The sequence below is a fragment of the Tamandua tetradactyla genome, chromosome 8 (genome assembly GCF_023851605.1).
Source record: "Tamandua tetradactyla isolate mTamTet1 chromosome 8, mTamTet1.pri, whole genome shotgun sequence".
NCBI classification, from domain to species: domain Eukaryota; kingdom Metazoa; phylum Chordata; class Mammalia; order Pilosa; family Myrmecophagidae; genus Tamandua; species Tamandua tetradactyla.
Genome location: NC_135334.1, coordinates 12,060,759 through 12,550,765, shown reverse-complemented (window position 1 = coordinate 12,550,765; position 490,007 = coordinate 12,060,759). Strand labels below are relative to the sequence as shown.

At 45.2% G+C, this 490,007-nt stretch overlaps 4 protein-coding genes and 1 long non-coding RNA gene across 29 annotated transcripts; 2 read left to right on the top strand and 3 right to left on the bottom strand.

The window, feature by feature from the left end:
* The first annotated feature begins 5,353 nt into the window (after positions 1-5,353).
* Positions 5,354-28,124, top strand: SLC37A2 (solute carrier family 37 member 2). 3 transcript variants are annotated; one of them, XM_077112563.1, is made up of 19 exons: positions 5,361-5,516; positions 15,682-15,815; positions 16,509-16,590; positions 17,075-17,168; positions 17,299-17,377; positions 19,007-19,142; positions 19,593-19,669; positions 20,649-20,815; positions 21,421-21,458; positions 21,735-21,887; positions 22,225-22,315; positions 23,620-23,682; positions 24,017-24,102; positions 24,560-24,608; positions 24,801-24,874; positions 25,138-25,216; positions 25,331-25,428; positions 25,678-25,742; positions 27,702-28,124. In XM_077112563.1, the coding sequence occupies exons 3-19, from the start codon at positions 16,561-16,563 to the stop codon at positions 27,715-27,717; spliced, it is 1,395 nt and encodes a 464-aa protein (XP_076968678.1). In that variant the 5' UTR covers positions 5,361-5,516; positions 15,682-15,815; positions 16,509-16,560; the 3' UTR covers positions 27,718-28,124. The 3 variants fall into 3 exon arrangements, with proteins under 3 accessions (XP_076968676.1, XP_076968678.1, XP_076968677.1); XM_077112562.1 differs by lacking the exon at positions 15,682-15,815 and adding an exon at positions 6,002-6,086; XM_077112561.1 differs by lacking the exon at positions 15,682-15,815 and having other exon boundaries at positions 5,354-5,516.
* Positions 28,125-33,165: 5,041 nt separating this feature from the next.
* TMEM218 (transmembrane protein 218) lies at positions 33,166-63,276 on the bottom strand. Of its 10 annotated transcripts, none has more exons than XM_077112548.1 (6): positions 63,157-63,245; positions 43,534-43,644; positions 42,374-42,453; positions 41,892-42,005; positions 40,913-41,015; positions 33,166-36,755 (listed from the first exon to the last, which is right to left on the bottom strand). In XM_077112548.1, exons 4-6 carry the CDS (start codon positions 41,999-42,001, stop codon positions 36,621-36,623), a joined length of 348 nt encoding a protein of 115 aa, XP_076968663.1. In that variant the 5' UTR covers positions 42,002-42,005; positions 42,374-42,453; positions 43,534-43,644; positions 63,157-63,245; the 3' UTR covers positions 33,166-36,620. The 10 variants fall into 10 exon arrangements, with proteins under 10 accessions (XP_076968663.1, XP_076968664.1, XP_076968669.1 ...); XM_077112549.1 differs by having other exon boundaries at positions 41,892-42,002; XM_077112554.1 differs by having other exon boundaries at positions 63,167-63,245.
* Positions 63,277-120,309: 57,033 nt separating this feature from the next.
* On the top strand, positions 120,310-389,558 carry PKNOX2 (PBX/knotted 1 homeobox 2). Of its 14 annotated transcripts, none has more exons than XM_077112531.1 (14): positions 120,310-120,400; positions 194,629-194,701; positions 286,587-286,732; positions 289,841-289,946; positions 307,632-307,740; positions 323,481-323,620; positions 340,375-340,546; positions 354,287-354,475; positions 368,655-368,784; positions 369,327-369,424; positions 370,196-370,315; positions 385,121-385,197; positions 386,097-386,275; positions 387,328-389,558. In XM_077112531.1, the coding sequence occupies exons 5-14, from the start codon at positions 307,654-307,656 to the stop codon at positions 387,555-387,557; spliced, it is 1,422 nt and encodes a 473-aa protein (XP_076968646.1). In that variant the 5' UTR covers positions 120,310-120,400; positions 194,629-194,701; positions 286,587-286,732; positions 289,841-289,946; positions 307,632-307,653; the 3' UTR covers positions 387,558-389,558. The 14 variants fall into 14 exon arrangements, with proteins under 14 accessions (XP_076968646.1, XP_076968645.1, XP_076968652.1 ...); XM_077112538.1 differs by having other exon boundaries at positions 120,365-120,400; positions 194,632-194,701; XM_077112539.1 differs by lacking the exon at positions 120,310-120,400 and adding an exon at positions 121,510-121,774 and having other exon boundaries at positions 194,632-194,701.
* Positions 218,888-221,303, bottom strand: LOC143643171 (uncharacterized). The gene is made up of 3 exons (XR_013156168.1): positions 220,605-221,303; positions 220,254-220,329; positions 218,888-219,882 (listed from the first exon to the last, which is right to left on the bottom strand). It is a non-coding gene; the product is annotated as an uncharacterized LOC143643171 (long non-coding RNA).
* A 10,317-nt stretch (positions 389,559-399,875) lies between the features above and the next one.
* Positions 399,876-442,835, bottom strand: FEZ1 (fasciculation and elongation protein zeta 1). Its single transcript, XM_077111932.1, has 10 exons — positions 442,687-442,835; positions 436,030-436,385; positions 429,122-429,221; positions 415,765-415,851; positions 412,879-413,047; positions 409,728-409,999; positions 408,649-408,729; positions 407,000-407,075; positions 402,000-402,065; positions 399,876-400,226 (listed from the first exon to the last, which is right to left on the bottom strand). Exons 2-10 carry the CDS (start codon positions 436,338-436,340, stop codon positions 400,210-400,212), a joined length of 1,179 nt encoding a protein of 392 aa, XP_076968047.1. The 5' UTR covers positions 436,341-436,385; positions 442,687-442,835; the 3' UTR covers positions 399,876-400,209.
* Positions 442,836-490,007: the final 47,172 nt, after the last annotated feature.

Genomic DNA, 490,007 nt, shown 5'->3' with positions numbered 1-490,007 from the left:
ACAGGACGGTTAAATGTAGTTAAGATGTCAGTTGTACCTAAAATGATCTCTAGGTTCAATGCAGTACCAATCAAAATTCCAAAAACCTACTTTGAAGACTTGAAAAAGCGAAAAAGCTAGTTACCAAATTTATTTGGAAGGGAAAGAGACCTCAAATAGCTATAAATATCCTAAAAAAGAAGAATGAAGTGGGAGGATTAAAACTTTCTGATTTTAAAGCTTATTATAAAGCCACAGTGGTCAAAATAGCATGGTACTGGCACAGTGATAAAAGTGTTGCTCAATGGAATTGAATTGAGAGTGTGGAAATAGACCACCAAATCTATGGACAACTGATCTTCACCAAGGCCCCCAAAAACCACTGAACTGGGACAGAACAGTCTTTTCAGTAAATGGGCATGGGAGAGCTGGATATCAATAGCCAAAAGAATGAAAGCAGACCCTTACCTTGCAATCTATACAAAAATGAACTTAGTGGCCCAAAGACTTAATATAAGAGCCAGTGCCATAAAATTCCTTGAAGAAAATATAGGGAAACATTTTCAAGACCTAGTAATAGGAGGCATCTTTCTAAACTTCACACCCAAAGCAGAAGCAAGGAAAGAAAAAATATATAAATGGGAACTCCTCAAAATCAAATGTTTTTGTGCTCAAAAGACTTTGTCAAAAAGGTGAGGAGGCAGCCAATTCAATGGGAAAAAATATTTGGAAATCACATATCAGATAAAGTTTTGATATCCTGTATACCTAAAGAAATCATACAATTAAACAGCAAAAGAACAAATAACCCAGTTATAAAATGGGCTAAAGATATGAATAGACATTTATCTGAAGAGCAAATACAGATGGCTTAAAAACACATGAAGAGATGCTCATTTTCATTAGCTATAAGGGAAATACAGATCAAGATTACAGTGAGATAATATCTCACACCTATAAGAATGGCTGCTATTAAACAAACAGGAAACTACAAATGGAGAGGATGTGAAGAAATCAGGGCACTTACACACTACCCGGTGGGAATGTATAATGGAACAGTCACTATGGAAGATAGATTGCCAGTTCCTTAGAAAACTAAATATCTAGTTGCCTTTGACCTGGCAATACCACTACTTGGTATATAACCAGAAAAGCTAAAAGCATGATACAAACAGACATTTACACACTGATGTTCATAGCAGCATTATTCACAATTGCCGAAAGATGGAAACAAGTGCCCATCAACAGATGAGTGGATCAACAAAATGTGATATATACATGCAATGGAATATTGTGCAGCTGTAAGATGAAATGACATCCTGAACCATGTGACAACATGGATGAAACTTGAGGACATAATGCTGAGTGGAATAAGCCAGACACAAAAGGATAGCTACTGTATGATTTTGCTGTCATGACCTTGGTAATGGTAAACTCAGAGGCTTATAATACAGAATATGGGGAACCTAGAGATACACAGAAACTAGACAAGGGTGAACAGTTAGCTAATGAGGATGAAACTTAAATGTAAAGAATTGGATAGAAGTGGAGGCAGTTAAGTGTATAAGTAATATTGCCATATTCAAGGTGAACATGGTTGAAAGGATTGTCTAGAGCCACATATCCCACCTATTAACACTACAAACATAAATAAGTTCTTACATGAACTACTTCAAAGGTATGAATCTTGTACAAAGAGTAAATAATATCAGGGTATGGGGAAAATCACTGTTGCATGCTATGGACTATGCTTAACAGGAAGACAGCTGCAGCACCACAAACAACACCAATGGTAAATAATTCAGGGGGAAGGACAAGAGTTAAGTGGAAGTTTGGATTTTCTATGTGGTGAGACTGTATTTATCAGTTATTTTTCTCCTAGGAACAATGAAATTGTCTAAAATTGAGAGTGTTGATGGTCATACAACTGAGGACAATCTGAGACATGGACTGTTGACTTTGGACATTATACATGATGGAAATGGCCAAAGGATTCAGTTACTAAGAAGTAGAATGGCAAATGGTATATATATATATATATGATCAAATATTGTGCTGCTACAGATAGGAACAAAGTTATGAGGCATACAACAATGTGAATGAACCTGTGGGGCATTATGTGATGCAAAATAAGCCAGAATCAAAACAGCAAATATTGTATGGTCACCTTTAAAATATATACTTATAAGAAACTTGGGGCCCAGATTGTAAGCTCTTATAGCGGTCACATTTAGTCTGGAGCTGTTATTGTTATTTCTAGATTTTGAGAGGCTGTGCTACATATGTGTAACTTGGTTCCTGGAACTTTGGGTGCCTGTGTGATCCCTAAGACTCAGAGTAGGAGTTCTGCAGGTCTGAAAGGCAGCATTGCCACATAAAACAACTGTTAAAGAAACCGAAAAAGAGATCAGGCTTCAATTAAAAATAAGAATGAAGCCAGTCGAGTTGGGACTAAGGTAAATCAGAATACAGGGGTAATGAGGAAACTGTGTACAGTTTAGAAATTCATCACTCTATGAGACCAAAGAAAAGAGAAGTGTTTTTTTTCCAAAACCTAAATTTTCTGTAGCACATAATCTAACTCAATCTGTCTGGATAAGTCATTTAAACAACATAAATACATGGAGCCCAGAATGGAAATGAGGGCTTATAATTCTGTATAGCTTAATGTAATGTCTGGATACATCCCAGAGAATGTTGAGCAGAAAGTCGTAAAGGTATTGGCAAAGGATGGGCAACCGTGGCTCAGTGGCAGAGTTCTCGCCTGCCATGCTGGAGACCTGGGTTTGATTACCAGAACCTGCCCATGCAAAAAAAAGTATTGGCGAAGTCCCTTGAGGGACTACAGAAAAAATATGGAACTATTAAACTCTACCAGTCACGAAACCCCTGAGTCTCAAAAATTAGGGACTCACAATAGATCAAGCCCTTGATCTTGATGCTTGTTCTTATGAAGCTTATTTATGTAGTGGAGAAGCTAAGCCTACCTATAGTCATGCCTAAGAGTTACTTCCAGAAGACCTCCTTCATTGCTCAGATGTGGCCTCTTTCTAAGCCAAACTCTGCAAGGAAAATCGTCACCCTCCCCACTACATGAGACATGATATCCAGGGATGAAGGTCTCCCTGGCAACGTGGGATATAACTCCCAGGGATGAGCCTGGCCCTGGTACTTTGGGACCAACAATGCCATCCTGACCAAAAGAGAGGAAAGAAGTGTGACAAGTAAGGTATTAGTGGCTGAGAGAGTTCAAATAGAGTTGACAGGCTACTCAGGAGGCTACTCCTACACAAGCTTCAGCTAGATACTGCTATTTACTTTGGTTTACCAAACTCCAAACAAAACCATTCCTGCCAACCCTAAAGAACACCTAGGGCTCTATTTGAGATTCTACAAAGGTTCTGTGATTACTTTCCAGAAACCTAAAACCTGCAGATGGGTTCCTAGGCCAGGTAAGTCCTGAAAGGCAGAGGGGCCACCCTCTCCAGAACATCAACTAGTTCCATCCTCCTGTCTCATCTTATCAACAGCCTCTTCCAGCATGAAAAAGTTAGACTGGGCATAGCCCAAATAACGCTAACGATTGGGAGAAAGAGCAAAAGAGGAGGAGGAATTATAACAGAAGATACGATTTAACAAATGAGTATGAGTGCTGAATCATTATATTGATATTTCTTTTAGTCTCTCATTCTTTAGAGCTGCTAGAAATAAAAACCTAAAATTGTGGAATTGTAACACATACCAAACTCTGAAATAAGCTCTATAACTAATTGAAGCAGTATGCTTTGAAATTTATTGCTTTTTTGTACGTTATTTTTCACAAAAATAAAAGTAAAGGGGTTGACTTACTCTTGTGAAGCTTATGAAGGTAGCGGAGAAGCTTAGACTACCTAAAAGCATGCCTAAGAGTTACTTCTAGAGGACCTCTTTTATTGCTCAGATGCGACCTCAGTCTCTCTAAGCCCAACTCTGCAAGTGAAATCATTGCCCTCTCATCTATGTGGGACATGATATCCAGGGGTGAAAGTCTCTCTAGCGATGTGGGAGAGGACTCCCAGGGATGAATCCAGACCTGGCACCATGGGATCAACAATTCCATCCTGACCAAAAGGGGGAAGAGAAGTGTAATTAATAAAGCATCAGTGGCAGAGAGAGTTCAAATAGAGTCCAGAGGCTACTTTGCAGGTTGCTCTTACTCAAGCTTTAGGTAGACCTTGCTACCTATCATAACCTGCCAAACCCCACCCAGGACTATTCCAGCCAATCCTAAAGAGTACCTAGGGCAATATATAAGATTCCAAAAGGTTTCCATGCATTAAAGTAACTTTACAGAAACCTACAACCTCCAGATGGGTCCCTGGTCCAAATAAGTCCTGAAACTTTGCCCAGCCTCTCCAAAACATCAGATAGTTCCATCTCCCTACCCCATTTTAGTGATAGACCCTTCCAATATGAGAAATGTAGAATTGCCATAGGCCAAACACCCCTAAACAGAGGAACAGAAAGATCAAAGTTGATAGTGGAGTTGTACAGAGAAGATAGGATTTAACAAACGAATATGAAGGCTGAATTATTAAATTGATATCTCTTTTAGTCTCCAGTATTTTAGAGCAGCTAGAAGTAAAAACCTAAAATTGTGAAATTGTAACTCATGTCAAACTCAGAAATACGTTCTACAACTAATTGTGGTGCTGCACTCTAAAATTTATAGCTTTTTTGTATAAATGTTATTTTTCACAAAAAAAAGGGAAAAAAGTCTATTGTGATGATAAAAAAATATTTAAGCCCTCTAGCCTCCTATATTCTGGAGCAGCTAGAAGGAAAAATATGAGAGGATCGTATGGTAGCCCATGACAAACTCTAGGATCTGTACTGTAACTACTTGTTGAAGAGTGCTTTGAAAACTATTGCTTTTTTATTTCTTTTCTTTGTGTATATGTTATACTATACAATAAAACAAAGTAAAGGGGTGGAGCTATTCTAGAGCTAAGCTACCCATTACAAGAACAAGTCAAGGAACTAAGCAGACTCAAGTTCCTTCATCAGCATTAGGGGGTTGCCTTTGTGATTATAAAGACTCCAAAGGGTACATACAAGTCAGGGCCATTCCATTCAAAGGTTTTCATAATTTGCAATTCATCTAGTTTCAATACTTTCATGTATTTCCTTTTGGGTTTTCTACAATATACTAAAAAGTAAGAAAAAGTCTACATAATGATTCAGTAATCATAATCATTTGTCAATTCTTAACTTCTTAGTTACAAAAGTAAGAGCGAACTCAAGTTTTAGAGAACCGGCTAGGAGAATGGGCGGGAGAGGTCCGGTGTCACCGACTCCCAAGGGCGGGTCCGCGCGGGGGGCGGGGATTGCCGGCAGGGCAGGCCTGCCGGCTGGCCATTTAAACCGGCTGGCTGCAGTTAGGTGCCACCAGCCAGCTCTGCCACCTCCTACATCTGCTTCGGGTACCGGCTGGGCAAGATGCGCTCCTCTCTGGCTCCGGGTATCTGGTTGCTGCGTGCCTTCTCCAGGGACAGCTGGTGAGTGGGGCTCCAGGAGCTAAGCGCTCTCGCCCGCGGAGTTGCTCCGGTTGCAGTCACACCCCCCACCCCCACCCCCACCCCCACCCCCACCCCCGGCCTCTGACTGAGCAGGTCGGAGATGTAGCCTCGGGAGACTCCCGGCTCCCAGCCGTGGAGATTCCTGTAGGGCGGCGTGTGTCTTCTTCAATGGGTGATTATACAGCCTTCCTATCTCCACTTTACCCCAGATTGCTGTCTGCAAGGTGGGTGAGGAACAGGCTATGAGAATCTCCAGTTTCCTGTTTCCCCTCCTCACCTCCAAACACGCACAAACTGTAGGCGTTTCTTCACACCCTAGGGTAGACCTTCAGAGCACCTCATTTTGCTATGGAGTGCTTGGGGAAACTGGACTTGTAAAAGGCGAGTAAACAGGCCAGAAGGTGCTGGGGGTACTGGAAAAGTGGCCAAAGATGTTGCTGGGTGTCCCTTTCCCTCTCTTTTAGGCTTGGGTACTACAGAGGCCAGAGTTCAGTGGTCCTGAGAACTTGCCTTGAGAAGTTCCAGGTGCTGAGAGACCCCCCCTGTCAGGTGAGAGCTGCAGCTGCCCATCTGCTGGCTGTCATCTCACTGTGGGCCAGCTACGTCCACGGTGGCTTTCCTCCAGATCACAAAGCCTGAGGAGACCAGGGAGGCCAGGACTGTCATGGTGGGAGGTGCGTGGGGGACTCCACACCCTGTACGGTTTGCTTGGCTGGCCCAGAGTTTGTGAATATTGCATTAGCGGCTATCATTGACAAATCATAGAACTTAACATAAAAAATGGGGGGGGAACAAAACAAAACAAGAGAAGATGTGGCAATACCAGGCCTAAATTCCCAAATTAAATTGATAGAGTTGAGATGAGGCCTCTTTAGTTGGGGAAAGTGTTTTCATGAAAGTGACCCAACTTGTTCTGCATGCCCAACTCCCCAGGACAATTGGTCCCTCCAGCTGCTTTCCAGCTGGTGGCAGTCTTCATCACCTCCAGTCTTGGCCCTTTTGAGTTGGGGACTGCAGAGGTACTTTTCAGAGAAAGGTAAAGATAAATATATATAAACATGTATTAAAATTTTTGTTCTGCTCATAATGAAGGAACCAGATCTTATAACTTGTTCAAAAGAGAAACCACAGAACATACATTCCTCAGATCAGGAATATTGAGGGAAAACTGGTATTTCTACAGGTTAAATCTCTTATCGGTTCATACACATTTTGCATGACTTGTCAATTACCTACCACTTCATAAATTTGTAAAACAGCTCAAAGACAATGAAAGGCTGGACACTGAATATCAGGAGAGGTTTTCAGTAGCTCAAAGATGAGTCTAGAACCAGATAATTTTTTTCCCACAGCCTCCCCTCTTATACTCAAACATAATCTCAAAGAAAAACTGCTCTTGATCACAAAATAAGGTTGTTCTCCTTAGATTTAATCTGACTATTTACGAAGGTACAGCAAGAATGTTACCTTCTTAAGTTTGTTTTGCTGGAGGTTTTCATAAGGAATCTTACACTGAACGTTTCAAAGTCTTTTATGTTTACTGTCCTCAGACTAGGAAGCCAAGCCAAGACATCATCTCCTTGAGGTTTCACCTGAAGTTCCTATAAATTTTCCCATTGTATAGGTTCCTAAGCCTACCAGGGAATGAGCTTTCATACTCACCTGGAAGGCTGGGAACCCAGTAAGCCAGTGTTCTGGGAAAGCTTTATCAGTATAGGCTCCAAAAAGTCACGCTGAGTTCCTTAAAAGGTACTGGACTTATCCGATTAAATGAGCATCATTGTTAAATGTAATGTTCCAAACAAGATCTTGATGGCATAACCAATTTTTCTAATTATGTCCCGGTTAAAAAAAAAAAAAGAGGGCCAATTTTTATTGGACCCATGCATATAACCATATTGCCATGAAAAGTAAGAAACTCAATAAGAGTTTCTGAATTCTGGGGGTTCAGGCAAGGAGAAAAAGCAAACATTTACAGATGTTTCATTTCAGTTTACAAAAGTAGAGTCTACTAGATTGTTGTGGATTACAAATAGCATGAGGAGAAAGAGAAAGGGTTTCCTTATATATCCAAAAAGTGGAACATTATAACATCAGCAGTATTCCAAGCATAAATGATACCTCATCAGTTTGTTCAGTCCTATGAGATTAATGCTTTGGTTTTGTTTCTTATTGTGAAAAATAACATATACAAAAAAGCAATAAATTTCAAAGCACACTGCATCAATTAGTTGTAGAACAGATTTCAGAGTTTGGTATGGGTTACAATTCCACAATTTTAGGTTTTTATTTCTAGCTGCTCTAAGTTACAGGAAACTAAAAGAAATATCAATATACTGATTTAGCACTCATACTCATTTGTTAAACCATACCTTCTCTTTATAACTCCATCTCCTTTGATCTTTCTCCCAGTCTTTAGAGTTACTTGGGTCATGCCTAATCTAACTTTTTCACGTTGGAAGGGGCTGTTGATAATATGGGATAGGGGGTGGAACTAGTTGATGCTCTAGAGAGGCTAGGACCTCTGCAGTTCAGGATTTATCTGACCATCTGAAGATTATAAGTTTTTGGAAGTGATCAAAGTGCAAGGAACTTTTGTAGGATCTCAAATAGAGCCCTAGGTGTTCTTTAGGATTGGCAGGAATGGTTTTGGTTGGGGTTTGGCAAACTATGATAGGTAGCAATGTCTAGCTGAAGCTTGCATAAGAGTAGCCTCCAGAGTAGCCTCTCCAACTCTATTTGAACTGTCTCAGCCACTGATACCTTATTTGTTATACTTCTTCTCCCCCCTTTTGGTCAGGATGACATTGTCCATCCCATGGAACCAGGGCCAGGCATATCCCACGTCACCAGGGAGACTTTCAACCCCTGGATGTCATGTCCCATGTAGGAGGGAGGGTAATGATTTTCCTTAGAGAGAGAGAGGCCCCATATGTGATTAATTTTTGTTCCACAGAATCTTCACCTAGCAGTCTCAAAAAGCTGTTTGCTTCCTTACTAAAGAGTTCTGGAAATCCTGGCTCAGCCCAGTATTATGTTCTTCAAATTGTCTAAGCACTGCCTTCAGAAGCTTTACCTAAGAGAAGTGCCTGGTACAATGCTTAGTTGCTAAAGATGAGAACGATGGTCTATAGCTGATTGTACAGCTTTTAGGGAAGCATCAAAGTAAAACAAAAGCTATCTGTAGATGGCAGAGACTTAAAAAGGCACTGGTTAAATTATTGCTGATAAATTTCAAAAGTGGATGATTTCATGAGAAAGCCTCTCCAAAAAACGTTATAGATGAAATGTATAAAAACATAGTAAGACTATTTTCAAAAAGACAATGAACATTACATCTGATTTATAAAAAATGAACAAAATCTTTTATAGAGGGAAAAAATATTGACAGGGCATAAAATAAGACTGAGATGTAATTTATATAATATACCAAGAATATCAGGTAAAGAGATTTAGTAAGTCTGGAGTAGGTCCTAAACATGTCTTTTTTTAAAATGTAATTGTATTGATATATATTCACACAGCATAAAAACCATCTGAAATATCTGTCTTTTAATAAAACTCCATAGGAAAGTCTGATATCCCCAGTTGAAAACCTGTCCTAGAGATGCTAGGTTCAAATGAAAGAAGTAAGGTTGCAGCCAAAGTAACATTTTAAATCATAACTGAAATCATGACTGGTAATGCTATACTGTTGTCATCAGGCAAATCCTCCTTACCCACCACCCCTCCATGCAGATATAGAAATGTATTGTTTACAGAGAACATGTTGAGAAATTTGTAAGAGCTCCTCAAAGAGCATACTATTTCTGAAATATTTATATAGATATGAATATTTTACCTATATACATTTAAGCTAGAGAAGGCAGAGATCTTTTGGTTTGTCAGTGATTCCCAGGCAACATGTCCAACAAGTAGTACCATACCCAATAAGTCTTATTATTTCTAGCACTTTATTTATTTTTTGTAAGATGAGAGGACAAATCTTTGTGATTTTCTAGGTGCTCCCCGGGATACCTCAGAGATAGTTTTAGGTACAAGAAAGTTTAATTTTATTTTACATTGAGGATTTGATTTGGGGAAGGCAAAATTCCAAAGTTGCCAGATTTGAATAACCAATATTCCAAGAAAATTGTTTCGCTTTAACAGAGGGGAAAATAAAAATTCTAGTTTTGCATCAATATTATTCTCATTCTAAAAGAACCACAACTTCTTTTTGAAAATAAAATGAATAAACCCATCAAACCTGAGCCAGCTTTGGCAAAATGTTCACACAATTGCTTCTTTTCAGACCCATTATTTGTACATACTATCTAATCCAAGGCAAATCACATTCTCTTTCCACAAACCTTCTATAGATTTCTTCATTCATATTTTGCCCTTCAGGTTTGCTTTGCCATTCTAGAACAGTCAGTCACTTTATTTCAAGGATTAACTTTTCTCTTTTTTCCCCTTCATAAACAACTATTTCAAACTGAATTATGATGTCTTCTTTAGATGTCTATGTGTGCGTGTGTGTGGGGGGGGTGTTTCCAGGATTTGGCAGCATAAGCCCTCAGTAAAATCCAGAAGGCAGAGCCATCTATCCTAACTGCAGTCACCAGCCCAGCCTTGGCCTTTTCCAGCTCACATGGGAAGATTAGGGTGTGGGGAAAAACAACCACATAGAAGTTCCCGGCCTCTACTTCTCCTGCCTGCCCTGTCCTCCTGCCCCCACCCATTCCTGCTCGTCGAGCTGCCCTGTCACCCTGGCCTTTCCTTACACTGGCTTCTCTCTTCTGCATCCTGGGCTGGCCCCACTGAAGGGCCCCAGGAAATGGGCCCACACCCATCAGCACCGGGCACTCTCATCTCTCTGGCCGGGTGCCCATGCTCCCAGCTGTCCCCAGTCATGCCCAGGCAGACACTGCTGCCACAAAAGGCAGGAATTGGCCAGGCCCAGGGCAAGGCAGCCTCCATGAGCTCTGTGGCTCTGAAGCACCACGAATATGCTATCCACCACCACGCCCTTGACTTAGAGGATCTGACAGAACTGTCATGCTTCCAGAAGGGGGAAAGCAGTAAAATCCTCCGGGGCTTCCTCCTGAGAGCCTCTGACTTTTCCTTGGCTGTAGCTGCTTCTGTATCTCTGCAGCCACCTGTCTCCCAGCCTTGTCTCCAGAGACTGCTCTACCAGCACCCTAGGCTCCTGCTGACAGAGCTACAAGTAACCAGTCCGGAATAGACAGATCTTGTATCTTCCACTTCCATGCCTTTGCTGGCCCTGTGACCTCTGCTTAGAAAATGTCCAGGACCACAAAGTCAGAGGCCACCTTCTCCTAATGGGGCTTCCTCTCTCTTTTCACAGAAAGGCAGAAGCACTAGCAATTCCCGAGAACTAACTGAATGCTAGGCATGGGGCTAGTGCTTTAAATATTTTCTCATTTAATTTCACCCAAATTCTGTGCTTTAGGTATATGGTTATTCCCATTTTATAGATTCAAATTCTGGCTCACTCACTCATTTACTAGCTCTGAAACCCTAGATGAGTTACATAAGCTCTCTGCTTCCTTATATTCATACTTAAATTGAGAAACTAACATTCACCTTATACTTCTATAAGAATCACAAAGTAATAAGGAAAAGCAGACAGAATAATAAGTCAATAACTAATATCTACTTGGTGCATAATATGAGCCTGGCATTGTTCTAAGAACTTTACATGCAAAACCTCATTTAATCCTTCTAACAGACTTAGAACTGTTAGTAGTAGTATTATTATTTTTGTTTTACAGACAAGGAGAGGCCGAGGCCAGGGCCAACGCACACTTCAGTCTCTTCTTATAAGAAGGCCTACCTCATTCTGCTTTCTTCACTTCTGCTTAAATGCCCTGTCTGGGGACATATGAAAGCATGTTTGACAGAGAAGCCCTTTCTAATTTTATTTCAGACTGTACATCTTTTCCTGTTTCTTAACTCCAGCCGTCCAGCCCATACTTTGTTTAGCACAAAAGGAAAGGCGAATTGGGCTAACAGTTATCCTCAATAATAATAAACTCATCATTTATAATGTAATAATAGCTACCATTTGTAGCTTTTTCCTGTAAAAGAGTATCATCTTGATCACTAATTCCTTCTGGAAAGTCCTGGGTTTCTCGTGGCTATTAGCCAATGGGTCCTCTCTCTGGGAAAGATCTTGAGGTGAAGCCCTGGGTCACCCCGATCCCTCCAAGTGAGTTTGCCAGTCTCAGCTAGAGGGGGGAATACATGGAGAATTCCGTGGGCCGTTCCCCTACCCACAGACACTCTGTGCTTCTGGTCCTCCAAGCCCTCACCAGCCTGGCTTGCTCCTGTACCATCTGCTACCAAAAGCCTGTTCAGGAGTCTACCCTGTGATGTCTGTTCCAGGCTGGCCTCTCCCTACCAGGATATCTCCCAGTGGCAGCCAAGGATTTGGCAGGGGGTGGGATGGTGGCACTGCCATCATTGGCCCTGGCCCGGCTCTTCTTATGTGTACTCTCTATCCTTTTCAGATCTGATGAGCCCTAGAATGGACACATCCAAGGACAGGCCTCCAAGTCTATTTTCTCAGGGCAGGTGTCAGGGTCACCTGCAGCCACAGTCAGCCTAGCCTGTCACGTGGTGACCTGAGCAGCCTGAGATATCTAATTGTAGCCATGAGTTGCAGCAGGAAGTAACAGGGCTTAGTCAGGGAGGGAGTTCAAGTCTCCATTGGCCTCCTGTGCAGGTGGGGACTGTTGGCAATGTGGCTGTGGAGCAGGAAGGAGGAGGCAGCCAGGGTCCAGGGTCTATCTTGGTGCAGAGTGGATCGAGGTGCCACCAGGGAAATGGAACCCATTTGCACTCTCTCTTTGGGCCCATGCCCGAATACTGCGTACAACTTTGTCTTTCTATTGTTGCAGTGGTAGTAGTAGTGGATCCTTTGTGGTTTGTATTTGTTTATCTATTGCTGTTTCCGGACAGGCTGTTGTTTCTTCCTGCCCCAGAAACATTTCTAGTACAAAATCTTAAAGTCAGTAAAAGCTGTTATTGTGCTCCTTCAAAATAATAAATAGGACTATCAGCTAATGGTTTGGAGATAGCTAGTTCACCTCCCTGTCTCACTTGGTTACTCAGTAGCCAGCACGGAGTGAGAGCTGGTAGGTCTAAGAAGGACCATCTCTTGTTAACAAAGACCTAGAGGGCCATGGGGCAGCTAGTCCCATCTGGAACATTCTCAGGGCCTTGACTGGCTCGTCCGTTGGACCTTGGCCTGTTTGCTCAGTCCTGTCCAGGACCTGAACACCTGACCTGGACCTGAAGCAACTACAGAATAAGGAAAAAACAGAAGGGTTAGACCAAAAGGGGATGTTTTAATTTCCAGTTCGGCTACTTTCTATAACCTTGGGCAAGTTGATTAACCTCTCTAAGCCTCGGTTTAATCTTCTTTAAAATAAGGTTGTTGTAAAGATTAAATGAGATATGTGAAAGTATTTGGCACACAGCAGTTTCCGCTGCTAGCTGGGAACTCTAGTGCTTGCTCAGAGAAAAAGAGAGAATTGATTCAGAGCTTGGCCCCAAGATCCTTTGCAGAGAAGGCATGGCAGGGCATACTGTTTCCCTGCTCCCCTTCTGGGGCCTCTTGCTTCTAAGGTTCGGGAAGCTCTGTGAGAGGAGAAGTGAAACCTGCAGATTCCACAGACTGCTGGAGAGTCATGTGTCTTTCCTGTGAGTTCCTAGACGGGTCAACAGCCTCGGCCATAGCCGGGCCCAGCCCCTAACCTGACCAATGTCCCCAGTCCCCTTTGAATTGTAGCACCTCGGCCTTTTACTCAGAACAGGCCAGTGTCCAAGGTGGAGTGGAGAGAGCATCGGACTAGGTCAGGAGGCCTGGGTTCCAGTCCCAGCTATGCCAGACTACCTGCACCACTTAACACTCATTGCTCATCCTCCCTGAGCCTTGGCTTCCCTGGAGTTCAGGCAGGATGTCCCTGAGGTGGCCAGTGCCACCCAGCATCACCCAGCACAGCTCAGGGCCCCCTGCTCCCCAGGAATCATGACTCTCCTGCTGTCTGGGTGTCAAGCCTTCTAGGGTGGATGTGGGGAAGAAGGTCTAGCCAGGACCCTAGGGGAGGGCAGGGCTAGACTTTCACAGGCCAGGGTGCCTGGGAAGACCTCTGCCAATCCTCTCTCTCTCTCTGCTCCTGAGGGAACTCATGGGAGACCTGGGCAGGGAAGAACCTGCCCTGCACCCTGGCAGCCACCCCTTGAACAAGCAAATCCCCCAGCAGGCAAGGGGAGGGCATAAGATACCTCATCTCACCCAGATACATGGACTGGGGGAGGATTTGAGCCTGCTGGTCTACATCTCTACACCTGAGGAGGATGCAGGGCCTGACTCCCCTAATCCCTGGAGGTATTTGGTGCCAACCCCACCCGGGCCTCCCCCGCCACACTCACCCCCAGGAACAGAGCAGCTGCTCTGGCTGGCTGCCTCCAAGCCCCTCTAGCTCTTCGTCCAAATCTGAAAATCTGAAATAACACTAGCTATCATTCTTAGGTGCCTACTGGGTGTCAAGAGTTACACGAGACCTGTTAGAGATATTATCTCATTAACCTGTCATAACCTCATGAGAAAGGTGATAAATGTGTTTTTCAAATAAGCAAGCAGGCTTAAGGAATTAGACCTGGCTCTGCCTGATTCCTCAGTCCTTGCTCTTAACTCTTATAGACATCAACTCCCTGAAATAATCCCCCGATGACGCTGCCAATACATGACCAAGGAGTATTTGGCAGGATGAAAAAAGCGGAGGGAACTGGCCCTGCCTTTCAGGGAGGAAGTCTGTCTGGGGCTCCTTCCCAAAATCAACAGCACAGAGCTCTGAGTCTGCACCTGGCTTAGCCTGGAAGGTGTCCAGAGCTCACAGATCTAGAAAATCCCAGCTCCCTTCAGTGACTTCCCCCCACCCTCAGGAGACAGTCTAATTTCCACCACTTTGCACCCAAGACCTGCCTGACCTGGCCTTGCCTTTCCCTCAGCCGCCTCTACTGTGCTCACTTCAGCCCCATCTTCCTCCTTTCCTGAACTGCTCCTGGTTCCCCAAACAGGTAGTGTTATTTCACGCCTCTGCTTTCCCACACAATGTTCCCTCCCCCACAGCCAGCCTGGCTGCCTCCTGTTTGTTTGTGAAGACACCCACCTGCAGTTATCAGTTCCTGCTGTACCTGCCCGCCCGGCTCGGGTGGATATCCCTCCTTTGTGCTTCCTTGGAATCAGGGCTTCTCTCTTCTGCAGCAGTATTGCACCAATTCTGTCTCTCCACTGACCTGGGGGCTCTCAGGCAGCAGAGGCCCCTCAATGGATTTCTCTTGCTGCTGGATCCCAACAGGGTACCTGGCACATGGTGGGCACCCAGGAAATGAGTGCTGGGTGGATGGGAGGGAGAGCAGTCCTGTTTCTGCCAAAGAGGTTGGATGTCAGAAGTGGGCAGAGGTATGTCTGCTGTTCTGGAGCAGCTCCCTACTCAGGGGTGGGAGGGAGACTCCATAATAAAGGGACACAGCGCAGATAAAGAAAGGTACCTGGGACCACGGGAGGTTGGAGGTCTCTCCTGGGTGGGCGAGAGCCTGTTACTTGGGGTGGAAGCAGTGCATTGGTGGGCTGAAGTAAGGGTGGGAGGTGAAGGGTTTCGCCAGTCAGGCTGTGCCTTTGGGCTCTCATTGGCTTTGAGCAGCTCCTGAGAGGACTTGGTTTCTCTTTCCTGTCAATACCAGAGCTCCCTAGCTGACAGGGACTCACAGCCAGGCCTGGCACAGGAGAACCATGTTAGCTGAGGGCCTCAGTGGGGTCATGGGTCCCTGGGCATCTTTTGGACGCAGAGAGGATCTGATTTGTCACCATGGTCTATGCCACAAATCCTGGCAAGGACCCTGACATGTCCATGATGTAGGCCAAAGTGGGCTCCTAACATGGCTGGGGTCTATTGGGCGGTGAGGCTGAGTTTGGGGTTGGGAGGGAGATTCCTAGAGAGGGGAGAGTGAAAATCAATTGTCCTCCCTTGGGTTCAGGGAGCCTAGGAATGCAAAAGGCCTCAGGGCCTTGCCACTCCCACCCCCTCTTCTCCATGAGGTCTGGATATTTTCCAATGCTCAGCTCTTTCTCCAGAGCTGGGGATCCATTCTGAGGGACATTTTCCACATACCTCCTCACTCCTGACCCAGCTCAGCTGATGCCGGGCTGGAAGAGCAGACGATGACCCAGGAAGGAAGTGTGGGATGAGCTGGGGTGCAGTGGGAACTGTAAGTGGTCCTGGGTGGCCCACTTTTTCCATTCCAGACCTCTGCCTGGGGATGAGAAAGTTGGGGTGGGGATGGGAGAGGGCACATGTGATTTGCGAGTCACAGGGGGAAAGAATGACCTCGCTTCCCAGTGCAGGGGACTGGACTGAGAGGAGGAAGGAGACTCAGCTTCTTCCACCAGCTTCCCCACTGTTGACTCATTTCTGACTGTCTTCTGGACCCTGCTGTAAATTGTCTGCTGGAAGTGCTATTTCTGCTGCATTCTAAGCTTAAGGGGAGTATTGACTTCGCTTTAAAGGTCAATGCTTCTCCCACTGAAGCCTCCCATCCATCATCCAACTCCTTGCCCCATCTCTCTCATACACACACATATAGAGGTACCCTGTAATATGGGAGTGATGGTTGTTAGCAAGAGTATGTACAGGCAATGGGGGGCACTTTTGTGCAGGGTGCTGGTGCTGAGCCTCTGGAGTGAGAACCAGGAGGTAGACCCCCTTGAAACCCCTGGCCCCTGGGCATTTGACATCCCTTTGGCCTTTGCCCCAAGGAACCTGTGGGGAGGGGAGCCAGAGGTCCAGATTTGGTGGTGCTGAGGTCCTGGGCTGCTGGTGTGGGCACAGCAGGGACGCTGAGTCAGAGCTGCCAGCTGGGGTCTGACTTCCTGCTCATCCGGATGCCCACTTTCTCCCGCAGGTTCCGAGGCTTCATCCTCCTGCTCACGTTCCTCATTTATACCTGTTATCACATGTCCAGGAAGCCCATCAGCGTTGTTAAGGTGGGCTGGGCTGAAGGCCCAAGGGAGAATGCAAGGGATGCTAGGACCCCACAGAAAGACCCTTTAGTAGAATGGTCTGAAACACAGCCCATAAGCCTCCTTATTCCCTAACCAAGGTCTCTGCCTTCACCCTAGCAGACCCCACTTTTAGTAGCTTTTTTTTTCCAGGAAAACTCTCCTTTTCGTCTGTTTTCTAAGACAGGAGGGTTGGTGGGGGGTGGACAGAATAGGAGAGGAGGGGCCTTGGCTTTATATACCTCCTGCCCTTCACTCAGGTCTCTGGTGGGGCTCCCTTCCTGTGGCTAGTTCCTGTAGGAAGCATTTGCCAGCAGGAAGGAGCATGCAGTCCGGGGCGGGTAGGGGTGTGTGGCGGGCAGGGGTCCTGGTGTGGTTGGGGCAGGAGGTTGCTTGTCACTCTCTGGGCTGAGTGTGGGCTGTGGCATGACGAGGAGACCCCAACCTGTGCATCCCATTGCCTCTCTAGAGCCGTCTGCACCAGAACTGCTCGGAGCTGGTCAGACCCATCAACGACACCCACAGCGTCAATGACACCACCTGGTGCAATTGGGCTCCATTTGGTAAGACCGAGGCTAGTTGTTCTTCCCCATCTCTGCTCCCTGATCCCCAGGAGGGAATGTTCAGAGCCAGGATGGGCTTCCTACAGAGCAGCCAAGCAGCCAGCTTTCTGTCTTTTCCATCTTCTTTCAGACCAGGACAACTACAAGGAGCTGCTGGGGGCCGTGGACAATGCCTTTCTAGTGGCCTATGCCATTGGCATGTTCATCAGGTAATGTTGAGGCAAAGCCTATGACTGTCCCAGAATAGGATGGTTCAGAGCAACTGCTTCCCCTTGATTAACCTGGGGGCAGACAGGGGAGTGGAAAAGGTGATGGTTCTCACAGGTAGCAACGAGACCAACTTCTGCACATTCAGTCATCTTTATTTTCTCACCATGGTCTCCAAGCTGGCTTCCTCAGCCTTGCAGACCCCCTGTTCTTAGTAGCTTTTTCCTGCAAAGACTTTCCCGGTTGTTCCTGTTGAGTTTAATCACCCAGATAGCAGTGTTGGTGGGTGTGGATAGAATGTGGTTTGCTCTGGGCTGGGATCCCTTAAGGATGGTCCTGGTGCAGGGATAAGTAGGAAAATCCACATCCTGACTCTGTGTGTAGCAGGCACGGGCTTGACCTAGTAAGCATAGTGTTCATTGCAAGGGATCAAAGATGAGTAGAGCAGGGTACCTCCTTCAAGGGGCTCACAGACTGATGGGGGTGACCAATCTGGAATCAGCTAATTACAAACCATGTGGTGGCTCTAGCACAGAGGTAGCCATAGGGTGCTAAGATAGGGGGGAGAGGTTAGGGACAGCTTCCTGGAGGAGTTGGTGCTTCAGTTAAGTAAGAGGACTGGCAGGAGGAGAAGGGGATCCAGGCAAAAGGAATAGCATGAGGAAAGTTCTTCAAGTGTGAAACAGAACTATCTATGGGAAGAACCATCAACAGGTTTGTGAGAGTATAAACTTTGAGAGAGAGATAGTGTCAGGAGGTGGGACTGAAGTATGAGGTCATTTACAGAGGGTCTCCTGGGCTCTGCTGGGGGTCTAGCAGAGCCATAGAAGGGTTTTATGCAGGTGTCACCCTGAGGGGTCCAGGTAGGTCACCCTGAGGGGGATGCTGAAGATGATGCTGAAGACAATTAAGGGAGGAACAGCTTTGACAGTAACGCAGGTGAGTTTTGCAGAGAACTTGGGTTGGTGATAGACATGGAAGAGAATTGACTCACTGGAAAAATATGTGGGAGATAGAAAGGATGGGTCTTGGAGATTGCAAGTGAAGGGTAGGAAGGGGAGGGAGGGAGAACTGAGGTAACTTCCCGATTTCTGGCTTTAGTGGCCAGGTGGATGGTGTTGCCATTTGCTCGGGTAGGGAGCTTGGAAGGAGAGGAATAGCTCGGCTTTGGAGCGTTGAGTTGAAAAGCCTTGGGGGCATCTGAGTAAAGATGTCCAGAGGGCATATCCTTGGATATGATCCTGAAACTGGAGGTGAGATTAGGACTGAAACTATAAAGTTGGGAGTATTTAGTATACAGGTGGTAGTTTAGTACACATGGAAGCTATGGGAGAAACGGTGCAGGGAGACAACTAAATGAGAGGAGAAGGAAGATGGGCAGCCATGATACCAGGGAAGCCCACAGAGGGAGATCTTCAAGGGACATGGTCAGTAGCATCAAATAAAGCAGAGCAGTCTGGAAAGTGGAGGGCTGAAGTTGTCCATGGGACATGTCAACACAGTGGTCACCCACCTCCCCCGCTTGACCAGAGCAGCGTCAGCATCGTTGTGTGGGAATAGACAAGGTAGGGGATAGAGCTGAGGAGTGGCAAGAGCAGAGATTAACCACAAATCCACCCTCTCTTCTCCAGTGGGATTTTTGGGGAACGGCTCCCCCTCCGTTATTACCTGACAGCCGGAATGCTGCTCAGTGGCCTTTTCACCTCACTCTTTGGCCTGGGATATTTCTGGAACATCCACATGCTCTGGTACTTTGTGCTCATCCAGGTATGGGTCTCTGTTCGGCATTCTGGTCTTTGTCCTGGTCACAGGAGGGATCTACCCAGCCACATCGGGTCATAGCAAGTTGGGGACTTGAATTCTGTTCCCAGACTGGTGCCCCTTCTGTTGCAACACACAGCTTCCCACTTCCCAATTCCAACACTCAGGCGTTCATTCGCTCCACAAGTCTACACTGAAACTACCCTGACTGAGCTCATGCTACAGGCAGGAGGGGCTAGATCCCTGCTGTGGAGGACCTGGGGCCAGACGGAAAACCAAACTGTGACATTAGAGCGGGTGCTTGTACGTGTGCGTGAAGGCAGGGCACGGTGTGTTGTGTGGGGTGGGGGTGGGGCCCTCAACATGACGTTTAACCTCCTCAGGCCAGGAGGGGTCCGAGCAGGGAGCTGGCAGCCTGACCCGGGCCCGTTCCCACTCCACCCCTGTCCCCTGCAGATTTGTAATGGACTCGTCCAGACGACAGGCTGGCCGTCCGTGGTGACCTGTGTGGGCAACTGGTTCGGGAAGGGGAAGTGAGTGTGAAATGTGAAGAGGGCTGGGGGGGTGGGGACGTCACTGGCTCCTCCCCGATATAGTTTTTTTTTTTGTTTTGTTTTGTTTTTTTTTTTTTTTAAGGAAAGACAGAGAGAAGGAAGGAAGGATAGAAGGAAGGAAGGAAGGAAGAAAGGGAAACATTTTTAAACATTTTCTTGTTTTATTGTATTCTGTTTCTCCGTTTTTGTTACATGGGCTGGGGCCGGGAATCGAACCGAGGTCCTCCGGCATAGCAGGCAAGCACTTTGCCCGCTGAGCCACCGCGGCCCGCCCCCCGATATAGTTTTGAAGATAGAAAGTTCTCCGCATCTTACTGATTCTCAAAGGCCCAGATACAAACATTTTAGTGACTAAAAAGTGCTCATTTTCTCACTGATAAGGTTTAATCCATGGAACAGGTGATCTTAGTTCTACTGACAGATGACTTTCTTTTTTGAATGAAGACAAAAATGGAAACCATGGAATAGTGGTTTTTCTTTCCTTAAACTGACTTTAGTGCAAAAAAAAAAAGATAATAATTCTGGTTATGTACAGGGTTTCTCAGCCTCGGCACCATTGACATTTTCAGCTGGATAGTTCTTGGTTGCAGGAGCTGGTTCTGTGCCTCTCCGCCACGGGATGCCAGTACCCCCAGTGTGGCCAGAGTTCCCCCAGGGAGCAGTATCACCCTGGTTGAGCACCACTGCCTTACAGTGAAATGGGTGGATGAAAGAGAAGGGCAGAGTTGGGGTGTCCCGGGTCCTGTGGGCAGGTGGAGCACGATGGACAGGACGAGCAGAACGCAGGCCATGCCACTGCTGTTGGTACCCCCCAGGCCTGCTCCCTACACCCTGGCCAGGCTTTGGTCTTTGAGCATCTCGTCTTTGGAGCCCTGTGGAAGCTGGAGGCAGCCAGCCTTTGGAGCAATGAACTGTAGGCACTCATTTACTTTTTCCACTCTTGCCCTTCCCCCTCCAGGAGAGGGCTCATCATGGGTGTCTGGAATTCCCACACGTCCGTGGGCAACATCCTGGGCTCCCTGATTGCGGGCGTTTGGGTGAATGAGCAGTGGGGCCTGTCATTCGTTGTGCCTGGGGTCATCACCGCGGCCATGGGCATCTTCACTTTCCTCTTCCTCATCGAATGTGAGTGGGGACCTGGCTTCTGGGCGCCCCCTGCCCACCCACCCCTGAATCAGGCCTCTCAGCTCTCCTCTTGAGTAAGGCAGCTGCACAGAGTGGAAAGGTCCTGGAGTTGGAGGACTACTGTGTGACTTTGGGCAAACCAGTTACCTTTTTTCTTGAGCCTAGTTGCCTCAGGTGTAAAATAAGAATAATAATAATACCTACTTCATAGGATTTTTGAAGGTTTGAATGAGAGAATGTAGTTAAAACGCCTGGCCTTCAGCAGGTGCTCGCAAATGCTGGTTGAATCTGAGAGTAGGAGGAATGAAAGGGGGAGTCACATTTGACTTAAGACAGCTGTTCTCTTCCCTGTTCTGGGGCAGCCTTGTACGTCAGCAAGGCCAGGTACTATATCCGTTCTGTAGGTAAGAAAACTCAGGTCTGAGAGGCAGTAGTGACCCAGCTGGTTGTTAGGAGAGCCAAGCCTAGAAACCTAACCCCCTGACCCAGTCCCAGTCCTTGGTCTAATGGCTAACTGGGGAGGGGCTGCCCCTCTGGACAAGCTCAGGCCCAGCAGGGTGAGGGTCTGGACTGCTTGGGAAGCTTTTCAGAACATTTTCTTTCAGACCCAGAAGATGTAGACTGCACCCCGCCTCAGCATCATGTAAGTGTGAGCCTTCCCAGCCCTGCCCCGGCCTTCCTGCTCCAGGCACAGGTGACAGTCCCCAGATAGAGATGGGACCTGGAGGAGGAAGCTGTGGCCCCCAGTTACTCCACACACTCCCCTTTAGGCCCTTGTGTTGGCTCCCCACGACCTGGTGGGCCTGACAGGAGGTCAGCCCAGCTGGGAAAAGAGGCTGTACCTCTTCCAGTTTGGGGGACCCAGAGGGGAAGGGGCCATGAACTTGCCCCATAGCATGGGCTTGTTTCCTCTGCTCAGGGTGGGCCAGGCGAGGACCAGGACAACCCTGAAGACCCTGGGACTGATCCCTGCTCTGGCAGGGAGGGTGGCCTGGAGTCCACTGCCAAGTTCCCCAAGGAGCCAAGAGCTAAGCCTGTTGCCATCAACTTCCTTGGGGCGCTCCGGATCCCAGTGAGAAGCTTGTGGAATGGAGGGAAGTGGGAGGCTTCCAGATTCTTCTGTTGGACGTCAGGAGATGGGGCGGGGGTGGGGGCAGAATGAGCTCTGGTTCCCAGAATTTCGTCACAGGAGGTGCTTAGGATGAGTCCTCTGGTTGAAGAGGGCAGAGTGGGAGACTTGCCTTGAAGTGGAGACTTGCCTTGAATAGCAGGCAGTCTGCTTTTATTTGGAGAGGATGCGCATTTGTGGTTGTTTTGTGGGAGGTGGTGGACGGTACAGGGCCCTGGGGCTGCCACTGGGCCTGGAGCTCTCAGACCCCTTTCCACTGTGCCCTTGTTCTGCTCCACAGGGCGTGATCGAGTTCTCTTTGTGTCTGCTCTTTGCCAAGTTGGTCAGTTACACCTTCCTCTACTGGCTGCCCCTCTACATCTTCAATGTGGGTGAGGACTGAGGAGGATGTGGTGAGAGAGAGGGGCTCTGAGGAGGCCAAGGCCATCTCCGGGATGGGGGAAATTTGTGCTGATGCACAGGACTCCACAACAGTGCATAGACAGTATTTCTGCTCTCAGGAGCAAAGGAGAGATTTTTAAATGGGGCATTTAAACCCAGTAGGCTACTCTGATACGAGCCACCTTCTATCCCTTGGAGCTGAACTGGGATCAGACACTGGGGTTCTGTTTTGCATCCTCCCCTTCTTCCTCTCCAACCTTTAATCCTCTGGCTCTTAGGAGAAACCCTCTTCCAGGTTGCTTGGCTTAGAGATGGGGGAAACTGAGGCTGCTAGAAAAGGTTTCCCTGTTGAACACCTCCAGAAGTTTCAGGAGCTTCCCCCAGCCTGGTGGACCTACTCTTCCCTGCCACTGCCCCAGCCCCAGGATGTATGAAGATGAGATCACTTTTGTGGTTGAAAGGTTGTTTAATGTCCCCCTGGCCTGGGTCTCTGCTTTTCCATAGGTGGGGCACCTCCCTCCGGGAGCAGCCCTCTCCCCCTCTCCAGCTCCCAATATACTCAAGGCTCTGCCCGGGCTGCGGACCTCACCTCCAGGGCTGCCCCTGCCACCTCCAAGCTCCACGGGAGGGACAGAATGACCTTGCCATACATGCACTTGCTCCGAGCAGGATACTGTATCTGGGGGCCTCTCCCCAACATAGCGGTGGAGTGTAGGGAGGTTCCCTGGATGCCTGTGACTCTGTTTTGTGGCCTTGGTGCTGCCTTTAAGGTGTGAATCAGCCTTGGGGGCTGCATTCCAATTCAGGCTTCTGGAATGTTCCTTTTACTAACTCTGGCACCCAAGGCCTCCACTTTCCTGCAAGTCTCCTTCCTAGATCTATTAGCAGAGACTAAAGTGGGTGTGAAGAGTGCCCTTGGGGGCTGCTGCAAGGTCAGGAACCAGGTGGGAAAGGCAGCTGGCCTGGGGCAGGCCCGGGGCAAGGGCTGAGGTTCAGTGCTGGCTGTCCTGTTTCCAGGGGACAGGAGGGCCCAAGGGGCTGGGGTCGCGGGTTAGGAGGGGGTACTGCTCCCAGGGGTCATGGCCACCCTACGGGAACAAATCACTACAGAAAGGGCTTCTGTTTCTAAACCCGGGCCCACCCATTCCCCACTGGTCCTCCGCCCCTTCTGCTGTGGAAAGGGGGCTGGGACTGGACTAGAAGCTCTGCAGGATTCTCTGGGCTGTGGCTCTCCAGAGCTGTGGCCCTGCACCCCCACCCCCGGGGCTGACCACACCTTTTGTGTTTCCCGCAGCTCACTTCAGTGCCAAGGAAGCTGGGGACCTATCCACCCTCTTTGACGTTGGTGGCATCATAGGTGAGGCCCTGCCCTGTTCAGCCAGAGGGCTGCGTTCCCCTCTTTTCTCATGGGGGTGTAGAAAGAATGGACAGGTTCAATGACACTTGACCCAGGCAGTAGCTTTGGAGAAAAAAGGGGCTCCTGGGCTGATTATTGATTTCCCTCCTGCCCGGAGAAAGAAGGCCTTCAGGTTTGGTGTCTCCAAGAAGAGGGCAGAGGAGGGAGATGCCCCGCTGGTGCTTGATGCCTGGATCTGGGTTGGGGTGGACAGGATGCTGGGTGAGGTTTGGCCCCAGGGTGTGCGGTGGGGCCAGTACTGCCTGGGGCAGCGGGCTTGGGGTGTGTGTTGCAGGTGGCATCATGGCAGGGCTCATCTCGGACTACACCAATGGCAGGGCCACCACCTGCTGCGTCATGCTCACCTTGGCTGCTCCCATGGTGCGTATTCCCCAGGGGCGGAGCCTGCATGTACCTGCCAACCTGCTTCAGGGGCCTCTGCAACGAGGGCCTGTGCACATGGGGGAAGGAGAGGCCCAGGCGAGGAACACCCAACTGAGACTTGGGTAAAGGGATGAGTGACTAGTCAGCCTTAGTAGAGACGAGAATGACTGGCTACTAGACTTCTCAACCCAGGGAAGAATAAGAGACAGAGGTCAGTTGTGAGAGAAGGCTTTTTGAGGAAAAGAGAATAGCTTGCCACATCTTGGACCCTGCATCCTTGGGACACTTAGAGACCCAAGAATTCTGGTCTGGGTCTGAGATCGGGAAGGAACACGGTGAGCTCTGGGTGCCTGGGCAGAGAGGGTTCTTCTAGATTCTGGTGGACGGTCTGGTAAGGGCAGCCCCTGGGAAAGCCTGGGCCCGATTCTCCTGGCCTCCCTTCCTCCCCTCCCAGATGTTCCTGTACAACCACATTGGCCAGAAGGGGGTGACCAGCTCCATAGGTGAGGGCACGGCTTTGGCACTGCCAGGCGCCGGGAAAGGCACTGCCCTACCAGGCTGGGATGGAGGCGCGGGGGGTGCGGCTGGGGGCGGCAGGGTCTCCAGCCTAGTGCCTGGAGGAGTCTCTGCTCCGGGCTAGGGCTGGCAGTGGCTGGTGGTGGCTCCCCTCCTCTAACTGCCCGTCTCTGCCCCAGTCATGCTGATCGTCTGTGGGGCCCTGGTCAACGGCCCTTATGGGCTCATCACTACTGCCGTCTCCGCTGACCTGGTAAGCTGGGCCACTTCCAGGGGGCCAGGAATCCCTTTGGGGGCCTGGTCGGGCCCCACATCCCCTTTCCCTTCCCTCTCTTGCCCTCACTCTGCAGGCAGCCTGCAGAGACAAGATTTTCAAAGTCCTCAGAATCTACCACCTGCCCCCTCTTTCCTGGATCCCAAGCCCCGGTCACCACTTCCTCCAAATCAGCCCCATCCCCAAGCCTGCTCGGAGCTCGCACTCAGCCAGGGCCTCCTTTCTCTGCTCTCACTCCCTAGGGGACGCACAAGAGTCTGAAGGGCAACGCGAAGGCACTCTCCACTGTCACGGCCATCATCGATGGCACTGGCTCCTTAGGTCTGTGGCTCTTGCTTTGGACTCCTGGTGGCTGAGCCCTGAGCCCTGCCTTGGGCAGGCCTGTGGGTGTCTCTCATTGGGGCTGCCTTCCCTCATGAGGCCATGTCCATACAGGTGCGGCTGTGGGGCCTTTGCTGGCTGGCCTCATCTCCCCCACAGGATGGAACAACGTCTTCTACATGCTCATCGCAGCCGACATCCTGGCCTGCTTGGTAAGAGTTCTAGGGGAACCCAGAAAGATATCAGAGGGGATGCTCTGTACTGCCGAGCTGGTCAGCAGGTACTAAACATTGGTCACTGAGGGTTCTGGGACAATGGGACCATATGCCCTTTATTCAGAACCACTTTACCTCCCATGGGTGCCCCTCCCATTAGTCCACTGGTCACCTTGCTTTGGGAACTGACTGTACGCTGGGACTAGTGTTGCCTCTCCTTCTCTCTGTGCCCTGGACCCCCCACAGTTCCTCTGCCGGTTGGTGTACAAAGAGATCTTGGCCTGGAAAGTGTCACTGAGCAGCAGTCGAGGGTGAGTCCTGTGCAGGGCTGTCTCTCCCAACCTCGTTTCAGGTGGGGGTCACAGGAGCCTGGGGCTATTGGAAATGAAAATGCTCAGCTCCCGGAAACCCATTCTAAGGCGAGCTCCAGCCCAGGCTCCAGGAACGCTGAGCCGGGTCGGGCCCTGGGCCTGCCATCTGACCCCCTAGTGCCCCCCAGCCCGCTAACCTGTTCTCCATTGTCCTTCGTGTGTCTCCATAGCTCTAGTCTGGCTCTAACCCACCCGTGGTAGTATTTTCCTCGAATCCCGTGACTTTTGTGAGTATTTTCTAATGTGTCATTAGAATAGGAGCTGCATGCTGACTTTCTCTTCTCCAGGGTGATTTTCCAGCTTTTTCTTTTTCTCAGGGATCCAAGTCCTTGGGAGTCCTTGGGGAGTTCAAGGACTCTCAACCTTGGTGCTTGGGAATTGTTTCCTCAGGGGTGTGAGATGCCACAGACGTTGGCAGCCTCTCTCCTTTACCTCCCAAGACAGAAGAGGTAGAGTCTAAGGAAACAGTCATCTCTCTGAGAGGGGAGACTGAGTGGTCCAGTACCTCCTGACCTTCAGAAACAAGGGTCATCTGGCCCCTCTGTTTGGGATATGCAAAAAAACAAATACCAGTCAAAGCCTCTGAAAAAAATTCAAATCAAGTGTCGGTGGCTAGCCTGATGCGCTCTTTGCCTCTTGTCCCATGGTGGGAGGGTGTGGAGGTGGCATAAATAGGTTAGTGGCTGAGACAGTGGCTGGCTCCCCACTGGTGCAGGTGGTGGGGCAACCTCTCTGTGGCCTTCCTGTCTCTCCTTCTTGCTAATGAGGACTTGGCCAGAGCTGTGGATCTGGGCTGGATGGTAAATGTGAGGACAACCCTCTGGGACCAGCATGCCCCCTGGAGAAGCACTTCCCTTTAAGGAAGGCATCGTCCAGGCTCACCAGGAGGAAAAAGTCAGAGCAGGAGGCATGAACAGGGTAGCTGTCCTGCCCTGCCCTGGAGGAGGGGACAGGAGAGTGGAACAGCTTGAATTCATGCTCCTTCCACCTGTGTTCCTTTGTGGGCCGGGGCCAAGGCGAGATTGGGAAGGGAAGAAAAGAGGCAGAAAGGAAGAAAGAACTAATATTTGGTGAGCCACTGCTCTCTGTCTTGAACTGAGTCTGACTTTAGATCTATCACCTTATCTTTTGGCAACCTTAAAGGTAGATATTTTGTTCTCATTTAGAGGCGAGAACAGAGGCTCAGAAATCCCTGGCTATGCCCAAGGCCTTCTAGCTAGTCATGGCACTAAATTTGGACCTCAGTCTGTGAGCCTGTTTGCTTTTGTTTGTACTGCTCCATCCTCAGCTGGCTGTTCTCTGAGGAAGTTCTCTGGGTAAGGGATGGAGTCATTTGATAGAGCAGAGCGCTGGGGCTGGAGCCAGAACTCCCTGGACAGCCCTGCCCTCCCTGTTCACCATCCTCTGTAGGACTTGGGCATTTTATCCCACGGCTCTGAACCTCCACAAGAGCTGAAGTCTACAATGGAACATTTCTGAAAGCTGAGGCAAGATGGGCGGGGTAACACTGCCAGATGTGGTATAGACATAATAAGGTTTCTTTTTTTTTTTTTAACATTTTTTATTGTGAAATATAACATATAAACAAAACAGCAATACATGTTAAAGTACCTTTTAACATAATAGACTTTTTTTGTTTAACATGGGCAGGCACCGGGAATCGTACCCAGGTCTCTGGCATGGCAGGCGAGAACTCTGCCACTGAGTCACTGTTGCCCGCCCCATAATAGATTTTAATATTATCAAAGAGATGAAAGGGACCCCCAGTGATAGGGACTGGACATGAAAGGTAATCATTAGGAGACCCCAGAAGGCCATCTTCCCCATTCTGCCATGTGGGCAGGAGCTCTCCAACCTCAGCCTCTCACTTTCTCTTCCCTTGTCTCTCTCCTCATGCAGATATAAAGAGATATGAGACCTCTGTTGGAAGAGAGGCATGGAGGGCCCTAGTTGGATCCCCAAAGTGCTCCCCATGGGAGAGAAACTTCCCACAGATGGGTGAGGAAACTTCCACAGATGGGTGAGGTGAAGCCTTTTGACCTAACGCCAGCCCAGCCAACCCTGCCAGCCCAAAGTGTTTACAGTCTCCATGGGAAAGGGACTGCCAAACATGAGGAAATTGAAGATTAAAGGGCCTGATCTCTGGGAACTGCAAGCAAAAGAGATCAGAGCTGAGTGGTGTCCCCATCTTCATAAGGAAAGGGCATGATCTGGCTCTTTCTTGTTTGCTCAGATTCTGAGACTGGAAGCAGAGGCCCTAGGGAGCTAAGACCTGGAAAAAGTGCATTTTTCCTTCCCTTATTAAATTGTAATCTCTTGTAATAGCCTGTCCTGTGGCTATCCGTGGGTACTTTGCTCATTTCTAAGGAGCTTGTCCTCTATCCCTTTGTCCATGAACCACTTCTCTTTGTATTTCCCTAAGTTGGACCCTCTCCATCAACTGTCCCATCTGTTTGGGTTTAAGTATTATTGCTGTGTCCTCCAGGGTCAGGACTAGGGAGGATATGAGGGTGCAACATTTAAGAAGGCACTTGCTCTCAGTCTCATCCATGGGCCAACCCTGAGGTTGCCTTTTTGCCTCATACTAGTCCCAGCCCTTTGATGTCCTCAGTGGAAGATGACATTGGGGCCAGTACTGGGGGTGAAGGGAGGTCTGACTCAAAATACTGGAGTGTGCAGTAAGTATGCTGAATGAAAGGCCAGTGGTTACTGAGTGCTCAGTATGCCAGTCTGCTCTAGGATGGAAGGAAAAGGACCTGGGCCCTGAGCCAGGAGCTGGGGTGGCAGGACTTGAGAGCAATGAGAGGACTGCCTGGTTCTAGTAGCAGTCCCCTGGGCTACTCATTTTTCCTTATCTACTTTGAAAGTATTTCCCTTTTCACCCTGAACCTGGATTGCTACTTTCCAACCTGGCTCTTAGCATTTCCCTTTGACCCATAAGCCTGTCCATCAGCACCACAGATTTCCTTTTTGTCATCTGTGATTGTGCTTGTCTTTGGGAGGGCTTGGCATGACAGCCATGAGTGGGGCTCATGGGCTGCTGAGAGTGTTGTACCAGAACAACCCTGGGCTTGTTAACAATTGGCATTTCCAGAAAGGATGCTGATGACATTGATGGAAATCTAACCGGGAGCTTAGAGCCCCATACAGGCTACAGCCATTGCATTACCTGGGACACCTTGCGGGCCAGGGTATTAGCTGGAGACAAGTCCCTCAAGGTTGGACACACTCTGAGAGTAACAAATAGGCAAGTCACGTATTGCCTGGTCCTCACTTGGGCTCTGAAAGCAAGAGCCAACGAGGGACTTCTGGGGCCTCAGAGCCCATGGGGGTAGAAGCATTATGTTCAGCTCTCCTGAATGCTCTCAGGATCAGAAAGGTTTATCTGATGCCATCCAACTTGGATGGCGGGACCAACTTGGGAGAAGCTGTTACTCATTTGTACCACTAGATGGTGAGATAATCCCGTGGCAGAGCCCCGTGGGAGCCTGTGGTCCTACCTGCTTCCCAGAAGAGAGACGGGAGAGGCTTCTTTACTCACCTCCTTTCTGCTGCAGACAGAGGCCAGGGGAGGAGGAATGGACTCCCGTTTCTCCTTCACCTCGTTCAAGGTCTTCTCTTCCCCAGCTTCCCCACTAACTGGCTCTCAGCCTGTTTCCTCACCTGGAAAAGGGTAAGAACCTGACCTACCTCAGAGGATTGGTGTGAAAGGAGGCAACTAAGGATTAAAGCCATTCTCTGCTTTTGAGGAGCTTATTGAGTTAGGAGCATAAAACAGGAATATGAAAGTGTTTAAAAACAGTACGAGAAAAAAAAAATCCATAGAGAGAGGATTCCAGGAGCAAAGGGAGGAATAAACATGAAAGGCTTAAGAAGGGATAATCAGTAGGACTCAGTTGGTAGTTTGATAAGGCAGTGAGAAGGGGAAAAGGGAGGTTAAAATGAACATGACTCCGGCCCCTGCTATCAGGCATTAGTGTCTAGAAAGTAAACACGACACATCAGCTCATACCAGCAGAGAAGTGCGGCCCCTGAGATGGGAGAAGGCAGTGTGGGAGCTGAGCCTGACCTTAGAAATGAGGACTTGGACTGACTGGTGGTGGGACTTTGGGAGAGATACTAAAGGTTGAGGAACCCTAGGTCTGAGATCCACCCTTTTGCACTTATCTTCCAGGTTCTCTGCCCCACCTCAGCCGTGAGCACTGGCTGCTCACAAGGGGCCTGGCACCTGCTTTCTCTCTGGGCTTCAGCACTCACACGGGGCTAATGCAGGAACATTACGTTAATTAGTTATTCATTTAATTTAACTTCACATTTGGTCTCAATTAAGCCTAAAGTGTTCCTCCTTATAGATGCTACAATAGCACTTGTAATTAAAAAGCAATAACTCTGCATTTCCCCTTTAGAGACCCACTGGGAGTCTGGGCTAGTGGGAGGGGGGTAGAAAAGAAGCAATGAAAAGAAAGGGAAAGAAGCTTTTGATAGATCTCAGCACTACGAGGTTACCACTCAGACTGAAGTAGTGGGAAGGAAAACCTTAACATAACTTGGGTGGTGAGGTGAGGTGGGAAGAGTTGTTGCTGGGGCCCTGAGAATTGGAGAGTGGTGCTGGAGATGAAGGGCAGACCTTGTACAGAGCAGTGGGGCTAGGGAGAGGATGGAAGATGGGGGATGGAAGGAGGCCACTCTTAGAGATAGAAGAATGGAGTCATATATTCTGTGGTAGGCAGAATAATAACTGCCCAAAGATGTCCATGTCCATGTCCTTAATTCCCAGAACCTAGGAATATGTTACCTTCCCTGGCAAAAGGACCTTGCAGCTGTGATTAAGGAGTTTGAGATGAGGAGATTATCCTGCATTTTCAGGGTCGGCCCAATATCATTATAAACTTCCTTATAAAGGAGGAGTATCAGAGTCAGACAGAGATTTGAAGATTCTCCACTGTGGGCTTTGAAGATTCCATGAGCCAAGGAATGTGGGCAGCCTCTAGCTGGAAAAGGCAAGGAAATGAATACTCTTCTAAAGTCTCCTGTGCTAGTTTAAAACTATTATGTACCCTAGAGAAGCCATGTCCTTCAATCCTCATTCAATATTGCTGGGTGATTATTTCCATGGAGATGTGACCCACCCAATTATGGTGGTAACTTTTGATTAGATGGTTTCCATGGAGAGAAACCCCATTCAAGGTGGGGTTCTTACTGGAGCTCTTTAAGAGGGAACCATTTTGGAAAAAGCAAGAGAGCCACCAGAACTGAGAGAGCCAACACAATGGACAGAGCCCCGGGGAAAAACTGTTGAAGAAACCTTATGAAATGAGGAGAGAAAGCTAGCAGACGTCACTGTGTGCTCTCACAGCTGAGAGAGAAACCCTGAGCTTCATAGGCCCTTTCTTTGGAGTTAAGGTATCTTTCACTTAATGCCTTAATTTGGACATTTTCATGGCCTTACAACTATAAACTTGCAACTTAAAAAATTCCCCTTTTAAAAGCTGTTCCATTTCTGTTATATAGCATTCTGGCAGCTTTTGCAAACTAAAACACCTCCCAAATCTTACTTTTAGCCCCATGAAAACCATTTCAGATTTCTGATATCCAGAATTTTAAGAAAATAAATGTATGTTGTTCTAAGCCACTAAATTTGTGGTAATTTGTTATAGCAGTTATAGGAAATGTGTATTCCCATTGTTAAAATGGGGCATGGTCAATTTGAAGACAGGAAAATAATTTGGAAAAATGAACCCCGTCTTAGTTTCCCAGCTGTTGCAACAATACTGCACAACTACTGGCCTAAACAACAAGAATTTATTAGCTCACGGTTTTGAGGGCAGAAGGCTTGCTTCATCCCAGGTGGGCAGCCTCCTGATACAAGCTTGATGCAATCCTTGAGGTTCACTGGCTTGAATCCGTTTCACGTCACGTGGTGAAATCCTCTTTTCTCTTCTAGGTTCCTTCACTTCTGGCTTCTGGCTCCTCCTCCCCCTGGCCTTCTTTTTATAAGGCCTTCAGTGATCTGATTAGGACCCACCCTTATTTGTTTGAGCTACACCTTAATTAAAAATAACATCTTTTAGCGATCCTATTTCCAGTAGGTTCACACCCACAGCAATGCAGACCAAGAATTTATCTAAATTGGGGTACATGATTCAATTCACCACAACCCCCCAAAATTAAAGAAGTGGAGGGTATGGCCTCCTTCCATTTAAATATAGCATGAGTGCCATACCTGCCAGTGACCACTCCAGTGAACTCTGAGAGCAGGGCCTGGGCTAAATGCACATCCTTTACAATACCCAACATGGTATGATGAAAACCAAAAACAAGGAACTTTCTCATTCTGTCTGTGGTGTTAGGCCCTGATTTAGATCTCTCTTGTTATTTCTGACGTCCCAGGAAACTGAGACAAGAGGATGTGTGTTGGAGTGGAGATGACATGGAAATAATATTTTCCATGAGTAAACAGCATCCTACTCTCTTAATTCCAATGATCTGCTAAATACAGGAATGAAGGAAACAAAAAAACATTCTTTGCTTGTGGCTTTGATTCTTCTATTGCTACCTCTGAAAATCAACCCAAGTATTAAACATTCCAGGTGCTGTGTTTGTCTACCTTGGAAACATCACCTAGCTGCTCAGTTGTTTAGCATCTCTAAGCAAGGGTTGGGAAGCCAAAACCCATCAAAGCAGAGATCTGCCTAAGACACAGCGTTGATCACTGAAATTGTCTCTAAAAGGGCCTGAATGTTTTTTTAACTAGTTTGCCCCAGGCTCTCACCCAACCCTGCGAATCCTGGGTTTGCCATTAGACTCAGCTGTTTCTCCTGGTATTTCTATGAAGAGGATTTGCATTGCTTACCTTGTTCCTCCTTTGCCGTTGTTTTCATCTGATGGTGAGGCAGTGTCATACAATGAGCTTAGATTCTGGAGCCAAACTGCTTGACTCCAAATCCTGATGCTCTTTACCTTAGCTGAGTGACCTCAAGCAAGTTACCGCACTAGCCTATGTTGTGTTCCCCATCTGGGAAATGGGGATCCTAATAGTATTTCTTCATCGGGTTGCTCTGCAGGTTACATAAGTTAATACTTACGAAGCACTTATGTTTGATAAATACAATAAAAATTGTGACTTTAGCATGTGAAGAATATTTTCACATTCTGGAATGGAACTAGAGATTAAAGATCGAATTCTATAACTGTAAGATTCCTTCCAACCCTGAGTTTTTTATGCTCCTAAGAGGATAATGAATACTTCTCCAAATTTACTCCTATTTTCCATCTGGAAATTTGCTCCTAAGTAACAAAAGTCAAATACTTAAGAGGTTTAAGCTAAGAGGTTAGAATAAAATGTTTGTTATTTGTAAATAAATATTCTTTAGAATTATTTAATGAAAGTTTTACCTTTCTTGGAAATGGGTTAGGGAAATGGCAGTACAAATAGCTAAGACATAGTATTAACCAATGTAAAAATAAGGAATTGTTTAAAAGCCAAAATGCTTTTTAAACTAATGAGAAATGAGCTGTCAGGAATCCTGATGTCAAGTTTTGGCCCTACTACTAACTAGCTGTGAAACTTTTTAAGTCTCTTCACCTCTATGCTTTCTTTCTCATCTGTAAAATAATTGCAGCAAGTTTCTTCACACATTGAACACAGGAGAAAATAAAACAAAAATGCTTCAACTGCAACAGCAAGGAATTGTTCTTGCAGTTATTCTTATGTCTTAAAGAGCAGAACAAGAAACGGATTACTTTAAGGTAAAGATATCTAAGAGTAATTAAAGATGGACAGCCTGGACACCTAAGAGCCTAGTTCTCCAACTGGTTTACACCACCAAGAATAATTCTTTATACCCAAGAGGCAAACAGTAAATGCTGAAGGAATGGCAACATGTATTGCATGCATGAGCAAAGGGCTATGCCTTCCCTGGTCCAGAGCATGGCTATAATAATTCTGGTGCAGTTGTAGTCTAAATATCTGATAGCAGGCATCAATAAAGAATGCTAATTTTACTTCCATTTTTATAAATAAGAAACGTTTCTCAAGAAATTTCTCAAAAATCTCCTAGTGTGGGGCTGGTGTAGGTAAACAGGCTATATTTTGCTGACTTGAAAAAATTCTAGAACATAACCCTCAGTGCCAACTAACTTAACCCAACAGATCTCGCTGTTGCAGTGGCAGAGTGGTGTGCTGCTAATTTAGTTTTTATCAGATATGATTTTAAAAGGCAATGATATAATCTGGTTTCTTATAGAGAAGCCCAGACTCCCTCTCGCTCTCCACCTTATAAGCCACAGAGACCACCACCGTCTCATTTGCCACGAAGTCTGTTCTGAGTATGGAACAGTATAGCTCACCTTCTCCAATGCCACTGATGAAAGACTGGTTCGTGGGAGCCTGAGAAGACTTCTCTTTATATATTGCACGACTCCTGAATTCTACCTCAAGGAAGGTCCTTAGCATAAGAGGTGCCATATTATAGCCTGGTTAAAGGGATGCACCATGCAGAACTCTTGGCGAAATCCAATTTGTCTATTTTTTCTTTTTTTTGGCATGGGCAAGCTCCAGGAATTGAACCTGGGTCTCTGACATGGCAAGCGAGAATTCTGCCACTGTGCCACCATTGCACCGCCTAGTGAAATTCAATTTGTTCCCTCCTGACATTCCACTTCTTAGCTTAATCCTGTGTTGTTCTTTTCCCAGGACTGGATGTGACTGCTTTGAGGATGCAGGTAGAAAGTAATTTATCATTTGTTTCCCCACAGCTGGCATTAAAGACCCAGGATCTATAGGCAACAGGCTGAGCTGAAATATACTTTGCACAAAGTTGATTGTTTTTTGTTTATTTTTTTTTTTGTCTAAAGCCCAGCCCTTAACACGTAAGCCTGTCCTTTACATCTGTCTAAGAAACATTAATTAGCAGTGGCTTTTGGGAATTAATTTAAAGTTCTCAATTTTAATATACTTTTCTCCATGTATTTACCTAAAACCTCATAGCTGTTACTCATCAGTCTAACAGTAAGATACCTTTTGGGGGAGAATAAAAAAGATGGATTCATGATCAGCAATCTACAAGACTTTTCTTAGATTTGCTTTATCAGCCAGAAGTCTCCCAGGAGAAGATGAAAAATGGCAGCCTGTGCTTGTGGGGCATCTGTGTCCCACAGGGGCTGGCTCAGCATTTTGGCACAGAGACTCCTGAATACCTAAGAAGCCTCAGCACAAGAGTCCAAAGAGCAGCACAACAGCACATAGCGCCACCACCCCACCAACCCCCAGTTTGTTCCACTTCCCTCAATGTTTCAGTGTTCTCCTCTCTTTCCTTTAATCTGCTTGGAAGGCTATTTCTTTCTTTTCTTCCCTATGGGTCCTGGGCCAGATTAAGAAACTGTTTCCTTGGAAGCTCTCTTTGCTAAAGCCTTATATGCAAATTTTTTCCAAACTGAGTAAGATGCAGTTCAAGGGTAGGGATAGCTAGACTTGCCCTTACCAGCCAGCTCATGACTCAATTCTCTATTCTGGGGTGGAGGCTGGGTAACCTCTACACTGACAGTAGGAGCCAAACAGGAAGTTAAGGAGAAGTCACACTTAATCTTCCTCCAGGTCAAGGTTCTAAAATGCTTCTCGTTTCTTCTCAGCTCTGGGGGATGGGGCTTTGGAGTCTGCTAAGCCCGGGCTTGCACTCTGGCTATTATGTGAAATGTGGGCAAGTTAATTTTCCTCTTTCAGCCTCATTTTTTTCTACCTTAAAATGGGGATGATGACAAATAGATTGTGGGAAAAAATTAAACTTCAAAGTAACTAGTGTGCTATTGGGATATCTCATGCACTCAGTTGATATTCTCCTTCCCAATTTGTTTTCTGGTTCAATTTTAAGCCAGGAGACTCTTCTTCAAATAGCTCTAGGGAGTCAGGATGAGGCTTAGAAAACCCCTCCCTTTAATGACTTGGCTCACTTGGTCTGGGATCTCAAACAGGTATAAAGTTATATCTAATCCTTACACTCTACATTCCAAATCGGCTTTGGAGAAAGGGCTATAAAGATGAAAAGAAACAATAATAACCCCAAATAGTACTGTAAGAATTGATTACAGTAATGGGGTCAGAGGCTACCAAACCCCAGAAGAAAAAGAACTCAGCCAACTACATAGTAGCAAGACAACCAGCATTTCCATACCCTTTGTCTAATCCCCAAGCAAACTTAAAATATCGAAATACTGGATTCAGAAAGCTATGGCCAAGAGTTTGGAGTGAAAGTCAGCCCTTCGATGCCTTTGTCTCTGTCTTGTTTTGGATTGCTTTATTAGAGTAGAGGAAAGTGAACCCATTGCCTTTATAGAGTTATTGAGTGATCAATAACCAAGGTCTAGGTAAGTCTTCCACTAGAACTTTTGAATGCCTTTCCTTTCCAAATGATCCCCAATCTTGTAGCTAGGAATTTTACATATTCTCAAAAAGCATCACATTCTACTGCCTATTTGACATCAGAAGCCAAAGTGCAACTTTTCCCCAAAATCCTGGTACACCCTGATTAAAAATCTACTGTGAGCAGTTCCCTGATTCCTTTCAAAACAGATGGGAAATATGAGGTACAGAAACTAAGAAGATAGCAACATCCCTCTTAAGCTGGTAGAATCTATCCCTGTGGGGACAATTTTGCAACCCTGTTTTTGGAACTCATGACTCGAGGGACTTATCTTAGAGATGAATGGATATTCCTGATTGTAAGGCATGGAGAAACTGTTAAAATAAAGTTCTGAATAGTGCCCTGTTCTGCTCATCAAAATCAAGGAGGGGAGAACAGGGTCTTGGTTTTTTCAGAGTGATCAGTATGACCGCAGTGGTTTGGCATAGACTGGCTCCAGGATATGATGAATCAGAACCAAGAAGAGGCTTCCAATAAAGACAGCACTGAGGAAAGTCAGTAGGACATAGCGGCCAATGAAAAAGGCATCCACGATCTGGAGAAAGAAAACATAAAGAACAAAATTACTATTATTTCGGCACCCTGCTTGTGCTAATCTGAAATCTGTGATGAAGGAACCAAGTTTATTCATATTTGTAACTTCCAGTAACACCCTGCCTAGGGGATCCTCTGTAAATGGATTAGAAAGGACCTTTTTCTCAATTCTCTGAGCAGGAGGTACAAGGTAAAGGAAGGACCAATGAGGTACAATGAACACACGGCTCAATTTAGGAGGTTCATAAACACTTTGAAGTCTCCAGATAAGTTCTTTTATATTGTGAAATCAGTTGTCACAAAGAGTTCAGGAGAGACTTTCTTAGTCCTGGAAAGGCCCAGTTTTGTTCTTGTTGTTACTGTCGTTAACTTTTTATTATGGAGAATCTTGTATATATAAAAATACAGTAGTATAATTAAACCCCCACATATCTAAGACCAAGTCCTAACAATCATTGACCCATTGCTAATTAAGGAGAAATGTTTACAAAATTAAAAGGTGATTCTTTGAAGCTTTCCTCAGAAGAGTTCTGAACTCTAACATTCATTATCGAGCATTCCAAGGGTTCAGAGGAATGGCCATTTACCTGAAATACTAAAACACTGAGAGGGTGTGTGACTTGCCCCAAATCACAGTTGGCTCCCTGGCAACCAGTCAGACCTGAGGCCACAGTGCTGTTGGTTTTTGTTGACAAAAACTTATCACTGGTCTTGGTTCTACCTAACTTCTCTATTATACAGAGCTGGAGCTCCACTCTGACCAGATCTAAATGGTGGAGTTTAAATGTGGGCAGGAAAAAGCAATTTAATCTTCAGCCCTAATGAAGCAGCAAAATACAAGCCAAGTGACTGGTAACTTCACAGCTTCCAGAAGCTTTGAAAACCTCATACCTCTAAGTGAATCCAAAACACCAGAAAGGTGATTGTGGTAGACCGAATAATGCCCTCCCCTCCAAAACAAAGATGACCAGGTCCTAAACCCTATAGCGTGGGAACAGGTGAGATTACATGGCAAAGAGGAATTAAGATGCTATATTGTTGGCTTTGAAGATGGAGGAAGGAGGCCACAAGCCAAGGAATGTGGTGCCCTCTAGAAGCTGGAAAGGACAAGGAAACTGATTCCCCTTTTAGAGCCTCCAGGAAGGAACGCAGCCCTGCCAACCCTTTAATTTTAATCTAGTGAAGCTGCTCTTGGACTTCCAACCTCCAGAACTATAAGATAAAAACTTTATGTGACTTTAAACCACTATATGCATGGAATTTGTATTAATAGCAATAGAAAATGAAAACACTCAGTACCTGTCAAATCCCAGCCCTGGTATAATCACTGAGATCCAAAGACACCAAGCAGAAAGGGACTGAGATACCCCATCTGCTCCAGAGATTACCCCAGCATTCAATTTACAACATAGGTCAGCTTGATAAAACAGCTTTAACATAAGTTTAACCTTCACTCCAGTACTGGACAAGTCTCTAGTGGGCTACATGTTTGCTCACTGGACATGTTTCCCTTTTTAATTAGTCAATTAGCAGGCCTTGGTTGCAGAAGGTCCAGGTCATGTATTATTGATGTCTTGTTTAGCCTGGTTGCTGCAGGACCCAGTTCTCAAAATCTGAAAAGGAGAACTTCAATCCTGCCTGTCATGCTGACAAACATATTTTGTTCAAACCTCATTCTTCTCCCCTGGGTCTGAAACGACAGAGGAGAGAGGGACTGATTTCAAAATAGTTTGCTCTGTGCCCTCCTTCCAGTTCACATCTGCAGCAATACAGAAACAGGTCCCTACATCAGTCTCCCCATTTAAAAGACAGAGAAACTAGAGTGGAAATTTACTCCCTCGCTCACACAGATGGCACTTAAACTGTCAGAATAACAGCTGACAAAAAAAAAACTGGCATGTATAAAGATAATTCCTTAAATTTGTACATTACTTCCCTCGGCGTTTTCAAAACTAATTTCCTTCCTTTTGCCAGTCCTGGGTAGAGTTGTGTGTGTCAATTTTAGAACGTGCTACGATTTTGCATACTATTTTACAGTGTTGAAATGGCAACCCATGAGCTCTTTCAGGTCCCTGATATTCTATTGGATCCCCAAGAATGAAAGAAAATTCATAGTTTTGTAGGAATTTCTGCCTCCAAAGAGAAAAGACCCAAGTACTGACATCTCGTGAAAAATGCAGAAAGAAGACCAAGGTGAAAAATGCCATTTTACAAGGAAAGGAGACAAGAGGGGTTAAATGTCAGGTTGAGGTGTTTATGGAGACAAAGGACATTGCATTTTTTAACTTTAATTTGCATTTATTTTATGATGACTTTATTCTGGAGCCATAAGTTTTTGTTTCTTCTGGGATATCTTTTTCTTCTGTGCAACCTCCTCTTCTGGTTTAGGAACAATTTGTCATTTTTCAGTAAAGATCATCGCGATGTGGCAAGGCGAGCTCACGTATGGGTTGATCCCACCATGAGCTCTGTAAGTCCTGAGGCACATCTGGGGGGCTTTGTTCACCTGGATGTGCTTAATGACCAGAGAAGCTACATATAAACCTTTAAGCTCGGCATTGCTCTCTACATTTTTAATCACGTGCAACAAAAATTCAACTTTCTTTTTGGGCCACCGACCCTGCGTCCAGCCCCACCATTTGGCCTGGGCATGACTACCAACAACCCCACTGTAACAACGGAACGACACACATTGCTTCTGCAAAGTGACATCTTTCAGATACCTGGTGGCTTTTTTTTTTTTTTTTTTTTTTAAAGGGAAACATCCCCAAACATTATCTTGTTTTATTGTATTCTGTTTCTCCGTTTTTGTTACATGGGCTGGGGCCGGGAATCGAACCGAGGTCCTCCGGCATAGCAGGCAAGCACCCTGCCCGCTGAGCCACCGCGGCCCGCCCCCTGGTGGCTTTTTGAATATGCATCCCCTCGATGGTCTGAGCAGTTTCTCAGGTAATCTTAAAATGAACATGAAGATTTGAACCTCTTGATTTGCATGATTTTGTAGGTGAATAGCAAAGCATTATCAGAGATCACCTTGGGCTACTTACAGGAAGAGCAGACACTACATTTTAAGAAGTATACAGTAATTGTTATAAACTCAGGTTTTGAGGACCGACCTGGGTTTGAATATTTGTTGGCTCTTCCTATATATGTATGATCTGGGGCAAGTTACCTGTACCTCTTAAGCCTCAGTTTCCTCGCCTAGAAAAAATGAAGATAATAATTTGTACTTACTTCATACAACTTAAGGTTGCCCTGAGGTTTAAATGAGATTATGCAAACAACATGCATAGGACAGGACCGAGCATGTGGTTATCCCTGGAAAAATGTTAGCTATTATCATCATTACTATTTAAAAAATTAAAATGGGAAGTGAAGGAGAGAAGCTGCATGAAGGAAAAACAGGACACATGAAGTCAACAGCATTATCAGGGCCCTGGGGGTCTCAGATGAGCAGAGCATGGCAAGGACAGAACCTCAAATCAGGAATGACGTGTAAGGTCCCTGAGAACAACGATAAAAACCCGTTTAAAGAAGTAGGGCAGACGTGGGCCCAGGAATGGGAGCCAAGGGGACTCCTAGATGGCAGTTAGTATGAGTCCATCTATATTGACAACTTCTGCTTTCCACAGGAAATGTTCCTCTTGCTTCACTGCTCTTCTCTATGGAAATTGTTCTCTCTACATCAGGAGTAGAACGATTTAAACACAAGGAGATGGAAAAACATGTGGCCCACACCCTGAGCGCATGGCATCAGTTTCTGCATTATGTGTCTCTGAGACAAGGCTACCAGGAATGAGGGCACTTTCATTTCAGGGGCCAGGCCTCTTTCTGTTCCCAACTCACTTTCCCTTTCTCTCTCCCAAGCGAGTGAAATGCTCCTTCAACATGACGCAAGTTGGAGATGAGATCAGTTCAGGGAAATAACTGCCTGGTGTGTTATAGGGGAGACTCAGAATAAGATTCTTTTCTTAGACGAATGGGAAGAGGAATTTAAAACCCCCTCTGAGCTCTCCCCATTGCTGTTTTAATTTTACAATGCTTTTAAAGCATTTCAGCCAACTTGACATCAGGGAACACTGCAGAACAGGACAGAGGACTAGACCAAGAGAAAAGAGAGTTATAAATCAGGAGGCAAATCAAAACCAATAGTTTTACCTTAAATTCGACCTCTGGGGTTGGGGATTCACTGGCTCGGGGGAAAAGCAACAAAACTGATGTGATGATCAGAGCACCAAGGAATACAAAAATGACTGAGAACCTGGGGTCAAAAGACAAAAGGATTAATCACACTGTTTCCAGTTTCCAGTTGGTGAGCCCTGGAGGGCTCCTCCTTCAGGCCAGTATTCTCTGTTTTCGGCCTTTAACAATGCCCAGAGCTCTGCGGTCCACACTGCCCAGTGAACCGAGATGCCTCCCTTCATCCTCAAATCCCTTCTTCCTGGACAGGTACCAGCTGGATGAATTCCTGCTTAATACGGTAGCTTCAAATTTCTAAGAAAGGGCATTTTAATTTTTAATTTTTCCTTCTGCACAAAGTCACGAAAATGAAAAACCAAAGGGACCCTTCACCAACTCCACTTCTAGTTTGGTTTTTTTGAACCAGAATACTTTGGTAAATTATGTCGCTTTCTGCAATGTATTGACACTATCTGGCCAGAGTCCACCTCTATAGTCTTATTAAAGTCTGTTCATGGCCTAACGCTGCTCTGAAGTCAATGCCGCACAGACAGGGCGAGCCTGAGTTACTGGAAGTTTCTTTCATTTTCCCTGGACCAGGTCTACGGGCCTTAAAGATTGGGCCAAGCATCCACTCTGAATCTCAACAATTAAGAAACACACACAACCCTGAGAAATTCAAAAGGCAGCAAAAGCAGCTTCTTTCTTGTCCTCTCCTCTGTCCCTGCCATCTCCTCCACAGTGAGAAGTGAAAAATACCACTTTCCTTCCCCTCCTACCTCTGCTTCAGAGCATAAATAACACAGTTGGTGCTTACGATAAGAGGTTAAAATGCAACTCATTCAAACTGCCAGTAATTACACAAATGATCTTCTGAATTCTAAATGTTTAATGAGTGCCAGCGATTTCGAGTCTAATTGCCTTTACCCAGGCCCCCCGGCTGGAAAGACTGGCTTACCTCGCTACCCCAGGGGCTCTGGCCAATAGCACACACAGCAGCAGCACCGACACCCAGAGCAGGGCGAGGAGGAACACGCCGACTCCCACTCCCAGCACTGTGCCCTCCATCCTGCTGGGAAAGCAAGCATCAGCACTGCCGCCTGGGCTCCAGGGACTGCCTTCCTTCTGCTGTCCCCTGGTTTTACAAAGGTATTCCCCAAATACAGAAAGCCAGAACTCCTTCTGGGGACTTTTTGATGATTGGTGTTAGGAGGATTCAAGTCCCGGAGTCCCTTCATAGGAACGGGGAGCCTTTCTCTGGGGCTGGGTCCATGTGCATCATTTCACTTTTGGGATCTGAGTTCTAGTTTGCCTTCTTACCCCAACCCACAGGAGAAGGCTGGCCACTCCCTGCTAGAAGGCACGGGGACCTGGGATTTCTAGCACTCGAGTAGAAGATGACGCTCTCGGGTGAAGTCCATGGACTGGGCTTTGACTCACCAGGCAAGACACCAGTCACGAGAGAATTCCTACTGTGTTGTCGAGTTTTTATAAGCAAATGGAAGAAGATTCCTGCATCCCTGAAAAAGAATAGGAGTTAGCAGTCATCACTGTTTTTGAACATTTACTGTATGTTAAATACTTTACAAACCTAGCTCACTTGATCATGACTAAGATATTCCAGGGAAGATACTATCAGACCCATTTGTCAGAAGAGGTAAGGGAGGTTGGCTTGAGAAGGGGTAAGATCATCTGATGGCACCTCCCAGATTTTCCATTTCAGTCTCTGAGACAAGGCTTAAGCAAACAAATTCCTCCTGAGGTTGCTGGTTTTCTTTACCCTGATGGTTTAAATTAATAAAAATTAACAACTATGAAGACCCGGGTTTGATTCCCAGTACCTGCCTATCCCCCCCAAAAAAATTAAAAACTATGAGAAGTTCTGGTATAAAGATATTAGAAGTCCCCATCTATGAATTACTTTAAAAATACATTTATTCAACCAATGCTTATTGTAAAGCATTGTGCTACCAAGCTGGGGATCACAACAATAAATATGATTTCTCTTCTGACAGGAGCTTAAGGTCTATTAGGGAAAACTCTCATGCAAACAACTATCTCTTGTTACATTCTAAGTGGTTAAAAAGAAGAAAAACAAAATGCCGTGGGAATAGAGAGGCGTTGGTGGTACCTCTGGATGGGTATGTTGGGAAAGAATAAGTGTTAAGACGAGAGTAAAGGGAAGGGGTATGCAGAGACAGGAAGGGCAAGAGACAGGGCACGGCTGCCCCCAGCCTCTCCAAGCTACTGTGCCACATTCTCATCCCCCAGGTGTCATCTCAGTAAGGGTTATGCCATCTCTGGGCTTTTGTTCTTGCTGCTTCCACTGCCTGGAATTAACTCCCCTCCCCAAAATGGCCCCACGCTATGTGCATGGCGCCTCCCACTGTCCTTCCAATCTTGGCTTAAATGTCACCTCCTCAGGGATGTCTTCCCTGACTGTCCTATCTAAAGCAACCTCCTTGTTTCGGTTTGCTAAAGCTTCTGGAATGCAACATACTAGAAATGGATTGGCTTTTTCAAAGGAGATTTAATTACTTCACAAGTTTACAGTCCTAAGGCAATGAAAATGTCCGAATTAAGGCATCCAGAGAAGATACCTTGACTCTGAAGAAAGGCTGATTGTGTCTGGGGTTTTTCTGTCATATGGCGATTTCTGCTGTCCCACTCTCCTGGCTTCTAGTTCCAGCTTCTGATCCCAGTGGCTTTCTCTGTAAGTGGGCAGGTAGCAGAGAAGCTTAGCCTACCTATAGGTATGCCTAAGGGTCACCTCCAAAGGACCTGTTTTGTGGCTGAGATGTGCCCCCACCATCAAGCCCAACTCTGCATGTGAAACCATCACCCTTCCTCCTACATAGGACATGACATCCAGGGATGAAAGTCTCCCAAGCAGCATGGGAGATGACTCCCAGGGGTGAGCCTGACTCTGGCACCATGGGATCAACCATGCCATCCTGACCAAAAGGGGGGAAAGAAGTGTTTCGAGTGGCTGAGAAAGTTCAAATAGACTTGAGAGGCTACTCTGGAGGTCACTGTTACGCAAGCTTCAGTTAGACATTGCTACCTATCATAACTTGCCAAACCCCAACCAAAACCACCTCTGCTGATCCTAAAGAACACCAAGGGCATTATATAAGATTCTACAAAGTTTCCATGCACTAGGGTAACTTTCCAGAAACCTACAACCCACAAATGGGTCCTAAGATGCAGAGGAGCCAGCCTTTCCAGTACATCAACTAGTTCCATCCCTCTGTCCCATATTATTGACAGTCCTTTCTAACATGAAAATGTTAGAATGGGCAAATACCTCTAAAGAGTGGGAGAAAGATCAACGGTAATGGCAGAGTTATACAGAGAATGTAGGGTTTAACAACTGAGTATGAGTGCTGAATCATTATATTGGTATTTCTTTTAGGCTCTAGTACCTTAGAGCAGCTAGAAGTAAAAACCTAAAATTATGGAACTGTAACCCATACCAAACTCTGAAATCTGTTTTACAACTAATTGCTGCAATATAGTTTGAGAATTATTGCTTTTTTGTATATATGTTATTTTCTTCAAAAAAAGAAAAAAAAGAGGAGTGTAACACAGAAGACAGGATTTAATAAATGAGCATGACTGCTGAATCATTATATTGATATTTCTGTTGGTCTCCAGTGTCTTGGAGCAGAAGAAAAAAATGAAAAATTGTGGAACTGTAACGCACGCCAGACTTTAAAATCTGTTCTATAACTACTTGTTAAAATGTACTTGGACAGTTGCGGGAGCGGCGGAAGCTGGAAGCCCAGGAGTTGCAGGGGTCGCAGGGCAGGGGAAAACGCGGAGGTCTGCACCCACAGGAACGGATTAAAAGAACACGGCCTGACTTCCGGAGAAGATGGCGGCTTAGTAAGACGCGCGGGTCTTAGTTCCTCCTCCAGAACAGCTACTAGAGAAGTAGAAACGATACAGAACAGCTCCCAGAGCCACGACAGAGACCAAGAAGACAGCGTACCCCATTCTGGAACGGCTGACTGGCTGGGAGAACCCGCTCCGGTGAGATCGCCGAGGGGCGCGGGATTCCCCGGGCCGGGGTGGCAGGCGGCCAGAGTCCCTCCCTCCCTCCTTCCCAGGCCAGCTGGGAGAATTGGACAGGCGGTCCCCTCAAGCTGCGGCGGCTGGCACCCCCTCCACGCGCGGCCCCCCGGACCAGCTGGGAGAATTGGATTAGAGATCCCCAAGCCGCGGAGAACGGTGACCGGGGTTCCTTCCAAACACGTGGCTTCCCGGTCCGGTTGGGAACGGTGGATAGGCACTCCCCCAAGCTGCGGCGGCTGGCGCCCCGCGCCCCCCCGCCACACTTGGCGCCCTGGGCCGGCTGGGAAATTTGGACAGGCGCTCCCCCAACCACGGAGGCCGGCGACTCACCCCACGCGTGGATTCCCGGGCCGGCTGGGAGATTCAGATTGGCACGCCCCCAAGCCGCTTCGGCTGGCGACCCCTCCCTACAGCGAGAGTTTTCCAAAGTTAAAGGAGCCACAGCATCTTTTACTGGTGGGACCCGCAGACAGATGAGCGCCACGAGTGCCACCTACTGGGCAGGATAAGAAAAACAGAGCCCAGAGATTTCACAGAAAAATCTTTCAACCTGCGGGGTATTACACCCAGGGAAATCTGATTAAATGCCCAGATGCCAGCGGAAGATAATGAATCATGCTCAGAAAGTTGAAAATATGGCCCAGTCAAAGGAACAAACCAATAGTTCAAATGAGATACAGGAGCTGAGACAACTAATGCTGAATATACGAACAGAAATGGAAAAACTCTTCAAAAACCAAATCAATAAATTGAGGGAGGACATGAAGAAGACATAGGCTGAACAAAAAGAAGAAATAGAAAAACTGAAAAAACAAATCACAGAACTTATGGGAGTGAAGGACAAAGTAGAAAAGCTGGAAAAAACAATGGATACCTACAATGGTAGATTTAAAGAGACAGAAGCTAGAATTAGTGAATTGGAGGATGGAACATCTGAATTCCAAAAAGAAACTGAAACTATAGGGAAAAGAATGGAAAAATTTGAACAGGGGATCAGGGAACTGAATGACAATATGAAGCGCACAAATATACGTGTTGTGGGTGTCCCAGAAGGAGAAGAGAAGGGAAAAGGAGGAGAAAAACTAATGGAAGAAATTATCACTGAAAATTTCCCAACTCTTATGAAAGACCTAAAATTACAGATCCAAGAAGTGCAGCGCACCCCAAAGAGATTAGACACAAATAGGCGTTCTCCAAGACACTAGTTAGAATGTCAGAAGTCAAAGAGAAAGAGAGGATCTTGAAAGCAGCAAGAGAAAAACAATCCATCACATACAAGGGAAACCCAATAAGACTATGTGTAGATTTCTCAGCAGAAACCATGGAAGCCAGAAGACAGTGGGATGATATATTTAAATTACTAAAAGAGAAAAACTGCCAACCAAGACTCCTATATCCAGCAAAATTGTCCTTCAACAATGAGGGAGAAATTAAAACATTCTCAGACAAAAAGTCACTGAGAGAATTTGTGACCAAGAGACCAGCTCTGCAAGAAATACTAAAGGGAACACTAGAGTCAGATATGAAAAGACAGAAGACAGAGGTATGGAGAAGAGTGTAGAAAGAAGGAAAATCAGATATGATATATATAATACAAAAGGCAAAATGGTAGAGGAAAATATTATCCAAACAGTAATAACACTAAATGTTAATGGACTGAATTCCCCAATCAAAAGGCATAGACTGAGAGAATGGATTAAAAAACAGGATCCTTCTATATGCTGCCTACAGGAAACACAGCTTAGACCCAAAGATAAACATAGGTTGAAAGTGAAAGGTTGGGAAAAGATATTTCATGCAAATAACAACCAGAAAAGAGCAGGAGTAGCTATACTAATATCCAACAAATTAGACTTCAAATGTAAAACAGTTAAAAGAGACAAAGAAGGACACTATCTACTAATAAAAGGAACAATTAAACAAGAAGACATAACAACCATAAATATTTATGCACCGAACCAGAATGCCCCAAAATACGTGAGGAATACCCTGCAAACACTGAAAAGGGAAATAGACACATATACAATAATAGTTGGAGACTTCAATTCCCCACTCTCATCAATGGACAGAACATCTAGACAGAGGATCAATAAAGAAACAGAGAATCTGAATATTACTATAAATGAGCTAGACTTAACAGACATTTATAGGACATTACATCCCACAACAGCAGGATACACCTTTTTCTCAAGTGCTCATGGATCATTCTCAAAGATAGACCATATGCTGGGTCACAAAGCAAGTCTTAACAAATTTAAAAAGACTGAAATCATACACAACACTTTCTCGGATCATAAAGGAATGAAGTTGGAAATCAATAATAGACGGAGTGTCAGAAAATTCACAAACACGTGGAGGCTCAACAACACACTCTTAAACAACGAGTGGGTCAAAGAAGAAATTGCAAGAGAAATTAGTAAATACCTCAAGGCGAATGAAAACGAAAACACAACATATCAAAACCTATGGGACGCAGCAAAGACAGTGCTAAGAGGGAAATTTATTGCCCTAAATGCCTATATCAGAAAAGAAGAAAAGGCAAAAATGCAGGAATTAACTGTCCACTTGGAAGAACTGGAGAAAGAACAGCAAACTAACCCCAAAGCAAGCAAAAGGAAAGAAATAACAAAGATTAGAGCAGAAATAAATGAAATTGAAAGCATGAAAACAATAGAGAAAATCAATAAGACCAGAAGTTGGTTCTATGAGAAAATCAATAAGATTGATGGGCCCTTAGCAAGATTGACAAAAAGAAGAAGAGAGAGGATGCAAATAAATAAGATCAGAAATGGAAGAGGAGACATAACCACTGACCTCACAGAAATAAAGGAGGTAATAACAGGATACTATGAACAACTTTACGCTAATAAATATAACAATTTAGATGAAACGGACGGGTTCCTGGAAAGACATGAACAACCAACTTTGACTCAAGAAGAAATAGATGACCTCAACAAACCAATCACAAGTAAAGAAATTGAATCAGTCATTCAAAAGCTTCCCAAAAAGAAAAGTCCAGGACCAGATGGCTTCACATGTGAATTTTATCAAACATTCCAGAAAGAATTAGTACCAACTCTCCTCAAACGCTTCAAAAAAATCGAAGTGGAGGGAAAGCTACCTAATTCATTCTATGACGCCAACATCACCCTCATACCAAAACCAAGCAAAGATATTACAAAAAAAGAAAACTACAGACCAATCTCTCTAATGAATATAGATGCAAAAATCCTCAACAAAATTCTAGCAAATCGAATCCAGCAATACATTAAAAGAATTATACATCATGACCAAGTAGGATTCATCCCAGGTATGCAAGGATGGTTCAACATAAGAAAATCAATTAATGTAATACACCATATCAACAAATCAAAGCAGAAAAATCACATGATCATCTCAATTGATGCAGAGAAGGCATTTGACAAGATTCAACATCCTTTCCTGTTGAAAACACTTCAAAAGATAGGAATACAAGGGAACTTCCTTAAAATGATAGAGGGAATATATGAAAAACCCACAGCTAATATCATCCTCAATGGGGAAAAATTGAAAACTTTCCCCCTAAGATCAGGAACAAGACAAGGATGTCCATTATCACCACTATTATTCAACATCATGTTGGAGGTTCTAGCCAGAGCAATTAGACAAGAAAAAGAAATACAAGGCATCAAAATTGGAAAGGAAGAAGTAAAACTATCACTGTTTGCAGACGATATGATACTATACGTCGAAAACCCGGAAAAATCCACAACAAAACTACTAGAGCTAATAAATGAGTACAGCAAAGTAGCAGGTTATAAGATCAACACTCAAAAATCTGTAGCATTTCTATACACTAGTAAAGAACAAGCTGAGGGGGAAATCAAGAAACGAATCCCATTTACAATTGCAACTAAAAGAATAAAATACCTAGGAATAAATTTAACTAAAGAGACAAAAAACCTATATAAAGAAAACTACAAAAAACTGTTAAAAGAAATCACAGAAGACCTAAATAGATGGAAGGGCATACCGTGTTCATGGATTGGAAGACTAAATATAGTTAAGATGTCAATCCTACCTAAATTGATTTACAGATTCAATGCAATATCAATCAAAATCCCAACAACTTATTTTTCAGAAATAGAAAAACCAATAAGCAAATTTATCTGGAAGGGCAGGGTGCCCCAAATTGCTAAAAGTATCTTGAGGAAAATAAACGAAGCTGGAGGTCTCACGCTGCCAGACTTTAAGGCACATTATGAAGCCACAGTGGTCAAAACAGCATGTATTGGCATAAAGATAGATATATCGACCAATGGAATCGAATAGAGTGCTCAGATACAGACCATCTCATCTATGGACATTTGATCTTTGATAAGGCAGTCAAGCCAACTCACCTGGGACAGAACAGTCTCTTCAATAATTGGTGCCTAGAGAACTGGATATCCATATGCAAAAGAATGAAAGAAGACCCATATCTCACACCCTATACAAAAGTTAACTCAAAATGGATCAAAGATCTAAACATTAGGTCTAAGACCATAAAACAGTTAGAGGAAAATGTAGGGAGATATCTTATGAAACTTACAATTGGAGGCGGTTTTATGGACCTTAAACCTAAAGCAAGAACACTGAAGAAAGAAAGAAATAAATGGGAGCTTCTCAAAATTAAACACTTTTTTTTTTATTAATTAAAAAAAGAATTAACAAAACAATTAGAAATCATTCCAATCTACATGTACAATCAGTAATTCTTAATAACATCACATAGTTGCATATTCATCATTTCTTAGTACATTTGCATCGATTTAGAAAAAGAAATAAAAAGACAACAGAATAAGAATTAAAACAATAATAGAAAGAAAAAAAAACAAAAAAAACAAAAACAAAAAACCTATACCTCACATGCAGCTTCATTCAGTGTTTTAACATAATTGCATTACAATTGGGTAGTATTGTGCTGTCCATTTCTGAGTTTTTATATCCAGTCCCGTTGTACAGTCTGTATCCCTTCATCTCCAATTATCCCTTCTCTTTTTTTTTTTTTTTTCAATTAACGGAAAAAAAGAAATTAACCCAACATTTAGAGATCATACCATTCTACACATGCAATCATTAATTCTTAACATCATCACATAGATGCATGATCATCATTTCTTAGTACATTTGCATTGGTTTAGAAGAACTAGCAACATAACCGAAAAAGATATAGAATGTTAATATAGAGAAAAAAATAAAAGTAAGAATAGTAAAATCAAAACAAAACAAAACAAAACAAAACAAAAACCTATAGCTCAGATGCAGCTTCATTCAGTGTTTTAACATGATTACTTTACAATTAGGTATTATTGTGCTGTCCATTTTTGAGTTTTTGTATCTAGTCCTGTTGCACAGTCTGTATCCCTTCAGCTCCAATTACCCATTGTCTTACCCTGTTTCTAACTCCTGCTGAACTCTGTTACCAATGACATATTTCAAGTTTATTCTCAAATGTCCGTTCACATCAGTGGGACCATACAGTATTTGTCCTTTAGTTTTTGGCTGGATTCACTCAGCATAATATTCTCTAGGTCCATCCATGTTATTACATGGTTCATAAGTTTATCTTGTCTTAAAGCTGCATAATATTCCATCGTATGTATATACCACAGTTTGTTTAGCCACTCTTCTGTTGATGGAGATTTTGGCTGTTTCCATCTCTTTGCAATTGTAAATAATGCTGCTATAAACATTGGTGTGCAAATGTCCGTTTGTGTCTTTGCCCTTAAGTCCTCTGAGTAGATACCTAGCAATGGTATTGCTGGGTCGTATGGCAATTCTATATTCAGCTTTTTGAGGAACCGCCAAACTGCCTTCCACAGTGGTTGCACCCTTTGACATTCCCACCAACAGTGGATAAGTGTGCCTCTTTCTCCGCATCCTCTCCAGCACTTGTCATTTTCTGTTTTGTTGATAATGGCCATTCTGGTGGGTGTGAGATGATATCTCATTGTGGTTTTGATTTGCATTTCTCTAATGGCCAGGGACATTGAGCATCTCTTCATGTGCCTCTTGGCCATCCGTATTTCCTCTTCTGAGAGGTGTCTGTTCAAGTCTTTTTCCCATTTTGTAATTGGGTTGGCTGTCTTTTTGTTGTTGAGATGAACAATCTCTTTATAAATTCTGGATACTAGACCTTTATCTGATATATCATTTCCAAATATTGTCTCCCATTGTGAAGGCTGTCTTTCTACTTTCTTGATGAAGTTCTTTGATGCACAAAAGTGTTTAATTTTGAGGAGTTCCCATTTATTTATTTCCTTCTTCAGTGCTCTTGCTTTAGGTTTAAGGTCCATAAAACCGCCTCCAGTTGTAAGATCCATAAGATATCTCCCAACATTTTCCTCTAACTGTTTTATGGTCTTAGACCTAATGTTTAGATCTTTGATCCATTTTGAGTTAACTTTTGTATAGGGTGTGAGAGATGGGTCTTCTTTCATTCTTTTGCATATGGATATCCAGTTCTCTAGGCACCATTTATTGAAGAGACTGCTCTGTCCCAGGTGAGTTGGCTTGACTGCCTTATCAAAGATCAAATGTCCATAGATGAGAGGGTCTATATCTGAGCACTCTATTCGATTCCATTGGTCGATATATCTATCTTTATGCCAATACCATGCTGTTTTGACCACTGTGGCTTCATAATATGCCTTAAAGTCAGGCAGCGCGAGACCTCCAGCTTCGTTTTTTTTCCTCAAGATGTTTTTAGCAATTCGGGGCACCCTGCCCTTCCAGATAAATTTGCTTATTGGTTTTTCTATTTCTGAAAAATAAGTTGTTGGGATTTTGATTGGTATTGCATTGAATCTGTAAATCAATTTAGGTAGGATTGACATCTTAACTATATTTAGTCTTCCAATCCATGAACACGGTATGCCCTTCCATCTATTTAGGTCTTCTGTGATTTCTTTTAGCAGTTTTTTGTAGTTTTCTTTATATAGGTTTTTTGTCTCTTTAGTTAAATTTATTCCTAGGTATTTTATTCTTTTAGTTGCAATTGTAAATGGGATTCGTTTCTTGATTTCCCCCTCAGCTTGTTCATTACTAGTGTATAGAAATGCTACAGATTTTTGAATGTTGATCTTGTAACCTGCTACTTTGCTGTACTCATTTATTAGCTCTAGTAGTTTTGTTGTGGATTTTTCCGGGTTTTCGACGTATAGTATCATATCGTCTGCAAACAGTGATAGTTTTACTTCTTCCTTTCCAATTTTGATGCCTTGTATTTCTTTTTCTTGTCTAATTGCTCTGGCTAGAACCTCCAACACGATGTTGAATAATAGTGGTGATAGTGGACATCCTTGTCTTGTTCCTGATCTTAGGGGGAAAGTTTTCAATTTTTCCCCATTGAGGATGATATTAGCTGTGGGTTTTTCATATATTCCCTCTATCATTTTAAGGAAGTTCCCTTGTATTCCTATCTTTTGAAGTGTTTTCAACAGGAAAGGATGTTGAATCTTGTCGAATGCCTTCTCTGCATCAATTGAGATGATCATGTGATTTTTCTGCTTTGATTTGTTGATATGGTGTATTACATTAATTGATTTTCTTATGTTGAACCATCCTTGCATACCTGGGATGAATCCTACTTGGTCATGATGTATAATTCTTTTAATGTGTTGTTGGATACGATTTGCTAGAATTTTATTGAGGATTTTTGCATCTGTATTCATTAGAGAGATTGGTCTGTAGTTTTCTTTTTTTGTAATATCTTTGCCTGGTTTTGGTATGAGGGTGATGTTGGCTTCATAGAATGAATTAGGTAGCTTTCCCTCCACTTCGATTTTTTTGAAGAGTTTGAAGAGAATTGGTACTAATTCTTTCTGGAACATTTGGTAGAATTCACATGTGAAGCCATCTGGTCCTGGACTTTTCTTTTTAGGAAGCTTTTGAATGACTAATTCAATTTCTTTACTTGTGATTGGTTTGTTGAGGTCATCTATGTCTTCTTGAGTCAAAGTTGGTTGTTCATGTCTTTCCAGGAACCCGTCCATTTCCTCTAAATTGTTGTATTTATTAGCGTAAAGTTGTTCATAGTATCCTGTTATTACCTCCTTTATTTCTGTGAGGTCAGTAGTTATGTCTCCTCTTCCATTTCTGATCTTATTTATTTGCATCCTCTCTCTTCTTCTTTTTGTCAATCTTGCTAAGGGCCCATCAATCTTATTGATTTTCTCATAGAACCAACTTCTGGCCTTATTGATTTTCTCTATTGTTTTCATGTTTTCAATTTCATTTATTTGTGCTCTAATCTTTGTTATTTCTTTCCTTTTGCTTGCTTTGGGGTTAGCTTGCTGTTCTTTCTCCAGTTCTTCCAAATGGATAGTTAATTCCTGAATTTTTGCCTTTTCTTCTTTTCTGATATAGGCATTTAGAGCAATAAATTTCCCTCTTAGCACTGCCTTTGCTGCGTCCCATAAGTTTTGATATGTTGTGTTTTCGTTTTCATTCGCCTCGAGGTATTTGCTAATTTCTCTTGCAATTTCTTCTTTGACCCAGTCGTTGTTTAGGAGTGTGTTGTTGAGCCTCCACGTATTTGTGAATTTTCTGGCACTCTGCCTATTATTGATTTCCAACATCATTCCTTTATGGTCCGAGAAAGTGTTGTGTAAGATTTCAATCTTTTTAAATTTGTTGAGACTTGCTTTGTGACCCAGCATATGGTCTATCTTTGAGAATGATCCATGAGCACTTGAGAAAAAGGTGTATCCTGCTGTTGTGGGATGTAATGTCCTATAAATGTCTATTAAGTCTAGTTCATTTATAGTAATATTCAGATTCTCTATTTCTTTGTTGATCCTCTGTCTAGATGTTCTGTCCCTTGATGAGAGTGGTGAGTTGAAGACTCCAACTATTATGGTATATGAGTCTATTTCTCTTTTCAGTGTTTGCAGTATATTCCTCACGTATTTTGGGGCATTCTGATTCGGTGCGTAAATATTTATGATTGTTATGTCTTCTTGTTTAATTGTTCCTTTTATTAGTATATAGTGTCCTTCTTTGTCTCTTTTAACTGTTTTACATTTGAAGTCTAATTTGTTGGATATTAGTATAGCTACTCCTGCTCTTTTCTGGTTGTTATTTGCATGAAATATCTTTTCCCAACCTTTCACTTTCAACCTATGTTTATCTTTGGGTCTAAGATGTGTTTCCTGTAGACAGCATATCGAAGGATCCTGTTTTTTAATCCATTCTGCCAATCTATGTCTTTTGATTGGGGAATTCAGTCCATTGACATTTAGTGTTATTACTGTTTGGATAATATTTTCCTCTAACATTTTGCCTTTTATATTATATATATCATATCTGATTTTCCTTCTTTCTACACTCTTTTCCATATCTCTCTCTTCTGTCTTTTTGTATCTGACTCTAGTGCTCCCTTTAGTATTTCTTGCAGAGCTGGTCTCTTGGTCACAAATTCTTTCAGTGACTTTTTGTCTGAGAATGTTTTAATTTCTCCCTCATTTTTGAAGGATAATTTTGCTGGATATAGGAGTCTTGGTTGGCAGTTTTTCTCTTTTAGTATTTTAAATATATCATCCCCCTGTCTTCTAGCTTCCATGGTTTCTGCTGAGAAATCTACACATAGTCTTATTGGGTTTCCCTTGTATGTAATGGATTGTTTTTCTCTTGCTGCTTTTAAGATCTTCTCTTTCTCTTTGACCTCTGACATTCTAACTAGTAAGTGTCTTGGAGAACGCCTATTTGTGTCTAATCTCTTTGGGGTGCGCTGCACTTCTTGGATCTGTAATTTTAGGTCTTTCATAAGAGTTGGGAAATTTTCAGTGATAATTTCTTCCATTAGTTTTTCTCCTCCTTTTCCCTTCTCTTCTCCTTCTGGGACACCCACAACACGTATATTTGTGCGGTTCATATTGTCCTTGAGTTCCCTGATACCCTGTTCAAATTTTTCCATTCTTTTCCCTATAGTTTCTGTTTCTTTTTGGAATTCAGATGTTCCATCCTCCAAATCACTAATTCTATCTTCTGTCTCTTTAAATCTATCATTGTAGCTATCCATTATTTTTTCTATGTTTGCTACTTTATCCTTCACTTCCATAAGTTCTGCGATTTGTTTTTTCAGTTTTTCTATTTCTTCTTTATGTTCAGCCCATGTCCTCTTCATGTCCTCCCTCAATTTATCGATTTCATTTTTGAAGAGGTTTTCCATTTCTGTTCGTATATTCAGCATTAGTTGTCTCAGCTCTTGTGTCTCATTTGAGCTATTGGTTTGTTCCTTTGACTGAGCCATATTCTCAATCTTTTGAGCGTGGACAGTTATCTTCTGCTGCTGGTGTCTGGGCATTTATTCAGATTTCTCTTGGTGTTGGACCCAGCAAGGTTGTAATATTTTTCTGTGAAATCTCTGGGTTCTGTTTTTCTTATCCTGCCCAGTAGGTGGCGCTCGTGGCACACGTTTGTCTGCAGGTCCCACCAGTAAAAGGTGCTGTGGGACCTTAAACTTTGGAAAACTCTCGCCGTCCTGGGGGTTCGCTAGCCGAAGCGGCTTGAGCCGGCCCGGGGTCCGAACGCAGGGAGGGTGTCCAAACGCAGGGAGGGTTGCTGGTCGCCGCAGCCAGGGAAAGAGCCCGTCCGAATTTCCTAGTCGGCCCTGGGCAACAAGCGTGGCGGGAGGGCGCCAGCGGCAGCGGCCCGCCCGAGAGAGTGCACGTTCCCCGGGAGTCACGGGGTCACCGTTCTCCGCGGCCTGGGGGTTTCCGATCCAATTCTCTCAGTTGGTCCGGGGGCTGCGCGTGGTGTGGGCGCCAGTCGCCTTGGTTTCAGGGGACCACCTCTCCAATTCTCCCAGCCGGCCCGGGAAGGGGGAAGGGAGTAACTCCGGTCGCTTGCCACCCCGCCCGGTAAGGCCCGCGCGCCTCGGCGATCTCACCCGAGCTGCTTCTCTCAGCCAGCCAGCCGTTCCAGGATGGGGTATGCTGTCTTTTTTATCTCTGTTGTGGCTTTGGGCGCTTTCTGTATCGTTTCTACTCCCCTAGTAGGTGTCCTGGAGAAGAAACTAAGATCCGCGCGTCTTACTAAGCCGCCATCTTCCAGGAAGTCCCCTCAAAATTAAACACTTTTGTGCATCAAAGAACTTCATCAAAAAAGTAGAAAGACAGCCTACACAATGGGAGACAATATTTGGAAACGACATATCAGATAAAGGTCTAGTATCCAGAATTTATAAAGAGATTGTCCAACTCAACAACAAAAAGACAGCCAACCCAATTACAAAATGGGAAAAAGACTTGAACAGACACCTATCAGAAGAGGAAATACAAATGGCCAAAAGGCACATGAAGAGATGCTCAATGTCCCTGGCCATTAGAGAAATGCAAATCAAAACCACAATGAGATATCATCTCACACCCACCAGAATGGCCATTATCAACAAAACAGAAAATGACAAGTGCTGGAGAGGATGCGGAGAAAGAGGCACACGTATCCACTGTTGGTGGGAATGTCAAATGGTGCAACCACTGGGGAAGGCAGTTTGGCGGTTCCTCAAAAAGCTGAATATAGAATTGCCATACGACCCAGCAATACCATTGCTAGGTATCTACTCAGAGGACTTAAGGGCAAAGACACAAACGGACATTTGCACACCAATGTATATAGCAGCGTTATTTACAATTGCAAAGAGATGGAAACAGCCAAAATGTCCATCAACAGACGAGTGGCTAAACAAACTGTGGTATATACATACGATGGAATATTATGCAGCTTTAAGACAGAATAAACTTATGAAGCATGTAATAACATGGATGGACCTAGAGAACATTATGCTGAGTGAGTCTAGTCAAAAACTAAAGGAGAAATACTGTATGGTCCCACTGATGTGAACCAACATTCGAGAATAAACTTGGAATATGTCATTGGTAACAGAGACCAGCAGGAGTTAGAAACAGGGTAAGACAATGGGTAATTGGAGCTGAAGGGATACAGACTGTGCAACAGGACTAGATTCAAAAACTCAAAAATGGACAGCACAATAATACCTAATTGTAAAGTAATCATGTTAAAACACTGAATGAAGCTGCATCTGAGCTATAGGTTTTTTTGTTTGTTTGTCTGTTTGTTTGTTTGTGTCTTTTTTTTTACTATTATTATTATTTTTATTTTTTCTCTATATTAACATTCTATATCTTTTTCTGTTGTTTTGCTAGTTCTTTTCCTAAATCGATGCAAATGTACTAAGAAATGATGATCATGCATCTATGTGATGATGTTAAGAATTACTGATTGCATATGTAGAATGGAATGATTTCTAAATGTTGTGTTAATTTCTTTTTTTTCTTTAATTAATAAAAAAATGTACTTGGAAATTTATTGCTTTTTTTGTATATATGTTGTATTTCACAATTTAAAAAATGTTAAATTTCCATTCAGTCTTCTTATAGAGGACAGCAATAAAACAGCAGAGGCAAGAAGATACCTTCAAAGCTACTATATATAATAGATTTCCTATGAGCTAATAGGAAATGGCAAAATACAATGGAATATCTTCAAACCGCGGAGAAAAATAAACACCTAATCAGAGTTTTATACCCAGTAAACTGTCATTCAAAAGTGAATACAAAATAAAGACGTCTTCAGACATATGAAGACAAATGGAATTTGCCTCTCTTAGATCTTTAGTGAAAGAGCTCCTCACAGACATACTTCAGCAAGAAGGAAAATGAACCAAGAAAGAAGGCATGAAATTTAAGGAGGAAAGGTGTAAAAATCACTGAGAAATGCTGATAGTAAAATTTTCTATAACAATAATAATGACAATTTTTGAGGGGTTAAAACTAGGAAAACTAATAGTAGTCAACAGTTATATGGAAAACGGAAAAAGACAGTTCAGAGTTAGAGCATTCTATCGAGACTGTTTTGTTCTGGAGGAAGTAAAAGTTATTGAGAACTTGTAGACTCTGTGAAGTTAAATATACTTGTTTAAAAAACATATAGGTAAACACCAAATAAAAGAAATAGAAGGAATAACTTCCACCGTATAGTAGAGTGGGAAAAAAATGAGGAAAACAGAAGGCAGGAGGGAAAGGAAACAAAAAAAGGAAGGAAAACAGAAATTACAAAATAGGATTGTAAAAATAAACCCAAGTATGGTTGCATGACAACGTGAATGTAATGCCAATGAATTATACACTTTAAAATGGTAAGAATAGCAAATAGTATGTTATGTATGTTACTATAATAAAAATTGTTGTAAAGTAACAATTACCATAAATGCAAATACACTATACTAGACTATTAAAAGAGATACTCATATTGAATTTTTTTAAAAAAAAATGCTCTTTACAAAAGCTACACCAAACACACAATGAAAAAGGCTGAAAATACAGACTGAAAAAGGCATACAAAATAAAAACTAACAAAATTAAAAATTAGCCAAACAAAATAAAGCATAAACTGGTAAAGCAATATTAATATCAATCAAAATAGAATTTAATGCTTTGAAAATTACTAATAGGGATAAACATTCACAAAAAAGTAACAATGTGTCAAAAATATAGAACTTGAAACTAATATGAGCCCAACCACAGAGCTTCAAAATACATTAAGCCACAATTATTAACTCACTACTAGAAATGGACAAATCCACAATCTTAGCAGGTGATTTTAATACAGCTTCCAGAAGATTGTAGATAAAAATTAAGAATAGGCACATAAAAAAGAAGATATCCAAATGGCCAATAAATATGTGAAAAGCTACTCAATTAATCTTTGAAATCTGAATTATGGTCACCTTTGGGTGAAGCAGTGATTGGAGGGGGCATGGAGGTAAGTTTGAGAATATCATGTTTTTTGGTTTGGGTGTTATTACGTGAGTCTGTTCATTTTGCTAAACTGTATCTAGCTATACACTTACAACTTGTACAATTTTCTGCCTGCATGTTACACTTCACTAAAAGGATTACTTCTCTAAAAAAGTCTTGAGACACACCAGCAACTACAAATGTAAACCTCATTTGGGTTCTGATTCAAACCAACCAATTATAAAAACTAGGGAAAGGCAGGTCATGGTGGCTCAGCAAGCAGAGTTCTTCCCTACCATGCCAGAGACCCGAGTTTGAGTCCCAGTGCCTGCCCATGCAAAAAAAAAAATTAATTAATTAATTAATTAATAAAAAATAATAATAATAAATTGAAACTAGGGAAATTAGAATGCTATCTGCATATGTGGTATGAGGGAATTATTGTGGGCTTTTTTTTAGCGAAAAAATGTTTCTTTAAAAATGTGACAGTATTTTGGTTATATTTTGTAAATTATTATATATATATGCATACTCACAAAATACATACTGATGTATATAGATAAAAGAATGGTGTCTAGGAACTTCATTTATTGGGGGAGAGATGATGAAGGGAGCTAACATGAAACAAGAATCGCCCATGAGTTAACTGCTGAATCAGGGTGAGGGGTACATGGGTGTTTGTCATGCTGTTTCCTAAACTTTGAATAAATCAGAAACTTTCCATAATAAAGTGATGTGTGTTTGTGTCTAATAACTAGAATAAATACAATGAGCTGTATGCAATTTTTATAAAGAAAATGATAAACCTTTATTCAAAGATGTAAAAAAAAAAAGATTCGCATAGAGAAAAACCCCATATTCCTGGATAGGATGGCTCCATACTGAAAAATTTCCATCATTCTTAAATTAATCTATAAATTCAATGAGATCCGAACCAAAATCTCAAAATAATTTCTTACAGAACTTTAAAACAGATCCTAAATTCATATGGAAGAGCAAAACCACAAGAACAGCCAAAGCAATTTTGAGAACTAGGATGGAAACTTGCCTTTCTTGTTACAGAGCCACATCATAAAACCAAAGTAATTAAAACTGTGAAAAGGGCACAAAGACAAATAGACCAGAGGAGAATAGAGAACCCAGAAATAGATCCATGCGTGCATGAGACCCACATAAACGACACAGTGGTTTTATAATTCAGTGGATTAAGGAATTCGTAGATGGTATTGGGACAAGTGGTTAGCCAACTGGAAAATAATAAAACTAAACCTCTATGTTGTGCTGCAATTATGGATGGAAAGTAATTTATAATAAAATAACATATGTTTAATATACAAATGTTCAGGCTGACTAGTCCAGAATACATAATGAAGTACAGTAGTCAGATGCTCGCAGCTAAACTTAGAATCACCACGAACGAAGAAACTACAAATGCAGACTGAGGCAAGTGTGTCGTGCTGGCCAACCCAAATACCACGAGCTGTACTGCCTTCAGTTATGCGATTTTTCTGAGTGGTGAACAACTCTTTAACGTTAAAGTTCCAAACCACAAGTCAGTACAATTCTCCCTTGATTTACATTAGAGTTGCATTACTGGCAACTTTACCATACTAAATGGTGCCCCCAAGTACATTAGGTGTATATGAAAACTGAAGTTAGGTTCTAGCTCAGATCATTATAACCAGGTTTTTTCACCCAAATAAAGTATTCTGCAGGATATTCACAAGTGGTGAGGGACTGCCCCTGCACTGCAGAACATCCAGTATCCATAGGCCCTACTCTGTCAGCCCTACTGATGCCTTCCAATCACATTAACAGCCAAGTACCCCCTCTCAAATTCCAAAGTGCCTCCATGGCACAGCACCACCCCTTTGAGAAACAATGCTCTAGAAAAAGTCTTGCACAAAGAGACGTGTACATGAATGAACATTCAAGCTTTATTCATATTAGCAACATATCAGAAAAAAAACTAAATGGCCACGATAAGGGAATGGATACAATATTACATACTCATAATGGGCCCTTAAAATGAATGAATTTGATTTATGTATTGATATACATACATCTCAAAAACAATGTTGAGTGAAAAAAGTAAACTGCAAAATGAAACCCACTGTATACTACTTGTATTTTTAAAATAACAACAAAAAAACCCCATTCATTAATAATATATATTGCTTATAAGGCACACATATACAGTAAAATTATAAAAACATGGGCGTGAATGATGCTCAATTCTGGGTGAGTATTTCCTCTAGGGAGGAGAGGAAAGTGAGGGGACTGGAGCTGGAAAGGAGAACAAAAGGAACCTGAACTAACTCAGTGATGTTTTATTTCTTTAAAAAAATATTTTTAAACATATGGGCCAAAATATTAATATTTATTAGTCTAGTGGGACATTCTTAATGTTTAACAAGGTAACTGGTGACAGGGCACACAGGAATTGGAATCAGAGACCACAGATGGGTGATTCATTACGGAGACTATTGCACGGGTCTGAATTTAGCAGTGGAAATGGGGAGGAGTGAAGACTTTGAATAGTAGTTACATAGGCAAAATCAGTGGGATTTAGTGCCCTATTTGCCGAGAGGGATATCAAGGGAGAAGGCATCAGAGGTGACTCAGGTTTCTAGCTTGGTTCACTGAGCTGATGGTATTGTCCTTAACAAGAGAACCACTTAAGTTTAATTGCTGCTGTTCTGGAAATTGCACACATCACCAATAAGACAGAACAACTTAAGATCTAATACTAGCTGAAGCTGATGCCATCAGAAATATTGCCCTTCGTTACACCACATGAGCTTAAAAGTTGATGTGACATTGGGTTCCATATATGGTCTGCTTTAAAGTAATGAGATAAATATTCCCAAATTCTGATGAGAATGGACTTCATCATTTTATAACCAAACCATGCATGTTATTACTAAACATCAAAAGAAGGGGGTACATGTAGTATAGAGTGCTGATGCCAGGAAGGAATAAAGGGCTGGTTGTTCTGTCTTGTTAATATCCATACTGGAATAGCTAAATGATTATTACTAAATAAAGTCTAATAAAAAAATAAACACGGTTTTGATTTAATGTCTCAGGCTTTTAAGGACTGATGGTTTAGTCAATCAATGTCAAGAGTTAAGTCCATTTACTTACTGTCTGTGGCATTTAAATGAGGGACTCTGGAGTGGGAATAAAATAATCCACATCTGAACACCCTGTTCAGTAGCTGACAAGGGCAACCCAAGGGCCAATTTCTTTCTGCTGTGCTCATACTGTGAGATCTTTCTGAGGAAATGCAGTTTGTCAAAAACTTCTTGGATATATACACAGTGCATTCTTTCACGGTTGAATTTGCATACCCCTTCAGCTAGCTCAGAGAAAAATCGATGGTGAGGCAAGCATTAAGGTGACTGATCTCTGCACATAAAGAAGACTACTGGAATTAAAAATACACTGCTCACACCACACCGTCCCATGAAAGAGAATACCAGTGGCCTTTATAAGATGACAACCAACCGGCGTAAAGCTGATTCCGTGGAGAGTAACAGGTGGCCGAAGTGCTGCTGCTGGTGGGAGATAGTCACCCCTTTCTCTATTTTCACAAATGACTCCAACCCTTGAAAACAACAGAATCCAGTGCACTATAGGGGTGAATTGCCCTTCTGGAGGTTTTCTCTTCATTTAATTTTATATCTGTTGCAAACCTTTAAAAACAAGTGTGTGTGTGTGGGGGGGGGGACTTTCACACGTTCCCTTTTCTACGTTCAACACTTCAGCATCGATCAAGCTTTGCAATGTTAGGATAATGTCTTTACCTTTGTAATTAAGTAAAAATGCACGGCTGGAAGAGATCGATTGCAAAGCTACCTAAATACCGCGGGGGGTGGCATCATCTCTCAGCACCTGCATGGTCGAGGGTGGGACTCGGGGGGCTGTTCGATCGGAATTCCCATCGCATCCTCGCACCTCTGCCGGCGGCGTGGAGATGTGCAGGTGCCGCCACGACTCGGTCTCCCTGGGTCGGCGGCTCCCGCCCCGGCCCTGATGCTGACCCAGACCCAGGAAGGCATTTCCACCCCGCTCATCTTCATAATGCTCACCGGGTCTAGACAGAGATTAAGGTTTCTGCCACAGGGAATCTGAGTCAGGCACTGACATTTTATTTTTCTACGCGCATGAAAAAGAAAACAGTCCTTCATCCTCGGACTCCAGTTAGCGATATACTGGCGGCCGGGCCTGGAGTCCAGGTCGTCCAGAGGGCGGCCAATGAGGCCCGCGCACAGGCGTCCGCACCGCCACCTTCCGGCCTCCCCAGCCCGGCCTTAGCCCCTCGCCCCTCGCCCCTCCAACGATTCACCCCACTTTCCTCACCTCCGCCTACCTCACTTGGCATCCTTTTTCCCCCCGGCCCTTACTCACACCTCTCAGTCCGGCCAGTTTCAGCCCATGGGCGCATTAGTTTTATTAAGACGAATCACAAGTGGCCTTTCATCCAAGCCACTCAAATTCACTAATCAGCGCCGCTCTTTCAATGTTCAGCTTTTCTCTCATTGGCTTACACTCGCCGCGGCGCCGGGCAACCCTAGGCGTGATAGGCAGGCACGTCGCCCTCCGATTGGTCGGCGCCTTGGGCCCTGGGTATAGTCTCAAGTTCGATTGGGCCGCGGCGGTCCCGGCTCTTCTCCCAAGCCCCACCCAGATGTCAACCTCATCATCCCCTTCATCTGCGCTGGATCATTGGTCTGCGCGGCGCAGAGGGCGAAGCCTCGCGGGCTTACAGGCCGTCAGCCTGGAGATCGGCTTGCTTAGCAGCAAAGCTGAGCTGCTCTGCACCCGTGCCATCTCGAAGTCCTGAATTTTGCACAGCAGTTCAGACATTAGCATCTGTTCGGGAGTTTAATGAACTCCTTCGTTCCCGTCCCACCGGTTTAGGGTGGCCTACGGAATTTGGGGCGCAAGTCAGCTCAGGCCTCGGAGGGAACCGAGTCATAAACACCAGCTGTAAAGCATCGCATTGCGTTTATACTAAGCTCACTTTATTTTATTTACAGTTAGGTTATCCTTACGACGTAGACCGAGACAACGATTCTTTGAACAACCGGACAGTCGGGAAGAGAGGAAAATCTCTAGCCACCCCTACCCCGACCCCCAGCTGGTGGAACTGGACCTGGTCCATACATTTAACGGACTGCTCTTAACTGCAGACAAGCACTTGCCATGATTATGTTCAGAGGCTATAGCCTATAAGACCCAGCGATCCAAAAACATCAGGCCAACCAAAGGAAAACAGTGCTCAAATACTCATACATACACAAAACAATATCAAATTTGAGAACTGCAACGTTTGACCATTTGACCTTAGACAAAATTCTGAAACATGAAGCAAACTATTCCATACTGAAAAACTGAATCTCTGTTATAGGGAATCGGGCTCCCCTGCTGGATGGGGAAGCATTGGGATGAGTGAAATGGGTAAAGATGCTTGAATGCCATTGAATTTCTGTCTCAGATAGACTCTTATCTTCAAGGCCTTTATTGACAGTATGTAAACTAGATGATTTCTTACGTGTTTAACAACCTTACTTAGCCCGGGAGGAGTTCGGTGGTAAAGAAAGCCATTGCTTTAATTCATTTCATTGGAATTGAGTGTTAACTATACTTGAGCCTTGTTAGGAATTGTGAGGATGCAAAAGAAATACCGTGTGACTCATGCCTTAATAGCCTGTGGTTTTGTAATCTTAGCTGAACAACAGCAAAAACAAGAAACACTTTAAAGCAAGATATCACAATGTCCCAAACCTAATTTATAGTTATTATCCCAAAAGGTAATAACACTTCATACTTGCAGAGCATTTCTTCATTTTCAGAATACTCCTTCATTTGTGCTATTTGGGGGAAACTTTGTTTTGGCTGGAGTTAATGAAACCTACTTCTGCTCTAAAGTAGCCCCTCCCTTACTGGGTTGCAGAAGTTTCTATTTTCATCGTTTGAGTTCCCACCTCCTCATGTTTATTCAGATGTTTGCATCATTGCAAGAAAAGTTACTGTTTCCTCTCACTTCTCAGCACCTGCTAAAGCTGGTTCCAGCCAGCTCTAGCCAGTACAGTATGCGCAGTCAGGAGAAGCCCTGACCTAACGTTACCTTTGCCTGATTATACTAGTAAAAACCACACACCCCCTCATCACACTGAGCCACCATCTTTGAATATGGGATGCATGAAGTAACAGAATTTGGAACTGCTCATGCTCAACCCTAGCATGCCTTTCAACCTGGGTCATCTCACTATATTCTTAGCCACTCCCTTCCGTAAATGGAATAAAATCCCTTCACTCTGGGATACATATCTGGGGTATACCTTTTGCCTCCTTGTCAAGAGGAGACAATAAACTGTTTTCTAGAAATCTTGGCATCATGACTTCTGTGCGCATGAGGGCACTTCTGAGCTCGCTTTGGGCGCTAATATTAATGTGAATATCTTCATAGTATAGTTAGAACAAAAATGAGGGGTCCCGCTGATAAGCAGGAATTGGCGTGGTGGAACAGAGACGGAAGAGAAAATAGTTGGAGCAAAGGGCAGAGACAAGAACAAGTGCTCTCTGGGGTATAATGTGGAGACTGATCTAAGCCAGAACGGAAACAAGTCATGGGAAATAATGTGGAGACCAAGTGGTCATGACCAGTTTTGAGCCTGAAAGTCTCCTTAGCTTGGAGGAGACTGGGAAAAATTAAACTCCTTACACTTCTAACGATGGAGCTGGCTTTAGTTATTTAGAAATTAAGAATTGGGCATGAATCAGGAGGCGCTCAGTTTCTTGCCACGTCCTGAATGGATACGACATCTTAGGCATTCTCTCCCACAAGAAGGGATCCTCCGTCATAACCAACCCCTACCTCCACCTTGCCCCTTCACTGGGATAAGTATTAATATTTTGATTAGTGATATCACACCCTCTCAACGAAACTGAGAAGTGCTCTCACCAAAGAGCTCAATCGTTTGCCATCTCTGGATTGAAGTTTGTGACTCCCACTCAAGAGAAGACCAATAACTTGAACATCCAATCTTTCTTTTCTTAAAAGTTGTCCTCTGTTGGCCAAATATTATACAGCACCTCTCCGTACTGCTGCCCCTCTTTGTTGTATATGTTCTACTCATAGAGTACTTGAATGCACAAGGGTGCCACGTAGGTGTCATTTTCTTAAATTGTAATTTTCTTCTCTCCTAAACAAACAAACCAAAAGTCAAAGCAGCTGCAACAAAAACCAGTGTCTCCTTTCCTCCTTCTCAAGTGTGTAACATCACTAGTTATGCTGCCTGCAAATTAGTTGAATTATGGACCACAACAAACACATGTTCTGAATTGTAATCTGCATCTCTGCAGATAGGTTCCACTGTAAGTAGGACCTTTGGAAGATGTTAATTTAAATTGCATTGTGGCAAACTGAACTGGGCCAGGCCTTCATCCCTAATACTGAGGCCTTAAAAAGAGAACCCAGAAGCCACAGAAGCAGAAAAGGAGAGGATGTTGTTATGCGATGGGAGGTAGAAAAACAAGCCAACGAACCCCAAGGATTGCCAGCAACTGGCACCAGAATACTATACAGTCTTTGGCGGTACAAAGCAAGCCTTGTAGATGTCTTGATTTTGAACTTCTTTTAGGCTTGAAACCATGAGCCAATAAATTCCTGTTGCTAAACTACAACCAGTTTGTGGTCTTAGCGATAGCAGCTCAGATGAACTAAGACACTGCCTGAGAGTGGCAGGGGGGCAAAAAGAGGGCATTAGGGTTATGGAGTGCCAGGAATGATTTTAAGAGAAGACAAAATTTTCTTTGCTCATGTAATCATGACATTTTATAGTTATCAAAACTCTTTCTCCCCGAGAGTCATGATTTTTTTTTGCAGACATCTTCTCATGTCTAGCATAACTGAAAATGTACCAAAACCTTGGGCAACATGGCTGTTGGTTACTAGCTGAGGCTCAAAAGCTACCGCTGCTCTATTCTGCTAATTAGAAAACCAAGCAAACAAAAATTTCCCCCATTGCTACCGTAAGTTGTTGAAGCCAAGCAGTTAAATGCAGAATTGCCACTACAGTTCTCCAGATGAGCGGACGCTGTGGACTAGTATCAGCAAACTGTGGCCTGCGGTTCTAATCTGTCCTGCCCTCTATTTTTTGTTTGACCTTAAAGCCAAGAATGGTATTTACATTTTTAAATAGTCGGGGAAAAATAAAACCAAAGAAAATAACTTTGGGACATATGAAAATAATATAAAATTGAAATTTCAGTGTCCATAAGTAAAGGTTTATTGGAACACAGCCACGCTTATTTGCTTACATGTTACCAGTGGCTACTTTTGCTTTACAACAGTAGAGCTGAATGGTTGTGGCGGAGATGTATGACCCAGAAGGCTTAAATATTTACTGTCAGGCCCTATAAGAAATAGCTTTGATCTGTACTACCCGGGATGTTATGTAATGATCATATCCCATGTGTTTTAGTTTGCTAAAGCTCCAGAATGCAATATACCACAAACTGAATGACTTTTTAAAAGGGGAATTTATTAAATTGCAAGTTTACAGTTCTAAGGCCGTGAAAATGTCCAAACTAAGGCATCCAGGAAAAGATACCTTGATTTAAGAAAGGTCAATGGGTCCAGAACACCTTTGTTAGCTGGAAAGGCACATGGCAATGTCTGCTGCTGGCTTCTCTCCTGGCTGCTCATTTCATAAGGATTCCCCGGGGTGAACTTCTGCATCTTCAGAGGTTTCTGGCTGTGTGGGCTTTCCTGGCTCTGCTGGTTCTAAAGGTTTTTCCAAAATAGTCTCCTCATAAAGGGCTCCAGCAAGCAAAGCCAACTTGAAGGGTGGAGACACATCTCCATGGAAACCATCTAATCAGAAGTTACCTCCCACAATTGTGGCGGTCACAGCTCCATGGAAACAATCAAAAAGTTCCCACCCAAGGTTGAACTACAATGCAAAGGAATAGATAGGAGCGAAGGTGATTCTATAGTGGGTCTAGAAGTAATATTACCTATTGAAGATGAACAAGATGGAAAGGGGTTGTATAGACCTACGGGTCCCACTGATTCAAGCTAGAAATATGGATGAGTTCTTTTAAGAATTACTTCAGAGATATGATTTTTGTATAAAGAGTGTTTAAGTCTGGGGTACAGGGGAAAAACTGCTATTGCAAGCTATGAGCTATGTTCAAAAGGAAACCGTCAGCACTGCACAGCAACAGTAGAGGTAAATAATGGGGTGAGGGACAAGAGTTAAGAGGAGGTTTAGATCTCCTATTTAGTGAAGGTGTGTTTATTGGTTTTCTGTCTCTTGAGAACAATGAAATTATCTAAAATTGAGAATGCTGATGGACTGTGGACTTTGGGCCCTCTACATGATGTCTGATAAATGCAGGTGGCTGAAGGATGCACTAACAGAGAAGTAGATTGGTGAACAATGGTGTATACTTATGAACAAAGGCTGTGCTGCTACAAAGGAACATCGTCGTGAGGCATGCAACGATGGGAATGGACATGTGGGGCATTTGGTGAGACAAAATAAGCCAGAAACTAAAAAACAACAATGGTATGCTCACCTTTAGAAAATGCTTATAAGAAAACAGGGGCCTAGCTTAGGGCCTCTAAGCTTTTAGAGCAGACACATTAAGTCTGGAGTGGTGATTATTATTTCTGGGTTTTGAGAGGTTGTTTTATATTTATAATCTGATATTTAGAGATAAGAACTAAACCGAACAGGTTGGGGTTAAAGTAATTTAGAACATAGGGGTAAGGAAGACAGTGTTTATATTTTAGAACCACACATACTGTTTGAGACCAATGGAAGAAAGGTTTCTTTGATCTGGAACTGAAATTTCCTGTAGTGCATAATCTAATTCAAACTATCTGTATAGTTCATTTGAACAACTAAAACACAGAGAGCACAGAATGAGAAAGATGTCCTTTAATCCTGTATAGATTATTGTAATGCCTGGAAACATCCTAGAGTATGTTAACCAGATAATCAAAAAGTATTGGCAAAGTCCCCTGAGGGAAGGGAGAGAGACTATGGAACTTATTAAAACTTAACATCAGGTAGTCCCCTGATACTGTGCCAAACTTTAGGGACACCCAAATCAATAGGCCATGCCCTCGATCATGAGGTTTACTCTTGTGAAGCTTATGTAGGTAGTATAGAAGCTTAGATTACCTGTAGGCATGCCTAAGAGTTATTTCTGGAGGACCTCCGTTGTTGCTCATATGTGATCTCAGTCTCTGTAAGCGCAACTCTGCAAGTGAAATCATTGCCCTCCCTGCTACATGGGACAAGACATCCAGGGGTGAAAATCTCCCTGGCGACATGGGAAAGGACTCCCAGGGTTGAATCCAGACCTGGCACTGTGGGATCAGCAATTCCATCCTGACAAAATGGGGGAAAAGAAGTGTATTTAATAAAGTATCAGTGACAGAGAGAGTTTGAATAGAGTCGAGAGGCTACTCTGGAGATTGCTCTTACACAAGCTTCAGGTAGACCTTGCTACCTATCATAACATGCCAACCCCCAGCTAGGACCATTTCATCCAATCCTGAAGAACACCTAGAGCAATTTATAAGATTCCACATGGGTTCCAGGCACTAGAGTAACTTGCCAGAAACCTACAACCTCCAGATGGTTCCCTGGTCAAGATAAGTCCTATATAAGCCCAGCCTCTCCAGTACATCAGATAGTTCCATCTTCCTACCCCATATTAGAGACAGACCCTTCCAATATGAAAAATTTAGAAATGCCATAGCCCAAACAACTCCAATGAGAGGTATGGAAAGATCAAAGGTGATGGTGGAATTATATATGAAGATAGGACTTAACAAATGAATATGAATGCTGAATCATTTAATTGATATTCCTTTTAGTCTCCAGTATTTTAGAGCAGCTACAAGTAAAAACCTAAAATTGTGAAATTGTAACCCATGTCAAAGTCTAAAATATATTCTGCAACTAATTGTGGTTCTGTGCTTGGAAATTTATAGCTTTTTTGTATATGTGTTATTGTTCACAAAAAAAGAAGGAAAAAAAGTCGATTGTGATGCTAAAAAAGTATTTAAGCCTTCTAGCCTCCTATGTTCTGGAGCAGCTAGAAGGAAAAATAGGAGAGGAATGTATGGCAGCCCATGATAAACTCTGGGATCTATCCTGTAGCCACTTTTTGAAGAGTGCTTTGAAAACTATTGCTTTTTATATCTTTGCTTTGTATATATGCTATACTATACAATAAAAAAGTTAAAAAAAAAAAAAAAAGTACCCACGCAGCAATTGAATAAGGATTAAAAGACATGGCTTTTCTGGGGTACATAATTTCTTCAAACTGGCACAACATGGAATGCTGGAGCTAAACCAGAACTTAGAGATGAGGTAGTAGTAAGAAAAATATCTCACATTAATTTTTTTCTCACATTAATAGAGATATTTTTCCCTAAAATCATATAGCTGATCTGTGACCAGAGCTACTACTAGAATCCGGGTTCCAATGGCTCCAAGGTTCCTGTCATCAGGAACCTCTCTTTTCCTGTAGAGATTATTTTGCTTAGGATGGAATAGGTGTTATATAGTCTGGGAATTTATAAAGACTTTTCTTAATTTTAATCTCATATCACATCCACACAGATGTAGTTCTGTGCATAATAATTTATGGATACTTGGATTTTCATTATTTCAGCTGTGGAATTTGAGTTACCTTCTGTTTTCCATTTTCCTCACTTCTTTTTTTTTTTAATAGTCTTACTGAGAAAACTTCACACATGTGCAGTCCATCCAAAGTATACAATCAACGGCTCAGAATATTATCACATAGTTGTGTTTTCATCACCATGACGAATTTTAGAACATTTGCATCACTCCAGAAAAATAAATAAAAAGAGAAAACTCATACATCCCATACCCCTTACCCTTCCCTCCATTTTCCTCACTTCTTAAAAGGTATATGGCTTTCAGGAAAAACTTTTATGCTCTTTTCCTCTCTTTTTGAACATCTCTCCCTGCTCACTTCCTCCTTCCAAAAGGAATTTGGAAATGGCTGAGTTTCTAGTCCAGTCCAGAATCATTCATAGAGGAGGTGAGGATGGATTGACACCCATGGATGGGCTGTACATGTGTTTCAAGGGAGAGAGATGACCCACAAACTCATTGACTTGGTAAAGTTTATGCGCATGTACCTGTAAAGGCTTTTCTGGGGAGAGAATGCACAGTTTCATAAGGTTCTTAAAAGAGGCAATGACCTCAAGAAGGTTAGGAATTATGGGTCTAATAGATATGTTTTGGGAAGAAAGCAGTTCAGATGTACAGTGAATAAGATGGTCCAGGTTTCCAGGACTGTCAGACCACAGCTGATGTGTGGAGAGAGCTCTGCCCACTTCCTCCAGCCCACCCAAATTATACCCTCTCTGCCATTCTTAGAGGTGATAAAAAATTCATCAGATTCACAGAACAGTTGCACCGGGAAGGTGATAAAATCCCAAGATAATTATCTCCAAAAAAAAAAAAAATTCTGATTAATAGAAACTGCAGAGGAACTAATTTTATGAAAATAGCAAATGGGATTGTTTCCGCTGAAGCAAACCGGGAGAGCTGGTGCTGATGCCAAGCAGGAAGATGCACAGAATCCCATTGTGCGGAGCTGACAGCTCCAATCTTGCTGCTTATTTATTAAACGTCTTTCTGCTGTAAATTATTAAGCCTGGATTTGGGGAAATGCTGGAGCTGACAGAAGAAGACAATAGAGCGGAAAGCAAACCTGGACGGTTTCTTCAGCATTATGGCAGCATTGTGTTCTGTGAAAAGCCTCTGCCTCCTCTGTTGTTGGAGAAGGGGGAGAGTTCGCTCTTTCATGGGACTCTGAAATGGATGACACATGTAACATGCTTTTGATTTCTGAATTATTTGCTAGTTCTTATCACCAGAGTGCTTTGCACAGAAAATCCTGGGGGGCAGATATTTTGTCTATTCTCAGAAATGGCCATTTTGCCCAGACAAGGAAGTACTTGGTCTACCCTAACATGTGAAGTCCCAAATTAAATGTTCTGAGTACTCAACTGCCAGTAGATTGGGTTCCTTTTGGCTCACTTGGTAGCTAAGATGATCTTTCACAATGGAAGAGTTCTAGGTCTACTTCTTAGACTAAAGAATAAGAAAAGGCTGGTTGACTGTAGGGAGTCAAACTCCAGTTAGGCTCTTCGTCATTTGAAAAGCGGGAGTTCTGGCAAATAGAGGAGTAACTGGTTTATAGGAATTTTTGGGTTCAAGTTTTAGCCCTGTATTCCAGGGCAACATAATAAGGGGCACTGGGCTATACCAGGCACTACCTGGTTATTTGCTCCATGCAAGTAAATAATATGTGGATTGGCATGGATTTCAAGTGAGTAGGAACCTGTGAGTAGGGCCATTCATTCATTATTTGTGCCTTCATTCAACAAATACTTTTTGAGGGTTACTGTGTGTCTTGCACTGCTCTAGAAAGTGGAAATAAAGAGTGCACAAAACAGCTCCCTGCTCTCATGGAACTTACATTCTAGTTGTGGGAGCCAGACAATCAACAAGCAAATATATAATATGGCTGCTGATTCTAATGAAGAAAAAAAGTAGGGTAAAGGATAGAGACTACAGAACATGTAAGGTAGAATTCTGTTTTATAAAGAGGGGTCAAGGACGTTGTCTCTGACTTATTACCAGAACTCTGAAGGAACTGAATGAGCCTAGCAGATATCTGGGCAAGAGCCAATGGCCAAACAGTCATACAAGGTCATGACAAGGGAGCATGCTGGGAATATTCCAAAAACAGCAAAGGAAGCCAGTGTGTTTGGGGCGGTGGTGAGGGAGGGAGGAGATAAGGTCACACAGGTAGATTGGGGTGGGGGCCCCACCATATGGGACCTCGTAGGCCCCTGCGGGTGCTGAGCTTTCTTCTTAGTGATGGAAGCCATCGGAAGATTTTTTTTTAAATAAACACAATTTATTGAGATAGTAAATATTCACATACCACATAATCATCCAAATTGTACAGTCAGTGGTTCACAGTATCATCATATGGCTGTGCATTCATCATCACAATGGATTTTTGAACATTTTCATGACTCCAAAAAAAAAATAAAAAGAATAAAAGTAAAAATAAAAAAGAACACTCAAAACATCCCATACCCCCCCATTATTTATTTACTTTTTTGTCTTTTTTTTTCCTTACTCATCTATCCATACACTGGATAAAGGGAGTGTCAGTCACAAGGTTTCCATAATCACACGGTCACATCTTAAAAGCTCTATCGTTATTCAATCATCTTCAAGAACACTGGAGGATTTTTAGTGGCAGAGTGTCATATTGGACTTAACAAAGACAAAATCAGACAAAAAATTCAGGAATGAGTGTGCCACATAGTACAGTTAGTACAGTCTCGGGTCCGACTGGGGCCTAACCCCATAATACCATGCCACGCACTAGCTTTTGGAGATTTCTCCCCAGAATGTGGAGTGAGAGGCTTATTTGATTTCTCCTCATCTGTAGGGTGGGAGGAATTTCTTTGCTTGGGGAGAGTGCCAAGGGTGATGATAAACTGGGGCTTAATGTTCCTTTGTTCTCCTACAGATTAGGAGGAGGAGGCTATAAAGCCATCAAACAGCGAGAGAATCTGTCACAACCGGCCCTGCCCAGCCGCTGGGTTTCCAATTCAGGCAGCCTTTCTGGGGAGCTGATATCAACGGGCTGGCAAGAGAAGGATTCTGTGAGTTCTGATTTCCTCAGCTCTTGTGAAGGAGGACAAGACTGAAACCCAAGAGGCACAACACCAGGCAGCTGCTCGGAGGATATATATGGCAGTACTCAGCTGGAGCCCATACAGGAACATTTGGTGGGTGGGGGGAAGGAAACTCACGATGCTTTATGGGAAAGTGTGAAAGTATTAAAAGAACCATGGGGTTTCTGGATCAGCAGATGTCTTGAGGCATTGTTACAGCCCGTGACAGGGTTGAACCCCATGCTTCCTTACAAGATGCAAAGTTCATTGTGCCCGAGAAGCTGAAAAATGCTTCTGTTAAGTCACACCAGTGACCACTTTCTTTCCGCTCCATCAAGATATTTCAGAACAGGGTCGAGCAGAGCTGTAGGTAGTGCAGCCACAGTTCCTGGGCTCCGGGTGAGGGGAGATGGTCAGATCCAGATTTTAAAATATGGGAACAAAGCTTCTTTGAGCTCTCAGTGGCTGACATTGAAAGGTTTTTTTAATAGATGCTGCTGTGTTCTGGGATTGAAAGACAAAACATTTAGGATGGAGAGCTGTGAGCTAAATTGGGATTAGGAATATAATTCTCTCATAGCCTTGCAAATACCTAGGTATGGCCCAGCTGGAGAGTGCTGTCTCACAAGGAGTCTGCATTTTTTATTGGTGAGGGTCACTGTGGATGAGGAGAAGAAGCCTTGAGGACTTCAGTTATGGGACTTTCTGCCTCAGAGCCCGTTCTGCTAGCCCTTGGGGCACCATACCAAACTCTTCTCAGTAGGATACATTAACATGCGTTTACTACATGAGCTCCAAGGCCTTGAGGGCAGTAGATGTGATTTACATTAATCTAATAAATAAATGGCGGTAAATAAAATTGCTTCTTTGCTTTCCCAACACATTCCCCATTTTGAGAAAGTTGGAGATGGGCAGGGAGCCTATAAATGGGTACAAGGAAAAGAAAGGAGGGGAATGACAAAAGCCGGAGACTTGAGGAATGCACAGAAAGAGGCCAAATTCCTCAAAGCAAATCATCTATCTTAATTTCCCATCTGCTGAAACAAATACCATATAATGGGTTGGTTTAAACAATTGGAGTTTGTTGGCTTATGGTTTTGAGGCTAGAAGAATTCCAAAATCGAGGCATCAGAAAGGGGATGCCTTCTCCCCGGAGACTGGGCATACTTGGTCCTGGGCTTTTCTTCACATGGCAATGTACATGGGGGCATCTTCTCCTTTCTCCTCTGGGTTCCCTTGACTTCTGGCTTCTTCCCATGGCTTCTTCTCTCTCTGTGCGAATTTCATTCTGCTAGGACTCCAGTACTCTGGATTAAAGCCCAACCTGATTCAGTTGGCCACACCTTAACTAAAAATAACATCTTCAAAAGGTCCTATTTGCAATGCGTTCACACCCATAGGAATGGATTAAGAGGAAGAACATGTTGTTTCTGGGTGCATAATTTAACTTACCACAACTACCATTCCCTGTATTGGTCAAGATTCCTCAAACCCTGTTTCTGGAGATGATTGCTCACTTAATAAACTTCAGATTCTGCCTAACTCCTTGGTCATATTTTAACCTAAATAAAAAAAGGTGTTATGCAAATGCAAAGACTGAGCATCTACCATGCATTAGTGTCCTAGAAATGGTAGATAACAAGGGAAAGATAATGTCTGTTGCTTCAAATCGTTTACCTTCTACTGTGAGACAGTGTATCAGTCAGCATATATATATCAGCTGAAGATGCTGTAATCAGCAGTAGATGCAAGCAACCAGCTAATGATTAAATCCATCTATAAACTATCCCCACAGTAACAATCAGGCTAGTACTTGCTTGACCAAGCATCTGGATACCATAACCTAGACGAATTGACACATGAAATTAACCATCAGAACAGGCAAGAACAACCTGTGCAACAAAGACCTCAGCAGAGGCAAGTATAGGATGCTTCCCAAGTACAGAAGACAAGATAGAAGGGGTCAGGGAAGGCTTCCAAGGTGACACAGCCATTACCATTGATGGACAATTAGTCACAGATATTGGGAAGGAGGGATTCTAGGTACAAGGAAGAGCACCTACAGTTATCTAGCTGTGTGAAAGCATGGCAGAATTAGTGTTGCCAAGTATTTCAGCATGTCTGTGGTGTGGAGGGTGGGTGGGGGCTGAAGGTGTGGGAAAGGGTAAAGGCAGAGAGAAGGCAAATCCCAGGGATCTGGGTCAGAGGATGACACGATAAAGAATTTGGACATTATCTTGGAGATTCTGATAAGCCACTGAAAGTCTTTACAAGGGAAAGTGTTTATACTTTGTGTAAAAGTGTCTTTCATAAATCCCTCATATATATATATATTTAGTGATCCAGCCTGTGTTTAAATACCTTCAGGGCTGGAGAGTGCTCAGATTCCCAAAGATGCCCAGTTTGTGGTTGGATGGACTCTACACTTTAGAAAGTTCTTTCTTATGTCAAGCCATATGCCACCTCCTCATCCATGATTCCTGCTCATTGTGTTTAGTCTTTGCATTTGTAGCAGCACATATGAGGACATTTAAAAAGTATTTGGAGACACCTATCAAACCTACCCTTAGTTTTCAGTTTTCCAAGTTAAGCACACAAGGTTCTCGCGTTCTTTGTTTATTCCATTGCTTTCAGGTTCTATCACTATCCTGATCACAGCTATGTCTTGAGAGATTTTAGTTCATCAATGCATCTTTTAGGATCTGGTGCTAGAATTGCTCACAATACTTCAAATAAGGATGGGATACAGTGACACTCTTACTTCTTCTTCAGATCTGGAACTGAACAACCATCAGTGGTCCCAATATCTTTAGTTTGTTACTGGTCACATCTCACTGTTTGCTTTTTTAAATTTTATTGTGGTAAAATAGTTTTTTGTTTTGTTTTGTTTTACCATTTTCACCATTTTAAACAGTATAATTCTTTGGCATTTAGAACACTGACAATATTGTGCAACCATCGCCACTATCTAGTTCCAGAAAATTTTCATTACCCTAGAAAGAAACCCCATACCCACTAAATTGCCACTACCTTCTCCCTCAATCCCATCTCCTGTCTCTATGGATTTGCCCATTTTGGATATTTCATATAAATGGAATCATACATTATCCTTTTGTGTAGCTTCTTTCACTTAGCAAGTGTATTAGCTAGAGTTCTCTAGAGAAACAGAATCACAGGAGATATCCGTAAATATAACATTTATAAAGTTGTCTCATGTAACCGTGGGTATGTAGAGTCCAAGGTCTGAAGGGCAGGCTGCAAGCTGGCAGCTCTGATAAAGGTCCTCAGTGAAATCTCAGGAGAGGCTGGCTGGCTGAAGGAGGAAGAGTGACTGTCTCTTCTGAATCTTCTTTAAAAGCCTCCTGGTGATTAGATTAAGTGTCACTCATTGCAGAAGATGCTCTCTTTGCTGATTACAAAAGCAACCAGCTGTGGATGCAGCCAACATGATCATTATGTAAGTCCATGAAATGTCCTCATAGCAACAAACAGGACAACGCTTGCCCAACCAGAAACTGGGCACCACCACCTGGCCAAGTTGAACACATGAACCTGACCATGACAGCATGTTTTCAAGGTTTATCCACATTGTAGCAAGTTTTCATTTGAACATCTATTTTCAGTTCTTTGCCACATATTTGTAGGAGTAGAATTACAGGGTCTTATGGTAATTATATGTTTAACTTATTGAGAAACCATCAAATTGTTTTCTACAGCAACTGCACCATTTTACATTCCCACCAGCAATGTATGAGCATTCTAATTTTTCTGCATCCTCTCTGACACAATTGTTATTTTTCTTTTTTTAAAAAAAATGACAGCCATCCTAGTAGGTATGACGTGGTATCTCATTGCATTTTTGATTTGCCTTTCCCTCCTGACTAATGATGCTGAGCATCTTTTCATGTGTCACTGTTCGCTTTTAAAGCTCTTGATTAACAGAAGCTTCTAACTCTTCTGCACATTAATTGTGGCCAAGTCAAACCTCCACCAAACTTGACATGTACAGTTTATTTTTGATCTATAAATGTAGGCCTTTACATTTATTTAGATTTTACTTTGTTAGTTTGACACCAGCTTTCCAGCCTGCTGGGTTCATTTTTAAAGTCTTTTCTTATTCATAATATTAATGGGTCTCTTTGCATGTTAATAAACATTCTTTGTGTGTCTGAATCCAAATTACTAATAAAAAATGTTGACTGGGATAAACTTGGCAGCATTAAAGACTTACTTGCAGTCTTGGTATGTATTCAGAGATTTTCAATTTTGCCTAATAGCCCACATTTTACATTACAACATTATTCATTTTGATAACCTTGCAGATTTATTAAATATTCTGTTTAAACATACGTTATGCTTGGTATTTCCTCCCATTTAAATCAATAAATGTGTGTTGCCAACCTCCTATCTGCTATGCTTAGCATTAGGTGCTGAAGATACCAAAATGACAAGGTATTATTCTCGTATTAAAGAGCTCACAATCTAACAGGGATGGCAGACGTATACATACCAACTACAAATCAATGTATGTATAATTAACTGCATTACCTCTAATTTGTACTAGAGGCATATAAATATATTAGATACAATAGATAATCAATAATATATATATTATACCATACTATATATTAGCAGTGTAAACAAAGGATATTGAGAATCTAGGGGAAAGGGTGACTACTTCTTCATAAGGTAAAGAGAAACCTTAGATGGAATATTCCTTTCTAGGTAACTCCGTTTTAGGAAGGTTTGGATTTGTGGAACACAAACACATCTTAGAAAGAAAGGGAAGTGATGGGCAGAGCTTCCTCTGGACTTCCCTGTGATTGGCTCCAAAGCTGCCTATGGCTGTGCCTTGCCACCGGAAGGCTTACCCGCCTCAAGGAGAGAGCAATTTAACGCCATTTCCAACTTAAGCATCATATCTACAGGGCGTGAAATTAGTTCCAGCAAGCAGCAAATTTGCTGCTAATAAAAATATTTAGTGATTCACTTGTCATTAAATCAGCAGCAGAATATTCTTTTACTTGCATCAGTGCTTGTTTCTCCTAATTCTAATATTTGATAATCAAGCTAGAGTTATTTAGCTAGAGCTGTGAAACATCAAGTTCTTTAGCTCTGCAAAAATTTGGGTTTCGTGAACAGGAGTTTTTGTTTCCATCTTCTTTGCGTCAGAAACAGGTCTACGTATTCTTTAGTCTGCAGGCCTACGAAACAAGTTTTCATTCTCTTCTGTCTGCCGAAAAGATCTCTAGAGTAATTGTATGTGGAGAATCAGCACACTAAGAGATCATAATTTCCATCTCACATGTAGATGCATTTTTACTCGGCTTCAATGTCAAAGTCATTTAATATTTTTTTCTATTTCTTTTAGCCCCTATCTTCTCCAAAGTGAGGATTCTGTAAATATCACAGAGATATTTTGAGACCTAAAATTTCTTTTTCACTTATTCAACAGATACATATGGAGCATCTACTGTGTACAATCTTCTAGGGCCTTCTTTGGAACAAAAAAATGTCCCCAGAAGCCTGGGTGGGAAGCTGACCTAACAGATGGCACCTCCTCTCCAGGTCACTGGGACAATGGGTCACTTACAATCCTAGATACTCTTCTTTGTCCTTCTGGGACTCATAGAAGGAACAAAGGAAAGCATATATTCTACTCCACATTGCTTCACTGGACTAAGGGCTTCCTCTGGGGCAGATCACTTGTTTCAAAGCCCAATAACCTAAATGAAGGGTGTACTGGCCCATGGGGATCCCGATTTCCACCCGGGAATCATGTTTCTTCAGTCCCTGGTAGAAATAAATTTTGATCAACTTGACAGGAAATCAAGATGTAAGGCAGCTTCTCTACATTCCCCTTTGACTCCAATTTCCTTATCTGTCAGGACAGATGACATTTACTCCCTGTCTCTGATCCTCTTACAACAGCATGAGGAGGGTGAGAGAGTAATTTTAAAGGGCTATGAGAGGCTCACCAGGGGGGAATATTCCTCCTGGAGTGGAGATTGCAACAGCATGAGAAATTTAAGGAAGACAAACTAAGACTCTCCTGATGGTAAGTGAGATATGACCAGATTAAGTAGAACTACCTGTTCTCGGTCAGATATGTAACTTTCCCATTACATTCCAAACTCATACCCCCAAATATCTGTTACTCAAAAGAGGGTTCCTAGTGGTTGAAACCTGATGATTTTATCTTAGCTAGAGTGATGGGAATCACCAGGTGCAAACTGGTGGGGGTGGGGTGGGTGGAGTGGGGGCGAGGGGAGAGGGTAGGAGGAAATGAAAAGTCATTTGAAGAATAAAGTCCTAGCAATTAAGCCCTTGAACAACACCCAGAAATCATGGTCAGGAAAGAAATGAAACTAAATAATTTGATAACTAAAATTGAAATAAAAATGCTCTTCAATGCTGGTCCTGTCTTCCTCATATATCAATATGTAAATGAGAACCTGGGAGTGAGTTAGCATACAGGGGCTTGGAGGATGAAGATTGAATGCTGGTATGGGCCTCTGGGAGGGAGCATGGCATGAAGCCACCTGGGAGCAGAGATACAAGAGCCAGATAAAGGAGGGAGGAGAAGAATTGGAGAAGAAAGAGGGAGCTGGCAGATGGAAGCCCCGGGCTCCACCGTGAACCACTGACCCTAGAGGAAGAGCTGACAGAGGCTGGGGAGAGGAATGATGGGGTCAGAGCAAGGATGCAGGCTTTCTCTGCAGGGCACTATCCTGACCTTTTCTCATCTCTGTCCTTCAGGTAAGCTGTTTGCTTCTCCATTTCCCCTTCCAACAGCCCTGCCTCAGGCAGCGGCCACACAGGCAAACGGCCTCAAGCCTACAGCCCTCTTGTTGTCAGGTGCCAGAGCTGGGTCAGAAGTCAAGTAGCTTCCAAGGATGGATTAATGATGCTTTAAGGTGTCAAATCTCCACCTGCTTCTTCTGGCATTTCACCTAACATCATTATTCATAGGCCAGTTCAGTGAATGGCTTTGAACCAATCTGAATTTTCTCAAGCACAGTTTAATACTTTCGCAACTACGGGATGCTCTAATAACATAATGAAATATTTAACTGTAGGATACTATGAAAATGCATTCAGATGGTTAATTTTACAGATAAATGCGGTACGAATAAAAAATTTAAAAAAAGATTAGATCTCACATCTTAAGGGGTGGAGATATGTGTGATGCAAGGCTTGTCAAAAGAAGAGCCTGGGCTGAGACACCTTCATTCTAGACTGGGGAGGCCATTTGAATGGTATTGAAATGAGAAATGAAACAATACCTTTAGCAATCCATTTGTGACAAATGTTTGCAAAGCCCTTCAAAATGAGACATTCTCTCTATATGAGCTTTCTCTGCTTCATATATCTAAAAAAAAACTCAAAAAACATACTCATGGGGTTCACTAGAACTTGATGCTGTCTGAGCTCAGGTAACCCTGGGTAACTGCTGAGGAATGCTCCCACCCATTTTTTGTTGACTTCTCACCGAAGTTCTTTTAACAGTGGTTCAAATGCAGGTTTTCTCAATAGCAATAATTGACTTTTTCAGCTGGATCATTTTAGCAGTATCCCTACCTTTACCAATAGATGCTATTACTATCACCACCGTCCTGAAGTGAGAGCCAAAAAATGCCTCTAGACATTACCAAATGTCTCCTGGGGAGCAACATCATCCTACCGACAACCATTATTCCAAAGCTTTTCCGTCTTTCACAAGCTTCCACCTTCAGATGCCTACAGTCAGCTGATAACTATGTTTCCTGGGTTCCTGGGAAAGGAGGTCATTCTATCGAAGAATTAAAAAGTATCCCTTCTCAGCTGTTCAGACTTCACCTGGCTCTTCACCCATCCTCTCCTCTTTCCCGTCCATCTAAAAGTGGCCTCTATTTCAAGCCTAATTGCTGCAGGTAGGCTTTTCATTAAAGTCCACCACCAGTCTCCAAACCCCAAATGGTTTCTGCGACATCTCTCAAGTCATCTCCTCATTTTCATCCTCAGCCACTACCTCTAACGGAGACCTCATTAACTTAGTTTCAGTTAAATTTGTCTTAGAGCTTTTAGTCCCATATTTTCTAAACAACATTGTGCAAAATCAAGCAATGTCTGATTTCCCCCCCCCTACTTTGACGTTATCTTTTGACTTTTTCCCCTGGAAGATGATCCCCCTGCCCCAACATAAACATGCGTCCCCTCCCTAGAACCTACTAATATAGCTTTTTTTTTGTCATTTTTGGTTCAATTAGTATTCAGTATTCATGTTATTATGACTATGTAAGTATTTTGTAGCTAGACCATGAATTATATCATGACGACAATTCCTTTCCTCAAAATTTTGTGATTTTGGAGTGAACATGTGTTTTTTATTAGCTTAGTTCTATATGTAGGATTGCTAACTCAGCCCCTAACTTTCCAGGAAGACTGGAAAATATATAGTTGATTGATCATTTGTCAGGGTCTAGAAATATTATTTAAAAAGTCATTTTGCTTCAGAATTTTAAAGGCATTGCTCCACAATCTTTTTGTATGTGAGCTTCTTTTCAAGAAGTCCAAAATGCATTCTATTTCTAAATCCTTTGTATGTGAACTGTTTTCCTCTCGGAAACTTTTAAGATTTTCTCTTCCTCCTTTTCATTTTAATGTAACAGCTACACTGAGATATAACCAATACTGTACTATTCACCCATTAAAGTGTTTCAATGTTTTTTAGCACATTAACAGAATTGTTCAACCATCACCATAATCAATTTTAGAACTTTTTTTTTATCATCCTCCTTAAGAACCCCATACCCATTGGCAGTGGCTGTCTATTTCCCCCCAAAACCTCCCAACCCTACATAACCACTAATCTACTTTCTGTCACTATAAATTTGCTTGCCCTAGATATTTCACATGAATGAAATCATGCAATACATGGTCCTTTGTGACTGGTTTCTTTCACTTAGCAGAATGTTTTAAGGTCCATCCATGTTGTGGCATGTATTGCAACATCGTTACTTTTTATAAGTGGATTATATCCCTCTGTTTAGATAAAGCATGATTTATTTATCCACTCACCGATTGATGGACATGTGGGTTGCTTCCATTCTGTAGCTATTATGCATGATGCATCTATGCCAAGGATGCTTTTTATCCCTAATCTTCTGAAGTTTCACAGTGACATTTCTTGGTGTTGCTCATTTTCATTCACTGTGCTGGGCACCTGATAGACCCTTAGAGTATAGGGAATTGTGCCTTTTAGTTCTGGGAACTATTTTTGTATTATTTCTTTGATAATTTATTCCCATTAATTCTCTCTTTTCTCCTTTTCCTGGAATTCATATTAGTTGGAATTTGAACCTGCCAGATTGATCTTCAAATATTCTTAACCCTTTCTTCTTGTCCCATTACTTTTCTTTTTACTTCTTTGTTCTATTTTCTGGGAGAATTCCTCAACTCTTTACCAACTTTTCTATTTACTATTTTATTTTAATATTAAAAAACTTTTTTGTTCTCTGTTCTTTTTCATGGCATCCTGCCCATTTTTAATGAATTTAACTTCATCTGATCCTCTGAAGATTTTAGTTATTCTACTTCTGAAGTTTCTTTTTCTTTTTTCTTTGTCTGTTTCCTCAAATTTCCTTTATTTCATGTGAGAGATTTTGCTAAACGTTTTTGAGATCATTGTTGTCCATTAGTATTTAAGAAGGAAGTTCTATAGAGCAGACTCTGCATATGTGTTGAGTGGGGCTTTGTCTTGATGACAAGTGAGCCTTCCAGTAGACTGGGCAGGATTCTGGACATTTAGTTGGGGCCCCCCAAAATGTCAGTTTGAATTAGTCTCTTCTCTTAGCTGCTAAGTTTCCCAGGAAGGGAATTCCCCAGAATTCTGTCTGAGGTGGTGAGTACAAACCTGGCTGCTGGCATTTTGGGAGCTGAACCATGGAAGGAAACTAGGGAAACTCACCATTGACTATGGGATCTTTCTCTTAATCTGCCTGATCTTAAAACAGTGCCACACCTCTACCTTCAGCTAACTGATGTCTCTGCATCTCAATTCCCTCTAGTTCAGTCTCTCCCTTCTAGGTCAGTGTCTCCAGGACCTGTTCTCTGCTGGGTCCTGTTCTCTTCTGGGATGTTGGGCAGTTACCTGGCTGCCTGTTTTTATCCTCACCCAAGGCCTTGGCCTTCAGAGACACCTGGTGTTTCCATTTCCACATCAGATTTAAGTTGACATCTCCCACCTGCTATCTCCTCTCCCATATTCTTCCTTTTTGTGGGTTCATGGCCTTTGTATCCATTTACTGTCATTTAAGTTGGGTTTTATGAGGGAGCACAGATAGAAAAGTGTGTTCAGACCACCATGTTTAACCAGAAATCCTAATTACTTTTGACTAAGCTACTCCGTGAGCCTCGTGCCTGTCTCCTTTAAGGTTGGCCTATTTTGATCCATTTTATACATTTTTGCCAGACTGATCTTTCTAAAGCACAACTCTAATGATATAGCTCCTCACTTAAAAACCCTTCACTGTTTGCCCATCTTACTGTGGAATCTTAACAATCGAAGAGACTTTAGGGGTTCTTTGAACCAAAACTGTTAGATACATGAACACTTTGTCCCAGGGATTGGTCATCGGCCTCTGCCTGAGCATCTCTAGTGAAAACGAGCTCACTTTCTCACAAGGCAATCCATTCCATTTTGCACAGGTCTGTTTCTTAGAAAGTCCTTTCCTAAATAGGACTGAGATAGAGCTCCTGAAATTTCCATTTATTGATCAAAATTCTGAACTTTCTTCTACATAACACTTCATATAATTGAATTACTGCTACCATGTGCTCACTAGACCTTCTTTTTTCCTATTCTCAACCCCCCCCCCCCCCCCCCCCCCCCGGTTCCTCCAACCATTCCTTATCTGAAGTTGCCTCTTGAATGAAGTCCGAACCACCAAACTTCTGTTTAGGACCTTTTGTGAAATGAGTCCAGCCTCCTCGTACAATGTCTACTTTCATCATTTACTTTTGTTGTACACTCCAGACACACAACTTGCTTTTATTCTTCTCAAACTTTGCTTACATCCTATTTTCACCTGCAATGCCATTCACCTGTATCTTCCTTTCTGTTCAGATCATTTCCATCAAGAATTTAAGGTTAATTGTTGAAGCAGTTACTTTTGGGTGATTTAATAGGATGGGTGAAAGGGGGATATTTATTTCTTACTTTATGAATTTTTTTAAATGATAAGATAGTGAAGGATCTTTTATTTTTTGGTTTGCCCTGTAATTTTCAAATATATTAATGTTAATTTTAAAAAGGAAATTTAAAACAAATTCTACCGACAAACTGCAATCCATCTCAAAAGTTCCATAGCCCAGGAAATCTTTGATTTCTCCTTCCAAATGTGAGCTTCCCTGTCATGAACACCTGGGTCAATTTTGGATCACTTTCTTATTGTCTTTTTCACTGTGTACATTATGTTATAGATACTTGTGTCCAAAAGACTGTAGGTTCCTAGAGACCAGGGGTTGCATTTTACTCATTTTGGAAGCCCCTGCCTTATAAACTACATCACAAGAGTTCAATGTATTATTGTTAAAAGGGTGAGGAAATTCACCTTCTAATTTACTTATGCTGCTTCAAGCGTGGTTTTCTATTTTTTCTTTAAATAGGGAGAGAGAATTCTGGGTGCTCAATCTCTGGTCAGCCACAGAGTAGATTCCCAAAGCTCACAGCCTCTGTCTTTAACCTCATTTGCTTCAGTGTCTGGATAGGCAAATTTAACCCAGGGACCTGTGAAAATCCTGAAGAGGGCAAAGGACTCCAGAGAAGTGGGGCAGGGGATGAGCAGAGAGGAGACAGGCTGGTTCAGGGCCCAAGGTAGCGAACATGCTTCTCTTCAAAAAAAAAAAAAAAAAAAAAAAAAAATATATATATATATATATATATATATATATATATATCAAACAGGAGAATCAGACTTGGGGAGAGGGCGGGCAGTAGGGGAAGTAGAAGGTAGAGCACAGTGTCCAAGTCAGGATGGCATCTGGCTCAGAGGCAGGCAAAGCTGCTTCCACAGATGGAAGTAACCACCTGCCTTCCCAAGGCCATAAATATCTCCTGCTCCCTGAGGTGCTAGAGTGAATGCAAAGAGCCGGAACATTGTGTTCCCTGCCTGAGGTGGAAACACATTCATTCTCCCCGTGTCTCTCTCTCTCTTTCTCTCTCTCTCTCTCTCTCTCTCTCTCTTACTCACACACTACACACACTCCTCCACACACCACTCTCTTATTTCCACCTTCGCTTGTCGAGCAGGATGTCTCTCTCTGTCTCTCTCAGGAACTTGCAGCAAGATGGACTTGGCCCCAAGGAGTCCCTGGCCCCCTGATTTTTGAAGATGTCCTTCGTCCCAAGGGTCAGAAAACATACGCCCCTGCCCATTTATCCCCTTCACTTTTCCTGACTGCATTACTTGCTCATCACTGGCCTGCAGGCAGAAGGTTAACAGATGTTTAGTGACAGAGAAAAGAGAGCGGGGGAGAAGTCAGCTTGCCTACTGAGGTTTTCAGCTTTCTGGTTTTCTATTTTGGACTTTGGGTGCACCTAATAAAGTTGATCCTACTCCGAATTACATGACTTGTTATGATTATTGGTCCAGTGAGGCCTCATTTTCACTCATTGGATTCTTATTTTCTTGTTCTCTTTTATCCCCCAGCTATTTCCTTCCTTTTTTCCACTCCTCGATGTTTCATAATTTGTATTTACCCCAACCTACCTTTTCATTCCCTTGGTGATGAATACCCAGGTTGTCACCAATACTTTTGCTGGTGAAGTGATGGGTATCCTGCGCCTCCATGTGAGTGTTTTTCCAAGGCATACTTGTATATCCCTCTGAAGTGGCCATGTGGGGTCATAGGCTATTTGCATTTTTCATTCCACTAACTGCCAAATTTCTTTCCCAAATGGCCTACCTGTTTACACATTCATCAGTTATTCCTGCTTCTAAATATCTTTGTTCACACTTATTACTTCCAGGCTTTCTAATTTTTGCTAATTTTGTTTTCCTCTTCTATGAACCTCCCACTTATATATTTGGCCCATTTTTTCAGTCGCTTCCTGCCTTTTCCTCACTAATTGGTGGAGATTCTGTGAACATTTATTAGTTGGAAATGTCTTCTTCCAGGCATTACCCATCTGCTAAGTCTGTCTATGGTATAATTCATTGAACAGAAATCCTTCATTTTGCTGTAAAATCCGTATCCACTCATTTTTCACTGTATGGTTTTGTTTTGGGGATCTTACTTTTTTCTGTGTGTGGTATTTTTTTTTAATTGTGAAATATAATGTATATACAAAAAAAAAGAGCAATAAATTTCAAAGTACATTTTAACAAGTAGTTATAGAACAGATTTTAGAGTTTGGTATGGGTTACAGTTCCACAATTTCAGGTTTTTCTTTCTGGCTGCTCCAAGACACTAGAGACTAAAATGAAATATCAATATATTGATTCAAAGGAGTCATACACATTTGTTAAATCCTAAATTCTCTGTGATAACGCCTCCTTCTCCTTTGGTCCTTCTTGAGGATCTTACTTAAGAAAACTTTTTCCCACCTCAAGGACACAATATGTTATCACACATTTTCTCCTATTAATTTATAATTTTACCTTTTATTTTTAGATATTGAATCCATATAGAGTTTATTTTTTATTTAATAATAAAATAGAGATCCAAATTCATTTTGCCATTTACGAAGTAATTCATCTTTTTACCCTGTGATTTTTTATGCCAGATTTATCATAAGCCAAGTTTTCATGGCAGATATAAATCCTTCTGGACTCATGCTTCCATTCCACTGGTGTGTTTATTTGTTCCTGTGCCAACACCACACTGTTTTAATAACCGTTACTTTGTAATAGCATCTATCATTTGTGGTAGTGGATTCTTCCAGTTTGGTTTACTTTGCAAAAACCATCTCAGCATTAGTGGAATTTTAGCCTTCCTTATCAAGTTTGAAATGCTTGTCAGATGGCTTCCATCCCCCACCCTTAAACAAATCTACAAGAATTTGATTAGCATGAATTAAATTGACAGAAAAATTTAGGAGGGATTGGCATCTTTACAGGGTCAAGTCATGCCTTCTGTGACTATGATAAATTCCTCCATTTATTCGGGTCTTCTTTAAATGTCCTTTACAAAGGGCTTAAAAAATCTTTTTCCATTAAAAGTCTTTTATATTATTTGTTATGACCAATTCCAAGATACTTTACAATTTCTGTTGCTATTATAAAATGGTATCCTATTTTATATTGAATTTTTAATTTGTTTTTACTGATAGAAAGGAATTTGTGCTTTATTCTCTATTGGTCAGTGTGCCAGTTTGAAAGTATCATGTACTCCAGAAAGACCATGTTTTAATCCTGATCCAGTCTTGTGGGGGAAGCCATTTCTTTTAATCCTGATTCCATATTCTATGGTAGAAACTTTGGTTGGATTGTTTCCATGGAGATGTGACACATCCAGTTATAGGTGGGACCTTTTGATTGGGTGGAAATGTAACCCTGCCCATTCAAGGTGGGTCTTGATTAGTTTACTATAGACCTTTAAAGGAAGAAACATTTTGGAGAAAGCTCAGAGCCAACATGAGACCCAGACGTTTGGAGAGGCGGAAAGAAAATGCCCCCCAGGGAAGCTGTTTGAAACCAAAAGCCAAAGAACCAGCAGAGGCCTGCCATGTGCCTTCCCAGCTAACAGAGGTGTTCTGAACCCATCAGCCTTTCTTGAGCCAAGGGATTTTTTTCTGGATGCCTTAGTGTAGACATTTTTATGGCCTTAGAACTGTAAACCTGAAACTTAATAAAATCCCTTTTAAAAGCTATTTCATTTCTGGTATATTGCATTTTCAGCAACATTAGCAAGCCAAAGCAGTCAGATAGATGTTTCAGGCTCTGGGGGATAGATACCAAAAGAACACAATATTTGAGCAGTTTCTTACCTTTTGGTATCAGATAAACATTTTAAATCAATGCTACAGTTCTGGGAATAACTAGTGTCTAAATTCTCTGCTAAAACATGATTTGTGTTTGTGTGCTATTTTCCAAAAATGTGTAAATGTGCCCACATGCATCCCAACCTTCTTTGCTTCTTCTTCAGAGAACTCAGTCCCTGAAATGTCTGTCGAATTGGATCTGCCTAGGCTTTGCTGAGGTGGGTCTAGCCTCATGGCAATACTGCTGCCTGGAAAGTTGGGCCAAGGCCAGAGCTGGAAAAACTGACATCTGTCTTCCCTAGATGCCAGCAAGTAACACCATTTAGGTATTGTGATGGTTAAGTTCATGTGCCAACTTGGCTAGGGTATGTCAAGCAAGCATTGGCCTATTTGTTACTGTGAGGATATTTCATAGGTGCAAATCGTTGGCCCGATTGAATGCATCTACGGCTGATTACATCTACAATCAACAAAGGAGATTGCCTTCAGCAATATGAGAAGTCTCATCCAGTCAGTTGAAGACCTTAAAGGGAGAACTGATGATATCAGCAGTCAGAAGGAAAAATCTCCATCTCGGCTTCAGCCAGGCAGCTGATCCTGGGGAAATTCATTGAAAACCTTCATTGGAATTTCCACTTTGCTCCTGCCCTGTAGAATTCGGAATTGCCCATCCCCACAGTCACACGAGCCAATTTCTGTGATAAATCTCATGATATTTACATAATTTAAATATTTATATAGTCTTATATAGTCTTGTTTCCCTGGAGAACACTGACTAATACAGGTATCGCTTCCCAGACTAACCTAGAAAGGGCCCTAGGGGGCAAGGGAGTGAAGAAAGCAGAGCTAAGCGCGAGCAGAGCAGTAGGCTCCCTGTATCAAGAACATCAAGGAGACGGATGGGTAGACAGCCCGGTGCAACTCTGGGCTAAGCAAGTACCAAGAGGCTAAATGCAGACTTCTCCTGCATGAAGCCTTGTTAGGGAAAGCAGAGCGGAGGTGACAACTCTAATAATCCCATTGAGATCAAGCGTGCAGATCCAAGAACCAGCTGCCCCCAAAGAGACAGAGGAATTTACAGATCTACTTGCACCTTATTACAATGCTAAGCAAAAACACTTTCCTTAATGGTTTGAACAGCAATTTTTTTTCCAAAGTTATTCCCCATCCATTATCTCTTTTGATCCTCATGGCATCCCTGAGAAAGAGAAAAGGCAGATATTACAGTATTTTACAGTAGAAATGGAGCCACAGATTTGCCCAAGTTGCATAGTGAATTGTGCAAGGATTAAGCCCCCGAGCTCTCTCACTTTCTAGTACAAAGTGCTTCCATTCCATGTGCCATTGTTTCTCATACTGAGTAATGTTCAGACCTCTTTAAGAGAGGCAAACAAAACTCAGACATCTAGTATTGACTCAAATTATTTATATCATAACGCAACCTAAAATGCACAAACAAAAAATAAGTATAACTGTCTAATACAGCTCTTTCACAGCTGTGAATAAATTAAATGCCAACAAAATGCCAAAAAATCAGAAAAAAATTTAAAAGCGATACCAGTCAGACTTGCACCATGATGTTGGTTTTCCTGAAACAAAATCATTGCCCCGGATCCACGTATGACCCCCAACTGCGGGGCGGCAGGTTCTTTTGTACTTGGTCCGTCTCGCTTCTGTGGGTCTCGGTGCCTCTGTATTTGAACTCCTGCAAAACCTTTGTTTAAAGCACTGTGGCACCTTTTGGCCTTTGCTTGCCACAAATGCATCGTTTAAGTGTTGGGCCTGCCTCTGGTCCTTGCCCTTTCAAAGTTGATTCTTTCATAAAGAGCAGGCAATTAGTAATTCTTATTAAATAAGCTTTCCAGCTTGACTGCGGTAGGAGTCACCCTTTGCATGAGGCCACTGAGCCATCCTCATGGACAGAAGTAAGCGTTTCTAGGTTTTAGTTTGTCAAAAAATTTTATCAGATTTTTCTCTTTGAGGAGAGGATATAAAAAGGAAGATAAATACTGAAAAATTCAATTTTGCTCTGTGAAGCCCTCGTCTCTGACAAGTACTTAATCTATTTGTTGATACTGTGAGCGGAGAATATCCAGCAGAGAGAAAATTAAAAAACGCTCAGTGCCAGTTGGTACCCCGATGCATTTCATCCAATTATTTAACAGGACACTGCTGGGCATGCTTTTTTTCTTTTTCCAATTGTTTTAATTTTATTTTATTCTCTATTGTTTGTCATACCATTGTAAAACTTCTTTTTTTGGGGGGGGATAAAATCCCTCCTTTGAGCCTATTCTTTTTCATTTGGCAACCAGTAATTGTTCTCCTCTGTTTATAACTGAGTTCGAAATTAGTGCAGAATTTATTTATATTTAAATAAATAAATTTTATTTATTTATTTATTTATTATAAATATAAATATAAATATTTATTTAATAAACAGATTTTAAAATCTGTTTATTCGCCTCCTATAATGTAGCATTGGAGAGATTAGATTCTGAAAAGGATTTTTAGAAAGGTTTCATCAGCTGCAGTGGGGAGTTTTAGGTCAGAGAAGAATCATGTAAGCTGGGATGAACTGTAAAGTACTTTAGAAAAGTGCCAGAAAACTCTTCTTTTCTTCTCCCCCCCTCCTCCCCCCCTCCTCCCCCCCCTTCTTCTTTTTCATGAAAGATTGCAGCAAGACATTCCTCCAGGGTTGGAAACGCATATCGGTTTAGACCTCGTAAACCTCTCAGGCATGCCAGTGGGTGCGACAAGAGGTGTTCTTCACTGGAGTATCCTCTTGCTCATGCCCAGCTCCTGACTTGGATCCATCTTAAAGTCACTGTCAGAGATAAGAGGATGGGGCCACACTCCTCAATAGCCCCAGGCCTCAGAAGAGCACACCGCCTTGCATAATCTCACTCCATACCTGGGATATGCTGGTCGGATGCAGGTGTGGGTCAGGCTTTTTGGCATATTTTTGCTCTAGGAAGGCTTCTGATCACTTGATGTCTGCAGCTTCCTTGGCCTTGCCCAACTTGTGACACACTATTACCAACCCGACCTCTTGGGCCCCAGGATTGCCAGATAAAATACAGTAGAGCTAGTTACTTTTGATTTTCAGATAAACAATGAATACTATTTTTAACATGAGTATGCCCCAAAGATTGCATGAGATATACTTACAGCCCTCCCCTTCTCCTCTGCCACATATACCCAGTGTTTGATTGTGGCTTCTTTTGCTCCTTTGCCTTTAAAGCTTCCAACCTTCAGCAATTTTAGGTTCCTTACTTCTTTTAGCCTCCTCACCTCCAGCTGTGGTGCCAGGCTCTCTCCTGCTCTGGTCTGCGGCTGACATTTGCAGGCCAGGGCAAGGGTGCACATGGAAACCCTCCCCACCCTAGCACTGTCCTGCACCACAAGGAGCCCACCATCCGTCCACAGCCCTCTGTGCGCTGCTCCCTTCCTCAGTCAACACTCCTTTGTCTGGGCGTGGCCCCCTGGGTTACGCTGGCCCACTGACCCTAGGGAGGTCTACTAGGGACCTGATGGCAGATTGAAGGGTGGCACTGACCCTGCCACAATTCTGGCGAGATTGTGTGATCGTTCTTGTCCTAGTTTGCCGGCTGCCGGAATGCAATATACCAGAAATGGAATGGTTTTTAAAAAGGGGAATTTAATATATTGCTATTAATTAATTCATTATTAAATTAATTAATTTAATATATTGCCGAGAAAATGTCCCAATTAAACAAGTCTATAGAAATGTCCAATCAAAGGCATCCAGGGAAAGATACCTTGGTTCAAGGAGGCCGATGAAGTTCAGGGTCTCTCTCTCAAGTGGAAAGGCACATGGTGAACATGGTCAGAGCTTCTTTCTCATCTGGAAAGGCTTATGGCTGACATGATCAGGGTTTCTCTGTCAGCTGGAAGGGCACATGGTGAACACGGTGTCACCTGCTAGCTTTTCTGCTGCCTTTGCAAAATGGGATCAGGATTAAAACATGGCTTTTCTAGGGTACATACAACCTTTTAAACCAGCACAATTCTCTTGGTCAGTTGGTGGTCCCTAGAAAGATTCTGCTGTGGCCACCTATGAAGCCAAGGCCTCAGAGTAGTGTTATCCCCAGACTCAGCTACCATCTCCCATCCTCCACCACTGCGGCAGTCTTCAGGATTTCCTTTACTTCAGTCACAGATCTTTTGGAGTGGGGATGGAGAGGGTTGTCACAAAATTTAATCTTAAAACAATTATAAATTTAGCATGCTGTATTGGGGGCAGGAGGAATGGGTAGGATGGAGAAGTGAGTGTGGGGAGAGCTATTGTTTGGGAGATAATTCAACTAGTTCTTTTCCACTCCTTACCCACTTTAACCCTTGCTTTGGGCTAAATTCAGCCAGTTATTTTCCAGTCCTATTGCATGTATAGACACGCCCACAGCTTCTTTGATCCTTTCCACCTAATAGACAAACTGCTGCCACAGCTCCCAGCTTCCTTCTCCATGGTGACCAAGCCCCTCATTTCCATTTTATATCAGCCCACCTCCCCTCCACCCCACCTTTTTCTTCATGTCAGTGTGGGTTATTTCCTTTCTCTTGTTTCCTTTCCATCCTCTCTCACTTTTATACCCCTCTCTCCATGATTCTCCCCCATGATGTCAGCATGTCATCGCCTTGTTCTTTTCTCCTTTATCTGACCTCTTTCTTCTCTTCGCTTCTTTTCTCTGGTGACTGAATCTTTGCTTTCCTGGGCTCTTAACACATTCCTTTTATTAGCCCCTGGATCCTCTTTCCTGCTCCAGTGTCAGGCCTCAGGGGTATGGAGATGCCAAAGAAGGCAGGAGAAGCAAGGGACCCTCCTCCCTACGTGTGTGGCCAGTGTGATTTCCCTTGGGAAGGGGTGCCTGCAGCATCCCTGCCCTGCTCCTCTTTCACTGCCTGGGTGGCCCAACCCCCTGGAACTATCCTTCAAATCCCTGGAAGCTAGGAGCTTCTTAGGAGCAGCCACCAGTCATTCTCTGCTTTCAGGCAGGGTTTTGCAGACAAACAAGGGAGGCATCTGAGCACTCCCAGCAGTAACACCAGGTCAGAGGGCTGGCCCTCACAAAGTGCCTAGATTCTAAAACCCAAGTCATTCCATCCATTTAGGTCTCAGATTTTGGAAATACCATTCATAGCTCACCTCTGCCAGGAGTCTTCCTACTGGTGATCATTTCACAGCTGTAGAATAGCATCTGCCCCTGAGACACCCTATCGCCAGTTTTACAGCACCACAAAGCAGTCTTCCCCAAATTATCTTCACCATCATTCATGATAATAATTTGAGTAGGATTTTGCTAATAAGGAGGCTCAGAGAAGTTAAATACATTGCCCGAGGATTTGGACGAAGAAGCAAAGGGTGGGGCCGGGCCAGGGACCCGATTGTCCTATCCCTAGTTCCTGACCCCTCTCTTTTCTTAATGGGGTGAGAAAGGAAGCCGGGAAGGGGAGGTGGCTGAGAGCCGAGGTGCAGGGCGAGAGGAGGGGCTAGTTGCGGGTTGCCCCTCCTGCCACGTCCCCCCATGTCCAATTTTCATTGTTATACAATGCTAATTTGTCCCATTCCGTACAGATGTTTTAGTTACGCCTGCCCCATATGTGCGTCTGATCCCCACCCCCCACCCTACCCCCGACAGTGACCTCCTCGTGAGCACTTCGCACCGCTCGCTGCCTGCAGGGAGCCGATCCAGGCTGCGCCGCGCGGTCCCCGGGGTCCGTCTGACTTAGAGCCCCGAGAGGGGCGTGGGAAAGCAATAGGCACACGGCCCGCACTGGGGCAGGGAGTAGCCCAGCCACTACTCTCTTGAGTTTCCGTCTTCCTGTTATATCCCAGCCAGGCTTCCCAGCCTCCTTGTTAGCCTTCGATAAAAAATTAAAGTCTCCACAATCAAATCAACCCTTGTAAATAAATTCCCCTAGAAACAGCTCCAGAGCACCCAGGAGTCAGCAAACCCCAGACTCAAATCTATGTCAAATTTCATAGCTATAATTTCAGCAGGGATCAAAATACCCACACTAATCTAGTAACTAAGGCTACTCAAAATGCAGAGTTTATAGTCCATCTGCCTCTCTGCTTCAGGGAGTCTGTATTAAATTTATGGCAAAGTAAAACAAATAAACCCAGGCAAAGGCAGGATGGAAATCTGCATGCGCTTCAGAGAATTAGCAGTCCTCGCCGGTGAGGAAGGCTGCTTCTCAATTTGCATCTCTAAGGAGTTGTGACTGGGCTGGAGGCTGGGGGCTGCGGTTGCCGGGCAGGAAGGAGGCCCGCAGCAGGCCCGCCCCCTTGTGGCAGGATGTTGAACTGCTCGGCTTGAATGTTGATGGACAGCTGGGGACTGCCTAGGGGGCGAACCGAAAACAGAATCTTCAGCTGAAATAAACCCGAAAGGGGGGAAAATGTTGGAAAGACGTGGAATTGGAAGAACAGGTAGTAGAGGGAGGCGAGGGAAAGGCATTGTGGGAAAGTGATCCTGATTTCTAAAGGTAAGATTCTGGACTGAGAGGGCTTTAGGGAAGTGGTGATGGCGTTGCAATTACCTGTTCGAGTGTGCAAACCAGAAATCAGGGTACCGTTCTTGACTCTCTTCCTCACTTTCTCCCTCTCCCTCACTTTCCACACCCTGGAAATGCTCAGAAAACGGGAAGAGGCGGGATGGTTTCTTGCCTGGTACGTTTGCTGTTGGATATCTGCCACCAACTGGTGGTGTGAAGCTGTGCCACGTTTCAGGGCTGACAGGGGTGCCACGACTCTCCCAGCGCTGAGCTAGCAGGGTGGGTGCTTGCACAACCCTGAGGGCGAATGCTCCCTTAAAGTTTGTCTTACCCCTGTCCTGGCCCCGTTCAGTTTGCTCTTCTGTGCCTATAGGGCTGGATAAAGGAGTGGAAGGAGATGAGCTCTAAGGCTCCTTTCAGTGCTAGTGTTCTCCAATTCTTTGCCTCTGGGGTCTAAGAATTCATGGGTCTATTACATGAGATATACTCATGGACCCCCTCTCTGCCACAGATACCCAGTGTTTGTTCCTTCTCTTGCTCCCTTTGCATTTTTAAAAAAATTTTTTTTATTAATCAAAAAAAAAGAAAAGAAATTAACACAACATTTAGAAATCATTCCATTCTACACATGCACTCAGTAATTCTTAGTATCATCACATAGATGTATGATCATCATTTCTTAGTACATTTGCATCGATTTAGGAAAAGAACTAGCAAAACAGCAGAAAAAGATATAGAATGTTAATGTAGAGAAGAGAATTAAAATAATAATACTAATAAAAATATATATATATATAAAAAGGAAAAAGAAAAGAACAAAAACAAAAGATACAAACAAACAAACAAACAAAAAACCATTATTTCAGGTGCAGCTTCATTCAGTGTTCCAACATAGTTACATTACACTTAGGTATTATTGTGCTGTCCATTTTTGAGTTTTTGTATCTAGTCCTGTTGCACAGTCTGTATCCCTTCAGCTCCAATTACCCATTATCTTACCCTGTTTCTAACTCCTGCTGGTCTCTGTTACCAATGATATATTCCAAGCTGATTCTCGAATGTCGGTTCACATCAGTGGGACCATACAGTATTTGTCCTTTAGTTTTTGGCTGGACTCACTCAGCATAATGCTCTCTAGGTCCATCCATGTTATTACATGCTTCATAAGTTTAGTCTGTCTTAAAGCTGCATAATATTCCATCGTAGGTATACGCCACAGTTTGTTTAGCCACTCGTCTGTTGATGGACATTTTGGCTGTTTCCATCTCTTTGCAATTGTAGATAATGCTGCTATAAACACTGGTGTGCAAATGTCCGTCTGTGTCTTTGCCCTTAAGTCCTTTGAGTAGATACCTAGCAGTGGTATTGCTGGGTCGTAATCCATTCTGCCAGTCTATGTCTTTTGATTGGGAAATTCAGTCCATTAACTTTTAGTGTTATTACTGTTTGGATAATATTTTCCTCTAACATTTTGGCTTTTGTATTATATATATATCATATCTGATTTTCCTTCTTTCTACACTTTACTCCATACCTCTCTCTTCTGTCTTTTCGTATCTGACTCTAGTGCTCCCTTTAGTATTTCTTGCAGAGCTGGTCTCTTGGTCACAAATTCTCTCAGTGACTTTTTGTCTATAAATGTTTTAATTTCTCCTTCATTTTTGAAGGACAATTTTGCTGGATATAGAAGTCTTGGTTGGCAGTTTTTCTCTTTTAGTAATTTAAATGTATCATCCCACTGTCTTCTAGCTTCCATGGTTTCTGCTGAGAAATCTACACATAGTCTTATTGGGTTTCCCTTGTATGTGACAGATTGTTTTTCTCTTGCTGCTTTCAAGATCCTCTCTTTCTCTTTGACCTCTGACATTCTAACTAGTAAGTGTCTTGGAGAACACCTATTTGGGTCTATCCTCTTTGGGGTGCGCTGCACTTCTTGGATCTGTAAATTTAGGTCTTTCATAAGAGTTGGGAAATTTTCAGTGATAATTTCTTCCATTAGTTTTTCTCCTCCTTTTCCCTTCTCTTCTCCTTCTGGGACACCCACAACACGTATATTTGTGCGCTTCATATTGTCATTCAGTTCCCTGATCCCCTGCTCAAGTTTTTCCATTCTTTTCCCTATAGTTTCTGTTTCTTTTTGGAATTCAGATGTTCCATCCTCCAGTTCACTAATTGTAGCTTCTGTCTCTTTAGATCTACCATTGTAGGTATCCATTGTTTTTTCCATTTTTTCTTCTTTGTCCTTCGCTCCCATAAGTTCTGTGATTTGTTTTTTCAGATTTTCTATTTCTTCTTTTTGTTCAGCCCATGTCTTCTTCATGTCCTCCCTCAATTTATTGATTTGGTTTTTGAAGAGTTTTTCCATTTCTGTTCGTATATTCAGCATTAGTTGTCTCAGCTCCTGTATCTCATTTGAACTATTGGTTTGTTCCTTTGACTGGGCCATATCTTCAATTTTCTGAGCGTCATCCATTATTTTCTGCTGGTGTCTGGGCATTTGATCAGATTTCCCTGGGTGTGGGACCCGGCTGGTTGAAAGGTTTTTCTGTGAAATCTCTGGGCTCTGTTTTTCTTTTCCTGCCCAGTAGGTGGCGCTTGTGGTGCTCGTCTGTCTGCGGGGCCCACTAGTAAAAGATGCTGTGGCTCCTTTAACTTGCCAATCCGAATCTCGCAGTCGGCCCCGGAAACTGCGCGTGGAGGGGGGGTCGCCGGCGGCCGCGGCTTGGGGGAGTACTGGTCCAAATTCTCCAGCTGGCAGAGACGCCAAGCGTGGCGGGAGGGCCCCACTATCCAACATTCCCAGTCAGACCGGGGAGCCACGTGCGTGGAGGGGACCCCAGTCGCCAGCCGCCCCGGCCGGGAAAACGCGCGCCCCTCGGGTATCTCACCGCAGCGGATTCTCCCTGCCTGTTCAGCCGTTCCAGAATGGGGTGCGCTGTCTTTTTGGTCTCTGTCGTGGCTCCGGGAGCTGTTTCGTATTGTTTCTGTTTCTTTAGTTGCTTTTCTGGAGGAGGAACTAAGACCTGCACGTCTTACTAAGGGGCAATCTTCTCCGGAAGTTGCTCCCTTTGCATTTTGAGGGAACTGAGCTGCTCTTCTAGGATATTCCCATCATCCTTCATGACTGGCACTCTTTAGAAGGATGCTGCACCTCACTTCTTTAGGCAGAGACTGGTCATCCTCTTCTTAACACTTTATATCTTTGCTGTATTCATAGATAGCTATGCTTCTGATATATTTAACCTATACCTGTCTATCTGTCTATATCATCTCATTGTAATAGTTTGTATTTTGTTGATTTACATGTCAGACCAGTGCCCTAGGATGTAAAATCCTTGAGGCCCTTAGATGGGGGGGGGGACCCATCTAAGGGTCACAGTCACTCTCAGCATTTACCTGTTTCTCCCCTCCTGCTCTTCTCAGCACAGGGCCTGAAACATAGCCAATTCTGACTAAGCATTTGTTGAATGAATGAATGACTGAATAAATGAATGAAGTGGTACCAGATGATGAGGATTTGGCCTTACTGTTTACCCACTTGTGTAAGCGAGGAACCTGGGTGTTGTCCTTGACTTCCTGTTTCTCTCCATCTCCCTTCCTCTTATTCTCCAATTACCTCATGGTAGTTTCATCTGATCTGCTCCTAAATAGCTCTCAAATCCATCTGCCTCTTCTCTATTCCCTCAAGAGATATCACATCCAAGCGGTTATGATCATAGGCTCTGGAGTTAGAGAAACTGGAGTGCTAGTCCTGGGTCCCACACCTACACAAGCCAAGGGAGCCTAACGGAGCCCATCATTACAGAATAATGGTTAAGACCTTGGCCATTCAAGCCAGATTGCCCTGGTTTGCATCTTCTCATCTCCATTTATTAGCTAAGTGACCCTGGGCAAGTGACTCAGTCTCTGTGTGTTTTGGTTTTCTCATTCATAAACTGGAGTTAATAGAATCTACTTCATAAGTTTGTCATGAGGTTGAAAAAGTTAATACAAAGCTCTCAAAACAATGCCTGCTACAGGGTTGACACTAGCTAACTCAGTAAGTGATTATTAACTCGGTGGTGATTATTAACAAAAAAGCAAAGAAGTTTTGCAGAAGCGAAAGCAATGATTCAATGATGAGGCTGCCCCAGGAGATGATTTGGAAAGCAAAGAGGAAGCTTTTTCAAAGATGAAAATGTAAAGTGTTTCCACAAGGAGCCTATGCAGACATCCAGAAGAGAGATTTAACTCTTTAGGGTGGCAAGAGAAACTGGCTGCTTCTCTGCACTGCAGAACCCAATTTGGCATGTGGTCAGCAGAATCATAAGACAATCCGGTGAGTCCAAAGTTTCAAAAGATGTGGCAGCTTCTTTGCCTTTGAGAGCTTCAGGGACGTTGCCCCTAATTGGTGTTTTGCTAGCATATGCTGTTCCCCATTTTATCACCTATCACAGCATGATTGTCACTGTGTTTACAATTGCCCATCCCTCCCCAGTAGACTTGAAGCTCCTTGGGGCCAGGGTTTTGCCTGTGGGTTATTTATATGTTCCTCAGCTTGGAGCCCTCACCTCATCTCCTTGTGATCCTCTTTAATTTCTATAGTTCCTGTTTGTAGCAAAGGCTCAACAAATATTTGTTGAGTAAGAATGAATGAATAGATTCATCAATTACATGTGATAATTGTAGAGGTTTTAGAAGCACTTTCAGGTATGATGTAATTTAAGTTCCTCATTTTCCAGGAGAGGAAACTGAAGCGTAAGGACATGGGAGTTAGGGGCAAAATAAGGATTAAAGTCAGATTCTCCCCATACTCCCTCCATAACTGCCCCCTACTCTGAGTCCAGCACTCTTTCAACCTGGCAAAAAAAGTTGTCAGCTGTATAAACAGTTGACAGTTGTATAAATAGATAATTCTTTAAAAATCCTTGCCCAAAGTTTTCTTGCAAAAAGAAGATTATGGTATTTCATTGACAAGCAAAAATTCTCCCTCACCTTGACTCTTGTCTCACAGGAGTCCTCTCCTCCTAGTGATCTGTGCAAAGCACGTGAAATGCTTTTCCTCCGGCCTCTCTGTCTGGCTAGGGACACCAGATTGGGGCTGGAACTTCCTTTCTGCAGGCTCAATTCCAAGCTGACTCTCCAGGCATATAACTCTTTAGAGTCCTGCTTCTTGGCTACTGGGTTTTGTTAACAGTTTGTCATTTGATTATGCAATTCTACCTCTTTTGACATTAAAATGAAGCCAATTATAAAGTGAGATTTCACAATTAAACCACTTAGTGAAAGACCTTGAAGCGACCAGAAGAAATTGGTTTGTAAAAACGTCAGCAATCATTACAGAATGTCTCTGAAATGTGACTAAGTTCTAGGTTTTTCTTTAAACAAACACCCCCTATTTGCACGTTTTCATATACGTCCCTGCATAGACACATGTGCATATTTTCACACACCTGGTTTCCATCTTCTCACTGTGGGACTTGTTCTTGCTCCTTCTCTGGGTCTAAATTTTCCCCAAATAGAGGAAATTCCACCAGCCATCAGATCATGTCTGCAAAGTTCTTGGAAATCTTCCAAATGAAATGGTCACTGGGCTGAGGAAGCTGGGGCAGGCAGGAGAACAGAAGAGGGTGTGATGATTTTCCTGAAGTCTCTTTGCCACCTTGGTGATTGATTGATATATTTTGGCATTTGCTCCCGAGCTCTACTGTAATCAATAACAGTAATAGAGCGAGGAGCAGGAGAGAGTGGGGATGTGGCACGGGGTGGGGGTGGGGGCCGTATTGATTGGTCTTTACAGGAAAGAGCCACTGCAGAGCTATGGCTGCTAGAAATTGGATTTTGCTGTCCCAGGAAAAGGTTGTCTTTTCTTATCCCCTAAGCAAGAGGGCAGGGTGTTCAGAAAGCCAGAGGTGGATGAGGATACATGGGCATCCATCTTAAAAACAATCACCTTTTCTGGTATTTGAGGGAGTCAAGGTCACACTTGCCTACCTCAGGCACTCATAATTAAGTCTCCTGGGCTTGTGCAGGGACAGGGTGTGAATGGGCTTTGTGTCCTGTCTTAGTTTGCCAGGGCTGCTGTAGCAAAGTACCATATGCTAGCTGGCTTAAACAATGGAGATTTATTGTCACTTGGTTCTGGAGGCTAAAATCTGAAATCAGGGTGTTGGCAGGGGTATGTATCCTCTATTTTTTTTAAAAAATATTTTTGTTGCAAACAACAAACAAACACACAAATATTCCTGACATACAAACATTATATACATGGTGTACAATCAGTGGCTCACAATATCATCACATAGTTGTATATTCATCACCATGATTATTTTTTTGAGCATTTGCATCTCTCTAGCCAAAAAATAAAAAAGGAAGAAGAAAAAACTCATATATGCCATACCCCTTACCCCTTCCTTTCATTGACCACTAGTATTTCCATCTATTCAATTTATTTTAACCTTTGTTCCCCCCATTATTTATTTGTTTTTCATCCATACTTTTTACTCATCCGTCCATAACCTAGATAAAAGGGGTATCAGACACAAGGTTTTCACAATCACACAGTCACACTGTAAAAGCTGTATCATTATACAATCAACTTCAAGAAACAAGGCTACTGGAACACAGTGCTACAGTTTCAGGTACTTCCCTCTAGCCGTTCCAATACACCATAAACTAAAAAGGGATATCTATATAATGCATAAGAATAATCTCCAGGTTAACTTCTTGACTCTGTTTGAAATCTCTCAGCAACTGAAACTTTATTTTGTCTTATTTTTCTCTTCCCCCTTTTTGGTCAAGAAGGCTTTCTCAATCCCACAATGCTGGATCCAGGCTCATCCCTGGGAGTCATGTCCCACATAGTAGGGGGGAGGGCAGTGAATTCACCTGCCCAGTTGGCTTAGAGAGTAAGGCCACATCTGAGCAACCAAAGAGGTTCTGTGGGGGTGACTCTTAGGCATGATTATCAGTAGGCTTAGCTTCTCTTTTGCAGGAATAAACTTCATATGGGCGGGCCCCAAGATCAAGAGCAATAATTAAATAAAAATTAATTATCCCCACTGCTTGCAAGAATATCAAGAAGTCCTAGATGGGGAAGTTGAATATTTCCTCCTTTCTTCCCAGTCCCCCAAAGGGGCTCTCATGCTCCCTCTTAAAGGGGAAAATCTGTGTTCTGTGCCCCACTCCTGGCTTCTGGTAGGCAGCTGCAATCCAGGTGTTCCTTGGCTTGTGGTGGCATAGCTCATCTTCTGCTTGCCTCAGGTGGTTGTCATGCTCTTTTTCTGTCCCTCATACTGACTGTGTCCAAGTATCTTCTGATTAAAAGGACACCAGTCATATTGGATTTAGGGCCCATCTTAACCCAGTCTGGCTTCATCTTAACTAATAACATCTTCAAAGATCCTGTTTCCAAATGGAGCCATGTTCATGGAACTGGAGGTTAGGACCTGAATATATGTTTTGACACATTCAATCCATAACGTGTCCTAAAGCTGAATGTGTGAGGGAGTGGAGGTTAGAGTAAACTATGGGTGCCAGGCTACATGCATGCCCAGGAATGAATCCCACTCGTTTGACAGCATGCCCATGCTTGGGCAGTAACATGCAGAGGCAACATTAGCACAGGCTCTAGAGCCAAATTGCCTGTGTTCGGAGGTTGCCCCACCACCTTCTTGTGTGCCCTTGGATAGATTCATTAACCTTTCTGCTCCTTAGTTCCCCATCAGTAATATGTCCAGCACAGTAACATACTGTGCTGGTTTGAAAGGATGTATGTCCCCTAGAAAAACCATGTTTTAATCTAAATCCCATTTCATAAAGGTAGAATAATCCCTATTCAATACTGTATGTTTGAAACTGTAATCAGATCATCTCCCTGGAGATGTGATTTAATCAAGAGTGGTTGTTAAACTGGATTAGGTGACGATATGTCTCCATCCATTTGGGTGGATCTTGATAAGTTTCTGGAGTCCTATAAAAGAGGAAACATTTTGGAGAATGAAGGTGATTTGGAGAGCGCAGAGAATGCTGCAGCACCATGAAGCAAAGAGTCCATCAGCCAGTGCTTTGGAGATGAAGAAGGAAAATATCTCCCGGGGAGTTTCATAAAACAGGAAGCCAGGAGAGAAAGCTCGCAAATGATGCTGTGCTCACCATGTGCCCTTCCAGATGAGAGAGAAACCATGACTGTGTTTACCATGTACCTTCTAGGATGAGAGAGAAACCCTTCTTGAACCAAGGTATGCTTCCCTGGATGCCTTTGCTTGGACATTTCTATAGACTTGTTTTAACTGGGACATTTTCTCGGCCTTAGAACTGTAAACTAGCAACTCATTAAATTCCTATTTTTAAAAGTCATTCCATTTCTGATATATTGCATTCCGGCAGCTGGCAAATTAGAGCACATACCCATCTCTTAGTGTCACTATGATAAGAGAGTCAATAGATGTAGAGCACCTGGAACAGTTTTTACATATAGTAAGTGCTATGTACATGTTGCTGTTTTTTCTGTTGTTGGTGAACGCCTGCCTGCCTGGCATCCATGAGTTACGGGTGGAAACTTAGGGGAATGCATTGCTTTAAACAAACAGGGTCATCCCGGCATCAGCCTTCTGGAGATGAGATCACAGGGCTGAAGACGCAGAATCTGTTAAATAAATAATTCTCTTAGTATATTATCCCATCAGCCACAGAATTTTTCAGCCCTTTTTAGATGAGCAAGTTTTATGTTTTCCCTGAAAGATTTAAAAAGTATTCCCAGATACAAGGGAATAGAATACTTTTACTGGAATGATCGCTTCAGTACCCAAGAAGTGAGTGGGGGGACAAATAGCTTCAGTACCCAACAAGTCCAGCCAAGACAAGTATTTGTTCATTCAGCAAACATCAGGCTCCTACTATGTGTGAGACCATCTGTGGTAGTTAGATTCAGTTGTCAACTTCGCCAGGTGAGCATACCTAGTCTTGTTGCTGCAGACATGAGCCAATGGTATGTGAACCTCATCTGTTGCTAATTATATCTGCAGTTGGCTAGGAGGCATGTCTGCTTCAATGAGTGGCATTTGACTTAATTGGCTGGTGCTTAAATGAGAGAACGCAATGTAGCACAGCCTAAGCAGCTCGGCATTCCTCATCTCAGCACTAGCAGCTCAGCCCAGGCCTTTGGAGATACAGAAAGAAGTCACCCCGGGGAAAGTTGTTGGAACCCAGGGGCCTGGAGCGAAGACCAGCAGAGACCATCCTGTGCCTTCCCATGTAAGAAAGAACCTCAGTGGAAAGTTAGCTGCCTTTCCTCTGAAGAACCAACAAAATAAATCCCCTTTTATTAAAAGCCAATCCATCTCTGGTGTGTTGCATTCTGGCAGCTAGCAAACTAGAACACCATCCAACTGATGTGATGATTTCTATTTTGTGAACCTGAACTGAATATTGATACGTGCAGATGTGTAATCGCCCCTCTGCAATGTTATGGTAAGTAACTTTGGGGCAATAAGAAATCCCTCTGTGTAGAATACTTTGCTCAAAACAGACAATGATTCCAAAAGAACATTTACCACTTAATGTTTTTATTGAGACTTTCCTTTTTGAAGTATTTTTATTTTATTTTTCTTTTATCAACATGGGTGAATTTTAGTCTTTAGAAATTCATGTTAACCTGGAAGTGACTCTGGGGCTTATTTCTCTTCCAACGTTAGTGTGGAATGCTGTAACCAATAGAAGCTGGCAGGCTGGCAAGTAGGAACTAACCTAAGGCATCCACGTTGACGGTCACTCACTGTGCATCAGCACCAACGCACTGGGAGGGTAGGAGATCGCCAGGAGTCACTGGTGCAGCATTTGTTGAGTGAATGAGTGAACTATCTTTAGGTAATGAGATCTCTGGTGAAGTTACTGCTAAGATTTCTGAGAGTTCTTCTATTCAGGATATCTTGCTTTTACGCTCCCTTGACAGTGGGTCCTTGCCCCCTCCCTGGGGTTGCTTGACTTGATTTGCTTCAACCAAGAGTGTCTTGCAATGGTGTTAGAAATTTTTCATCCTCCATTATGACTTCATTAGCATAGGTCTGTTTGTTCTTGGCAATCATGTACTATAGACTCCTAAAGGTTAGAAATGTAAGAGGCTAAAGAGATCATCTAAATACTCATTGTATTACTGATGTGTTAGTTCACCCCCTTCATTTTAAAGATGAACTCAGAGAAAGGGAACGACTTCCAGAGCCTGAACTAAAACTCAGGCTCTTGAATACCCTAGTGCTGTTCTATATACTGTGCGCTTGTTGTGGATTCCCTCCCATCTGTACATGAAGCTCTTTTTTAATCTCCTTCTGTTCTCCAGTCTGTATAGTAGGCTAAGTTGTTATTTGACAACTCAGTTCAATTTGGTGACATGCGCTGGTACCCTGTGCCAAGTGTGTGAGGTCCAGGATACAAACATAAGACGTGGACCCTGCCACTAAGGAGACTATAGTAGGCTATATTATGGCACTCAATTATTTGCTACCTCTCTCTGTGAAAGGAACAGATTCACCTTTGACAGTGACATCAGATTTGGTCATGTGACTTGCTTTGGCCAATGATATTTGAGCAGAAGTGACATAGGTCATTTCTGAACCGAGGCTTTTAAGGTCATTTTGTGGTCCCACCCACATTTTCTCTTTTCTACCTGCCAGGAACGTGTCGTGTCCCAGAATAGGATGCCGTAGAGAAGGCATGGAGTGGAGTCAGAGTTACAGTCAATATGCAACATGATGAGAAACAAACATTTGTGTGGTGAGTCATAGAGATTGTGGTTGGCTATAACTCGCATGAGCTGATGACTATTGAAAGGACCACAGATTAGTTGAAGAGACAGTTTATTTACAACTGAATCACAGTGTGATGGATGCTTCGCTAAATGTATACATGGAAGATTCAGAAGTAGGCCAAAGGAGGGAATAATTAACTCTTTGAAGAGGACACATCAGGGAAGTATTTTCTAGAAGAGGTAATAACTTAGAGTTTTAAAGGTTGAAGCGAAGTTTATCAAATTTTCAGAGTTGGGTGATTCGTTTACTGAAGCATTCTAATCAGAGAGACCAGCATACACAGACAGCGAGACATGAAATATTGTGCAATGTTTAAAAATGGCCTGTGATGTCCATAACTGCGGGCCAGAATTATATTTCTTCATCTTTGAATACCGTTGGCCACCAGCCACTGTGTCAGGTCCCCAAGGGTGTATGTAAACACTCAAAGGTGCATCATTTATTTTGACCAGAATTTGGTCCCAAATATTTATCTGATCTGATACCCTGAAAAGCCAAACTGGACTTTCTGCAAGTCATAGGACTCTTTTTCAAAAGTTTGTTTTGATTTTAATGGAAGAATGAATATACATAGCATAGAAATCAACAGTTGCTTTGCTTCTCTCCTCCACATGCCCAAATCCTCTCAGAGGAAATCACCCTCAATTTTTATAGCTTATTTCTCTCTTGCATGTGTTGGTGTTTCTAAATGATATGCTTATAATGTTATTTCTTGACTTCCCAATTAAAAAAAAATTATATATTGATACCCTGTGAGGAATTAGTTCTCTCACACCTTTGTTCCACAACTATACCCCTACACTTTTTTACTTCCTCCTATCCCTCCAAAATAAACTTAATTTTTCATTAAGTTAATATTTAGTGTTTATAAAGTGATGACTATGCAAATACTATTTACTACTGAGCCAAGTGGTGCACAGTGACCATGTGCTCTTTTTTGTATAACCCTTTGTTTTTCCTGTAGTTAATAATTGCCTCCATTTTTAAATTGACTTGGTGTCAAAATATACTTATAATTATTTATTTTTCGAATGCTTCAACAGCTTTGTTTCCTACCTGTCAATACTATTTCCCACACATTCAAGCACATCTGTTTCTTTTTTTTTTTTGTATTTATCCCTCCAAAGGCATTCTGTTTTTCTGCTCTAATCTGGATTGGCTACTCTATAAGAACGCTGCATAGCTGTCATCCTCAGGCTTCTCCTTAGCGTCATTTAAAATATGTTCTTTACTATTTTCCTATGTTGGATCCCCTATTTATTGAATTCCATGTCTCCTTTCTCAGACTATTACCTAACTTTGGTAAACTCCACTTTCTAGTAACTTCTTAAGAAGTGCTTGAGAGATAAGTTCCTTGAGTCCTTGAAGACCTGAAAATATCACTATGGTACGCTGACAAGTAATTGATTACTCGTTTGGGTATAAAATTCTAGATTGGAAAATATTTTGCCTGAGAATGTAGAAGGCATTCTTCTGCTATCTTCTAACACCTGCTGTTACTTTGAAGAAGGTAGATGCTGTTCTTATGCTTGATTCCTTGGCCTGTTTTTCCCCTGCCTTTGGAAAGGTCTTTTTTCTATTTATTTATCCCTCATGTTCTAAAATGTCATGATGATGACGACGATGGGCCTTGGTTTTTTTTTTTCTTTTCGTTTTCATTCTTTGTACTGGGCTAATAGTGAGACTACTATCTTTCATTTCTCAAATATTTTCCATCTCTTTCTTTTTGCTTCACTCTTTTTTTTAAATACATGATCCTTGATTTATTTTATACATTTTCTCTTTGGATTCGCACATGTCTTTGTAGGTCCACTTTGCCCATTAAGGCAAAGAGCATTTTGTTTTTTATTTTTATTTTTTTGTTGTTTATTTGTTTTTTTATAGGGCAAATAGCATTTTGCTTCACTCTTTGGAAGATTTCCAAAGGTTTAGAACATTATCCTCTAAAGCTTATATTTACTTTTTGAAAAAAAATGTTATTATATTTTTAATTTCAAAGGACTTTTTAAATTTATTTTTTTCCTTTTATTGTAATCTCTTCTTGTTTCATTAACAAAATCCCTTTCCTTATTTTTTTGAAGTTTTATTGCTCTTTCTGAACTTCATTTTTGTTCCTTGCAAAATCTCTATTTCTTCAGAGCCCCTTTTTTCTTGTTTATTTCAGTCCCTTTTTTTCAAGTGTGAGGCTTTCTTTAAATATCTAGTGATTCTTGCCTGTTTCTCATGAGGCTCAGTATGCAAGTGTGCAGGGATTACTCTCTGGTGGGCTTCACATAGGATAATCAGGTGGCAAGCCAAGCTTTTTACTGAGGAACCCAAGGAGAGCAGTAACTGGAGTTCTCTCTGGGACTGCTCAGTTATTCAAAGAAGAATGCTCCAACTTATTGGTTAGGATTGGTGAAGTTGGGGTGTTGCTCACAAGGTCAGAGAAAAGGCTGCAGGTTTCACCGTTCAACACGTAGACCCTTTCTTAATCTTCTTTGCTCTCTACTATACTTGGTGCTCTGAAGTCCAATATTGTTGTTATTCAATTTATTCAAAGAAAAAAAATCCCTCATTTTCTGGGAGGTGGAGGGGAATGGTTGACTGGCTGAGTGGGGAGGGTGGGGACCTCTTCTATAAACAGACCTTCTACTGATGCCCCCTGACCAGCCAGGCACCTGACGTGACTCCATAGTGCTTCACAACTCTCAGGGCCGAACCTTTCAGGTTTCAACAGAGTGAACTGGACAGCTTGACCTACTCCCCACCACAGGCTCTTAACTTAGGACTCCCTCTCTCAGATGAGTCAGTTACTATTCTTCTGTCTGTATTCTGTGGAAAAAACAACTGTGGACCGCTCTTGTTCATTGCTCTTTCCTCTCCCATTGGTTAATATATTTATAGTTTCTGGAGGTCAGGCTGATGATTCAGAGGTGTCTCTGGAGTGATACCCACGAACATGGGCGAGAAGCTAGATGGGTGACTGGGCATCAGTCTAGGTCTCACAGTTCTCTTGGCAGTCCTCATTTTCCCTGGCAGACTCCTCTCCTTCAGGCTGTGTCATAAATGTTGGGTGTCTCCCCATAAGAACTCTTGTCTTTTTAGCATAAGGTGAAGATTAGGGACCAGCCCATGGTCTACTCTTTGTTCCCCTTTCCTTGTGCTTACATCTGGTTTGGGCTCCTCAACTGGAGAAGAGGAGGCAGAGAAGATGGAGAAGGCAGAGCTGGCCTATGCCAGCTACTCAAAGGCTCTGGGCCTCCTCTCCTCAGGCCCCACCTTGGTATCTCTCTGGCCTTCCAGAGACTTTTCCTGGGCCCTCATTCTGACCAAATTATACCGCATGAGATGGCAGAGATGCAGAGAATGCCCCACCACCCCTCTTTTTGGTTCAATTCATTTAATTATTTCAAATTAGTCAGGCAATGCTCTAGGTATTGGAATTATATTAAAGAGCAAAGCAGACTTATAGTCTAGTCCCAGGGGGAATAACATCAATAACAAGAAAGAAACAAAACATTCCACTCTGTCAAATGGAGGTCCCTTTGTGTCACTGCCATTCACTGGTTCTTAACCAATTACCAAGCTCCTGTCTTTTAGGACCGGAATGGATAGGGGTCTGGCTGGTCATGGGTGGAGCAAGGAGCTTTAAGGTGATCAGTGCACACAATGGTATTTCATGCTTCAACCTCTTTTTGGACATACCACTTCACTTGTTTGATTTTCCACCCCTTGACATTTTGGCAAATGCCATTCATTCTTTAAAGCTATCCAGTATGCAGAGTCTTTCCTGACCTGTTCATCAGAATTAATCACATCCTCCTCTCTCTTCCCTCCCAACTTTCTACAATCAGTGGCTTCCTGAGGTAGTTACTGCTTCAGGTGCTCACAACAGAACTATGAGTGAGCTTGAGTAGTTTGGCAATGTGGAGGGAATGAGCATGAGCTTTGGGGTCACACAGCTTTGGGTTGAGTCCTAGCTCTCCCATGTACTAGCTTTGGCCTTGGGCAAAGTGACTTAACCACTGAGCCTCAATTTTCTCATCTGTAAAATGAGGATAACAAAATCTGCCATGAAGCATTTATGGTAGAGATGAAATGCCTATACAGTAAGGTATCTAATGGATACATATAATGGGCACTCAATAGATATCGGTTCCCTTTCCTTTTTACCTTTAAGGAGTTTCCAGTCTAACGAGGGGAGAAAGACAAGCAAACCAATAAACTCAGCAATTTGTCACAGGCACTGTGATAAAGGAGTCTGAGATAAAGAATGTTGATTCACACAGTATTCGTTTTGAGTCGACCTCCCTGTCCTTCCCCACTAGATGGTCGGCTCCTTGAGAGAAGGACCAGATGGTCATATCCCTGGGCCAGATGATGCTCTAAAAGTGTATAAGTAAATAAAAGAGGAATAGTTCATCCCTTTACCTAATCACAGTATGATGGCCAGAACCATACTCAGCATTGCTTTCCCCCCCAGCTTTTTCCCACCTGAGAACAGTGAAAACTTTAGTTTATCAAACAACTGGGCTAAGAATCTTCTCTCCTGACTAAAAGACAATTTTTCCAAACAGTCTCAAGGTTTGGGGTGTGTGTATCCCCCCATTCTCTTGAATGGCTGGAATGAGTGCACACCCAGAGAGAAGGGTGACCCATCCACTGTCCTCCTGTGAGATCAGCCCCTCTCTGTCCCCCTCCCTGTCCCACCCTGGCTCTGAACATCCAAACGTTCAGACCTCCACAGCTTATCCATCGTATTCACACGAGTCTGTCTCCCAAGAACCAAACATTTTCTCTCCCTAGCTCTGACTCGAAATGTAACAACTTAGCCCATAGACAGTTTTATGGTCCCTCGCCTTCCATCCCTCTTGTAGAGTCAGCATGCTGCCGAGAGCCCAGCCCAGACTCTGATTTATACAGCTCTTCCAGGCCCCTGTTGGATTCTGAGTCTGGAACAATAAGACAGGCCTATCCATCACCCTTCTGCTCGGATCTCCCTGGACTCATTGGGAAGGAAGGAGGGGTGGGTGGCAGAGAAGAGAGCCTCAGGAGTCCTGCCCAGAGAGCATTTGTCACATTGATCGAACACGTAGGGGAGGGGGCAGTGGAGGCTTTTTATCTCACCCCAAGCCTACCCTGTGACAGCAGAAATAGAGCTTGGGACACGGGTGGGAGCACACATGGGATGGGGATGGAGGAACTGGAGGGAATGTAGAGCTCAGAAGGCTGGTTCCTACTGGGAATGCCACTCCCCCCAATTCCTGCCCCCGTTCCTGCTCCAAATCAGAATGCAGCAACCATGGTCCAACCACATCTGATCCCCGTCAGGTCACCTGTCCTATTTGAGCATCTCTGTGTCTCAGCATCTAGCACAGCATCTGGCATTTAGTGGGCTTGCAACAAAGGTGCATGTTTGTGGATTGACTAAACCTCCCTCAATTTCTCACTCACGTACCTGATCTCAGGGTCAAGGACCATTCAGAGAAGTCCTTATACATGTATGCCTCCTGCATCTGTGCTTGTGTGACTGTGTGGGTATGCCCTACATGCTGTCATGTGATAAGTGCATGTGTGTGCATGTACGCTGGGGCATACGTGCCAGTAGCAGTCCATGCAGTATGCAAGAACTTTCTGAGAGTCAGGGCTCTTCAATTCTAGAGGAGGTGACCCCAGGGAAACCATGACTTTGACCTGGGGCTGGAAGAGATGTCCCTCAGCCAAAAAGGAAGGGATTAGGTGGGGTGTTGACCTCTAAAGGGCCTCTGCCCTTTCTGACCTTTGTTCATCTAAAGCAGAAGGAGCCATTATGTGGGTGTCCTCTGTAAACAACTTGGCATAGTTGTTGCTCCTAAGAATTCCCACCCCTTTGGGCTTGGGGAGCACTCACTCTAACAATCAAATCATGGTGGCGATGGGACTGAGAGAATTGAGAACAGTGACTCCCACTATCCCTACCTCAGCAGAGGAAAAGCTACAACTTCTGGTGGGCCACTCCTGGTTGAGTGCAAAGACCCTGGTGGGAGCATTTGGATTGTCAGGAAATTAGAGGATTTGTTCAAAGCCAGGAAAAGAAAATCGACACCCAAATCTAGGAGCTGAAAAAAGGAGAAATCAAGGGCTGTGGCAGTGGTTGTGGCTTTGTTGGGTCTTTTTGTTCTAGTGCTGGCGAAGCAATCCTATCTAATGAACTGAGTGCCGCCGCCTCTCGGTTGCCAGCTGCCTCCCAGTGCTTGGGAAGTTGACTGACCTGAGGAGAAGCCAAGGGTGGCTAATGAGTCATTAAGAGTCTTTATCAAATTAGGGATTATACTCCATCTCAACATGCAGAGGAAAATGTTTCAAATTATCCACTTTCTTAATTGCAACTCAAAGATTTGGCAGGAAATTATTATGAGCGATAACATCTGAAAGTTGACGGATTGTTTTGGTGTGAGTCTAAGTTTCCGTAACCATAATAGCTGGAGAATTCACCCCCACAGACACGTGTGTATGCTTGCGCTGACATTTGCATGCACAAACACCTCTGCTATACGTACTGATTCACTATACACACAGAATCCCAGACCCACACAGGAATACACACACACACATACACACACATACACCATTGTTTGGGCATAGTAGGTGAAGCCATCTGCATTTATCAGGCAATTCAAGAAGGCTGAGATTGCTAGCAAATGATAAGGAGAAGACAAGAGAAGAAAACGCTTAGTCCTTGCCTTTAAAATTTCAAAATCTGGTTGGGGTGCTAACACACCTATATTTGAAATTTAAGGACATGTACAAAACCACATACTGGGTGCATGCTACTCTAATGGAAAGGTGAGCCCGTAAATTCAGAAAGAGACAGGTCATGGGTGTCCTGAATTAAGTCGAGTTTCTCGAGTACATGAATTTTGACTGAAGCGTGGACATTACTACTGTGTGTCGTGATGAAAGCCAATGAGGATGAAGGTAGAAAAAGGTGTACGGAGTGGCTTGGTTTTCTAAGACTGCCAAGTTCACAATCTGGGGGCGTAAAACAACAGAAATGTATTGTCTCACTGTTGTGGAGGCCGGAAGTCTGAAATCAAGGTGTCCACAGGGTCATATTCTCTCTGAAGTCTCTAGAGGAAGATCCTTCCTTGCCTATTCCAGCTTCTGATGGTTATGGGCAACCCTTGGGTTTCCTTGATTTGTAATGCATCACTCCAGTCTCTGTCTCTGTTCTCACGTGGCCTTGTCCCCATGTGTTTCTGTGTCTCTCTGTTTTCTCTTCTGAATAAAGACACCAGTCATTGGATTAGCACTCCCACTAAGCCACTATGACCTCATTTTAATTTAACTAATTATATTTGCAAAGGCCTTATTTCCAAATAAGGTCACATTCTGAGGTTCTGGGTGAACACAAAGTTCATCAAGAGGAACCATGCGGCCAAGTTTGTGAAATCTCCGGGTATGGGTGGGTCTGGAAGACAAACCTGGCTCTGGATTAGAAATAATGAAATAATTATTAATGAGATAGATGGCATTTCTTTTTTTTTTAAATACTAAGTATTCTAAATGTGTTATATATATATTATACCTACAGCACACCTCCATTTGTGCTTATTTTCCCCACTGAGGCAAAAGAGATTTGAAGCTCACCCCTTCCTTGCTCCTCCGATTGGGCCTCAGTTTCTCTGCCCATAGAATGGGAGTGGAATCTGAAGACAGAGACAGCTTTTCCATATCTCTCCTGGTTCTTGAAAACAAGCAAGTTCTCCCAGAGATCAGGGATCATTATTTATTCATCTTTGAAACCCAAGGGCCTGCCAGATACTGAATGGGAACCAGTAAGCTGGTGCGTTTCATAATCGATCAGTGTAAGCATGCTGAATGAGTGGGCCAGCGAATAAATCGGCATGAGGGGGTGAAGAGGTGAATGTTTGTTCTTTATTAAGAAGCAACACAGAACAGTGATTTGGAGTACAGGTTCTTGAAGCAACCTGCCTGAGTTCACACCTGTGGGCAAGTGACTCCACTTAGCTAAGCTTGCTCCCTAAAAATAGCACTCACTTCCCAGGGATGCTGTGAAGACTCGATGAAACAATGCTTGTTAAGCACTTAGCACAGTGTCTGGCACAGAGCAGATAATCAATGCATATTAGCTGGTATTAATTATTGCTGTTGTTTTGTTTTGCTTGCTAAGCAAACCATGCTCCCTATGCTGGGTGAGTTGGGGATATTTGGCTCTTCCTCTTCCTCTGCCCCCTAAAACAGACTGAGATGGGAGTAGCTGCTGGGGCAAATGTGGCCTTCATACCTTCCCGGAGGTGTTGCTTGAGTCCTGGACCCCGTGGTCCACATGCTGTGGCCCCAGTTGCGGGAATGAAGGTGGGAGCCCAGCTATGCAAAACCTACAGCACAGGAGGGCTCAGAAGTTAGATGCAGCATCTAAGGCAGTAAGTACTGATAGGGCTCATCCCTGGGAATCAGGGATGGTTCACCGATGAGCAGAAGGACACTGGGTGTTTGCAAGAGATGTGGCCATGGTGGATAGGGCCATGGCGGAGGAAGCTAACAGCAAAAATGACAACAGGGATGTTGAGGAGGATGCTGAAAAGAAGAATGAGGGTGAGGGTTCAAGGATGGGTCTTCTGGTACAGGCAGGAGAAGAGGCCTTTGCTTTGGGAAGGTAGACATTTCCAGACTCCCTATAAGTGGAGGAATTAACCAGAGGGTTCTTAGCCACCGCTGCAGTCTGAGGGAGGCACTGAATGTCCTAATGGACCTTTCCTCCCTCCTTGGCTGGTCCCGTGTGGTGCTGGTGAGGAGGGGAAGAGATGGAAGAGCTGGTGAGCCAGGGCGAAGCACAGGATACAGTTTTCAGCTGCCAAATGTAGTTCACACCAGGACAAAAATGAAGCCCAGAAGTAAGGTTTCAATAAAAACAAGATGCAAGTCACTTGGTCACTTTAAATTATCTACCAGCCCCATTAAAAAAAAAGTAGAAGAAACAGATAAAAATAATCTTTATAACATGTATTTATTTAATCCCATGTTCCCCAAATATTCTTACTTTGATATGTAATCCATATGAAATAATTATTGATGAAATAGACTGCATTTCTTTTTTTTAGTACTGTTTTTTTTTTTTTTTTTATGGGCAGGGAATCAAACCCAGGTCTCCTGCCTCTACCACTGAACTACCCATACACCCTAATACTGAATCTTCTAAATCTGTTGTATATATTGCACCTACAGCATCCCTCCATTTGAACGGGCCACATTTCTAGTGCTCAGAAGCTATGTCTGACTATTGGCTACTGTCCTGGACAGTACAGGTCCATGCCTGCCTTTCTCAAGTTGTGGCTGAACCTTTGGGATGCCAGTTCTTTTGGAAATCATCAGAGGCATTTTCTTTCCTCTTGCTAAACATCAACTGAGTATTGTCTCTCTCTCTCCCTCTCTTTCTCTGTCTCTCTCAGTTTCTTCCAAACCCCTTGATGGAACCTGGAATGAGCTGCAGAATCACTGAAAACTCTTCTCTTTCTTTTCCGGCCTCCTTCCAGGGAGGGCCCTGCCTCCAGCAGAGCTTCTTGTCTGGCCCTGAGCTGCAAGGGGGCAAGGGCTGCTCCCACCTGAGTGCCTGTGTATTTGCATGTGGAGGTGGGGAGGCGCATGGGGGAAATAAGGCCAGTGGAGGGGTGGTGGGGAAACAGTGCTTGCAGAAACTTCTCAGCTGTCCATCAGCACCATAAGAAAGGTGGGTATATTGAAAGGCTTTGGAGATTTTCATGATCCTATACTAGAGGAGTCATTAGAGACATGACCCAATTGATTGCTTACCATGTGCCCAGAGAACAGGCTTCATACCCTACATGTGGATGGGGAAGCAGAGAGGTTCTCTTGGGGTCATACATGCACAAAATGGGCAAAGGGCCTAGACATTCTAGCTTCTAGCTCGGAGGGTAACCATGGAACACCACCTTTCGAGGATTTATAGTGTCTGCGTTTTCATACTGCACAGGCGCCATCTCCTTGCCTCTTTCTCAAAGGGATGTGCCCTTATATATTTAATCAGGAACAGAATCCTCCTCACTGGCTTTGCCTCCCTTGTGCATCCCAGGCCCACTTGATCCCAGGGCCAGAAAGGAGGGGAAGGCTTCAGGTGGACAGCGTCTTCCTCTTTCCCCTTGTGCTCATTATCTGTGTTTACAGTTCTCAGGGCCCGTCACAGCAATATCAGTAAACAACAGCTCCCTTCTTCAGACCAATTAAAGAAGCATGATGGTAAAGGTGCAGGCAGCGCTGTGGAAGCCCCGGACATAGGCTATTAAATCTAAGGGTTACCATTTATTGGAGCACCTCCCCCGTGCCCGGGACTGTATTAAACTCTTTACATTCATTATATTATTTAATCCCCACAGTCCCACGCATTGGGTACTATTATCAATCTCCTTTCACAAACGCGGAAACTGAGAGTGCCAGTTACCTCCCAGAATTAAGGCTATTTTGTAACGGAGTGAAGATTTCAGCCACCTCCATGTGCCACCAAAGCTTGTGGAATCCAAGGAAGCTTTGAGAAGAGGCAATGTTTCAGTGAAGTCTTGAAAGCAGATAGAATTCTGGAAGGTCAGGAAAGGGGAAACAAAGCATCAAGGTCGAAAGAATGGGTACAGCAAATGCAGGATAGTTTAAGAGTGCCTGCGGGTTCTAAGTTTTGTGAATTTTTCTGGGGCTGCTGGAACGTGCGTTCCCAAACCTTTAATTTGCGGAGGCCTTTGTCCAGTCCTACTTTCCCCAGCGACAGCCCCGGGAAGCTGAATCTGAAAGAAGTTCCCCAGAGGATTCTAATGCAGGAAGTCATGGGACCAGCCCTTGGAACCACTGGATGGCTGGGTTGGAGGAGGAGGAGGTAGAGATACAGTTGATTAGCCTGAAAGGTGGTCCAGGACCAGGGAAGGGGTGAACTTGAGTGCCACACTAAGGAATGTGGCATTCAAAGTCCCCCTATTTATTATATGGCCCCAATTAACCTTTCAGGCTAAATCTTCTAGGCAAGGGAAGCCATTCAGGGTTTTTGAGAGAGATCCAAGATGTGATCCAACCTTTGTCTTTGGAAGAACTTTTTGGTGGTAGGCAGGATTAGAGAGATTGAAGACAGGGAGAAGAAATCATCAAAAATTCCAGGTGACTGGTGATAAAACCATGAGCCTGGGCAGAGGCTGGAGAAATAAGTCCCATTTAGCTCAGTCCAATGAGAATTTAGTTAATCTGTTTTCTGGACCAGGCACTGTATCCGGTTTTAGAGAGCCCAAGATGAAATAAGATATTGTCTCTATCCTCAAGGAGCTCACAATCTATCAAGTTTCATTAAAAGTAATTAAGTTGAGAGTAAAGGGAATTGGTACTTGGGCAAGTCTTAACTTTTTACTCTTAGGGTGACACAGGCAGGATTCATTTAGATTGTCGATTATACCTAAATAAATAAAAACTATAGGTGGAATGGATACAGAAGGTAATAGAGAGTTTAAAGAAATGGATTTTGTTTGTTATAGTGATTGTAGAGTATAAGCCCTGAATGGATAAAGAAAGGAATAGAGAGTTGGAGAAGATAAATTTTGTTTGCTATAGCCATTTTTGATTATAAGTTCTGAATTATTGTAGAGAGTTATAAAGAAGGAGTTTATGAAAGTAAATTCTGTCTGTCATAATCAATGATAACCAAAATTTCATTGGTCTGTTTATGATATATTTCAAATAAAGGAACGCTTTTGTGTCAAGCTGAGGGACCCCTGGTTCACGGAGTCCATTTTAAAAATTCTTTTTCTGAGACCTGACAAGTTGGTGTAGAGCTCAGAGCGGACAACTGGGCTGGTTTGAGACATTTCTACTAAAGACAGATAACATGCAGGTGATGTGAGAAAAGGGGACAGAATCAAATCTTAGGAGCTCCAAAATTTAAGAACAATGACTAGAGTGTGCCATTATAACCTGTTTGGTTACAATGTTGAAGTATTGATGACTTCTATGGCAAGTACATGCCTCTTTATCCTCTACTTCATCCTCAGAGGGGTGATGGGGAAGAGATTGAGGAAATTAGACTAATTTCTACTCGCTCCCTTCTCTATTTACTGACAGCCATTTATATATGGAATTTGACATACTAACTTATGTCATTTATTGGATTTCTTGTATGTCGTTATTTAAATGTTTTATATATTGGTGCTTTGTCTTCATCACTAGAATGAAAGCTCACTGAGGACAGGAGCTGTCACTTGAGCTTCTTTGCTTCTGCCCTTTATCCCTAGCACTAAAGCAAATAGCTGAGCTTCCAATGGGCTCTGAATAAGTATTTGCTTTGAATGATATATAGAAAGGATGGTGGCATTTTAGATAATCACTTTTCAAGTTTTGCAAATTACAAAAATTGCCATAGCAAGATGTATTATTTAAAAGTACAACGTACATTTTAGTGCACCAATAGGGTGCCTGTGGAAATCATAGTAGTTTAGAAGACTCCAGCAAAGGCTCATGGCAATGGGTTTCCCATAGGAAGAAAGAATTTGGCACTGCTCTGGATTTCAGAAAATGAGGGGTGTGACAAGTGTGAGCCAGTGATGCATGGCTCTTGCCTGCAGTACTATTTACAGCTCAGTGACACCTCTCTGATGGGGTTAAGTATTTACATTCAGCATGAATCTCCCCTCCGATTCTGCAGGCCATAGTAACTCACTAAAGCCTTGGAAAAGAGAGAAAGCCCTCCCCCCAGGGGTCCTGGGCAGGGGTAAATGAATCTCCCCTCCCCCCTCCTACATCTGAAGAGGGCTTCCCTCTGAGAGTTTGTTGCAGCCTGACCTCCAGCCTCTGGGTTGGAGAATCGGCCGGCTTCTGTACTACATAAAAAGGGCAAGTGCATTCATTATTATTATATTATTATACAATGTATAATATATAATAGCGATTACGCTGTCAGCAGACAGAGTCTCTGACCACAGATCAGAGGCTAGGGTGACATAAATCCACCTAGAGAAGTCTTTGGAGGTTCTACGTGAAGGTGAGAGGATTCAGCTGAAGATTTTCTTCCACAGGCATCTTTGGAGGGTGAGTTTGAGGTACGGGAAGAATTTGACCAAATAGTAGTTAGTGCATCTGGGGTGTGATACAAAGGAGATTTCGGTTGCCTCCTGGGAGCTCTGGAATGCTAATAGTTCCCATCCTTGCCCAGCAGGACTGAAACAGATGAGGAGTGACCTGGCGCCCCTAAGGGAGGCTTCAACTTCTTGGGTCAGATTCTTTACTGAAAACCTGGTCCGCCTGGGTTCCACATTCTTCTGCTTTCCTTGCTAAAATCAGTTTCTTTGTCTGGGTTTTATGCAGGCCCCCTGCCTGATCCGGGGTCAGGGGATCAATTGCTGTTGGACTGTGGCTGAAAGGGCTTCTCCACGGGGAGAGGGGAGCAGGCAGCAGACTTGTCCATCTACACCGAGGGGCATGTGCCAAGTTGTGGAAGCAAGTCAGCCTGCACCAGTAGGTGGCCGCATGCTGACACCTGGCACATGCTAGGACTGCAATCCTTGCTGTATGACTACTACGCGTGCTTACACTGGTCTGCAGAAGGCAATTAGGTAAGGAGCCAGGTTCCTCCCAGAAGTAGATGGAGCCTCCCCCACCCCCAGGCCCAGACTCAAGCCCAGGTTGAAGCATCCCAGCTGGTCACTCCTTTTATATATTACAGCATTCCCAATCTCCAGAACTCTGGAAACTCATCGAGTTTACCAAGGACTTTTTAGGAAGATAATAGCTCATAGCTTGGAACAGGCTTGCCTGCCATTTGCAAAAGAGGGGATTTACTGACAAAGTCTCTACCCCCTTTTATCTCTCCCTCTGCCCCAACCCCATTATGCTCTTTCCCCCACCCCACCCCCCTCTGTGAACTAATCGCCCTAGGAAGCCCACAGCAGAAAAAGCTCTCGAGGATAGGAATAACTAACCAGAGTGTCATCTGAGCACCTTTTCTGGGGCCAGGGTAATGAGAATTATTCAAATGCAATCATAAAAATGAGGCCAGCCAGGCAGGAATTGGGGGGAGGAGTGGTGGTGGGGGAAAGGATTCCTTGCCAGGTTTAAGTTCCATAATTTCTGGGGAGTTCTCTTGGGGTCCTCAGAAAATTTCACCTTGTCTCTGTCCCCTCAGCACAGGAATGTCTTGAAACTCTGCCTCAGCTGTTTGCTGAGAAGGGCTCGGCACCCGGGTGTGGGGCAATGCTCCAAGAGGTACTTGGGGGTCGGCTGCATTCCTGCACCCTCACTTTTGGAGCCTAGTCTCCAGCGCGATTCTGCCGCCCGGTCTGCAGGAGCAGGCCCGCGCCTGGAGTCTTAGAAAAGCCTCCAGTAGAGGGAGACACTCCAGCGGCTCCTCAGACTTGGAAGCGGCCAGGGCCGGGACTGGGTGGGGGTGGGGGTGGGTGGAGAGGAGAAGGGGAGTGGGGAGAGGGGAGGTGTGTGAGGGGGGGGGGTGCTCCGGGGGGCGGGTCCCTGTGCCGCTGACGTCCCGAGCAGTGCTGGGAAGTATAGGCTGTGTTGTCACGCCGGTGTCAGTCTGATGAAGATTGGCATCAGGTAAGCTGTCATTCATTTCCATGTCAGAGACGCTTTTGCAGGCGGCGCGGCGGCGGCGGCTGCTGCTGCGGGCGGCTGCCTCAGAGCGCGTGTGTTTTATTCCGGTCCCCAAGCCAGAGTATTATTCATTGCGACAGGGCAAGGAGGAGAGAGGCAGAGAGGGAGGCAGCAGGGAGGAGAGAGAGGGAGGCAGCAGGGAGGAGGGAGGCAGGGAGCAGAGAGAGACAGCGGGAGTGAGCAGAGAGGAGCAGGGTAAAGCGCCCGGAGAGCCGAGAAAGCAGCGGAGCCGCGGCGAGGCCGGGCAGGAGGCGGCGAGGGCCGTGCTGTCCCCGAGTCCCGGCCGGGTCTGGCTTACCTCGGCGCCGCCGCTGCCTAGCCCGTTCCGGCCCGGGCGGAGCGCGCTTTGTCCGCGGGGGCGAGGAGCCGGCTTGAGGACACGGACTGCCGCGGGCCCAGGAAGCAGTAGCCTGGCCGGCAGGGAGCCGAGAGTCGGGAGCGCCCGGGACCCCGAGAATAGGGACCAGCGTGGCTGGCAGAGCGCGCAGCTGGGTGCGGGCGACTCCCGGCTGGGCTCTCCGCGGGCCGGCTCTTAGGCTGGCTTTCTCCCGGCTTCGGGTTTACTTCGGGCGTGTGCCGGCTCCGCGCACCAGCCTGGAGCTGCCTTCGGGCGGCTGGAAACGCGAACAGCCCTAGGCTGGGGCCGGGTGATTGGAGGCAAGGAACCGCGGCCGTACTCTGCTGGGCCTGGGGAGCCGGGGCGAGGGAGGTTTTGCAGGCCGATCAGTGGGGGCCCCGGTCCACGGGCTGTGTGGGTCAGGGTAGCCGGGATCTGAGGGGTCATACTCAGGGTCTCTAGCCCCGGGAGGAGCGGGAATTTGTTCGAATCACCTACTTTCTGCGGTCCGTGGAGGGTTTTGGTGAGGTGGCGGGAGGCGTAGGGGCCTGGGGCCCAAGCTTGGGAGTCGGGAGCCCTCCTGGCTCGAGAACTAGGGGATGAGTTCGTAAAGAGAGGCGCATAAGGCGCCTCAAGAACAGCAAGTTGAGGAGGGGGTGGGTGGGATGGGGCAGAGTCCCGGAGCTGGCGCGCAAAGTTTGCGTTTCTCTCTGCTTTGGCTTGCGGAGCTCTCCCGGCTCCCCGCCCAGAGGACGAAATGAGCGAACCGGGCGGTCCTTTCCCCGGGATCTTAGCCGGAGAGCCCCGGGTTCCCGCGCGGCGAAGAGAGCCCGGCTAGGATTGGGGGTAGGGGGCGGGAGTTGTGGAGTAGCCCTGAATTAGGGCTGGGCTTTAGGGCCAGGCTAGAGTTTGGGTTACAGGAATGGAGGCTGTTTCAGAAGCAGGATCGAATCTAAGCCCCTCACAACACACAGCTGGAGGTAGGAGCTGGGTGCCCGGGGTTGGTTGGCGATTTTAGGATTCTGCCACGGATTACGGCTCTTCACGCGGGGTTGAGTCCGTCGATATTTGGGGAGGGTCGTGCGCGCGGGTCCGGACCGCGGGTGGAGATACGTTTAGGGAGGCGATGGAAGTAGTTGATCCCAGCCATGGCCGGTGAGCCCTGGATTTCTGCTGTTTCTCCCCAAACCTCCATCTGGAGGAGAGGACCTGGGGCACGCGCGACCCGGGTTCTAAGAGAGATCCCGGGAAGTGGGCAAATCGAAGGGACGTTGTTGACGAAGCGACTGAGCAGCCTCGAAGGGCTCGGAGTGGATCCGAGCATCCAACCTAGGCGGCTTCGCGACTCCGGAAGCCCCTTGGGGACTGTGGGCGCAGCGCAGGTGGCGCGTTTGCGGTTGGCCCGCAGGGGCCGTCGCCTGCGATCGGGTGGCGCTAGTCTCCGGGTGCCGTATCCGTACTGAGCCGTTGGGCTTTAGGAGTCGAGACCGCAGCTGAGGGCAGGGGCGATTTCAAACCCGGGAGCCCGGACCCGAGCCGCAGTTTGCATCCCTCCCGGGTCAGTCCCAGGAGCCACGGGCCAGGCCACTCGTGCTGTGTTCCATCGGGGAAGCTGGGCAGCCGAGGTCCCCGACACTCACTTCACTTGTCCTGGGACTCCTTCAGCTTATTGTTGACTTTTCGGATGTCAGATGTTCTCCAGCTGGGGCAAGTCAAAAGCCTCCTAATTGGGGCAGATTTAGGAGACTTCCTTTCCCCAAATCTGAGAAAATGATGGTGTTCAAACACACACGATATCTTACCCCAAGCCCCAGCCCCTTGCCCTCCTGCTTTTCCCTCCATTCTGGTTTTCCTGAGGCCCCAGGACCTTGAGAGAAGGGGGATCTCTCGTTTCTAGACTCCTGATGTCCCACTCGAGCTGAACCCCAAGCTAAGGCCTAACCCGGCAGTTCGAGAAAGGTCCCCACCGGGAAAGAGGTTATCCCCCAGGACGAGTAGGGAAACTGAGTGGGTAGTGTGTGTGTGGGGGGAGGTATGACATTTCTTCCTAGCAATCTTGAGCTCACCTCCGATCCCCTGCGTCCCTCGCCCGGTAGCCAGACGGCCCCTCCCGGACGCAGAAGACACAGGACCCACGAGTGGCTGCGGCCGCCCCTCACCCCTGCGCGGCGGTGGAGCTCGAAGGCCGCTGTTTCGCGGGGTTGGAATTCGTGCTCTCGCTCTCCCACCGAGAGTCTGAGGGAGGAGGGAGCCGTGACCCCACGGAGACACCCCGGTCACCGCCTCCCCTTTGTGAGCGGGAAAGGCATGAATACCAAGACACAGAGAAGCTGCTTAGAATAAGGGCAGGGGGTAACTGGAGGGAGATGGGCCCGGCCATCCATCGGACACAGTAAAATGCCTTGTGCAAATTGCACTGAAGTGTACCCAACTTGAGACTGGCTGTTTTATGATCTTTTCTGAGAGTTTACTACTCTCTGCTTTTAAGTCTATAGATTGCTTTAAGTTAATGAAAGTGCTACTTTCAAAGGGGGGCTTTTATTGCCAGGCGGTGGCAAATCCAGTACCTCCCCTTTACTCTCCCCAAATGGGCCTGTTAAAAAAGAGGGAGCTTTCTGGAACCCCCAGGTGGACAGAGCTTGTGGGAGGAGGCCGTAACAATGAAGATTAATAAAAGTTAATGTCCAAGTGTTTCAGAAAAATGAGTTTACTTCTTTTCCAGTTTGATTTCATCTGTACGCTCCTATATGTTCCTCTGGGCTTTTTCACAGATTCTGCTGCTTTTAATGTTGCTTGGTGCCTTTCCCCAGCCCCCTTCCTCCAACATTGTTATGTGGGCCTGACCCTGCTCAATTAAATCCAAACTGGATTTCAACCTCAGCTGGCAAGTCAAACGGCAACTAAAATATTTACTCCGAATTGGGGGAGGGGCTTTGTCTTGCATTTAGTGAGATAAATATGTTAAAATGGCTGGAAGAAGGGCTGGGAACCCTTGGGAACAGGGCAGACCATTTTTTAGTTCTTTTCCTCTTTTCAATCTATTTGGCACAAAAGGCGAGACGACAAGGTTTTTGACTAGGGCCTAACACAGAAACTGCAATGGGGCTGGGCTGTGGCTTTGACCACATGTCATAACCATTTAAACTGTGGTTACTTGTTCAAAGCTTAAAGCTTCTCCAAGCTGGGTTTCATTAACTCTACACCAGTTGCCTGGAAGTTCAGTAGCAATAAATTGTATAAACACATTTGAAGTAAGTTAGTGATGAAATAAGGAGAATTACTGTCTTGCGAGTGGAGAATCCTGAATTCATGGAGTTCTAGCTTAACTGGAAACATACCTCTTCTGTCTTACTCTTGATGTTTATGGGTGCATCAGAGTGTGTGTTAAATTTCTTTCTGCCATGGCCATCTTCAACCTACGGCTGTAACTCATTAGAGACCAAGGCACGCCTAGAAAGCAAAAAGGTTCTGTTTTAAAGGGGTCTCTATTAGCCTGGTTTAGGAATCAAATCAAACCAATCAACCTGACTTCCTTACCCTGCATGAATGCAATATGCAACATAAACAGCAGCAGAGTAGGGGCAAATTAGATTTTTAAATGTTAGAGGTTTTAATAAGACCGTGTTGTTAGCAATCGAATTTGTTTTTATTAAAGAAACAACCAATAAAATTTATAGGCTTACAACATGTTGGAAGATTTTCTTGCTATTTATTTAGCCTGCCCCTTCTGAAATTCTATCTCCAATTTCAGGCTCTTCATTCCTGATTTTTAAAAAATCTGGAGCACATTTTCTAAATTCGTTCGGGGAGAGTGAGAAATGCTGTTATAAGTTTCTTGTTTCCTATGCTGTGTGGCACAAGGACTGTGATGCACGAAGATATATATAAATGTGTGATGCAATTGCTAGAGGTGACGGCATGCGAAGCCAAGTGTCTAGATCAAACAAAATGCAGATTGGAGTATGGGGAGGGTGAAAATGATGCCACAGAGGAATGAATTCATCAGGCATCTCCATTAGTCTTGGTTTTAGCCACACATCCTTTCTATAAAACACTTTACATGAGATCCGTGACTTATTGAAGACAGAATTGTATTGAGAAGTGGAATTTAGAGGGAGGAGGAGCTGTATTCTCTGGGTTCTGTCTGGGCTGTATGGCTAGTTTGTGTTGTATTGGGGATCTGCTAATTTAATTAAATCTAGCAGCTTGTGGCAAAGGGAGGAAGGAGAAAGGGACGTGGTTGAGAGATGAGCTAAGGCTGACAGATCACACACTGAACTAGTGTTTAGACTGAAAATTGGGGAACTGACAGTTTTATACCCTGTTACTACTGGCCATATGATACCAGTGGATCATTTAGTTCTTGAACTGTGGTTTCTTCATCTGTAATGTGGAATGCATCACATTCATTCTTCATTAAGTTGTGAGGAAGGGGCAGAAATCCCACACAGGGCTCACCAATAAAGGAAATGGGAGCTGGAAGGCTTCCTGGCAGCCAGAAAAGTCAGAATCTTTGGTGTGTTTTCTTTGCCTGCCGGGGCCCCAGAACCTTTCTCCACAACTCTCAGGCCTTCTTAGAGTTTGGCGAAGGGGCTCAACTCCCACATTTCTTTGCCTCCTAGAATTTGAAAACTATGCTGTGATTCTAAAAACTACCTGCACTCTATCAGGAGGGGCAATTAAAAGGCTGAGCCGGGGAACCAATGTTTTCCCAGTGGTGCTACTTGGAATAGCTTTCATGCATCAGATGAATGTAGAATCTGACTTGATGGAAACTCAGCCCCTCCTCTTTATGTCCTTGGGAAGAAGAGACCTGAACCCTGACTGGTGTGTGACATCTGGTCTGCTTGGCGGATGGGTGCTGGTCCCGAGTTAGCTGCAGCCAGCACCTCACTTAGCTGTCCCGTACTGGCAGATCAAAGCAGATTCTAGGCCAGAAAGCCCAAGGTGTTTCACCCAGCACTCAGCCAGCATGTAGGGCTCTTCTACATAGATTCCCTCTGTTCTAGTCCCTTGTTTTTAGAGGCTATCCTGATACTGGAGACATGGCTCAAAACCTTTTTATTTTGCAAAAATAATATAAGCCCCATATAGAGAACAACATACACCCGTGGCTCAGATACACAGATCCATCAATTTTTCTTTTAACCCTTTTGGACGAAATGTGTCTGCCCTAGATCCATCAACTTTAACAATTTACCACCTTTGCTGTATTATTCTATCATCCATCTATCTGTATCTATCATGTATCTCAACTATTTTCTAAAGATTTGAGAGCAAGTTGCATATATCATACTCCTTGAAAACATAACACTTCTAGGTACATTTTCTATAACCAAGGTTATTCACTCATGTAACCACCTTAAGTACAGTTTTCAAGTTCAGGAAATTTAACATTGATGTAAAGCTTACAGTCTAAATTCCAATTTTTCTCATGTTCCAATAATGTCCTTTTGAGCCTTTTCTCCTCCACTCTTAGCAGCATGTATTGCATTTAATTGCCATTCTCTCTTTAGTTTCTCTTTCTTTTTTGATAGATTGTAGAAATGTATATTTAACATAAATCTTCCCATCCCAGCCCCTCCCAACCCACCGTTCAGTGGGTCTTGGGATAATTGCCAGCAGTTACAGGCACTATCATAATCTCCATTTCGGTTGGGGGTAGGAGTAAAGGGAAAGGGGGTAGTGGGGGAGGGGGAGGAGGAAGATATGAGATGTCAGTTTTGCTGAGAGAGTGCTTGACAGTTGGAGAGCACGGTCCTTCTAGAACCTCCAGGAGTGAAGGGATCTAAGCCCTCAGCTCATCTCATGCTAGAAAGTGGCTCTTGGGAAGAGCTTGCTGCAGCCGTGCCATCTTCAGGGGCATCTGCTATTTGACTTGGAGGCCTCAGCACAGGCTTGGACTGCCTGGGTTTCTAATTATAAGAAGGACGTTTCTACTAAGACCTATCTCACTAAAAACACATCTCTGTACGTAATAAGAAACCTGAAACCGGGCAGGATATTTTAAAACTGAAGCAATGAAGATTAGATTAAGTCTCCACCAAACAGCTCCGTTCTTGTATTATTTTTGGCTGGAATGTGGAGAAAAGCAGCTGGCCCTGGGGCCCCAGCAGACTCTTGAGGGTTCAGATGGGGCCGGAGTGGGTGGTGTAACTGTTGGTTTCTCTGCTTAATAGGAACATGGCCAATTTCAGGACAGCTCAGTCAAGGCAGTGGAGTGCCCAGTGGGGGAGGAGTGAGGGGGAGGGGTCAATTCCAGATGAGCCCAGAGAGGCCCAGATCAGCAGGCCACAGAGTGATGAGACAGCTTAAATCAGTCTTATGAGGACCTAGGCTTTTGTGTTCAGCTTACCCTTGCACTCCCACCCCCTTTCTACTCCCAGTGAACCCAGCCACTCTCCATGTAGCCTTTGGAGGAAACTTAATATATTGGGTGAAGAGAGGGAGCAAGTAGTTTTTCAAGATTCCTGGAAATAGAGCCCAGTAACCTGGCACCATGAGCCCTTATCCTGACTTGCTAGCGAGATGTACATTCGTTTCTCTTTTGCTTCACTAACAAATATCTGTAGTGGTTGGCACAGTCTTAGGCATTGGGAATACAGCAGCAAAAACATACATATGACCAAGAGGTTTTCTTGATATGGTCAAGTGGAAAGAGAATAGGCTTTAGCATCAGATACAACTTCATTTAGCTCTGCTATTTACTAATTGTATGGATTTGAACAAGATGCTTACCGTCTTTGATCCCAGTTTCCCCATCTTACACTTTACAAGTTGAGGGATAAAAGTACATGGCTCATAGGATTGTTGCAAAGATTCAGTGGAGAGAGGCATTTGTAAAGCACCTACCACAGGGTCTGGCACAGCCCTTCACATGTTACTCTGGAGCCAATGATCCGTTGGGTGGATTATATGACTCCCTCTTTCCCCTTCCTTCTTGTTTCCCCAACACACAGTTTGGGCCCTTTCACAGGTCACCAGCACCAGCAAACTATGAACAAATGGCCAGTCTGCATGGAGGCAAGGCCCCTGCCCTCGAGGAATGTACAGTTTTGAGTGTAGAGAGAGACCCAATGCATGGGAAATTACATAAAGACACAGTAGAGATGATGTGAAAAAAGACAGCCAATTGTTATACAGAGGAGGCAGAAGTGGGATGGGATAGTCATCAGGCCAGAGTGGGGTTGATCAAGGCAGACTTCTGAGAGGAGGTGAGCTCTCAGCTGAGAGTTAGGGGAGTGGACGGCTTTGCCAGTGGGGCTGGAGGGGACGGTGGAATGTGCCAGTCTGCAGGTCTTGATGCTCTGGTGTCATCAGGGATTGCTGGGGACCAGCCTGAACTTGAATGAGGGAGCCAGCCCCTCAGACCCTTCTAGCTGGCCAGAATGGGCCATTGTCATGTCAGAAGGACCACCTGTGGGGATTGACCTCTTTTTCACAGTGCGGGCTTTTCTGTGTTGCCTTCTCAATGGGTAGAAGGTAGGCGAATGACCTAATGCATGAAGCAAGCCGATTAATTTCATTCCTGGCTACCACACAACTGTCTTACCTAACATCCCTGCGTTTCCCAAGCCAAGAGAGCAGAGATGACAGGCACCACCTCTGGCCCTTTTCCCTTCAGGGGTCCTGAGGCTGACTGGATGTCAGTGAGGTCACGTGGGGTGGAAAGAGCCAGGGTATGGACCAGAGTTGAGGACCACCGATTCTTGTCTAGGCTCTGCCAACTGGGTGTGACCTTCAACAGGGGACACCTTCTCAATACCAGTTTTCTCACTTAGCCAACAAACAGCTCGAATTTGCTTTCCGAGGTCCCTTCTGCAAAAAGTTCCATGATTCTGTGTCTCCTACCAATTGGATGGCTTTAATCATTGCAACAAACACCACCATGACAAAACCAAGCACAGACTTGCAACAGCTCCCAGATGCAAAGGCAGAAGCTGCCGGGACTTGGTCCCTGGCCTGTCCTTCTGTTTTAGGGTCTCAAGAATGCCACAGAGGGCTTGGGCTTTGACTTCCCTGATGGCCTCCCTGAGGCAAGTGAATGGGTCCTAGTAATAGGGGTTTTTCTATGAGGGCACGGTTTTCAATTTGGAGAGTCACTGTCCTCTTTTGCTCTCCTTGTTGAGACAAGTGTGGTGTTGAGGGAAAGAGCATAGGCTTTCGAGTCAGTTTCTGGGTTCGGATGCCAGTTCTACTACTAGAGAGCTGTGTGTCCTCAAGCATATCACGTAACCTCTCTGAGGATCAGTTCTTTTCCAGCTAAAAATGAGAATAATAATAATAATACTGAGCACACAGGATTATTGTGAAAGTTCTAGAAGTAAACACCAGGGAAGCTAGTTTGAAGCTTATTATGAAAATTTAGTTTTCTTTCCTGATAAAGCATCTCCTCATAAACTCTCTCGTTAGAGTCTCACGACTTTGTGAAGCAGTTAAAATGAGTATTCTTATATTGTTTTACAAGTGAGGGGAACTGAGGCTCTGCTCATAAGTGGCAGATCCGGGAAGGGAAAACAGATGCATCTGCCAGTTCAGGGAGCACACTCACTGGGGTAGCCCAGGTCTACCTTTCACTCCGATGGTGCTTTCTTTTATCTTTTGGAGACAAACTGAGCACCTTGCTGAGTTCTGAGAGCTGCTTTGCCCTGAGCTCCACTGGGAATATCTTTAAAGAAACTAGCTGAGATCATTGTCCGCGGCACCCTTACTTTGTTTGGCAAATACTTGGGCAGAGCTACTGGCTGTTATGGAAACCGAAACCTAGAAAAGGATCCATATTTTACTCCCACAAAGCCTGCAGTCACAGGTGGGGGCTGGGCTGGACAGCATCAAGTGGTAGAGGTAGGATTAGGGGCGGGGGGGGGGGGGTGTCTAGGTGGGCTGGTGGAGAGCAGAGCTGAAAACAGCTATTTCCCCTTTCATCTGGGACCCATGCTGGTAGCTGGATGGGGAGCCCTGATGAGGGGACAGTTCTCAGAGCTCACACTCAGCCCAGAATCCTGACAGATGCCAAGGTACAGTCAGCTAATTACAGATGAGGCCTGGCTCTGATTAGTCAAAGGGTGGGGCTGAGTAACCCTTGCTTTCAGGGTAGCACGTGGGTTTGTGGCAGAGTAAGGGAGTGAGTCCCACTCTAGAGCTCCCTCTAAATGTTATCACTTCAGCAGTATGATTCTTTTGAGCACCTTCAAGTCCTGTTCTAGGCTTTGGGGTACAAGGGTGCACAGCGTTTGGTCCCTCCTCTCAGGGAGTTGTCCCTGCTATTTCTCAGGTGAACCTATCCTCTGTGTGGATTGTTAGTTCTGTACCAGGTCAGGGGCAGGGAGAAGAACCCCAGAGAGATCCCCACTGTGGGCCCAGAGGGCCCAGGGGACAAGTACTTTTTCTCACTCTTGAGTTCTCCTTGTTGAACCCTCCATTGGTCACCATGTGTGGTCTGAGCTCACTATTTAATTAATGCCCACTAATGTGTTGTGTGGGACTCAGAGGCCCTCTCCTTTAGGAGCTTCAAAACCCTGGTGGGGAGACAAGCAAATGCACACAGACTGAGAATAAGCGGCCTGACCTTTGGCAAGTCTCTTAAATTCTTTGGGTCTCAGCTTTCTCATTTTGTACAGCATGAAGATTAGATTATTTTATCTCCAAGGTCCCTTCCAGACCTATGACTCCGTGGGCTAGAAATGCTTAAGTGGGTGGCCCAGGCCATTGGGCACGATGTGTTTGGGGAATGTTTCCTGGAAGTGGTGGGACCTGGGGTGCGTCTTGAAGGATGAGAAGATGGAGATGTAGTGGCTGCAGGGCTTCAATTATTTGTATGCAGGTGGCCTGAGAGCGCACCTACAGAGTGGCCCTTCTGAGTCCTCCAGTCCCAAGGAGGATTATATTTGCCCCCAAGGTCACGGGAACAGAAGTTAGTCAGGAAAGTCCCAGAAGGGGCATGGCAAGGGGGCTCTGGAAGGTGGCTCCCCTGTGGCCCATGTGGCAGTGGGTGACCTTGCACTGCTGCCGTGTTGAGAGCCCCTTGCTGGACACTCCAGGGAGCCAGGCTCCCCCTTCCTCCTCTGCCTCTCTAGATAGCTAGAGTGTGGCTTCTGGTGGTCTCCTGGGGGCATGCCTTACTTGCTGAGAACCATTCCAGAGGAAAGCCAGAAAGCTCAGTGGGATTCCCCCAGCCTTCCCTGGGACTTGTCCCTGGGGAAAGTGACTTGTTTCTTGCATTGGCCAAGCTCTTCTTAGGCAGAACACGAGTCTGTGGCAGAGCCTCATTCATTGGAACCTCTTAGTGGCAGAAAGAGGGGCCTGCTAATTCCTGCTGACTTCCAGATTGTCAGGGAAGTCCCTTTCCAAGCTGGACATCTGGTCTCCTGGAATGCTTTACAGTCATTGCTATTGGATTTGGAAGGGAAGAATGGAGGAAGAACTTAGTTCCCAGAAAACACCTTGGCAAGAAAGAGGGGAACTTCCCCAGTGCTCCTTTTGCTCAGTGCCCTAACACTGGTGTCCCTGGCCTAACCATGGTAGAATGGGACTCTGGAGAGGGAATAGAATGGCTTCTGTAGCTAGCTCGAAGGTGAAAGCAGGAGAAGGTGTTTTCCTGAGCTCTGAAATTTCTGGAGACTTGCTCAGGCAAAAGTGCACAGAAGCCATAGAGGGACTTCTTCCTGTATGCCCACTCCATGCTGGGCCCTGAACGGAGAGCTTTCACCCTTTTGTCTTATTGTTTCATTCCCATGAACCCAAGAAGGATCACAAGGCTCAGAGAGGTTAAGAGAATTTTCCTGAGGTCACATAGCTGGGTTCTGGGTGATTTCTGCGTTCAGGGTTTTTTAGCATAGCTTACTGTCTGCTCTGGGGAGTTGTGTATTTTGGAGAAAGTGGCTGCATTTCTTGTTCCCTTCTTTTCCACCTCGCTCCCTTCCTCCCACCACTGGCCCCATGCTCTAGTTCCTTTTATGTAGCTTGGTATCAGATACAGGGCTAAGGTTTGGATAGCTCATCTTTGATGAGATTGTGTTGTGTCAAGAAGGATGCTTGAGGAAGGGCACTATAGAACAAAACTCTGAATTTGATGCCAAAATCTTGGACTTGAGCCTTGGCCCATCCAAATGCTCAGCTGTGTGACCTTAAAGTTTACCTTGAACAATGCCATGTGACACGAGGCAGGGATACAAGCCAAGGAACCCCAAGGATTGCCAGCAGCCATTGCCAGAAAGTTACAGACTTTGAGGTGAAAACACTGCCTTGCTGATACCTTGATTTTGGACTTCTCCTTGCCTCGAAACTGGACTGGCCATCATCCAGATCAGTTGTATGCACAAAGTTACTCTGGATCTGTCTCACTCAAAATAGAGCTACAGAAGCAAAATAGCATAGTTGAAACTTGATCCCACTTTGACAAGATCCCACTTTGACAAGGGAACCTCCGCAATCAAGAAGCCAGAGTGAGACATTTCAGGGCTTTATTCCCCCCACAGAAGCTTTGAACAACTACCAACAACTGGCAGAAATATCTTTCTCAAAGCTCCTGAAAAAAGTTAAAGGACTGCAGTGACAGGGTGAGCACTAAATCAAGAAAAAAGCTACCTAAAGGCTGTAGGAGGATCACCCTGGCTAGCTCCCTTCACTGGCTTGGTGCAGAGCCAGCCTGTGCTCCCAAGGTGAATTCCTGGTCCCAGTTCTGGAGGGAGTAGAGCAACCTTCATGCACATACTGAGATTGTGTATGTCTGGCCCAATCTGTCTGGTGGTGACCTGAGGGACTCACTATCCCAGAACATGCCTTGTATACAGAAGGTGCTTCACCAAACTCCCCTAGAGAACACTGAGGCAAGGGACTGCTAGCTGTGGGACATTCAGTGTGATGCCCTGGACCATGAGAAAACTGTTTTCTAGGGAAGAGGGGACATTGAGAGCAGTGTAAATGGAGAAATTCCTAGGGCCACGTGTGCATGCTCAAGACAAGATGTATGAGTAAAAAAATTATTTGGTCTCAAGCAATTCTCTAAACTCATTGTATGGATAAGTTCTGAAGGAGTACACTTGGACATGTTAGTCTGCAAAGACTGGTGAAGAGGTTTTCTCCCCCCCACCCCCGCCTTTTTTTTTGTTAGCTTCTGGCATTCAAAGAAAGCTCTGTTATAAAACTAGTTGGATACAGCTTAAGGAACAGATTCCTCAGAATCTAAATTCCAGTGATAACTCATTAAATATCAGAATGTCTGGGTTTCAAGAAAAGTTTACAAAACATACAAAGAAACAGGACGCAATGGCCTAGGCAAAGGAGAAAATTAGAGCATTAGAGACCATCAGTGAGGAAAATCAGACCTGGGAAATTCCAAACACTTTTTAAAAAATGGTCCTATATTTGCTCAAAGAGTTAAAGAAAAACATGGACAAAAAATAAAGGGAATCGGGAAAGTGATAAATGAACCCAAAGAGAATATCAATAGAGAGATGGAAATTATTAAAAGGAACCAAATGAGTTGAAGAACACAGGAACAGGTACTAAAAATTCCCCAGAGAGATTCAACAACAGATTGGAACTAGCAGAAGAAAGAATAAGAGAACTTGAAGGTAAGACAACTGAAATCATTAAGTTTGAGGAGCAGAATGGAGAAAGAATGAAGAAAAGTGAACAGAGCCTGATCAAGCTTACCAATATTTGCATTCTAAGAGCCCCAGAAGGAGAAGAAAGAGAGAAAGGGGGACAGAGAATATTCAAAGAAATAATGACCGAAAACATCCCAAATTTAAGAAAAGACATGAATATACATATCAAGACACTCTACAAACTTCAAAAAGCATACACCCAAACAGAACCATACCACAGCATATTATAATGAAACTGTTGAATGCCAAAGATAAAGAAAGAATTCTGAAATCCACAAGAGAGAAACAATGTGTCACAAATAAGAGAAGTTCAATAGCATTATATGCTGATTTCTCATTGGAAACCATGGAGACAAGAAGGAACTGGAAAGACATATAGTGCTGAAAGCAAAAAATTGCCACTCAAGAATTCTGTATCTTGCAACACTGTCTCTCAAACATGAAGGAGGAATTAAGACAGCTGAAGAAAAACTGAAGGAGTTCATCACCATTGACCAGCCCTACAAGAGATGCTAAAGAGAGCTCTACAGTTTGAAAGGAAAGGACAATAGACAATAGATCAAAGTTGCATGAAGAAATAAAGGTTACTAGCGAGGGTAACAACATGGGTAAATATAAATGCCAGTTATATTTTACTTTTGGTTTGTAACTCCACTTTTTATTTCCCACAGGATCTAAAAGGCATAAAATGTAATGATAAATCAGTGGTTTTGGCCTTATAATGCATAAATACGATTTGTGACAAGAACTACATAAAGGAGGGCAGGCAGAGGGCTATAGGTACATAGTTTGTGAATACTATTGAAGTTAAGTTGGTGTCAAAGTAAATGAGGTTGTTACAGATTTGAATGTTAAATTTAAGCCACATAGTAATTGCAAAGAAAATATTGGAGAATATACAAGCTCAGAGAGACAGAAGGTAGAGTATATGTTGCCAGGTGGGGCGTGGAGATGGGGAGTTAATTGCATAATGGTTGTAGTGTTTCTCTTTGGGGAAATGGGAAAGTTTTAGTAATGGAAGGTGGTGAAGGTACAGCAGTACTGTGAATGTGCATAATCCCACTGAATGGCATGCTTGGGAATGGTTGAGATGGGGAGGTTTATGTTGTATATATGTTCCCACGATTAAATACAAAAAGAAAGAGACGCTAAGGAGCCAATGACTGTTGAATGCAATACGTGATCCTGGATGGGATCTAGCAAAGAAGGGGAAAAGGCTCAAAGGGATATTATTGGGACATAGGAAAAAAAGTTGAAATATAGACTGTAAGCTTTATATTTCAGTCTCTAGAGGTGATTACATAAGTGAATATGCTTGTTCCTAGGAAATGTACATGAAATTATTAGTGTTCAAGAAGTGTGATGCATATAACCTACTCTCACATGTTCAGAAAAAGGGATTGATAAATAGACAAACAGATAAATGTATAGACAGATACAATGCTACGACAAAACGTGACATGTTAAATTTGGTGGATCTCGCTGCCTGGGTGGAGTAGGGGTGTGTAGGAGTTCTCGGTGTGGGGCTTGTATTATTTTTGCAACTGTCCTATAAGTTTGAAATTATTTCAAAATAAAAAGCTAAAAAAACAAAAAGTTAACTTCACTTTCCTCATCCAGAAAATGGGGGTAACGGTGCCAACTGCCAGGACCATGGAAACGACAAAATGAGTGAATGTATGAGGATGTGTTATGTACGTTATGTAAACATAAATGAAAGCGCCTACACAGCACCTTGCATATAATATGTGGGGGAGAAGATGGGTTGGCACAGACTATGTGTTTCTTATCAGTTCAAAATCGGAGTATACACACAAATACACACTCCCTCTCATCGTCACTCACAGAGTGATGACAACCGTGGTTAAGTGCTGAGAGGCTGCAGGACGGCTTTCTGTGGCTGTGCCCACAGCTGGGGCATGATGGATGGTTCCCTTTGGGATTCCTGAACACTTGATGGATTTTCTAATTCTGACTCAGAGCCAGTGGGGCAGAACTGCGTGCCTACCATGTGCCGTTGTCATTCCCACATGCGCTTTCCCACCTAATCCAGGATGGTTGCAGCCTGGGGCCTGGCATGTGATGGCCTGGCCTCTGCAATTGTCGATCAGGTCCCACTGGCCTCAGCCAGGCCTTGGGGTCCTCCCTGCTCGTAGCATTCATGCAACAGATTTTTACTGAGCCTTTTCCATGTTTCAGGGTCAAGTTTGACTCTGGACTTAGAGAGAGAAACAAATATCTCTGAGCCTTAGTTTTGCCATCTAAAAATGAAAGTAATAATAATAAAAATCATACATGAATTGCAGATCCCATGACGGGGGAGAAGATGGTGAGAATAAACAAATGCATAAGGTACCTCTTGTCATGTAAATGAACAGAGTCAAAGTCATTTATGTTAAAGCTTAGATGATTTGGGGTCATACATTTAATAAAAGCCGAAGTCCTGAGAATGACTTTGGCTGAATCTCCACCTCCTCAATTCACTCCTCAATCAGTCGAAGTAGCCACACTGTCCTTCCTGACCTCCCTGTTGTAAGTGAAAGAAGTCACACCTGTTCCCGCCTCAGGACCTTTGCACCTGCTACCCTCCCTACCCCTCCCACCCCCTCCCTGACTACCTAGAACATTCTTTCCCCAGATATCTGCGTGGTTTGCTCCCTTGCTTTTTTCAGGTTTTCACTCAAATGTCATCCTCTCCATGAGGCATTCCCTGAAGGCTCTATCTAAAATAGAATCCCTTTTCTCCCATCCCAAGCTCTGTCCACACACCACCCCCTTCCTTTTCTCCAGAGCTCTTATCAGATTTTGTCTCTTTTGTCCCTCTGTTATCATTCAGAATAGTGCTTGCATATAGTACTGGCCCAATGGATGTTGTGGAGTGAATGAATGAATGAGGAGAGCTGTTTGCTAGGTGAAATGACTAGTTAGGTTTACTCAGAGTTGCTCTTTTCCTTACTCTGAAATGGAATCATGATACCAAAATTGGAAGGGACCACATGACTAGATTTAAGCAACCCTCTCATTTATCAACTGAGTCAACAGAGACCCCGAGAGAGTCTGAGGGGCTTGTGGCAGATCACACGGTGCAGAGCCAGGCGAAGACTCCAGACTCCAGGTTTCATTCCGCGAGGCTCTGGCTTTTCTTCTGTGGCACCGCTCCTGGGGGAAGAAGGATTTGCTCTGTGGGTTCCTAACTTCAGGAGGGATGGCCAGAGGACTCGGGCTTCCTTGAATCTGGCTCCTGGGGCTATAATTTCATTCCAAGATCCCTGGTGCTGCTGCTCATCTCACCTGTGAGACATTTTGGGGCAGCGGTTGACCACTGCCAGCCAGCCAGGCACATTTCTCTCCCCACCGCTAAGGAGTAAAATGCATGAACTGCCAGGCTGCTGTAGAGGTCAATCCACGCGATGTGATTATTCAGCATTACCTGGTGAGAATCTGCCTAACATGGAGAATGCCGAGAAGAATCAGATTCTGGTCCTGCACTCTTAAGAACTAGGGAGACAATGATTTACTGACAACAATTTCACATTAAAATAATACCAACATGTATTGAGTTCTTGCTACATACCAGGCACTGTTCTAAACATTTCATGTGTATTAACTAATATCATTCTCATAACCAGTCTATGAGGCTGATACCCTACCTCCTGAGGCACAGGAGCTAATATATAGGGGGAGGGGGGGAAGATTGAACCCAGGTGATCTTCCCCCAGAGCCCACCCTCTTGTCCATTAAGTTAAATAATAGCACAAGACGGGAATGCATGAGATAAGCTGTGAAGAAGAGGAGGACGTTTCACTGCAGGCTGGAGTAGTCAGGTATGACTTCCTGGAAGAGGTGCTGTCTGAAAGAACAGGAGTATTTGGATAGCAGGAAAGAGGCTTGGTCCTCTTGGTTTTCCATCTTCATGTGGAAATGAGTAGTGGTTAGGAGTGCCTGGTTAGGGACTCGAGGTAGGATGCTCTCCTCCCGCGATGTGTGCATTTGGAGAGGACAGACTTGGGTAAGGTCCTCTGCCCGATGCCCAGTGAGGGCTGGGAGGGGGACCTGGCAAGGCCTGACCTTGGTCCCCCACAGAAACAGTCCCTGTGGGATTGCTTCATGGGATTGTGCCTAGCTTGGGCAAGGAGCCACCTGGACAAGACCCTCAGGATCCAGGCTACTTTAAGGTTTGGGGAACTTCTGAGAAGAGGCCCTAAGTGCTCTCCAAGATTGTCGATGTCCTGTCTGTAAAATAGGCTAGTGATCCCCCTTACATGGGGTTGTAGTGAGCATTTGCTAGGAGCACTACCTATTCAGAACCTGGTTCATTGGCTTCAGTTACTGAGCACCTACTCCTTTCTGTCACTACCGCAACCCCCGAATCTGAGATCACCCCAGCTTGGCCACTCTTGGTCTTAGTCTGAAGCTTGGATGCAGAAGAAGGTTCTAGGGGATTCTATGACCTGGCCCTTTGGGGCTGTGCTGGGGACGGGCCTAAAGCTGTTCTTCAACTCAGAGAAGGACTGGATAATGCCCCTTGATAATATCTGTATTCTGAAAATGCATTCACTTACTCAGCCTAGGCTGACCAACCATCTTGGTTTCACTGAGACTGTACTGGCTTTAGTGCTGAAGGTCCAGATCTGGGGAAGTGCTTCAGGCCAGGGCAAACTGGGCTGTTTTTTCACCCTATGAGTCCGACAAGAGGGAGAGGATGTGGTGGGCCTGGAGTGCTTCACCTGCAGAGCATGATTCCATTCTCCCTGCACCTGACTTCTGAGTCTTCCAGAGATGGAGGACAGGGGAGAAGCCTAGTAGAAAGGGTAAAGGCTTTGGCTTCACTGACCAGAGTTCAAACCTCACCTCTGCTGGGTACTATCAGCTTGACCTTGTTCAAATATCTTAACTGGAGTCTCAGTCTCCTTGTTTGTAAAAATAAATATTAGAATGACTATATTCTAATGTTGTTTTGGGACTCAAACGGTCCCATGCATAGAAAGTACCTGGCGCGTAGTAGGTGTTACAACATACTAAACTCTCGGAGCTATTGCTTTTATTCCAAGTATTGGGATGGGAAGAAGTGACCACTTGCTTTCCCTCAGAGAGTCTGGATTGGGGATAAGTTCTCCCCAGCTTCTCCATATCGGCTACCCCATCTGCTCTACAGCACTACCCTGACCCAGAGACCACTCCAGAGAGAGGGGCCTGTGAAGGACCCTCCATCCTTTAGATGGGGAGAGAAATGAAGACAGCTGACTTGAGCTGATGGCTAGACTGCTCCTCGGGCTTTAAATGTGTCTTCCCCCCTTCCCTGGTTCATTTGATTCTCTGGAGCATAGGAAGACTTGCTGCTGTTTAGAAGCAATGAAATCTACAAGAGGGGCCTTGGAGAGCCTCTGGACTAATCTGGCCTGCTCTCACATGAGGCCTTGAGGCCCAGGGAGGCCACAACTCTCTGAGATTTCATCAACCTCCAGGGGCCCAGATACTCCCAGACACTGGCCCAGGGCCCCTTCTGGCCCAATAGGCTGGGGGGCTGGGGGTGGGGGTCTCCTTTATATCCCCAAGGTCAGGGTCATGGTGCATGACAGCTGTGGCGTCCAACTAGGTTTCCTGACAGTGGACCGTCATCAGTTTTGTGGGTTGTTGGTGACACATCTTAAATTCCCACCCAGCTTCCTCTACCACCTCCCTAGTGGGAGCTGAGCTGTGCCCCTGGGACATGGATGCTCTTAAAATTTGCGGTGAACTTTTTATACATCAACTCTTTAATGTTCAACCAAAAGTGAGAAGATAAACACAATTTCCAAAGACATTCTAAAATTCACAAACAAAAAGAGTTGGGTTTTTTTTTTCAGATCTACTATTTTTCTGGCTCAGCCTCACTGCCATTGACCTCAATAAGCTGGGACAGCAGTGGATTTCATTCATTCGATGAAAGGAGAGTTCATTGAGTGCCAGGATGGGCAGAGTCCAGTTCCACCCAGTGCAGAGAACTTGAATGGACTATTCCTCAGAAAGCCGAATGGGTTCTGACTCCTGCAGGGGTTTCCTCTGCTGCCTGGGGACCCTCCATTTGCCTCAGATACAGTCTGTACTTGTTTAGCACCCACTGTGTGCTAGCCACCATGGAGGCCACAAAACATGACAAGATCTGGTCTTGATGTGAAGGAGCTTATAGTCTAAGTGGACAGTTTCATGTGGACACTTACAATATATTGGAGGGAAAAAATGTATGTGTATATATATATATTCTTAGAGGAGTTAGATAATAATACACAAAAACTGTCCATTGAAAGAGATGTTACAAGGCGGCTGGAAGTAGTTACCAAATGAGTGAAGCTAGACCGAGGAAGGAGAGCTTGAAGCTGCTACAGGGTCAGGGGAGACTTCATGGAAGAGGTGGCTGTGCCAAACCCTGGATCCACATTATCCTACAGAGGCTCATACAGTGAGTGTGGTTATCTGTCCACACAGGGCAGGACTCAGCTAGGATAAGTGACTTGCCCATGGCACATGGCTGATAGGTTTGGATCTGAACCCAGGTCCAGCTGCATCTCAGTGTTTTCACTGGAAGCCCTGACAGCCTTGGTGGTGGGGTAGGGGTGAGTGGATAGAGGGAGAGGAGCCATCCACAAGGGTGTGTGGGAAGGAAGAGAAGGAGCAGAGGCCTTACTGTGTGGGGGTGGGGTGGGGTGGAGGGAGAGGAGCCAGCCTGCTCCAGGGAAGTGGAGCCCCCCCCTTCTGGATTCCCTGGTGGGCAGAGACCTGAGCCTCTGGGAACTTTGTCCGAGCTGACTGCTGTTCCCTGCTCTCTCCTCAGAACCTCCTCTCCCCCGACGTGGGAACCTCCGATTGCTTTCCCTGGTTTTGAGTTGGAGGCCTGCTAGGCTTCCCAAGAAGACCTAGCAAATCCCTAGTGATGCTAGTAAACAGACCCCACTCTTCACACTTGTGTGATACATCACCACTGTCCTTTCATTTGCAACTTGAGACAAACCATGGAGCAAGATATCCGGAGGGTTGAGCAAGGCGCAGAGTACCAGGCCACTACCGCTTAGCCCTCTGAGGACAGGCCCAAAGCACAGGCTGCTCCCTGTTTACCACTGACTCCGAGAAGCCCAGCACATAGTAGGTGCTCCATAAACCTTCATTGGGTGGATGCATTTTGGGGGAGTCCCAGCCCAGCTATGGGCACCTGATCCCAGCACCTCTGCAGAGAGCGAGCAGCTTCTCTGAGCCTTCCCTCCTCGAATTTGTGAGGAGTCCTCAGGTCCTGGAGCTTTTGTGCCCAGTGGCCTCAGTCTCTGTTTGCATAGAGGCCTGCATGCATTTCCAGCCACTGAGCTCGGGGTCAAAAGAAATCTAGGTTCAGTGGTTTGGCTAGGCTTAATTTAAAAAAATATATATTAAGAAACTTCACACACATAAAGTCGATCCAAAGTATACAGTCAATGACTCACAATACCATCACATAGTTGTGTATTCATAACCATGATCATTTTTAGAACATTTGCATCACTCCAGAAAAAGAAATAAAAGAAAAAAGGAAAAAAACTCACATATCCCATACTCTTTACCCCTCCCTCATTGACTACTAGTATTTCAATCTACCCATTTTTTTTTACCCTTTATCCCTTCTATTATTTATTTATCTTTTATCCTTATTTTTTTACTCATCTGTCCATACCCAGGATAAAAGGAGCATAAGACACAATGTTTTCACAATCATACGATCACATTGTAAAAGCTGTATAGTTATAAGAATTGTCTTCAAGAATCAAGGCTACTGGATTCAACAATTTCAGATACTTCCCTCTAGCCATTCCAATACACTATAAACTAAAAAGGGATATCTATATAATGCATAAGAATAACCTCCAGGATAACCTCTTGATTCTGTTTGAAATCTCTTGGCCACTGAAACTTAATTTTGAGTCATTTCTCTCTTACCCCTTTTCATCAAGAAGACTTTCACCATCCCATGATGCTGGGTGTTGGCTCATCTCCAGAGTCCTGTCCCACATTGCTAGGGATATTTATACCCCTGGAAGGGCAAAGGAGGAGGGCAGCTAGTTCACCTGCTGAGTTGGTTTAGAGAGAGAGGCCACATTTGAGCAACAAAAGAGGTTATCTGGGGGGTGACTCCTAGGCATAATTATCCATAGGCTTAGCTTCTCCTTTGCAGGAATAAATTTCATAGGTGTGAGCCCCAAGATCAAGGGCTCAGTCTACTGAATTAGTTGTCTCCACTGCTTGTGAGAATATCAAGAATTCCCCAGATGGAGAAGTTGAATATTTCCTCCTTTCTCCTCAGTCCCCCAAGGGCACTTTGTAAATACTTTTTTATTCTCTGCCCAAATTACTCTGGGATATACCAGGCCATCACATTAACCTGAACAAACCAACAAGATCTCATGCCCTATTCAAGATTTCATGTACTTAGGGTGTTGAACTAAACTGAACGTACAAGTTTAAGGTAATGTGCTACCCAAAATACAAATTTTGAATCTCACACAGAAGTTGAAGTTTTAAAATACGAACCATATCATCCTTTACCCTGTATTCTGATTTACCTTAGTCCTATCCAGTTCAGCTTCATCCATGTGCCTAGTCAAAGTCTGATCACGTTTTCAACTGTTTTAACAGTTGCTGTATGGAGTAATGCTGACTTTCATAGCTTCAGTTCTCTAACTCTGAGTCTCAGATATTACATAAATACTCACAGTTTCAGGGAACGACCAGATTATACACAAATGGCTCAGTATCTCAGAATTTAGAAATAAGCTAAAACTCTTGAATATACATGACTGCCATCATAGCTTATAATCTAGGACCCTTTATAATAGGCCCCAACCTGATAACCCTGCTCCCAACTTCAATTCTCTCAGTTTATATATTATAGTTAGTCCACATGAGTGAGGCACGATAATACTTGTCTTTTTCTTTCTGACATTTCATTCAGCATACTGTCCTCAAGGTTCATTCACCTAGTTGCATGCCTCAAAACTCCATTCCTTCGTGTGGCCACTCGGTAGTCCATTGTACATACACACCACTGTTCCACCTTCCATTCCTCACTGATGTACCCTTAGGCCATCTCCAGCCATTGTGGTGAACATAATCACGAACACTGCCACCAGAAACACCAGTGGGCAAATGTCCATTCCTGTCTCCACACTCAGTTCCTCCAGGTATATACTGAGCAATGGGGTTGGAGGATCAGATGGCAACCCCACCCCCAGCCTCCTGTGGAACCACCGCACTGCCCTCCAAGGGGCTGCACCTCTCGGTTTCCCTGCTGACAATGAATAGGTACATCTCTTTCTCCGCATATTCTCTAGCACTTGTTTCTCTCTGTTCATTTTTAAACAGCTGTATTTGCACATCGTGCAATCCAACGTAAGTAAATTGGCTAGGCTCAATTTTACATGGGAAATTATACGTGTACCTTCTGTACCATCCTTTTCGTGTGTGTGTGTGTTGTATGTTAGGGGTCACATTTTATTCTTTTTCTGTATGTCTATCCTGTTATTGCAGCACCATTTGGAGACTGTTGTTTGTTTGTTTTGGAGGGAAGTTCACGGACTGGGAATCGAACTCGGGTCTTCCGCATGGCAGAAGAGCATTCTAACACTGAACTAGCCTTGCACCCCTGTACCGTCATTTAATGAAGGGCCCTGGGTGGGGGTGGAGTTGCCCATCTCCTTTATTTCTCAACAAGCAGATTTCTCCTTACAGAGAATGGATGTGGAGTCTTGTTCAGAGAAAATATCCACGAATTAGAAACTGTCTCTTTCGTGGCAGCACGAGTCATGCCGTTAAAATGTCAGTTGAACGAAATCCTACACATCTGTTAGCTCCTACTCCATTGCTGCCACTTCTGTGGCCTCATCTGAGCCCTTGGAGACAAGCTTTTATCATTACCTCCATTTTAGAGGTGAGGATAAGAAGGCTGATGGGTGAGGTGATTCGTACAACTGGTGTGTGTAGTAAGTTTGGCGTGTGAGAGTTTCCTGATTTGAATGTTGAGTTCTTGTTCTCTGTCCAGTAATCCTCCAGGGGAGAGAGCAAGGACTGCCTTTCTTGGTGGGGTGTGTCAGGACCTCCCTGGGGGTTGGAGAGGAGGGAAGTCTTTCTTGAGGATGCTGCCAGTCCCCAGCCCGTTCTGATAGATGCTTCTTTTGGAGGTGTTCTCCATGCTCCTACCTTTGGACCCTTGTGACTGCGGAGAGCTGGCTGCATCTTGCAGCGTGCGTGGTGGGAAAAAAGGTTGAGAGTCAGCATGTCTTCCTTTGTGACACTCGTGTGGCTGCATCAGCTGGAGAGATTTATGGAGCCGGTTCTATCAGAGGGTTCCGAGAGGGAATGCCTTGTGAAGATGGGGGTACTGCAAAAATTCTTTGCAGCTCAAGGAGAGGCTGCTGGGTCAGGTACCTCTGTCCTCCCCAAACCCCTGTGCTGTTAACTCAGCAGTAATCAACACTCCTTTGAGATTAGCTTTATCAAGTAACTGTAGCCACAGGTGCCTGGATAATTCATAGCCAATGTGTAGTTTCTGCTTCAAATTTCTGGGTCACTGGAGCTGTGGAAGAACCTGTCCTGTTCAGCATTATGATAATTGGTGAACGTACCTGTATGTCTCTCTGCTCCCCTTATTTTCTTTCGAATGTGCCTGTATGAGCCTTAATCCGATTCCCCTGATTGGAGGAGGTAGCAGCCTGCAGGAAAGTCCTCCAGTTTTCTGAGTCCTGATGCTGGGTGAGAATCCTTGGCACGGCTGAGGCAAAAGAAGATGCTGTTCTGACCCCTGCACACAAAGTCCAAATCAACTCAGGGCAGGGGAAGCCTGCATCTTTTGCTTTCTTGATTTTTTTTGTCATTAAAAAATGCATTTTTTACATATAAAAAATATATATAAAACATATATAACATAAATCTCCCACTTTCACCGCTTTGAAGTATATAATTCAGTGGCATCAATTATATTCACAATGATGTGCTGCTCTCTTGATTCCTAAGATTGACTTTCCTCTTTCTTTAGTGGAATTTTTTTGTACTGTAATCCAAAGAGGGAAATAGGTAAATTAAATTCCCTGTTCCTTCCCTCCTGCTTGGAGCAGGTTTGCTGAGCTTCTGCCAAACGCTGGCCATTTAGATGCTACTTTTATGTTTTTAGTGCACGCTGCAGTCATCAGTTCATGATGGGACTTCCCTGGGCTGCAGATGGCCACAGCAACAAGCCCACCGAGGGGTGCTTTTATTGACATTTTAAGAATAGACACATAAACAAACAAAACTAAAGGGACAGCCTAGTCGTCCCCCCGCCCCTGAGCTATCAGTTCTCTTTAGATAAAATTCAGCAGGAATTTCCAGTCTCAACTCAGTTTAACAGATATCTTTGTGATATTTCAGTTAAGTTGCAGCTCTTGTCTGCAAAGACTTCAAAATCTGCTTGGCCACTCCATTGCCAAAGATTCCTCAAAATCCTTTCACCTCAATTTCTCTCTTGCTCTATGCCACTTCCTTCCACTGACGTCCCACCTGTCCCCATCAACCCCCATGTTTTTTCTGTACTGCAAGCTTGAAACCTTGGAGTCTACCTCTCCCTCCCCCTCTCATTCATTCTTTGTTCTCCAGAATAATCATTCTTTCCAGCTTCTTGTCTCTTAAAAGTGTCCAAGTGTGGACCATAGATCAAATGGCCAGCCAGTCTACAACCTCTCGGGGGTCTCTGCTGTCCTTCCATCCTTCCCCAGTTACCCAGCTTTTCACTCACCACCTCCCTCACCCGGACACTGTCATCTCCTGCCCTGATTCCTGCAATGGCCTTCTCTCTTGTTTCCTCATCTTTTGTGTCTCTCACTTCCAATCCATTCTGCACATCAGGACCTGGTCAATTCTCTCAAAATACAGTTCTCCACTATTCACTTCATCGGCTCCTTGCTGCTTACAGGGATTCCGTGCAAACATCTGAGTCTGGCACTTAAGTACTTCCTAGCCTCTGCTTTATGTCTGTAGCCTTCTCTCTCTATGTTTCTCAGCATGAAATCTCATTTCCACTCTAACTGGTTTATGCATTGTCCCCTGATCTTGCCCTTTGATGACCACCTGTGAACACTGGCTCCCCAGCGTCCCCTGACCCAATCTCACACCCTCATTGTTCCTATAGCTGGAAATCCACGGCGTCCTTCAAGCCCAGCTCCTGTGGCCCCCCTCCCCACTCCACGTTCCTTCCCTATCCCCAGCACTCTCTCCTCCAAACCCCTCGGCCTAGAGCAATTATGGTCTGCACAACTCATTTGGCATCTAATCATGTACTGCCTCATGACTTTTTCTATATTGCTATCTTGAACCGGTACTGAAAGTATTTGCTGTAATTTCACTTTTTGCTTTCATATGTCTTTCTCCTCAATTAAATCACAACTTCCTTGAGGACAGGAACTGCGTCTTACTCATTTTTTTTTAATTCCATGTGCCATCACATCCTACCAGGTATAAAATAAATACTTTCCAGAAAAACAGTATAGATGCTCATTTAGGAACCCAGGTCTGAAAAGACCCTTACAATCATGGAGTTCAAAGTCTTATTTTGTAGATGAGCAACAACAAAAAAAAAAAAAGAAAAAGAAGAAGAAAAGAGAAGTTGAGACTCATGTGGCAGAGCCAGGATTCAAATGCATGTCTTCTCATTCTAAGTCCAGGGCACTTTCCATGTCACCAGTCCTGCGTATTGATTTCATTAATGTGAATGGATTGCATCTATTTTCCAGGAGGAGGAGGAATTTACAAAGCTTCCTGTGTGAGAGAGCTGTTGGGTTGGGATGGAGCAAGGATGCTCTCCAAGTCCCATGCTTTTGGGTTTGCGAAGTAAGATGTCTGTCAACTGCTCATTTCCTGAAGGCATGTCTCATCTCTTGGTTCCACCTTTCAGAAATCGTGGTGGGTGTGTGGGGTGGAGGTGGACAACTCAGGAAGGCAAGGAGAGGATGTGGGGAAAATGCCTGCTCACTGGTTCCAGACGGCTGGGTCAGTTGCTTTGGCTTGTAACGAAATCTGCCTTCAGTGGTATTGAAGAGTGCCACCGGTGATGCAGTTATATACAGCTTTCAACTTTAATAAGGTGTTGCGAAAACTATGAAAATACATGTAACTAAAAACACATTTCACTGGGAGCTTGATCTTGAATCCTTTCTACTGCTCCTGTGTGGCGCTTTGTGCTGTCAATAAAGCTGTTAAAGCACAATGGAAGTGGGTAATCGTGCGTTGTATAGCTTTTGTTTTCCATTATGAAATATTGACACCTGAAAAGAGAGTGGGCTAACTGCAGTGGAGGGCGCTGCGAAAGAGGCTTGAAGGGGAGGCTGGGGTGGGCGCTGCTGAAGTGGAGGAATCTGGCTTCTATTCTAGAGGGACTCTCTGAGTCTCGGCTTTTACAACCATAAACAGCTCCCCAACTGAAGAGTCACCAGAGTGCCCCTGGTAACTACCAGAGCTGGTCTTCGAGGTGGGTAGCGGACCCTGGGGTCCCAGCCAAGTGACGTGCAGTGCAGGCAGCCCTGGGCTCATTTGCAGGCACAGGCGGCTTAAGAATGTGCTCTATGGCAGCCTGGAAAGATAAGGACAAATGAAGTCAGGAAACAGGCTCTGGAATTGTTTCCTGGGGAAAGCTGGGCTGGTTTCCACACTGCAAAGCCACTGGCAGGGATCCACGAATGATGTCCTTTAACGTGGTGTTTGGGAGCCTGGCAGGAGCTGGGAATGGAGAGGGTACATCAGACTTGTAAACATGCCCTCTGCTTGGGGCATGCTTGCCCCTCCCACTGGTAGTGATGACAATGCAATCATCGCAGAGGCCATGTATTGAGTACCGTGTGGTAGGTGCTTCAGGTACATTTTTTTTTTACCTCATTCTTACAGCTACCTGGAAAGGGAGGTATTGGCCCCATTTTCTGCAGGGAAACTGAAGTCGACTTTAAAGACTCTGCTCTGCATTTCGAGCCTCTAGCCCTTCCCTGGTTCTGGGTACAACAAGGCAGCGGGGTATGGGGGGAGTAAACACATCAGCAGCACATAGGAAGCCCCCCTTCAGCCAGGTTGTGTGTGTGTGTCTTGGGGGTGGGGGGGTCTTGTTCATTTTGGGGAAAGGAATCCAGAGTAACTCACCGGGAAAGAGTCTTTGGCGGGAAGAGAGCCATGAAGTAATCCGAGGGCAGCTCTGCCCTAGAAGACCCTTAGAAACATGGGGTCATCTGGGACAGTCCCCTGCCTCCGCAAAGGTGCCACCCCTTGCTGGGGTGGGCACCTTGGGGTCATTTCTCTCAGCTGTTCAGCACTGCAGAGTCTACCGTTGGGTTTGAAGGATGGCCTGTCTATTTTCGATAGATTACATTTGGTTTGCTCAGAAGGCATTTATGACTTTATAAAGCTCTTAAATTGGCTTCTTTTCCCCCCTCAAAACATTTCTTCAAGCTTACAAGGCCAGTTTTAGAATAGCAATTACCAGCGCCAATATCCCCCAGCAACCTCATGCTGTGCTGTTGTGTATAAACTACTTGGGACATTTGTAATGCTGCCACACGGCATATCTGCATGGCTGAGAGCCCTCATCTGTAGGGGGGGAGGCAGCATAGACCCTTTCTCAGCTCTAATTTATGGGCCACATAAAACTCTGTGAAGTTGCCCTGCATCTTTCTGAGGTAAAGTTTTGGTTTTTTACTGTTTCAAGCTGCTAATTTTTTCCATTTAAACACAGCCTTCTATCCACGCCAGTGCACGTGTGTGTCTAAGCCAGCCTCTTTAATTTATGTGACTCTTTCTCTCTCTGTAATGCTAATAGCTGACAAATGTAGACACAACATATGGGGGTTCTTCCTCATTGCACAAGGCTTGTCTGCTTGGTGTGGGGTCTGTGATAACCCAGGCCCCTCTCCCAACCCTGTCCTCAAACCCAGGGAGGTAGCCCCAGGGTAGAGAGGGACATTGGCTTGGAGACAGGAGCTGGCAGGAGGTCACCATGTGAACCTGGGCCCAGTTCCTGCCTGTAAGACCCTGGCTTGACAAGAGGCAGTACTTTGGGGTGCAAAGAGTGGGAGCTTTGGAGCTGAGGGTTAGGATTTAAGGCCGAATTGTAGCCCTTTTCAGATGGGCTGCTGTGGGCAAGCCATGGAAGCTTTCTAAGCCTCAGTTTCCCCATGTGCAGGACGAGGGGAAAGATTATAAATTTCTCACCAGGGTGTTGCACTATCAAGCAGGTTAATAACTGTGAAGGCCCTTCATAAGCTCAGGCAATATGCAAGGGCTGGCTGGTAGCTATTCCAAGCTTGAAACTGCTGGCAAGGTCCCCTAGGAGGGGGGACGGCCAAGAGCAATGTGATGTCTCAGGGCTTTCCAAAGTCACATCTGAATGCCTTTGGATGAGCCCTGTCCTGCGGTCCCCACTGAGCCTTGAGTGGAGAGCTGTTGTGTAATTCAGGGCAGGAGACAGAAGCTCTTTCCCACCAGGGAAAAGGCTGGCACCCACTTCCCACCCCCAAACCAGCTCTCACCCCTGACCTTTCTCAGGAGTGAGAATCCTTTCCGGGTCTCCCTGGTGTTTTGCATAAGGAGATAACTGCAAACTTGAGTTTGCAGGCCCAGAAGGTTTCAGTAGGGGATTCACAGGCGGAAGTATGTAGCGCCCAATACCTGCTCTATCCCTGCAGGACACTCCTTACTGCACAGCAGGAAGCTGGGCCATCTTGTCCTCTGGGTTGGGATTATACTGGCTGACAGAAGGGAGAGTTCAGTCCCTCCTTGGGGTTTGATGAAGCCCTCAAGACAGAGGACCCCAAATCCTGCTCTTGTTTCCATATCCCCCAAGACCTCGTTCCTCCTCTATAGCTGTCTGCTGCTGGAAGGATCCCACTTGGATATTTTGCCACTGATGCAAATTCCACAAGTTAAACACAGACTAATTCAACACATTTTATTAAAGGAAAAGATGCTGTCATCTGTTTAGCATCTATTACGTGCCAGGCAGTGGGCAAGGTACTCTGCAGGCTCCACATATTCAACTATAATGACTGAAATGTATTCAGCACCTACTCTGTGCAAGGCACTGTTCTGAGTTCTTCATGTTAATTCAATCCTCAAGACGCTCTTATGACATAGGAAAACTGAGACACAGAGAGGTTAAGGCACTTGCCCACCTTCACACACTAGTAATCTGGGGAGATGTGATTAGCACCCAGGGACTCTGACTCTGAGTGTGAACTCTTAAGCAGCACACAAGAAGTGCTGCTTCTTCAAGGAGGTTGTTTATTATTACCAATTCAGAGGGGTTGAGTATCTTGCTTGATAACATGTAACTAGGAAGAGGCTGAGTCAGAATTCGCACCTGGATTGGTCTGGCTGCAGAGCCCAAGGTCTTTCCATGATGCCCTCTGTCCTCTCACTGGTTTCAAGGTCATGGGATTCTTACCCATTCCTACCAATTTGTAGTATTTAACAAGGTGAACGATATGATAAAACCAAAGTTTTTTTTTTTTTTTAAGATGAGGACGGGTTGGCACTGGAGGTGTGGAAGCAGGAGGAAAGGGCCTGACTCAGTAGGAGTTAGTCAATGAGAGGAGAAGGGGTGAGGTCCAGGTCGGGGTAGAGGGAACGGAAATGAGGATGGTATGGGAGTTGTTCTGAAGATCCAGGAGAACCTGGTGATTGACCAGGAAGGGAAAGTCTAGGGAAAGGTGAAATCTCCAGCCTGAAAGACTCAGTGGATTGACGTACCACTCATGAAAATTAGAACAAAGTTCTGTTGTGGGGAGAGTGTCTCGTTTTTAAAGTGCTGAGTTTGGTATGCTATGGAAGCATCCAGCAGAGAAGCCTTGTCAACAGATGGCAATGCCTGAAATGGTCTCCAACCTCCAAACTGATTTTGGGTGTGAGGGTTCTTAAAATGTTTGGGTCCTGGCTCTTTGAGAATCCCATGGAATGATAGCTTCTCTCCAAAAAAAGATGCATGCAATTTGTTGACAATTTCCCAGACCCTGGTCTCCCTAGGGCATGGGGATTCAAGATTAGGAAGTCTCACTTTAGAGTCTCTGTCCTGGCTGATGGTGGCCAGGCTCCACCACCACTTGAAGGGATCCTGGGTCTATTTGGAGAACTGGGAAGATGGGCACTCTGAGTGGTTTGGCTCTATCTCTGGGTACTGGGTGTGAGGATCTGTGTCAAAATCCTGGGTTGCAGCAGGGGGAGTTTGGGGGAACAGACTTTCTATATGAAAGCATGAGATCTCCTCTCTGACTCTGAGTGAAGGGGGTTGGCAGAGGTTCAGGGTGGTGGTGTGGGGGGTGAAGAGAAGGGGCGGTGAAGTTGGAAGGGTAGATCTCAGGACTGTACTGGTGTTTGGAGGCTAGGCAGGGAAGGAGGGAGGTATTAGAACCAGTAAAGTAAAACCTGGGTTCTGATGGCCATGCTACAATTCCTTCTGTAACTTGGGCCAGCTGCCTTGCCTCTCTGGGCTGGATTGCCTCATCAATAGAGCAAGGAAGTTGGAGCCCATCATGTCCAAGGTCCCATTCAGATTATAATTCCATGATTCCCAGTATCAAGAGAACTTCAACTTGCTTATGACAGTTATAGGAAATGAAGTGGCCCTGGTCACCAGCGAGGTTGAAAAGATGCCCACCCTTCCACCCCCACTTCCTGAGCAGGTGCAGGCCAGGTTCTAGACTCCACTTGTCACATTTGTGCTCCTCGACCTGTAGGTGATGTAGCCCTCTCTGCCTATCAGATACCAGCGAGGCAGAGGAGGGGCCCTAGGGTAAAGATCTGCGTACCAGTGCTGTGAAGCCATGAAGAAGGTACTTCCTTGAGATCCCTGGATTTTATCGTATTGGGTGAGAATACGATGGTCACTAACTACATGGCTATTTAAATGTCAATTTAAACACATTAAAATGAAATTGCATTAAAACTTTGATTCCTCAGTTGCACAAACCATATTTCCAATGTACAATAGTCCCATGCCCATCACTGCAGAAAGTTCTGTTGGGCAGGGCTCCCCTAGAAGTTAGCCATACCTCCTGTTTCTCAGAGGGTGATAGAGACCTAGATTGGTTTGGAAAGGCAGGAGATTGGAGTAGTTGCCTGGAGGCACTTGATCTTTTGTACTCGTTATGTCTCCGATGGGAGGGAGACATGACCAGGGAGCTGAAATTTCTCAACTAGTTATAGCCTCTGTGACCTTGAGATTCGTTTAATTAATGCCTGAGTTTTGGGTGGGGGTGGGGGTGGGTGGGCAGCAAGCCCTGGGATAGCTCCTGGTGCCCCAGTGAGATCTCACAATTTTCTCAGCCTCCCCAGGATGATTCAGGCCCCCCAGACCCTCAAGGGGGAGAGCCCTAGGAGAATCTATTTTTTGGCTCTACCGCTGCCTGAGAGAGACAGTCTGTCCAGGGCTTCCTTGGGAGTCCTCAGCTGAGGCCTGAGACTGGGAGAATTCTCCTACTGGGGACTTCAAAACAATAGTTAACTCTGTGTGAGCCCTGTCCCTGCCCCATAAGCAGGGGGGAGAAAAAGGCAAGGGTTAGGGCTCTGATGAAGCTGGTTCTGGAATAGCAGGAGGGGCTGGTTGGTGAGTCCTCAGGGTGGAGAGCCATCCCCAGGGGTCCTGGGTCCCTGGGCAAGCTGGGGTTGTTCAGCTCCTGTGCACAACGCTGGAGGGGGGTGGTCATTCCTGATCCTGCCCACAGACGCTCTGCAGCCATCTTTTTAGGCCACAACCACAGCAGGATTCTCAGGTTGGAGGCCACTGGGAGATCTGGCTGTTACCTCCCTATGCACCCCTTACCAGCAGAACCCTGAGCCTTACAAGATGCATGGGGTGTTCTCCAGAGAAGCAGCTGATTTTTCCTTTGGATCTCAAAGGCAGGCCCTTGGGAGGCCTTGTCTGTGTCTCCCAGCCCATAACGGGGGCTTAGACCCGCATGCCCGTCTTCTCGGGACTTGGTGGGGGCTCTCAAGTCTACTGACCAGGGTCCCAGCAGGAGGTCCTCCGGTGGTGAGAAAATGTTTCACATCATTTTCTAGAGCATTTTTCTCTCCAAAGAGGACAGAGAGTTCTGTGTCTGGAATCCTCTTTGCTCCAGCAGTTTTTTGTATAGGGAGGTCAGAAAGGCAAGGATGGAGATGGGGGGCATATTCGCCACACCCTGCCGGCGTGGCTGGTGTGGGGAGCTTTTCCACTATTTTCATTCCTCTCCTTGGGGTCTGGTAATCTGAGTGCCTGATTACATTGCCCCTCAGTACCAGTGAATTTGGGAGCGGGCTTTTCACTGTTGAACAAACTCATCGGTTCAAGTTCATTTTCGTCTCTACTTCCTTTGAGTTTCTACGGCTTCTGACAGGAACTTACTCCAAAGTGACCTCTCTACCTAATGGGGTAGACCAGACCTCGGGGCTTCTCAGATGTAGGCATCCTCCCCCACTCTCACCTGCTCTTCCCCTCCCCTTATCATGCTCCTTTTTTGTTTCTTTACAGGCCCTATTTCCTTGCTTTCTCCCTCCTTCCCTTTCCTTTCTTTCTCCTTCTCGTCTTACTAGTTATCTGAGTCCCCAACCCATGCCTTCAGCCTACACCCCCCTTCCCAAGTGACACTTGATTGCACTTCTGCTCAGCTGCCTAGCCCTGCCCTCCCCCTGCCCCCCTCAACACCCGCATTTCCCAGTCAGCTCTCCCAGGCTTCCAGGCAACTCGACAGAGGCGGTGGAGCTACAGTGGGAGAAGGACACCTTTGTTGGGTTCTTCCTTCTCCTCAGGTTTCTTGTGGAAGCAGAACATGCCTTTGTTCTCACCTTCACTCAAGCCTAGGTGTCCCTGTCACCCTCCCACACACACTCAGCACAAATTAAATCTATCAGCCACAGGAGAAAAGCCAAAACAAGAAGTTAAATTTGTTTTGGCAAAAGAAAACAATGTCACTGCCACAGATCAGTGATTATTTATTTGGGGATCCTCAGTGGTGTAGGATCTCCTGGGTCTTTCCTTCCAACTATTATGGATTGGATAAAAGAGAAGCAACATCCAAATCATAGAATGGGCTTGAATCCAGACCTCTTGAATTACTGTCCCAGTTCCAGCACCCATGGCTGTGAGTGTTTGGGCAGGTGATTCAACTTCCCTTGAGTCATCTCTAAAATGGTGACCACACTGACCTCTTAGGGTGTATGTGGTAAAAGCACTTGGACAACAGCAGATGCTGGCTTCTGGTTTCACTATCGCCCAGGTGATTTCTGAGGCAGAGGGCAGAGGGTTCAATCACCAATTAGTCTTATCTCTGATGTCACTGTTATTCATCACAGGAGGAAACAAGGCAAAGGGATGAGCAGAGATTTTCTTCCAAGGGCTGGAGGCAGGGGAGGGAGCAGAAAGGACAGGAGTCACTTGATAGCCTGTCCCTACCACCTAAGTCTGTGCACTCCCCCACGACCCTCATCCTCTCCCCATCTGTCTTAGTTTGCCAGGGCTGCTGTGACAACCACCACACACTCCTTGGCTTAAACAACAGGAATTTATTGGCTCACCATTTGGAGGTGAGAAGTCTAACATCAGGTTCTCAACAGGCCATGCTCTCTCCCAGAGCCTATGGAGTTCTGGTGTTGACTTGCTGCAATTATTGAAGTTCATTGGCTTACATCTCGATCTCCATCATATGGTGAGCTGCCTCTTGTTCTGGCTTCTACTTCTGTTCAGTCATCCATGTTTTTGTCTAGATTTCCTCTTCTTATAAGGATGCTAGTCATATGTGTTAAGGCCCACCCTGGTTCATTTTGGCCTCATCTAATAGACTTTCCAAAGATCCTATTTGTAAATGGCTTCACACCCACAGAACTGGGAGTTAGAACTTGAACATGTCTTTGTGGGGGGCATGATTCAACCCCCAATGCCAACTCGTCAAATAGCAGCAGCTTTCATCAAGTTGCTCAAGTTGGAAGTCTGGGCATCATCCTTGACTTTGACCTTTCTCTCATTTCCACTAGACCCATCTGTAGATCTTGTCTGTTCTATCGTATGAGGTAAACTTTGACTCTGACCACTTCTCTCCATTGGCTAGAGTGATACCTCCCATTGGCTTCCCTGCTTCCACTCTTGCTTTTGGTTCTGTTCTCTGCTCTGAAGCCAGGGTGGCCTTTCATACCCCATGTTTCTCCTTCATTGAGGCCATCACAGTTTGCAATCACATATTCATTTGTGTGATTTAGAGTTGCATATCTAATTTACCTATTAGACAGAGGCCAAGGGCAGTGTCTGGGTTGATCATTGCTGCATCCTCAGAGCCCTTGAGAAGTAATCATTGAGCCAATGAATGAATGACCAGGAAGCTGTTGTTTTCTTGCCTTTCTTCCAAAGGAATATCCCTCTAGAATGTGTGTGTCATGGGGCAGGGGGTGTTTCTTTTGCACACTGATGTACCCCCAGAACCTATGCCGGCACTCTGGGGGACTCAGCAAATGCATGTTGATTCAAATGAGAGTCTCTGAAATAATGGATTTGTCTGGGCTCACTTAATTCAGCCCATTGTCCTTAGATTCAGCCTGGGGGTCCCCTTCTCTGAGACATCATTCCTCATCCTATCTCCTTCTCACTGGTACCCCAGGACCTTGGTTTCCGTGAACACTTTCTGAGCAGAGAGTTTATTAGGTTAAGGCTGAACCCAGATTGTTTGATTATGTCCCAAAGAGGAAATGAATCTTCCCTGTCACTTCATATTTAGGTTTGGAAGATGGAGGAGACATGCTGGGAGCACTGGACTGAAGTGCCCCACCTCCTTCTATTGGCACCTGGGCCTTTGGCCTGATTTGTTTTTTGGAATGTCTGTGCCCCTCTGGAGCCCACACCCCATGCAGCTAAAATCCTTCCTACCTAGCTATTGCTTTTTTCTCCACCAGAAATCCTGGAGACCCCCAGAAGATACAGAGAATGTTGTAAGGCATGGCCACAAGAAGAGATGGGGGGAGCTTTGCAGAGAGGGCATGCAGCAATTCAGGTGAAGGCACCATCAGAGTACTGAGTCTGCTGTGCTGTGGTGCAATTTACCAGTCTCTGTCCCTCTCTGAGCTTTCCATTCTGTCTGGGAAAGGGTGACTCTGGCACCTATGTAGCTGACAAGCTAAAGGCTATCTGAGAGATTGGCTGGAAATAGGAAGCATGACAGCTGGAAAGCGGTTAATTTCCATCTCAAAGTATCAGGAAAGCCCCACACTTAGCCCTTCCTTCTAGCCTGTGGTTAATGGCTGCGTGGACCAAACTCCTCAGCTTCCCTCATGTCCTTAAAGGTTTTCTTCAAGAGCTTTATCTTGGGCACTCCTGCCTCTCTCTCTCTCTAATGTAAATGCTCTTCCATTTATTCAGGGTTGTAATCAAGACAAAGTCTCATAAAATAGTTTGAATTAAACAAACATACAAATAAATGCAAAACAAATGGAAACAATTCGTGAAATTGACATTGACCTTCCCTTCCACCCTGGCATTTGGATTTTGAGACCCAAAAGCCAGAGGCTGTCAGGAAAGGTGGCTATGCAGTTTAGGCTGGTGAAGTTAAAGCCAGTTAAAGCCAAAAGCTGCCAGTCCTTAGGAAGCAGGAAGGGAGCGGGAGCAGCCTGCTATGTTTGCAAAAACTCTCCCTAAGATCTCATTTTATTTTATTCACATACCATACAATCATCCAATCTTTACAATCATTGGTTCACAGTATCATCATATAGCTGTGCATTTGCCATCACAATAGATTTTTTAATGTTTTCATTAGTTGAAAAAAGAAAAAAAGTAAAGAAAGAACATCCAAAACATCGCATACCGCTTCCTTCTATTTATTTATTTATTTTTTGTCTTTTTTTTTCTTACTCATCTGTCCATACACTGGATAAAGGCAGTGTCAGTCACAAGGTTTTCACAATCACACGGTCACACCTTAAAAGCTCTATAGTTAGTCAATCATCTTCAAGAATCAAGGCTATAGGATTACAGTTCAACAGTTTCAGGTATTTCCCTCTAGCTACTCCAATACACCAAAACCTGAAAAGGGATGTCTATATACTGCATAAGAATAACCTCCAGAATAACCTCTCGACTCTATTTGAAATGTCTCAGCTACTGGAACTTTACTTTGTTTCATTTCTCTTCCCCTTTTTGGTCAAGAAGGCTTTCTCACTCCCATGATGCCAGGGCCAGGCTCATCCCAGGGAGTCCTGTCCCACATTGCCAGGGAGATTTACACCCCTGGGAGTCACGTCTCACGTAGAGGGGAGGTGGGGTGAGCTCAACTATGGAATTGGCTTAGAGAGAGGGATCCTGCCTCTCTTTCGGCTTTTTTCCTGCTGCGTAGGCATTTCCCCTAGAACTGGGCGAACGGAGTCTGAGCTGAGGGCTGGGGAAGAGAATGCGTGTCTGGGGTGGGGGGGCTGCGGGCTGTAGTCCCGGCTGGGAAGCTGGGGGGTCGCGAGCTGCCTTGTGGCTGTTCCGTGGGCTCTGCTGTGGCCCCCGCCTCTGGCTGTGACATACAGCCCCCTTCATGAAACCAGACAGAATTAAGCCTTTTGTTTCCTGTTTGCTAGGCAGGCTTAAAGAAAACACAGAGGGTCCAAGCGGCTCCGGCTTCCAACAAGACGGCCTTTGTATTCATTTAATTAATCAGTTAGCTGAGGGGAAGGAGAGGAGGGAAGTTCATGTTATAAATACATGTTTTTCTTTGGCTTTCCTCCCCCAAAAGACGGGACCTGAATGGCATCCCCGAGGGAGCCCCCCCCCAACACATCGCTACCAGGGGCCAAGGGTCTGCCAGGCTGCAGCTGGGAGCCTCCTTGCTGTTCGTTTACTCCCCCACCTCAAGGGGCTTTAGCCCTGATCTCTCTGGGCCCTGGGGAAATGTTAGACACTAATGGGGTGGAGGTACTGTCCACCAGCCTTTGGACCCCATTCCCCTGTCCTCACCTCCCCCCTGCACTGCCACTTGGGTGGGGTGGGGCCCAGATCCCTGGGCCGGCAGTCGGCTGGGGTATGTGCTTCAGCAGGAGTCATCTAGGGAGTCCTCCCTGGTTAGAACTCAGAATGCTGTCCTGGGCAGAGTGCGCCCCATCCCTCCCCTTTAGCCCAAGACTGCTGAAGGGCGTGGGGTGCTCTGGGGAGGGGTGTGGTTGGGTTGGGGGCAGTACCCTCACTGCTCCACCTTTATCTCCACAGAACAGGATTTTTTTTCTTTAACCTCCTTCGATGCTACTATTTAAATTTATTTTTTTCTTTTTAGAGATGGGTAAATTCACTCACTCCACCCCTACTCTCCCCTCTCCCCGTTCCCCAGCTGCCATGTTTTTAGAATTTAAAAAACCTTTCATTAGGAGGTAAAATATTTGTAATCCCTTAATATATGGCCCTCGTAATGGAATTTCACTGTGGTAAATTTTTCCGTATGTACCCTTCATTTCAAGTCTTTGCTGGAATGCTCTGGTATCTGGTAACGGTGACTCTAGGCCTTCTGGACACAGCTGCCCCCCCAAATCCCCAGACCTGGTCCAGGGCTGGGGTCGTCAAGCCAACATCCGGAGTTATGCTGTGGACGCTCCTGGGACCGGGCGCTGCCACACAAGGCAGTGTGAGGTCCTTGCTTTCCTCCCACACCGCTGCTTCTCGGGCTTTCCTGGCCCTTCAGTGAAACAGGAGAACAGCAGGGGAGGGCTGGGGCCTGTGTGAGGACCACAACGCCTGGTCTTCCCTCTCTCACACGTGGGTGACATTCTCCCCACCGAGAAGGGTCCACAGTTTCTAACCACAAACCCAAAGACCCTCCCTTTGTGTTCTGCTTTTTTAGCATAGTCGAGCTCAGCTGAGCCCTCTGGTTAAAGTCAAGCCCTTTGGCAAACCGATGACGTGCCTGGGGTCAAGTCAGTAAACGCCCATCGATTTAACTTATGGGTGGCTGACGGGGGTGCGTACCTGTGCACGCAGCTCACACCCTTGTCAGGTCAAGGAATGAGACCCAGGACTCCAGAAATCCGTGTCATTTCCTGGAGGATCTTCTTCTTCTTTAAAAAAAATTTTTTTCGTGTTTTTTTAAAAAAAAATCATTGTGAAAAATAATATATATACGAAAAAGAAATGCATTTCAAAGCACTCTGCAACAATTAGTTAGAGAATGGGTTTCAGCGTTTGGTGTGAGCTACAGTTCCACATTCCTGGAAGATCTCATGTCAGCCCTTTTTATTCACAAGCTCCATTTCCTCAAACCAGGGCTTTCTCTTTGTCATCTGAGTAGGGAAAAATACCATGGGTGTCCCTCGGCCTGGAGGATGGGTCATGCGTTCGAGGCAAACATCCAAGCTCGCCTTTGCTCGGGGCTTCCCGGGGTTGCTTTTTACCAGAGCTCCATAGGGATAAACAGGGAAAGAAAAGACCCTAGAGAATGAATGTTTCAGAATCGCTTGAACCATCAAAACACGGGTGTTGGAAAAAAAAATATTGCAGTGACCATGCAGCCCCGGCTCAAGGCCAGCCAGGGAAAGAGCAAAGACCTATACTTCTCAGTGGAAGAACTTCCGCTTAGATGCCTTTGCGGGCAGGACGGTGGTGGGTGGCGTGGTCCTGGTTTGGGTGTCCAGTGGCAGCCCGGGTGGATGGGAGGTGGGTTTCCAGAGAATGCATGACTACAGCTGTATTTCTCAAACTTCAGTGGACAAAGCTGTCACCTGCAGGTTCCAAATCAGTAGCTCTGAGTGGAGCTGAGAGTCTGCATCTTTCCCAAGTTCCCGGGTGAGTTGATGCTGCTGGTCATGACCACCTTGTGGGATGGAAGGGGCTAACGGGTCTGCCAGGGCTGTACTCACCAAGGAGAAGGAAGGTGGTCTGTGGCTTGGTGCTTCTGCTTTATTCCAGTCATAGAGTTCCTGACTCCTTCCAGCTGAGAATCTCCTGGTTTTCCTGGCATAGCTCATCACCCTCATTCCTGAACACTCTTCCAGGCATAGGTGCCTTCGAAAGCTGCTCTCACCTGTCTTCTCGGGCCCTTACCTGCTGGACCTCTTCCCTGTAGATCGTGAAGTGGCCCCGCTGTGGGCAGAGACACCCTCGGCCACATTGGGAGGTTTGCCTTCCCAGGAAAACTCCTTCTTGGGGTCTTCCATGGTCCTGCTCTCTCTTTCCCGCCCCACCATGTCCCTTTCTCCAGGTGAGAGTCACTTCCCACCCCCTCCGCCAGGCTTGGCTGGGTCTACATCTTCAGGCTTCTCTGAGCATGTGTGGTTTGCCTGCGCTTGCCACTTAGCCTCGGCCATCTGATGTGATCAGCTACCAGAGGTAAGGATGGCAGCAAGGAGAACGCTGTGTGCTTTTCAGATGAGGACTTGCCTCCAAGACCAAACTGTAAACTCCTGGAGGGCGGGTATGCTGTCTGACCTTCCCTTGTGCCCTCTGTGCTGACTTGCGCACAATGGGCTGTTAACCCTTGGAGGATAGGGCTGGCTCCGCATGCCACCAGATTCCCAGAATTTGGCCAAGAACTGGCTCAAAGTTGGTGTCCATCGTGTGCCTGACAACGTGTTTCCCATGGGCACATTATATGTTACTTCTAGAGGGAGGAGTGAATTGGAAGTTGCTCAACAACTTTCAATGAAGTCTTTTGATCACCTGCTGTCTCTGAAGACAGGGTTTCTTAGCATTTATTTTTCTGTCCATTCTGCCAACACAGAGTAGGGCTGGACACTCTTTATTTGTTGGGTATGGAATCCATTCTGGAGAGGAATGGGAACTGAGCTTTTGTGGGTGGTCCCCAGACTCTAGGTGAGCTTCTCCTCTTCCACAGGGCCCATATAAGCTCCCTGATGCTGTTTCAAACCTGGAGGGAGAATTGATGAAGCATGAACCCCAGCAGACAGGGAAGATTGTTAAGGGCAGAAAGCCACATATTTAGTGTTTCTGCATACTTTGTGAGCCCTATTTCTGAAACCAGAATTTTAATTCTATATGACGTCTAAATAAAAATTCATTTTTAAAGACTCCAGGGGAATCTCTTGCTGGGTGGAAGGTTGAGTAGAGACTGGGTTATATTCTTAGGAGCCCCCAAATTTTGCCCTCTAAACAGCTCCCATTTTAAAATCAATGTCTCTTTTTTACTCTTTCCTAGCTCTACCTGCCCCAAACATGTGTGCTACTAACCAACATCAGCTTCCCACCCTTGTATTAAGTTAAATCACCATACATTTATCTGGCACTTAGGAAGACAAAAATACAAGTGAAGCCTAGCTCACTTTCATCTTGAAGAAGTTTATCCTCTAACTGGTGAGGTGGTTCAAGAATTAAATAATAATGAACATTATAATGCAAGAGATGTCATGAGATGGAACAGGATTAATTAATTACTGAGCCAGTGGCACTGACTGTGCACATTAAAGGACTTTGGGGAGGAAGAGCTGGCTGTGCCCTGGGGGTGGTCGGGAAGGAATGAGACAGGCCTGGGCGGAGGTGAGGTGGCAGAAGATGAGGGAGGCGGAACACAGTTCAGTTGGGCAAATATTTATGGAGAGCACCTGCGGTGTTCCAGGTGTGGTGCTCAACTCTGCAGATTTAGAGACTATGAAGACAGTCCTTGCCCTCCAGGAGTCCACAATCTAGAGAGGGAACCAAGAGAGAAGTTTCAAGGCTGAGGGTCCTCTGGGTGCACCATGGAGAGACACTCAGTTCAGACTGATGTTGATGGGGGTATTGGATGGAACCAATCTCCTGTGCTATCTAAGTGTAATCTGAGTAATTGGGCAAAAATTGGGAGGAAGGGGTTTATCCTGCACAAAGGCAGGGTTGTGTGATACAGCATGACGTCCATGTGAAATGTAAACAGTTCAGGATTTCTGGAGCACCTGACATGATCCAGGGAGTAGCAGGAGATGTGGGAGCAGGTAGGGGCCACGTCATGAGAAAAGCCTTGAATTCCATGCTAAGGAGTTTTGATTTTTTTATATTGTCGGTGGGAAACCCTTGATGAAGCAGGCTCTGGAGCCAGATGGCCCACCCCGCTCTGCCACTTGCTGGCTGTGTGACCTTGTGCAAATTTCCTGAATTTCTCCCAGAGCCTCAATTTCCTAATCTATAAAAAGGGCATAACAACTCACTGAGCTGCTGTGAGGACTGAGTGAGCCAATCAGCATAAACTCTTAGAGCAGCCTTGGAGCAAAGAGAGTACTCAGTAAATTGTACCTACTGTTATTATTAAAGGATTTTAGTCTGGTGAGTGACTTGAGCAGATCTGTGTTTTAAATTTTTAGTGATTTTTTAAATTGTGTAACATATACAATAATGTAAAATTTGCCATTTTAGCTATTTTTAAGCATACAATTCAGTAGTATTAATTACTTTTACAGTGTTGTGCTACTTCCATTACTAAAACTTTTTCATCACCCCAAACAGAAATTCTCCACCCATTAAGCAATAGCTCCCTGTTTCCCTTCCCCAGCCTCTGATAACATCTCATCTACTTTCTGTCTCTATGAATTTGCTTATTGTAGAGATTTCATGTAAGTGAGAGCACACCATAGGTGACCTTTTGTGTCTGGCTTCTTAAACTTAGCATAATGTTTTTAAGGTTCATCTGTGTTATAGCATGTGTCAGAGGTTCATTCCTTTTTAATGGATGAATAATATTCCATTGCATGTATATGCCACATTTTGTTTATCCATTCATCTACTGATGGACACTAGGGTTGTTTCCACCTTTTGGCAATTGTGAATGATGCTGCTATGAAGATCAGTATCTGTTTGAGTCCCCACTTTCAGTTGTTTGAGGTAAAATCCTAAGAGTGGGATTGCTGGATTATGTGGTAGTTCTTTAACTTTTTGAGGAATTACCAAACTGTTTTCCACAGATCCTGTACCATTTTACATTCCCACCAACAAAGTATGACAGTTCCAGTTTCTCCACATACTCACCAATACTTACTTTCCATATGAAAAACAATAGCTATCCTAGTGGGTGGGAAGTGGTATCTCAATGTGGTTGTGAATTGCATTTCCCTAAAGGCTAATGATGTTGAACATTTTTTCATGTGCTTATTGGCCATTTATATATTTTCTTTGGAGAAGTGTCTATTCAAGTCCTTTGCCCATTTTTAAATCAGGTTGTTTGTCTTTTTGTTGTTGCGTTGTAGGAGTTCTTTATATATATTCTGGATATTAAACCCTTCTTGGATATATGGTTTCCAAATACTTTCTCCTATTCTGTAGCTTGTCTTTTCACTTGCTTGATATCCTTTGCAGCACTTAAGTTTTTAATTTTGATAAATTCCAGTTTATCTGTTTTTTCTTTTGTTGCTCATGATTTTGGTGTTCTAAGAATCCATTGTTAAATATAAAGTAAAAAAGATTTCCTCTTGTGCTTTCTTCTAAGAATTTTATAGTTTTAACTCTTATAGTTAGGTCATTGATGTACCTTGGATTAATTTTTGTGTATGGTGTGAAGTAGGGGTCTGCTTTAATTTGCATGAAGATATCCAATTTTCCCAACACTTTTTGCTGAGAATGGATCGATTTTTGTTTTAGAAATATCACTCTGGCAGTACTAAGAAGGTTGGATTAACGTGGGGTAAGACTAGCTGCAGGGAAATTATAATCCTATCACAGTGCTCCAGACAGGTAATGAAGTGACCCTGGGCAGGTAGTGGTGGCATGGAGAGAGGGAAGGGGCCAGATTTAAGAGCTGTTTAAAAGGAAACGTCTGTAGGTCTTGAGAATGAGCTAGATATGGGAGAGTAAAAGAGAGGAAAGAGTCTAAAGAGATGCCAGATTTTTACCTTATAGACTAGGTGAATGGTAATTCCAGCAACTGTGATAGAAAATACCAGAGGAGGGGGGGAATAGTCTTCTTGAGGGGTGGGGAGTTAGTTCTTTCTTTCTTTTCAATTTTTCATTTTTTAGAACATATTGAGTTCCAGTATCTGTGGGACATTTGGTTGGAGATGCCTATCAGGAAATTGTATAGACATGTTAGAGAAAATGTCAGGAGACAGAGACGTGGGGGCCATTAGCCCATGGACGGTGGTTGAAACCATGACAGTGAATGAGATCACCCAGGAAGGGTGTGCACAGGAGGAAGGGCAGAGGGCAAAGGCAGCATCTTAGGAGCACAATGTTTAAAGGATGGTGGTAGAAAAACCACAGGAAACATTGAGGGTAGAAAAATTAGGAGAAAAATCTGGAAAGGGTGGCATGACTACACCAAAGGAGCAGAAAGCTTTGCATGGAGAATAAAATCAGTGATTCAGATGCAACAAAAAAATTAAAAAAGAGAAGGACTAAAAAACATTCATTGAATTTGTCAGTATGAAAGCCTTGGGAACACTGGGGAGGGTGGTTTTAGTGGCAGGGTTGAAGACAGATCAGAGGATGAGTGGGAGGTGAGGAAGTGGTGGGAGCAAATGTGTATGGGAGGCATTGCTGACGGCCAATTGCCAATGTCATCTTGGCTTTGCCACATGACTCTTGGATGGGGGTGGGAGAGGAGATGAGCTGGCTGTCAACAATCAGTTTGCAAATCCTGTGAGTGGTACTTGCGTTGAAAGCCACCGGAAGGACCTACTAATTTAGTCATTCATTTTTTTATTCAACAAATACTTATTGCATAACCAATATGGACTAAAAAACATGCTAAATATAAATTCAGTAACTAACAAGTTCAAGCGAGGAGATAGGACAAGGATGTAAGTAGTTGTAATGCAAAGAAGATGATAAGAATTATAGGCAACAAGCTATGAGTTTGGAAAGAAAAGATTGCTTCTCCTCCCACCCAGAGTGAGCAAGGAATAAATAGTTCATGGATGAGATGGCTTTCAGTCATCTTTGAAGGGGGAGTAGGGTTCTATCTAACAGGCAGTAGTGGAAGACAGGCATTTAAACATATGGGTGTGATGTGCAAAGGCTCTGGGGCAGGCATGCATGGATATAGTCAGGGAACCAAAAATATTGTAATTTATTTAGAACAGGATTGGCACGGGGTAAATTGTAAGTTAAAGCCGGAAAGTTAAGTTGGGGCCATGTGGTGGGAAGCCTTCCATGCAGGGCTTAGGAATTTGCCCTTTATTCTTATAGGCCATGGAGACTTTGCATGTTTTTGACATAAAGAGTAATGAGAGCAGACTTGACCTTAGAAATAATTTGCTGATATGAATGTGTATGGTAGATCAGAGCAGAGAGGCATGAGTTAGGAGACTACTGTATTTGTCTAGGACTGAAAAGTAATGAAGGATTTAGCAAGCATGTTGGTTGTAGGAAAGGAGAAGTTGAATATAGGAGACATACGTGTAGGAATTGACCAGTCAGATCTTAAACTTAGCCTAAATGGGAATGTGTTGGGTCTGAGTTATTTGGGGAGAGGGGTTGGTGAGGTGGGAATTGGAGGAAGGGGGTTGGGAGGGTGATGAGAGAGAAATCAACAAGGATTCTAAGGTTTATTTGGTTCGGAAGTTTAGAAGAGAATTGGTACCATTAACCGAAAGAGTAAAGACAAGAAGATGAGTGGGAGAGGGAGAGGGGACAGGTATTGCATTCTCTGGATATGTTGAGCTAAGATGTGAAGCGTGCAAATGAAGCTGAGGCTGGGCATGTGAGCTGGAGGTGACTCATGAAGCCCAGGAGAGACCCGTGAGGGTGTGAGTCAGGAAGAGAATATTGGAGAAGCCAGTGTTGAGGGGCTAAGGGGAAAGAGGAGACAGTGATGAGTCTTCAAGTGAGTGGTGTCCCAAAGGTCAAGGGGGCAGAGTGTGGGGGAGGCTCTGGGTCTGAGGCCCTGGTGGGTTACGCAGGCTGTGACTGGGAAAATGGCTCGTCCATGGTGATCAGAAGCATTCAGCAACCTTGAGGGCAGTGTGCCTGGTGTTGTGGGGTCAGAAGTCACAGGGGATAAGAAGAGAATGAGAAAGGAGCAGGGACCCTGCTCTTCCAAAAGTTTGTGTGGTCAAAAGGAAGAGAGAGATGAGAAGGATAATATCAGAGGTTTAAGAAAATAATTTAAAACTTAATTCTTTGCTTTCACATTACAATTTATGAAATACTTTACGTCTATTTTCTTACCAGATCTTCACAATATTTAAGGGAGTCCTGGGGCAGTGCGATGGTGGCTCAGTGACAGAGTTCTTGCGTGCCATGCTGGAGACCTGAGTTCGATTCCTGGTGCCTGCCCATGCAAAAAAAAATTAAAAAATTAAAAAATAAAAGGAGTTCTGTGTATCAGGGGCAGGGTGGAAGGCAGCGACAACATCCATTTTCCAGATGAAGAAACTGACTCTCTGAGGACTCAGACCCAATGAGTGTCGCAGATGGAATTCTGCCTTCGAGGCCGGTGCTCTTTCCATTCCACTGGGCCTGGAGATACTTTGTGTGTTTTTTAGGACAAAGGGGCAGCTGGGAGTCGAGGGAGAGATGGGATGTATGGCAGAGGACACACACACAAAAACACATGCTCATGATTGATGGGGCGCCGTGAGACAGAAGGTCAAAGTCCAGATGGGAAGGTGAGGGTGGGAGGCTCTTCTTTTGAGATGGGAGGGAAGGAAAGGGAGAGATAACAGTTTTCTAGGGCTGCGTAGAACAGGGATTTATTCTGCTATGTCAGCAGCACTGGGCTCTCTAAAGGTTTTGAGGAAGAATCCTTCCTGCCATCTTCCAGCTTCTGGTAGCCCCAGGTATCCCTGGCCTCATGGCTGCATAATTCCAAGCTCTCCCTCTGTCCTCACATGGCCTCCTTCTCTCTGTGTGTCTCCAGGTATGTCCCTCTGTCTCTAAATTTTCTTCTTATAAGGGCACCAGTCATACTGGATTAAGGCCCATCCACTATGACCTCATCCTAACTAATTACATCTGCAAAGACCCTGCTTCCAAATAAGGCCACACTCACAGGTACCAGGGGTGAGGGCTCTCACATGTCTTTTTGAGGGACTCAATTCAATCCACAACAGGAGGTTAGAGGTACAGCATGTTGGGCAAGAGAAGGAAATGAGGAAAACTTAGAGGATGCAGAGCCAATGGACAGTGGAAACATCCAAGTGAAGTAAGTGAGGTGTGTTTATAAAGCCACATCCCAATGGGTGCAGTCATGAATGGGAGTGGGGATGGAGGTGGAGGAGTAATGGGCGAGTGTGGGTACCCGTAGCTCTGGGCTACCAGACCTAGGTCCAAGCCACCTTGATTGTGGATGAAGAGCCTCTCCTAAGCCCCTGAAAATAGAAATCTTGAAGGCAAAGGGAATTTTGCCTATGCAACCCCCACCCTCCTCCCAGTGTTTTTCTTCACCTCCATCCTCACCTCCACTTGATCCCTCTGGAGGGACTCTCTTATTCTGACCCAATCAGCACCTACCCTGGTCAGCAGTGATCCAGGATGCAGGTTGACCATCCCTGGAGGTGAAGCATGGTGGTGGTGGTGGCAGGTGGTAGTGGTGCAGGGGGCTGGAGAGGTCTTCCCTTTGGAGGCAGGAGAATGAAGATAAGCAGTGAAGGTTCTGCCAACCCCGGCTGTAGAAAAGACTGGAGGGGTGGTTTCTGGTACAGAAAGAGAATCCCACCGAAGTGACCTTTCCCTCCAAACCTGTGCCTCTAATCTGGGAATCTTAGAGGGTCCATCTCATGGGGAACTTCTTATTAACTTATTGGCAGTCCCTGAATTTTGCTCTTTGTGTCAGAGGGGGTCTGGCTCAGCTGACTGGAATTCCAGGAATCTGCTCTCTTTGCTTTGGGGAGGTCAGCCTGTCCTGGTGGTTACAAATCTTTAGGGAAGAAAAGCCCACACTGTTCTTGCTCTGTGGCCAACATCTGCATTCAGGGCAAAGGGGGATGATGAATAGGTTTCTGCTCTCCCGTGACTCCTGCGCCTGTGTGGTATTGAACCTGTGCGGTGCAAATGCAGATGCAGGTGGGTGCCACTGCCACATGGCCCTGTCCCAGCTAGACATGAGACAAAAGATGCAGAGGATGTGGATCTTCTGAGGAATTCAGACATCCCCCAGGTTCTTTAGCTCAGAGTTTCCAGAGTCTTTGGCTGTGACTGAATCCCACTGAGGGTAACAGACTGTTTTGATTTGCTCAGGACCGAAGGATTTCTTAAAACATGGGGCTTTCAGTGCTAAAACTTGAGAAGTCCCAGACACACTAACTGTTCCTATCCCCTACTTCTGAAGAAATTCAGAGAGTTTAGGGTCTCCAAATTCTACTGGGCACAGCCTGCGCTTCCCTCTGAGGTTATCCACTCTGCACACAGGTAAGCTGATAAACTCTGAAATGTAGAGTCATCACGTTATGTAGAAGTCATTTTGGAATCTGCATGCCTGGGTTGAAATCCTCTTTCTATCACTTCTTAGTTGTGCAGCTTTGGTGAGTCACTTTGTCTTTCTGAGGCTCCCTTCTCTTATCGGTAAAATGGGGAAAACAGTATCAATTTCAGGGGGATGTTGTGGGTTTGGAATAGACGGTGCATGTCAGGTGGTTAGCAAATGCTAGTTCTCTCTGGAAGACTCTGTCTTCTTCCTCCTCTTGGAGAAGCTAGTAGGGTCATACCCATTCTGCAAATCAAGAAGGTAAGGCAGGGAAGCATGCAAGAGCAGTTTATTCTGGGTCATAAAGGCAATTAGAAACCAGCAACAGATTTCTAGTTCTTGACTGCTCTCTTCCTACTTTGGAGTAGACAAAGTTTTCTCTCTCTGTTCTGTGGATGCAGGGGAAGGAGATATTGATTTTTTGATATCCTTATTGAGTATCTGCTGTGTGCCAGGTACTCTTCTAGGGGCTGGGGATATAAATTGACAAAACCCATGATGTTCTGCTCTCATGGGGGATACACATAATAAAGAGTTATATAATACAATGCAAGGTAGTAACAGTTGCTTTGAAGAGAACACAGCAGGTTAAAGATGGTAGAGGTTGGTCTCGGCTTGGGCAGACCTATATGGGGTGGTTGGAGAAGGCTTCTCCTTGAGAAGGTGACATTTGAGCTGAACCAGAAAGAATGTAGCCTGAATGTGCTTGGGCCTGCCTTCCCCTTGGTCTGGAGAAGCTCTTAGTTCAGGCCCAGCTGCTCTGGGTGGAGTCAGCTGCTGGGGACAGGCAGCCAGTCCCTGACTTGGGCTGAAGGGGTAGGTGGGGGTGGCAGTGCAGCTGTTTTTATCAGCTGTCCTTCCATGGTGCTGACCCCACTGGTGATCTGAACTTTGAGGGTGGGGAGGGAACCCAGGCTGGAGAATGTGTGTTGAGGGTCAGACTGCAGATGAACGGCCCTGTGTCACTTGGAGCCACACAACATTTGGGGACAAGTTACAGTGTCTTCAGTTTTCTACTTGTCTCTGTTTCTTTGGCATGACCTTTTCCTTTAAGAAAAAGAAAGTATGCTCTTGTTTGCATTGCATGCTAAATGATTTATGAACATTATCCTTCTCCATTAGTTCTACCTATAGGAGTTCCAGCCCTCACAATCCTTTCCATATTGTTAAGGACAGTTGAAAGCAAAAAGGGACTGTCTGGAATACCCTCACCATATAGACCAGTGGCTCCCCAGGATCCAGGTCCCTCATCTTCCCTTTGAAAGAGTTCCTTTGCAGCTGGTGAAGTGGGATACCAGTCCAAGAACGTGTAGTGGTCTTGTGTGTGAATGTGGCCAAAGGAGAGTGTTCTTTCTGGTGCTGATAACTATGGACTGTAGCTCCTAGAATCTCTGGGCAGTGGTATCCTGTGGGAGTTCTCCTCCTCCAGGGCTGACTTACCTGGCTTGGCTCTGGCAGGTCAACACTGGTCAGGACCATAAGAGGGTAGTCTTAAAGGGCCTGTCAGAGCTCAGGGTTGTCAGGGGACCCCACCGATTAGGGGAAGGAGCTTCACAGCCCCGTCTTCCTGTATCTCTAGGCTAATGGAAAGTGCAGGTGAGAGGAAATGTGATCTACAGAGTCAGCCCCCAGACTGAGGGCCCCTCGGCTGGTTCTATAGTTAGGACAGGACTGTGGCCTTTCCTAGCCCTTCCCTTGTTCCTTATTTCTGACCACGTGATGGAGATCTGTGAGTAGATGGATGGATAATTACAGGTCTAGGCTCAGAACACACTTTGATTTGGTGCAAGTTCAACTATAAAGTTGACTTTAATAGATTTTGTATCTCCTACTTATTTAATCCTAGCATCAGTGATCACAGCCTGGCCCAGTGTTCCTTTCCACAGCTTTTCAGGTCAAAGATGAAAATAGGGTGATTTTTCCCTGAATTCCTAGTCTACCTACAGAAATCATCTGAAATTATTCTCTCTCCTCTGTTTCAATGCCCCGTGGAACCCCCTCTTAGCTGCTGTCATCTTTCAGTCTTTCTTACAAAAATCATCTTCAAAATTTGCTTTTTTTTTTTGGCATCCCCTTGTTTAAAAGCCCCACGTCTCTTCACATCTCTCCCCGCTCCCTGCCCCTCTCAGGAAGGTGAGGAGTTCATGTCTGTTCATGTATTTGATAATGAAGAACCCAGAACCAGGAACCAGGCGGGAGTCTTGGTGCTAGTCTCACCAGTATCACTTACCAACCGGGTGACCTTGGAAAAGCCATACAATATTTCTGGCTTTCAATGCCTTATTTGTTAAGTGGGAGTAAGACCTTATAAAGAACAAATGAGACACTCATTTTGGAAAATGCTTCATAAATTGTGAATGTTATTGTCTCTCCAGAAAAAAAGTTACAATAGACATACATTTAAAGTTCCGTTTCCCATTATTGGGACATATGAAAAAATTAGAGTATAGACTGTGAAGCTTTGTACCCATGTTAAATTTCTTAAACTTAACAACTGCACTTAAGATGGTTACATAAGTGAATGTCCTTTTTCTTGGGAAATGCAGATGGAAGTGTTATGTGTTCAAGGAGCATGATGTCTGCAACCTACATGCGAGTGTTCAGACAATGGATTGATAAATAGACTGATGGATGGACAAACAGACAGGTAGATAGGTAGGTAGGTAGATAGAATGATATACCAAATATGACAAAATGTCAAAATTGGTGGATCTGGGTATGGGGGTGGGGGTATGTTGGAGTTCTCTGTATGAGTTTTGTCTTATTTTTGCAACTGTCTTGTACGTTCGAAGTTATTTCAAAATTAAAAGTTTAAGAAAAAAAATTCAGTGTTCTTTAGATATCAGCTCCCACCAGATCAGAACTACAGCCCAGCTTCACACAGTCAGGGAGGGAGGTGGCTCTATTTTCTTTTGTGAAGGTATCCACCCAGGGAAAAGGCCCAAACCATTATATGGAAACAAGAGTACCAGGACTGACATCCGAATCTGGATTCCACACTCCCCAGCAAGGGGCTGGCGGGATGGTTGAGGGAGGGGTGCGAGGTGTGTTCCTATATGTGGCAGATGCCCTCCGCTGTTTGCTTGGGTGTGCTGCCCTACTTCCTCACACCAGTGCCAGGTGGGTATTGTTCCCTCCTTTTGAGGTGATATTGGAAACGAGACCCAAAGAGGTTAACGAGACTCAAAGAGGCTAAGTCACACGGGCAGGTTAAAAAATTGTGGGGCCAAGACTCCATCCCAGCTCTGCCTGACCCTGGTGTCCTTGCCTGTGCTGTCCTGTGTCAGGACCCACATCCTGAAGGGAGGCTTTGGGAGACCCCGGTTTCTAACAGAGTGGCCTTGGGTCACCACCACCTCCCAATTCCACCCACTCCTTGAACCTGTAATTCCGCCATTAGCGAGTCCATTTGTCAGAGCTAAGCCTTTGCTCCTTTGATCTCTGGCTCTCTCTCCTGCTCTCTTTCTTAATGCCCACCGCCCTTCGGGAAGGGTTGCTTACAAAGTGTGGAGTGTTGTTAGCATGTTGTTGGTCCCCTTTCTTCCTGGCAAGAGAGACAGCCCATGGAAAATCTCTAAATTATGAACTAGGGAGGACAGCTGGACTGAATGGGGCAAAAAGGAAAGACTTCTCCACCTAAGATAAACGTTCTCCCCTTCTGGGCTGTTCCTGGGCTAGCCCTGCCTCTGTGCACGTGGGGCCAAGCTCTGGGGCCAGTCTTGAGGGTTTGTATCAGGCCCTGTGTTTCCTTGGGAGCATCCCACCACGGCGAGACGTGGCCTGAGGGATGGAGAGAAAGGTTAAGATACCCCATCCCATGGCCATGCTCAGAGACACACGCACACAGCCCCTCTCTCTCCTCTTTCTCCCCCGTGGTCTCTCTCTCTCACCCTCTCAATTTATCTCTGTCTTCCTCTCCATCTCTTTCTCCCACCCCCTCGTGCCCTTGACGTGGAGAACTCAGGCTCACCGAGGCTTCTGTCTACTCCGAGAGGCCCCTGTGCCTTTAGCAGGACAGCGAGCAGCCTGTGCGTCGGGGAGGAGGGATAAAGGCGAGAGATCCCTGGGCCCCAGGGTCAGGGAGCTGTGTGTCTGGTGTCTTCTGAATGCTAGCTTAGACAAAGAGAAATCTGTGGTGGGAGAGCCTCAGTGAAGGAAATAAAATCCCCATGAAAACAAACTTTTGTTGGAAGCTCCCTCCTCTTGTTCTGGCCACGTTGCTAGGCCCTGGAAGGGGAAGGTCGTGTCGTCTGGGGCACTTGGGTACGCGCTCAGATTGTCCAAATTTCAGCTTGCCAGGAGAGGGCTGCCTTTCTCCCACCAGGAAGACGGGGCTTTGGGAGTTGGTGTGGAAATGACTGGTTTTCTCATCAAGGCTGCAATGACTGAAAGGAGGCCTGGGGGCCTTGGAATGGGCTCTGTGCTGAATCAGGCGACTTGGCACGTGTGCAATTCTGTGCCGTGGGCAGACCACCCCTCAGTGCCTCACTCTTCTCATCTGTAAAATGGAAAAAAACTTGCCCAAGATCATTCCGCTGGAAAAGCAGGGTCTGAGCCAGGATAGAAACTGCTCCAAGTCTACTGCTATTTGCCATCACCCTGTAATTAGTGGAGCCCAGAGGAGGAGAGAGGTGAAAGGCTCTCCGAGGGCATCGTCAGAAACTTGAGAAAGTTTGGTGATTGTTATTCTTTCTTCCCAGGGCTGGGTGGTCTCAAACCATCCTCAGTTGTTTAGCGTCAGTGTCTTGTTGGGCCAACATCAAAGAAGCTAAGGAATGAATGCTTAAAGAGGGCCCCAGGTAAGGGCTTTTGGGGTGGTCTTTGGTACTAAACTGAGTTGGTCACTCTGTTGCTCTTTCTAAATTGATTTGGGGACATTGGGTCCTCCTGAGGTTTGGAGAATGCAAACAAAAAAATTAAGCTTTGCCCAGCTGCTGAGATGTTTTTGTGTTGGATAGTTTTTTCCCCTGGAGGTCAGGGAAGAGGGTAAGAATTTTCAGTGGGTCCAGGCCCCATAAGATTGTCTTCTTTCACCCTGCTCAGGAAGAAAACCTTTTATGGCGGCTGCCGTCCCACATGGCGGAGAGGGTTTTGGAGCAGCGGGCAGCCAGGGATCAGGAGGAGACTGGGCTCCACACCAGCATGTGACCTTGGTCTGTTGCTTATCTCTAACCCCCCTTTTCTATTACCTCTGGCCAGCAGCCTGTCCCTCCACATCAGAGAGGAGGAGAGAGGAGCTGGGGCCATTCTGGTGGACAGCACACTGAGGATGGTCTGAGAGAGCTGGCTGCGGAGGTTGGTGGTCGCTGGGAAGCAAGCCTGTCCTTCAGCTCCCCTCTCCCCCTACTTTCCTGGCCTGTCTCCCATCCCAGGGGTGTGGTACTCCTCTTCTTTTAAAGGATCACTGAGAAGAAGGCATGTGTGATTTCCCCTGTGTTCTGAATGTCTTTGAAAACTGAGAAACACGTGGGGTAGAAGTGCCTTCCAGAATTCTCTCTCCTGCCAGAGGGGTCCTGAGATGTCGAGTTCTGAGGAGGCCCATGCAGGAGAGTGTGAATTAGAACAGGCACCTCCTCTCTCTTGCCTCCGTCCTCTGTCCCTTTGGCGTGGCCCGTCACAGGTGGCATTGCTTCCACCGGCCGGTGTGAGCTGCCTACAACAGGGGGTCATCATTAATGGTGACATCTCCCACAGCGGACCACATGTGGATCTCACACACAGCCTGGCCGTGGTGGGAATGTACTGAGAAGGGGTGGGAGGCCAGTCAGGACAGGCATTCCTCCTCCTCTCCTGAACACGCACACAGTGGTGCCTGCACACACCCTCTCAAAACAACAACATTCTTGAGATACGGACACACCTTCTAAGAGCTTCTGCCTTCACTCTCCCATCTCTCCCCCTCCCTGATCACCTCCTCGAATCTTATCAACAGGGAACCAAAGTCCTGGATTTTTCAGGCCAGCCCAGCCCTTGTTTCATATAGCTTGGAGGCCGCAAGAGGCAGTAAAAAGAATTTATGTTTGAGAACCAGGGTAGACTTGGGTTCTGATCCCAAGTCTGGGTTATACAACCATGGCCAAAATAGGTGAGTTATTTAGCTTCCCTAAGCCTTAGTTTTCTCACCTGTAAAATCGGGCTGAAAGTATTACTTTGCAAGGCTCTTATATGGATGTGCATGGTCATGTGTTGGGATCTCTCAGTGCAGGTGGGTGCAGAGGAAGTGCCCAACAGATGCTGCTTCTCACACTTCCCCAGCCCCCTGTAACCCCATAAATATATTTCTGCTGTTTGAGCTACCAGAGACATCCATCCTAGTGAAGTTTCTGGAATACACTTTAAGTAGACCTGGCTTCGTTTTTCTGAGGAGTTGGCTTCTACTTTAGGCGAAAATAACCCAGGTGACATTTACTGAGCACTTTCTGTGGGCGCTGGTTACACTCATTTCCTTTTCACAATTTTCACAAAGAAGGAAGCTGAGGCACGGAGGGGTTAGATAATTTGTTCACACGGGTGGTAAGTGGTCAGGAAGCCAGTTCTGAACCCCTGCTTTCTGCTGCAGTGGCTTTTTTTTTTTTTTAAAGTATTAGTATTGCGAAATACTGTAGTATTGCGAAATACTGTAGTATTGCAAAATACTTGCCCTCCACTGGCCTGGAGCCGCTGTCCAGAGCAAGTGGCAGTCATTGTGTTATCTGGTGATGAGGCAGGCCCTCTGCTGCTCTGCCTAGAGCAGGCCCACTTGGGCGAGGCTTTTCTTCCAGCCTCTGTGTAAAGCGAAGTAGACCTGGTTGAGAAGCCTTGGTCCTCCGAGGGCCTGAGGAGGGGAGTTCTGAGACTCCAGCTGTGGAAACCATTGAGTTGAGGGTGGGGCAGCTCCGTTCAGGTTTGCAACACTGGTTGAACACATACCCCATGCTGGGCACTGAGCTGCAGAACTGTATCGGTTCTTGCCTTCAAGGAGCTCATGGGAAATGAGCAGAATGGGGCCCAGGCATGTGAAAAGATGCAGACACGGTGTGGTTGGTGCCACCAGAGAAAAGCCCGAGGGGCTGTGTGTGGGAATGGGGCAGGGACAGCGGCTTGGTCTGAACTTTGCTTCGAAGAGATGATGCCAGAACGACTGTTTTGGGCAATAGACAGGAGAGGCAGGAGGGAAAGGACTCTCCAGGGAGCAGGACAGAATGAGCAACAACCTGGAGTTGTAAAACAGCCCAGTGCATGAGGGAGAACAGGGCAAGTTGCTGTTGGTACTGTGTAAAAGTGGAGGTGTAGGGACAGTAAGAGTGGAAAAGAGAAAAAAAAAGAGTGGGAAGGGGGAATAGGCAGGAAACTGAGGGGTAAGCCACTTGGATTTTATTTTGCAGTTGATGGGAAGTAATGGAATATATTTAAATCAGGGCATGACATCATCAGGTAGATAATGAGAACACTGGCTTCGGCAGTCGTGTGGATAACCTAGAGAGGACCAGACTTTTGCAAGAAGAGTGTTCAACGTGGGTATCTGTTAGAATGCCTGTAGCTGCCAATAACTAAATCCAACCCAAAGGAGCTTAAACAGTAAATAATTTATTATTATTATTATGTAGTCTGATAACATACTATGATGTTCAGGACCTGGACTTCTCTAAGACTGGATAACTTCAGTGGCTCAGTGATGTCAGTAAGCACAAGATTCTTTTTCTGTCATTGTCTGAAGAATCAGCTGGTTTTCAGACCAACTTCCTTCTTGTTCACAGGATGGTAGCAGGGAGGTTCCAGGCATCACACCAGTGTCCAGGCTGCCAACTAAAAAGGGTAAAGCAAGTTAGTTGCAAAATTGTGAGGAGTAGTGAAAAATATGGTAAATAAGAGAGTGAATGATCCCTGTCTATTGGCATTCAAATTAAAAAAGATATTAAAGACCAGTAAAAAATTATAAACAAGGTCAAAAGACAAATGAAAAACTGGGAAAAAAGATCTTGCTATTTATATCACAGGGCTATTCTCCTTAATATATAAAGAGCTTCTAACAGTCAACAACAACAAAAATACAACCCAGTAGAAAAAAATAGGCAAAGATTTTGAACATGCTATCACAGAAAAGAAAATACAAATAGCTCTTAACATATGAAAGGATGTTCAACCTCATTCATAATAAGAGAAATGCAAATTAAAATCATTAAACTTTTACCTTTTAAATTGGCAAAAATCCAAAAAATCTGACATCATATCCTATTGGCAAAGCTCTGGGAAAACAGGCCGTCTTAAAGGGTAAATTGGTACAACCCCTGTGGAAGGTAATTTAGCATTATCTGTTAAAATGATAAATAATAGACTTTTTGACTCAGCAATTTCATATTGGGGAATTAATCCTAAAGATATTCTTGCACATATGTGAAATGACATGCATAAGTTTATCTTTGCAACATTATTTGTAATAGCAGATAACTGGATACAATCTAAGTGTTCATCCATTAGGGACCAATTAGTTAAATTATGAAATGTCTTGGATGCTCTTTGTACTGATATGGAAAGATCTCCAAAAATACATGAAGTGCTAAAAAAAACAAAACGACAGGTGCAGAAAAGTGTGTATAAAAAGGTGAAAACAAGAACTTGTGTTTGTGTTTGCTTGGACAAGTGGGAGACAGGAATAGGAAGGAGCCATTTCAGAGTATATCTTTTTATACTTTTCTTGAACCTTGTTATATGTTACTGTTTTACAAACCAAATCAAACCAAAAGCACGGTGCAAATCTCACAAAATGTATCTGGGACTGAATTCTGTCAAGAACTGCTGAGTTTCAGCCCGGGGCTCCAAACTACACAGTGGCAGTGGAGATGGAAAGGGATGGATTTGATAAATATTTTTCAGAGTATAATCGACTGGGGCTGGTTGTGTGCGAGAGGGCAGAAGTGGAATCCAAGCTGGTTCCCGGATATGGGTAACAGGGTGGCAGCAGGCACCATTCTGAGATGGGGAAACCATGAGGCAGCTTCAGGTTCCAGGGGCAGGCAGTCCTGGAGACATTTCACCTCTTGAACTCAGTGTTTTTAATCCTCCAGTCACCCCATTCCTGGGGCCTTCCCTTGTCCTACTTCTCCGTCCATCCATAGTGGCAGTTTTTCTGGCTCCGAAAGCAAGAGAGGATGTTCCCCCGCGATTTCCAGTTTTGCTGAACTGGACGCCTGTGGTGCCGCAGGAGCCACGTAAGGGTGCAGATTTCTGGTTTGCTACGGTGGTGTCCACTCCCACCAGCGCGCACAGCTGACCATCTCAAAATAGATGATGGGTCTGCGGGCAGCTCTGCGCAGCTGCTGAGTGAGCAGCCTCCGGGAAACTGAGACCCCTTAAAAGTGAACAAGACAGCAGTAATCGCCTCCCAGCCCCTTCCCACATTCTGCACTGGTCAGTGGGTCCTAGAATGAGAGCAGCCTCTGTGTTCTGCTTCCCATTTCTGTTCTAATTCTCTTTGGCTTACCGTCTGCTGCTGGAGGGGTCTTGGGGGGCTCTGAGCCTGGTACTGGGGCATCCCAGGGGACGGTGGTCTGTGTTTATCCAGATTAATGTTTACTCAGGTGCATTGTGCGCCTGCACCTGGGAACCAGTGGCTGGGGGCAGGTGGAAGGGAAGGGGGACCAGAGAAATTCTGGGCGAAATGAATATGCTTTGTGCAGCATTTACGTGAGTAGTGCAGGGGGATGAGATGAATTTTGTGGGGAAACATCTGTCCCCTTCGGTGAGAATAGCAATCCCCCCAGCTTCCCCCCTGCTCCAGCCCATCTGCAGAGTTGGGGGCCAAAGGAACTTGATAGCTGATGGCAGCCGCACTGCTTGGCATTGGAGGCGTCATGAGCCTGTATGTGAAATATGGCCACACGCTTGGTTTTAGTTGTAGCTGGAAATGATTAGAAGACAATTAATAAATCATTCAATGTCCTGAGATTAAGTAACTTATTATTATGGGTTGCATATATTTATTACACTTCACTGAGCAACACTGGCAAATTTCCTTCTAGTGTCACACAATTTGTATGCAACTTGTTTCGGGAGGCTTTTTTTTCTTTTAAACTCATATATAAATTATTAACCTGCATTTTTCAGGACAGATGGCCAGAATCCCAACCCCTCCTCCACCATCCCTTATAAGTCCCATAAAGAATTCCTGTTCCCCTGGGGCTGGGAAGAGAACGAAAAGTCTTTTCTAACATCTGAACACTCTGCATTTATTGAGCACCTAATGTATAACAGGTGTTCCTGGTGTGTGTGTGAGGGTGTGTGTAGAAGCACTCCCTGACTTCATGGCACTTCGTGCACCCTCAGCAGTCAACGCCTGCTGAGTGAATGAACCAGCCAACAAGGAGGGGGCTGCAAACAGTTTATAGGCAAGGACAGGCCAGCTGGAACCATCGAAGAGGAGACCCATTTGGAGTTTTTCAGATAGCTACAGGTTTAGCTCTCGAAGCACTCTAGGAATGATTTAAACCTTTCTGTCTTCTTAACTTCTTAACCAATGTGAATGTCCCTGATTGGATGACTCGCAGGTTTGTCCCTCAGTTCTCTCCTTGGTTAACCTCCCTGCCTGCAGTGTGCCTTCTGGGGACGTCCAAGCCTGCTCCTCTTTTGCTGCTTCTAATCAGCTGAGATAACTGAGCCTGTCAGAAATGTTTGCAAAGTCAGAAATCAGTGAGTTTTAAGTTAGGGCCCTAGATGTTCTCTTATGACTAAAGTTCATAAACTCCAGGATCTTGTGTTGTGTATTTTGACTTCTCAGGGATTTTTAAAAAGTGTTTTGTTTTTAGTATGCTTATATTATGTTGGATATTTGAGGTTGGGCTCATGCTGGCGAGGAAGGTATTTTTGTGATGGAACTGACAAATCTGCTGAGGCTTTGAGGAGAGAGGTTTGGAAGGTCTGGTAAAGGAAACTAGAAGGTGATTTTATCTACTAGTTTGCTCTCAGTAAAGTCACTCTAAAAATTCTCTGATTCAGTTATTTTAAGCCATAAGAAGGCAATTTAATGATGAGAAGAGCCACTTTTTTGTGGGTAATTTTGCATGTCAGTCTCGGGAAAACATCTGCGGCTGTGACCTTGCTTGCCAGCTCTTTCCCTTTGCCCCGGGAAGGTGCGAGTTTTCACGCTGACAGATTTTGTGTCTTCCCTCTGTGGGCATCCTAGGCTGGCCTTACTGCAGCCCAATAGAGGGTTCTCACCCAGAACAAGTACTGCCTCGAGATGACCTTCACATCCCCGTCTGGACAAGGGGAGAATTCGTCTGCATCAGCCAGTGGCACCAGCGAGTTGTTTAGCTGGCAGGTGCTAAGTGGAGATAGTTCCTTGGCAGAGGGATTTTTCTGGGTAGTTATAGCTAGCAAGGGATCTCCTTTTATCTATCTGCCATCAGACTAATGTGTCCTCTGCTGGAGGTCCCTTGGAGGAGGAGTGAGCAGGTGAGGTGTGGCAGATGATGTTGCAGCCCTGACCCGGGGCTGGATAGCCGGGTAGCCAGCCAGGCCAGGCACTGCTCTGGAGAAAGTCGGGGTTGCCGGTGAAGTGGGAGACCATCGGCACCCCTCCTCTTTTAATGGAGAAATTGGGCCTCCTTTAGGAAAGGCACAGTTTTCCTACTCCGTTTGTTCTCAGATTGGTGTTACACCCTGGAGCCATATTAGTGGCTAAGAACAATTGGAAACAAACGCTTTTTCAGCATCCCCCGGTGCTGCGGGTGGAGATCCAGGTGGGGTTGGCTTCTCCACAGAGTCACCCACCCCTTCCACAGAGAATCAGCATCCCCAGACCCAATCTGCACAGCAAATTCCCTTAACATCAGCCTGTGCTGTGCGTATCTGCCTAACTTAACAGGAGTTCTGTTAAGTTATTTATGAAACAATATTCAGGACCCGCCCTGAAAGGCGGGTTAGGACTTGAATGAATGAGAAACGCCTCTGTGCTCTTTGGAGAGGCTGGTGCTTGAGTGGCTGTGGCCTGCCCGCTGGAGGGAATGAGGGGTGGGGCAGCTCTCTCCCCAGGTGTATGGGGTGCCCCAAGTCTCCTTTGAGGCCAAGGCTGGCCCACTTCTCTGAGCTGCAGATGGGTGGCTCTTGGTTTGGCTTGGCTCAGATGGTGAAATTATTTTCCCTCGCTCCGGCATTGGTCTGGGGAAGTGGCTAGCCCCCACCTCCAACCTTATTTGGGTGTATCTGCCCTGAAGGGTAGTTATTAATAGAAAGCTCTTAGAGAGCCTAGGTTGGGAGCCCCTTCTCTATAGCCCCCACAGACCTGCTGGGTCATATTTACCACCCAGTCATCTGCTGTCTCCTTCCCGCTAAACCTTGGGCTGTTTGAAGGCAGAACCTTGAGTTCTAGTTTGCCAGTGCCCCCACCCCCCCGCCCAGCCTAGTAAAGAGCGTGGCACTCAATAAACATTTGGTAAACAAATGTTTTGGTTTACTAAATGCTGCCTGAATGCAATATACCAGAGATGGGTTGACTTTTATAAAGGGAATTTATTAAGGCACAAGTTTTTAAGGCTATTAAAAAAGTCCAAACTAAGGCATCCAGAGAATGATACCTTGACTCCGGAAAGGCTGATGGTATCTGGAACACCTTTGGCAGCTGGGAGGCACCTGGTTGATGTCTGCTGGTCCTTTGGCTTCTGGTTTCAAACAGCTTCCCTGGGGGCGTTTTCTTTCTGTATCTCCAAAGGTTTCTCTCTGAAGCTTTTTCCAAAATGATTCCCTCTTAAAAGACTCCAGTAAGTCACCCTCCTTGAATGGGTGGAGACACATCTACATGAATACCACGTAATCAAAAGTCATACCCTACAATATTAAACCAGGATTAAAGGACATGGCTTTTCTGGGGTATGCAGCAGTTTCAAATCGGCACAACGAATGAAGGGATTCCTGGCCCAGCTGCCCACCCTGGACTTGTCTGAATAGCTCCCCACTTCCCACTGAACCCCAATCTCCTCAGATGTGAAATGAAGAGGTTGGAATAGATGATCTCAAAGGTTTTGTCCTGGTCCCACAGTGCACCGAGCAGGCTCCAAAACTCCAGCTGCCCCTGCTCTGTGGCAGCATGCTGCTGCATCATGGGTGCAGTTTTCCCTTTTGCCTGGTGACCCTGGCATATGCATTACACAGGTCTTTAGGCTCTCTGGCATCGAATACTGTCCCTCCCCCCACCCCCACCCCGGGCTGCTCCGTCCCTGCCCCACCCCCCTGCCCCGACACATCCTCCTTCTGTCGCTTTTGTTAGGCACACAATTGAAAATTTCCTCCTGGGTTCAGCCAGATGCAAACTGAGGAGCCTTGGCTCAAAAGAGACTTATTTTTTCTGTACCCTGGGTAGGCTGTATTTACTTTTCTTTCTGGGCTAGCCTCCTCCATAAGGGGAATTAAGAACCTCTTCACTTCCAACCAAATGAAGAGAGCCAAAGGGTCAACGGGAGCACCGCTGCATGCCTTCATCGCGTAGCCTTCTCCCTTTGTTCAAGGAAAGCACTCTGAGACCCTCACCAAAGTAAATGGCATCCCTTTCCTTTCTGTAGGCCTAGCTCTGAATTTCTCTGGCTTTCGTGAAACAACAGCAATGATATTTGGTGGCATGAAAGGAATAATTGTAATTTTTCAAAGCATATCATTATTTCATCTGGTTTTAACATCTTTGTGTTAAGGGCAAAGGGAAAAGAAGCACTGTGATTTATTTGAGGTCCAAATAAATCCAGTCCCAGGTTTCTTGGACTCTTAGAACTTTCTAGCTGAAGGTGAGCCTAACGAGTATCTCTCCACTATTCTTAACCTCTCTGGGGACACAGACACCCTTGAAACCTTGGTAAAATTCGTCAGTCTTTCCCCAGAAAAGATGTACACACACAAATACCACCTTGGATAAAATTTCAACAGGATTGTGGACCCCTAAAATCTTTATGTTTCTCCTGCTCCAGTCCAACCACTTGGTTTAAGAGATGAAGACGTCTAGGCCAGAGTGTTAGGGTGACTTGTACTAAGTCATGGAGCTGTGAACATGGCACCTGTCCCCTAGGTCTGGCCCTTAAATGCCACGCTGCTCACGGCTGCATCCGGTAGCGTGCCCAATTCTCTCATCTCGCTGTTCAGATTTCCTGACGCTCTTTTCATGGTTGTGGATCCGTCCTCGACTGGCTTGCATTTGGACTAGATTTCCCCTTCCCCCTCCCCCACAAAGTTCCTTCCTATCTTTTTCCACCAAGATCCTCTCTGCTTTCTCATCAGCCCTCCGGAATCACCTTGGTTTTCATGCAGCTGTGGGAAAGTGGCTTTCCTTGTGGGCAGGCCGGCCTGGGTGACCTTCCTAGAGAAGGCTATGGCCCCTGAAGGACTTAGTCCCTTTCCTCCGTCTTCATTTCCACTTCCCGCTGGCTTTCCTTCTCCCACTTTCAATACTCCTTCCTCTGATTTTTGAGCTCCCAGCTTCTTTTCTTCTCTCTTTTTGGATAGAGATTGAGAGAAGTGAGCTGTGGCTTACTTTCAAGGTGTCTTAATTAATCTTGGCTCTCCCTGGAGTCTTTTTTATTTTATTCTTAAACTAACATCTTGGGTCTGTGGAGTGCATGCCTCAAGGGAACTTCCTGAGACCTGGAGGCCTCTCCTGACCCTCTCCCCAGAACGCCACCCCCATCCACTTCCCAGATCTCCTGTTCTCTTACTCTGTCTCACTTTTCTTCTTCGCGCTTACCACCAGCTGACATACTGCATTTTTATTTTTAATGATCTGTTCCCCCTTTAGATTGTAAACTCCTTGTAGATGGCTCCTCTTCGGTTTTGTTCATTGCTATAGCTCTGCAGTTGGCCCTGTGCCTGGTGAACATGTCGATGGTGTCATTATTGAGTGAATAAATGGGTAACTGGCTGAATGAATGAACAAACAAGGCACTGGCCCTGCTCGCAAGGAGTTTGAGGTCCAACAGAGAGATAGACACGTCAAAACTCTAATATAAAGCAAAATTTAGGAACCCTAAAATGAGAGGGTCCATGCAGGAAGTACCTCCATGTACCGGGCAAGGAATTCCCACAAATTCATGAAACATGCATGTCATTGAGTAGTTACCTTCTGTTGGTGTTTTAAATTCATTTTCCCATCAGCCTCCTCCATAAGGCTATCCTATGGATATTGTGATCACCAATTTTAGGTGAAGAAACCAGCCCCAAAAGAGCTTAAGGAACTTGCCCAGGGCATGCAACTGGAATGCACCAGAAGGCTGGTTAGAAATGAAACCTGGCTACCTCTGAAGTGTCCAACCTCTTTTATAAATGATCTTAATTTTCTTGATCAGATTTCTCTCCAAAATATTGCAATAGTGGCAGTCCTTGCTGTGAAACAAGGCAAAGATATATGAAAAGAAATAATGAGCATTCACCCCTTGTGCTAGTTTGAAACTGTTGTATCCTCCAGAAAAGGCACACCTTTTAATCCAATCCTGTAGGGACAGACCCCTTGCTGGGTGGGATGTTTTGATAAGATTATTTCCATGGAGATGTGCCCCTGCCCATTCAAGGTTTACCAGATTCCTTAAAAAAGCTCATGGATTGAGAGAGAGTTCAGACCCGGCACAGAGAGCAGACACCTAGACACAGACATTTGAAGACGCAGATGGAGGACACCCAGGGGACACCAGAAGGACCCACAGGAGCCATTTGAAACCAGAAGCCACAAGAGGAGGACAAGAGATGTCACCATGTACGTTACCATGTGACAAAGAAACCCCAGATGCAATTGGCCTTGTTTGAGTGAAGGTATCCTCATGTTGATGCCTTAATTCAGACATTCCCGTGGCATTAGAACTGTACATCTGGAACCTAATAAATCCCCTTTGTAAATCCAATCCATTTCTGGTATATTACATTCTGGCAGTGTTAGCAAACCCAACTACTCCTCTATCTCAGCACCAGTGTTAACCTTTGGTTTTTGTCTTTCCATGGTCTGTGTGCTTATGCAGATATGAACAAATGGTACCTCCTATTTAAAGCGTTCCTTACTTTTACAAAAATGGAATCATAGCACACATATTATTCTGCTGCTTCCTTTTTTTACTTCAAGCATTATGACCATGTTGCAGGCAAAAGATGCAGACCAAACTTGCTATTTTTAGTAATTGCTTTTATTTACAATAGAGTTGCACCACATGTTATCCAACCATCCCCCTGTGGTGGACATCTACGTTGCAGTTAGCTGGTTCCCAGTCTAGATGCTGCTGCATTATCCTTATGTACCAGGGCTTTTTCTTTTCCAATAGGATACAGTCTCAGGTTGGGGTTGCAGTAGATTTTGCAATACCATGCTTTTAAGCACTGCAGGGTTCCTAGACTTGATGCACTGCCCCTCACTTCCCACTTTTCCTCAGAGCTGAGTACCCTCCAGACTCATTCTGGCCTCTTCTGACTCCAGAAAGTCCTGAGAGGCTCAAAGGAAACACTTCCTTTTCCCATCCTGTGGCCACATGCTGACCCTGGGCATTGCTCTCCCTTGGCCAGCAAGGTCTAGTGGTCAGGAGAAATGGACTGTAATCCTAACTCTGTCTCTAAATAGCTGTTTGACCTCAGCAAGCCACTTAACTTTGCAGTACTTTGGCTTCATCATTCATAAATGGAAGGGGTTGTTCTGTAGTATCTATAAGGAAGGCCCTCCCTTCCAGCTCATCTTCTGGGAGCCCTGTAACTGAAATGGACCATTGGGGTCTGTCTGCACCATCAGAGAGGCTGCAGAGGACAGGAAAGTTTCTACCAAACCAGAAGGCTCAGAACTGCCTCCCTCCTGCCTCTACTGCTGGCTCTATCTGGAAGGAGGGTGAAGGGTGGGGATGCTGGGGGCAGACTGACCTGGGTTAGAACCCATTTCCCCCATGTATCAACTGTGTGATCTCGAGCAGGTTGCCTTACCTCTGTGACCCTTGGTTTCCAAATCTGTTATATGAGCAAGATACAATGACCTCAACATTTCAGAACAGCACTGTCCAATACAACTTTCTATGATGATGAAAATAGACTCTGTCTGAGCTGCCCTCCATGACAACTGCTGGCCTCACTGGAAACTTAAAATGTGGCCAATGAGACTTAAAGCTGAATTTTAAGTGCTATTTAATTTTGATTAATTAGAATTTGAATTTAAATAGCCCACACATGGGCTAGCGGCTACCTTATTGGACCAGAAAACTACAGATGCTGAAAATGTGATGCAGTTACACCATATATATAAAGTGCTTACTTGGCTCCATATCTGGCACATAGTAAGCGCTCAATAAATGTTTGCTATTATGAGGTCTTATGCATCTTGCTTCCCGGTCCACCATGCCTGATGGCTCTCAATGACACCCACACTGGCTGTCCCAGAGTCACCTGGGAGGTGGGGGTTTGCTGCGGTGTGCATGTCAGTAATGAGGCTTGCACTAAATGTTTCTGGTCTGCTACCTTCCCTGGAGGGTCATGTGAGCTGGAGTGGTATGTGGCCTGCTTTGCAAGTGATTAACATGGTGTAAGCAATCTGCATAGAGAGAAAAAACCCTCCGTTGGTATTCCATTATTCTATTAGAGTTTCAGAGCTGGGATTAAGTGGACATGATTTCTTCCTATGGACCATTAATTTTGTTTTATTGCCGGTCTGATGGCCATTACCCTTTTTTGCCAATGCATTCCCCCATTAGGTTTGTACAATTAACAAAATATGTGCTGTTAGGGCTTTGATAGGAACAGTGGGATGGAAATAAAGGGAGGGGGTGCTGCAGCCACAGCATTGGGGGTGGGGAGAGGCCAGACCAAGGAGCAGGGACCTTAGGAAGACAAGAGGGGGTGGGGTCCCTTCAACACCTGCCTGTGGTCATTGGCATTCCTGGAAAACTGCCAGAGACCCTTTCTAGGGTCTCTCCTTGCTAACCCCCATTTCAAGGGTTGCCCAGGTAAGAAGGAAGGACGTTTTGTGGGGGCCAGGGTGGAAGAAGTGCTGGTGTTTCCCTGGCTCTCTTTCAGTCCCCAGAGGGGGACAGCAGGGCTGAGAATATAAGGTAGTCACCTGACTCCATTGCTGTCACCTTGAACCAGGAACTCCTCAGTAGGCAGCGTGCATCAGCTCCTGGTCCCTGGACCTGGGATGGGAGAGGCTTCTGGGGTCACCTCTGCCCTCTTTCTATGAGGCCTGGTTAAAAGCGGATGGGGCAGGCCACAGTGGCTCAGCAGGCAGAGTTCTCGCCTGCCATGCCAGAGACCCAGGTCCTATTCCCAGGGCCTGCCCATGCAAAAAAAAAAAAGCGGATGACTGACAACTCAGCAGGTGAACTCACTGCCCTTTCTCCCACATGGGACATGATTTTCAGGGGGTGTAAATCTCCCTGGCAACGTGGGACAGAAATCCCAGGATGAGCCAGGGCCGGGCATCCAGAGATTGAGAAAACTTTGACCAAAAAGGGGGAGAGAGAAATGAGACAAAATAGTTTCAGTGACTAAGAAATTTCAAACAGAGTTTAGGGTTTATCCTGGAGGTTATTCTTACACGTAATGTAGACATCCCTTTTTTAGTTTATGATGTATTGGAGTGGCTGGAGGGAAGTACCTGAAACTGTTGAGCTGTGTTCCAGTAGCCTAGATTCTTGAAGATGATTGTATAAAGACATAAATTTACAATATGACTGTGTGAGTGTGAAAACCTTGTGTCTGATTCTCCTTATATCCAGGGCATGGACAGATGAGTAAAAAATATAGATAAAGAATAAGTAATGGGGGGGGGCAAAAGGTAAAACAAATTGGGTAGATGAAAATACTAGTGGCCAATGAGAGGGAGGGGTAAAGTGTAGGTATGTATGAATTTTTTCTTTTTATTTCTTTTTCTGGAGTGATGCAAATGTTTTAAAAGATGATCATGGTGATGAACACACAACTATGTGATGATACTGTAAGCCATTAATTGTACACCATGTATAGAAATGTATGTGTGTTCATACATTTCTCAATTTAAAAAGTGGAGGGGGGGGGGCGACTGAGACTCAGTGTCATCCTGTGATCACCGTGTGGCCGTCAGGATGGGTATTGTGAGATTGACTTTTTTTTTTGATAAAAGTTAGAAACCTGGATTTTTAAATCTGAAAATTCCCAATTTTTAGATGATGGAACTGATAAAAAAAACAACAGCAACAACATATGGGAGTTGACCTAAGGGCTGCCCATTTGCAACCTCTGATGGGCCATGAGGAGTCGTGGACGGGTTTTAGAAGGGGTGGACATGATCAAATTTGTGTTTCAGAAAGACTGTGGAGAGGAGGGGGACTGGATGGTCAAAATATGGATGAGGCTGGAGGCCAGGAGACCAGTCAGGGACCTTTGTAATGTGGGGAGAGAGAAAGAGAAAGCCTGAGCAAGATCAGTGATACTGGGGTTGGGCAGAGTGAATGCTAAACCTGACATGGAATTAAGAAGTTTTGGTTCTTGGTGCAATAACACCTCAGAGGTTGTGCCCAGGGCGGGGAGGTTGCACCTGGGAGCGGGTCCATCACCTACTGGCGGTTTGCACCACACCACCCAGAGAGTTCTCATCCAGTTCTCCTCCGGGGTGTTTAAGTCTCCTTCTCTGACTCAGAGGGGGAATTGCCATGCTCCCAGCTGGTGGAGGGAGGTTGTAAGCTTCTCCAATTCCTTCTCCCATGTTGGAAAATCATTAGGATTAGCCCACCAGTGCCAACATTCCTTCCCCTTACAGGGTTTCACATTCAATACAGGCCTGAGATTAGAGGCTTGGGTCTGGGCAGGGCCTGGGGAACGTGATGGAGGGACATTTCCCAGGTCCTGGGCAACTGAGCGCCCAGTGCAGCCAACGGCCTGGGAGACTGAGGATGGGTGTGGAATTAGCGCCCGTACTTACCCGGCTTAGAGAAAGGCTGTAGGGTAACCCTCAGTGCTGGGCGGGTAAGTAGCTCGGAGCCAAGTGTTTAATGCCAGGTAATTATATCTTTATTAAATTACCCAGTTATTGAGTAATTTAGAGCTTGTTGGTCAGGGCCTACCATGCTGTAACTGACAGCTCTGTTCAACCAACGGAAGCAACCAGAAGCTGTCGTCAGATGGAGCAGAGAGGGAGCCCAGGGAAGGAAGTGGAGAGACGCAGAGCTTACAGTCTGCCTCGGGTGCTTCTCCCTAGAATGATCTATTTCAGTGAGATTTTCCCCTTCAAGTTGTTTCCCCGCTGGAAGTTTTGCTCCTATGCCCAGGAGGCTTTTCAGAGAAGAAGAGTCATCAGTGAGACTGGTGGTGCTCAAGAGTGGGCTGTGAAGTTTGGTTCTCATCCCAAAGGTCTGCCTTGGGCTTGAGCAGGGAAGTGCATTATCATGGCTGTAGGATAGGCTTTTGGATGTCCTTCTTTTCCCCTTTTGGTTACTGGCAGCTCTTACCTCATAACACTGAATAATAACAACAGTAATTTATTAAGTTGTTTCTATGTTCAGACATTGTATAAAATGCAGTATCTGCATCATCTCTTTTTTTGTCTGTTTGTTTTTTGTTTTGCATGGGCAGGCACTGGGAATTGAACCCGGGTCTCCAGCATGGCAGGTGAGAACTCTGCCTGCTTGAACCACCGTAACCCACCCTATCATCTCTTTTAAAGACAGTTTTATTGTCCCCCTTTTAAAGATGAGAAAGTTGAGGGTCATGGAGGTTAAGGTTGGGCAAGTAATGCACCCAGGCTGAACTCAAAACTGTTAGAATCTAGCCTCTTTCCTCCTAACCACCATGATATTCAGAGCCACCCTAGGAAGAGACTCAGAGTCTTCCCTGAGTTAGTCTGGGAAACCTCATAGATGGAGTTTCGTTTTAAGGGTCATCTAATAATCCAATCCTATCATTTTATACATGGAGAAACTGAGGTATGGAGTGGTTAACATTTCTTGTCTAAGATCACATGATAGATTAATGATGAAGTCAGCATGTGAACGCATTGCCTTGTGACCCCCTGGTCCACTGCCCTCTGTTTTAGACACTGTGGCTTGGCTGAACTCCAAGCTCATCTCCATCCCGTCAGCTTACCTAGGTGTGCTTCAAGGATGCTTCATGGATGCTCGCCTGGCTATCCCTGAGGATGCAGGGTCAAGTTCTAGTTGTCTATCTCCTATAGGAATCTTTCTCTTATTCTCTTTCCATGTCTTTTCCAAACTCCCCCTCATTTACCATTTCATGAGTTTCTTCATATTTTTAAATGTGAATAGTCAATCTTATGCATATATGGTTCCCTTTAACTTTCATGGTGAATAAGACAGGCTGAGTTTAAATTCTGGTTGCATTATTGTGCGACTGCTTGTCTGAAGGCCTTTGACATGATCATTTGCCTTGCAGGGTCAGAATCCTGCCTTTGGAAGACCCCCAAATATTCACATGGCTGGTACCAGCACATGACCATGGTCCAGTGTGGTCTCGGAAGCCCTTTCCACTGGTACATGGTGATGAGTGGGAAAAAAGGCAGGTGTCTATGTGGAGAGGTATATTAATCAGGGTTCTTCAGAGGAACAGAACCAGCAGGAGAGATCTGTAAATATGAGATTTATAAAGGTGTCTCATGCAACCATGGGAATGGAAGAGTCCAAAATCTGTAGGGCAGGCTGTGAAGCTGACAACTCCAATGAAGGTTCTGGATGAACTCCATAGGAGAGGCTCGCTTGCTGAAGAAGCTGTGAAAAATTCTGTCTTCTTCCTTAAAAAAACCTTAAACTGATTGGATTATCTCAGTGGGAGGCAAGCCTTAGTAGATTGCAGAAGTGATGAGCCACAGATGCAATCAACTGACTGATGATTTAATATACCAGCCTTCTGGTCTGATGATTTAATATACCAGCCTTCCAATTTATCAACCAACCACAAAATATCCTTGCAGCAATGGTCAGGCCAGTACTTGCTTGACCAGACAGCATCATCGCTTGGCCAATTTGATACCAGAACCTAACCATTACAAGAGATTTTGTGTGTGAGAGAGAACGAGACAGAGAGAGAGAGACAAATAGAGGACAGAGAAAGAGATACAGAGAAATAGAAAAAGAGAAACAGAGAGAGTTATATACATGTAAAGAGAAAGAGTGAGACATACACAAAGAGAAGAGAGAGAGATAGAGAAGGAAACAGAGGGAGAGTCAGAGAGAGAGAGAAAGAGAAACCAAGAGATAGAAAAATGGAGTGATGGAGAGACTGAGAGTGAAACAGAAACAGAGAGAGAATGCTTTTCATGATGCCCTTTTGAGTTGACTCAAAGGATGGCCAGCCCTTTATTTTACAATTTTTGTTTTCCCAACTTTTCAGGGTTGAATTACTTTATGAAATGATGGTAAAAAACAAAATATAGTGTCAGCCTTGTCAGCATTATCAATATCTTCAACAATCTATTGATATATGAAACCCAAATTTGGGGAGCTACTGTCCTAGAGCAGCTCCTCACCCAGGGCAGAAATCTCCTTTCAGTGTTGGGGTATTTACTATGTCTAAGGAAGCCTAACTCATTCATTTTTGGATGGTCCTCATTGCTAGAAGATTTCTCCATATTTCAAACTGAAAATTGGCTTCCTGTAACACCTACCAACTAATCTTGATCCTACCCTCCAGAGCGACACAGTCTTTCTTTGACAGTTTCTTTACATATTTGGAGGACTGACAGGTGAAAAAGTTAAGGTGCTGCTTCAGTCAGAAGAGGACCAGTGGGACTCTCAGAAGGGCATAAATGAAGATGTACCCCTACTTTCTACCACCAAATCTTCCACCTCAGAGCCTTCTAATAATGATGGAAATAACAACCACCATAGCTAACATTCAGGGAGTGTTTATTTTGTGTGAGGCACTGTTCTGAGTCCTTTTAAAAATATTATTAATTCAGCCTTCATGGTAATCCTCAGAGGTAGGACTTTTATTACCCCCTCTTTTCAGGTGAGAAATGGAGGTATGTAACTTACCTGTAGTCATAAAGCTATCAGTAAGTGGAGCTGGGATTCAAACATGTACAGTCTGATTCCAGAGCCTACATTTTTGTACTTTTTTTTGGCATGGGCAGGCAGCAGGAATCAAACCTGCATCTCTGGCATGGCAGGTGAGAATTCTGCCACTGAGCCACCGCTGCACTGCCTCAGAGCCTAAATTTTTTTTTATTAAAAATTTTTTATCAGAGAAGTTGTGGATTTACAGAACAATTAAATACTGGATTTCCTTATTTATATTTGTATAACTAAATTTACATTTATATAAATTTATATTAATACTATCCTACCACCAATCCTTGCATTGGGGAGGAAAATTTCTTACAATTGATGATAACACTTTTTTGATAATTCTACTATTATTTTTAGCAACAGTCATATATGCTCAATTGATGAAAGTTCGTTAAAGTAGTATCATTAACTATTGTCCATAGTATACATAGGGGTATTTTTTCCCTATATTCTCTACCTAATATTATTATTATTTTTTTCATATATGTCTTTGTTTTATTACTCATCTACACATACACTAAGTAAAGGGACTGTCAGTCACAAGGTTTTACAATCGTACAGTCACAAGATAAAAACTATATAGTTATACAATCATTATCCAAGATCAAGCCTACTGGGTTACCCTTCAACAGTTTCAGGTATTTCCTTCAGATTGTTCTAATACACTAGAAACTAAAAGGAAATATCAATATAATGTTTCATAAATCACAATCATTTGTTAAATCCTAACTTCTCAGTTACAACTCCTTCCTCTCATTTGATCATTCTCTCAATCTTTAGGGGTTTCTGGGCAGTGACCATTCTAACTTCTTCATACTGATAAGGGGTATTAACACAGGCTAGAAGAATGAAACTGCTTGATGTTCTTGGACAGCCTGGTACCTCTGGATTTCAGAGCTTATCTGGCATAGGAGCCATCTGGAGGCTTTCAGTTTCTGAAAAAATCAACGTAATAGGTAAAACTTTTTTAGAGTCTTAGATAGAGCCCAGAGTATTCTTTAGGGTTTTCAGGAATACTGTTGGTTAGGACTCGGCATACTGTGGCAATTTGCAATATCTGGCTGAAGCTTACATAGGAGTAACCTCAAGAGTGACCTCTAAACGCCATTTGAAATCTCTTAGCCACTGAAACTTAATTTTGTTTCACTTCTCTTCCCCTTTGATCAAGAAGGCATTTGCAATCCTTGATCCCAGGGCCAGACTCATTCCTGGGAGTCATGTCCCACTTTGCCAGGGAGACTTACACCCCTGGGAGTCATGCCTTCATAGAGGGGATGGTAGTGAGTTTATTTGCAGAGTTTGGCTTAGAGAGAGAGAGCCACATCAGAACAAAAAGGTGGTTCTGCGGAGGTGACTCTTTGGCATACGTACAATTAGGCTTAGCTTTGCCATTACATGTATAAGTTTCATGAGGGCAAGCCTCAAGATCGAGGGCTTGGCTCATTAAATTGGGAGTCCTAATGCTTGAGAGAATATCAGGAATTCCCCAGGTGGGAAAGTTTAATAGTTCCACATTTTTCCTCCCTTCCCTCAAAGTACTTTCAGAGCCTACATTTTTCACCATTAGACTTTTAGCCTACACTTTAACCACTCCATATCTTCTCTCACCATTATCTTCTACTCATCACTGTCAAAGTTCTTAAAATATGAAGCCAGCACTGCATATAAAACTAATATGGACAGATAAGTCCAAAGGGGAAGGGCTCATTCATCCCTTAATCAGACACTGTATGGCTATTAATACAGCCTGAGATCACATTTAGTGGTTTTTGGCAGCAATATCATACCATGAAATCCTACTGAGCTTACATTTAACTCAAATAACCCAGGTTCTTTTTTTTCTTTCAATTTTTAATTAGCCACCATTAAACCAGATAACCTGATCACATGTTTTTACAATGGATTTTTGAAAGTAAGAGCAGGAATTGGCCAGTATCTTCTTGTCAAGTTTTTTCCTACAATTCTGTTAAAAAAATGGATTTGCATGTGGACATGGACTTTAATAATTAGATGGTATGAGGAGACTGTGGGCAATATTTCCCTATTTTCAAAATCATTTCAGTGATGGTTGTCATGATATTATTGTGCAGGAAATTAAAATGGATAGAGGGAAAAAAGTTGAATTTTTAGTTTTGGCCGATCCTCCCCAGTGGTTCAAAACTTGGCAACCATCTTGAATCAGCCTCTCTTGCATAGCATCCCTCCTTCCCAGCTTTGCATCATGTGCAAATAGGATGAGCAGGCTTGCCAAATCTTCTTCCAAGTTGCTGATATCTAGGTGGATGGCTCCCAGAGAGCTTAGATAGAGCAGCTTCAAGTAATCTAATCTAGGGACTTCTTGTATGAAGTTCATGTAGTGCTCAATGTCAATGTGTAAATAGTTTAAAAGAACACACATTGGAGCCCAGTGCCAGTCAGGTTCTGGATCTGAAGTTCTGGCTGTGGATTCTAGTTGTAACGAAGAGGCTCCACTGTTCAACTTTTCAGCAGACATTTCCTGAGATTCCACTATGCTCTGGGTACTACACTAGGTTCTAGGCATATAACACTCCATAAGATGCAGTCCTTGTCCTCAAGAACTTGCAGGTTCCCATGAGCTCCCAACCTTGGTCATACAGATGTTAGAAGACTGCCCCAGAGGAAAGCTTCAGCCAGGTGGACAGCTTCATGAACAGGAGGGAGATTTCTTTTTCAGAAGCATCTCATTATACCCCATGCCTGGTCTTCTAACTGCAATTCCACTTCTTCCAAGAAACCTCTCTGTCCTAAGGAGAGCTCTTCCATCATACCATTTCCTTGTTGAGGATCTTCTGATGGTCCTCTGAGCTCACAGCCCAAGTCTAACCTTTCTCGCCTGACTGTTAAAGACCAGAAGGCTCTGGCCCATTCAGCCAACTCAGCATTATCCCTGTTCTGAGCTCGTTCTCAGGCAGACCAATCTCTGCATTGTCCAAGGATATTCAATGCTGTTCTCTTCCTCACTCATGCTCTTGCTCCCCTTTCTTGGAATGCCCTCTTTCTTCCTTCCATCAGGCTAAGTCTTGCCTGTACAATATTCCAAGGTTCCATTCAAGTTCTACCTCCCCCTGGAAACTTCCTTGACCCCTTCAACTCTCGCTAACTCCATTTCTCTCTAGAGAAATTACAGTTTAGTATTATTTTATACATAGTCTTGTCCCATCTGATACTGTTTCATGTGGGTAATCTTATTTTCCCAATGACAGCACCTGTATAACAGGACCCAAGCATTTTATTCCCACTGCATCTAGCACAGTGTAGGCCACAGAATAGACATTTGATAAACATGTGCTGCCATTTTTTCCTTTTATTGCCTTTATCCCCGAAAGAGAATTAAAAGCAATCTGGTTTTAAATTTTTAAAAATCTTTCTACTTTTACCATCATCATTTTTCTCCCTGTGCATTTTCCTTTTAGCCTAACCAGACTCTTCCTTCAACTTTACTGGAAAGTTTTCTCTAGCATCAATACTTTCAACAACCCTGCCATAAGCAATAGAATCAGTTGTGTTTGTTCATTTGTTTGTTTCAGAATTTCTCATATAGTTGGGCAGCTTTCCCAGGGCTCCTCGGTTCTGTCCCTTTGCATGGTGTCTTCCACCGCATAGGAGACACCAGTAAGTAAATGGTTATTGCCTTAGTCGGCTCAGGACATTCAATAGCTATAAGCCTTTTTTTAAATCTTTAAGGTTCCTTTAGAGAAAGGGGTGAAATTCATAAGAAATAGAGGCATCAAGTGAGTAAAGAAGAGACAGATCCTTTTTCTCTGTCCTGCTTACTTGGGAAAACTTCCCACCCAGCACTGCAGGCCTGGGGCTGCCCCAGTCCTGGCTTTGATCCTGAGCTAGACCCGCCTCTGGGTTTGCCCCCATCCCCACCCCACTCTCACTCTCAGCAGAACCATGCACAGTCTATAAAGATGCTTTCTTTTATCAGCAGGTGAAGTCTGGAGCTGGACTCTAAGCCTTTCCGTCCTCCATGCCACTCACCAGAAAAGGGGCTGTGAACTGTAAGTAACTTTGATTGACATTTTCCACACCAACTCAATAAGGTTACAGGTTAAAGACCAGCCCTGAACCTGATCTTTAGCAGGCATGCACTGTGTGAGAGAAACACTCAACAATGAGCTAGACAGAACATAAAATACAGTGGAACTCTAATTAGATTATGTCTCAATGTGACAAAGAAGCCCCGTAAAATGACATCCTATTTAATTAGACTTTATTGATCAAGGTGGACTAGATGTGTTACATGTGTCCTGAGTGCTGGAGAGGGAAGCTCTGGAGTTTGCAAGGCCAATGCCAGCCCAGCCATTATCAACCATGAGGCTAAGCTGGAGAGGCAGTGAGAGGAGGGAGTGGCAACGCCAGTCCCCTAACCAGGCCAAGTTCATAGCTCATGCTCACTCTTACATTTGGTTATTTCTGGGTAGGTGGGAGGGAGGCAAAATGAAATTCCTCCCACCAGCACGGTAATTGCTCCATCTCACACCTGTGCTTATTTACTCGTAACAGTGCCTACACCTGGCAAAAATATGCCAATATATGGGACCCAGCTGCAGTCCAGGCTTCTTGGCGGTTTCTCTCACGAGCTGCCCCAGACCTGATTGACTATTCCCTCTCCAGCAAGGCTGTGGACTCCTGGAGGGTCAGGTCTGGGATTCCCACGGTAGCCTCAGCCTGGTCACTGCTTGGCAGACGTTAGTCCCGTGGCTGCCTTGGCCTGGCCCGGCGCGGCCTTCCCCCCCCCCCCCCCCCCGCTTCTGGGGGTCCTGGAGGCCGGGCGGCCGCTGCAGCTTTGATCGTACATTGGCTTCCAACCCGTCCGTGGAATTACAAATGATTAACCATTATCAGCACACATCTTCACCTCCGTGTAAAAATAGATTGACCGTAATGAGTATTTGAATAAATCATAAGAATGGCTGCCCCGTGCTCATCCAACATCCTGCCCGTGGCTGCCCCGTGAGTGAGCTGGGCGCCGGCCTCCTGCCTAATGGCCTGCCACTCCGCAGTGGCCGCCGCGAGGATGGACAGGCCTGGGCTCCCAGGGCGCCTCCTCTGCAGCCTGGGTTTGGAAGTGGTCGGATCTGACTGACGGGGAGGGGAAGGGTGCACTCTCCTGTTCCAGGAAAGCCTCCTGAGGAGGTGGGGGGTGGGCAGGGGAGAGGCGGAGTGGAAAGATAATGACCTTTGTAGGAATCGATGTCTCCTCGCACCGGAGGTTAGAGGGACCTCATAAGTCAGGTCAAGTAGTAAGGAGCAAGCCGAGCGTGAACCTGCCTGAGAGAGGAGAGGGCTGGGGAAGTAGGTCTGCAGACTCCCTGCCTGTCCTTGGAGGCGGCTGGGCACCTCATCTTGAGGACAACTTTCCCAGGGAAAGCGCCCTCATGGGACGCACTCTCAGACCTGCCGTGAGGACTCCTGAGAGCAGCTTCCTTCAGTTTCCCGGGCTCTGAAATGGGAAGGTTCGGGGAGTGGTTTGAGGATTCCACGTTTTGGGATGGAGGAAGAAGAGGTGGAGGAGGAGGAGCGGCAGGCTCAGAGGGTCTGGGACCAGTTGAGGAGGGAATAAGCTGAGAGCCTGAAGTCTGGGAGAGAAGACCAGTGAGGCCTGGATTTGAGAGGGAAACAGCGAACCTTCCAGTTTAATTCCAGCAGTCTTCCGGTTCCTGCGGCTGGACAGTGAACCACCCTAAAGCTCAGTGACGGGAAACAACAATCACATCTATTAGGTTCATTTATTCCGTGAGTCAGGAGTTCTGACAGGGCACGGTGGGGACAGCTCTTCTCTGCTCCATGATGTCTGAGAGCTCAGCTGGGGCAATTCAAAAGCTGGGTGCTGGAATCACCTAAAGATGTGTTTGTAAATCCACCAGCCAGGGCAGTCAGCTAGAAGGTCTGCATGTGGCCACAAACATGTAGCCCAGGTTTCTTCAAGATATGGCGGCTGGACTCCAAGGTTGAGCATCCCAAGAGAGAGTAAGAGCCAGGTGGAAGCTGTACGGCCCTCTAAGCTCTACCCTCAGAAGCCAAATGTTCTCTCTCTTTTTTTTTTTTTTTATTAATTAAAGAAAAAAAGAGATTAACACAACATTTAGAAATCATTCCATTCTACGTGTGCAATCAGTAATTCTTAACATCATCACATAGATGCATGATCATCATCCAAATGTTCTCTTGATTGAAGCAATGCAAAGGTCCACCTAGGATTAAGAGGGGTGAATGTAGAGCTGCCCGCTAATCCCAACATCTCCATGAAAAAGCATCAACATCACATAGAAAGAAGAGCATGGAAGGATAGGATATCCTTGCAAATATTGTTGCAACCATCATTGGAGTATACAATCTACCACAATCAGTGTTCGTCATTTATCTACTAGTGGCCAGGCATGTGCAGCCTGATCTATTTTCCAGAAAGGATGAAATGGACCCTCTTGGAAGGTGATCTGTTTCCCCCAGAAAGACAGACTAACGAAACACCCATCTTAGAAAAAGCAAATTGTCCATTCAACTCATGAAATGTCTGAGTTTAAAGCATCCCACAGAGGCCAAGCCAGTCTTCCTCTAGGACATTCCAGGGTTCTGGGCTGGTTCTAGAAGGTCCTGCAGTTGGTAGGTACCTCTACTTCATAGTCCAGCTCAGCAGGAGTAGGTCCTGACCACAGCAGGGGCCAGGTCTGGAGAGGGACTTGCACCTGTGACCAAGGACTCCACACACTCTGAGCCCTAAATTTGCATTCAGGGCTTCCTACAGCACCTCTCCATGGCCCCCTCTCCACAGCCTTCCAAGCTGCAGTAGGCTTCAGTCAAAGGTCGGGAATTAAGAGGCTAAAAAGGGTATGTGCTAGGGACTAGGAAAGTCTGGGCAACTCTTTCTCCTTTGCTTGTCTCTCTGCCCTTTCCTTCTTCCTTGTACTATAACCTGGGGGACCTTGTACCCTTAAAGAACCAGGCTCCCTTCCTTCCTCCATTTTCCAGACCCAGATGCAGCTAAATTTTGGAAGAGAATGTAGAGCCCTGGATGCCGTGTTGTGATTAAGGGGACAGAAACAAAACCCAAGCAACCAAAGAGTAGAAGCACAACCAGCTCTTTCCCCGAAAGGCTGAGATCTGAGGATAGCTAATGTTGAAAGGGAAGGGACAGAAAAGAGAGGCTTAAAGTAACTTCGTTTTGATGAAAAGGTGCTGGGGTTTAGAGGGAGTCTTGGGTTCTTCCACAAGTCAGCTTAATATCAATATTAATAATAACAGTAATCAGTTTTTCCTGAGCACTTACTATATGATGGACTCCTTGCTGAGCACTTGACATTTTCTCATTGAACCCTTACATTGATTACTAGACAGTGTTATTATCAATGTATTACAGAGAAGGAGAGGAGACTCAGAGAATAAGAGTAAGTAACAGAGTTTGAGTTCAAAATCAGGATTCCACGAACCTCAGTTGACTCTCTGGTAAGGTGGGAATATCTGATGAGATTGCAGCCAATGTCACTTTCAATTCTATGATTCTGAATATGCAGAAAGGATTCTGGGAGGCTTCTGGGCACCTGCTTCAATTGGTGGGTCTCTAGGAAAGTATGGGATGATTTCCTGCTCTCTACTTTTCCCTTATGTGAAACTTAGGTCAGGAAACTGTTACATTTGGGCAGGTGAAGGAAGCAGATAAAAACAGAAAAATCATTTGTATTCTCAAGGCTTGGACTTGGGGACTTGAATCCCAGCCCAGGAGACTTACCACCTTTGTGATCCTAGAGAAGTTATGTACCTCTTTGGTCTTCAGATTCCTTATCTCTAGAATGGAAATGGGATTGTATACACTTCTCCAATTGCTATAGGAACTAAATTAAATCCAGTAGATGAAGGCACATAATAGGTACTCAGTATTCTTCGGTCATTCATTCACCTAGCAAATAACTGAAAAATGGAGTTGTGAAGAAAGAAAGAGAGAAAGGGAAAAAGGAAGAGAGGAAGATAAGAAAGAGGGAAAGGAAGAAAGGAAGACAAAGAAGAAAGGAAGGCAAGAAAAAGAAAGACAGGAGAAAGGAGGGAGGGAGGGAAGGAAGGAAAGTAGGAAGAAGGAAGGAAGGAAGGACAGAAGAAAACAACTGTTCCTTTCTATTACTCCTTATAGAGATGATCAAGAATCGCTCCTTTAACTGTACCCTCCATAAAAATTCACTCATAAACTATTGACATTTCAATAATACACATTAGCATCTTGCCCTTTGACAAATGAATATTGAATGGGCAATAAAGAGGCAAAAGAGTAACCCAGTGTACTGCTGTGGAGAAAGTGATACGGGGGGGGGGGGGGGGGGGGGGGTGGCTGTCAGAGGGAAAATCCCTTTTCCGGAGCCTTATGACTCACCTCTCTCTGCAGTGAGTCCTAGAAAACAGCTCTTAGAGGGAGCTCAGATTCCAGTCCAGCCTAGCCCAGTCTGAACAGGATTTGTCCTAGTTTTTTCTTTCACTTAGCTGGAGGGGACTTGGGGGAAGAGAGAAAAGGTTACTGAAGAACTGCTAAAGGGATGGAATATTTCAACTCCACTCCCCCCACCCCTCTTGAAATACCTCAGCTCAAACACCTTGGCTCTCCCCACTAGCTTTGCAGGCTTCTCCCTCACATTCCCTACCACTCCACAAAGTAAAAGTCTATAAACAATCAGACCATGTGCCCCAAAGAAGTCAGGCCAGGAGCCTAGAGAAAACTCAGTCAAGTTCCTTGCGCTCTCAGATCTTGATGGGAGCCCGTGTTTGGGGTTTGTGTTCAAGACAGACTTTCCTGCCCCTTCTCCAGCTCCTGCTCCCACTCCCAGCCTCGCTGCCACAGCCTCCGTTTTTTTTTTGTGGCCTCCATCTGGGCTGGGACTCCTTGAGTGTGCAGAAAGCAGTGAGAGGGGCTCTTCGTTGGTCCGGCTTAATTGGGGTGATTTAATGGTGTTTCTGGCGGATTCAGATTTATACGGCTTTCTGAGCGGCAAATCTGCTCTCTAAATGTAGAATTTTTGTGGAGTGGTAAAAAATAATGGCTGTTCTGTGATTCCTGTCTCCTGAGCTAGGAGATTGCATTTACATTATGCAAATAGACATTATGCAATCAAGGCACTTTAGCTAGGATCTGGCGGCAGAGAGGCCGCTGATGAGATGCCAGGTCTGCGGCCCCAACTGGAGGGGCTGTGCTAAAGCGGATGTGAAGTACGGAGGGCTGGGGCCAGCAGGGGGCTGGGACTAGGGAAAGGCTCTGTTCAGCTGGCCCAAGGAGGCAAGTGGAGCCTGCCCAGAGATTCATGCATCCAGGGAGCTGCCAAAGCCACTCTCTCAATTAATGGCTTTGTTTAATTGTACCCCCTGTCCAGAGCAGTATTGTCTTACGGATAATTTCGTTTGCCTAACGAGATTTTGCTAATTAAATCTCCTTTCAGTTGGTGTGACTATGCCTGCAGGAGAGGGGGCTATTTGGAGTCTTCCCCATAAACCTTTCTGGAGAGGAGCTAGGAAGGAGGGAAGAGAGGGAGGGTGGAGAGAGGAGAAAGAAGGGGAGGGAGAAGCTTCCCTGCTGTGAGGAGGGCTGGAGAGGCTTTGAGCAGGATTTGGAAACTGCAAGGTAGCTGTCCCAATGCCCCCTGCCTCTCCCCTTGTTCGCTGGCCTCTGGAAATGCAGACAATCGTAAATCTTTGTCCAACCCAAAGGGAAATCCCTTTTTCCCTTTCCCGGTAGCTCCTGTTACTTTCACCCTTAGCCATTCTCAAGTTCTTCCCAGCTCTCCAGAGAGAGAATCATGAGGACCTCGAGGAGATAGAGGCATTGGAGGGTTCCCAGCCCTGCACTCAGCAGCTCTGGTTGGAAGGGTGGGCAAGGAGGGTGGGGGCTGGCCCCCTACCCTTTGCCTGGGAGTTAGTCCAGCAGAGAAGAAACATGACTCCAAAATTGGCTGTTTCTCCATGGACAACTGCATGAATTGGAGAATACTCAGTCAAATGCATTTATCATCAGTCATTCAAGGATGTCTCACATATGGAAGGACCTAGCACTGTGCCTGGCAATAGCTGGAAACTGCGGGAGGCCGTTGTTAGTATCAGTTCCAAGTCACTGCCCTGCTCAACCACCCACCATAGCTCCCTACTGTCTACAGGCTAAAGATCAGCTTCCCTGGCCTGGCTGACCATGGGCTTCGTGGTTCTACCCTGGCCTACTTTTCCTGTTTCATCTCCCACCATCCCTTGCGTCTCCCTCCTCCTGGTCACATACGGACATTCAGACACTCACCAGTACACCTGATACTCCAAAATATTGGATTGCTCTATTCCTTCCCTTCACCCAAATATACCTTTGTACCTCAGGGCCTTTGCTTGTTCTGTTCCCTCTGTCTGGGATATCCCCAGCATGTAGAATCCCTGGCTCACCTATCTCCTCTGTAGCTGCCTCCGTACAGTTCTTCCCTACCCATCTGCAACCCCCGACACTGCTGCACTCCTTCTCTGTCCTATCATCATAGAACCTCAAACTTGGTTATTTGTCCATCCATCCAAGTGCAGGACTGAATCTTAGTCTTCTTTTAATCCCAGCCCGTGGAATCATGCCTGGCCATAACAGGCACCCTACAAGGCTGGTTAAAGGAAAGGATGAATGAACCATAGGAAGAGGGGCAGTGATGGACAGACACTCTTCAGTGAGCCTCCAAACTCTGGGATTGATGATGGTGGTGGTGGGGAACCAGTGGAACGGATTCTGTTGAGCCTCTCCAGCATTCCCTGCTCATCCATTACCTTTGTTTCATGGGCCAAAAGGCTCTTAACATTTGTGGATCCCTTTTTGCATGTGAAGTCCTGCGCAAGGTTGGGTCCTAGTCCCATATCACACGTTCTCATATGAGGTGGGCAATATTTTTGCAGAGGGAACTGAGGCTCGTCTGTCCTCGTCAATGGACAAGACAATGTCTGCCTGTAACTGGGTCCTAGGAGAATGTTCTTTTTGCTTCCCAGTCCCCTTCCTCATCCCATCCACCATCAGTCTGTCCATCCCAACTAGAACCCAAGCTGCCCAGGTGGTACATCCCAGCCTCCCTTCCCACGACACCAGGCATCATGTGTGGGTTGGAATGCCTGTGTGCTTTGCACTCTTGTGTGTGTGCATCTGTCTATGGGTGCTGGGGCTGGGGTGAGCCCAAGCCCCCCGGGGTTGACCTCCAAGGTGACTAGCGGTTCAGGACTGCTGCTCAGCCAATGGTGGATGTCATGCTGGAGGAGTCTGCACTCTGCTGGGGAGGAGAGCAGCCAGGGAGGAATGGCTCAGATCTTCATGTGTGTGCATGTGTGCACATGTGTGTGTGTAAGCTGTGGTGTGTGTGTGTGCATGAGAGAATGAGGCAGTTCGTAGAGAGAGTGCTTTGTGTTTGTCTTAGTTTCTGAGGTTCAGGTGCTCTGCTTTCTGCCCTGGTGTTTTCCCTGTGGTCCAGGCACCTGCCAGGGTTTTGTTTCTTTAGCTCAGCTTTTAATCTCTCCCCACCATGCTCTGCTCTGAGCCTACGGTGTTTCCACGAGCATAGCAGGTGCTCAGCCAGAACTCTGAGAATGCACTAGTGAGCGATGGAATAAGCATGCACCTCCACATCAGGTAGACTTGGGTTTGAGCCCCAGTTCTGCTATTTATTTAGCTACGACCTTGAGATTTCATTTTCTCAACCAGACAGCAAGAATGATAATACTACCTCTTCTATCTTTCTCAAAGGGTTGTTGGTGGAGGATTAGTAGAGCTACGTGAAAGTGTTTTATAAACTATAAAGCACTGTACAAGTATAAGAGGTTATTATTATAATGGTTATTATACTTGAAATGATCATAGTGTTTGAAAATTAAGGATTTTTTTTTCAGGGATATAAAATCATCTAGGCTTGATTTGAACTCTGAGACTTACAGAACAATCATTACAGGAACTGACTCCAGATTTGCCCATGATGGAAACTTTCAGAGGCTAAAGCTTCAGCCCAGAAGCCTCTGCCCTCTCCCCTTCCCCTGGCACTGGGGACTGTTACTGGGGTGGCAGGAGGTGTGAAAGTGGTCCGCTTCACTTGCGCCACCTGTGCCCCATGTGGGCTCATGTAATAAATGGTCTCTCTTGCATTTCTGCAATTTCCTTAGACCTCCATGCCTCATTCTCTGTGCATATGTTGTTCCCTCTGCCACAAATACCTTTCCCTTTTTCTCTACTGGTCTTTTGACCCTGCTATGCCAAGTGTTGTGCTCTGTCCAGCTTCCAGGTTACCAAGTATCCCTCTACAAGGGCATTTCTCACATCATACCTGTGACAATTAATGTCTTCCTCCTTCACAGTGTACCTCTAGCACAGGTTCTGGACTTCACTCATCTCTGTAGTCCCAGAGCCTAGTGGAAGAATGGATGGATGAGAGATGAAGGGAAGAATTGGGGCATGGTAGATGCACAAGATTTGAGCTTCCAGAGGACCTCAAGCTGCAGAGGGGAGAATATGGGAAAGAAGCTTCAACAAAGTTAGTACTACCTTGCAAATGAACCTCAAATTTCTGAGATGTTTCCTACTCATTCCCATGCCAAAAGGTCAGATAGGTTGACCTTCCTTGGGATGTCTGTGCCCAAGGGCCCCAATCCCATCTACATGGGTGACTGGCCCTTAGCCAGGTGGGCAGTGAGGCCTCCAGATTGGAGTTATGGGGAGGCACCTGCCTTTTGCTGACTCCTACACCTGAGCAGGTACCCACCTGGGGAGGCAGCGCTGCCCGCCTGCTCCACTCCCCATCCAGATTCTATTGCTTGGCTGGGTGGGTCCCAGCTGGCAGAGAGTCTGCTGGAAATCCTCCCTGGGACATGGCTTACTCATTTGTCTGGATTCGGAGACACCTTGTCCCCTGCCTGCTCTGGGTCCTCTCCCCCATCCCCTCCCCACCTCCAGCAATTCTCCCAGAGCCACAGGCAGCTTCAGCAAAATGCCAGGGGGCTGGGAGGCTTTTCATTATCGAATGCACTGAACCTATTTGTGAGTGTTTTGCAAAGTGTTTAATCCAAGGTGTTCCCTCAATTAAATTAGTGCAAACATCTGTGTCCCACATCCACCTCCATTTGCATTCTGTGCCATTTATTACAGCGGGAAATTGGAAGGCGCCTTAGGAATACTTAGGACCAAATTAGGCTGGGTTGGAGTGGGTGTGTGTGGGAGGGAGGGGCGCCCAGGGGGCTGTCCACAGGCAGATCCATCTTGGGGTGGGACCATTGACTAGGGCAGGAGATCCAGCTGGGGGCAGTCAGGGCTCAGGACCACCCCATCCAAGGGGGAGGTGAGTTAATGAATGTCTCTGTTCCCCATCTGGGGCCAAGTACTGCAGAGGCAGGAGGAGTTCACTGCTGTTGTTTTATAACTTTTAACCCAATTAACAACAACAAAGAGTATCACATTCAAGTGACCCATCTGGGGTCTCTCCCTGGGGGAGCCCTTTCCTGCTGAAAGGTGGGATTCTTGTCATCTTGAAACTGTTCAGCCTTAGGGACTGGTTGAGCCTGGGTGATCCCCTCCACTGTCAAGTACCTTAGGAGTCCGACTAGTGCTAGTCCGGCATACTAATCTGCTCCCCCTTGTTCTCTAGTGTGCTAGTAGGAGGTTCTCTAACAATGCAATGAAGCAGAGGGAGCCAAGGTTCAGAAAGGTCCAGCACAGTGCTCATGCTGCCAGCTAGGAAGTGGAGCAGGAGGGATTTGAACTCGGGTCTGCAGGACTCCAAAGCCTGTGTGCTTTCCGCTGACCTTGGGCATCATCCAAAAGAAAGCAGCTGGGATTGGCTTTGAGTCAGGGACCTTGCCACCTCCCCAAGTGCTCTGCCCAGCACCCGCTGGCTGGCTGTTCAACGAAGCCCTCCTTCTAGCCTGTCTGTTGGAAGGGCTCAGCCTGGGATTCCTGGGGGGTCTGCAGGTACAACGCATAGCCTGCAGATGGCTCCCCAGAGGGAAGGGAACCCCGGCTTTTGTGGGATAAGTCAGGGAGAAAAAGGAAAAGGGGACATCTGGGAAGTGAGCAAGAGGCTCACGGGCTGCTGAAGGGAACTTAGAGGCCCCTGGATTCATTGTAGTACTGAGGGGGAAACTAAGGCTCAAGGGAGGCAAAGACTTGCCTAAGATCAGAAAGGATTTGGTGGCAGAGGCTGACTGGAACCCAGAGCTCCCAGATCCTGGGCAGGGAGTGTTATGAGGGCTTGGGAGGGCCCTAGTGGTTTTGTGGGGGTGATCACTGCCTTTCTGCGTGCCAAACGTAAAACAAGGGAGCGGGCACCCAGGGCGGGGAGGGGGTTGCCGCTGCTGTGGACCTCATCCACTCAGGATCCCTCTGAACTGCCCTTACCAGAGAACTTCTGGGTCCCTCTGGGGTCCCTCATCTCCAGCTTGGGCCCTGGGCCCCCAGATCCCAGGAGGAAGGTCCTCACTAAGCCCTGAGGCTTCACTTAGGGATATCCAAGGGCCAGCAGAGCCTGCGGAGCTGGAGGGCACTAGGACCTGGAAGGGTCCCACCATCTCCACCTCCCTCCGTGTCCTTGGCGTGCCCTGTGGTCCCCAAGCTGCTGCTGCATTGTTTGAAGGAGATGGAAGGAAGGCTCTGAGTTCAAAGCCTGCCCTCCCACCTCCTCCCTCTGATGACATGTTGCTATGCCTTCTTTAGTTTCCCCAGCTGTTAAAAAAGTCATAATAATCTCATCTCATGGGATTGCTAGGAAAATTAAAGGAAATGATAGGCATACTGGACCCCGTGAAGGCACTCAGTGCTTTGCTGTTCTGAGTTTTTTTCCTTTCTATTCCATGGTCCCTGCCCACCCCTTGCTTGGAGACCCCATGTACTTTGATCCGGGAGATAGAGGGTGGTGGTGGTGGGGGGCAGCTGAGGAGGTGAGGTGGGGCAGCCTCTGTTTCAGCCTTATCTCCTTTTCCTTCCCTCTTCCCTTCCTCCCTCATCAAAAGACTTTAATAAATGCACCTCAGCAGGTGGCGCCGCCTGGGGCTTTATAAGAATGAATTGCTTATCCCAGCCCTGACACCCTAGAAATGACCATCTACAATCAGCACACATTTATTAAGCACCTACTGTGTGTCATACCTGGCACTGGGCACATGGGGTCCTGGAGATGCCGCCAGCCTGAGAGCAGGACTTGTCCCCCCACCCCACCCAGGGCCTCTGTCTCCTCCCGGGGCTGCACAGTTCCCATTTTCTGTGGATTTGTGGGATCCCAAGACCTTCACCAGCTTCTTCACCAGTTTTGGGCTTCTGTGCTCTTTTGTGTGGCTCTGCTTCTATGCATGAGGCTCTCTGCCCAGAATGCCCTCCACTCCCTTGTTTACCTGCTGTGAACTCTGTTTCCCGGTGCTGAGTAATCTGTGCTCTTCCTTCAGTTGCCAGGGTACGTTGGGCACTCTTCTGTGACCGTTTATCACACTGTATTTCAATTAGGTATTTACTAGAGAGGCCTGAGCTCTCCAGCTCTCCAAGGGTATAAAAGAGCCCAAAAGTGCAGAATTCTAGAACTAGAATGGGCCCTCACTAGGCCAGATCATGGTCAGTTCAGTATTAGCAGAGAGAATGCCCGGTTATGAGAACGCCTTCCTCTCCCATTAGCCTTGGGCACTCAATCAATGCTTGTTTTGTTGGACAACTTCAGCAGCCTCCTTCACTCCTGGCGGGCTTGAAGGGAGGCTGTCAGAGCAGGCCTCGCTCTGGTTTCCAGGATGTTCAGCTTGAGAACCCTTCCCTGTCTCTTTTATTAGCAATTCTGGTGACCCCCAGGATGTGGGATCTCCAGATGGAGCTGAGGATAGACAGAGAAGAATGAACCCCTTAATTGGTGGCCCCTGTATCTTTGCCAAGGACATTTCCTCTTCCCAAAAAGTCTTTCTTCTCTCTCTCCATGGCCAAGCTCTACCCACCCTCACTTGCTCCCATGCCTCCTCTTCCACAAAGTCTTCTTACATCTATTGGTGGAAAGAAATTTCTCCCCTCTGAACCTCATGACACTGACCAGGTGTTCTGGGGTCACTTAGCTGTGTTGGCACAAGGGCCATGGATGATTTGCTTCTCCATCCCCTGCTCCCCCAGGCACAGGTACATTCTGGATGGCTGGTGTTAGCTGAATGACTGAATGAATGAATGAATGAACAGGACTACTCCCAGTTTGATTCAGAGGGAGGTGCCTGGGTTCTCCTTCCATTCTCCCCTTTGACTTTGTTCCAGGGCTCTACGGACCTGGAGGCACGCTTGTCACCAGTTACTGGAAACCAGATGCTAGGGCCAGCAAAAGAAAAACAAGTGTTAAATTCTGCTTGGTGTACTGAACGGACTGGAATTACCTCTGCATGGCAGGCCTGTCAGGTCCCAGGATACAGATACTCTACCCGTGTAGTCTCAAAAACAGAGTAAGCAAGATAATCCATTGAAAAAGAGATGAAAATATTCCAACTTTATTTGTATTTTTATCTCATCCTGCTTAGATTCCTACTTTTTGAATGTGTTCCATAGGACACACATGATATATTGATAGAGTAGTATGTTTAATATTTATGTACATATGCATGTATAGCTTGAGGTGTGTTAATTATTTTTTTACTGGTACTGACTTGTAAAAACGTCTGGGGATCGTGGACTTGGGGCATTTGTCCTCAGACGATGAGATGAGACTCCCACATATCTACACTAGTGCCTCTGGACACATGTCCTCCACGGCCCCACCCCCACCCCAGTTCTAAATTCTACCACCTGAATTTCACAAGATGGCAAATTCTTTAAGGAAAGGAACCTGGGGAACCGATTCCTCTGTGAATCTCTGCGCATAGCAGGCACTTAGTAAATAATAAGTGCCAATAAGTCTTGGATTATATTGAATTGACCTGGTTGAGACTATCCAAGCATGTTCTACGGTTTTAACATTCGACTTTGATTTACCCCCCACCGGCCTGCTCTCAGACATGCACTTGGTCTCCTGGCTCCGTCACATGTTCACTGTCCAGCACATTCGGAATCAGATCCTGGGTGACGAATCCTAGGTCCCAGACCTCAAGTTACTTACATCCCTTTTTCCAAAGACAGACAAATAAATAGAAGACAAACACAAATTTCTTGTAACGTAAATTTTCAAAACTATTTCACAAAGAGTAGAATGAATTCCACATGCCAGCTTCGACACCATCAGCAGTCCCCTCTCCACAGGGGTTGTTCTGAAGGAGATCCCAGGTTTCCTTTGCAAATACTCTGGTTCTCCAGGCCTTTCAGGAAGCCGTGGCCCTATTAATTAATGCAATCCTGTTCTGAAACTCTGCAAGACCCTGCTGGGTATGGCAGGGCCCAGAATGAGAGAGTCATCTGTACAGTCAGTGTGTTGGGGTCAGAGATTATTTTTATATAAATGATGCTTAAGCTGAGTAGGGACTAAGCCTAACTTCTCTGTTCCCACGGTGGGAATGTTGGAACCCCAGGGCCCCTATCCAATAAGGAGTGCTCATGAGAGGAGGGAGATGAGCAGGCCTTCACGAAAGACAAATGGAACATTGGAGTTGGACTTGACAGGTCTTGTAGTTCATGGCCCCCATTTCAAAATGAGTAAACTGAGGCCCTGAAAGCTGAAGCCTCTTGCTGCAGAGTCAAGACTTGGTCCCTGGGAAATGTGGCCGGGACACCCCCACCCTGCCCCACCTGCAGCCTCCCTCTGCCTACCTCTCAGCACGTGGAGGACCCCTCGCCCCACCCCAATACCCCCTGGCCCCCGCCGGCAGGTTTCCGGGACCATGAACAGCCCACACTATAGCCTCCGACAGGCTCTGGGCTGTGGGTACCCCTTCTGCCTTCCAGCAACTTCCGGAGGGGGCTGGCAGCCCCACATCATCACCGTCTCTGCGTTCCTTCTTCTTTCCTCCTGTACAAGTTGAGCACTTGCCACCCTGCTGTCTGTTTTTCCTTGCTAAGGTTCAGTTCTAATTATGTTGATTTTCTTCATCCCACCCCCTCCTGGAAGCTTATTAGGTTGAATATTTTTATTTATTATCATTTCGCCCAGCTCCTGCCAGCATTTCCAATTACTCTCCCCGCTTCCTTGTAATTGTCTTTCTGTAATGGCTCTGAAACAATTGCGCTAAATGAGGTGTCTCCTGGAAGATGAAAGTCTCACTTCATTAAAGGCTAATGTATTCTCAGCTCTAGCTCTGTGGGGCTAGCTTTGAAGGAAGACATTTAAACAGCTTCTTTTATTTTATAGGGAGCAACTTTTCGGCGACGAAGATGTCCGTGGGGTATATGTATATGTGTGTGTGTTGCCTGATTTTAATTTAAAGAAAGTTTATGAAATAGAGTGGAAGTCTCCTTCTCGATGAAACTGTTCTCAGGTAGCTGAGATGTACACAGATGGGGGGCCGGGCTCAGGAGCAGGATGGAAAGGGGCCACTGAGAAGGATATTCTCATGCTCTGCCCTGCCTTTCTGCCAGTCCCCAGGCCTCCTCCCCTGCTCCCCACCCCTGTCCGTGCCTGTCTGGAGCAGCCCCAGAGCTTCTTCACACCTTCGTCTGGCATCTCTGCTTCCCACCTTGGGCGCTCAGCTTCCGCTGTGCTGATGGTCTCCTGTTATTTTGCATGAAGCAAGCCCTTTTCGGTTCATCTAGGCTAATGCATTTATTTGTTCATTCACAGTTCTTTCATTCATTTGTGCAATCATTATTTGTCTAACGAAATGGAAATGACAAGTAGGCAGGTCCTTGGGGCAGGAGGTGATAAGTGCTGTAGTCAGAGCAAGGACTGGCCACTCTGGGCGCCCCCAGCAAGGTACCTCATCAAATCTCATGGGATCAGGGAAGACTCCTAAAGGATGCGGTCGAGGTTGAGGCTTGACGGCTGAGGAGTCAGCCAAGTGTCCAGGGAGTGGGTGGGAGTGTTCCTGGTAAGGGGGGCCTCGCGGATGAAGTCCCCGTAGCGAGAGGGAGATTGGCAGGTAAGGCCAACTGCAAAATTTCCCTCCTGACGGGAGCACTGCGTGGGACAGGGATTATCTTGAAGGAGCTCACAGAGGGCCTCGACTGCCAGGCTGCAAAGGACCTTGAGGGCTGAGGTGGGTTGTAGAGGAGTTTGAAGCAGGGGACTGATTGGGCCTGATTTTTATTTTCTTTAAACTTTTTGTTTTGCAATAATGTCAAACTTGACAGTTGCAAAAATAATACAAACCCTGTATAGAGAACGCCAATATACATCCCCTCCCAGATACCGAGATCCACCAATTTTAACATATTGCCATATTTGCCATTGTAAAGGGTTTTTCATTTCCTGGTCAAGAAAAAGTAGGAGAAGTCCTTTTCCTTCCTTCCTTCCTTCCTTCCTTCCTTCCTTCCTTCCTTCCTTCCTTCCTTCCTCCCTCCCTCCCTCCCTCCCTCCCTCCCTCCCTTCCTTCCCTCTTTCTCTCTTTCTCTCACTCTCTCTTCCTTCCTTTCTTTTTCTTTCTTTCTCTTTTTTCTATCTATCTATCTATCTATCTATCTATCTATCTATCTATCTATCTACCTATCTATCTATCTATCTATCTTTCTATCTATCTATCTTATTCTATTTATCTATGTGCCTATCTGCCTATTTATCTATCTACCTAGCTATCTTTCTTTCTGAACATTCTAGAGTAGGTTGTATACATCATGCTTCTTGAGCATTTAATAGTGCCATGCACATTTCCAAAGAGCAAGGATATTCACTTATGTAACCACCTTAAATGCAGCTATCAAGTTCAATAAACTTAGCATTATATGAAGCTTATAGTCCCTACTCCAATTGTTTCATATGTCCCAATAAGGTCCTTTTGAGCCTTTTCTCTTCAATGATTATATCCTGTCCAGGAACACATATTGTGTTCAATTGTCATTATCTCTTTTGTTGCTCTTTCTTGTTTTATCGTGAAATCAAATATACAACATAAACTTTCCCATCCCAACTACCCTCATGTGCACCTTTAGTGGGGTTGGTCACATTTTCTATGTGGTACGCTCACCCCCAACCCTTACTAGAGCTTTCCATCAATAAGTAGGTGAGATTTGTGTTTTGGAAAGATCATTCCTGCTTCAGTATGTAGAATGGATTGGAGAAAGGCAAAAGAAAAGGCAAGGAGATAATTTAGGCAGCTATTGCAAGAGATAATGGTGGTCCACCTGAAGGAAGTAGTCTCTGGAATGAGAGAACTGAATTAATTATGAGGTGTTAAGGATGGAGAAATGACAAGATTGGAAAGGGGGGCACTGGTGGGAGAGAGGGTGGTGTCAAGAGTGAGATGTCAATTTCTGGCTTAGGCAATTGGGCAAATGTGTGGGTGTGGATCCTGAAGACTAAGACGGGGCTCTCTACTCAGAGGAGCTGCATGTAGCTTCCCCAGGGTGTTGGGACCACCAGGCTCGGATCCCAGCCAGGGCTGGGCACTTTGGTTCCTGTCCCTAGTGAAAGTGAAGGACCCACCGTTCCTTCCCCAGCAGGACCTGTAAGTTGCCCATGAGCTTTGGCTTGCTCCTTCAAGGGGTCTTAGACGGTTGTAGAGTTCTTTAAAGCACCAGATGCTCTGTGCTCTGAGCTCAACGGGTTAGCTCTTGGCTCAGACTTCCATCCCAGGCCATACCACCTCTACCAAGGACTTCGAAGATTGCTCAAGAAACTCCCATGGCAAATGGCTTCATGGCCTTGTAAAGGGTTTTTCATTTCCTGGTCAAGAAAAAGTGGGAAAGTCCTCCCTAATCGCTTAGGCTTCAAGTAAAGAATTTAAATTTGTATCATACAGAGAATCGAGGACAATTGGGAGAGTCTTTGTGGCTTTGAGGCATTTTTGAAGGGTCCCTGGAATCTTCCTTGGGTTAGCAATAAAGGTTGTAATAGTGTTTTTTTTAAAAAAGTATTAATTTCTTACATTTAACAAGGGCTATTGTGCCCCAAGCCCTCCTTTAAGCACTTACATGTAGTTTCTCATTCAGTCCTCACCACAATGCCATCTTATAGGCATTATTATTGTCCCTATTACACAGAGGAGGAAACTGAGGCACAGGGAGGTAAAGTAAGCAAGTACCAGGACTTCCCAGCTTCCCCCTCAGAGTAAGGAAGGAGGGAGGCCAGCCAGACAGGATCCTTTTGAGAGTATCTCAGGACCAACAAAAGAAACCTGGTTCCGCCGTCCACTTCTGGTTCCCCGACCATTCTTCATGCCTATGTGTCCCTCAAGGGCCTGTGCAAATGCCACCAGCGTCCGCCAGGCAGAGCTGCTACCTCCTCCATGCTGGGTCCCCAGAATGCACACATGTCCCTGTAACATCCCTGCCAATTGGGAGTGCTTTTTTTGCATAAAACTCTCTTCAGCTCTTGCCTGGGGTTTTCCCGAGAAAGGGATCCTGGCTTACGCCTTGCTGGATCCTTGGCATCAAGCACAGAGCTTGGCACACAGTAGGTTTTCTATAAATACAGAAATGACATTCGGGATGCCAGGATGCTCAGGAGGAAGCCGGGAGGTCAGGATAGAAGAGGATCCCCTGTTGCCTTCTCCATTACAGGAGGAGCAAGCTGCCCAGAGATGCCCCAGATCGGACCAGGCTCCACAGGCCGCCCACCTGGTCATAAAGGGGCAGTCATCAGGAGAGAAAACCTGTCTTTGCATTCTGGGGCAGTGTGGGGGAGAGGTAAGTGCTCCTCCAGGGCTGGGGGCTGGGAGGAAGCAGCCTCTCGCTGGATGTTTATCTTGATGAGGTGCTTATGTAACACCAGGCTTCCTCGGGCTCCTGGGGACTGAAGAGCACACACATCAAGGAAACAAACTGAGCCGGCAAGTCAGTGTGCATTAGACAGCTGAAGTGAAGAGGTGCATGCATCTGATGTCTTCAGCAAAAATTCAGCACCCGGAATCTCCCTCTGGCCTCTGATCTTCCAAGGCCATGAGGTGGGGGTGCCTGGGAGCTGCTGCACCCTGGTGGGGTTGAAGTCACCCCTTCAGCAGCTTCTTCCTCAGCCAAGGGAATCAGGGCTCTGTTTTCAACCCCAGGGCAATTGGGGGAAGGAGCTCAAGAACCAGGAGTCCTGGTTTTGAGGCTGGGAGCAAGTGGCTAAACCATTCTGGGCCTCAGTTTCCACATCTGTAGAGTGAAGGGAATTGTCAGTGCCACCCTGCTAAGCTCACAGACTTGCTTTGACTACCTGTTCCCTGTAGCAGTATATGGGATCATGCAGGGATGCTGCATCCCACCCAGTTTGGCTAATGGGTGAAAGGAAGGGTCCTACATGTGGTTGGTAACCTCACGTAACTGCCTGCCTGCTCTGGCCAACTCTCTCTTCTTCCAGCTCCAGAGCTGAGCAGTGAGGACAGGGATTTGGGTGAATTCTAAGTCTGAGGTCCTGCTGGGCTCTTGGAGACAACATTAGAGACCTCCTGAGCTAACAGGAAATGGAAAACTGGCCCACATACTACAGACCAATGGGTAATTACGGCCAAGACATCTCAGGATCCTAGGACAGAGCTAGGCCAAACATTTCCTTTGTTCATTTAGTAAGTATTCATTGAGTGCCTGCCACATAGCAGGTATTATGCTGGATGCTGAGGGAGAAGCAGTGAACGATATGCAGTCCCTGTCCTTTCAGAGCTGATGAGCTAGCATACAAGGTCACACAGCTGGTTAGTGGACTGACCAGGATCAAACACCTGCAGTGGGAGGATGCAATGAGCTAAGACATGCAGAGTGCTCAGAGCATGCCTGGTCCCCAGTGGGTGCTTGATGCCTCTTTCTGTCCTATTCCAGATTCTAGGAGTGTTTCCTTTGTCCCGCATGGCCCCTCATTGGCTCCGAGATCCAGCCTTGCTCAGAACTCGAGGTCGTCACTTGAGAGGACTGGGTGGCCCCCAGGGTGAGGTTGAAAAAGGGAGGACAGGAATGGTGGTGTTCTGGGGCTTTGGGCCCTGTTCTCATGGGGGCAGCCAGGGCATTTGACTCCTTCATTCAACCAGCGCTTATGGAGTACTTGCCATGTGCCGGGCATGGGGCCCTATTGCTGATCAATTCCTGGAGGAATTTATATTTTAGTGGGGAAGAGGGATAGATGATCAGCATAAATAAGCAAATAAGCCAGATATTTTCAGAATGAGATAAAGGCTATGGGAGCCAAGCACAGGGCTGACATGCTGGGAGGTAAAACTAGTAGGTTAGAGGATGGTGAAGGCAGGGGTGGGGGATGGTTTGTTCACTTCTGGAAATTGTCCTGCTAAATGAGACAGGATATTCAGCTTCAGCTTAGCTCTAACACACTAGAATCTCTGAAGCTCAGCATCCCAAAGAAATGGTCTCAATACTGAGATTGTCCCATCCTTCCTCAACTCATGGCTAGAAGTAGCACAGACAGTATAGGCCATGTCTGCTTTTACTGATATCCCCTCAGAAGCCTCCATTAAAATTTGGGATCAAGATGCTCTTTGGGCCTGAGCTTTCCCTATCTGTGAAGTCGGAGAACTTAGCCTAGAAGGGAGACTGGAGGAGATGGTTCATGGAATGATGGGGGAGAAACCTACAATGCTGAAGAACCACAGAAATATTTCATCCAGGGGCAACGACAGCTGCAGCATCCCCACTTTCCGTGCAGGGAAAAGCCATCTCTTCCTTCCCTCCCCCAGCCCTCCTTCGGCAGCCTAGACACCTGTGTGTGTTGGCTGTTTCTTCTGGAAATCAGAAGACTTCTTTTGGACTCATGTGACTTGGCCCCTAGGCATCAGAGTGTGGGCCCAGGACTGGCACCCTGAGACCCCATCTCCAAGGGGCTGGGACCCCCCCCCCCCCCCCCAGATGATCTCATGAGCAGGGAGCCACAGGACGCAGTCTTGGTTGCACTTCAGGAGCCTTCCGAGGGGTTGGACAAGAGTAAAGGAAAAGGTGAAGCTCTGAGAGAACCTGGATATAGGGCCTTCCAGGTCCATAGTTCTGGTTTCTTGCATTCTTAGGTATGCCTGGGACCCAAAGAAGTTCAACTCATCCATCCCCGTCTCCAAGCATTTAACCAACCAGATGAAAATCCCTCCTGTTCCTAAAAATATCCATTTGTAAAGAGTAAAGGAGGCTCCAGAGAGGAAGAAAGTCAATTAGAGGCTGGGGTGTCATGACTGGGGCAGTTTCGAAGAGAGAGAGCCAGGCCCCGGATTCCTTGGGTGGGGGGAGCAGGCTAGGTGTCTGAATGCAGGAGCACATTGAATCTGTCTCAAGCACCTCTAAAAGAGCCATTTGACTCAGAATTGAATGTCCACCTTCCTCTGGGTCTCTTCCCTACTGATCCTGCCTGGCTGTAACCTCAGGTGCAAAACCAGGAACATCAGAAGCACCCCTAACTCTGTGTAACTCACAGTGTGTGTGTGTGTATTATGGAATGTGGGGGTGCAGCCCAGCCCAGATTGCACCTAGCAAGTAGCCAGGTGCTGGCAAAGCCAGTCCTGGGGTTGACAGACCCTGGGTTCCTCTCGGAGGCCCATACACTTAACTCCCAAGACAGGTGTCACTGAGCCCTGCCACCTAGGGCTCTAATCCCTGTGCCCCAGTCCTCCAAGCTCCCTTTCTGTCCACCAATCCAACAGCTTGGTTGCCCCCAGGAGACTCTTTCTTCCCAGATAGTTTGCGCCTTCCCTATTTCTCAGTATCCAAATCCAGAAGCTCTGCCCAGCTCAGCTGCTGGAGAGGTTGCAGATTTCTTAGTAAATGATCTTCCTCGATGAGCGTGGAGACAGAGGAGCCAACATCAAAGCCTTCCATGTAGCTTTGGTAGAATGTTAAGAATTGAGAGATAATTAAGTTGCATTTCTGTGCATTGTTTACTGTTTCTCTCAACCAATCCCTATTCCATAGGGGCTAATCTGTGAAGGCTTTTCTCCACCCACCCCCCTCCTTTGCCGTGCCTGCTTGTACCACATTCTTCATTATGCTTCCGTTACAATTTTAATTTTACTATTATTAAATCTTCCCCAAAGCTGTATTATTCTGCGCCTCTGAGCTGGAATTCCTGATTTGGGGACTGTTTGCATCTGGGCCTGTTCACAAATGATTGTTCTTGTTTACAAAAGAACATACATTAAAACTCAGCACGATAAAAAAAAATTTTTTTAATTAAAAAAAAAAAACAAAAACAGCCTCAGCATGAGAGAAATCCTGGCTCCCTTTTCTGCTCCCTGCCCCCGGCTCACCTGGTTGCAGGAGGTGGGGGAGACGGGACCTGGGGGACAGAAGGATCTGGAACTTCCTGAAATGTTGCTGTTGAAGGAGGGTCTCCAAGCTGCAATGGCCAGGAACCAACAGGAGGCTGAGCACAAGGGCAGGTGGTGGCTGGAGGCTTCGTTTTCATAGCCTGCAGGACATCAGTGGTGAAGGAAGTGCTTGTCGATTCCAGTAAGACAGTGTAGCTTCATGGTTAGGAGTGCAGGCTTGGGAATCAGGTGGCTCTGAGCTTGGAACCCAACTCCTTCACTTCCTAGACAGGTACGTCTCTCAGCCTCAGCTTCCTTGCTTTAAAAAGGAAGAAGAAGCTGAAGATACTTTTGCCCCGCAAATAAGGATACTAAAAGGAATGCCATTTTAGAACAGTGCTTGCCACACACGAAGGACTCAGTAAACGGGAGGCAAAGTTATGTCGCTTTTATTATCACAACGCCATTCTGTTTCCCCTCCTGTTTGCTTCTTCCACGGCCCACCTGAAGCTGGTTTGCTCCCTTGGCTTTATGTGCGAAGGCTGCGACCCAGTCCTGCCTCTGGCCCCTGGGTCATCCTAAACCAGCGGAGTGGAATAAGAAGCACTTTCCATATGCTCCCAAAGACTGGGTAAAGTGGGGAACTAGGGACCTGCCTTCCTGAGAAAGGAAGAGCAGCAGACTCCCTGGAGGCCTGAGCTTACAGAGAGAATGGGGCCCTGCCCCCACTGAAGGTGGCCAGTCCTGCGGTTTTGAGGGTCCAGAGCCAGCTGCCAGGTCCCCCACCCAGTGCCAAGCTCCACCCCCCACCCCCCAGAACCAATGGAGCCAGTCTCCCCAGCTTTTTCTCACTGCCCCTACCCCAGCATCCCTGCAACCTCAACTTCCTCCCAGAGTTTCCATAGCTTCTTTCTTTCTCTGTCACCCCGTCCCCCCATGCTGCCACGCACACACACCAAAAACCATAACTTTTTTTTCCCCTTTCCCATTATCTCTAACCCATATACTCCGGGAAGTTTAATTTGTTCTCGGTAGTAATCACCATTAACTAGAAATTGTCTTTCTCTGTGTAAACACGTCATTAGTGAAGCTGGTTTTCTGCAGGGTCCAGATTTCATTTTTATTAAAATGAAACACTTTCAGGCGCCTCACTGTGTCCAAGGAAGGAGAGTATAATTTTAACCCATTGGGTTGGCCACAGATAATTGGGCTGGCATTTGATTGGACGATTAGGGAAATATCTTCTTTGCATGCAGTATAATTTGCATTTTTTTCCCACTTATATGAAGCTAAGTCATGCTTTCGTACACAGGCAGTTTTAATGAGCATTATAAATCCTAATGAATATATTTTCATGTTCATTTTATTGGCTTGTTTTTATTACTAGAGGTCTGAAAAACAGGGCCAGTCAGGGAACTGCAGAGGAAATGGCAGGGGAGAGAAGCTGTGTGGCAGCCTCCCGCTCCCCTCCCGCTCCCCTCCCCTCCTGCCTCGCCACCCCCACCCCCTCCACCTGCCAGGGGTGGAGGGCTCTGACTGATGCAGGGAGGGATGGGCATGAGGGGGGCATCCAGGTCTCTCTAACCCAAATCGTGGGGTGCTCAGGACCCAGGAAATGCGGACAATCCGTCCCCGTCCTTGGTACCAGCACAGCCCCTGTCGGCAGCTTCCTCCCCAGCTGTAGCAGCAACATCTGCCGTAGAAGCCCTGACAGCAGAAAACGCTGATGTGTCGCGATCTGGGATATAAGGGGTGTAAGTTCTACATAGTGTCTGGCACATAGTAGGAACTGCATGCAGGTCGATTGAATGGAATCAGATTGAACTCTGATTCGTAAGGAGTTGCTGCATATGGGGCCACTGGTTTCCAAACACTGCACTAAAAGCCTTTAGCGAGATAACTGAAAAGAGCAAACACGACTTCCTCCTGGACGATTCCAAAGCTGCGCCAGGATCTTTGGGCCTCAGCACATCGTTATGACTATCAACTATAGGTTTCAGAGTTCGGCGTACTTTAGAAACGAGAGGACGTACTCATTCGTTCACTCGTTCATTCATCCAATGGACACGTTTTGAGCACCTGGTTCTGTTCTAGGACATGTAAGGTAGTCCCTAAAATCTCTGCCAGTTCCAACCTCTTTGAAAATTCTGCAATAAATGGTCAGTCAAGTAGCCTTTTTGTTCCAGCTTGTGACTGTGGTTGCAAAATCTCTCCATGTGCTGCAGTTTGGTCTCTTTTTATCATGCACCCTAACACCCTGTCCGTGGGGCAGAGTTCCCAGGCATCGGGGTGGAGAAGGCCTTCTGTCCCCACTCACACGCCCTGATGTGCAGGCTGAAGGGCATCCTTCCCGTCTCCTCCCAGTGCGCTGGGGAGAGCCCACCCTCGTCCCCTGGGAGACTGACCTCTTCTCTGCTGATTGTCCCAACCCATTCCCAATTCTCCCCACCCACCCGCCTCCTCCAAGTTTTGTCTTTTTAATCAGAAAGATGTTTGTCACTCACATGGGTTAAAAGTTTTGAGATGTTTTAGAAATTAACTAAAAGCTAGTTCCGTTTCCTTCAGTACCATCTCTTCAGATGGCGGCTCAGTACTCAGGGCTAAGTTTCCCACGTGGTAACTGAATCTTTATGCAGGATTTTGCCACATTCCTTCCCCCCCCCCCCCACCACACATTCACACTGCTGAACATGGCTTGCTGTGGCCACCAAGGCAACTTTATGTTTTTCTGTTCTACAAAAGATGTTTCCTGAACAACTGCTAAGCGCCAGACTCTTTGAATAGAAGACAAAACCTAACGGAGAGGCCTTGCGGTGAGTGGAGTGGGAAAGGCCCCATCTGCAGCCAAAGACCTCAGCTGAAGTTCAGCTTTGCTGCTCTCGCCAGCATGAGCTCAGGGGGGTACTTCGTGTCTCTGGATCTCTTTCTCCTCATCTAGGGCCTGGGGATAGAAAGCTCTGCCTACACCATACGGAAGTGGTGGAGATTTAAATGAGGTAGTGAATGTGGAAATGACTTAGAATGTAAACGCTGGTCTTTATTCAGGCTGCATGACCAAGCCCTAAAGTGATTCACACCCTGGAGTCCTCTGTCTTGCCCCGTTTCTCATCCTGGAAGGGCATTTGCAGGATGGAGAGATGCTTGCTCTCAGGATGGGATGTGCGGCTTCCTGGGGTTGGATATTGATGTGTCTGTCTTTTCCAAGAGGAGAAGTAGAGAGGCCTCCCTGGCTGGAGTGTCGCTGTTGGCATGGTTTCATTGATATGGTTTCCCTCTCACCAACCCCGTTTGCCCTAAGACCCCTAAGCACCCAGTAAGTGCCTGGGCTTTGTCTAAGGAAATGGGCAGGGGCTCTCTGTGGCACCTTTTCTTCAGGGCACCTCTTCCTCAGGAGAGCGCAGACGTCGGCCCCTACTGCCACTTCGTGCAGAGTACACTGCTGCCGTGCACACTTTGTTGTGTTTCACGGGCTGGGTGGGCCCATTTTCCTTGTTGCAGGCAGGCACGTGTGCCTGGGTGTCTTCCACACACCCCTCCTGGCTACCACACACTCAGTGCTAGGCACTGCAGAGTTGGCTCAATAAATGCCTCTCCATGACCCATTGTCCATGCATTTGACCTCCAAGGCAAGGCTCTGTGTCCATAACTGACCCGCTGGTCTTGCTCCGAGGGCAGAGCGGTGGGGCCAGAGGAGCAAGATGTCTGCTCCAATGCCTCAGGTCTGCAGACATGTAAATAACTTACCCGAGATAACCACTTTTTATCAAAAACATGGTACATACAGAAGCTGTCTGCCGGCCCAGCACCAAGCAGGCCAGGCCGTCAGTTCTGGAGTGTGAGGCTGGCACATCTCTGGCTGTTCCCTGAGTCCCTGTGTCTGTGTCTGCCCAGTGGGAGCCTTTATAAGACAACAGCTTCACAACAGCACCAAAAGGCGAGGAGGCAGAGCCATCTTCAGTCACCTGCAGCTCTTTTTGGGTGGCTGGAGAGGAAGAGTATTAATATTAAGAGGGGCGTTAAGTAATTATGAGCAGTGAAAGCGTGTTCTGGAGAAGGGTGGGGGGCGCCTCTTCGCAAGATGCTGTTTGATGTTAGATCCAGTTCTGAATGAGGATGGGTCAAGGGGCGGGGCCCAAAGGTGAGGAGGAGGAGGAGGAGGAGGAGGAGGGAGCCGGCTGCCTACGGGCTCCTTGCCCAGCAGCATGGCCACTTGGGCAAGCAAGAGTGATGTCCCTCGAGGAGTGGGGACAAGGGTCAGAAAAAACTGCGCGTGAGGCAGGCTGTACCGGGGCATGAAAGGAAGCCTGTGCTCTGGCTGCAGGAGGGGACCGCCCGGAGGGAACGCTGTCTCACCTCTCCCGGCGGGCAGAGGGGGTGTTTGTTCGGCTTCGGGTTCAGATGAGCCTGGCCTGAGTCTGGAAGCTTCACACTGCGGTGGGGAGGCCGGTTGGCATGTTTGCGTTAGGCCGCTTGGGGAGCTGAAGGCATTGAGGGATGGAAGGGGAGCCTCCCGGAAACCAGTGTTAATATCCCCTCCACCTTTGCCCCTTCTCCCCTCGTCTTCCCTCCCCTCGTCTTTCTGATGCAATTCTGATTATCCCACCAGGCTTTGTTTGGGGTTGAGGGTAGAGCCTCAGAACCCAGCCCTTGGGGGGAGGCGATCTTTTCCATTCCCTCTTCAACTCAGTCTGGGCAGCTCCTTACCTCTCTCCCTTTCTCCTTCTCTTTCTCTGCCTCTCAGTACTTCTGTCTCCCTTCCTCTCCCGCTCCCCAACTCGCAGGCTTCTTTGCCTGTCCTGTTTGCCTATCCCTCTTTCTGTTCTTATTGTTGATTTCCTGGGACTCCTTTTGTTGAGGCACCAATACCCCCTCCCTCCACTTGGTGGGATCCAGGAGTGAAGTTGGTTAAAGGGCCCCTGCCTGCACCGAGCAGGTTACTCTGGATTTCTGCTGGGAGGCAAAATGCCCACCTCTGCCAAGACCTGGAGGTGTGACTAGGGGCCAATCTCCATCCCCTCGGGCCTCAGTTTCCCCAGCTGTACAGTGGGGGTGATGCCACGCTACCATTCAAAGAGTGCCATGTGCCTCATAAAGGAGACCTCCTCTCAAGTGGCAAGCCGCACACCCTTACCACCCCCCGCTCCTGTCGGGGCCCACTCAGCTGCTCTCTTCCTGTTGCTGAAGTGGAGAGGGAGCTATAGGAGAATCGGGGGCGGGAGCAAATGGAGGGGATCTGCCGCCGGACCAGTTTAGGCAAACAGCAGGGATTGCTGGCTGCGGTTGCAGCCCCCACTTAGGCAGTAACAGCTGCAGTCCAGCTGCTGGCATCCCTGCTGGGGGAGCGTGCTAAACCTCTCCGGGGTCAGCACTGTGGTATGTCGGTTTCCATAGCAACCAGCCAACGGGCCACTTTCTCAGAACAATTCCCCTACTCAGCCGGGTTCTGGACTTAGCTCAGCCCAAGGGCGTGTGGCTGAGGAGCAAAGCGGGAAGGGGGTGGGGGGAGAGCCAGAACGGGCCCCCTGGAAGATGGCGTTCTCAGGTCTGGTCTTAGCGCAGGGTGGGGTGTGTGTGGGGGGTGGGGACACGGACCAGAGACGACACATTCGGACTCATCCCTGTAGTGCACCCCCCCCATCCCCCGCCCTCCACCCATCTTCAGACCGCCCAGTCTGGCCTGGCTGGAGGAAGTGCTGGGTCTTTGTCTGGACAACAGCTGCCTTGGCAGGGTTCAAAGCTGGGAGGTGAAAGTCCCAGGGTGGTGTATAAATGGGGACTGGTGCTGGCCCCCTTTTCTGCATCCTTTCATCCAGCTCTTCCAGGACCTTTTGAATTCCACTGTTCTCATCTCGTTGTCCCCTACCCCCACTCCCCCACCTCTCACCTCTGGGAAATTAGTCCTCTCCCTACTTTTTGAGGGTGGGAGGGGATCACCTTCCCCTTAGGAATAAACTCCCAGCCTCTGAGCAGGGTGAGGCCATCCCCGATGCCTGGGATCTAAGCTCTTTTCTCTAAACATTTTCAGAAAAAGAGTCTCTGGAAGTAAAGATAGAGATTAGGAGCTATGGGGTGTGGGGAGTGGGGGCCCTCGATCCGTTTTATGGGTAAGGACTAGGAGGCCCAGTGTGGGGGCTACCTGGGGAAGGGGGACTCATGCCTCCATTGCAGTCACTCCCAGCCCTGCCCCCTCCCTGGCTGAGCTGGCTGTCACTTCCAGGAAGCTGGGGGTTTCTGCCATGTCCCTTGGAATGCAGCCGCTACTGCTGTGGACGTGGGGGCACTGGGGCTTTCTCCCTGCATGTGAGCTCATTCCCAGAAAAGAGCCCTTAGCAGATGGGGAAACTGAGATGAGGGACAGGTGTCCGAGTGGGCCTAACGATGGCAGGATTGGACATAGGGGGCTGGGACGTGACCTGGGTGGTTCCTGCTCAAACTGTGGGGAGGATGGGGCGGTGGCTGAGTGCAGGTAAGGTGGCCTGTAGGCTGCCCAGCTCTCCTGTCACTGCCACACTCCCTCCTCTACTCTGTTCAGTGGCCTCTCACTTTCAAGGGGTCTAATTCTTCCTTCCCCACCCAAAAGGAGGAGACAGATGTCCTCTCTTCCATGAGCCACAGCAGCAGCCAGACACAGTTTCTTTAATCCCTGGAAACAGGTGTAGGATAATTGTCAGCCATATACACGGCAGGAGAGGGGTTTGGGGGGAGGTGAGGGGGTGGTGAGGACTTGGGAAAGGCCCAGTTTTAGAAACTGCATGGGCTCCCACCACCCTTGGCCCCATCTGTGAAATGGGAGCGTCGCCCTAGATCAGCATTTCCCAAAGTGGGCTTTGCAACAGAGGGCTCCATAGGGGATGAGGCTGGGAACAACTCTAAACCCAAGCAACTTTGGGAGAGGTTTCAGGCCATACCTTCTGTAAGGACCCTTGGGATACATTGCAAAGGATATTTCAATTTGAAAGGCTCTAAGAAATCCAGCACTAACGATAATCCAGTTTCACCTGGGGCTTCCCAAAGATACATGATTGTGACACCCTTATTTCAAATCCTATAAACAAACCCACCTTAGAAAAGTTCCAAGGCCTTTCTCTGTCCCATGCTGATCAACATCTGGGATGCTTACACCACCCCCAGCAACACATATGGCTCCGTGAAAAGCCTCTTTGGCTCCCTCTCTCTGGGGGGAGACACCCACAACCCTGCTCGCTCCACTCCTGTCCTCTTCCACCACCTCACCCTAGCTGGCTGCTTGACTTCACTGGGGCCGTCTCCACCCAGCGACAGATGGAGACGCTGGTGAGGTCTTGCCTCCACCTTCAGGCAGCCTAGTGGGGGGTGGGCAGTGCTCAGAGCCGACTGTGGCTGGGTTTCTCAGTGGAGTAAAGCCCTCATGGCTCCCCCACCCCACCCTTGTTCTCCAGAGTTTTGTAGGTCATCTGTGGTTTTTCTGTGACACTCTAGAGGAGCGGGGGAGTATCCCAGTGCCGAGTGTCTAGTCAGAGGATCCTGAATAGGAAAACTGAAAGAGTGAGCAGGAACTCAAATAGATCATATGCACCAGTGTTCATAGCAGCTTTGTTTATGACAGCCAGAAGGTGAAAACAACCCAAGTGTCCATCAACAGATGAACTATGGACAAAATGTGTTCTGTCCACACCCACAATGGAATATTAGTCAGCCACAAAAAAGAACAAAATTCTGATGCACATGACAACATGGATGAGCTTGAAGACATCAGGTTGAGTGAAAGAAGCCAGACACAATAAGACAAATATCGCATAATGCCACATATATGAAATATTAGAATAAGAAAATTATAGAGACAGAAAGGAGATTAGAGATTGCTAAGGGCCAAGAAGGACGGGCAATTATTGCTTAATGGGTACAGAGTTTGGGATGATGCAAGAGTTTTAGTAATGGAGGGTGGTGAGAGTAATATAATATCATAAATGAAATAAATGCCACTGAATTGAACACTTGAAAAGGGCAAATTTTATGTTCTATAGAGGTTACCACAATTAAAAAAAAAAGGGGGAAAGTGTCCCCTCCTCCCCACCAGTCCAAACTCTCAGAGAAGTAGCCCCTCCCCTTCTCCATTCCTTGACTTGCCAAAGGCCTTGCATGTGCAGATTGAGAGGGAGTGGAAAGAGGGTAGGTGGGCTGTGGAGTCAGGCGCCCTGACTGCTCTCCTCTATAGTTGACCTGTCCCTGCCCTGAGGCAAGTGGCTTCACCCTCTGCAGTTGTCCCAGCTGTGGGAGGGGTGATATGTGTGATAAAGGCCTGTGTCAAGAGGAGCTCAGTAAATTTTAGCGCTGAGATAGGTTTATGTTTCACTGGTTTTTGAGTGCATGCAACAATTGTGATTTCCTTTACTCTTGGATTGTTTACCTTCCCTGTGCAAGTGACATGGTTTGTCTGCAAGGTGGCCCTGATTCATGAAAGAGGTAGGGTGTGGGGAGTGTGGAGGTGGGAAGTGGGTAAACGCTTTTGAAAAATACTGGTAAGCAGAAACTGGAATACAGGTTACCTGGGGCTGGGTGGGAGTTAATGTTTAACTGGTGCAGAGTTTCTGTTTGGAGTGATGGAAAAGTATTGGCAATGGCTGGGAGTGATGGTGACAGAACTCTGTGAATGCCTTTAATATCTCTGAATTGTCTACTTGAAAGAGGGTAAAGTGGGAAAATTTCGATTGTATATACATTACCAGGAAAAAAAAAAAGCCCTCAAACTATACAACATAAAGAGTGAACCCAAATGTAAACTATGGGCTGTAGTTATAGTACAATTATAGTAACAGTGCTTCATCAATTCTAACAGATGTACCACACTAATGCAAAATGTTATTAGGGAAAACTGTGCATATTAGAGGGGAGTATATGGAAACTCTGACGCTCTGCCTGATTTTTCTGGAAACTTAATAACAACTCTTATTTTTTTTAAAAAGAAGGTGTATGAATTAAGATGACCCCATTTCAGTGGGCAAAGAACTCCTTCCCCTAAGAAGGGAGAACACTTTTCCTTACCTTCCTCTTTCTTATCCACTCAGACCCCGGATCCTGCTACCAGGTACCTTTCATTCAGTACCTGTAGCCAAAAAACTTCTTGATGAACTACCATCGTGAGCGCCTTATCAGTAGAGCAGCAGCACCAATCTACAGGCCAGAGCCGGGGGTCAGGACAGGCCTGTTTTCTTCCTACCTCAGGTCCCAGGTTTTAAAGTCATTTTATTTAACACAAGGAAATGAGGAAAGAACAGGAGGAAAGAAAGAGCAAAGCAAGAGTGTCTAAAATGTGCTCTGCACTGTACTAGGTCTTTAGAATACTGCCTTCCTCATACACCTTATCTCCCTTGTGATTTTGATGTAGGTGAACGAGAGGCTGTTTGTGGCCCTTGGGAGAAAGGAATTGACACTGAGATTGCTAGCACTGTTTGTTACGGTCATCAGCGCAGCATGAACCCCCAACAGCACCTTCGTTTGGCTGAATCACCTTCTCTTTTGCTACTCTTTTGTCCTTTAGCATCATCTGAAGATTTTATAACTGAGCGAGAGTGGGAGGGGTGGGTGGACTTGTTCAGTGAAGCTGAACAAGTGGTCTGCCAAACTCATCTCCATGAGCTTGTGTGTGTTCTCCTGTACCCATGTAGCTCTGGCTCCTGTCCCTGAATAGTGCTGTCATCTGAAATGAATGGAAAGATGGGCTGGAGTTGATGGTGTGTGTGTGTGTGTGTGTGTGTGTGTGTGTGTGTGTGTGTGCTTGTCCCTAGGTTTGGTGGGAGAGGGGGTATTTCTGAAGCTGTTCCTTTTGAGCTCTTCCAGTAGTGCTCTGTGTTTGGCTGGGGCCTCACTTTCCTTGCACTTTCAGGAGGAAGCTGCTTGAATTATGCTACTGAGAGGAAGAAGGTGCCTCTCAGAGGGATTCAGCTCTCCTGATATTAAGCTGGAATGATTTCTAGCCTGGCTCCTCTCATTTGAAGGGCTGGCCTGACTCTAGCAGGTATTCAGTATTAAAAAACAAACGAACAAACAAAAAAAACCCCAAAAACCCCAAATAGCTCTCAGCACCAGATCGATAGCTCAGATCCCTGCCATGGGTTCAGCCCTCTGATGGAGGGAGTGTGTGAGTGTGTGTGTGTGAGAGTGTGTGTGTGTGTGTGTGTGTTCCCTGCTGATTTATAGGCACTTTGTAGATCAGCAGAAGCATGAGGAGGAGTGGAAGTGGGGGGTGGAGGGAATTGTCTTTGGGCAGAGGCCTGATTAGAACAAGGAGCTAATCAGCACTATTTATGAAGGTGTTTGTACAAGCATTTGTGGTAAGTGATGGGGGGAGGGGTGCGTGAGAGGGAGAAGACACCATAGCAGTGTCTGACGATTTAAAGCCCAAAGAAAAGTTGGGACTTTGAGACAACTTTGCCAACAAACATCCTCTGAAGGTCTCGGGCCTAAGGCCACCTAGTCTCAGAGGGGAGACTGGAGCGAAGACACAGGGGACTGTGAGGTGAGCAGGGAGCATAGTTACCTCTGAGAAGTTACCGCCACACAGACTGGACACTCAGAAATCAGGCTGCGGGGTTGAAAGGCATCTCCTGGCCCAGTTTTCCCCTTCCCTTCCATGTCCGGTATTTTGGAAGCCACATGCTGGAGAAACTACATCGTAACAGTGATGAAAGGAATTTAGAATTTAGGGGGGAGAGAGAGAGACCTTGGACCTGTCCCGTGACATTTTGGAACCTGGGCTTTCACGTGTATAAAATGAAGGCTGATAACAGAATTGTGACCACATCGCTGGAATGATTGGATCAGATGGGGTGTAGGGAAGTGCTTCCTAAAGGACTATAGGTGTATGTTTTACTTTTATCAGGAGGGGAGGTTGGTCACCCAGTTTAATGCTGGGGTGGGGACAGGGCCTGCAGCTGGGAGCTGGTGTTGAAGCTGAAGTAATTCTTCTAAAGCTACTCTCCCAACGGTGACCTTCAGGAAGTTAGCTCTTCCTTACACCCACGTTAATTCTGACTTTCAGTAGCTTCATTTAAAGTGTATAAAGCTGATTTGGTGGGCTTCCGTATACAAGCTCCTGGAGGGCCAGGAGCGTCTGGGGCTGTATGTGAGAGGAAACCTCCTGCTTTAAGGAGAGATTGATTCAGTGGTGGTGCTTCTCCGTGACCTATACCCTAAGAGCTGGACTTGGACAAGCACTTTGAAACCACAACTTGGCTAAGCCATCTCTGAGCATCCCATGGCACTCTCTGGAGTGGGCTGAGGAGGCCAGGAAGTGGTTCTGGTCTCATCAGTCATTCTGGCGCCAGAATCCCAAGGACAGTGGCTTCCTGGAGGGGTAGTGAAGGGAGGTGCTTGGGGGGAGGGGAAGGAGCAGTGCCGCAGGGTGAAAGGGGGAGACGGGGAAGTTCCCAGGTGCTGCTAAGGGTAGTCCCTGGAACAGTGACCGCAAAATGCCCCCTGGAAGGAGAAGGATGAAAGAGATGGGAATTCTCGTAAATTTTTAATCTGAAAAATAAAGTGTGAATTAGAATTAATGCGGGTATTAAATATTTAAACTTTCTGTACTCACTTTCATTTTTAACATATTCCTCCCTCAAAAGCCTTGTCAGATTTGTTCTCGAGATGTCCCTCTCTCTCTCTGCCCCTCTCCCTCAGCCCCAGCCCCATACTTAGACCACAGGTATTTATTACCCTGATGGAAACGTTCATTTTATTTCTCCTACAGGAACCGTCTGATCTCTCTCTTTATATTTATGCTTTCTCTATATGGCAGTGTAAATAATTGATGCCATTATAAACACATCCTATGCAAAATATTTATTAGAAAAAATAACTCTTTAATTTGGCATGCCATTTAATTCCATTTTGTAATCATAGCACATGGGCTACAATTAATGCCAGGGCTGGGGAATCCAGCCTGACTGCTGACTGCTAACTGTTAACGGAGTCACAACAAAGTCTCCCAGGCCCAAGCACCCTTGGTCTCTTGGCAGTTGGTTAACTGTGTAATTGGGTTGATGGTGGCAGATGATGTCCTCTGTCCAGTATGGGACTGAGGATGAGTCTAGGCATGAGACTGGCAGGTTGCTTCTCTCTTCAGTAGACTAGGGGATGGTTTAGGTCCTTCAAATGCCTTTGGCAGGAGGCACCCAAAAGCATGCTGGGACGTTTAGATGTAGGCCATTTGTTGCATCTTCATTGGTGGGGTGGTTCTTGACATTTTGGTAAGTTCCTACAAAGACTTAGGGGATAATAGCAAATAGTGATCGTTTCCTAGAGATTTGGTTTCATGCATTTGTACATTTAACACATATTTATTGGTGGTTTCATATGTGTTGGGCCCTGATGTTGGCACTGGAGATACAATAGATGAGCAGTGGTGGATATGAGAATATTTACAGTTGCCGAATATTCTGCCATTGCTTCTGCTCGTTTCCTTTCCCCCTTAATCCCTCCAGCTATCTTAAGGAATCTGTCTACCAGAGCTGACTACACTTCAAGTTTTAAGGACTCATGGCTAGTTTTTTAATAACTCGTCTTCATGGATTTTTTGATTGCTATGGTTTTAACACAACCTTGCAACTAGCTCACTCTCCTCTAGGAGGAAGCCTGAAAATCAAATGAATAACATCAGCAGTCTCTTTTCCTGAATTCCAAGCGTGGTTCTCCTTTGCAGTTAGGTGAGTGTCTCTTTTTTGAGACTGCCATTACTACCATAATATACCTCTCCAGGTGCCATTGCAAGTGCCCAGACTTTGAGCTGAAACCTTCAGGGTTTTAATTCCAGCTCTAATGTGGCATTTATTAGTCATTTCCCCCTTTGATTATCTTCTCCAATTCTTCCCGTTACTGGCATCATTCAGTATGTGTTCCCAAGCTAAGAACCGCTCATTCACTTGTAGTCTGGATTCTCTTAAATTACCTCATAGGGTAGAGAATAATGAAGGGACAACTAATGCCCTGGAAAAAAATCTTTATTTTGCAGTTAGCCATTTGCCTCTCTTAGTTTGGAAAGTAAGCATGGCCTCCTCAGCCTAGAATTTGAACGAGGATAAAATGATACCAAGCTCACAGCCCACCCTTCCAAAGAGGCTCTGACATTTTCTGACTTCATTTCACATCTCCCAAAATGGGATGGTGGGAAGAAAGATAAACCATAACTAGTCACCCTGCTCTCCTCTCCCACCTGGGCCTCTGGATCCGGGTCTGTGACAGATGTGGGCTGTTTAAGGAAGGCTGACATTGGGCTTGACAGCCTCTATGGAGGGGTCTTCCAGGCACATCAGGATCAAAGAGGCTGAGCCTCAGCTGCCTTGGGGGTGAGCAGAATGTTCTACAAGGATGACCCCATCACAACTCCATCTCAGTGTCCTTCACAGGGGACAGATGATCCTCTCTAGGGATTTGGAGTTGGGAAGTTTGAATGTCCTTCTGATTGCCTGTACCATGGTCCTCTGTTCTCTGTAGCGGTGGCCACAGATCTACCCACAGACGGAATCCAGCTCAGACTGTAGTTTATCTTCTGCTGTCTTCCTCAGGAGGGATTTAGGGAGCTCTGGATTAATTCGCAAACTTTTGCTGCAAGCCCAACTTGCCCATTTTGCTCTACTTTTAGAAAACGGGCTTCTGCCTTATTTCTAAGACCAAGTTTCCGTATTCACTCTATGTTCAGCCTGTTAAGACAGTCAAAATATCTTGCTGAATTTGCCCAAAGTCAACTGTTGCTTGGATGCAGTGTTTCAAGCTCTTCTTTCTTGATGGGTCTTTCCCTCCACTTCCCAGTCCCCCACTGCACCCCATATCAGAGGAGTATATGGTTCAGCTCTCAGGTCTGTTTCTATCTTCATTCATTCATTTAATACTTACCATGCAGATACGACATCTTGGAGCCCTCTGCTAAGCATTTGGTTTTCAGAAGAGACTCAGTCCCTGCTCTCCACTGGCTCTGGTTTCAACTCTAATTAGTCATTCAATGCCTGGCCTGGCCTGAAAACATCAGAATGAAAGGAAGGATAGTAGCAACTTGATGAACTTTTTCAAGGAAAGCGTCCTGCAAGACCCATCAAGAAGCATCTCTTCTATGCACCCTGCTCTGGATCAGCTCACAGCCTGGAATCTTTTCCTATCTCCATTTGGAGCCCAGAAGTGACGGGCTTCTCGTAGAAACCATTGAGGGGGCCACCATGTGCTGAAGGTGCCTCCACCTGTGTCCCCTCAGCCATGTTCATAAAATCTGCTCTTGTTTTCTAATGTCCAGTGCCTGGGGGTGGATGGGGGTGGGGCTGGGCCCTGACAGGCACTGCAGTGATCCAGAGAACGTGACAGGTTCAGAGCCCCTGGGTGCCCCAAACCCAAGGACTACCCAACAGCCCTAGCCTCTTGCCTGCTTTCCTGGAGCATTTGGAACAAATTGCATGGAGGCTTGAAGAGAAGATTATTCCCAGTGGGGAGAAGGGCTGAGAGTGGTGGTGGGCATGGCCTCAGAGAACAGGGAGGGTGTGAGGAAAGCGTTCCTGTGACCTCCCTGTCTGCCTCAACTCTCTGATCCTGGGTTCTCCAGTGACCAAGCCACTGACCGACAGTCTGACTCTGGATGGGTGATGGTGACTGACACTTTCAAAGCCCCACACCACTTCCTAGACACTTGCACATGTGTTATCTCATTCAGTGTACAGGTCAGCCCCAAAATGGATTCTGGGGTCTCAATTTCCCAATTTTATAATTTAGATGACAGAAACACAGGAAATTGAGGCAACTTGCCAAGTTCCCATGACTAATGCAGGGGCAACAGAGACCAGAGGTCAGATCTGATTTTATAGGCCATGCTCTCTTTTTAATTTTATTTTATTGTATTAACAAATAGATATTTATATAACAAGAAAGTTACCATTTAAACCATTTTACAAGTACAATTCAATGACATTTAGTACGTTGGTAATGTTGTACAATCATTGCCACTACTTCCAGAACTTTTTCTTCACCCCAAATTGAAACTCTATACCCATTAACTTCCCATTCCCCACCCACTCCCTGGCTTCTGGCAACTCCTAATCTACTTTCTGTCAGAATGAATTTGCTTATTCTAGACATTTCATGCAAGTGCAGTTATATGATGTTTGTCCTGTGTGTCTTGCTTATTTCACTCAGGATAGTGTTTTCAAGGTTCATCCATGTTGTCACATGTATCAGCACTTCATTTGTTTTTATGGCTGAATGATATTCCATTTTATGTATTACCACATTTTGTTTATCCATTCATCTATGATCGACACTTGAGTTGTGTCCACCTATTGTCTATTATGAATAATGCTGCTATGAACACTGGTGTGCAGATATCTTTTTAGGGCCCTGCTTTCAGTTCTTTTGTATATATACCCAGAGATGGGCTTGCCAGTCATTTGGTAACTCTATATTTAACTTTTTGCAGACCTGCCAAATTCCTTTCCACAGTGGCTGCACCATTTTACATGCTCACCCACAATGCATGAAGGTTCCAATTTCTGCATATCCTCCTCAACACTTATTTTCCTTATTATTATTATTATAGCCACCCCAGTGGGTGTAAAGTATGATCTTGTTGTGGTTTTCATTTGCATTTTCCTGATGGCTCTTGAGGAGCATCTTCTTACATGTTCCTTTGACTGCCCGTGTCTTTCTGTGTCCTCCCTGGCTATCCCCCTCCATGAAGTGAAGGAGTCAGGTCTTGTTCCACCTTGGACCTGGAGTGGTGATTGACGATGCTCTTCAGGCTTTGAACTTACCAAGTAAATAGGGCCCAAAGACACTGCTACTTCTTCCAGGAAAAGCAACCTTCTTCTATATGATGTTCCTCTCTCTTTATTTTTCCCACTTATTCCCGATAACTTCAGCACTGGATTCTGGTGTTTATAGGAGAGGACAGCAGTGGGGAAATGCTTTCTGGAAGTTCTTTTCCAGTGGTGAAGGGACTGACTTCTCTGCTCAAGCCTGCTTTGTCACCTTAGTCCTTGCTTCTGGGAAGGATGGCAGCAGTTCTGAGATGTCTTCTGTCTCTGGTCTGGACACACTGCAGGGAGAAGTTCCTATGGGAGGAAGCAGGACCAATGGCCCTACATGCCATCATTCAAGAACCTAAGCAAGTCAGCCTGCTGCACCAGTTTTGCATTTGAGAAAACTTGTAGCCTGCTTGCCTAAAAGCCTGCCCAGTTTGCCAAAAGCCCAGGGTGAGGAGCCACTGTCAGGACAGGGGACAGTAGCTGTGCCAGTCAGGAAGACAACTGAGAAGAGGAAGCAATTTCCCAGAAGGGCTCAGAGGTCATGGGCACGTGTTTACCTTTGCAACCCACTTCACTTCTCACCACTTGAACTTCTAAAAACCCAGAGGAGCTGCTGAAAATATCCCAGGTAATATGAAAATGAATAAAGGCTCAGCAAACAGAGCCCAGTTTCTGAGCAAACAGCTGAAAAGACAGGCAGTCCAGGCAAAAAGAGGAAAGGAGAGAACGCAAAAAGAGAAAGGTAGGGAAGAGGGGATGTAGGAGTCAGGGGGTGGGCCAGTTTGGGGTCTCAGCCACCCACCAGTCTTCTGAGCCCTGAGATGACCTTTCTCTTGGAGACTCCCTCTCTACCAGGAAGAAAGGGTGTGGGAAATACTGTGAGGAAAAACATTTCTCAGCTCTGTGCTCAATGGAGAGACTTTGGTGGAAAATGCAGTAGGGTCTGGTATTTTTTCTACAGCAGGGAAGAATTTGAAAATGAGGATAGGTGTGGGCAGTGCAGCTTCCTATGGATTAGGAGACCTGAGATCCAGACCCAGTTGTCACTGTTTAACTTTGGGCAAGTCCCACTTTTGTGGACTACAGTTTCCTTGTTAAGAGAATGATAAGACCGGACTAGATGATCTCTGGGTCGGTGGTGGGGGATCCTTTCAGCTCTAACATTCTACAATTTTTTTTTTTCTTTTTACCATAATCAACAAAGACTTTGATAAGTGTTTAACTCCTGTTGAGCTGTGTGATTCAAGAGCGTGAGGGCATGCCTCATACCCCTAGGTTTTGTATCTTCTAAGATGTAGCAGCTGACATGGACAGCCACGGGAGCAGGAACAGCTTCGTATATATTCTGAGTTTATTTGGGATGGGGGCGGGGCAGACCAGCTGAGAGATTTCTTCCTTCTGATAATGGAGAAGGAAGCATTATGCTGGCTCTGGGCCAGAGGGTAGACTTGGCATAGCTAACATCCTTCACAGTTATCACTTATCGAGTGCCCACTCTGTGTCCAGAGCTGTGCTAGGCCTTTTGCATTTATTATATCACTTACTTCTATAAGAATCCTTTGAGGTAAATGTTAGGATTATCTCCCATTTAGAAATGCTCCTCAGAGAACTTGACTAACTTGTGCATGGTCACGGAACCCAGGTTGTACCCAAGTCTAAATGGTGCTGGGGTCTACACTCTCACCACCCTATCACATGGCTCCCCTTGACCTTCAGGTCCTGGGGAAGGGGAGCAATGGACCCCAGAGAGGTGAGGATTCTTAGGAGACTAGAACCAACCCTAGTACCCTAGCTCCCAGGGTGGAGCACAGAATGGACTCACTGTGTCTGAATGTGGTTGCATTTTCTGTACTGGCTCTATTCCCTGGAGCTCAGTCAGTTCCTGTAGGAGAACTACTCACGAAACTGTGGCCTTTGCACCAGTTGGGGTCCGGATTTTTTTATTTTTATTTTTTTTACATTTTAATAATATGGAGAACAAGCTGTGCAGCAACTGCAGCTCCAGAAATGTAGGCAAGGAAGCACAAACCACGAGTGCAGTGGAGTGAAAGGAGAGGGTCTGGAGCAAGGAGGATTTGGCTGAGGGCTGGGGGCTGGGAAGGGCCGCTGGCTCTGCTTTCAGTTGCCAGGCTCCCTCACCAAATATGCAGGGGTCTTGGAAGGCTGAATGGCCACCTGTCAGGGATTGTTTAATAATTGGAAAACCTTGCCTTAGGTGGAAGGTTAGATCAAGGGTGCTAAGAGAATGTCTGAATCCAAGATACTGCATGTTCACACATATTTATCATGCACTGATGATGAGCCAGCATGGCTGCAGGTCTGGTCCTGGGACAGAGAGATAAATAAGACAGTGGGGGCTTCCTCCAAGGAGCTCATAGCTTCATTCATGTCTCCTTACCACCTCTCTGGTGGTTCCAGAGTTCCCTCTGCCCCCATGTCTCGTCACAATCGGTATTTTCAAACAAGCACTCAGCAAATATTAATTGCCTGCTGTGTGCAAGACTTCGTTGTAGGTGCTGAGAATAGAACTGAACAAGACAGTGTCCCTGCCATCAGGGAGTTCATATTCTACATGGGGAGAGGGCCAATAAACAAGGAAGCAGCTATGCAAATAAGAAAATTGTAGGTCCTGATAAAGGCTGTGAAGAAGAGAAAGTATGATAATGTGGGAGAGTATCTGGGCTGGGTGGTGGGGGAGGTGCTCTGAGGAAGGAATGCTTGCACTGAAGCCTGATGGATGAGAAGGTGGCAGCTGTGTGTGAGCTGAGGGGAGGGCAAGAGCATCCCAACCAGAAGGAAGAGCAAGAGCAAAGTCCCCAAGGTGGGACTGAACTGGTTAGCCTGGGTATTAGTAAACAGGTTGGGAGAATGAGGAGAAAGAAGTCAGCGAGAAAGGTGGGGGCCATGCAGGGGATCTTAGGAGGACATGCAAAGACATTTGCATCTTTTTCTACTTGCAGTAGGAAGCCACTGGAGAGCTGTATGTGGGAGAAGGATGACAGCTCGCTGTGCTATAGAAAGACCACCCTGGCTGCAGTGTGGAGCCAAAGAGACCTGATTGGAGGCTCTGTTGACTTGGTCCAGGTTATGGCAGTGGAGACAGGACAGTGGCTGGATTCAGGAGGTTCTATTCCCATTCATTTTAGGAGTAGAACCAAACAGGCTTCCTATGAATTGGATGGGGTTGAGGGAAAAAGCAATCAAGGTTTGCTCAGAGGATTCTAGCAATTGCGTGGAGAATGTATTTTATGGTTATTACTATTATTATTACTATTCGTGAGTTTTATGTTTGCAGGAAAGTCGTGTAGAGAATCCAGAGTTCCCATAGCTCCCCATTACTAAAACCTTGCATTAGTGTGTACATTTCTTACAATTAATGAAAGAACATTATCATAATTATACTATTAACTATAGACCATGGTTTACATTAGGGTTCACTGTTTGTGTTATACAGGCCTATAGTTGTTTTTTTTAATTTTATTTCAATAACATATATACAACCTAGAATTTCCCCATTTTAACCACATTCAGAGATTGAATTCAATGCTGTTAGCTCTGTTCACAATGTTGTGCTGCCATCACCACCATCCACTACAAAACTTTTGCATCACCCCAAATAGAAACTCAAAAAATTAGGCATTAACTCCCTGTTCCATACTCCCTCCTTAGACTCTGATAACCTGTGTTCTGGTTTCTAATTCTGTGCATTTTCTTATTCTAATTAGTTCACATCAGTGAGATTATACAATATTTGTTTCTTTGTGTCTGGCTTATTTCACTCAACATGATGTCTTCAAATTTCATCCATGTCATAGTATGTATGAGAACTTCATTCCTTTTAACAGCTGAATGATATTCTACCATCTGTGTGGACCACATTTCATTATCTATTCATCTGCTGTTGGGCCCTTGGGCTGATTCCACCTTGTGACAATTATGTACAGTGCTGCGCTGAACATGGGTGTGCAAATATCTTGGATGGTATGTAGTCACCTAGGGCTACCATACAAACAACCATAAGCAATGGCTTAAAGCAACTGAAATTTATTCTTTCACAGTTCTGGAGACCAGAAGTCTGAATTCAAGGGGTCAATAGGGCCATGCTTCCTCTCAAGGCTCTAGGGAAGACTCCTTCCTTGCTTCTTCCTAACTTCTGGGGCTCCTGGAAATTCATGACATTTTTTGGCTTATACTTATGTCATTCTAGTGTCTGCCTCTGTCTTTACATGCCCTTTCCCCCTATATGTCTGTGTCACCGTATCTAAATGTCCCTCTGCTTTCTCTTATAAAGACAACAGTCATTGGATTTAGGGCTCATCTTACCTTGATTCCACCCTCAAAGCCTTATTTCCAAATAGTTACATTCAAAGGTTCAGGGAGTTAGGATTTGAGCATATCTTTTTGGAGAACACAGTTCAATTCACTACAGATGAAGAAGGCTTGGCAGGATGGGATGTGTGTATTTGAAGGGTGAAGATGAAAAGATCTGTTTTGTATATGCTAAATCTGGGCTGTCTTTTAGACACTGAAATAGAGATGTTGAGTAGACAGTTGAATATAGATGTCTGGGAATCTGGGAAGAAATACAGCTGGAAATGTAAAGCTCAGAGACCTGCATGTGTGAGAAGGTATTTAGAACTACAAGACTAAAGAAGATCCTGTAGGGAGAGAAGATACAGAAAGGAAAAGTACTGAAGACATGCCAGCATTTTTTAGGAAATGCCAGCAAAGATTGAGAAATAGTCCTAGTTAAATACCAAAAAAAAAAAAAAACAAAAAACAAAACAACCAGGTGAGTGAGGTATCATAGAACCTGAGAAGAACATTTTTTGAGAAGGAGCAATTGGCCAACTGTGTCCAGTGCTGCTGGGAGGTCAAGATGATGACAGAGAAATTACCATTTACTTTGGCAAGTTATAATCATTAGTAATATTGGTACTTGGTCATCAGTAGAGTAGTGGCTTTATTAACCTGATTGGAATGGGTCAAGAAGAGGATGGAAAGTGAGAAAGTGTAGACAGTGAGTATAGACAACTCCTTTAAATAGATTTGCTGTGAAAGGGAGCTTAGAAAAGAGATAGTAATTGGAGCAGGGTGTGGGGTCAAGGGAGAGTTCCTCTGAAGGTGAATGATATTGAAATGTGTTTGTATGCCAATGGAAATGACCCAGCAAAGAGGAGGAAAATGATAAAGCAAGAAAAATAGAAGAATTGCAAAAACAAAGTTATTGAAATGGCATAAGAGATGGGGTTCAGGGCCCAATGAAGCTGTTGGTCTTGGGTAGGAGCCAGCACTCTTCTTCTGTCAGAATGGGGGAAGGGGCAGCACAGTACTTTAGTTCTGACACAGATGCAATAGAGGACTTGTTGATAAGAAGAAGAGATAGTTTTTATCTTATAAAAATTTATTTTCCCTATGAGATATTATGCGAGGTCATCAGCTGAGAATGGGATGGGGGAAAGAAAGTTGGAGATGAGATAAGGAAGTATATAGTTTCCCCCAGAGACTAGGAAATTGGATTTTCTAGGGAAGTGTCATAGGTTTGTCTGGCAGGGTGAGTGAGATTTGTGGCCATGTTTGTAGTGAGTCTAGTCAGCAAATTTCTGTCATTTTTGTCTGGCAATGTTCAGTGATCTGGAATACTTAAGTGGGCAGGATGCCAGGGCCAGACTTCTACACGAGTACGATGGAGATACAAGAGGTTAGGGTTATTGGCGAGGGAGTAGGTCAAGTGTCAGATTGTAGAATCAGAGCTGTGTGAGGAAGGAAGTGGAAACAATTTAAAAGTGGATTTTTTGTTTGTTTTTTTCTGATGGAATGGAGGTCTGGATGAGACTGAAGAAAGACTGGGGCAAGGAGTGCCAGAATAAGTGAGCTCTAAGGAAAGTGATGATGGTCAGAAAGGGGGAGGTTGGAATACACATTTAATAGGTGATTCAGTTATTGGTGTGACAAAGTCTAGGAAATGACCATGTGGTTGGAGTAAGAGCTCATGGAGCTAGGATGGTCAAGAAAGTAAGAGGTTAGGGCACTGGATGGATCATCTTCATGGATGTTGATGTCTCTAACAATGGTGGCAGGAATAGTGGAGTCAGCAATCCAGGTGCTGAAGTCATCAGAGAATGAGAGGAAATGACTAAGAGGGTCATAGAATGACAGCATAGTATATGTAGGAAAGACATGGGTCTGATAATAAGCACGTCAAATGAGCTTGGGTTTTTGGAAGAAGGAGAAAAAGTTTAGAAGCTGAGGTGGGAAGCAAAGAAGATATGCAGTCATCTCTGAGTTCTGTAGTACATGTGGGAGATCAGACTGCCTCTACCAGAAAGGGCTTCTGAGAGAATACAACCTCAGGGGAAACTTGGGTTTCCATCTGAAGCAAAAAAAGCGGAGGAGACAGTCAGTGAATCAAGATTTCCAGAGGATTAAAAGTGAGAGAGGGAGGATAGAGGGTGGGATTAGGGGGATGTATGTATAGTGCAGTTTGGAGTTGAGTTTCTGTGCTCTGGCGCGTGATCTGGGAGGTGTGGATGTCACATGGCAGCTCAGATGAATAAGAACCTGAGATCTGATGGGATTAATCCTGAAAGCCGTAATAGTCTGTGACTGAGAACCTAAGGGCACACATGATGATCTGAGATGTGGGGAACTCTTCAGTTGGGGAAGAGGACTGAATCGCTGGGTAGTTAGTACAATGTGGTGATTGAAGATATGAGTGGCTAACCTGGCCCACTAGTAGAGATGTGTTAGCTGTTCGCATACGGTATGGGAGATTAAAATCACAGGCACAGAGAATAGCAAAGGAAGATAAGCATTTTAGATAGACCCAATCAACTCTGTCATTTTTCAGATGAGGAGACTGAGGCTCAGAACGGTTAAGCCATTTGTCCAAAGTCACCCAGATTAGAATTTATTCAAATCAAGGATGTGTGTATAATCAGTTCACATTGCTTGTCTAAGCTAGGGGTGGAAGGTGAAGGAGTCTTGGGGAATTTGGCTCTGTGGCTGGCTGTAGCTGGGGAACATTTTGTCTTGCTGTGTCTATTCTCTTCATGGGGGCACCAGTTTCATTCCAAACAGAGACATGGAGGGACCATTGGAAACCAGAGAGCTTGGACTGGGGCCACCATTCCTGCCAACCTAGAGGTACCTTCACCAAGTGCCCTAGCTTACTCTGCTTTAGGATCTCCTTCCGTGAATGTGGGCACACCTGTATGGCAGGAAGGAGGCATTGAGCCTCTCCATAGGCCTGTGAACCTCTCAGGACTGGGCCATGGTATCCCTGGAATGGGTTTCTGTCTGAACAAACAAGTGAATTCGATGCTGAGTACCCGCCCTGTGCTCAGCTTCCGTGAAGTTCAAAATCTAGTTGAGATAAGACTTGCACATAGGCTTAGACCTAAAAGATCCCTGCCAGGTCTTTGCATTCAGTTGCATGACATTTCAGACGAGGAAAGTGAGGCCAAGAGAGTAGGAGGAACTGAGCAAGACTCTCCTCAGACCTCTTAGCTCTTGCTCCAGCGCTGTATCACTGACATGTGCTACCTTTATATTCTACTGGTAACGACTACCCTGAGGCCCCAGCATCTGTGGGCTGCCTGGTAGACCTCATCTGTCTCTTTCCTACAGAATGCCTCTGAAGTGGAGCATGAGGGGCTTCTCTCCTTACCCCTAAGCTGGGACCAAGTGCCAATCAGGGGATCTGGGGGCCCCTTGTGCCACTCTGCCCTAGGGTATAGTAAGAGTGGCTCAGAAAAGCTGGCTCCTGCCTTTCAGTCCCTCTCTCCTTTCAGCCTGTGCAAGTGTTAAACACAGCATCAAATTAAGCAAAATTAAATACATTTCCATGCAGCATTTTTCTCTTGACTGAATCAAACAATGTGGTTGCCATAGGAACAGCCTCTTCTGAAAAGGTCACCTGTAAGAAACTGTGTTTTAGGTGCAACTCAAGGAGATTATGGGGGCTTAACTCATTTTATACATATATATTAAATATATATTTTTTTCTTTAAAAGGGGTTGTTATGAAGGAATAATATCCAACTGAGCTGGAAGATACCCGCAGAAAAAAATTTAAGTCTCTGATAAAGGATTTTTATTTTTTTAAATTTTTAACCAGCATGCAGTGGGGGTGATATCTGAAATGGCGACTCTGTGTTTTTACTTGGCTTTAATTAAACCTCAGTCGGGGCTGAGAAATGTGGTGAAGCGAGATAATTGCACTATTCCCAGTACAGTTTTTAAACTCCGGCTTTGATATGCACCTCGTGACGGCCCGAGCCTGCACCCAGACTCCTGGGGCTGCTTGAAGCTTGGCTCGTAGCGTCACTCTTGACCCGTGGGCAACCAGGGATTGGCATCCGGAATCTGGAATGGGCAATTAAGGCTGGGAGAGAGGGGAGCCCACGCCACCCACAGAGAGGCCAGGTCTCCCCTGGAAAGTTCATCCCTGGTACTTGGAAGTTCTCCATTGGCCCTCCCTCACTATGCAAAATGTCAGGGAAGAACACACACAAGGCAGTCGAACTCAGACTGAGAATGGGATGGGTCCTTTTAGTTCTTTAGTATAATTTAGAGCATAAATGAAACACTGTGGAGGAAATCCTTACTGGATTTGTATTAAAGTGGGTTGCCTGGCACAGACTCCGGTGTGAGCGTTCCAGTCAATACTGAGGGGAAATCCATGTTTCCGCGGCAGGACTCAGTGCTCCCTCTAAGCTCCAGAAATGGTTTTGGGTGGCTTGGGCTGAGGTCCTCCCAGAGAAGAGGCTCCAAGGCTCACACACTCACAGGGCCTCACCACAGCCCCATACAGTCCCACGCAGTCCCATACAGCTCATGCAGCCCCACACAACCCCCATGACCCCATATGGCTCACACAGCACTACTTGGTCCCACATGACTCTGACAATCTCACACGACCCTGCACAGCCTCACATGGGCCCACATGGCTCCTATGGATTCACATAGCCCCACATGGTCCCAAAGCCCCATGTGGCCCCACATGGTTCCCAAGGCCCCACATGGCCCCACACAGCTCACACAGCCCCATGTGGTCCCATATGGTTCCTACAGTCTCACACAGCCCCACACAGCCCCACGTGGCCCCACACGGCCTTTAGGGCCCGCACAGCTGAATTGTACAAGGAGTGCTCCTGGCTCCTCCCTCCTACACATGTAGTCCCGTTAGTCTTCCAGGAGGGCAGAGTTTGGGCCCTTGTCTTTGGCCAGGAGGCTTAGTGTCTCCAAGCAGAGGTTCAAGATAGGAGAGGAAACAGGGATCTGAGAATCCAGGTGCCTACATCATCTTCCTGGGCACTCGGTAGGCAGCTCCTATGGAACCAAGAGTTGATCAGCCTTTCAAGACAATTCAGAATTTGCTGATGGGGGCTGATAAGCCCAGCTCTTACATCAAGGTCATACCAAGATTTTTTTTCTTTTTTTCTGGAGCCCAGGCCACTTGCTGGGGTCTTATCTCCCCTCTGGGTCGGGAGAGTTGGTGGTCAGTTCAGCACCACCTCAGAAGGAAAGGGATGGAATCCTTGGAGTATATATTAAGTGATATGGTTAAATAAGATTCTAGGAGGGGGTAGAGCAGGTCCAATTTATACAAATATCCTCAGAAATATTCCTTTCCTTCCAGGGGTTGGTCTGTTATCACACAGAGCTTCTTTCCATCCATATTTATCAGGCTTCTATGGCTGAGATCTTCTGCTATTTGTCCTCAGATCTCCAGACTCTAGTGCTTTCTTTTAATTTACCCTAGAGCTAGACATATGAGGGTCAGGTGGTGTTGTAAAGTGTGAGAACCTGAGAGATAGGCAGAACTGGGTTTGAATTCTGGCTGGCCACTACCCTCTCTTTCCTTCTCTGTCAAGTGGGGATAATGATAGTTACTGTCTAAAGTAAGAGGTCCTTATAGGGTTGTTCTGAAGATTAAATGAGATAACTTGAGGGAAAGCAGCTGGGTAAAATAGGTGCTTAATGGGTGTTTGTTGGCTATTTCAGGTACATGCCTTTGGTACAAAGCAAACCATATGTTTCTCTTTCTGTGAAATCCAACTTGCCAGCCTGCGGACGACTGCTGAGATTTAAGAAGGAACAGCAATCTCTCACTCTAATCCCCTAATACAATCACTGGACATTTTCTTGAACTCTTAAGAAAAACAAATCTACAGTTATCCAGGGAAGAATTTTATTTTTAGAGCAGTTCGGCCCTCGGTAGTCACATGGACCCTTAAAACAAGATCCCTGAGGAACTGGCCAAACTAAAAAGACCTAGAAAAAGACCGCTGTCCAGAGTAGCCAGGGCATGGACTTTGAGTTACCCAAAGCTGACCTGTTTCCTCCTTTAGAACAAGGTGGGGTTGCCGTTGCCCTGACAATGCTGGGGTTGTAGTCACTTAGTGGGAGCTTCGGCCAAGCTCCTTTCTCAGTCCTGGGAACCTTGGCTCAGCTTGGCAAGTAAGGAGACTCCCCCACGTAGCTTCTGCAGACACGTGGCAAGGAGAAGCTCTCTGCCCGCTTCAAACCAGGGGTGTTTTGGAGTTAGACAAAACTGGGCTTGCCTCCTGCATCTGTTGATTTTGAGCTGGGTGACCTTGGACCAGTTCCCTCCTACTCAGAACCTCAGTTCCTTATCTGCAAAATGGGAATATAGTTTTTATCTCACAGTGTTGTTGCCAAGCTTCAATACAATAATATTCATACAGTGTTTGCCATTATGATGGGCACATAGCTGTTTCTCAACACACGGCATTATTATTATTTCTATTATTTTCATAGCTATACTGGTGTATAGCATGCATCAGAATCACCTGGAAGGCTTGTTAAAACCCAGATGTTTGATCCCCACCTCAGGAGGTTCTGACTTATTAGGTCTGAGATGGGGCCTAGGAACTGGCATTTCTAACAACCTCCCAGGTAAGGCTGCCAGACTAGGGAACACCATTGGGAAAGCACTGGTCTATAGGCTCCAAAGGGAATTATTTGACCCTGATCCATTAAATCTGAGCTTCCTAGGCATCCAACTTAGTGTGAGAAGCTTCCAAGAGGATTTAGAGGACTGAATTTAGAGGGCTCTAGATTAGTGCTGTCCGGGAGAACTTTCTGCAAGGTGGAAATGTTTGTATATGCTTTGTCTAATTTGGTAGCCACAGGGTGCTATTGAATGCTCAGAAAGTGGCTAGTGCAACTGAAGAACTGAATTTTAAAGTTAAATTTAAATCGCCACACGTAGCTAATGGCTATTATATTGGAGAGTTTAGATAAGATCCCATAGATGCAGCTTAGTGGAGGTATATCTGTTCACCAGGAAACTGAATGGATAAGCGGATGATGCCTCAAGGACACTGGGGTCAGGATATAACATTGCAGCCACTTTCTCCTTCCGTGAGTTCCCTTATCTAAGGATCCTCTCCGGAGACCTCAAGAGCCAAGTAATGAAACTTCCCCCTGTTGGATGAGGCAGGAGCAATTAAAATCTGTCAAGTGCAGGGTTTGAGCATCTGAGTAGAATTCAACAGTGAGGGTTATCTTAGAGACAAGGACAGAGAACCACAGGAGTGGAGGTGTGCCATGGTAGGACCTGCATGTTTCAGAAGCAGCATGAAGTCAAGACATTTTCTAGAAGGAAGTAGGCACCAGAAAGCAGTGCGATTTGGCCAGGGTTAGAAGTGGAAAGAGCAGAAGAGTCAGTTAAAAGGAAAATATTAAGTGACCCAAGGGAAGACTCCACTTGGAAGATGGGGACTAATTCTTCCGGTGGTGGAAAGTGGGAAGAAGATGATGTTTATGGCTGGGGTGGGGAGATGCTCGTCAGTGGGATACCAGTGAAGTGTTAGTATTTAAGAGTCACTCTGTCAATGTTTACCTTAAAATTTCTTATCTCAAGCTGGGTCTACTCTGCATGGGAAAATGATACAATGTGGCAATTAAGACCATTGGTCCTGAAAATCACAAAGGTCAGATGGAAAACAAGCACTGTATGACCTTAGGCACATGACTTAACCTCTCGAAGCCTTGTTCTCTGCCGCTGTCTGTGGAAGTAATAATGGCACACACCTATAGGGTTGTTTTTAGAATCAAATAAGATATTGGACCTCAAGTGTTTCCCACAACGCCCAGCCCATGGTAAGTGACCTTAGATAGTAGCTCTTATTGTGTTTGCACACACCGCTGACCTCACTCCTGGACTCGGTGGTGAGCTTCCCCGCAAAAAGGGTCTTCTCATAAAGGCAGTTGAAGGGCTCAGTCTCTGGGAGGTCTTCCTGTGTGAGTCAATAGAGAGGGGGTGTCCTTCCTGGGCCCCCTGCCTGGGCAGAGGTGACCTCTCAGCCCACTGCCCCCCAGGGACGTGCCTTTCCTCTACAACAACAACATGATGGATTGTGGTGTGCGTTCGAGCCAAGACTCAAGAAATAGCATCACCAGAGAGCCAACTTAAGCCTGGCCTGATTTAGTACAGAGAAAATGACAGCTGCTGTGCTCGGCTGGCTTCCGCCCAGCAGAAGGCTATTTTTTGCAAATAAAATGGTAAGTTGCTAATCAGAAAGATAAATTAAGAAGCATTAAGATAATGATGGTCTAATCACCGTCCACACAGAGAATTGCTAGAGTGAATATCAGGCTACCGAGTGCTTGAGCGCATTTGGTGATTATTTGTATTATGAAGGGAATGACGGATTCCAGGCCTGGAATCAATCTTGCTCAGGAAACCCACAAGACCAGCCTCCTTAGGGAGAGGACACCAGGGACTTCTAGAGGTCATCTGATCTCCTGCTTTCCCCCCCACTCCCAGCTCTGAGCAGCCTCCCCCAAACCATTCCTCATTTCTGGCTGTCTCACTGTTGAGGTTCCCCAGCTCTGTGAGCACTTCTTGGTCCAACTTTTTAGGCACCCAAGATGCTCCTGATTGAGGACTGGTGTGTGTGTGTGTGGGGGGGGGGATCAGAAGGCACCCCAGCTGGGAGTGGGTGGCCCACTCAGCAGAGAGTGGAATCTGGGGTTCCCCCTCCCCTTTCCATGGACTGTCAGGCAGAAATGCTGTCCCATGGCATCGTAGGGGCTGGAGCTATCAAACCACAGAGACAGTTTGCTCCCTTCATTCTTCAGATGAGGATCCCAAGGCCTGGGAACGATAATTTGTCTGATATCTCAGAGACAGGCCCAAACCTACAATGCAGGCTGGTGCTCCTATCCCTGTACAGGTCCTTGTGCCTTCAGAAGGAGCTTGGAGAAAACACACCCCAGGTTCCCAAGTCCATCCTGTGGCCTCCCCGGGGATAAGGACATCAGTCGGGGTTGAGAAATGAGATTGAATAAAGAAGTTCAGTTCCTAGAGAGCCTGGGCAGTTAGGCTGAATTTAGATTTGATCTAATATTGGGCTATAGATCATCTAACTTCTTTTAAGCCTCACTGTAGCCTCAGCTGTATTCTCGTCTAGAAAATGGGGATAGTAAATGACCTAACTTATAGATTTTCTGGGAGGCATAAATGAAAGTCTGCGTTTAAAATGCTAAGCTTGACCTCCTTTCTATAACTGTGCACAAATGTAACAACAGCCAAGCATGGCAGGGCTAGCAGCAGCAGGCAGGTTCCAGGCAAAAGTGTATTAGAGCCAGTTTTTGCCAGATCCCCAGAGCAGAGTGTCAAATTTTCAGGAATTTGGCCAGATAACTATTGAGCCTAGCCATTGTTACAATTAAATTCTATAAAATCACAATGCCATCCATTATGGTAAAAACAAAGTGGCAAATACTCAAAACTCATGGCTTTCTAAGCACTTTACTTCCTTTTGCTATTCTCTCTTCCCTTCAGGTGATTTACGTCCTTGAACTGTGTGGTCGCATGGTTGTGTATGTCTTCCCAACCCCACACTCAGTGGTGTGAGCTGGGGCAATCCTTCCAGGGAGCCGGTTGTTAACCATTTACCAGCACACTTCTGGCCCTAGGGTAGGCCAGGGGTGAAACCTTTTATGAAGTTTAAGGAGAAAACCCTCCTAGGGAGACCTGGGAGAGAGGAAGGAATTGGGGAGACCAAAACTGTGAACAAAGCACAGATGCTTATGGGTAAAACCAAAAAAACTGCAGAGTTGGTGGCTCCAAGGGAAGGCTAGAGGGTGATGGACCTGAGTTCCTGCAAACATGAGTTTCCTATAGCCCACTCATATTCTAAAGGTATGAGGGAGCTGCCAGTGCAAACATTTTGTAGAGGAAACACTCTCCTTTTCCCCCCAAAACTGAAATACTATGCAAAAATGGATTTTGACCTAGTTTCTTCAAAGTGCATTTCGCCTGGCTCTGTAAAAGTGTTGAGTGTGATGACTACCCCCAACCTGAGCCCACAGCCCTGGGAGAGGAAGTGAGCAGAGCCCCTTTCCCCATCACGGGACCCTGTTTGGCTGTCCTGGGGTCGAGTACTGTTGGCCTTCCCGTGCTTGCGGCTGGGCCAAGCAGCTGCTAGAGGCAGTGCTGTGCTGTATTCCCTCCCTCCCCTATTCCTTGCAATTTGGCTTGGGAGGGACGCCCTGAGGAGGTGGCCCTTGGCTCACTCCTGTTCTTAGGGCTAGCCTTGCTGTTCGGCAAAAGTCTCCCTGGGATGATTTGCTCAAAATGTACAGGGAAGGACAGCACGTGCTGTAAGTGTTCAGGAAGAGTATGGCCCTCAAGCTCTTCTTGTCCCTTCACAAGAGGCAGGGTATTTACTGATGCTTTCATCCTGGAAAAAATGCATTGTCCGTGGTGTGGATCCTCTCCCCCAACTCACTTGAGCAAGAATTTCTGAGTTCCCTCCTCCCAGGGAACTTACCAGCTGAGGATCCCTCTTGGCCCTCACCTTTCTTTCAGTAGTCACTTTTACCCATCAATCCTCCCTGTAACCCTATTTGTAGATATTTCATATCCCCATTTGGTAGATGAGAAAACTGAGGCACAAAGAGATTAGTAAACTCGACTGTGGTCACAGAGCTAGGAGTGGCTCAGCTCTAAGGGTGCCTGACCCCAGAGTCCATGCCTAAGCAGCATTTGGGGAAATCATGTGCCAACTAGGGAGCAGCCAGTGGATGTAGGAGGAGCCGTGTCCCTTTGTGGAAGGCATTCAAGGCGGGCACGCTTCATCCAGGCTACCTGACTCCCCAACCTGATGAAGCAATTCTCACACAGCAAAGCCCTATCCATGCCTGGAGTCCCATGGCTATAGCCACTTATCAGCCCAATGCTCTGGAGTACCTGTGGAAACAGCCTGACTCCCCCACCCTGGGTGTCAGGAAGGGAGATGTCCTCAGAGCCACACTGCCTCCTCTCCCCTCCTTACCCCCTCCAACCCCCTCCACCTCTTCCCAAACCCCTTCAAAGCCTGAGAGGGGTCTACAGACAAGGACAACATGTGTTTTGGGGCTCTTTCCCAGCTTGAATGGGTGGGGGATGTTGGGGGCTGGAAATTTCTGAAGACTGGACTTCTGGGGAAACAAATGAATCTTCTTCCTCCAGTAGGTGCTGAGCTGTAGAATTTATCAAAGCCCTGCACGCCTCGTGACAGACTGCTAATGAAAGGGAGGCCAGACCTTCTGCCCCTAACTTCTCTGGTTTCTAATTTGTCCAGGGATTCTACCCTCTAGCAGGGGCAAGAGACTTGGAAGCCAGGAGGGTCCCTCAGAGCCCGGCAGCCTGTCAGCAGGGCTTGACTTGAAAGGCCCCGGCTAAGGACCACCCAGGGGGTTGCTCCCAGCTCCAAGTACCTGCTGGGGATGTGAAACATGCCCTGGGATTAACGGAAACCAGATGTGGCAGGACGGCCCCTCCACCTGGCCTTCCCACCACAGTCAGTTCGGAGTCCCATGGCCACGATCGAATCAGGGTTTCTCGAACACTGCTTTTTGCTCTGAGCTGCTTGCCCAGGAAAAGTTAAGCAGAGCTAAGAATCCAGGAGTCCTTGGAGGGAACTTGGAAGTTGCCCAGGGCAAGGTTTCCCAACCCAGGCTGCATGTTAGAAACACCAGGGAGCTTTTAAAAAATAGCAGGGCTTGAATGTACCCCAGACCCCTATAGGAACATCTCTAGGGAAAGGATCCAGGAGTTGTTTTATTTTCAAAGCTCCCCAGACATCCTAATGTGCTGCCTGGGCTAAGAACCTCTCTACTACTCCAACCTTCTCGTTTCACATATGGTTTAAGTGTTCAGGCAGAATATGGCCAGGATTGAGGGAGTGACCGGCCCAAAGTCCCACGGTCAGTGCCAGTGCCCTGGGACCAGCATCTCTGTCTCCAACTCCAGCCTGGAGTTTGCTCTACCATGCTGTAGTGGCACCCATTCTGTGCCTCCATGCCCCGTCTGCCTGCAGAGTTCCTCTCCAAGATTGAAATCGCCTTTTCTTTTTCTTTCTGCTTTGCCTGTCTTGCTTGTCAGCTTGCATCCCTCCCTGTTCTGAGCATATAAATGCGTCTCTTCTAGGAAGCTCTGCTTGACCACCCAAGCTCCTCTGACTCGGTGTATTATGCACCCAACATGGCCTTGCTGCTCTGAGTGTGTTTGAAGGACTGTCAGCACCACCTGGGAGCTTGTTAGCCTTGCCTCAGCCCCCAGCCCAGGCCTTCTGAATCTGATGCTGCATTTTAGCAACATCCCCAGGAGATTCATAAGCATATTAAAGCCTGAGAAGCACTGGTGTTGGTGTTTAACATGAACTCTGTCAGATTCATTTGTGTAGCTTTTGTATCAACCATAAAACGGCCTTCTTCTTAAGAATGGGGACCGCATCGTATGTGTCTTGCACTTCACATGGCACAGCAATAGGCACATAGTAGGTGCTTTTTTAATCTCTTTATTGACCTGAATCAGTCTCTCCCAGATGTCCGGGGTGTAGAGACTTCCAGGATATGGACATAAAGTCAGGAAATCCTGAACTATTCAAACTGAATCCAGAGCAGACAGGGACCCTGCTGACCAAGGCAAATCATCTCAGTCTGATGGGAAGATTCCTCAGTGCACAGCACCCTGAGACAGGAGGAAGGAAAGGAGTGTCTACTGACCACCAACGGTTCTGTGCCCTGGGCTGGTCTCTGCTCCTTCCTGCCTCGGATGCTGACCCACTGTGTGATCTGGGTAGACTGATGCAACTTTGAGTTTCCTTTTCTCCTAAATGGAAATGATAGTGTCAGCGATGCGAACTTAAGGGGTTGCTGCAAATTAAGTCCCAAGAAGGCATCCAATAAATGCTTTGTAGAAGGAGCAAGTGAGATAAAAGATGTTTTTGCACTTTGGTACCTCTAGTCTTATTTCAATCTAAGATCACTTTCTTCGCCTTCCCTCTCCTGTTTTCTGGATGAGCAAACCGAGACCTCATTCTCAATTCTGAGTTTTTAGGTCTGGGGTCAGATGTGAGCAGAAGTGGTTGCCCCCAGTGCTACAGTCGACAGAAGGAGGTGCTTATAAAGGAACAGGACAAATGTCACCCAGGCGTGAGCATGGAGTTAGCTGACCAGCTCCCAAAAGGAGAGTTGTTGAAGGTGGGCCAGACAACCAGAACCTTAAATCACTTATATTTTAAATTGCTGCTCACAACTTACATGTCACCCAGTGCTCATTAAATGTGTAAGCACCTTCACCGGAGGCCTTGTGCCGTCTGGATGCTTTATCCTTTGCCCAATAGCTGTTAATCAGCCCGCAGCAGTGCACAAGCCCTGCAAGGGCTGGGTCATGCCTGGCAACCACAATCTGTTCCCATTTCATCGAAAGGAATAAAATGGGTAGGCTGTGGTGTTTCTCCTCCACCCCGGACTGAAACAGTGGAGGATCAGAGCTCTCTCCCAGCCCCCACCCCCACCCCTTGATGAAAAATTAACCAGCTGTGCAGAGCGAATGAATCCCTGAAGGGGAATGAGGCCTCTGCTGGAGCTGGGCTGGGTGCCGGGAGCGCCCCAAATCCTCCTGGTTGTTAATTCTCCAGCCCTGGGATCCCGCGAGCTGAGCTGCGGACAGGTGTGTGCAGCATGCTAATGGGCCACTCCTCTGGCAGCCAGATGTGCCCAGCAACTGGTGGAGCTGAAGAGGCCCTGGTCGTTTGTGTTTTTTTTTTGATGTGATGCAAGACTCACTGTGCTGTGGGGAAAACGGAGTAGCTTGGAGCATGCTTCTTGTTTACGTCTGTTTCCATCTACCTTTCTGTGGTCTTCCGGAACACAGAGGCTCACTCTTATTTGCGTCCAGACCCCAGTACTTCATAGTGTCTGGCAGATAGTAGTGACTGTAATAAATGAATGAGTGAGTGAGTGAATGAATGAATGAGGAGTGAGTATGAGCCAAGAGTCTGCACCACCCGCTCCCCTCAGTCCTTGGGATGCCACTCATCCATTCACCCATTTGGTGAATAAACATTTATTGAGCAATATGGCTGTAAGGAGCTTGCAGTTCATTCATTCATTTATTCTCACTCATACACTAAATCATTCATTCATTCAGCAGGCATCAGGTACTAGGCCTTGTCCTAGTATTAGAGTAACAAGGTAAAATGCCCATTCTCTGCCCTCAGGTGCTCACGCGGTGGTGGAGGCAGCAGGTCAGTAAACTGACAACAACCAGAGAGTGAGATGGCAGGTCCCTGAGGCGCCTCCACCGAGGGGCCAGTGGAGGGGTGTCCTCCGCGGAGGTAGACAGGATGACGCCCTAAGCTGAATCCAGAACAGCACATAGAAGTCAGTCAGGAGAAGCTGATAAGAGAAGAGACGGACAGAGGGAGACAGACAGACACAGGCCAAAGTATCATGACAGCAGCAATAGTAGGGTGTTGGGGGCATCTCTACCCACTTTCGACCCTGAGCCGCCCCCACTGTGCCCAGACCCAGCTCCGGCTAAATGACAGAGCAGAAAGAACAAGGGAAAGTGAACCTCACCTCAATTAAAACAAAACAAAAGAACAAGAACAAGGGACGGGTTGGGGAGCCGTGTCAAGTGTCATCAGCTCTCTGGGCCCCAGGATTCCCATATTGTGGGTTTACAGTGGGCTCTTTCGCAAGAGCAGCTTGCAGTGTTGGGCCCCCTGCACTCTAATCTGGTTCGGCTCTGGACTCTTTGTCCTTCTCCCTATTGGGGCCGGGCTGGCCGGTCTGAGCGCCCTTTGTGATCGTCCTAACGAAGGTGCCCGGAACCCTGTCTCCTAGGGCAGGGAGCAAGTTGCCCTCTTAAAGCTCAGGCTAGCTTTTGCGGAAGACCAGCTGATCAATATTTTATCTGATAGACCCTCTTCGGCCTGCTTCCCCTCCACGCTTCCCCCACTGCCCCCCTTAGGACTTCTTTCAGCGTTGAGTTCTGCCAAGCTGGCGTGTTTCATTTTTGTTTTTATTTCCTGCATCTGCATCTGCTACCACCAGAAGCTATTATTGCTCTCTGGGGCCCATGCCCCTGACAGCGATTATTTGTACATGTAAATCAGAGAGTCAGGGACAAAGCGTTAATGACAGTCTCTTTGGTAGGGGTGGTAGCAGCAGCATGAGATGAGCAAGTGCCAGTTCCACGGTTTCCCTCGGTGCAGCACTTGGGGGTGAGCGTGGGGGCGAGGGGCTGAGCCTGGCTGGTTCGGGTTCAACTCTTTCTGGTGCAGATATTGATTCCGGATTCAGGGGGGCATTGCCTCCATGTCCTTTAAAGGTGGGATTCATTTTTGAATCCCCAGTTCCTATTCTAAACCAGGCACAGAGTGGGAACTCAGTTGAGGACGGTTGCAATGTAGCAAGTCTAGCAGTGTGGGAGAAGGCCACTTCCAGCCAACCCTGCCTTTTGCTACCTGTCGGTCACTTCAGTCCTGGAGAACAGGTGTGTTTGTGTGTGTGTGGGGGTGTCCCTCGAACCTGACTCCATCTTTCCTCTACTTGAAAAAGAGGAAATACTTCGGTTCAACAGTGGTTCCATTTAACTCTTGACATCCGTGTGCAATTGGGAATTGAAGAGGAGGTCTGGGGGAATTAGGAACCATGAAGTGGGAAAGAATGGGGGAGTTATTGGGCTGGGTTTAGCTGAGTGGGAGGAGGTTAACATGGACCACCCCAAGCTTGTTTACAGTCTAACGCCAAAGGGAAAAATGTGAGAAGTGGAACCATGTCATGGAGCCTGCGGCCACTGGCGGTACAAAACACAGACCCGTCTGTGGTAGAAGGGCCTGGGGTACGGAAGTGATAACAGCAATTGTCCCTGGCGGTGGAGGAATAGGCTATTCAGGGTCACAGGTGGGAGGAATACTTAGCTTTTACTTTGTATCCTTTTGTATGTTTAAATTATTTATTGTGTGCTTTTAGTTGCTTAATCATAAAAATGGATTTTAAACTGTGTGTGTGTGTTTAAGGCCAACAACATGTATTGGGAGTGGGCTGGTGGGTGGCTGGCTGGGCAGGAGAATGAAATTTAGCTCCCTTTGATTTCTCTTGGTGGGTCTTTTTCAGAGAGACGGTGATAAACGGAGGCTCTTGTCCCCGGGCAGCTCATCCAAGCGTTGGGTGGTTCTTGAATTTCTTTCTTGGGACATTGAGAGAAAAGGATTTCCTTTTTTAACAGGCTGTTCCCTTCTTCTTTGTCCTCCCTGCTGGTCTTTCTTGTGGATTCTCCCTCTTGCCTTCTGAGTAGCTGTTACTAGGCTCAAACCTCTCAAGAAAACATCTCTGGTGGGCTTTTGTAAGTCTTTTCTCTTCCAACTTAGGGACTGATTCTTTCCCCATGCATCAATGACCAGCCTTATGTAAATTCCCAGTAGTTATAACACACACACACACATGCAGACACACCCTTATCCCCGAGGAAACACAACATCTTTTCTCATCTCCCTCCTACTCAAATGTCTTCAAAATGGGTAGTGCACCGGTGGCTCAGTGGCAGAGTTCTTACCTGCCATGCCCGAGACCCAGGTTTACTTCCTGGTGCCTGCCCATGCCAAAAAAATAAATAAATAAATGTCTTCAAAATGCCTGTGGATATTACTTTTAATCCTATTTTCCCCTACATTGATTGAAGGAGGGAAAATATTAGAATGTTTAAGAATATCACAAGCAATGGAAAACTGAGTGTCAGGAAGGAAGTTGTTTCCTAAACTGGACTCTGTAAACACACTTCCACTAATGTTATAATAATATTTGTCTTAAATAACAAAGTTTCCTAACATTACTATCTTACTTAGTTTGTAATCTTAGAAAATGATTTCCGTATTAAATAGAGGAAAGCAACGGATTAAACTGAAATACAAATGATCCTTGCTTGAAAATATTTGGGGTATTTCTAGTAAGGAACTAGTTACTGTCTTGTGTACAGTGCCGCAGGGATTTATGGACTCTCTACTTTGGACCTGAGACAAGTCCTTACTCTTAAGGAACTTACAATCTTAGTGAGCCAGCAAGACGAGAAGGCTTCAAACAAAGAACTGTGAAAGGCATTCTATAGCCAGGTGTCCAGAGGAGAGAACCAGAAAATGTATGAAATGAAAGAAGGAATCAGTGCTGACTGGTGAGGCATGGGGAAGCCCAGCTTCGTGGAGAAAAGAGAGCTCAGACCTGGGCCATAAAAGATGCAGAGAGATGGGGTCAGGGGAAAGGGTGTGGTGGAGAGGCAGCATGCAAGGAAAACATGAGCCAGGTCTCCACGGTGGAGAGAGTTGTGTGTGTGCAGGACATGGCGTGGTGTGATGGAAAGGGCGTGAGCTCAGAAGTGAAAAAACAAACAAACAAAAAAACCAACCCGGGTCTGCTATGAAAATTCTGAGATTTCCTCCCATAAGCCCTTTGTATTAAGTGTGTCATCTCATCTCCCAAATGAAAGGTGTTCTGGGCTACCTTGATAGGTGACTGTGAGAATTCAGTGAGATGCTGAATGGGATACACCAGCTGTTCATGGCTAACTCCCTCCTTCTCCACCTGCCTTGAGGGGAGTACTGGGCTCCTGCGAATTTGAAGAAGGAGACAAGGCTATGGGGGCAGTAAATACCAGGCTGGGAGATTTCAACTCTGTCATGTCAAGTGTGAGTACCCATTCACTGTGGTTGAAAGGGGAAGTGAGATCTTCAAGTTCATGCTTTAGGGAGGCTAACCTGGCCGTGGCCTTCGGGAAGATGGGCCAGACAGGGAAATTAGAGGTAGGGTTCCAGGGCTGTAGAAAACAGCCATGAGGTACCCAAGAATAAGTCTTAAAAAGCGGGGATGGGACTCGATGGCTGAATAAGGATGGAGCCAAAGACAAATCCAGGCCTTGGGGCCAGTGTGAAGGGACAACCATGAGCCACTGACCCAAGTAAGCAGGGCAGGAGGGAAAGCTGAGGGAGGGGAGAGACACACACATCCTAAACATGAGGTCACAACTGCACATTGAAAGGAAAGATCCCCTTGAGACAGAAGTCCTTGGGAGATCCGTCAGTTGCAGAGAGAAGTACTATTATGTAAGAAACCCCTGAGTGTGTGAGGGAGAGTGTGAGAGTGTGTGAGTGAGTATGCCTGAGTGTGGGCATATGTGAGTGAGCATGTGCATGTATGAACACGTGTGTGAGTGTGTGAGTGTGTATATGAGCATGTGTCCCCTTAGGAGTGGACTCGGCTGGAGAACCAGGAGATGGTGATCCCGGGGCAGTGAGAGAAGAGGGTGGAGATGTCCCGCGCAGCCCCACGGAAGCTTCAGGCGGGGATTCAGACAGGAGAGGGTCTGACCCAGTGCAGAATGTGATAATGAGTGAGAGGAAAAGGAGGTCTGAGGCAAGGCCACTGGATGTGGCTAGAAGTCGGCCTTCCACGGGGCGGTTTCAAAGCCTGGGCCATCGTACATTGTCCTCTTCCTGCCCGCCTGTAGCTCTTCTGGTCGGTAGCATTTTGGCATTGGGTTTCCATTCGTTTATTCTTTCATAGGTGGTCGCTTCTAGTCTTCCCTCATTGTGTTCCATGAGCTCCTTGACAATGTCCTTTTGTTCTCTCTGGCCTTCATCCACGCAGGCCACAGAAGGCAGCTTTCTCCACCCGCAGACACGTTCACCCTGCCTCCCTGTTTTCTCACGTTCCTTCATCCATGTCCTCAGGAGCATCTTCAGACCTAACTTCTTACCACCCTACCGACGCTCCATGGCCATGCCACCATCATCTCTTGCATGGACTATTGCAAAAGCCTCCTACAGCCTCCCTGTAGCCACCGTTTTCCTTTTGGTCTGTTCTCAAACCAGCAGCCGGTCTCCAAGGAGAGGGTTAAAGGAATCTCCTCTGCTCAAAACCCTCCAATGCCTTCCCATCTGGCTCAGACTGAAAATTCAAAGTTTTCACCAGAGCTAGAGAGACCTTGCATGGCCCAGATCCCAGCCAGGCCCGGATCCCAGCCAGCCTTGCCCAGCCCCCGGCTCCCTCTGCCCTGGCCATGCTGGCCTCCTCGCAGTTCTTCCAAGGCGCCTCCTCTACCATGGAGCCCTCTCCCCACCCATGCCCTCCTAGGGTGCTCCTCCTCCCTTCCAATCTCTGCTCCACTGTCTTCTGGTCAGTGGGGTTTCCTGACGACCGTGGGTAAAAGCACCTCCTACCCTGGTGCTCTAGCCCTGCCACTCCGGATTATTTTTCTCCACGACTCTTAACTCCACCTGGCATATTATTCATTTACTTGTTGAGTTATTATCTATCTCCCTCAATTCAGAGGATATCCTGTGAAGGCTGGGAGTTTGTTTTGTTTACTGCTTTGAACCCTGTGCCTAGAATTGTGCCTAGCATATGGCAGGGAATTAGTAAATATGAATTGAATGAAAAAGAAGGGAAGGTAACATTTACAGTGTGTTTTACTATGTATCGAATTGTATCTTAAGCACTTTCACTTACTTCAATCACTCAATTCTCACAATGGTACTTAGAGTATCATAGTTGCATTGTACAGACTAGCAAACCTAAAGATACAGATGTGGGTCAGTATTTATTTGGTCTAGTCAAGTATTCAGGGTAGAGGCAGATATCAGGGAGTGAGTAGATCACACAACTACATTTTGCTCTCATTCATTCATAGAATTTTTTTTTCAGCACTTGAGTCTGACAGGTCCCTGGGGATCTAAAACTGAATAGAAAACAATTCCTGATCTCTAGTCTAGTGGTGGAAATAGCCATTTAAACAAAATCTTAGAGCAATGGGGCGAGAGCTCTAATTGAATTAGGACCTAATCTTTCTGAAAGCATGGGTAGGAAAGTACTTAATTCTGGAGAAGTCAGAGAAGGCTCCCTGGAGGAGGTGACATTTGAGGTGCATCTTTTCGAGTGAGTGCTACACATTTGAGAACATCGGCTGTTAATGGAAGGAAGGGCATTTGGGGCCCTCCATAACCCACCTCCACCTGCACACCAGCCTCATCTCCTGCCACCCCCCCATAAAAAGCACTTCCCATTATTTCCTGTACACACTGCTATTTCCTGCCTTTGCACAGGAAAGAGCCTCCCTCCTCTGTGTGGGAGGCTCTCTCTCCTTCCCCCACCCCCTTTTTTATTCTTGGAGGCTCAGCTCAGTGTTATCTCCTTCCTAGGATGGACCCTGGGCCTTTCTTTGAGTAGCCAATATTACCCTCTCTCTAGACTAGCTTATTGTGAGGTTTCTGTAATTCCCCTTCAAAACTATAAGCTCTTTGAGAACCAACTGCCTTTATCACCTTTGTTCTTGCTGATGTGCCAAATAACAGAACCTGCTGCATAGGGTCGTTAGACTCAACTGCACCTACCTTAGAGGGGAGAAGAGGGTTCTCTGTGCATGGGGAGACCCGTGCCTGTTGGTGGGGACCAGGCAGTTAGGAAGGCATGCCCAGAGAGGTAAAAGACAGTGGAGACTCAGTGTCCTCTAGGAGGTGGCATGGAAGAAACAGGTGGAGGAACTCCTGGGGCTGGGGAGGCATAGTAAGGACAGACAAGCAGAATGCTCTTAGAGCTGGACACTGGGAGATCGGGAAAAGCAAAGTGTCCTGCTGAGTGAAACTGGCCTTAGAGGCCCATCTTGTGTACAAGGGTCTGCAGGGCTGGGGTCCCCCCAGGAGACCCCTGGGAGCTGGCGGCTGGTTACCCAAAATGTTCCTGAGAGCGTTCAGCCTTGGCTGTTGCAGGGAGGTCTCTAAGGTACTGAGCACCGAGCACCTGAAAGGGCAACCCTTAGCCCAGTGTCGGGGACCTGATAAATTCCTGGAGCGGGAGACCTGCATGCAGCCAGGCTGTGCAGCAGGGCTAAGTCAGAAGGGGCGAAACCTTGGCCTCAGGCTGTGGCTCCGCAGTTTCAATTTGATCACCTGGGTCTTTTCAACCATTTGACAGGTCTATGGCCAGGCCCTGTCCTTCTCTTTCTCAGTCCCCTCCTGACCTTTGAGTAGTATGCCAGAAAACACCTGTCAGATTCTCCAGGTCGAGTTCTAAACCCAGTGTGTGTTTCCCTCCCCTCCCTGGGCTCAGGATCAGGCCCCTCAGCTACCTCTCTGGGGAGACAGAGAACTGACCACTCAGCCAGAGCAAAGGGGCAGGGTGGCAGAAGGAAGAGACCCCAAACGGAAATCAGGATGAGTGGATCTGAATCCTGGCAGCACGCCTTACTTGGGACCTTGGGCAAACCATGTCATATCCCTGAGCCTTGACATATTCATCTATTAAATGGGATTAATTTTATCTGCCATATTTGTCTCCAAAGATTGTTGGGAGGCATTAATCAAAGGATGCATATGTGCTTCATGTATGGCAGTGGTCTAAGCCCACAGTTGTTGTCCTGAGGGCCTCCTTATCACCCCACCTGGAGAGGGATATCTGAGCCCCCTACTAAGGGTGACAGAGGGGCCTTGGAGTTGGTGCAGGGCTGGCACCCCTCACATTCTCCCGCCCAGGCTGCTCTGTAAGGTGTATTGCTCTACTTAGCACCTAGACTTCCTGGTTTGGCCCGGGGAGAAGAGACGCCTGTCTCTTCTCCATGAATAGCTGACTCTAAGTCGTCCCTAGGGCTGATGGAAGAGGGGCCCCAAAGGGGCTGGAATGAGTGGCTCACACCAATCATATCTTTGGAGAGGATGCTTTGGAACGAACAAAGCTGACCAGGACTTAGGCTGGAGATGTCTCTTTTTCCACTTCCCTTTATTCCCTCTTTTGCTCCCTCCCTGTCAGACCTAGAATAATTATAATAATAATCAATAATAAGGGTAGCAGCTAGCATTTCAGAGAGGTTAAACTACTTGCTACCGTCCCCCAGCTGGCAAGTGGTAGAACCAAGACTCAAACCCTGGCATTTAGACTCTAGACCAGCACTCTTAACTACACAGATATGACAAGGAGGGAATCACATGTTAACCTAACTGAGCCTCTGGTGACTCAGGGTGCTTCGGGTGGCTGGAGTGCAGGCGAGAGGGAGTGGGTGTGGGAGAGGGGGCTGGGGAGAGGGAGAGAGGGAGAGGGAGAGGTGGGGCTGAGGACAGGGTAGCAGGGAGGGGTGGTAAATGCCTGTTGAAGCCAGATATTTTTTGTCCTGATAGGACCTGCTCAGATCCAAATAATCAGAGCCCCGCCTTCTGCCTCTGTGGGGAGCCCGGCAGGCTCAGCGCCCTTGACCTGGGGAGGGCTTCCCGGGCCTGAGCTGAGGACCTGGCACGACTGCCGGCGTTTAGTCTTTGTTGAGATGACTCAAAGAACAGATGGACAAATAGTTACGTTTATAGCCTGGATGTCAGAGGAGGAGGTTTCCAGCTCTAGCAAGACAGTGGTGTGTGGCCCACAGACAGTTCTGCCCCCGCCCTGGTCCCCAGCCCCCTTCTCCGGGGAAATGAAGGTGCTGGTAATGGATGCCGGTTTCAACTCCAAGTTGTGACGTGCTGCACAGAGTTGGGAATCTGAGCTCCAAAGCGTCACCCGGCTCCACTCACTTCCAGGGCCCTCTGCTCAAGAAGCCTTTGTGTGAGCTTAATTTAGAGGCCACCAATCCGCTGCCCGGGGATGTCTGGGAGAGGACTGTGGGCAGTGGGGACAGACAGGCAGGGAGAAGTGTCTCGGTCCATCTTGGCCACCCCCAGGTGGGCAGGACCTTCCAGCCCACCTCCCCATGCACGGGTCAGACATGGGGTCCTAAACTCTCAACCCTTGAGAGCCCTGGGGAGAGGCAAGGCTTCCAAAGCAGGACCGACTTCTCCTGCTTGCAGAAGGAATGTAGCATCTGATTTCACTCCTCACGGCGGCAGCAGGAAGTCGATTTTTTTGTGTGATGCAGACCGCATAAAGAGAGAATAGAGTGTTGAATTGTTTGGCATTATCGAGGATTTTGGCTCCCCAGGACTCCTGCATAAAGAGATGGAAATTTTAGCTGCCAGAGCTATGAAGCACACAGAAGTATATGAATTTATTACATATGTTCTTTCCTTCTTCCAACCAGCTCTGGAAATGTCAAAAGATCATCTACTGTTTCATCATTGATTGAAAAAGAAAAAAAAAAAACAGTTTGGGTTTGGTAAGGTATGGGCTTGGGCATGTGAAAAGCAGATGGAAGCATTTGGGGAGGAAGAAACAGGGGTGTTTCCCCAGGGCCAGTGAGCAGGCCGGCCTCCTTTCTACTCTCCCTTTCTGAGAGCTAACATCACACATGTAATTTAGGCCAGGCCAGCAATGATGCATTCGCTTCAACTACATTATCTAGGCTGACATTTACTGTGCACCTACCGTATGCAAAGATCTGCTGGAGGCCGGAGTGCTTGGAGACAGCTTGGTGCCTGCTGGCTGATTGATCGTGTGCTACTGGCTGTCGTGGTAGCCCAGACACAGCCAACCCTGCCTGCCCAGGGAGCCCAGAGAAGGGGCTGGCCAGGCGGCCTGGGGGAGATCCATGAAGACCAGCCCTCCAGAGGGGGTGACCTCTGAGCTGGGCCTTGAAGGATGAATAGACTTTCTATGGACAGAGAGAAGGGGTGCAGAAGAGAAGAGCCTGCATATAAATTAAAAGGCCACAGTCAGCAATCAGACCTGGAAGTTGGGCCTGGAGAGGTAGAGAGAAACTATGCCAACTCCCCGCCCCTGAGCTGACCCAGACCTTGGTAATCCACCTCGGTAACTGAGGCCGTGTCCGATCAGGGATCTGATTCCTGGGCTCTGCTCTGATGCCGAGAGGTGTGTAATTCTCCACCTGAGTCTGGCACTGCCCGCTGCCACCGCCACTGCCTGCTGCAGGCTGGCCTGCTCCTACAGGTGATCTCACCTGCCTCCGGGAGCAGCTGGCCTTTGGCTCACCTCCCTGCTGCTCTTCTTTAGCAGGACAGAGCTTGGCTGTTGGGGAGCTCTTGGCCACCCCCATTTGCTGGTAGGGCCACAGGCCAGGAGTTGGAGCGGGCCCCCTTCCCCTTCCTGTCCGCCTCCAGGGCCTTGGGCCATGTTTAAAACAAGGCTGTGTCCAACTTCGCCCTGGCTCAGGAGTTGTCCACTTCACATCCACCCCAGTGCCTGAGGAGGAAGCAGAGGGGCAGGTCCTGCTCTCAGTCCCCAGCCCGGGTGAGCAAGTGGGGACCACCCACGACTTTTCCTCTTCTGGTTGGACCCTCCTCCAAAGGGGAGGCTGCACATCCCCTCCTGCATGCCTCTCTACCTCTCTACCCCAGGGGCCTCAGAAGGCAGAGGAAAATCAAGGGATGTCTTTGTTGTAAGAAACCTCGGAGCAGGTAGCAGAGTCCTCAACCGGAACCCCCACTCTACAAAGCTGCCCATTTCGTGGTTAGTCTGCTCTTCCTTTGGTTAAGCTGAAACCTTCCTCCCTGTAGCTTTCCCCCAAGGGGCTAGAATTGGGTGAAAGCCCACTCACTCAGCAGCCAGACCTCGGTCAGCAACAACCCTGTAGCAGGGAGACAAGCTGAGAGGACTGGAGCTTCTGTGCTTTGATTGCACCCGCAGTTCTCTTGCCGCTCCCTGCTGCGTGCTGAGAACGTGGTGAGAAGATTCTTTTTCCATAGACGGCTGCCTGGCATCTTCCCGAACCTTAACTACCAGGGGGTTAAGAGGGACCCTGAACCCTGGAAATAAGTATAACTTGAATCCCTTACGTGCGAATTCTGCTTTTCGGTTTTCATAGCTCTTTCACATTTATTTCTCATATGGCCCTCAAACCTTCCTGGGGGGTGAGCAGGGCAGGCATTATATCACTCTCACTTTTAGAGATGAGCAAACGGGGGTACAGATTGAGGGACGTGCCTGAGGGTCATACAGCTAATTTGCAATAGCGTTGGCACTGAGACACAGCTCCCCAAGTTTCTGGTTGCAGGTCCCAGCCTGCCCGGCCACATCCTCAGGCAGGCCACAAGCACGGGAATGGGTACAGGTGCTGGGCTCTCCTCCCCTGCCCTGATCCAGGGCTGGTCTGAATCCGTGCAGGAAGACACCCCAGGGCCCTGCCTCGACTTCCTCTTTTGTAAATCTGGGAGTCCAGTCTCACGGCCTCTAAGATCCCTTCCAAGCTCAGTGATACCTGATCCATGACTCCATCACCTGTGCCCTCCTCCTCCATCAGAAACCGCCACTGAAATGTCTGTCCCTGCTTTTGGGAAAGGTTGACGGACCCGGAGGACAAAGCTGAGTCAGCGTCACAGAATTGTGGAAGGAATTGGGATTATGTGGGACAAGCCTGAGGAAAAAGAGACCCCACACCATTGAAGGACATGAGGCCTAACGGAGAGCCGAACTGTCCAGACAATCCTCTACAGACAAAGCAAACAGATGGCGTCTTTGGGTTTGCACGACCATCCTAAAACCTTCTTCCCTGCTTCATCCTTATGCTACCCACCCTCACCCCACATCACCCAGGTATATGTCTGACATTCCTGGGCGAGGAGGCCATCTGTGCTGCTTAACCTAGGCCGATCCTGAAGGCTTCTTACAGGATGCTGGAGTGTTGCTAGGATCTGGGAGTGGCCAAAGGGTAAGGTTGGAGGGGTTCCTCAGACACGTGGGGATCTTGTGTCAGACCCCCAGCAGCCTGCTGCATCCAGGATACACCTGGGGGCCTCCACGGAGAAGCCTGCTTGAATGGGTCCACTTGGGCTGAGACCAAGAAGAGATGTTGCCCCCAGCTCCGGGGGGGGTGGGGTGGGGCGGGGCCTTATCGCACTCAGCTCTGGCCTGAAAAGAAGAATTTCCATTCCCTGTCCCTGGAAACCCCCTCAATTATGGCAAGCTGGGTGTTATCTTAAGGTCTGTAAACTGCCTGCCTGCTTTTCCAGCTGGAGCTGTTCATTCAGAACAATTAGCACGCAGTTTAGAGCGGGAATGGAACATATGGCAGGGGGTCCCCAGGAGTGAGCGTGTGGCAGCCTGAGAAGGAGGGGAGCAGCCTGGGGAGATTGGGGGTTTGTTTGGAAAGGCGAGCCTGCTGTTGGTCCAGGTACACCTGCTTGTAGAACTGGAGGAGCAGAAGTAAAGGCTGGTGCAAGTTCCTTTTGCATCTCAGGTGTCGAATGCATTAAACAGCCCTCTAAACTGGCATTTTATGTCAAGAGACTTGAAAAGTCCCACAAGGCTGGGGGTATGTCCACTGGAGAGCTGCAGAGCAAATATCCATGGGTCTGTGATGGGGCGAGGGTGGGGATGCTGAGGACCTAATGTTTATCTAGGCAGTCAAGCATTTATCCAATAAATATTGATTGAGTGGCTAAGTGCAAAGCACTGTCTACACGCTCAGGACATCTGTGAGCAAAACAAACTGATCCCTGCCCTTGTGGAGTTTACATTCTAGTGTGAAGCATCAGACAATAAACAAGATTCATAAGTAAACTGCTTAGTGTGCTAACCTGATTACATCAGGAAATCCACCTACCAGGTAAATATTATTATTTCCTTTCTATACTGGAAGAAACTGAAACTCAATGAGTTTATAAGTTTGCTCAATGCTATGGAAGACAGTTTGGCAATTCCACCAAAAGTTAAACATAGAATTACCATATGACCTAGCAATATCACTCCTAGGTATATATCCCCTAAAGAATTCAAAATGGGGACTCAAACAGATTGCACGCCAGTGTTCACAGCAGTAGTACTCACACAAGCCAAAAGGTGGAAACAACCCAAGTGTCCATCGGCAGATGAATGGATAAACAAGATGTGGTATATCCATACAAAGAAATATTTTTCCACTGTGAAAAGGAATGACATTCTGGTATAAGCGACAACGCGGATGAACCTTGAAAACATTTGGCTGAGTGAAATAAGTCAGATACAAAAAAACAAATATTTTAGGATTCCACTTACATAAGGTATCTAGGATAGGCAAATTCATAGTGACAGAAAGTAGATTTGAGGTTATCAGGGCCTAGGGGTGGGAGGGGGTGGGGCGTTATTGCTTAACAGATGCAGCTTTCTGTTTGGGGTGATGAAAATGTCTTGGAAATAGATAATGGTGATGGCTGCACAACAGTGTGAATGTAAACCTGAAATGCACACTTAAGAATGATTAAAATAGTGAATTATATATTATATATGTTATTTTTTTAAAAAGAAACCTGCTCAGGTTCTCTAAGCTACTAAGTGGCGAGTCAGAATTTAAACTCATATGACCCAATGCCTGGGGTCTTTGCCCGGCATCGGAGCGATGGATAAGATGTCCCCACTCAGCACCCTGTAGGGCGATAGGCTCAAGATTCCTTGAGCAGAAACCTCCCTTAGAAATTCCCCCACTGGTCTCAGCCTTTTACAGAGGAGCAGCGGCCTTGGGAGACTTCACGCCCCAAGGTCACACGGGCAGTCCAACTGTTCCTCGAAGGAGAGCCTGGAGGTCCTGCCCCGAAGGCGAGGCTTTCTCCTACTCACGCATGCAGACTTGCTCAAGACTTCCCAGCAAGCCCACGGCTGCGTCCTTGCCGCACAGTGGCTGCCTCCTGGCGTCTCCCCTGGGCAGCGATCTGGCACAGCTGGACAGAGGGACACTGTGCAGCTCTGCTACCCTGCCCAACCCCCCACCCCCCACCCCCTGCCCAAGTTTTAATGTGCCCAAAGGACGGGCCGTAAATAGGTGTCAGGTGTCTTGCAGGGTCAGTTGCTAAACAGCACTCTGTGTGGAAGAAAAACTGCTGTAACAGCACAGGGAGCGACTGCGAAGGTAGAGGGGAAGGAGAAGATGCAAACTGACCATAATACAGTGGTTATGAGACTTAAATTGGATCCTGGGGCAGGAAAAGAACTGAACTATAAATCCAGCCTCCTGAAAGAATATTCTGGAATATTCTTTCACTATGTCTGGGATGAGCACCAAAGATCGTTATTTTTGAGCAAGGATATAAAATGCTGCACACTGCCTTTATTAGTCCTTTTTAAAAGCCAGGTGTAAAATACTGCCATTCCCAAGATTGTGTTTCTCCTTTTTTTTTTTAATGGCAGAAATTAAAATCTCCTTAAGCTATTAGCCATTACTCCCCAAGACAACGTCCCCAAATGGCTCAGAGATGCCCACTGCACTCAAGAGTTGTGGTACCCACCCCATTAACTTCTCACGCCCTCGTCCCCCTCCCCATAGACCCACTGGCACTGAATCACCCCCTAGAGGCTGGTGACTGAAAAGTTTTATGAGTTTGCCCTGTTAGACCCCTTCTCCCACCAGTTGCCAACTTGGCCAGTGGCTCCCCACTCACAAATACCTAACGCTAAAGATATTCAATCCACTGGAGCATGGCCAGGGCAGGCCTACCCCCAGGGTGGACGGCGCTCAGCAAATCAGCCTTAGCTGCTATCAAATGACACGTCTGCTCCCTGGGCCACCTTTTCTTTTTCCCTTCCCACCCCGGCTTTCTTTCTTTCTTTTTTCGTTTCTTTCCATCAAAGGCTGGTGCTACCCGAGAAAAAGTTCATAAAAATGTTATGTCCACCATAAAACCCCTAATGTGGCATTCTGCATGATCCATGCATTAGCATTAACATTTCCCAGACAGTTATTGTGAGATAATGGTGCCAACTATAATTCAGCGGTAACGTTCCTTCGAGCAAATGTTATGGAGGAATAAATGACTCGCCGGGTGTGCTGCTGCAGTGGGGGTGGCGGAAGGCGGACAGCTTGAAAGTGCAGACTCTGGACCTGAGAGACCCTAGTGCGGCTGGGGAGGGGGTCTGGGGTTCCTTTAGGCCTGACAATTGACCCTCTGTGGACCGAGTCAGGCCTCTGTGCTCCACTGCTTCCATTTCATTTGAATCCCATCTTTCTTCTCAGCACTGTACGGAAAAAATTTGCTCAGAAAAAGGATTGGAGGCTTTGGGGTCATAGGTAGGGCTGAAAGGCTGATGAGTGCCTCCAGTGTTTTAATAAACCAGCATCCTTCTCCCCATCACTCCCAGCCTGTGGTCGCAGCACACTTTATACTCCCTCTGATAGAGCACTTACCAACTTTCATTTTTAATATTTGTTTATATGTCTGTGTCCCCTGCTGTAACTGTGTTCTCCTTAAGAACAGCACACACATCTCAGCTTTTTTATAACTTGGCACAAAGAAGACATTCAATAAATGTTGGTTGTAAGTGTAGGTGCATGGATGAAAGGATGGATGATAGACTGACGGATGGAAGAATGGATGGATGGAAGGATGATGGATGGATGGATGGATGGGTGACAGAAGTAAAAATGAAAGCAGACAATAAGATTAATAGGATTTGATACTGGTGGAAAAGGGGGAACTACCCTAAGGCAATACTTATTGAACAAAATCATAAGGATCTGAGCCTGAATGGACCTTGGAGATCTGCCATCATACTCGTTTTACTCTTCAGGAAAATGAGGCCAGAAGAGTTGGTGCCTGAGCCAGGACTAGAACTCTGGACCACTATTTCAATGCCCTACCAGCTGCCATCTTTCCTCTGATCGGCAAGAGAACTGTTTTCTAGTCTCAGGGAGCCTGCTTCTTAGTGGAAGGACACATCAGTTGCAAACACACTCACCGTAATTCAAGGCAGAAGAGGATGATTGTGACAGTGGGAATGGTCTTCATTTGGGAGATGAGAAAAGTACCACAAAGGATATGGGCCCTAGAGGATGAGCAGGACCCAAAAAGGCAAAAACGGGACAATGGAAGCAGTGGGAGCACAGACACAGAGATGACCAGAAAGATGACTCAGCCCTTCCTCCAGATACTTACTTTACATCAAGGAATGTCCAGTGTTATGGCCCCAGGAGAGCATGTGGCTGTTGGGATGGCCTTCCATAGAGTGCGCCCCATTACTGCATCCTGCTCCTTGCTCCTGACAAGTTATTAGCTCATGGACCATGTCAGTGGTCAGCTCGTCTGCTTGTGCCTGGTTGGGCCTTGCCAGCCTCATGGCTCCCAACCGGCTACCTCTGAGCACCTGAAGGATGGCACTCACGCCCCTCCTGTACTTTCTTACCTCTGTCCAGCCCTGCTCATGCCCTGGGGGGAGATGAAGCAGGAGCCACTTTCCTCCCAGAAATGTTAAGAAGGAGAAAAATCTCTGTGAGGAGCAGAAGGGAAAATGGTGGCTCTGTTCCAAATGCCACGGGTCAGGGCCACCTTGATCTCTCCCAAGAGCAGCTCCCCATTGCACAGGACCAGATTTATTGTACAGGCCAAGGAGATGGTGACCTTGACAAGGTATTTGAGTGACTGGGGAGGCTTTGCCCCAGTCAGAAACATCATCCTCATCCACAGTCGTCATAATGTCCTAGAGCTGGAAGGGGCATGGAGGTCAACTGCTTCAACCTGCCATGCTGCAAAGGCATCGCTGATAATTGGGCTTCTGTTTTCTTCCTGTCATCTCCTGGTGAAGGTAACTCTTCCATTCTGAGGTGGCTTTCACTGGTTGAACTCCCTTAAACCAAGAGGAAATTCTCTCTGTCACTTCTACGCTTCTGTTTAGGTCTAATTTCTGGGCAGCATGGTGTAAGACCGATCTCTCTTCTGAATAATAATTCTTTAAATAATGAAGAAGACAGCATGTGTGCTCTTCTCTGGATCTTCTGTTCTCCAGGTTTACATCCTCAATTTCTTCAGCATCCCCACCTGCCTTCCCATATGTTCTCTCTATCATCAACATTCTTCTTAGGAAGAAAAGATGTCCTCCAGTGTGGTCTGAACCATTGTCTCCATCATTTGGACAGTGACCCTGCAGTCTAAGATTGTAACTTCACTACTGTTATTATTATTATTATTATTATATTATTTGCCAGCCACATTCTATCAGTGGCACCTGTTGAATTTGCAGTTAAACTTCCATTTTTTTCACATGTAATGCTTTTAAGCTCATTTCCCTCACTTGTACAATTTGCACTTTAACAGCACATATTTATATTTGTCTCCATTCCACATCAGCTTTTTGTTTTCAGCCTGTCACCCATCTCACAAGCCCTTCCTTAATCTTGAGTCCGGCTTTAAACACATCAACCATCTCTTCCAGTTTGTGGAGTGATGAGCACATTTCCTAGAAGGTCATGTATATCCTTGGTAAAAATACTCAACATTACGCAGCTGGATACTTCAACAGGAACGGCTTCCTCCAGACTGAAATCTACTAATCAATACTGGGCACAATCATTAGTCTAGCTAAAATTTCACCTGCATGTTCTCCCATCCAACTTACTTTTCTTGATCCTACCCAGGAAGATATCATGGAAGACTTCATCATATATATTGGTGAAACCAAGATGTTTTGCAGAATTTCCTTTATTTACCAATTTACGAATGCTATATATATTTTAAAGGGCAATAAAGTTGGTTTGCCATGACTATTTGTCAATAAAGCTATTTTAGTTCTTACTCATCACTTATTTCATAAATAACCCAGTGTGCTGGTTTGAAACTGTTATGTACCCCAAAAAAGCCATGTTCTTCTAATCCCATTTGCAGGGGGCACAGATATATTGTTGTTTTAATTAGATTGTTTCCATGGAGAGAAGACTCTGCCCATTCAAGGCGGATCTTAATTAGCTCACTAGAGTCCTTTAAAGAGGGGAACATTTTGGAGAAAGCTCAGACACAGAGGCTTGGAGACAGACAGAAGCTTAGAGAGGAAGCAACTGGAACCAGGAGCTGAAAGTAGTGAAACCCAGGAGAAAAGGGCTAGTGGATGTTGCCAGGTGCCTTCCCATGTGACAGAGAAACCCTGAATGTGATCAGCCTTCCTTGAGTGAAAGTATCCTCTTGTTGATGCCTTAATTTGGACATTTTCATGGCCTTAAAATTGTAACTTGTAAATCCCCTTTATAAAACCCAGTCTATTCTGGTATATTGCATTCCGGCAGCATTAACAAATTGAAACATCCAGTTTAGAATTTTTTGTTAGCAATTAATGTCAAGTTTACTGTTATGTAACTTCTAGAATCTGATGTTTACCATTTTATGAAAATAGAGACAACTGTTGCCTATTGCTGTCTCTAAAAACCACTTTGTTCAAATCAGTTCATAAACAGCTAACAGTGGTCCTGCAATCCCATCTTACAGTTCTTGCCATACTGTAAGAATTTGCTGCTGGCTGTAGCTTTTATTTAAAGGTATAAGGTGCTCGTTTACCATCTCCTCACCCATCTTAAACTTGGCCCCTTTTAAAATCTCTTTTCTGGTTTGGTAATCGTTGTCCTTGAAGAAAACAAAGCAACATTCGTTTTGCTTTCCTTCTGTCATCTGGTAACATCATCCTGTCTGCCCCAGGCTGTAGCTGCTTCCGTCCCTTATTTATTTTTTCCCCATTTTGCTTCAAGTATTGCTTTTTAAGAGGGAGAGGAGATGGGCAATGTGTGGTGGGAGAGCATTAACAACTCCAGCACATTCTGGTCTTTGGCCTCCCTAACATGACCTCTAACAGGTTCAGACTACTCTTTACTACTGTTCCTTATTTCTAAGCCTCTCCTTTCATCTTTTGCATTTGTGCCTTTAGTCATCATGGAACTTGGATGTGAAAATGTGTGCAAAAGATGTGATGTCCACTACATTTCACATCTGCCATTAGAAAGACATGGGTTAAACCTTGCCCTCTTCTACCAGCCCTCTTGAGAAGACAGTGAGCAATGAAATTCAACCTAACTAATTTTTTTTTATCATTTCTTGTGCCCAAGGCACAGTACTCAATGCTGTGGTTTATACAAAGATGATCAACAATTGTTCCTGCCTTAGACGTCATGGAGGAGACAGATACACAAATTACTCTAGCCCTAGGTAGAATGAGACAAAGCTGATGGCGCTGGTACAGACAAAGTTCTGTGAGAACCCAAAGGAAGGAGAGACCATTTTTGCTTGAGAAGATCCAAGACTGGCCCTTAAGGAGGTAGCATAGGAATTGGTCACGAAAAGCTGGGTAGCATCAAAGTCAGAGATGCAGAGGAGGCTGTAAATTCTTATGATGGGCACAAAGACAAAGAAACAAGAGTGTATACATGTGACTTGGGACCAGCAGATGGAACTATGTATGGCCAGCCATATTTGTAATATAAAAATAAATTACATTTATTTTTAATGTAACCATCCTGCCAGGAAATTGAACTTGGAATTAAAAGATCTGAATTTGAATCTAAGTTCCAGAAATTTGGATGTAACCTTGGACAGATACTTTCTCTGAGCCTCTATTTCTTCATCTGCAAAATGGGGGAAACAGTGCCTAGCTTTCTTCCTCATGTATGAGAGTCATGAGGATCAAAAGAGAACATAGGGAGGACTACACTGTGAATGGTCCAGTGCTACCTGCTGATAAGGAAGAAGTAATGGTCCAGTGCTACCTGCTGATAAGGAAGAAGTAGACAGGGACGGCTCTGTCCATTGGGTTGAGGCCCTGGGCGTAGGTGATGGAAGTGAGGTCTCCTTGAGGCAGTGCCTGATGCTCTCTGCCAGCGGAGTGCCTTGTGGAGGGAAATGGGGAGATGGGCAGGCCAGGATTGGGAAGGCTGAGGCAATGGGGAAAACCTCGGGAAGGTTGGCAAGTTTGGAGGTCACAGACTGTTCTAGTTTGCTAGCTGCCAGAATGCGATGTACCAGGAACAGAACGGCTTTTAAAAGGGGGCATTTATTAAGCTGCATGTTTACAGTTCTAAGGCCGTGAAAATGCCCTAATTACAGCAAGTCCATAAAAATGTTCGAATTAAGGCACCACCAAGTGGTTACCATCACTCAAAAAAGGCTGATGACATTCAGGTTTCTCTCTCAACTAGAAAAGCACATGGTGAACATGGCAATGTCTGCTAGCTTTCTCTCCAGGCTTCATGTTTCATGAAGCTCCCCCAGGAATGTATTCCTTCTTCATCTCCAAAGGTCTATATATGGACTCTCGTGGTTCTAGTGGCTCTCTCCTCTCATAGATCTCTCCAAAATGCTTCCTCTTTTAAACTATTCAAGACCCTCCTAGAATGGGTGGAATCACATCTCCATCTAATCAAATGTTAATACCCGGACAGGCCACAGTGGCTCAGCAGGCAGAGTTCTCACCTGCCACGCCAGAAACCCAGGTTCGATTCCTGGTGCCTGCCCATACAAAACAAAACAAAACAAAACAAAATGTTAATACCCACAATTGGGTGTGTCACATCTTCAAGGAGATAGTCTAATCAATTTCTGCCCAGCAATACTGAATGAGGATTAAAGGACATGGCTTTTCTGGGGTACATCACAGATTCAAACTGGCACACAGACCAAAGCCCATTTTGGTTGAGGCTGAAACAGGCTGTTTTTGAGACTCTCTTCCAGGCTGTCAGAGTTAACGCTCAGTGCCAGGTTCTGTGGGAAGTAGACTGCCGTGCCTCAGAAGAGCAGGCGGTGTGGTGAATCAGGAAAGCTTTGCTGCACCTGTACCTGCAAGCATCTTTACCTGCAAGCCTCCATAGGCAGAGAAAGGTGGTGTGTGCATGGAGGAGGGAGGAAGCTGGAGGTCTTTAGATAGATCCACCTGTCCACTTCCTTCCTCCTTCCCTCCGTGTGCCACACATTACAGCAGGACTCTGGGTACAGAGATGGCAAAACCCCGGCCTCCGACACCAGAGTCTCAAACTGACAGGGAGATATACATGTCAGTAATTACAAGTTGATGAGGAAAGAGGTGGGACAAAGTTGTGCTCAGGGGATTGGGTATATGGAGACGGGAGTTGCTATCTGCCAGGGGGGTGGAAAGAGTTCTCAGACCAAGCATTCAGGGGAAAAGAACCCGGAACTGAATCTTCAGGAATGTGTAGTTGCCCAAGTAGATGAGGCAGGAAAGGGCATTCCAGGAGAGGAGGACACCAGATGCAAAAACCCAGTGGCCTGAGGAAGTGTCTTGTGTTCCTGAGAGTTCCTAGGCTTCAGAGAGGGGCAGGGAAGAAGCTGCAGAAGGGGGTTGGGGCCAAAGTGAAAGGCTGGTGTGTTACACTATCTGCAGGGCAACAGGAGCACAAACAGCAGGGGTGGGAAGGAGAGGGTATTTAATGTACTTTTAGGAGGAAATATCAGCATGCCATCAAAAGTAGAAGGTGAGAAAAGGGGGATAAGGGAAAAGAGAGTGTTCTCCAGGTTAATTGTTTGAGTATCTGCAAAGATGAAAGCGATTTCATCCAAAATGAGAACCCTAGGAGAAACAAATGTGGGGTGGGGCGGGCAGGGTGGAGATATGGAGTTCATAGTACAGTATGATTGAGTTGGGTGGGAGGTTGTCATTGGCTCTCTAGGTGACATCCTGCCTCATTCAGCTTTGCATCCAAACTCTCTGGTGTCCCGAGTGGAATTTATTTTGCCTTTCAACTGAATTGGTAACACCTTGATGGCACAGACTGGGCCTATCTCATCTTTGTACCCCTCACTGCGTCCCTTGCATACTCATAGACCCAGCGCAGTGCTGGAATGCGACATGAGGGTGCCAAAGACTTGTTGGTTACATACTCTTTCTTTACCTTCTCTAGTCTTAGTTTCTTCATCGACCTGATGATAATTCCTCAAAACAGAGCCAGACAAACCTGGTTTGCATCCTGGTCGTGCCCTCTTCTAGCTGTGTGTCTTAGTTTCCAGGCTGCTATAACAAATAATATGCAATAGGTGGGCTTAACAACAGGAATTTATTGGCTCACGGTTTGGGAGGCTGAAAGGCTTGCTTCCTCCTGGGGTAGGAAGCTGGCAATCCTTAGGGCTCCTTGGCCCTCCTATCACGTGGTTTTCCCTTTCTCTTCCAGGTTCCATTGACGTTGGCCTCTGGCCTCTCTCCATGGCTTTCTCTTTATAAAGCCTTCTTCAGTAAGATTAAGATCCACCCTGGTTCAGTTAACTACATCTTTTTTTTTTTTAATTTATTGAAATACATTATATGTATGCGTGCAATATAATCATCTCAGCTGTACAATCAGTGGTTCATAGTATCGTCCTGTAGCTTTGTGTTCATTATCACAATCGATTTTTGAACATTTTCATTACTCCAAAAAAAGAATAAAAATGAAAAGAACACCCAATACATACCTTACCCCTCTTTGCCACTGCTATTCATTTTTTTTCTTTTTTCTTTTTCTCTTACTCATCTGTCCATATACCGGGTAAAGGGAGTTTCGATCACAAGGTTTTCATAGTCGCATGGCACACCTTAAAAGCCCTATAGTTATTCTATCATCTTTGAGAATCAAGGCTATTAGATTATAGTTCATACAGTTCAACAATTTAAGGTACTTTCCTCTAGCTACTACTTGGCCATATCTTGACTAAATATAATATCTTTGAAAGGTCCTGTTTACTATGAGTTCATACTGTTAGGGATGGTATTAAGATTAAGAACAGGTTTTTTTCTGGGGCGCATAACTCGATCCACCATATTGTGTGATTTTGAGCCTACTGCTCAACCCCTCCAGGTCTCGGCTGAAACATTTGATAACCACTAGCTACACATGTCCATATACATTAAATTTTAAATTAAATTGAGTTAAAAATCCAGTTAGCTGCACAAAAGCATAATTCAGGTGTGGTATAGCCACGTGGACTGGTGTCTATTGTATCAGCTAGTGCAAGTAGCAAGCGTTTCCATCACAGTGGAACGTTTTAGCAAACAGTGCTGGCCCCAGCCAGGTGTCCTTCTCTGTAAAATGCAGCCGCATGCACATGTGGCATGGGACACTTTTGATAAGCATTAGCTGTTATCATTCCAAATGAATGGGAATAACTGAGGCCCGGAGCCCTCTACCTTGCGCCCTAGCGTGTTTGAGAATCCCTGGGCATGTGCAAGACATCAGGTGTCCTGTGGGATGTAATGATTTGGGGTTGATGTGATGGGCAGCTCCTCGGAAACCTCCCGGGAGAGGCCGCTTGGGACCATCTTCTCAGGGCCGAGGGACAGTGTCCTTCCTGTGACATTACTTTCTTGAGATGTCACCGGGGGTCCGGCTTTGATCTAGTCTGGGGGCTGGGCTGGTGTGCAGATGGGCTGGGACCCAGGAGGGGAGGGGAGAGGAGGGGGGAGCTCTTGCTCAGAAATCCATCTGCGCCGTGATAGCGGGGGTGATGCGACCTCAGGTCCAGATGGCCTGGCCACTTCTCCTGGGAGTGCGCTGCTGCTCCTCATGCCTTCACCCCTCTTTTATGCCCTGTGTGTCAGGCGTCCCGTTCATTTGGCCCCTCACTGATCTGTAGGAGAGGGTAGGCCATTGTTGCAGGAGTCCTGGATAGTGGGAGGTGAAATGAAGGCTTGACGCTCTGGTTCTCCGGGAGTTGGGAGAGATGCACTCAGCTGTGCCTCTGGAAGGCTCTCCCTTCTTGGGGGGGCCATCCCAGAAAACCTTACTACCCCACCCTTCCCAGGGTCTTCTCTTCCCTGAGGAGAGCAGCCTAAGCCAGAGGCAGAGATTGCCTGCCTGGGTCCCCCACTTCTGGGGACTTTTCCACCCCCTGTACCCTAAGGGAAAGGAAACGATTTGCTATGGGTTGAAAAAGGGAGTGTGGAGGGAGTTTTGGACGGAGAGCCCTGGGCAGGGCAGGGTGGACTTTCAGCTGGGTCCTAGCCTGAGTGGGTCACTGATGGAGCTGGGCAGCACATCCCTCCCTGTTCTCCCAGATCCGGGGTTGGAGGGAATCCTCTCCAAGGCCCCTTCCAGCTCTCGAGATGGGTAGGGTAGGTGGAGGGCGGGAGAGGACTGTGGTTTTCCTCTGGCTGAAACTGCTTAGAGACAGACGGTTCATCTCACCGGACCGCTCCCGGAGACCCTCCCCCCTCCTCACCCCCTTCCCTCCCCTTCTCTCTGGTAGACAGATCAAGGCAGTGTGGAGAAATCCGAATAACTAATCAGAGTCCTCATTAACCCCCCGCCGGGATGCTCAAACATTCACTTTGCTGTTTGTGAAGCAGAAAAAAAAAACCCTCTCCCTGCATTAAAATTGATGCCTTATTAATCCCTGTTCCCAGCCTGGTGGGCCTGCTCGCTCCTCCTGCCCCTCCTGCCCAAGGCCTGAGTCTCCACATGGAGGCCACTTTGACTTTCTATTATTTATTGCCCCAGCTCAGAGGCCTCTCTTTGCAGGGAGTGGCCTGGGGCCAGCACTGAGCAGCTGCTCTGTCTTCTCCCGCCCCTCGGCAGAGCCCCTCCCCAGGGTGTGGAGGCCAGGCTGCCCCAGAACCCCGCTGGTGTGGGATGGGCTGAGTGAATGACGGGAGTGGGCCGGAGGGTGTCTTTCTTCAGACCTGTGAGGACCAGGCAACCTGCTCTGTGTTTCAGATGAGCCAGTGCATGGGGTTGGCAGCTTCTGAGTCCCAGGGTGAGCTGAGCTGGGTCATTTGGCTTGACAGCTGACCCTTACTGCCCAACTGGGACCGCTGTGTCCCCTGGTCCCCCTGGTGCTCCCCCTGCCCAGGGTTGAAAGCCTTTGAGGCTGCTCCCTGGCTAGCCCCAAATTGTATACCCTCCATGTAGGGTCAGGAATGCATAAATATTCCCCATGTGACTGAGCTTAGGCCAGGTCGTATGGGGGACTCAGAGATGCTGAAGACACAGTCCCTTTCCTCCAGGAGATTACAGTGTGGTCAGGGACAGGTGTCAATGCACAAGAAGATTACTAATGCAAAAAGCAAGCGAGTGAGTGAATGAATGAATGAATGAAGAGACCAAGTTGTGGAAAAGGCTCCTCTGGATTCTCATTGAGCCTTAAGGTGCATCTTAGTTTTCCAGAGCTTCCCTAACAACGCACTGCAAACTGGGTGGATTAAATAATAGAAGCTTATTGTCTTACCGTTCTGGAGGTCTCAAGTCCAAAGTCAAGGTGTTGGTAGGGCTGTACCTGTGCCTGAAACCTGCAGAGGAAAGTCCTTTCTTGCCTCTTCCAGGTTCTGGTGGCTGTTGATGTTCCTGGGCTCGTGGATGCATTTGTCCATTCTCTGCCTCTGTCTGCACATGGCCCTCCTGCCCCTGTATCTCTCCTCCTTTTCTTCTGTGGACATTAGTAGGGCCTGACCTTAACTCAATTATATCTGCAAAAACCCTGTTTCTAAATAAGCTCACATTCACAGGTACTGGGAGTCAGGACTTCAACACATCTCTTGGGGGCCACAGTTTCACCCATAACAGATAGTGCGGGAAGGCGGCATGGAGGATACACGACCTGCTACACCTGCATTTCTCCTGCCTGCTAGGCCTTGGCTCAGCCCATTTAGTGGCTATCGATTTGCCCTGATAGGTTCTGTCCACCTCTGCTGCCCGTCTCGGCTATGGGCCCACCATCAAGGCCTGGGCCTCTGTAAATGCCACTATGTGTCCTTCTGGGCAATTAGATCCCTAAAGACCACTTTGTGAGAAGGAAAAAAAGCTAAAAGAGGAGGAGGAGCACAAAGAGGAATTTAATCACTAGCTCTTATTTCCAATCACCGTAATCTACTGCATAGAGGAAAGGTCAGAGGTGGCCTTGCAATCTTCGGACTCAGTTTGGAAAGGATGACCATTCAATTAATATTTTTGAGTCTTGCTAGGTGTTAAGGATTCAAGGTGAGCAAAACAAGTCTGCGGACAGATGGAGATGAAGTCTAGAGGAGAAAATAGCATTAATCAAATAATTACAAAAGAGTGTATAATTCCAAGAGAATTAAATGGTTATTTTGACTTAAAAATGCAGTATAACAAAAGCGACTTATCTGGCCTGAAAGGTCAGTGTAGCTCTCCTGAGGAAGTGTCTCAAGCTGAGATGTGAAAGAGAAGCAGGTGTTACTAGTTGAAAGTGGATGAGGAAAGAGCACCTTTCAGGTAGAATAGGATAGCTTGTGCAAAGGTCCTGTGGTGGGAAGAAGCATAGCTTGTTCGAGGAGCCCAATGCTTGGGTGGCTGGAGGACAAAGAGCAAGCTAGAGGAGGCCTTTTAGACACGGTAAGGACCTTGGTCTCGAGAGGAATGAGAAGCCATTAATGAGCTTGAAATAAGGAAGTTGTGTGAGTACGCTAGCATGAGATTTGCACTTCAAAAAGCTGTTTAGTGGAGAGCAGATAGAGGGTGTCAAGAATGCTAAATAGGTCATCTTATTCCCTTGCTAAATAGGTCATCTTATTCCCTTGCTATTTTCTATATCCACCTTTGGTGAGCAGAGGTCTAAGGAATATTCTGGAGCTTTATGAAGGGAGATGTACATCTAAATACTAATCAGGCAGTTATACATGGGAGAAGTGTTCAGCCTCAACTCAGAACTGCAGAAATAAACTTTCATCCTTGGAGAGGGCGCCCCTCCTTTTCTAGCACAGGAGAGCTCAGGGGGTCATGACCTCTTTGAAAAACAAGCCCCTCAGTACCTTGATGTCTGTGGGTCCCTGGGATAGGAGATGGTGCCCAAGCCTTCCTGAGGCCAAATGTGAATGGGGAGAGCAGCAGCTGAGAGATGCATTGGTTGAGCTGGGAGGTAGATAATGGAGAAGGTGGTGGATGGCAGGGGAGGCAGGGAATCAGAAAGGTCAGCTCACCTGGGGTGTGCCAAGCACTCCAATGGCCTGTTGTGCCTGGCGTGCATGCACAACAGCACAAATAAGATTGCGCAATCTCCATTGGTTGCACGAACTTTCTCTCCATTTAGCTAATGGCTCCTCTGTCCTTGATGATTCCAGCTTGCTACTCTAAAAGAAACTGCTTTTTGTCTGGTTTGGGCCCAGTGTCTTTCCTTCTATCATTTCAACCAATATTAATTGATCATCCCCAATGTGCAAGGGTATTCTGAGGGCCAGACACATAAAACACTGTCCTTGCCCTTAAACACGATGCCTACTGGGGGAGCTAGATGTGCAAGCAATTAACCCAGAGGAGGCAGAGTGAAATAAACACAAGGAGGAGGGTGACCAGATGATCTGGTTTGCCTGGGACGCCCTCAGTTGGAGCCTATAGTTATGAATCGGACTCTCTCTCCCTCTTCAAAATGGTTCCAGTTTGGATGATAGATTATGTGGTCACCCAACCATGCACCAAGGCATAAGCAATACTTTGTAGGTATTCACAGAGATGCCACAGAATAAATAATGTTTAAGCGGAGTCCCTGAAGAGTGAGGTGTATTTCAGGGGAAAGGGCATCCAGTCTAGCTGAGTAGAACAAGCAAAGGCCCCATGGACTGCCTGACTAGAGTCTGTAGAGGAAAGCATGAGTATGGTTCAGCCATAGCCTAGACTAAGCTTTTGATGGAAAGGGCCAGACAGTAAATATTTTAGGTTTTATGGGTCATATGGTCCCTGTTGCAATTATTCAACTCTGACCTTACAGTGGCAAAGCAGCACAGACGATAGACAGCGAATGGGTGTGTCTGTGCTCCAATAAAACTTAAAACAGGCAGCTGAGGTGGGTGGAGTTTGCCAACCTCTAACGTGGAGTAACTTAAAGGAGCACCATGGAGATAAGCCTGGAAGCTAGGAAGGAGCCATATCATGAAAGCTCTCAAACACCTGAGCTGAAGCCTCAACTGATTTTTAAGAATAAGGTTTAGCATTGGCCTCATCCTCCTGGAATCTTCTCTTTCATTCTACACTCCTCTCCCATTCCCTCTTTGACATTTTGAGGGTGCTGGGAGGCCTCATACTCTCTTGGGCAGACACAGGGACCCGTGCCTGTCCTTTTCCTCTTCCGCAGAATTAAGGCGCTAATGATGACCTGCTCCTCGCCTCTGCTGCTGTGACGTAAGTGCCCCTCAACTCCTCTGGACTGCTGGGGCTACCTCTCCCTTCAACATCCCAATAGAACAACTCATGATTCTTTCTTACACTGCAGAAAGTCCAGTGTCTTCCTCCAGGTTTCCAAAGACTCCAGGAAAGAATGGATGTTTAGGTTGTCCTGGTCAAGCCTTGCTTCCAGGTCCCCCAGGTCTGCTTCGGCCGCGAGTCCCGCTCCCTTTCTGTCCTGCATGCGGAGCCTCCTTCCCGCCCTTCCCACGTGTCCCCAGCCCTGGACGCAACCCCCTTCTCTGTCACTCAGAGCCCAGAGCTGTTCATATGAACATTTTTACTGAAGATAGGGGGTAGTTCGGGATTCCGGTCAAGGGAGGTACTCACGAAAATTGAGAGGGTGCTAAAAAAAAATCAGGATAAATAATATTTTAACACAATATTTTTAAAAATCCAAATTAATGCCAATAAATCATAATGAATAAATAGCAACATTTTCAGTAAAGACAGGATTGGTATTGCTGACTTCCCTTTTGCTTCAGGCTGTGCTCTGGCTCAGCGGGGTGCTGTTGCTGCTTCCATGCTGTTTCCTGAGTTTGGGGGCGCCCCGTACACTTTGAGCCCTGGGTGAATTACTCAGTCTCCTAGTCGTGAGATACTGAGGGGATCATATCATAGCAAGGCCCAGAGCAGGAAACTGTATCAAACTTTATTTGCCGGGTAACTTCTCAAAATCCATCCTCTCCCCACTAGAAGGAATTTCTCCTTGTCCATTTTCTCCTGACCTGGTCTGCCACCTTTTTTCCCAACAAGTCCTTCTTTCCCTGATTATCATCTCCACCTCGGAGCCCCCAGCCAAGTTGCCCCAGACAGTTGGTGCAGGAGTTTTACATTCTTAATACTCCATCCCTCTTCCTCCAAGGTGTTCTCAGTTGCCTACATTGCTATCTAAGGCTCTGTGTATTTAGTTTTATATATTGCATTCTTCTCTGACTGCAGGTCCCACCCCCACCCAGAATGCAAGCTCCGTGAATGCTGGGATTTTTCTCTTTTTTCCCTGCACGTGGCAGGCACTCAATAAACATGAACTGAATGAGTGAATAGCAATTTAATTCCCTTGTCTTTAATCTTTTCCCTCCCAGACTAGGGCCCCCTCACCCCAGCTCTCCTTTAATAGCCAAATGATAGGTTAAAGCTTTCTCCTAAACAAAAGAGCCCTTTGCCCTGGGCCTTTATGAAAAAAGCTAGCAGGAACTTTGAAATGATGGTTATTTCCCAAGTCCTAACCTAGGCAATGGAAAAAAAAATCTATTTTCCAAACCAAACCCCAAGGCCTGTAATACGTGCTATTTTGGGTTCTGTTGTTCTTGCTTCTTCTTTAAATAAGGAGCGATGTCCAGGGCAGATTTGAATTTAACTTGAATTGCAAATTCAATCAATTCTGATTCTTCTTCTTCTTCTTCTTCTTTTTTTTGCAACCTTGTCCAAGACACTTGAGTCCCAATTTTGTTTGTCTAATCTGTAAACTGGGTATATGAATTTCAGCACAACCATCTCCATAAAGTTACTCTGAAATGCAAACAAAAAGTTAACGGATATACATACAATGGAGTACTATTCAACCATTAAAAGGAATGAAACCCTGGTTCAGGCTACACTGAATAAACCTTTAAAACATTATGTTCAGTGAAATAAGCCGGTTACAAAAGGGCAAATATTGTCTGATTCCACTTATACATAATATGTAGAATAAACAAATACATAGAGACAGAATGTAGAATAGAGGTTCCAGGGTGCTGGCGGGGAGGGGATGGAGGGTTATTTCTCAATGGGTACAGAGTGTCTGTTTGGGGTAAAAAACACATTTTGGTGATGGATACACAATATTGTGAATGGAATTGATGCCGCCGAATTGTCAACTCTCAAATGGTTAAAACGGTAAATTTTGCTTTAGATGCATGTCACCACAACCGTAATTTTTAAAAAAGCTAATGGGTGCCCTGAGATGATAAACCATCTTGTGGCAACAGAGGGGTAAAGTCTTACTAAGTCTGGGGCTGAGGGAGGCCAGTCCTGGTACACACGTGGACTCCCGTTCTACCCATCTCGTTTTTTGGAGGCAGAAGCTGAAGCCCAGGGAGGCGTTGTGCCCACAGCTAAGTGGCAAGCTAATTCAGGTGCTTCATAGCTAGTAGCCAGGATTCTTGGCAACCTCTCTGATCCCTTGAGAGAAGGACTCCAATCTCTGCCCTGAGCCCAGGTCACAAGCACTGCAGGGAGAGGGAAACTCCTGACTGTCTGACGTCCTGGTGAACCCCAGGCCATCACGGACAGCCCAGGGAGGGAGCAATTGAAATAAAATCCTTTTTCCGCCCCTTCCATTTTTGAGGTTCATTTGTGAGTGGCATTTGAATGAAAATTTTAGAGACGTTTCATTTTCCCTCCTTGTTATCATTCCTTCACTGTCCTCCGGGAGTGGATTATGAGTGAGGCCCCTGCAAGGAGAAAGGTGTAAATCTTCCCTGAGTGGGGAGCTGGCCCTCGGGCGGCAGCTCATGGGGTGGCAGCATCTCTACATTAAGTGTGATCATTGCGGGAGGGAGCGGGAAGGGCAGAGAGGCACAGAAAGATTAATTTCCTCAATGTCATGCTTCCTGTGCGTTCCTTAATGACTGAAATTTACATGTGTGGGGAAAATCGCAATTTCCCCTGGAAGGCACAGAAAGAAAAGTCAGCACCAGCAGGCTGTTTTGCGAGTGGGTGTGACCACAGGGCTGTGTATCGATCTGATTTGGAATCCTTGGTTTCTTATGGTGTGTAGCTGCGACCGTGAACACAAGCCCCGGGTGTGTCCGTGACAGCATCTCTGGGATTTTCCATATGTGTCGTATTAGCATGTGTCCAGGCACGTGCACGTGCGGGCTGTTGCTGGTGTCGTTGCGACTGTGTATACACCAATACGGGTATCTTTTAAAACATTATTTCTCATTTCCTGCATGAACTGCTCCATGGAAAAGGCCATCCGGCTCTCAGTTCCTGCCACCCTGTCACCACAAACCAGCATTATCAGAGCCCAGTCCCCAAGCTGGTCCCTGGAGAGATCTCTCCTAGATTCTTTGTCAAACGAAATGTCACCGACTCACCAAATGATGAGAAGAAGAATTCTTCCTGTTTATTTCCCAAGTGAGGCAGAGCGGAGGCAGCTCAGCCTTTTCCTACCACCCGCTCATCTGCCCCTGATCTAGCAGGTGGCTGCCGACTCTGGCTGCCGAAGAGGCTGCCATAAAACCCCAGACTCTGCTCTTTTGCTTTGCCCCTTATTGGGGGTTGAATTGTGCCCCCCAGGATGGCGTGTTCGAGTCTTAAGCCCCAGTCCTGGGAATGTGATCTTCTTTGGAAGTAAGGTCTTTGAAGATGTTGTTAGTTAAGATGAGGCCAAACCGGACTGCAGTCGGCTCTTTATCCAATGTGACTGGTGTCCTTATGGGAAGAGGAGATCTGGACACACATAAATCTCTGCCTCCTTTGACCATGTAACAACTGAAGGCAGAGATTGAAGCCCAAGGATTGCTAGCACACCCCGGGAAGCCAGGAGAGAGGCATGGAACAGATTCTTCCCCAGAGGAAGCACTGCTCTGCCAACACCTTAGTTTTGGACTTCCAGCTTCCATGTATTTCTGTTGTTTTAAGCCACTCCATCTGTGGTACTTTGTTTCTTGTAGTGACCCTAGTGAGCTAAGATACCCTTTAGCCTGTGACTTTGGGCAAGTCACTTAATTTTTCTAACTGCGGTTTCCCCCTTTTCTAAATGGGACTTACAATACCTACTTCTATAGGGTGGTTGCAAGGTTTAAGTAACAAAGCGGATCAGCTTAGTTGTATGCAAAGGAGATTAGCTTGTTGTATGCCATACACTCAGCATGCCCTCTGCATAAATTTATTTATTCCTTCATTGAACAGGTACTTATTGAAACCAGATATGTAAAAAGTACTGCTAGTCTCTGGCAAGATACATAGGGGTTTTTTCCCCCCATTTATATATATGTTAAAACCCAATTTAGGACTACATAATCTAGAGGGGTAGACGGGCTGGTATACAATCACAAATTCAGGGGGCTCAGAGCCAAGAATATAGCACGCTGCTAGGACAGCTCTCATGGCAGCGAGCGGAGGAAGGGGTAAACTGATCAGAGGCTCTTGCCGAGTGGAGGTGTTACAGTGGAGAGCAGAGGAGGAAAAAGTGGAAAAGACATAAAAGAGGGAGAATTGACTGCATGAATTCCTGCTGTGCCGATGTAGCCCACTCAGCTTTGGGTAACAGGGAAAGAATGAAATGACTGTATTGAAACAAGATGCATTTGCTTCCTCCTGCTCTGGAGAGACCACGAGGTGCTGGGAAGCCCATGTCAGAATCCAGGGCCATTGGGCAGCCGGAGGTTACGGGCTCTGACTTCTGGAGAGAGGAATGGGAGGGAGTAGTAGAAGTGGACAGAGTAAGGAATCCAGGGCAAAGGAGTGGGTAGAGACAGGCAGCACTTTGCAGAGATTTACAGGGTTGAAGGGCTTCTAATGGGGTTGAAGATTTGACCAAGACAGGAAATCCTTCTGGGCAAGTTAAGTGACTTGGGCTGGTCTCAGCTGCATTAAGAGGCACATTAGCATCTTCTCCCACATTGGTAGGCAATTGTAACAAATGTTCCACACCAATGCAAGGTATGACTAACAGGGTGGGATATGGGAACCCCGTATTTTATGCACGATTGTACCCTAAACTCACAACTTCTCTAATTAAAAGAAAAAGAGGCACATTTGCTTTCCATGATGCATTCCCAGGTACCAGGGTCTCCCCAAGGCCCATTTCTCCCAACAGAAAATTTGTGTCTGGTCAAACTCTGCCCATATCTGCTTTTGGCCTTCCTACTCATCCTTTCGTTCTCTCATTTCATAAACACAAATTGCTGGATCAGATCTGAGAGTCCAAAGGTGAGAAAGGCAAAGTACATACCCTTGGGAAGCTCAGAGCCCAAGGGAGGGACGTGGGACGTGTGCAAGAGCAGATTGAAGTAATTAGTCAAGATACAGCTGGAGAAGGGCCTGAGAAGTTTGAGCTCCGTTCTTATAAGAGATATGGCCCAAGTTATTAGGAATGGAGAAAGGAACGAGCAATTAAACCTGTGTGGGTAGACTGGCTTTCAGAGAAAACTTTGCTGAGCTGAATTTTTCAGGACGAACAGGATTTTCCTGAACCAGATCGCAACAAACTGCTGTCGATGTCATTACCATTAACAACAACATCACCATTCATTAAAGTCTGAGCACTTGACTAACTACTAAGCACATCACGTGTTACACAATATCACAAAATCCTAGTAGAGACGTTGGGAGGTGATATCATGGTTCCACAGGCAGCAAGAGGGAGAGCTGGGATTTGAATCTGAGTTTGTCTGTCTTCAGCCTTTTCCCTTCCACGATCCCATCTCTTCCCCGTTCACTTATGAATACCAAAATAGGAGGCATAGGGAATAATCTATAGTTTGGTTAAAGAGCTCTCAATCCAGGGGCACATTGGAATTTAGGGATTATGATGCCTTCAACAACAAATGATAACTGCATAAGTAAACTCTCAACTGAACTGATTACACGTCAATCGATGGTTTAGTATCAATGGGTAGCAAGCCATTTCGTGTAGCAAGGGCAATATTTTCTATTGTCTATGTGGGTAGAGTACTAACCTAGGTGTGTATGGAAGACAAAAGACAAATAAAAGACACAATTCTTATCCTCCAAGCTTTATGATACCATTGAGGTGATTTAGGTAACACAGAAAGCAGAAGGTTGCTAAAGATTAAGGGCCATTGAGGGACAGTGATAGGGCTGGGGGTGTTGTAGGCTGAATTGTGCCCACCCCCGAAAAAAATACATTTTTAAGTGCTAACCCCCAGTGACCCCATTTGGAAGTAGGGTCTTTGCATATGTAATTGGTTAAGATGGGTTCATATTGTTTAGGGTGGGCCCTAATCTGGTATGACTGTTTCCTTATGAGAATAAAGAAACCAGATTCACAGACATAGAGAGGATAGATGGAGCCAAAGATTGGAGTGATGCATCTACAAGCCAAGGTCTGCTAGCAACCACCTGAAGCTAGGAGAGAAGGGTGGAGAGATTCTTCCCTAGAGATGACAGAGGGAGCACAGTCTCGCCGCCATCTTGATTTCAGACTTTTAGCCTGCAGTACTGACAGGCAATAAGTTTCGGTCCTTTTAAGCCACTGAGTTCATTCAGCTTCAGGCAATCAGAGAAAAGGTAAGGCTTGAAGGCCGGATAGGACTTGGAAAAGGAAGAGGAGAGCCGGGAGCTCAAGGCATTCTGGAAGGGTACACCTGAGCAGGGAGTAGCAGGGCTCCCACATAGTGTATACTTCTCTGGGAGACAGTAGGAGCCTGGGGTGGCTGCAGAAATGGCTCAGATTCAAAAGTGGCAGGAGAGGAGGTAAGAGAGTTTGGTTCAGGTTCATAATCAAGGATAAGAAAGGAAGGCTAAGCAATTGGGATTCTATCTGTTTAGGCTCTGCAAGCCATTACAGATTTTCAGGCAGGGGAGAGACGATATAAACAAGTTAGTAAATTATTTTAGCTTCCAGTGAGCCCCACTTCTCCTGGTGGATTGTCATCTGGTCTCTCTTTGAGATCAGTCTCATTTCTCTCATGGCTCTGAAGAAATTCAAGGCTTCTCTGGTATGACAATTGAGTTCAATAGCTGATCAAAAGGATTCCAAAGATGGAATCAGAGACTGTCCTGGGGCTGGAAGGGACCTGAGACCCAACTGGTCCAGCCTCGTGTTTACAGATGACAGTGATGAAAATGGATGCTAACGATGATGAGAAGCAGGAGAAGGAAACAGAATTATTCAAAGAGGTGAGGGATTTTGAACCAAGTCATCTAGTGTGCTTATGGAAGAGCTGCTACTAGTTGCCCTTTATCCTTGGCTTGTCCATCCCAGTTGGACAGCCTAGAGATGGCTACAAAAGTTCGCCATTATGAAAATACATTAGGGCCCTGTGGGTAAAGTGCCCTTCCATCCCTGTACTAGGCCTTCTGGTGTGCTCCAGTCAAGGTTCTTAGGTCACTCTGACAAAAGTCTTGGCATTTTTGGCTGCTGGGGTAGCTACCAGGCCATGGCAAGTTTCCCCAAAATGCAGAGGTCAGGCCTCTGATCTGGACCTCTGGGCAGAGATTCCAGAAGCTCAGCCCTTTACTGCTATCTTCTTCATCTGAAAAAGTGCTAGTAGCCCCCTTGGCAAACAAGGCTCAGATTCAAAAGTGGCAGGAGAGGAGGTAAGAGAGTTTGGTTCAGGTTCATAATCAAGGATAAGAAAGGAAGGCTAAGCAATTGGGATTCTACCTGTTTAGACTCTGCAAGCCTTCCAGTGAGCCCCACTTTTCCTGGTGGATTGTCATCTGGTCTCTCTTTGAGATCAGCCTCATTTCTCTCATGGCTCTGAAGTCCAGCTCAAGTCCAGCCTTGGGAGGAGGCAGTGGTGTTGCAAGCTGCCCGTCAGCCTCTACAGGGGGTAGACTTTGTGTGCCAACAAAACATGATACTGGAGTCTCTCCACCCAGGGTCTAAAGGAGGGCACCAGAGCAAGGGAGGCAAGAATGGGGGAGGGAGGGTGCAGCTTGCAGAGGTGGGCTGGGAGGCAGGAGGATGGCCATGACCCTCGGCATTCTCTTCCTGCCAATCCCCTGCTGCCTTTCATTCTCCTCCATGCTTTCTGTCATATGAATTGCCCTCCCTGTGCTGGAAGGAATAGCTAGCAGTGATGGGAAGGAGATTACAGACTGTGTTTCTGCCTCGGAGCTTTCTCCAGGCTGTTGAGAGACAGGTGGCACGAGGTTGTAGGTTGTTAGTTCTGGAAAAAGAGCCCTCAGTGCCTATTGCAGCCCTGAAGCAGGGCTTTGTGTGGTGGCACACTGGTGTCACCTCTGACCTCCTTTCCTCTCTGAAATGTCTATTTTATTAATCCCTGAGTAGGGTGTGAGCTAGCTTCTCTTCTCCAAAACTGGTGCAGTTCCTCTCTGCAGAGCTCCAGCTCCTGGATGCGGTCTTAGCAGCAGGGGTGGGCAGAGCGGGAAGACAAAAAGCCTGTGGCTGCAACAAGACATTAGGAGGGGCTCTTATGGCCAGAAAGGATTGAGGCAGAGGTTGGGGGACATGCAGGCAGGCAGGCAGAGCTTCCTCCTTCCAGGTCCCCAGCCACTGCCACTGGCTTCTTGGGCAGAAGAGGGAAGAGGCCGAGGATGGCGTGGTGAGGACAACAGCCAGAAGTAGCATCCTACAGACACACTGCACGTTACAGGGCTTTCCTTGCCTCTAGCTTCCCCACTGGACGCAAGCACCTTGAAGGCAGGGAGAGCGTGTGAGTGTGTGTGCTATGTGCACATATGTGTGCATATGTGTTTCAGCATTGCACCCCAGGCCCCAGTTCATGGTAGATTCTTAATAAGCAGAGGCTACATTGAAGCAATTTGCACCTGTCCAGCACAGGGAAGAAGGCAGTATTAAAAAGCTACCCAATATATGGACAGATGAGTAAAAAACATGGATAAAAAAATGAACAAATAATAGGGGGGACAAAGATTAAAATAAATCGGGTAGATGGAAATACTAGCAGTCAATAAGAGGGAGGGGTAAGGGGTACGGAGTGTATGCGTTTTTCTTCTTTACTTTTCTAGAGTGATACAAATGTTCAACAAAATTATCATGGTGATCAATACATTACTATGTGATGATATTGTGAGCCACTAATTGTACATCATACGTGGAATGTTTGTATGTTAAGAATGTTTGTATGTTAAGTTTTGTCAATAAAAATATTTTTAAAAAATGTTTTAAGGAAAAAAAACATGGTATCCAAAATAACAGATCTCTAATTTGTTAATTTTGCCCCAGAGAGAGGCTGATATCACCGAAGCTTGGCCCCTGCCACCACCCCTGCCATTCTTTTCTTCTGAACAACTCGGGTACATCCTCCTCTCTCTGATCCGTCGGGGAGCCCGGCATTTAGCGAGCACCTGGCTTCTGCAAGCTCTTGTCTGGTAAGGGCACTCACACAAGAGCAAAGAGGGCGGGGAGAATGGACCTCATTGTCTACATCTGAAAAGTGGGAACATCTCCCTGGCAAGGAAAAGGTGTCTCCTGCCCTGCTACCAAGACTTAATTGGTGTGACCTTCCTGCAGGACAATTAAGTGATACTGTAAAAATTCTTAAATTTAGCCTTGGGCTTGGCAATTCCCCATCTGGAAGTTTATCCTAAAGAAATGACCAAGTCTGGAGCAAAACTCAGAATGTGCATTGTTTGTAATAACAAGAACTGGAAATAATCTAAATAACAAATGATAAAAAATGGACTGGGTAATTATAGTACTTCCCTAAGTGGAATGCCATATAGCCATTAAAATTATAGTATATATTTCCCTTATATGCAAAGGTATTTATGAGATTTTGCTAAATAAAAAGGGCTAGTTACAGGCCAGTAGGTGAAGTATATTATTTTTTAAAAAGAATAGCTTTACTTCAAATATTTATTATGATATCTTTGCAAGATAGAAAAACAACTAACAAATTTTTCCTTTTTGCTTATCTATAGTTTTTACAGTTAGCATGTATTACTTTGTAAAGACAATGAAGCAAGTTATTATATTAAATATAACATAAGGGTTATATTTTATATAATCACATATAAATATATAATCAATAAATATGTTATTAAATATATTTATTAATATTTATATTAAATATTTATATATTATGTAAATATAATAAAATACAAGGGTCTAAGGGTTATTTTTAAGAGTTGAAGATACTGAACATGAAAGGACTTTGTGAACTGAAAGATTATAAATATATATATATTTTTATATATATTTATATGTATTAAAATATATATATATTTATATATATATGTATATATATATATATAGAAAAAATAATGCGTATTTAAGACAGGGTCTCTGTTCATGAGGAGCTTATAGTCTGCAGAGCAAGATGGCAGATACAAGATACCAAAAGCACAAAACAGTGTGGTCAGAGCTTTAAGGGAATTACAGACTGTGCTACCTGGAAACATGGAGGAGGTGGAATTACAACTGAGAGGGGAAATAGCAGCATTTGAGTTGAACACTGAAAAATACTAAGGTTTTGTCAGGCAGAAATACAGAACCAGGCAGCGTGAGAAGTGGGAAATTGTGAGCAGGTTGGGAGAACGGACAGTGGGCGTGTTTGGAAGGAGGGTGAAGAGGTGAGGGTAAGTTCGGGGCTGGCCCCCAGGCTCCTTGGACACTGAGTTGGTACAGTGCAGTCCAGGAAAGTGCCTTGGAGGTGTAAGGAGCTGACTGTGGACACAGCGGGGAGCCAGCTGTGAGCCCACTGTGAGCAGGAGGAGCCTGTAGCTGTGTTCCCAGCGCCTGGCGTGTGATGGGTTCTCCATGTGTGGGGTCCGCGGCCGTGGTGGTGGTGAGGGGGTGCTCAGTCTGGAAGCGGCAGTGTGGGGCTGGCTGCGGAGCTGAGCTGTGGATCTGGCAGGCTGGATCCCAGGAGGGAAGATCATCTTTGGCCTTGACTGGAAAGAGATGGGGAAGTGGGGAAATGAGGGGGGCTCTGGGCATGAGGAACGAACCCTGTTTCCAGGTGTTGGATGGCCAGAGACCTGGGGCATCACAGGCGTCACAGAAATGTCATATGGAGGAGAGGCAGGTTGGGGTGAAGGGACGGGGCAGGAGTGGTGTGGGGCTGGGGGAGTGCACACTCTCAGTTGGACCTGATCTCTTGGGCTTCTTGGTGCGGCTGCCCCAAGTCAGACAATGGCCGGGGGCGTTTCCCACTGTTTTGACTGTGTCTCAAAATCCTTCATCTCTTTGGCCTTTCCTCCCTGGAGATGGGGCTGGGGTAGGAGGAGTGTTTTTTTTTTTTCACTCCAGAGAGCTTTTGCTCATAGAAATTCAGTGGCTTCTCTATCTCCTCTTGGAGCTTCTCCCAGCTCATCCCATGTTCCTACTATGCCTGGCATCCTCTCTCCTGCATTCAGGATTCATTCCTCCCTCAGGATCTTGGATGCTGCCTCTGCCACCCTCACCTTCCAGCAGAGTAGCCACATCTTCACACACACACACACACATGCACACATGCACGCATGCACTCACACCGGAAGGCAGGCAGGAAAGTCTTGTTCAGGCAAATGTCTCCATTTCCATTTCCCCATGAAGCTCACAGCCTGGGCCACTGTTTAGCTCCTCCTGTTGTCATGTCACTAGTTAATTACATTCTTTAGAGAGGTGCAAATGTGTTTTCTCAAGGAGACTAAGATGGTGTTAACTAGGAAGGAACTGCTAATGTTAAAGATGCCTTTACTTCTAGTGCAGGTGCTCCCCAGTGCTCCCCAGTGCTGCTTTGAAGACACAGCCCAGGCTCTGGGGCCTCTCCCAGCTGGCACTGCCCTCCTGCCTGCAAGCATAGTCCATTAAGGTCGATCTCTGACCCTGGTCAAATCAGCAAACGAGGTCCCCAAGGAGGAGTTGACCAGGCTGTTTGGGAAGAGTCAGGACATGATGACCACCCAACATCAATTTCTGAACCCCTGAGTCTGATTCAAATATCCAAAAACAAAATTAATTCATTTTAATTAAAATAAATAAATGACATTGTGCAGCCAGAGCTATATTTAGACTACAGGTTGTCTTGCATGGATAATCTCTGCTCTGGCCCATTCACTTCTGGACCCCCCTCCCTCTGCCTTCAGGCACCCTGTGCCCCACTCACACCTACACCCCATCAGCATCTCTCCAGACCCCAGCAAAAGCCCAAGAACAAAAAAGCTGCAATAGCTACCCCTTCCTCTGAAATCAAGGGGTTAGGGTGGCCTTCCCGAAGCGACGATAAGGTGGTTTCTAACCATAGCAAGGGTTTGGGCTCTGAAATGCATGGTGGTGGCAGGGGACTTGAGGGGGGGGTGCCTAAGCACTGCACTGAGGAGAGAGTTGAATGGTAAATGCGGTAGACACATCCGAGGAGGAAGTGGCTTCTGTCTGGGCAGAGAGAGGAATTGGGGGTGATGGTGAATAGAGTACAGGGACCCCCCCCCTTGTTCTCTGATAGCCCCTGCGCCTCTAGCCCTCCCTGCTGAGCGCCGGTCTGCCCTTCCTTGCAGGTGCTCTGGTTCCAGCTGACAGGAAGCATTTCTGGCCCAGCTGGAAGTGAGAAGAGGGGAGTGAGCCCCCAGGACCGTCCCAGAGGCCGCCAGGATCACCCGAACAGTGAGAGATGCTTTTCTGCCCTTTAACACATAGTTAAGTTGCCCAGGAAGATTATCTTTTCTCCTAGAAGTCTCTAAAATCAGCTTATAACAGTTAGCGGATGCTTAGCATATATAGCCTTGAAAGCCTAACACTGTATTATTTTTTTTTTCCACGTCTTTATTTTACCTCCTTAGCTCCTTGAAGACAAGGGCTTGGCTTCCTTGTGTCCTGTGAGCAAGAAATTGCTGTGGATCTAGGTGGAGGGGGTGTTGTTTATATCCAGGTGACAAACACCATCACCTGAGGCTCACCTAGGGAAGGGGGATGTGAAAAATTCAGCTTTTGGGCCCCAGAGCCAGAGTTTCTAATTCCCTGTGTCTGGGGTAAGACGCAGGAAACTGCACCCCAAATATTTCTGATGAACTCTGAGAAATAGTCTTTTAGAATCTGTAAAGCATTTTGAATAGGGAATCTCGTTTAATCCTCTTATCGGATAGGTTTTGTTTTCTTAATCCCCTTAAGCAACTTCATGGTCTTATAGACATAAGAATCATCGTAGGCAGAGATTTAGAAATCCAGTTACCCCAAACAACGCCGTTTTTCTTTCCAGTATGCCATGCTAAGGGCTGCATCTATTATGGTGAGATGAGGCCCCCAATTCTAAAGGACCCCCCCCGGGATTTTGTAAGTCTCCCTTATGTCTTAGGGCCAACAGGACCTTAAAGTTCATCAGCCTTCATTCTGGGGGTCACTAATCATTGCCAAGTTCCTCAGCAAAAGCTGGTTTTGCTTGAGATGGGGAGAGGGAGAGGGAGAGAGAACCAGAAAGGCAAATGTTCCAGGCAGGTAGTTAGTAAAGCTGCGGATATTAATAGAGGACACATGTCTGAGAATGACCGACTGGCCACAGGGACTGTCCGTTTGCTGTCCCCTGGTCTGTGTGGGGGGCTCTGTGGTTGGGGTGTACTAAAGGGTGGGATACATGGCTCCAGCAGGTTTGGGCTCCTTGGTGGATGCTGGAAGGAAGGGCACAGCTAAAGAGGGTCGTGATGTCACTGAGCATGGCTGAGGACGATGCCCACTGGGGATAGGTCAGTAATGTCTGCAGCAACATTCAGAGCCTGGGTACTCAGTGTTGTCAAAGGGAGTTCACAGTAGGCAGTGGCTGACGTAAGGGTATGAAGGAGATGGAAGAAGGTAAAAAAAAAAAAAGAAGAGTGGAGGGACAGGGTTGTAGACTCCTGGCGAAACAGTGTGGAAATGGGCTGCTGCCCAAGTGCAGTGGTTTTCTCTAAAGCTGAAAATAAAACTGAGTTCTCCCTTCTGAGCTACCTGGGAGGGTCCTGTTTCTGTCCAGGCTGAGCCTAAGGCTGCAGATACTGAAGTCCAAGCAGACAAGCCTGTGCCTAGTGGAATGGAGATGTCCCCTGCACCTATCACCCACAGGATAGAGTATGAGGAAGGATGGAAATGGGTAGACTGACTGCTAATTCCACAGTGGATTGTGTCTTTCTCTAGAATGGAAGGCTGGCAGGCTTCATGGATGAGACAGAGGCAACCTCAAATGCCGCCCCTAACTACTTCCCCACCCCACCACACGCGTGCACGCACACACACACACACACACACACACACGCACTGCCTGCTGAAATGTCTTGCCAAGTGAGTATGGTCTGTTCTGGGGACTAAATACAGTTGACACTGTTGCTTGGAGGGGTGCAATTGGCAAGGACGATTTTTGCAAAGAATGCTGGAAGTGTGGCAATCAGAGAAGCCGCCAGCTGTCTCACTTAAATTCTTAGCTCTCTCGCTCTCTTTTTTTAAAATCGTTTTGCTTACATAATCCACCCCCTTTTTATTTTCTAATTCTCTCCTTGCAAAGCTGGCAGCGGAGGGGAAGGGCTGGGGTGGAGGGGGGAGCAATTACACATCAGTTTGGGGAGCATTTACATTTTGCAATTACAATTTAAAAATAAGTCTCGTTAATGATCTCCACGTGTAAACGACAAACCCTAACTGACACACATACTCTCCTGGGCCCGGCTGGCTCCCCTTGAAGTCAGAGGCTTGGTGGAGACAGAGGTTCCTGAGGAAGTGGAGGAGGAGGCAGGCAGCCAGCATCTGAGGGGTGTCAAGAGCAATGAGTGGGCCTTTGGGGCTGGTAGTGAACAGAGACAGGCTGAGAATCTGGAAGCCAAGAATCCTGGACTCCCAGCTCCTCTCTCTCCTCCCTGCACTCATGCCTGCCCCGGCCCCTTTCCTTCCAAGCCCTGGCACAGAGGCTTGCACCGTCAATGCTCAGGGCTGTGGAGAAAAGGAGCCGGAGCAGTTAATTTCCTCCAACATGGAATCTTCAAAGTCCTGTTGAGCAAACGTGCATCCTAGTCCCCAGGTCCCCAGCTAATGGGCAAAGGAGAGGAGTTCAGAAAAAGAATAGGATTGATTGTATCCCAGCTTGGAAAAGAAATGTCTCCTCTTGTCAGTCATTAACATATTTATGGAAGCCCTCTGATTCCGTGGGTGATAGAAAGAGCAGCGACTTTGGAATCAGACCAACCCAGACTCAGATTCCAGCTCTACCATTTGCTGGCTGTGGGTTTGGGATGAGTTATGCATCTTAATTTTTTGCACTGTCCTTGGCTTATGTGGTTGGGGTCATCCTGTTTGCCTCATGGGACTCATGCGAGGATTAGATGAGATAATGTGCAAGAAAGCATCTTGGGGCCATGCATGGCACTTTGGGACTGCTTAGTAAATGTCAGTTCCTCTCTGTGCCCCTCCCTAGGAGCCCAAGCCTTCTTCTCCCTCGTCTGTATTAAAGCTGCTTCTTTTCCAACCACCGTGGACACTGAAGAAGGGTGACCTGGTCTGATTTCTCTAGGTCTCCTCTCAAAGTCAAGCCATCTGCCTACCGAGCATCTCCTGAAATGGACACCACCCCTTGCCCCCGGTCATATCTCCCCAAAGGATTCTCTTGGCACTGGACTTCCATTCCGGGCTTCAGCTTCTTATCAGCTCTCTTCCTGACTCTGGCTTTAACATGCCCAGTGCCCTCTTTTCTGGACACTAGTTCAAGTGTATTGGCCCCTGCCCCGTGCCAGTCCCCAGGTCTGCTCTTCACCTGTGAAATGTGTACCCCCGCTGCTCTCCACTGAACGCGTGTGTGCAGATTTCAGCTGTTGTGTGGCTTCACCTGTTCAGTCTCTAGGCAGATCACTGACAGTCAACTATTGTTACCCGAAACATACAGGAATTAGTCCTGACCTGCTGCCAAAAGAAGTATGCAGCTTATGGAGATCTGGGAGAGGGCAGATGCTCTGGAAGCAGGTTCTTAGAGGTTAGGGCAGGGCTCAGGGCTAGAGACCTGCAGGCAAGGAGCAACTGGAAGGTAGGGATTGCATCTTATTGTTTTTCCGTTTTTATTTATTTATTTATTTATTTTTAATTAATTAATTAATTTATTTTTTAACATGGGTGGGCACCGGGAATCAAACCCGGGTCTCTGGCATTGCAGGCAAGAGCTCTGCCTACTGAGCCACCATGGCCCACCCTTTTCATTTTTATTTTAATTCAATTGATATTCTGTCTTAAATACTATTTTCAAAAGCTGCTTTTAATTTTTTTGAACCTAAGGTTATACAATGGAGAATTTACCAAGTCAATATAAATAGATCTACTGCATTATTTTTAAATGCTGTATGGTATTCTATTATATAGCTGCTCCATTTTTTATTTTGGTTACTATTTAAGTCAGCAGTGTGATCATGGGGGGAAAATCAAACAGTGTGAAAGATATAAAATAAAAAGTGTCTCTTCTTTTGCCTACCTCTACTGCTAGACTTCGTGATACAGAGTCCACCACAATGAACAGTTGCTGATTTTCGTTATTTGGTAGCCAGCATTTATTATGTCATATAACATGCTTATGTATCTCTTTCTTGAGTTCCCTATGAAAGTCAAAGAACTTAGCTCATATTCTCTCCCTTCCGATTTGTATTAGTTCGAACTGCTATTTTCACATTAAGATTTAGGAGGTATATTCTGTAATAATGTTACATCTGAATTCTGACTATAGGTTGATTTTAGGATAAAAATATATTAAAAGCATTAAACCTACTATGAAAATATTATTCCACCACAGAGCTAAACAGCATGCCTTCACCATGGAGAAGGAAATGCAACCCTCTGTCATTACAGCTTGGCTGCTTCAGTAGAATCTCCAAGCACAAGATGTAATGACATCTTGTCTTTCATTTTCCCTGCAGCTCTCTTCACTTCTGATGGCTCGCGCTGAGCTGCTGCTCTTTCTTGGGTATGTCTTGTCATCGCCCTTGCATTTCTTTGTTTTTCTGGGGTACCACCTCCAGTTATTTTTAACATTAACCCGTGGAAAATAAATTCTGAGTTCTTACATGTCCAGAATTGATTCTATTTTGTCTTCACACATGATTGATAATCTAAATCCCAGGTTCGAAACCGTTTTCTCTCAGAGCTCAAGTTGTTGTTCCTTGTCTTCTTATTTACAGTCTTGGGATGAGAATCTATGGAAACTTCTAGCATCCTTCTCTTCCCTTCCCTTCCCTTCTGCTCTTCCCTTCTTTGGCTTCAAAGTTCTGAAATCTCACCACTAGTTATCCAGGCTTGAGGTTTAATTTGTTTGCTCCTTTCTTCTCACTAATCTCATTCAGTCCTTCAGATCCTTTCAAATCCAAAGTCTTCTGTCTTGTTTCAGTTCACGGACACTTTCCTTTCACCCTTTCTTTCTTTATTCCCCTCAGTTGTCTCTGCTTTTTCCTTCTGAAACACCCACTGGCCAGCACAGAGCCTGGCCCACAGTAGTTGCTCAGTAAAGCTGTATTGAACATGTTACCTGGGACATGGACCCAGGTTTAGACCCTGTCTCTAACTTGCTGCGTGGACGTGGGCAAGTTTCCTCATCTGGACAGGGAAGAAGTCAGACCCTGGGACTGCTCAGGGCCCTTCCAGCTCCTCCCTCTGACACTGTGCTCTAGAACCTCAAGTCCCCAGAGTTCCTGCAGTCAAGGAAGTGAAAGGAAAGCTGAGGTCCATGACAGGTAGTTCAGTGAAAATGTGGTTGCCTTCTATGAACCCTCCATTTTTTCAGAATGATTCTTCTGCCCCTCTTGGGGACCCCACTCCTTGAAACTTCCTAACCATGCTCAACTACGCTTTCCTTCTTTCTCATCTCCCTCTGCCCATCTCCCCTTCTCCCCACCCCTCCGTCTTCTCAGCTCACATACACACCCATCTGGAAATTGAAATAACCCCCAACCAGGGCAAGTGTGTCATTAAATGGGATCCTTTTTCACTTTTATGGACTCCAGGAGACAAAGAGACAGCAGATTGCTTTTCCCAGTGCTGCAAGGCAGAAGCTCAGACTCCAAACAGCCAGATCCTAAAAGGAGAGGTGAACTGCGAGGGGCTGGCAGATAGCAGGGTATCTGCCCCAGCTTTAGGCAAACGTGTAACTTTGGGGAGTCAGGTTGGAGGAGGCTCCAATTTAGCCCTCCTCCCCACCGCGAGGCCAGCTCTGTGAGCAGACACCTCCCACACAGCTCCCCTGCCGCGGATCAACCGTGTAACTCTGGACAGAACCCTGGCATCCGGGAGCTGCGACGTTGGCTCCTTTTCCCTGGGCAGGCCTGGCACTGGACGCTCCAGATTAACCAGTGCTCAGATCCCAGAAGATTATCATCTCATCTAAGTTTGAGCATCCTAATTGGTCCCTGAGGGCCAAGAGTCCATTGTGCAAAATTATCTTCTCCTTCCCTGCTTCTACTCGGGTCTATGCCCTGACATGAGCAGCGAGGTCCACCTTACTGGAGAAAGAAGAGGTGTAGGGAAAGTAGAAGCACAATCTCGGGTCTCAAATGCACAACAGTTCTTGTCCTGAAGGCAGAGCGCTTTCTTTCCACTGACACTCTAATGACGGGAAATGAGTTGTCCCTGCCAAAGGAGGGGCTAAGGATAGAGTGATTATAATTTTCAGATGAGTTACTAGTATGCAAAGATTCTGCTGCTAATATGAAACACTCCTCCTTTGGGTCTGGGGCCAGCGTGTGACTAAGGTCTTCCCTATTAGGAGCCAGAGGCTGGAGGTTGAAGGGGATGGGGCCTGGCAGGGGGCAGCCAAGAGTAGTGGGAGGTAAATCAAAACCCAGCTCTGGCCCCCCTGCACAGCCCTCCTGTTTCACTGCTGCCTGCTGCAGAGGCTGTGAAGAATAGTTCCTCAGTGGGCCCCAAAAGATGTCTTCACTGGTTATTGGTTTAGATTGCTGCCTAGAATTTCTCTGGGCTGAGAGAAGAAGGAAAAGGCTGAAAGGAAGGTGAGCTGAGTGGAGAGGAGCTTCTGCAAGGGGATAAACCTAGTTCTCAGGAAGATATAACAAGGGACAGGATATCCCCTAAGGAAGGGGTGGCCTGCTTGAAAAAAAAATGGAAAGTGCTCAACTGAACAGTCTTTCCCAAGAAAGAGCTAGGTACCTCTCAGCCTGTGAGTCACGGGCATATTTCTCACCAGAACTTCTTTGCAGCTGTGGGTGGTCCCTGGGTGAGGGAAGAAGGCCAGAGAGAGTTGGAGAGAGTCCTGGAGAGCAAGCTTTCTGCATGCTCCCTTCCACCCCACCTGGACACCAGCAGGGCCCCTGGTTCAGGCTGTCGAGGACACGCTGACGGAATCCCAGTCTTGTGTGAGTCAGAGCCTTGTGCTGGGCTGGGGACAGGCGGTCCCAGCTCTGGCTCGTATGCAGCTGGAGCTCTGCACCCAGACAGAGAAACACACACTCACATTCCCAATTATCCATCACCTTTTAGATGCAATCTGCAACCACATATTTCTGCCACTTTGCGTTTGTTCTTTAATTTTGTTCTTCCCTTCATAATTGAACCCACAGTCCAGTGAGTCTATGGGTGAGACCCCCAAGATCTGCCGCTTTCAGCACACTTAATGTTTTCCATCTTTGTCTCAGTTGTGTTATGTTTATGAGACCTCTATTCCCTATCGCTGGTATCAGCACTTTCATTTTTCCATCTTCCACTAGTTTTTATAAAACAATAAGAGCAACATGCAATAAAATATTTAACAAATTCTGTGGGCGTACTGCAGTTCAAAGAGAAGATGTCAGGGCCAGCAGAAAGAGACTGCCGCTGTATAAGCACTCCCACCAAGTGAAGGCACACGCGTGTGTTCACTAGCTGATGTACAAGTGCTTGAATGTGGTATATGGGAGACAATTAGTGCTATCAATATATAAAGCTGGGAAATTGGGAGCACCTGGAAATTTATAAGGACAGAAATATTGTATGACCTAAATCAAAGTTCACAGCTCATTTTTATAATCAGCCTCACCCTCCCTATCCTTCCCTTCCCCACCCCAATTTCTAAGGAATCTCATTCCTCTTCTGGAATTTCCTGCCTTCACCCCGAGACTTCTATGTTAAATGCTCAAACTCACAGGAATTCAGGCTGTGTTTAACATTTGGAAACTTTCTCAACTTCTCTATGCTTCAGTTTTCTCATCTGTGAATGAGGACAATCAAAATACCTATACCATATGGTTGTTGAGAGAAATAAACCAGGTTATCTGTATAAGAAGCTTGGTAGAATGTTGGTTTATCTGTGGACTCAATTAATGACAGTTGTTAGTATTTTTATATTATCATCTCACCCCTATCTCCTCCAAAGAAAGGATCTAACAAGCTCATTCTTCTTCTTTTTTTTTATTGGAGAAGTTGGAGGTTTTATAGAAAAATCATGCAGAAAATACAGAGTTTCCATATAATCCCCACAAGCTCATTCTTACTGAAGTGTAAATGGTTGCTGGGACTTTATGGGTTATCCTTCCCAAATTTGTTTGCTTGTTTTACATTTTAACAGTAAGCCAAAGGGATTAGGTTGTAACTGTCTATATTCAGGCTGCATAAAGAGGGAGGTCTTGTGAAATCACATTGCATAAGCTTTCAATTTTTTCTCTAGAAGGAAAATGCAAGGCAAATCCATGACCTTTTCTGCAGGAGAGCACAGGGTTCAATGGGCAAAATGGGATATGCTGGATGCAAAGTAGATTTTGAATACCACAGAAATGCACACAGTGATCATTAAAACTATAGTCCCCTACTTATGCCTGATGGCAAGGCTCGGGTGAGGGGCTGGCCCTGGAATGCAAAATGAATGAGGGTTTCATGAAGGGGTGGGGTTTAAGCAAAGTTTTGTTGAAGATAACAATGTGGCTGGCAGCTGAGAGGCACAGCAGAGAGTGTGTGGAGGGAACGTTTGAAGTTGGGTGATGCAGGACATGTCTGCTCAGAGGGAGTTTGAATCCAGGATCCACTCACCGCCCAGCCTCACCTCTTCTCACATCAGAGTCATCCTCCTCCCTTCCCTGGGGCCCTTTCCTGCCTCATCAGGGTCCCTGTCCTCATTCCTAACAGCAGCCAGGACGAGGGCAGAGGGAATCTGGTTGGCAGCCTCTCCTCCATGGCTGTGGGTCTACTTGGGTGCCCTGCTCCTTTTCCTCGTAAGCCCTGCCAGGGCTACAGCCCAGGGGAGGGGCATCTCTCGGCTGGGTAAGGAAGGATCAGGTGCGAGTGACTTTCCAGTGATAAACGGAGCCTGGAAGCAACTTGCATCTACAGCCTTAACTCTTGAGCAGTTTTATTTTTTTTCCTGGAGGCAAGTTAAAAATATCAATTCCAGGTATCATCCAGCCAGAGGATATAGTCCAGCCCTTCTCAGAGAGAACAGGGGCCTGGCTGACCCTCTAAGGATAGCTGGTTCCAGGAGAATCCTCTGGCAGCCTCTCTTGGCTGAGATCATGGCAGGTGATGGAGGGGCATGCTCCGGGGGCCCCGACCTCAGTGGCACCCCCTCTGCCAGCCCACACCGTACTTGATCCCTGTTCCCAGTTCCCAGGCAGTGCTTTCCCCCCTTGCTATGCCTGCCCAGGAGAGAGAAGGGGTTTTGAAAGGGAGGGAGGCAGGTAGAGCAGCAGGGAGGAGGCTGCCTGGCTCCTGCAGAGTCCTCAGATCTGGGATCCCCAGCGTCTGAGCTGTTTGTCCCTGCTGATTTGTGAGCCCCAGGGGCCCCCGCCAGTGTTGTTTTCTCAGCCTGAGCAGTGGCTGCTCTCGACAAATAATAATAAACCTGGGAATCAGGTTTGTCGAGGGGGATTTCGGTCCCTGGGTTCATTTTTAGATGTGTTTCTCTGCATGTGTGCAGACAAGAGGGCATGTGATGGGGGTCTCAGGGGAGCAGGCCGGGTTCCCAGGTGCCTTGGCAACCCACCCTCCCTCCCCACCACCTCTCTATGGAGGGGCCGGAGGACTCACCTCTGTCCCCGATCCTCAGGGCCGCCTGGATGTTTAAAAGAAAAGAAAAAAGAATGGAATAAAAGGCCTCAAGTTCCCTCCTTTCCCTGTTTCTCCTGACCATGCAGTTTGGATAGAGATGGAGGCGGCCTGGGGTTAAGAAGAGGGGCAGAACCCATCTCTATGGTTAGACGCTTGTCCATATGGGGACAGGCCGAGGGAGAGGCTCTAATAACGAACCTCCAGTGGGCACCCGCCCCAGGACAGCAGGTATGACCCCCTGGCCTCCACCCCTGGGGTGCGACAACAAAGAGAAGGGTCTCCCGGGAAGGAAAAACATAGTGGGTAAGTAAAGTGCCATTAGCAAAAGAAGGAGTCCTAGTGTGGGTGAGTGTAAAATTTGGGACCAAAATTAACGATGTCCCCTGGGGCAGAGGAGCATCAACTTTCGAGCAGATAGAACCCATGAGAGGTCATTGCAGCCATCCTCCTGCCTCCAGGCAGGAGAAAGTGCAAACCTTCTTTCTGTGAGAAAACTGTGAAGGCTGGTTACCCTTACAACCATCCTGCTTTTCCTTCCTTTCTCTCTCTCTCTTTTTTTGTTTTATTTTGTTTAAAGGAACCAAAGGGAGAAAAATTGCCAAGTTGTAAAGTGTTTAAAGAGGAGATGAGACTGTTCATCAAAATGCTAAAAGCTGGAGGGGGAGAGTTATGGGAAAACTCTTGCCTGCTATTTATGGGATTGATTCTCAGATCAAGGAGAAGCAAGCAGTTGGATGAAAGGAATTATTGTTAAGCTCCTCGGTAGGAAGATCTAATGGACAATTGCCGCTATCAGGGGGAATTAAATTGCTGTTTCAGTTTGTAAAATATATCAGCAGCTTTTTGAAGCCGGGAAAGGTGTGACAGCAGAGGCGGGAGGAGGAGAGATTTGCTGGGCCTGGCACTGGTCCGCCAAGCAGGGATAAGGCGGGCAAGGGTGCTGGGCTGAGGGCAGGCTGCTCTTGTCACTCTGACCCTGTTCCATATTGTGAAGCCAAGTTTAAAATAATAATAATTAAATTGGGGGAGGTGAGGACTCTTGATGTGTTGAGAACTCCATGCAAGAGAGACAGGTCAGGAAAAGGAGAGGAAGGTGGCACGGCTCCTCTCCCTCAGGCTCGAGGGCAAGGAAGACACGGTCTGTGAGTGGCGGGCATGGGTCCTGCTCGCCAGCAGCCCCATTCACCTCCGAGGCTGGGGGGACCCTCCTGAAATGCTGCTTAGCCAAATCCTCTGCCCGTGTGGCCCCCGAGCCTCCGCCCACTACGCCGGTGGATGAGAACATACACCTTCCCAGGACTGGGCCTCTGGCAGCAAGCCCTTGCCCATCTCTAGGCTGGGGTCAGAGTTTGTATAAATGACCTGTTGATCCATAGGGGACATATTTATTCCAGAAAAAGAGCAGAGAATAAGTGGCCTCGAGGATGGGGAGAGGAGAGGAGGTAGTGGCCCTTGGAAGCAGGGCATTGGGTCATTTGGAGTTGGGGGGGGGGCGTCTCCTGATTCTCTGGTTTTGCAGAGGGTTCTCACCCCTTCCAAAGACTGTTTGTTCCACGTGTCCATTATGGGCTGCAGGGGTGTGGGGTGGGAGGAGAGAGAGAGACTGGTTTTCACATCTCTCAGAGTCAGAAGCAGGCAGTCCTAGCCAAAGCGCACGCTGGCTTCCGCTCTGTCCCCGTTCGGTTCCCTGGAGACCAGCATCACAATCATAGGGTATGACCTGGCACCACCTCCCAAGCAGGCTTCCCAGAAAGGTGACAAATGACAATTAGTACAGAGAGCTGGGGCGGTCAAAGGGCCCGAGTTGCCACTGTCTTCCTTGTCACCTCTGCTTCTTCCTGAGGTCAGTGGAGAATTCTCCCCACAGAGAGCAAGAACCAGGGGGGCTCCCAGGAAGCGGGCCCCCTCGCTGGGGCCCTCTGTAAAGGACTCGGGCTCCGGGCCAGGATCAGTGTCCCTAGGGCCTGGGTAATTGTGGAGTGGTGGTTCACTGTTGACTTCTCAGCCCGCCAGCCTTCGGAGTGAGCAAGTGGAGCAGATCCTGAGTGCAAATCCTGCCCAGCTCCCCTTGTTCCTTCAGTAGCATAGCCAAGATTACCCTCCCCACCTCCCGTGTCCCACCCCGAGTGCCTGGCCTTAGCAGACTGGAAGATTCACGTTGTCCCCTCCCCACCAGCACCCCAAGGTGAGGAAGGCAGGGGGAGAAGCAGCAGCCCCGCAAGCCAGGCCCTCCTGCCACCTGAGCTCTCGGGCCCCCGAGCTTCCTAGGGCGAAAGGGTGCAAGTGCAGTGTTGGGTGGGCAGTGAACTTGGATGGGCTCCCGGGAACTTCCCCTTTTCCACTAGTGCCCCAGCCCTCTCCTGCATTTTGAAACATTTCAAGCAGATAATTGATTTGGGGGTATCAGATCCCACATTTTGAAACTTCCCAGGGAAGAGGGGGCTGGAGGGGGTCGGAGGGGGTCGATCCTCTCTCTCTCTCCCTCCTTGTCCTCCACACCCGCCTGGCCTCCCCCTTACCCCAGCCCCATTCTTGGGGCTAACTTCCACAGGCCCAGCTGCAGGGACCACAGGCTCTAAACACCCAGCTCCCACCCGGCTTGTAGATCTCCGGCCTTTACTGAGTTTTGTGAAGACAACTTGTGTGTGTGTATGTGTGTGTGTGTGTGCGCGCGCGCACGTGCCTGCACGCCTGTGTTTCTTTAGATATATCCACAGAGTCACATGAAATCAGTGACAGGTTGACACTGTTATTTCAAGATTTGTCACTCCGATGCCAGCAGAGGAGACCCAGCCAACTCCTTCCCACCAACAACACTTTTTTTCAGGCATAATTTATAGCACCGGGGTGAATTTGTTTCCAAAAGATGAATATCACACTATCAGCAACAGCTGCCTCTCATTTTTATTTGTTTTTAAATTTGACTCAAAGTCCAATTCTCCATACACATCCGAAGCTGTAAACCCTAAGGCGACTGATTACATGATTTAGTAAACAGGTTATATTATATAATGCAATTAAAGTGGGCTCTGCGGTGCCACCTACAGTCCACTTCTGGGAAGGGCGCTGGGCGGGACATGGATCAGTTTGGACCTGGCTCTCCCCAAAGGAAAATAAATGGGGATCGCATCAGGATTGAGGCGGCTGATCCAGTGGGAAAAGTTGAAGCCAGCTAGGTTACTAATGCAGCTTTTTGGTCCCTCCTGCTGAGTTCACCGTGTTATTTCAGCCTCCTGCAAATCCGTCTAGACGTCAGAACTGAGGCCTGAGCAGCTGCTTGGCGGTGGGGTGGGGTGGGGTGGGGGAACTGGAGGCGTCTGGGCCGGGCTGGGGTGAAGAGGGGGTGTTGAAGAGGTCTCCCGGCTTGGGGTCAGGGCCCTTCTGCCCCCACTCTCAGATGAGTAGCGAGGAGAAGACAGGAGCTGGCTGGTCGCTGGAACAAAGCTTGCAAGTCCAACTATATCCACTCAATTCCGTCAGCATTTGTTGAGTGCAATGGTGGGCAAAGCCTCTCAGAGTATTAGGATGACATCCCCTCATTTTGCAGTCAGAGAGGGAAAGAGAGTTACTTGTCCAAGCCACAGATGAGCGGCAAAGGGTGGGGGAGGGATGCAGACCCCCTGGGCCCAGCTCGGGCACCCGCCATGGAAAGATCTCGTCCATTCCAGGGTTCTATAGGAGAGGAAACTGAGACCCAGGACCAAGCCTCTACTTGTAGCCAGGGAAGGCGACTCCTGAAAATAATGCCACTGTGTGTCGGCGAGTAGAAGAGAGGGGCTCCCTGGGGCCCCTCAGTGACTACGGGAGGAAGGGGCTCCGTCCCAGGGCCACCCACTCTCCCTCCCCCAGATCGTCCCCTCCCCGACTGGGTGAATTAGGCCCCCAGGGATCTATCTTCCCCAAAGAGTTTTTCTACGAAGGGTAATCTCAGGGAAAACTCACACCTGCAGAGGAGAAGTGACTAACTTCTGGGGTCTGAGAGAGAACACTGAGCAGAAGGGGTGTGCGCACGTGCGTGTGCATGCGTGTGTGTGTGTGTGTGTGTGTGTGTGTGTGTGTGAAGTCAATGAAGAAAATGAGCCCTAGACGGTGGAAGACCCCCCCTCCCACGTCCGTGTGCCTGGCCTCCAGCTTGAGCCAATGGGGCGGGTCACTCAGCAACCAAAGGACAGTTGGCCCCTTCCTCCCTCTCCCCCCTCACCACCGGATACAGTTCAGCTGGATTCTCAGCTGGGGGCAGGGGGCAGGAGCCAACGCTGTCAGGACAGCTGGCCGGAGAGTTCCCAATTAGACTGTTTCTCATCCTCAAAGCCCGGAGCCCCCAGCCCCGGGACTCTGGCCCAATTACTGCCCGGCTGTGTTAACCCCTTGGTGCCCCGGCCGTTAATGGAATGTTAATTGGTCTAATGGGCTCCATGTCAACAAGTCCTAATGAGCTCCTTCCTAACAAGCTGGGTATTTTTTTCTAAGCCTGTTTGTCAACACAGAGGAGTTTGGGCTGAGGACCTCACCTGACAGAGCTGTGGGGCAGCTAGAGTTGAGGAGATGGAGGGAGAAGGGGGCTCTCGGGCTGCCTGTTCCTAATTCCCAAAGGGGTGCCCTTTCATGCCCCCTCACCCACCCTGACCTACACACTGCCTCACCCCCCACCCCCAGGCTCTGTCAAATGGCATTTTTGGCTTCTTTTGATGATAACAACCGCACAAACTATTTCCATTTGGACATTTGGGGGGTGAGGGTTGCATTAGGTTGTGGTTTTTTTCCTCCCCTAGCTGTCATATAAGAGTTTTAGAATTAAAAAAAAAAAAAATTCCAACATGAGCCTCATCCCGGGTGGGGAATCTCTCTGGAGTAAACGGTTCCTCATGCGTCCTCCATTTGCAGTGCTGGCTGTTCCCCTCTGAGTAGACTGTCTGGGACAGGTGGAGGAGCCTCTCAGAGCTGCTGACAGAAACTCAGGAGGCCTCTGGTGGGTTTCCGGGGCTCAGGCCTGTTCCCCTCCCCAGCCCCAAAGGGAGTGTCCCCAAGGGCAGCTTTTCCCACAGGGCCAGGGACACCAACTATTGCTCAAGGAGTACCCCTGCATCTGGCTCGTGAGTCAGATTCCCAAATTCCCATGCAGGGCGTTTCCAAGGGGCCCCTCCGGAGATGCCTAGCTGGTGGGATTGTCCAAGGAGTGGGGTGGGAGGGAGGCCAGAGGTCGGGGGGAGGCGTGGGGTGTAGTGGGGCCTGTGAAGAATGGAGTGAGCTTCCAGAGATTGGTGTGGGGTCTTAGGGTGGCTGAGCTCCTCTGAGCATCAAGTTGCCAGAAGCCTCTATGTCTGAGTGAGCAGAGAAGGGAACTTAAGCCACGATGAAAAGGCCTCCTGTTCTCTTGCAAGAGAAGCCCCCAGAGGGCAATGGGGCACTGGCCTAGTGACCTCGGGTGACCTGAGGGGGGAGGGGGAGAGCCATCTGGGTCCTGGGGAGAGGTGGCCCCGCCTGCCGCCTGCCTGCCGGGCAGGGCCCAGGACTGAAAATCCTCTTCTGGGCCTCGTGTGAGGGTATCCCTGGGTGCACACCACTCCTTGCCCCACTCCTTGATTCCAGGCAGGGCAGCTCTTCTACTGGTGCAAATATTTCTAGGGGGAGGACTCCAAAAGGACTCCACCTCTCCCTCAGCAGTGAACAAAAGAATGCCGAGGAAAGACTCCTCTAAACAGTTCAAATCCTCTTCCTGTGCTTCCTTTGCTTCGCTTTCACTATGACTTTCTCATTTGTGCAATGAGGTCACCAGAGACCCAGACCTGACGTTTGGCAAAAGAGAACTAACTTGTTGACCCCCAAAAAGGGAGAAAACCAGGCGGTGCAACAGTGGCTCAGTGGCAGAATTGTCGCCTGCCATGTCGGAGACCCAGGTTTGATTCCCAGGGCCAAAAAAAAAAAAAAAACGGAGAAAACCCTCTGGAGCCCAGCTTCTGCCCCCCAGGCTCCCTCTTCTGGAGGCTGCGGGCACTACAGCTTGTCACTTTTATCCCCAGGCCAGCATGCATCTAAGATTGAGGCTCTCAGGAAGGGCTTGGATCTGCCTTCAGGACTCGTAGGCCCCAGGAAAGGCTGAACCAAATCCACTCCTGAAATCCTCTCTTTCCTTTATTCTGTAGGGTCCGAGAGAGAGATTCCACACCCATTTTAATATCTCAGAAGTCTTAATGCTGTTCTGTCTGATCTCTTGAGGAATCTCATTTTCCATTCTGTTTTTGCGTACTCTGGGTGTTAACGCAGCCCGAGACCCGGCCACGAGAACGAGGCTTTATTCCCCTGCCTGAAGAAATGGTTCCTTTCTATAGGCCCGTCCTGAGTCCTTTATAGCAGCCAGTGCTGGGTCTTGTTGCCTAGGGTGATGAGATCTGAACATACGGGGAGAACTAGAGTGATTTTTCTGCAAAGATACCTGGTGGCCCATCTTCTGAAGTAAGGCCAGGGTGGGGTGGGATATAGAGAGCAGTGAGACCAGTGAAAATCATTCTGCAGTTACTGAGCTTTTAGCATAGAAAAATCATCAATCCCTGGGCTACCTCTTCATGTCCCTCCATCTCACTTCCTTCCTTCCTGCTGTACCATCACCTCCCTCCGCTAATGATACTCCATGCAGAAAAGAACTTGTCTCATTTCCTCTGTCATCCTACCTCCCAGCACATGTAGTTAGGACTTGGTAAACATTTGTCCAATGAATGAATCCAGCAATTCCAGTGCTTTACCATGTATACCTGAGCTCAAAGCATACCTGGAACTTCAGAGATTTGGGTCAAACCTGAGCTGATCCTTCTTCTCCTTCCTAAAAAAGAATCAAAAGAACAACACATACAACATGTGCACACACACACACACATGCACACCACCTAGGGCCCTACTTAATGGCACCTACTTAATGGCAGCTCCAAAGCACCCTTAAATTCCCATCGGAATTCAGACATGTGAACTCTTTAGGAGACCCTGCAAGCTGGGCTGGGGAGAGCATCAGACAGGAAGAGGCCAGGGCCCCAGAGTGCCCTGAGGGAGACAGGGGGAGTATCTGAGAGCTGGACTCACAACGAAAATTTCTATCTCATCACCAACCTCCCCCCAGAAAAAGGACAAGTTTTGCATCCCACAGAGGTTCTTAGGCGTCTCCAAACCCCACCCCACAGGTGGACAGGTCTGCAGTAGACAACTCATCTGTTGTTTCCAGATCTAAATACTTCAGGGCATCGACTAGAGCTAAGCAGCTCTATAGGCATGCTGTTTCCTTGAGTGGCAATGCCAGGCTGTCTCCACTTACAGCACCAGGTTCTGGTTCAGGCAGAGACTGTGAGGCCCCCTGAGGGCAGCTCACTGGCTGGTGATGAGGACAGGGAGGGTGTGTGTGAGTGTGTGGTTCAGCCGCGTGGGCCTGGAACTGGACGTCTGGTTCCCTCCCTGCTCCACCAGCAGGTTTGTACCTCACCCTCCCTTGGCCTCTGTCTCCCCCTCCGTCCCGCGGAGTTGGACTTTCTGGCTCTGCTATCTCTTCTAGCCCCAGATGCCTGTGACTATATAAACCCAGGCTGAGGAAAGTCATCCATGGTAAAACATGCAGGCACCCCCCATATGCCTGTCGTCACTAGCACACTCCTAGTCACTAGCACACTCCTAGAAGAGCCCAGAGGGTAGACCAGAACTCAGTCTCTGGCTTTGTGACATTTCCCTGCTTCTGTCCCCTCCCTGAGTACCCCCCAACTGATCACTCTTGGGCTCATCCCTTCAGAGAGGGAACCAGCACCCCACTTCCCTTTCCACCACTAGGGGGTGCGGTGAGTACACCTGAGCCGTGTGGGCCTGGGGCTCGGAGACCCTGGGGCTAAGCAGGTGGGAATCGGAGTTTCAGAGGGAGGCCTTCCCCGTCTGTGGGGGGCAGTGGCTGCTGCGGAAAGCCTGGGAAGGGTGGGGTGAAACGCACCCTCGGAGGAGGGATGTCCCGATGACCATCAACCTCCCCTGCATTGCCACCAGCCAAGCCGTCCTCCTCTCCCCCTACCCCGCCCGCCCCTCCACGCACACCAGGCCTGAACGGATGCTAAACAAAGCATCGCGGCGGGTGTACAGGCTGCTTTACATATGATTTGAATATTGCTGCTTTCAAGCCAGAATAGCCCCTCTGATCTCAGCTTCTCCCTTGAGCCCCCATTTGTCCCCCCCCCCAACATCCCCTGACCGTCCACTCATTCCCGGGACTCCGGCCTGAGAGCATGCCGAGCTTACGAGTCCCCGGGGAGTCCCCGGGGGCCCCCTGCGCTCGGCAGTATTAACGTGCGGCCCCCTGTCTCCTGCCCGCAGATCCTCGATGTGAATCAACCCCATGATGCAACATGCCTCCCCAGCCCCCGCTCTGAGGATGATGGCCACGCAGAATGCCCCGCCCCCGCCCTACCAGGACAGCCCGCAGGTGAGTGCGCCAGGACCCCGGGGCGCCCCGCCAGGAGGCCGGATGGGCAGGGCCAGGACCCCCTCGACCCTCTCCAGGATCTCCCGTCCCCCGCCCCCGTCAGTCTGCACGAAGCCTGTCGGACCCCTGAAGGAAGGCATTGCAGTCCACGAAGCCCTGGGTTCAGACCCGATGCGGCTAATTCTGCCCCCAGCATCTGGACAGTTGCCTAAACACGTGGTCTTAGTCGTGTCCTCCCCGACCCCTCCCCCACCCTGCTTCGTAGTCAGAGCAAACCTCACACAAATGCAGCTCAGCCCCTTTGATGCCATCCCGGCAAGCCCCACCCACAGGGAGACCTCAGGGACCAAGTGTAGAGTGCGCTTTTGAGCAGTTCCCTTCTCAGAGGTGCCTTTGTACCAGACCGCCTGATCCACTGGCCACTAGAGTCCTTCTCTCTGCCCCTTCTCTGCCTGCCTGATGGAAGAAACTCCCTTATCTTCAGGAATCTGCCCGGCTTCCACCCAGAAAAACCCAGGGCTTGTTCTCTAAGCTCTCCAGCCTCTTACCTCTGGTCCCCCATTTCCATCCCTCATCTCAGTCACAGCACCCCACCCCCATCCCCAAGCTCTTCTGCAACTCCAGCTTTGCTTGTAACGTCTTGTTGCTTCCTTATTGTCTCCCCTCCTTGGTCTGGAGGGAAGCTTGGCCCAGGTTTGTGGGTTGAGACCCTGCAGTCCTGGAGACAGATCACTTCTAGTCTTTGCTCTCGCCCCACCCCATGAGCCTCCCATCCCCCTTTAATTTTTCTGAGACTCTGAGTTATATGGCTGCATTTTCACAGAAGGCTCCATTCCCTGACCTTTACCTTCACACGCTCCTGTTTTCTCTACCTTGGTCTCTCAAGTCAATATTAATTCCACAATTATTTATTGAGCATCTGCAATGGGAAGTGAGTCTGGCATCTGGCTAGAAGATTCATTCATTCATTCATTCAATAGCTTTGTCATGAGTGCCTACTGTATGCCAGCCCATCCTCTCCCTGTCTCTTATCCCTCAATCATTAGCATTTCAAACACAGGGAAGCTCTGAGCATCATGAAAAGGACAGCAGAGATGCAGATTGGGAGGGAGGACTTTTGCTTACCTGAGGTCCTCTGCCCCTCATACCCCAGCCTGCTGGGAGCTCACAGAGCTGCTCTATACACTCTTGTCCCTCCAGCCCCAGGAATTACCAAGTGACACCGAGCTCCTGGCATGCTGGCCAGCTGACCTTGGAGCCCATATCCTTTTGTTCTTGCCACTGCTCCTGAATATCTGCTGCATGCTCCCCCCTTGGTTCCCCACACCCTCTCCTCGCAGTCTCTACCCACGTCAGTAGCTTTCCATGAATGACCGCAGGGTTGGACTCGGCGTTGGCACAGCCTCTCTCTGTTTGAAAGCTTCCCAGTGTCCAATGCTATGTGAGAGCCCTTCTTTTACAGTCCCAGATTCCAGATAGGAAGGACAGAAGGAGCCATGAAAACAAAAAAAGACAGAGAGAGGTGAATCTATGGATCATTGAGGGGACCAAGAGTCTAACCTTCCTCCAAGGAAGCAGATCCACTCCCTCATCTTCTCTGCCTCTGCCAGGTTATTGATTAAGAGGCAGAAACTTTAGCCCCCTCTTCTGTTGTAACTGGATGTGGTTCTCCAAGCTCCACAATGGGGATGGGGAAGAGAGATGGGGAACTTCCTGTGTTTAGTTGTGGCCCCCAACCCTGTATCTCAGGCTCAGGGAGAAATTAAGGTATGGCCAAGGGGTCAGAGTGCCCTGGATTGGCACAGCTGTCAGCTGCTGCTTCCTTTCTCCACTCCTATCCCCTGTTTTGCCTGCCTGAACAGCTGGGAGAAGTTTGGGTTTGATGGGGATTAGCTGGAGAGCTGCAGCAGACCTGTGCTACACAAGAATGTTGATGGGGTGTACTTAAGCAGAGAAACCTAATTTCTCAGCATACAGCTGGATTAATGAATCCCAGCTGCTGAGGAGAGGTGATAGAGGTAGGGCTGTAGCCCTAAAGCACTCAGACTGCCCCGTCCGCCCACCAGAAGTGACCACTGAGCTTTCCTATCTGGTCCCCCACAAGGACTGTCCCAAAGTTGTCCCGGGAGAGACCCATCAGGACTTCGACTTGCTGGAAACATTCATTTACCACTGGCCTATGGCCATTGGTCTTCCCTGAGCCGAGCTGGTTCCCAGGGAAACTGACCAGGATGGGGGTGATAAGTGGGTGGGGTTAGGGGCAGGGCTGGAGTGGGTGGGCTGGAGGAGGTGGGAGAAGTCATCAAACAGAGGCTTCTGACCCCTGGTGGGAGAGGGCTAGACTTAGAGGCCAGTTGGCCTGGGCTTTCAGGTGCCCTTTTTCCCACTTTTGGGGGCTTTTAGGAGTGGCTCCCTTTTTGGGATGACCCTTTCATTGTTCTTGGCCACTTGAGTTTTGTCCCCTTTATTCTTTCAAGAAGCTAACCTCAGCTTCTCAGGGAACAGCTCTGCTCCGTTTCCTTTGAAATGCTCCTAACTGAGCAGCTCCCGGATATTCAATGCCTCCAGGACACTCAATTCCTCCGGGAAAGCCAGGAGCCTGGGTCAGGTTCACAGGGGAATCGCTTCCTACAGGAGGTTACAGGGACATGGGTCCCCCTCTCTTCTCATTCCTTTGGGTCTTAATCTCATTAGTTTTGGACTCTTTATGACTTATTTTCTCGAGACCTGGACAGCCAAGCACACTTCTGTGTCACCTCCCCAGAAACCCAATTTCTTCCACAGGCGGGAAATGGACAATCCCTGATATGAGGTGCCCAAAATGAAAACGGAGGCGAGAAGCAGAGCCCTCCCTCTGAGACCCATGCGATCATTTTAATAAGGTTCCCGTTGTGCTAAAGGCTAGCAATACTGAGCATAATCTATTCAAATGCACAGGAGAATCTCACTTTGGAAAATTAGGAATCTGCATTAAAAAAATTCCCAAGCCCCAGATCTTCTTTATAATAAATTAGAAAAAAAAAATTCTTTTCAAGGGAGGTCCTTAATTCGGCAATTTCATTTTTTTGAAGTTTGGGGAATAAAGTTATTAAAAATGAAGGAGATTTTTTTTTTTTCTTCCCATTTTAGTGGAGAGGAATTAGCAGTTAGGGGACTGCAGTTTGAATGCCGGCCAAATGGCATGACGGCAAAGCAGCTTCTAGCCTCTCGGATCTGTTTCAGTCCATCCTGGAGAACTCCATAATTGCTTGTAAAGGATGTCCCTGTGTGTTCATTGTGCGTTGAAAACTACTGTAACTTAAGAACATGCAAAAACAAGAACCCAAATAGAGTCCTTCCTATGGCCCACTTCCTCCTTCTGGGGTGTCCTAAAGATTCTCTCCTGTCGGAGCAGCGCCCTCTACTGTCCAACTGCAGTTCCAGAGCTGGATCCTTCCTACAAAACCAGACCCCCACTTTGTGCCCCACAGAGGTAGGGGCAAGTCTCCGGGGACCCTGAAACACTGTAATGACTGTTTCATGAAAAAATAGTCTTTGGGGAGACCTGGATGTGCACTAGACATGTGTTCCCTCTGATCGATGCATTGGCTGAGTTCCTACATGCCTCCCCTCCTGCGCTTGAAACGTCTCTGCCACAGCCTGCAGCTGTCTGTCACCTGGGATCTCAGGTGACAGGTTTCTTGCCCAGCACCTCCGGCTGAGATAGCAAAGTCATATTCTCTTCTCCTGCTCCCCTCTCCTCCACATTCACAGAACCCCAGGAAGTATCACTCCAGCCTCTCTGAGTTTTCTTCTAACACAACCACCCTCTCGTTCCTGGGAGGCGTATGTACACACGCACTCTCTCACCTCTGAAATGTCATTCATGACCATAACATTTGACTTGCAACATTCAGTACGCACCATCACCCACCAAGCAAAGGTCTCCCTTCTGCAGCTCAACGGTGACTCCAGGAATCCCATCCTGACTAGCAAAGGCAACAGTTCCCCATTCTCACCTTTCCCACCTAGAAAAACTTCTGCTACAGCACCCCGTTCCCCTCACACCCTCAAACAGAAGGCTCAGACCTACTGTTCTGCACATATCCTTGTCCTTGGCTTACTGGCAAGACAAATATTTTATCTGGTCTATGCTTGCATCCATTTGGGGCCCAGGATTCCTCTGTCTGGGTATCTGCAGCAGGTCAGGCTGTGTGAGGATTTGACAAGAAAGCAGAATTCCTGTACGTCCCTGTCTAACCCACTAGACACTGTGAATGTGGGCTCTCAGGTGATAGTGTAGCTTGGAAGCAAATGGATGTGTGGGTGCTTCTGTGGCAGGACTTGAGGGTGGCTGGTATCAGGGTTTTGGGGACTTGCAAGGATGCAGCTTCATTATTGAATAGAGGAGGCAAGACAAGCAAAGCCGAACCATTACTTCAAGAGCAGTAAGGTAAGCTCACTTCAGAAGGAAGTCAGGCATTTGCTTGAGGCCTGGTGGCAAAAGTTGTGTTCTCCCCCACCCCTCACCACCCCCCTGAAACCCTCAGAGTGAGGAGAAGGGGATTCAGGGCCCCAGGAGGCTTTGCTTGGAGGTCTGGGGTCAATACGATGTTATTTCACCTACCCTGCGAGAGGAAGGCTAAGGCTGGACCGGTCACATCAGGGGAGGCCAGGCCAGCCTCTTTGCCCTGAGAATACCTTAATTCCCTCCCTATCCCGGAACTGAACCTATCCCAGGCGGGGCCAAGGGGGCAGATGTCTTGGGGGAGCTGGATGGCCTTTGATCAGTCATTAGGCTCCCCATGCTGGTTTCATTAACTGGAGGCAGAAGCTGGTGGCCGGGGCCCCTGGCTGTGAATGGCTCCATCGAGGCCAGGCAGCTGTGCTAGGCAGATGTGGGTTCAGATGTTTTCACACTCATTTTACATCCCTCTCATCTCTTTAAGGGCTGGAGCCCCCTGCCTTGCAGGGCCCTCTGCTCAGCTGTCTGTGAAACACATTCGCTTTGCAGCCATGGAGTTAATTCAGCGGCTTTGAAAGCTCCCCTAAGCCTTTTCTGTGGCTGTGATTGACGGTTCCCTCTGCCCATGGGGGCAGCACCCCAGGGACCATACCGGGGACCTACCTTCTCTTGCTTTGGCTCATCAAAACTGACTCTTCTTTTTCTTGTTCTCGTTTTCTGCCGGGCCTTTCTTCTCTTTGTGCACGGCGACCTCCCTCCTTGCCCTGTATGGGCCACCCGTGTCTCCAGACTGGATGTATCCCTAGACCAACAGCCCCAAGATCTGGGCTCTTCATTGAGTGAAAGACAAAACACAATCTTCAGGTCTGACCACGGGGATTTTAGGCTCCTATTTGGCAGACTGTAGGCTAGCAAAATGACCTTTAAGCCTGTGAAGAAGTACTCACTCTGCTGGCCTCATGTAAGCTTTTTATTTGATGGGCTCATTACCTTAATTCTAATATTTACCCAAAACACGGAGATTCTATTGTCTGACCCCTGCCTCCAAGTGGCCAGTATGAGTACCCCAAACAAAACAGGTGCAAAGCCTGTGAATGACCCAAGGTTGCAAAGCCAAAAATCAATCAGGGTGCAAGTGAACAAAGTCAGGTAGCGGGTCCAAGGAACATGCCTGCTTGCTGTGCCTCTTTCGTGTGAACTTCACAGAGCTCAGGTGTCTGTAAGTGGCTCAGCAGGAGAAGCGGTGGGTGAGTGAGGGCCGAAGGAAGCTTTAGCTGTCCTTGGAGTCTTGTGGTCTGGAGGAGAAAGAGTGGGATGACCCAATGCAGTAGAAACTCAGGAATCCCAGGCCTTGTCCCATCTCCAAGGCTAATAAATAATACCAATTTAGGCAAATAATTGCAATACTATTTTCTTTCATTCGCTCATTCATTTGATAAATATTGAGGGAACAAAATTGGCACGGCTCCTGCTCTAATGGAGCTTGGGGTCTGTTTTGGGCTTCAGTTTCTGTATGTCAAGCGAACACCTGCCCTGCTGACTTCACAGGACTGCCATGAGGCCCAGACGAGGGTGTGCATGTGAGAAGGAGGGCAGTGTTTCTTGGCTTTCCAGCCTTGCCCCTGCCATCACTTTTTCCCTCTGTTTTAAGCACATCTCCAGCAACCAATCGATATATCAGGCTGAACTTTTTTTTTTTTTTTCTTGTATGCTGTATGGCAGGGTCACATTTCATTATTTTTCCATGTGAATATCCCGTTACTGCAGCACCATTTTGTTGAATTTTTGCTTGTTTGTTTTTGTTTTTTCTTTTTGAGAAGTGCATGGACCGGGAATCGAACACAGGTCTCCTGCTTGGCAGGTGAGAATTCTATCTCTGAACTACCCTTGCACCACCACCCCCAGACTAAGCTTTAATTACTCTACATTTTAGTCTTTTAGCACATGTCTGTAACACCCCAGGAAATGCAGGCAGGACCAATGAACACTTGACAAGCCACGTTTCTTAAGCCACTGCCTACAAACCCTTTTAAAATTAATCCATTAATTTAAACCCTCATTATATACTATTAAGTGACTTTTCTGGGGTTTACTTTAGCTGTAGGTCCTGGGAAGCTTTTGGAGATGTCAGCCTGAGCTGGCCCTGTCCCCAGCCCTTCCTCTCCCTGGGCCCACTGGCTGGTGGGGGGGACATTTCCAGGAGCCCTCTTTGCCACTGCCCTTTTATTGAGTCCCCAAGCCCTTGGGTGTTTTCACTCACTTGCTAAGTCATTTAGTTACTTAAATAACACACTGGGAGTCCACCGTGTGCCAGGCCTGATGATGGGGCCTGGCGACCAGGCTGCACCAAGTAGCTTCCAGTCTGCTCAGCAGTCCCAAAGGGCATCACAGGGGTGATGCTCAGATACCCATCCAGATGAGGAAAAGGCCCATCCTGCCAGGGTGGGGGGCTAGGAGAGGGGTGAAGAGTGTGGAAAGGTGACAATGCCACTCCAGCTCCAGCTCCAGGTTCCAGGGAAGAAGGGATAAGGGAAATGTGGGTGCTTGTGGCCAAGGTGGCCAAGGGAGCAAAAGCTGTAAACCATGGGGCATGTTCAGGCCACTGTAAGCAGTGGGCATGACTGGGGCACAGGGAAGGAGAGAGGGTGCTATACGGGAGATGAGGTGGGGTCAACAGGCAGACCCAGGTCCAGAGCACCCTTGGGCAATGCTCCCACCTTCAGCTATGACCCTGTTGCCTCTCACCAACCTCCAGATCCTTGGATTCTCTCCTGGTTGCTAGGAAACCAAGACCCCATGCCCAGCTTGCCTTGGCACTTGAGGAAGTGCCTGCTCCTCTGCAAGCCCAGCACGGCCAGCTGAGCCTTGGCAGCCCCTAGTGGGCCAGGCCTGGCACAGTCCCTGATGGCCTCCAGACTCAAGCCCCATGGGGTGGGTGCTGGACTAGGTCAGCTCCCTCTTTCCCAAGCTGGGGGAGGTTTAGGGAGATTGTCCGCTGAGACAGTGCTGAGCAGCTTTCAGGCTTAGATTGTCCAAGGTTTGCAGAAAGGGTTGTTGTGGGAGGTATGTGGGTGCAATAGTCACAAAAAGCAAGGCTGTATGTGTGGGGGGTGGCTCTGGGGGCATGGGGAATGTGGGGCCTGAAGCCTTTGGGAAGGCTACGGCTGGGCGAGGTGGGGTTGGGGTTCGGAGGGAAGACTAGCACAGAGCACAATGGGTGTGATACTTTATATGAAACATGCTGAGAAACCAAGATTTACTGAGCTTCCATGGTATGCCATACACCTTCACATCATAACCCTGGGGGAGGTATTATTAGTTCCATTTGTGCCTGATGGGGAAACTGAGGCTCAAAGAACCTGAATCCTTTGCTGATGGCGACCTTGCGAGTGACTGGTAATGTCTCCATCCATGGCACCATAGGCCCCACTCCCCGCACCTTAGCCCATGCTAAGGTTATTCTAGAAGGTTCCTTCAAGCAAGGGCAGAATCCATAATGCCAGCAAGACCCCAAGGCAGCCCCATAAAAGAGACGAATGCAGTGTGCACTATATTAACCACCATAGATTATAGCTTTGCACAGATGATCCCATTTAGTTCTAAGCACCCTGTACCTTAGGCATTAGAGGTGAGAACCTGGGGCCAAAGAGGTTGACTCAATTGCACAAATCACTCCATCAGAAAGAGTCAAATCCAAAGGAGAGGCTTGTCCCCATGTGTCATACTGTGTCCTATGATGACCTGCTCTGGGCTAGATGCCTGCTGCTCCCCAGGAACATGTGTTCACGGACCGCAGACTGCTCCAATGTGGCCCAAGGCCTTCCAACAAGAAGGTAAATCTGCAGCTGAAAGCTGAAAAGGCCTCACTGCATGGGAAGGCCTACCGACTCCATGCCAATCCGCCAGGCTGTTCCTTCCTTCGACAGATATTTGTGGATATTCTCTGTGTCAGACACTGGGACTGCAATGATGAACAGAAAAGACATGGTCTCTGCCCTTGGGGCTGTTACAGTTCAGTGGAGGAGAGAGGCAAGGAGGCAGGCAGGTGTGATGAGAGCTGTGCGAGTTCAGGGCCCAACCCTCTGCCAGCACCTGCCAAGTCTTCTCAATGATGGGGAGAAGTGAGAAGTGTCACTTCTACCTGTCAGAGGAGGAAACTGAAACCCAGAAGTGCAAAGTTGCACACCCATGGTTACCCAGCAGCAAGTAGCAAAGGCAGGGTTCAAAGCTAGTTCTATCTAATGCCATTGCCACTACTCCTTCGCCAGGCAAACTACCTCCCAAGGGTGCTAGAGGGGCTCTGGTATCATACCCACCCTGTGGAACTCTGGATGGAAGCTGGCAGAAGGCTGTGGCTGACGGCAATCTGGGACCTGGGCACCTTGAAGACTTGAAGCCCCATCGGATTTCTTTAGCTTTACTGCAGGCTCCTCCATAGCCTCCAAGGGAAGGTAGCACAGCAAGAGAGAACCACCTTTCCTTGAGTAGTAAACCATCCGTGCCTTTCTACTTGGATTCTGCATGGAAGGACAGTTTCTGGCTCAATTGGTGTTTGAGGAATTGGCTTGACTCTTTTGCAAGAGTTTTGTGGAGGGATAGGGAAAAGCCGGGTCTGGCAGTGAGGCTAGGGGAACTGGACTGGGATCCGGGATCATGGGCTAGGAAGTGAAGCTGCAACCTGACTCGAGCTCTCCTTCCCCTGCCACTCTCCTTTGCCCTCAGGGGAAAAAAAATCTTCCTCTTTCCCTCGTCAAAAAAAGCAATTAAATATAGCAATTCACATGGTGTAATTCAGCTGATAAAAATTTGGTCTTTGACTCAGAAGGCCCTTGGTTCTTACCCCATCCTTTGCACAAACCGGCTATAATCTCTCGACGTTTCTTCACTTCCATGGTCTCCCATTTTCTCATCTGTATGATGGAGATGACACTAACCTGCTGCCCACGATTGTTGTTAAATGTGAAAGCCCAGAGAAATATTTCATTAGCTCATTGGGATATAATATGCCGGTCCTTCCTTACAATAGCATTTCCCCAAGAGGTCCAGGTCTGGGAAATAGTGATGCTTAACAGAAAAGAAAGCAACAGTGGAGCATTTCAGATATCAGTAAGGGCCAGTGAAGTGGCAGGTGAGTTGCATTTCCCAGCATCTCATAAATTGCATCATGGAGCATCACCTACTCATTGGAGCCTCTCGATTTTGCATTCCTACACGCATATCTTAGAACCCTCTATCCTTCCCACTCTGTTTTAAGATTGGAGTGGCTGGGTAACCTTCATCTTGAGGTGACATAAACAAAGACTCTGGGCTGGGGTCCTTCAGATCCAAGCTTAAGTCTTGGGCTGGTTCCAGTTAAATGACAGAAGAAGTCTGGTTATAGCATACAGAGGGAGGAGGGGCATGGAGGTGGTGGGCCTGAGGTCGTTTGCCCCGAGGAGGGACCTTTCAGATAAAGAAGGATGGTTCCATGTGTGGGTTTGGGGCACAGCACCATCATTTGCAGTGAGCTATGCTGCCCCTCTCTCCCATTCACTAGCTGTGACCTCGTTCTCTGATCCTCACAACCTGTGGAGCAAGTTATTTCTTTTTCATTTTACAGCGAAGGAAACAAGGGTCAAGTAAGCCAGGAAACTTACCCCAAAGCATGTGGCTAAGAAGTGGCAGAGGAACATCAAACTAGGGGCTTCAGGCCCCCTCCTCTGTTTCTTCCGCTCCTTGTAGCTTCTTTGATCTCCCAGACAGCTCTCAAGACATTGTTCAACCTTGCCTCCCCTGCTTCTGTGCCTCAGTTTCTCCATGTTGAAGAGGAACAACCCGCCAAGCCTGTGTTGATGCCATGCCCATACCCCGAGTCCAGTGAGCTGCCAGAACAGGGTCTCCAGAGTTCTCTGAAGTCTCCTTGGAGGAATGTTCAGAGTTGGGACTCACTGGTTCTGGGACTTATTGTAAATGTACCAAGTGTGCAAAGCTAATTTCTTCATGTTCCAAACTAAAGGGGGTGGGAGAAAGGAATTCAGGGAGATACCCTGAAATCACTGGTACTAGCTTTCAAGGTGGGGGTGGGGAAAGGAGGCTGATTTGCAGCACTTGCCAATTCCAGTGGTGTGAATGCAGTTTGCAACTGGCCAACGTGATGGCAACCAGCTAGCAAAATCCCTAAAAATTTTACCCTCGGTTTTTACAAGCCCAAACAAGGCTGCTCCAGCAGGCCACTTAACGGCTTGTCCTGGTCCACCCAGCTCCACGTCCCCTACTCTTTAGGCTTGCCACCCAATTACCTCCCCACCCCAGAAAACTTACCTCAGTTGACCCCCACCCCTTAGCCCCCAGCCTCAGCTGACAGCTGCAGGCCCTCTCCCTTTGAGCTCCAGTTGTTGGAAAATGGAGGTCTCTGGGAAGAAAATGAAATCTTTTGGAGATAAACTCTCATTCCCCAAACCTGGAGGAAATATAGAATTTGCCAAATTGGTCTCTAGGAGCTATAAAAAAATTGAGTCATCATTTTCTTCTAGGCAGTTCTGCTCTTTCCCCCCTCCTTCTCCCAGCCCCAGTAACAGCCTTTAAGCTGGGGCCTCTTGGGGTGCTGGCAAGTGACCCTGCTGATTTACATTTTTATGCTATGCTTTCCTCTTTAACCGTGCCCCCCCACACACACACACATACACTATCCCCAAAGTCCTGACTAGAAAGCAGGAGGTAAGAGGAAAAGGAACATCACACACACACACACACACACACACACACACACACTCAATCCTACTCAATCCTCAAAGATCATCTTAAGGAAGTTCCTTGTGAATTTCTTTAAGGACACCAGGAAACTTTTGGAGAGCAAAGCAGAGCATACCAGCCTTCCTTATATTTCACCTTAAAATAAGCTTCTTTATGAAGAAGTACATTCCAGGAAACTCAAGTATAATAACAACAATTCCTCCATCTGTGAGGAACCTTAGAGTTTTCAAAGCACTTTTGCAGACTATGCATCATAGAATCTGAGCTTCACCCTCCAAATTCCATGAGATGGATGGTCCTCATTAACCCCTTGTGCCATCTGAGCCTGTTGCTGTGGGAAGGGATTCAGATGTCACCTAATCCAGCCCCGGGGTTCCAGCTGATTGGTCAGTCTCTGCTTGACCCTACAGAGGTGGAAAATTCACCGCCCCCTGGAGTCGTCCACTCCATCCTTGGACAACTCTGGGGCTTGGCATGTTATGACTGGTGTTGATCCCAAATTTGTCTCCCTGCTATAGATTCAATGTGTTCTTTGTAGTTTGACCCTCTGGGACATATCAAATAGGTTATTTCATCTAATCCCTCTTTCAGATATTCAAGGGGACTCTCATGTCTCCTCATATCTTGCTGACCCCCAATCTTGACTATACATTCTTAGTTCCAACATATTCCTCTCCTAACACAATTTTTCTTCACTGACCTGGTCAACTCATCTCTGAATGGTTTTTCCTGCACTTGCTTAATTAGAGTAGGACGGGACTAGAAACCTCCTCATTCTAGGAGCAACAACACTTCTGTTAACACGTCCTCAGACGCATTTTTTTAGGGTGTTGGTACTTTTGTTTTTGTTTCTGGCAGACCCATTACTCTTTTGACATATTGAGCTTACTATCAACTAAAACACTATGGCTAAGCCAGGTCTCCCCCTTTCTGCACTTACATTATTGATTTTTTTGGCCCAAGTGTCAAATTTCAGCCAGTTAGATGAAAATCAATCTTTTTAAATCCTGCTTATTGCCGAGATCGGTAAAGATCTTTTGGATCTCAGTGTCACGTCATCCATAAGTGTGGAGAGCATTAGTCTGGAATAAGAGGAATAAGAAGAAAATGTGTGGCACGTCTCTGGAAGACTCCCTCAAACTGAGACCTATCCTAGAATCATCATTCCATGGATGTAGTTACTGAGCCCACATGTGATGGTTAGGTTCTCATATCAACTTGGCCAAGTGATTATGCCCAGTTGTCTGGTCAGGCAGCACAGGCCCAATGGCCTCCATCAGCTTCAAATTGTATAGATCCATCTGTGAACCGAGCCATACCTTCAGCTGGAGCATCTTCAAACCAGCAGCTCCATGTAGCCAGAGGAGGGGCAGGCCACTCAGCCCCCTCCAGCAAAGCAGCTGTTTGTTCATGGACTTAGCTGACTCCTTAAGGTTGCAGCTGACTCGGTCTAGGACATCTCATTTCCATTTAATGATGGCACTTTGCTGGGCCTGTCCTACTTTGTTAAAAGGATCAGCTCATGTGGGGACGGGCAGTTCTGGTCTTAGAGTCACATGTAGCATGTCTTTGGAATAGCGTGCCAGTCCTCTGAGTGGGCTGACACTGACCTCAGGGGCCGGGGCTATGCTGCAGCATTTAACGTGCAGTGATCTACTGTCATTCTCCAGGCCCCAGAGGCCAGACTGGGCTATTAAGCTATAACAGAGTAGATCTCTGCACACTTGCCACCAGCAGGTCCTGAATCAACAACAAAGTAACATCCTTTTCCCTCCCTGGAGGGCAATACTCTTTTGCTGAACAACCAGGAAGTTGGTGTTGTCACCTGGTGGTGTCAGAAGTGGATGCACTCCAGATGAGGGTTGGAGTGCCTTGTAGGGAGAAGCGTACGCCCTCGGGTGACTGTGGCGTTCCCAGCCACAGGCAGCTAAAATGTCGATACCTATAATGCACTCAGCAGTGGTGAGTGCATTACTGGTGCCCCATCACTGGTGCCCCAAAGGGCCCAAAAGGCTCCACCCCAAGTGCAGATCACCAGGTCCACCCCAGAGCCCCCCCAATACCATATGCAGCTCTTGCTGCTTGCAGGGCTGGGATTACTGTCACTTGGCACTTCTAAGAGCCCTGTGGAGGTCTGGATGTACCCCCACCCCTTTCCCCTTCCACTGATCCCTAGCTGGGCCTGGAGAACTTGGCACCACCCCTGATCATTCTTCTAAAAGGGAGTGAGATGAGGAAAGGTGAGGGGTCGTCCTCCCTGTCTCATCCGTGGAATTCTCTTCCTATCAGTCCTGTCAGGGAGCTGGAGGTCTGGTTGGCTGTCCCTCCCCTTCCCGCCCCCCACCCCCCCACCCCACGCCTCCAGGGGCGCAGAGGCTGGTGATGTGGAATTCTGAACCTTCCCAGTCCTGCTGCCCCTCTTCCTCCTGCTCCTTTATCTCCTGCATGGCTTGTACCAGCGCCTTAGCCCCTAATTTAGAGGCACCCCTGAAGCCCGGTAGCATAGGTGGAGCACTTCCACGGGAAACCTCTCAATGTCTGTTTTCTTTCCCCCTTGCTTTGGTCTCCAAAGCCACATTGCCTGGTGGGTAGGCCCTGCTGCTTCCTTTGTCTTTCCCTGGTCCCTCTTTGTGTTCCCCTCCTAGCCCTTCAGATGGGGCAGTTTCCATGTGCTCTGCTCCGGTCCTGGGTTCAGGGAAGACAGCTGATGCCTCCCTGCTATTTCTACCCCAGAAATGGGCCTTACGGTGGAGGTTTGCTGTTGATACCCCCTCACCACCCCCAACATCCCAGGACCACAAAAAGGATGGAGTAGAGGGGGCCGTGTCTTCCATTGGGAAGCTCCCTGGTTCACGAAGCCTCTAATGCAGTCAAGATAAGACATCCTGCCCTGGACAGGGTCTTACAGCCAGACCTGTCACCTTCACTCTCAGGACAGTGACTGCTCATCAACAGTTTTCCTTGAGGTTTTACATTTTGGGAAGTCTCCCGCAGTTGGGAAAACCACTCTCATATGCCCACCAACCCAAGCTAAAAGCGGCAAATCCCTCTCTCTATCCTTCAGACTGTCCTGCTCGATGTAGGCAAGAAGGCTCTGCAGCCCTGGGTCGGGAGTTAACTTTCCCAGACTGTGCCTGGTTCCTAGACTCAGCCCTAGACAGCTGAGTCTGTGATGCCCCCTCATGGAAAGGACGGCCGGCCCAACGGGGATGCAGGACCCCTCCTGGCTTCTGCCCATATCTCTCTTTTAACTTCCATATTTCACTCTCAAAAAGAGTCTATTTCAACAGTTTGGTTTTCAGCAATGCTATTGGTTGCTGGAAACAGGTCTAACCTCGGGCTTGTAGGCAGCCAGGACTGGGTGGGGCTCTTACACGGCACCCCAGATTCTCCTCTGGAGTCCGTCATGATCCTTGAACCCTAATGGGGGCTCAGCAAGAGGTGGGGGAGCACAGAGGCAGGCAGGAGCCAGCGTGGGGTTTCCTTACCCTTCCTGGAACCCACCTCCCTCATCTCTACCCTTCTCCACTGCACCAATTCATTCCCGTTAACTGGGAGAACTGCTTATCCCATGTGGCCAGAGGAAAGCCAGCCCCTGAGTCAGCCCATCACCCCAAGGGAGCAGGCACCATCCTGGGATGACTGAACTGACAACCACCTGGCCACGGCGTGCTTTTTCTGGCAATCCTGCTGACCTTGCCAACTAGTTGTTCAGAAAAGGAAACACCTAAAGGGAAGCTCACTGTCTCCAAAACAGGTGTCGGGTCGTCAGCAAAAGCGTGATTCACAACAGGGAAGCTTTACTCACACAGGGAAAAGACAGAGCAAGGTAGCGGGCGTCGGATCACAGCCAGGGGAGTCTCTATCTGTGACCGAGGCAGGAAGGGGTTCCATGCATACACCCCTCTCTTGTGTTCATGTGCTCCTGCAGTGGAAGACTCTGCTCCCTTCCTGCCAGGGTCAGATATACTACCAGGGTGTGAACTGGAGGTTGTAAATGAGCCCACCAGAGTCAGGCTGTCTCCTGTGAGTATTTGCAAATGCTCAGGACAATAGGGGTCCTGGCATTCCCCTAGCTACGGAGGTGGAGGTGGGGATTGTGCTTTATCCCACTGGGCTGACACACCTGGTGCTGGGCACCGGATGTGTTTGTGGGTCCCAGGGGAAGGTGGCAGGCCCTGCTAGGACTGCCCCCTACCACGAAAGTCATCAAAGCAATCTCATTAAAGCCCAAATTCACGGGGTTCATCATTTTGCTTATTCTGTGTCTGGTCAGAGATCACTACATCTGTGCTAAGAATCATCTCTTTCAAAGTTTCTGACATGTCACTTGGTTTTGTATGGCCCTAAATTGTTCTCTAGAGCTTGGCCATTTGAAGGAGGGCCAGCTTTGCCTTCCACTGTAGCACATATTGGAATGGACACTCATTACACATTTTTACACTCTTTTGCACTCCTTTGCTTATCCATGCACACTGTACAGACTAAAACTAGCCTCACGTCCAGCTCGGAACCACTGTGCTGGCTGTGCTAAGCTGCTGCCTCCCCTTTCTTTCTCCTGCAGATGACGGCAACCGCCCAGCCACCCTCCAAGGCCCCGGCTGTCCACATCTCCGCCCCATCCGCGGCCGCCAACACACCTGTGCCCAGCACCCCTATTGACCCCCAGGCCCAGCTGGAGGCTGACAAGAGAGCTGTATACAGGTAGGGGACTCGCCGGGCGTGCTCAGAAGCCCCCAACTTGCCTCTGACCCAGCTGGGCCATGAGAGATGAGAATGCAGGCCAGGGGGTGGTGGGCCCATCAGAGATGATGGCTGACCCCTACTCGCCTCACTCTTCTCTCTCAAGTCAACCCAGAAATCCCTCAGCTGGCCACCTTGGGTTGACTTTAGCTTCTTGCAAACTCTTCGTGGGGATGCGAAGGCCTGAGCAATATTTGCCGGGAGGGTAGGTCCTGCTTTTTTCCAGCTTAATTGAGGATATGAGCCTTAATGAACCTCAGAAAGCCTCAGCCCAGGAAACAGGCAGAGGACTCTCTTTTTGCCCTGTCCGCATTGTCACCTGCACCCCAGTGAGTCCCCCGAAACGCTGGACTTCTGATTGAATCATCTAGAACTTGGTAGAACTCAAACCTCAGTGTGCAGGAAAATCCCTGGAGAGCTGATTAAAAGGCCCATTTCTGTGCTCCATTCTCAGAGGTCCCGAATCAGTAGGTCAAACTATAGGGAGAGGGAGTATGGGTACTTTTTAAAGCATCCCAGGTGGATCTGATGCAGCTGGCTCTTGGACCCCAATTTGGTCATCATTTTTAACAGCAGGTATTGAGTGTGGCTGTGGAAGTTCTGGCACCTTCCTTGCAGTTAAGGTGTTTGCTTAGAGCAGGCCATTTCTCTCATCTTGCCCTGCACCAGCCCCATGGGCCCTGGGGATGGCAGAATGCAGAGCAGGGCGGGGAATTCCTGTCTGCACTGATGAACTCCAGTTCTTGTGCCTGGCTTTTGGGGGGAAGATACACTCACCTGAGAGCAGACCTGAATGATGCTCCAGCAGGGTTTTGGGTCCTCAATTGTCCATGGGGAGACCTCACCATTAAAAAAAGGCCCAAGTCTTCTCTCAGTATTGGGGGGTCCTTTGCTCCCATTTACTCATACATGAGCGTGGATGGTTACATGTAGCAACAAGTGCAGCTTACCCATGACTTAGTGTCCACATGCAGCAGGTGCTGATGCCAGTCATATGTGAATGATCTGCTCAAGACAAAATGAATAAGAAGAAGACTGCTTCCCCTTACACCCTATTTCCCCACGATGGTGCCTTTATAGTAGCGGTGGTAATGGTTGCTGTTATTATCATCCTCTTGGGCGTAATTTTCAATTACTCAGATGACTGATGCCTCTAATGCCAGGAGATGGGAGCCCCCAGAAGCAGGTCCTAATCATGGATCCCAGCGTTAGGGACCTCCCCAGGCCTGGCCCAGCTGTCTGCAGGTGGAGAGCTCTGCCCAGGCCCCAAAGAACTCCAGGATCTGGTCACAGTACATCTCAGGGAGGCTCTGAAGGCGCATGGGTCAGGCTCCCCCTGTGTGGGGCTGGCCCTCCTGCCCTCCTTCTCCTCCTTCCTTCCCACTCTCTTATTGAGCCTTATTGCTGGTATGTGCAGGCACCATGGTGTACTCCAGGGCAAAGAGGGTGAACACGTAAAGGAACTGGATGGACATGCAAATGGGAAACCAACACAGTGGGATCAGAGCTTTACCAGGGAAGGCTTCCAAGAGGAGGCAATAGCTCAGTCTGGTCTTAAAGGCTGAGCAAGTCAGGGTTCCCTGGGCCCCCACTTGGCGCAGGGTAGCAATTTCCAGCAGAATAGAGCTTGGTATGTTCCAGGAATGGCCAGGCACAGAGCAGATCGAGAGCACAACCCACTGTAAATTAACCCAGGAAATGTGTATTGGGTTCAGTCCTCTGTGGGGAGGGTAAGAGGTGGGAGTAACATGGCTTCTGGAAACTGCCTGATGGCCTGATGCCTTGGAGGTCTGCCCATCATACTCCATGTAGATTACTGCTATCAAGATGTGGTCCCTGGACGAGCAGTGTCACCTCCCCTGGGAGTTAGTTAGAAATGCAGCATCTCAGGCCCCTCAGTAATGTTCCTTGATCTGCGCTTTACCAGGATCCCCGACGATTCAAGTACACACTGGAGACAGATCCTAGGTGCCTCCTCAGGCTCTTTGAGACCTACAATGAGCCTAGACCATGGTCCAGAAAGGCCCCCGGATTGGTAATATACAATATTTCTGGAAACCTAGGCTTAGCACCTATTTCTACCTGTACCGGTCTCTCTGAGCTTTAGTTTCGTGATGGAACCTGGTCAGCACATTGGTAGGAATGAATGAGGTGACCCAAATAGGCCTGGCTCTGTGGCACAAAGCATATGGATTCCCTTGCACCCACCAGTGGGATCTGTGGGCTCCAATCCCCTTCCCAAGGTCCCAGCTGCAGGCCTATATAGCCCACTCAGGCCCAACTGTGGAACAGCTGGGTCCCCTCCCTCACTGGAACTGTCCGTAATGATGTACAAGGGCTCACATCATCCTTCAACCAACACTCCCTCCTGTTCCCGTTCACTCCTGAGCACGACCTTCTCCCCCGGAGCTGACCATCCGCAGCCCCTGGCACCTCTGCATCTGTCTAACCCTGAGGAGGGAAGCCCAGGTTGCTGTCACCACCTGCCCGGTCAAACACGGCTGCCCCAGGACCTCAGACGGACCTCAGACGGAGCTGATGGAAAGACTACCACCCAGTTTCCCTTCCCTCCTGCCCCGCCTCTACCCCAGCTGCCCCAGAGTTGCCCCACACAACCACCCCTCTCCCATTAGAATTAGCTGCCCTGGCTGCAGTCTTTGCAGGGATGTCCTGGGAGGGAGCTCAGTTGTGTTGGGTGATTTTAATTAAATCTGCCTGCCTTGGGGCAGCCTGACTGCTCCAAAGCTCTCCAGGGAATCTGTGTTTCATGTCAGTGAATGCAACAAGATTCTTTCGATTCAGATTTGTACGCTGACCCTGAGTTTCAGGATCCCCCCTCAGTGGCAGCATCCAGAGGCACAGGTGAAGGGGTGGAGGGCTACCAAAAAGGGGCACTCTCCAAGACCCCCAGCCCCTGCTGGATAGCAGAGGGGCAAAGTGTCAAAAGCAGGATGAGTGGAGGAAGCCTGCCAGTGCCTGAGGTTTCATTGTGTGTGAGGATGTGCTAATGAAATGTATTGGTTCCCTTCTGGTGTGGAAACTGGGAGCGGGGCAGTGGGTTGAGAGGGGAGGCAGAGTCCATCTGTAATTGGATCATACCAGAGCATCATCTGGGCTAATCAGCAAGGCAACCCGGAACTCCTGCTCAGATTAATGATTGCAGAATAATCCGAGCTGAACTGATGATTGGATGTACAACTCGGGTAATTATGTTTGGGGCCCAGGAGCAATGCTGTGAGCTGGTCTCAGGAAGAGTGGCCCGCTGGAGTTGGGGGCCCCAGGCAGGGACCCAGCTCACTTCTCTTCTTCCCCAGCCCCTACCTCCACCTGGGGTTCCTCCTACCACACCTCAAGAAGTTAACACTTGGCTGGGCCCACCCCACCGCACCTCTCCATGCTGTGGAAGGTACATCTTAGGTTAGACGCTATCTGAGACCTGGGGATCAGTTGCCAGCAGCACAGAGGCAGGGCGGAGAGGGTGAGGTTAAGCCAGCCCATGCTCCCTCCTCCCCTCCGTCTCCTTCATTCCCCTTTGAAGTGAGTGGGTTCCCATGGAAACCGTGATGTCCTGGGGAGCAGCAGAGAGGCTGGGAGCTAGGCCAGACCAGGTGCTGGTGGGGGAGGAGATTGGCTTGTCAGAGGCTGCTCCGCTAAGGCACTAGCGCTCTCTCCTAGGGCTGAGAACCCAGGAAGCTGCCTGCCCCTGTGGCGCTGAAGACCTTGCCTGTTATTGATAAGGAATTGCTGGGTTGAGTCATTAGCTGTGAGAAAACAGTGGAGGCGATTGTGCCGTGCTTCTCCACCAGAAATGCTAGCTAACTGAGCTGCAGGATCAGGTGGAGAGGGTGAGATGCCTTCTGCACCCATATTTCTCCTCTGTGGCATTTCTCACAGTTGATTTAATTGTGTTAACATTGTTTCTGTTTTTCCTGCTAGATTGTTGACTATGAGGGCAGGGTCTCTGTCGGTAGTGAGTTTACAGCTTAGACTAAGTGGGTACTAAATCGATGCTTGTCAGATGAATTGATTTAACCAGGGGGTGGGTAGTACCCCAGAAACAGACCAAAGTCCAGGCTGGGGTGCTGGCACACTGGGTCTTGGAATGGGATGGGGGATGATTTGTGACATTTGCTGATTTCTATGATGTAAATGCTCCTACCAGGGCTGGTTTCAAGCTCCCTGAGTGATGACACTCAGCAAGAGTTGGGACAAGAGGTGCCTTATCCACACTTACTCGTTCCAGGTGTGATGACATTTCTCTGATGCAATTTCCCAAATGTGAACTCTCTTACTTCCCGCCGCAGGTGACTTTCCACTGTCACCATACCTGCAAATAGGATGGCTTTCTCTTCCCAAGACCACAGCCACTTTACTTCAGGCCAAAAAGACCCTTAGAGAACAAAGCACACACATGTAGCCAGGTTAGAGGTGCACAGTCCCTGTTTTCAAATGGGTCGGCACATCTTCTAAGCCATTTCTCTGGCATTGGTTTTGCACATGCCTTTTCCAACAATCCTTTGCCAGTGCGCTTTGTCCTCATCGGCCAGGCTGCTTTACCCCTGGTTGTAAATTTAAATGTTCTCTCTTAACGAATTAATACTTAGAACAGTGCCTGGCCCAGAGAAAGTGCTTATAAGTGTTTGCTATTATTATTTTCCTCTGGAACTTCCAAGGGTGTGAATTTTCCCTCTCCCAGAGTCCACTGAGTACCACCTCTCTCTTCCCATGGGCTTGAGGAAAGCCCTGCCCTCACCCCCAGCTTCCCCACCTTCTCCAAGGAGCCTCCGAGTCTCTCCTGCTTGCCATTTAATGCCTCCTTCCCGAAGCATCACGACCCTGCATCAAACCCTTCTGTCGCCTCCTCTCCAGTGTCCCAGCTTTCAGAAATCTTGACCTTTCCATTCAGCATTTCTAGTTCTTCCCATCAGTCTCATCTCCTCATAAACCCCAAACCCATGTCTGACCATCCCCCTGGTTCAGTCCAGTTCTGGTTGAATAATAGTGAAAGGCATTTCTAGAGCATTGTTTATATCACACTCCTTTCTGTTTTGAGACTGGGGTCCTCTAGACAGAAAGACTAGAATCCACATTCATTTGGGGGAAGGAATAGAACCAGGCAATGGGCAGTACTCAGCCCACTCCCCTTGAACCTGTCCTTCTAAAGGTCGCTGGAATTTCAGGGTTTATCCTGATATTCCTATGGCTAGAGGTGCAAATGCCATCGAGAAGCCCTGCTGGGCTGTGGGGCAAGCTTAGGCTCTAGAAATAGACTTGGCAATAACTAGCTTTCCTTGGACAAGCTGATCTCTCTGAGCCTGTTTTCTCAAACGTTAAGAAAATAATAGAAGCTAGAATAAAATGAGAGAACATAATACCTGGCACACAGGTGTGCTGGTTGGGATGGAAAGGAGGTAAGGGGGTTTTAGACAGAGGGACCAGTGTGTGTCCCCCTGGTACATGCAGGATGGAAACAGTCTGGGACATTCAGGGAGGTGGAATTCAAAGTTGGGGGCATGGCCTTTGGACCTGGGTTCAAATTACAGCTCCATCTCTGGTCACTAAACTTTTCTGTGTCTCAGTTTCTTCATCTGTGAAATAGGGCTAAATGGGTGCTATCTCATAATCAGAGTTGTCTTGAGGATTAAATGAGATCATGTATATAAAGTGCCTGGTAAAGAACCCTGTGTATAGCCCATTGGAGGTGATAGCTGCTGTTACCTTGTTGGGAAAATGCATGCAGGAGGGTATGAAGGTGAGAAGGTACAGACTGGAAAAATCTCCTAGTCAAGAGGCCTCCATGCTAAAATCTATTAAACTTGCCTTGAGCTCTGCTATGGGTAAAGCATTGCATCAAGTTCTGAAAGGGGTTCCAAGGTAAGGAGGAAATGCTCCAGGGGATGGGAGAAAGGCAACCCTAGAAAGTAGTTATAATATAAGCTTGGCACATAGTCTGTACTCAAAAAAGTATCTGTGCAATTGACTCCCAGGCTTTCTGACCTGTGGCACCATATGGGAGAGTGGCACTGCATCCCCTAAGGGCAGTGAGCCCCAAGAGAGATGGCCTCCGAGCTGCCTTTCATGGGGCTGGGCTAATGGATGGGGAGGGGGGATGCAGCCCACGGTTGGCAGGTGGACAGAGGGACTGGGACTGCCCTCTTTAACAACTGCCGGTCAGGGCCCTGGGAACTGGCACTTCCCAATGGAGTGTCTTTGAGGGAACTACTCCACCTTGTGACCAAAGGGTGCTCTGGCCCCAGCAAATTTACCGTGGGACTTAACCTTGCACCTTCCCTGGCACATGGCTTGGCTCTTCCTGGAATAAGCTGGGTGAGATGACTGAGAACAGTGTGGGAGATGCTCAGCTGTTCCAAACAGAGAAGTCAGGACCAGATGCTTCATGCCAGGGCCTCTGGACTAGGTGTGTAGGCAGGTGCTCCATGCTGGGCTCTGGGCCAGGCTTTATGGGCTGGGAGCTCCAGCAGACACTCTGCTTTTTTGAAATGGTTTTATTCATTGGCAACCGTGATCATTCAGCTCTGCTGCTGACTATGACTCTGCTGCTGCTGGAGTCATTCTCTGGAAGGTAAAACCATGCTCCGCTCTCCCCTGGTACCAGGCAAAGCCTGCTCCTGCCCTCCCTGCTGGCATCTGGAGGTGCCGTCACCCCAAGCGCAGCCTCTGCAGGGCCTGCTGCCAGACTCAATCTGCAGCTGTCTTGCTCAGGGAGCAGGTGTGCTCAGAGGCAGTGCCTCCCACTGCTTCCACACTTCACCCATCTGGCCTCGGTAGACCTGAGAAGCCCAGGTACTCCTCCAAGACGGTGCAGACCGATATGAGCTGAAGGAGTCTGGAATCCCAATGCCTCTTATCCTCATGAGGTTGTGTTAGGATTAAATGAGATAACCAATGCTGACAGCTGATGGTGCCTGGCACACAGAAGGCCCTCAATGAATGGTAGATAAATCTGATTAGTCGTTGTGCTAATGACTAGGCTGGATCTGTCCCCATTACAGGAAGGAAGACAACCAGCAGTTGAGCTTCCCCTGGCCTGAATGGGGTGGGTGGAGGAGAGGAAGAACCACCAACCTGCGACTTCGAGGGTTCATATGGCCAGTGACTTCTCTGTGGGGCTGGACTAAGCCGCGTTTTGCCCTTCTTTTCATCAGAGAGCCACTCTCTGCTTTTCCCAAGTGCTAGTCCATTTCACGGTCAAGTGCAAAGAACCCAAGACTAAGACTTCAGGCTGAGTTCTGACCCTACAATTGGGCGAATCATTTAACCTTTCTAGATGGGGTTTCCCACCCCACAGGGCAGGTACCGAAGGAGGAAATGCACAATCTCTGAAAACTTGAAGGCGGCCTCCAAACACACAGAAACATTATTCCAAGGGGAGTTCTTCCGGAAACTAATTTGAAACTCTTGAATTGCAAGTTTTTGCACTCAAAGAGTGAGCATGGCAACTCAGTTTTGTCACTCTAGACAGTAAGGGGAGTGGAGGGAACGGGAGGAGAATGAAGTGATTCCAGTAATGGTCCTAAAAAAAAAAAGGTTCATGGGACAGAGGAAAGGGCACACGACTTGGAGTTGTGTTACCCAGATTTGAATCTCAACTCCATCATTTATCAGGTTGATCAGAGTCTTAACCACACATTGCCTCAGTTTACTCATCAGTAAGGTGGGGATAATAAGGCTGTTGGGTGTTTGAAGGCAGTAAGCACGGTAAGCCACCAAATGCGTGTGGGGCTGTGTTTTTAGTCTCTGCAAGTGACCAAGGTGAAGTGGCTAGATCTCCCTTCCCCCCCAGCCCTTCCCCTGCAGTACTTTGTCTTTGGGGACTGACTTGAATCTCTGGTGGCTTGGATGGAAGCTTTGACCGCCCCTCACCAGCTGTCTGACCTCGGGAAGGACACTTTTCTTTTCTGTATCCGAGTTCCCTCTCCTTAAAATGAATAGTCTGGGCGGGCCACGGTGGCTCAGCAGGCAAGAATGCTCGCCTGCCATGCCAGAGGACCTGGGTTCGATTCTTGGTGCCTGTCCATGTTTAAAAAAAAAACAAAAAACGAATAGGCTGGACATAGGATCCCTACCAGGTCTCAAGTTATGGGTTCTTTGCATTTTTGCCCTTTCAGACTAGCCTTAATATTCACTTTGTTGAGATTTCATATTTATTATTTTTTTAACGTGTGGGAAGGGCTATGCATGTGTGTAGGGGAGTGGGGGGGGCAGGAGGAGAACAGAGCGCTGTCACGTGCCCTGAGCCCCACACTCGCCAGGAATCGTCCTGTCCACCCACGTGGGGGAGGAGCACTGGGCCTGAGCCCAGGAACCTTAGCAGATGCAGTTCCAATTTAGCAACAAGAAGAAGTCCTCTCCACGGCAACCCGGCGAACACACCGCCCACTGGGCAGGACTAAAAATACACCCGCATGGTTTCCACGTCACACCTGAATAAAAATACATCCAACCAGGGGGCTGCTGCCTCCCTCTCCCCATCCCTCTCTGCTCTCTCCATCTGGTGCCTTTGAGGGGAGGGGAGGGGAAGGGCTGGGCAAGAACCTTCCTTCACACTCACTGCCCACCCTTCCGGACCTACGCAACCCCCACCCCTTCACGCACAGCCCAGCAGAGCCCTAAAGAAGCTGGGTCTTTTTGTAGCAACTGTGACTTGGAGCTGCCAGATGGCAAAATCCGAAGTGAGCTCTGCAGTAAGGATGAAGCCTGAGCCCCAAAGGACTCTAAGATTGTACCTTGGAAACTTCATTCCCATTGTCATTGCTAACTTCATTCATTCATTCATTCACTCCCATTCATTGATTCACCAAATATATATATATATATTTTTTCCACCAAATATTTTTTGATTCCCATCTATGTATCACTCCCTGGGGTGGCCTTTGGGAATTTAGAAATGGATAAAACTCTTAAGGACCTGTCTGGAGGAGCTCACCATGAGGTCAGGGAGACGGATATGCACGCAAATAGCTCGAGTTAGTAGAATTTAATAAGTGTCGTAGAGACATAAAAATAAATTCTTGCTGGCAGTGCTTTTTAGATTTTCAGAAACGAGGTTCTGAGTTTTGATGAATTGTAAAATGCCTCTCCCACTCCTCTTTCTGGGCCTGTGTTTGAATTGGCATGTGGACATGTTTTCCCTGCCAAGTGAGTCGGTTGAGATGGAAATATAGATTTATTGGAGCGGATGGTCTCATTGTTGCTCAGAAGAAAAAAGGTGCCCACACACCCTCCCAGGGAAATGGAACAAGCATTAACTGAGAGCCTGCTAAGTGCCAGACACTCAGCCCGGTCCTTCATTCAATCCTCACAGTAACCTGTGTTGCAGGTGCTATCTCTGCGTCATTAAACAGGAAACTGAGGCTCAGAGAGACTCAGGATCTTGCCCCCAAGTCTCAGCTATTTCACTTGAAAGTCGATGCTTGTCTCAGACCACAAACTTCCCACCCTAAACTGGGAGTGAGGACAAGGGGGAGCCCCAGAGGTTTTCTTTGGTGGTACCGAGTAGGCAAATGGTCTCTTGCTTGGAGGAAAGCAAAGGAGCCTTCAGAGAAAATGTGGAATTTTGAGCTGGACTATGAAGATCGTTAAAAGGGACATTTGAGGTAAAGGAACAGCGATTCAAGTGGAAGGAACTTTTGTAACAAAGAAACAAAGGGATAGAAAAGCATGGGTCAAATGCAGAGAATAAGAAGTTCTGTTTGTCTGAGCTAACGAAGGACAGGAGACCAGTGCCCACCTGCTGTCCCTCCAGCCACCACGTTTCTCTGCTGAAAGGCAGGGCGTGGCCAACTCATGAAAACCCATCTGAGAACAGTTGGCTTTGTTTCACTGGCATCCAGGAGACATTTTTGGCTCATTTCTCCATATGGGTGCCTGTCCCAGGCCTTCTGGTAGTGAATGAATGCCCAGGAAGGAGGTGGGGAGTGGCTCTGGGAAGTTGTCCTAGGAAATTGTCCCTGATCCTGTGACCCTGGTAACCTCTGGCCTGGGGCCCTCGGAACCAAGGGAAATAGAGTTTCTGGGGTGTGAGCCTTTAGCAACTTGAGTTAGCCACTGTGTGGGTCCGTGGCAGGTTGGGTAGCTAGAGAGCCGGCCTGGTCACTGTGCTTCCCCCACACCCCTCAGGCCAGCAGACAAATGTCCTCCAGGGTCACGGATCTTGCCCGGGCCTCTGGTTCCACTGACTCACCACTGAGGGCTCCACCTAGAGCTCAGGATGTTAATTCCTGCTCTGTGTTCACCCCCTGGACCAACCATTTTCATCCCAGCAAGGAAGGGCCTGGGGGCTCTGACTCTCCATCCCCATTGATAGAAGGGGCAGGGGATTGGCTAAGGGGTGAGGGTCGACCTTGGACTTCTGCTCCCCACCCAGTTCTGGGAGTCTGGGCTGTGAGGTGAAGTACAAGAAGACCCAGGGTCCCCAAGGTCAGCCCCAGGGAGAAGAGATAGAGAGCTGCCACACACTTGGCTGGACCCATAAATGAGATCTGCAGTCCTGGCCAAGGTCACTAGCAAAGAAATGGGCAGAGAGGCTCAGAAGTGATGGGTGGGCATGACTGTGAATCACAGGGTTTATCACCCAGAAAGAGAACTCAGCACTACTGTCTCCTCCTGCACACACTCATCTTGGCCCTGCCCCTCTGTCTTTGAAGTCTGCTTTATTCTCTATCTCTCCCTCTCTCTCTCCCATGCTCCCTCTCTCTGTCTTTTGCTCTCTCTCTCTCCCCTACCTTCCTCTCCTGCTCTGTCTCCATCTCTCCTCCTCCTTCCCCTGTATCTATCACTGTCTCTCTGTTTTTCTGTGTCTCTTTCTCTCTCTCTCTGTCTCTCCCTCTCTTTCTCTCCCCCTCGCTGCCTCTCTCTTTCACGCTCTCTTTTTATCCACCCTGCCCCCTCTCTCTGTCTGTCTCTTGTTCTTTGCTCCAAAGCTTTATATTTTCGCATTCTCTCTAACTTTATCTATCTCCGCTCTTCAAGCTCTGCTTCTCCATTTCCATTCGTCCCCTAAGCAAGAAGAAATGTAAAAACAAAAACAACCACAAAAGAGCTTGTCCAAGGAGGAAGGAAGGTGGCAAGGGCCCAACAGTCTTGTCTTGAGTCGTTTCAACAAAAAAGTAAACAAGTTCCAGCCACGTGGGGAGCTTGAAGTTCGAGTGGTCTATCCCTCGGACGGATTACCAAGGACCTCTGACCCAGGACAGCTTGGACAATGTTCGGGAAGTCCAGATGCCTGATTCCCGTGAAGAAAACCTGCCGTGAGGTGGGAGGAATGCAGTGGGCGGCTGCTCTCACTTGCCTGAGGAAGTTTTCTCAGAAGCCACCCCAGAGGGGAGGTCAGGGTCTCTTTGCCTTGAGGAAATAACGGGGCTTGAACAAGTGGTCTCTGCCATTCTGTCCCTCAAGAGAGGCTGCTGTTCACCTCTGCACGGAGCTTCAGCCAAAACCCGGCCCTGTCTCTAATCTCCACGTGCTCTGGCCCCAAACTGGGCATTTCAGGCTAGCGTATTTGGGTGAGATGTTAAAAAAAAAAAGCCAAGGCAGAAATGTCAGAAGTAATTAAACGAAACGATGGCTTAAACCCCTGTAGAAATCAACACATCCGGTTTAATCACCTTCTTAAGCTAGCACCAGACTGCAATTCTGTCGAGAGGGCTTCTTTATTTCTTTGGCTCGTTAACAGGAACTGCATATCTTGAGCTTGATTTTAGTTCAGATGCTCCTGGGGAGAGGTGATGGGAGGGAGGGGAGGTGGGGGAGGGGCTCAGAAAAGAAAAAAAAAAAAGAAAAAGAGAGAGAAATAATAAAATGTTATCTGATAGTGTCTTTTCTTCCCTGGCCCCAGTGTTACCATCACTCCCTCCACCTCTGTCCGCTGCTCCTGCCCTCCCCGACCCAGGCAGGGGCCCAGTGCTGAATGTGCTAAATTAGGCCATTAGAGAAATTCATTTCTCTTTATTAGTCTGTGTCAAATCCTTTTTATTAGTGGCTGGAAACGACCTCTCTTCTGCAGTAAAATGTCATGCCGGTTCACTCCTTTTATTTGTTCTGCACTGACGAAGCTCAAACTCTCACTGAATTAGTGTGGTGAGATTTATTTCCTCCAAATTTTGAACGGCTTAAGAGAGATTGGGGTGGAGGGTGGGGGTCAGGGGGGAGGCGATGGGGGGAAACGGGGGGGGGAATCTTGTGGAGGTCAGATGTCCTCAGCACTTTGGAAATACAGGCTAATGAGCATCTTTCACATCTTGTTCATTGTCTTCTGGGCTCAGGGGACCGAGGTTATTGATCCACAATGGAAAAGTCTTGGACAGCAGGGAAAGTAACTCCTTAAAAATCATTTTCTAGTTGGACAAGCTGAGGCTCAGGGAAGGCCAAAATTGGCAAAACCGAGATCCCATCTCTAATGGGAAGTGCTTCTCCCCAACCCCACCCCTGGCTCAGAGAGGGCCTCTCCCTGTCCCGGGAGGCAGTGGCCCAGCTCTTGGGGCCCTGGTCCTATTCACCCCATTCCACCCCCAAGCTGCAGCTGCAGCTGCTGGAAGATTCCTCGAGGGTGGCTGCCAGGCTCCTCTCCACTTTCTGGGGCGGTGTTGGAGAGCGGTTTGGAAAATATGGGTCAACCCTTCAATGGCATGGGCTGAGCAGCTGGGGAAGGGGTGATGTTTTCCCCATCCTGAGCGAGGAACAGTCTTGGAGAAGCCCATGGCCATGACTGCCACCATGGACCCATCTGAGTCCCTGGGAAATGGAGCAGAGCAGAGTATCACTGCGGTCCCACACTCAGGGCAGGGGGCAGTCCGGGTTTATGCAAGAATCCAGGTGGAGAGACAGTGGGAATTGGAGCCATAGGCAGTCCCACCAAGCCTGGCTGTGGTGCAAAGGGAAAGCCATGAGTGAGCTCAGATGCCATGGTAGCTCAGGCAGAGGGGGCTCCTAGGACAAGCCAGAGGGTGGGGCATGGGAAGGGACGATTTGGAGGCTATTATGGGGCTCACTGCCCTCTGTACTCTAACTGTCCACTCCTTGGGTGGGGAAGGGCTGGAGAGAGGTGGCTGTACAGACAACCTCTGAGGTCTGCCCCATGCCCTAAGGACCTTTAGTTGACTTGGGGAGAAGAAAGGGGAAAGACAGAAAGCATACTCCCTTCTTCTGAGAGACAGCAGAAGCCACGGAAAGTATCCCCAGATATGTCCACAGCCCCCCCCCCCCCAATTCTGGCAAGATCTGACACTTGGAAGCGAAAGAGGTTAAGGTAAAACAGACCCATGCTAAGTGTCTCTCCAGAGAAGGTGCATGTTGTTCCCGGTGTGTGTGCCCATGACCCCTGAAGGCCAGCTCTGAGACCCGTATGCACCACATAATCTGACCCTTTCCAACCTCATGCCCTTCCATTCCCCTCCTATCCACCTCGCTCCAGTCACAGTCATCCTGATTTGGTTCCGAAACACGCCAAGCTCACTCCTATCCTCGAGCGTTTTGTTCTTTGCTGTTTCTCCTGCTTGGAAGGCCCCTTCTTTAGATCTTTTGCATGACTGCTGCCTCATCATTCAAGGCTTAACTTAAATGTCACCTCCTCAGGGAGGCCCTCCCTGATGACACTAAGTAAAGAAAGCATCTCTTCTCTGCGTGGGCAAAGACAGTGACAGAGGAGATCACCCCAACACTTGTTCCCTCTCCCCCATCCCACACACAGAAATAATTCCTGTACACAAATAGCACATGTACACACATGCACACACTGTACACAACATAGGGCAGGCACACATGGAAATCTGTACCTGGACTGCATACACACAGCCCAGATGTGCACACGAACTGCAAAAACACCATGCAGCGTGTGTGCGCACAATGAAAACATGCAAGACAGCACACACTGCTCACACTCTCACACCCATGGACAGCATGCATTTAACCAAGGTGCACATGCATGCATGCACACGCACACATGGACAGACCCTCCCCTCCTCATTCAGTCGCCCTCCTACCATCCCAAAGGGAGGGTGCAGTGACCGTGTGGCTGCCGCAGGGTTGGGGCTCGGGGCTGCGCTCCCTCCGCCAGGCACAACGCTGCGGATTATTAGTTCCTGGTAATTTAGTGCCCTTGTACAGAGTCGATTTGTGCCTTTCATTCCTAATTGATCTAGTGGCTGTTTAAATGGCAGCAGGCATCTGTTGAAAGTAGGCAGGTTCATAAGGCGCAATAATTCATAACACCGCCTGGAATTTGCCTTTCATGTCCCTCAGCTAAACCACTGCAGGGCTCTGCTTAAATTACAGCCACTGAAGCTTTCTTTGGTATTCCACTCAGGGCCAGGAGAATCTTGCATTAAACTGGGATCAGGTTAGATTAGACTATAATATGCTGCGGTATTAGTGGCTGCAAATGAAGATTTATACTGGAGTTTAACCCCTTCACCTGGTTTTCGCTTTGTCTTCAGCGGGAAGGCTAGACTAGTCCATTGTTTACCCTTCCAGCTTACCGCCAGGGCTGGATAAGACTTCGAGCAATTTGGGGCAGTGCCCAGAGCATCCCGAGATAGTCACCCCTTTTTTCGTGCAGACGATGCACCCAGCCTGCAGCCTGGCAACCCAGGTGTTTGTGAGTCAGCTCCCTAAATGAGGGCCAGGGAGGTAGTGCCTCAGGGTGGTCTATGTCAAACTGATCAGCTCATCTGCAGCAGGAATCACCTCCCCTCACCAGCCTTCCATCCCTGCCCTGAGCCTGTTTAGAAAGACCAGTAAGGTATGGCTGTGAGTGTGGATCTTTGCCCAGAATTTTTAGAATCTCAGAATGGGACAGGCTCTTTGGGGTCTCCCCCCGCACCCCCTGCCACATGCGAACACGCCTTCTCTTGGTGTGTCCAATCACCGTGGGCTGGAGGGAAAAAGCATGCTCTGTTTTCCTTTTCCAGGCTCACTGTTTTGTCCAATAAGATAGCTGCTAGCCATGTGTGGCTATTTAATTAATTAAAAATTTAAATCCAGGGACCTTCACAGAGACAGAAAGTAGATTAGAGGTTATCAGATACTAGAGGAAGGAGAGAATGGGGAGTTATGCTTAATGGGTTGGTTAAGTTCTGGTAAAAAGTTTTGGTGATAGATAGTGGGGATGGTAGCACAACACTGTAAATGTAATTCATGCCATTTAATTATACACTTAAAATGGTTAAAATGGCAAATTTTATGTTACATATATTTTACCATGATAAAAAGCAATTTTTAAATTCAGTGTCCTAGTCAGAGCAGCCATATCTCAGGATTCAGTAGCTACATGTGGCCACCACAATGGACAGCAGAGTTTATAGAACATACCTACCATGGCAGAAAGTTTTATTGAGTAACCTCTGACTATAGCACCCCCTTTGGCAGTGGCCTCGAGGCCAGATCCATCATACAATCCTCCTTCTCTCCCAGCAAGCAGGGTTCAGCCACAAAGAAAAGAGCCAGATGTGGGACTCTCTGGAGACCAGAGAGAGAGAAACACCAGGGAATGACATGTGGATGATTTGGGGATGCATTGTCAACAGCCCATGCACACACATGCATGCCTGCCAGACTTGGAGACATAGTCACTCACACACACCACAAAAATAAATGCAATATTCACTGACACGTGCAAATAATCATATTTGTATAAATGCAACAAAAGTTTATTGAGATCCACATACCTCTGCTAGACCCTGGACATGCCGTGATGGAAAAGAGAAGCTTGATTCTTTCCCTTATGTAACTCACAGTCTAGTGAGGAAGGCAGATAATAAAACAAACAACCCAGGATACTATCAGCATAGGTTAAGGTGGGTGGTTAGGAAGCTTCCAGGAGTTTGGAGATATCTAAGCTAAGACCCATAGAGTGCTCAGTAAGCCCTTCAGCTTGCATATGTTCCCACAGACACACACACACACATCCACACATACTCACACTTACATACCCCTCCTTTCATTCATTCCTTGATTCATTCAACCACTCACCAAATATTTATGAAGAGCCTGCTATGAGCATGCAAGGGCAAGGTGAGTGACTATGTCTCCAAGTCTGGAGCGATCATTGGGATGCAGCGATCATTAAGGAGGTACAATGCTGTGGGAAAACAGTGAACAAATAATGATGCAAGTTATCATTTAATTACAGCAGTGCTAAGCGGGCGAGGATAGAAGTATGCAGGAAGATGCTAACACATGTAATGGGGCATCTGGGATGTCTGACCTAAACTGAGACTGCCCACAGATGTGGGACAGGTGGGGACATCCACCCCATGTGTGGACAAGGATTCTGGCTTGCACACGTGCTCCTGCCTGCACACACACAGGTGTGCACATCTGGGGCCCTTGGCTGGCTCCAGGCAGCCAAGATTGGGCTGGGACCTCCCTATAATGCTCATCTCCGGGAATTCTCTAAATACTTGCAGCGTGTCCTTCCTAAGGTGACCCTGAACCACCAAACAGCCATGCAGCTCATCAATCCAAACTTAGACACCAGGGGGTAGGAACAGAAGCCCTTGGAGGCCTCAAGAGCTGGGAGCCTGGCCCCTCCATGCCAGGGCAGAAATTCTGCCAACCAGGTTGACCAGGGGGCTGGGGGCGTTCCCAAGGAGTGGGACCTCGGGAGGAGACATGGGAAAGGGACCCTGGGGACTCTGAGCCCAGTAGCAGCTCAGTCTCTGTGTGTGCGCATATGTGAGCTCCCGCTGTCCCCACAGGCACCCTCTTTTCCCGCTCCTGACGCTGCTGTTTGAGAAATGTGAACAGGCCACCCAGGGCTCTGAGTGCATCACCTCCGCCAGCTTCGATGTGGACATCGAGAACTTTGTCCACCAGCAGGAGCAGGAGCACAAACCCTTCTTCAGCGATGACCCAGAACTGGACAATCTGGTAAAGACCCTCTGACCCCACCCCGGCTAGGGTCTCAGACCTCTTCCAAATGCCCTAGCAATGCCCTTTTTATTAATTTGCTCGACAAGACATTTTGAGAGGGCCCACTTCCGGCAGGGCCCTGGAAGCTGAAAGCCATCTCTGAGTTACCTTGAACTCTAGCTCCAGGCAGAGGCTTGGCTGCCCATTGTGAATCCTGCATCTTGCCAACCATCCTCTTGCAGCTCAGAGGGAAGGAAACAGGGGGAGGGAGGACCCCGGCGACCACAATATCTAGGGTTGTCGTTCTGAGGGTTGGGGTCATGTTAATGGATCTGTCCTGGGCTGCCCAGACAGGGGCTGCTGGCTGGCCGTGACAGAAGGAGGGACACAAGCGTGTCCACGACCTGGAGACACAGCCACGTTGAGAGGATGAGCAGAAATCCTGCCAATTTAGGGGGACATGATAGATCAGGTTTCCAAACCTACATTGTCTCCTGTATCATTAATACAGTTCTATGAAATACTGAATCCTAGAACCCACTATGTGGAAACAATAATTCAGTACATGGGTGGGGCCTATGAATCTGCATTTTTTTTTTTTTAAAGTTTCCCAAACAATTTCAATCATTTGGGTTTGGTAACCACTGAGTTGGATGACAGGAAATTCTCCTGTAGCCCTGCTGGGAGAGGATGACAGGGAATGTTCTAGGCGGTTCATCACTATAAGCAGTCGTCCTATAATTATTACTTAGAGTCTTGATTTTCAGTGGGTGGATTGCCCAGATCACGCACGATAAATTTGGAAAGTCTGCAAAACTCACAGTTTTGTACACACTGATTGATTGTAGGGCTGACCTCTGTTTCCAGAGTTTAACCAGTGTCTTCTTCCCAAAGGAAGACAGAATCAGAAAAGCAAATGTGGCCCCAAAGAAGAGGGAATTAAAACACACACACACAGTGCCTTGCAAAGCAGATGTGGATGACTGGTTTTATTCAATGTTGTGAACTGTCTGCACCACTGCTTCTCTCAAGAGTGGAGGATGGTACTTTATGGAGTCTGGAAGGACCATCAGGAGACTCCCATGCTAGCTGAACATTTGTGATGTGCCATGATGGGGCCAGCATTGAGAGGGAGGCTGTAGGACTTGGCCAGAAGATGGGCGCTTGCCCCTGCTGTCTGGAGTATGACTGAAGCATCTGAGAATCCCAGGCTCCCCCTCTGCTCATCTCCAGTCTCTCCATCTTCCCCAGCTGGGATTGCACAGGTCCTTTCCCAGGGGGTCAAACCGATGTCACTCCAGCCATTGCTGCTCCCCAGTGCAGCTCCTCCCATTGGTCAGATGTTAAGGGGCTGCTCCCCAGTGCAGCTCCTCCCATTGGTCAGATGTTAAGGGGCTGCTCCCCAGTGCAGCTCCTCCCATTGGTCAGATGTTAAAGGGCTGCTCCCCAGTGCAGCTCCTCCCATTGGTCAGATGTTAAGGGCCGGTTAAGACAGCCCTGCCCCCCTCTTTGGCAGAGGAGAACCACAGTTGCGATTCTGTAGGTCTGTAGAATGCAGATGCAGGTGAGTCATGGAACCTGGGGCAGAGGCAGTCATTTCTGTGAACCCGGAACGGACAGGGGCCATGGCTTACTCCTCCCACTTCATACCAAAGAAACTTTAGGTTGGTAAGGAAGCACCTGGAGTCAAATTGAGTAACATGGCAGACTTCAAACATTAAGAAGTAGGAGTCCTGGGGAAACACAGGTCACCTTGCTTGCCTACCACCACCTGCCAGGGGGACTGGGTGAGACACACTGGGACCACCTCCTACCCTAGTGCAGCCTCAGAAATACCACAAAGAGACCAGCGTGCTGCTCTCTTCTTGCCAAACTGCCCAAATCTCTCAGGGGTCTCTTCAGCTCAAAGAATCAGACTTTCTGGGTTCAGTTCAACACAACCTGGCAGAGTGTCCACCATGTGCCAAGAGTGACCTAGGGATGTGGATGTTGGGAAGCTGCCGTAGAGCCCCAGGCCTGTGGTGTCCCCTGGCCTTTCCCCTCAGCGAGCCGGGCTGGGAGTGGACCTGCTCGGGCATCGGCCACCAAGACGTTCCATCCGCTCATGTGGACCTGAGTTACCTAGAGGAGTTTCCAGATTTGTTTATTCAAATGGGGACATCTTGAGAGAGCACTTAGAGATGCGTGAGCTTCCTATTTAGTGACTTAATGACGTAAGTCCTTTGAAGTTCTGTTTCCTCACCTGTAGATCTAATTATAACTATCTCATGTGGTTGTCATAAAAATAAATAAATAAATAAATAAATAAATGAGACCGCCTGAGGAAAAGGCCTTTAAAAAAAGTGCCCGCCAACCAGAAGATTAATCTCGAATACAGCATTACTAAGATAAGAGCTTCAGCTTCTTGACCTCACCTGCCCATCCAAATTTCAGCTTGGCCACTGAACTTTTATTAGGGGGGCTGAGCTGTGCTCTTTGCCAGCACCCCCACCCTCTCCGGGTCCTGTGAGGGGAGGTGGGGAGTGACAGGGTCGACCACAGGAACTCTCATTAGAACAAGAATCATGTAGCAAGTACAGCCGAGATGCACATAATTAGAAATTAGAAAAAGGTCAGATGGCGTCATTATCAGCTCAATCAGCTGCCGAGTGCCACAGTCAGTTAATTTGGCATCTGTATTTTTTACAACCCCACACACGTAGCCCAACGGACTGTAACTCTTTATCCGGACAGATATACTGCGCAGTCGAGCAGGGACATAAAATGAGAGACCCCAAGCAAATGAGCTGAGATAATTGAGAGATTTATTTTATATATATGTGTGTGTCAGGGCAGCTTTCCTTTGCCCTTGAATATTGACTTTCATAGATGGGACTGCCAGGAGGGCACTGGGTCCCCTGGGAACCAGTGGCTGGGAAGGCACCACCCCCAGGCCCTCCAGCCTCCCTCGGGTCCCACTTCCTTCCAAGCCCGGAGGCTCCAGTCTTGCTAAGCTCCCCATTGGACACGCATCTTTCTCACCCCTCTGCCTGCCACCCTCTTCTCCCTCAGGCTCCCTAAATCTCCTAGAGCTCCTGCCTCCAGACAAGCGCTCCTGAGATTGGCTGAATAAGAGCTCTTAGAGCTGGCCCAAAGATCAGAGAGAGGTTCCAAGATCGCAGATTTCAAGGAAACCCTCTTCTCTGGCTAGCCAGCTGCTCCCACAGCTCTCTTCCTGGAGGAGAAACATGGAATCACAAAGAGTTAGGGGAAAAAGACGCAACCTTAGAAACAAACAAGTCCAACTCCCTCATTTTATAAGCGGAGCAACTGAAGGCCAGAGAAGGGAGGGGACTTGCCAAGACCAAAACCCAGATCTACTGATTCCTAACACCAGCTCCATCCACTCCCTCATGCCACTGGTCTTTTTTCTGGGGGCACTTAAACTCTCATTTAAAAATAGCACCACTCCCACCCCACCCCACCCCCGGCACCCATACTCTCTGACCCTCTACACCTCCCATTGCAATGCCATGGGGGTGATCGGTAAGGTCTAAGTTGGAATGCCCCTGGCTGGCTCCTTTCTCTGATGCCCCCACCCCCATCCAGTGTTCACCACGTCTGTTTCTTACCTGGCTTCCAGGTCCCCTCCGGGGAAACCAGCAGTCTCCGACTGGTGGTTGGTAAAGTTTGTAAAATTTGCAAGTTCCCCAAACCCCTTTGAAAGGTAAAAGGTTTTTGTTTTATAAAATCTGATTTATGGGCCCCTAGTGCAGGACCGAGGTTTTATATATTATGCAAGATTTCAAACCGAGGCCGTAAAATGTACGGTTTCGGTTTCATGCGCGGAATTTTTTTACGTGTAAATTTTTTAACATTTATGGGGCACGTTTTAATGAGACTCTGGCGTGGCTCAAGGGACAGATTACCGCTGCATGACCGCAAAACCAGCTTCAAAACTGGGCCCCCAGACCCCAGGGCCCACTCTGCCCAGTGCCTTGCCCCAAGGAGGATGTGGATAAGGAGCACAGAGGGAGCCAGGCCAGAGCTCTGGGTCCCCAGGGAGCCCCAGCTAGCCTCATTCAAGGAGTCACTTACTTTCACCCCCTGTACAGACTCTCCTTGCCTAGACCAGAGCAGAAAATTCTGCAGGCACCAGGAAAAGGAAAGGAAATAAGAATAATCAGTTAGTGAAAATTAGCATTTATAGAAGGCTTTCAAGGTGTCAGATACCTTCCTAAATGCTTAATGTGGGTTACCTTATTTAATTCCCTTACCCAACCCCGAGACAGGTATTATATTACTATCCCTGCTTTAGGGTGAAGAAATTGAGACAAGAGAGGGGAAATTCTAGCACAGGATTCCATCAGAACAGAGTCTCACCCTGGCTTCTCCTTCCCCATAGGCATCTGTCCTACAGCCAGTATTTTCTTAAATCTTTCTATGGACCAGCCCTTGTGCTTAGAGCTTTTCTAGCCATTTCTCATTTCATCCTCAGTATAACTGTGAGGGAGTCATTATTATCCCTTTTTCAGGTGAGGAAACTAAAGCTCAGAGAGGATGTAAGTTGTTCAAGGTCTCACAGTAGGTGGAAGACCCAAGTCTCAGACTGCCCAAAGCCTGTAGTCCATTGTCCCCGAGCACCCCACTTTGACTTAGTTCTCACGATCACCCTCTGAGGTGGGTATTGTTATCCCCATTTTACAGAAGAGGAAATCCAGACCTGCAGACCCTACAGCCAGGACATTGCAAAGCTGGGATTTGAACCAAGTGGGGTCTAACCTCCAAAGCCCCCCTCTTTCCTCCATACCCCACTGCTTCTCCAAAGGCTGAGGATATCAGAAAGAAAGCACCGGGTTATTGACTTAAACGTGATTTGACTTGTCATGCATGATGCTTTCCATTAAATTTTCTCCCTTTTCCGGGGAGGGAGAATCATTCCAACTTCCCAACTCTCAGGAGAGGAATGAGAGGGTAAAAGGAATTTGGCCACCAGGGCCCTGCCTACTCCCTGCTTCCTAAATGAACTGAGCAGGTGGTCTCCCTCTGAGCCCCGATTTCCTCACTGCCCGGAGAGTAGCATTGCCTGTGTCCCTGTGGAGATAGTATAATTCAAATGAGATAATGGACAGAAAAGCATTTTGTAAATTGTAAAGTGCTAGATCTACAAATGTTTGGAAAGGCAAGGAATTATTACTATCAAGTGAAGAGGCTGAGATCCTATAGGAGCGGCAACTGAAAGGAACTTGATGGTGGAAGGAGGTGTATGCTGGCCTGAAGAATCTACGTTGATTGAATCGCTAGGATCTATCCGGAACATTTACATGCATTATCTTACTCAGTTTGCATAACAACGCTGAAACGTAGGTGTTATCATCATCCTAAATTTTACAGACAAAGGTGTAAAACCACCTGCCCAAAAACACACTGGCCAAAAATAGTAGGGTTCACACATCATGCCGCGTCCGCACGACTTCACAGAGCATGAAAAACCCCTTCAGTAGACCTTCCAGGGACTGCAGGGAGAGTGCACAATGTATGAGACTAAAATCGAAGTCAGCATCTTGTTTTGCTTTTTTGAAGAAGGCATCTTAACAGAAGAGGGCTTGGTTTATATTTTGAAAGAGATAGGAGAGAGAAAAGCTGAAAGATGAAGCAAAAACTGGGCAAAGGAATTGAGGCTGCCTTCCTCACATTTGCTGATGATATTAAATTAAGTGGAATCGTTATTACTCCTGAAAAGTTGGGCTATAATTTTACATGAGCTTGATCCTTTAGAAAAATTGATTAATAGATTGTTACTTTATTCTGGTATAGAGACAGGGCCTTAAATTAAAGTCACATAAGATGAAGGATGATCTCTAAACTCAAAAACTGGGAATTCTTGTTTTTCCACCAGTTGAACATTGACTAGCGATAGAAAAGTCAACAGGATATTAGAATTATCAGAAGGGATTAAAAAAAATACCTTACATGCATTTGGCTCCCTGTAGCTTATACGTGCTTTCATGTTATTGCTTTCCCAATCTTGTGTATTGGGAATGATCATTATTCCCATTTTACAAATGAGGAAACTGAGGCTCAGAGAAGTCATGGAGCTTTCCCGCTGTCACCCAGTTAGTAACGGTAGGCCTGGGCTCAATTACAGGTTGTCCGACATGGAAACCTTGTAACTTTCTGCTATGCAAGGCTGCCTTCCCCCACTGAAGGCATTACTCCTCTTTTTTTCTAATATTGAATAGGTCCTACATATTCACTGCCTTGGAAAACCATTGTAATTTACTCTACCATCTTAAACTTTTAAACCAATTCTACTAGCCATAAAAATGTAATCCTTTGACTGTGCTTTATGGGACCAAAGGGTAGGTCCCCTTTTGGCCTCCAGGCTTTTCAAAGGTTAGAAAACTGAAAGTACCAAGAAGAACAAAGGAAGGGCAGTTGCTGTTTATCAAGAAGCACCAGCCGTGTGCTAGGTCTGGCTCAAACACGTTGTTTGTTTTATTTAAATAAGACGTGTATCTTATTTAACCAAAGCTCTTCTGGGAGGATTTTACTTTTTGTTTTGTTTTATTTATCGGTATTTTCTGATTCTATTTTATAAAAGGTATATCTTAGTTACTTAGAAAAATTAATGAATGGCTGTGTGCCCTTTTCTCTGTGTGTGTATATGTATGTACATGTATACAAATACATAATACTCCAAGAGAAAGTTTAAAAATAAATGAGTAAATACAAATTTGATTACAAATAGTTCAGTAAAGGAAAGTTCAGTGAGAGAAAAGGAAGAAGGGAAGGGAAAGAAAGAGGGAAGAAGGATAATATTCAGAGAAGCAGAGGATAGAAGGGACCTGATACCCAACCCTCTGTTTTTACACATGAGGTATTCTGATTCCTGGGGAGAAGGCAGGAGCAAGCAAAGCAGGATGAGGTAGCATTACCTGGGAGAGGTGGGAGATCATGTAGGAAAACGGTAATGTCCTAAAAGCTATTTCATGTTCCTGGAACCCCACACTTCCTGTTACTGAGCCACTTTTCCCCCAAACCATGCACCCCTAAACTGCCATTTTCTCCACCTACATGTATCCCGAAAGTCCCTTAAGGGTTGTGGTAGATTGGCTTGTGTACCCCAATTTAGCCATGTTCTCAACTTTAATCTGCACTCCTGTGAGTGTGAGCCCATTGCATATAGGACCTCTGTAAGTTGTTATTTTAGTTGTAGTGGTCCAGTGAGGGAAGGTGTTGATCCAGGTTACTGGAGTCCTTTGTAAGCAGAAGAAATTCAGACATAGTGAGAGAAACCATGGGGAGGAGCTGGGAGCCGGGAGTCAACAGAAACTGTAAGAGGAAGAAAAGGACACCTACAAGTGGTGTGAGGTAAGGATGCAAGCCAAGGAACTGCAGAGCTCGCCAGCAGCCAGCACCAGAGCGCTGGTCAGCTCCAGACTTTGGAGGAAAACACTGCCTTGCTGATGCCTTGATTTTGGACTCCTGCAAGCTCCTAAACCGTGAGCCAATAAATTCCCATTGTTGAAGCCCACCCAGTGGGTGATATTTGTCATAGCAGCCTGAGAAACTGAGACAGTTTTTGGTACCACAAAATAGTGAGCTGCCACTACGAATACCTAAAAATGTAGAAACAGTTTTGGGATCAGGTAATAGGTAGAAGATGAAAGGATTGTGAGGTGCTTGATAGAAAAATAGCTAAAGTGGTTTGAGGAGACATTTGGTAGAAATATGGCTGTTAAAGCTACTTCTGGTGAGGCCTTAGGAGGCAATGATGGATGTATTACTAGAAACTGAAGGACAGGCAAGCTTCGTTATAAAGTAGCAGAGAACTTGGCTGAATTATGTTCTAGTGTCTGATTGAAAGTGGAATTTGCAACAATGAACTTGGATGTTTAGCTGAGGAGGTTTCCAAGTTGTGTGTAGAAAGTGCTGATTTCTCCATTCAGTTTATAGTAAAATGCAAGAGAAAAGGGATGAGAAGCTGAGCACTGAGCTCTTAAACACAAAGAAACCAGAAGTTGATGATTTGGAAAATTCTCAGCCTACCCAGATAGCCTGCTCTCGTACTAGGGCAGAAGCATCTTAATCAGGGACCTCCTTGAGCTTCTGGAAAATGAGTCCCCCCAAAACAGAGCTCAATGTAAGGGTTTAACTTGCAAAAGAGGTTGTGACTGAACATAGATCCAGTTGGCAATTTCAGTGGAAATCAGGATTGGAAATACCGTTGGCCAAGCTAGGAAGGATCTATGGAAAGTCCTTTTGTCTGATGATTCGGACCCCTTTGAAGTGCGTGTAAAGCTGACAAGGTTATTATGGAATTTGTATGGACAGAAGCACTGCCAGCCTGGACTGAAAGGGACAGTGAAGGGACAAAATTGAAAGAAACATAACTTCAAGGGCAGAATTATGGAAGCACAGGCCTGGATCCAAAAGATCTCCTTGGGCCAAGAGAGAGGGCCCACCCACACATGAGGAAAGGGACATCCATTGCCAGCAGCCAGCACCAGAGTGTTAAAGACTTTGGGGAAAAAGCAAAAAAAAAATTTGTTTTCACTGGTGCCTCGCTAGCCTCAAAGCCACAAGCCAATAAATTCCCATTGTTTTAACAAACCCATTGTGTCCTAGCAGCCTGGAAAACTAAGACAAGGGTGAAACAGTACAGACCTAGCCATGAGGTGACCTGGTTTCATATCCTAGTTCTGTCACTTACCAGCTCTGTGACATTAAGCAAGCAAAACAATCTCTCTGGGCTTCATTTCTTCAACTGTAAAATATGGTCAATAATGATACCTCCTTCTGTAGGTGACTGCATGGAGTAAATGAGATAGGCAAGTGAACGGGGCTTAACCCAGTGCCTGAATCATAGCAAACATAAGAAAAGTTTGGGTGTTGTTATCCGTCACATGTATTTTTTTTCAATTTTAGATAATTTCATTGTTACCAGGAGAAAGATGATCAATAAATACCCCTTCACCAAACAGAAAATCCAAACCAGTCTTTAATTATTTTGCCTCCCCACCGGTGTTGCTGCGGTACAGCTGATGCTTTCCTGTTAGATATAGCCCATAGCATGCAATAGCAGTTTCTTCCCTATACTACGAGCATATACTATCTTTGTAGAAGATTCATACCTTTGTGGTAGTTCATGCAAGGACTTATTTTTATTTGTAGTGTTAATCAATGGAACACATGGATCTATACAGCCCCCTTTCTGTCATGTTCACCTTCAATATGGTAATATTATTTATAGGCCCACGAGGGAACTGCCTCCACTTCTATCTATTCCCTTACAATTAAGTTCAGTGTGATTAGTTAACCCTTTACCCATCTCTAGCTTCCATATCACATGTATTTTTGTAATTATTTATTTTTATCGATATATAGTATATATTCACATACTGTGTAATCACCCGAAGTATACAATCAATGGTTCACAACATCGTCATATAGCTGTGCCTTTACCATCACAACTGACTTTTTTCTTTTTTATATCACATGTATTTTTAAGGCACCTTATACTGCGCTAATTGTTCTAACAGATAAATCAAGATCTCCCTGACCAAAATCAAGCAGAAAATGTAGACAAGAGCAAATATGTATTAAATACATAACTCCACTTTTTGGTCCAAAAATCCATACCAAATCCACAATTCTCCTCTTTGCTTGGGACGGCAAAGTTCAACCCCTCACTGAGGACAAGGCTCTGTGACTGAGCCTCGCCTGCATGAAAAGACAAAAGTCTTGGTTTCTGTCTTAGAGAACACTCAGTCTAATTTAGTAATCCAAGGGCCCTTAATTAGTTGAGCACAATCCCTGCCCGTGAGACATCCAAAAGCCCTGCCCAAGGATTACATAATCCCACTTGAAATGTCAGTGAGGCTCACGAAGGGGCATGGCCCTGGTTTCCTACCATAAAGCTTTGCTCACATTTCACTGTCAAAACTCTCTGGGAGAGATCCCCTTCCTTTTTTCCATCCCTTTTTATCCTTTCTGAACCTTTTCCTAGGCAGCACAATGCTAGCCAAAGCGAGGGTAAGATTAAGCCAGGATTGCCATATCTTGCTGGTGTCAACACAAATGACTATCCAAAGGCAACAATCTTCCCCCCCCCCCCTTTTTTTTTTAACTTTTTCTTTTGATATAATTTTTAGATTCACAGGTACTTGTAGGAACTAACACAGGGCCATAGCAGCATTATTCACAATAGCCGAAAAGTGAAAGCAACCTGGATGTCCATCAACCGACAAATGGATAAACAAAATATGGTGTATACACACAATGCAATATTATGCAGCCATAAAATGGAATGAAGTGCTGGTACATATGACAACATGGATGAACCTTGGAAACATTATGTTGAGTGAAATAAGCCAGACACAAAGGACAAATATTTTGTGATTCCACTTATACAAAATATTTAGAATAAGCAAATTCATAGAGACAGAAAGCAGATTAGCAGTTACCATGGGCTGCGGGGAGGCAGATGGGGAGTTGTTGCTTAATGGGTGCAGAGTTTCTGTTTGGGGTAAGGAAAAAGTTTTGGTGATGCATGATGTTGATAGTGATACAACATTATAAAAACAGTGCTACTGAATTGTACACTTCAAATGGTTACAGTGGCTGTGAACAAATAGAAAGAGATTATGATTCCCTCACCCAGTTTCCCCCTGCAGTAATATCTTGCATAACTATGGTACAATTTCACAGCCAAGGAAATTGACAATAATACAATCCAACAACCTATTCAGATTTCAATGATTGTAAATGCACTCACGTGTCTTTGTGTGTGTTTGGTTGACATGTGTAGATTTATATGAACATAATCATAGTCAAATACAGAACGCTTTCTCCCCCTCTCCCCTGAATCCCTGGAAATCTGTTGTCCATCTCTGTAATTTTGTCATTTCAAGAATGTTATATCAGTGGAATCGTACAGTATGTAGCCTTTTCAGATTGACTTTTTTCTCGTATCATTATTTTTTTACAATCCGTCCAAGCCATTGTAAGTATCAACAGTTTGTTCCTTTTCATTGCTGCTTAGTATTCCTTGGTATAAAATGGTCTTAGTTTGTTTAAACATTCACCTGTTGAAGAACATCTAGGTATTTCCAGTTTGGGGGTGTTATGAACAAAGGTATTTTGAGCATTCATGTATAGGTTTTTGTGGGAACATAAGATTGTATTTCCCTGAGCCAAATGCCTGGGAGTACAATTGGTGGATTATATAATAAGTGCATGTTTAGTTTTGTAAGAAACTGTCATGCTACTTTCCAGAGTGACTGTATCATTTTGCATTTCCACCAGTGATACATGAGTGATCTGGTTTTTGGTTCCTCGCCTGCATTTGATCTCATCACTATTTTTTTTATTTCAGAGAGTATGATAGGTGTGTGGTGATATCTCACTGTGGCTTCAATTTGCATTTCTTTAATGGCTTGTGGATGCTGAACATCTTTTCAACATGTGCTTATTGGCTATCAGTGTATCCTGTTCAGTGCAATGTCTGACCATGTCTTTTGTCCATGTTCTAATTTCATTGTTCATTTTATTGTTGAGTTTGAGAGTTCTTTATATATTCTAGACACAAGTCTTTTGTCAAAATTTGTTTTGCAAATATTTTCTCCTTGCCTGTAGTTTGCCTTTTCATCTTCTTCACAGGGCCTTTTGCCAAGCAAATGTTTTTTGGTGTTTTGTTTTTTTTTTTTGGCATGGGCAGGCTCTGGGAATTGAACCCAGGTCTTCAGCACAGCAGGCAAGAATTCTGCCACTGAGCCACCAGTGCACTGCCTGCAAATGTTTTTCATTTTCATCAAATCCAAGTCATCAAGTTTTCCTTTTATGGATCACGTTTGTTATCAAGTTTAAGACTTGTCTAGCCCTAGGTTCTGAAGATTTTCTTTTACTTTTTTTCTAAAATTTTTTAGCTCTACACTTTACATTTTGATCTTTGATCCATTTTGAGTTAATTTTTATATAAGGTGTTAGGTTTATCTATGGATGTCTGATTGATTGCTCTAGAACCATTAGTACAACCCACTTTAAAAAATATATTTTTATTGATTAATCTACACAAACACACATTCCATATATGCTATACAATCAATGGTTAACAATATCATCACATATTTGTGTATGCATCACCATGATCATTTTTAGAAAATTTGCATCACTCCAGAAAAAAAATTAAAAGAATAAAGAAAAAATTCATACATACCATACACCTTACACTCCCGCTCATCTACCCAATTTTTACCTTTTATCCCACACCATTATTTATTTATTTTGTCTTTATTTTTCACTCATCTGTCCATATCCTGGATAAAAGGATTATCAGACATAAGATTTTCAAAGTTGCATGATCACATTGTAAAAGCTATATCATTATACAATCATCTTCAAGAATCAAGGCTACTGGAACACAACTCAACAGTTTCAGGTTGTACAATCCACTTTTGAAAAGCAGTTTGGCTATATTTATCATGAACCAGAAGAATGTCCTCAGCTTTTTTTCCCCTGTCACTTTTAGGAATTCACCCTACGGAAACAATGCCAAAACATAAATAAAAACTATACTTGAAAAAATATTCACTGTAACATTTTTTTGAAAACTAAAAATATCAGAGGTAATATAAATGCCACCAGTAGGGAGCTGGTTAGGTATGTAGTGTGAAACAATTAAAAATATTTACTCAATAACTTTCAGCCATTCAACAAATATTTATGTGTCAAACCCATTGGTCGAGGCTGAGGCTTATATAATGAGCAAATTAGCCATCCTTTCTACCTTCTAGAAGCTCACAATATAGAAGGGAGAACCTAGGAGACAATTCTGCCACTTAGAAAACTGCATTTGATAATTATGAGAAAAGCCAGGAAAAAATTATATGTACAAAGTGACTGAAACTATGTTGAACTATATGCATGTGGGGGAAAAAAAGTTCTTTTAGGGTGGTGGGATCAAGAACAGATTCTTTTCACTCTCTATTTTCCATGCCTCCCATATTTTATCATTTTAATAATAGCAATAAAGAGAAAAGCTTCATGCCATGAAAAGGATAGGAGTGTCCCTTTGATGAGGCAACAGGCACATGTACAACAACCCAAAGGGCACAGAAAAGACCACGGCAGACAGTTAAGTACCCCAGTTCCCAGCTAAGTCCTGCTGGATTACTCAGTCAGTCAGCAAGTATTGGTAGAGTGCCCACGAGGTAACTCGTGTCACATGATGCACTCAGAATATGTGTTTAAGAATAGACAGTCCCTGACCTCCTGGGACATCTACAGTAAGTCTGACCTCAAACTTCCTCACGCTAGCTCAGTACTTCACATTTTACAACATGCTGTCATGTATATTTCTTCATACAATCCTCACAACGCACCTGCAAACTCATTAGGGAAGATATAATTATCCCCATTTGTCAGACACAAAGGTGCAGAAAACAGAAGCAACTTGCCCAAGGTTGCACAGATAATAATAGGCAGGCTTCAGGCTTGGGACCTGATCTTTTATCTCTAAGACCAGCGCTGGTCTCAGAATCCCCAAAACAGCAATGACAATAGAGGACTCAAAGCTAGCAAGTGATCAAATCAATAGCAATGGTTAGAATCTGAAGAGTTTTGAGAACACATGTCCTAGGGCAGAAGAGGGGATGGTACATGGAGCCAAGGGACTGGCTGAGCTCCTCTCACCTGGCATGGTTGGGGTCGGGGATCAAAGCAGTGAAGGGTGTGTGGTACGAGCACCTGGACTCATCTCTCTCACCCTCTCTCCAGATGGTGAAGGCAATCCAGGTCCTGAGAATCCACCTGCTGGAGTTGGAGAAAGTCAACGAACTCTGCAAGGACTTTTGTAATCGTTACATCACCTGCCTCAAAACCAAGATGCATAGTGATAACCTGCTCAGGAATGACCTCGGGGGGCCCTACTCCCCCAACCAGCCCTCCATAAACCTTCACTCACAGGTAACACACAGGGCTGGGCCCTATCTCCTAAGTCAGGTGTGTAAGGATGTCTAAAGGTCCCTTGTGGCCCAGGAAAAGGGATTCAACTCGCTGAATCCTTTAACTATGGTCTGGTCAACTCCTCCATTCATCCAAGCAACACCATCTCTTTTTTGCCCGAGTCCAACCATGCCAGAGTCTAAGCATTCCCTAGAAGTTGACCAGATCTGAGAGGGATGTTGTCCAAAGTATTATTTGAAACTCCTAACAATGGCTTCCTGGTCCAAGATATCCCCAGTAATGAGCACAAGAATTTAGGAGGTGGAAAGTGTTCCTGAAGGTAAGAATTGGGAATGGACCAGGCATTCTGACCCTTCAGGCTTCTCAAGATGGCTAGGGCTGGCTGAGCTCTCTGTGTCCCTTGGAAGGAGATTTAAAGAAAGCAATGGTTCCCTGGCTCCTGCCCGCCAAATAGATGGAGCAGCATCTCATGGGACCACCTCTCCCCGGTTACTCTCCACATGCTCTCCCATTCTGGCACATCTGTCTCAAGGGGACTGTTACCTCAAACCCACCCCCCGCCCCCTTTCAGATTAACCTGCCACCTTCATCTTGGGAACTGGAAAATGAGGACATGACAGCTAAAGGCTCAAGACTAGAATGGACTCTTCTCTCCATGGCAGAATATTTCCCCCAAGCCTACAAACTAGGGAAGCTCGCCACTCTATTCCCCTCCCACTGAGTTCCAGCCTTTCCTTCACACCCTGGACAGACACACAGAGGGTCCGTCCTCCCCAGTAGGTTTACAGTAGTCTCTTTCGTTCCCCTTTTCTCATGAGACAATCAGGCTTGGGGATAAGGGTGGATTTTGTAGGACTTAATGGTGAGAGATTCTGGTAAGAGTGCCTAAGTAAGGCTTTCCTGTTTTTTCATCTCTAAGCCTTTTAAGGGCCAACACTCATAATTTATGCCTCCAGGTTCGAGAGTCAGGGACGGTCCTGCGTGACCTTTAGCAGGCCGGCCGTGCCTTACACATCTTTGACAGGAAGCGTGAAGATGTTCTTAATAACCCCTCAAATCCACCACCGTGGGATCTTTTGGGGACTTGATGATGGGCAAGGGTGAGGAGCATCGCATGGGACAAGGGACAAGAAGTTTATTTCATCTTCCTGTGGCTTGAAATCACCAAATCACCTTATTACAGCTCTAAAAACAGCCGCCCAGGCTTCTGCTTGCTAATATTCTCTTGAAATAGACTCATTCCTTCAGAGTCTTATTGTACTTTCCCTTATGATCAAAATTAGCAAGAAACTTGCATAAAAGAGGACAATAATTGCTCAACGAGCATCTCGTTTGTAATTTATTAGTTTCTATTATTGTGGGTTACCATGGCGACGGCGAGCAGCCCCGGTGACGGGAGAGATGCAAGATAGGAGCCGAGGAGGCTGTGAGGCCCCACCAAATGGAGATGCACATTTTTATCAGTAATTTTCATGAAAATAATAAGTGAGGAGTTAATGAGATGGAAAGCCATCCTGTGGCTATTGTGAATTTTTTTTAAGTGTTGATCTAATTAGAATGCATCGGTCAGGAAAAGTAATGAGGATTTAGTGCCTCACAGAGATGTGAGGATCATATCAGAAAATTAGCACAAGTCTTTGGAAATAATCAGGTCCTCGGAGAGGCACCGGATTTCCCCTCCTGGGCCCTGCACTCTACCTCGCGCTCCGGAGCTGGGGGGTGCACCAGGCTGGTGGGGGGAGGAGAGGAGGGGCAGAGGACTCAGCAGCCACAGTGGCCCCTCAGGGTTGCCAGAGCTCGAGGCTGAGAAGTTGGACAGCAGGAAGCGGGGTCAGTGGAGGTGCAGGCTTTGCAGAGAAGGAGAACAAGCGCTCCAGACAGTCAAAGTCTTAGCGGTGCCGCCTGCGAAATCAGTCCTCCTGGGGGATCCCGGCTTTCAGCGTCTGTGAGCTTACAGGAGAAGGGAAAGAACTTTGATTCCTATTGTCACAAGCATCTGTGCCTGACGGTGAAGCTGGCCCCAGAGTGGCCACTGCCGAAAGGTCTCTGATCCCAGGGAACGGAGAACACAGACAATCGGGCGAAAACAGACCCCAAGAAAGAGAGAAAAAGGCATTTACTGAGATCTTTCTACTTGTGTTTCTCAAACTCGTCCTTTTCTTTTCTCTGTCACCACCTCTTTAGTTTGGGCTTCTGCGGGTAATTAAGGTTTTGCACACAGATTAGTGCAATAGCTTCTTAGCCGGCCCTTTGCTCTCCGGTGTTCTCTGCATATCCCTTGGCCCTCTTACATACACATACACACACACACATACACACACACACAAATACACATGCACATACACAAACAAATACACACATGCATGTAAATATGCAAGCATATATGCACACACATAGATACACAAATATATACAGATACATGTACACCTACACACTATGCACATGCATACACACGCATGCCATACGCATCCATCTGCACATGCACCCTCATACACACCCTTCTTGAGCCTCTGCTGCTGGGTTTATCTTCCTAAAGCTCTGTTCAGGCCATTCTCCTGCTTAAAACTCTGCTTGCTCCTCAGAGTTCTTGTATCCTTTCACCTTTAAGTTCTGGCCTCACTGACCTTCCTAGGCAGCTGTGACTGCTGGTGGTGCCACCTCAATCCCTCCATTCCTGTCTGTTTGGGTGACCCCACCACACCCCCATTCTCTGCCTCTTCTCCAAGGGCAGGAACAATGCTGTTCTCCCGGAGGCCTCCCCTGGTGGCCCCATCCAAATGAGACTTTTCTTCCTCTCGCCTACCGGCTGGAGCACTGTGAACCTTTCATATGGTAAATATCACATGACTTTATATTATGGTGATCTGTATAAGTCTCATTTTCCTCTCCTAGATAATAACAATCTTTTTTTAGTGGAGATGGCATTTTATATATTATTGTAACCCACCCCTAAATGCAGCTTCCAAAGTCTCGCACATGATAAGTGCTCAGTAGGTGTTTGTCAAAAGATGTAGCATAATGAGAAAGATGGAAAGAGAGAAAGAGATTAAGAATGTCAAGAGGGATGGATGGGATGATATGAATGAACCTGGAGGACATTATGTTGCGTGAAATCAGCCAGACACAAAGGGACAAATATTGCATAGTCTCACTGATATGCACTAAATATACTGAGTAAACTCATGGAGCCAAAATCTGGACTCTTGGTTTCCAGAAGATAGGACGATGGTAGTGAATGGGGAGCTGATGTGTAATTTGTGCAGAATTTTTAATACGGTTGATTGTAAATGTTTGGAAATGGATAGAGATGATGGTAGCACATTATTGTGAATGTCATTAGCATTATTGAATCGTGTGTGGGTTTGTGGTTGAAAGGGGAAGTTTAGGGTTGTGTATGTCACTAGATGGAAAGCGAGAGGATGAAGCATGGGACTGTATAACTCAGTGAACTCTATTGTAGATGAGAAGGAGGTTAATTGTGGAAATATAATAAGGTTGTTCTTCTTCATGAACTAGAACAAATGTATGTCACCATTACAAGGTGTTTATATTAGGGTGGTGTATTAATCAGGCCTCTCTAGAGAAACAGAACCAACAGGAGATATCTGAAAATATGGAACTTTATAAAGTGTCTCTTGCAACTGTGGGGATGCAGAAGCCCAAATTCTGTAGGGCAGGCCACCAGCTGCCACTCTGATGAAGGTCTTCAGTAAGTCCCCCAGGAGAGCTGGCTAGCTGGCTGAAGTGGAGACAGAGATTCTTTTGATTTTCCTTTTAAAGCCTTCAGCTGATTAGATTAAATGTCGCTAATTGCAGGAGATACTCCTCTTGGCTGACTGCAGATGTAATCAGCCAGGATGCAGTCAACGTGCTGATGACTTAATAAACCAGCTTTCTGGTTTATTAACCAGCCACAAAATATCCTTGCAGTAAATGGTTAGGGTGCTTGCTTGACCAGACAACTGGGCACCATCACCTGATCAAGTTGACACATGAACCTAACCATAGCAGGTGATATATTGGGAAAAAAATACATCTAATGCAAACTATGGACTGTAGTTAACAGTAATATTATAATAGTCTTCCACCAATTTGTAACAAAGATATCACACGAATGTTAAGTGTCAGTAATAGTGGGTATAAAAGGTATGGGGTTTTTCTTTCTGGAGCAATGAAGTGTTTTAAAATCGATTGTGGTGATGAAAGCAAAACTCTGTGTTTATCATGAGCACCGTTGATTGTACACATTGGATAGATTGTATGGTGTTAATAAAACTCCTTAAAAAAAAAAAGAATGGCAAGAAGAAGTGAAAGGAGGAAAGGAGAAAAAGGATGAAACATAATGGGGAAAAAAGAAAAATGCAAAGGATCAAAGTTCAAAAGGGAGATAGAAACAGGCTGAAGAATTAGAGGAAAAGAGAAACAAAGAGAAAAAGACAAGAAGAGATGCAGGCCTAGGGAAAGGGGGGGGGTGCAGCTGAAGGAAGACGGGCAAAAAATAAGAGAGGAAAAGAGATGGGAAGATGAGATGATGAAGAAGATGAGAGGGTGAATGGGTGTGGGTCCATGGAAAGTGTGGGGTATATGGAGGAGGCAAAGGCGGGGGTGGGGGGTGGGCTGGGCGCTGTCCCCAACCCTTTCCTAGACCAGGCCACCGTCCCTTTCTTGCAGAGGTGGGGGTGGGGGCTCAGGTAGGCTCCCCTAGGAGGGAAAGACCCAGGAAGGGCACTCCGCTCAGGGAGTAAGGACCAGAGAACTTTTGGTGCAGAAGGCAGGCATGGGGATCAGGGAACAGGGGCCAGCGTGGGGGAGGAGAGAAAAAAGGAGTGTCTGGGGTGTGTGTGCGTGTGTGCATGCGTGCGTGTGCGTATTCGTCGTGGTTCGCCCTTAATCCCTCGCAGCCTGAAATAGCCGCCCTGAGCGCCAGCCTGGCTCAGGGAGGGGTGTTTTCCCCCTGCAACACAACCCTCCCCATCCACATTCCAGCTGCCTGCCAGTTTTGTTGCAAACTGCTGGCTCGTGGTTTTCCCTGTGTGCTAATCACCCAGCCTTGGGTTGCAAAGGGGAAATAGTTTTGATTTTCGAATTGGTGTCCCTCCTGGGTGCCACAGCCTGTGCTCAATCAGGCTCCGTGGGGGTCGGATGTGTTCCCTGTGTGGGCTTCCTTTTCTATAGGTGTGAGTTTCTCTGGGGGTAGAATGGAGGTGGGGAATGGCAAGACTCCTTCTATCCAAACAGTTTAAAACCGTTTCCAAGAACGTAGGCCTCTGCTGCTTCTTTCCGCCTCCCAAGGAGGGCATTCTATACTGCCTGCCCCAATGGCACCCAGTCTTCCTGACTCCTGAAGACCCAGGCTTCTTAAAGGCTCCTTCTAGACCCCAACTCTGGATTCACCCATCTTTTTCTAGAGGGCAAAACACTAAATCATTCCACTTGAGAGAACCCAACTCCCTCCTTTCTCAGGTATTGATTGAATGTGAAGCTCATCCCTCTTTGTCCACGGAGATTAATAAGCCTCAGCTGGATTCCACGGCAAACATGGCTGAGCCATCGTTCTCACACCAGCCACCAAGCCTTTGGGGGCACTGATTGTATGCGCCGGGGTAGGACCCATATGTAAGAATACAGGTGAAATGTCCAGCGAGGTTCCCAATCCCAGTGGGAGGGGGCTGTAAGCCACCCCTCAAGATCAAGACAAACAGTGGGAGCCATAGAATACTCAAGGTCAAGCAGGCACTTTAAGAACAGTTAAAGAGATGGGGAGAGAAACCTGGGAAGGGGCTTTGGATTAGGCAAGCCCTGGCATAGCTCTAAGGTGCCCTCATCAAACTCAGCATCCCAGGGCATACCCAGACCCCAGACCAGCGTGCATGCCCTCATGGACTTGTGTAGGCTAGCAGGAGGATTTGCCCGTTGCGACTGTAGAAGTTGCAGATTCTCTGGCCTTGGGAGGACTTCCTGGCTGAGGGGGCATTTCAGACAGGTTGGATTCGCAACCTAGGTAGCAGCTCCACAGCTGTAGAGTGCTCTAATGGTGTTCCTGGTATAGAGAGAAATCTGGGAGAGGGCATGGAACCAAGCCAGAACTCCAGGATCCTCCGAAATGTCCCAACCACTGGAGAGCAGACATGGTAGAGGATAGACCATCCATCCATTCATGCATGCATGCATCCATTCAAACATGTGCTAAGCACTGCCAAATCTCAAGGATTTAAAATGTATATGACACAGCGCTTGTCCTCCAAATATAACGATGGATTATCTTGCAGCCTCATTGGGATAAGGGGAGAGTACATGTTGAGGCTGGTAATGGCAGCCCACTGCTGAACATTTTAAAGCTAGTGGAAAGTGTAGGCAGTGGGGTAAGGATTGGAGACAAGTTGGAGGCCAGTTAATTGAGTAGCCATATCTTGTATTGCTCAAAGAAGATTCTGCAGAGAAAGGGGACAAGGTCAACATTTATTGAGCAAAAACCGTACTGGGTGCTTCATATACATATGATTTTATTTACTCTTGTCTACAAGGCTGTCAGATGCATGTTATTTTCTGTTTTACACTCAAGGAAAGAGAACTCAGAGAAGTTAAGATACTGGCTCAAGATCATACAGCCAGTAAGTGGCAGCATCTGGAAGGGTTACTCCAGAGCCTATGTTCTTTTTTACCATATCTTGACATGTTTTTTGGGGACACATAGGAAGGAGAACCAGGGGGCCTGCCTCAGAACAGGGATGGGGTATAGATTTAGGGACTGGAGAGAAAGAAACCCATTGCTATAAAGCAAGAATTTGGATTTGCTAATAGATTGAAAGTAGGGAGTAGACAGATACAATGTAACACCATTCTGAGATCCTGGACCTTAGCGGATCAGACACCACTTGGATCAGACACAACTCTTTAGGTGTGCGTCTCCCTAACAGAATAGGAGGGGGCTAATCAATACGTCCCTAACTTGGAAGTGGGGGGCAGTCCTTGTCTATTAACTCACAAGGTCACAAGGAGTTTTGCAATTTCAAAACTGCCAGGGGACAGCAGGGGGTGGGTGGGGGGGCAGGAGATTTTGCCCAGTGGTCATGCATTTGACCAGTGAGTTTTAAGGCAGGGTGGAGGTAGGGTGAGGTGGTCTAAAGCTGAGCTCAGGGAGTCAGGCAGCCTGGCTTCTGACATAGAAGTTAAAGCCCTTAAAGCAGGTTGCTAGTCCCCAGCAAGAGACCTGGGGGAGGGGGGGTGGCCTTTCCAGGGCTAGTGAAACCTGAGCAGGTCCCTCCTTCCCAGAAGGAATGTTCCTTAAGAGCAGCAGCTGCTACTTGTCCCCATGGGCCAGAACTGCCTTTCCCTTGAGACTAAAGTCCCCAACAGGAATGGAACAGGGACAGGATTAAGTGGCTTGTTTACATGTGCTTGGCTTCCCCAAGTTTGGGAATCCAGCTTTTCCTGGCCTAGAACGGGACCCTGGTTCTGCCAGAATGGAGGGGGAAGCTGCCGGACACAGGATGTCTGGGGACACAGGAAACCTCCAAACCCTCTTGAAGCGCAGTCACACACAGACACACGCATGTACACACACATACACACGCACACGTGCACCCCCACCCCCGGCCAAGGCCCTCAGCACAGCCAGTCTGCACGTTCATGGAGCATGTACCACGCAGCAAACACCGTGGCTGGGCTGTTTGGGGGATATTCAAAACAGGCACCGTCTTTCCTCAAAAACGCTTGCAGCCATGATAGGGAAAGAAGACACGGCATTACAAGAAAGATGACCATTCCACAGCGTGCCCAGCGTGCAAGGCAAACAGGAAGTGTTAAGGGAGTCAGGGGATGGGCGGTGGCCATGCCCTGAGTAGGTCGGGATAAGCGGAAGTGAGGCTCTCGGGACCCTCCCTGCTCCCGCCCCCTCCTCCGCCGCTGCCGGAGGACGCCTGCTGCCAAACCCGCCCTCCTGGAAGGCTTTGGGAAGCTTTGGCACGAGTGGTCTGAGCCGGTAGATCAGCAGAGACCCCTAGTGGCCAGGGGGTGGATAGCAGACGGCTGGGGCTCAGCACCACCCACCACCCCAGCTCCCTGTAAATCCTGGTTTAGGGTTAAAATCTTTAACTTGAAGGACTTTGGTAAGGTTCATTCCCCGTTTCACAGCCATTCTAGTAAGATAAACATTCTACCCATTTTAAATGCCCTAAAAGGAAATGTTCTATCATTTCTTTCTTTTGCCTCTTCGTTTCTTTGTCCCATCACTGTTTATTCCAGGAATTTCTTCCTTTAGTGGAAATGAAATCTCCCTGAGCCGCTTAAGCCCTTTTCCTTATCAACAATGAAGAACAGTGGCTCCTAAAACTGGCACAACGCTTCCTAAACCATCAGCCCTTAATGACACATTCATAATCATCGTCAGCTCCTTTGTGCCCCCATGCTCCTCCCAAAGTGATTGCAGGGCTGTTCCTGTTTTCTTAGTAAGTTCTTCATTTTGAATCATTGTCATTTTTTTTTTCCTTCTGAAATTGGAACTTGGGGTAAAACTCACCCCATGACCCCTGTGGCCCAGGAGGAAAACATGGCTACAGAGAGCGTGGTCGTGGCAGCTGGTCTGGTGACTGGCATTAAAGAACCCCAAGCTCTTGGCCACTCTAAACCTGCTACCCTCCTTTGCTCTGCCACTTTCAGAGAGACCCTTTGCTTCTCTGTGCCTCAAGGGAACAGTATGCAAGGAGCAGGAATGAGACAGTGTCTGGGAGTGCCTATGAAAGCCAACTTGTTGCTTTTCATATGCTCCCCATTCCTGATCCATGTGCTATAAGCATTCCTGGGGAATGTCTATGGAACTTCTCAGCTTTTAGGCCTATTTTCGTGGGTACTAGTAGAAAATAAAATCTTCAAGGCGACACCACTGCCTAATCCATGTGGAATGACTTCACTGAGATTGGGAAATCACCAATGCTTTTCCAGCCTCAAGCATTTCCCAGAGACTTGGGGACCACTGCCATGTTTCTGGTGGTACAAGGCAAAGAGTTCTAGGCTAAGTAACCAGGTCTCAGCCCCTGGTTCTTGGGCAATCCAAGCAGGGTGTGGGACTATGGCTGCTGAAAAAAAAAAAAAAAAGACACTACAAGGGTACCAAATGTGCATCTTCTCTCTTAGGAGCCTGGAGGGAAGCTGCTCGATCTGGGTCTAGATAGAATAACATCCCCTGGTTTGGGCATCTGATGAGCTCCAAGAGGAAGCTGTCGAAAAGATAATAATGCCATGTGCTTAGCCAACATTTTATCCCCGAGGGGTTTCCAGGGCTGCCATAGTGCTCCTTTCTCAGAGGAGGCATGTAGACTGTTCTGGGAGATCCAGAGCCTTCCTGTCTCCATTCTCTGTTCTAGCTGTAAAGTTGAGTCATGGGGCTAGACCGAGACTGGGACCACAGCTTAGGAATCTGGGGCTTGGCCATGGGCCCAGGAACATCATGGACAGAGAGGCAGGAGTGAAGAGTAGGATGGTTTGTGCTACTATGGCAATAGAGCCCCAGCTGAATCCTGTTGCTAGGTAAAAGACCCAAGTGGTTCTGGGACTTCTGGAACCGATTTTAAGTCCTGGATGTGCCACTTCCTAGCTGAGTGAACCTGGGCAGAGGAGGAAAGGAAGTGGAAAAGAATTTTTAGGGTGCCTATAGGTGCCTTTGGAGTCTGGTTGCCTGGCTTCTAAGCACTTAGCATCAGTCCAACATTCAGCCAGGAAACCCAGGTTGGAGGCCTTTGACTCTGAGAGGTCATCCACACTCCAGACTTCAATTCCTCTTCAGGCAAATGGATCAATCTCCCTCCTACTGATGCATAAGATTGTCATGAGATTGAAATGAAATCTTGTGCTGAAAGAATGCTCTTTAGCATTGAGTGTGTATGGTAAATAGTTAGTTCTCAGACCCATCTGCTCTTTGGGGCCATCCAAGGGAGCTTTTTAAAAGTACAGGAACCCGAGGGTCTAATTCCATGGCCCTGAGGATCTGTGTCTTTAGAAACTCTTACAGGTCATGACCCCTTGCTCTGACTGGCACCTCCATGTATAAGGGGTGAACATCACCTCCCCATTCCTCAGGGATGCCAACATTTTTCTTCCTCTTTCTCGCCCTAGCTTAGACTTGACCAGCCCTGCCCTGACCATGGTCTCTCCCGAGAAGATCTCCATTCCGTTCCTTTGCTCACAAAACTTGGCTTCCTCTCACCACCTTCCCATCAAACTTCTTTAATTGGCCAAAGACCCAGCATAGGGGAAAAAGGATATGAAAGAGAAGGTCTAATTCAAAGTATATATTACCTTTAGTGACTTGTGCTAAGTCTGAAACTGTTATGTATCCCAGAAAAGCCAAGTTCTTTTCCTAACCCAATCTTGTAAGGGTAAACTATTGTTTGGGGTGGAAACCTTTGATTAGATTGTTTCTATGGAGAGTGACCCTCTCGGTGGGCGTTACCTTTTGATTAGATTACTTCCATAGAGACATGACACACCCAGATGTGGGTGTGGCTTTTTGATTAGATGGAGATGTGACTGTGCCCTTTCAAAGTGAGTCTTGATTTGTTTATTGGAGTCCTTTAAAAGGGGAAACACTTTGGAGTAGTTTCAGAGCCAACAGAGTTTGAAGATCAAGACAGAAACACCGCGGGGTGCTAAGCAAGGACTCACAGAAATAGCCAGAGCATGAAGAGAAGAAATCTCCAGCCCCAAGAAATGCTAAGCTAAGAGATAAAACCCAGAGCTTTGCCCCAGAGCAGCTAAGTGTGAACCCACAGACGCTTAGAGAAGAAGTCACTGGAATCAGAAGCTAGAAGTAACGAAACCAGAAACAAGGACCAGCAGACACCAACCGCATGCTTTCTCATGTGACAGACATCAGCTTTTCTTGAGTCAAGATATCCTTCTCTGGATGCCTTAGTTTGGACATTTTTATGGCCTTACAACTGTAAACTTGTAATTTAATAAATCCCCTCTATAAAAGCCATTCCATTTCTGGTATATTGCATTCCATCAGCATTAGCAAACTAAGCAAGCACACAGGGAGGCTATCCAAGCCACAGGAACAGAGAACTAGCCAGGGATGGAATAAGCAGATGAAGTGCCCAGGTGACAGCTTCCCCCTTTGCCTTTGACGAAATGTGTGTTGGTTGAATCCCGAAGGACACATCCTGTGTTTATTTTACCGACTTTACGTATATTTTCCTAACCTTGATGGATACTTTTTTGGGGTGAAGGAAGCCTGGGGTAATGTTTTATGTTTGGAATTCTCATATATTCCTCCCCAAAGAGGAGCTCCATGGCAAGGATGATTCCAAACAAAAGATTGTTGAAAGTCATTTCCATTGGTTGTAAGGTAAATAGCATTGGTAGGGGAGTAGGGGACAGATGTCCTCCTTCCTCCACTAAATTTACCTTCCAAGTTTGCCTCAGCTTCAAATAATACAGTTCTGATTTATATCTTGTGAGAACGGTTGGCTGGGATGTTGGAACGAGGGTAGTTCAACCTTGGAGCAAACTCTTACAGCTAAAAACTCAGGTTTTGAGAGGTCAGGGGTATTAGCACCAGGCCAGACTGTTTTTGTTGGGGGGCTGGGTGGGTAGGGGAAATTCAGTATTTCATCCACTTTAATACATATATTTTTCACATTTTAATGTCTCTGAAAATGGGACACATCTTATTATTGACGGCATCTTAGATTTGAATAAATGCAGGATCAAAAGTAAGACACCTTTCACAATTGATACAGACATCTTAAGGTGCCTAGGAAACAATTTAGTAAAGAATGCACAAGATCTCTATGGAGAAAACCTTAGTATCTAATAAAGGGTGCAAAAGACAATCCTAATAAGAGGAGTGAATTTCTATGTTCTTAGAAGGATGATCCAATATTATAAAATTGTTGATTCTCCTCCAATTAATCGATAAGCTGAGTGCAGTTGGACACATTTTATAAATGAGGAGACTGAGGCCCGGAGAAGGGACATGCCTTGCTGATCCCCAACCAAATCTCCTTTCCTCACTGCCCGTGCTGCCTGTGGGCTTCTGTTTGAACTGTTTTACCATTTCCACTTGCCTTCAACAACTCTGCATGGGCCCCCTGTGATTCTCCAATTGTAGCGGGTACAGGAGATGGGGTGGTAGAGCCAAACGAGCACCCTGCAACCCAACCCCTGCCACAACAAAGTTGTGCAGTGTGTGTTGGGTGAAGGAGAGCCATGTTCCAGTCCTGGTGCTGTGAACCAGGCAGCATGACCTCAGACAAGTCCCTTGGGCCTGTAAGTCTCAGTCCCTTATCTGGACAGGAGGAATTTAGAGTATGTGGCTCTTAAGGATCCTTTCCATTCCCATGCTTCTGAATGTCAGACTCAGTTTTAGACGTCAAGGGCAAGCATGGGGAAGGCCAAGAGTTCTGCTCAAAGATGAGGCCTCCTTGGCTGGAGGGGGCTCTCGCAGAGTCCCAGAGAAGGGAAGCCAAGGCAAAAGCCTCCCAGACCCTTGCCCAGAGTCACAGCGGCAGAAGGGAGACAGGTAGAGAAACAGGCGTCACCCCCTGCTCTCGGCCCTGCCCACCTAGGTAAGCCTGATGAAGTCCCCTGCCACAGTAGGGCAGGACAGGGAGCTTGACTCCAGGCTTCCTGGTGCAGCTTATTTAGAGGAGCGACTCCTTCAGCTCTCCAGCCAGGGACAGTCCAGGAGGGTAAAAGAGGCAGCCATGGAGATGCCAACGGGGATTTAATTGGCTGAATCCAGTGAGATTTATTAATCAAGGCCAACTTCCACTTCCAAGGGCTCTGCCAATTCCCGTGGTGCCAAGGGCATGGGAGGTGACCCTCCATGGCTGTCCTTCAGGGCTGTGGCACTTTCCCTTTGTCCATTGCTACAGGTAGTCAGTCACTGGCTCAAATCTTCCTCTAAACACAGGTTTCTCTGTATTCCAAATTCTAGGCTTCCCTCTGGGGAGCTGAAATTCCCAGCTTCTTCCAGTCCTGAGATGGAAGCCAAGAAGCAAGGGGATGCAATTTTTCACCTCTTTGATTTATTTCCTTGATTGTTTACCTATTCATTACAGCTCATCCCTTATGATTCCAGGGAATTGAAAAAGGAAGGGAAAATGGATTTGGGCTTATGGAATGTCAGCTGTAGATGGTTCCTGGACCTATTGCCCAGTTCAAGCCCTATTTTCAGATGAGAAAAGAGCCTGGAATTGCCGGGACATCCAAGCCAATGACTTCAGCTAGGCCTCCCAACGTTCCTTCCATTACACTTCATTCACCGCCTTTTATGCTTCCTCCAAATGAGCCTAGAGACACTGACCTTACAAATGCTCTGAGTGCTCAGCCACCAAGAGTAGGTTCTTCTTGGGCGTCTCCAGTGGAAAGAGATGTGAGGGGAGGGCTGGTTATTCCTTCTTTGAGGCCTTTGGCCAAGCCTCCTTCCCCTGGTGCCAAAGTGACCCTTTGACATGAAGTCCAAGGCCCTCCTTGCTGTACCATTAAAACAGGATGATGAAGGGGCTGGGGTGCCAGAAAAAAAATCATTTTCTTGGTTGCTTTGGCTCCTACAAAACAAACAGCAAGGATTGATTGTCTCCTGGGAAAAATGGGGGCCGGCAGGTTAAAAACGTGGGGCAATGGTAGACTCTGCTTCCAGTGGAATGCTTTGTGGGGAGCCTGGGAAAGAGGAAGGAATTGATGACTTGCTGAAATGTGGCTGAAGTGGAGACTTTCAGGACATACCCTTAAGAGATGGGTTTGCAGGGCCTAGGGTAGCTATTTTTTTATTTGACAACTATTTTAGCATCTATTATGTGCCAAGCACTTGTCTGGGGGGTCAAAGATGAAAAGTTGGAGGCTGCCTTGTGTGTGGAGCTTGGTGTAATAAATGCTGTGACACAGGCATGTGACAAAGAGGGGCCCAGAAGGGGAAAGAGGCTCCAAAAAAAGGTCTGAAGACAATACATATGAAACACTAGTGGGTGCTGATCAGGTTAAATGGGTGGCTATTGCTGAACGTCGAGACTTCTTATTCCTTCTAGGGCCCCTTCAGGATTTAGATCTGGATGGATCAGGCTTAGAAAGCAGGAGCAGGAAAGAGGGAAGGCAGGAAGGAGAAAGCAAGAATTTGGGGTTTCATCACATCCAAAGCCTCAGTGACATTGTCACCAAACCATGCCTCCCTCCCTGCCAGGACCTCCTGCAGAATTCCCCCAATTCCATGTCTGGAGTCTCCAATAACCCCCAGGGGATTGTGGTCCCAGCCTCCGCGCTCCAGCAGGGCAACATCGCCATGACAACTGTCAACTCACAAGTTGTGTCAGGTCGGTGCAGGGAACCGGGCTGCTGGGGAGAGCGGGAAGCACCCCTGGGAGGAGAAAGGGTGGCCCTGAGAGGACTTCAGGGGTGGGGCAGGGCACTGCACAAAAAGCTAGGGGAAATGGGAGGGGTGGCCCCTGCGGAGGGAAGGGCTTACAGCTTAGTTTATTGACTAAAGTGATTCATAAATTTATAGACAGTGAGCACCAAGCCCCCATTCTGGTGGTTTGGGGTAAACTTGGATCAAATTTTCATGAGCCCCGCCAAAGTTCCAATGAGGCTATTGGTCCCTTCCCCCCCGAGACTTCTTCAGTTAGAGAACTTCCCCCATCCCAGGGGCCCTTCTCTTGGCTCTGAACACCAAGATCCCCACCTGTCCCTCCCCCACCAAGGCTGAAGGCTTACACTTTACAAGAGAGAGAGAAGCATCTCTCTCTCTCCAAGGACTGCTGAGCAGGAGGTCTTTTCATGTGAGTGCAAGTGACTCGGGGGCTCTCATTCTACTCTCCCCTGTGGCAGGGGACCCAAACACTGGTTGTCTCCTTAGGTGGAGCCTTATACCAGCCGGTTACCATGGTAACCTCCCAGGGTCAGGTGGTCACCCAGGCAATCCCCCAGGGAGCCATCCAGATCCAGAACACACAGGTGAGTGTGTGTAGGCGTGTGCACATGGGCGTGGGCGTGGGGGCAGGGGAAGCTAGGCCCCTTGCACCCCATAACCCCTTTGGTCATCATTATTCTCCAGAGGTTTCATTTCCCCCACTGCGGATAAGGAGCTAGGTCTTGGAAAAGTTTTATCAGCTCTTGGGTTTTTGCTGCCTCCCAAGGCTACATCAAAGGATTTCAGGCACTTTCTATATCTGATCTCCAGACCAGCCACTATGTATCTCAGTGGTATAAAGTGCACACACAGTGGGGAGATGGGAAGAGTAAGGAGGTCTGAAGTTAGAGGACTGAGGTCTGACATTCACTCTGAGATCTTGGCTATGTCACCCAACCACTATGAGCCGCAGGGTTCTTAGTGATAAAAGAGTAATACCAACTGCACACAGCCATTCCCCCCCTCCGGCCCACAGGCTGCTGTGGGACTTCACTGCAGTGATGATTAGAAAGGGGCTTTGCAAACTGCGAAGATACATTTGAAGGGTCTGGCAAATTCTTATCTTCTAACCCCCTGCATGACCCTGTTTTCTTCATCTCCTCTCTTACCTCTTCGATGGGCTAGTGGGGAGAGAGCGAGAGAGAGAGAGAGAGGGAGAGAGGGAGAGAGAGAGAGAGAGGCAGCCTCCCTGGGGCCATCAGAACAAGTTGGGAAAGGGGGTTGGCAGCAGGAGCCTGCCGTCGCTATGGCAACAGGTCCCTGGCTGCTGGCCTGCCAGGCTGCTGATGCTGCTTTTTTCTCCACGTGCCCTGAAGGTTAACCTTGACCTCACCTCCCTCCTGGACAATGAGGATAAGAAGTCCAAGAACAAACGAGGAGTCTTGCCCAAGCATGCCACCAATATAATGCGCTCTTGGCTCTTCCAGCATCTCATGGTGAGTGCATGTGTATTGGGGGTGTGGAATTGCAGTGCGGGGTGTAATCCCTGGGTACCAGACTCTGCTGTCATCCCCAAACCCAGAGAGGGTGTGGCCCCAGGGAGAGACCCACTGCGAGGGGCACCACCTTCTAATCTTCTAGAGGCCAGGTCGGTGGAGAGACACAGCGGGACCAAAAACTAGGAAGCTTTCTCTAGCGCTTGCTTTGTGCCACTGCCTCCAAAAGGTGTGCCATCCAATAAAGTAATAGGGACAAGCATATCTTCAGGACGGTTCAGTATGGGACAAGTGTACCATAATGTTTCATTAACAGAGTGAAATCCAGTGTGGTGTGGTTGCTGGTTCAGATCCTCTCCTTCCATAGGCAGCTGTCCTCATCTCCCCACTTCTCCCGTGGAAGACAATGCTGGTTCTCTCTCTGCCAGGACTTTTGTTATGTTTTCTGGAATCCTCGTGACTCAGCTCTGGCTGGGGGCAGTGGAATGCAGTGTGGGGGAGTGCTGGATAAAAAAACTGAAATGTTGGCTCCCTCCCTAAACTACTGAGCTTCCAGGAGCCCTGGCTCTACATTTATAAATGGCCGTGATGCCTCGGATCTAAATGTCACGTTTTAGCACCCTCTGGGTGCCTGACACAGGATGGGAATTGTGTGTTTCTGTGCGGGGTACAGTACGACAGGCAGACAGACCCTCGGTGAAGGTCAGAAATGACTTCCAAGTCGTGACCCCCTAGCAGCAGTTTCGAGGGCAATTGTAGCAAATAAAGTTCAATGGCTGTGTCTGAGCTGATGGGCTGACATGTGTGAGTGTGAGTGTGAGTGTATGTGAATTGAGGTGGTGGTGCCTGGAGGGTGAGCTTCCAGCAGTCATTCAAGCTCATGGACCTGCACATCAGCACATACGTACACAGGCACAAGACACTATCCCGGATCCGTAGAGAGATTGGCCTGAGAAGCATGGGGAAAGGCGAGGCGTGAGGGGGGGGGAGCTTTCTTCAGGGAGGAGGAGAGAAACAAAATGGATCATAGGAATGAAGTAAAATTAATAATTGATCAATTGGTCAACAACCCTTTATTTAAAATGAGCGCGCCTCCAGCAACCCAGGAAGTGGTTTTCAGGCTTTAGGGGCAGCAGAGGTTAGGTGCTCTTACTCAGAGGCCACTCAGACCTGGTGGACAGGAAAACTTGCCCTGGGCTGTGAGTGATGGGCCTGGAGCTCTGCACTTCCCTGCTTATCTACCCACCCAACTTCAGGAGCTAGGGGTTCCCCCAGTGCTTTGCTGAGTAAGCACATTCTGAAAATGGAAGCAAACAATAACATAACTTGGAGAGAATGAGCTGGAAAGCTGAGGGTTACAATGAGGAGAGGAGGCAGGAGAGACCCGCAGAGCTAGAAGGTGAAACCAGGGAAACAGGGGCAGGTCCAGCCTCCAGCCTCTTGGGAGCATGTGGCAAGGAGGACCAGGTCCATTGCCCATTTTGGTTTTCCAAATTATCAAGTCAATGACCTCAGATGGACTTGGTGACCCATGACCCCAGGGTCCGTTCTACAGCTCCCAGTGGCACTGGAGGGTAAGTCCCAGGGTGAGGAGGGGGTCCCTCTGGGGAAGTATCTATCTTCTGTGCACTGACCCATCACACCCAGGAAGGGTACCCAGTTCCCACCTCCCTGACCACACCACGGTTCGCGGTCCTTCTCCATTCATAGTGATGGGGCGATATATAAATACAGGTCATGAATCCATGGACTTTGGAGGCATCAAACCTGGGTTCAAATCTAAACTTTGCCTCTTACTCTATAACTTGGCCATACTCATCTCTTGTGAAGATTATGATGAATAAATGAAATATTTGCAAAAACCCTCCCCCACTGAAAGTGCTCGATAAATGTTAGTTCCATTTCCTCCTCCCCATCCCGCCCCCATGTGTTTTTGAATACTGACTTGAACACCCTACGACTTCATTTCTGGGGTGGGAGGAGAAACGGCAAGAGTAGGAGAGAGAGGAGGCTGCAAGACACTTTCTCCTGCCTAAGAGCCCAGGTGCTCAGACCAGTGCCCTTCACTGACTCCCATCACCCCATCCTATGTGGGTCCCCCCTTAACCACCTTCTTCTCCCTACTTGGAACTCACCCTTGTGCTGAGCCTTTGGCCAGAGGCTGGAGGGTCACGCATCTCAGCCCCTTCTGTCCATGGCTCCCCTTTCACCCTGGACCCTACGTCACATCCTACCCTCTCACCCATTTCCGAAGCTCAGGGTCTCTTCCCCCCACTCCACTGTTGCCTCCACCCCAGGCTTGAGTAGGCAGAGGCAGGTAGAAGTGTTGGAGGTAAGAGAGGTATTAGCTGAGCACAAACAGAAGGGAGGAAGAACACAGATGGCCTCTAAAAAAAGGACCTGAGACAATGCATGAGTCAAAGATTTCTGCCTGCACCCTCCCGCCCACCCACTGGTATTCTCTCCATCTCAGGAGGGCACCCGGTGCACATATTGTTAATAAAGCATTTACATTGGAAATGTGCTCCTCTAATTACTGCCTTCATCACAACAGCTATCAAAAGATGAGAAGGCAGCGGTCACTAAGCCTCTAAACTCAAAACTCAGAACTTCTAGACTGAGGGAGAGGACAAAAATGGAAAGAGGTTCAGGCCACTCCAGGGAAACAGGGAGCTCTCCTCTGCAGACTGAGGCTGGGCCACACAGCTAGGGCTTGGCCAGATTAACCTGCTTATCCATATTCATACGAAAATATACACCCTAAGCCCCTTATGAGTTATAAAGACTCTTGGTAACTGAGCATAGTGGAAGAAGAGACTTTGAAACCAAATAGACAAGGCTATAAATTGAGGCTCTCCTACTAACTGTGTGTTCACTCTGATCCTATTTCCTTGAAACTTGAAGATAATGCCTATTTCCCATGGTTGCAAAAATTAAACGAGATGCCCTGTATAGAGAGCCAAGCTTGGCACATAGTCAACACTTTAAAAATATGAATTCCCTTTGAACTTTCTAGAACAGTAGCCCAAGAGCAAGTTTTTGAGGCTAGGGCCCAGAATTTGTGCACGTTAATTAGACGTGGATGGTTGAGGACAGTGTTTCTGATCTGAAACACCTACTGCTTCTACTATCATTTAACCCGAGGAATATTCTGATTAATATACTATCTGTTCTGTGTATGGATATCTGTGTAAAATCTCTAGGTCTTACATCTCCAACTCAGTTGTAAATTTCTCAAGCGTATGGGTCAGACGTTATACTTCTTCTGTGAGTCTGAAGGAGTTGTTTTCCAAAGTGTGTTCCTTTACATGAGGTTAATATGTGTTGCTTCCCAAAAATGGGTTCCCTGGTGAAATAAGTTTGGGGAAATCTGGGGTTAGGTGAAAATTTAGCCTCTTTCTTTATTCTTGAAGTTCTGGGGGCATTATGAACTTACAAGAGGGGTGTGGTTTGAAGCTTTTCCACAATGATTTGGAGCACTGTACACCATTGTTGTTTTGAGGAAAAACCCAGAGATTCTCGTTCTCAGGAAGTGCAGCCTCATGGTGGCACCATATTGGGCAATGAGTAGTTGTTCAGTTTTAGGAAAGGCTGATAGGCAGGTAAGAAGAAAGGATGGACCTCAACATACAGTAGGTGTCCTCATATCCAGTGACAACTAATTTGTTGGTTGGCTGATTGGAAAAGTTGATAAAAGAAATGAACCAAACATTTAAACGTGCACTCGTTTGAATTTAAGAAATGTGCATACCTATTCATTTGCATAAACCTCACCTGTGATACAGCATCCGTAAATTCCTTCTTTATTTTATTTAAAATGGAAAAAGAACTTTGACCCTTGGGGAGCGTGCCGGCTGGAGTGTCTTTCTAGATTTTTATGATGTTTTCCAATCTTTCACATTGTTCCCACTGATTCTAACTATACAGCATTTTTTACACAGGTCTTCAGTCTTTCGAAAGCATTGCATTTGGTTTTCTGAAAGGCAAGAATTCTTTTGGCATTCAGAGTTCATTGGTTTACACACACTATCTTATTAAATCAACAGATTGCCTTTCACGTATAAGTTGCATAAACCAGCTTGCATGTAAGCACTGCTGACTCCTGGTAAGCAGATAATTTGACTGATGGACAGTCTATGAAGGAGCCTATTATTCTCAAGCTGTGGACAGCAATTCTTAGGAGCTACAGAAGAAATGGAGAGGAATATTCAATCCGCAAATTTGCTTAAACAGAGATCGGTTCTATAGTGAATACTGACTGTTTCCGCCGTCTTCTTTCCCTCAGGCAGAAGTTAGTATTCTTTGATTCCTTTTGTCCTGCATCTGAGGCTCCTTGTCATTTCTACTCTTCTATGACATTAGCAGCTCCAGAAATGTATTCAGATAACAAAATGCTCCTGAGATAGAGGTTAAATCCCACAGCCTTTTCTGCTGTTAGGCAGCGGTGAGATCGGGCTGGTTTCATCCATTAGCTGCTTGCTTCTGCATCCCCGAAGAATGTGGTGACATTTTCTGGCAATTGCATTTTGGCTAAAAGAGTCTTAACTCCCGCTGGAAGGAGCCGTTCCGTAGCAAACCCAGGTCAGGTGAGAAGCCCTGGCAAAGGTCTTCCTCGAGGAGCACAGAGGGGTCCTGAATGGCAGGAAAGGCGGCTGCTCTGCCCCACTCTTCATCCCTAGCTACTGCCCCCACCCTCTCTGTTCTGGATCCCAACAACATCTTGATCCGCTGGGTGATTCTGAAATGCCACCCCACCTGCTCACCTCCATCCTTCTTTGTAAATTCTGAAAAAAAATATGACAGTTCTCTGTATTCTTGCCACCCAAGCTCATGAACAGTTTTGCAGGATATTCTCTGTGTGCGGGGGCATACTGGAGGGGAAACCAGACCCTAGCAGGCTCTGTCACTCATCAGTTCAGCCACTCCTACATTAAATGAAGAAGGCAATACACTTCCCAAAGTCACAAGACAAGATCACACAGGGTTTGAACCCAGGTCTGTGTGACTTTTTATCCACTAGACTGTATCGCATCCACATTGACCCAAGGAATCACAGGCTTCTTTCAGCTAGCAACCAAAATCTAGGTAAATCAAAGAGAACCTTGTCTCTCGACTGAGGCACTGAGCCCTGTGCAGAGAGAAGTGCGGGAGTTTTATATGCCCACTGCCTTGCTTTCTCATCCTTGTCTCTCCCCTTCTGTATCCCACGTGCTCACAAACCTGGCATGGCCTCCAGCAGGGCCATACTTTTACTCATTGCCATCCCACTGTCATTCTGCTTCTACTAAGCAACTGTCACATGGAGATGAGGGGTTTGCAAAAGTCACAAAAAGGCAGGAACCAGGGATTGTCTCTGCATTTGTTTTTATTGAAATGTAATTTATATATACCATAAATAACCATTTTTAAGTACATAATTCAGTGGGTTTTTTAAAATTATATTTCCAGAATTGGGCAATCATTACCACTATCTAATTTCAGAGCATTTTCATCACCCCTGAAACCCCACATATATTAGCTGTCACTCCCCCGCCCTTGGCAACCACTAATCTACTTTCTGTCTCTAAGGATTTCCTATTCCAGGCTTTTCATATAAATAATTATCCAATATGTGATCTATTGTATTTGGAATCTTTCACTTAGCAAAATGTTTCCCAGCTTCCTGCACACTGTAGCATGTATGAATACTTTTTTCTTTTTATGACTGTGTGATATTCCACTGCATGAATAGACCACATTTTATTTATCTGCTCATCAACGGATGGACATGTGGGTTGTTTCCACCTTTTGACTATTATGAACAATGTTGCTATGAATATCTGTGTGTTCCACATGATTCTGAGACTGACTCTTCTTCGGGTTCCCAGCTACCATCACACTCAGCTCCGGTGCCCCCCAGGTGGGACCCATCCCCACAGGGTAAGGGTTGGAGAACAGGCCTGCTGCTTGTAGCATGGAGCTTGAGCCCTGCCCTCAGGCTCCTGGCCAAGAAGGGCGAGTAATGGTACCATCTAGCCAGGTGTTTCTGCACCTTGTTGTGCTGTCAGTCACTCAGCACACCTTCTTTGCATGTCTCAACACCTCCCCTGCACCTGCCATTGTGTTAATCCCTGAAGGAACTGCAGATCTCTCCTCATCAGAGAACCACTTATAGGGATCCACCTGAAAGCCAGCCTCAGAAACAGCGATATCTAATGGGAAGGATGTGACACTGGCAGCAGAGGCTCTGGGTTTAGGTTTTGCCTCCCCCTCTACCTGGCTTGTCACTTCTCCTGGGGAAGCCTCAGTTTCTTCTGCTATAAAATGAGAATTGCAGTATCCACCTCAAAGGACTGTTAGGAAAGTAGGTAAAATAAGCTAATGGCTGTGAAAGCACTTTGTCCTGATATCAACACAGCTCCTATTACAAAGGCCTCCAGATTCACCCAGGAGTCTCCATAGGCTACCCCTGCCATGGAAAATGCTGAGAGAAATCTTGAAACTTTAGATAACTTGTGGAGGAAGGAAGAACCCCTTAAAAGTATAAAAATGGCTTAAGCAGATGGATCCTTTCTTGTCCCAGAATATTTTGCCAGCTACTTTTCCCTTCAATTTTGTCTCACTGTCTGAAATTCCACTAATCAGAGACCCCATCACTGTAAAAAGCATTTGTCTGTGGAGAGTCTGTGAGGTCATCAGTCATTCACAGCTTAGTATGAATTAGTTCAAAAGCTTGCTTTTCTCCTCCCACTCAGCTAAGATCAGCATTATGGGGAGAATGCCAGAATTTGTTGGTAGAAGATGAAGATTAGAACTTTTCTTTTTTGCAGTATTTTGCGAAAGCATGCCAGAATGGTTTGCCGGAGGAGATGTTTCTGGCTGTTGTTCTTAATCTCTTCTAAGCCCCTGACTCCTTTGAGAATAAGATGAAAGCTTATATACATAATTGTGAGCAGGGTTTTAGGGGGCTTGACCGTAAAGTCCTAGGGGGCGCAGGCCTCCGGATTCCAGAATGCCGACTGTAGGATAACATAAGAGCCATGGGGCTTTGGAGGGAAAGTGCTAGGAAGTGTCAGCGGGGCACCAGCAGAAGATAAAGCTGACAGAGACCCTGCTCACCAATCTCAGAGTTGTGCCCAGGTCTGGTTCTGCCCCAGGAAAGGAGAGGAAACCACTTGCCACCTGAACATAGACCTTTAGCTAAATTGGCCTTTGGGGCTAGCCAAGAAAAGCGCCTGCTTTAAAAATAACTTCTCTCTGTGGGAAAATGTGATCTAACTTTCAAATAACACATCTATTCACTGACGTCTAAGTTTCAGGCATGAGACATGATTTCAACACTCAAGGGGCTGATCATTTAATTGGGGGAATAAATTATATGCATAAACCATGAGAGATCAACACATGCTGTAATCAAACACAACGTTATTATTCAAATACAGATTCCCTAGGGGTTCAGAGATTGGAAAGATCAGTATAGGTGAAAGGGGTTTGACCATTCATGAGGCCAGATGCTGCCAGAATAGTGCATCCATCCAGGACTGAGCATCAGATTCCCAAAGGTCCTTTGACAAGTTGTATCCAGAATAAGGGGACCCGGGATGGGAAAATGTCTGTTCAAATGACTCTAACAGGAAACATATCACGTAAGGAATGGTTCAAGGGACTGGGGGTGTTTGACCTGTAGGAAAGAACACTGGGGGAAGCCCCATAGCTGCTGCTTTAAGGCAGCCTGGTAGAGTGTAGGGAGCAGGGCATCACAGGCAGTCACACCTGAGTGTGACCCCAGCTCCAGTTTGCCCTTGCATATGACCTTGAGCAGGTCGATGAACTTCTCAGATGTTAATTTCTTCTCCATAAACTGGAGATAATAATAACTACCTGTGATGAAGATGTGTAAAAAATCGCAGTGCCTGACAGGTGGTCCCAATCAGAGGTAGAGTGACCATGGTTGGAGACTCAGGGGGTCTGAAACCCAGCTCTGCCTCTTATTACTTGTATAGCCTTGGGCAAGTTTTTTCAACCCCCCCAGAGCTCAGCTTTCTTATGTGTAAAATGGGAGACTGATGCCTGCTTGACAGATGCCATCAGAAGTGTAGGAGAACGCGTATCAAGTTCTTAGCAGAATACCCTAACACTGAAGAGTGGATGTCAAGATCTTATCAAAGTACCCTACATACAGTAAGTATTTGATTAAAAGTTAGTCAAAAATTGTGTAGGCGTCTGATAAGTGGGGGTGACTGTTGTTACCAGGTGTGAGGCAGTTCTGTAGACACAGTAGGGAGGCAAGTTCCTTTCCAACCCTCAGAGCAAAGGGCTGCCATGCTAAGTGAGAGTGACACCGCAGACTGAGTTTCCCAACCTTTTCCAGGATGGCACACATAAAATATGATGGTAAACCACCTGGTGGCCTGCAACTCGAAACCAACCAGGACCCCACCAAGCCGCTCCCCGAGAGTGACCAGAAGTCACTTTCTCACACACCTGTGTCCTATTTGAGGCACACTGGCTGAAAAGCACTGGTGTAGGAGACTCCTACCCTTTGGGAGAGGCTGGGCTCAGGGACTCTGGGGACGCCGTGAAATGTTGAGATGTTGGTTAACAGGATTTTCTGGGTGGAGGAGCTAAGATTTGGGCTGGGTCTTGAAGAATGGCTAGGATTTAGTATCGGATAGGAAGAGAAGAAGGAGGAGCTATTTTGGACGAAAATTATCTCCCAAGTGATCATCAGTGACCTCTTAAATGTCCTATTCTGGCATTATGATTCTTTCTGACCAAAAGGACAGATTCCTCCCTTTAAGTGGCTGAGATTATGAAAACTTCTTCAACCCCTGATGTTCACCCTTGGGCCTTGGGGGCACATGTGGTCCCATTGTCGTGGCCATGAGTGTTTTCTTTCCAAATACAGCTCAGACATATGCACCTGCATGTTTTAGTATAAGCTACACCAGGAGGCTGGAAGTCCCACCAACTGGGTCTTTGGTTGGTGAGGGGTCCTGAAATGACCACATTTCATCAAATTTAAGATATCATCCATGGCAGGTAGCACACTGATTTCAGAGATGCTAACATGGTAAAAATAAGCCTTTTAAAATGGATGGAAGTACATTAAGTCGCTCTACCTAGAGCCAGGTTGTCCTACTTATAATAGTGCTGTTCCTGTGATGGATGGTTTAATGTGTATTTGTGGGGGAGGTGAAGGGGGAATTTAAGAGTCCGTTGAGGTACCTGGTCAGCTCTCTAGAGGAAACTTGTAGATAGTATTATGAGAAGTAAGTAAGAACATGGACTCAAAAACCAGGCTTCCTGGGTTTGAATCCCTGTCCTGCCTCTCACTGTCTTGAGATCTTCACCTCCGTAAGAGAGGAACAGTAAGCCTTGGAGTCTCCACCTGTGAAATGAGTGTTTTCTTCTAGTCACCCTTCCCTGTAAGATGTAGGGAGAATAGACTCCTGGAAGCTGCCTGTCTTCCCAGGAAGGATGGCCCAGAGTGTCAAAGGTACACCCTGGCAAGAAGCAAGATTTATGAATCTCCATCTTAAGACTAGCATTGTTGATGATGCATTCATCGGCAGCAGGGTAGAATGAAGCTAAGCTGAGAGGAGAGGGGGTATTAGAGACCTCCTTGGGTTGCACTGTAGCCTCTGATAGTCTACTGGAACTTGGAGCTCTCAGAGATCCCACCTGAAAAATTACCAGGAGAAACAAAACTTTACAGCATCCCCAAGAGAAGTCATTCATCTGGGAAGCCTGAGACTCAAGTTGGGAGAACATGATCTATGCACAAGAGCTGGAACAGTTTCAGGGCATCCAGGAAATAAAACCTATTTGCTAAAAGGCACACATTTATACATGCACAGAGGGACTGATGGAAAGCTATTACCATCTATGGGAAAACAACTTGTGGCTATTACGGAGGCAGATCCACATGTGTCAAGCAGCAAATTTTATTTATTTATTTATTTATTTATTTATTTATTTATTTATTTATTTATTTATTTAATAAGCACTCATAGAGTATGGCTTTCAAATATTTAACTCATTGAATCCTTATAACAACCTTGGAGGTCTGTGGAATGATTTTTTCCCATTTTGCAGATGAGGAAACTGAGTACTTTGCCCAAGATCTCAAGCCAGTGAGAGGCAGGACAGGGATTCAAATCCAGACAGTCTGGTTCTCAAGTCCATGTTCTTACTTACTTCTCACAATGCTATCTCCAAGGCTCCTCTAGAGAGCTGACCAGGTACCTCGACTGACTCTTAAATACTCGCTTCACCTCCCTCACAAAATCACATTTAACCATCCATCACAGAAACAGCACTATTATAAGTAGGACAACCTGACTCTAGGTAGAGTGACTTAATGTACTTCCATCCATTTTAAAAGGCTTATTTTTACCATGTTAGCATCTCTGAAATCAGTGTGCTACCTGCCATGGATGATATCTTAAATTAGATGAAATGTGGTCATTTCAGAACCCCTCACCATCTGGGCTCCTCCCTCTGGTTGATTTCTGTCCCTCTGGTGTGGTACCATGCCAACATTATTATGGCCTGCAACAGGCTGTGCCCCTTGAGTTGGTCAAGAGTAAGAGAAGGAAGGAAGGGTGCATGTGGGTTCCATTGTGGTGCAGGAAACTGGGAAAACAAAACTCCCTTATCTGAATCATGCTCCAAGTATTGCTTAGCCAGCAGCATGAGGTCTACTGACCCCAACACGGTGTGGGTTCCCTGTGTGGTCCCTTGGTGACCTGGCCAAGCCTCAGGGTTAGATCTGGATAGGGAGGAGGTGGAAGAATAATCTTGGGGTGGGTGTACAGTGAAAGAAGAGGTGTTAGGACTACCAGTTGTACATGTCAGATCATGCTCTGGCAAAGCTTCTTTCAGACCCAGGACCTGGGGTAGAACACACTCTTCAAACTGAAAGATATCATCAGCTTCAACTTAGCCCAGTTAAGACTTGAGTTATGGGGCAAATATAATGGGTGGTGTCAGAGAGAGGTTTGAAAAATTTAGGTTAGATTTCCGAGGAACTTCCTGGTGTCATCTATGGTACAATGAAATACCTACTGAATGTAAATACTGCAATTCCCTTCTCTGGAGACTTTGGGAGGCTTTGGGACATTGTACAGGGTGAGCTAGTGGAGCACTGCATGCTTTAACTGCATTCTCTTATTAAATTACCCCCAAAGCCCAAATGGTAGTCCCTTATTTATTATTTCTAGTTTAAGCTAAAGAACTAAGGACTGAAGACAAAAATAACAAATTGCTAATCATACGGTACTTGAACACTCCCCAAAGTCCATGCTCTTGTACAGCAGGCTCTATGCTGGCTTGGCGGATCTATAATTTTCTGGTCCATTCTGTAGTCTTTTTTCAAGGAAGAATCATCTGCTTCCAGAGAGCTGCTGTCTGTGCCCTTACCTTCCAACTCCAGAGGAGTTCCTCCAAGTCCTGACCAGGGGGCAGCTCCTCTGGCCTCATGGCCTGCCGGGATCTCTTTTCATTCCTCTTCCCATCCTTGGCCTGTGACTTTCCAATTGTGCTAAAAGTAGCACTGACCAAATCGACATCTGTCCAGGGGCCAGGACTATTTTGACTCTGTCCTCAGGAATCATCTGGTCTGAGGCATATCCAAGTTGGACTGCTCCCATGAGCATTCAGATGTGATGCCAGGAATGTTCTGCTGACACACCTGTCCCCAGAGCTGGCTCAAGAGCTGCTAGTCCTCCCATGGTCTCCACCATATGCCTCCTGAGATACTGGTTCCAGGAGGTATGGATGGTGGGGACGTGCACTTGGGAGTGATAAAGGGTTGATAGCCTTATTCATAAGAACAAACCACAACAATTTTGGTGTCACTGACTCCTATCCCTCTCCATTAAATGGGAACTGATTAATCAAGGTGTTCATGACATCCACTCAGAAGAATAGAGGCTCCATGCCAGATGCTTCCATTTGAGCAATAAACAGTATCCATCTAAGGGAGGCTGGAGAATTTCCTTCTCTGGAGGCTTTTAATGGTAGAAGAGATTTTCAGCTGAGATATAAGCTCTAATGCAAGGCTCCTGCATGAAATCCCTATCTCCTCCTCTGCTAGAAAGGCTCAACCATCCTTCAAAGTCCAGTGAAAATCCCATCTCCCTAGGGAAACCTTCCCTGGTCAGCCCAGTCCACCCTGTCCTTAGAACAGACTGCCCTTTAATTGAGGTTTTCTTTTCCTTTGTGTGTGGCCTTTCCATCTAAGCCATGGCTTCTTCAGGACAGGGATCTGGTATTATATTTTTCACTTGCTGGCACCCAGGAGGTAGCAGCTACCCAGCATCAGTGGGTTGAGGTGCAGGACGGTTGACAAGGCCACTCTTCCTCCACGCAGGAAGGAAATCTGTTGTCTCCTTCTTTGTCAGTTTATTCATCTATTCCCTCCATGAATATTAAACATCTACTCTATATCTGTGACTGGCCAGGACACTGGAGATATAATACCTTAGAGCAGCTCACAGCCTAGTAGGGGAGACACATAGCACTATAAGGTGGGCTAAATGCAGAAGCTGAATTGTACTGGGGACTACTTTGCCTCAGGAAGTTGAGAAACTTTTGTTGCTCACAGAAGATTTGATCTGTGAGCAAGACTTCATGGAAACTCCAGAACAGATGCCATAGAAGGATGGGAGAAAGAGCATTCCAAGTGGAGGGGACAGCATGTGCCAAGGCCTTTCATGTCTAGTGGAGTCCAGGAAAGACAAAAAATTGCCATATTTTTGCTGTGTTCACAGACCAGCTGGATTAGCATACGAAGGCTGCTTGACTTCTTGCCCTGGAAAGGGAGGCTGGACATCTGCAGAGCTGGGGAGTGGTCTTGTACCCCAACCCTGCCCCAGGTGTCAGGGCTCACAAAACCCCTGCTGCCTTTGCCTTTGGGGCTTGCAGTCTCTCCTCCCAGCCTCCCCACTGCTCCTTTCCAATTAAAATGAAATTGGCTCCTGTGATGCTGATGTGCTTTTCTTCTTGTTAGAATCTTAATATTGTATGAATCACACGTGCCGCTGCCCGGGCATGTGGGGTCAGCAGTGTGAATTAAAACAACACGCAGTCCTGATTGCCCGGTCAGGGGATGCTCAGGCCACCTGGAGAGGGCATGTTTCTTTGTCACTGATAATGATTGTACTCCCGAGGCTGTTGATCTCAAGTCTTCCCTGTGAGGCTTGAAGTACCTTGCAGACATCATCCATTAATAACAGTGCTAGGAGCAACCTTTCACTGGGCACTTTCCAAGTATTATTTCATGGAATCACCAGGCAGACCCCATGACGTGGGGTTAAGGAGCCACCTGAGATCTCACAACTGGTTATGAGTCAGCCAGACACTGAGTCCCAATGTGATTCGAAAACCCAGGCACCACTTTCTAATACCACTGTGACCTTCAAGAGTGACCCTGAACTAAGGATTCTGGAGGGGCTGCTTGTCTGCCCTGAGGAGTCCTCATGTCTCCCCCGCCCAGCTTCCAGGGCAAATCTCTGACCCTTTCATACACTCACTGCACCATCACTCCATGCCTGCCATGTGCCCAGCACTGTGCTGAGGCCTGGAAAAGACATGAAGATACTAGGACCCTGGTTCACATGGCTCATCCCCAGGGGGATCCAGAAGCAGCTTCTCCCCACTGCCACCCAAAACTCACCCTCTCTGTAGTATGACCTGTTCGGACTTTTTCCACCTCTTGGGCCAACACAAGCATCTCCTTCTGAACTTCTAGAGAGCTCACTTCCCAAACCACAGTGTCTACAGCCTTGTTGAGGCTTTTTTACACTCTGAAGTCATTTGTATGTCTACTAGTGGAAGATGCTGAGGATGCAGAAATTAGTGAAGTGCAAACTAAGAGTGGAAGACAGACGTAATCAACACACAAGCAGAAGTATATGGGTCTATGGTAGCAGCAATTCAATCAATCCCTCACATCCCAGAGGCACTGACATGTCCTGTCAAGTGGCATCACCAAGTAACTGGAAGAAGGCTGGAAAAAGGCCAGAAGAACCAAGTTCAAAGCTTGTGCTACCAGCTGGGCGACACTGGATTAAGTCAGTTGCTTCGTCTGTAAAGTGGGAATAACGATATCTAAGCTGCCTGTCCTACACAGTTTTAGTGATATGCTTTAAGTGAAGTTTAATACATGAAAATATTTTACAAGTCATAAAGTACTATACAAATAGTCGCTGTTATATTTATCTTCGGTCTCCTAAGAGCATCCAGCATAAATCTGGGCATGAAGTAGACATACAATTAATATCAGTTAAAATAAATTTAATTGATGGGCGGGCCACGGTGGCTCAGCAGGCAGAGTTCTCGCTTGTCATGCCGGAGACCCGGGTTTGATTCCCAGTGTCTGCCATACAAATAAATAAATACATTGAATTGATTATCCACCCCATGCTGTAGTAGTCCTGAGGGCTTTGGGAGCCCCTGTGATTCCTGATGACAATGATGCCTGCCCTGCCTGTGGGGAGGGTCAACTGTAAGTGAGAAGGATGTGAAAGCGCGTTGGAAGCTATGAATATTAAACTGCATTGACTCTTGGAAAACCACCTTGGTGCCCTGCCCCTGCTGTGGGCCAGGGTGGGCCTGAATCCGGAACCACAAGCGTGGGCATCCCCCCTCCAAGCCCTAAGCCCATTCTTTGGGGATCAGTCATTTTACTTTCCACAATTTTGGCTTGCAGTCTGCTCTGGCTGACTGGGATAGGAAAGTGTCCATGATGTGGGCACAGTTCTGAGGGTGAGCAGGGTGGCATGTGCCCACCCCTCACTCACCCTTCACCTCTCATTTCAGCACCCTTACCCCACAGAGGACGAGAAGAGGCAGATCGCAGCCCAGACCAACCTCACCCTCCTGCAAGTAAATAACTGGTGAGTTAGCATCACCCGCCCAACAGCCCTCAGATCCAGTGGCCACTTGCTTGGCCAGGGAAGGGCACCTCCTGGGAAAGAGACTAGAGTGCCCAGTCCCACCTCAGCCCCCTCACCCAGCTACCACACCAGTCCTCCCAATGGGACTACAAGCAGGAAGCCAGAATAAACGAATTTCTGTAACTTCATCTGCAGCTTCTCACTGCCCTCTGCTGGGGGAATTATGCCAGGTCCATCACTGGAAGCTAAGTGATGAACAGAAAACAAACACATCCCCACCTGCGCTGCAGAAACAGCCAGGAACTCCTGCTTCCAGGGACTGGATAGGTCACCAGTGGTCATCTGATCTACCCTCCCCACCCCAACTCATGTGTCCTGAATGCTAACTAAAACTTTCTGCAAAGCTGGGAGGCAGAGGAAAGTTGGTCATTGTGACCCCACAGGGATCTCAGCTTTGCCCTTATCTGTTTGTGTCTGGCTGGGCTGTCGTGGAGGGCTCAGTAAGCCGGGTCTGACTGGAGGGTTGCGGACCCACGAGTGGGGTCCCTGATCTGAGCCTTCATCCCTCCGGAGAGTAGTCAGAGTTTGGTGCCTGTGGTCGAGGCTCTTCCCTCCTTATTGCATTAGCTGGTCTGCAGTAGAGATTTCTGACTCTTCCTCATGCATTCTTCCCTGCCACCTTGTGGTTCGCAAGCCCCAGGTGGTTTCTTGAGTCCTTGGTGCCCAGGTTCTTCTCCCTGCTAAATTTACACCCCAGATCTGAATCCCAGTCTGTTCTGAATAATGGATCAGGTGCTGAGAGATCAGAAGAGCTTTGCCCTCTCTGCACCCATCTCCCTGTGCTACCACCACCCAGCCAGGAGGTACCGAACTGGGTCTCCACCTTTACTTCTGGGCAGGTTCATCAATGCCCGGAGGCGCATCCTGCAGCCCATGCTTGATGCCAGCAACCCAGACCCTGCCCCCAAAGCCAAGAAGATCAAGTCGCAGCACCGGCCCACCCAAAGATTCTGGCCCAACTCCATTGCTGCAGGGGTGCTGCAGCAGCAGGGCGGTGCCCCAGGGACAAACCCCGATGGTAAGAACTGGGGCGAGTGTACTCAAGAGAGGGGATTGGGTGGGAAGATAGCCTGGATCTCCTTCCGTATAGGCTGTGCAGAAACCCAGGACTGGACGTCTACTCACCTGAGTCCTAATCTGAGCCCTGTCATCATAATTATCCCCACCTGAAACCCATCAAAGATTATGTGCAAGCTTTAAAGGAAGGACTGTTTCTTTAACAAGCCAAAAGCGGCTTCACGGAGATGAGTGGGAGTTGGTGGTCATTTGAATCAGTGAACTCCCATCCTTACTCTCACGCTCACCCCAAGTCCCTTCTCGCCATCCAGTATCTGCACAGCTCTCCAGGATCCAAGGCCAGCTATAAATACTGAGGCAGGCAGCTGGCTTGTGAACGGAGGCCAGGAAGAGCTTTGTTTTCCCAGCTTCTCCATCACACCCTCCATAGACACTTTTCTAATTGCTGATCGCCTAGCGCACAATGAATAATTCAATGAGCCAGGCATTTTATAGCTTGGCATGTGAAGCTAGCACTGTGTGGGAAGTGGGGGTTAGCCCATGTGCGTAGGTACCAGCAGGCATACACGTGTATATATGGTTATGTACAGACCCCTATGTGATGGGCAAATATCTAATAAGGTATGGTGAAGTTCAAGAGATTTTAGGTTAGATCAATTTAAGGAAAAATCCCACCTCTGCCATTCCTGAGTGTGTCACCTTGAGCTATCACTTACCTGTCTGAGACACATTTTCCTCCTCTTTACAATGCAAACAATAATCCCTACCTTAGAAGATTGTTAGAAAGTCGGAAAGGCTTAATGTATTTACATAGAGGGTGCTCACTGAATGTAACATACTTAACAGAGCAGCTGGTAGTTCTGCTTCTGGATTGGGGCAGAGAGGCACTGATGAGTGAATGGATGGAAGACTTCATAGCAGGGAATTGTCCAGTTTGGGCTTAGTACCAATGAGCTCACCGCCCTTTGAGCCAGTTCATTCAACTTTGTCCAGGGCCGAGGTTTCTGGATCCCCCCTGTGAAGTCCTGACCCTCACCGTCTTCTCTCACTCAGGTTCCATCAACTTGGACAACCTGCAGTCCCTGTCCTCAGACAATGCCACCATGGCCATGCAGCAGGCTATGATGGCTGCACATGATGACTCATTGGATGGGACGGAAGAGGAGGATGAGGATGAGATGGAAGAGGAGGAGGAGGAAGAGGAGCTGGAGGAGGAGGCAGATGAGCTGCAGACCACAAATGTCAGCGACCTGGGCTTGGAACACAGTGACTCCCTGGAGTAGCCGGGCAGCCCGGCTCGCACTGATCACTGAGCAGGAGAGGCGTGTCGTCAGGAGGGCTCCAGGGTGGGCAGAAGGGGACAGGGGCAGGCAGCCCTGGAGATAGTTGGGCCCTACCCTCCCCAAATCTGTAGCTTGAAGAAATGCAAAGGAGACACTCTGCTCCTTCCCAACCACCAATCTTCAACGAGAACCCCAGCTAGAACTGCAGAGGACTCCATTTGGCAGGGCCAGTCAAGCAGCTTATATGGAAAGATAAGGGTGAGCGCTGGATTGACTGTATCCCTGAGGACAGTGGCACCCTTGCCCCCACCCCCGCCCACCCCGAAGGACTTGCCTTGTTTACAAGCCCTGCACTGTGAGGCAGGTTGGTGCTGTCTGCAGAGTGAGCCTTTGCCAGGGGACAGAGTTAGGGGGAGAGGGAGAGGCAAAGGGGATCTGGGTTCTACCTTCAACGGTTTTCAGCTCCTTTGAGAGGCATTCAAGGGCAGGAAGAAACCCAAAAGCATAATCAACAGCTGGAGGAGTGGGATGGCCAGAAGGCATCATGTCTGTGGGTCAGAGGGGGATCTGGATTCTACGTGGTTCCAGCTGATTCCTCCAGATCCTCTATTTCTGAGCACAGGCAACCGTGGACTTGGGAGAGAGCAATGGGAACCACCAGAGCCTCCTCTCTCACTCCTGTAAACAAATTGCAAGGTGGTGAGCTCAGACTTTAGAATGTTACGAAGAGTCCCTTCACCTGGGTTGGCTCCAGGACCCAAGGAGATGGCAGAACCTGGTCCAAGAGTCATATCCCAGTTACTTCAAGGTCACAGCTGTCCCTAGGTGGTTTCAGAACTCAGCTCCTGCAACAACAGGACAATGGCGTCTTATCCTAGATGTTCCAGCTCTCAGATGGAGCTCCTCAGATGTACCAACCCTCCATTGACCTTCGGAGAGGGTGGAGCCAGGTTAACTTGGAATCTTTTCACCCTTCAGGTCCCCCACTGCTGTCCCTCTGCTTCCAGGCTGGCTTCATCAGCCTCCAACCTCTCTTCTTCATTCTGTTATTCAGAGAAGGCAGAAGAAACATTGGAAAGAAGCATCCAGCCCAGTGGGAAGCCAGGGTTTGGAGAAGGTGCTATGTTCCTCTTCCCATCAGTATCCCGAATGTGGGGGAGAGCCCAGAGCTATGGCAACCAAGAGCCTGCCATGGTCCCCCTGCTTCCCCCCACTCCTGTACACACCACCACTCTACACACCACTGGAGGAAGTGGGCTTCCAGGAGGAGGAGGCACCCACACACCTACCCTCCCACATGGCCTCCCACCCCAACATCTGGGCCCCCATAACTGGCACTCCCTCCTCCTGTCTCTTCCCTTCCCATGGCTATGAATACAGGACGGATCACACATGTGTTTCCCATTCGGTTTAATTTAATGGAATTGCCATTTCATTTGTAAAGTGTGCATTGGCCATCTCCTTCCGCGGCCACCTGGCTTTACGTGAGGGGACCCTCAGGGCCCTCTGGGGCTTCCCCTCCCCCACCAGGTTAGGGCGGAGCAAAAGGACTGTCGCTTTCCTGAGGGCTCCCTGAAATGAATGTATTTCTCTCCCAAAAGAGCTGATATGTAATGTTTTAATAGGGGTTTTTGAGAAACAAATAACCTTATTTATAATCTGGGTGATCCAATCATTTTTTACTCCCTTTTGATGCCATAGGTAGAGGAAAGTCTAGCTTTTTTTGGCGTGAGACTTTTGCAATGTGCAGTGGGATAAAATACATTTCCTTTTTGGGGGTTGTTTTTCTGGTTAAAGCAAACACACACACAGGTCCTGCCACTTACCCTTTTGGACAGGCAGCCCCGCCCAGCCGAGGCACACCTGCACACTTGTGCCCACAGTCCCTCCTCCCAGCACCCTCCACCTGCCTCATGTTATGCAACCTCCTTCGGATGTATCCACCAAACCAATACTGAATGTGGCTGAGAAGTTTTCAGTAAATCTTATTACCTACCGTAATTCTGGTGCTTAGTTCTCTTTTTCTATAGATGCCATAGTGATCTCTCTCCTTTAGTGGGACCCTGGACCAGAGATAATTCGGAGGCCTCAGCAAAGCCCCTGTTGAACTCATGGCTTATGTAAGGGGACAGGTAGTGGGCTTTCTGGGTGATCTCAGTTTACCTGTCCTGGGAGGAAGATGGCCATGTGTGTGTCTAGCTCTAAGACAATGAGATTAGGAAGAGAAGACAAGAGCAAGCCCTATACTGCTCTAGCCTGACAATTTTCCCCTATAGCCTTGGGTACCTCCCACACAGGTTGTTGCTTTTCCCATGTCCATCCTAGGCTCAGAGGGTTTTCGTCATCTAAGTTGGCATCACCACTGCCCTACCCAGCTCCCCATCCCACACAAGATGAAAGGCTCTAGGAATCAGGAAGGAGAAGCAGTTTCTCCTGCCCGACTTAATCCCAAAGCTGGTATCCAGAGAGGAGTCTGCCCTTTGAATCCAGGATTCTGCACGCTATTTCCTGGGGCAAGAAAAAATTCAGGGGCAGCTCATCTCCCCCCAGTAAGTTGGAGGGAGATGTTCTCATTAGTTTCAGATAAGAGGTTTTCTGTCTGGGTACTGCTGCTGAGCTGTCTGGGGCTTCTGTGTTTAGAAGCAGGAGGGAAGATTTCTGGTTCCCTTTCACAAAGCCTGGAAAGGTGCACTGACCTGTGGACACCACACTTCCAGACTGGGAGGGGGGAAAGGGAGGTTATACAGGCAAAATGGGCCTTCAAGCATCTCTGATGCAGTCTTCCTGGTTCACCGCTGTCTCTGAGCTCAGCTCCTCTCATTAGACCTGCAGGATGCTGCAGAAAAAAACAGCCACGTCCCTGCCTCCAGGCAAATCAAGAAAGTCTCAAGATCAGCCAGAAGATGCCTTAGACCCTCATCTCCCAGAGCCAGGAAGACCGCAGTCTTTTAAAGCAGTGTTTTCCAAGAAGCACACTATTAAAAGATATGCTTCAAAAAAATTCCATGGCTAAATTAGCCTAGGACTAACTACATATTATATTTTGCTAGTGGAGTTTCATAATGCATATGAGTATATTAAGGGCTCTGAAAAGTCCTGGAGGAGAGAAAACTGTTTAACTTTGCTTAACCTGATATGTCCCACATTGATTTTCCCTTTTGTTCAAGTAATATATATTCAAATTAGACCCATATTCCATAGAACACACATAAGGGAACACTATTCTAAAGAAATTATGGAGTAGCCTGCCCAGGCCCTTCCCACCCCCCCTATATTTTTCGATCAAGTTTTATCATCTTTTCAACCAGGCTGCCAACTGAAGAGGGGTTTCCTAAATCATTTGAGATATAGGAGGTTGCATTTTGAGAAGCCTGAAACCTCCCGCTGTGCATGACCCAAATGCTGCCCAACCCAACAAGAGCTGTGCTACAATTCTTAAGGAATAAGACATGTGGTAAAAACCCCCATGGGACTCTGATGTCAGAGCCCTGGGAGCTAACTGTTCAGATTGACTTCTGTCCCCAACTCCCATTCCACCAGGTTTGGAGATCCCTGCTCTTGTGGGGGTGACGGCCAGAGCTAACTTCTTTGACCAAGGAGCCCTGCCTTGGCCAAGGAAGTGGCCGGCTGAGGGTGAGGACAATGACTTCCACACCACAGCCTGCTTGGATTCATTCGAGTCATTCATTATTTCAACATGTGTTTATTAAGTACCTACTCGGTCCTACTTGAGACACTGAAGACACAATTGCGAACAACAAAGACCAAGCTCTTGCCTTCAGGGAATTTACCTGCCAGTGGAAGAAGATTGAGACAAAGTGTGCTTGTGGCATCCGGACAATAGTGAGAACGTGGCCTCATCCCCCAGGACAACAGTCTTAAACTTCACCATTTAGAGCTGCACTCAGGGGGCTGTAGGGTCAAATGTGGTGTTGGGTCAAACTCAAGCTCCAGACGTGTTTTGTTTGGGCCGTATCTATTTTTTTTAATTGGGGCGCCAACATGTAAAAAGTTAGAGGATGACACATAAAAAAATCCAGATTCCTGGTTTGAAAAATTGAACAATTAGGCAACTTGGAATCTATATTCCATATGGTAGTCAAAGAATTGCTGTCCCCTACAACGTGGTGTATGCCCGCCTGGTTGCCCTACATTCGCCATTTCTGTGGAATCCGCGTCACAGAGGCTGAGGGGACAGTGGCCATTTATTATCAGGCTATCACAGTTTGGTTGGCTGGTTAATTATGCTTCCCACTGCACGTCACCCCCTATTTCCCTTTTTTTTTTGGGGGGGGGTGCATGGTCCGGGAATCGAATCCAGGTCTCCCGTATGAAAGGCAAGCATTCTACCACTGAACCACCCATGCACCCTGCCACTTCCTTTTTTTTTAAGCTTTTGCTTGTTTGTTTTTAACCTTTTCTTCCAATATTAGAGTGGTCATTTTTAAGAAATGAAATATTTATTTATACCCATTACTCCATCAAGAATGCGAAAACAGGATACCCCGAGAAGGTCATGCCTTTGGAAAAAAAAAAAAATTGGAGATAACATATTTGTTCATGGAAGCAACAATATCCCTATCTTTACACAAATGCACAAAGTATATTCATGTCTTACATCCAGACAGTTTCACTCATATGTTCCCTGCCTGGCCTCTATAGGAAATCATGAGGCTAGGGGCATAAACATCACCAGGATTGCTTGTTATATATGTAGGTTAGATCCCTCAACCAGAGTTTTTCCCTGATTGTAAGGCAGGATGTCTGAAGATTTCACAAAACATTGCTCTCAGAAAAAAAAAATTTCAGAAGTTGCCTTTTAGGAGTTCCTTGTTTTATAGCTCTTCCCTTTAACTTCTTTTTGTCACAGTCATTACAACACCTGGAGCCCATTTTTCGTTTAGTTAGCATTCATAGATGCCTACTCTGTGCCTGGAATCTTGTTGGGGACTAAGGATAATTCTATTTTGAAGAGAGTTACAGGCCAAGGGAGACAGCCGAGCATCAACAAGCTGGCAGGAGAGACTGATGATTGTATCTCACTCTGTGCATTTCCACGTTAGCATCTTACTTCCATCCTGCAAATGAGGCAGGTTTTATTATACCAGTCACAACTGTAGATATACTTTTGTATTTCTCAAGCTTCTCTCTGGACCAATCTCATTTAGTCCCTTTGCAAATTAAATGCATCTCATTAAACTGAACCCATTTAGGACAATGCCTTTCAGGTGTGTGCATCTTAGTGCATCTTTCATTTTAAGACAAGTGTTTGATTTATTTTTCATCTCATTACACTCTTTAAAATTATGTGCATCTCATTACACTCAGCCCACTGAGATGACTTATTTCAGGTGTAGACATTGCACCCAGTATTATCAGGCAAGAATATGATTTTTTTTTCATTTCATTACAAGCCTTGCAATTTATGTACATCTCATTACAATCAGCCATTTAAGACAATTCCCTTCAGTTGTGTATATCTCATTATGCCTTCTCATTTCAGATTTTTTTTTTGTCTTTTTTACACCCAAGCATTAGTCAGAGAACTCACTTCAGGGGTGCGTGACTTCCATCCATCTGGTTTTTCAAGTGAATTTCTAGGTAGCTGCTTCCTCCATCATTTGAAAAATTTTTATTATGCCAAGCTCAATTATAACCAGCTCGTCCCAACTTTGAGGCTCCATGGCTCCTTTGCAAGGAAAGAAAAAACCACCAGCATCCCCTGGATTTGGTCAAGACTCTGCCAATAACCACCACAGCTCCTTACACACAGGGACTCTCACTTGAACATTGATGGGTTTTGAGGAGTCGGTTGCTAAGTCCCTGTTCAGTTGCTCTTCTATGAAACTCTAGTCCTGTGGACGGCAGCATTGCAGGTTCACCAGTTCCTCTCGTCAAAGCTGCTCCTTCCTTTGGACTACCCCTCGCCTCTGCTGGAGAAGCTGCGGTTGACATCACTTCCCAGGCTCCAACAGCCAGACTTCCTACCATCATTTTGGCTGGTTGATGCTGTATATCCCTGTGCTGACACAACTTGGAGCAAGGAGAAATACCTTTGCTCCCTTGTGATGGAATTTCTCCAGCCCCTCCAGGTCCGGTGCAATCCTTGTCTCTTCTCCAACCCCCATCCCAGGGGTTCTCAGTGGCAATTCTCCTTAGAATCACTGAGCAGGTTTTTTTGAATTACAGATGCCCAATCCCACTCTGGGCTACTAAATCAGAATCTTCAAGAGTAGGGCCTGGGTAGCTCCAATTCCAATACTGTCACAGAGAATCTAAACCACTACCTTACCCAAACCTGGTTCCAGGAGAGGAGTGGCAGTTTAGTCCTTCGGAGCTGAAAATGCCTGATACCAGCTCTCAGTATTGCCCCTCAAGGTTGCATTTGCATTTTAACAAGAAGCAAAGTCTAGAGTGACAAAATTCATTTCTCAGTCCTGGAGAGACACAATAGGTAAGCAAATCCAACTTGCCCACTCAGGATAGGAATCCCATCCACAGCATACTAGAAATTGTTGTCTACCTTTATCTGACACCTCGAGCCACAGGGAGCTTACTGCCTCCCAGGGCAGAAAGGCCAAACTGTTACCTAGCCAACCGATCCCTCCAAATTCTATCTTACTTTCTGGAAACAGATGGAATAAGCAGCAACCCTCTAGACTGTTTAATGGTGGTCTTTGAGGCTTACATAACATGTGTGAGCAGCATTTCAGGAGAGATCAGCAGAGTCTTTCTTGAACATCATAAAGCAGTCCTCATATTTTCACCTGCCCTGCCTCATCATAAAGCACATGAGACTTCCCTGAGTATTATGGGTTGTTCTCTGTGCTTCCGTTTCTGTCACCCTAATTGTTTCTTTACCAGTGAAAATAGAATCTTTTAAGCCCCAAAATAAATTTCACTTTTCACCATCCCTTCTCTACCTCTCCCCTTGTATGAATCTGCTGAGAAACCAAAATATCATCCAACTCCTGCCTCTTTGCCTTGTCTCTGCATCCAGGAGTACCTCGAGGCCACTGGTTTTAGAATGAGCAGGTGCCAGAGCCCAGTGAACTAACACAAAGAAAGTTTACGTGAGGATATGAGTTGGATTGTAAGGCTGGTTTTAGAAGAACATGATTTTAGAGGGACAGGACACACTCTGTCTTTATTTTTGTTTATTTGCTTTTTCAGGTCCCCCATACGTATTTAATTAAAACAAATGGCAAAGACCCTACGGCTAAAGAGGCCATAGGTCCCAGCCCTTTCTCGAGTTCCTTGAGATTTACTAGTAAGAGTAAAAGTCACAATTTATTGAGCACTTAGCATATGCTAGACACTCTAGATTATTCAGGACAATCCTGGACCCTTGGATTACTCACTTTGCCAACATTTGGGGTGCCCTCCCGGGCCTTGGTGTCTGCATTCACTTATATGTACATTGTCTACTGAGACAGAAGCCATGTGTGCCCTACCCTATCCCTCCACCTTTTAGCATTTTGGAACACTCTGGCTGGACTGCCAACTGCCAACAGTTGCTTCTCTTGGCCCAAGAGATCCCTTGGCAGCCATTGACAACTGCTCTGCCCATAAGCTTAGCAAACCAGGAGTGCCAGAGAATTATCATCCCCCCAGGAGCAGCTCTCATCCACTGACTGAAAAGTGGAGGTGGATGGATACCCCAGTTCCCTCTGCCTCCTAGAGTTCCCCAGCAGGATGAGCTCCAGGGGCTCAAAGTGGTAACTTGTGTGACAATACAACTTCACTGGCTGCCTGCTCTTTATCTCATTCCCTCAATCTCCTACAGTGTTTGCTGAGATCAGCTCCAAAATGAACTATTTGTACCAGGGGTGGGGGACTAAAAAAACTCACAACCCTGGAGGAATTATTCATATTATATTAGTACTCCCATTTTTTAAAAGAGGAAACTGAGGCTCAGAGAAATTAATGATTTTTTCAAATTTAATAATAAATAGTAGAACTGGGATTTGAACCCCAGGCCAAACCCCATGTTCCTTGAACCAGATAACCTGCCCCTCCTAAACCTTTTGACCAGACTGGCTCGAAGTCAATGGAAGAGGATCCCTGTGCATTAAAACACCACAGGGTCTCCATCCCCCCCCACCCCCGCCCACCACCTCTTTGTTTCACTCCTCTAAGTTTCCTAGATGAAACAGCCTTCAAAGATGTGGGAACCAAACCTTAGTCTGGTTCTCCCAAAGCAGAGCCGCTACTCCGAAGACCACGACCTCCTAACTTGAGCCGTTTGCAGTTTGTTTGGAAAGCGGCAGGACTTAGGTGTGCTGAGTTTAAGAAATCGCTGTGCCATGGGAGGGCCAAGAAGCTAGTCTTTGGAGGAGAGGCTGCTATTGTCTGTCAACAGAGTGGGAGAAAGAAGCAGCCAATAATAAAAGTCAAGAGTACCACTGCCGGCAGTTGCTCAGGGGCGTTTTGGACATTGGTGTGTGAGGTCAGGGGCTGCTGAGTCCAAGCGATCTGCCCATTATGGCAATTGACATCCAACCTTTCTCTCCTTCCAGCCTGTGGAGGTGATTCCTTTGCCTTGTTCAGAGGGCAAGGCAGGGTCTCAGGTTTTTAGGCTTGACTGCTGAGAGCTAAGGCCCAAACAGGTTGGAAGGACAAAGGGATGAGAGCGCATCTTTGGAAGACATGGCATGGAAGGTGGTCCCCAGACAAGAGTGGGAAGAGCAGAGGATTGGGCAACACTTTAATGGGATAAAATAAATGACTATTCAAGGAAGAGGGGAGGAAAGAGGAAGCGGAAATACACCGATCTGGAATGCAGACACCTGGCTCTTCCACCAACTTGCCTCTCGGGTTCGGTGTTCCATTTTCTGTTCTCTGGCTGGCTGAAGTGGACACGTGAATAAGGACTGGGATGCAGTTAGAGGAAAGAGAAGGAGGGAGGGTGGAAGGGAGAGAGAGGCTATATGTACGTGTGTCTCTGGGGTTTTCAGACAAAGCTATTATCAAAATGCCAACCCGCTCCTGCCTGGTCTATTTGCATATTCCATGCTGTGCTCTCTGAAGCAGGATGAATATGCATGAGGGCTGGGGCGGGGTGTGGAGCTGCTGGGCTGTGGGCTAAGGTGGCTCATTGTTCTTTTAAAGGAAAGGCACTAATATGAAGCCAAAGCTGCTTCCAGGTCAGCACAGTGGCCTCTGCTTTCCCTCCGTATTGAAGGGAGGAGGAGAGCAAACCTCAGCTTCAGACAGAAATCCCAATGACTATCCTCTCATCCTCTCAAGGAAAATAAATAATCAGGCACCATCAAGAACGCAAATGTCTCTTCTCCAAGAGTAGCATTTAATTGCTCTCATCTCCGTGCATACTAATAACAGCGACTGACTGGGTGATGAGAGTCGCCTCTCCTGGCTTCTGGGGAAAACGAACCGCCTCTCCCCTCTCCTTACTTCTGCTGCTAGGAAAGCCAGGCACCCTGGGGTGTCCCCGCCTTTGACCTTTGGTGAGACTCACAAGACGCTCAGGCTGTGGCAGGGATGCCTATTGAGGGTGCTCAGAAAATGCTCCTGAGTGGAAATTCAGCTTCCCTTAGGACTTGGGTTGTAACTCATTCTAAGACAAGTGGGGGGAAATGTCTTCTTCCTGATCGTCTCCTTTTCTTCCCTGAACCACTGAGTGAAGATGGTAATGCTCCAGGCATTGTGCCAGTGAGTATGAAAAAGTTTTATTTAATTGTAAATATCATTTTGGTCCCACAAGCTTTAACTAGAAGCCACTGAAATCTTCTGTTTAGGTTTTCTTTCTGAGCTATCATGTCTGTCTCTGATCCTGAAATAGTGATGACAACATAGGGCACATGGGGGTATTCCGTTTGGAAAATAGCCTTCCCCACGTGGCCTTTTGTTCCAGCTTAAATGGAGACTGGCCCCTTTGGCTCAATGGAGTTTCGCTATCAGGACTTCATTCTGCTAAAGGCTTAGCAGAGTCCACCTTGAGCCCTTTCATGGATGTGAACACACTTGGATTAATGAATCCGCTACACACCTGGATTAATGAATCAGCTAGTCAGGTGGAAGTCCCACCTACCTAGGCGGGACACCCTCTCCATGCCCTAGACTCGATTTGCATTTTGCGATCAATGCTGACTGCAATCTGATAAGTCAGAGTTGGCCCTCAGGACTCTTCCTTGATGTTCCTAAAATCCAGAATGAGAAGAAAAGGGGTACACTGAGGGAATAAAACCGGGCTCACCCATTGGTCACACTGGATATGTGTGGCATATGAGGGAGGCATTGGATATGCCTCCCTCAGGGTCAGTCTGAAAGAGTCAGAGCTCCAGCAACTCTGAAAACCTAGAGCGGAGTTTCTTCAAAACTAAAGTGAATGCCAGTCATCTGGGGTTCTTGTTAAAATGCAGGTTCTGCTTCAGTGGGTCTAGGTAGGGCCTGAGATTCTGCATTTCTAACTAGCTCCCAGATGTTGTCACTGCTGCTGGCCTGAGGAACACACAGTGACCAGCAATGCGAAAACATGAGGAATCGATTTAATATTCCCTCTGAACCCCTGATCTGGACAAGAGAGGAAGGAGGAACCGCTGTTCCCAAGCTTCCCTGCTCACCTCCCGCTGGATGGAGTGTATCCCTGACACATGAGATTTATTTTTAACTGCCAGGAGCTTTGATTAGTTTGTCTCTACTGCTTCAGACACCTGCTGGCAGGAAAAACTGGGGGGAAAGGAATGGCTGACCCAGATTTGACAAATCAAAGGCAGGAAGAAAAGCTCTTGGGGATTCACTGCTTCTCTTTTGCTGAGACTGGTTAAAAAAACACATGGCTGGCAAAGCATTACACCTACTGATGACCTCACACCACCAGTGACCCTTAGCAAGTCTGGGCTCAGAGGCAATGAACTGAAGTCATCCCTTTTTGCCAAAGGCCTAATATTTATGTCAATTTGTTGACCACCAAGAATTTGCGTGGGCACGTTATTGTTGCTTCTATCTTCTGATACCAGTTAGGGTCCTAAACCTGTACAAAAAAGAAGCTGTGCTCTATGTGGATTCCTGAGTTAAAGCAGGAGGATTGGGGTAGCTTTCCCTGGAGAGGTAAGTCCCCCTCACCCCAAGGTAAGATTGCTGCTGCTCCATGGGGCATGGCCCTGCAGAGACCCAGAAAGTAAGAGGCAGAGAATCAAGACTGTCTTTTATCAATACTTTACCTTACCCCACCCACCTACATCAATCCTACCACCTTCCATGCATTTGCTAGTGTGATGAAGTTTGACTTTCCAGGCAGCATGACCATTTAAAATAGACACTAAACTTCTAAATATCAGTGGCAATTTAATTGGATAAAAGCCCTAAATGCCAGTTTGAGTCCACCAATTCTGGCATGGACATGGGCCAACTATTAAATATCTCTGGTTTTTAATGCCCACATTTGTAAAAATCAGGATTATCCTAGGACCTGCTTACCACATTGAGTCACTGTGAGATAATGAATAGAGAGCCATAAGGCCAGTGATGGGCGCATAGCAAGCCTCAATAAAAGTCTCAGTTTTAAGGGGGTGGGGGGGCTGTGGGGTGGGAATGGACAGGGTTAGCATCCTTTGAACCAGAAGACGAAAGCACAGAACTCAGGTTGTGATGAGATCAAGTCAGCATCCAGCATACAAGTTCAGCATCCCCCTGCCAATCAGGCTGGCAGCAGGAAACGGTACGGTACTTGAAGACAGAGCTGCTGGACTTTGGGGGCTACAGGAAGGGCACGGGCGGACAGGCAAGGGCATAGGATAATTATTCCGGGGAGTCGTTTGGGGCAATCAGGGAGTAGTAGAGTTTCTGAATGCAGGAAAGAAGCAGCAACTCCTTCATGCTGGGGAGACCTCAGCAGAGCTGACTTCCTCCAGCCCTAGCTTCAAGGACCCTGCATAGAATCTAACGACGGCCTCCAGGAGCTCATCTGGCCATCTCAAAGTCAGGTATGACAGGTGCCTGGCTCCTCCTTGAAGCCTGCTTTGCATCTGCTTATTTCACAATCTCCCTCCCTCTTCTAAGTCTGACAACCCTCTGACAGGTACCCGATGTGCAGTTCCCTTCACTGTTGACAGGCGGCAACGTTTTATTCAGAGTTCTGTGGATGGTCTCCTCCTCCTGTCTGGGTCCTGTGCAGCCCTCCTGAGTCCCACAGACCCCACCACCACCCACAGCGAGGCAGGCTGTGGTTCCTAAAGGCTGAGCTTTGGTGTGGCCGTTGGCCACGGAACATCATCCCTAAGCAGCGGGCATGTACCTTCTCTAGAGGATGTGGAACAGGAGCTGATGGACACCACTCTCCAAAGCACACAACGAATATTAATTAAATGAAGGTTTATTTCAAAATTAGTCTTAAAGTATAAGCTGCTTTTGAGGGCTGGCGCCAGACTACGTAATGAGTGGGGAAAGCATATGCCTTCCTCCGACCTGGGCGGAGGGGAGGCGACATCCCCAGCCCTGCCCCTCAGTCATGCATCCAATGATTACTAGGATAAAGCCAACAGCAAAGGACCCCGCGCATTTGGTCGTGTTTAATCCGGGTTAAGCTATACACGTTTAAATACACGTCGGAGGTTACGTGGTGCCATGCAGTCCCTGTGATGGAATGACTCTTGCTCAGTGACCTCCCGACAGGCTGCTCCAAAGGGCAAAGTTAGGTAGGACAGAGCACTGAAAAGAGAAGAGAGGAACATGGTCAAAGCACAGTTGTGGCTCCAGATCTGCCAGCCTAGGGTAGCCCTGGAAGAGAGCAGGCATGCCAGCTTCTCTCTGGGGTCCGGGACATAGAATGGCCCCTGAAAACCAGAGAACAATTGCAATCAGTGTTAGGTTCAGAAGAAGGAAGAGACAATGATAGGTGGGGCTAGTGTAATGATTAGGTACATGGTCTCTGATGCCATCTGCCTGGGTTTAAATTGTGGATCTGGCCATTACAAACTCTATGGCCTTAAGGAAATTACTTTACTTTTCTGTGCTGGTTTTGTCGTGTGTACAATAGAAACGTCCCTGTACCTCCCTCACAGGGCTGTTGAGAGGCACATAGAAAGTGCTCAGTAAATGTTAACTACTATTTATAAATTTATCGCCATTCCAGTGGATCATGAGGGGTAAATTCTAGCCCTCAGACTCCCAGACTTACCTCACCCATTGGAAAACTTCCTTTAAAAACGTGTCAGTTAAAAATCTTTAAGAGTCAGAACCACTTTCCAATGTTTAACTTAAATCTCTTCTACTGAACTTTAAGGTTAATTTTTCTCTTAGAGCCTTAGGGAAACAATACAGCCCAGGGATTCTTAAGTGAGATCCACAAACCTTCTAAAATTGTCCAAAATTTTGTGTAAGTGTGACGCAAAACCCAATGAAAGAATGGGTCTGGACAGTGACTGCTCCTTGATGCTTATTAACGTCACAAAAGAAAGACAACCAGACAGCATGTGCCTCCCAATGAAATTTAAAACCTGATAATACAGCACTTATCAAAAAATTCAAGACTTAATCTGATCAAGCATCTAGCTGTACCAGTTAACAGGAAATACAGGAACTAGAAGAACATAATAAATCATACCATGAGATGTAATTAGCGAAATCCAGAATGAGAAACTTCTATGACACAGCCTAGTTTCTTGAACGAATAAATTTCAAGGACTGAGAGTGAGGGAGGAAAGGAGAGCCTCTATACACTAAGATGTGAGACCTACTTTCCAAATGCAATGTATGGACCTTCTTTGGGTACTGATTGGAACAGATAAACTGAAAAAAATGTGAACACTGAATATATAATGATATTAAGAAATTCTTAATGTCTAAAATTGTGATAATGGTATTGTGGGTGTGGTTTTTTAAAGAGTTCTTATGTTTCAGAAATACATACTGAATTATTTATAGATGAAAAATCATGATGAGTGGCATTTGCTTCAAGGTAATGTGGGGAAAAAGATTGGTCATGAGTTCATAATTATTGAAGCTGGATGATAAGCTCATGAGAGTTCATTCTATCATTCACTCTTCTTTTGTATGCATTAAAAGTTTCCACAATAAAAGGTTGGGTGGAAAATGGTTATGAAAGAATGTAGCTAATCATGACTCCAGTTTCTTTTCACGTACTTGGAAAGTACTAAAGTCATCCTTAGCCTTTGTTTTCCCCAACTAAATGGCCCAAACTCCCCAGAAGTTTCACAATAAGTCCTTTGTTTGGTTTGGTCACAAGTGTGGGGCTGCAGGGGTGACTCGGGGTGATGGAATCCCTTTCTCAGGCCTCCTAGCAACACCTAAAGGCAAAACAACATCACTCTGAGGGCCTCCCAACAGCTCCCTTGGTTGCTCCAGCCCCTGCTGTGCCTGCTCCAGCGTGGGAGCTCTGGGAAGGCTTCACACTGGGCTCTGTCCCAGGGAAAGGGCAGGGCAAAGGGCTGCTTCTGCTCCAGGAGGCCAAGCTGTTCTTACCTTTTAAAATGTAGTCCGTTAGCAAAGTAGGCACCTTTTCATTATCTTCCTTCATGGCAAAGAGAACTGGGGAAGGAGAGAGAGAGGGATGACACCATCAGGATCAGGGCATGAAGCTTACTTCTAGGGCCAAACGCCCCAAGGTGAATGAAATGATGCAAGGAAACCAGACATTCATTGAACATTGAGTTATCAAAAGGCTAGAAGCTTCTATCAAGAGTCAGCATCTGATATGGAGATGGAGAAAAACCTGTCAAAGGATCACGGTATTGTCTGTGAGTGGTGGGACAATCAGTGATGTTACTTTATTTTTCCTCTCCTTCTTTTTTTTTCTCATTTATAATTTCCATGTCATCTCAAGTATATATTTTTAATAACCATAGAGCAGTTGAAAATTTCTGCTTTCTATGCAGTTGATCTAAATGACAGGGATACTGGTTGTCATAACACGGAATCACCAACAAAAGTGTTTTTAAAGTCATTATTCATATAAACAGACATTTTTAGAAAAATCCTCACCTCACATTTATTAATAACAAAAGAATTTAATTTAACACATATTTCTTTTGTATTCTGTGCCCCGTACTTTGTGGAGATAACAAAAGAATTACAGACACTAACGGAGCTTAGAGACTTTTTGTTGAAACAGTACATGAACTATATATGAAACAAATGATAGGGAAGTTATTAAAGCCTAAAGGCTTTTCTTAAGGCTTTTTATAAAAAATTTTTAAAATAACCTTTTCTGTTATTAAACTAGAGAACATCTTCCTGAATTCATATTGTAGAAATCAACTTTGTAGAAAATCCTTCAAAAAAAACAGGTGGACAATGTTTATAATATCAAAAAAAAAAAGACATGGGGACTCTCCACTTAGAGATTCCTCAAATAAACTATAGCATTTCAATGTAATTTTAGATAGCTTTTTAAAAATTGAGAGATCTATTCTTCAGGGAAGAAAAAAAGTTGGCAAAGCATTATGTATTTTATTTTTAAATAAAACATTTTATTTAAATAATAAAATAAATGCTGATAAATGCTGATAAATAAATAAATGCTGATATTCAGAGAAAAAAGTTTGGAAGGATGTGAATGAAACTGTTAAAAGTGGTTCCCCCTAAGTATATGCTGTAGAGGACTTTCCTTTCTAAGTTATATTTCTAGAGTGCCCGGTGTTTTCTCAATGAGCACGTATTGCTTTTATAAGCAGAGAAAACAAAGGCAGCTGACACTTATATCGAGGGTCAGAAGGAAACCGTGAAAATGCGATCCCCAATCCATCTTCATTTTCTGGCCCTCCATTGAATACCCGCCATGATTTCAAGACGGGACAATGCGACTTGAATAAAAGAATCAAGAATGAATGATTCCACTTCTGGTATATACCCCAAAGAATTGAAAACAGGGACCCAGATATTTGTATACCAATGTTCAAAGCAGCATTATTCACAATAGCCAAAAGGTGGAAGCAACCGGTGTCCATCAACAGATGAACGGATAAATAAAATGTGGTAGATACACACAATGGAATAGTATTCAGCTGTAAAAAGGGATGAATTGCTAATAAACATAACAGGCAAGAACCTTGAAGATGTTATACTGAGTGAAATAAGCAAGACACAGAAGGACAAATACTATATGATCCCACTTATATGAAATACCTAGAATAAGCAAGTTCATAGAGATAGAAAGTAGATTAGAATTTATCAGAGGCTAAGGGGAAGAGGAATGAAAAGTTATTGCTTGATGGGTACAGAGTTTCTATTTTAGGTGATGAAAAACTTTTGGTAATGGATGGTGGTGATAGGACAACATTTTGAATGCAGCTAATAATAACACTGAACTGTACGCATAAAATGTTTAGAATGAGATATTTTATGTTACGTGTATGCTACCATACTAAAAATTTTTTTAAATAAAAACAAACAGGAATAAAGAATAGGAGCCTGATGGAGGCTGAAGTCAGTTGCCAGGTCAGGAAAAAGAAAGAGAATGAACCTGAGGCCCTCTGGGTGGTGTTAAAAGCAAGTTCCTGGGGTTGCAAGAGTAGTTCAGTGGTAGAAATTCTCACCTGCCATGCGGGAGACCCGGGTTCGATTCCTGGCCCATGCACTTCCCAAACAAACGAACAAGCAAAACAAACAAATGAAAAACCAGCCAAACAAAACTTCAATAAATGGTGCTGTAATAAGGGGATGCTCACATGGAAAAAGCATGAAATGTGACCCCCTGCCATACAGCATACAAATAAAAAAAAACAAAAAAAACAAGCTCCTGGGCATCCAGGTTTCTTCCGTTTTATTTCTGTGCTCTGGATTTTTAGAAATGTATTCATTTCAACTTAGTTGGCTGGGAATACTTTGCAACTGAGCATGGGCAGACTACATGACACACTGAGAAGATATCAATTAAAATACAACAATTTGAGGTGAGCCACAGTGTCACGGCAGGCAGAGTTCCGCCTCCCATGCCGGAGACCCAGGTTCGATTCCCAGTGCCTGCCTATGCAAAATAAATAAATAAATAATAATTTTACTCAGCCCTTATATGTTTAAGTTGATCTCCAAAATCCAAAATTTATATGAATTATCCTGTCCAAAGGGCTAAGCTTGTCTTTTGTCTGTTTCCTTGATTCAAGGTGGATGGCTAGGGAAAGTCTGCTCACCAATCCAGATACGATTATAATCGGCAGAGGAAAGGGTATTCAGAAAAGGTGGCAGTTTTTCTTTTAAAAGGAATAAAATATTGGAATATAGTGTACCCACATGATAAAATAGGATAGTCATAAAGAGAATGTTAGAAAAATGTTAACTGATATGACTCAAGTCATGGTGTGAATTTTATAGCCGGTATAGTCCCAATTACATTGAAAAGACATAAAACACTATGAAAAAAATAGCAAAATAGTAACCACAGCAGAGAGGACAATACATTATTTATTTTCCTTTTTTCACTTTTCCATAATTTCCAGGTATTCTAAAGGATGGATAGACTCTAGTTATTATTTTTTTTCAACAAACTTGAAAAATGTAAACAAACCCACTTACGATAGAAACAACTCTGTTTCTTAATTAAAATGAAAGAATTTCATAAATGAATTCCTGAATGGGCATCTGCAAGAAATTGATAGGTCTTCCTTTTCTTAAGGCCACGATAGAGTGCTGAACATCCAACAACCTCAACTTCAGTGATTTGCCCAGATGCTTTCCCGAATGTTTACCACTGGTGAAAACACAGACACCCATAAATGTCCATTCATTTCTACCTGCCCCTTTAAAAATATTCTTAGGGCATTTTTATGCAAATAAGAAATTTAAGATAAGATACAAGAGCAAACTAATGGACTCTGAATTTGAACTTCCAGATTCTCAAGCATACTATCTATTGATGTCGGTAGAATGTCTGTTGACCAGAACCTCGGGCTTTAATTCTTCCGACTTATGAAAATGAAAACATTTGGTCACCTCTATGAATGCCCAGCAGGTATCCATCTCCCTCTTCCCTTTCCCAAAGATATCAGGTAGCTGTGCGCTGGGCTGGTCACCCTCTGCAATGCACAGATGCCCGGGAAGTAGTGCTCTCCTGGGATTCAGTGAGCCTGTCACTGCATCTCCCCCTAGGGTCTTTCTGTCCCTCAGAGGGTCAGGCTGACACTGAGGACTAACACTGCGTGCCCTCGGCCCTTTGGGGATTGTAATGTTTGATGTATATGAAGAGATTCAGCCTACAAAAGGCTCTGTTACATACTATGTTCTCCTATAGCTCAGAAGGTTTATTAATGTTTGACAACAGAGTAAAAGCAGAGGAGAGAAATGTTCTGGAGCAGTTAGAAGGAAAAATCTGAGATGATGGTATGGTAGCCCATGACAAACTCTGGGATCTGTCCTGTAACTACTTGTTGAAGAGTGGTCTGAAAACTATAGCTTTTTCCTTTCTTTGCTTTGTATATATGTTATATTAGACAACAAAAAAGTTAAAAAAAAAAATAGAAAGAAGAAGAAGTGGAGGAGGGGCAGCCATCATTTGCTGAAAGGAAAACCAGACCCTATTCTTTCTCACCAGTCTTGCTCCACCACGCCCTCCTTGCCACGAAGACTGTGATTTCTCATTAAAAATTTAGTCAACCTCTAGACCCATCCACTCATTTGTGGGTGGGACCTTCTGATTAGATGGAGATGTGACTCTGCCTATTCAAGACCAAGACTCAAGACCGTTCAAGGTGGGTATTGATTCATTTACTGGAGTCCTTTTAAAAGAGGAAACATTTTGGAGAGATCTCAGACGCAGATGCAGACAGGTGTTTGGAAATGCAGAAGCCCCAGGAGACACAATTGCTCAAGAGCCAACACAGAGAGAGACCTTTGGAGATGCAGAAAGAAAACGGCCCCAGGAAAGCTGTTTGAAGCCAGAAGCAAAAGAACCAGCAGTCACCAGCCATGTGCCTTCCCAGATCTACTTCCTTGAGTCAAGGTATCTGTCTCTGGATGCCTCAGTCTGGACATTTTTATGGCCTTGGGATTGTAAACTTGTAACTTAATAAATTCCCTTATAAAAAAGCTAACCCACTTCTGGTATATTGCATTTCAGGGACCATTAGCAAACTAAAACAGACACAAATTCGGACTTGGGCAAATTCAAGGTGCAGAAGGAAAGAAAGAGCAAAGTGAGGCTCAGAAAGCCTGGACAACTGCCTGGAGAACCACAGAAAGGTCCCTACACCATTGCTGGCCCCGTCCGCTCCTTTTCACCAGGGTTTCTGCCACTGCTCCACCCCCCACCCCAGCAAGCCTCTTTCCTTCCAGGAGCCAGAGAAAAGAAAAAAATGACTCTGGGTATCACTGCGGAGTTCTTAATTTAACGGACGAGATGCTATGGAGCACATTTTGACCCATCTGAAGCCACAGGCAAGAAATCTTGGCCCAAGGCATGAGGGTGCAGCATACAGGTAGGGAGAGAGAAAACGGAGCAGCAGTTCTCCCTGAGAATGGGAGGAACTCACTGTTTGTCAGCATCTGCAGATCCTCCACTGATGGGGGAGAAGCTTTCTTCTCATAAGGGATGACTGTGTTCAGATACTGTAAGAGAAACAAGGTGTGCTGAGCTTGAGACAGCAGACCTGGACCCCTGGGCTTGAGATTTGTTTGACCACTGGCATGAGGACTGCACTTTTCTATAAGAAACACCCTCTAAGGACACCCATGGTAGTCTTCACAGAACTCTTTCAGGACCTTTTCTTCTCCATCTTCGGGGATATTAGTCACAAAAAAATTTCTTCCACTTCCAGTTCTACATCCTTCCTATGCTAGAAAATTCTGGTGACCGAGGAATCCTGGTGAGCTGCTTCTCCTTTAGCTCAGAGCAGAGAATATTTTAAGGGAGGTTATAGTGGCTCATTCTTTATTGTGCAATTTGACAATTAATTCTTTTGTCAAAAATGACCGATGACCTTTTAGTCTCCAGTATCTTAGAGCAGATAGAAGGAAATACCTGAAATTGTGAAACTGTAACCCATACCATACTTTGAAATTGGCTCTATAACTACTTGTTAAAATGTACTTTGAAATTTATCACTTTTTTGTATATATGTTATATTTCACAATAAAATTGTTTTTAAAAAATGGCTGATAACTGAAGCTCAACCCCACCCATTATCTTGGATGTTGAATTTGCTCCCTCTGCTGGATACGAGGTGCTTCTGCACAAAAAACCGGCATCTCAAGGCCCATTGGGCCATCAAAGAACACAAGGCTGGAGAGACCTTGAAGGGTCATAAGGGAGCCTGGGCTAGTGAGTGAGAAGAGCTACAGAACAAGAGTCAAAGGCTTATAGTTGAGTCTTGGCTGTGCCCCTAGCAATGTGGCCTTATTAGGAAAATGTCTGCTCTCTGTGCTTCAGATTCCTCTGATATAAAATGAGAGTACTGGGTTAGATGTTCCCTAAAATCTTTTCCCACGTTACAGTTCAAGAATTCGAACTCTTAGGACTTAGCTATGAATATGTTTAAAACACATGCATAGCCCGTGTGCATTTTTTCCACAATCACAATTGTGTCTGATGACACGCTGGTCATGTAGAGTGAGTCCTGCATTCCTTGAGGGTGGGGACCATGATTTGCTCATCTGTACACCCAGGGGCCTGGCAACAGAGCTCAGCAGGGAACAGCCAATCGGTAGAAGTTGTGAATGCTGTCTCAATAAGCACCAATGCAAGCTACTTCTCAGGCAAGCTATTAGCTAAATGGTGCCATCGAAGAGATGCTGGGGCATGGGTCAGCATGGGTCTATTGAAGAGGCCCATGTGATAGAGTTACTTAAGCTCTTGGATGGGATCCATCAAGCAATGGATTCCCCTTTAATGGATTGTTCTTCAAACAACTTAATCCGTAGGTCTACAAAGCTGTGTTGACTTTAAAGTTTTATCCACATTCTAGATTCTTAGCGTTCAGAAAAAAACAAAACAAACAAAAAAACAACCTCTCATGTTTAGAAAGATACTTTCTGTTCCTCCTTAAAAGTGGAAGAAAATATTAGGGCCCTCTTCCCTTGTCCAAATGCTAGGGTTATTCTAAATTGAACCATCATTCCCACCCTTTGATGGGGAGGCCAAGGGATGTAGCAGGGCAGCTAGGACCAGGGAGACAGCTCCTACCTGTTTGTCAGTTCCTGAGGAGCCAAAGGTCTGGCGGATGCCGCTCTGCAGAATGTTGGAGATGCCTTCCATGCTGAAGCGCTGGCGAGGAAGAGAGACTCCTGGAGGGCAAGAGCTTCCTGCTCCTTACTCACCACCCCCAGGGGCTTACAGGTCCTCCCGAAACTAACCAGAAGCATCACCTACCATCATCCCGTGGCTCTGTGATCAGATAAACAAATGTGATCTCTGGACTAAGGAACAGGTGAAAATGTAACACTGTGCTTTGCAAGAATAGGTAGGAGAGTCTCAAAGACTTATCTTGATAAGGTCTGCAGGGCAGCCCCTCCAGGTTTTCTCATTTCAGACTCTATTGCATAATGGAAAAACTAAGCAATACAGTAAAACTTGGACAGACGGTGTTGCAAAGGTCTTAGGGGAAAAAATGTTCAGTTAATGGGAAGGGCAGGTTTAAAGCAATTGTCCTTATCTGAGAAGCTTTTCTCAAAATGCACATGCCCAGACTCATTTTAGTAGGTCTGGAGTAGAGTATAGGCAAATGTACTTTGAAAGAGCTCCTTAGATGATTCTGCTGAACTTTCTTGATTTAAAACCAAGGGTTTGATGATTTCTGCCAGTAGAAAAATAAGGTCACAATACCTATAACGTCTCTAAAAAAAAGGTATAATTGCTATCAAAAATAAAAAATAAGGCTGCTGGTCTTTTTCAGTCCCTGAAATATTCTATCCTCGCTCTAAAGAGATGAGTCAAGACTATGAGCTGTACCAGTAGCAGAGATTCTGACACCTGAGTCTGCTCAATACTAAATGCCTTTGCCCCATTTCCTAAGGCCTTGCCTGCAGAGAACATATGGCTTATTCAGTTATTTCTTCTTAAGTTTATACCCTGTCTCTCCCAATTAGAGGCTAAGTCCATTGAGGGTAATATCGTCTCCTTCTTTCGGATCCCACTGCTTATTATGGAAAACTGCTTAGTAAATGTCTTTTATGATGAGCCTATGAAGGGTTAGTACTGAGACCTGAAGTGCTAGAGCTCAAGGTAGGACATGCTGGTCCGCCCAGCTGGGCTTTGGTGCATACCTTGAGAGGCATCTGGTTTCCCTTCTCTATTCGGTTACTCTGCAGGCTCAGGCCTTTCTCTTTCCGCCTCTTTTTCATCAGTTCTCGCTGCTCCTTCTGCTTGTTCTGAACCTCAATAAGCACCGTGATGAAGGAGTTCTTCACCTCCTTCTCAAACTCCAACTCGTCCCGGCGGGCTAGCTGTTGCACCAGCTCCTCTGAGAAGTCCCGGATGGCGCCCTCCACCTGATCCAGCAGCTCCGTCAGCTCAGACCCTGACATGTGCCTCAGGCCTGCGGGGAGAAAACATCCTCCAGGTGACACCTGCAGAGCTCCTGGTGCCACCCCATATGGGACGGGCCCATTCCTTGGGAGGAGACCTCTTCCAACTCCTTAAAGGTCCAGGAACGACTTTCACAATTTAGGGGTGTCCTAGGAAGGGAGGGGACACCATCTGCAGAAGAGAACGTCACTCTCAGGAAACTAAGAAACAAAGAAGAAACAGACCCCAAGGAAGCCTTTGGACTCAGACTTTGAAGGTGGAAAGACGCATGGCTTTTTGATCCCTTGCTCTGTCTTCCTATTTTTGCTTCTGTCTCCAAAATATTCCTCATGGGAAATGGGTCAATAATTGGAGGGAGGATAACCAAATCACTAGACCCAGTCCTCAATCTTGGGGTTCACTCCTATGAAAATTATTCCTGCAAAGAATAGGGTAAGCCTACTTATAATTAGGCCTAAGAGTTACCCCCAGAGAACCTCTTTTGCTGCTCAGATGTGGCCTCTCTCTCTAAGCCAACACAGCAAGTGAACTCACTGCCCTCCTGACTACATGGGACATGACTCCCAGAGATGTAAATCTCCTTGGCAATGTGGGACAGAAATTCCAGGATAAGCTGGGATCTGGCTTCAAGGGACTGAGAAAGCCTTCTTGACCAAAATGGAGAAGAGAGTAATGAGACAAAGTAAAACTTCAGTGGCTGAGAGATTTCAAACAGAGTCGAGAGTTTACCCTAGAGGTTATTCTTATGCATTGTATAGGTATCCCTTTTTAGTTTATGGTGTATTGGAGTGGCTGGAGGGAAGTACCTGAACCTGTTGAGCTGTGTTCCACTAGCCTTGATCCTTGAAGACGATTGTATAAAGATATAACTTTTACAGTGTGACTGTGCAATTGTGAAAATTATCCAGGGTATGGACAGATGAGTAAAAACATATGGATAAAACAATAAATAAATAATAGGGGAACAAAGGGGAATAATAATAACAATAATAGGGGAATAAAATAAATTGGGTAGATTGAAATACTAGTGGTCAATGAGAGGGGGGTAAGTGGTATGGTATGTATGAGTTTTTTTTTTTCTTTTCCTTTCTTTTTCTGGAGTGATGCAAATGCTCTAAAAAATGATCATGGTGATAGATACACAACTATGTGATGAAATTCTGAGCCACCGGTTGTACACCATGTATGGAATGTATATGAATATTTAAAATATTAAAATAAAAAAATAAAAATATTTTTTAAAAAAATCGGAGGGAACCCCTGAGGGGAGGATTTGGGCATTTATGCCAAAGAGCAATGGTGAGATGGTGTTTATTCCCAAGAACTGATCAAGATACAGCTGCATGTATGGAAAGTTTGTATGTTAAGAAGGTATATGCTTGTACATTGTTTTATCAATAAAAATTTTTTTAATGGAAAAAAATATATACAGCTGCAGCAAAATAAACAGGGATGTCTAAGGGCTTCTTCACACCTGCAGTCCCGCCTCGCAGCACAAGATTCAAAAAATGCAAGACATGGGAAACTTATACTTCAAAACGATACCTAGGAAGCTGGTACCAAATACTCTGCTACTTTCAGAAAAATGAAAAGGGAACCTGAGATAATGGGAAATGATAACTTTATTTTAACTTCTTGTTCCCTAAGACACCTACATTTAAAATAGATTTGGTGTGTTTGGGGGTGGGGGTGAGGAGGCAGCTTTTTGGATTTGTCTCTTTCTATGGGTGTCTTTTGTTCTCATCTCAGAATCCATTTGACTTTTCCCTTTTGTTTCTGCTTAGCCTGGTTATTTGCTGACTTGCTCGACTTTCCCCTTTATTTGGCTCTCTGGAGCCATCCTTCTCCTTCCGTTTTCTTTGTTTGTTTATTTTTGTTTTGTTTTTTTGCCATTTCACTGCACATTTCAGCTGTTTCCATGAGTCCTCTGCTGAATATTTCTATGTTTGGGACCTTTGTGTGGCTGAGAATGGCATGACTGGGGCAGCTGTGAATACAGTGCCAGAGTCAAAAGCGACCCGCCCCTCTGAACAGAATCCTTCTGCCTGCAATCACCCGTGCTCCTCCCTCACAAGGGACAGGGTGCTACCTGTAGGATGCAGTTTTTCAGATTGTGCCTCTACTTTCACCACTTCTCACTCATGTTTGGCCCTTGGTGCCCTGACCAACTTGCCTTCTCCCTCCTCCATCGTGTCTAAGCCCCATCACCCCACGTTTGGATTGGCTCCCCAGGCTCCTGCTGCAGTCCTGACAGATTGATGGTATGCAGCCTCAATTTTGCCTCTGCTTGTTACATTTTTTCAGTCCACACTCTTTCTTTGCAGGATCAGAATAACTATAAACCTGTGTCAGAAAGTTCATATGAAATAGTGATTCAGAACTCTGACGTCCAAGCTATCTGAGTTTACAGGTTCTCTGTGGCCCTGGACAAGTCACTTAACTTCTCTATGACTCACTCATCTCTATCCAAATGGGGCTGGGTGTAGGATTAAGTGAGATGATGCATACAGAGTCTTAGAACAGGGTCTACACAGAGGAAGTGCTCCCAACATATGAGCCATGCTTGTTTGCTTTGTAGCTTATTTTCATCAATTTTATGGCAGCCTCATTCATTGCTTTTGGATAGTATATTCGTGTCTCTCCTGCTTTTGACTTATTCTTTTGATTTTACCATCTTATTTTAATTTTGTCCAGCTGTCTGGTGGCTGTCAAAAATGCTATAACTCCACCTTCTCTCCTGTTACCAAGGAAGAAATTTGTTGCCAACTATCCTAATCCATCAGCTTCTGCTCCAAGCACTGACGGAGGTTCTGTGAGCCATGTTTGAAGCACCTGATGTAGTGCCAGGCTCAGAATAGGTGCTTCTTGCTTGGCATGCCCACCCCTCACCTTCATAGGACCAGTTGTTGTTGAAGGTCTGGGTCAAGGCTTGCATCTCTTGCAGGAGGACCGAGTCTGCCTGGGAGGATGTCTCACCCCCATCCTCCTCTTCCAGCACATCCTCTTCTTCCTCCGGGTCTGGGGAGTTCTGCATCATTTCCTCAATCTCCTCAATCACCTGAAGAAGGTACACAAGACAGGCTAACTCAGCCCTCTGCTAGAGAGACATTCTGGCTTGAATTGTGATCAATAAAGGCAGTTTCTAATTTGATGCTTGTAAAACTTTTAAAGCAAAATTGTTACTTAATAACAAATACAGACCCAACCAAATTATTATTGAATAGTAATAAAAATAGACCCATCCAAAGGCTTACATATACTCTTTCTCTAATTTAAAACACTCTGTTATGTGAAACCTCTTCCAAGGACTGCATTTGGATGAGTGCTTTACTGGAAATAAACTACTCATTCAGGAAATGAAGCAAGTTGCCTGGAAGGGAATATTTACCTCTATTTGCTAAGGACTTTACTTCTAAGTGGGAAAACATTTTGTTTGCCCAACTTTAATGCAAAATACGGTCCATTCATCGTCACAATACATATAGCTGGGAAAGTATAATGTGCCTAGGACTACTCAAAATGAGGAAAAACTTGTGAATCTTATGCGGTAGCAGAGAAGCTTAAGACTACCTGTAGACATGCCTAAGAGTTACTTCTGGAGGACCTCTTTTGTGGCTCAGATGTGGCCTCACTCTCTCTAAGTCCAACTCTGCAAGTGAAATCATTGCCCTCCCCCCTATATGGCACATGACATCTAGGGGTGAAAGTTTCCCTGGCGATGTTGCAGATGACTCCTAGGGATGAATCTGGCCCTGGCATCATTGGATCAACAATTCCATCCCAACCACAAGGGGGAAAAGAAGTGTAACTAATAAAGTATCCATGGCAGAGAGAGTTCAAATAGAGTTGAGAGGCTACTCTGGAGGTTGCTCATATGCAAGCTTCAGTTAGACTTTGCAACCTGTCATAACTTGCCAACCCCCAATCAGAACCATTCCAGCCAATCCTAAAGAACACCTAAGGCAATATATAAGGTTTCACAAGGGTTCCATGCTCTAGAGTAACTTTCCAGAAACCTACAACCTCCAGATGGGTCCCTGGACCACATAAATCGTGAAACCTAGAGGGCCCAACCTCTCCAGAACATCAGATAGTTCCATTTCCCTATCCCATATTAGTGACAGACCCTTCCAATATGAAAAATTTAGAATTACCATGGCCCAAACACTCTTAAAGAGAGGGTTGGAAAGATCAAAGGTGATGGTGGAGTCATACAGAGAAGATAGGATTTAACAAATGAATATGATTGTTGAATCATTAAATTGATATCTCTTTTAGTCTCCAGTATTTTAGAGCAGCTAGAAGTAAAAACCTAAAATTGTGAAATTATAACCCATGTCAAACTCTGAAATAGTTTATTACTTAGGGAGGATAATTTTGAGTCTCTAGGTTCCTCATTTCAACTTTTAGTCAACAAATATTTATGGAATGTTTATTTTGTGCAAGACATCATACAAGGTTTTTCAAAGTGGTTCTGATAAAGCTCCTTGAGAGCTTCAGTGCTAGGAAGCATTTTGCAGTAGAGGGAATGGGGCCACATCTTCAATAAAAAGGTGGATTTGAGATAGATGAGGATTAAGAGATTGGAGAGAACCGGATAAAAAAGAATAAGGCTAACTGTTATTCTTGTGAATCCTTGTCAGAAGAAATAGGATCCCAGGAATTCAATGACCACTACTGTGAGAAAATGAGAAGCTCAGCCATAAAAAATTGTGAAGGGAGGGTTATGTCACTTGGTTGAATGCTATAAAGTGGTTTCCAGTAGTCAAAGACTAGGTATCTCTTAAATTCATGACTAGAGATGAAAAGTCTTAGAAATAAAAATAGGAAGTATTCCAAAGTAAGCCACTCTAAGTCCCCTTATCTTTGGTCTATCCCAATATGAAGAAAGTCATTTGAAAGCTTTTAATGCAGTGAGTAGCCTATGAGCCTGAATCCCTCAAGGCTTCTAGACTATAATAACATTTAGAACACAGAGATGAATAAATGCACTGTTGTGATCAAATCCTTTTACAGATTTATTTTCACAAGTGGCTTTTGTTTATTCCATTTTTTGTGTGTGTGTGAATAATTAATGTACAAAGAAGTTCAACCTTATTCCTTTTGAGAGATAGCCTTTAACACCCTTCACTTCTAGGAGCAAACTATCCCCTATCAGTAGTCTAGATTAGAAATGGATATCTTATGCTCTCCAAACCTACCTGGACTTTATTATTTTATTATTTTTATTTTTACTTGTTGCTGGGCAGTTTCAGTCCCTGTCTAGGTGAATACTGGAAAAATAACTCAATCAAATGTGAAAGACTATATCTTTTTGCACAAAGACAGAAGTATCTCCAGGATCCCTTTTGGAAGGCTAGAAATTTTCAATGTTCTACGAAATATGAGAAAACATCCATCACATAAAGGTGTCAAATATCTACTTCTGTTTGTGGAAGAGTAGGTATTTGGGGTCCTTGGTTAGGCATCTTTACTCCAAGTACAATGAATTGCAATGAAGGCTTATGGGAGGTGAAGCCAAACACTGGGCTATCTCTAGCTCTTATCAAAGACTGGCCCCACCCAATCCTAGCATCATGTTTACTGCAATCATGGGCTAGCAGTGAACTGAGGCATAAAGAGAAATGAAACTCCTATAAAAGACATTTTGGCTCACAGACATGGACCCCACAAGACCATTCATCTTTCTTCTGTTTTAAATAGATGTGGCAAGAATGGTCTCTTAAACCTTTTCTCAGTCAAAAGAACAAAAAGTTCCAAGGAAGATACTAGTACCTGATCTGCTGTGAGTAGAGGCTCCTCATTGATACCAGAATCATTTTCACTCTTTTCATTGAACTCCTCCTCTTCTTTCTCATGGATCTGAGCAGAGAGGAGAAAAGAGAATGGAATTCTGATTGTTTCCAGATTTCATTTTTTTTGGCATTTTAAGGAGTAGGTTGTTCCACTGCAAATGCTCACGGTTTTTAGAACTTGATGGAATGCTGTCTTTTTCTTGGAATTCAGGCATGGTGTTGTAGTTGATGGAACACATAAGGAATCTACAAGGGGCATACCACTGAATAACCTGACCACGCGAATTAAAGAACAAACTAAACAATAATGACAATAAATTACATTGAAAGGAAAAATACCCATTTAGCCCATTTGCCCCATGTCTCCAAAATTCCATGAGTCTAAGATCTGAAAGTTCACAACAATCCAGGTTCTAGATGTTTAAGTACAGAAAAGAGTGGTATTAGTTTAAAGCCCTGGTCCTCAAGACTAGTTGCACATTAATATTCCCTGAGGGGTTTTTGTTTGGTTGCTTGTTTTTTTAAAATACAAGATACCAGAGTCCACCCTCAGCAATTCTGATTCAACAGGTCTGGAGTGGCATCAGAATTTTTTTAAGTTCCGTAGGTGGTTCTAATGTCCAGCCAGAGTTGAGAGCCTCTTGTTTAGTGTAATTCTGCCGACATTTTCATGCAGCCCACAGTTCCTCTCCTTATAGCTTCACCAGTTCAATTCTCTCCAGTCCTAGGTGTTCCAGTTCTCCTTTTCAAATAGTGACCAGGCAAGAGTGTTTTAGAAGAGAAGAAAAGGCAATGCTCTTGATCACAATAAGGTCTCCATAACATATCTGGCATAACAGACCACATCTCAAAAGGATATAATCTGGCATCTATGTACAAATCTTACACAAAATAAACCACCGAACCACCCAACAAGCTATTTGTAGTGGCCAGAAGTCTGATTAAAAAGTCATGTAAGAAGCTGGCAAGAGGAATCTCCAGCAGGTCTGCCTGCAGAGCCACCTTTCAGCCAGGAATCAATTTTACTTACTCTCTAACAGCTGGCATGCTGGTCTTCCTCTTCCGAGGGGATTGCACTTTTCTTCTTCTAATAAGAAACTTCTAAGTCCAAGCAACCATTCAAGAGATAGGCTAGCCTTAGAAAATTCCACCCCTCCTACCCTCTTCTTGGAGCTCTCCCTTGGCAGACACAAAACACATCACTTTCTACCTCCATTTGCTTGAAGCCAGGACCAAGTCATTAAAAAATTACTGAAACATATCTTAAATGCCATCTGCACTCAACCTGGATAGAGTGGCACAGGAGGCTAATGGGATCATTTGAGGGCCTTGTGTGCCAAATGGTGACATGCATTTCTGCTGTCTCACCCATATGCTCTTCTCTCTACCAAATCTACCCCTGCAAATCTACCCCTTGGTTTCCAAAGCTCCCCACTGAGCAGAACAAAACAGGAGCCACAGTTTGCTCACATCTACACTCCTATGGCTGAACTTCCTTAGACCAGAGAGTCTTGTGGTAGAAGTTAGGTTCACTCTGGGAAACAGAATTTTTGTTTGTTCATTTTATAATGTCTGACGGAAACTATTTGCCTATATATAACCAGAATTTCATTTTACTTGGTTTGGTGTTATGCCTAGCAACAAAGGAAATATTTACATTTTCTGAAATGTGGCCAATTTTAGTGGGTTCAACCTCATTGACTGCTACTACCACCACATCTTTCATCTACACCATCTTCTTTCTCAAGGTCTTCCCTTCGATCTCTCAAGGGATGGAATCTTCTTGCTGTTCATGTGTTAATAAACTTGAGACATGATAGGAACGAGTAAGAGCTTTCTGCCTGTCTCAGACACAAAAGCTACAGGTGTAATCTGTCAGGCTGGGGAAATGAGAGTTGAAAATCAATTATAAGCTACTGTGAATTCCGGTAGTACAGGAGCTATACTACCCCATATTTTCTCAGATTTCAGAAGTCTGCCACTAAAACAAAAAATAAAATAAAAAGGAGAAGCTTACACAAAGTTCTCCCAAGACAGCCCTAGCTCCTTCCCTATTGCCTGTGCGGGTTCCTCTCCTGCTGGGTTCCTCCACCCCTGCCCTGGCCCTGGCCTTTTCTCCCTCCTTCTCTAGATTTGGTCCTGATTTTCTATCCTTCCTCAACCTCCTCAAGACTGGCCTCCACATTTTTCCTCACTCCTATCAGACTCTGCTCTGTCCCAGTAGCTTCTGTCACTTCTTCACAAAATTTTCCTCAAAAAAATGCCATTTACAGATGCCCTAGCTTCTCCTATGATGGGCCTCTGAACAGGGTTCTGTAAAGTCTTCCTGGCATAAACTACATCATAATACATTTTAAAAAATGATATCCAATCTCTATTTCTTTATAGTAGGAGAGGACATAGCAGATTGAGCACATACATGTATCACCTCTCCCCTCTGAAACCCTGCTAAAATGAGAGTAAAGGGATCAAAAAGGAATATCTCCACAGGACAGTGAAATGGAGAAAAGAGAGCAGCAAAAGAGATGCTAGAAAGCGGATGCTGACCTAGTGGACTAGAGAGAATTGGCCAGAGGTAGCCTTGAGAAGTAAAAGGATACTGGAAAGCCTCAGGATTTGTAATTCAGACATGGATAAGGAGTAGGACAGGGGGACAATGGGATCATTAGGTGGCGAAGCGAGTTGGGGCTGAAAAAAGGAGGACTCGCCAAAATTCCTCATCAGGAGCAGTTAGACCCTAAGTCTCTTCTCCCATTCCAAGTAGGATGCAAAAGGACTGGAGATTTCAGTTCAGAAAGGTTGAACTAGAGAGGATGTAGACTGAGACTCCAGGCCAGCTGAAAGTGAGGGGGAGGGATCTTACCACAAACAAAGGGATTAAAGTTTGAATGTACATATTCACCGTGCTCTCCACACGTCCTTCCCTAACTATGTTCCCAGGAGGTTGGCAACCAGGCTTATTCTCCTCAACAGGACATGGAAAGACTCCTCTTTGGGGTCACTGCCCAGGAAAAGGACCAACAGATACACACCAACATAGGGGTCTCCAAACAAAATGATCCGAACCTTACTATCGCTCTACAGTGTGGTCAGGAGGAAGACAAGTCCTTCCCCTGCAAAAAGGGCTCAGCTTTCTAGCGTCTCATTCTTAAATATGAAAGGATGCCCAAGTAGTGCCAGACATTGGAAGACGACCCCTCACATGAAAGAAAGGGATCTAATGCAAACATATAGAAAAGAGAGATAAAAAACAATGCAAAAAAGCAGAGGGGTGGCGTGGGGGGAGCCTTCAAAAAAACTATTATTACTGCCCTCAGAGGGATAAAAAAAATTTCTTCTTTGAAACACAATCTATTCACAAGAATTAATCAAAGAACTAGAAAAAGCTCTTGGAAATTAAAAGTATGGTAGCAAAAATGATAGGACTTACAACACAAACAATGAACCTTAATGGAAACTAGGAGACATAGTTAATAGTACAACTATATTAATATTCTTTCATCAGTTGTAGCAAAGATACTCTACTTATGCAAGGTGTTAATAATGGGGGAGGGGATATAGGAACGCTATACCTTCCACATGATTTTTCTGTCAACCTACAACTTCTGTTATAAATATATATATCAAAAATAAATACAAGGCTGGCAACAGTGGTTCAGTGGCGGAGTTCTCGCCTCCCATGCTGGAGACCTGGGTCCATTTCCTGGGGCCTGCCCATGTTAAAAAATAATAATAATACCGAGAGGGTGGGGTTTAACAAACGAGTATGACTGCTGAATCATTATATTGATATTTCTTTTAGTTTCCAGTATCTTAGAGCAGCTAGAAGTAAAAACCTAAAATTGTGGAATTGTAACCCATATCAAACTCTGAAACGTGTTCTACAACTAATTGTTGCACTGTGCTTTGAAATTTATTGCTTTTTAAATAAATGTTATTTTTCACAAAAAAGAAAAAAAAAAGTCAAATGTGATGGTAAAAAATATTTATTCCTTCTAGCCTCCTAGTTTCTGGAGCCGCTAGAAGAAAAAATCTGAGATGACGGTATGGTAGCCCATGACAAACCCTGGGATCTGTCCTGTAACTACTAGTTGAAGGAGTGCTTTGAAAACTATTGCTTTCTTCTTTCTTTACTTTGTACATATATTACACAATTTAAGAAGTTAAAAATAAATAAGAAAATCCATAAAATATGATAAAAATTTAAATTTGAATAGAAGAGTTTAAAATACGGTTGAGAAAATCTCCTGGAGAATAAAACCAAATGATAAGTAGATTAATAATGGTAAGAGAAAAACAAAAAAATCAGGAGATCAGTTAAGAAGCCAATAACTGAATAAAAGGAATTTCAGGAGGAAAAAGCAGTAAAGATGGCCACTTCCAGCCATGAGAGCATAACTAGTACCGAGTTTACTCGTCCTTCCTAAACAGCTATAAAACTGGACAAAATCTAAGAGCCAATTGTTTTCAGGCACTGAGCAACAGGCAGTACCAGGCTGTGGTCCTTGAAAGAAGGGAGAGAATCTATCACCTGTGGACTACAAGAAATGCTAGAGAAAGTTTTCTGGGGTGAAAGGAAAGAGTAAAAAATCAGACCTACAGAAACGAATAAAGAGCCCCAGAAGTGATAAATACATAGGTAAATAATTGTCTGAGGCAACAATAACTTTGTGCTGTGAGTACAAATATAACTTGGAGTAAAATATTTGACAGCAGCACAAGGTTGGAGAGAGTATACTCATGCTATTGCATGGTTTTTACATTTTATGTGAAGTGACATCTTGATTCTAAGTAAATCATGAGAATTTAATAGTGTTTGTTATAGACCCTAAAGCGACCTGGAAAAAAAAATTCAAAAGGTGTAGCTTAAAATCCAAGAGAATAAATAAAATGAAATACTAAAGAAATATTTGATTAACTCAAAGGAAGGCAGGGCGTGGTGACGAATACACAACTGTGTGATGATATTGTGAGCCACACTGTACACTGTGATGGATTGCATGGTGAGTGAAGATATCTCAAAAATATATGTATTTTTAAAAGTAGAAGGCAGGGAAGGTGAAACAGAGGAGCAAAAAAATAACAGAAGGGACAAATAGAAATGCAAAGTAGTACATCTAACCGCAAACTACTGATATTCCATTAAATGTTAATGAGCTAAACACTATGCAAATGAACTAAATACAATGGACTAAAATACATTAATTGCCAAGCTAAATAAAAAAAGCAAGACTCAACTACAGGAATATCTCAGTTTATTGCACAATGCAGATACTGCATTTTTTACAAATTGAAAGTCTGTGGCAGCCCTGTGTCGAACAAGTCTATGGACATCATTTTTCCAACAGCATGTGCTCACTTCATGTCTCTGTGCCAGATTTTAATTAAGGTATGCACATTGTTTTATTTTTTTTTAGAAATAATGCTATTGTACATTAAATAGACTACAATATAGTGTAAACATAATTTTTATATGCTCTGGGAAACAAAAAATTCATGTGTCTCACTTTATATTTATATTTGCTTTATTGTGGTAGTCAGGAAGCAAACCTGAAAAATCTCCAGGTATGACTGTATAAAAGTTATCTATGACAGACACCCTTTAAATATAAAAACACAGAGAGATTGAAAGTAAAAGGATGAAAAGAAAAACAGTATGTATAAGGAAGATGATGTGGCTAAATTCATATCCAACAAAGCAGATTTCAAGACAAGGAGTATTACCAGGTACAAAGAGGGATATTTCATAATGATAAAAGGGTCAATTTATCAGAAAGGCATAACAATTATCAAAGTATGCACCTGATAACAGAGCTATAAAATATGTAAAGCAAAAACTAACAGAACTAATGGAAGAAATAGACAAATCCACAATAATATTTGGAACTTTCACCACTCCTCTCTCAGTAATTGGTAGAACAAACAGACAAGAAAAAATCAATTAGGATATAAAAGAATTCAACAGTACTGGCAATGAATTTATCCTAGTTGATATTAATAGAGCACTATAGCCAACAACTGCAGAATGAACATTCTTTATAATGGCACATAGTACATTCATTAAGATACATGATATATTGAGCCATAAATCAGTTTCAATATATTTTAAAAGGTTGAAATAATACATTGCATGTTCTCTGACAAAATTAGTTTAGAAATCAATAGTAAAAAGATAGCTGGAAAATTTCTAAACTCTTGGAAAATAAGCAACATGCTTCTAAATAACTCATGGATTGAAAAAAATATATCACAAGAGAAAATTAGAAAATATTTTTAACTGAATGATAAGGAAAACACACCATACAAAAATTTTTGAGATTTGGTGTTTAGAGGAAAATTTATAACTTTGTTATTTTTGTAAAAATTAAAAAAAAAATGTTTAAAGAATTATCAAAGCACAGCAAAACCAGTTAAGGGTAAATTAAATCCCTGCTAAGTTGAAGGAAGGAAATAATAAAAGTAAGAGAAGAAGTCAACAAAATAGAAAATGGTCAAACTAGGGAAAACAAAGAAACCAAAAGATAGCTCTCTGAAAAGATTAATAAAAGTGATTAACCCATAGATAGACTGATGAGAGAAGGGAGAGAGAGAGAAAAGGTGAAAGGGAGGGTTGGGAAGGGGTAGACACAAATTAGCAATATTAGGAATAAAAAAAAGGAAACATCACTATAGATGTTACAGACATTATAAGAAGAAGAAAATAATATAAATAACTTTATGTCAATGTGTTCAACAACTTATATTAAATTAACAAATTTCTTTTAAAACAGACCTTGTCAAAACTGACTCAGGAAGAAATGGAAAACTTGAATAGCCCTATATCTATTACAGAAATTGAATTCATGATGAAAAGCTTTCTATGGAGCAAATTCCAGGCCCAGATGGTCACACTAGTAAAATCTGTTAAGCATTCAAGGAAGAAATAATAACACAATCTAATATAAACTCTTTCAGAAAATATAGAAAGAGAGAACAATTTCCAACTCATTTTATATGACAAGAAAGGAAAATTACAGAAAAATAATCTTCATGAATCTGCTAGATGTAAAAATCCTCAATAAGATTAACAAGACGAATCCCACATTACATGAAAAGGATGATACATCATGACTAAGTGGGATGTATCTTAAGAATGCAAGGTTAAAACATGGGAATGTATATCACAGTGAATTTTGTGGTGTACAATGTCCATGATTAATGTTATTTCATGAACTACAGTAGATGCATAATATGATCACAAGGAGTTACTAATAGAAGGGTATATGGAAAAAAATGTAGTCATTGCAAACTATGAACTATAGTTAACAGTAATATTTTGATACTCTTTCATCAACAGTAACAAAAGTACTACACCAATACTGTGGGTCAACAATGGGGAGTGGATAAGAGGTATGGAAGTATTTTGGTTTTCTTTTTTATTTTATCTCTTTTCTGGAGTAAAGAAAATGTTCTAAAATTGATCATGGGGTTGTATGCACAGCTATGTGATGATACTGTGAGCCAGTGATTCAGATGGTTTGCATGGTGTGTGAATATATTTCAATAAAACTGCATTAAAGGAAATCAATTGCCCATAAAAAAAGGATACAAATTGCAAATAAGTACATGGAAAGATGCTCAATATCATTAGTCATTAAGGAAATGCAAATTAAGACCAAAATGAAATACTACCATATACTATATATATACTATTGTAATTTTAGAATGTCTAAAATTGAAGAAACCGACCATATAAATGTTGCTGAGTATGTGGAACAACTATAGCTCTTAAACTGGAAAACAGTTTTGTTTTCAGTTTTTTCAGTTCCTTAAAATGTTAAATATGCACCTAACATATGATCCAGCCATTCCATCATAGGCTTTACTAAAGAGAAATGGAAGCACATGTCCACACAAAGGCTTATACACAGAAGTTTAGAGCAGCTTTATTTGTAATATCCAAAAAACCAGAAACAACCTAAATGTCCAACAACAGGTGAGTGAATAAGTAAATTATAATAATCTAAATCAACCTGTCTGGATAGCTCATCTAAACAACCCAAAGTACTGGAGTCCAGAATGGGAACAAGGCCTTGTAATTCTATATAACTTAAAGTAATATCAGGATACATCTCAGACTATGGTGAGCTGAAAATTAAGAAGTATTAGTAGAGTTGCTTGAGGGTCTGAAGGAAAGAAAAATGGAATAATTAAACTTTTCCCATCTGGGAAACCCAATCAACCATTGAGGACTCCAAAAAAAATAAGCCAAGCCCTTGATTTTTTTTTAAGTATCTTTATTGATAAATCTTCACACACATACACTTCATACATGGTGTACAGTCAGTGGCTCACAATATCATCACATGGTTGTGTATTCATCATCATGATCATTTTTTAGAACATTTGCATCACTCCAGAAAAAGAAAGAAAAAACATACATACCATACCACTTACCCTCCTCTCTTATTGCCTGCTAGTATTTCCATCTACCCAATTTATTTTAACCTTTGTCCCTCCTACTATTCAACTATTTTTTATCCATATTATTTTACTCATCTGTCTATACCCTGGATAAACGGAGCATCAGACACAAGGTTCTCACAATCACGCAGTCATATTGTAAAAGTTATATTTTTATACAATTGTCTTCAAGAATCAAGGCTACTGGAACACAGCTCAACAGTTTCAGGTACTTCCCTCCAGGTACTCCAAAACACCATATGCTAAAAAGGGATATCTATATAATGCATAAGAATAACCTACAGGATAACCTCTTGACTCTGTTTGAAATCTCTCAGCCACTGAAAATTTATTTTGTCTCATATCTTTCTTCCCCTTTTTGGTCAAGAAGTCTTTCTCAATCCCTTGATGCTGGATCCTGGCTCATCCTGAGATTTCTGTCCCAATTTTGCCAGGGAGATTTACACCCCTGGGACTCATGTCCCACATAGGTGGGGAGAAGCCCTTGATTTTGAGGCTTGCCTTTATGAAATTTACTCCTGTAGTGGAAAAGCTAAGACTACCCATAATAAGGCCTAAGAGTTACTTCCAGGAAACCTGTTTTGTTGCCCAAATGTGCCCTCTCTCCCTCTCTAAGCCCAACTCTGCAAGGCAAATCATTACCTCCCCCCTTATGTGGGATATTACATTCAAGGGTGAAAATCTCCTTGACAACATGGCATGGCTCTCAGAGGTGATTCTGGCCCTGGCACTGCGGGGTTGACAACACCTTCAGGATAAAAGGGAGAAAAGAAGTGTAATAAAATAAGGCATCAGTGGCCAAAAGAGATCAAATAGAGTCAAGAGATTATTCTGGAGGCTTCTCTTATACAGGCTTCAATTAGATAGTGCTAACTGCCATGGTTTGCTAAACTGCAACCAACATCACTCTGGTTAACTCTTAAGAACACCTAGGACTCAAACAGAGACTCTATAAAAGTCTCATGCAGTAAATTTGCTTTCCTGGAACCTATAATTCCTCAAGGGTCCCTTGGACAAATACATCCTGAAACCCAGAGGGACCAGCCTTTCCAAGATTATCAGTTAATTACATCCCCCTATCCTTTAATGTTGACACCCCTTCTCAACATGAAAAAGTCAGAACAGGCATTAGCTAAGGATGGGAGAAAGATCAAAGGAGAAGGAGGAATTATAATAGAGAAGATAGGATTTAACAAGCAAGTATGACTTCTGAATCACTAAATTAAAATTCCTTCTAGTCTCCAGTGTAACTACTTTTTGAAGAGTACTTTGAAAATTATTGCTTTTTCTTTCTTTGTATATGTTACATTTCACAATAAAAAATGTTTAAAAATTATAATTATGCCCATACAATGGAATACTATTCAACAACAAAAAGAAATGAACTACTGATATATACAACATAGATAAATTGCAAAATAAATATGCTGAATTCGGCCAATAAAAGGGTACATACTGCCTGATTCCCTTTATAAGGGAATTATGCAAACTAACTTATAGTGACAGAAAGTAGATCAGTGGTTGCTCAGAGATGGGGGGATCAGAGGGAGGGGTTGGGGGAGGGATTCCAATGGGGCATGAAAAAACTTTTGGGGATGATGGGCATATTCATTGTCTTATTTGTGGTAATGATTTCACAGATATATATATATAGGTCAGAACTTACCAAATTGCAAATTTTAACATGAACAGTTTATTATATGCCAATTACCCTTCAATACAGCTATGAAAAAATAAGAAAACAAAAAAATAAAAATAAAAAAAGTAATACATCATGACCAAGTTGGGTTCATCTCATGAATGCAAGATTGGTTTAATATTTTAATATTTGAAACACATTAATGTACTAAAGGAAAGAAACTATACAATCATCTCAATAGATACAGAAAATGGAAGAAATGAATATTCAGAAAACAAGAAAGAAAGCATGGCACAGTGTAAAGTCATGAGCTTCCAGGTCTCTTAAGGATAATACATAATAAGTAAGAAAAAGAAAACTCAATATAAGGCACATTGTTGTAAAATCTCAAATCATGAAGGAAAAACAGAAGGTCTAAAAGCTTCTAGGGAGAAACAAAACAATTACATATAATGGACTGGGAATTAGACTGTCTTTTAGGTTTTCCAGTACAACTGAAAGCAGTCGAAAGAAAATTTTGCAAACAAGAATGGCTTGCAAAAAAAATTTGCAAACTAGAATAGCTATCTATCAAGTCAAACTTTCAATCAAGCATATGACAGGGGAATAAAGGCTTTTCAGATATTCTGGAACTTAAATAGCATATTCCTCTGTATCTTGTTCAAGAATCCGCAAGGAAATAAGCCCAGAGAGCTAAAAATCTGGGAACTAGAAGATAGGAGAGAGAGGTGAAAAGAATCTCCTGGAAGAAGGTGAAGGAAATTCCCAGGACAACAGCTGAGCAGCAGACTTAGTATACAATCAGTCCAGTTTATAGCAGAAAGGTGGAGGGTACTAGTTTAGATGTTTTCAAGAAAAAAAAAAATTAAACTGATAGAATATCAAACTGTGAGTTTACAGTTCAAAGAGTTTGGGATTTAGGTATGTAGGAAAATAAGCAAATGGAAAAACAAGGTAAATCTTAACTCCAGGTTAAAAATAAAAAGTTATATAAGAAAATAAATATTCTTAGAGGATGCCACTCAGTTCCCTAGAAATAGTATTTACATAGTTATAATAATGTTTATACCTCATATTGATCTAACTATAAGTTGTTGACCAGGTTATATAAGAAGAGGAAAGCATTGAGGATGGTATGGAAGAATTAAATCTTCATTGTCCATAATATGAAGTTAATAGAAAATAATCCAAGCTGATCATTTGAAAAAATCGTAGAACTAGCAATTTAAATGTGTTATTTAGAAAACTGGAGATAGATGCCAGAAGAAACCACTAGAAAAAATAAAAGTGCTGCCTCTCAGAAGTAAGGAAAGACAAGGCAGGGGGCTGCTGTTTTTATTGTTTTATGTCTTGTATCTACAATGTAAGTTTTATTTTTAAAGTATTATTTGACTTTTGAACTATGTACATGTGTTGCTTTGATTTTTGAAAAAGCATAAATGACTCTTTTTCAGTCATAGTTCAACAGTTTCTATTATAGTTCATAAATTACTTAATTCCACTCACAAGGACAAGCAGAAACAGGTTTGGGTATAAACCTTTTGCAATGTACCACATAAGTAGAAGATGAGGTATAAGGGTTTGCTACCAAAAAGCCACGGGCATGCTGCTGGCATGTTTTACAGCAGGAATCCAGAGCACTGGTTAATCTAGCAAGTCATTTAAGCTGAGGTCAATTAAAAGGCCTTCTACTGTAATGAATCCAGATAATAAAGGAGGATGAAAAAATATAGCCTTAATCCATCCATTTTTGCTACTGTGTCTTTTTCCCATGGGTTAAATGGAAGAAATTCCACAAGTAGTAGACTCAAGATCACCCCGTTCAGGGTCATTCAATCCACCCTGAAATATTAGCCCTCTTGAGGGAAATCTGCAAATGAGGAAACATTAGAGTCCTTTTGAAGGGCAGACTCTTTCTATATCCTTTGGCTTAATCCACGAGATGAGTTGGAAAGGTGGCAAAAGAGATAAAGCAAAATCTGCTTTTTGCACCACGATGGCCCTGATTTAATTTCAGTAGCTAGATTTATTCCGTTGTTGCCACCTCCTTCTCCTTTGCATTTTAGGCAAGCGCTAAACACCATACATATAAAGGATTGCAAGAGAAAATGAGCAATTGGGAGTTCAAAACAGGACCTGAGACACAGCCGCCTGAGTCTGTGCTGATAGGCTTGCAGCAAAACCTGTTTTTCTCAGACACCATCTTACCTGCCCGCACCAACGAAGCCTTGGGGTTTTGAGTAGTTGGGGCTACTAATTATTAGACACTTGAGCAAGACATAGAACCACCTTTTCATCAGCTCAGTCAGCTGCTGATCTCTTAGTTATGCTATTTTAGAAAATAATCTGCAGAAATATCGCCTAGTAAGGGGGATCTGTTTCTTGCTCTTTCACTTGGACTCAGTTTTGGAGAATTTACGAAGATTAGATCCACCTCTTTCCTTTGTTTGCTGACACCACAGGAGCTGTGACAGACATGGTCAAATTTCCTTCATAGCTGAAACTAGAAAATCAAGCAAAGTGGAAATAAGCTTTTCACTTGGACAAAGCCATTAAATTATTTTACTTTTCTATATATGGATTCAGCTAGGAGGGACAATTTGGATCTTCAGAAAGGTCACTCCCCCAAAACCTCTGCAAATCAACTCAAAATGAGTAACCTCAATTTTTCAGAGGCTCTTGGGCTTTTTTCTTCTTTTGGTATCAGTAACTGGAGTGTAACTGTGGCCCAGCCCCATAACGTCCCATTATTGAATTTCAGGCAGAATTCCTTCTCCTTGTGTGCACAAGTCACTATTATCTGGCCCTAATGGTAGAAATCAGCCACAAGATTTGTCAGCAGTTGCCGTGGGCACTGTTTTTGGTGGGCTGACCTGTTTCACATTTCAGGTGGGAAAACCTGATTTTTTGAAACCAAAAAAGGAGCCTAGAATAGTCGCTCCCTTCCTCTTATTTCAGGCCACGTTATTTTACGCATCGCAGTGTACAGATCAAAAACAGAAGTTAGCAGCATTGTTTCTTTTAACAAGGAACCATTCCAATCGCCTTGTATATACTGATGTCCCCCCACCTTATTTTTCACCCTCTTCCACAACAGCTGCCTTCCCAACAATGATTTTGAGCCACTGTAGAACCTGGTGACATATTGTGGAAGACTGTTGCATTACTGAACCTTTTTCTAACTGGAACTGGCATCTTCTCCAGCCCTATCATATAAGGGCCCCCTGAGAGGTACCTCATTGTCAGAGCTGTTGCCGTTCAGAGCCTCCAAGTTTGGGTTCCTCCAGTCTTCTGAGAGTGAAGGGATGTAATTGTCTGTCAGTGCGTCCCACACCCTGTAAACAAAGAGAGGCTCTCATTAGCACACATCTGTGGCCTGGCCCCGCCCAGAGGGAGGAAAAGCGGGGGCCAGGGGAGGAAAGGGGCCTCTGTGTGTGCCAGGCTGAGATCATCTGCCTTCCAGCATGCAGGGGCGAAGCAGCTCAAAAACTGAATTAGAGGTAATACCCGGGAAGAAGGATCCCAGAGTATGGGACCTGGTCGGGGGCTTCGGTGTGAAGGCGTTTGCCTGAGGGAAGAGGAATTTCCCACCACGAGATACAGATGGCAGCATCTACAATCAAGACACCACTGGCCCTGGGAATAAAGGTTCCTCAACCAGAGTTGATGTCCTGGGAACCTATGCAGTGCCCACATGTTCCCTTTCCTACGGCAGAGAAGAATTTAAAGAGAGAGAGAAGGATGAGAGAGAGAGAGATCTAGGGAGGTTTTCTGGCTGAGTGATCTGAAAGATCAGAATCATCATCCCGTTCATGCGCATTTGAGGCTATGCATTTCAAGGGGCCTGCAGTCCCATCAGGAATTAACTGCTTGGCCAGTAACGTGGGTAAGGGGAGAATGCCAACACCGCTGCTGTTTACTTATCACCCAAAATGTTCGTGTGAGTGAGCCTGCAGTGCACAAGACTGCCCTCCAGCAAGGAGGAGTTTCAGTGTGCCACTGTCTCCCTCACAAACACACCAAGGCAGAAAGACAGGAGAGCAGTCAATGAATGCACCTCTGTTTAACACAATTAGTCCTCATGGGAGAAATCCCAGCTCTCTTTATCACATTTCTTTGTAAAATTTTGTTATGGACATTATAAGAAAGGTTTATCAGTTCTTAACACTTAACTTGCTTATTGCAGAAAGGCTGTTTTGGGGGCAAGGGAGAAATGGGGAAACTTCTGAAGTCACAAACATGTATACATCGGGAAAATGCATAAATACTTAGTCAATACTAAGAGATTAATGGAAATCAGTAAACCCAGCTCCTAAAACAGTGCCATCCTTAAAAGCCAGGGGTGACTGAGTTACTATTACATCACAATCAATGAGGGCTCTGTGTGGTCTCCTGTGGGTTCTTTTGCATATCAAAAACGTGTATGATATCTATGAGACCAAAATATAAGAAGATATATTTTGTTTAGATAAACTAATATAGGAAAATAACTATTTAAAAATAAGCAAACGTATATACATACGGATCAAATTCAAATCATAAAAGTATGTTGAACGTTGTTGAGAAAGATAAATGCAAAAAGTAAAAATAAACCCCAGAGTATACGGACACTCAAAACCAGACATATAATAATGGGACAGGAGATGGGGGAGGGAGGTGCTGCTAACATTTACGAAATCAAGAATGGTATATGACGTATGGGTATATAAGCAAAGAGCATTTTCCTGAAGCACACCGCAAACAGTTGGTGATGAAACAAATCAATGGAACCCCCAAAATACAATTTAATGGCATTTATTCTATATTTTCTTGCCATTATATGAAAGCACTTCAAGAATTCATCGTGCTCATTAGACATTTTTCAGCGGGATTTCAGAGCCTGTTTCTTAAACCATGGGTGATATCCCAGTCTCCATCAGGCACCAGTAGAGCTGCACCAATCCTGGCTAATTCTAAAATCAAGTTCCATTTGCACTCTGAAGCCAAGGGGCAAACATGATTTACTCTCTCTAAGGCAAAACTCCGAGACAGCACTTCCAAAGGAAAGGCCAGGGGGGGAATCATCCTTACCTTCAGCTTTACATTCTCTGCAGTGACCTAAAACAACTTCTGTAAATCCCAGCTCCTTCCAACCCCAGTCCCAAATCCCTCCTCCCCACCCTCCAAGCACTACTTGTTGCTAGAAGAAACATCCATGCGAAACACCGACCTTCAGATTTGTCACTGCAGGAAGAGCCCAGAGAAGTGAATTCAGCAAAGCCCAAAATAGGCCTTTTGTACCTCTCGTAGGCAGGAAGGAAACTGTAGCCTTTAACTGACTGCGCCACCTTTCTAAATGACCTCGAGACTGTTTATCTCCTTAAAGTAATAATGGGACTCTCTCAGATCATTTAGGAAGTGCCCACTTTTTACATCTGAGCCTCCCCCTGATTTAGTCTGGATCTCATCTTCCAGTTCTAGGTTTTTAGTGACAGTTCCCTAAACTTTTATCTCCATGAGCTTTCAAACCATCCCTGTTCTCTTTCACATTATGCCCAGGTTTTCTTTTGTCTTTTTCACTTTTTATCCTTTGAGGCTTCCGAGCAGCCCTTTTAAGATAAAGCAGCAGCCATCCCTTTGTAATCACTCACGTACCCTTCACGTATATATTCAGGGGACGTTTAATAAGACAACCACGGGCAACAGTTACTGAGCACATAAGGTGTGTCGGCTTCTCTCTATGTAAATTAATCTGTTCTTTCCCCATGACTCTGCGAGGTAGGCACTGACTAGAAAAAATGATTAAACAGAAGTGGGACTTGCACCCAAACAAAACAGCTGTAGAGCCTATCTTCCTAATCATTCGACTCATCCAACTCTGTGAGTAATACGCTTGGCATGGGCATCGCAGAATAATATAGCGAGTTCCAAATCAAAACCTAGAACAACGGTTGAGAAACTGGCTCTGTACTAAAAACCCATGCCTGCGTTTTTCTGGACATGGTGCATTCAGCAGCCTATCAAGGAGGACTGGCAGGGGGGCACCTGCTGTGCACCTCGGTCTTCAGCCCAGAGAAGGTAGATGGATAGAAGGCAGGCAGCCTCAGGGATGGAGGAAAACTTGGAGGGAGTGTCCTCCAGCTGGTGGAGGGAGGGAAGAAAACACAACGCCTTCAGTGGGGAAGAGAATGGGAAGGGCTTTTATAACCAGAGAGGCTGTCTACCCTCTCATAAGCACAGTTCTTGGGAGTGGCTGGATTTCCTTTGATAAGTGCCCTGACGTGGATGGTAAAATTTCACTTCCCTGTGCCACTGACCCTCGTGGGGGAAAGGAGACTTTGCAAGCTATCTCTCTTTCATCAAGGAGCTAGGACTAAATAGATTACCTCGGTTCCTACCATTTTGCTGCCAAAGCCCCTGAGATTCAATTCGCTCTCTCAGACCCTTTAATAACAGAGAAAGCTTTTCATGTTTATACTTTATAGCTTTGGCTTAGATGCCTGTAGAATTGACTAAACTGTTTTTTCTCCAGAAAGGGCTGAAGATTGGGAGAAGATGCTGTCAGAATAGGAGCAAACCCAAGGGAGTGAGTTGGACCAAGATAAAGTTTAAAAAGTGCTACAGGGCCTGGAATGGTGATATGGCCAACAAGGCTGATATATGTATGTATGTACATATACCTATTAGGCCTGGAGGACAGGACGCCGTCCCCCTGTGATGTGACCGATTCCTGGCAAATATTTCAAAACGCCTCTCCCACCCCAAGCCACCCCAGCCCTCATCTCCTTCAACCTCCTGCAGCTGCCCCCTTGCCATCACCTCCCATTGTTCAACCTCCACTGTCCGGCAGATGCATTCTTGCAGTCAACTGCCCTTACTCAACATCCGTCCTCAGGCATTTACAACCCTGCATGTCTAAGGCAGCGCTTACTTTTTAAACTTTACCAATGGAAAGCTGCCGTCTCCTAACTTAGCCCCGTATTTCTGAAAACTAGCCAATAGAAACCTGCCTAACCTTTGTCCCCCAACTCCCTAACCCTAAACCAGAAAAACCCTATCCCCTGCCACCACGGCATGTTGCCGGCTGGCCGTTTCTCTCTCTCTTGAAATGCTGCCCGAGCGGCTCTGTTTCTTCCTGAAATAAAACATTTGCCTGAATTCCTTTGTGCCTGCCTCATTCCTGGTGAGTCTGCTGAGTGCCTTTCATTACTGACCTTACACATCTATTCCCGACAAGGATGGTTAAACAGCATAAATGGCTTCTGTTAGGATTCCAAATTGGTATCTCTACACTTCCCTCTACGGCACTTTGTTTGTGCCCTGTCATGCCAGTGTCCACTCTTAGATGTGTGTTTATATGAGTAACCTTCTGCTTTTAATATTCAGAAATTATTAATTATGAGCACATTAATGCCTTTGAAAGACTTTTTAGATTCTTGCAAATCCTTAAATAAAATCAATACTCTCTCTGTCTTTTATATAGGGTTGCTGAACCTCTAAGAAGAGAATTGCTTTCCTAAAAGTCATAGTTATTTGTCATCTCTGTGTATCTGCTTATTTGGTATTTACTTGTCTTCAACCTAAATTATGACTGACAAAAAAAAAGTTTATTGATTGTATGGGCTTTATTTTTTACATAATCTTTAACCCAAAACTTCTGTCTTATGGACAGGAAACAGCTACCTGCTTCATTTTTTCTGTCTCTAATCAGGAGGAGGGAGAGAGGCTGTCCATTCCTATTTGTAGTGACCCCTCAGATGCCTCCAGATCCTATTCTTAAGGTAAAGGAAAAGGATGATCACACTTATTCAAAGAAGAGATCCTGGAACATCTGCAGAATTCAAAAACAGAGACTCTAGATTCAAATCTGACTTTCCTTTAATGCCTGGAACTGAAAAATCAGAGACAGGTTGGTATTTTGGTCAATTCCCTATTAGCCAAATAGTTCCAAACAAGTACTAATGGAATCAAAACTGTTATGGGGATCACTCCCTTTGCTTCATGGTTTGTGCTATCTTTAAGGAGATTAGTTGGAAAGTATTTCGTTGCTTTTAAGGTTCTATTACTTGGCTCTATCCCTAAGGATCCACCCCCAAACATTTTCAATTCATTTTTGGATGATACGTTCCTCTATATAATAAATCAGTGCAAGTTTATTATAAAGTATTAGAGTACAGAGAATGGCAACTAGGTAAGATGTTAAATTGTCCTTTTCCCTTACCAAGTCATAATTTTACCACTGGAACGTTTAGACAGATGTCTATAGAACAAAGTGTGCCACTTAATTCTGATTTTTATTTTAAATTGTAACAAAGCATTAGACACACTGAATGTCTAGAAGTGCAATGTTATTTTCTCTTTTCCCCGCTTCCTCCCTTGATACTGTCCCCAAATCATGCATAATCTCTAAGGGATTATTCAATCTTGAGTCTCTTACTGAGGCAGTCAATGAGGCAGGCACGTCAGAAAAATCAGGAGAAGCCTAATAATCCCATGTGACAGTAATTAACACTGAGGGGCCTCTGTTAATGGGCTAGAAGGGAATAAGAATCTGCTCACCGGGCCTTCATCCTCAATGAGGCAGAAGGGGTTTATATACGAGGAAAATGATTTGTTGGAAGCAAAAGGAATTGGACGCATCTTAAAATGTCATTTTCAGAGCACAGCCTGGTTGAGGTAAGAAATTAGGTTCTTTTCAAGGCCTTAGCTCCATTTCATCAAGATTGAGCTCTAGAGGTTTCAAAGATGAGGACCCAGGCAGTCAACTAGAGATAAGTGACTTGTCCAAGGTCACATGGCAAGTTAGTGAGAATATGGAAATTAGGATGCATAGCCTTTGCATTTTCAGATCATTGCCTGGTGCACTGGAGTGAAAAAGTACTTGGTCTAATAAAGCCCCAGAGTCATTCTTTTTGGACTCATAGGAGTGGAGCAAATTATAACAGGTTCAGAGTCTAAAAAAGAATGAGTCTGAAATTTAAAATTGAATTGAGATATATGGCCCACAGTTATATTTGGTCATCGGAGCGAAAGTTTCTCTGTGGTCATACCTTCAGACTGGCACTAATTAAAAAGAAAAGAAAGAAACGGCATGGGCTGGGAAATACATTAGATGTACCTGCAAAGCTGGCTATTATCGCTCATCCACTTCCTCCAATATACAGTATTTCATTCAAAAAATACTATTTGATCACTTACAGTTACTTACTGTATCAAACAGTGTGGAGGAATACAATCGTGAGTAAGACAGCAGATGGACAGCCCTGTCTTTCTGGAGGTACAGTCTTAGCAACCATCAAATAAGCAACTATCTCCCTTGTACAGTCAGATTCAAAGTCATAGGATATACCTCCCTACCTTATTTGTTTATGGGTAACTCTTTCTATTCAAATCCATAAAAAGAGGAACTGAATGTCCATGAGCAAGTATTTGACATTTCTTGTGTGATTCTTAAAGAATGAGATATATTTTATCTCTACTGGGAATACATGTATTTTTTTCCAAATGCCTAAAACACCCTTTTTAAATTTGTATTACAAATCACCCCCTTCTTCTCTTTTTAGTCTCTCCTTGAACAATACTTTTTTCAGAACTCTTTTCTTGACTACCTTTAACCCCCTAAAAGGTAACTTAGCCAGTAACTCAGGGAATCTACATACTTCAAAGCCACTTCACCCAGTTGTTTTTATTTTGTCCAAATAATTCCCTGAATTCTCAATTCAGAAATTATATTTTCTTATTTGGACATATCCTGACATTTCAGTGGTTCTTGTGCTTCTTGGAGCAAATTAGTCCAGTGACATAGGTTCTCCAACATAATTAACTGTTTTCCGCTCTGGATGGATTACTAGTGATACAAGAAAGCTGAAGATACACCCCAAAATGTACCCTGCTCCTGAAATTCTGTTTTATATCTAAAAAACCCTTCTATTTCCTAGAAAAAGGCTTCATCCTCTAGCTCAATTTAAGAAAGCTTTCTACAAGGTGACTCTAAAGGGACCTAAAGGGAACAAAGTCAGCAATTACCCAGGCACAGCCCTCTCACAACATAAAAAGATAAGTAAATATGCCATAAACATAGAGATAGAAATTAATCCTATGTCAAGGAGCCTCGGGCTATAGGATTCCTGTCTGAAGCAGGAGAGGGTCATTAAGGCTTCTTACTCCTCATCCTGTAGGGTCTCCTCCTCCTCTTGGATCTGCAACTGGTTCTTCACAGGAGCTAGGTTCTCAGTCTTGGCATTGTAGTTCCGAAAGCAGACATTGAGCTTCTCATCAAATTCATTCACGAGGTCTTCCATGGACTTGAAACTGATTATTTCAGAAGAAAAATTCTCAAGCTCGGAGAGAGAGGGATCCTCTAGATGGGGGGGAGATGAGCCATAGAAACTCCGGGGCTTCTCCTCCTGGTCCTCTGAGCAGCAGGGCCGGAGGTCCTCAAACTCTTCGTCCAGACTCACCAGCGGGGCCTCCATTCTGGCACAGCAATGAACCAGCAGCAGCTTTCAGGATTCGCTTATCTACAAAGAAACATCACGGTCACGTGAGTTTGGACTGGGCTTCTGAGCTTGTTCCGCTGAGGAACACTAAGAATATTATCCACGATCGTGGATTCCATTACTCTCTGTTCTTCCAGCAACAGAGATACCACTTTCCTGGCATCCCTCCCTTCTGCACTTCCTCACTACTATGCTGTGGTCACCTGAATTATGTACTCCAACAGATACGTGTTCTTAATCTCAATCCACATCCCATTGTAAGTAGGACCTTCTCAATTTGTAGTTAGGATGTGGCCCACCTGCATGAGGGTGGGTCTTAATCTGATGGCTGGAAGACTCATAAACAGAAAGCCACTGGGAGAAGGCAGAAGCCAGAAGTCCGCAGAAACCAGAAGAGAAAAGAGAGGACATTGCCGTGTGAGGCAGAGATGGGACCCCAAGGACTGCGGCCAGCCAGCGCCAGAATACCACTGACCCTGGGAGGAAGCCTTCTAGCCTCCAAAATTGTGAGGCAAATACATTTCCATTGTTTAAGCCAGCCCGTTGTGTGATATGTGTCAGAGCTGCCTGCCAAAGTAAGACATAGGCACTTAAGGAGTTCAAATATCTTTGTCAGTGTTAATCATACCAACCAAAATACAGTAAATGTCAGAAGCACACCTGCTTGCAATTTCTTGCTCCAAAAATCAAAGCACAACGATTAAGTACATAGCCCCCGGAGCCAGACAGTCCAGGTCTGAACGCTATTCTGCCCCTACCAACTATGACCTTAGACAATTTACTTAACTTCTCCGTGCTTCCTTTACTCTTCTTCAGATAGAAATAATAGCAAGACCTACCCCAAAGAATTGTTATGAGATTTAATGGAGAAACACAAGCAAAATTCTTAGGTACTGCCTGGCAAATAATAAATATTCAACATATTCTATTTATTATTGTTATTATTATTACCATAGCTCTACATCTCTAATCATGATTCTGAAATCCAAAAAAGCTCCAAAAACTAGAAGTTTTCATATTTGGCAGCAAAATCTGATCTGACCTAAACTCATTTGGCAACTAAACCCGAGCTATGTGAATATGGATGTTTATCCTAGTGAGTTTTGCTATAGAAATATTAATTCTTTTTTAATTATGAGGATTACTGTACCAGTCCCCAGGAGGGGGTGCTATGCAGAATATGCGCTCTATTATTATTCCCCAAATTTGAAATAATCTGAATTCTGAAACATGCCTGGCCCCAAGGGTTTTGGATAAGGGTTCACAGACCTGAGTATTGATATCCTTGTCATTTGAAAACTGCCAAAGAGAATTTTCAGTTGGCAGCTGAGATTTTCCCAGACACAGAGGATATGCTTGGGAGCAGAGAAGGAAACTAAATGATTCCTCTAATCCTGTAAGAGGCAGACCAAACTGTTTATGCACTCCAAAGCCAGCCACCACTACCATCTCCGGTGCCTGTCCTGGAAGGCTGCATACTCAGGCCTCATTTTCCAGCCACTTCTGGAGCCTCATGCTTCATCTGGCCCTATTCATACATTACCTTCAACTGTGATTTATCCATCAAATTGTACTTCCAGGCCTCTCCCTAATTTTAATTTAAATTACTCAAGGGCACAGATGTCCTCTGGATATCCTCCCTGGCTCCCAGCACACACTGCCCTGCCACTAGTCAAGCAATCAAACATGTGCTAATTGAAAAATGATCTTCTGCTCCCTACATACAGTTTCCCATTTTGAAATTTCAGGCAGCACAAGCATTGTCATCCACCACACCCTTCGCTACATGCTCAACTTCCATCCTCATAACACAGAAAGGCAACCAAGCTTTTCTCTCCTGTGGGTATGGTTGTTGAGCCATTGGAATGCTAAAATGGCAATCACTATCTTAGGAGAAACAGACAGCAACAGCCATGGATTTTGCCCTTATTTGCCTGTTCTCCATCATGCCCTACAATACTAAAACTCCAAATAAGCAAAGCAAAGGGCATACGAATTGAAGGCCAGGGCAGTTCTTATTGGGATTTTCCTGGAATTTAGTCAGCTCCAGCACCATCAAAATATATTCTGATATAGGTTACCAGGAGATAGACTGGAGTTAGAGAATAAGGAGTTGATGCTTAACTTGTATAGGATTTCTAATTAGGCTGATGTTAAATTGTGGAAATGGTCGGTGATGAGGGCAGCGCATTACTGTGAGTACAAAAAACAGTACTGAAATACACAGGTGAGTGTGGTTAAAAGGAAAGCTTTAGGTCATATAATTTACCAGAATAAAAAGTAAAAGATAAAACAGGACTGTACAACACAGTGAACCCTACTGTAGACTATGGTTAACAGTACAAGTAGCAGAATGTTCTTTCATGAATTATAACAAATGTCTGATGCTAATACAAGGTGTTAATAATAATGTAGTATTTGGGGGAAATGCACCTAATGTAAATTATAGTTGAAAATGGTCTGATTTTAACAATCTTTCATCAATGGTAACAAAAGTAGCTACTGTTAAGAAAAATAGTACAATTATTTTTTAAATGCTATCATCAATTGTTAACAAATGTCCCATGCCAATGCAAAGGTGTTGGGGACAGGATGGTTTATGGGAATCCTATATTTCATGTGTGATTGTTCTGTAAACCCACCACTTCTCTAATAAAAAAAAAGTAAAACATATTCTGAGCATTACAGTTTACAAAGGCAACACGATAGTCCCTTGGAACACAAAAGGATATAAAACAGTAAGATATCCTGGAAAACACAGGCTCAGAGCCAGCAGACTTGCCAAAGCCTGGCTGGGTGAGACGTCATTATGGGTAGCAATTCCTTCATTTGTTAAAATGAAGGTATTGGTTTAGAGCCAACACTTTGGGGAGTTAATTTTAATAACTTATTAATGATTTTAATTTCAGTAATATATTTTATTTAATCCAGTATATCCAAGTGTTATCATTTCAAGTCCACATTTTAAAATATTAATGACACGTTTTCATTCCCTCTCTTTTTTTTAGACAAAAAGTCTTTGAAATGTAGCGTGTATTTGATACTTACGGTACATCTCCATTTAAACTGGTCACATACCAAGTGCCAACAGAGCCACATGTAGCCAGTGGTGACCATACTGAACAGCTCCAAGCAATACAGAATCCTTGCCCATTAGAGCATTCACTTGGGGACTATATACCCTTAAGGACTCTTTGAATCTCTCTACATTCCATGAAATTGGTTTCCTTTGTAAACCTATGTTTCGTATTTTATGCATTTAAGAGCATTATTATGAAAGGGAATCCATAGGCTTCTCCACATTGCCAAAGGATACAAAATGGCACAAATGATGCAAATAAGATTAAGAATCCCTGAGCACTAGACAGGTGAGTTTAGAAAGATCTCAGAGTGGGACAGAGAGGAGAGAAGATTTCACAGGGATTTAGAGGGATTTGAATGGGTTCTGGCAGTATTCTGTGATGGTCAGACCTAGGCTACAGGATTTCCCTCCTGGCCTTATCACTTCCTAGCTATGAGACTTAGGGCAAATGATCAACCTCTTTGTGCCTTAGTTTCCTCATCTGTCAAATAGGGTTTAAAATAGTACTACTCTTAAAGGTTATTTTGTGGACTAAATGAGATTAATCTCTGAAGGGCTAAACACAATGTGTGAATACAGAAAGTGCCCAGTAAACGCCAGCAATTCTAGGAAAATGGGGATAACTTAAATGGGAATATGGGCAATGTTTCAGGTAAAAGAAAACTTCCATCATGGTTTAAATTGCTTATCAAATGAGAACTATTTCTGAATGAATTTTAGGGTCTTTTTTTACTAAGGAAACCCTGCTCTTTTCAGTTCATTTGACCAAAGCTTCTTGGATCACAGGTCACTGGTCCCCTTCTAGAGACAACAAAGCTAACCTGTTCATGTTCCAGATATTTGAATTTCTTTTACCTTTGTACTCTTCACTGCAGAGGGCAGCGGATGAGGTGGGGAGGCCTGGGGTGGGGGTGGTGCTGCTGGAATGAGAAAGTGATACCAGGGGGGATTCTGATTTGAAATGAACCAGTCTATACCATCCATCACCAGCTAGAAGCCAATCCAACCAGAATATGGGACTAAGATGGAGTTTCAAATGTTGGCAACAGCAAGATTATGCAGAGAGTATCTATTCTCGGGCTCCAGAGAAAATGAATTCATCTGGAAGATTATAAAAGAAGAAATGAATACCACAGCTCCAGAGTCCAGAAACATGGTCCACAAGGTAGCCTGATTTTTTTCATCAGCTCATTACCTAAGGGCCAAGAAACACTGGGTGAATGATCAGCGGAGATGGAGCCAAAGCTGAAAGTCTGTGTTGGGAATCTGAAGTCACCCAACACCCAAACTGAACCTAGCATTTGCAGAAAGATCCCAATTTGAACCAGGGTGAGACAAGGGTCAAGAGCTCTGAATAACCCTGACAGCCTCAAGGAGAGGTCTCTGGGTTGTGGCTAGCAGCCCTTTATTTCTGCCAATCGAGTCTTGCTTTTGCCACTGCCTTTTGCTCTTCTCTCTTAATGAGGTACCTTTGTCCCCCAACTAAAATGTCTGAAACAATCTCCCACTCTTCCATCCTTGCCCCAGTTCATCTCAGAAGACTCCTCCTTTTAAAAACTAGGGTTAATATGAATCACAGCACATCCTCTTTCTCTATTCTTCCAAAATCAATTAAAAAAATAAACACACGCAAAAATGACAGAAAGAGGGAACCATTAAAGAGTCATCTTTTTCTTTGCTGCTGCATCTTTAGACAGAGTACAGGACTATAGTTTGATCATGTCCTAGAATCTGTTCCATTTATTTTGGCACCCAACAGATAGTGTAATTTGGAAAAGAAAAGACACACGCGGAGCTTAACAGAGATCCAGTAGGAGACATGAAAGCTTCTCCCTGCAGTATAATGAGGCGGTAGCTGCAGCTTGGAGCTGCAGTACGAATTACCAGCCCTGCGTTGCTGAGCTGAGCAGAGTGTAGCAGAACAGAGCAGAGCACTAGAGATTTCACCACGTCTCCCCTGCTGGGCCTCCTCACCTTCCCAGAGACCCCATTCCATACCCCCTTCTTCCCATTATTTGTCCCATAAATATGCTATTCATATTTAATCTCAGTTTTCTTCCTAAAACCTGCCCACCACTGATCCTCCTTCCGATTTCCCACAGCTCCTCTGGAAAACCCATTGTACATACTTATGACAGCTTCACATTTTGACAGAAAAGGGGGTATTTCGTTACATATAATTCAGTAACTCTTGGTCCTGACTTGCCCCTCCTCACCCCCTCCATGGCGGCTCCTTTCACCTCCATCTCAGATCCACCCTCCTCCCTCTGGTCTGGTAGGGTAAAGAAAGGCTCCTTCAAGTAGCACAATGGCTGGCACGCCAAGGAAACTGGGCTCGACGGGCGCAGGCCGGACTATACTCGACTGCCCTTTTAGTCAAAGAAGACTGGACACGGGTGTCGAGGGGGGCCAGGAGTGTCGAGCAGCGAGGAGGGCAAGTATGGGCAAGTGGGGAGAAAAGCACTATGATGATACCTCGCAGGACTCGGTCAAGCGTTGCCCACACGTCCGCCCCCACGCCCGAGCTCCAGAGGCCTGGGTCCACAGAACTACAGCGCCCCCTTCCCCCTTCCCCCTTCCCCCACCACACTGTCCTTTCTCCAACCTGCTTCAGTAGTAAAACAATCGCTCGCCCAGCGTCTGCCGCAGCTGCCAGCGGTTCTGACTCTGCAGGAATGCACGGTCCGGGAGAAAGACTAAGCACCCCGGGGAGGGGCACGTGCGGTTGGGGTTAGGTTCTTAGGGCAAAGACCAGTTTGGGGTGTTTAGAGGTGGCTGGACCAGATAACGGTCCTGGGAGGAGGCAGCAATCCACAGCTTCAACATCCCAGCTGCAGGCAGCGCTCCCTGCCTCCATCAGCCCGAATCCCACGCTGCCGCCTCTCTCTGCGCGCGCACACACACACACACACACCAGGCCACCAGGCCTGCTAGGCAGCCGATGCTCTGAAATAATGCTTGAGTTGCCCACCATCCGCATATCCCGGCCCTGGGCCTTCTATCCCCGGGACGCTCTGCCAAGAGCTGGGCAGGAGGGCAAAGCCTCCGGCTCTTCCTTTCCGATCCCGGGTTCGGGGAGTCCCGGGTTGCGGTGAGGGGTGCTGCGGCCGAGGGCTGCGGCGAACCCAAACCATCCGACCGGGAATACCGAGTCCCGGGGCCTCCTTCACCACCCTGCATTGACCCCCCCACCCGCGACAGGGGTCGGGTACGGACTAAAGTCGCCCCACGCGACGGCACCTTGTGCGGCTCCTGGCGGAGGGAAGCGGATCCCGGGGTTCAGCCGCACATCCCCATCCACCGGCCGCGGCAACCGGCCGGAGCGCAGCGCAGCGGCAGCGGCGAACCAGCTAGGCAGCGAGCGGTCCCGCGACAGCTCGGGGTGCGCTCCTCCGCCCGCCACCTCCGCCCCCTCCCCGCGCTCGCGCCCCGGCTCTCGGGGGCGCGCCCGCACTCGGGTACACACACACCCCTCCCAGCTGGCACGCGCAGGACCCGGACGTCATTTCTTGTTGGCATTCATGGTCTTCCTTGGAGCACGTGGGCCTCTCTGTTAATATTTATGAATCACCGTCTCTCACTCTTTAACTTGGGCCTTTCGGCTCCCCTTATGAATATTCAGCATCTCCAAGGGACCTGCCCCTCTCTGGGTTCCTTATAAAGGTGTAGGCAGGGAGGTGAGTGGGTGACAGGCAGATGCTCGCTGACACTCTCAGCCACACATTTGGACTTTCTGGACTCTCCTTTCGACTCTCCTGGGAGCTGAGAGGGCAAGTTGAGGGAGGCCTCCCACCGAATCCGCTTCAGACCTTAGGCCAAAGGTGAGAGAGGGGCATGGGGCGCTTTTTTCGCCCAAAGGTAGGAGCTGGATACAGGCTGAGAAATCGGAGTGAGAAGGTTTCAGACCCTTCCAGGAGAAGGGCTTGAGATAAAAGCGGCCAATTCAAGAGGCCACTGAAGGAACGACTCTGGGGCTTTGTGAAAATTTACTCATTCATTTATCTTGTCTGCTATGCACAAAGCCCTGTGCTTAGGGGTGCTGTTACTACAAGGCTAAGAGCTTGAGAACCCGAGTATCACAGGAAGTCACCAGGAAAAGCTTGTCGGCTTGGAGAATCACAGGCGCTTTTGTGAGTTAAAGTTGAAGAAGGTTCGAGTCTGATGAAGATGTACTTCCAGGCTGATAGTCTCATTTATGCATTCATTCTACAAACATGTCAGGCCCTGCAGAGATGAGACAGTGAGCTGGTCATTCTGTCCTTCTGATGACATTAACTGGAGGGTTTCTTTCGGTTGGAGAGGAAGATACATAGGTGAATAAAAGATCCCTGTGTCTGACATCCTGGGTATATACTTGGTTGTGTGACAGACAAATTAACCTCTCTGTGCCTAATTGTCTGAGCTGTAAATGAGGCTAGCAATGCACCCTTTTGTGAGGTCTGTTGTGGGGTTAGAGGAGTTAATATGTGTGAAAAGGACTTCTAGGCACAGAGGAAGGTGCTGTGCAAGTCTTGGCTATTATCGTCCTTGGAGAAAGCTTGAGAGGCCTATCAGAGGCCGCTTCAGAGCATACTACAGATACACTGGCATTAGAGGAAATATAGCACAGTGATAAAGGGCTTGAGCTCCGTAGAAAACTTGGGCTCAAATCCCAATGTTCCATGTGAGCTGAGCAAGTTACTTACCCTCCCAGAGCCAGAGCCCCAGTTTCCTTTTCTATAAAATGGGGGTTCCAGTATCTACTACATAGTTGCTGTAATGCAGACCAAATAATATAATGTGTGCAAAAGGCTTGGCACAGTGCCCTGTCTATAATAAGTATTCAATAAGTGAATTCTGTTGTTACTATTTTTGTGAGTATACAAAGAAACTGGAATTGAGGACTGGCATTCTAGGCACCTGGGATGAGAATGCTCTAGTCCTGAGCAAAGTTATTCTTCCAGCGAACATTTTTTGATTGCATACTATGACCTAGGCTAGAAGCTGGAAAGGTTAAAATGAAGACAAGCCTTTAAGACTTTCATGCACTAATTTCCAAATTCTGCTACTTGGAATCCTAGAAGGATTCAATTAGGTCATTGGACATTCAATGTGTATTTATTAATACCAACCATGTGCCAAACTCAGTGCCAAAACTGAAGGTGCAGCCATGAAGGAGACAATCCGTGAAATTAAGCTTGTGGCACAGGACCTAGCATATAGTAGGTGCTCAGTAAGTGCTATTTATTTGTTGTTTGTTAGGAGATCCAAGGATCCTCCTTAGAGCTGATAGTTAAAGCTATTTACACCTTCCCACCCTGCCAATAAGAGTAAGTCCGATCTTACCTTGTGTCTGATGCTCCTTTCATCTACCATATCAACAGACGAGTAGAACATATGGAATAAAAATAAATAATAGGGGGAACAAATGTTAAAATAAATTTAGTTTGATATGCTAGTGATAGATGAAAGTAAGGGTGAGAGGTATGGTATGCATAATCTTTTCCTTTTTTTCTTGTTATCGTTTTATTTCTTTTTCTAAATCGATGCAAATGTTCTAAGAAATGATGAATATGCAACTATGTGATGATATTGAGAACTGCTGATTGTATATATAGAATGGAATGATATGTCAATATTTTTGTTTGTTGTTAATTTTTTAATCAATAAATAAAAAAATTAACAACAAAAAAAGAATAATAAGGGATACCCACACAGAAAAAGAATGAAATGTGACTGCCACCATACAGCATACAAAGAAAAAATACATACAATAAATATCTGAGTTGCACATCCAAAAAAAAAAAAAAAGAGTAAGTCCAGTCTTAATTTTATCCAGACTTAAAAAGAATTTCTAGAGTCTTAAAACATTTTAAAACAAATGACACTCCCAGTGGGCAAACATTGATGTTTTGAGCTGGATAATTCTTGGTTATCCGTGGTTGCCGTGTCCAATATAGGGTATTTAGCTGCATCTCTGGCCACTGGATGCCAATAGCACACACACACACTTTTTTTTTTTTACTGTATTTTTGTCTTTATTAGAGAAGTTGTGGGTTTTCAGAACAATTATGCATAAAATGCAGGATTCCCATAAACCATCTTTGTATTAAAACCTTGCATTGGTGTGGAATATATGTTACAGTTGATGATAGCACAGTTTTATAAATGTACTGTTAACTATCGTCCATGGTTTTGAAGCAATAACCTTTTAAATGTAATCTTAAAACTAAGCAAACTGGGAATTGTAGCAGTAACCTTTTTTTTTCCATGCATGTCTTTATTTTATAACTCATCTAACCATATAGTGGATAGAGGGGGTATCAGACACAAGGTTTTTGCAGTCACACTGTCACAAGATAAAAAGATCAAAGTTCAACCATTCCAGGTTTCCTTCTGGTTCTTCGAATACACTAGAAACTAAAAAGAAATATTCATATAATGTTTCAGTACTTGTAATAATTTGTTAAACCCCAACTTCTCTGTATACCTCCTGCCTCTCATTTGATTATTCTCTCAATCTTTAGGGATATCTGGGCAATGACCATTCTAAATTCTTCATGCTGAAAAGGGGTGTTGTCATTATGGGGTTGTGGAATGAAGCTGGTTGATGTTCTTGGAGAGACTGGTCCCTCTGGGATTCAGGGTTTGTCTGTCAGGGAACAATTTGGAGGTTTAATTTCTGAAAAATAAACTTAATAAGTAAAACTTTCATAAATTCTTAAATAGAGCCCAGGGTATTCTTTTGGGTTTTAAATAATACAGTTGATGGCTTGGCATACTGTGGCAACTTGCAACATCTGGCTGGAGCTTGCATAGGAGTAAACTCCAGAATGATGTATTGACTCTATTTGAAATCTCTTAGCCACTGAAACTTTTTTTTTGGTTTATTTCTTTTCTCTTTTTTGGTCAAGAAGGCATTGTCAGTCCAACAATGCCAGGGCCAGGCTCATCCCTGGGAATCATTTTCCACATTGCCAGGGAGACTTACACCTCTGGGAATCATGTTCCATGTGGGGGGGGGGGAAGGTAGCGAGTTTATTTGCAGAGTTTTGCTTAGAGAGAAAGAGGTCACATCTGAGCAACAAAAGAGGTTCTCTGCAGCCTCAGTTTTAACAACCAAAACTTTTTCCATACAAGCCAAACATCCCCAGGTGGGCGTGGGGGGGAATAAAATCATTAAGGTAAAAAACCACTACCTTAGAGATAGGCCAATAAGTGATGAGTGAGCATCCTGCTAGAGTGGAGTAGCATTTCTTACCCAGGGGACTAGCAGGGTGAACACTTGGGTCTGTGAAAGGCCTGGTGCACAGGGAGGCCTGTGAAAACAGACCCATGTGCCTGCATGATAGTAAGGCCACAGGGAGGCAGAGGTAGCAGGCAGAGGAGGGAAACATTTACTGAGCACTGACCACACATTAGATATTCACATAGATGAGCAAAACAGGTTCAGACTCTGCCTTCAGAAAATCTACTCTCCACTGTGGGGAGGTAAGACATGAAACACTGCATCAAGGAACTGTTTAGCTCCAGGTTTGTTCAGTGGTATGAAGAAGCAGTAGCACAGTACGCCTAAGCTTAGAGCTGGTGAAAGAGGTGGAAAGAAAGGGCTTCCTGGAGCAAGTGGCATTCAGGCTGAGTCTTGATGGATGACTACAATTGACCACATAAAGACCTTACTTGGTTCAAGGCCCTGAGTCAGGGCAGGTCTCCATCAGGCTGCAGAGTCTGGACTTCACACTAACATCGCTGGGCACCTGTGGTGGCTTAGAGTTGTATATCCCAGAAAAACATATTTTTCTCCTTAGTCTATGCCTGTGGGTGTGGACTCAGTGTACATAGGAACTTTGATGAGGTTTCTTCAGTTAAGGTGAGGCCAATCTGAAGCAGGATGGGTCTTATCCTATTACTGGAGGCCTTTAGAGTAGGCCACAGAGAGAGGAGCCACATGAAGCAACTAGAATCCAAAAGTCAACCAAAAGAACCCAGAGGAAAAGGAGAAAACATCATCGTATGTGTCATGTGACAAAAAAAGCCAGGAACCCAAAGATTGCCGGCTGGCCAGAAGATACTGACCCTGAGAGGAAGCAAGCCTTCTAATCTCTGAAACTGTGAGCCAATAAATTTCTGTTGTTAAACCAACACATTGCATGGTATTTGTTTCCGTAGCCGGGAAACCAAAACAAGCACCATTAGAGGTTTTTAATCAGGAGTGATAGGGTAAACAAATTAATGCAGAAAGATAATTTTGGTAGATGAATAGTGAATGAATCAGAAATAGGAGACATGGGAGGTAGGTAGCCAGGAGTTCAGGTGAAGGGTGAATGGGATAGAGAGGTAAGATCCTGAAAGACTTTTCAAAGGAAGACCTCAGCAGGCTAAATGCACTTAGCTGTGGGAATGAGAAGCGGTGATTATTTGGTTCCCAGTTTTGAGTGTGAAGAAGTGGGGAACGGGCCTGAGAAAGTGGAAGTAGTGAGTGGAGATTTAGTTTATTAATCACAGAGGACAAGATGGTAGCTTAAGACAAAAGCAATTTTGAAGGAAAGTTACTTAACAATGTTACATTAATATGTTTGTTTGACAAAATAAACATTAAAAGTTTGCCAATGGCTCTGTAAACTGATGGGGAAGAGACCAGGGAAAAGGATAAGATTAAAAATATAAAGTGATGAAGGAATAATTTGATAAATCAATTTCCCTAGGAATAAGACAGAATGGAATTAAATTTTAACACAGTTGTACAGAAATAAGCTTAGGAAGGAGGGAGTATATTTCTTCCCCAAGAGAGGGTAGATGGACAATTCCTTTAGGTAAGAAGCCTCAAAAAAATAATAATAGCAAGGCTCTATTAGAATTCCCATTCTAATAAGGTTAAAAACTACCCTTTGTTTAGGAGAGACTATACACCAAGACATGTGAAGAAGAGGGAAAAAAAGCTACTCATTGACAAGCTACTTACTTGAGACAATGACTTAGACATTAAAATAGAAGATAATGGACATGACAAATGTTTGTTCGGTGAATGAGCCGTAATATGCAAAAGTAGACTTGGAGAACAACTGAGGTCAGGACATAGGCACATACTGTAGGTTGTTGAAGATACTAGATACTGGGTAAATCATTGCTCCAGGAATCATGCTAATACTACCCTAGAGACTTATTTCAAGGGTTGCTGACTTTCCTGATGATAGAAACAAAGATTCTGGGAGTATAGAGTGTATTTAGAGGTCATCTTCTGGGCCGACCACCTGCACAAAACAGAGAACACTATCCCCCCCAGATGCTGTTACAGTTTCTCCTTAAATATTTCTAGTGATGAAATATTTGATTCCACTGGGCTGCCCAGGACTTTTTTTTTTCTTTATGACTTTCGAGACTATAAATGGATTTGATTTCTTTTTTATATTTTATTGTAAGAAATAACATATATACAAAAAAAAAAAACATTTCAAACCACACCGCAACAATTAGTTATAGAACAGATTTTGGAATTGGGTATGGATTACTTTCTACAATTTTAAGTTTTTCCTTAATATCAATATGATGATTCAGCAATCAGACTCATTTGTTAAATCCTATCTTCTTTGCTGTAACTCCAGCTTCTCCTTTCATCTTTCTCATAATCGTTGGGGTATTTGGGCTATGCCCCTTCTAACGTTTTCATGTTGAAAGGGGTATCAATAATATGGGCAAGGGGATGGATCATGTTGATATTCTGGAGAGGCTAGGCCCTCTGAGTTTCAAGAATTATCTGGCCCAGGAACCCATCGGAAGGTTGTAAGTTTCTAGAAAGTAATCATAGTGCAGGGAACCTTTACAGAATCTCAAATAGAGCCATAAATGCTCTTTAGGGTTGGCAGGAATGGTTTTGGTTGGGATTTGGCAAACCATGTGTGCTGGTTTGAAAGGACTATGTTCCCTAGAAAAGCCATGCTTTAATCCTATTCCAATCTTGTGGAGGCAGCCATTTCCTTTAACCCCTTTTCAGCACTATAGGTTGGAAGATTGATTAGATTATATCCATCGCCCAATTATGGATATTAACCTTTCATTAGAGGGAGATGTGACACCACCCATTACGGGTGGGTCTTGATTAGTTTACTGGAATCCTTTAAAAGAAGAAGCATTTTGAAGAGAGCGTGAGAACTGCAGAGTCCATGCAGCCCGATACCTTTGGAGATGAAGAAGGAAAATGTCCCCAGAGGAGCTTCGTGAAACAAGAAGCCTGGAAAGAATGCTAACAGACATTGCCATGTTCACCATGTGCCTTTCCAGTTGAGAGAGAAACCCTGAACTTCATCAGCTTTTCTTAAGTGAAGGTAATCTCCTGTGGTGCCTTAATTTGGACATTTTTATGAACTTGTTTTAACTGGGACATTTTCACAGGCTTAGAACTGTAAACTTGTAACTTAATAAATTCCCCCTTTAAAAGCCATTCCATTTCTGGTATATTGCATTCCAGCAGCTAGCAAACTTGAACACCATGTAAATAGCAGTATCTAGCTGAAGCTTGCATGAGAATAGTCTCCAGAACAGCCTTTTGACTCTATTTGAACTCAACCACTGATTCCTTATTTTATTACAATTCTTTTCCCCCTTTTGCTCAAGAAGGCATTGCCCATCCCAAGTGCCAGGGCCAGACTCATCATTGGGAGTCATATCCTACATTGCCAGGAAGACTCTCATCTCTGGACGTCATATCCACATAGGGAGGAGGGTAATGATTTCCTTGCGGAGTTGGGCTTAGAGACAGAGAGGCCATTTCTGAGCAACAAAAGATATCCTCTGGAAGTAACTTTAAGGCATAACTATAGGTAGGCTTAGTTTTTCCACTACATAAATAAGCTTCACAAGGGCAAGCCTCAAGCCAAGATCCTACTGACTAGTGAGTCCCTAATGTTTGAGACAGTATCTTAGGTTTCTCCAGTGGTAATATAAATGACCTTTTAAGGCTGAAAATTCAGTGACAGCAAGATATGTATTATGTTCATCTGATTTGATGTTTACTCTAGTTTGCAAGTTGCCAGAAGGCAATATACCAGAAATGGAATGGCCTTTTAAAACGGGAATGCATTAAGTTGCAGGTTTACAGTTCTAAGGCCATAAAAACGTCCAAATTAAAGCAAGTCTATAAAAATGTTCAAATTAAGTTGCCAACAAGAGGTTACCTTCACTCAAGGAAGGCCAATGAAGTTCAGGGTTTCTCTCCCAACTGGAACAGCACATGACAAACATGGCGGCGTTTGCTAGCTTTCTCTCCAGGGTTCTTCTTTCATGAAGTTCCCCCGGGGGCATTTTTCTTCTCCCTCTCCAAAGGTCTCTGGCTGTGTGTGCTCTGTGGCTCTTTCCAAAATGTTTCCTCTTTTAAAGGATCCCAGTAAACTAGGCAAGACTACCTGAAATGGGTGGAATCATATTTCCCTCTAATCAAAGGTTAATACCCATAATTGGATGAGTCACATCGTTGAGAAGATAAGATAATCAAGTTTGCAATCTACAGTGCTGAATAAGGATTAATAGAAAGGGCTGCATCCACAAGTTAGATCAGGATTAAAACATGGCTTTTCTAGGGCACATAATCCTTTCAAAGCAGCACAATGTTCCATAAAAGGATCTTTCTCAAAGAAGCCAGTTTTCCATGACATTCCGGAAATGAGCTGCTGATTCTTCATTGAAAAGCTATACAATAAATCAATTACAACCCAACAAATAATGATGAGTTTCTACCCGCTAACATTTTAAGATGACTTAATTTTCCTATCTCTGGTAGTTTTTAAATAACAACATTTAATTCAAGCCTATATTCATCTCCTTCCTTAAACTCCAAGGTTGATTAAACTCTCTGATTTGTTGCCACAAGAGAAATGGAATATTCTCCAGGATTCAAAATCTATTCATAGACATCTGGTCAGCAGGTAATTATTCCATATCAAAAAGCACATGCACCAAGAACAAGACCATATTACCTTCAAAATGCATAAACAATACATCCCAGAGTAATTTGGGCAGAGAATTTAAAAGTATCCTTGGAAAACTGTGGAGAAATGTGGAAATATTAAAATTCCCCACCTAGGGAATTCCTGATATTCTCACAAGCATTGATGACCACTAATTTATTAGGCTGATCTTGGAGTTTGCTCTTATGAAACATTCCTGAAAAGGAGAAGCTAAGCCTACTTATAATGATGCCTAAGAGTCATCCCCAGAAAATCTCTTTTGTTGCTCACATGTGGCCTCTTTCTCGAAGCCAATTCAACAGGTGAACTCACTGTCTTCCCCCCTAAGTGGGACATGATTCCCAGGGGTATAAATTTCCTGGGCAACATGGGACATAACTTCAGGTCATGACCTGGAACCTGGCATTGTGGGATTGAGAAAGTCTTCTTAACCAAAAGGGGGAAGAGAAATGAAACAAAACAAAATTTCAGTTGTTGAAAGATTGCAAATAGAGTCAAGAGGTCATTCTGGAGGTTATTCTTATGCATTATATAGATATTCCTTTTTATTTTTTAGTGTATTAGAATAGCTAGAAGGGAATACCAGAAACTGTTGAATTGTACTCCAGTAGCCTCAATTCTTGAAAAGAGCTGTATAACTATATTGCTTTTACAGTGTGAACTTATGATTTTGAAAACCTTGTGGCTGACACTTTGTTCAGTGTATGGACAGAAAAATAAGGACAAAAAATAAATAAAGGGGCATAAAGGGCATGGGATGTTTTGAGTGTTCTTTTTTATTTTTACTTTTATTTTTATTCTTATATGTAATTTTTTGGCGTAATGAAGGTGTTCAAAAATTGTGGTGATGAATGCACAATGATATGATATTATGAGCCATTGACTGTACACTTTAGATGATTATATGGTATGTGAATAAATGTCAATAAAATTGCATTTAAAAAAATAGAAAAAATAAGCACTACCCCAACTTAAATTATCATTCATTGTGGATGAATGGATGAGTAGTTATTTAGAAAGCTGAGAAGCAAAAGTTCTTTTAATATTTAAGAAATACTGTTTCTGCAGTGGAAACTGGTACATAATTGTTGTTGAATTGCTTTTCAAAAATTCAACCTACATAAAAAGGTGATAATTAAAATGTTTGTCTTATTAACAAAAAGACAAAACAACACAGTACTGACACAAAGAGAGACATATAGACAAATGGAGCCTGACTGAGAGATGAGAAATCAACCCTTACGTTTATGGCCAACTGATTTTTGAGAAGGCTGATAAGTCCACTAAATTGGGGAAAGAAATAATCTCTTCAACAAATGACACTGGGAAAACTGGGTTCCATATGTGAAAAAATAAAGGTACAGGTAGTTCAGTGGCAAAATGCTTGCCTTCCATATGGAACACCGGGGTTCAATTCTGAGACCATGCACTCCCCCCCCAAAAAAACAAGGTGAATCCCAAACTCATATTATATGCAAAACTCAAAGACTTAAATATAAGAATCAGAACTCTAATACACTTACAAGAAAAAATAGGAAAGCATCTTCAGGGCTTTATGTTAGGAAATGATTTCTTAGACTTCACACCCAAAATCTGAGTAACAAAGAAAAAAATAGATAAGTGAGACCTCATCAAAATGAACAACTTTCATGCAACAAAGGTCTATGTTCTAGTTTGCAAGCTGTTGGAGGATAATACACCAAGAATGGAATGGTCTTTAAAAAGGGGAATTTATTAAGTTGCAAGTTTATGGTCTAAGACCATGAAAATGTCCCAATTAAAGCAAGTTTATAAAAATGTCCAAATTAAGGCACCAACAAGAGGTTACCCTCACTCAAGAAAGGCCAATGAAGTTCAGGGTTTCTCTCTCAACTGGAAAAGTACATGGCGAACATGGCGATGTCTGCTAGCTTTCTCTCCAGGCTTCCTGTTTCATGAAGCTCCTCCAGAGGCATTTTCCTTCTTCCTCTCCAATGGTGTCTGGCTGTATGGGCTCTGCGGTTCTTTCCAAAATGCTTCCCTTTTAAAGGGCTCCAGTAAGCAACACCACCTTGAATGGGTAGAGATGCACCTACATGGAAATCATCTAATCAAAAGTTACCACCTGCCGTTGGGTGGGTCACAACTCCACAGATAATCAAAAAATTCCCAGCCAGCAATATTGAATGAGAATTAAAGGGCATGGCTTTCCTTGGGTCCACCACAGATTCAAACCAGCACAATTTATATCATTAAAGTCAAAGGACAACCTACATTATGGGAGAAAATATTTGGAAACCACATATCTGATAATATAAAAAAATATATAAAGAAATCCTACAACTCAACAACAAAAATACAAAGAACCTTATTTTAAAATGGACAAAAGACTTGAAGAAGGCATTTCTCCAGTGAAGATATATATATGGTCAAAATTTACATGAAAAGATGCTCAGTATTATTAGACACCGAGAAAATTCTAATAAAAACCACAGTGAGTCTTCTCCAACTTAATTTGCAAGGTGAAAAACCACCTTGCCATCACTCCCCATACCTAGCCCTAGGCAAACCCTGGGACAGCCACTGCAGGCTTCCTTGTCCCTGGACAACCAGGAGAGCCTTAAGGACAGTCATGGTGAGACCTTAAATCATCTCTGGGTAAGGTGAAAATGTTTGGTCAGTCTTCCCCACATCACAGGATTAGCACTTCCTTCTAGGCTCTCTTGAACTCACTGATGATTATTAGACAATTCCATTAATTCCGGTAATTATAAGCAGAAAATATTTCTGTTCTCATAAGCAAAAGTAAAGGTTCTTGGTATCTTCTGGACCTGTGACTAGTGGTAGGATAAATCTTATTGTAATCATGGGGTTGTCTGTGTATGATTTGGATCCAAATCACATCATGCCCATTTGTGATTTTGTAGTGATTCATCAAGGAGGATGCAGTAGCCATGTCATAGCTTGGGCTGCAGCCTTAAATTTCTCACTTCATCTGGGGAAGGAGGATGGGTTTGATGGTTTTTTTTTTTTTTTGTGGTGCAGGGAGGCTGTGACCAGTGCCCAGAATTTCTCAAACCATTTAGGGTAATAAATTCTGCTTTGGTGTCTCTGACTGTGAAAACAAAGCAACCACAATAAAAACACAGCGGGATACCACCATTTCGCATATACTAGAATGGCTACTATTAAAAAATAGAAAATTTCAAGTATTGGAAAGAACATAGATGGATAAGAAACTCATTCATTGTTAGTGGAAGTGTGTATAGTATAACCCCTGTGGAAGACTAGTAGTGCCTCAGAAAGTTAAGTACAGAATTACCACAGGAACTAGGAACTCACTTCTAGGTATATACCAAAGAGAATAAAAGAAGGTACTAGAATAGATATCTGTATACTGTTGTTCATAGTGGTCCTATTTACAATTGCCAAAAGAAGAAAGCAACTAAGAGTTTATTTATCCAATTGATGAATGGATAAATAAAATGTGTTTTAGGGCAGGCCACAGTGGCTCAGCAGGCAGAGTTCTCGCCTGCCATGCCGGGGACCCAGGCTCAATTCCCAAGCCTGCCCAGGCCAAAATAAATAAATAAATAATAAAATGTTTTATACCCACAATGGAATATTATTCAGCAATAAAAAGGAATGAAACTCTGCTACATGTGACAATACTGATGAACCTTGAAGACATCATGTTGAGTGAACTAAGACAGACATAAAAGGACAGCTATTGTATGACCCCACTAATATTAAACAATTTGAATAAGCAAATTAATAGAATAAAAAAGTAGAATATTGATTTCCAAAAGCCAAATTAGGAGTAAGGAATTGGAAATTAATGCTGATATTATACAGTGCTTCAGTTTGGGGTGATGGAATAGTTTGGTAACGGGTTGCTGTTATGGTAGCATAACATTGTGAACATATTTAACAGCAATGAATTACACAGTTCAATATGGTTAAAAGAGGGAATTTTTAGGTTCTCTCTCTCTACTTGTTTTGATAAAAAAATTTTAAAAAACAGTGAAACAATCAGAAGCCCATATGACTGTATAACAAACAATGAACCCCAATGTGAATCATGGACTACAGTTAATAATGCAGCTTTAATAATATTATCTCATCAATTGTAACAAATATACCGTACTAATGCAAGGTGTTAATAGTAGGACTATGTTTGGGAACTGTATTTTCTGCATGATTTTTGTGTAAAGCTACCGCATTCTAATAAAAAATGTGTACATTTTTTAAAAAAGGCATAGGCATGATTTAAAAATTGATAATAAATTCACCCCAAGAATAATTATAAACTCTTTAATTGTCACCTCTGTTACCTAATGAAAAGTGACAAAATTACATGAGCTAGTTGGCAAATAAAGAATGAGAGCCCTTAAGATAGTGGAAATCCCTGTAAGTGTAAATGTGATGACTAGATGGATAGATAGATATAAATGTAGACTTAGGTTTAAATATATAGATATAGACATATATGTATTTCCATATGAGAAAAGAACTGGATATTTCAAGAAAGGAGACCTTCAATTTTAATAGGAAAAGAAAAATGAGGTCCCCAATGTGAGGGAAGCTTTTCTATCTACATAATGCACCAGAAGACTTTGTCACAAAAATGAAAAGTCAACCTACTCAATGGGAGAAAATATTTGGAAACCACATATCCAATAAGGGTTTAATATCAAGAATATATATATAAAGAAATCCTACAACTCAGCAATAAAAAGACAATCCAATTTAAAAATGGACAAAAGACTTGAATAGACATTTCTTCAAAGAGGATATACAAATGGCTAAAGAAACACATGAAATGGTGCTCAATATCACTAGCTGTGAGGGAAATATAAAACAAATTTTTACACCCACCAGAATGACTACTATTAAAAAAAAAAACAGAAAATTGCAAGTGTTGGAGAAGATGTAGAGAAACAGAAATACTCGTTCCTTGCTGGTAGGAATGTAAAATGGCGCCGCTCCTGTGGAAGACAGTTTGGCAGTTCCTTGGAAAGCTAAATATAAAATTACCATGTGACCCAACAATCCCACTACTAGGTATACAGCTAGACGAATTGAAAGCAGCAACTGGAACAGACATTTTCACACTGATGTTCATAGCGGTACTATTCACAGTTACCCAAAGATGCAAGCAATCCAGGTGTTGTAGCCAATGAATTGATAACAAAAGGTGATATATATATATGCAATGGAATATTATTCAGCTGTAAGAAAGAATGAATACCTGGTGCATGCAACAACATGGATGAACCTTGAGGACACTGTGCTAAGTGAAATAAGCCAGACACAAAAGGGCAAATATCGTATGATCTCACTGATATGAACTAATTATAATAAGCAAATTCATAGAGTTAGAATCTAGAATATAGGGAACCAGGGGGGGTAGAGTGTGGGGAACTAATGTTTAATTTGTGCAGAATTTCTATTTAGGTTGATTGTAAATTATTGGAAAGGGATGGTAGTGATTGTAACACAGTGCTGTGAGTATAATTAACAGCACTGAATTATGTGTGCATGTGGTTGAAAGGGGGAAGTTGTGGTTCATGTATTTAATAGAAGGAAAGTTGGAAGATAAAATATGGGACTGTATAACACAGTGAACCCTGTTGTGGACCATGGACTGTGATTAACAGTACAAATACAAGAACATTCTTTCATGAATCATAACATGTACAACACTAATGCAAGGTTTCAATAATAAGGTGGCAAATGGAAAAAAAATACTCCTGAGGTAAACTATGGTATATAGTTAACAGTAATATTTTACCATTCTTTCATCAATTGTAACAAAGGTACTACACCAATGCAAAGTATCAAGAATAGAGTGGGAGGTATATGGGAATGATTATTTTTTACATGACTTTTATGTAAACCTACAACTTCTCCAATTAAAATAATAATAATTTAAAAATACACTTTGCTAAGTGAAAGAAACCAGACACAAAGTACTGCGTATTGTATGATTCCATTTATTAAATGGAACTTACATAGAGATAAATCTATAGTGACAATTAGATTGGCGGCTATGAAGGGTTACAGAAGGATAGAGGGATTGAGAGGGGACAGCTAAAGGGTGTGGGTTTTTCCTTTTAGGGTAATGAAAATGTTCTAAAATTGATTGTGGTGATAAATGCACAACTCTATGATTATACCAAAAGCGACTGATTACACACCTTGGAATGGATTGTGTGGTATGTAAGCACATTCTTGAAAAATTGCTTAATCTTCCCTTGTCTGTGGCTACAAGTGATTCAATCAGTGCAGATCAGCTGGTCCTGGTTGAAAGAGGGCCAGGGAAGGCTTCCTGACACTTCTGTTCTTAATAGGAAGTAGAGCCTGGGCAGCAGTATCAGAGGGGATGATTCAACTCTAAGAGCCCACTTGTAGGTTACTTTTGGACCCTTCTTGAGACCCTCCCAGTCCAAAGACAGATTAGTGTATGACTAACTCCTACTTCCTACAATCTCCAGGCTTATCTTCTCTTATTCTGCTAATGCCGGGATACCTTGGTATTCAGAGATGTAACAATTCAGAAATGAACTCGAGGGAATAAAAGTGCCAAAGAGGGTGGGCCACAGTGGCTGAACAGGCAGAGTTCTCACCTGCCATGCCAGAGACCCAGGTTTGATTCCTGGTGCTTGCCCATGCAAAAAAAAAAAAAAAAAAAAAAAAAAAAAAAAAAATTGTGCAAATGAGAACTGCCATTTCCCTCCACTGGTCTAGCTGTATAAAAAAATCACTTCACTAGCAACCCCCTAGAACCTAGCATGCTATGTAAATGCTACCCTTGGCCACAGCTGTCCACTTTAAGGCCATTCTCAACCCTGTGAAAATGATGAGCAAGGAATTCATATTTCCTCCCCAAATCTTGTTTTCAGCAGGTCATCTTTTCCACAAGTCAGTTTAACCAGGATTTAAATAAGCCACACCCTAGAGGGTAGAACTTAACACTGAATTTCACCAAGGTTGGTGGTGAGGAAGGTTTTCCGCTTAAAAATAGACGTTTAGAGTCTAAATGATATCCTGCAAAATACTTGATATGGCATGGCATTAATATTGGGTTTTGGCGAGCTGGGACAGGAAAAACTGCTACACATTCATCAGATACCCGAGAAGTGTGAGAAGTCAAATCTGCAGAGAACTAATCTCTGTCTCAGAAACACATGAAGCAGTAGAGTATAGAAAATATTTAATCAGAAGCTTTGAGAGGCTTGGCACTCTTCTATCATTCAATTTCTGCTAGTTTTGTAGACTTTCATATTCAAATAAATTTAGATTCTTTCCAGGTTAAGAATTCTGTTCATAGTGAATAATGGCTGGAATGAATGGATACAAAATGTATAAATCAAAGAAAGCTCACTCATTAATTGTTGGAAAAGAAAAGTTACCCCAAATCCAATAGTGGCAATTCTCTTTATAGCTAAAAGAAAGGGATAAAAATTATCCTTTAGTAAGTCTTGTTGAAAATGGGGAAATATTTGATCCATATTAAGTAAACCAGTTCTGTATTACTTGTAAGATCTAGATAGAATTCTGTTTGGTGTTTCATACAAATTATGCAATTTTGCTGATCTTTTAACTAGACAACATTAAAAGAGTAAAACTAAGGGAAGAGAGGGTTGAGGAAGGGAAGGAAGAGATTGGGAGAGGAAGGGTAAGTGAACTTGGTAAAGTGGGAAAAGCTCCTAGGCTGAGTCATTTACCAACTTTACCATTAACTGGCTTTGTGACCTGGGGAAAATTTCTCAGGTTTTCTGAACCTTGAGGTCCTCATTTATTATATAAAGAAGTTGGAATAAAATCTCTTCCTGATTTTAAATTTAACGACTCTAAATTGTGTACATTTTCTTTCAAAAACCAATCAGAGTGGTGAGCCATGGTAGCTCAGTAGGCAGACTTCTTGCCTGCCATGCCAGAGATGCGGGTTCTATTCCTACTTTCTGCCCATGCAAAAAAAAAAAAAGCCAATCAGAGAAAGATCAAAGGTGATGGTAGAGTTATACAGAGAAGGCAGGGTTTAACAAATGAGTATGACTGCTGAATCATTATATTGATATTTCTTTTAGTCTCCAGTTTCTTAGAGCAGCTAGAAGTAAAAACGTAAAATTGTGGAATTGTAACCTCTATCAAACTCTGAAATCTGTACTACAAATAATAATTGTGGCTTTTCTTATATATATGTTATTTTCACAAAAAAGAAGAAAAAAGTTGATTGTGATGATTGAAAAAAAAAATTCCTTCTAGCCTCCAATGTTTTGGAGCAGCTAGAAAGAAAAATCTGAGATGATGGAATCGTAGCCCATGACAAACTCTGGGATCTGTCCTTCAACTACTTGTTGAAGAGTGCTTTGAGAGCTACTGCTTTTTTTTTCTTTGCTTTGTATATATATATTATATTATGCAATAAAAAAACTTTAAAAAACAATCAGAACTTTTGTTTACATTAGCTGTAATTTTACTGACGGGACCTAGAGTATCTTAATTTCTTTGCCTTTGTTTTGCTATTCATAGATATCTACATATTTCACAAGGGTATCATGAAAAAGCAGGCTGACACAGTTCTTAGTTATACAAAATCCTAGGGAGAGAGCAAAGTGAATTAAATCTACAAAATAATTCCAAATTCCATTTTATTCAGAGCTTTTCCTCTAACCAAACCTCAGTTGCTACCTTACTGTAAAAATGACTTATGTCTATTACATATAACATAGGACAGACATACTAAAAAATTATTGTTTATCTGAAATTTGTATCTAATTGGGCATATATTTTATCTGATAACCCTGTATTTACCCTTACTTTGGTAGCTATCCAATTCCTAAATGACTTTAGTGTGTGATAATTAATTTTGCTGTACACTTTTTGGTCTGTATAGTCTTATCTATTAAAAAATTACAAACAGTGTCCCTAAATGATATTTTCATTCTCTTTGAATAATATGTTTGGCCTTACTTGCTCTCATCTCTGTTCTCCCTCTTACCCTTCTACAATATTTTTGGTGGAAAAGCTCTCTGCTGAGAATCTTAGAGTGGATATTTGGCTATTGCTGTGAAATTGATGAGTTGGCTCCATGGATAGAGATGGAAATAAGAGGAAGGAGGGGCGAGTGTAAAGAAAGTATTGTATAAGAAGGAATTTAAGAAGTCAAGATGTCAGCATCCTTTTATTATTATTGTTATTATTTTAAACATTGTTTGTTGTGAAATATAACATATATGCAATTTCAAAGTACATTGTAACAAGTAATTATAGTACAGATTTCAGAGTTTGGTATGGGTAACAGTTCCACAGTTTCAGGTTTTCCTTTTAGCTGCTCAAAGACACAAGAGACTGAAAGAAATATCAATATAATGATTCAGCAGTCCTACTCATTTGTTAATTCATATCTTCTCTGTTATAACTCTTCCTTCTCCTTTGATCCTTTTCACAATCTTTAGGGGTATTTGGGCTATGCCTAATCTAACTTTTTCATGTTGGAAAGGCCTGTTGTTAATATGGGATAAGGGGATTGAACTAGTTGATATTCTGGAAAGGCTGGCCCCTCTGGGTTTCAGGACTTATCTGGCCTAGGACCCCATCTGGAGGTTGCAGGCTTCTGGAAAGTAATCTAGGTGTGTGAAACTTTAGCAGAATCTCAGACAAAGCCTTAGGGTTCTTTAGGGTTGACAGAGAAAACTGCACTGGACAATGCTAAACAAGCAAAGATGATTTTATTTGGGGGCTACAACAGCAGAGGAGCGAGAGTGGGACTCAAGTCCATCGAAACAACATACCACCAGCATCGTCAGGGCTGGGAGTGGGCTGGAGGAGAAGCCCTGGGAATGTTAAGGCGAGCTGATCACAGGTGGGTGAGTAATTTACTGAGGGAGCTCTAAAGACTTGGTTCCAAGGAGATGGATGAGAGATTTCCTAGGGTTGTACTTAAGACCACTGGGTTTGGAATGTTTCCTTTGGCAGTAATTGAACAGTCCGGAGGCTGCAAGGGCCGGAAGGGAGGATGAGAGAGATAAGGAACCGACATTGGACTCTCTCGGGCCTGGATGGTGTAAGGGCCAGGTTGAGAGGGAAGTCAGGGGCTTGGAGACAGGGAGAAGGCTGTCTAAAGTTCAGTCCAATGAAAGAGACATTCAGGCAATCTTTGCCAGGCTTGCCAAACCATGAAATAAAACTCTATCAGTGAGTACATCCACACAAAAACTTGTACACAAATAATCACTACAGCTTTATTCATAAAAGCCAAAAAGTGGAAACGACCCAGACGCCTATCAATAGATGGGTAGGTAAACAAAATGCAGTGCATGGATACAATGGAATATTTTTCAGCCATAGAAAGGAAGGAAATTCTGATACATGCTGCAACATGGTTGAAGCTTGAAGACATTATGTAGGGTGAAAGAAGCCAGACACAAAAGGACAAATATTGATTCCATTCATGTGAAATGTCCAGATAAGGAAATCTATAGAGATAGAAAGTAAATTAGTGAAGATAGGGAAGAATGGAGAGCAAATGCTAATGGGTGCATAGTTTACATAGGGTGTTGAAAATGTTCTAGAATTATAGTGGTGACAGTTGCATGGTGATGGTGAATATACCAAAAGCCCAGTGATTTGTAAACTTTAAAAGGGTGAATTTTAGGGTATATGATTATATCTCAATAAAGCTGTTTTTTTTTTTTAAAAAAAGAAATTCATGCATGAAAAAACAAACCTTGGTCAGATATCAGATAATGCTACAGAACCACCCGCACAGAACCATTTCTAAAGAGGAGTAGCTAATATTTGCTACTCAAGGAGTTTTGCCTAATATTACTGTTTATTAAACTATTTATCTCATTTAATTTTCTTAACAACCCTACAAATAAATATTATTAATTCCTGTGTTTGGAGAAGAGGAAATGGACATTCCGAGATGGAATAATTCGTTCAGGCCTCACACAGCTAAGTAAGGAGAGGGCAGGGATTTGAATCAGAGCCATCTGACTCCAGAGCCCAGACTAATCTCACTTCCTGCTCTGTCCATCAGAGAAACCAAGAATGGCAGGAATTCTGACTAAGCCTGGAAAAAGGCCTGGCAGGGTATAGCTAATTGCCTTGTGGCCCAATCTTTCCTCTTCTGTAGAAATTCTTTCTCCCTAATGGGTTTTTGTTTGCTTTTGTTTTGCTTTTGCTTTTAATTACATACTCAGCCTGCCTCAACATTATTGCAATGATATACTTCCTGCCATGCATGCTGCTTGGAAATCTCCTTGGCTCTAGATGGAAGGTGCTTGGACTCTCAGAGCCAAACAAAAGCTCTGCAGGCTATTTTGCCTGCAATCAAAACTTAATGTCAGAATTAGCTCATGTATTGTGAGATATTTCACTCTTGTGTCTCCTAGTCCCAAATCCTTTCCTGGTGCTGCTGAAACACACTTCAGAAGGGAAAACCACCAGTAGTCTAGGTATAGAAGTCAAGTCCAATTTGACTTACATCCTGCTCCAAAGCCCTCCTGAACTAGATTAAAGAGTGAGGCTTGAATTCATCAGTGGCTTCTCCCTGGGGCCCTCCGGAGAGCTAAAGGACCAGCTGGCCATCTTTCCTCCTCTTTTACCTCCTCAGCAGGAAGGAAAGCTGCTTCCCCACTCCCTCTTCATTGGGCTACTTCCCAACGCTTCCCTCCCCCTCCTGCCTTTCTGGGCTGCCCCATTGCCATGACAACAAGGTTCCCATGGTTACTAAGAAGAGCCGCTGCATTCCCACAGGCAGCGCCTACCTACCAAAAGAAAAAGGAGACCGTTATTGCCCCAGGAAATAAAAAAAAGGGGTGGGGGGAGCCTACCAAAGGCTCTCAGACCAGGGAATACTGGAAAAAGGACCTTGTTTAACACTGATCTCTCCCTGCTGGACCTTGTACCAAATCTTGCTGCCTCCACTCAAGCTCCCTCTTCTCTAGGATTCTGGAGAGAGGCACCTGGCACTAGTTCAAGTCCATTGTTTTGCCTAGTGTGGGGTCCAAATAGGCACCACATTGTGAGGCTCATGTTAATATGAAAATATGCTAATACATCTGTGCTCTTTGTCTAGCTAGATGTACATCTAGCAAGATGTAAACACGCTCTCCTGTCTCCTAAATGCAGTATCTTGTCAGAGAATCCGTTCGTCCTCCCTGGATTGACCATTTTAGTCCACACCACATTCTTTTAAACCAAGTTTCCCTTCTCTGAAATATATTTTAGTAGAAAATTCAAAACTGAATAAAAAATTATTCACAGTTCCAAAATCAAAATATTTATTTATTTCTTCCATCTTAAAATATAGTTTTTGTTTCACTGGCTTGTTCACATCATTGTAGAAAATCATTTTTGAAATACAATTTCATTTATTCAGAATTTTGCTGTGGTGAATTCTCTCTGCTTTTACCAGCTGCCAAAAAAAAAAAAATTAATTGCTCAAAGTGCAAATGGTAAAATATGCTTTATCATATAACCCAGCAATTCCATTCCTAGGTATATACCCAAGATAACGGAAAGCATGTATCTACACAAAAACTTGTACATGAAAGTTGACAGAGCATTATTCAGGGTAGCCCCCAAATGGCAGCAACCCAAATGTCCATTGCCCAAGACTGCCTTAACTTTCCTGCACCTTTGCTAGCCTCCAGGTCCCTGACCTCCCTCTCACCCTGGCTCTCATTCATTATTTTCTACCCTCACCCCTTCCCACCCAGGCCCCTAACTGGCTAATATAAGCTCAGTAAATCACTCCCCCAACCCAGTGATCAACCCCCTTTAATATATTCCAGTGCTTGTCTTCCAATCCACTCCCAGCCTTTTAAAAAGCTGGCAGTCCTTTGTTTCTACAGAATTGAGTTCTACTCTTTCTCCCCTACTATCGCAGCCCCTGAATAACATCATCCTTGCCTGTTTAACATTAACTGGTTCAGTTTTTTCTTTGACACCCAGCTTATGAATGGATAAACAAAATGTAATATCTACACAATAGAATATTATCTGGCTATAAGAAGAAATGTAGTACCAATATATGCTAAAACATGGATGAGACTTGAAAATGTTAAATAAAAGACCATGCACAAAAGCTATATATTGTATGACTCCATTTTGTATGAAATGTTCAAAATGAGAAAGTCAATGGGGACAGTGTTTGGCTAGGGCTGGGGGAGAGAGGGGAAAATGGAGGGTGACAACCAATGGATTTTGGGGGAGTAATGAAAAAAATGTTCTAAAACTAGATTGTGGTGATTTCTCAGTTACAAGAATATTAAAATATTACTGTTAACTATCATCCATAATTTGCAGTAGGTACATTTTCCCCTTTGTACCCCTCCATTATTAACTCCTTATAATCTGCTCTAGTTCTTGAAAAACTTTTAAATCTTTGTACAGTTAATCACAAATGTTGTCCACTACAAGATTCACTGTGTCATACATTCCCATGTTTTAACTTGCAACCAGGGAATTAGGATTTAAGGGATGCTTATAGTTGCTATAAATTATATAGATATTTCTTAAATTGTTACCGGACAAAGGAGGTGGATTCTTTCGCCAGATGTGCTCAGATGACCAATTCTTGAGACACTGGGGTTTCAAAGAGAGAGTTTATTGTTAGGCATGAAGGAGATCAGTTGGCCTAGCAGCCTAATAGTTCTGGGCTGACCCAAGGCCCTTCATTAATGAATAGTAGCCATGTGTCTTTAGTGATCACAAGACTCCAAAGTTGAAAAACTGGATAAAATGGGTAGAAGTGAGGGTCAGCCACGAGGTTTTTACAATCACAAGGCACAAGATAAGGGCTATAAAATCATCGTCAGCGATCAAGGCAGATGGATTGCAGTTTAAAGATGTCAGGTATTTCCCTCTACCTTAATAAACCAGAACGCAAAAGGGAGTATCTATATAATGATTATATATATATATATATATATATGTATATATATAATATAATGATATTAATGAATCATCCCTTAAATTCTAATTTCTCAGTTACAAACTCTGCCATAAATATATCGCTTCTTTACTTTCCTGGGTGATGTCAACATGAATTGGGGTAAGGGAGACTGACTTCCAAACATTCATTGAGGGGAAATTTCTGAAATCGTATGATGTTGTCCTTGGCTAGTCACTTCTCTTTTGCTTCAATGTCATCATATCTGAAGGAAAAAAGAAATGCTGGGTGTCTCCAATGGAAAACCAGCCACCTCACAGCTTTATTGTATGAAGCAAATACAGAAGCAAGTGAGGAACTGTTCTGATTAGCTGACATTGTTTCCATTTTACATAGGGGGGCTTACGAAGTGGGGAGGAGATAGACTTTGATTAGCATGGCATTCTCCTCCATTCTGATAAGCCCTGAACCAAAACTGATTTTATCACCAGGTGTTGCTTATCAACAACACTGTAGGGTACGTTCTGTTTTCTCAGAAAACTGCAGATGTTTTTGTCTTCTGGAAAAACCCTTCTTGGAAAGACCTGGTCACACCTAATGTAAGTGGCCATTTTATTTTACTTGACAAGCCTGATTTGATAAGATGAAATGCCTTAAATTGGTCCTTTAAAATATTGATAATATTATGTAGAGAAAGCCCTGGGGTCCTGTCAGGGCCAAAAGCTAACAAACAATAAACAAACAGTGAGTTCACTTATCATATCAGCTGGGAGAGAGGCCACACCTGAGCAACAAAAGAGGTTCTCTGGCCTAATTTTAAGTAGGCCTAATTTTAAGTAGATTTAGCCTATTCTCTGCAGGAATAAGTTTCATAGAGGCAAACTCCAAGATTGAGGGCTTGGCCTATCGATTTGGTTGTTCCCACTGCTTGCCAGAATATCAGGAATTCTTCAAATGGGGAAGTTGAATTTTCTCCCCTTTCTCCCCATTCTCCCAAGGGGACTTTGCAAATACTTCTTTATTCACTGCTCAAATCACTCTGGGATTTATCGGAGCATCACAGTAACCTGGACAAACCAACAAAATCTCATGCCCTTCTCAAGGTTCCATGTACTTACTTATGGTGTTCAATTAAACTGTTCATATAAGTTAAAGTAGGAAATACACTAGTCAAAATATAAATTTTGCACCAAATAAACATTTCTTGCATTAGTCTCATGCAGAATTTAAAGTTTTAAAATATGAATGACCATCTATTTTCAGTCCCTGCAACATTAACATTCCTTTGTTCTTCTTCCAGCAAAAACATTTTTTAATTTGTACATTTAATCACTATCATTGTATACTCTAGGCATTCTTAAATTATACCATCTCAGTCTTTATCATCTATCCTTCCTTCTGGTTTCATATGTGCCTCCAGCCCTTCTCCCTCTATTGTTCTCACATTCAGCTTCATTCAGTGTACTAACATTATTGTATTACAGTCAGGGTGTATTGTGCTATCCATTTCTGAATTTTTACAATCAGTCCTATTGCACAATCTGTATCCCTTCAGCACCAGTTATCCAAACTCTACCCTATTTCTATCTCCTAATAACCTGTGTTTTTAACTGAAATTCTCCAAGTTCCCTCATTAATATTAGTTCATATCAGTGAGACCATGCAGTATTTGTCCTTTTGTCTTTGGCTAATTTCACTCAACATAATGTCCTCAAGGTCCATTCATGTTCTTAAATGCTTCGTGATTTTATTCTGTCTTATAGCTTTGTAATATTCTGTTGTATGTATATACCACAGCTCGTTGAGCTGTTTGTTGATGGACATTTGGGCTATTTCCATCTCTTGGCAATTGTGAATAATGCTTTAAACATTGGTATGTAAATATCCACTTGCGTCCTTGCCCTCATGTCCTCTGAATAGATAACTAGCAATTGCTGTTATCTATAATAGGTATTGCTGGATCATATAGCAATTTTATACTTAGTTCCTGAGGAACTGCCTTCCACAGCAGTTGTATCATTTTACATTTCCACCACTAGTGGGTAAATGTGCCTCTTTCTCCACATCCTCTCCAACACTTGTCACTTTCTGTTTTTTGATTTTATTTAATAATGGCCATTCTAGTAGGTGTGAGATGATATCTCATTGTGGTTTTGATTTGCATTTCCCTAATAGCCAGGGAAGTTGAGTATCTTTTCATGTGCCTTTTGGCCATTTATATTTCCTCTTCTGAGAAATGTCTGTTCATGTCTTTTACCCATTTTTTAACTGGGTTGTTTGTCTTTTTGTTGTTGAGTTGAAGAATCTCTTTGTATATTCTGGATATTAGACCCTTATCTGATATGTGGTTTCTGAATATTATCTCCCATTGCACAGGCTACCTTTTTAGTTTCTTAACACACTTCTTTGATGTACAAAAGTGTTTAATTTTGAGGAGTTCCCATTTATCTCTGTCTTCAATGCTCGTGTTTTGGGTGTAAGATCTAGGAAACCACCACCTATTACAAGTTTTATAACATATTTTCCTACATTTTCTTCTAAAAGTTTTATGGTCTTAGATCTAATGTTTGGGTCTTTGATCCATTTTGAGTTAATTTTTTTATAAGGTGTGAGATATGGATCCTCTTTCATTCTTTTGCATGTGGATATCCAGTTTTCTAAGCATCATTGATTGAAGAGACTGCTCTGTCCCAGGTGAGTTGGCTTGACTGCCTTATCAAAGATTAATTGTCTAAAAATGCATTAAGGATTAGGGGCCAAGATGGTGGCTTAGTGAGGTGTGGGATTTAGTTTGTCCTCCAAAGCAACTAGCAAATAGCCAGAAAAAGTACAGAACAACTGCTGGGGCCACATTAGTGGCCAGGCACACAGTGTACCCCAGTCTGGACAAGCTGGAGCAGCTGCAAGCCCACCTAGAACCCTGAGTCCTCCAAGCCATGGCAGCCAGCGCCCCTCCCCCACAGGTTGCTTCCCAGAGGGGAAAGGAAAGAGACTTTACTAGCAGCTGGGGCTGAGTGCAATCAAGCTCCTATTGTGGAATTAATTAACAAATTCTGACTACTGAAAATAGGCCCCCAGCTCAGCTGAACCTTGAGTAAAAGCTGAGGTTGCTGGTTTTTGCCCCAGTGCAGAGGGGGCAGGGCTTATGGAAAAAAGAAAAAAAACAACAACAGAGGTTTATTGGATCAGAGAGCACATAATACTTGAAAGGGTCTGGGCCCTGAAGGAAAGGAGGGGGCACATAGAATGTGGAGATACACAATCAACATACCAACTTAAGCTCTTGATTGGCAAACCCAAGGAACAGAGACCGTGCTCTGAAAAGGATTTTTCTTTTCTTTTTTGTGGCTATGTTTCTATGACTTGACTATTCTTTGGATACAGCTAAAGGGCTTCTCAGGCTCCAACTGCCCCAGGCATAGGCAGAATTAAGATTGCTTAAGAGTTTGTCTGGAGCCTGTACCTTCCCCAGGAGAGGAGTGGGGCCCAGCTCAGGTGGAATCTCTCCCTCAAGGAATTCAGACCCCAGGGTCTGGAAACTGAAGTGATTAAAGCCAGGTTACAACCTCTCCTCTGTCTCAACCATGGCCCCTGCAGTGAGAGTCTAATGAAGTTAAAGGTGCCACATCACCTTATGCTGGAGGTACCCACAGATAGAAATGCACCACATACCGGGGAGGATAGGAAAAACTCAGAGTCCAGACACTTCATAGAAAAGCCTTTCAACCTGTTGGGTCTCACCCTCAGGGAAAACTGATGCAGGTAACTCTTTCCTCCTGATAGGAGGCCAATTGGGTCCGGGAAAATCTGGCTAGGGTCTATAATACCTAAGTAGAACCTCCTAAGGTGGGAGGGGGGGAAAAGGCACCATACAGGCAGGGTCAGAAACAAGAAAACAAGAGCTGAAAAATTCTGATCTATTAAACAATATCTAAGCTAGAGGTCTAGAATAAACTGAACTGAATGTCAAAGAACAAATAGACAACAAAGTCATCCAGCAAGAAAATCATAGGTAAAAAAAAAGTGAAAACAATCTCCAGAATAAACTAATTAAGGTAATTAAATGCCTAGATGCCAGCAAGAAATAAGGAATCATACTAGGAAAATTAAAGATATGGCCAAGTCAAAGGAACAAACCAACAATTCAAATGAGATACAGGAGTTGAAACAATTAATTCAGAATGTTCGAACAGACATGGAAAACCTCATCAAAATCAAATCAATGAATTGAGGGAGGATATAAAGAAGTCAAGGAATGAACAAAAAGAAGAAATCAAAAGTATGAAAAAACAAATCACAGAATTCATGGGAATGAAAGGCACAGTAGAAGAGATGGAAAAAACAATGGAAATCTGCTGTGTCAGATTTCAAGAAGCAGAAGATAGGATTAGTGAATTGGAGGACAGGACATCTGAAATGCAACAAGCAAAAGAAAATATAGGGAAAAGAATGGATAAATATGAGCAGAGATTCAGGGAATTGAATGACAACATAAAGTGCACAAATATATGTGCTGTGGGTGTCTCAGAAGGAGAAAAGAAGGGAAAAGGAGAAGAAAAACTAATGGAGGAAATTATCACTAAAAATTTCCCAACTCTTATGAAAGACTTAAAATTACAGATCCAAGAAGTGCAGTGTACCCCAAAGAGAATAGATCCAAATAGACATACTCCAAAACACTTACTAATCAGAATGTCAGATGTCAAAGAGAATCTTGAGAGCAGCAAGAGAAAAGCAATTCATCACATACAAGGGAAGCCCAATAAGAGTATGCGTAGATTTCTCAGCAGAAACCATGAAAGCAAGAAGACAGTGGGATGATATAATTAAGTTACTAAAAGAGAAAACCACCAACCAAGAATTCTATATCCAGCAAAATTGTCCTTCAAAAATGAAGGGAAATTAAAACATTTTCAGACAAAAAAAAATCACTGAGAGAATTTGTGACCAAGAGACTGGCTCTGTAAGAAATTCTAAAGGGAGCACTAGAGACAGATAGGAAAAGGCAGGAGAGAGAGGTGTAGAGAAGAGTATAGAAATGAAGACTATCCTAAAGGTAAAAATAAGAAAAATTAGATATGACATATAAAATCCAAAAGGCAAAATGGTAGAAGAAAGTACTACCCATACAGTAATAACACGAAATGTTAATGGATTGAACTCCCCATTCAAAAGACATAGACTGGCAGAATGGATTAAAAAATAGGACCCATCTATATGCTGTCTACAGGATACACATCATAGACCCAAGGATAAGCATAGGTTAAAAGTGAAAGGTTGGGGAAAGATATTTCATGTGAAAACAATCAGAAAAGAGCAGGAGTAGCTATACTGATATCCAACAAATTAGACTTCAAATGTAAAACAGTTAAAAGAGACAAAGAAGGACACTATGTATTAATAAAAGGAACAATTCAACAAGAAGATATAACAATCATAAATATTTATGCACTGAACCAGAATGCTCCAAAATACATGAAGCAAACACTGAAAAGAGAAATAGACACATCTACCATAAAAGTTGGAGACTTAAAATCCACACTCTCATCAATGGACAGAACATCTAGACAGTGGATCAATAAAGAAAAAGAGAATTTGAATAATACAATAAATGAGCTGGACTTCACAGACATTTATAGAACATTACACCCTGCAACAGGAGGATACACCTTTTTCTCAAGTGTTAATGGATCATTCTCAAGGATAGACCATATGCTGGGTCACAAAGCAAGTCCCAATAAATTTAAAAAGATTGAAATCATACAAAACACTTTCTCAGATCATAAAGGAATGAAATTGGAAATCAATAACAGGCCGAGTGCCAGAGATTTCACGAATATATGGAGGCTCAACAACACACTCTTAAACAACCAGTGGGTCAAGGAAGAAATTACAAGAGAAATAAGTAAAATATCTCAAGGCAAATGAAAATGAAAATACAACATATCAAAATTTATGTAATACAGCAAAGGCAGTGCTAAGAGGGATATTTATTGTCTTAAATGCCTATATCAGAAAAGAAGAGCAAAAATCAAGGAATTAACTTTCCACTTGGAAGAACTAGAGAAAGAACAGCAAGTTAACCCCAAAGCAAGAAAAAGGAAAGAAATAACGAAGATTAGAGAAGAAATAAATGAAATTGAGAACATGAAAACAATTGAGAAAATCAACAAAACCAGAACCGACTTCTGAGAAAATCGATAAAATTGTGAGAAAATCAGTAAAACTGATGGACCCTTAGTGAGGTTGACAAAAAAAAGAAGAGAGAAGATGCAAATAAATAAAATCAGAAATGAAAGAGGAGACATAACCATTGACCCACAGAAATAAAGGAAGTAATGAGAGGATACTATGGACAACTTTATGCTAATAAACTTGACTATGTAGATGAAATGGACAACTTCCTAGAAAGGCATGAACAACCAACATTGACTCAAGAAGAAATAGACAACCTCAACTAACCAATCAGAAGTAAAAAAAAAAAAAATTGATTCAGTCATTAAGAAGCTTCCCAAAAAGAAAAGTCCAGGGCCAGATGGATTCACATGTGAATTGTACCAAACATTCAAGAAATAAATTAGTACCAATCCTACTCAAACTCTTAAAAAAAATCGAAGAGGAGGGAAAGCTACCTAACTCATTCTATGAAGCCAACATCACCCTCATACCAAAGCCAGACAAAGATATTATAAGAAAAGAAAACTATAGATCACTCTCTATAATGAATATAGATGCAAAAATACTCAACACAATTCTTACAAATTGAATCCAGCAACACATTAAAAGAATTATATACCATGACCAAGTAGGATTCATCCCAGGTATGCAAGGATGGTTCAGCATAAGAAAATCAATTTAAAAAAGAGAAAATCAATTAATTATTTTAGTTTGCTAGCTGCTGGAGTGCAATATACCATAAATGGAGTGGTTTTAAAAAGGGGAATTTAATAAGTTGCTAGTTTGCAGTTCTACGGCTGAGAAAATGTCCCAGTTAAAACAAGTGTATAGAAATGTCCAATCAAAGGCATCCAGAGAAAGATACCTCCAGAGAAAGATACCTCCGTTCAAGAAGGCTGATGAAGTGCAGGGTTTCCTCTCAAGTGAGAAGGCACATGGCAAACACAGTCAGGGTTTCTCTTTTGGCTGGAAGGGCACATTGTGAACATGGCATCATCTGCTAGCTTTCTCTCCTGGCTTTCTGTTTCATGAAGCTCCCTGGGAGGCATTTTCCTTCTTCATCTCCAAAGATCGCTGGCTGATAGACTCTCCTTCTCATGCCTATGTCATTCTGCTCTGCTGTCTTTGAATCTCCCTTGTTTTCCAAAATGTTTCTACTTTTATAGGATTCCTGTAAACTAATCAAGACCCACCTGAATGGGTGGAGACACATCTTGACCTAATCCTTTTTAACAACTCTTGATCACTCAAGATCACATCAAGATCACATCAAGGTGTGACTCCCTAAGTCACATGTCCAGGGAGATGATCTAATTACAGTTTCAAACATGCAGTACTGAATAGGGATTAGAAGAAATGGCTGCCTTTGCAAAATGGGACTAGGATTAAAACATGGCTTTTCCAGGGTACATACATCCTTTCAAACCAGCACATTAATATAATACACCATATCAATATATCAAAGCAGAAAAACCACATGATCATCTCGATTGATGCAGAAAGGCATTTGACAAAATTCAACATCCTTTCCTGTTGAAAACACTTTAAAGAATAGGAATAGAAGGGAACTTCCTCAACATAATAAAGGGAATATATGAAACACCCACAGTTAACATCATTCTCAATGGGGAAAAACTGAAAACTTTCCCATTAATATAGGGAACAAGACAAGGATATCCACCATTACCATTGTTATTCAACATTGTGTTGGAAGTTCTAGCCAGAGCAATTGGACAAGAAATAGAAATACAAGGCATCAAAATTGGAAACGAAGAAGCAAAACTCTCATGGTTTGCAGATGATATAATATTATATGTCAAAAACCCCCAAAAATCCACAGAAAAACTACTAGAGCTAATAAATGAGTACAGCAAAGTGACAGGTTTCAAAATCAACACTCAAAAATCTGTAGTGGGCAGGCCACAGTGGCTCAGCAGGCAAGAATGCTTGCCTGCCATGCCAGAGGACCCAGGTTCGATTCCCAGTGCCTGCCCATGTAAAAAAAAAAAAAAATCTGTACTGATTCTATACACTAGTAATGAACAATCTGAGGGGGAAATCAAGGAAAAAATCCATTTACAATTGCAACAAAAGAATAAAATATTTAGGAATAAATTTAACTAAAGATACAAAAGACCTATACAAAGGAATCTTCAAGAAATTGTTAAAAGAAATCACAGGAGACCTAAATAAATGGAAGAGCATACTGTGTTCATGGATTGGAAGACTAAATATAGTTAAGATGTCAATTCCACCTAAATTGAATTACAGATTCAATGCAATACCAATTAAAATCCCAAAAACATACTTTTCAGAAATAGAAAAACCAATAATCAAATTTATCTTTAAGGGTAGGGGTGCCTCAGAGATCGCATGCTACCTGACTTTAAGGTATATCATGAAGATACAGTGGTCAAAATAGCATGGTGCTATCATAAAGATAGATATACTGACCAATGGAATTGAATAGAGTGTTCAGATATAGACTCTCTCATCTATGGACAATTGATCTTTGATAAGGCAGTCAAGCCAATTCACCTGAGACAGAACAGTCTCTTCAGTAAATGGTGGCTAGAAAATTGGATATCCACATACAAAAGAATGAAAGAAGATCAATATCTCACACTCTATACAAAAATTAACTCAAAATGGATCAAAGACCCAAACATTAGATCTAAGACCATAAAGCTATTAGAAGAAAATGTAGGGAAATATCTTATAAATCTCATAATAGGAGATGGTTTCCTAGACCTTACACCTAAAGCATGAGCATTGAAGAAAAAAAGAAAGAAATGGGAACTCCTCAAAATTAAACACTTTTGTGCATCAAAGAACTTCATCAAGAAAGTAAAAAGACAGCCTACACAATGGGAGATAATATTTGGAAATGATATATCAGATAAAGGTCAGGTATCCAGAATATATAAAGAGATTGTCAACTCAACAACAAAAAGACAGACAACCCAATTACAAAATGGGCAAAAGACTTGAACAGACACTTCTCAGAAGAGGAAACACAAATGGCCAAAAGGCACATGAAAAGATGCTCAACTTCCCTGGCTATTAGGGAAATGCAGATCAAAACCACAATGAGATATCATCTCACACCCACCAGAATGGCCATTATCATTAAAACAGAAAATGACAAGTGCTGGAGAGGATGTGGAGAAAGAGGCACACTTATCCAGTGTTGGCTGGAATGTCAAATGGTACAACTGCTGTGGAAGGCAGTTTGGCAGGTCCTCAGGAAGCTAAGTATAGAATTGCCATATGACTCAGCAATACCATTGCTAGATATCTACTCAGAAGACATGAGAACAAGGACACAAATGGACATTTCACACCAATGTTTATAGCAGCATTATTTACAATTGCCAAGAGATGGAAATAGCCAAAATGTCCATCAACAGATGAATGGCTAAACAAGCTGTGGTATTTACATATGATGGAACATTATGCAGCTCCAAGACAGAATAAAGTTAAGAAGTATGTAACAACATGGATGAGCCTTAAGGACATGAGTGAGATTATCCAGAAACAAAAGGACAAATACTGTATGGTCTCACTAATATGAACTGATACTAGTGAATGAACTTGGAGAATTTCAGTTGGGAACAGAGACCATCAGGAGATAGAGATAGGGTAGATATTTGGTAATTGGAGCTGAAAGGATTGTGCAACAGGACTGATTGTAAAAATTCAGAAATGGATAGCATAATATTACCTAGCTGTAATACAATAATGTTAGAACACACTGAATGAAGCTGAATGTGAAAATGATAGAGGGCAGAGGGCTGGGGGCAGGAATGAAATCAGAAGGAAAGATAGACGATAAAGACTGAGATGGTATAATGTAGGAATGCCTAGAGTGTATAATGATAGTGACTAAATGTACAAATTAAAAAATATTTTTGCATGAGGAAGAACAAAGGAATGTCAATAATGCAGGGTGTTGAAAATAGATGGTAATTAATATAAAAAATTTTAACTTATGTGCAAGACTAAAGCAAAAAATGTTTATTCGGTGCAAAATTTATATTTTGACTAGTGCATTTCCCAATATAACTTATGTGGACAGCTTAATTGAACACCATAAGTACATGGAAGCTTGAGTAGGGCATGCAATTTTGTAGGTTTGTCCAGGGTGATGCCCCGATAAATCCCAGAGTGATTTGAACAGTGAATAAAAAAGCATTTAAAGTCCCCTTGGGGAAATGGTGAGAAAGGGGGAAAATTCAGCTTCTTCAAATGAAGAATTTTTGATGTTCTCACCAACAGTAGGGACAACCAAAGCAATAGGCTGAGCCCTCAATCTTGGGGGTTGTTCATATGAAACCTAACCCCACAAAGGATAGGCTAAGCCTACTTAAAATTAGTCCTAAGAGTCACCCCCAAGAGAACCTCTTTTGTTACTCAGGTGTGGCCTCTCTCTCTCAGCCAACATGACAAGCAAACTCACTACTGTCCCCCTGTCTACATGGGACATGACTCCCAGGGTTGTGGACCTTCCTGATGTCGTGGAACAGAAATCCTACAATGAGCTGGGACTCAGCATCAAGGAATTGAGAAAACGTTCTTGACCAAAAAGGGGAAGAGCAAAATGAGACAAAATAAATTGTCAATGGCTGAGCCATTCCAAACAGAGTTGAGAGGCTATCTTGGAGGTTATTCTTATGCATTATATAGATATCACCTTTTTAGTTAAGGTGCAATGGAGAGGCTGGAAGAAATTGCCTGAAAATATAGAGCTGTGTTCCGGTAGCCATGTTTCTTGAAGATAATTGTATAATGATACAGTTTTCACAATGTGACTGTGTGATTGTGAAAACCTTGTATCTGATGCTCCTTTTGTCTACCTTATCAACAGATGAATAACACATAAGGATTAAAAATAAATAACTAATAAGGACAACAAATGTTAAAATAAATTCAGTAGATTGAAATATTAGTGATCAATGAAAGGGAGGGATAAGGGGTATGGTATGTAGGAATTTTTTTCTTTTTTCTTTTTATTTCTTTTTCTGAATTGATGTAAATGTTCTAAGAAATGATCGTGATGATGAATATGCAACTATGTGATGATATTGTGAGTTATTGATTATATATCAAGAATGGAATGATCATATGGTAAGAATATTTGTGTTTGTATGTTGTTATGCTTAATAAATAAATAAATAAAATATCAATTGTCCATAGATGAGAGGGTCCTACTGAACACTGTATTTGATTCCATTGGTCAATATATCTTTATGCCAGTACCATGCTGTTTTGACCACTGTAGCTTCATAGTATGCATTAAAGTAAGGTAGTGTGAGACCTCTGACTTCATTTTTCTTCCCATATTTTTAACTATTCGGGGCACACTGCTCTTCCAAATAAATTTGGTTATTGGTTTTTCTATTTCTGCAGAGTTAGTTGTTGGGATTTTAATTTGTGTTGCAATGAATCTATAAATCAATTTAGGTAGAATTGACATCTTAACTATAATTAGTCTTCCGATTCATGAACACAGTTTGCCCTTCCATTTATTTAGGTCTTCTATGATTTCTTTTAGCAATTTCTTCTAGTTTTCTTTGTATAGGTCTTTGTATCCTTTGTTTAATTTATTCTTAATTTTTTTTCTGTTGGTTGCAATTGTAAATGGAATTTTTTTCTTGATTTCCTCCTCAAATTGCTCATTAATAGTGTATAGAAACACTGTACATTTTTGAGTGTTGATCATGTACCCTGCCACTTTGCTGTACTCACTTATGAGCTCTAGTAGTTTTGCTGTGGATTTTTCAGGGTTTTCAACGTAATAAAGGGTGGGGAGATTGAACTAGCTGATGTTCTAGAGAGGTTGGCCTCTCTAATTTTCAGGACTTATCTGGTCCAGGGACCCAACTGGAGGTTGCAGGTTTCTGGAAATTTACCCTAGTGCATGGCACTTTGTAGAGTCTTATATATTGCCCTGGGTATTCTTCAGGATTGGCTGGAATGATTTTGGTTGAGGTTTGGCAAGTTATGAAGGTAGCAATGTCTAACTGAAGTTTGCGTTGAGTGACCTCCAGAGTAGCCTTGACTCTATTTGAACCCTCTCAGCCACTGATACTTTATTAGTTACACTTCTTTTCCCCTTTTTGGTCAGGATCGAACTGTTGATCCCACAGTTCCAGGGTCAGACTCATCCCTGGGAGTCATCTCCCATGCCACCAGGGAAACTTTGGCCCCTGGATTTCAGTTACAGAGTTGGGCTTAGAGACAGTGAGGCCATATCTGAACAACAAAGGAGGTCCTCCAGAAGTACTCTTAGGCATACCTATAGGTAGGCTAAGGTTCTCCACTACCTGCATAAGCTTCAGGAAAGTAATCATCAAGATCAAGTGCTTGGTCTATTGATTTGGGTGTCCCTAATGTTTGGCATAGTATCAGGGGATTCCCTGATGGTAAAGTTAAAAGTTCCATTATTTTTTTCTCCCATTCCTCAATGGACTTTGCCAATACTTTTTGATTATCTACTTCATATATTCTAGCATGTATCCAGGCATTACATAAAGCTAAAAAGGTTTAAAGCCCTCATTCTTATTCTGGGCTCCCTGTGTTTCAATTATTCAAATGAGTTATTGAGACAGGTTGTTAGATTCGGTACTACAGAAAATTTAGGTTCTAGGCAAAATAAACCTTTCTTCTTTTGGTCTCAAAGAGTAGGTACAGTTCTAAAATATAGACAATGTTTTCCTTACCCCTGTGTTCTGAACCACTTTAATACCAAATTTATTGGCTTTGCCACTATCTCCAAATACCAGGTTATAGTTATTTAAAACAGCCCTCAAAATTCAGAAATAATAATTACCACTCCAGACTAAATGTGTCTGCTATGAGAGCTTACAATCTAGGTTCCTGTTTTCTTATAAGCATTTTCTAAAGGAGACCATACAATAATCGTTCTTTTATTTCTGCCTTATTTTGCCTCACAAATGTCCCAGAGGTTCATTCACATCATTGCATGCAGCACAATATTCAATCATACGTATACACCATCATTCGCCAATCTATTTCTCAGACAGTGCATCCTTCAGCCACCTGCATTCATCAGGCATCATGCATAGTGTCCAAAGTCCACAGTCCATTAACACTTTCAATATTAGATAATTTAATTGTTCCCAAGAGAAAGAAACCCAATAAACACACCCTTGCCAAACAGAAAATCTAAACCTCCTCTAACTCTTGTTCCTCCCCCCATTATTTACCTCTGCTGTTGCTGTGGTACTTCTAATGTTTTCCTGTTAAACTCAGCCCATAGCATGCAATAGCAGTTTCCCTCCTGTATCCTGGACTTAAACACTCTGTATATGAATTATACCTTTGAAGTAGTTCTTGCAAGAACTTATGTTTCTAGTGTGAATCAGTGGGGCACATAGGTATATACACCCCCTTTCAGTCTCGTTCACCTTCAATATTGTCACATTACTTATAGACCCACTAGGGAACTGCCTTCACTCCTATCTATTCCCTTACATTAGAGTTCAACCTCATTAGCTAACAGTTCACCCATCTCTAGTTTCTATGTATCTCTAAGTCTCTTATATTCTGTATTATAAGCCTCTGATTTTACCTTTACCATGGCCATAAAAGTGGAGTCATACAGTATCTAGCCTTTAAAATTTTTTTGTGTGCTGTATGGCTGGGTCACATTTCAGTATTTTTCCATGTGAGTACTCTGTTATTGCAGCACCATTTGTTGAATTTTTGTTTGTTTGCTTGTTTGTTTTTTGAGAGGAAGTGCATGGAACAGGAATTGATCCCAAGTCTCCCACATGGCTGGCAAGAATTTTTCCACTGAACTATCCTTGCACACCTCCACCCCCAGTATCTATCCTTTTCTGTCTGGCTTATTTCACTCAGTATTATGTCCTCAAAGCTCATCCATCTTGTCATATGCATTTCATCTTACTGCTGCATAATATTCCATTGTATGTATATACCACCTTTCATTAATCCACTGGTCTGTTGATGGACATTTGGATTGTTTCCATTTTTTGGCAATTGTGAATAATGCTATGAATATCAGTGCGCAAATGCCTGTTTGTGTCAATGGTAAGCATAGGACTTTGTATGCAAAAAATTATGAGTAAGAATTTCACTAAGTTTTTGTTAAATGAAATTGCTAGTATATGAGATCATATTTTTAAGAAACAACACAGGAAAGATCTTATAGTTCTATAACTTGAGTCACAGTATATTCAAATCTATGTAAAAATAATTCATATCACAAAAAAAAATCTTTTTTAGGAAAACACATCTGTGCTTCCAATAATCTCCACCTGGGTGACCCATAGGTCCCTCCATTCAACCACATTCAAACCTCAGGTCATAGTCTTCAGTCTCCATTCTACTCCATTCCTCCCTCCTCTTTATTTTTGAGACCCAAATATGATCTAATCCCTCCCTGATTCAAAAAGTTTAATGTAAAAGTCAGGAAATGGCAATTGATGGCTGAATCCTACAGTAGCGTTTTGTTTGGTTTTCAGTTTTTCCAATATTTGAAACAGGAGATTTCATGTGACAATTCTGATTTCTGCCCTTTCTTGAAGAAATGGATCATCTTCTGTAACTTTTCCTGCATTGCCATATGGCAGCAACAATCTGGGAGCTAAGTAACAGTCTCCTGCACCCAATCCAGCCCGTTCTGGTCAGCTGGCTTCATGGGCCTGTAGACATCTGACTTTAGCTGCTTGGATGGTTTCTCTGGGTCTATAGGGTAAAGTCAAGACAAACTGTCTCCATAGGCAGCAATGAGAAGTAATGGACTAGATGTCCATATATCAACCTGGATAGATCTTAAAAGCAGTGCTGAGTGAAGAAAGAAACAGTTTGTGAACTGTAGCATGATATTTCATAAATTAAAAATATGTATATAATACAAAGTAGTTCACATTTTACAAAAACACATTCAAATAAAATAATGCACACCAAACACATTGGAAGGATTTTTGTAAGGAAGGAGAGAAAAAGGAGTGGAAAATTGGTAATAAAGGAGAATAGATGAATAAAAGACAGTGTATCATTAACTGAGAAGTATAACTAACTCAATCAGCTATAATCGATATTCAAAAAGAAAGTGAAAGAAAGAGAAGTTAAAACTCCTTAGCATGGATAACAAGGTGATATCTACTTAATGCATAAGAATAACCCCCAGGATAATCTCTCGACTCTGTTTGGAATCTCTCCGCCATTGACACTTTGTCTTATTTCACTCTTCCCTCTTTTGGTCAAGAAGGCTTTCTCAATCCCTTGATGCTGGGTCTCAGCTCATTCTAGAGTTTTTCTCAATCCCTTGATGCTGAATCTCAGCTCATTCTGGGATTTCTGTCCCACACTGCCAGGAAGATCCACACCCCTGGTAGTCATGTCCCACATAGACAGGGGGAGGGTGGTGAGTCTGCTTGCTGTGTTGGCTGGAGAGAGAGGCCACATCTGAGCAACAAAAGAGGTTCTCTTGGGGGTAACTCTTAGGTTTAATTTGAAGTACGATTGACCTATCCCCTGTGGGGTTAAGTTTCATATGAACAAACCCCAAGACTGGGGGCTCAGCTTATAGCTTTGGTTGTCCACACTGCTTGTGAGAATATCAAGAATTCAACTTGGGGAAGTTGAATTTTCCCTCATTCTCACCATTCCCCGAAGAGGACTTTGCAAATGTTTTTCCACTCACTGATCAAATCACTCTGGACAAACCAACAAAATCTCATGTCCTATACAAAGTTCCATGTACTTAAGGTGTTCAATCGACTATCTACATAAGTTATATTAGGAGATGCACTAGTCAAAGTATAGATTTGTACCAAATAAACATTTTTTGCTTTAGTCTCACACATTAGTTGAAATTTTTAAATATTAAGTACCATCTATTTTCAGCACACTGCAGTAATGACATTCCTTTGTTCTTCCTCATGCAAAAACATTTTTTAAATTTGTGCATTTAGTCACTATCATTATACACTCTAGGCATTCCTAGAATACACCATCTCAATCTTTATCATCTATCTTTCTTTGTGATTTCATTTATGCCCCAGTCTTCCTCCCTCTATCATTCTCATATGCAACTTCATTCAGTGTTTTAACATAATTGTATTCCAGTTAGGTAATATTGTGCTGTCGATTTCTGAGTTTTTATATTCAGTCCTGTTGCACAATCTGTATCCCTTCAGCTCCAATTACCCAATATCTTACCCTATTTCTATCTCCTGGTGGTCTCTGTTACCAAGGAAATATTCCAAGTTTATTCACTAATGTCAGTTCATATCAGTGAGACCATACAATATTTGTCCTTTTGTTTCTGGCTAATCACACTCAGCATAATGTCCTTAAGGTCCATTCATGTTGTTACATACTTCATAACTTTATTCTGTCTTACAGCTGCATAATATTCCATCTTATGTAAATGTCACAGTTTGTTTAGCCAACTGTCTGTTGATGGACATTTTGGCTATTTCCATCTCTTGGTAATTGTTAATAATGCTGCTATAAACATTGGTGTGTAAATGTCCATTTGTGTCCCTGGCTTCGTGTCCTTTGAGTACAGACAGCATATAGATGGGTCCTGTTTTTTAATCCATTCTGCCAGACTATGTCTTTTGATTGGAGAGTTTAATCCATTAACATTCAGTGTTATTACTGCATGGGTAGTACTTTCTTCTACTATTTTGCCTTCTGGATTTTATATGTCATATCTAATTTTCCTTCTTTTTACCTTTACTCATAGTCTTCCTTTCTACACTCTTCTCCACACCTCTCTCTTCTGTCTTCTTATCTGTCTCTAGTGTTCCCTTTAGTATTTCTTGCAGAGCTGGTCTCTTGGTCACAAATTCTCTCAGTGATTTTTTGTCTGAAAATGTTTTAATTTCTCCCTCATTTTTGAAGGACAATTTTGCTGGATATAGAATTCTTGGTTGGCAGTTTTTCTCTTCTAATAATGTAAATGTATTATCCCACTGTCTTCTCGCCTCCATGGTTTCTGCTGAGAGATCTGCACATAGTCTTATTGGGCTTCCCTTGTATGTGATGGATTGCTTTTCTCTTGCTGCTTTCAAGATCCTCTCTTTCTCTTTGACCTCTGATATTCTGATTATTAAATGTCTTGGAGTATGTCTATTTGGATCTATTCTCTTTGGGGTACGCTGCACTTCTTGGATCTGTAATTTTAAGTCTTTCATAAGAGTTGGGAAATTTTCAGTGATAATTTCCTCCATTAGTTTTTCTCCTCCTTTTCTCTTCTCTTCTCCTTCTGGGAGACCCACAACACGTATATTCATGCGCTTCATATTGTCTTTCAATTCCCTGAGTCCCTGCTCATATTTTTCCATTTTTTCCCTATAGTTTCTGTTTCTTATCAGATTTCAGATGTTCCATCCTCCAGTTCAGAAATCCTATGTTCTGTCTCTTGAAATCTACCATTGTAGGTTTCCAATGTTTTTTTCATCCCTCCTACTGTGTCTTTCATTCCCATAAGTTCTGTGATTTGTTTTTTCAGACTTTCAGTTTCTTCTTTTTGTTCTTTCCTTGCCTTCTTTATATCCTCCCTCAATTCATTGATTTGGTTTTTGATGAGGTTTTCCATGTCTGTTCGTATATTCTGAATTAATTGTTTCAGCTCCTGTATGTCATTTGAATTGTTGGTTTGTTCCTTTGACTGGGCCATATCTTCAATTTTCCTAGTGTGATTTGTTATTTTTTTGCTGGTGTCTAGGCATTTAATTACCTTAATTAGTTTATTCTGGAGATTGCTTTCCCTTCTTTATCTAGGGTTTTCTTGTTGGATGAATTTGTTGACATTCTGTTCAGCTTTATCTGGACCTGTAGCTTTAAGTTTTGTTTAACAGAGGAGAATTTTTCAGTTCTTGTTTTCTTGTTTCTTGCCCTGCTTGTGTGGTGCCTTTCCACCCCCTACACTTAGGAGGGTCTACTTAGATATTATAGACCCCAGCCAGATTTTTCCAGACCAAACTGGCCTCCTATCAGGAGGAAAGAGTCACCTGCATTGGTTTTCCCTGAGGGTGAAACCCAGCAGGTTGAAAGACTTTCCAGTGAAGTCTCTGGACTCTGTTTTTCTTATCCTGCCCAGTATGTGGCGCTTGTCTGACTGCAGGTCCCACTAGCATAAGATGATGTGGTACCTTTAACTTTGGCAGACTTTCCTTGCTGGGGGCGTGGTGGAGACAGAGGAGAGGTTGTAGGCTGGTTTTAAAGGCTTCAAATTACCAAGCCCTGGTGTCTGAATTCCTTGATGGAGGGATTCCACCTGGGTGGGGCTTCACCCCTCCCCTGGGGAAGGCACAAGCTCCAGATAAGTCCCCAAAAGAGCTCACTTCTGCCTATGCCTGGGGCAGTTGCAGCCTGAAAAGTCCTGCTGCTGTATCCAGAGGCAGTCAAGCCTTTGTAGATACACAGCCACAAAAACCTCTGTTTCCTTCTCTTTTTTCCCCCTTTTTCTGTCAGTCCTGCCCCCTTGGCACCGGGGCAAAAATGAGTAACCTCCACTTTGATCAGGTTCACCTAAGCTGGGGGCCTATTTTTAGTAGTCAGAATTTGTTAATTAGTTCCACAATTGGCATTTGATTGTGCCCAGTCCCTGCTGCTGGTAAAGTCCTTTCCTTTTCCCTCTGAGAAGCAGCCTGTGGGGGAGGGGGACTGGCCACCACAGCTTGGGGAACTCACGGTTCTGGGGGGTGCTCACAGCTGGTCCAACTGGTCCAGACTGGGGTACGCTGTGTGTCCGGTCACTATCGTGGCTCTGGGAGCTGTTCTGTACTGTTTCTGGTTATTTAGTAGTTTTTCTAGAGGACGAACCAAAATGCACACATTGTTAAGCCACCATCTTGACCCAGAAGTGTGTTGAAAAGCTATGTTTTAATCTAAATTTCATTTCATGAAGGCAGAATAATCTCTATTCAATACTGTATGTTTGAAACTGTAATCAGATCATCTCCCTGGAGATGTGATTTAATCAAGAGTGGTTGTTAAACTGGACTAGGTGACGACATGTCTCCACCACTCAGGTGGGTCTTGATAAGTTTCTGGAGTCCTGCAAAAGAGGAAACATTTTGGAGAATGAGAGATTCAGAGAGAGCAGAGCAGAATGACATAGCCACGAGAAGCAGAGTCCATCAGCCAGTGACCTTTGGAGATGAAGAAGGAAAATGTCTCCCAGGGAACTTCATGAAACAGGAAGCCAGGAGAACAAGATAGAAGATGATGCCATGTTCACCATGTGCCCTTCCAGATGAGAGAGAAAGTCTGTGTTCGCCATGTGCCTTCTCACTTGAGAGAGAAACCCTGAACTTCATCGGCCTTCTTGAACCAAGATATCTCTCCCTGGATGCCTTTGATTGGACATATCTATAGACTTGTTGTAATTGGGACATTTTCTTGGCCTTAGAACTGTGAACTAGCAACTTATTAAATTCCCCTTTTTATAGGCCATTCCTTTTCTGGTATATTGCATTCCGGCAGCTAGCAAACTAGAACAGATTTTGGCACCAGGAGTGGGGTGCTGCTGCTGTGACTTGTAAATACCAAACATGTTGGGACAGCTTTTTAAATGGATAAGGGAAAGATTTTGGCATCATTGTCAGCAGCTTGATAGAGAAGGCCTAGAATGCTTTGAAGAGACTGTTGGTAGAAATGTGGACTCTAAAGAGACCTGTGATAAAGCTTTAGACAGAAATGATGCATGCATTATTGCAAACTGGAAGGAAGGTGAACCTTGTTTTAAAATAGCAGATAGGGTAGGCCACGGTGGCTCAGCAGGCAAGAATGCTTGCCTGCCATGCCAGAGGACCCGGGTTCGATCCCGGTGCCTGCCCATATAAAAAAAAAAAAAGCAGATAATATGGCAAAATTAACTAATGGCTTTGGCTGGAAGGCTGATTTTAAAAGCCATGAACTTGAATATTTAGCAGAAGAGATCTCCAAATTAAATGTCGAAAGTGCAGCCTGGTTTCTCCTCACAGTTTATAGTGAAATGTGACAGGAAAGAGATAAGCTGAGAACTGAACTCTTGGGTACAAAGAAACCAGAAGTTGATGCTCTGGAGAATTCTGGGCTTCCTGGAAGGGAGATCCCAGAGAATAGTACCCCACATGAGGACTTGAACAAATATGAAACTAGTCACTCATTTCAGAGAAAGCTAGGATTGGATATGGAGTTATCCAGGAAGAACTGTGGAACCTCCTTATGTCTGATGGGCATGATCCAAGGCTACTGCATAGAAAGCTAACGAGAGTGCTTAGGGACATGTATAAACAGAGCCACTGCCAGTCTAGACTCGGGGGTTCAGAGAAGCCACACATTGGAGGAAAAATAACTTCAGAGGCAAAACCATGGAGGCTGAGGACTGAAGTCAAGAAGACTCAGGCCAGGAGAGTGGACCCACCCTAGCCTGTGAAGAGGGTGAGTTTGCCCCAAAGGCAGAGGGTGGGCCTTCCACCTGGTTGCAGTAGAAGAGATATGCTGCCTCAGGTTTGGGGAGAACCTAGCTGCCACCACATGGAGGTGTTGAGCATGTGCCCTGGAGATGGCAGAGAGTCTGGGTGCGGCCCCAATGCTTGGAGAGGGTGGAGCCGAGAAAAATGTCATCTCCCCAATATCCTCCTAGGTTGCATTTGGAGAGAGGCAGGCCTCTGCGTAGGCCTTTGCAAAGGGTGGGACTGCCGCTTTCTAAAGCCCCGAAGATAAATGACTCTCAGACTTTGAAATCTAATGGACTTTGCCCTGTGGGTTTTCGAAACCCCTGTGTTCCTTCCTCCCTATGGAAACGTGTATATGTATCCTATGACTGTTCCTCCTTTGTATGTTGGCAGCAAATAACTTGTTATGAGTTTTCAAAGGTCCAAAGCCAGAGGATGATTTTATCTTGAAAGACCATGCCTACCACTAACTTTGATAGGAGTTTGTACTGTTTCTAATTCTATACTTTATTTGTATTGCTACTGAAATGGTTTAAGGGTCTCTGATATTGTGATAGAATTAATGTATTTTGTATATGGAAAAAACATGTCTTTTTAGGGGCCAGAGGGTGGATGTGCTGGTTTGAAAAGATGTATTTCCCCTAGAAAAGCCATGTTTTAATCTAAATTCCATTTCATAAAGGCAGAATAATTCCTATTCAATACTGTATGTTTGAAACTGTAATCAGATCGTCTCCCTGGAGATGTGATTTAATCAAGAGTGGTTGTTAAACTGGACTAGGTGACGATATGTCTCCACCCATTTGGGTGGGTCTTGATAAGTTTCTGGAGTCCTATAAAAGAGGAAACATTTTGGAATGAGAGATTCAGAGACAGCAGAGCAGAATGACATAGCCACAAGAAGCAGAGTCCATCAGCCAGTGACCTTTGGAGATGAAGAAGGAAAATGTCTCCCGGGGAACTTCATGAAACAGGAAGCCAGGAAAAGAAGCTAGCAGATGGTGTTGTGTTCACCATGTGTCTTTCCAGATGAGAGAGAAACTCTGACTGTGTTCATCATGTGCCTTCTCACTTGAGAGAGAAACCCTGAACTTCATCGACCTTCTTGAACCAAGGTATCTTTCCCTGGAGGCCTTTGATTGGACATTTCTATAGACTTGTTGTATTGGGACATTTTCTTGGCCTTAGAACTGTAAACTAGCAACTTATTAAATTCCCCTTTTTAAAAAGCCATTCCGTTTCTGGTATATTGCATTCTGGCAGCTAGCAAACTAGAATAGGAAAAATATGGAGGTTTAGGTTCCTGAAGAATAAACTTAGTGAGTGAAACATTTATACAGTCTCAGCTAGAGCCCTGGGTATTCTTTAGGTTTTGAGGAATACTTTTGGTTGGGGCTTGCATACTGTGATCTATTGCAATATCTAGCTGAAGTTTGCATAAGAGTAACCTCCAGAATAGCCTCTTCAAACTATTTGAAATCTCTTAGCCCCTGAAACCTTATTTTATTACATTTCTTTTCCCCCTTTCGGTCAAGAAGGCATTGTCAATCCCACAATGCCAGGGTCAGGTTCATCCCTGTGAGTCATGTCCCACGTTGCCAGGGAGACTTATACCCCTGGAAGTCTCTGACCTCATTTTCTACCCTTTTCCCTACCATTCAATGTGTCAACACATCAAGCAAGATTTTGCCTCAGGACTTATTACTTGATTCCCTCTGCTAGTCCTACATCTTTGCAGGGCTGGCTCCTTCTCTGCATCCAGATCTTAGTACAAAGTCAGCTCTTCAAAGATGCCTTCCTTTCCTACTCTTCAAATAACTATTCCCTTCTGAGCCACCCATCATCCATGATATATTTGTGTTTATCACTCATCACTATTTGAAATTATTTTACCTTATCCTATCCTATCATTTGTAAGCTTCATTAAAATAGAGATCTTGTCTGTCTTGCTTACCATTAAATCCAAGTATTACAAAATAGCCTGGCAAATGGAGGGCACTTAATAAATAGGAAGTTTATCACTTGCAACTTCTTCTATTCTAAGTTCCAGACATTCTGAACAAATTGCAGTGCTCTATATGTCAGGTAACTATGCTTAAGTTGCTTCTTCTACAGAAAATTCCTTTCCCACTCTTTCTTTTCTTTAGTGTTCTTTCTTGCCCCTTGAAACTTTAAAAAAAACTTTTTATTTTAAAATAATTTCAAAATTTCAACTTTACTTACAGGAAAGTTGCAAAAATAATGCAGAAACAAAGAACTCCAATACCAACTATTAGCATTTTGCCATTTGCATTATCCTTCTATCTGTCCTATCTATCTATTTATATTTTTCTAAACATTTGAAATTAGGTTGCATATATCATACTCCTCTAGCACTAAGAACATCTATGAACATCTCTTAAGGACAAGGACACTCACTCATGTAAACATCTTAAGTACAGTTATATCAGGTTCAAGACATTTAGTACTGATATAAAGCATACAGTCCATATCCCAATTTTTTCTGTTGTTTCAACAATGTACTTTTGGGCATTTTCTCTTCAACTATTAGATTCAGTCCAGGATTATGTATTGCATTTAATTGTCAAGGCTTTGTTTTTATCACATGGTATTACCTTGTCTGTTCTCCCACTGGAGAGAAGTTGCAGGCATCATGTACTCCTAACACCTTGCCAAGATAGATAGGTAAAAGGCACTGAGTGAATGTTTGTCTGGATCCCCTGGGAGTGGGTTAGAAATGCAGAATCTTGGGCTTCACTCCAGATCCACTGACTTAGAATCTGCATTTATCAAGGTCCCCAGGTGATTCACTTTCACATCAAAATTCGAGGGCCCCTATTTTAATACAGCCTATATTTACCCAGGAATTCTGTACTAATCCAGAAGTATAGGAAGGTGTGGCAAAGAAAAGGGCATGTCACTGGGAAGGGGATAAAAACCCACATGAATTTTTTTTTTTTTAAATCAGGTGTAACATTTAATGATTGTTGTGTGATCTGTATGAAGAATACATAGAAGATGCTTAAGGAATCATAGTATATTTTTCTCCTGAAAGATTCCAAAGCTAGAAGCTAGGAGATCTGGCTTCTAGATCTGGTATTGCTACCAATTCACCAAATCATGGAACTGCAGAATTAGAAGGGATATTCATATAGATGGCATTTAGTTTTTGCAGTCTTCTGTTATGGATACTATGAATTCAGTGCGCTGCCACATAGTTTCCTTTGTAAAATCAGGAAAATATTACCTGTCCTTACTTGTCTCTGGAACCTAATTGTGGCGTCCATAATAATTAGTGGGGTCTAATAATTAAGAGTGCCTAAAAAAATGTAAGGTCCAATTACTATTGCTTTTTAAAATTTTAGAATTTATTATACATGTTGGGATTTGTAAGATTTCAGAGAATCCTTCCATCAAGCAAATTAGAATAGACTCGTATCTATTAAATTCTTTCTAAATCCATACTTTTGAGAAAGGATAGAGTTTGGAGAAGAGCTACTATTGTAATAAATACTTACAATCAGATTATCATTACACCATTTAAATCCTTCTAACAAGATTTCTAAGCTTCGTTAGATGGATTGCTTATTTTAATAAAAATAAAATTCTAAAAGACATCCTCTGTGTAGTTCTTCAAAATAAAGAGTTGAAGAGATTTATGCCTTTCTCCCCTTTATAATGTTTTCAGTAGAAGAGTTGCTAGTCAATAGATATGAGACTAGGACACTCAGAGGATCTTCTTAGATTGGATTTCAGTAAAAATGAAATAATTGCCCATGGCTGAAACAAATGAGAAAACTGTCTCTTCCCTAAAGAAGTTTACATACTTAAATCCTACGTGGGGCTTTTACTTCAGGACTTCCACTCTTTCTTTAGTCTTCCAAATGCTTCATTTCCTCTGCAGATTCAACTTCCAGTAACCTCATCTTTAAAAAGAAGGTAAGACTTCAGCAGACTCCGAGTACTGAGTTAGCTACTACGCAAATGGGTCTGGAAATTGGGCCGGAGACTGGGGTTTAAAAAACAGCCCTAGACAAAAGTTAAAATAAATTGGGTAGATGGAAATACTAGTAGTCAATGAGAGGGAGGGGAAAGGGGTATAGGATGTAT

Bases quoted from the DNA above. Each gene is read 5' to 3' on its own strand.
- SLC37A2 (XM_077112561.1), top strand. From the start codon at position 5,458: ATGCGCTCCTCTCTGGCTCCGGGTATCTGGTTGCTGCGTGCCTTCTCC. The intron at 16,591-17,074 runs GTGGGCTGGGCT...TTGCCTCTCTAG, and splicing joins AGCCCATCAGCGTTGTTAAG to AGCCGTCTGCACCAGAACTG. The intron at 24,103-24,559 runs GTGCGTATTCCC...CTCCCCTCCCAG, and splicing joins TCACCTTGGCTGCTCCCATG to ATGTTCCTGTACAACCACAT.
- TMEM218 (XM_077112553.1), bottom strand. From the start codon at position 42,001: ATGGAGGGCACAGTGCTGGGAGTGGGAGTCGGCGTGTTCCTCCTCGCC. The intron at 41,016-41,891 runs GTAAGCCAGTCT...TTTTGACCCCAG, and splicing joins AGAGCCCCTGGGGTAGCGAG to GTTCTCAGTCATTTTTGTAT. The intron at 36,756-40,912 runs GTAAAACTATTG...TTCTTTCTCCAG, and splicing joins CCCCAGAGGTCGAATTTAAG to ATCGTGGATGCCTTTTTCAT.
- PKNOX2 (XM_077112537.1), top strand. From the start codon at position 307,654: ATGATGCAACATGCCTCCCCAGCCCCCGCTCTGAGGATGATGGCCACG. The intron at 354,476-368,654 runs GTAACACACAGG...CCTCCCTGCCAG, and splicing joins CCATAAACCTTCACTCACAG to GACCTCCTGCAGAATTCCCC. The intron at 385,198-386,096 runs GTGAGTTAGCAT...ACTTCTGGGCAG, and splicing joins CTCCTGCAAGTAAATAACTG to GTTCATCAATGCCCGGAGGC.
- FEZ1 (XM_077111932.1), bottom strand. From the start codon at position 436,340: ATGGAGGCCCCGCTGGTGAGTCTGGACGAAGAGTTTGAGGACCTCCGG. The intron at 413,048-415,764 runs GTACTAGTATCT...TACCTTCTTCAG, and splicing joins CTCTACTCACAGCAGATCAG to GTGATTGAGGAGATTGAGGA. The intron at 407,076-408,648 runs GTAGGAGCTGTC...TTTCTCTTACAG, and splicing joins CCTCAGGAACTGACAAACAG to TATCTGAACACAGTCATCCC.